The 447,017-nt window shown below is 42.7% G+C and overlaps 1 protein-coding gene and 2 long non-coding RNA genes across 23 annotated transcripts; 2 read left to right on the top strand and 1 right to left on the bottom strand.

Annotated features, from left to right (window-relative positions):
* Window positions 1–11,395: 11,395 nt before the first annotated feature.
* NFIA (nuclear factor I A) lies at window positions 11,396–369,350 on the bottom strand. 21 transcript variants are annotated; one of them, XM_054833066.1, is made up of 13 exons: window positions 368,913–369,347; window positions 259,234–259,765; window positions 128,691–128,756; window positions 102,715–102,789; window positions 93,158–93,275; window positions 90,491–90,618; window positions 74,305–74,391; window positions 73,207–73,245; window positions 64,392–64,520; window positions 51,258–51,421; window positions 48,529–48,694; window positions 41,257–41,348; window positions 11,396–18,669 (listed from the first exon to the last, which is right to left on the bottom strand). In XM_054833066.1, the coding sequence occupies exons 1-13, from the start codon at window positions 369,006–369,008 to the stop codon at window positions 18,652–18,654; spliced, it is 1,710 nt and encodes a 569-aa protein (XP_054689041.1). In that variant the 5' UTR covers window positions 369,009–369,347; the 3' UTR covers window positions 11,396–18,651. The 21 variants fall into 21 exon arrangements, with proteins under 21 accessions (XP_054689041.1, XP_054689040.1, XP_054689044.1 ...); XM_054833065.1 differs by having other exon boundaries at window positions 51,243–51,421; window positions 368,913–369,335; XM_054833069.1 differs by lacking the exon at window positions 368,913–369,347 and adding an exon at window positions 265,383–265,780 and having other exon boundaries at window positions 51,243–51,421.
* Window positions 324,582–334,073, top strand: LOC129209142 (uncharacterized). Its single transcript, XR_008577997.1, has 3 exons — window positions 324,582–324,831; window positions 331,193–331,317; window positions 332,749–334,073. It is a non-coding gene; the product is annotated as an uncharacterized LOC129209142 (long non-coding RNA).
* Window positions 366,513–421,828, top strand: LOC129209143 (uncharacterized). The gene is made up of 3 exons (XR_008577998.1): window positions 366,513–366,621; window positions 385,840–385,909; window positions 421,737–421,828. It is a non-coding gene; the product is annotated as an uncharacterized LOC129209143 (long non-coding RNA).
* The last annotated feature ends 25,189 nt before the right edge of the window (window positions 421,829–447,017 follow it).

Genomic DNA, 447,017 nt, shown 5'->3' with positions numbered 1-447,017 from the left:
GCTGCGAGCAGCGGCCAAGCAACTGCTCCTCTTCCAACCTTCCTTTGGAAAGAAAACCAAAAACCCTCCACCCTAAACACTTCCCAAATGGTGCAAAAATATTATTTAGAAATAAGAAAAACTTCCCCAACCCCCAGCTCTGGGGCTGTAAAGGGGAGGGGGGGGGGGGTGTCACAGCCCAGTAACATGGGCTTTCAACAGGGGAAGCATCCCAGCTGGGAAAATGCTGGGAAAATGGCTTTTCCTTCATCCAGGTGGGTTTTGGGAGGGCTGTGGCATGGGCTGCTGAGGGAAGAGGGGACCTTTAAGAAGATTTACAGATGGGATCTTTGTATTGTGTCTCCCGTCCTTTTTTAGTAAGGAAAATCAACCCAGTTCCTCACGTGGAGAAACTGCGGCTGCCTGGCACCCCTGGGGACGGGGCAAGGGCGGGGGGGGTCAGTGGGTTCCCCGCTAAGGTGCGTGTTTCCTAAATAAATAAACACCATGTACCCTGTCCTCACAAACAAGCCACAAACCTCCCCTTTGAGTTCTCCTGGGCATCCCCAGCCGGGCCGAGAGGTGCCCGTCCCCCCCGGCCGAGCCCTCAGCGTTTCGTAGGCTGTGTCCCCTCCGGTCCCTGCACGAGCCCCGTCGGCAGCCGCTTCGGTTCAGGAGGTTAAAAGTTATTAACTGAAAATCAATCGAAATAAAAAGAGTCCCATCTGCCGCAGCACACAACTCACTCCCCTCCCCGACAGCCTTCCCCGCACTGCAGGAAACCGAGCCGCAGTGCCCGGCCATGGCTGCGCAGCGCCCGCCCGGCCCGGATCTCATTAAATATTAAAGCTTTGGAGGCAAAAAGGCCAGTGACAAATAGCTGGACGTGGAGCAAACAAACAGCGCCATTCCTCACCCGGCTGTCCCGGCGCCGGGGTTGCCAAGTGCCGCTGCGCCGGCACACACCGTACCGCACGCGGGCACGGCGGTGAGAAAAGTTTGCTGAGCCGCTGCCGGCCACGTGAGCAAACTTGGGAGATGAATATTCCTCTCCTTCCATGAGCTCCTTTCAAGCGGACTGGAAAGAAAAGGAAGAGGGGAAAAAAAAAAAAAAAATCACCGGCAATATCCAGCAAAAGGACAAAATAACGAGAAAGCGATGAATTACGGTGCTTTGCTGTACGCCACACAAAGGGCCCGGCTCGCCCCGGGAGCCGCAGGAGCAGTGTGCGTTTGCTGCAATAAAAAGTTTCTTTGGCGGGGGGGAGAACTAAAAATCTGTTGTAAAGTAATTGAATTCTGGCTGATTAGCTGGGTAAAAGCTTATGTGCTAGAAAAGTGATTAAAATGTGTAACATGGGTAACTTAAGAGAAGATTGTAGTTTGTAAGGGCCAGGGGGTGCTGGTGCCCGTCAGGGATGGCAGCGGCTGGTTCCCCGTAGGCACCACCGAGGTGCCCGGGGAGGTCTCGGCCCAAATACCCCCGTGGGGCTGAGGGAGAAGCCCCCAAGTCAGGCTGAGAGCAAGGCACCGTGCCCTGGGGGACGTGCCCCCTCCACGCAGCGTCCCTGCACCCCGCTGGCTTCATCCCGTAACTTTTTGTTTTCCTCAGTCAGAGCCAACTCCATTTTACTTGAATATTTACCAGTATTTAATTACTAATATTTGATATTAAGTGAAGAAAAGGCAGAAGCGGTGACCTGGGCTTGCTGTGGGAGCAACGGTAGCATTTCCTGATGGTTTTTCCACAGGGACAAATTGCAAACCAAAAATACGTATTCCCATATACGTGGAAATACGCAGCCAGAGGGATCCCCTCACCTTCTCTGTGTGTGTGTGTGTGTGGGGGGGGGTCCCGCAGCATCGCTGCCTTTCTGCTACCAAGAGCCATTATTTCCCGAGGAGCAAACAGGGAAGAGAACAGAGGAGCCAGAAATTAAATTAAAAAAAAAAAGAATATTTTATTCAAATTAACAGTTAAGAAAAATTCATCCATGGTTTTGGTCACCAAACGTCCCCACACCATTTCTACCAGCACGGAGGGCTCCCACAGGACGGCGAGGTGAGGGGACACCATCGTCCCCGCCATCCTCTCCCAAAACACAGGACAATGGCTTCCTTGCACCCGGAACCGCCGCACCCCCCCCGGCACCCCTCCAGCCCAACACTGCCGCCTTGCTACGTATTAAAATGAGTTATGTAGGTCACCGTGTACAAACAAACAGTGCGTAGATGCACGCAAATAACAAAAGTAGAACTCGAGGAAAATTTATATCGCAGGCAGAGGACTAAGGAGGGAGCGTGGAAAATGTCAGCCGCCTTATAATGCCACACCGAAGGACCTCGGGGGGGGCCTGGCAGGCCTCGTTAGCGCCTCAAAGTGCATTGAGATCCTCCCGTACACAAGCAAAATGAGTTACCGGGATCTTTCCTCCGGCAAAGTAATTGGTAGGGATCTGCATCACCCAGGAGGAGCGATGCTCTAGGTAAAAAAAAAAACACCTTTTTTTTTTTTTTTTTTTTTTTTTTTTTTGGAGATTTGCTTTCCAAGCAGAGGGCCGGTTTGCCGGCCGCAGCCCCATCCTGCGCCCAGGTGAACTTCAACAACTGGAAATCCTCCAGTCAGGGCGATTCCGGCAGCTCCGCCGTGGCCATGCCCCGGTTTGCCCCTGGCTCAGCGCCCCCCCCCCAGCCCCTGAGAACGGCCCCTTCGCAGGTACGAGGGCCTTGGAGGCAGCCCGAGGGCCGGCCCTGCCCCTCCTTAGCCAGAACACACTATTAAACCCCGTTCCCCTGTATTTTTGCGGGGTCTCGGCTCTGTGCGGCCAGGCCGGCCACGGCCCCCGGCGCCTTGAGCAACGGCTGGAGAGAGGAGCTGGCCCCGCGCCTGGCTCCCGCTGCAGCCGCACCAAATGCTGCGCGTCCTTCATCTGGCACGTTTGAGCTGTAATTGCAACAGCCTGAACTACCACACGGTTTTATGTGCTGATATTTCATGACATTTTATGTACATAATCTGCATATGTTATTTTTAGCAAACTTTCTCCCTGGGACAGCCTCATGTGCGCCACATCTTGTTTCCATGAGCATTTGCTGCAGTTGGGAGCAGTTTGGGTTTTTTCTTCTTCTTCTTTTTTTTTTCTTTTTTTCTTTTCCCCCTGTCAAGACTGAATTTTGAATTGCAGAAGCAAGACACACAACATAATATTTTTCTTCCTTTTCACGAAGCTGCTTGGTGGGGGGAACCCCAAAAAGCAAGGGTGAGCGAGACAGCCCAGCTCCCGTTTTCAGGCGTTTCCTTGCTTGGGATGCTCCAGGGTGATTTGCCATCACCCCCATAAAGAAATAGCATCCTTCTTGGGTGGAAATAGCACCATTCTTGGTGGAAATAGCACCATTCTTGGCTGTAATAGCATTACTCTTGGTGGAAATAGCATCGTGTTTGGTAGAAACAGCATTGTGCTTGTGGAAATAGCACCATTCTTGGCGGTAACAGCATCATTCTTGGTGGAAATAGCATCGTTCTTGGGTATTTTGGGAGCAAGACAACTCTTTGGTCTTTGTTGGAAATGGTTTGCCGCGGCTCGTGGGGCTGCCGGCACGTGCGGGGCTGTTGGGTGTTTTGGAGGAACTGCGGCTCCAAGCTACGTGCGTGTGTGGGAGATGCAGCTCTCGCCTGGAGCCTCTCGGTCCCTTGGGGGGGAAAATCCCAAACTTTGAAACTTAGGTCTGCCTTAAATGTTCAGTGGCAAAAATGTTCCTGAAGAAAACGGCGTTTTGTCAAACTCAAAGCACTTGTGGAAACTTACTGGTTTAAACGGGAATGCTGCCCTTGGGAGGACACTTTCCCATGGGGGATTGCTGGTCTGTGCATGGAGGAGGTGGTCCATGAGGGGATGAGGGGGTCTATGAGGGGATGAGGGGGTCCATGAGGGGATGAGGGGGTCCATGTGGGGAGACAGGGTCCATGTGAAGTGGGGAGGTCCATGCAGGACAGCAGGTCTGTGGTGGAGCACAGCCATGGCCAGGCCCATCGCACCATTGATGCAGTGATGGCTCCTCCACCTGAGAAGCACCACCTGGAGATGGTCCCTGAAGGCACCAGCGATGCCCCATGGGCTCCTCCAGCCCCCGCAGCTGCAGGCAGAGCCTGAGCACCCTGAGCAGAGCTTGGCCAAGGCCGTCGCTTTTAGAAAGGGGAAGAACACTTCATAAAACTGGCTTTTAGTTCAGAGACTTTTTAAGAACAACAGCTGACCAGGACCTCGGGGTCTCCATTTGTGCTGGACATCAGCAGCTTGTGGGCTTCACCGGCCGGCAAAGGTCTCCGCTCCAGCATCCAACCAGGAACTCGCTTCCGTTGCACCCAACTAGTCATCCCCCCGGCCCCGGTGCTGCCTGTCCCGTCAGACAGGAGAGTTTGTAAAACACAGGAGCAGAATTTGTTTAACTTTGGCGTCTCGCTTGGCCTTCCTCCTGACGGCGCTGCGGCCGGTGCCCCGGGGCGGGAGGAGCAACGCGATTCATGGCACCCATCCCGGCTCCTCCGCTCCCGCACACGCCGGACGTCCCCGACCGGGACCCCTGATCCGGGGGTGCGAGGGGGACGGGCGGTAACGCACAGCAACGTGCAATGTCCAACGGCAGGCGCGGGGCAGCGGCCGGAGCACTTCTGCATCCTGTATCCAGGTCCCGGGTTAAAAGCTCTTCCTGAGCGCTTGGAGCAACGAAATCTCTTTTTTTTTTCCGAGTCCTCGTTGTGTACTAATGAAGAAATAAAATAAACATTTGGTAACAAATCCAGCATATGGTTATTGTTTGCTGCAAGGACAGGGGAAAACATTACTCCGTATCGTGGCGCAAAGGCTGCAGCTGCAATATCGCATTACAGCGCCGCGCTTTATTTAATAAAGACTCGTCCTGCCAGCCTTAACGAAATTTTTCCTCCCCCCGCCCCAGCCCCGAGAGGTGGTTTCGGTGCCTTCTGCCGCGATGGCCGCGGCGGGGTCGCATGTGCCCTTCGTTAGCCGAGGAATCTGCTTTCAATTCCAGCCCTTCGGATTGTATTTTCACAGCGACTCATTAGTCACCAAACGTTGACAAGCCGCTGTAAGTGTGCCATCTCCCTCATTGTTTATATGCAAGTGCAGCAACGAAAATGATTTATTTAGGTTTTAATTAAAATTTGTGGATAGACCAGTGATTTTTAGCAGTGCCGTTTCTAATTTGTGGTTGCAGGGGAATAATAATAAAAAAAAAAAATTTAAAAAATCAATAACCTTATAGCATTTATATTTTTCAAGTTACCTCGGGCGGTTATAACCTGCCGGTCACCCGCCCCCCCGCCGTGCAGGGCAGCCCCCAGCCCCGGCACAGCTCGGCCAGGGGCTGGGAGAGAAGTGACACCTCTGGTTCTCACACCGCGGCGCACGCCTGGGGTTACTGTAGCCGGTAAATCCACCTCCCATGAGTTTCACAACAGCGGAGCGAGCCCAGAGCGGACGCAGAGTTGCAGCAATTTAAGGGCAGGTGCTTAACGGGGTGCGCAGCATCCCAGCAGCGCCCGGGGGGGAAGCCGGGTAAACGCGGGGAGGTGGCCGAGCCCCGCGCTCCCCACGAGCAGGACCGGCGATGAGTTGTTTGAAAGCAGAAGTTATCACTTAAAAATGCTTCGGAGGCTGTGGGTCACCCTCTCCAAAATAATCCGGGGTGCACGGGCGCCTTCCCCAGCGCCAGCATCCTTCATCCCCGCGGAGCCTGGCCGCTGCAGCGTGCCGCGCCGTACGGCCCGCAGCAACGGTGATTTATCTTGCCGGTAACTCATTTCTGGCTCCAGAAGAACAACCGGGAGCAGAAGGACGATGGGGTTGTGGTGGGGGAGTTGGCAAAGCCTTGGGGACATGGCTGGCCCCCCCACGCCATGCGGGACCCCCCCCCCGAGTCACCTCCCCACACGAGGGGCGATGCGATGCCCGTGCTGGACGGAGATTTTCTTGCTGCTCGTGACATCAAGATACATTTTTATAAAGTGCAATAAAGCACTAAGAGACTGAACTCATGCCCCACCCCCCCCAAATTAAGAAAGTGAGGAGCCTTTCATGGCCCAATACCACGGCTCAGAGAAATCCCTGCTGTTACCTGATGTAAACAGGTATTAATTAAAGCACTTTGGAAATGCAGAGTATTGACCTAACAGGCCGTAATGGCTCTTCTTGAGCAATTACAATCTATCATACAGCCACGTATTTCGGGAGGTGGTTTTTTTTGGGGGCGTGTTATTGACCCGAGGGGCCAGGGCGGTTTCCTCCCCTCGCCTGACCCCTCCTGCCCCGGGGCCTCGGGCGCAGCCACGGGGCTCGCGTCCTTCCCGGGGAAATCAGCAGCGGGGGAGACCCTAAATCCCTCCATTTTAATCAATAGGACGTATTTCATCCTGCCCCTCCCCGCCGCGTACCTCCGCTCCCGCTCCCCATCGCCGAGGGCACCTTTGAGACTTCTCACCCACCCGCAGACCCCGGGAAACACCCGGAGCAAAATATTTATACATAAAAGAAAAACTTTGTGCTTTCCAGTGGTGGAAACCCTTTTCAAATAAAGCATCCGTCTCCCGAGACTTACACCTTCTAATTTAATTTTCCCCTAAATCAAACAGTGTATTAATCCCCAATAGAAAACATGTTCCAGTTGCACAAACAATATTTAAATGGTATAATAGGGACATCTTTTATAAATACTTCTAACAAATCCTGAAAAAACCCGAATGTGTGGGCTATAATTAATCGAAATGCCAAGTGCCAGCTAACCAGGAAAGCTCCAGCATCATAAATCTGCCCCGAGCTTTCTCACACATGCTGATGGATGGGGACTTGGAGCTTAAATATTTAACAATCAATAATTCAAATACCTATCCTACCCTATTAAATTTGTCACATTTATTTATAAATGCAACATCCAGCTGAAGTTTCTCTAAAACTTGTGCCTCTTCCACCCAGTAGCAAAATGCAGCATTTGCGAAGAAGAGCTTTTCTTTAGCTTTGGAAGGAAAAAAAAAAAAGACGCCGGGTTACGAAATTTCTGTGGGGAGATAATGAACAATGGGGGGGAAAAAATTAAACCCCATATAACAAAATAGTTGGCTGCATCTCCTTCATCCTAATAGGTTTGGATAATGCAATGTGCAGGCAGGTGTTATGTCGTATGAATCACATTTACAGGAACGTTTTCCAATTTCTTTGCTGCCCAAGGCAGGGAGCTGCCGTTCATCCTCCGCAGATGAATATTTCCGAGGCACAGGGTGGGCTGCGGCCCCTGCCCGCCCATCGCCTCCTGTCCTAAGAAAATCGTGCAAAAAAGAAAAAAACCCGGAGAAAGGCTTTTTTGGGTCTGAGCTGAACCGCAGCGACGCTTTGCTTTGCCCATGGGAGGGAAGAGTGGGACAGAAACAAATACACGCGGGGTCCAGTGCTGGCGAGTGAGAGGCCATTCACTGGATGATGATAATGATGATAATAATAACAACAATAATAACAATAATAATGATGATGATGATGTTAGATCTTGCCAGTTTGCAGCACCAGCAGCTGGACTCCGTATTTCAGAGGTTTGTGGGAAAGCGGGGATGACTGCACGGTTTACCAGGTGGCCCCTCTCCTCTCCAGCGGCCTCCATAAGAACAACAAAACAGGGAAAGCTCGGCTCCGCTTCCGTCCCTCCGGAGGGACGGGAGGTGGCTCGGAGCATCCCGTTTGCCGCTGGAGACTTGGCCGTGGCTCCAGCCGCCCGCGGCACGGAGCGTCCCTTTGCCCCCGAGCATCATTTATTTTAAAGGAGCACCAAAACTGACCCGAAAGGTCACGAAACTCTTGGACCCAAATTTCTGGAAGGGTTTAAAAAAAAAATCACAGAGCTGCCTGCGGGTAAGGGAAGGGGGGTTGCCAGCCATGGCCCCCCCAGCCCCGCAGCTCCCCTGGAACGTGCCTGTGGTCCTGAGCACGAGTTACAGTGGCATAAATCTCCATCACAAATTTATTGCCATAATTTATCAGCTCATGCTGCTGAATGGCCAAGCAGTTAATTTTGAAATGAAGTGGTGCTATTTTCATTAATACCCTTGTGCTAACTACCTATCAAAACACGCGGAGGCAATTAATACCGTGTTGCTGAAGTACTGAACCAATAAATATTTCCAGTCTTGGCTTGTCTTCAGCAGATAAAAGACATCGGACGAACCCACCACCTTGGTAATGCTCCCCGAGTCCCTTTCTCATCGCATCATCAGGAACATTTACATTTAAGGAAGAATTAAGTAGCCAGATCCACCAGTAACAGGAATTTAAAAGGCTGTTTTTCATGACATGCGAGTAGTCCCTTCAGGATATCTGTGCAATAACAATAAGCTCAAGAGAAGATTGAAAATTTCTGAAGAGTATATATCAGCGATACAAAAGCAGTTGGGCACATTTTGCATTTAGGGAAAGAAAAGCGAAAACACCCGATGTGTCGAAATTCGGTAGAAATACTTTGGTCACCACCACGCTCACTGCAACTTCATCACCCGCCCACCATGGAGCATCCTTTCAAGGGAAATAAGGGCTCGCATGCGGACTCTGGTATTTATGGCCAGAATGGGGTTTTCAGCCCGTATTTCTTCCACTGATGAGAAATCAAATGGTGATAAATGAAACCTTGCTAAAAAAGGGAGCGCTGGGGCGGGATGTTCTCACTCGTGCACCATGACACACCTCTTTCGATGGGCTTCGCGCCGTACAAATCTCTCTGTAAGCATGTCCCATGACTCCTCCCTCCAAGGCAGAGCAGCAACCGCCCACTTTTGTCTGCCTAAACACCACCCCTGTACTTTTTCCACCCAAAGTTTTTAATTTTCTGTTAGTGGGCTATTGCATATTCTTCTTGCGTCCCGAGCCGAGCTGACACATTTTGAGAGCAATAAATAATAAATGGGGTTTATTTCCTTAGATGCTGATGGAGACCTTTTCTTCTGCAGGAAAAAAGAGAAAGCGAGAAAGAAAGAATGCAAGAAAAGGAGCGAGAAAGAGGGAGATGGCGCCCGAGCCCTGGCCGCAGCCCCGTGGGTGCCCGCTCCAGCAGGTCCAGCCACCCTCCTGGACCCCCTCCTGGGATCTCCACAGCACCCAAACCCAGGGCAGCCTCAGCCAACGGCCTCAATAATAAAGGATATAAATATTAGCAAATGATTTTTGTAGGGGGAGGCGAGGGTCGAGAGCGTGAGGGCAGGAGCCGAGCGGGAGGAAGGGGCAGAGTTAAGGAGCCGTCAGGGAGCGCAGCATCGGCTGCAGACGGGGCAATGGGGAGAAACCTTCACTGTGTAGCATAATTGCACGTTTGGGTTTTTTTTTTTTTTTTAAAGCATATTTTAATTTTTCTGTGTGTGTCTCCGTGCAGCGATGTGCATGGGTGAGTCACTGTCCCTCCCTCCCACCCCTGCCCCCCCTGCTCGGAGGCTGTGTCCAGCTCTCGTCGCCCCACGGGGCAGCTTGGCCCACGCCTGGGCCCGTTCCCAAGCTGAAGGGGCACCACCACCATTTGGGTTTGGTTTCGCTGTCTTGACACCAGCTTACTGCCCAAAAGTGGGACCCTGCCTCCCTTTCTCACCCCCCCCCCCCACCTTCAGGGATTCACAGGGAGAAAAGGGGCTCATAGGATCACAGAATATCCTGAGTTGGAAGGGACCCATGAGGATCATCGAGTCCAACTCCTGGCTCCACACAGGACCAGCCGAATCAGAGCATATGACTGAGCGTGTTATCCCGACGCTTCTTGAACTCAGTCAAGCTCGGTGCTGTGACCACTTCCCTGGGGAGCCTGTTCCAGTGCCCGACCACCCTCTTGGTAAAGAACCTTTTCCTAATATCCAACCTAAACCTCCCCCCTCGCAGCTTCATGCTGTTCCCTCCGGTTCTATCACTGGTCACCGGAGGGAGGAGATCAGCGCCTGCCCCTTCGCTCCCCTCATGAGGAAGCTGTAGGCCGCAATGAGGTCTCCCCTCAGTCTCCTCTAAGCTGAACAAACCAAGGGACTTCAGCCTCTCCTCATACGTCTTCCCCTCTAGATCCTTCACCATCTTTGTTGCCCTCCTTTGGACACTCTCCAATAGTTTTATGTCCTTTTTGTACTGTGGCGCCCAAACCTGCTCACAGTACTCGAGGTGAGGCCGCACCGGCGCAGTGTAGAGTGGGACAATCCCTTCCCTAGACGGGCTAGCAATGCTGTGCTTCATGCACCCCGGGGTACGGTTGGCGAGCCCCTGCTTGGGCCACTGGGTTTTCTGCCAGGATAGATTTGGCTTTTCCTCAATGAAAAAAAACCCCAAAACTGAACCGAATGGGCTCCAACCTGACCCCAGCTGCTACTCCACGCATCAACGCCAGCGGGTGCCACGTCCGAAGCAGTGACCAGGGCGCAGCGAGCGACCAAACCCCCCCCCCCCCCCCGAGGACAGTGACATTAAAGCTGTGCACAGCCCAAACCTCCCGTCCCGGCCTTGTAGCCTAAAACCCAAACTATGTGGAAGTGTGAGAAAGGAAATACTGGTGGTTTAGGAGTGTCGGGCAACTATTTGTTAGAAAACAGTTGTTTCCCCCAAAATAAAATGGAAGAGCTGGTACTGCAGCTGGCGTTGCCCCGGGAAGGGCCGGGTGCCGTGGTGGTCCCCGTCTCCTGTGCCCTGAGGCCATGGGGCCCTCGCCTCTCATCAGCCTCCACGCCGGCTTTTAGGTAGAAAACAGGCAGAATGGCTCAAACGCAAAAAATTCCTTCCTGCAAATGTATTTCTGCATGTATCTTTTAAGAAAAAGGTGTTGCACAGTGAAAAACTTTAGAGAACACGTTAAAGGTTGTAAAGGAACCCATGTTTTTCCTGTCCCACCTTGCAGGCAGGTGCGGCACAGCCAGGGGCGAGCGGGGCAGCTCTGCCCGGCCGGGCTGCCAGGACACCTGCAACACCCACGGCCAAAACACAGCCGACAGCTCCTGCTCGGGCTCTTCCATAGTATTTTTAAAGTTTAGCTACATTTAAAGATATATCGTAGCATTTGCAGAATTAATTTATCTCCTCAATTAGTTTTTACTGGACGTGCTTCGTGTCTTTACTCTGGATGATTTAATCTGAAGATTAATCCGTTATTGCGCGAGGAATGATTTTGTGTTGATGGGACACCGACAGCACGGGAAAGTACGGCCCATGTGACGATTTAACCAACCATCCCCGTGATTTGGGAACAGCGACTGCCCGGGAACCCCCAAACCTGCCCAGGTCGGAGGGATGGCGCCGGTCCCGGCGCCACACACCCGGAGAGGTCCATGCCACGACCGGCAGCGATGCCCGCGGCCCTCCACCCCCCGTGCCCAGCTGAAAGTAAATAACAACACAGCCTGTTAGCATTAGCAATTTTTTATTTTCCTTTTTTGTTGCATAGGAAATGCAGTACTTGCTTCCAGTAATTGTATTGTAATGTGAGAAGGTGGTAGCACTAATGGTTGAATACAAGAGTTAAACTAATCCACACCAGCTCAAAAAACCTGCGGAGACTTAGTTGAATAAGAATGGATGCCCACAGTGATTCTCAACCAATTACAATTTTTTTCACAGAACACAGTAAAACTAAAATGGTAACTATGAGAGTCAATACAAGTATACTAGAGGCACGAGGGGCCTGACTCATAAAAAAAAATGAACACGACATGGTATTAACACGGGTGTCAAGTGAATTTGCAGCAGATCTTTCACACGGCGGGTGGAAATTTTAGTGCCCCGAATTTCAAATTGGCGCTGAGGGACCTGGCTGGGCCAGTCTCAGGCAGCGGCAGGGCTAGGTCAGAGCTCAGCCGCACAGGGAAACCGCACGGCCGGCCAAAGCGGAGATTTCTCCTTGATTGTATTTCCAAAGCAAAGAATTTCGCAGACCTTTTCCCCAAGGCAGCAGTCGCAGCCGGGCGCGGGGCGCCGGCAGCAAGAGCAGGCAGCGGCGGCGGATGCCAAGCCGGGCACTCTCTTCCTACCATGCTCCGTCTAGAAACTCATCTTCTTTTTTGTTACTTGTTTTTTTCTCCCCCCTCGTATTAATTTGTGGATGCAGATAAAAGGGGGGCGATTTCACCCAACACAATTGTTTTTGTTCATGCTCGAGCACAGAAGATTAACTAAGTGGAAAATAGTCTTCCCTAAAAAAAAAGCATACAAAGTACAAAAGTTCACATTGTGTACGAGTGTTCGCCTTTACGAAGGTTTTCTCTAGAGCTCAGAGGTAGCGATCGAGCCTATTTTTTTCTGGTACGGACAAGATCTCTTTTGTAATCGAGCAGCCTCGTACCACCGCGTTATGAACCCCTGGCATCGGCCGGAGTCGTCCTCTCCCCTGTCTCCCCGTTTTCTCCTGCCAGCCTGCGCCTCTGGGGTGTCGGAGCATGGTCCCGCGGCCCCTCGCCTCCTCCGCGGCCCCTTCCCACCCTCTGTGTTCTCCGTTGGGGTTAGGGGAGGCGGAGAGGGGAAGGGGAGGGAGAGGAAAGCCGGCAGGCACGCGTGCCGAGGCAAGCGGGGCTCGCCAAAGCGTGCGCTCGGAAAGAAAAGCCATCCTCAATTTGGACGAGAAAAGCCCACCGGCCTCCCGTGTTAATAGCAAAGGAGCTTTTATGAATCGGGCCCAAAGTTTGTACAGAGTTTGTTTGAAGAAAAATATTGCAACTGTGCATGAAACTAAACAACCACATGAGGTTTTTTTTTTCTTTTTTTCTTTTTTTTTTTTTTAAAAGGGTTTTTTTCTTTCTATATGAGGAAGTCTGGTGTGAAGAAGGGTCAAGCATGGGTACCTGGTTAACCGCTGCCCATTAAGAAATCTCTCTGAACATGAGCTCAATCTCGTTTGTGGGTTTAAAGGACTGTCCCTTAAATTTGAACTTTATGTGTCTGCTCTTCAGAGCAAGCTCTCTGAATTCTTAGGGTAGCTTTTCGAGACGAAAATCTTACCAGGCACGGATTTCTGGTCTCAAACACCATGTCCTGCCCTCTAGGAAAAAAAAAAAAAAAAGAAAAAAAAAGAAAAAAAAAGAAAAGGAAAAAAAAGAAAAAAAAGAAAAAAAACCCAAAAAACAAGTAATACTGAATTTAAGTAAATGTATACCTCCAAAATACTGAAAACACCCCAAATCAAGAAAAGACAGAATTTGCGTTCTCAGTGAAATATCTTTAAACCTATCTGACAAGAACCAAGTCAGAAAAAAAGACTAACATAACTTTGAGTAATATTCATACAGCTACTAAGCATTATGGAATAGCATGCATTAATATTGTACGGTTATTTTACATCACCTATATCAGAAGGTTCTGACAGACAGCGAAGGCTACCGGTGTAGAAAAATCTTACTTCAGAAGAGCAATATAATACAGATTTCACAGGCACTACATTTTAATATATCAGGTATTATGCTGGTTTTCTTATAATTCTTTCTGTCCTAAAGCTGGCATTATAACAATGACCGAAAAGGCAAGGATCGAAGTAAACGGAAAGTAGATACCAAAGTTGATATATTCTTTTCTTTTTTTTTTTTTTTCAGATAGATTAGTGCATAGTTTTCATGCAGATAAACACTGCTATGCATTTACATTGTTGGAAAGCAGAGTGAATTGAGCCCAAGTTGTCACATTTTTGTAAATCATTTTGCCAGCCTGTAATAGCACCATGTAATGGATTTGCATTAAACATTAAATTGATTTCAGAATTGGTGACACAGTATTCACTACAGTTAAGTGCTATGGAATAGCTTCAATGTTACCTGCTATATATCAAAGCAATTTTCATCCCACTGCTTTTTTATTGGAAAAAATAAAAGGAAAATGTACTCGATACTAATTAGACTATTGCGCAGCCTTGGACTTGATGATGGCATAGCTGGGTTTACTGTCAAACAGTAATACATGCATTGACTTCAAGACAAAATTGGCATTGTAAGCTTGATTTAATGAAAATCCTGCCTAGCAGGCAGTGTTAACTTCACAAGACCTGCCTCCGACAGACCTCATGAGGTTTATTTTGTTATTTATTTATTGTTTAGGTGCCATTGAAGCTCTCCTTACATTGTCATGCCGGTTATGGTTTTAATTTTGTTCGATGGAGGCCTTCTACCAAAAAAAAAAAAAAAAAAAAAGATATTTCCAGAGACACAATGCAAAGTACAATATTAACTGACATTCTTAAAAAAAATTCACCACAAGGAAAAAAAAACTGTTTTAGGCTATGCATCTGGGTTTTTTTGTATTTTTGTACAGTAAATATTTTATAACACTGTTACTACAAAGCTGCAAATATACGGAACAAAGAGAACTAGAGAAAGAAAAAAAAATGTTAGAGGGATTTTGCATATTCCTGTGGGCTGACTGAATACTGTGGACTTGAGAAAACTTGGTTTTTCTTTTCCCCTTCGACCTTAAGGGGAGGGGGAACAAGCAACAGAGACAAAGTGTACCATGGCTGCCTAAACTCGAAGCCCGAAAGTTTTTATTATAAAGGAAGAAGAAGAATAAATAATAATGGCATTGCTGGGGTGTGCGGCATGATAAAAGCAAGTGCCCTCGCTCAAAAAAAAAAAAAAAAAAAAAGGAAAAAAGAAAGGAATTAACTTGAGAAGAAGTCAATTCGCGCTAAGCCATTTCTAGGGCTTTAAATTTGGATGGGTGGGGGGTGGATACAGGTCAGAGTATTTGTGCGTCTGACGGTTTCTGGAGAGGAGACGGGGAGAAAAAAGTTGTTCGCGTGACTCAAAAAGAACGACCGGAGCGACTGGGAGGGGAGCGGGAACGTAACCTGATGCGGAGTCAGGGGCTACAGCCGCCGGCCCGACTCCTGCCTGCTCCTGCCCGCTCCTGCCCGCTGCCTGCACACCCCAGGCGGGATCCCTCCTGCCCGGCTCCCCGCTCCTGGCGTGACTCGGAGGACTAAAACACTGTTTGTTCTCTACACCTGCACAGAACGGAACCGCTGTGTTTTCTGCGGGAGAGTAAGGTGAACGAAAATTTAATTTAGTGTGTAATACTTTACAACCCCTGTTAGTTAACACCCTTGACCTCCTACCTAATGTTTTAAAGCCTTTAAAACATTTTTTTTCTCGCAATTCTGCTCAGAGTTCCCTAACTTTAGCGTCATCAAACTTAATATGACAAAATACCTTCAAAAATACAGCATACCTGTAATGTCCATTTACAATGGTTCTTCAGTAGCCTATACTTCTCAAGCATAGGAATATGCTATACCATTGAGAGAAGAAAAATAACTGTATTTAAATACATACAAAAAGGAAACGGGAAAGTTTTTAACTTAAATCCAGTTCCCAAAGGAAAAAAAAAAAAAAAAAGCAATTCTATGAACGCTGCCTTTATAACGAACAATCAGAAATTCCACTAAGCTAATTTGACAGAAATTTTTCCTCATTTAAACAACATTACAAAAGTCCTGCATTATAAAATAGGGTAGAATAAATCAGTGTAATCAATAAAACTATACAACATACAAATTACATATCTTCTGAGTGGGCAGTTTAATTCTCTCTCTTTGCAGCCATGACTACAACATGCTCACTAAAAACAACTAACTGCCCAAACTATTGCTTAGTTTGTTTTGTTTAAAAAAGGGTGCAATTTTATTGTATATACAACCAATTTACTGGTAATACCTTGTCTCATAGCAAGGTTCTGACAAAATGTTTGTCTAGGCTTTTTTCCCTTCACTGTGAAGCACTGAAAGCTGCTATTTTTTTTTTTAGTGCACATATGTCTTAATAAAGTAATGCCCAGCTAAGTGCTATAGGGAAGGCAAAGGATGCTGGCTAGAGGATGTGATACCATATACTAACAATCACACAATACAATAGAGCAAAATGACTACTCAACCACTTATCAGACACATATGAAAATCCAAAACATTTTATTTTTTCCTTAAATAGAGAATAACCAGTAAACAATTTTCAGAACTTGGAAGTTTAAAAACGTGCATATAAAAATGGGCATTATATACTTTTATTGAATGTGGATTGATTGCAGTCTGCTAATAAAAATGGGTGTGGGATCTGAAGAAAAAGGAAGTTTTTTTTTTTTTTTAAGGCTTGCTTGTGAAAGGAACAGTTGTAAAACAAAAATTGCTTGAAGCAGGGTTCAGCTTAGTGCTTCACAGTTTGACTGCTTCTCTAAGAAGAGCCCTTCCTGCATGTGCATTCAAAATCACAAAAGTACAAAGACAAACACCTAAAACACACTGCGTCAAGTGCAGCACCAACTTTGGTCAAATAAAAAAAAATTAAAAGAAAAATTAATAATTGCTAAGCTTTTCTACATGATATAAGCAGGTATTGCATATTTTCATATATCTGGGAGAAAACAAAACAAAAAAGGAAGACTCCAAATAAAATGTAAAATGCAGCAACATCCAAAAATACTGATAATCTAGCATCTACAGATCTCAGAATAGCACTGCCACTGACCATACAGGACAATAAACACTACTCCTATCTGCGGAACAACTAACATCCTATTTAATTCTAGATGTTGAAACTGACAATGGCTGACATAAAAGTCACATTTACAAAAAGTGTCTCCAAATGCTTGACTAGGGAAAAACCCCTTTCAATATAGGAACATGTGCAACAATTCCACAAATAATCGCTATCCAGGGCAAGGCACATTGATATGGAATTTTTTTTTTTTTTTTTGTTTCGTGCAAATTAAGAAAACAAAACAAAACATTGTTTCAGGGAAAAGATGAGGAGCAAAGTGTCTTCCCAAGAATTTCAGTTACTTGATTGTATAGGACAGTAGTAGAAACCCTTCTGAAGGGTCGAACAAACATAGTTTAAAGGCAAGTGCCTGGAATAGGGATTACAATATTGTGTCTTAATGCACTCTACTTTACCCTACATTAACTATATAAAAATTAGTTACTAACACTAGAACATGCAGAGACTTTCTCTGATTAGCTGGACTCGCCAACCAGAACGTATATATATGTATAGTATAGGAAACCTTCTTAAAGTTGCATGTGAAGCAAAGGGGTGCTCCGCTGTCTGATAGAAAAAATCACTTGCACTCTTTTTTTTTTTCTTTTTTTTTCCTTTTTTTTTGTACATAAGATACAGGACGTTTGGGGTCCAAACTTTTTTTGTGGTTTTTTTTTTTTTTTTCTTTTTTTTCTTCTTCAGCAAGTGCCCTTGCTTTGAACTGGCATAAGTTGTAAGATCAGCATCATTCGTTTCTGTAATGTTTTCTTCGCAGTCCAGAAAATGTACCAGTTCAGGGACACAAAGGTGTTTTACTTTCTGGACCGTTCTCTCTTATTCCCAAGGTGTTTGAGAACTGATAAACCCTATATTGCCGGAAACACGTAAAATTTGTCAGAATTGGCATAATCCATTATAGTGACTTTTAGCTTATAAAATTAACAGATATTATGATTTCATTTTAGTTATGTGCTTTGATAACAGAAAATGATTAATTAGCATTTAATGTAGTTAACATATTGTGGTAAAAGCACCATTAGATTTGTTTTTTTTTTTTTTTAATTTTCCTTCAGTTTTAAAGGGATACAAGTTCAACAATAAAAAACATAAAAAGCAAAAATAGCTCCCCTTTTTCTTGCAAGGCTGTTTTTTACCCCAATAATTTAGAGTCCTGGGGTGGAAGGACTTGGAAAACAAAAATAGAATTTTCAACAATCTCTATCTTACAAAGATATTTAGCTATCCAATGAAATTGCACTTTACTCAATTCAAAATTCGATTGTTTTGATTGATTCCTGTCAGTTTCTGTCAAAACAGACCAACTTCCCCATTTCTGCGTGAATTTTTGTGTAATTGTTGAAAATTGTTGAAAAATGTTTTTTTTTTAAATGTAAGTGCAGCATTTCAAACTTTTTTTCTTTTTTTTTCTTTTTTTTAGTGAATAGTAGTAGTTCGATGTTTTAAATCGCTCTGCAATTGAGTGGAAAAAAATTGTTGACAATGCTCTTATGGTTCATGTTACGTATCTAAGTGCCGACTGTAAAAAAAAAAAAAAAAAAACCCCAACAAAAAAAAAACCACCTGCAATTTTTTTTCCGATATGTTACAGAAAAACATGCTCTATGTCTGTCCGGTAAGTTATATATTGCAGAATTCAGCTACTACAAAAGTTATAGTTTAAGTGTGTTTCATGATTTCTCAAGAAGTCTCACACCTGTATGGGAAAGATCGATGAGGATACTGTAAAACAGTTAGGCTCCATATGGAAAGTGTGTTACAACAGCGAGTTGGTAAGCAGCAGCAGAGGCTAGTTCTACTCAGTGTCACCTAATGCTTACACTACCAATGAAACACTTCAAAAGTTATGAAGCCCAACCATTTCCAGCACCATATGAGAAATTACAACAGTCCTAAGTTGTCTAAAAACCAAAAAAAAACCAAAACAAAAAAAAAATTAAAATCTTGAAAAAGTTACGGCCTTTGCCATTCAACCATAACGTTTGCCATTTCCATGTACTAGTTTGCTGTCGGTGTCTGCTCGCCTCCCCTTCCGCCGATGTGAAGTCGCTGCGCTGTGTTGCTGCTGCTTCCGTGTTACAGAGGTGGGAAGGGGTCTGGTGGTCTGTCCGGTGGGTGGTGGGAAGCGGAGACTTTTATCCCAGGTACCAGGACTGCAAAAGAGAAAGGAGAAGCGTCAGCCCTGCCGCCCGATTTCACTGCTTTCCGAAGGGCTCCGGGCATCGCCGCCAGCCTCCTCCGCCAAGAGGGGGGCTAATTGAGACCGTGACGAATCGACCTAATTACAAAGCTTAATTAAAAATACTGTACAAATCAATATTTTCTTTTTTTTTCTTTTTTTTTTCGCCGACAGTCGCTGGACATAGCTACAGATGAACGTGGGGGTCATGTCACGTTACAAGTTATCAATCTTTTTAATAGATTATGGCTTGAAGATCCCTCCAGTTCACTTTTGTCTAATCCCCTGAAAAGGCAATACACATTCGCCTCTCTGTGCCATTTATCACCCTGCAGTTGGGGTTTTCTTGGGTATTTAGGCATGTGCCAGCATAAGCATCTGTTGCTTTATACTGCCCTGCTTCAACTGTCTCGCTGGAACAGATGCACAGAAATTCAACAACAGGGCTGTTTTCTTAGGAGAAATGTGGATCGCTAGAGAAAAGCCAGGATAAAGCAAATCTGGGGGAAATTGGATCAGCGAAAATGTCCTGTATCTCTGGCCATACTTGTGTTTCAAAACAAAACGCGGACCTCAACTAATAGCTTTTCTTTGGGAAAATCTTTTTTTTTTTTTTTTTTTTTTTACTTTTTTCTTTCCTCCCCCCGCAAAGGGAGGGAATTCCCTGGGATTTCAGCTCCACAACAATACCTTCCTTAACCCAACCGCGCAGATGCCCAGAAAGCAATTTCGCTCCCCGATAGGAAAATAAACACCATCGGAAAGCTGGCGTGGGCTCTGCCGGAGTCGGGGCAGTGCCACCGCACCGGGGAGACCCGACTCGGCCCCAGAGAGGTCAGACCAACCTGAACCCGGGATGAATAAGAGCAGTGTTAAGCCCTGGGATTGTACACGCAGGGGGATGCTACTTGGCAATGACATATTGCTGTGGGAATACACCAACAAGCGGCAACTATTTAGCCTGAAGTAAAGTAATACAACAAGAAAGATTCAGGTATTAAAGGGCTGTTGCCGATACCCCACGTTTTTACTTTGGCTCCCGTAATATATGAGGTGCATACGTGTGCATGTATAAACTGACGACAAGTTTTACCAACTTTTTCCTCCGCTCCTTTTCAGCGTCTGACGTGATTGATAGCATAATCAACCCGGGGAGGATTTATGAGCATTTACAGAAGACTCTGAGGCAAGTTTCATGTGGGACTTGGAGATTATGTGGTCTTGCCATGGAGGTAGGAACCGGTAAAATAAATAGCACCATCGGAGAAGTTGTCCTGCTTCCAATACACCTCATTAACTAACTCTTCCTCCGCTCACCCTTCTGAATACAAACACACCGGTCCCATATCGGCTCCATCTATTGCCTACAGATTTTATATTTAGACTTACGCGGGCTGCAATTAAACAAAATAGTTCTCATATGTAAAGTTCATAAACAGAGAGAAGTTCTGGCAGGGTTTGTGAAGCTGTGCCAAGTCCCGCTCCCCTCCCTGATTGCAGGGCCCTATTGATTTTAGGCCGGCGCAGGGAAGCTGAGCACGGGCTGTGCCGGAGACACCTCCGACCACCGCGGGCTGCGAACTCTTCCGAACTTTTGCAGCGTCGTCCCTTACGCTCGTCAGTTGAGCGTGACAGTCTTTGGCCGGGCTGGGAACTGTGGAAGTCCCCAGCAGGGAGTAGAGGGGTTAAAAATTCCTAGCTGACGGTTCAAATCTATATTGCAGATGTCCAATTGGCTCCCATCGCAGCTGGCCCGGCCACATGGCCCACCGGCCGGGACAGAGCGGGAGCTGCTCTGGCCTCGCCACTCCTCCTTCACTTCCAAAGCTGATTTAAAAAAAAAAAAAAAGAAAGAAAAAGAAGAAAAGCAGAAAAAAAAAAAAAAGGCAAAAAGGGAGCAAGCTGCGGTTGCAGAGGTGGGGCTCTTCCCGGCGGAGGTGGCCGGGGCAGGCAGCGGGGCAGCGGCTGGGGGTCCCCGCGCCCCGGCCGGCAGGGGATGCGCGCCGCCGGTCGGTCCTTCGGCCGGTCCGTGGGTCCGTCCCCCCACGGCACCGCGCTCCTTCACGCATCTTGCTATTCAGCCTGCGCCTTGCAGACAAGGTTACCCCAGAGCGGCTCTGTAATCCTTCACTGAAATAGGCTTTATTGATTGCTCTGGTCTATTGTTCCCTTTTCAAGTCCCCCAAGTTCAAGTTCATCCTGGTGTTACATCATGTCTCGTTGCTAGGGGCAACCAGACAGCCCCAGACGTGACTATCATTAGCAAGAGCCGCGCTGCGCCCTCCCACCGCCCGCCAGCCGCTCTGACGTAGCAGCCCCGCTGCAAACACATTGAAGTATTTATTCTGCCTAATTTATGACCTCCACAGCAAGAGAGACCCCCACTCCAAAAACCAACACTGTTGTATATTTAATTAATCTGTCTTTCTCTGGCACTTGGGAAAGTTAGACAAAGGTCTAATTATTGTGTGTCGCTCCCCACACTTTTCTTTTTGGGGTGACTATTTGCATGGGAAAAGAAACGGCGAGGCTGGGCGCGAGTCCCCTCCCTCCAAAACACCTTTTTTTTCTCCCCTGCCCTATTGACATTTCATGAAATACTTTAGCTGCTTAAGGGAATTAGAAAAAAAAAATCTGATGTGAATGTAACTCCTTCTGAGTTGGTATTCAGTAACACAAATCAACTCATGACATGTTTAAATTTAAATGCTAACCACACACTCTGCGAGTTACTTTAAAGGTTAGTTTTTAATCAATAGAAGTTGCTGACTCCGGAGTTTTTAGCGGCGCAGTGCAGCTCTGGGGCCTTTGTCTAGCGTTGGGCTTTCAAACTTTTTTTTTTTTCTTGAGATGATTTTAGCAATGATTTGCAGACACAGAGTGCTATTGTGCTCCTGACTAGCAACATGTCAATAAAGGAGTAGAGTTACCATGCACTAGGGTGTCAATATGACTCCTGCAGACACTGCTTGGCCTTAATACCAATGAAAAAACTTAATTAACCCTTACAGGATCGACCCAAACCACACGGCTATTTTTTAAACTTCCGTGCCGGGGCTCCGGATCGCCTTTACTGAAAAGCTGCTTTTACGGGATCTGAACTCCGAGCACCTCGCAAACAGCTGCATCCCACTTCTCCTGTTCCTGCAACCCCACTTTGATGAGATGTTTTATGGGCTGAGGCAGCAGAGCAGCAAGACAGAGAGTGCATTTACCCATCAGATCCCACCAGCACCGCTCTCAGGATACCGTTTTAATTTAGAGCGTCTTACAGCTGAAATGCACACACGGAATGATCCTCCTTTTCTACTAATCATTTTAATATTAAGATCTCATATCCCCCTCAAGCCTCCTATACACGTCTAAGTCTTCCCGGATTAGGTCTGAAGAGCGCCATTGTCCTTCTGAAGCACCTGTGAAACTTCTCCGCGAGGGGAGAGGAGACCTCCGCACGTCAAATGAAAATGTCTAGGAAGAGTACGATGCATTCAGAGCCCCGATAGTTGGGATCCATCAAGGGTTTTTTTGCATGAGTAAGGAGCTTAGAGGGGAAAAAAGAAGCCCGGATCCCTACGTTCGGATGGCTGAAGGATGTGCCTTCTTTCACAGCGCTGCTCAATGCGGTGCAGGCTGGGCTCTCACATCTAAGCACCTTACCCATTTTATCCCTTCACGTTCTGTAACCTGTCCGACTGCACCCAGATGGAGAACGGCGTATTGCCTTTCTTAATTTAAAATCTCCATTTAAATCATGTGCACTATCACAATATGGTCAGGATGATATTATCTCCGTGCATTTTCATAAAAGACCCAGTATTTTATTTCCCCTCTATTTACTTTGCAGTACTATTCTCCCAGCGAGTTTAGAGCTAAATGAATCCACCAGAGCTAAAGGTCCTACTCAGTAAAATTACTGCCACGCAGTTGTCCGTGCCACTACGGGTCTGTATTGTCCTGCCGAGCATCTCGCTGTCCTTCCCCAGCACTCAAGGTGAAACATCAGAAAGAATTCTGCAGTCCAGTACGAGATCTTCGCTTCCCTTTCTCCAGTCAAATGAAGAAGTAATCTCATCAGGTTGAAAAGTGCTGACTAAGGATTTAATAAAGTGCCTGCAGATGTGTGTCATCTCTAAGGTATTCAACTCATGTAATGCAAAACAGTTCCACACCGAATGTGCTTATAAAATTCCATTTAACCATTGCAGAGCTCTATTTTACTGTTCTCGGAGGAGTATTATCGCACTTTTTTTTTTTTTCCTAATTTACAGCACCATGAAAGTTGAAACTCTGTGCTGCCAGTATCTGAGAATCCTCACAGTAGTAAGGTTTTATGAACCATAAACAATATCTACTTGACTGAATCCTAAACAGGAAGTCTGAAATGGCAATTATGCTTCTTTGATAGCGCAAGTCTATTTGTTTCTTATGCTCTTCTGGAGATAGCAGAGACACACAAAAATCCTCAAGCGACTTCTGACAATCGGGTCCTTTGTATAGGAAGAACAGCAAGGAAACACTCTGCGATTCAGGATATTTAAAAGGAAAAAAAGCTGAATGTGCCTCATTGACTCCGGTAGCAGTTTCAGCCTGCGTCAGGAGCCCAGAAACTGGCCCGTTCTTTATTAAAATCACCTTAAACCAGCCTTCCTGCGCCTAACCGTGAGCACTGCTCACGTGTTTTAAACCAGAAAGACAATCAAACGCAAACTTGTTAAATTTACTTCTACCTGCACATCTCCTGCCCTAACAATAAGACCTTTCAGTTCGTACAAAAAGTGAGGGTTGTAAAGTGGCCCTATCTGTTTTTCGAATTAAAAAGTTAAACAAAAGTCCTCAAGGGCAAAGTTTAACTCTGCGGAAGGAGGTTGTTAATGTGGAATCCAGAACTGGGTGTGACAGTTGGCTTATTTCTCCAGGCGATGTAGGTTATTTAAGGACATTCACACGTTTGAAACTCTGACAAACTCCACACATTGGAGCTTTTGCTTCACCTAATCCACTTACGGCTAAGACCTGGTCTGTGCTAGCCATTTTCTTCAGGTTTTAGCCTGCTTCGGCTGCCTGGCAGCGGGACGGGTCGGTGCCATCGGGACTTCAAAGGCGGCTGCCGCGGTGCTGCGGCTGTTGCTGCCCCGGGCACGGCTGCGCTTGCAGGAAGTTATCGCCGCACGGGCCCGGGCGGGAAAATCCACCTTTGATAAGAGCCTAAATAAATATATAAAAAAACCCCCTTGCAGCTTTAGAGCTCGCCGGCAAAGCGGCTGTTTGAGCAGCCGAGCTGACCTGAGCCACGAGCGTCGGGGACCTGCGAGGATTCATCACGGCGCATCAGTTGAGTTGTTTTGTTTGGGGATGACCTTTCAGTTATCTCAAGATCTTCAAGGCTATCAAAACCACTAACCCCAGGAAGGTGAATCGGGGTAACGAGTCCTTCTGGTTGCAAAAATAAAACAAGAATGTAAACACCTAGGCAGCAAAGTGGTCCTTCAGACATCACCTTGTGAGGGGTCCTGGGAAGGTTCTTCCCTATGGCAGGTCGTTTGAAAGCAAGGGGCCAAACCTGGGGCTTTGATGTAATTTTGAAAGGGCTGCCAGGGTGAATGAAGGCGCTGCAAATTCAGCTTCTGGCTGAATGGCTGGCTGCAGGGCTCCTGCAGATGAAGCAACTGCCTTTGCTTTACCCCACGTCTGAATTCGTCCCACTTTTCTATTGGTTTCTCCAGAATTTCTCCAGGCTTGAAATTTGATCCTACCGCGTAAACCAAAAGGTGAATATTAAAGACAAGGTCACCTTTGTGCCTATGGAAGTTCTTTTTGTAGAGCTGGGATTAATTATTTAGTAATTATATTTTCCAAAATGAAATACCAAAAGGGACGTAAGTAGCATGTTGGTCATCCCCAAAGGGACATAAAACCGTGAGTGAATCTTCTGGTTGTCCAACATCCACACCCAGGAGAGTTGCACGCCCCACTATGAGCATATTTATACTGTCTCGAGGAAGATAAAACCCGTCCCAGGAGGGACACCAGTCTCCAGGCGATGTGTACAGTAGCTCTGCATCCAATAGCTTTTGCGAGAATGCCAATTGTGGCAAACTGCATTAAATTACGTGCAATAATTTTGTAATATGGACTTCTGCCTGCTGACTATTAAAAATGTATAGTAGTCCAAACCACTTCTCTCCCGGGACCAACAAACTCACTTTAGGCAAGATTTCTGCTTGGGTTCAAACCTCAAGTTGGGAACAGCTAGTGTTTTTAACTAAGTCACCCCAAACCCTCCCAAACCTATGAAAACACACTCATACAGTAACTCCTGCTGTTGTTCCAGACATCTGAATGTTCCAGTAAAGTGTCCCAGCTGGCCCCAGATGTTTCTCAAGTATAAAGCAATGCTCTGAGCGCCGGACCCCCTGCTGCCCGAACCTGAAGCTCAGCGGATTAAAGATTGACTGCGCTATGACATATTCACATTTACCCTGAATATAATACAGCAAAGACTTATCAATGGCAAATGTTTGAAATGTAATCCAGCAAGGAGAGTAGGCTAGCACTTTGAATATGATGTATAAATAATGTACGGGAACTTAAGATCTAAATTAGATCTACAGGAAGAAAACTTTCCCTTTTCTCTGACTCTAAAAGAAAGTTCTCTTACAATGAGGTCATTTTTATGTTGGTCTTTCGGTTTACAATTTTGCTTTTGGACAGAGGGTCTTCCTTTTACGTCGGGAACGTTTTGCGAGTTACAGTTTTCCTCCAGTTTTCTAAACAGTTAAGCGAACCAGTTAATTTATTTGTTAGTAAATCGACTTTGAAATCTGCAAAATAACTTCTAAACTTTGCCTCGTACGCTGAAAGCTAACTGCAGTAACGCTAAACCGTAACCCTTGCTGTTTAAAAAAAAAAAAAAAAAGATAGTGGAGTGAAAGAGAGGGAGAAAAAAAGAAAGGGCGAAAGAGAGAGAAACAATCCCATTTTGGTTTTTGTTAGAGGACGGCATACTACATAGATCAGAGACTTTTCAAAAAATAAAAACCCCCACTGTACACAAAGCACAGGAAAATGTGAGGAAAAAAGGAAAAACCTAAAAGCAGCTTAGAATGTGTTAACTCTGCCATTCTGTCAGCTTAAAGAGTATTTTATGCTTGATCAACAGCTCTCTTTTATTATGCTTTTCTTTCATTCATTCAAGACATCAAAGACCAGAACCACCAGTGTACCTGATCTACCAGAAGAACTTGTAAGGGTGTTCTAAAGAAACGGGGGTATTGGGAGCCAGACACCCCTGCGGACAAGGCAGTTCAAAGAGAATATTTCAACAATGATTACATTTTGTAAATCTTTGTACGAAAGACAGCTTATTTCCTGCTTTTTTCATGAAAAATAGATTCTATCCATTAAAGTGAGCCCACAGTATGAAAGTTACTTGAGATCTGAGGTACAGCAAGCGGATTAAGTGGATGGTGAGATGAAATCTTTGAGAGAGACGATGGCTTTCTCTGATATTTGTCGCTGCCATAAGGTTTTCTGACCGGGATAGAAACTTTTTTTTTTTTTTTAATATATTATTTATTTGTAGAGTTGCTGGTGGCAGTGAAGACATTTGTAAAAGCAAAATAAACCAAAATGAAACAGAAAGGAAAATCGTAACAAATAAAGGAACTAAGAAAACAAATGGCTGCAAAAACCTTTTGACATGTTTAAAAAGAAAAACTATATCTAAATTTGCCCCAATCTGAAAATCGCAGGCTAGCCATTTAAATCCAGCAGACAACTCCGAAGTGCAGCACACAGACCCAAGCCAGCTGTTTACTTTTCAAAGCCTGTGGTGGTTTCTGCATTGATAAACTATATAACCTCACACACACAGAAGGGATTTTAGCTATGCCAGACCTCATTGCTCTGTCCCGGTCTCTTTATGCGCTGTCACAGAATAAAAATGATCCTAACACAAACCCTGAAATAATATCTTGCTCCAGAAAGGACATCTTTGTAGATATTTCCTGAGTTACTGCCAAAAAGAATTTTTTTCGCCCATTCATCCTTTCAAAGTTTTGCTATAAACACAGCCAAAATTGTTCGGGAGTAATCAGAAATGACCAAAATATGACCCACCAGCCAAGTACAGCTGGGGGGGGAGGAAGCCGCCTCACGCCTGCGGCCCGGCCGGCAGCCACCTCGGCCATCACACCTGGGTGACACCCACCGGCATCGGCACCTCTTGCTGCCCTGGTACAGACATGGCCTTTCGTAAGGGAAAGAGAAAAGAGCAGTACGCATTTTATCAAAGCAGCAAAAAGACGACTTTAAGACCCGCCTCACGGTTTACATTTAATATTGCAATTTAAAAGTAAATATGCTGCGAAGGGGTTTTTAAATCCTGCACTTTGCGCCTTACTTTTTAGACAGCCCTGTATTTTTCTCTACTGGAAGCAAAGTTGAATTTGCTAGAGAGTGCAACACTTTAATATTTCTTACGTTCGATCTCACTTATTTCTTTCTCTTTGCAAAATAAAAGTGTGCATCAGGACTTGGAGTTCACGCCGGGAACTCCCATGGAAACTGGGATGGCAGACACACTGCTGCAACGGGACTTTCCAGCATTTTGCTAGGGAAAAAGCGAGCCTTTCAGGAACCACCGTGAGCACGCTCCCGAAACCACAGTGCCCGCGTTGTCCTCCCTGTGCCCCTGGACACGGCACAAAGCCAGTGGGTGCACGGGGACCCCCCCACCCCTGACGGTGGGTGCATGGGGCCGGCGGCAGCCCCGGCTCCCAGCCCCTTGCCGCCGCTGTCTGCCCGTCCCGGGCTCTGGCAACGCGTTTGCAAGTTCAAGTTCAGGTTTAAGCGAAATAAAACGCTCCTCGGGAGTCTGCAGCCAGCCCTCATTTACATGTGATCCCTCTGAACTTCGCCTGCGCCAGCGCGCCCTGTTTCCAGGGCCCGCCGAAGGAATGTTTTACAGTTAGAGCCCGCAGTGCTTTCTCAGGCATTTTAGACCCAGAGGCCCAAGTTTCAAGCTGCAGCATTAAAAGTTTCCACAGAGCTACTGCAGAGAGAGGGAGGAAGGGGGGGGGGGAGGGAAATGAGGAGAACAATATCGTCTTAATTGTCTCTATATAGCTCCACAGTTAAAGTATTACTTTTTAAAGGGACATAATTTATTCTAGAGGCACGGTGTTATAACAACCAGTACATACTTTCACCGCGGCGTAACCCGCTCTATTCTTCATTGTGCTCTCCGGTTTTGTTGCTTTTGCAGAACTCCTTGTTACCCAGTCCCCTATACTGTACTTACAGTTTTATTCAATTTAAGCCAGTTCCTGCCGTCCTCAGGCAAGCAAAACTCCCCTGAAGCCTCAGGAGTTTTGCCTGCACCAGGACTGCAAAAATAATCTCCCCGCAACCACCATTTCCCCCAAAGTTTCTTTACTTTTATTGCTTTAGACAATCGGGGAAAGTCATCCAAAGAAAATCAACCCCCAGTCTGGGCCTCCCAAGCTCCATTTGCAGCGAGACAGCCTGAGCGTGCACACACACACGCACACACACACACAACATGCATGCACACTCGGGGGGTTTGCCCCTGGGGACTCTTCTTCCCTGTCCTGTGCCGGCGAGGAGCAACGGAGCAACTGGAGCTACGTGAGGGGCCCGTGGGGCCGAGGGGTTCCAGCGGGACGGGCTGCTCTGCCGACAAGTTGCCGCAGAGGCTCCGGCTCTTTGCTCTGCAGAGTTTGGGGCAAAAAAGGTGGTTTTCAGCCGCTTTTCTTGACTGCCCTGAGAGCACTTTAGAGTACACAGCGCAAGAGGAAAGCGAGAGGAGATAACAGCTTGAGTTGGGGGGGAGAGCGAGCGCTCCCTCCAAAATGCCCCCCAAAGCCTGCAGCGCCTGGTCTCTGCCCGCACTGGATGTCTGTGGGTGAAGCAGACAAATGAGCAGCCCCGCGGTTCTGCTGAGAGAGCAAAGGCAGTGTGCACAGCCTGATAAAAGCAGGGCAAAATATAAGGGGGGACGGGTCGGTGGAGGGCCGGGATGTGCAGGAGAGGAATTGGGCAGCAGGAACAGCACACATCGGGCAGGGACAGACGGACGGAGGGACTGCAAGGGAGCTGGGGACTCCGGCATGAGGGGGCTGAGACAACAGCACGTTTTCAGAAGTTGGCAGAGAAAGATCAGGGTTTGGAGATCGCAGAAAGGGAAGAGGACTTGGGGTTTTGGCAAGTCCTAGGTGTACTGGGCAAGGAGACCAAAAATGATCTCCAAATTAACATAGGGGAATAGGGGGCACAGAGGCAACTCTGGTGTTGTTGCCACCTTGACCTTAAAAAGAAAGTAGACAGTGAGCTGGAGGAATAATGAATTAATTCAGCAGTGAACTCCCCTTCCCAAATCTCCCCCTAAACAAAGAAAGCCAAGAGGGGCACTGAGCCGAACAAAAAAACCCTCCTGAACATGAGAACTTTTGATGTCTGCATCTTTCCTGATGCTTTGTACCTTGCTAAACTGAACAAACTGCTCTAGGAAAAGTGGAAGGCCATGCACTGTGCCTGTGCTGTAGCCGTGGGGATTGATGACGGGACTTCTCCTGTTACACCATGGGGAGCCCCTGGCCGGGGACATGGTGGCCGATGAATCCTGTACAGCTCCGTGGAAGCCATCGGGGTCGGGATGATACAGGAGTTGGGTCATCGGGGTGAGGAAGAGACACCCAGCCTTTGCAGGTAGCCATCTCTCCGATGGAGAAATGGGAAAAGCCTTCGCAGCCCATGATCGGCCTTTGGATGAGGAGGGACGTATTAGACATGGTTGGCTAAAGGGAGTTGGGTCTTGGCCTAGTGTGGAGTGATTTTCACACATATTGCGAGATGCCAATGAAAGTCCTGGTGGAGTGTAAAGTCATTAAATGAGATGAAATTAAACAATTTAGTTATTTCTGCTTCATCATATTTGTGCAGTATGGCAGGCAGAATGAATTACTACTAATGATCAAATTTAGTAATACTAATTAATCTCTCTCAATTTAATTAATACTAACAGAGAAAACAGACAAAATTACTAATGTAAACCTTGAACTTAAAATCAAAAGGTGACTCTTCGCTTTTATGAGTCACTGAATGTGAGGCTTTTCTCTGAAAATAGACTGTATAGAAGTGGCTCTTTGTACTCAGTAAGTAAGCTGCTCCATTGTACAGAGAATTACAGGTCTTCCCCATCTTTTTTTTTTCTTCCTTCCCTTTTCCCTAAATGTTACTACTTTTACTCCTCATAATCCTGAAAAGCCTCCAGGAGAAGAATCTGAACTCCGTTTTGACTCACGCAACATCAACATGACTGATAGATACCACTACTGGGACAAGTTCTGCCCTTGTTACTACTGTGAAGAAGACAACGAGTTTATAAAGAGCCAGTAGAACCCCCCTTGCTAGGAACGAACCAGACGGAACACAGCCTGGCCTATACTTTCAGATTTAGCCTGCACGACCAGTAAATTGGGAAAACCCCAAAACTAACCCCATCTCTACATCAAAGAAGGTTGCTTTGGAGTCACTGAGAGATAATACCTGTAGCCACAAAAGAAAAACTCTAGAGATACATGATGACTGCACTGCAAACCCTCCCCATAAAGAAAATGTGAATTTTAACATTTATCTTCTTTGAAAAAGACTAGATTTACTCTACTATGCATAGCTATAAGCAAAATACAAGCATAATTAAACAAAAATATTGTATTTCTAAAACAAACTCCTGCCAACAAATCTTCCATCTCCTACTCTTGTCAACTTCAATGAATGTACAGTCGGGTCCAATACTATAGATTCACAGACACCATCTTTAACCCAAGAGACTACAAGAAAATCCTTTAAAAAAAAAAAAAAGTTAACCAAGGAACATTATGTATAAAATAGTTCCTGCAAAATCTCAAATCTCATTGTTCAGCACATGCAAGGATGAAAAACCCCCAACCCTACATGCAACTTCATATCTAACTTTATCTCCTTTTTTAAAAAAAGATACCTTTTCTGTTGGCATATTTAAAAAGATGTAGGTATAGCAAAAGCACAAAAGGATACCTCAAGTTGTATAAAGCTGCTCCAAGCAATGCAGAAATTATTGTGTTCAGCCTCAAAGGTGGCTGCATTTTATTGGTAGTGCTTTTTGTTACTCATATCTCATAACGAAAATTACATTTCATTGGCTTCTGAAATGTATTTAGCCACATCTCTTCATGTGTAACAACTGGTATTTGTATAGATGATGTAAGAGTTGGGTCTTGCAAATGAATATGCCTGAAAATACTATGATTTTAGTGTCAGCACTGTTTTCAAAATTGAATATTAATAACCAAAGGAACGAAAGGCTACACAGTCAAGCCTACAAGATATGTTCATGCATAGCCTCTTGATTTGTTAATATTAGATTTTTTCTTTTTAAAAGTATCCTGGTTTTGGATTATACTTTTCCTGTTCTACCTCTGTTCAAGTAGAATATACTATGAAAACAAATGCCTAAAACAAGACGATACCTTTTGTTGCTCTGAACTAAAACCAGGTGAAGTTTGAAAGCTTCAACTTGACATGCTGTTAGTAATCCTTACTAAGAACAGACACCTTTGTCAAATTTAAAATATAAACAGATTTTAACGAAATTGCAGTCATTTTGCTGTATTTCTGTTGAAGCCCCAATCCTTCCCCTGTATGCTATTCACATTTGTCTGGGATAGTCCAGCACTAGGGCAGGCGATGCTCAGTGTCTCAGGAACATGAAATCTGCTGCCAACTGGAGAGTCCCCCTGTTAAGAAATGGCTTCTCATCTTTTCATCCCTTCTTATGGAATTTAGTATTAAATTTCAGAGCAAGGTAGTCTGTTCTGCAAGGTGTTGACCTCTGGAGCTTATTTATTCCTTGACCTCTGTGTTAAGGCCATTAAGCAAAGGTGATTCTCAGAACAGAGGTAGCTTAATGCCTGTCCATTGGGAAGGATGTAGGGATTGTGGCCTTTAATTTTTGACCTTCATTGTAGATTGTGGTCCTAATCCTTTGATTGCAGAATTGTTAAAAAGTATATATGGCAGTTGGCAAAAATCTTAATGTTCCAGTAAATGCAAAAGCCATAAATTCAGCTGCTGACCTTTTCCATCCAGGTCACATGTGACACCTACTGGAGTTTGTCAGGCTGTGTGGAATTTATGGAGCTCATATAGGTATCAGCTGCGAAAGCTGAACTTTCATGAAATGTCTTTCAAAGACACTTCCAAAACCCTTGTAAAAAGTCAGTATGTCTTTTGTTAAGGGTATACATTCTACACGCATTTTAAAAGGTCTCATCATGCCATCTCTGCAAATCTTCAACACTTAGGAAACTTCAGCTCTTAAATTATTACTCTTTACAAAATACAGAAATCAGGCCAGGCATGTAATTATCGTGATTACCAACTTCCAACAACCCCTCTCCAAGGCTACAGAATATGCTGAACGTCTGCTCACTCCTTTCTTCCCCATGTGCATCTCTCTGCCCCTCTCTGAAATCAATGGTATCGATGGCGTATTGTCAGTCAGGGAAATGTGATTTGATAGTACCCTAAAGCAGTTGCAGAAGAAGGGAAGGAATACAAAACCTCCTCAGGTCCACACCGTGAGCGTGAGATCAATGTTTTCAATAATACGTTTGCCGCCATGTAGCACCCTAACTGTCACAATTAATAATGTAGAAGGAGCTGATTAACTTAAGTAAAGTGCTCTCCACTGTGTAAACACATAAAGATCTATAGGGCAAAGGAGGAAAGAACGAACAAAACGTCATTTTTATATTTTATGCGGACACATTCTTGCTTTCTATTCTGCTCTTGTAACAATTACTGTACTAGCCACTCTGACAGAATCAATAAATTGATCTGGGACCTGATGCAGCAGTGAGGCAGACTAATCCAATACAGCATTATCTGCAATGGCGGTTGGGGGCGGGCATGGGGTGGTCAGGAAATCGGCCAAGCCAAGTAAAAGCAGTAAGAGGCACATAACTATGATTTTGCCTTATACTTGTTTGATTTGTGTGCGTGTGTGTGTATGTATGCATGGGTCTATCTGAACAAATGTGCAGCTCTGCAGCTGGAAAGTGCTGTGCCTGTGCTGCATCTCCAAAGTCCTTACACTATCCAGAGTCCTTACAATGCTCCAGTTGCTCCCAGGACCCTGTGGGTCAGCGAGGATCTGCACTCACTCTCATTTAATCACATCGGCAGTGTGGCCGATGAATTTAAAGACCTGATGACTCTCTCCCCACCACACCAAAGCCAGTACCTGCTCCCCATCTCAACTGTGGCCACCACGACAGCAGCATGAGCTGCTGCTTGTCCACTGAAACACAAATCTGGGAGTCCCCTCCTGTGTACTCTGTACCTGTGAACATAGGAACTGTCACGTTTTGTCAGATTAAATGGTTGCTTGGGTCTGGTATTACATTTCTTGACAGTGGCTGCACTCCTCATGGGAGGAAGATGCAAGAATCCCTATGAAGGAGACGGACCAAAATGATTTGGCCTGAGGGGAAGCTTCTTCCCAGCCCCATGCAGTAAGTGGTAGGCCTTGTAAATCCATGTTAGCGGGGAATATGAGATTGAAAAAATAAAAATAAAAGAAAGTTTCCTGCTGAATGGAAAAAAGAAAACTGCTTTTTGGCAGAAGTTCTTCAAGAAGGAGAACATAGGCCATTGTTATTATGAAGACTTTTCAATGAAAACGCAGAAAATCATTGCCTTTTAGAGTAATTGTTTAGCTAAAGAAAGGTTACACAGCTTGTAGAGAATTTAGTAAGAAATTAAATCTCTCCAGCTCATTCATCATATTTCTGCATTTGCCAACTCTTCCCACCAGGCCCACACTTACTTCTTCTCTCTCTTCTCCCCTACTGTGGAGCATAAGTAATGGCCATAAAACCCCCAGAAAGGGTGCCTTACGCACAGGCTTCCTGTTTATTGTAAGGCAGGAGAAAAAAATGCAATAAGTTTAATTGCTTAGTTTGGGAAATTTGTCTATGTCCATTGTAAATAATTGTATGCTCTATCTATTGGAAATAGGATGCTTAGTTTCCAAAAAAAAGTCGAAGTGCTCAATGGAGCCTGCAAGGAGGAGGAAGAAAAAGCTCAGGAAAAAGGATCCCCCCTGCCGAAGACTAACCCAGGCATTTCTGGACTGATTTGGCTCCAACTCACTTTGAAGATAAGGCCACATGATGGTACTGGGAAGTTTTCTATGAATCTTTACCTTTATAATGCAATATGTGCTTTCTTCTTGAGGTATACTGTTCTCTGCTGCTTTTTAAGAACTGATCTGAGAGCGAAATTTCACACTGCCCCTCTATGCGAAAGCTCAATTAAACAGGCTTTGTGCAGTGCACTGAACAGTGAAGGCAATGGGAGATGGGGAGTGACCCTGATTTCTGGTCACCTTTGAATCTCCTCTCTGTAGAGAAGACTCTGGACTGTCATTAGCAACTGTGATCAGAGCAGCATGTTCACACTCATGCTGCACTGGGGACGTGTGGCTATGGAGCTATTATGTGATCAGGGGCACATCAAGAGCACCACGACCGCATGCGGGTTCTTTGCTCCCATCATGGTGGAACCATAGCAATTTTAGCTCAGTGAAGGATTCAGCCAACATTTCCTTGACTAATTTCAACAAAAGAGAAGAGCGAGTTTAATATGGCCAAACACAAAGCAAAGGCAGGATCTGAAATCTCTCAGCTTCCCGCGGGCTGAGACCTGCTGATGCTTGATAGAGATTGACACTGTATTTTCTATGCGCGCGCTCTCTAGACTTACACTATGTTTTTAGAGCCATCTCCAGGCTACCCGCGAGATCAGGCCAGTCTAGCTGCTTCCTGGGTGGAAGATGAAAGACAGCACCAACATTCAGGTCACATATCAGTAGCTTGGTGCCACTGGTTCTGTGGCAAGATACTTTTTGCTCAGGAATCAAAACTTTCAGTGGTCATTAATAGGGCTCAAGTCCACAAGAGCCTTCTTCAGCGCCCTTCAGCCCAGGCAATTACTATAAATTAAGTGGTCACATATACTCTATACTCTTTTTCACACACTCAGCTGTTCACTATAATGGTTCTGCCTCTCATCTGTTTTGGGTCTCTCATTTCTTATATGTATTGCAAATCTCTAGTAGGAAAGCAATCCATGAGGGTATAGGGCCCACATACGCTCAGGAACAATCTAAAATTCAGATGGCACTTTGGGCACTGTGTAACTCTGCTCCAGGTCAGAGGAGACCAGCTCTCACTTCCCAGTGCCAATATGGGAAAGCCCATAGATTCCTGCCGGGTTTGGAAGGAAAGTGACCCCTCTAACTTCAGCAGCTCTAGAAAGTCGACATCCCATACCCCAAAACTGTGGGTTTTGTATCTAGTCTATTTCTGTTCTTTACCCAGGAGAGATGATATTCCTGCATTTAAATGATGTTCTGAACCTGCCAGTACATTTGCTGCTATGGGCCAGGAGAGGGAAAGGGGCAGTCAAGTCTCTGCTTAAAAGTGTTTTGCAGCTTAAGTTCCTTCCAAAGCCGTGCATGCTGGCTGAGGGAGGTTACTTTATGGAATATGTAGCTCTCAAGGGGCTGAACTGATTTGAACAAATGCTTCCAAATGAGTGTTCTTCATCTTCATTCATGCTCAAACACAAGTGGTGCATTTAGCCTGGAGGGTAAGTATTCTTATCCTGGGGAGGAACAGTCACCTAAGCAACAAGTAGCGCTGACCTGGCTTATAAATAGTTCAGCTCAGAACCCCCAAAATAAAAGGCCTGATCTTGTTCCTGCAGCCTCTCATGTTCTCTGCACGTCCACTGCAATGTACAAGCCACACGCACCCCGTACACATATTTTGACCATGAACTGCTCTGCGAAGTGAAGCGGTGGCTCAGCTGTTAGCATGCTGCAGCGATAGCGGGTCAGCCTGACCCTACCCTTCCTCCCCAGGGCCAGCAGGCACTGCCTGTCTGACCAGAGCAATTCCTGGCTGCTGGGAGAAAGAGAGAAGGCTGCAGAGGCAGAAGAGGACAGGCAGCTTGAGGTACTCCTTCATAAAGCACATCGACACGAGCTGTGCACGAGCCTGGCAGCTCTGCGTCCCTTTCTGGTGGTGCAAAGGGCAGGACGCTGTGGCAGAGGTTCGGGGAGAAGCAAAAAAGGAAAATCCTCGTGAAGCGAGGCACATGTTTTATTTGTCAAAAGAAAAATGTGTGCACTGGTTTCTTTCTTCCATAGGGTGGCAATGGAACCTGGGCACAAAACAGCTACGCAGTTTCAGCTGTAGGAGCGATAGCTCTGGAGGAACTGCATTAGCTTCCTACTCAAGGTGCTGACTTTGATCTATGAATCCTATACGCTTTTGGGCTTTGCTACCTGCGAGACTGCTTCCCTGCCTCCCACCTGCCCGCGCCACCTCCGGCCTCGGCGAGGGGCATCACCTGCACTACATTCCTCCGAATTAAGTGTCGAGGCAGCAGTGACTGGCTGTTATCACAGAAGGACCATCTACTCCGGAATGTGCCTCCCTCCCTTGTCTGACAGAGCTCACATCTGCTAACCTACGGGACACAGCATAAAGCTCATTTTTTTCTCATGCCCTTTGTTTTAAAGTGCTGCCAGTGAAAAATTGCAGGTTGCAAGTTTGCTTTCTAAAAGGATTGTGGGGAAGTAAAATAGTCTTTCCCTTGTCTCCTGAAAAGAAAGTAATTGTACAATTAGGTTTGTATATGCACCTGAGGCATAAGGTGGTTTTTTAGAGATAAATAAAAGCCTAAAAGAAGAAGCTACAAAGATACCACTGTGTAACTCAGGAAAGGCAGTGAACAGAAGTAGATCTAAAGAAGTTAGCAATTTCCTTATACTATAAATATTTTGCTAAACTTCAGTAATTTCCCCCCCCAACCTACTCTAGGGCAGCGTTACTCTTTTATAGATGTGTTTCACAGCGTGCATTGTTGTACCTGGTCTTTACGAGGCTGGTACCCAGCGCATGGCTGTGCTTCGGAGCTTGCTGGTGTTCATACTGGTCATTTTGCTGCCTAGGTAAGCCTGTTTGATTCTGGGGCTTCTTCTTATACTTTATTGCGGTCTACTAGGTAAGTTATGGGCTTTTTGTTTCGGTTGTTTTGCATTATAAAGGACGAACTCTATCTTCAGCACCGTTGTAGCTGGGTGGCTCTAGGGCCCCACCAGGGAAAGTGTGAAAGGACGAGACCTTGGCTCACTACCCTTGGCTTACTGACTGTAACTTTGGGATTGTGCAAAGGCAGAAGCAGGAAGAGCTTCTACTTCTGTTCTTCTAGAAAATAGTTTTATCTTTTCTTAGAGAAAGGTAAGGGAATAACCGTTTGGTTTTGCGCTTAACTAAGTTTTAGAAACTAACTGGGATGGATCTGATATAAAGCATATTTACATTAGAGAGCTGGTCAAGAGGGAGTATGATACACTTTCTCTTAAGCAGAGAAGACCGCCATTTAGTTTCTCACAGGTGGTAAAGCAGTTGATGTTCTGCCTAGGTGCCTGTGGTGGGAGGCAGTTTCTGTTCTGTGCATCCTCGTAACCTTCCTGTGCAAGGCACATGGGCTGCTGGCAGGGAGGAGTGATTAGATGGAGCCGGCATGTGTTGCTCAGGAGCTGTTTTTAGCATCCAAAGTACAAGTAGGGTAAGTAGGTGGCAGACAGGACTCAGCCTAGTAAACAATGTTTAGTGTGAAGTGGAGCTGCAGCACACGGAATACTTACGATCCCTAAAGGAATTCTGCACTACAGAGCAAAGCGAGGGCATTAGAGATCAGCAAACGCCGTTTAGAGCAGCGAGTGACAATGCAGACTCCGGTCACAAAGAGCAGGTTGCTAGTTTAGGGTTACCAGCTGCACATACTCTGAGCACACATCCTGTGTTTCACAATTACTTTTATCACTTGGTTAGGATAAAAAACCCTACCCAAAACTCAGAACCTCTTATTCTTTATTAGTGTTGCTGCTACTGATAGGCTAGTCCCTAATTAATGTGATGGTACTTTCCCATTCCTCTACCACTCTCCTTATTACAAGTCCTTGGCAATACAAGAGACGTATCTATTACTTAGTCATGAGGTATCTAGACCAGCTTGCTTTTGAAACTAAAGACTGTGAACCCCAGGCATACTGTATTTCTGATTTGCATATGGAAAAGGCAGTTAAAAAGCCGATGCCCCCATATTGCTTGCGAGTCAAGTAGCAAAAGTAAATGATTTATCAAGCAAAGGTTACAACACCTGTGCCTTTTTGTCAACATATACAGAGGATGCCAAGTCAAGTGTTTCTTCTAATAGCTCAAACAGAAATTTAGATTCAAATAACCCCCCAGATAGGACAATTATGCGGTGAGCCGCTGGAGCGGCAGAGTGATGGATGGCGTAAGCAGAGGCACTGTCTGAAAAAACAAACCAACTGAAAAGTTTTGAGGCTGCTAAAACCAGACAAAGCCAACAGCCCTTTTGGGGCCTTTGTTACTGAATCAGAACTACTGACTTACGTCAGTTTATTTCCTGGTCTCTTCTGTCGTGGAGTTGTCCTCCTGCTACAACCTTTGTTGACACAGGAAGATGGCCTTTTTCTAAATATTATATAAATTATATAAAATTCCTTTAAGGGAATTATATTTGAAGCAATCTGACATAAATTAGAACATACTGCTAATGGCAGTGTTTACTGCTAATTTTTATAATGCCCATTAAGAAAGGCATGTACTGGTTTTGGTTGTTTAAAAACAGCCCAGGACAGAATGATCCTTGCTCAAACCCAGCCATGCCAATGTTGTACATTTGTCTGCGATTTTATTCCAATGTTCTGTGAAAGCCTGTGAATGCCCATGTATGGGAAATGCCACTTCTGCTGAACGGCGCTGTTGCATCCCTGTGCACAGACTCACTTTTGCAGCATTTTAAGACTAATAATGATGCATAACTCAAATGACCCACCAACTGGAAGGGAAAATCAGAGCCACCAAAAAGCTGACCATAATGTTTTCTTATAGCTTGTAGCTGGACTGTAATTTTCAAAAAGCAGACATTCAGATATGGTCTTCGTTTTTATTTTGTTGATCCAGCAGTAAAGAGTTGCTTAACCCTTAAATTTAAGCTTGACTTTCAGAAGCTCTGAGCATTTGCCACTCCCTCTTGTCCAAGGGAGCTGTGTGGCCTGACAGTTAGTGGTCCTCAGGACCCATATCTTAGGCTGACTCTGAACCTACTATAAAAATCCTGATGGAAAGCAGCCACCCCAGCTGCTTTTAATAACATAGTCCTGTGTGTTTTTATATTTTCATTTTGAAAATATCGTGATTGTCCTATATGCTAATGCCTTGCAAAAAGAGTACAAAAGCATGTCTTTGTTTAGAAAAACACTAAGTAAATCCCAAATCATTGCAGCTAGTATTTTTACCTCACTTCCCTGATTTAAAACACAGTCAACTTCAGAGTTGTTTCATGAATACGTAGTGAGTTTTGCTGATAAATTATATATTTAGTATCAAGTGGGTTGTGGTGGTGTAATGATGTATAGAAGTACGGAGATGCAGGCGGAGTCAGAGCCTGGAAGTCAGTCTCCTTACCCACTGCAGCATGTTTGACTTTAATTGAAAGCTGTGCTTGAGTATTGTTTTTCACTGTACAGCATTGTTATTCACTATACTGCATTACATAGAAGCACTTAAAGTAAGGCTGGTGCACTTCAAAATGATTTAAGTCATAAATAAGGAGGATAAAAGTTTACAGTCAACAAACTTCTCTGGGAAACCTAGGCTGCAGGATGCAAATAAGGTTAAAATATTTTGGAGACTTAATACTGTTGTGTCTTACTACATAATCAATTTACCAACTAGTAGTTTTTCAAGTCTTCTGGAAAAGGTAAGTAGCATTCTCCAAAGGGTTTCAAGTTTCCTGAGCTCTGAAGGAAAAGACCAAATGCTTAAGGGCTTTAACAGTGTACCTTAGCATTCCTGTTTCTCAATTTGAATGTATTTCTCTGTATTCCAGTTGTTTCTAAAACGACTGGAGGAATAAGATTTAAATGTGAAGGCGCATGAAAACTTGTCACGTACACAAATTGAATAAAGGAAGAGGCCTGAAAAGTGGGGTGCAGACTGCGTTTTGGGAAGGCATGAAAGAAAAAATCAGAACCCGATGGGTTAACACCCCACTCTGCACTGCTGGTGTACCTTCTGTGACCCTATTTAATGCAGAGAAGGTTTGAGATTCGATGTCGTTTAACCTGTGCTGTCGACAGAGCTATAAACTAAAGCCCCTAACAAATTGTACACAAAGAACAGATAGCAAGAAAACACATTGGGTTCACAGGCATCTGGTTGCAGCCCTGTAAAGTGAAAATCTTTGGTAACGAGTGACTTGTGTCTCATTGACAGCGTAGGTGCTGAAGCCATCTCAACGAGGAGTCTGTCTTCATGCATATACTGGACTGTGGCATGGGACAGCCATTAGTCTGTACACTAACTATTCAGATGCATATAAACGATTTGAAAGAACTCACAAGAGCTAAGAGTAGTACTGCCCAATTTGCTAGCTCTTTGAATTATTACTTTTTAGTCATCACAACCAGCTCAAAACAAAATGACAAATATTTCTTGCTGCTGACCTTTGAAAGAATTGTAACGCAGTCAAGCAATCACTTAAAACTACAAACTACAGTTGTCCTAAAGCACTAGTTCTGCTCACTTTTTTATACCTTCTCCCCCCATGATAACGTGATATTAAGCACAGACTTAATTTTTTCAACATCTGGCTCAAATTAGCTGCTAACAAAACTGCCAACAACTATTTTCTTAATCGACCCTGGGAATTTGATACAGCTTGGAAAAAGCACATTTAAACCTCGTCCTTCTCCTAAAGAAACACAAATGTTTACTTGAGCTTCTGATTTGACCATAGCAGGACTATGAATTCAGTTAACCCAGCTTTATAGGCCTGCCTCAACTGGACTTCTTTCTCTTTGTGTAAGGAAACAGATGTGCTCGCAATTACAAAATCTCCTGCTTGCTCAAAGCCCACCATGCAAACGGCCAACCAGGAATTCAAGGCTATTTTTTTTTTTTTTAACATGGAAGTCATTGGAGCAGTCTCCAGTTGTATCTGGTGGAGGAACTAAGGTGCCCTGTTACCTGATGGCTCTCTCTGAACTCCTTTTGCATACGCAATTCAATGCACTGCCTAGGGAACAGGTTGGAGCAAAAAATCCTAGAGGAAAAAACTCGTGCGCTAGAAGCCAGTATCTCAAGAAAGCAAGAGAGATCTTTCCAGTTACGAAAGCGGCGTTATTACTACATAAGCCCCCCCCAAAAAAAACAAAACCAAAACAAAAACACAACAGACAAACAAACTGCAAGTGACATTTCACTGTAGTTACTGAGACCATGTGGGTGAAGTGAGAGCGGCAATGCAGCTGGCTCCGCGGGGACACGTTAGAGTACACTGAAGAAGAAGAAGAGGCTGCAGGCATACAGAGAAGTCGAAAGCGGCCCACCTGAGTCTGTTGAGGAATATTTACAAAGCTTGGATCCCGTGGTCCAACACTGACGAACCGGTTTGCGGGGGAGGTGCTGGGTGTCGAGTAGGCTGTGAAGGGAAGGGACACATGCGTTGAGGAAGCGGCACTAGATTGCACACGAACAACACCAAAAACACACTTGTCTCAGAGCCACCTAAGCAGATGTTTAACATAGAAATGTGCAAACGTTTTAGAGAGCGAGAGTTTGGGTTTAGACACTGGAAAGGTTTGGTCTTAATGACGGGGTATAAACACGTAGGGGAGTAGGCGGCTGGGGAACGGCTCCTTGCCAGGCAGGGCGGCACCGATGTGCGCTCGGGGACAAGTGGGCTGGGGTCGCCTGCGCGGGCCCCCGTCCCGTGTGGGGGACAGCATGAGAGACTGCTGTAGGTGCTGGGACGGCCCGACTCTTTTCACTCGGATATGCAGTATCTCCAGTTTTAACGAGGTTTTGTATAGCAGTGAATTCACTGAAGCGCTTATTAACAGAATCGGACCCTTATTTCATGCTAATCCAACCTTCTCTCTCAGTATAAAGTTTTGGTTTTCATACTGCTGTGGTCTGCACTCTCTAAAATGTTCACTTGATGTGTTTGACAAACTAGGAAGATCCTTTCGGTAAAAAATTAATGGGTTGCAGTTTCACTGGGGTGGTAAGTGCAATCAGTCTGAAGGCTGAAGCTGCCTTTAAAAACTGGAATGGCTCCCATAAATGTAAAGCTATTAAATGCAATGCAAGCCAAGAACCCAGATTACTTCCAAACTTGAAGTACTTTAATGATTTTATTGTTGCATTATATTCTCTACTGCAACTGTCCACAATGCGATGTACTTCCACATCCAAAAGCTTTCAATGCATTTTCAGTCCTCCTCTCCTTTGAAAATCCCCCATGCAATCTTCTCCCTTCTTCAGTTTTTTTGCATGTTCAGATCTAAATTCTAATAACCCAAATAGGCGCCTTAATACAAACAGCGATTCTGTCTATTTTAAATATATTTATGGGAATGCATTCTGCTGAATAAAATCCCCAGACAATCTAACTATCCAATGAAGAGACAAAAACCAATGTTAAACGGAAAGTTACTTGCCAAATTCCACTCAGGCTAAATATAATGTTCAGGCCTCAATGTTACAAAAAACTAAAGCAAGTTAAGAGTCGGAGAAGACACTGAGTTGTCTGTGGAGATGAAAGCCTGTTGCCTTTCTGAAGGCAAAGTGTTTAGTGAAAAGGCATTAATTACATTGGAGGAGCCTTTGGTTTAAGACTGTACTGAATCAAACCAATGCTCCATCTTGTCCTTTCTCTTACAGGGCCGTATGCAGATGCATAGGGAAGAGTCAAAACAGGTCACACATTTATTTTCCCATATTCTTTCCCACCCTATGATTATTTTCAGCTCGGGGACTCCCTGTATTTAATGGCCCGCAAGGGATTTCTCACTGATGAATGCCCCATCTGCCCTTGAACCCATGTAAACATTTTGCTACCACAAAACCCTTTGGCAAGGAGTTCCTAGGTCTATGAGCATGCAGAACCGCATCCTTCCCTCTCCTCTCTACCCAAGTCTCACAAATGTCTCGTGATGCCTTCTGATTCTTACAATGACATCAGACAGCTTCACTTTCTCAAAGAGCATTCCCCTGAAATCACCCCAGGAACTGCAGATCTTCATTTCTTACTGATCTGAGCGGAGATAGGGCACTCCTGACTTCTAAGAATGAATTCTTCCCAGTTGTTTCTGGTGAGGCGAGCTTTTCTCTCCAAAAAGCTAATGCTTTGCTAGCGCTTGCAAAAATCATGCAAGGAACGCCTTTCCTTCACAAAATTTTAAAGGCATTTTTAAGTGCACTAATTCATCTTTCTGAGATTATTTTGCAAATTGCAGTGCAGCTTGCGTATTAGAGTAGGAACAGGTACACTGGTTGTTATTCGTATCTGGAAATCAAAGAAGAAATGAACTGCGTGGATTTGGTGAGATGTTCTCCTTGCCTTTTTACCATGTTAATTTGCTTAGTAATTCAAAGAAGCCAAAAATTTGCAAAGGGTCTATCTATGTTGCTAGTGTCATGGATTAAGATTCTTCTGTACTGTTTTATAGTGAGGTTGTGGGGTTTTTTTTAACTAACTACTGAACCCTATGTTGTGCAAGAAAACAAAAATCCTTCTGCAGTGGGGAAAATTAAGTTAAAACTCAAAATTCAAACATATGTTGTTTGGTTCTTCTGGTCTACTTTTAAGGAAGCAGAATGAGTGGAGAGGCCATTTAATCCCTTGGAGCAGGTAAGTTCCACTCAGAAGGGAAGGAACTCAAGATCTTGTTTACAGTTCCCTGTTGGCAGATACTTTTGCTGTGATATTTGGTATAAAATCAAAGGGGAACCATCAGAACGCTGTCTTAAATGGCTTCTCTGTTCAAACAAAAATTCTAAAACATTTGAAAACTGTGTAATACACACAACAGTCCCCTCAAACGTTGCTGGGTGAATTACTATGTATACCTTTCTTCCCTAATGCTTCAAACCATGTTTAACTTGCTTTCTGAAAATACTTGGATGTCAGCTTGGTATTTCCTTAAGGGCATGTAATTACATTGCAAGAGCCAAGAAGCGAAGAGTACCAAAACTACACACATGCAGAGCAGGCTTTACACTGGACTCTCCCAAAATGCTAGTCCCACCTCAATGTAAAATGTCACGAGATGTTTGTGAATTTCAAGGGGCCGTTTTGGCTCCGAATATCAAACTGACATGGAATACACATTAGCAGTGACTCCTGTTATGGTGGAATTTGGTTCAGAAAAGGGAGCAGTACTGAGTGTTGCTTAGACCATCACCAACACAGCTTCTAGCTGTATCTTACTGTCTTCGTACAAATGCCCTTTTTGACACGGAAGTGGGATTTCTGGAAGTCCTACCACTTCTGATCCCTCTACTCTGTCCTGGGATTGGGACGGGGCAAACTGTTCTCACTGGTTAAAGCTGGGTCATGTTCTATTATAGTATACATAGACTAAGCCTATGGTGGGGTCTTCAAACTTCTTTTTAGGGAAGGGAAAAGCCAAAGCATGGAAAGGTCTCTCAGGCAGATCTTCTCCTGATCTTTATCAGCTTTGCTCCATGGGAATTGCATAGATCTACACTAGTTTACGCTAGCTGATAGCTGGCCCATCTTCCTGCCCAGCCTAGTCTTTCCGCTACTGGAATTCACTAAGGATTGTTTGCAACATCATAGCCCATAGCCAAGGAAATGAATGTGATGCCACAAATTTGCTATGATGCTTCACTTCAGGAACAAGCGAAACAGGAGCTGGCAGAGAAAGAACATTTGCTCACACAGACAGCTTTGATATTTAGCCAAAATGGCAAGAAATTGTATGAAAGACAAGACAAACAAACAGTTTTGGGAATGTTATCTCTTTTAAAGTTGCCTGCAGTAGGACAATGTTAATTTAAAATATACTTTCCTGAAATAATTTTTATTAAGTACAGGAGTGTGTCGTTTATCAGATAGTTCTGGATTAAAAAAATAAACTTTTGGTTGGTAAAGATGACTGGGGTGAGCGATAACCTAATGTACAACTAGGTCTCTCTTTTACAGACCGAAACGACAGGTGCTTGATATGAAGAGCTGTGCTGTTTTGCAAAGGACTAGGAGTCAGTTAACTGCTGTGGAGTTGTAGCGAGAGAATTAACCAGAGGAACGCGGTGCAATACAGCAATTCCTACCGCAATGCATTCTGCAGCTGAGCGTCTGAGAGGGAACTGCAAATTCTAACAAATTAAATGATACAGTCATCACCCTCTTTTTTATGGATGGGGAAAGGAGGGAACAGAAAGCTCAAATGGCTTGCCCAGAGGGTGCTCAGTCAATGCATAGCAGAGAAGGGGAGAGAAATCCAATCTGATTATGAATCCAGTACTATAGCCACAAGATCATTCTTCTCATCCTGACACAAATGCTGTTTAACACGAAAACTCCTTTGTGCAAAGGGACATTAACCGATAACGATCTTGCCCAACAAGGGAAAATAGCTACGTTTCTCCCCATGTAGCGTTGTGAACCTTAGAAAATAACATTTAGTTTAAAAAAAATCTCTTTAAAAATCATGGTGTACAGGATGGCAGTATCTTAGACTCTGCATTGGAATGAGGGCCACAGATTCTAACACTCAGATTCAGTTATGATAGCGATAAAGCCCAACTGGCATCTAGTGGAGGTGGTGTTTTCTTTGGGCAATGAGTATTAAACCCAGAAACTGTCAAGTTCACGAAAATATTGTGTTCTGTTTGTTATGAGTTACCAACCAAACAAAATTGAGAAGAGATCTGAGATAAGATAATTTTGGGACTGCTTCTGATACCACGGATGTGTTCTATTGAAAAGGCTTTTTATGGAGGAAAAATGACCCCTCCCAAACGTCATGAATCCCATCTCCATTGTGTCATCTCACTGAGGAAAATGCTGGCTTTCCAGAGGGATAGGATTCGCAGCTGAAATTTTCAGCTCCCAGAGCATGTCTGGCCACCCAGTAGTGGCAAATCCCCGGTGTGCATCTCCAGGGGCTCTTCCTTCCTTGGACAGCACTAACATTCGTGTTTTGGTTAATGTCACAGCTGGAGAGTTTCACTATTGCTCTGAGAATCATTAACCACCTTGTTGTGATTTTTAGCTCTCATTCCCAGGAGGCCACGCTGTATTGAACAGCTGCTCCTGGCTCCTGCACCCCTCAGGAAGGCCATATTCCAATTTTTGGTAGGGCTGTAACTGCATTTTGTTTCTGCAGAGGGCTTTCTGCTAGACCAAAAAAGGGAAGGAGAATGGAGCAAATGCCAACCCTTTTCACTCCATTTCCTTGCGGGGGGGCCTTCATTCTCCTCCACGCAGCTAAGGAGCGAGTCTGGCCAAAATCTAACATCATTCCTGCCTTTGTTGCATAAGTGACTTTCCAATATCCTAAAGCTCTGCAGGGCAGTCAGCCATAACCCAGCGACACTCCCAGAACCGGTGCACTCGACCAGTTCGTAACCATGGAAAACACCTTTTTGTGCGGCTTTTATAAAACTCTGGTGAATCTGCGCTTGCTATTTGAAGGCCAATATTTAGTTAAGAAAAAAAATAAACACCGATGAAAATGGAGGGTTGGTACTGATTGACACACTAAATGGAGTCCAGTGGGCCCTGCCGGTAAACTCTCAATTCAAGGCTACGAACTTCGGTTTGATGTTCTCCTTATGCGGCCAGCCAATTCCACTGGCTTTGGTATATATGTAGTATTTTTCCTTAGAAAGTATTTCCTATAATCTATTTTTCTGTAAAATTGGTCCCTAAATTAAATTATATGCTTCTTTACAACTCAAGTCACTGTTATTCAAAACCCTGACCAAAAGGAAGATGCATGCCTGAATATGTACAGAACTATATGTTTAGACATCAGCGTAGCTAATTAACAAACAGTAATTATTTTCCTAATCTTTTGTTTAAATACCATTAACTGGCTGCTCTTGAGAAAACCTCGGTTCCCAATTAACGTGGCAGCTGTCTGATGAACACTGAGCCACAGTGACCAGCCCGAGCCGATACCAATGGCTGGTGTTCTGCGAACTTCAGCGGACGAATGACAGTTTTTATGCCAGCTGAGAATCAGGCCAGACACGCATTTGGCTTGTTTACATGATCACAGTATCACAAAAATTAAGATTACTGCTAAAATGACGTTGGGAATTTTTTTCTTTTAGACACCACACGCTGCCAGTAAACTGAGTCACAACCGTAATGACAAATATACATTGACCTAGTTTCATTTTTCCCGGTTCTGAAGACAAGGAAATAGTAAGGCATTGCTGACTGTATTCAGTGATAACTATGACTAAACATTAACCTTTTAGATTCCACCACTGAATCTTATTGATAGGACTTAAAAGACGGTATCTCCCTTCAGAGAGCGTTAAAACTTTCTGATAGCACGAGTGTTGGTCTAAGGTCAGAAAGACGAGTGGAGGGGAGGGAATGAATCAACTTCTTAGCTCAACAAAAATCTGCTGATCAGTTCTAGAAGTCCTGATTCTAGAAGACCACGTTCACAATCTTACCAGACTGTCTCATACTAAAACCCATTTTAATTTCTAAGCGAGCCAGAGCATCTTGCTGAGTTTGCAGTTGTGCACTATCGCGTAGCAGAAGGCAATGCAAAACTCCGAGAACTACCAGATTTTAAAAATGCCCCTTGGAACCTGTGCAAATCTCCTGAACAGTATATAAAGCTTTAAAAATGTAGGCTTCACATGGTCTGAATAGCAAATACCTCTTTGCACATCAAGCAATGGTTGCATATAGCATTTAAATAATAAGCTTGAAAAGCACACAAAGGGATTTGCTCTTTCGATTAGATTGATTTTTGTTTGTGGATGTTATTTGGACTCCCTTCACTGTGGAACAAGTCCCCTACAGTTGCCATTAAAGCACTGAAAGCTTCCCTTTTGTTTTTAAATGTCAGTTTGAGCATAGCTTCATTAAATCATTTCACAATTAACTCCCTGAACATCCAGACTTTTTTAAAGCATCAAATCCAGCTGAATCACATTTGTTTCCCAGCAGAGTGAGTCCAAAGTGGTATCCCCAAGTGTGTATCCAGGAATTTGTATATTTGACTTGTGGCTACACAAAATACATATGGGAGCCGTGTGGGTGGTGGAGAGAGGATTAAAGCTTTCTCCCTGGGCCTAAGAAATACCATAGCTTCTTGCCCAAAATGCAGGGCTCGGGAACCAAGTCATAAGGGAAGGACGTCTGGGTTAATCTAGGAAGACTTATTCCCTAAAGAACTATAAATGAAGTGAACTCGAACGAGTTGTTAGTTTAGCCCAGTATGTATAAGCAGCAGTGTTTTCATGAGGCTATCTGCCTGGCTTCCACGTAGTATCTATCCTCTGAAGCCTGACTTGAGATACCAAACTGCCTCCTCGTGACAGTAAACAAGATCCCAAAAGTCCCAGATCTGAGTCACAGCTTAGCTACTGGCCTCGATTTCTCTCATCCGTGGTTATGTGAAATGCCAACAAAGTCAGAAATAAAACTGTAACCTTAAGCTAGCTTTTTTTCTCTCGTTAATATAAATTCAGCTCAGAATTTTGTCCATCATACAGAGCGGAGGGCTCTCCTACTTCCCGAGAGCTAGTCCAGTCCTCATCTCTGAATAGCCGATACTCGGTGATGGTTAGCCCTTGGTTCCCGCTGCGTCTATACTTACTTGGAGAAGTGGGAGAGGTGGCCCCTCCTTCTGTTGATGTAGTTGGAGGTTTTGTGTCTGGCACTGGCAGAGGCACAGGCCTAGCCATTGGTGGCGGAGGTGGTGGTGGCAACATTGGGGTAGGAAGGAATGGATTGTGCACCTTGCCTTGGCTGCTACCATTGGGCTGCCAAAAAACAAGCAAACAGACAAAAATTATACTAAAAATCAGCTGCTGGGAACCTCTAGTAATAACACTCTAGTCGAAAGCTATGTGCAATACATTTACAATTACTTCAGAGGTGGCAAAGAAAGTGCTGGGTCAAACTCTCCATAGACTTCAAGTAACTTTGTCTCAAACCCTGTGAACCTTGTGAAACTACGGAAATTCTCACTTTTAAACACTGGTCCTATTAGCAGCTGGTCTGAACTGCCCTGGATTAAATTCTACTGCTCTTTACGTTTCCTGCAGCCACTAACTCATGCTCAGTGAGAGCTGAAGCAGCATTTTTAACCCCTGAAATCCCCCAGTTTTGTGCCTTTGTTATCCCCTTAGGATATCTGTGCCTAAGACTTGAGTGTAAATTTCTTAAAGATACTGCTCATTAAGAGAAAAAACAAGCATTTTTGGTGGTCTTTAAAGTCATGCTGATATCTTATTACAGGAAAATGAACGTGTATATATTGAAGTAACTGCTCTCCCACATCCCTTTTGAGTTAGCGGTAGCATAGCTCACAGTTTAGTTGCCGTTAGGATCATACAGAGAAACGACTGAACTTAGAGCTGCTTCGTTTTACATGCTGGGAAAAAAACCCCAACAACCTCCCTTCAGTCTGGGATGTGGTCAGTCACAGGCAGAATGGGCCCAGCTATACAAGTGTCGTCTTTCAATTAATCACCAGAAAAACCTGCCCATAAGTAAAAGTGTTTTTAAGTATCACAAAAAGAAGAAGCGGGCTTAAAAAAAAAAAAAGCCACCCCTTCCCTCAAATTGTTAAGTTTACATTTTAAATGTAACACAGCCTGGACACTTGAAAACCATACGGATAGATGCCAAATACCATTATAAAGAGAAAGCAGGACAGCCTGCGAATCAGGTGTTCCATTTTAGTGACAAAAATGATGAGATCACTTTTGACAGCACTCTACAAATTGATCTCACTGCAGTTCTTCTGGCACTGAGCATTGGCTTTTCCATTGATGATAAAAGCTCAGCTTTAGACACAGATCCATATTCTAAGTATTGCTAAAGAAAATAATATTTTAATTCCTGTTAGGGTTTCCATTAGCCTGAATTACTGGGGACAAAATACTCAGACTGGCAAATGCTTGGGACCTTATTTTCATTTCACCTGCTTTGGCACTGACAAAGGGCCTGAAAGTCATGTAGGTGCAAATCACACTTGTGCTACAGCAAAAATGGTTCAGGGCATAAATAAGCCTCAAATTCATCTGCATTTAACAGCATTCCCACTGACTTCAAAGACTGCAGTTACTAGCGTTTGCAGCAAGAAGCGATCCTTCAGGGATATTTATTTTTCCAACATCTAGTACCTTTAATAAACTAATATATTAGTGACATCTCTCAAACACTATCTTGTCTCACAATTAGGTCCCTTTCCTGCCAAGAAGACCCCTGCTGCATGTTCATTGTGAGTGTGCTAACAGTTCATAATGCTGAATGGTTTGGGATAAATTAAGCAAATGAATACTCAAGGAAAAAGAAAAGCACTATATTGATTTGTTGTCTAGACATAAATGTATCTGCTAACATATTGCAGACATTATTCAAAGCCAGTACTGGCTGGAATAAGTAGAGTCAGTTTTTCTGCTAGGGAAAGGAAAGCACTGAGAACAATATAGCTTATTAAATAAGTGTAATAAATTAGATGCTAATAATTAAACTAATTCTCATTAACACTTTCAATCGTATGTATGTCAGGAGAGAAACGGTAATTTTGCCAGTTATTACTTCATTGGCTGGAAAAAGTTACATGCATTACATTTCATGAAATATTCAGAGCATTATTTTAGATTTGATTTACATAAAATTTATAAATTCTGTATTTGACCGGAATGCTATTTCAATAATAGCAAGATGATTCACTTTATTTGATTAAAAAAAAATGAAAATGGTTATTTGAAGCTTTGGAACTCTGCTTAATTTTTCATAGAGATAAGGGGAAAAGATAACTGCTTACAGAAATAACAAACCATAATAAACTGTACTTTTAACATCTTGAGTTCAAGTACTGGTCAACTTGATCTAAAGTGCTATAAGGCAGTATTTTTTTTTTTTAATGAACTTAGTTGATCTGAAACATCTGTTTCTCACCCTCCCTTTTCCTGCTCCTTCCCCCCCACTCTCCCCTGAACTTCAAAAATAATTAATAAAAATTATTCTGCCTTCATATTTTGTTAACCCTAGTTCCACCAGGGTTACAACGCATGCAGCAAAGTCATTTGTGGAGGGACCCAAAAGGTCACCGTATCACCGGCTTCTCTGACAGTTTAAGTTAATATCACCACAATGTGGTCGAGTGGTTTTTTGGGGAGGTTTTCTGTTGTTGTATTAAATATTTTTGCAGTAGCAGCATTTTTTATTTTTTATTTCTTCCAACGACTATTCAAGGTGTGTTCCTGTATGCAACATGCTGTTAAAATAATCCCATAATCCCATGGTTAATTTTACATAGGACAAACACTTCTGAAGAAATAAAAACGGCTTCCTTACATTTAGGAACCCCACCTGTCCAGCCTGCTGACCAGCGTCGGGGCAGACAAGTTGGACAAACTCTTTCAGAGTCTCCTGAGGATGATAGCGGATTGCTGGGTGTGAGAAGTATGGCCCAGGCTGTTGAATAATGGGTGATGTTGGAAAATGAAGAGTCGATGGTGTTGCATGTGGACTTGCTATAGGAAAGAAAACAAAGAAGTTATATAGAGTTTTGCCTTCGGAAAATAAAACAAGTTTAAATCTACCGTAGTTGTACTTTTAGTCTTTTTTTAAATGTACAGTATTGTTTATACATCTGATCTTCACAATTAATATATTAGACCGCATTGTGTCCTACACTCACTTCATCTAGATCCTGAAAGCAAACGGAGCCAGACATTTTAAAGGATTTTCTGTGTTTTTAGTGGACACATATAAAGGAATCAGCAGTCCTTTGTGAAAGTGAAAACTATTCATCACCTTAAGAGCACTCCTAATCAATCAGGCAATAAAAAAATGTATTTTGGAGATAAGGGTTGATTTAATTGACATTTCATATAACTTGGATTTGCACATCTGAATCCATTTTATATTGTACTCTAAATGGTTGGTAATGTAAAGATGGTCTAACGCTTCCTGTTGTTGGTTTTTTTCTTCCACCTCAGTTTAGGAACATTTATTTTAAGTAACGTGTTTGCATCTAATGAACATGCACAAAGTGGTGAGATCGTTTTGAAAATTACATTTACATTTCTCCTGAATAATGTTAGGCTCAAATCTTCAGCAAGCCCCTAGGTTGCATTCAGGGATGAAGTTTAATTTGGTGAATTTATGGGCCAACAAGCCAGCTGGAAAATGTACTACAGTGAAGGTGTAAAGGTGTAATGTACACAAGCCCATTGGCAACGACAGATTTTACCCTCAGCTGATTTCAGCAGAGCTACAAGCGCAGCTGAAGAGCCTTATGCTCTCCTACGTTATGTGACACTTTTGCCCAATTCCTTGGCCTTCAAGATATATTGGGTTTGACCCTTGTTAGCTAACAGTGCTCTCCACTGTTAGTTGTCACCATGAGGTAGCAACTGCTGCCATTCATAGTGCTATGAATTCTCCCTTTCCCCTCAAAAATGAGAATGCACTTTTCCTTTCGAATGGCCAATTGATTCGGTTGTGCACAAGCTCATCTGTAAACTGGAGTTTATTTCTCACCAAACAGTCATCGTTACATCCCTGTTGCTCCCTTGGCGTGCTAGCCTAGTAATCTTTCAAGGGTGTCCATGTGCACATACTGCACTGGTATACCACACATAACCGATTAGATAAAGGCTATGCAAGGGAGGAAATATCCTGCAGAAACTCATGTGTTGGCTTTGAAGTAAGTTAAATATACAAGAGGGAAAAAAAGCCTTTGGCACTTTTGGAAAAATTGGAGAGATGCATGAAAGTTAACAAAAATCAAATACAAACGAGCACTCATTTCATGATGAATGTTATGAAAAACCCTCAGTTGAATAAAAGCTAAAATCTGCTTCTTAGTCTTGTTCTTTGCCAGTTTAATAATATGACAGTTTATTAATAATTTTTTTCTTAAGCATTATTAAACCATTAGCAAACTCAGAGCCTGAAGATGTGGATAAAACATGTACTCAGAGACAGCAGCAAGGAAACCTACTGCATTATCCTATAAACATTCATTAAGGGTTGGCTGGGCAGCACTTCTATGTACTTCTTTCTCCACGACTGCATAGGAATGATTGCTTTGACACCATCACCAAAAAGAGCTGTACTCGTGCCTGGGGTGCTGATATGGGATGAATATGAAGCTCTCATCCTTGCCATGAAAACTCCCCCTGTTAACCCCACGCGTCTTCCCAGTCTCCTCCCCTAAATACTGTTTAAAATATTCACGACAGAAACACACACTAAATGTGCGGTACTAAACAGGAAAACACCACTGAAAGCAAGCACGGAGATGAGGAACCAAAAGGCAGCATGCAGCAGTCAGCCATCTCTGATCAAAGTACTTGTATATCCAGAGAAACTCTTCTGAAAGCATGGGCTATACCTATTTTACAACAGCTAGATAATGTGGAGTGTGGGCTGAACTGGAAAACAGCATCTTCCCACAGCCGTGCCAGCTCCACAATGCTGCACTTGGGAAAAGGAAACAAGAAGCAGCATATCCCACACTCCTTGTTATGGAAATGTTGACAGTTATTCCACGGCCAAGGCAAACACCTGTGTGCCCAGCCTGTTCAACCTGTCTGCACATCTGGGCTTATCTCTTGTTTTTTTACAAACCTAGTTAATTATTTCTTATTCACTTTCAAGACAAATAGTTTTGTTCTGAGTTTGCATCTTAAATTATAGTATATTTGAAAACTCTTCAGATAAAGAACCCAAACCTTCAAAGAAAGAAATGAAGGTTATTTTCCTGTCCCCAAACTCCTGGGAGAGGCTGTAACTTTGAAGCGTGCTATTAAAGGCAGAGATAATGTAGGATTCACCTTAGTAAATGTGGGTGTCTACTGTGGAGCTAGTTATCTTAGAATCAATGGAGAACTAAACAGAACTAATGGTGTCTAACGAGCCGTTCACCTCATCCAAAAATAGACCACTGCCTTTGACTAGACTTCAGTGACCACACTGACCGGCTCACCAGTGGGTATGAAGGGAGCCCACCAGTACTAGCTCCAAGGTAGATACCTCCAGTCTACACACGCACCTTCGGTTAGGTGAATTCCACCCAAAGTGTCAGCCTCTGATCTCACCTGCACCAACCCCTGAGGTGTAACTGCTTTAATGACACTTACGTCATAGCTACTTTACGGGTATGAATGTATCAGCACCTTCTCCTGGGAGCAACAGTCATTTTAGAGCTTGTCAAAATATTTTGCCACGAATACTCATTCAACAAAAGTTGGTGGTAATCATTTTGATGACTACAACAAAATTTTCATTAGCATACAAGTTTTCTGTCCTTTTTTTGATATAAACCATATTCTTCCTCTCTTCCTTTGTATCTATTTTTATAGTTCTCCCTTTTCTTGTATGCCAAATGCAAGATGAAGGATGAAGATAAAAGTGAGAAATGAAAATTTATGTGGCAAACATCTAATTAAGTAAAAAACAGATTGGGATTTTTTTAAACATTTATAAAAAAATAGCATCAGATCTATTAATACTATTTGAAATTGTTATGCAACTGCACTGTCCTTTGTACACATCTGGGAACAAATTCATTCCTTTTCTTTCACTGGGTGAAAAGGAGATAAAAATGCTATTTCCATCAAACAAGAAGGAATAAAAAATTGTACTGAGGGAACATGTGGAAATTCAAAGCTAGGCTTGAGACCACACTGTATTTAGCTTTTCCAAGATACGACTCTTCATTTAGCAATTTGATTTGCTATATGAAAGATGTGTTGTATTTATTAGAAATACTCATAGGCATCTAAGTATTGGGTCTTTCTCTGTTGCCTTGACCTCCTCAGCATGTCAGGGTAGAAAACAAAGTGGAAAACATTTGTCAGTGATCTTCCCAAAGAGAGAGATAAGAAAAATGAATGCAGAAATGATCAACCACCCTTCAGGAAGGTGAAGTGCCACAATAAGGAGAAAGTGGTTCCTCTTTGGTGTCTGGGTCAACTCCTCAGCACAGCCTCGAAGGGCTTTCTGCTGAGCATGGGAAAGACTGGGGGAAGGAAACAAGACCAAATAGGCATCAGTCCTCAGTCTGTGCCCTATACTGACATGTAGGGCTCATTTTCTCAGAGTAGATGGATTAGCATAAGAAGTAATGAATGGAATAATGATCTCCAAAAGGTTTGTTTGTGCAGTCTCTGACTGGGAAATACCAAATTTCTCAAGTGGCAAAAGAAGGGGCTGTTTGATCGGAGGAAGAATCTACTACTATTAAACTGATCAACATTACAAGTGTGCCTGCCTTACACTACAGAGAGGGAATTAAATGCTAACGTCTACAAACTGCTGGCCCAAATACAGACCGTTACTCTGATAGCTGTGTTGTGGGCACCAACTCCGGTGTACACAAAAATGGCCTTTCAAACAAGTTCTGAGTGCAGAACACAACCGTGTTTCCAAACATATGGATCCTCACAAGCACTTTTAATCGGTTAAAGGACGCGAGGTAGTGGAGCAGGTTGCTATTCTCCTTGTTTGCCTCTAAAAGGGGCAAGCGACCATTCCATGGACAAGCCCCTACAGTCATCATTTTCAGAAATGCTTAATAAAAATTATTCAGTCATTTCTTCTGAAAACCATGCCTAGAGTGATGCAAGGGGCTATTACTACTTATGTGCTTCTGATGGGATATTACAAGTCTCAACCAGCGACTGTAAATTCTTTGAGATCTTCAAATGGAAGATAAAACAGGTCTTTGTCTATTATTTATTTACTTATTGACTTATTATGTATCCCTAAGCAGCTTCATGCTGCCAAACTGTATTTCTCTTGGCGTCTTTCAGCCTGTGACATTTATATTTTATTAGTGACCTCACTAAATGACATAAAATATTTCTACAACCTATGAGAATATGTGTATTCCAGATCAGAACTTCATTTCTACCTGCTGTAGGTATGGAGGAGTCGGGACTATCTGGCGTTATTAAATCTGTTATTTGTGTGTGGGAGTTGGAGGCAGGAATTATCCTTCCATCTCAAGGCAAGCATAAATATTTCAAAGCACACATGACTGTAATTCCATTGAAGCTCATCTGAAACATCCCAGACATTTTATTGAAAATGAGATGATAATGTATGGTGGCCTGCAACAGATATACCAGTATTTTAAAACTACTGCTATAGGGCCAAGTAATTATGCAGTACAGCTGTTGCACACTAGACTGGATTTTTTAGTGTTTTATGAGTTTGTGGTGCTGCACAGCACAGAAGTAAGAGGATTTTTCAGAATGCTGAATTCAAACATCTGATTATGCAGGCCAGTCTTGTCTTTTCCCTTCTTGACTTGTAGTAGCCAATAACAAACTAACTAATAAAATAAATGGCATTCATTGAATAGGTTAGCACTTCACATGTCAAGGCAAATGAAGAAGAGCCAAAATTGTGAATTCTATTCAACTGAATGATCAGATAATAAAGAATCAGTTAACTTGAAACAGGTTACAGTTTTCTTCAGATATTTAGTGCCCTTCTCCTGGAACAAAGGAGCAGTCCTAATAAAGACGCATGGGATCTTCTCTCTTCCAGGAAGCGCTCACTCATGTGGTAAAGGGACTTCATGGTCCCACCTGCAGTGCTCAGACAGATTTCTCCACCAGCACAGCCCAGCATATGGGGGAGACGTATTGATCCATCCACCTTCCCTCTCGTCTTCCAAAAAGCCTTGCCAACCCCTTCAAGTCCAGATGACTGGATGAAATTTCTTTCTTCATAAAGTTGTTTAAAGTCTTTGAAAAGGTCATTTAACGTTGCTTTTCTCCTGCTCAGGAAAAGCCAGCTATCACCCTGCACTCCTTGCTTGTTCAAAGTAGAGGTCTAGGGAATCAAAGGGCTAGTCCATCAGACCAGGCCAACAGTGGATTGGCTTCACCAGGGCACAATGCTCAGATACCTTCTCCATAAAGTGAGAATTAAGTTTATTAATAGCTCATTAAACATTGATCAATCTTCCTAGAAATAGTAACATTATAATCATAATGAAACAGGATCATTTTTATCAGCTTGTTTTTGAGGCTATTATAATTGGCTTCATTACAATTAAGAAAGTATTTTTTTAAAGTCATTTCCCTGGAAATGTTATAGAACAGTTTGTTCTGCTAGATATTTCCACTTCAGGCTTCTAAGTTGCTTTAACTCCCTGCATGCTGTAAGCTTTCTCCTGGCATTTAAGTGATGCAAGTGCCAGTTCAAATTATGCAAGATGTATCCCACCCTTTGTACCCCAAAGGTACTTATTCTGAAAATTGACCATATTAGAGTACTAATTGGCTAAGCCACCATGCTGGCTGATGTGAAATGCTTTCAAACACCATGAAACAGCTGTGTTTATCGGAAATATGAAGAGTGACTTTTTAATAAGGAGATCTGGCAATAATCCAAATTTGTTGAAAGGAACTTACACTTCTGTGTATAATACAATACAAGAGGTAAAGAATAGAAGCCTAAAACAATAGCTTTAAGCCCACAGATTTTTGTGATGAAAGCAGTTACCCAAACAAGAAAAAAATAATTAAGAAACTTGGGCTGGGATTTGCAGAGGTCCTGAGAGAATTCATTAACTGCTTTTGAATTTCAATGGGAGCTGTGGTCCCGTAACTCTTTCAAAGGTTTCTCAAAGTCCCAGTTTTTCTTACTGCCCGTTAGGAACAGACTTTAGGGTGATAAATGTAGAGCAATCTCTTATTCAGGTTAGCAAGCACTTGCCTCTACTTAAATATTGAGCTGCTGAGGGTAGGACTGACCAGTCCTAGGACCAGCCCTTTGAAGGGAATGCAGATCAGTGGAAAACTTAAGTCTTGCTTAAGTCCCTTAATGGTGCAAAGGGGCTGTTTAGTAACACGTCTGTCAGGTCCATGGATGAGCTAAGTTCAAACTCATCCTGCCTTGCATTCCCATTTGCAGTGACAAGGCTAGGAAATCATGGGGCGGGAGAAGAAAAATAGGCCTTACCCTCTTGGCATGGGCAAAATGCAGGTATCACCAATACTTCCACATTACGTAGGCGAACATAGATGGAACATTCAAAATACAATATATATGGCTGACCAATGCAAGAGATATACAAATACCCTAAATATGATGGATGGAGGATCTGTTCCTGCCCATGGACATCAAAAAGGAGTGAATTGCAGAATATCTGTCTCTCAGCTCCAGAAGTCAAGTGTAGGTGGTCGGCTAAGCACTGCTGAGAAAACACACCCATGGTATCTCCAGGTCGGGCTGGCTATCGGCCCCTTTTTCCTGCTCTGAAGACCAGAGTGGCATAAGGCACCTGGACCCTTTGTTCAGGAACACTCTTGCTGTAAGAGATTTTGCAGTAGCAAGTGGGAGGCAGAAGGACATTTTGCCAGAGCCCATGGAGTTCCTAGCAAAAGGAAAATATACTTAAAGCTGTGTTTGGGCACAGGGTTTATTGGTGTACTCTGGGTTGTGACTATTACAGGCTGCTTTTGAAAACCTGTAGAGCTGAACTGAGCGCTGGTTCCAGATTCTGGCATAGGCAGGGGGCCAGTTAAGTTAGCTATTTCGAGCAGATTGTTTTAAAACATGTCAAAACTGTTCTGCCTTTGGGAGATCAGAATACTATCGAACTGATTACATAGGTACAGAAATAAAAAGCAAACCTATATAAAGCACTCCTCCCTTCCAAGACCATAGCTAGAGGTAAAAAAAAAACCCCTAATTTAACCTATTTGTAGAATTCCTACTTCACATGAAATGCTGGCAACTTTTGCATATTATTTTTTTTAATACACATGATGTATTCCCATATATAAGATAAAAACTACTGCTAGGAGAATATATCATGTCTTCCTTATAATGAAATGCAGTTGATAAGTTTACAATAGAAATGTAAATTCTCTTAAAAACCACAACCTTTATGTGTGTGATGATATAATTCTGCTTTGATACTAAAAAGGGCATGGTAATGGAATCTGTGACTTTGGAGTGATATATTGCTGTTAAGTTAATAGGACTCCACATTCCCATTTCTAATATCAGTGTTTTTTTCCCCTTTCATTCTGTAGATGGTAAGCTGATACTACATAAACATTGTTAAAGCTATAGTTCCACGCTACAGTAATTCACTTAACTTTAACATGATTTATGGTTCTGTCAATAGAGGAGGTTGAAAATCCCGAGCTCTGATGCTTAAACATGGGTTCCATATTTAAAGCAATAATGTGCTTTTTGTGTGTGTCTGAAGCTAGAGGAATTTAGCATAAAGCAGAGATAAAAATATTATAGTTCACTGCACTGTTTAAAGCATATAGTTTAACTTCACGGATACATCAAAGAGAGCAAAGGAACTGAACACAGAATCAGTAAAAGCATGGGTAAAATACTTTGGTCTTGTAGCACTTTATTTTTATATTATTTTTTAGGGATGCATGAAATCCTATTAGTATTTTTAAAACTCCCCTTTTTTCATTCTTTTGCTCAGTTAGATCAGCTCCTTTTGTCAGGATGAGTTTAAATCTGGGTCCACTGTGTTAATCACCCCTCATTCTTCTTTCTGGCACATGCCCTCCAGGCATTTTGCCTCTTTAGGAGATTAAGCGACCAAGTCATCTTGTTGCTCTAACATGTCCTCACTGGAGCAACATATTAACACAATTCCTCTGCAAAAGAGCCCTCTTTAGAAGTTTGCTGCAGGGATGACAAATTAACCCAGCATGGTGTCCCACACATCTATCTCAGTACAAATTATTAGTGTAATAGAGCTTTTAGTTATGCATTTATCTAGTAATTATTGAACGGTTATACAAAACGAAGCTGAGCAATCATGGCCCTTTATGAGGCAATCTCAGTGGGTGGCCTTACAGTTAATTTAGGGTAGGACTGTCTAAGCAGTTCACTCACACACAAATTAGCTGAACAGCCTGGTCCTTTAAATATTTCCTATGTCACAGGCTAACTCTTTACAATACAACAAAGGTAGAGTTTTAATTACACGGTTCCTGACTTTTGTTTAGCTGAAGCTTTAACCGTTCGCAAGCCTTCCTCTCTGCCCTCCCCTGCCTGGGATGTGGGAGTAGATGGCAGTTTGGGTAGGGTATCTAGTAATTACTAAACCCTGACCTTGAGGCCATCTGTTAGGAAACGGTTTTTCCTTCAGCATCATATTATTTCAAAGTGAGTGGAGAAAATCAAAATCTTCACCTACACAGTCAGCTATCCTGACATCATAAACTGGGGCGTCCCTTCATGCTGTCGCAAAAGCGATGCTCATCTGTTGGTCAGCATTATGCTCTTTATCTTTTCTCCTCAACTTTCTCAGCCTTGTGGTGCAGCGCTCTCTTTTTGGCTGTCTTACATTTCCATCCCCTGATCTGAGGTGTCTGTATCGGAATGAACTTGCACCACTTTGGTTTTGTCAAAAGTCAAAGGGAAGTAGAAGGTTACTCAAGGAACAGCCATGGATAGTTGTATGGAACAGGATATTACAAAATGTCCTTTTACACCGTGTGGCTCTAAAGCAAGTTAGCAGGAATTATCACTTTGATTCGCCTGAAGCTGGCTGACAGCTAACAGGCACTGATAGTTTGGTGACCCTGTGGAGAATGATAGAGAAGGACACGATGTCTTCCCAGCTATGTGACATAAAGTTTTTGCCACTTTGGCAGAACAGAGAGTGCTATCCTGCAGAGTTTCCCTGGTGGGCCTTGCCCTGATAAAAATCTCAATGGCAATGCTTATTATGGAGGAAATTAATATAATGGGAACCACTCCACTAGTTGACATTCATCCCTTCTTCTCTTTCTGCTCACACACCCACTTCCTTGGGTTCTTCCCTTTGTGTTGTATTTCTTGTTTCTTGTAATTGTGTTTGTCCTTCATTTATCTTCCTAACACACCATCTCATATTTTTTTTTCCTTTCCTTGCCTTTTCTTCCTTGCTTTTTGGCTTGCAGGATCTATGCTGTCATATTCTGTGGAAATGCTTGAATGCTCCACAGCCCAGGCTGCCGTATATCCTAGGCTTACAAGATCGCGGTCAATTTAACGTTTCAGCCAGCTCCAGATATAAAGTCACTAGAGTGTAAGTAGCAATACATGGAAACCTAGAACCGCTTATGTAAATACTGCTGTCACCCATAATATTTAAATCTTTCACTGTCTGGTAAAGAGTTCAAGTGGGTTAATGTCTGGGAAACTTTGTAAGATGCCAAGCAATACATGATGGCTTTGCAATACTGGAGTGCTGTGGTGAACTACACTAACCACCAAATAATCTAACTTGCAGGTAACAAAAGTATGCTGCGTAGGAGATAGAGATCTAACTGCTTGAATTTTCAATGCTTTGAAATAAATTCTAAAGCTGATAGTGATGCTAAAGCCACCCTATAGGTGATCAATTTACCATCTGCCAGACACTGAATCCTAACCACACTGGTCCAGAGAAGACATATGGTGCATTCATAGAGTCATGCCCAAAAAACTGCCATCATCAAGTGAGGCTCCATGAATCACTTTGCTAGCTTATCACCAAAGAAACTTGGATCTTACCACCATCTGTTGGAACTACTGAGGAGTCACTGAAGCATTGGCATCCATGCGCCAGCACTCACTGCACATCTGGTCCTTTGGTCAGCCAGCTCAGATCCTCTCTGCTGGCTACTGCCCAGCTGGGTTGAGTACTGGCAGCAGCACCAACGCGGCTAGGAAACTAGTGCACAGCCTTCCACGACACAGTGCAGTACAGACAATTTCATGAGAACAGAGGTTTTCCAACTGGTTCGTTGAATGGAGCACCTTATAGCCAAGAAATCCTCTCAAGCATCTTCTCCAAGCAAGTCTTGTTTCCAAAACAACTCATTGTGGGGATCGCTGGGAAGGGCGCTCAGCATCCTGGGATACCCCAGCATAAGATGTGCACTGTGTTCTAAGGAATGTTTGGAAGCATGTGAAAGATTCGGGAATATTCCTGAGAAGTTATAAATCACTGGTTGTCAATGACAACACCTGCCATGAATAGTCTACAGCTTCTTCTCTGCTGTCTATTTTGATCATGCTTTACAAATGCATCTCATACACACATCCAAGTGATAAACTTGCACATATGAACATCAGAAGGAGATTGAACCTTCTTGTAATCGTTCAGTTGGCTGAGGAGCTTACTCTGATGGTGACCTACTTACTCATGACTTTCCTTTCTCTGAAGTACCTCTGCAGACTGAAGATTAAATCCTGCTTTTACTTTTCTGAGAACCACTCAGAATGACCTGCCACTGACCATTTACATAATGCATATGTATCCAAACAGAATGCAACATGTGTGTACTATATTACACCTATCATTTCTGCAGAGAGGTGCGACTTCCAGTAACTAATGGTGGATATGAATTGCTCAAAGATTATATCCTCTTATATGATTGCATTATACTCTTTACATTGCCCCTTTTGATACCTGAAAAGCTTCTCTCTTCTGCTTACTGTCCTAGAGTACACCGGAGGGCATGGGATAAAGAACAAAGCTGGATTTGCAGAAAATAATCCATCTCAGTATATTACCCTTTACTAACAGAATGATTGTTGTAGAAGAGAAATAAACACAGCCAATGTGCTGTGGAAGAAGAATACTGAAGAGGAATGTCCAAAAAGAACAAAAAACGAAGTCTGGAACAAGATTTTTCCAGGATGATGACAAAGAATCCATGGACGGATTCAGAGGGATTTTTCCTGAAAGTCTGTAAAGACTTTGTTTGTGAACAAGCATAAACCAGATGATGCTTCTAAATGATGTTGCAGAAGAACAGTTTTTGCTTAACCTGTTAGGAACTACGATGATTCAAAACCGTGTTACTTCTTTATGGAGTTAGTAAAGACATCTCCTTCCAAACAAACAAAAAAAATTTGTGGACTGTAATCATTGTATTTGCTCTTTCAAATTCTGGCTCTCTTTGTTCTTCTCGCATAGCCAATGGATATCCCCTAGTGCGCAGCAAAAGTCTTGCAAAAACAGACTGTAGATGAGATTTAAACAAGACCTCACCAGTGATACATTTCCTCTCTCAACCACACAAAAATCCAAAATACAGAGTGTCTAAACAGGGGCAGAGAAAGGCATTTGAAGATCTTAAAAAAGAAGTGGGAGGTAAAACACAGCTAAATACAGAAAGGCCTATTAACTACAGGCCTATCAATCAACAAGTCAAATCTAAAAGGCTGAACTTCTAAAAGATAGGAATTCAGAGTCGGCTGATGTGCACTGAATATAATGTTAATGGAACATTCATATTATTCATACTTATATCACCAATTATCAAAGCTTTTAAAAGAAGATATATTTGCCAGATAGCTGAGATCCAAATTTCAAGGGAAATCTGTATAGAACTTAGATGCTTAAATATCTTCTCAGGATCTAGGTGTGTGTCTAAGGGTAATAAATAATTTTTATGGGATTAACCACAACAAATCAAACCACAATAAGTAGATTTAACAAAGCACAAAAACCCGTGAAGTTGCAATTCTGACCTTGCTTCAACTTGGTGCAATTCCACTACTTCGCATCCCCTGCACTGTGCAGACAAAGAGGCTCCTCCTGGTTTATGCTGCCCTCAGTAAAACCACACTAATGCAAAAGAGACACTTCAAAATAATTTCTAGTATGAATTGCTAATATGTCTTTTTATGCTTCACCATTCGACCAATTCCTTAATAATCTTCTCTAAATGAGACAAAATTTCATAGCAGAAAGAAGCATGTCACAACCATTCATTCCTATTTTTGTATCTTCCAAAGAGGTTTGTAAGAAGATTCATTCATTTGTGTATATTACTATGCCCAAGTGAGTTCCTTTTCAAATGTGAGCTGAGTATCACGTTTAGTTTTCTAGGCTAAATGCAAATGCATCTTTCTAACAAAAATGTATAAGCACATCTAGACCCAGAGGACATCTCTTTTACTTGGAAAGGCAGCCAGAAGAGTACTGTGAAGAAAACCAGCCAAAGCATTGCAGGAACCAACTTTAAAGGAGTCCCCTAACAAGGCGGTTCTTCAGCACACCGATACCAACAACACGAGCACCAAATGCCTGGCAGAAACAAAGGCACAGTGCTGGAAGACAGGCGTGGTTCAGAAGTGAGCGATGGGTCCCTACCTCAAGCAGTTAGACTGCATCTGTGCTATGAATGGACACAAGCAGAAGACACTCCCTGTAACACATTCTGTCCCTTTCCCCACCCTCTTCAAATAAAAACCCCAAACCCCCTGAAACCAGCGTTTCCACCTTAGGCACTGTTGAAGGGTCATCAGGAGTTTTACCAATCAGCCCAGCCTAGCAAAACCAAACCAATGCAGGTCTTGACAACTAAAACCTCCGGGTTATGAAGCTTCTGAAGCACAGCCTCTCACTGGGTGGGTCACACGTGGCGATGGCTTTCTGTGGAAAGGTGCTGGGATGGACACTGGGTGCCGTGGCTAACGTTTAAGCTGCCTGGGGGCTCTTGGGTTAAGCCTCACCTCTGGGTCCTGTAATGACAGGTCGATGGTGCTGTGTGAAAGCCGTTCCAAGGGAGGAGGTCTGCGAAGGCGAGGGACTGCTGAAACCAGACTTCTCTGACTTCTTTAATGTAGTTGGCGATGGCATTCCTGGCAAGAATGATTGATAAGTGCAATTTAATAATGCTAGGTCATGGAACGACAGCCTATGCATTGTGAAAGTGGGTGCAGAAGCAGCTAGATAAACTTAAAGGACAAATGAAACTGAACACAACAGCAAGCTGAAAGCTCACTTTTATTTGTGGTCTTTTTTGGTTTGCTCTGAGCAATGAGTACTAAGAGGCAGCCATGTTTTTCTTTTAAATCTGAAATATGGATAAAATGCAGCTTATTATTGCTACCGAAACCTACTCTGCTTTATTTTTAGAAATCTGTAATAGCTGGAGCATTTGGATTTTTACAGGCTTTTTATGAGTTCTGTCTTTCACTCACTGTTTTAGTAGATTATTGCAAATGGATCTTTTAAATGTGCTGCACGACTCAAGGCACAACTAGAGAATGAAGTTTTCTGAGTTCAAACTCTGCCTTTCCTTACTCTCTTGACTTCAAAGGTATTGGAAAGTAATATATTTATGTGGTTCCCTTTTGCTTTCAAATTTTTTTAAAGGGTGAATGGTATTTGTGTCTTGATATTAGAAGCCACACTGGAATTATTTCAGAGTTGTTATTATGCCCTTGAACTATATCAAAGGCTTCCAATGAAAATCAGAGTTAAGTTGCCATTGGGTGAAACCTCTCCCGTGGACAGGCAGAAATGCTGTAATGCTAACATGACCAGTTTGTTGTACTCCGTAAGAGTAACTCCTGTTGATATCATATCAAGCCCATGGCACCAAAGAAATCAGTGGAATTAATATATTGCAATAGGCTCTTAAAATCAGAGCCTCTTCTGCATATGATTTATGCTTGGATAAAAGAATATTACAGCATTTAGATGAAGAATATGTATGTGTGTCTCTATTATTCTCTGTACTTTTATAGCTGTAGAAGCATACAGGTATTCTGATCATCTGCTCGTACTCTGAAAACACATAACTTCCAGTATATACAGTACATCAGACATTTTGCATATCCGTAGGGATGTAGCAAAACAAAGGTGTGGAATAGTTGAAGTTTCAGGTGCAAAAGCAAAATATCAGATAATGTGGAAGTTGAACTTCCACTAGCAAAGTCATTCAACCTTGTTTCCAACTCTGTATTTTATAGAATTTAATTGTTAAAAAGAGAGAGGCCTGGACAATATTATCTCTGGACAATATTATTAACTTTATATTTAATAACACTAGTTTTATAGTCCCTGGGATGTTGATTGCAACATGCAGGAGCCTTCTTTTACTTTATATGCTGCACTGCTGGGGTCTTAATGGCTTCAGCGAGGTTTTGCAGTTTATATTTCAGAAAGTTAAATAAAGTAAGGGAGTGGTTAAAGTTCCAGTGTTGTACTTGCAAATTTCTGTCTTGAAACTGTTTGCTATAAGGGTTTGCTGTTGTGGTGGCTTTTTCCTCATAGCAAGAAAGGTTACATATTTAATCTTTTAAAAATAAAAGTTTAGAACTGACAGACTATTGTGCAAGAAAAATAATGGGTTGGTTTGGTTTTTTTTTTCATATCAGTCTTAAGGATTTTGGAGTAGGGACAAAAGCAAAAAAGGCTGGTTCAGTTTGGGGGTAACACAGAAAAGGAGACTGAACTAAGGTATGTCAATGAAATATTCCAATGCAGCCTACTAAATTTCTGCTCAAATGGGATGTAACTTAGTCAATGCTTTGTGTTTGAGTGTCCATATTCAGGATAAGGATACTCAAAAGACGTAACAGTGCTGTTGACCCAGATTTCCTTGTGGCAGAGCAACTGGGGACGGAAACACCAAATGAGTGTCAGCCCCAGCCCTCAACACGAAGTCAAGGGCCGGTGGCAGTATTTGTACTTTGGAAGGGGTAGAAGAACTACGCTCTGGCAGCAAGGCCGTGGGTACATCTCCTCTGTGCTGGGCTGTGGAAGGGACTAGGTTTGCCCCCAGGGCAGGTTTCCAGCCCTCTAAGTGCAAAATATCATGGACGGAACAAGTGATGATTTACGCACAGGGATTATCGCAGTAAAACACGCCTGCTTGTGAGCTGCTCTAGCTGCAAGGTCGTGCGGCACTTGCTCTCGTGTGGAGGCAGAAGGTCCTGCACGCAGCTGATGCCTGCACAGCCCTTGAGCAGAGGTCCAGGAGGGTCCAGGGGTGCCATGGGCAAGCAACCAAGGTCGTGGAAGGAGTCAGATCTCTAAGTCTATGCACCGTATGGCTCAGCTGGCTCTTGAACTCTCTGCTTTCCCAATACCCTCTTCAGGGTTACGGGAAAGATAAAGCTTCTGAGAAAGCAAAGAAGTTGTTCTTTTACCCCTGTGCTAAAAAACCTGCTTGACTCATCTAAACTGTGGTAGGGGCAAGGGGCAGAGAGAAGAGTGGAATATGGTTTAAAGCTGTAGCAAGTTCATGTGATTGGACCCAAACATCGGAACTTGAGGAGCTACAACAAAGGTGATGGATGACCTTGTGCTGTGGCAATGCTGAGCAGTGTCACGCTCATACGGGGGTGGATTTTATAAGGTCGAGGCAGCTGCTTTCATGTGAAAATAGAGATTTTGATGTAGCACTGTGTTGTAAAATAGAGTAGAAAGACAAATTGAAGCACTTATAATTGGTTCCTACTTTTATATTTGTTTGCTGTCATCATTCTAGTTGCCATTATTATCACTACTTTGTTTTTTTATTTATTTCAGGGTATTCTGAAATGTATTGGTTTGGAACAGTCCAACTCTACCATGTTTTTATTTTGTTTGAGGATTGTAATGACACATTTTATTTTGAGTGATCATATCCATCAGATCTCAAGAAAAAAAAAATAATGGCTGCTTCCTAGTTCAGAAGAATATGCAAACAGGAGCTTAATTACATCACTTAATATTGACCAAGAGAGAGAATAAGATGAGCTTGCCAGCTCATTTCCAAAGCATGTTTTGTCCTTTAAGAGGGGAGGGTATGACAGAAAGTTAGGCAGTGCAAAGCAATTAGCATCATTCACATTTTATGTTGCGCTAGCATGGTGCTCTAGCAGCAAAATTCAAACATTCTTTGAATGGGTTAATAAAAGAAGAAATACAGTCGGCATGCAAGAAAAAGGTTTCCAAGAACAAGCCAAAATATGTCCCATTCTTCTAAATTTATCACAGCCATGTCACATTATCCTTGAGACTGCCAGGAATGTCAATTTTTTTGCAATTTAAAAAAAATATCTCATTTAGCACCATATGTTTGGTTAACGTGCCTGATATATCCTGCGTATTCTTTAGTCCATCCATTTCTAATACTCATTTTCTTTTTTTCCCCCCTTGCTAAGCCATATGTTACAATGCTGGTCATTCTATTGAAGCTCCTTTCAGGAGCTGAGAGCGAGAGCGAGGGAACTCAGGTTTAATCACCCAGAAAAATGTAAATCTGATACTACAAGTCTCACTCTTAGGTAAGCAGTCTCAACACTTGAGTTAGCATTGTGGGTGCCCGGTGCCTATGAAAATCAGGCCACCTATGAGATGGCATGGTGTATATTAACAACCATGAGGCAAGAACTAAGATAAATGACTAAATATGGAACGAGGTGTTTAATTTTTGGCACCCATGTTTGAGACTCTCGGCTAGTTTTAAAGGTCTCCTGTTTCATACCTAATGAGTTTCAACACATTTAGCGGTCCCCAGTCCGCAGCTTCCCCTCCTGCGTTGCTCAGGGATGCAGGAAATTAAAAAGTTAAAAGTGAAGCTACCCCGGGCAGAGCCCAGGGAGGATGCTGCTGCCTTGCATGGCTTTCCTCAGCATTGCTCCCAAGAGCTGATGAATATTGGGGACGGCTGCACTGAAGACCAGATTTCAGCACATCCCATGGCCCCAAGGAAGGGGTAGTGCCAACTCCTAAGGACACCTCCGGGTCCTGACTCTCCTCTGTCTCCTCTCTGGTGCAGTTACAATATCCCCCAACCCGTCTCAGCTGCGCTGGCCGGTGAGTAGGGAATGGAGCCAAGGATCCGCCCCATTCCCTGCCTCTTTCTATCCATCTGCTCCGAGCAAGGAATAAACAAGAACAGCCAGAACACAACGGCTGGGTAACCCAGGTGGGGTTTAAAAGTGTTTCTTACTATTCTGTGTACAGGACTGTTGTCCAAATCACAGTCACACCTGGCACTTTTAGGAAAGACGGATTTCATAATTCAGGTCTGAGTCTCCTCTGACTGTTATTTAGAGTGCAAGAGAAGAAAACTTAGACTATTTTCATCTTATGGCAGCTTTTAACTACAGAATAAATGGAGAAGTTAATTGCTAAATAAAAAAGAAAATAAAGGGATTCGTGGCATAAAACACAGATGGAAGTCTGAGTGGGTGTGTTACTTTAACTTACTGTACTTGTGTCCATGTGATTGTGTATGTATGCCAAACATACATGGTCTTAGCCTGCTTCCATTAACGTGAATCCATTTTTTTCACTGGACAGAGGGAACCAGATCAAAGACCATGATGGTGCTAAATGGAACAAGATGTGTACTTTCGTATTTTTTTCCAAAAGGAAATATTAATTTGACATTGGTTTTTCAGCTGAAAAGAATTTTAATTGCAGTACACAATAAGCAGAAAATTCAGACAACAATAATCTTGAAACTGTTAGCAGCATTATATTTCTATCAAGGAATTTGTGTGCCTTTTCAACATTAGAGCTTTCTGAATTTTCATTAATTTGGCATTTCCCTAAACACACAAGTTATTTTGTTCATTCCACATCATGCATCACACCCTTCTGCTCAATGCATAATGCAAGCGTAAATGGGATCCTTGTCCTTGAGAGACTCTGGTTACTGGAGCCATTGCACGGATGTTGAAGTCCCGCAGTAAGACTTTCCAAAACTCTGCACTTCGCAAACCTCCAGCCCAAGTTTAATCAGTGAATGCACAGGAATACTTCATGTTCCTCATCTTCTAAGGGGGACTGGAGCATTGTGATGGTTTTAATTCCTCTACCTCCTTATGTTTGCCAGTACTAGAAACGCACCACATAAGAGTCTTCCTTGAGTACAGCTAAAGATCTTCAAATTGTCATGTATGAGGCTGATATATAATTAAATGGACCAGAAAATGATGCGTGAGAATTGAATGCACAAATCCTTCCCAGAACAAACAAATATCTCAGAACCTATTTTTCATATTACTAACAGAAGTACTGAAATTAGGATTAACTTTGATGGAGTGGAGTCACAGCAGTGTAAGAGGAGAACGATCCCCCTTGTCTCCAAATCTATAGCTGTACCTGTATCCGTATATCCATTCTACTTCATTAATTCCTAGCATTATTCTGACTGCACACATTTTAAACAATAACTCCATCTCAAGTTAGCCACATTGGTAGACCAGCTAATATTCATCTCCAAAGATGACTTTTGGATAATTACCCCAATATTCCCAGTAGCTCTCTGCCACTAGACTCTTGATGATTTCTTAACAAAAGCTATGAATGAAATATGGTTTGGATCTTCATTCTCAAGGGGCACTAGGAAAAGGAATCACAGAAGCTCAGATATTACCAGGTGGACCATGAACTCAACAACATGCAGAACAAATAGATGATGCAGAAAAAACAAGTTGGCTGTTGAAGAAAAAACTGGTATATGGGAAGAATTTTTCAAGGAATTTTCATCCTTCTGGGCAAATTATTCCAGCAATTTCACTGAAGTCAGTATCAACAGAAATGCTCATCAGCTGCTTTTTTTTTTTCTTCTCTGGGGAATTCTTAATTTCAAGCTTCTTGAAATTTTGATGGCTTTACTACTGTCATAGTAAGTCTGTTCTACTTAGTGCTCAGCAAACTTTATTTGACATCAGCTGAGATATGATCACACTAACTGCCATCCATCGGTTTACTGTATTAGTTGCTCCAGTATACACAAAATACAACGCAGATGGAAATTTGCTCATCCTAATGAAGTGCTCTTTAGTTTCTATGTTCTGAATGGATACTTGCTCCCTTGGTCGCATTCTGAGTTCCCATGATCACTGATGAACTACCTGCCAGTGAGCACCTCGCTTCACAAGACTAAATCCGGCTTAATAAACAGTGATTTTACAGAAGGAAAAATGAAAGCTCCCCCTCTATCCACTTATCAAACTGCTGCATATGCATCACCAACACACACAACCAGTTTCCTCAGAACTCGACATCTGACAGATCATCAGGAAAACAGAGCTAATCTATCCGTACCCATCAACATCGTATCGTAGGTGACTGCCAGATACTTAAGAAGCTATCCAAGAGAAATGTCACAACTCTTTTTCAAGACACTACAAAAGAAATGTTCCAAATAAAATAAAGCAAATGCACGTACAAGTCAATGAGCCAAAGAACTTAATAAAAAGAGATTGATTAAAATGAGGACCAGAATGTTCAAAAAGGACTGAGAGAGAGAGGTGCCAAAGGCGCATTAAATGGATTCAATGGTTTTAGGTTTTAAATGCTTTTGGACTCCTCAGCAATTTTTAGCCAAAAATGATAATTCAAGTTAGAATCAAAATTCTGATGTCACTTAGGAAAAAGAAGGTTGAAACTTCTCCTTTGTAAATTAGCACTGCTCCATTTACAAAGACAAATATTAGTTTATACTGATGGAAAATCTTGCCTACACGATTTTAAAACTGAGCGCTATGATATTCACCATTATTTTAAACCCCTACCACATTAAAATCTGCCTTGAATAGTTTGGTGCAATGTTCCCATAGAGTGTACTACCTTAGCTGTTTGTATTTACAGCATCACCCAGACTGTTTTAGATCTCGTTAGCCTTCACTCCTGCTTTGTCAGCCAAGTAGTTCTTTCAATAATAACTAGTAACCTAGTACTCAACATATTACCAATTTCTTCAAAATATAATTTCATGACTTTTATATTTAAAAACTTTAATGAGAAGCATAATAAACATCAAGATAGCTATTGATTTTTCCCTTTGATTTTATGTTAGTTCCAGTATCATTTTGCATTGTATAAATACATATTGTAATAAGAATAAAAAAAATTTTCTAATGACGTCTTTACACATCTCGTCATTTAAAATTCATGACTACATTTGTTTCATTTCAAATGCTATTTGAGAGTTTTTCAGCATACTTGGCAGATTAGATATAGCAGCAGGGACAAACTGCAGCCATCCATAGGAGAATATACCTTTATGTGGGTGCTTTGGGGATGGAACATCTATAGCTGTAAGGCAAAAAATGCCATCATAAATTTGGATGGCATTTACAAAGCCCTCTAAAAAGTCTTTGCATATGATTATAGCTGAGGTATGATATTTTTGCAAGTAAAAGACCCAGAATAGATTTATGTTTCAACTATATCTTCCTGAGATGCATATGGATGCTAAATTGCAAGTGATACTAAAGGGAATTTTAGTAACTGAAGAGGATGGAGTCAACTTTTCTGGTTTTTTTTTTTATTATTATTATTATTTTCTCAAAAATCATTTGGTCATTATTTGCATGTCATCAAAAGACCATTGGCTATCCAGGCTATATGTAACAATGATGGCTGCTAAATGCCAAAGGCATGAGATGGAGATGGGTAAATATGCAGATTTTTTCGACCTGTGACCTCAGTTACTGCATGGTAATGTTGTTAAATGACTTTTGTAATGACAAGACTAACTTTGGTGTTAATTTTGGTTTTGAAGACTTAATCAGTATATACTGCCATTGAACATATGTTTTAATTAATAAAAGAGCTGTGGTCAGGATTGAAAATAGCTCAGGTAATTTACCATGTACTGTAAAGTCACCTGATTTCTGCACAATTTGAGGTGAAGAGTTTATACATTATTCCAAAGAAAGAAAGAGTTGCAAACTGAATTCATGTGCATCGTACCAAACTGAAATGGATTTATAATTTGACAGGTCAAGAGTGTACTCATGGAGCTGTTATGTATTGCTATCCAGTGGTTCTTGGTATTTTTACCATATGACTGACTAGGTTTGACAGTCACAGGACTGAACAGTCATCTCATTTCTCCATAACACAAAAAATAATTTGTAGCTGACCCACAGCTGCTGTGCTCTTTTACTGGAAAGTGTCCATTGCCAGTGGAGCGCCGGTGGAATGGCACCGCGGACCTGCCACCGCGGACCTGCCACCGCCAGCTCCTGGGGAAGGCTTGGCAGCTCCCAGGCAGCAGAGACTTAAACCGCTCTCCACCAGATCGGCTCTCAGGCAGGTGATATCAGATAGGTGAAATTAGCCTCATTTTTTTGCATTCCCAATGGCTTTAGGAGTCTGGGAGGAATAAAGAATCCCCCTAGGAAAAAAAAAAATAAACCGTTCCCAATGCAGAGAAGGCAGAGCACAGCAGTTTGGCTTTGGCACGGTTTCCAGAGGAGCGGTGTATGACTGTGCTGCCTGCAGGTCCGCTTGCGTGATCTGCCCAACACCTCTCTTGTCTACCGAGCAATTTAAAACACATCTGACAGAGAGGCAGAGGGCTCGCAGGGAAAAAGTCCCTGCAAGTTTCATGGAAACAGGCGTGGGAAGGGCAGAGGTAACATGTAAGTGCTGTCACTCTGGCAAAATGCTTGGCACGATCTCTCTCCTTACTAGACACTGGAGAACCCACACGAGAGGGACACCTGGTACATCCCCCCAACCGAACACAAAATGTCTATGCACCGAGAACAAGAGCATTGGCATTGTTTGAATAAGCACACCCACCATGTAGTGCTCCGCGGTGTTCGGGGTTTCTTAGATATCCTAATTTTATAAAAGAAAGTAAAAGAAGAAAAAAGAAACAAGGTGAGAGAGAACACTATCATATTTTGTAGCAAGCAGGATACTGTGTGAAATCTTGGCCCAGTGAAGTGATAAAGGGGAAGCTTTCACTTTGCTTAAGGGAAAACTTACGAGCAAATAGTAAAATTACCAAAATACCACATTGCAGAAAATGGGTGCATTTAGGTTCAATTAAGCTGTAAAACGGAAAATGGCACTTCAGCTTACAAAAATGAAGGGAGAGAGGGAGCTATCAGAAGTAACTTTACAAGATTTGTATGCGTGAGGATGCTGCTTCACTGGACCAAGAAAGCTACAGTATGGGACAGGATTTTTCTTTTATTAGACACTTTGCTAGATAGCTTTGTCGAACCTCAGAAACTGCTGCTCTGGCATTATGAAATAATCCTACATAACTTGATCTCATGAGCTTAGGAACACAGAAAAATAGCCATGCCAAATCAGATTACAGGGATCCACCTAGCCCAGTATCCTCTCTCTGACAGTGGTAACTGATGGATGCCTAGAAAAGAGTAAAAGACCGGGGAAAGCATACAGTGATAATTCTCCAAAATACTCTCCCAGCCTCCAATGATTTGTGATTCAAGGACTTCTAGGACAAAGTTGGTATCACAGTATTGAAGATACTCGAATCCAAATGCACAGATTTACACCCCCCTCCTCCCACTTTTTTTTTTTTTTTTTTTTTGGATTTCTACCCCCGTGAGATTTCTACTAGTCACACAAAAAAGGTTTCACAGTTTGGAGCTGGCAAGTCCAGTGTTCTTGCCACTAACTCTGAATGAGCTAACAGCTTTCAAGCCCAATGATGTTATGTGTATAAGAGCATCCAACACTTTTTCCTACGTAAAAAAGTGACATGTGTGCTGAGGTGCTCTAAGTGTATATACTTTGGGAGATTTGATTTTGTTTTTTTTTTTTTAAAAAGCAAGAATTTGGCTGTAAATTGATATTAACATTTTTCAGTATATGTGTAAAACACATGTTTCAGAAGAATAGAAGAGAGAAACTGTCACTCACTGGGAAGCTTTAGAGCTATCTGGCTCCCTGGGAAACTGCATGCAACTATTCTGGTGTCCAAGGGTTTGACCAGTGAGTTTCCTCTTCCTGCAAAGAATGAATGCAGAAGTAATAGAAAGTCTGAGGGGGAAGATTTTAGCAAAAGGCTAAAGATACTCCTATTCTGCCCACTCCAGCAGGTAGGAAGCAGGTGGTGGTGGTGGAAGAAAAAGGGTGGGAAAGGAGAAACGCCTACCTTCCCCTCCCAGGGACTGGCACAGGGGAAGGGCAGGAGGCTAACCTAGGAGAGACTCGCACACTCGCTGCTCAGCCCTCTGAAATCCCTTTGTGATGCTGCATTGATATGCAACGATGCCAACAGGTCATCGCAGTCCCAGCACTGCCACACAATGTCAGGACGTTCTGCTCTGATTATCCGGGGTCTTGCTGTGACTCCCTTTCAGGATGGAGCATGGCTCACCGGCACTTGGTGATTGAAACTTAGCACGCTGGGGTGTTGTAGCATCATTAATGCTGCTACCAGGAACATAAAAATCCCCTGTGCCCAGACAGGAACAGTGAATTCTTAAGCATCATGCTTATTTTCACTATCCACTTTTCAGAGGAGTTTTTGGAAGTTTTAACTTTCTAATCGAATCGGTGCCTACGTGTGAAATTTTTATTTCATTTATAAAGAGAATCAGTAAAAGTAGGGGGTCTAAAAAAAAAAGCTTATCCTTACATTTTTGATGGCGTATTGACTTTGTAAGAGTCTAAAGGCAGGAGTGATATATTAGGGAGTCCCTATAACTTTACTTAAAGCAAAAATTAGAAAGTGATCGAAAAGTTTTATAGAGGAGAGCAGAAATATAATTTTAAGCCTCTTAAAATTGCCTGAACTGTGAAATCAAGTAATGAACACTAGAAAAGGATCTGTCAGCTGGAATCAAAGCTTAGACTACTCAGCATTGTCTTCCTAAACCTTATTATGGCAAAGATTTTTCATCTCTGCACTCTGTTCATCCCAACAAATAAACCGACTTGACCTCCACCTGTTAGTCGGTGAAGTCTGCTGTCATCTCTGACTAAACCCTATTCTTTCCCTTCAAAGCCCTCTGCACCACTGAGAAGGTGGGAAGACACAGCTGTGCACCAATTCAAGTGGATACCAGTTGATAACCAGACAGCATTTCACAGTACAAATTACAAGTAACAGAGGAGAAAAAAAAAATTTAAAAAAATGTAGTGCCAGTGAATTCTGGAAGGGGGCAACATTTTTCATCAATTTAACAATGAGATTTTCACAGAAAGAAGTTCTTTTTTTGTGTGATATTATGAACTAGCATTTGAGGCAAGAAACATTTCGCTTATGCCATAACAATGAACCTGTGCTAACACCACATAGGAAGAACTGAAGAACATAATGGCAGCTATTTGTGTTTCTTTTCTATTTCCTAAGTTGAATGCATTAACTGTTTCAAAGAGGTCCAGCTCCAAATGCGTGTAGGTTTCTAGACTTAGAAACAAGTCACGGCTATATAATGTAACATTGCTAAATAAAAAAAAAGAATATTATGGAACACAGAACAGCAAGATATGTCATGAGGAAAACCGTATAGCTATAGCAGTCATTTCTTCAAATATATCATCATGACAAAACCATGGAAGAAGCTTTCTAATACAAAGACATATCAGAAAAAGCCATTTCATATAAAGTTGGACTTCTCTGGGTGATTAATGCTACGTTCAACAAAGGAGACAGTGTCTGTCTAATTACATTAAATACTTATCTTCTAGGGATTGGCAGGGTGTTTCTGCTCAATGTCACTTTTCATGACAATGTAATGATAGATCCGTTTACTTACCAGTGCCATTAGCAAAAATTGTACTGTTTTCTCAACTGCCCTCATATCATGAAAATATTTGATTAACACACTGTAGCTTATCTAATACTCTAAGCAACATATTCTGCATAGTTTTCTCTCTATTAAAAGAACAAGATTACAGCTTGTAAAATTTTTATTGCACTCACACAAAAATACATGAATAATGTGTGATATAGTTCAAGTATCTTGCTAGTTCACAAAACAGGTTTATTTGATTTAAAGTATTCACTTGTACTTAAAATATTGAGATTTTGGGGAAACAAGCAAACAAACAAAGTCAGTACTCTGAGGCACTACTTCTCATCCAGTCTTTAGTTATTATTTCCTTTTCATTTCAGCACATCTTTTGAAACTTTTAATACCTTAGGAAAAGAAAAAAAAAAAAGAGCTTTCATTCTTTTGCTGAAAAATAGATATGGCCATCTCCCAAGTCTTTAAAATTCACCGCATCATGAACTGACTTTTCAGAGTCATGCTACTGTGCCAACATACAAAGAACAATAAACCTCTGGAAGAATGTACACAGCGCAGGCAGTTTATATAGTAACAAGATAATTTCATAAACCTATATTGAAGAGAAAGGCTATGATGTAACATTCTAGCAGTATATATCAGCTACCTGATATTTACTAACAAGGTTAAACTACTATCTGTTTGTCTCAGCACTCTTCATAATTCACTTTTTAATGGATGGACAGGAAAAGTCAGCAGTGTATGGCACAGATCATTGTAGAAATAGGACAAGACAGCTTATGGCAGTATCTCTTTCAAAACACCCTCCATTTTTCCATACGAGCACATACTTAGCAACTACAATGCTTCAAATCTACTCATAAATCCTTTGAAGGGTGGCTTGCTATTTCTAAGCAAAGCAGCAAATTGGAAAACCAAAGAATCCTGAAGGAGGAGGTGTCACTGTCAACTGGTACCACGTAGAGTGCATCAGTTCTCGTCTTCTTGGTGTCTTGTGCCTGTGCAGGAGGAGGCACATGGGGAGCCTTCCTCCTTCCTTTCTCCCTTCCTTCCTCCCTCCCTTCCTTCCTTCCGTGAGGAGTTAGGACATCAACCCCATTTTGTTACAGCTCCTCACACTGCCACGAAATGGCAGCAAGAACGTACCAAAACTGACTGATATTAGGCACAACTCGACACAGCAATGCAGAAAATCCCTTGCGAGTGACTCTTGCAGTGAGAGGATGACACCGCAGCCAACTGCCACATATGACTCTCCAAATTAATAATGGATTTAGGATATTCATTCCCTGAGCTGCGAGGGTTCGGGGTGTGTCTGCAATTATCTAGATATAAGTCTGACACACATTATCCTTCTATCAATGTCATCTCCCTTAGTAGCCAACAGATTATCAGCAGCTTTGTGATATTCCAGGTGTCAAAGAAGAATTAAAACCACAACAATTGCACAAACAAAGGGACAAAAGACGGGATACGTGTTTCTGAGCCCTGCATATCAATTTAATATGTGCAGCTGACAATGATGCAAATGTCCTCGGGAGAGAGGCAGCAAGATCTGTGCCCAAACATACACACACCACCGTCAGCAAGATGGCAGGGAACAGAAGCAGTAGGATTCCCAGCCCAGGACACATGCCTCAGCAGGCAAAGCAACCCAATGAAACAATCCTCTGGTTGGGGAGAATTTTGGAAGCACCTGATATGGAAAAGGGCCCTAAACAAGCCAGATGGTACTTTTAGCTGGCAGCAGAAAGTAGGAGACAGCCAAAAACATTACAGCATTTCCCCAAGAGGCCAGCAAATCGATTTTTAACCATTTTTCTTTTTTGAAGTGACGCTATGAATATAGAAAATAACATTTCTAGGCATTTTTAAATCACTAATTTTATGAATAATACACTTAAGAAAGGCACAACTGGAAGAGATGAGAAAGCATTTTCACTTTCCCAGAGTGGTTGCATATTTGACATCAGGTTTCTATTCAGTCACTGCCACTGTTTACTATGAATTAAGTGCCATTTTTTGTTCAGGGTTTTCTACATAACGTTAAAGAGAAAAATCCTGCAAAAGTAGAGAAAATAGCACTGTAAAATGACAATAGCACAACAGTTTCCAGGACACGGGAGAAATGTTGTTTGTAAGAATGCTTTTCCATCTTAAAACCTATTTCTCCCCCAAATTATTGGGTTTCTAGATGATCAGTTTTTAACAGAGGGCAAACTATTTATTTAATGCTTACAAGTTCTCATTTGGCTATGGATTTGCATAAGAAATACAGCTGTTTTGGGGATCTTTTAATTTTTAAAATCTCCAAATGGCCAGAATTTGCAACTCCATCGGGATGACAGGACTCTTTTCAGGAATCATTTTGATGTCAGATGTTGAACTTTACTTTGACAGTCAGAAGCAGGTCCTTGCACAGCACGTTGAGATTAGGTGTGGCCAAGCGGTTTTCACTCAAGGCACGGAAAAGAGATGTAGGTTGTAAGGACTGAGAGGGCAGAGGAGTCATGAAACAAATGGGAATGACCATTACCCTTTGCTTCAAAGATGCACCTCACACCTAGGATGGGCCAAGTTCAGAGGAAGAGGCAGGATGATGCTTTACTTCCATTTGCTGTTGTTTCGGTTAACAGTAAAGGCAAGCCCTAAGACAGAGTTAAATCTGGACTACATCCAAAGTGCTTTCTCCTGTTCAGAGCAAGGTAGTGCATTAGCATACTGCATCACAGATAATACTCCTGGAGACAAACGTGGGCTGTTGTAATAACACGGGATGTTACACTAAGTACAAAGAAAGATAATCCATACATTCATATTTTTCAAATCACATTGACTGTAAATCCTTACTTTAAAAAAAAAAAAGAAGTATTTCCCTCCTATAGGTGGAACCTCAGACTTTGCCTCCAGCCCTTGCTGCCATAAAATAGTCCCACTCTTTTCAAGAGCACTGCTCTTGGACACAAGGACTGCAGGTAGCATCTCCCTTTGTTGGCTTTTGGGGGTTGAAAGAGCTGCACGCAAATCCCAGCGAGGCAAATGAAGACTGTGCACAAAACAGTAAAACAGCCTATAATTTTCCAGCTAATTTTAGCAACAGGATCTCTTATGTTATGCCTTTTGGTGTATATCACACTAAAAATAGTAGCAACCATTGATGTAAGCGAACAGGAGAAAGGATGATCTCACTAGGGCTGTGGACTGTGCAAGAGTGGTGTGGGCAAGCAGACGTGGAGGATGCTATGGATTACCTGCTCTCCCCTGAGCAAGGCACCAGTGAAGTCAGAGTAAGACTGTAGCCAGTATACACACTAGATGAAGACAGTGCTGTACTTTAAGTCTTTGTGAAGCTAGAAAACGAAAGAAAACTAGGAGTATTTAAACAGCATCCCTTATTTAGGCTGCAGTGTCCTTATTGCAGTGACTCTGTGGGGCTCGGCTGCATGGGGTAGCACTGCATTCATGCCGTTAGCTCTGGGGTTAGGGGTCAAGGTTACAGACTACCCACTTTGGGTGAACAACACAGCTGCTATCACAGCACATACACGTTCCTGGAGGTATAGGATGGCTCTGCAGCCACTCAGCCAAATTGTTACCTGAGCTAAGAGGCTGCTAGACAGATTTCTCTTCTTTCCTATGCTCACTGACTGCTGCGGTCAAAGTGTTGGGGCAGCACTTAACTTGAAAGAAAGTAGCCAGGGAATGATTTATTCACTACTTCTGGCAGTAAAAAAAAAACCCCACTGAGGAGCATCAAGCAAAATGATCAGGCAAAAGACAAAAGAAGTGGTTCTTCCTTACACAGCACCGAGTAAAACTGGAACTCGTCGCCATGGGATGTTGTGGAGGCCAAAATAAAGAATGGGTTAAAAACATCTGAGCACATCTCCAAAAGAAAAGTCCACTGAAGGCTGTCAAACACAAAGATGCAAACAGAGCCTCTGGCTTGTGAAACCAAGCTGTTTGCTGCCAAAATCTGTGAGGCTGTACTCTGAAAAGCATCGCTGGATGCCGATCCTGCTGTTGTATTCTTTCCTTAAGTGTCCGCTACCAGCTCTTGTCAGAGACAGCATATTGGGCTAGGTGAGCCTTCAGTCTAGCTGAGAAGAGCCAGTTTTTCCTCTCTGTGGGCAGATCCACAGTTTTCATAGGCTGGAATGTGCTATACCTGGCAGCTGAGAAACAGGAAAATTGCGGCAGGTGTCCAGCTCAGTGAAATTAAGATCTCAGGATTGTTCCTCACTTTGTGCAGAACTAGGGGAACATCTTGAGTCAGTACGGCAGACACAGGGTGGGAAAGGGAACGGAAAAAAGGAGATACAGTATGGTCTGCTTCCTGTTCCTGGTCCTGTATCATCTTCTCTCTGTCCCCTAGCACCTCTCATTGCACATTTTAACTTTGGGTGAAAATGTTTCCTTTAAAATAAAGCCTGTTTTCTCCTCTAAAGCAAAGATCAAAACGTGTGCACGGAGTACAGTAGCCGCACTGTGTGCTACGCAGAGGACTGATGGTTGTACTGGGAATGTTAATAAACAGTGCCGAGAGCAGAACTTCTGCATAAAAAAGGGTGTATGTTACATTTCTCCCCCTCTCTCCTGTCTCATGCAGTATTTACACAGCTGTGCTTTGTACAATGTGTAGGGGAGTTTTTTATTATTATTTTTTGGTAATTTATTTACCTAAGATAGCCCAGCATCTGTTTTGCGGTGAGCTTCTTTCACAAAGTTTCACAGTTGCCTTGACTGATGCAAAAGGAGGTCATGGTCCTTACTCAGTGATCCTAAAACCATTTGTTTCAACCACTTAGCCATTCTACTTGGCTAATTTGTGTTCTGTTCTGTGTTTTTGGTTTGTCCTCTACTTGGAAATGTGCATCCCTTGGGGAATGATCTGGCTAGGTGAGTATTTTAGTTATCTGTTTTATAAAATGCAGAAGTGCACAGGAATTTGCAATAATATGCATCATTTACTGCTGCTCAATATGTACTATATATTGGCTCTGAAGACTACTAATATTTTCCAGCTGCCTCCAAAAAAGAAGAGCTCAATGCAGTCTTTGCAGTGTGTCCTTTCCCATGACTGCCTACACAGGTGATGAAGACTTTTCCTGTGTCCTGAAGAATTAATAAGCCTGAACATTTCTGTACCAGCAGCATACCACAGGAGATAAAATATTGCTTCTGCTTCCCAAACACATTAGAAAAAGCAAGTCTGCTGATCTCAACTGCTAAGACAGCACATGAAAGGAATGCAGTCCATTTCCTAACCAAGATCTAATCTATAGAAGAGTTTATAGATCCAAGTCAACATCCTGAATTGGTCCCAGAAGCAAACAAGAAAACTAGTTCAACTTTTGGAAGACAGGTACAATACTTTCAATGCGTTTAATCCCATTTTGCAATTAAACAGTCCCATGCTGCACTATCAGATGATCTTCAAGATAACTGCATCAGAGGAGACCCGTCTGGAGCTCACAAAGATTCATGTTTGACAGACTCCAAATCAGCAAGAAATGCCACATTCAAACAGAGGGTGCTTCTGTCCTTCAGAGCTCACCTCTGGAAAGATGTAGAAAGTGTCTGCTTGTGTCTCAATACCAAGGAAGCTTACAGTTTTCACTTGGTGACAAAAGTGAAGCCCGGACCGTATCGTTGTCTTTGCTCTAAGTGCGTATGTTAAACAGAATGGGTCGGCCAGCAAGGACGGCTGAAGAACGGTATGTTCATGGACTACCAAGACAGCACTCCCATCCCAGGAATCCCTTCATCATCAGGAAGCATTGCTCCAACCTTTGCCAGGGAATAGTTTTCCATGCACTAAATCTTTCCTATCAATCTGAAGAATTATTCTGATGATGCAACTTGTGTGTGGAGCCAAGTATCAGCTCAGGTGGTCACGGCACACAGAAGATCTGCTTTTAACTTGGTCATTAAAGTCAGTGAAAATAGTATGTATGGATGGCTAGTACTAGGCCAGTTGAAAACACAGCTTTAATTTGATATCTGAAGTGAAACACTTTCTGCATTTTTGAACTCAGAACTCCTGCGGCTCCATACCCATTTTTAAATGATGCATTTCCTGACATCTGGAATTAGATGCAAGAAGCAGAGCCACAACATTGACTGACCGACTTCTCCGGGACCATACTGAAGGGATGTTTTCCTCAGGGGATTACAGCAAAGCTGAGGCATGTGCTCTAACACTTGCATGGGATTATTAATTTTATTAAAAATGGAAAGTACAGTTTAGGTTGAATCTCAGGGCCAAGTTTGCTGTGTTGTCCAGTGTCTGGAAAAAAAAGGAACCTCTGAGGGATGTGAAAACATCTAGGATTTTTCAACCTGAACTGACTTTTCAGTCAGTAGTTCTTTGGCACTTCAAACTTCCTTCCATGATTTTGAGACAGTAACACCAGCAGCATGGCATGTTGTCACAGGTCTCAAGCTATTACGTGAATTGCCAAAGAAAAGCTGAGCTATTGATCCAGTGGTAATTTGCTGTCAAAATGACTATGTCTGTTATAGCAAATGAGTAGTGTTAATCATTTGATTTGATGAACGCTATTGCAAAAGACTGACAATGCTCAAAGCACCACTATTAACCTGCTGCATTTTCCCTGGCTCACATTAAGTTCTTGATCTTTGCTGGCCTTGACCAATTAGAGTTTAAGTTATCCATTAAGGTGCAGTCCTGGAAAAGTTCTGTTTAAAATAAACAACAACTTATATTGGTGAGTAACTCATCAACTATGCAGCAGTCTGATTCTGATTGCCTGGCAGAGAAACACACACATTTTGTGCAGTATCTGATAAAAGATCTATAATGTGCTAACACAAACCTATCATGTAGCACCTGTGACTAACAGATTGTGATATCAAAGTCTTGATGCCTAAGTGCTCCTGTAAATGCATTAAACTTTTAGCGGCAGGAACTGTAGACTGCCAGTGACAAGGAGCTGATATGGTATTTCAGTAAAAGTTGATAAGTGTTATTGCTCTTAGAAGAAAAGAAAAATCTTACGTTCTTGAAAACCACTGGGCAGCTTGTGTTTTGATGGGATACTGTAATGCAGAGAGCAGGGATAAGGGAACACATGGACTCTATGAAAGCAAAAAGACATTTAAGAAAAGCTCTGTATTCTACAGTAGCTGGTGTTCCTTGAAGTATGCTCCTATCGTACATTTGGCTTTGGGCATCTACCTGTTCACTTGAAACCAACTTTTTAGGTAGCAGCATGCACATGGGGCCACCGTTAAGTCCATGGACCAGTTAATGGAAGCATGAAAGACAGCACAGGCCCAAGCATACTCTGCTTCTTGGCTGTGGCAGAATAAGGATGTTGGAAGACTCTGTAAGAGTGGGGAGAGAAGTGGGAAACTGTATAAAGCCCTGGAGATGAGAAAAAGCAGGGGGCTGAATGGGAACAGCGAAATGGGGTGAACGGGAGCAGGAGTCCTAGTCGCAGTATACAGTCTAACAAAGCTCAGAAGAAGTTCTTCAGAGAAAATGAACAGTGGAAGTTTGCGTGAACCTGAGATGGGTTCTGTCCGCTGTACCGCTCATGGCATCTCTTCAGCCTCACGGCACAAATTAGCCTGATGAAATTCTCTCTGCTGTAAACCAAAATGTTCTGGCCACCAGAGAAACATGATCTGTTTCTGACCTCCCATTCGAAGAGCCAAACTATGCCAAGGGCTGGAGGTTTGTCTGGTTGCGAAATGTTCCCACTGTCTTAAGATATTAAGTTTAATGGAGGAAAAAATAGCACTGGTGCCTGCCGGTAGATGTGTCAAGGTATGTAACGGAGCTGCTGCACAAGGCAGGTACAATCTTAATGGCTATGTGAGTGTGCTGACTTTTCTTCACACGCTGAGAATTGGAGGGCAAGACAATGTCACATCTGGGAAATAGTGAGTAAATATAATTGGCAGGGATCCTGGATGTAGACCTCCTCTGGTCTAAGGAAAAGAGATGTTTCCTTGGTTTTGTCTTTCTTAAATAGATCTGTGAGTATCCAAACAGTTCAGCTTACAGAAATTAATAAAGATCATGAAATTCCTGTATCTAGTTATGATCCAATGAAAACTGCCCACTGGAGCAAGTCACTGAGAAGTAGTGCCAGAGAATTATTTGATATTGAATACTCCAGGTCTGAAGTCGAATGTTTTCCCAGCAAAAAAGGATTCTTTTTCTATTCCTTGTTTTGTATAATACATGGTTCTCATGTTTTTCATCGTATTTTCTACAGTCAGTCCCTCGAATCATTGGCAGTAATGTAGCGCAATCATTGGAAACTTCTCTGAGCTCTAAGTTAGTGTGTGGCGTCGAGTTTTTTGATGAGCCCACAGACCTTTTGCCTGAGGACAGATCAGATGCACTCTGCATCACTGATGCTGGGACATACTATACATATTTTATCTTCTAGGTAGTGCCAGGCAACAACTGTGTTTAGGGCATGAAGAATACATAAAGAACACAATCTAGGATCTCCCTTATACCACTTTCTCTGGCATTTCCAAGATATAATTCCGAACAGACTTTGAAAACAAACTCTTGTGGTCATCTGATCTATGCCTGAATGAGGCTTTCTGATGTGAAAGGCATAAATACAAGTTTCTTAGTAAATATGGAGAAGTTTTCCTGTGTGCTGAGAATCTGCTAAGAAGAAAGCCCATGCCAAATTTAAGAAAAGGGTTATTGAAACAAGAGTTTGGACCAGTTGCGTACATGTGGTTGCTCCCTAACCAGCAATGGGGAGAGACACGGCACCATTAAGTTTAGGGGTCACTGTCACTGCAAGGGAAATACTCCAAAATAGGATCTCAGCTCCTCAGCTGCATAGAAATTGCTCAGAAATTATTTTCAGACAGTCCCATAGATGGTGGCATGAGAACGAGCAGCATTAGCCTGAGTGGTGTACTGAGCAGTCATGAGGCTGACTTTAATAGCATCTTTACTACCAAAGACGTGTCCAGCAGTCTAACAGGGAGCTCTCTAGCTTACAGCGGGTTCATATAATATGACCAACTGCATAAGCCCCTGGAACTGTAAATATGTCTTTCAGTCATGCAATGCAAGTGTTACTACTAATTCCTTAAGGTTTCTGCCCTGAAAGTCTCCTTTGGTTTCTGAGGTTTTCAAGGTGAAGACACACAAAAGTCTAGCACAGCATGACCGGCAGCAGGGGTGGAGCTGGGGAAAGGGAAGGTGGATGACCATGGTATGAAAAGCCCCATCAGTCTCTTGAGTGGAAGAAGGACCACAGAGCTCCAGTCATTTGCAAACGGGTACAGTGCTGTAAGTTGGTCATGACCACTACTGAAGCAGAGCTAATTGTCCCTTCAGATATCTCAAGAAGTGCAAGGAGTACAGACATGAACCTTTCCTGGGATTACTGTCCTCTAGGGACCAAACTAACTTATGGAAATACAAGTACCAGGAAGATCTAAGTAAAGAAACTTAAGAGGATACTCTGAATTTGCATGTTAAACATTTTTTCCATGCCACACTGTAGAAATACAATGGAAGAAAAATCGGTAACTACCATCCATATGCTACACTACAAAATGACTGACAGAGCACAGTGTGAACATTACTCCTGGACTGAATCAAGAGAACGCATTAAAAAAATGCGTAAGTGGAATACTGATATACATTAACTCAGTCTTCTCTTATTATGGAATTAAAAAACTTATACCTGTAATTATGGCTTACCCTCATTACAGGCAGAGCTGCCACAGAGCTGAACACGGGCCAGCTTTGTACATGAGTTCAAAGCCAGGGTGATGTTGCCTTATTTTCTTACTAACATCATCTTTATCCTCTCTTGCCCTTCTTCTCCGTTAACAAGAGTTATGTACTGAAAGTGCTGAGATAAAGTAATGGTAAGGAGGATACCGCAAAAGGTATTTGAAAAGCAGAAGTAATTTACTACATGTCTGCTTTGTTTTACTTCCTAAGCCTTCCTGTTGTGAAAGGAAATTCATCTTTTCTGGCAGACTCCAGCCTTTTTAGGCCTGAGAGCTCCCCAGGAGCTTTCGAGTGCAGGTAAATGGATGTGAGACTCAAGGAGTACAGTACAAGGAACATGGAATTAATGTTGGTTTTTGCTTTGGCTGTCACGTCTGACGTATAAGGAGAGTGCTACATCCTTGCTTGCAATAAGTGTCTAGATGTAAAAAACACAAGGCTGAGTCCTCTGCTCATTACTATGGGTCTGAACTTCCACGAATGGAAAGGTTGTGTTGCTGGTGGGTGAAGCGTGTAGGATCTACACCCAGCAAAGTCTCCACGTGAGACAGATGTCAGAGTGCTCTGAGCCCCAGGGGCCCGTGAAGTAAAAGCGCAGAGGAAGGACTGTGGATGGACAATAGGTGCAGCCTGTATTCCGCACGCAGTGGAGACCCCAAGAGTAGGCACAGGGGAAGCATCCACTGCCTAATCTAAATAGCACACAGAGTGGTTTTGTCCTCTTCTGTTCTCCTGCCAGTTTGCACATATGTTCTGAGTATGCAGCCTGCCCTCCAAAGACCACTTACAGGGGCAATCACAGGGAAGCAAAGCAGGAAGAAAGTATCCAAAAAGGGAATTTGTTCAAGAGAAAAAAATGGAGACAGATGTAGAGCGACTAGTCACGGCTGGCGGTAAATAACCCTCTGCCTGGAGTGCTCTCTTTCTCTAAGAGAGAGTTCACATATTCCATTTCATATTTCCTTTCTAGGAAGTCAAATCTCTGTTTTCCTGGCATTTGTTCTTTTTTTTTTTTTCTTTCCCCTGTATACTTTTTCCCTTCTGTATGGTCTAAAATTGTCTTCTCATTTTCCCTTTCTCTTCTACGTTGTGCTCTCTTTCAAGTGCGACATTTCTCCAATCTCTCTCTCATGCAGACCTAACTTCCCTGCGCTGTCCCAGGCAACACCTTTTGCTACAACCCTCGCATAGTCTCTGTGCCACGAGCACTTCCCTCTGTCTCTACATGTGCATAAGCGTACGGATGCTTCACATCTGCTCCCCACTTTTTGTTATGTGCACACCTCAGAATTAAGCAAATGCAACACACACAGACAGAATATTCATCCTCTCGCTCCCATAAACCTGTCAAGGCATATAGGCCAAGAAGCTATCTCTGCATAAATCTAAATCTCCTGCGAGGAAGCAATCTACTCAAAGGCAATAAAGCCAAAGGATGTATTATTATCTTTGGTGTGGATCCTACTGGGCTGGGAGGTTGGCTGCTGGCTCCTCTCTGAACTTTCCTACCCAGCCAGAACAGCCATCCTACAGACAAGTCTAAGCTTCCTTTCCTTGGTCTGATTTCCTCCTCCTGTTGTTTGGCCGGTAACCCAAAGGATAGGGTTTAATTATGGAGTTTGGAAACCTGGCTTACGCTACTCTGCCAGCACAGGATAAAACTTCAGCCTGCCTTCCGAACCAGCATCATTCTGCACCGTTGATACCTGCATTATCCCATGCAGCATAAAATGAGCCATTTGGAAGAAATGCCAAGTCAAACAAAAAGATGGTTTTAGTCTTTAAACTTCTACTGTGAATTTCACTGAGAAAAAACCAAAGCACTGAAGCTCAGAGATTATTGTATGTTAAAATCGTGCCATCATTTTGACTGGAGATTACATAAATGGCAAGGCCTTTTTCTGGACAGGAGAGACATCGGAAAGGATGGATCTGAAAATGGTCCAAGCTCCAAAGCTCCTCTCTGAGAGGAATGCTGCGGCAAGCCACTGGGTAATATGGGATGTCAACATCGTTTGTACGGCTTTCAGATGACCAATATATTTTCTAGGCAGATGCCCCATTGAAGACTCATAAAACATTTTACACTTCTGGAGATAAAGGACCCATGTCAAATACAAAGGGACAGACGTTAATATCAGACCCACGTGTGATGTCTGAGGTAAGGCAGGGCACTGCGCACAGACCACAGCAGGATGTGTCCCTTGGAGGGGGAGCACCTTGTGCCAGTGACATACCACTGTTGCCCTGGCACAGAAGGACACTTCAGTACTGTTTTGTCCTTCACCACTGATGAGCTGTGGCTCCATAGGTCACCCCTCTGCCAGCCGTGCTCTTGCAGTGACCCTGTTTAGCAGAGAAGCTGAGGCAATGAATTCAGAGGACAGGCTGCTGGAAAGCCACAGCAGAAGTATTGGGGTGGGGCTGCGTGGATAGAGCATAAAGATGGTTTGAAAGTGCATCCCACGCAGGCAGGATAAAGCCTTCATAGCTGTGACAGTGATAGATAGCTTGGTGAATCTGAGCTATATCTACTTGGTACCTGGCTTGAGTCCCTGATGTTGCAACGTGATTTTCTGCCATTTTACAGGCAAGACTAAGCAGAATCTGGGTTTTTTCTGTAGTAAGTGAGGAAGGTCATGAGGAAGGAAGAACCTTCTCTTCTCTGATTTGTTCTTGCCTTTCTGAGCACCTCAGGAAGTTTGACACGGGCAGTTGTGCTTCTTCAGGACGAATACCCAGTGGTGCCAAGACCAGCGGAGGTGCTTTGGAGGTGTAAAGCTTTAGGTACTTCTCCTGTCCAGCTCAGCAGCTCAGTGCCACCATCTAGGCAGGACTTGGATGAGACAGAGGTAATGACCACATGTGGGGAAAACCACCAGAAGTGACAGCAAAATTAATAGCCAACCTCTGGCTGTTGCACAAATGGAGAACATTTGTCATTAACAAAGAGTACCCCAAACTTTGGGGGGAGTTAGCCCCCGGTCTGACAGTGATGTAGAAGCAGTGACCCAGTCAGCTTTTAGCCATCTGTGTCTGCAGAGGAGGTTGTGATCTCTCCCCTTCAATGGGTGCTGAGCTTTTGTTCATGTTTTTGCCACTCCATGAGCAGAGTTGTTTAGTACAAGGTGAAGCTTTGCCTTACATCATCTGGAGCCTGGAGCTGATGGAGAAAACAGCCCCTCGCGTCTACTGAGCAGGACACCTCACTGAAAACACCAGAGCCCTGGGGACGGCGGCGGCAAAGCAGTCACGGGGAGCCTGGCACTTGTCTGCCTGCAGGTCCACCCTTTCCTCCTGCCAAAGTGCCACATCTGCAGTCAATAAGGGCCCACAAGCTGGCTCCTCCTCATTAGAAGAGAGAGGGCAGCTGGCAGGGGATCCTCCAAGGGCTCCCAGGCGCGGGAATCAGTCCCCTCCCAGTCTGGAATAGCCCAAATTTGGTGACTTTCTGGGCATGCTGTAAAGGACAGCTGTTTGACAGGGTCTCCAGAGAAAGCTGTGGGTATGTTTCCTACATGATGAAGGATATAGGTGGCTGGCCAAGTGCCCACAGAACTGATTTTAATGCTGTTCAGGTTGAATTTACTTTTCTGTGCTGTATAGTTCATTATACACAGTGCCCTGGACAAGCATGTGTCATTTCAAAACAAACCAAAACCAAACCATTTTAAATCCAAACAAACAAGAAAGAAAAAAAAAAGGTATTGTGAAAGATCCTTTGGGCTGTTTAGAAGGCCTTCTCAAACACTGGGAGGCTAAAGATGAAAGCATTGCTTGCCTTCATCTAAAAAATAAGACTTCTGTTATTTTTATTGGCAATAAGTATTGAGTATTTAGCTGTAAGCAAAATTGAGGCATTAACTTCACCTATGCATGTAGCACTCACCCAGAAAAATATTTTCAATAGTATTAAGCACCCAGATGATCTCAAGAGAAGTGATCAATGGACAATTAAGTATGTCAGATAACATAACCCAAAAGATGATCAACAAGAAAGATCACACACAAAAATTAACTGAGAAAAGGTAGAAGAGCTGCTTCCTAAACCTTATAAAGTGTAACAAACACCCAGTGATATCTATTTTGATATGAAGCCTCCAATTACATTTCATGGTATTACAGAATAATAAAACAACTCCTTCTGTAAGTCTCTTAGAAGTCATTACTAAGTGAGCTCAAGTGTTGTATAATGCTTGAAAAGTCCTTCTACCTCGTATAAATTTAGGGATATTTATTTAAACAGTATAACTGTAGGGCACGACCCAGGCAGGTACTGCTTTTTGCTAAGCGATTGTCATCGCTATCCCAGAATTGAATCTGGACGTTTTGACAGAAAAAGACCGCCTATTTCTTGCTGCATTATTTAAATACTTCAGATATTTGGCCAAAATACAGAAGTGACACACTATAGAAACATTCACAGCTGCAGGAGCAATAAAACCACTTCAATATTTTCATTAGACTGACCTTTTCACAGAAGAAATTACGAGATGTTTAGAATCGATCGCCTTTCTATACGGCATTCAGTGTGTTCTGATAATAAAACTGAGAAACTGGAGATCATGTTCTGGGGCTCCTGAAAGCCATGGCTTACCTGGCTCCACTTCATGCCATCCACTTGACTGGCTGCCACTTCCTGGAGAGCGCCCTTGGCTTGTATAAAACGGCTCCTCACCAGGACTGTCCATCTCATCCTCCACAGACTTGAGACGTTTTGTAGAGCTGAGAAAGTAAAAACACAGAATAAATACTGTATGTATGGAAAGGAACAAAGGCACTACTTCTGTCGGAACGTATCTCGCTAGCTCTGCTTGAGAGTAACTTGGTTATGGAAACTATCACGGATTTAGGGTCCTGAGAAGAGGAAGGTGAGTCCTGCACAGCCATCCTGCCTGCCCAGCATCCACTTTTTGTTTCTGATGTGCTTCACTGCCAATGACTAAGCTTCAGTGAGATACGTAACAACCTCTCACAGAGCCCAGACTGAACCTCTAAACAAGCCTTAGTTTAACTAGAAGATAGTTTAGCATTTAGGCTTTTACAGATCAAAAAGTAGGACATTTTTCAAAGCACGCAGAGGTCAATAAAAAGGCAAGAATTTAATTTGTATTGCGTGATTTTTCCAATTTGAATGAATATGATAATGACACCCACAACTTATTTTAACTGTCAGATTTTTCCACAGCTTATTTGGAAAGACAAATTGTTTATCAGTTCAAACTTATATCTTCGATCTTTTAACCGTAGCCATTAAATTAACCCAGACTTCAGTCCCATATGAAGCAGCATAGACAAGTGAATGATGGAAGAATCCATTCTTGGTGTAAATGTTCACGTTATCCTACAAGTATAAGCATTTTACTCTGCAGCCGTATGCCACCAAGCAAAAAAAGCCCCCCAACAGGTATCTCTGGCCAGTGTCAGTACTACAGGACTCCCTTGTGACATACCACACCTGCATACAGGACTCCCTTGTGATATACCACACCTCACCAACGGCTCAGGAGGCAGAAGAGCCCTTTCAGTGGTCTCTGGTGGCCCCTGACTCAGTCTCTGGTAGTTTTGTGGGGAGAGGATCCCAAAGGCAAAGACACTCGGCTTGGCTCTGTTCTCTATAATGAGTTGTACAGACTGCGTGGGGACATTACCGAGAATTTCTCTTCTAAGTACTTTTCCAAGGCTGGGTCAGCTCACTTTTTTCACCAAATCTGTATTCTATTAAGACTTAAGGCATTCAAGAACAGGCTCCTCTGTGTAGGGGGAACATATTTAACAGACATAAAATATTCCACTGCAATTTCTATTGGTTTAAAACTTGCAGCCTCCCCGCAGCTCCCCACCCAAAGCTCTGCACAGGTAGGAGCTGGCGGGTATGCAAAATCAGTTTGTGAGAAACAGGAAGAATAAGTCTTGCGGTATGCATGGAATGCAGGTTTGGCCATTCCTTAATTTAGAGAATTGTTATGTGTCAATAGGGGAAATTGTGTGCATACAATATAATTACCGTCTGATAATTCTGCTGAGTCTGTGTATTTAAGGAATATTTTTTTTCTGACTGGGAACAGCCTAATGAGAGGAAAACAAACATATTACCAAGTTATTAACTACCCATGCTGTTTATAATTAGCTCCTTATCAGTGGTAGCTATTTGCAGAAGAAAGAAGAGCAACAACTGAGCTCTTAAGTAACATTAATAACCTCACTTTTTTGCTTCTGGAGTCACAAGTAAATTCTACCTGAGAATGGTGCTAATGATGAGCACTGTAGGGTACGCAGTTTACACACAAAAAAGAAAAAGCACAAAGTTTTTAATTGATGTGTAATGGGAATTGTAGTCACTGAGCTTCATAATGTGCACACTAAGTGCAAGATGTAGAATGTTCTTCCAATCATTGCAAACTAAGAAGTTATTGCTAAGAGCCTCTCTTTAAAGATATTTTTTTAAGTAAAACCAATAGCTATATTCAAACTATAGAGACTTTTTACATGTGTGCTTGCTTACTGCAAAGCTGGTGGCACTGCAGACTGAGATAAAACCGTAAAAGAAACCTGGGCTGAAGTTAGACTTTCTTGTCATGTCTTTGAAATAAGTGATCTATTTTGGCTGTGGGGGAAAAAAAAATCAATCTGGTTCCTTAATAGTGTTCAAGACTACTAGAGTGACTGGGTTTGTTTATAAATCTAATCTCACGGATGGCTGAAGTGAAAGGTAAAAAATAAAAAGTATCCTTGTTTGATAGTTGGCATCTAAGCCAAAATCAAAATCAGACTGGGTAGTCATCTGCATTAACAATCCATTTTCCAAAGGCTGAGTCACAAATTTCTAAATGCTGTAGGAATAATAGAATGCATTATAGGCAAGAGTCCTAAACCAATGCTAGTCTCACAGATGACACTTTTTATGATAAAGAATTCACATAAGTCTATCTTAAGACTTTTCTACTAGGACAAAGTGGCACATCTCAATAGGCTCCACATTCTCTTCTACCACAAGTGAAACTTCAACAATTCCAGTGAAACTTCTGAGATACAAGCCAGAACTTAGACAAGTCAGTGCAGCAGTTTTTCTTCAAAGCTTGTACATACAAAAAGAACTTTAACAGCAATCCAGTTGAACATTCAGCGCTGTGAATCTGAAACAGCTCCACATCTTGAGGCCCCCAAACAGCTTGTCAAAGAATTTAATGGTTACTTTCCCAGATGAGTAATGATGCTGGCCTGGGTTTCCAAGTAACCTGGTAGTAGGCAGAGATTAAATTACCTGGTAGAGGATGTGCTAGGTAAAGACCTCCTCATTGCTCCCGGGCTCATGCTGTAGTATGAAGAACTTTCCAAATCTGAGAGGGAGAAATTAGGGCCTGTTCCTGCAGCTATCGGTGCTGGGGAAACAAAACAGATTGCAGTCAGTAAGTCACGTGAACAAGGCATGAATTGCACTTCAAAATCACTTTCTTTTCTTCCTCATGAGTGTGTTTAGTTTCACGAAGAGAACAGGTGGGATGTGGAAATTAGGAAATGCTAATGGTAACTGGCATTGCAATCAAGAAGATGTAAATTTTATCAAGAACACAATGTTCCATAACAAAGACTCTTTCTTACATTGGTCCACAGGTATTCTTTTTAAAAAAATAAAAAATTAAACAATTATGGCAAGCTTTTCTTTAAGCACTGCTTTTCTGTTAACAGCATTCTAACATTTAATGAAACTTGTTGCTTTTGCTTTTAGGACAACATTGCATCTATTGGCATAGTTACAAATAGGCTGCATCATCTCTGTAGTGTGCTTGGCATAATCTATAAGCAGTATAGGCAGGGCAATACACACCTCAGGACCTTTGGTATATACGTGATGTACATCCACAAGAACAGAGGTTACAAATGCTCCTTGGAGAAAGCACAAAAGCAGATGAGAAACCTGAGTTCTCTTCTGCCTGCGAACATCTGAGTTTTCCTCTGGCCTCTCCTCCAGCTAAATCAGAGCTAGAGACATGTGACTCTCAAAAACTTTATCCAGCAGCTAGCTTCCACCCTTCACCTCTCATTACCGTATCCAGGAGTTTTATTGTGAGGGATAGGAATACCTTTTAATTTCCCTGTCCTAGAGTTTTGGTTTTATATTAAAACATTATGAATTCCTACACACCCTGAAGTTTGCAGGCACAAGCCTATGAACTCCATGTGCTGTATTCTTCTGGGAACAGAAAAGGAACAGAGTGGTTTAAAGTCAACAGATAATGCATTTCATGAAGAAATGCCACCATACGGCAAATGGTACCATATCCACTGTTGCTGTTCCAGTGCTGTGTACAGGACAACACAACTTTGGGAGCTGACAATTACAGATCATGATTTTCTCTCATATTTCAGAGACATCTGAAAAAGGACATACTGCACAATAAAATGCACAAGTTTGGCCTGGAACATATTGTCTGAGAGCCCTGATTCACAGCGACAAAGGCGAAGCAGTCTCAATGCCACACAAGGATGCTGAGCCAAGTTTAATCTTTGGTCTGAGAATCTGGCCCGTTCTCAAACATGAAAAAATCTTTCACTCCGACAGGGCAGGAGTGAGGAAATGAAGACAGGATAGCTCCTATCACCCAACTAACATGTCTGGGCTGAAACGCAGGCTTCTGGGAGTGCTGCCATTGACTGTAACGGGGCCAGTATTTCACCCCAAGTCTTAAGGAGCTCACAATGTCAGATTCGACAGAGGAATAATGTAGCTTTGCAGCTGCCTCATCATCCCCACAAGACAATTAGTTGTTTGGCAATGATCTTTTAAGAACATCATTGAGACAGAAAGGGAACAGCCTGGATAGCCATGGACTTTTAAAAGCACAGGACGGAAAATACACAATGCCATTAAAACTTGAGAAAATCTGGAATGATCATTAAAAGGAATTAAGTTGGGAAGTAATTTATGACAAGAACACTCAAATCCTTTGTTATCTTCTCTTAACTATCATACGCTTCCTGCACACTGGGTATATGAGAGGGTGTGTTAACAGAAAGAAAGAAAAATTAAGCATAGTAAAATTAACTCATTTTATCAATTTGTGCTTTCTGCAACAGTTTCCTGACAGCAGCTACAAGAGGTTGTAAAACTGATGAATTTGCATGGAAAAAGAAACCGGTGTAAGTAATTTGTGTAAAAGGTAACACGGACATGGACTGCTATAATTCAGACACCCTGCAGATAGCAGACTGCTGCAGTGTGAGCAGTTATGGGTTAGAAAAATGACCACACTGCAGTCAGTCTGACTTGAATGGAAATCAATCATAAAGGTACTCTCTGCAGCATCTACTCCACAGTTTTCAGCAACTTCCTTGCCAAACAGATTTGTGCTCTGTAAACCCTTTGCTGATCAATTCCTCTGCACCCTCTACCTACCAAAGCCTAACTTACAGCTTAAATGTACTATTTTCCAAAAAGGAACATAAAAAGGCAAGCACTGAATTAAAGCATCGTTCCTTTCTGAGGCACGATGAATTTCTTAGCCATTGCAAGATTTATGAAACAGTTTTATTCCAAACAGATATGGAAGAAAAACTGGTATCTGGATAAGGCTTCCCTTCTTTCTCTCACTTCCCTCTGTTTATTGGTCTCTTCCCAAATCCTGGACCTTTCTGTTCCAACTCTCAAATAGGCCCTATAGCAAAATGAAATGTATCTATCTCCAGACCTGGGGTGGGGTAGGAACAACGCATTGCTAATGCTGTGTAAACTCAGCACAAAGTAGAAAGGGCTAATCGCACAGTAATTTCCGCCCAGGTAACAAACACGAAGGATGCTTTGCTTGTCACAGGCCAAACCACCTTGCCACACTCAAGAGCTGGTTTGCAACCCGAGACTTAACAAAACCCGCCTCTGATAACAGCACAACAGATCTAAGCAGCAGAGGTTAAAGCACCTGGCTGGCTTGTGGTGGCGAGTACCTGGAACCCCTTGGCAGTCCTTACACCTGAGCCACCATCCTGCTGCAACCAGCTCACGGTCTCTGGCCCCAGAAGTGCTGTGGCAAACGTTGCACAGGGCTAAGCTGTTCTGAAATCCCTTCTCCTGCCTGCCTGCCAGGCACATATTCCGTGCCTGTCTTTCAGCAAAGGGTATTTACACCTTTGCTCGCAGTTACCCCGTTTACCATCATAAAACACAGCAAGGTGTCGACGTGTAGAGCCCACTCTAAGGCTGTCAGGAAGAGGTTAATGTTTTTCGTCTGCATGGCGGAAGGTCGCTTCCTCTTCCCGGCTGCGGGGAGCTCACTGCCTGGCATCTGCCTCCTCTAGTCACCCTTGTGTTTTGCAGTGCAACGCGCCATGAGAGTGGGCACGGTGCAGCTAGCCCAGCCAGGAGCATCTGAGCCTGCTCCAAATGGCTTTTCACACTGCCTTTGCAGACTGTCCACCTTGTATGGGCCCAGAAAGCTCATGCAAAGGGAACACTTGCATTTACTTGCAGGATTCCCCACAAAAGCTGCAGCTCCAGAGAGTAAGCAAAGGGATCAAAGTGGCGCAAATTGTGGCAAAACTCTGTCTAAATTAACCCTCTTCCTTGTAGCATGTGATGATCCACCATGCGATCCCCCTAAACCCCTGTTCCCACACCCCAGGAACAGGCTCTGGCCCCACGCAAAGCAGCATCGTGGCTGGGAAGCTGCACTCCAGCACAGCTGATCCTTTACACGCTGCAGCCTGCAGAAACTCCAGGCCACCGACATTAAAACCATGCCATTTCCTCCCCTAAGAAATGCTCTGCAGCAAAGTGACCTTCTGATAGCTCAGGAACATCTCTCAAACAGGAAAGGATGTCAGAAATTGCAATTGCGAGTCAAAACAATAGTCTCCACCTATGTGGTGGCATCAAGATGTCATCTGACCCGGGGCTCCAACCTCCAAGAAGGCCCCCTCTTCCCCGTACACCCAGCCCACTGATGTGCACAGGCTTTCTAAGCAAACAAACTGATGCCGTCCTCTGCTCCCATTTCAGCTGCTGGCATCACAAAAAAAAAAAAAAAAAAAAGGATCCCTGTGCACATGGGACACATTTTGCTTGCTCGCAGGGGCAGGAGGAGGCAGTTTCCCTAAAAGAGGAGGAGGAGGAGGAGGAAGGTGGGTGCCTCTGCCTGAGCACCAGCGCTGAGTTATTCCTGTATTCCTGGGGACACAGGGCAGCATTGCCCCTGCTGCCAGCCTGCTCCTTCCGCTGCCAGCTTGTTACCTCAGATCTTCACCCAAAATGTCAAGAAAAATAACAGAGAAATTAATAAAAAGCCCTCTGACTTAACCCAATTGGAATATTTATTTTGAAAAATTTATTGAATTACAGAACAGGAAACCCACTAAATAAAACCAGCCAGGCTGGCATTTGTCTTCCTTGGAATACTGCACTCTCTTTTAGTCATGTTAATATTTAGTTTCTCTTTTTTCCATTTTTATGTATTTATTTTTACAAAGGGGCTGGGATGTGACTAAGATCATTACATGTGTAACGCTACAGCAAAGTGATAATGTGTTTAAGGTTAAATGGGAGAAACATGACATTTGACTAATAAACTTTTTCCTGTGTTGTGACTCCATAAACAAAGGGAAACACACTGCGCTGCTGCTGCCGAGAGGAAAAGGGGAGCTGGGTGCATTTTTTTTGCAAGGCCTTTGTTTCCTACACACTGTATCGTTAGATCCAAAGAGGTTTTGTCGAATACAACAGATATGAAATGTGTGATGTTCATTTTAAAATTACAAGTACAGCCTGCTATTGACCATCTAATTATGCTGAGTTCCATTTATAAACATAGCTAACCACTAAGTTTATAGAGACTTTTTGTGCTGCTTTAATAGGATATTGATCGAGAGCAAGGTTTGAGTGGACTGCCATTGAATTGTGTAATGGCATACAAAAGGCAAGGTCACGGCAACTGTTCACTCTATGCCTGCAGTCTATTTTTTATTATAATCTTTTTTTCTTCCTCTCATACCCAGGCCCAAACAGTGTGTTTTGGATAGCAGTGCTTTGCTAAGGAGTATAAAGTATCCTTTTAAATGTTAATTTTCATGCTGCTGACTTTAACTACCTTCACTACTGTAATGTTTAGTATAGCAGAAAACATACAGGCTGCTGTTTAGGGAGAGCTGTGTTGTTATATCCCGGCTTCCACACACGTGCTCAGTGCGGAGGAGAGCCTCTTCTCCTCTGCTGGGCTACAAGAAGGCAGCAGCATCCTCCCTGCTGCCTGCCTGGCCCAGACCCACGGCAGGGGCCAGGGCACCCCACACCTTGCCACAGGCATCCAGTACGTGCTGGGGTTCGCAGGACTTTCTCTGCATCTTGTTTTGGCTCTACCTGGCCACTGGATGAAAGGCATGAGGGAGCTGTGTTTCCTCCGTCACATCCACGTTCTGTGCCTGCAGTGGCAGCAATTACTTTCACTTCTAGCACTTGTCCGCCTGCCTCACGGCAAGGACAGCTTCAGCCCCCGCCTCCAGTGCTAAAGCTGCCGCTAACCACGTCTGGCACCCTCAGCATTGCAGGATCCCGAGCTTTCCAAAATGCCTTGGCCACTAAAGCACCTCTTACCTGTGGAATTAGTGTAACTGTTTCAGGGATAATTAGCTGGACCATTGCTGTGTTTATAGAGGAGCAGTAAGCAACTGCATGTACGCTTGTGTGCTTGTGGTTTCACTGGCTCATTAGAAGGATTAAAAGTCACCCCGCTTGCTCCGTACAGCTCCTTCTTGCACACGGCTAACATCTTAAAACTCAAAGCGTGGCATTTTCAGTCCAGGGCGCAGTCAGAATTCCCTTGTTTATCAGAATGAAGAATGATGTCATTTTGACAAATAACACAGCACAAAACAAATATGTTTGATTTGGCTCTAGCGAATGTTCATAAATCCTAAATCTTTCTTCACATCCTGGGCAGTGCAGTTTATCTGGCTGCTTGAAGGACCTCCAAGGGAGGAGATCTTCCCAGCAGCTCTCTGCACAAGAGCACAGGATGCAAAATCAAAGCCAAGAGGGGAAAAGCATTCCCCATGCCTCTCTCCCTGCTCCAGCCTGCCACGGCCTCCCAGCCTCTGCCAAGCGAACAGGACTTCTATGCTTGGCAGTGGCTTGGCACCACGGCCACCCCTCTGCCGGCACCTTTTGCAGAGGGTTTTCTCCAGTGCCCTGCAGGCAGCTGCACAGTGAGTGGAATATTTTCCTAACAAGGGTAGAGAGGGACAAGGTTTTGCTTGGCTGTCAATTCACAAAACCCATACGTCTCCAACGGTTCTGCTTCTGAGCTTTTTGCTGTCAGCCCAAACCTCTCTGGAGATGGAAGAATGAAGTCTCTGTTATCTGAAGGGGTCTCCCCAGTATCTGGGGTGACAGACGACACTTAGAAAGGAGCTCACACCCTTTGCCTTCTAATAATGTAGAAGAACTGACAGCACGGTCTGCAACATCCACATCAAATGGGGTGGAGAGGGGACTGTCTGTTTTTCAGCTGAACATTTATGATCTACCTTCTCTATTTTACTAGGCTCTGCAAGATTCAGTAGCTCGGTAGCATTTCGAAAGAAAATCTGCATCTATAGGACTGAATAAAGCAAGTTTCTGTTACCAAAACAGTCTAGACTTGTTCAATAGCTCACAGAAACTGTGATGATCAGCACTGATAGGTAAGATAGATAATGGTAACAGCTGACCTTTTGCTTGATTAATTCATTCCCCAAATTTGCATGACGGAGACAACTGCCTATTACTTGAGACTCCTTGTCATGTGGACCTCTGGGAACTTTACTAAATAAACCTGGCACATAATTACTACTAACAATATTTCATAGGAGTAATTTTAGGTAACAGCAGCAAACCACAGGCCAGTTAAAACTGTGAGAAATCACTTATTTCTATGATCATATTACCAAAAGCAAGCATGCAAAGAAAAATGACAATGGGCATACCCAAAGATGACCTCTTTGTAAAGCAAACACAGAGCACATTTGGGAAGAGAGCAGGGACTAAACATGAGGGCCCATGCTGGACAGGCAGGCTTGTTCCTTCCCTACCCATGGTGGCTTCTGAAGGAGCAATGACTTTTTAGAAAGTAAAACCAAGAGAACGGACTGAAGACATTTTGATTACTGAAGCTAGAGACTGTTAATAGCTGCTGGTGAGTCTGGATGATGGCTGCTCACAAGCTGAGCTCCCTAGCATGAAAGAAACCCATGGACTGGTCTCAAATCAAGACACAGGAACACGTAGACAACCCAGCAAGGGTTATGCTGAAAAGCAGACTCTTTAAAAGACCTTGTCTGCCAATTTAGACAAATATACAGCAATTACTTTGTTGCTCTGTTATGTTAAATAATTCTTTGAATATTAGCATGAGAATTCATACTGACTTCGCTGGGAACTTCTTGCTAGACTCTACACTAACATATCCTACTGGGTAGCTGCGGCGTGTCAGGCTGTGGGCTTCTCAGACCTCACAAAGTAAACAAGGTTATGGCTGGTCAGTACATGTCTGGGGCATCTCCAAGGAAAATCCAGGGTGCTATCAAAAGCAGTGTAGCTAAATCAGTTGCTGGCACTCTTCCCTCTGAGTCAGTTCTGAAGTGCTATCCCGATATGCTTTGGGGACACTATTTTTGGTAGAGGTGCTGGCTTGCAGACAGGATATAAAACTGAGGTCTTGACCTCCCAGGATTATTAAAGAGCCCATGAAAAAGAGTGCAAACCCCTGTGTCTGGAACAGATAAAAGCTGAATCTCTTTACTTTGCCCAACAACACCTTCTTTCTTATTTCCTATAAAGTTCATGCATGTCCTGCCCTTCCTGCGTGCAGGTGCCCCATCCTTGGAGGTGTTGCAATTCAACGGCAAGCAGAGGGAAAATCTCAGACACAGATCATAGTTTGCAAAACATGCTGAGTGCTAGGATTTCTGATACACAATGTTTTAGTTTAGTTTCAATAAAATATCCTGGAAAATTAATAAGCATGAAACATGATGCTGATGAGTTCAATGCCAAACTCTCAGGGGGGCTGGGTCTGGGGCTAGCTGTGAAGGCTCAAGTCCCAAACGGGGGCACTTTCTTAGCAGCCCTGTCCTGCGCACACACGAAGCACGGCTGACAGAGTCCAGAGGCAGTTCTGCTGTGTAGGGCTCCTACAGTGAAGATAAGATTGTGGTGAAGTGGGATGCCTTGCAGAGGGGGAAGGGTGAATCCTTCGGCCTGAAATAAAGTCACTGAAATAAAGTGACATAACACGGAGACATTTAAAGCCTGGTGATGACTTGGTTTTGTCCACTACACTGCAGGTACCAGCACGCCAGTGTGCACAGTACAGTGAGTTAGATGTCAAAGTCCCTATTTAAGCCCTTCAGTAAGTGAACTGATTTGCAAATGTGCTGAGCACTCAGCAGCTCCTCTTGACTTCTAAGTCCTCTTAACTTTGTCCTTCTCACAAAATTCCCACCAGTTGTCAGGGAAGAAAACTCAGGAGAAATGGCTGCCTCTAACTTTTTCCCTCCCTGTCTCTCTCCAGGGCATGTAACTCTGACATTCATGTATCTCCCACTTGCCATGCTCTCCTTGTAGCATCCTATTTTTGAATATAAAGCCAATTTACTAGCTAGTGCAAGTCTTTCCGAAAGAAGAAACAAAACAGGAAAATCCTTACAGAAACTCCGTGTTCTGACTCAAAACCACAGATTCTCCGCTTGGTTTGTGCCAGTTAGATTCCAGCCCCAGAAGGACTTGAACTACGTGCTCAGAGCCAGTACACAAACAAATATTCCCACTATGTAGGAAGAGAACCATTTTTATCGCTGTTCGTGCTAAAGAGATCGGTTACAAACCCTCAGGTTTTAAAGGGGCACGTAGTTGAGTGGTTCACCTGGAGCAGTGCTAATTGGTGATGATGTGATGTTACTTCATTGCTCTACACTAGCTGCAGTAAAGATCCCCAAAGGACTAGTACCTACGGCCCTGGCTTACCAGTAGTCTCTCTGCAAGAGACTGTCCATACTCTCTCCTTGGACTATCTGGATTATGTCATAGCAAAATACAATCAATGCACCTTTGATCAATGGAACAGGGTGGTGACAGGTACTCTTAATTCACTGTTGTTAGTGAGTATTGACAAGCCTGTAATGATCATGCTGCAGTGTGTCATTCATGCTGGGGGCATTAGCATTCTTTAAAGGTCAAAACCCAAATCCTTCTAGAAGACAGAATTCCATACAGTTAATGGAAAACGCAGGCCCTGCAAAGTCAAGATGTATGCCTCTGCGCAACTGAGATTATCAGGGCTGAGGCTGGCACAGTTGTTGGCATTATTAAGGAGTTCATCAATTTGCAGGTGTACAAACAAGTGTACACATGGCACGGATGGACACAACGTGCAAACGTGGCCTAAGAAAATTTCCAGGCTTATGTGCACAGATCACGTCATTTCTAGAGGTCTGGTTAAAACACAGTCCTTGGATCCTGCAAGGGATCCTCTGGGAAAGCTGGTCTTTGCAGGCATTTATCTGCACTCTGATACAGAGTCTGCCTGTTTTCAGCTGGGTACCAGACGAGCTTATCAACTCGCACATGCAAGTTTGCGGAATTAAAATTTTCTTATTTACTTTTAAGAATTACACTGTTTTGTTTTGCCACATTAAAAGATGTGGCACATAAACACTGTCCACTGGTGAGAATCTGGGAGAAGAGACTCTCAAAAGATGCTGTTTCTGAGTTGTGGAAGGGGCACGATAAGAATCAAAGAAAAAAAAAAAAACTGGGATTGCAGAAACCACATAAACTGGCCACAAAATGATACTTACTTTGTGAGACTCTTACTAGTTCAGTCACACTGAAAACACCTGATGTGACAAAACTGTCCTGGAAGCCCAAATGTCCTACAAAACAAACAGAGTGAGAGAACTGCGATTAGCTTTAAGCATTTAATGACAGTATTCTCAAATACTTTACTTTCATTTAGACTTAAAATGTGACATCCAATTTCCCACTTAGCAGTAATTATTGTTTATGTAGGTGGGTAACTAGTCATACAGCTATGTAGGCTGCTTTGTGGTTTCTATCTAGAGGTTAGGAAAGCTAACATGACACATCAGCAGGGAGATTTTTACAAGTTAAAGCATCTCAACAGGAAATCTGAAACAAAAGAGGACTATTTTAATAAACGGTTACCTTGGATGACCCCTAATGACTTCACAATTGAAATGAAAATACTGTACCTAGGAAACAGACAGGACAGCTAAGTTCCATAATCGTTTTAAACATTATTCTCTAAAGAAACATCTGATCAGGATTATCTACCCATTCATTCAAACAAAACAAGATTTAAAGATGTACTCTTCATTTTCTAAGGTTACACTGGGGAAATCTTAAAATACCAGCTGGTTAAAAAAATTAAATTAGTGCCTTTCCCACAAAAAAAAAAAAAAAATAAAATCCTAACGTTTAAAACTAGCTTTCGAAAAGAAAAATAAATCTCTGCATAAGAAAAGTATTAACTTTGAGCTTTGAACTGTCTTTAGGAACCAGGGCGTACGCTTCCACGCTTACTTCCCTTGTGCAAGGAGTGCCTCTACACTTGGTATCAAAATGTTATTACACTTTACATAACAGTATTTTCCTTCTTCGCTGAAAACATGCCTACCACCAAATGTTCATTTAATTTTCACGGGTATGATCAATTACAAAAGGAGCAGCTTTTGGGCTGCAACCCAGTGTAAGTGTGCAGAGTGGGATACAACAGTTCACGCGGGATGTATCTGGACTTCAATTAGAGGTCCACGGTTAGTCAGCCAGACTGACCTCCTGCTTTTGAAATCAGGGTCAAAGGAGAAATCTCAGGATAAAGAGATTATTAAAAGAACTGTAAAGTCCTACTTGTCCATGGGATAAGTGGCATACTTTTTTAGGTTGTCCTACTTAGAGTCACTGATTCCAGCGCATGCACACATTTATTATTGAATGTTTTGCAGGGGCACCATCTGCTTCGTTGTTAATTGTTTGTGAGATTCAGTACAATTTCCCTACGTTCAGTACATTTTGCCGTACCCCGCACCCATCATGGCAATACCCGTGCACCTTCCTGCAGTGACCAGAGCTATTGGACTAATGCAAGCTGCATATTTGTTCTCCTCTCTTTCTTTTGGGGTTGTTTAAAAAACCCCACAACATATCCCACTGCCATTTCTACCTGCAGAATGGGAATTAAATATGTCTTGTGTGCAGGACTCCAGAGGAGAACGTGTCAGGGAAAGGTTTGGGAGAGATCTGGAGGGAGGTCAGCCGTTCTTCTCCAGCCAAGATCTCAGAGAATTCTGCTCCTCTGCAGAAGAACTTCCCTGTTTCCATCAGGATCCTACGGTGCCAGATGAACGCAGTCGCTAAGCTAGCAGACTTGAGACAAGTTTCTGCATCAGGCATGTTTTTATACTTCAGCAATAATGATGAGTTTTCAAAATGTGTATATGTATATCTTTGGGCATCCTTGTGTATGTGTGTATACATATGTATTATGTACACAAACATATAAATATACACAAATCTGTCATGCTCCAGCTGTAGATAAATGTACTATAAAATATTGAAATTGATGCTGAAATTCAACACAAACAAATTCCTCAATCTGCAAACAAGGTTTTTATTTACATCAAGAGAATAAATTTTTCTCTACTTCAAATGAAAAAATGTTCTTACAAGCTTTTATTTTTCCTTATTTTCGACTTAGAAATAGCTCTCAGATAATTGTAAACGCTTTTGCTTGATCTGCTTTATATTTTACCATAATAAAGGTGATGACTACATCATTCTGCTTTTTAGAAATGGTTGCTGGCCATACACAACGTTTGTTCATTGACAATTTCCCAAGTATTTTTAATATGAAGATCTACTTTTCATATGCTGCAGCAGACCTGCCTATTGAATTAAATGATCTGTGAATTAAAAATAATTCTCTTAGGTCTTCACTGAAACCACTCATGTGCCTAAAATTAAGCATATGCTTAAGTGCCTTGCTGGATCAGGGCCAGGATGCTTACTACTCCGCAGAGCCCTTCGTAGGGAAGCCAGTCTATGCTATATAACTTCTCATACTGTGCTCATCATGGCAATATCTGACCAACTTCCAGAAGTGCATTCAGCGATGCTCCCAACATCTGCCATGTGTTGTTTTTTTCACAGCGCACCATTCTGGCTCTGCTCTGGTGTCCACTTCCACCTGCATTTCTCAGGCAGGTTCCTATCGCACTAAGAGTGATGGTGAAATTTATACGTGGAAGTAAAAAACAAATCGCAGCTACGATAGGCATTTGGCTCATTTTTTACGGGAAAGTCTGGAGTCTTTTGTAATCATCCGATAAAACCACAATTGTAGCATGGCTAACCATGTTACCTTAACCTAGCAAACACAGGTAAAACCAGAAATGAAAAATGCCATAGAATGGTTTTAAATATGATCTAGCTCTGAGGGTCCCACAGGGCATAAGAAAAGTTGAATAAGTTAGCTTGGGCCTGCTAACTTCATTATTTATAAAGTCTTATTTTGCTGGGTATACTTACAATGCCCACTTAGTTCTGTAGGAACATTTCGATGCGTGTGCATGTAACAGTAATCATTAAACAACAGCACGCAATGGGAGTGATTAGATTTTCATCCTTCAATACTGAAAATAAACATTTCACAAATGAAAAGCCAAATTTCACAATTCTCCAATTTGTTATTTACTTATAAACATTAGGAAATCAGGGGCTTGTCTCGCCAATCATTAATAATATCTTGATACCCACAAAAGCGATGCCCTTGGCTTACAGTTGTATCTTGAACGCATTTTGATGCATGGTTGGTCTGTGAATTCGCAGTTCAGCAGAACTCCATGAAAGTTTAAAGGTTTGCCTGGATGGTTCAGATTGCAAAATCCAGGCCTAAGACTGTAGCTTTTGCTGAACTGCGGTAACAGTGCAACAAGAAAATGAGAGAAACAGGACAAAGAAGCTAGACACATAAAAGAAGAGTGACTGGGAGATAGCAGAACTGACAAAATACGTGAAGTAAACGTTTCGTGCCTATTAACAGGGGTCAAAATGCAAAAATACATCAATTTGGCTGTTCCACTTAATTCTGAATGAGAAAAAAAATAGGTAAAGTCAGGCAATTACATATGCAGATGTTAGCATTAACAAGCTCCTTTACTGAAAAGATGATTAAACATCTTGAAAGCTTGCAAGATTTACTTTTCATACGGCACTTTACTGAAATACGTGTGGTGTGACACTTTTGCTAAATATCCCAAAGATAGGACATTGAAATTGCTGTATACGATCGGGTTATCTCTGCAGCTTTGTGTGACAGTCACATTTTGGTAGTGAAGCAGGTGTTCAAAATGAGGATGAGAGAATTTTTACTCACTTTATAAAAAACTAACAGAGCTCATTCACTGAAATTCTGGGTATAAATTAAGACACCTGGCTAGCCAAGGCAGGCCCTGACTCAGCAAAGCAGTTCAAGCACGTGCTTAATTTTAATCACATGCTTGACTAAAGCACATGGTTATTTGCTCTGCCAAATAAAGATGGGCTGACAAAGTTAAGCAGGTATTTAAATATATTGTTGAATCATTGCCTTCAACTCGAGTCTAGGTCCAGCTAGGAGTTAGCTCATTACACAAGACCTCACTTCGGCTCACAAAGATGATCGTTTTTCCCCCAAGGGGGGGAAAAACCCCAGGCTAATAAGATCAAATTGAATAAAGCAGATCAGGACACTAATAAATAATATGCCATTACCCAATCACACATTTGGTATAGCATAGAAACACGATGCAACACTCCCATAGCAAGTACCACATGAAAAACATCTTTCTAAAACTTGATGACTGCTTTAACTGGGGAGAAAATTCATAATGCGATTTACATATTCTTTTAGATCTCAGTAAAGAATCCAGAAGAAAAGGCTTGAATTGCTGGAGCCTAATTCTGATCTCAAAGAAGTTTTAAACAAGTCTTTCTACACTGATCAAATAGAGTTTCACCTAATTTTCTCCTAATTTACACTGGCAGAGGAGAAATCAGGATTAGGACTTGTTGTCTAATGCTATTTGTTTTGAATTATTAAGCAAACATTCCTATTTCAATGAGTAAACGTGTACAAAGGCAACTAACCTTCGTCCTAAAATCTAGTTTACAGGGAGAGTATTGTCTGCTTTCCCAATTAATGCTGTAAAAAGGAGTCTCAGACGTTGAGCTACCAATCAAGAGCTTGTGTTGTAGCTTGAGAAAATCATGACTGATGCAATTACTTTTATGTAGAAAGTCTGAATATGGTCTATAGGTTAAAGTTCATCGAGTTATTGTTCCTTAATTGAATATCAGAAGATGTTTTCAAGGTGCTCAAGGTATTATTGTTATTTAATTAGCAGGCTTCCTTGTGTAATCCAACAGTATTATTTTTATTATAAAATAGTTAGACTGCACCATAAATATAGAAGGTATTTTCTAAACAGAGATACAGCTGGTTTCCTGAAATCCAAGCTTAAATAAAAACAGGAAAGAGTTACTCCTTTGAAGATGAAAAAGTCCAAATCCAGTTATTTCTCTTCCACTACAGTCCACGGGACAATGTGTTAAGCTTTGGAGAACAGCTTTATGGGAGACTTTAATTCCTTTTCAGCGTTTTGAAATTACACAAGTCCCCCAAACTAGCACTGAAGCCATTTCTAAAGCCTTTTTCATGTTCAGCATCTCACTATACATAGCCATCTTAAAACCTTAAAATAGTAATAATCAATTAGGGTCTCAAGCCTATTATCTTAACCAAATGCCTGATTAAAAGAAAAGCCCTCTCTGCTCAAACTGCAACTTGATTCCTTTTGGTTTTATCCTCTATCTAGATAATCCCATGTTTCACAAACAATGTGGAGCAATAATATTGATTAGAAAATTAATGTCTGTATCACACAGCACATGCAGGCCTTGAGAGGGGGGATGTTATCAGAGGGAACCCGGATCACCCCGAGGACTCCCAAAAGATTAGCTATTCCACGGCTGCACTGGCTGGGAAGGATGGGAGTGACAGTCCTAATCGGCGTTCTCCAGCAAAAAGGAAAGGACAGAATTCTCGTGCTTCAGTCAAGACCTTCGTAAAATTTACACTCTGCTTAATTGGAAGGAGGTTTATTAAGCCTGGACTGACCAGCCACGGCATCCCCACGACTGCCGGGGGAGCAGCCCGGGCTGATTCCAGCCCCTGCCCAAGCGCTTGTACCTCCTCACCTTGCCTGGGGCAGCAGCGGTGAGGCTCCCCGGGAGACATGTGGTCACTATCCCACACTGGAAAAGGAAAGCTAAATCCGTAGGGCCAAACTGCACATGCTAACTTCGTATCTAAAAAAATGTGGATTTGAAGAGACCATCTATGCCAGTCGCAATACTCTGTGCAAGTGAATGTCTCTCCCGTCCAGATGGAAGACAGCGTGAGGGAGCTACACGCAGGCCTGAATATCGCATGTAGCTGCAACCAAAGCTGCATTTACCAACAGACCCCAAATGCCCATCCCCAGAGCTGGCACAACGGCCTCATTTTAATTGCTTTGTGCAAAATGCAGCCCTCAAATTTGTAAATGATAAACCTTTAATGGTAAATTAGACCACATTTTTAATTCACGGACTTCTTATAGAAGAGTTAAGCAAGATGTTATACATCAAAGGTGATGCAGAAACCTCTTTTGGTCCCTGACAAATGCTCCCGCTTCTATTTCAGCTTGTTATTTCCAATTTAATTTTAATGCCACGGCAATAGCTCACCTTGGACAAATTATATATTTTCTTATGAAATAACTGCTGGGCCACATGTCACATACACCGTTATTCTCTCCGGCTTGCCTACCTGCCTTTGGCTGAGTTTTAAGAAGCACCAGAACTTTCTTTGTGGCCCATAGCAGGATGGATTAGACCGTCCAGGGCATGTCGTGTTAGTACAATAGAGGAACACTTTTAAGACTTTAAAGTCATGTAATACAATTCTAGGCTGGATCTTTCTTGTTAAAAAAAGTAGAATGGGAGTGATTGAAAGAGAAAAGGGCCAATATTTGACAACAGAAATCAGCATAACCTCCTAACAGCGGCAGTCATGGATGACTGCCCTTTGACCCGGGGAGATTATGTGGGATTTCAATGACAACAGCTGGAAGTGAGCATGTGAGAATAGAGAACACAGATCTGAGGCCTCCTACAAAAGACTGCACAATCCCTGCCCAGATCTGAGTGTTGATTAGAAATTGTTTCCTGGTCCTGGCTTAATAGAGTGTGATAATGAAAGTTTTGTTAACCCTTCACAATATGCAAAAACACTGGTAAATGATTTGCCTTTTTGGTTTTTAGCTAAGAAGTCCGTATCTAGCAGACAGTAAAATGGTGAAGCGCTACTAGTTTTTGTGGGTGCACTTCTGATACCAGTGCTGAAGTTCAGCTCCGTTTCCATAGGGTTTGTATGCTCATGGTGGCCATCGGGAATCAACACCTGAAGGTGCTGGGAGGTGGCTTGGAGAAAGGACTGTCACCCCTTCACTAGGGAATCCACCCGACCTGCCACGATGGGCATTCTCCAGAGGTAAATCAGAACAGAAATGCACATTAACGTCTCACTGCATGTCGCCTTTCATACGGGATTTTAGCATCTGTAATAGTAACAAGGGCGTGTAGTGCTAGGACAAGGGGTAATGGCTTTAAACTGAAAGAGGGGAGATTTAGATTAGTTATTGGGGATAAATTCTTCCCTGGGAGGGTGGTGAGGCCCTGGCACAGGTTGCCCAGAGAAGCTGCGGATGCCCCATCCCTGGAAGTTTTGAAGGGCAGGCTGGATGGGGCTTTGGGCAACCCGGGCTAGTGGAGGGGTGGAAGGGGAACCCCATGGCAGGGGGTGGAAGTAGATGGGCTGTGAGGTCCCTTCTGGCCCAAACCAGTCTGGGATTCTATGATTCTATGATATTGAGCTCCAGAGTCTGGGTTGCAAATTAATAACTGTGGACCAGAGCAAAGGTGGCATCAGGCTGGCTGTGTCACCAACAGCCTGATCCTGCACGGATCCACAGCAGCTTCAGCTCTTAGGAGATTCAGCTCATTTTGTATTTAAGTGCAGAGATAGTGGAATTAATGGCAACTTATTACTGTTAATGAACCGATCACAGATCAGAATCAATTATGTCAGGTTTTATCCAAGTGGAGGGCACAAGGATAGTTCCTTTCTCTTGAAGACAAAAGTCTTCTTGAAACACTGAAAGCCCTTCAAGTTCATGTTGAAAGACCCTGTGCAATGGAAACCATTCTAAGATCTAACATGTCTGGTGTGGTTTTTAATTTCTGATGACTCCTAATGTTGTAGGGTACTTTTCAGTACTCATGTGGGTGAGAAATCAGTTAAATACAGTTTTTTGATATAATGATAAAAATTAAGAATCTCCCTCTCTACCATATACCAAATTCGATAAATAACTGACTGCATTAATACCAATAGAGGCCTATAGCTTGAAAAACAACAGATGTCTTAAATTAGCATATTTCTGTTTCAGGTCCTCAATCCAAAAAGCAAATATTAAAGAAAAGAAGAAAAATCATTATAAATGGTCATACTCATTTGGCAGCTTATAAAATAATGCGCTTCTCAAAAGCCTTTCGAAGTAAACGAGATGAAATCTACCCTGGGATAATAATTCTGGAATATTTATGGCATCCAACAATAAAAAGAGTAATAAAAAGAAAAGCCTGCCTCCCTGAAAATAATAATATGGAGTTATTTATCTTCATATTTTCATATCAACCCTGGTTACAAGAGCAGTGACAGCTGTGATCTCCAAGGTCTGCAGTGATACTGCCAGTTCGGCTTCGCAGTTCGAAGCATGACTCAATGTTCAAACGAGCCCAGAGGAACCACCGGGTTTCCCTGGGCTTCCCAGGGATGCTGATGGTGTGTGCTGCTCCAGGGTGCTCCCTGGGCTGCCAGCAATGGGCACCCACCCACGCTCTCACCCTTGGAGGCAAATGATGAATACGGGCACTGGAGGGGGAGATACGAGAAGGTGGGTAGTGCCGTCCCTCTTCCTTTCCCCCTGCAAGGCCTTTGTAAAATGAAAGCCCCAATGTCACAAGCTAGGCATCGCATTAACCTCAGGAACCCCCAGAGAGCTGAAAAACCTCCTGAAGAGAATAATGTAAGGATAATTTCTTTTCAGCTGGTCATTTTTTGATGTCAGCATCATATTTCTGGTACCGCCTGAAAACATCAGTTTCTACGACTTGATCACACGCACACTCCATCAACTGTCCTTGCTCCTTACTCCTCATCAAGTATCAACTGAAATTCTGCCTCCTGAATTTTGTACACTGACTTCTAGGAAGCTGCTGGCTTGTAGGGGCTTGTAGGAGCCGACGCTGGGGCTGCACACCGTAAGCGTGACATGTAGCCACGTTCTGGTCTTCACACCGATGGAGCGTGGCTCGGTACATGCAGAGTTTACTTGGGTTTACACTACTGCAAATTAGAATTTAGCTACAGTATTAATGCCATAAATATTATTGTTGATGCTGTGTGAAGAACATCAGTGTGAAAATAAATGTAAGGATATTTAAAAACTGGTGTGGAATACTTAGGTATTCAGACTAATCACAGACTGAAATAAGCACATTTGTTTCAAATCCTGTTTATAGCACTGCAGCCCCTCCCTCCTTTAAATCTTCCTCTTAACCATAGTGATGTTTATTGAATACCTGTCATTTCTCCAGCAGCATGTGCCAACAGCGGCTCACCAGTGCCAGGCTGCATGAAAACCCTTCTGTCTCCTATTCTCCAAGGGGCTCCCTTAGATCAACTACTCACCATACCCAATACACTGAAACCCATAAATTTGCAGATACTGCAGTCAAAATTCTTAACAGGAAAGTGCACCCATTTTGCCCAGTGTAGCATACTGAAATATCACATGGTGAGAAGCATTTCTCACCATGTGTAAACTGTCAATTTGATTTGAAATTAAAATTTTTGATTAACATGAGCATTTCTAAGCCTCCCGCTGGCAGCAGCCCTATTGCTGAAAAGTGACATGATTTGTGACACACATGCTGTACAGAAGCCCCATGCCAGCAATTGTTAAACCCATTTTCATTCTGCTTTAATACGGTATGACACTCAGGAAAATAATTTTAATATTTAGGAGAAAGAGGGTAAGGGCTTAAGGACTGAAGTTCTTTATGGGTGTAAAGCAGGATTAGGACAGCAGGAAAAAATGGCACGGAGGTCTCCCCATCTCACAAGTCATGTCTCTTTTCAGCAATAGGGACCATCTGCAGGAGGCTAAGAAAGGTCCATGGAGAAGCACAAAGCCTTCTTTTAAATCCAGTTGATATTTCAAACACAGCATGAGGTACTTTCCACCTATGAATGCTGAGATGCTTGTGCACGGGGAAATGCTCACAACTTCAATAATTAAACCCCCTCGTACGGGAGGTAGGATTTTCTGGTTTCCACAGCGGTCTGTTATTTTTCCATGTTTATCATTTCCCCAGAGGTATCAGTGGTCACTGGAGATACTAACATTTATACGGTGAATTACTTATGAAAGAGGCAAGTTTTGTGACTATTAAGACTTTTAAGCCCAGGAATCCACCTGTTCATCAGGGTGGTGGGAAGATTTTTGTTAAACAGCTACCAAGTGAACACAAGAAATGGGACACTTTTGTGGCAACAGACTTTAAGGCTACAATATACGCACGCAGAAGACAAAAGTTCGGTGGGGATTTTTATAAACGTAAGCCTGTGTCACTGTTGCAAGCTGCTGACTCAACTGTGTCACCTGCGTATTTTCAGAGTGGATCATTTTTTTTCCAGTAACATCATGTTCTGAGGAAGTTTATCATGAAACAAGTATCACGAACAGTCATTCTGAGCAGCAGAACAGCTTTGATAAGTGTCGACACGCATCTGACTTTTCTTTGAGCTCCTAACACTATTCATCACATTAAATACTCAGCTCTGCTGGACTCTCTGTTCCTAGTAAACAGAGAGCGATTTCTAATTGCCATAATACAGCGAGTTAAAAAAATGTAGTATTTTTAAAATAATTTTAGATGATGGAATGAAATACCAGGATGATTCAGATGCCCTGGAAGTATTCAGTCCTGAACATAAAGCCGTGGGCTCATTTATGTTAATAACAGTGCTCAGGAATTCAATCTGCATGAAAAACATGGTCCTCAATAAAGCCATGATATACAGTTATTATACGTATGCAGGTTCTTTTAAATAAGTCTTATGTTTAAATAAGCGTTGTGTGTAAATATCCAGTTTTAATTAGTATATTGCCAAGAAATTATACAACTCGACTCAGCGATGCTGTAATTATTTTAGGATCTATAAAACCCTCCCTTGGCTGGTGGTAGCTAAGCGTACCCTCCAAGGTTACTCGGAGCTGAACCGAGGGAGTCTGAAGCCCTGCGGACACAGAATTAGAGGGCTATGAAAAGACGGGTGGTTTTTTTTAATTTACACGTTAGTTTATAGTTATAGGAATAATCCACGTATATGGAACACGTGGCAGAATTCTCTAGAAAAGCCCAGTGTCCAGGAGGAGCTGGTGGAGCCAGGGTCAGGCGAGGGCGGGTGGCTTTCCTGCCCCGCTTTGCTGGGCGATACGGACACAAACCCAGCGATTTTACCAGCTGCTTCCTCCCACCCTCCCTTCCTGGCACCCCTCTCTCTTCACACCAAGGCACTTTTAAAAGACTGCGGCTGGACACCACGATAAAGGAAGCTGTAGAAATATCTGCTGAAGATTAGATAGCATAAATGTGACACGAAAATAAGGATGTTGGGCATGGAAGCTAAGTAACAAGGATCAGCCAGCTCCATCTTTCCCCGGGGGCATTCCTCTCCCTTCAGAGTTGCTTCTTACTCCTTCTCCACTGACACCACCGCTAAGCAAACTTTAATTCACAATAAATTCTATGCAAATCATGTTACTCTGTTTACCTATTGTCCTTTCCATTGTATCATTTGGAGTTTTCTCTGTGCAAGGTTGTTACTCCTCGATTCTTTGTACAGACCAATAATCTCCTAACTTCGATAACTTTTAGTCCCAAATAGGCTGACTTCCACTAGGTTTACATGTTAGTTATCCTTGTGGCTGGGGAGGAAAGAGACTTTCCACTAGTCACGGCATGACAACACACGTACAGTCTGTCCCTGACTGCCCACGTTACTGGGCTCATGAAGTTCAGTTGGGGCCACCCTAAGAGATCCCTGTGTGGAAGATGGGGGGAACCTCATGAGCTTTTCTCCAGCAGCACCTGGGCTGTCTCACCTTGGACAGCAGGGTACCAAGGTAAGTCACTGGAATAAAGCTCTAATATGCTGGTGGCAGAGAAGACACAAAGGGCTGGGTCTAGAAGCACGGCAATGCTTGTCTAGGGACATGTCAAGCTTGCACGAGACCTAGAGCACAAATCCCTATGGCTGCAGATAAGGTCATTGTAGAAAAACACCATATGCCTAACATGTATGGGCTTGTAACTCCTGTCTAGACAGCAAAGAGACACCCAGTGCAGAGTCACCCTCTCCACAGAGGCACTACAGACTGAGGGCTGGGAACTGAAAGGGTTGTCCTCATTGCCAGCTTGCTGAGAGCGAAGTGCCTCTGGGTGAGGCACAGAATCTCTGGGTGGCCACCAAGCTCTGAACCAACTTCACCTGAGTTACGTGGGACATCTCCAGAGAAGAATGAAAGGGTGGGATGACTAGCAAAGGCACCGATGAGTCTCCACAAGGAACATGTCACCATCTCATCATGCCCCTTAGAAGCAACACAACCCCTCCACTGGGTGATCCAGGCTCTCCTGTCTCATAGCCCAGGCTATGCCAGGTCTCTGCCTCCTCCAAGTATTGATGAGGAAGCCCCACACACTTATTGACTGACTTCCCAAGGACTGATGCACTTGGGGTTAGGCAGGCAACTATGCTTACAGATGGTGGTGGAGAACCCACAGTGTATTAGTGGATAATTCCCCCAGCCACGTCCCAAACTAGCAACGTAAGTCCAGTGGGAAGAGTCTGCTGGATGTAAAGACCAGCAGCAGAGCTCTGCATGAGGACTGAGACTCTCTTTCTGTTTTATTCTAAGTTTGTGTTTTGTAGGGCAGGATGCCCTGTCTACATTCCTTTACAGACTAAGAATGGACATTTATTAACAAGTACTTGGGCGGACAGCCCAAAACTCTAGACTCCTGGCCTGGGACTGTATGACAGGGCCAGTGACCCCCGTTTGTGTTTACTGTACTTCTACAGACACATGTTGGTGTGATAGGGGCATTCACTTTCTCAGGTTCAGGCCAAGGTCAGGCCAGAACACGAACTGAATTTATTTTCTCTGTGTAATCGGCTCAGACTGTAGCCCAAAGAGGGCCTCCAAGTTCACTAATTGTGAGTGTATTGTGAGGTATTCAAGATTAACAAAGTAAACAGAAGGGGCAGAGAGGGACCTTCTTAGTCCTCATCTAATTTCACGTGCTCATCCCACGTGTGGCAGATATGGTGGTTCCAGGGGAGGTGTCTCAAGGAACTGAGATGACAATGGTAAGATGTCTTGCCCCAGGAGGCTGCCTCCAGCAACCTGGACACACTCTTGGTATAGAGGTGAGGACCTGAAATGAATCTCTAGATCCTCCTACTCCTCCCCAGCAATCAGTCTCATGTGGCATAGTGCAATACACAGGGATGCAGAAATGTGGCAGCGGGGTGGAGTCCCTATGTCAAATGCCCTATCTGCATGTATTTGGGACAATCTGAAGATACCACAGAGGCTAGGACTTCAAATTTGGACCACGCTTAGCAGCCTGGCTCGCCTGCCCTGTGACAGCCATCAGCACTCTGCATGTAAACTATGAGACTCTGTACCATGACTGACTTTACATGAAAAGCAGACCTTTTGCTGATAAGTGGCAGTTGAGCAGGCAGAAAGAATGAAAAAAGAAAAGGAATTCCACTCACAGGAACCTTTACATTAAACTAAAGCAACTCAGGTAAAAAGGAAACCCATCCATTATGGTTTATAATGCATAAGCATGCATTTCTTCTCTGTTCCTTCTTTGCCTGCAGTACTGAAATACAGAAATAAAGGAAAAAATAATGATGGATGGATTTTGGAAGACTCAGAGTTCAACTCAGGATGGATGTGATCCCAACATTTCAGATTCTTATCACATCATAATTGGAATAGATGAACCTCTCTTGTCTGCAAAATTAGGCAAGACATCCTGTGAGAATGGGCTCTTTTTCATAGCAGTTTAGTCCCTAGACGCATAAAAGAATGAAAACAAGAAATGGAACAGAACATTTTTACTTTTGAATAATGTCTTCATTTGGGCCGTTTAGAACAAAACTTCACTGGATGAGTTGAGGAGGAAGTCCTTGCTGCCAGTATGCCCATCCCTAGACACATTCTTCCTCAGAGCACATAAACACTTCTCTAAAATCATAATTTATCTAAGAAACTCCCATTTTGTAGAAGTCAAGAGAAAAACAGAGAGGGAAGAAAGTACATTTGGGCAGTAGATACACGGTCCACTCTTGTACCCCGAAGAAATCATTCAACCAAGTTACCGTGCCCTGCCAGATCTACCTTTGCTCTTGCACCAAACTCTTTCTTTGTCTACTCTGGCTTTTCAGGACGAGCAGGAGAGGGGTGGGTGACTTCCTAGAGCAGCAGTATCTCAGGTCCAGAGCAATTACAGCATCAACCTGAAGTATCTCAGTTTTAAACCTCCCTGAGGTTCAATGGGAGAGAGATGAATTCCCAGAAGACACAGTATCTCTGCTGATTATAGAGGGAGAGTGAGGATTTTAGGTTCATAGCTGGTGCCTCATTTTAATGCCTAGTGTTAGGTGGGATGAAATCCAAGCCTTAGAAGTCCATATACCATGTTAGCATAGACCTGAAAGAAAATTTGCTTTCTTCTCCCTATCTTGCCACAGGCAATATCTCTGACATGCCATGCTGCTTTATCCTTACATTTATATCTGGCTACTTGCTGTTGTTCTGGGTTTGGATTTTTTTTGTTTTGGTTTGGGTTTTTTTGTTTGTTTGTTTTTTAGTCAGAAGACTGTAAAAGACAAGTATTGCTGAGTTATCCTTGTGTTCCTGTCCTTCATCTGGTTCATTTGCAGGAGGGAATAATGATCTGTCACCAAGGTAAATTCATTACCCGGCAGATAATGCCACAGTGTTTCTGCTGCCCATTTCACAGTAAGACATTCTTCTTCAATGATGTTGCATCTCTGTTCTCGTGGGAACAGTTTACGGCTGACATAGCAATAGTAGTAATAACAACTTACATTTATATTGTACACGGGATGATCTTTACTTCCCTCTCCTTCTAACAGTGGACGGCTCCCTGTCCTACTGCAAAGGCATCCTTCATGGCCATGACAGACAGAAATCTGGATTCACTAATACTGGGCTGCCCTAGCTGTTTGCTCAGGTTGTCATATCCTTTCCAGGCCCTTTTATTATTGCTTTAAATTGAACTGTGGGCCACTACCATATCACTGCTCTAAGCCTTCCCTCATAAAAATCTGTGGGGTTCCCCTCCTGCCTCAAAACCACAGCAACCTCAGTCCATCAAGTTGCTGTCCATCCTCTCCCGCTTCTTACCTCTTCCCTTCCTCCTGCAGCTCAAGCTATGGCATGCTCTGCTGTACGATAAAATTGGCTCCCCTCTGTACGGCGTGGGGGGATGGCTAGCTCCCTGCATTCTGCTATTGGAAATTTCCTGAAAGCAAATTCCCTGATTTTTAAGGACTTTGAGGTATAACATGTGGGAAAATTGCAGGTGGTCTGCACTGCAAAGCTGGTCAGGTGGGGACACCCCCCAAACACCAGCAGGTTTTCAGATGGGGATGCAGCTGTCAAAGATCCTTCTGTTACTGACACAATTTTAAGAGTAAGGAACAGAAGGAGAAAAATAACAGGGACAGAGGTCTAGATTCTCTGTGAGCGAGTGTTAGAGCTACGTAAGTGTTCCTCCCTTACAATCCCGGGAGAAGAAATGCCAGCAAAGGGTTTGGCCCATGGTGGTCTGAAAGATGGTGCGACATCCTTGTGCCTGGCTAAAGGGTAGCAGGAACCTGCTGGTCCGTGCCCTGGCTCACCTTGTGTCATGCTGTACCACCAAAGCTCCGCTTCTCCCTGTCACCCAGTGCACTGGGGCAGGGGGGTGACACGGCGGTGAGCCCGTGGGCACCCAGTGAGCCCATGGTTGGGGTGCCGGCCACGCGTTCCGCAAAGGCCAGAGAGAGAAGACAAATACTAGGATCCCCTGTAGCACCCCTATCTTTTTCTTGTGCCTCATTTGCCAGCGAGAGGAGCGAGGTGCCGGCTCCTCATCCCAGAGTGTGGCTTGCAGCAGATCCCCTCGCTTCAAGTATGAGCGAGGGCAGGTGGGAGGTAATGATTAGAGACACTCTAAAATGATTACATTAATTGAATCTTATGAAAATGGAAAACAATGGCAGTGTGTAATAATAAAAACCCACTATAACCACGTACATCTCTTGTTTACTAGAAAGTGCTTCACTGACTACAGATTTACTCTGGGGCACAGCAGGAAACTTTTCTCTAAATTTAATCATCAGCCCTTTTTTGCCTTTTTTTTTTCCCTTTCAGAGAAAAATACCAGCTATCAGATCTGCGTTTCCCATCCACTCCTAAGACTCCTCAATGCAGTGCCTGGAGGTGATAGTGTGAACTCACTCAAGAATGTGAAGGCATTTTATAAATCATTTGGTTTCAGCAGGAGGGGGAGAAAGGGAGAAGGCAGAGGGATGATACAGTTTACAGCACATACTCGGCAGTAACTCCCAACTGTCAAACTTCAGCATTTTCTTCAGTTGCAACAGTGGTTAACAAAAAAATGTTAAGACAGCAGACATGAAATGCACATAGTAAGCAGCACATTTAATCAACTGGCACCTTTCTACCACTGCCCCCCCCCCCCCCCAATCTATCCGGACACTATCACAACCTAAAAAAAAAGTCGTATAACTGAACATACGGCGCTGACGGGAGAAAAAGGAGCAGAAATGAATAACATCAACTGCTGTAAACAACTTGCGGCGCCCTTTGTGTGCAAGATAACAATAGCAGAGTTAAAGGAGTATGTTTACAAGTGTGGCTCGATCGCCTCACCTTCCTCCTGCCCCCTTTTGCCACGCTCGCTACCTCGCTCCTGGGAAAATATTTGCGAACCATTGCAAATAAAAGCCTCCTTCTCACTTTCCAAGAAACGGATCTGGTATTTTTCCATTTCAGTCAGACTATGGCCAGGCTTTGGAGGGGATTTTATTCTTGCAGCTCTGTGAGAGTCACCCTAAACTTTCTTTCCATTTCCTATCTAGCAACTTTTGCAATTAAAAAGTAGTATCTGCAAGTAAAAAGTAGTATTTGATTAGCTATAGAAGTGATGGGGCTTTTTCTCACCAAAGTGCCCTCTCCTGACAACAGCAACAGTCCAGCATACAGCTTTCAGGAGCTGTGCATTGCTCTTCATGTGCACCTCTTTGCTCCTATACACAACTTCAGATGTACAAAATTAAGGCTAATCGGAAAGCACCTAATTAACCCAGGAATGTGCAATATATGCAGATATATAGATTTCTTCTGAGTGTGCAAACCAAATATGAGTATGAAGGATGGAATCCATTTGAATGAAAATCACCTTGTACCTGTAAAACCAGGTATGATTCATCCAGGCACTACACCACACAAAGAAACGAGGGGAAGGTGTGAAATAACATACATTTTCATAGTATATATGTGTATTTGAAAAGGCCTTGAATCAACAAAATACCTCCTGCACTGGTCAGGAAGTCAGCACAAAAGAACACATGAGCGCGAGCGAGAAAACACGATCCCTTATCACAGCTCTCGGTGGTGCTACACTGACATTCACGGCCAGATGAACCAAACTGTGGCTGAAGCAGCGGAGGTTTTGGTGCTGGTGGTCCCAAATACGGTGAACGTTAAGTGTGGAAGTAGGAGGGTTTGTCATAAAGTGCCAGGCTGGCTGGGACTCGAATCACGGGGAACCTCTGGTGCTCTGGGTGGGCTTGCTGAGCAGCAGAAAGACGTGCCCCTGACGTGCGGTACACAGGCAGTCTGCCACCCAGCACCGCAACATCGCCTCCACCTTGAGTGGGAGAGGACGCTGCTGTGGCCGGCCGGTCATCGCTGCCTTCAGCCCCTTCTGTGCTGCAGCTTGCACAGCAAGAGAGCCAGCGCCGCAGCGGCTCCTCTGCAGAGCGCAGCTCCCGGCACACATTTTTAACTTCCAGTGGTTTGACCACAGAGGGCAAAATTTTGGCCAGGGAGTGCTTCCGATCGCATAAGAGCAGCAGCAAGTCAGCCCGGATTTTGCTGTTGCATTCTCCGAGTGGAGGGCTCCCACTCACCGCAACAGCCGACTGGCACTGCTGCAAAGAGACGCTACCTAAATAGATGTGAAGTAATGAATACTTCGGATAAGCGACTGATTTCAGAGTGTGCTTTTATCCACAGGCCCTGTATTTATAGTTCAAGCCTTTTCAATTAATACGCACACCCTAAAAGAATTAAACTACTAATTATCACATTTTACTGTGGTTCACAGAACTTTCATCAGATCTAGTAAATGAAATCACGAGTTCAGCAGAAGAAGCTTTACTGCGCCAAATTATGTCAAGGGTATATCATGTTGATAATAAAAGATCACTTGGTTGGAAGCCTAACCTAGAAGGTTGGGGAGGCGTAAAAAGTTCACATTTTGGATCATGCTGCTCTGGTGTGGGCGTTCTGTGTTTTTTTTCTTGGTTATTGTGGAAGGCAATTTTCCTGCAAGTAAAATTTTCCCTTTGTCTTACATTACAGGCATTAGGAAATTCTTACACTGAAAGACAAATAGATAGGTTTGGGGTTTTGTTTTGCAAGTTAGGCCTTGGCATCACATCCTTTTCCCTCTAATAAACTCCCCTCTCTACTGGACAGAAAATTAAAATGATGCCCATACCACAAATAAACTTCTTTCCCTAAGTGCTCAGCTTCTTGGTGGGCAAGCGTGGTATTCAAAAGCATCCTTCGTCCTGTGGTCCATTCAGGCGATAGCAATTACTCTGACGCAGCGCAACTCAACTGTTAATTAAACAGCAAGTCTCTCAAGAAGACATACCAAAAAAAAAAAAAAGAAACGGTTGTAGAGAAAACTGGCAATTTCTCAGAGCTCCAGGTGCCCTTCCCAGGACCCCAGGCTGACGTTAACACCAAGGCATCTCTCCACAGGCAGAGGTGGGACATGGGTGGAAGAGACAGACATGGGGGCAGTGCCCTGCCATGGCTGCCTGCCCCCAGCCCAGCACCACGGCAGAGGAGGGGGCAGCAGCCTGGCACTGCTGCGGGGCAAAGAAAAGCCTTGGTCCTGCCGAACAAGGGAGGGAAACTCTCCTCGCCAAGGTACCCGAGCTTCCTAGAAGGGGGCTCCCGGCCAGCCCGTTTCCAAGCTGCCCTCTAGATGGCCCTTGCTGTTATCTTGTGGATAAATATACGCGGGAAGGAATGGAACGGAGCAACAGAATAAAAATATATTTTGAAATGACTTAGAATAATCACAGCTGTATTTATGCACCTTATCCACTGGAAAGGTTCATTGCCTTTTTCCTGTACACACATATGGAGAAATAAAAATATATACTCTAGCCACATTTTTTTTTCTCCTTTCTTTTGCAGCATTCAGTCACTCCAAGCGTAATGAACGTTTCATGTCTTTCAAGCACTGCTTTGTCATGCTATAAGCATTCATTTCATGCTTTGAATATTTCCTGTCATACTCGCCTTGGATGAATTTTTTGTGGGAATGCTTTGCTTGTGAAGGTTAATGGTTAGCAGCAGTAAAAACTGAAGTCCTCTGTCAATCCTCAGGTCTCAAACGCTGCAGGTCACTGATGAGAAAGGCTCTCCACTTGGCTGCTGCAGAACTGACCCTGATTGACGACCGCGTATCTCACCCGATTGACAGTCAACACCCTTCACTGTTCCCATCACAGGGTCCCCTCAAGAGAGTGCCAGCTACTGATAAGCAGGCTAAATCCTGAGCCTAACAGAGGACCCGCTAAATCCTGGAAATGGTGTAACTGTGCCTCACAATCTGGACCACAAAAGACTTTGAGCACGAATCTCAAAGAAAGTATGGTAATATAGGGAAAAATGGTGCTTTCTTTCTTAATTGTTCAGACGCTTCTGCATGACAGTCATGAAACTGGCTGGGAAATACAGCTGGATGTTGCAAAGTTTCAGTTCTAGGCTATTATGATTAAAATACTGTCTTTCTAGTTCTTGTTGGAATCTATCTATCTGCAATGAAATAAGATGAAAAAAAATTCAAGACTAAATCACACATAAGTTAAATTTATAACCAGACATGTCTGCTTTTGTTTCCTTGGGAAATGCTGGCTCTCAGAACTGCCTGCACACTTTCTCTCTCAGGGGGTGATGAAACACAGGTTGGACCTCATCAGACCTTCACAAGCTGATGGGTCTGTTAGAGTCTACAGCCGACTCTGTCCAGCCCGCAGGACAGCAGAGGAAACCAGCCCCACCAGGGCTCCCCTGCTCGGCTGTTGCTTTCAAGTCTGGACAAATATCCCCATCGCTGTTCCCGGCAGACAACGTGATCCATAAGGGTGCAAATCCATTCAGAATTTGGTCCTGGCAAGTTACAAAGGTGCAAACAGGCTGACATCACCAGGAGCTTTGACTTCAGCACCAGCTATGAGATTTCTTATTGAAAATGCTAAAGGCTTTTTTTTTTTTTTTAAAGCTTTTTCTGAAGCAAAGTTAATTTTAGATTAGTCCCTCAGGCTGTGATAACTCCTCAGTGTTGCTCTGTAAACAAGAGAGGAGTCTTCTTGCATTTATAAGATTCTGATGCAAATGATCCCATAAACAAGAACACTAATAAAAGCTGCCATTACTGTATTACCCTGTTTGCAACTGTAACTGCTAGAAAACTTTCTCTGCAAGGCTTGGTTATCTGCTGCAAATGAGGTGTTTCAGGAATGTTAGTCATCTGAGACAATGTACTTTCTAATGGCACCAGTTTCAGCATCTTGTGTTGGGAGAACAGCTCATGCCGGTGCACTCCCCAGGTGGGAATGAAGGGACTATCCAAGGACAGACACCTTAAGTCCTGCCACACTTGCAGCACCCTCTTTGGTAAGTGTAAAGCTGGTTGGCATCAAGTCTGGTCACAGCCGAGAGAGCCCAGGAAGCAGCTGGACTCCACCTGAAGCAGTGGAAAGGGGAGGTTAGGCATGGCCTGAGAAGAAGGCACGGCCTGGGAAGGCAGTCTGGTTTTACTAGTTAAAAATTCGGCTGTTGAACGAATCGAAGTTCTCTCAGCTACCATTTAACTTACAGCGTAGTTGAATGGTGAGGACAACCACAAAGAACAGTTCCGCTTTCTGCCTGTCTCAGCTTGAGAAGAGAGTTTGAACAGTGAACGCTGCATCCAAGAGGAATGCCTAACCCTCAGGCCAGGCGGCCCCGGTTCCATGGCTGAACGAAGCTACCTCACTGCACGAAACAAGACTGCCAGGTTTTGGGACCAGAAAGCAAGCATCCAGAAAGCGGCTGGACGCTGCAGCCTGTTAGTTAAGGCAGAGAGGTCGTTCCACAAGCTGCTTTTGCTTTTTACCAGGTTGCACATAATCCCCTCCTTCCTTGCAGCCAAAGCTGCATTACGCCTGCCATGGCCAGCCTTGCCTAGAGAAGAAGAAAAGGAAACTTCTCTTTGCATTTGTTCCCACTATTGCCTGCTCTTCCCCTCCCCAGCTTGAGGACTAGAATTTCTTCCTTTAAGTTTCTAGGCATGGAAAAGTAAGCATATACTTAAATATTTTTTTAAGGCTTAATACTCAAGTCCAGCCCTACTTAAGCAAAGAATTCACAGATGATATTTACAAGTCCAGTGTAATTACTGCAGGGTTGAAAAACGAGTTCTGTGAGTTACGGTACATCATTGTTTTTCTTTTTTCTTTTTTTTTTTAATGTTACAAAGAACAATGTGCCTTTCATTTCCTGCAGTGCTGTTAAGGTACTTGCAGCTCAAAGCAGCAAGAATACATTAAAACTAAAAAGCATTTGGTTTGGGCATTAAACATTTTTATTTTTTAGATAAATGCCTCTCCCTCTACAGAAATTGTTTGAGCAATGAATTTGGCACACATTTGTAATACAGCACACAGCTGTAATAATGAGTGCTGTCTTGCTCACTTGAAATGGGAGAATTTACCAACTTCTTTAAAAAGAATTTGTTAATCTACAATACAAGTGCTGTGCTACCAACTTTGAGTTATCAAATCACAATACCGCATGCTCGAGAGGCACCAGTTGTCTGTAGAAAATGACACAGCATTCTTCTGCTTTACACAGCACACTTCGTGTGTACCTTCGCGCTGCAGTTATTAATTCTCCAGTACTACCACATCAAACGCAAACATCGCCTGGTGGATGTCTGACATCCATTTACTGACAGCAGTAACACAGCGCTGTGCCACAATTATTAACCAGCTTGTGCTACACCCTCCTTGCCTTGCTCCAGAGTTAATCTCCTGCTGGAGCAGAGCAGGATTTGACTTGTAATATTCTATGAATCTCTGAAAGCTAGAATCACAAATATCCCCGCTTTGCAGACCAAAAGACTGAAAAGTTTTCCTGCAAAAGTTTAAAATAATCCTACTTACAAAAAGAAAATCTATCCGATAGCCATATCCACAACTGAAAGAGAGAATAAAAGCCCTAGAGAGAGTTCACAGCAATGCTGAGCTGGGAATTCAGTTGTTCCTGATCCCCAGGCATGCAGTCACTTCACTACATCAGACTAGCCATTTTGTCATCCTCAGTTCACTGAAAACTAGTTTGTTTATAAAATACAACACCAAACCAGTGCATTTAACAAGCTTTTAAAATCAATAACTTTGTTTTTTGATTGGGTGAATTGCAAAATCACTTTGCGGTGCCAACTGAAATGAAGCTTTTACATACCATTAGGCAACTACAAAAGTGGGGAATTTTCCACACGGGTGTTCCACCCAGCTGATCAGAAAAAACCCTCATTTGAGCAAAATATCAAGACATTGGAACATGCTCCTGCCTTTTGAATGAAGTTGCTGGCCTCTTTCATCACCCCTTCTGCAAATTTCCTCAGCCACATAACAAACAGACAAATTCTGGGGTTTCTTCCTCTCCCCAAGAAGCTCTTTCCCATGCTAACGGACCTGAGAGACAGCAGCACTGCACACACCATGTGGTTACATGTTAGCTTTACCCCTGGTTCCAAGACACCTGGACCTTGGACCATGCATGCACGAACGAACTCTGTCTCGCCTGCATGTTTGCTTTTCAACAACGACATGCTATGCATCTCTCTCTCTCTAGGGAAAAAAAAAGCTTAATATTTCTGTAAATTTTTGCAGTAGTGATCAGGTAAGTGACTGCCTAAAAACTATTCTGGCTTAATGAAGGCTGAAGGAAAGGCTAGAGTTGGTGTTAAAGCCACCACTGAGAGCAGATGCCACCATCTTCTCTGTGATGCTTCTGCTCCAGAAAATGCAACTGTAAAACCCACTAGAAAAAAGGAGTGGCTCTAAAAAAGAAAACCTTTTTTTCCCCATGAACTTCACTTTAATGAAGGTTAGACATACAGGCTTTCCAAAATAACACATATAATTTAAAATGATAAATTAAAATCTGTAGTAGGAGGCCTTCTTTTTCAGGGCTGTATAGTTGACCCTTTTGAACCTGTATTACTCAAGGTATGCAAAATATATGTGTATAATAAATAGCTCTAGAATTTATGGAGTGGAACAGAAAGGATATTAACAGGCAAGTAGAGAGGCTGTATAACCCTCACAAGGCCTTTAAAGATTTATTTTTTTAAAATGAAGGAATGCATGCATGTAAAAGGTAGTACTTAATCGATACACTTCTTTGTGCCTTCCAGACAAATGCAAAATGATTCCAAATCTGCCCTCAATCTGGTCATTCTGCTGTTAGCGTCAGTGGGAATAAGATTATTCACAATACTATTTTTCTTCGATTTAAAAAAAAAAAATCCTCTCTGTGTGGGCTCATTCCCACTCTCAGTAAAATCAATTACGAGACTCCCATTGACTCCAGAGGGATTTGGATCAGGCCCTGTGGAAGTGGGTCTACAGCAAGTGTAGAACAACGCAGTTAATATGATTTATTGTGTCCGTTTCTGTGCGTGCAGTTTTTCATTTTCTAAAGCCTGCAGTTTTGCTTTCATCCTCACGTTCAGTAGATAAGAGCTGCAGATCTGTGTTGATCTACACACTGGGTACACTGCAAGCTGGGGGCTGTGTGTGCTGAGAATGAGCTCGGTGTCTGCCCAGGGGGAGCAGCCCCTTTAGGGCCAACAGACTGCATTAGAGGCATTTGTAAAGAAAATCTCCCACACAGGCAACTGCAAAAGGTGCGTAATCAGTTAGGATGCTTCTGCTGTGGTGGGGAAAAACACCCTTTAGTAAAACTGAGAAAAAGAAACATCTTTTTCCTGTTTATTAAAAAAAAAAGTACCTTCTGCAGGTCCAGTAAAGTTCCATGAATTCACTAAAAGCTTGTTTTACAAGGAAGACTCAGGCTCCAAATCAGAGGTATTTCATTTCACTAGGCTCTTACAGATTTTACATTATTAAACACTGACATTGCTGCTTTTCAGGGCGGTTGTTGAGTAACAGGCTTCCTTAAGACTAAGAAACTGCAGGGTCAGAAGAACTGTGGCTTAATAGATGCTGAAGAATATTACCTAAACACAAAATAATAACATGCTTGGTGCCTAATACATTCTAAATTAAAACATGATTTAATAAATATAAGCAACAAATTCCCCACAAAAAAAAAAAAGCAGAATTGGCAGAACAAAAATCACAGTTTAGTCAGTTCTTCTCTTAACCTCGCAATCCTTTGGCTACAGATTAGAATTTCTGTGACCAAGATTGATAAGGGAAATTAGGCACTGTCTTTCAGAAACAACAGAAATGTTGTACGATGGTATGTTTAGAGATAAGCAGCACAAAATCTATCAAAATATGAAACCTTTCATATTTCAGTGGAAGGAAAATACAGGAACCCCAAAAGCCAAAATCTTACCAGCCCTATGAGCCCTACGGTCTATGTCCTATAATATAATATAGGCTCGTATTTGGAAGTTTTTTATGTACCTAAACCTCTTCTTCTTCCCTTAATTCTATCTGCCATTTAAACCCTGATCCAAATGCAGCCCGGATGTGAATGCAGCCCTTCAACCTCACTCCCACTTGCAGCTTGTTCAGCTGCTAATAAAGTCCCCAAAACACACACTGAACACACGTACAGCTGTAGGGATTTGAGGCAAAAGCAGTTAGTTGCTCTGTGAAAGGGCAATCACAGTAGTGTTATTATAGATACAATATTTCTACATGAGATGGATTGAAATGTCCCAAAATGGTGACAGGTTTTAGAGACATAAACCCTTCACACAAATTCTTCCTGTCTGTGTATGCACAGTAGACCCCAGAAGAGCAGATCCCCCATCTACATTCAGGTCTTTTAAAAAAAAACCAAACTGGTTATGGATAAAAAAAGTGAAGAAAAACTATTAATAATAATCACTTTCACTTTGGGAGACATTATTTCTAAGTCCTAAATATAAGTAGTAAAACAAAACTCAGTTGCTGAGGAGCCAACACAAATTGTTGAGGTATACCTTACTTAAAGAGGGAGAGAAGCTGTTCCCTTACACAGGTACTTGTCCCTACAGAAATTCCCTATTATTGAATGATTTTTTTCAGGCTGCTTTACAATGCAAGCCATTCATTCAGTAGAAACTATTGCTTCTACTTTAAAACAGTCCCAGTCCAAAGAACATTAGCATTCCCAAAATTCACAGTCCTGCTACTTCCAAATAAGCTCAAGACAGAGCAACAAGCTGTAGTTGAGCCTCCCTGACCTGCTTACCTGTAGTACCTACAACCTTTAAAGCACGCCAGTGAAAACATACAGACAACGTTGGTAGCGCCTGCATCAGTACCGCAGTGGGTACCTGCCTGAACGTTTGTGCAGGTGTGCAGTCTGGCCCTGAAACTCCCAACATTTGGGAGTGCTGCTGCTCAGTTTTTGTTTAACAGATTTTTGCAGTGAAGAATGGGTCTGCAGAAACATAGTTCAAAGCAACCATTTTGTTTTGCAGGACTATCTGAGATCCTGCACTCTAAAATGATGGCTGGCCACATACCGAAAGTTAGGTACTTCAGTGTGTCGTGCAAGAGCATCAATAAACAAAATGAAGTTAAAAGCACATAGATAAAAATGAAAGCTATGAAGCACACACCCCTAGGGGGTCATGACTCACGGCCCAGGGACTGAAAGCCTTTGCTACGGAGGAATAAGGATAAGGGTTGCATACAGCAGGCTCTTTAATGGCATCTCCCTAATTAAAATTATTTTTAAAGGAAAAAAATGTGTCTCTCCAGGACTGGAGAAACAAATGCTACCTGAATTAGTGAAACAGTAGCATTTAACTATGAGGAGAGTACACAACCTATTTGCAGCTATCCCATGTCAATTATTCTGAATAATCTTTTTCTATTAGACATAGGAAAAAAATCTTTATAAATATGGGCTGTTTTAATATCCCAAAGCAGGAGCAGCAGGTAAGAACTTACCATTTTCTGGCTGGTCCTTAATATCAGCTTCACTTGGCTGGCTGGGACTTTCAGATTGACTTGAATCTGAAAAACATAAAATACAGCCAAAAATTACAGGGTCTGCTGTGGAAAATAGATCAGAGGCGCCAGACTTCCTCAAAAGGCTGAGAGCACAAACTAAGGACAGGAGTGTTGCACTAGGACATGATAATGCAAAAGTCCCGTGCCTAGGTAATATTTTTGCTAGGAAAAAAAAAAGGGAATCTTGTTTATGGCACTACACAGAGTGCTTGGGGGGTGTGTGTTAGCATAAATTAAGCTTTGAGAATCCTTCTTTTTAGAGAAGGCATATTTAAACTACTCTCCTACATGGTTTTTTTATAATGCAGCCTCTATGTTGTATACAAACCAGAGCCTTAATCCAACACATAGTAAAGTCTCAAAACATATTTTCAGGCAGGCATATAAAGGTAACTAAGCAACACTACAAAGTCGTGAAGATTGTTGTCTACACATTTCTGGAACAAAACCTGCAAAACTGATAGAAGAGCTGATTTTCGTCATACTTTCGCAGTGGTTACAGTACGACGAGATCACTGAAATGTAAGGCATTGCCCCGATTTGCAGTGCTATAAATGAGACCAGATACTGGATGAACTGCTTTAGAACTTGTGCAAATAACGGGTCCTACAAACTCCCAGCTAACGCTCTCCAACCAACACAATTTATTTGCCTAAAATAATAAAATGGCCTATAAAAGGATATGTGTAAATATGAGCGTTTTGCATTTTTTACACATTATTAACTCTACTTTATGTGAAGATGATCACTCTTTGCTTCAAAAATTATTCTTAGTAGAAGCTTTAGTCAAATAGTATTTTCCTTATTAATTATTTCTATCACTATGAATTGAGAAAAAAGGTCCCTTTACCTGTGTGAAAAAAAATTTTTTTAAAAAATCCCTCAAATTACTGTTTTTTGCAATTAATACAAATAGAAAAAGATTCCCCCCCCCCCCCGAAATTGTTCTGTTATTTATTGATCCCCTGAAAAAAAGTTTTTGCTGTGAAACAAAACTTAGGAAATGAAACCACTTGCTACTGCATCAAAAACACCCCCAATCGTGGCAAACCTGTTTTCTGACTCCACCTTGACTTTGCGGAGTTTGGAATTAGCTGTCTGAAATTTGACCACATTTCAGTAAGAAGTCAATGCAAGATCAAAAGGTCATGACACTTAACTGTGATTAAATTGAAAATCTTACTTCTATTGCAACAGAGTGATAACACCACCCCTTCTTTTTCTTTGAGGTATTAATAGTGCTGGAAGAAGCAGTACTACTAGTGACCTTGGGTCAAGCAATGCTAATTTATTGCTTTAAAAAGGTTCCTTGCTTTTAAGCAAATGAAGATTTTAATTACTGCAGAGCACTATAAAGAAAATGCCTATTTTAAATATTCAAATTTTTTTTTTACCTGCTGACTGTATGCATTAGGTATCATTCAGAAGCTTAGAGGACAATCTTGTATAAATTAAAAACAATAAGTAAAAAAAAGTGCTCACAAAACAAATTTTGATAAATTTCAGAATATAAACACTCAGAATATTTAGCAAAGAAAGCTTCGATCCTGACACTTCTATGTAAAATCAATTAAATTCTCCTACAAAGTGATGTTTCCCAATGTGCTCCTGTTTCCTCTCTTTTATATTTATTATTTTTAATAATTTCTCCAATGAAGCTCAGTGGAAAAAAAATATTCTCACTTCTGCAATTTTGTTTTAAATATTGATCTTCTGGGTTATCTTTAACTGAAGCTCAAATCAGTGACAGCAGATGGACTACCGGGTAACACGCACAGTGCTGCTATATTCTGGACATTAGATTTTGGCAAGAAGTTTCATGTTTCTGATACTACAAAGGTAGAAACAAAGGTAAAATATTAGGAATGTAAAATATTTAGTTAACATTCAATGTCAACATTCAATGGATTTCATTTTATAGGGCAGGCATTAGGCTTTTGCTTATTTTTTAGGTTTTCCTTTCCCTCCAGCAAGCCATGGTTTGATCAGCATTGGGGCTTTACGTAGGGTCAGAATTCCACAAAAATTTCTATATTTGAAAAAGTTACTGCAGAAATACGGGACTGAACGCATGCTTTCCTTTCAAAATTTTAAACAATCCGGCGAAGCAGCGAGAGGGACAAGGGCTCGGTGGCAGCGGCAGGAGCTGGGCTCGGCGCTGGCATGCTCAGCCTGGCACCCTCGCTCCCCGGCACAGCCCTGCAGCCGGTGGGCAGCAGGCAGAGCCGGAGCTGCTCCTGGATTTTGAGAAACAAAGTACTTTTGTTTGTGTTGAGTGCTGTTTTTCCAACACCAAAGCTAGTGGCACAAGAGGGACTACTGGCCGTAGGACGTTTGTTTGCATACTGAATCTTAACTTTCTTCTTTTATTACTCTGGCTAGTGCGATAACATTTTTCCCAATTCTGTTTTCCTTTAACCCACCCCTTCTGCTGAAATTAAACATTAATTTCTAAAAAAGACAACAAAGGCTTTAAGCACTATTCTTCATGGAGGGGCACGGGGCAATAAAATGCGGGATGAGGTAGAATTAAAACCAATCTATACTGCGGTAAAGAACACGGGAGGCTACCGAAAACGTGTACTGGGCAAGCATACGCTCAGCATTGTTATGCAAGGTGGCATCTTGTGGAAACCCCAGATAAGAAGACTGAGTTAAGGCACTTAGCCAAAATGTTTATATGCAGAATTTTGCTTCCCTGATTTTATTCAGATGCCGCAGATGATCCGGTACATATAAATGTGCTGCCACATGGTTAAGGGATTGGCAAAATCAGAGCCGTTGTATTTTACAGTCTTGCCTAGGACGAGAGAGTCTTGCTCAGCCTCCACTGCTCGCTCTCTGCTTTTTCAGCAGTTGGCAGTAACTCCTGTTGGGGCTTTTTTGTTGTTTTGCACATGGAAACTTTAAAATTCCAGTCTTCTGAATGTTTAGTGTTTTGCGGGCTCGGCTACAATGGGAGGGGGAATGTCCGTCCTGCTGAGTCAGTTAGCCAAACAGGTGACCAGAGGAATAAATTAATTTTTGCACATACATAATTGATATAAATGGAAGATCATTTTCATAAGCATTTGCATTAAATCAATAAAATCACTTACTATAGAGCAGTTTAACAATTCATTTGATTTTCTCTTTTCTATATATTTGATAGCCACTCTGCAAAACAGTATACACTTTATGCCTATTTTCTTTAGCAACAACACTGCCAGTTAAATTCTACCACCTGCAATAATTAGAGCCATTGGAAAACATACAAAACAAAATATACAGTAGATGCGAGCCCCTCTTGAATCCACGGCCCCCTGCGGCAACGAGTTTCATTGGTGCCTTAAGCTAAGGCTGGTAGGAAGCCAAAGAATCTGTATATTACAATAAAGTGCGTGTTATTAAGGGGAGGATTTAAATGATTTCAGATGGAGTTGGAAATATTATAGTGAGGAACCACTATTAAGATTGCTGATTTAAAAAAAAAAAAAAATCACCAAGGAATCTAGTTTTATATTTAAGGAAGCTTAACCTTGAATAGCACAATGGGTTTTATTTGGGGGCTTTCTTAGTTAAAGAAAAGTTAGTGGTTGGAATTTTTAACCCTGAACTAGCCAGAGTGAGCATGAGTATGTACACTGGAGTCAAGGTTACCGGACAAGAGAAGCTCAAGGGGATCTGGTAGCAACTGTAATCATGGGGAAAAAGGATAAAAAGCACGTCGAAGCTATTTTACTCCCTACTTCCAAGAATCGACTATGATTAAGGGATAAAGGAAAAAAACCAACAACGAAACAGGCTAGTTTTTCTGAAGTAGCATTTCCTACTACGTTTCTATTCTCCATTCCTCTTCGGATCTGTTTCTTAAGCATATGCTAACCCGGCGTGACCGAGGTGGTTGCGCCCGAGACCCAGGTCTGCCTGATCTCAAACCGTAAGCGGTCAGAGACCTTCAGCTCCAGGTTGGAAACTCTGGACTTTTCAATACGCAATTTTCCTTTTCAGCTGCAGCAGGAGCACAGCTCCAGCGGGGCTGCACAACGGCTGCGTGGAAGCAGGGCTCGCAGCACTGGAAGGGAGCGCTCCATTGTTTGGAAAGAATAAAACCTTCCCAGGAAAGTCTGGCCTGTGGACAGGACCAATGTCAACAGACTGACAATGTTGTTCTTTTTTGTAGACCGTGACACAGACGGTGAAGAGCTGTTACGTTCCTCCACCAAAAAAGCCCACTTCGAGTGTCATGGCACTTCCCAGTGATAAACCATTCCATCGCTACCTGGCTTTGCAGAAACAGGACGCTTTCTTGGGCACTCGCACTTTCTCACCACGCTGTGTTTCCCAGGGTGTGCTGAATCCAGCCTGGGGTGGCAATGACCTCCAGGGACTGGCCTGATTGTCTGCTGGTCTGTGCAAACTGAATTAACGGGTGTCAAGATTATTTTTTACCTATGTAGAGCCAGCTCCCACCAGAAACTGAGCCTTCGCTAGCAGCCAGTGTGCTAACTCAGGTGCAGATGCATCTATCCTCTAAACAGTAAAGGTGATCCCCGCATAGGGGAGAAAAAAAATTACCAGCGATGCCAGATGAGCGAGGCTGTGCTGCCACTGCCCATGCTGAGCCTGCTCTGCAGCTGAATAAAGTGGGCTCCCTCTCCTCCGCTGCCAGCCCAACACCTCGCAGAAGCACCGCAGAAGTGCCCAAGTTAAATTTTCCATTCATATCATGTTTTAGGGGGGAAATATTGTATAATAAACTGACATATTTTATTCAAGTTTCAGAGTCCTATTTGTAATAAAATATTTATATGGCTGGGTTGTGTTCATGCAATAAATTTTTCATCTATAATTTTGGGCATGGATTCTACCAAAGATTTATATACGTTTAAAAAAAAAAATCTAAATCATGCTCCTTTATATACGGTCCTACGTGGTGAGCTTAAGGGATTTACAAACAGAACCCAGAACCAGGACCGAGGCTTTTTTACACTCACTTTCCCTTCATTACGCATCCTAATATAAACACACAGGGATTGCTCCATGTGAGCTACAATTATTATTTACAGCTATTTCAGTGGCTACTACTCTTTCTTTTAAGGAAGGCCTGGCTCTCCGTTCAACTCCAGCCATCGCTTTCAAGTCAACTTTTATAGGGAGTTCAAAGTGCTTCATTATCATATACCTCACCGTCAGACACTCACATATCCGTACCAGATTCCCAGTTTTATTTCCCACTGCCCTGTACCCTACGCCCCATCCCCGCAGCTCACAAATAAGGTTCTGCAGTGGTAAAATCCCTGCGGTGCCAGCCTGGGTTTTTTTTTTTTTGGTTTTTTTTCGTAAGGCGAGGACTCTTAATTCCTGTACACTGGGAAAGAGATTATCTTTGATAATGGAAATGTAAATCAAAGCTTGCTGTTGTTTATTCCAGACAGACATTTGTGTGTTAAGTCTGTTTATCAGGCAACACTTTGTCTAAGCCAGGAAGTAGTCAGCCTTTGTAACAAGATGTATGCAAATGATTTTCCCATGAGCCCTTGCCACAAAACTTTTGTGGCAAAAACCCTCCTTGTTACTTCACCAGTAAGACGCTACTAAGCTACCCCGTAAGTAGACTAGCAACAAAACAGCTAGCTAGACTATGCTGATGAGTTTGAATGAGACCAAAACATGTGCCCACAGTCTGTTGCTCGGTATTGTAAGCAGACTTTGTGTATTACATCTGTTTATCAGGCAACACTCTGTCTGCTGGGGCGGCTTTGTACCAAGGTAGATGCAAACAAAGATCTCCACAACTCTCCGGGTAACTTTTTTTTTTTGGATGCAGAAATTCCCCGTTACTTTCCTGGTCGTAGGAAATAAGAATGTGGAACTTGACCATGAGGCTGCAAGACCCTAAAGCTGTATCAAAACGGTTTCATTTTAAATCAACTTTCTTTGTTCTCACAAGCCCATAAATGATTTACTGCTGTCGTGTGATAGCCTAGAATGTGGGGAATCTGTGTATTCCCATATTTGTTCCTTGATATTACAAACAAGTATTTGATTCACTTCTAAATGTTTGTTTTTAAAACAGTTTACAGCCTTTGATTCCTGCTTACTGATTCATTTCTGGAACATTTTCTATTTATTCCTTTGCAGTAGCAAACGTTAATTTTGACTTAATTCAAATTGTCATCAAAGGCTTCCTTAAGAAATCCCACAGCACAGATTTTATTTGTTATAATAAAATATTCTTAAAGTAAACATCATGCGACTGTGGTTTTTTTTTTTAATTCCAAGAGATACAAAAATCCCTTACCCAAAGGATTCAAATTGGTTCAGCCCTTTTTCCTAGACAAAATAAACACTTTAGGACTTTACTTGTTTGTATTCTCCTCAGTGGTGCTGTATGCATCACCAGCTAAAAACAAAGAAACTTTTAGCTGCTCAGACAAAATGCAGAAGCTCCCCAAACAACGAAGCGGGGGGGGGCGGGGTGGGGAAGCATTCAGAAAGTCTGACAGTCCATTCAATATAGGGATGATGGCCATAATGCATCCAGGGTCCCCTTGCTAATTAAATATGCATTGGCACAGTTTTGATCGATGCAAGCCATGGATCAGATGACACACCTGCAAAATCTTGAGCCCAGAGCTCCCAGGAAAAGGAAAATACAGGCTGTCTCCTTATCTTTGTTTTCAAAGGCTCTCAATTTCTGTGCTTAGATATCTAATTTAATTCTCTCACCCCTCAGCAAACTGGATTAGGAAAGTCAATACTGCCATTGTGCATCGACAGGAACACACAGCTTTCCTTTTATTCAATTTAGCCATGACCTTTAGACAAAGATAATGACAACTGTCTAAAAGTAAGGTAAGGCCTTAAGGAAGACCCTGCAGAGGGGCCCCTCACGCTTTTTGCGGCTCCTCCGCCTGGGAAGAGCCCACCAGACATGGAGCAAATTCAAAAATAAATTTTCTCCCCAGACCACCACGACAACCTTGGCGGTGCAGCACCCTCGCCTGCGAAAGGCTCCGTCCCACCCTGAGGAGCTGGGAGACCTTGCTGCTGGCGCGGGATGGCGTCTGGACCCTCGCGAGCCTTTTGCCGAGAGGTGGCAACGTCTCCAGAGGAAGCACGCGTGACAACAGCGAGTGCCGAGTGCTCGCATGAAAAGGGACTGTGCCGTCCTAGTCTTATTTTTAATGTGGCTGTTCAGGAAACAGTGAAAAGGAAGGGTCAGGCAAGTGTCGGCGGTAGCACTAATTTCTAATTTCTGGCTCCGATACTTGGGAGGAATTGTAATCCTAGAGCTAAGCGCCCAGTGTGGAGAGCCGCACGCAACCGCGGCAGAAGGAGGAACCGGCACACGGATTTTCCTGGAGCTGAGCTGAAGCCAATGGAAATGACATTACTTTCCGATAGGTCTCGCATCAGTATTTTTACCAGCCTTCCTACATCAGATAACATCTTTCGAATACATCTGCAAGGAAAGGGCAGAGAACATGCTCTAAGCTAAGGAACAGCTATCAGACAGTAATCCACTTTGGTACCTACAGATACAGCTCGTACCTGAATCAGTGATTTAGGCATACAAAAATTCATGTTCATTGAGCGGCCCAGCTCCATAAAAATGTTAGCTTACATGCTGCACAATGTTTTAATTCTGCAGTATTTTTTTTAGCTGCATTTAAAAATATACTTGGCATTTCTAGCTGTGGACCAATATTTTTCTCATGTCTTTTTATACAGATTTGGAGGGAAAGATATTTGTAATGGAAAAAAATATGTGCAAAGTTGGATTGCTAAGTTTCTGTAATCTTGGGAAATAAAAAAAAAAGCAGCCTATGTAAGAGCTACAAGAAACCATATGGATCAACAAGAGCTGCCCTCGTATCCCTGGGAAATATAAATTAACCTACATTTCATCATCATAAACCCCAAAATAAAAAATCTAATTAGAGTCTCTACCCTCAGATTCACTTCTAGAAAATTTGCTTATCCCCCTCACAAAATGATTTACAGTACTTACATCCATTTCTTTGGAGTGATTTAAATTTATTGAATCATTTCAATTTTTAGAGAGCTTCCATTTGGATCTGTATGGGTTTCTAGACATATGCAGTGCTCAGTTATTTAAAATTAATTGCAGTACAATAATTTTAAATTGCTTCACACTATACGAATCTCAAGTGCTTTGAAATATTTGAACTATTCTATTTAGAAGCCATCAAACTTCTGAGCACATGCATCAAAGAGTTGTTTTAAAAGCCGAAGGGCCATACTGATGATCCCAAAGTGCAGGTGAGCACGGCTCTGGGCATGCTCAGTGCACACGGATCTGAATTTATAGAACAATTCAACAAATTTTGCCCGAATGTCAATCTTTAATTAACAAAAACGGATTCTGTAATAACTTCAAACCACTAAAAAATTTCTAAAACTAGAAAAGCACTGTTATAAAATAATGGCATACATTAAAACTATTATTACATCTAATGTATATTTATAGAACATCCTTTTATCCTGGAAATTAAAACATCTTATTAACATTAAACTAAGCTTTACAATACCTCTGTGGGAAAGGTGAGCATAACTATGCCCACTTTATGCAGGGATGAAGAAGGCACATAGAGGTTAAGTGATTTACCTTCAGAGGCACAGTTACTAAAAGGAGTAAAAAGCACGGGGCTGAGCTCTCAAGCCGCTGCGCTAGATAATAAAGTATCATTCCCACCAATACAGCCATTACAATGGCAACGGCACTGACTGCTTAGGAAGCCTTGAACTACATTATATAGAAAATTACTTGTTAGAGTGGATTCAAAGTCACCTAGAAGGGATATTTCCAATCACTCTCAGCTTCTGTTTTTCTTGCCTTTTTTTTTTACTAGGTATTTTGAAAAACAAGAAATCATTTCTACATTTCTTTCTGGACTATTTTCTAACTCAATTTAACAACAACAGTATTTAGGGTGACTAAATAGCTGGTTTTGCAATGCCTGACATCACGTATAAAGGCAAGGGAAGATGAAACTGTGTGATGAGCAGATCTGGTAGCTTTGGTCAAAGTCTCCAGGATTGCTTCTATGCAATTTTACACTAGTGAGTCAACCAACATCAGCAAAGCAGGATTATGTCCACCATATGGTGAGACTCCATTGGCGGTAGTGCAGTCACCCAATTAATCTCTATCCCCCACCATCCCCTTGTTATTTATTTATTGTGACAAACTCATCCTTATGGGACCCAAGGCAGAGCGCTGCGTATTCCCAGGCTATTCTCGACGCTGCCCATCCTCATTCTTTATCCGCACTGCCCAAGCAGTAGCTGCCGGTCTGGTACCTCTCCTCTGGCCAAGATGCGTGGTGCTACAAGGTCACAACCAAGGAGGCTCTCTAAATTTTCAGTAGTGGACAGGAATAAAGAATTTTTCAAACGTGTCCTCCATCAAAAAGCCAAATAAACCCCACTCTCTGACAATAAGTGCAGCCTTCTTAAACTGCTTTCCAAAGCTCACTGTTCTAACGTTATGCGAATAACCTAGCTGTTTCTGGAGACCATCAGAGTATTCATATATTTCGGTCTGTGCCTCTTGCTAAGGTCTCTCTGCAGCCAGAGACATTCAAGACTTCGTCAGCCAGCAAAAACAAAGAAAATCCTTCACCAAATCAACAAACGGCAAAAGCCTCGACTGCCTCCTCCCTTTTTCAACTTCTCCTGCTTCTCTTTCTCCTAAAGGACAGGTGTAAAATTTTCCTGTGATTAAGCGAAAATTCAAGTAGGAATCTATACATCAGACAGAATAAAGAATACTTAAAAAGAACTAGTATCTCGAAGAATGGGCCCATTTTCCCTATTAAGAATTATTCTATTTCACACAGGGAAAAATTATGTTGATAATAAAAAGATATATGATTATTTAAGCAGTAAACAAAAGGTGAACTAACATTCCATGGAGTTTTTGTCAGTAATAGATTAGTATCAAGTTACAGATGGGGCAATCTGAACAAAGTTTAGGTACTATTTTTTTATTACAGATCTCCACTAGCAGCCCCGTTTTCACAACTTACTCTCATTTTCATGTACCTGACACTTTTCCTCTTGGCTCCCAATTCAGCCCCTGTTAAGTACATATTTGGTTGTAGTGGCCAAATATATTTTTTTTTTCCGGCAGTTGTCTTTTCCTTGTTCTGTGCACTCTGAGGAGTTCAACGTGGCATGCAAAAAATTTCCATTTCAGGTTTTCCTAAGCTTTATGCGAAATTAAACTGCTGACAAAAATACATAGATATATAAAATTACACAGCAGAAAAACCTGCTCGATGATAGTTTCCTTTCCTCCCTCTCTCCCTTCCTCTCTCTTGCCTTTTTTTTTGAAAATAATTGCAGAAATATTGCCATTAGCCCAAAGCCTTTCTCAAACTGAAAAGTCAGAGGATTTTGCCCACAAAGAATTGCCACTGATTGCTGCTCTGTGGATATGTTTCTGCTCTCACAATATTGTAGACTGCAAAGAAGAACAGAGAATTACCATAAAAATCGGGACGTGTTTTGTTGCATCAGTATCATGTTGGCATCAACAACATAGGCTCGGGCAGAAAAAAAAGCAGCCTTTTGGTACACAGCCTACTTGTTCTGTGTTTCTGCTGTGTTTGTAAGCCACGCAAGAGGAAGATAAAGTTAAAACTCAGAGAGAAGTAACATCCTGCAGGCTCGGTACAGAGCCACCAAACTGAGTTACAGCAAAATCTAAGGTATGATCACCATAAATCAGGGAGAAATGGACTGTACCTACACCTCAAAGGACAGTGGAACATTTCAAATACATTAAAGAGTTGGACATATATATATATATATATATATATATATGGTAGGATCCCCTCCCCACACACACACATGGAAAAAGATTAAGCTTAATGTGTTCACTCTGAAAATACAACCTAAAATCCATTTTTACTTGGTCCCAGTGCTGCAAAACTAAATTTTGAGGATGAAAATTAAAACCAGGAAAGTCCAGAGCTCTCAAAACCCGTAAGTACACTGTGCAGACAAAATTTTAATCAAACTTTTAAAGCCATGGTTATGATCTGATGAACAGACAGCTTGACTTGATTACATTTTTAAGTTTCAGTTTCTATTTCTGTTTTAAGATGAAAAAGATCATAGAGTGTCAGAAATTTGAATACTGAATAGCAAAAGCTCTTGCAGGTTTAGAAAGCATATAGAAAAGCTGGCAAAAGAAAACGCTATTCCATTGCCACCATCTGCTTTCTGGCATATTGAAGAAACTTTACTAACAGCAACATTTTCTTGCATTAGAATATCTGCTAATTAGTTTTGTTGTAATTTTTTTTTTTTTAAATTACCTTTTACACAGAAGGCAAATAGCCAGGTTTTTTGGCTGGCTACACCTTACACTACGTCTGATAACATTTTCACATTAAGTTCAGTTTACCTCACATTTTTTCTATCAAAATCCTATCTTTAGCATAGTCAAAGCCTGCAAAAACTTTGCCTTGCTGAGACTAAAGAAAAAAACATCAAACATACGAAGTGTTAAAAATCGCTGAATAACTCAAAGGAAAAAAGATAATTTTGAAGGCGTTTTGGCTGAAATCTATTTTCCTTTGAATTGCATGAGTGTTTTAAAATGTTAAAAACACTACAGAGTGACTAATGAATGTAAAAGAATGATAAAGAGTATGGGTCCAGTTATCAGTGATGTGCCTAAAACAAAATAATTTTGGACAGTCTGCCATGCAAATATTGACTAAAATGTCATAAATAATGTCTGCAACAAAGGGAATCCTGCAAAGGAATATTCTGTTGTACTTAATGCATTGTCGAGTATGCCTTTTAGCAAGCAGTACGTTACAGAGCCTGAAAATTTCAGTTGGACAAAAAAAGCTAAAATTTCCCAGATAAAAATATTACTGAAGTTGGTTTGGTTTTTGGTTGGGTTTGTTTCTGGTTTTGGTTTTGTTTTCTTTTTTCAGAAAGAGACCTTCCAAAAAGTTAAAGGTACAGCATTAAATTTGGAAAATGGTTCACTCAGAAGTCAACTTTTCGAAAGAAATGAGTTGCCCAAAATTTAAAAATAGACCAAACATAACCACCTCATTGACTTATGACTATTTCCTCTGCCATTTTTAACAGTATTTTCCCCCATTTATTTGCTGGCAGGGCAGAGGTTGTTTGCAGGTCTTTATCATACTGTACTGAAATGAAATGCAAAACCATTAAGTCTACCACTGCCCTGGGCCAGAGCTGAGAGACAGCAAAGATTCTGTTGAAGCTCTTTGTAGGACCTAATTCTGTCGCAGTTGCAGAGTCCGACTGCACTCTGCATGTAGGGTTCGAAATAAAAATGCAATCCTGCGAGAATGATTGCAACACATGGTTTTATATCAGGCAAACTACACAGGAAGGGCTCAGCAACTGCTTCCAAAATCTCAGCATTTTAGTAATTATTATTTTTTTAAATAGCATTAAAATAGGAAGTCAAAACGAGGAATGACATGGGAAGCTGTATTAACAACTCCAGATTACTTGCATCTACACTGACATATTGTACCATGTGTAATCACAAACAACCCAGTCACTTTTTCTGAAAGTCTACTAAAAAAAATAAACAATCAGGTCCACACTGAAACCTTCTGCATGTGTTTTCAAAAATTTAATTTCTGAGGAAAATTTCACAGCCGCAAAGATGACAAATAACAAAGATATTTTACATTTCTAAAGCATCTTTCATCCAAGATCAAAGACTTTCATCAACATTAATTCTCAAAATACTCTTTTGAAATACAAGTACTATTAAACCTATTTTATCTTTATCTAACTTGATCTATTTTCTTTATAAAATGCTAGTTACTGTAGTATCTCTGTAGGCGGAGCATGATTCTATAGGTTAAGTAACTTGACTGGAAATACTTACTAGATCAGCAGCAGAACTGACAATGGTCACGTTCAGGAGTCAAGAATCCTAAACCCTTCCTCCTTCCTTGGCTAATTAAAAACATATATATGCAAACTGCTTAAGGAGGACAAGAAAACCCCTCTACCATCATTGGATTGAGGTGCCACCAAAGTTAAGTGAAGTATCTGGAATCAGTCGGCACACAAAATAGCTGGAAGAAAATGCTGTTGTAGCATAGGATAGATGGATAGGTGCGTGAGGGTAACCAGTTACATGAGAACGAGCATGCACTTGCTATTTTCAAAACTTTTTGGAAAAAAATAAGTCAAATTTTCTTAACAAAGATGAAAAGTTTCCCCACTGAACCAGTGAGAAAGGGAAACGCAGGCAGACAGAAGAGCTGCCTGCTCTCCTGCAGAGTCTGTCGCTCTGAAAGAGCAAGGGTTTACCGGCTGCACCACAGGTCACCCACAAAAAGATTGGTGGGGTACGGGGCAGGGTCTGAGGCCGAAGAATTTGTTTAACACTAAACTTACAATTATTTAAAAATAAATTATAGGCTGTGTTACAAACCATATAATTTAGTCTTTGGGCCAAGCTTATTCTTGACATAACCTAACTAGAATTACACTGGGGATAAATTTAGCGCAGTATTTTCATAAGGCTCCTTTTCTTATCATTCCTGTAATCAGGTCATATGCGTCTATAAATTATACTCTCATGTCTGCTTTATAAGTTGGATGAAATGTTATCAACTATGTTCTGCCGCGTCAGAAAATGATGTATGCTCTGTGAATGTGCGCAGTACCTACTTTTGATAAAAGCAGCCCCTGTTTTGAGAGGTGTGTTTTATAATCCTTTGTGGTTTTGCAGCAGAGGAACTGTTGGACAATGAAGAAAAACATTTCAGCTCCCTTGAAAGTTTGACTGTTCCCTTTCAAACAATACAACACAAGATTTGGGACATACTGCTGACACAGCAACATCAGTGCCTCAAAGAAACTGTGGGAAATGTCAAATTTATGGTCCTATGGGTGATTGGTGGAAGGTTTTTTGCCCCCCTTCAGCAAGCCTCTGTCAAAAACAGAGCCTCTAGAAAGTTTTTGGCTACATCCCAGCAAAGCAGAAGGAAGCTGTATCCCACACTTCCCTTGGGACTTAATGAAATATACAGCCTCTGGGCTTCTTTCAATTTGGTCTTTCAGATTGCTAAACCAGTGAAAGAAGGATCCTAGCTGTCACAAACGTCACATGTTTGGGGTCACCTGCTGCTCGGGGGTTCTCATGCCAGTTGTTGACATAATAAGCACCCCTTACACTTTAATTACAATTCACAGTGTGCAAACTCTGCAATCTGCTTTAAGGCAGACAGTCTTTTAAATCAACACTAAATTCTACTACTGTTCGAGCTGAAATGGGAGGAAAAAGATGTCCAGCTGACTGAATAATTGTATTCAAATATTTGTGATCCCAAAGAAAAGTAAGCACTATCCAGTGAAAAGAGCAACTGTATTGCCGGTAACACTTCAGAAAGCGCCGTTAAAACTAGACTTCTCACAGTCACGCAGATGACGCACGTGAGACGTTTCCATTTGATGAGCTCCTACCACCAGCAGCTCTTCCTGCAGCTCCTGTGAGCGCAAACCTGAGCACCCAGCTGTGTTTGTCCCCCAGCGCGAAGCAGGCTGGACACAATGCCGGACACTGGGATCGTCTATGGGAGGGGAATTCTCAAGCCTTCTTAGTATAAATTTCAACAGGACTTGTGCAATGAAAGCCTAAACGGGAAGATGTGTTTGTTTTATTCTGGAATGCTTTATTTAGTCCAGTACAAGACACATTGGGTCTACTTTAAAATACTTATTATTTTGAGAAAGAGATGAGAGTCCTTCAGTTTTCTTGACTGCTACCTCTTTTTTAACTGTTACTCCCACTCCCAATAAAGACATATCAGGACCACCAAACTTAAACAAATTATACCATCCGGAGAGGAATAAAAGACTCCTCTCCTTATATGTCAGAGAACATCCATTTTAGCATTCGTGCATCTAAAAATGCCTCCAGTCAATTCTATTATTTACAGTTGCCTTAGTTGAATCCATCTTTTCCCATGGAAAGAAAAAAGAGCACGAGTGGACATGCGTTCTGGGAGTACTTCCAGATGAATTTCTACGTTTTCTCTGTTAGAAACGCTGTTAACCTGTGGGCCGAGGGTTATGGATCACACTGTCCACATAGGAAAGTGTTCCAGCTTCCCGGTGGCAGCACAACCCCCGGCAGCTGCGCTCCGCACGCATTCACCCTACGCGCTCTCAGGGAAACAAAGGAGAAGTCAATAGCGCGATACAAGGGCCTATTCCTATTGAAATCAACAGGAGCGACTTTGGCCGTAGGAGAAGGCTGCTGCTGTCCAACTGACTTCTTAAAAGGAAAAACCCAACGGGTTTTCGCCATATTCAGTAGGCAAATGCTGGCAATGCTGCTCTTTTCCCCTCGGCCAAAAGGGACGCAACCTCCTCCCGCTGCCTCTCCCGTTGCCGCTCTCCCTCATCACACACTGTATCAGCGACCTCAGATAAACTCGAAACGTTTTGAAATTATCATCAGACTGTGAAGCACTTCAATGAAAATCTATAAAATGAATTTATAGTGTGCATTCGTATGTATTATATATACACTTAGAACAGGATTTATCATTTAGCTGACCTTTGAAGCACTGATATTTTTAGATCTGAAAAATTTGTGTTGATTGTACTTCAACCCAGTCCCCTTACAATGTACCAACTCCTTGATATCTTACTACAGGAAAGATAATTGCAATGAATTTTTATATTTCAGCACATGGGAAGATAAGATTAGACAGTAGGGACATAAAAGCAAACTGCGCCACATAAAAGATAAGTTTCTGAAAGTTACAATTTACACCAAATGTTACAGATTAAAACATTCAAAGCTATTTATAGGACGTCGTGCTGGTCCCATTATAGACCATGGGAAGACTGCAAAGAACCAGCACTACCTTCTATTTAATCACTTCTTCCCATAACCCATAAACCTGTTAGAACACAGAAATTATTAATGATGTTAAGACTATTATTAATTCCCACTACCACCCAGGTGTCTCAGTAACCTGGTCCCAAGGCTTTAAGTGCTGCACAGACCTCACCATCCAAGAGGATTGTTCCTACCCTAATGGGATTATCTACAAGCTGAGCAACTCATCCCAAAAGGTAAATAAGCATTTGATTTCCCCCTGCCTCCTCTGCATGCTGTATTTGTGTCTGTCACTGAGTGCCTTACCATATTTTTTAACGTGATCTTTTTATTCTTTCTTCCCTAGCATGAAGTTGCCACCAACGGTAGTTTGTCCAGTGCAAGAAATGAGGAATAACAGCAAGAGAGATACATTTACTTGCATACAAGTTATAAAAAATTAAAGCTAAAAAGCAAATTAAAAGCAGGCAAATATACTTAGAGAGCCACACAAAGTGCCATACGATTCATCTCCATGCAGCAGACAACAGACACAGCCATTGCCCACTACAGGGCACAGGTGCAAGAGCAGAAAAATAACCGAGTGCAAAGCAAAGTTTGTACCACGGCGGCTAATAAACGACACCCTCTGGAAAGCTATCCTGACAGCAGCCAGCACACGGCATCCGCTCCATCCGGCTGAGCCCGCGGACAAAAACAGTGTTACCGGTATAAGGCACGGCTCCTACGAAGATGCTCAGAAGTGATTTTTCGATCACAGCTTAACCATATTTTCTATTTTCTTTCTCAAACTTAACCTTCTCTGAGGACTATTTCTATGAATAGTCTCAAATTTCAGCCACTCCTGATGACGCCCTTTGCAAAAAAATTGTTGCTAGAAATGTCTGACAAGGGAAAAGTGATTTTTTTTTTCCCTGCTATACAATTACTAAAAACATATGGTGGAAGAGATTCTGTGCAAACCTGGAGTGTGGTCTGTTTTCCACAGAGACAAGGGAGGAAAAGTTGCAGCCCCAACCATGGGATTGGTAAAAGAAGGAGCTACGATGGAAACTATTTTGAAAACTTAACTCCATCAGCCAATGCAGTAAAGAGCAAGCTCCATACACAAAATTACATGTAGACTGCAACGGCCCTGTTTTCAGTATTTGTGGGTGTGAGCTGTATACAGAGTGTCTGGTGAAGCCCAATTCATGTTCAAAAGAAAATTAAACCAAAGAATAAGTTATTAAAAGGAGCCTTTGAAGCAAAAAGCAATGATGTGTGAAAGACAGAACCAGAAGAGTTTATTTAAACACACAGCACAGAAAACAGGGAAAACAGAAATTAGGAAATTAGAAGAACAGTCATGAAGGCACCCAGCAGCCTTTTCCTGGTACTAGAAGTTCTTATATCTATGAATATTTTATCCAGATTCAACTATCTTTTTCAAGTCCTTCCTATCAAAATTCCAGACATTTTCTTCAATAAAATCAGAAAAGTGATTCAAAATGTATTGGTAGAAGATATAAAATGAGCTGTGTGTGGATATTACAAAGGATCTGGAAACCTTGCACCCTTTAGATCTGCTTATTTAACTATTTAGCAGCACAATTTAAAATTTGCATATGACTGGTTTGATGCCAAACCGTAGGAATAAAGCAGGAATGTCTCTCTCCTCCTATGAATTTCAAACTCAGGTTTTTTTAACTTACTCCTCAAATATGAACTGCGTTCCCTTCCTAAAATTACTATGTAGCCCGTGATCGAGTTAGAAAAGTATATGTAAGACTTTAAAATAGTCTGCTTTTTTGTTCCCTTAAACTTCCTATCAAAAGTAAATCGTTTTGTGAACATGCTCAGAAATCAGATATTTCATGCTGGTTCCAAAAAAGGAATTTCTCCATTTAGCAAGCTCAAGTATAAAAATAAGTGTCTAAAACTGAAAAAAAGTGAGTTATAAAACCCAATTCCTCATTGCACTGCAGTACCCATCAACGCTCAATGACTAGAAGAATCTGGCCCATCCTCTTACAACAGTTTTCTCATCCTGAATAAGTTGCGAAAATAATCTCTGTGATAAAATCAATCCGTGCAAGTACAGATCCTCCTTCCAAATGTCTCGTACCTTCTCTCCGTGTCACTTCGTTCTGGTATCGCTAAGGCATCATGGATGTACCATGCCCATCCCAGTGAGGAAGGTGGGAGTGCTTATCCTATTGACTAACCAAGGTATCTGCAGTTCCAAGTCAGCACACGATTGCAGAGCTCTTGTTTGCCTCATCTCTGCTAGATACTAATTTCATTATGGCAGTCTAAATAAAACAGGAATAGCAGGGGAGAGTGGGGAAGGGCGGCAGAGGGAAGGCAGCCAGAGATATTACAGAAGTTTACACAGTCATGGTTTTATATACGTGCCCTGAAACTCAGACTTCTGGGCAGAAGTGATGGTGCCATGTAACCCCAACCATGGCATATGCGTGCGGTGGTGGACTTTGTCACCAAAGTCCCCCTTCTTTTCACACACCAAAAATCTACCCTGGAGAAAAGAAGAGTGTCTTTCTTGCTAGCTATGTGGTTTGGTCCAAATTGAGGGAAGAAGCTGAAGAAAAATAGTCAGTTTAAGTGTCACAGCTCAGTTAATAGGGGCTGAATCCATTAGTCATGACAGGCAAGCCTGCAATAAATTATGACTGTCTCCCCACTAAGCAAAATCCTTTTGTGATTTTTCTCCACTCCTCATTCAAAAGCAATACCCGGCATGTATTCCAGGACAATTTGCTGTGTGCTGTTGAGATCATGAAGCAAGGACACTGGAGGGGTGAATGCACCAAATATCTGACTTTGCAGGTTTATCAGCCTTACACAGGTACCACAATCCAAGCAGAAACTCTTCCCGTATCTGAGGCTGTCGAAACACCTAAGGACTGTCCCTGCTTCTCATGATCTATGAAAGGGCTCTTATCCTTTAACCCCGTACAGAGACCTCACTGCCAAGTCCAAGTATCGCTAATTATTACCAGGACTGTGCCTAGGACTGCCACCCTGCAGATCCCCATTTTGCTAAACGCTGTATAAGCAAAGAACAAAGAGAGAGCCCTTGCCTCAAAGAGCTTACGATTTACTAGGCCTACCAGGAGAGCAGGACAAGCACAGCATCTTGCTCTACTGCCAAGTGTAAATCTTCAGAGCTCTGGCTCCAACTGGGCATAAATAAAAATGGGAAAAAGTATAAGGTAATTCTGTTCACTTTGTTTCATTTCAAACCCATGAAGTAAAGAATATATTATATGCATCTAAGTCCTTTAATAAATATATAAACCACAGAAAGATATGATTTAGACTTAAAATACTACCTCAGCTCTAACTACAGTGTCAATAATGCAATACAATAAGAAATGTAGTGTATTGGCTCCCTGTTTTAGGCATAGATAATGAAGCACATCTAAAAAGTGCCTAAAACTAATGCTGAGTGTGAAGAACAGCAAAAAGAATAATTGCTGGCTGAGGATTTTTGTACTTAGGACTGATGGGGTTGAAACTCACGGCTTGATTAAGCCTTTCCTTTTTTCACAGAGTGCCCCTAACCGACGCTCATGCACTTCGGATCAGGCCCGTGCTGCTAACAAGCCGCCGCACCCTCAGCCAGAGACCTCATTTTTATGCTGCTGGCCGCAGCTGCCCTCCCCGCGCTGACCACACGCGGGTATCCCACTGGATATGAAGAGAAAGGACAACCTTGGAGCCGCAATGGGCTGTGCGGAATGGAGGGTGCCGGTCCTTGGGGCTCAGCTTCGCTAAAGAGTACAGAAAACAGTCTACCCTGGGAGCATCAGCAGGCTTTACTGCACACGCAGGCTTGCAGACAAAGGCTCAGCCTTTACAAATATTTTCTAATTGATCCAACCATGATCTTGAAGATGGAATTTTATGTCCCCTTTTTTTTTTGTGGTTAATTTCTTTATCTATTATGCACTTGAGGAGACTTCATTGTCCAACTATTTTATTATTTGCTACACAAAAAAATATATTTGTGAATGGCTCCATTATTTCAGCAGTTAGCCTTCTGGTGCACAGAAAGTTTCCCTTCTGAACAGGCACTCATTCATTCTGCTGCACCATTATACATTTTATGGCTTGCCATACCAAAAAAAAAAAAAGAAAAGAAAAAAAAAATCTTTTCTTTTTTATTTCTTTCAGTGCTCCTATTATTATAATAGTTTAAAAAGTGGCTTCCACTTCATTTATACCACATCACTTGGGTAAAGGATAGCTACCCACAATAAATCTAGTTATTTTCCAAAGTAGATTGCTCATTAAATACTCTATATAAAAGAGCCCTCTGAGATTCAGAATAATCCACAAAATGTTTTTTTAGATATCTCTTTCTACTTAAATAAATAATTGTAATCATGAATGTGAACCAAGTACTGTGCTTATAAGGTTGAATTAATAAAAACTGAACTTTAAGTAAGCCTCGGCTACAGAACATTATGCTGGTGAAGAATTTCAGGTACAAATAATCAGAGATTACTACACACAAGGGAATTCACCAGTGGTCATGAATACCCTCAATCTACTTCTGTGAGGTAAGCAATATATTCTCTAATATGATATAATGCAGGCTCTGTTATTGTGTTTTAGAAGTTTTTACTGAACTGAAAGTTTTCTTCCTGTTCTACTTATATTGCTACTTATCTGTTGGTAAAGCAATCATGGCTTTAACTAGTGCTTTTACAGGATGGAGAATAACCACATGCTCTTAAAATTTTGCTGTCTCCTAACTTCTTTACTTTTGAATTAGATCTACAGCCTGCTTTAAAAACAGGACGAGGGGAAAAGGGAATAAATATACATGGTATCTTTTCGTCTTCCCTGGTCTGGCTCACTCAGTTTAGCCGCCGCTAACAAATACAGACCAGTGAGTGAAAAATCCTGATTTAACTCTACGGCAAAGTAGTGTTTTGCCTCTTAATTATAATAGGTTCTCCCGCTGATAACTATGCACTAGGTCCTAGAATTTACTTAAAACTCTCCTAAACTGTAGTGGTAATTTAAAATGTGGAGCGTTGTGTTACAGATCAGGTCCGCGGCTAGATCTGGAATAATTTCATTAAAACCAGTGGAAGTACAGAGATTTCTATTGGTTGTGATATCACTATAAACCTCTTGTAAATAAAGCCTGCATTGTTAATGCTGTCACTGGTGAAGCAAATTCCGTAACCCATGGCGCACAGATAACCTAGGCAAGCTGCTGCTGAACTGTACAACTCAAGTCTTAACTTTTACTTAAAATTGAATTCAGTGACAATCACCCAACTTGACTCCATATCAAGTTGAATCATTACCGGAGTAAAGACCATCACATATTTTCTTAAGAAAAAAGGATACAACTCTTAAAAGAAAAGATTACTAGAGTCATTAAAAGCAAGAACGTGTCTGATACAGGGAATCACAGAAAACTTGTTCCTGATACTGTGCCTGAGGACAGAGATACAATCTGTCCCTGGAAATCTCCCTAAGTCACAGATCTTTCAGTTTTTTCCTTTCCCCTTTTTTTTCTTCCCTTTCCCTTTAACTTTCCTTTTCTTCCTTTCCCCTTTCCCTATTCTACCTTTCTGGAGATCATCTAGTCCAACTAGATTATTCCAGACACAAGACCTGTAGCTATCTTCTGATGTTGAGTAACATGGACAAGAGAATGGCCTGATCAGTTACCATGAGTTTAATTCAGACTGTAAAACAGAGAGCGGTCTCTTCTTTCCAATTACAACTTCAATTTGAAGTCTGTCAAACCCAAACCCAACCCCAGGAAACTCTGGTCAGCTGTAGCCAGATTATCCCAGGAGGGACCTGGGCTCACAGGCTCCAAAGGGTGTACAATCTTACCATTTGCGCTCTAACTGCAGATAGCAAGTGACCCAACCTGAACGTTCACTACTCATTGGCAATGACAAATGATTTGGTGAATAAAGAGGAATTTTATCTGCATGGACTTCTGCTAAGTGAACTTCACCAGGACTCATCATTGTCATCTTTGAAGACACTTCAGGTAGAGCAAGATACAATGATTTGCTGTCCTGTGTGTGGAGAACTAACTATCAAAAATAAAAGGGGAGAAGAAAGGTTTTGAAATGTACAGCACATATACGGACAGTCACAACAAAATAAAAACAGGCAGCTGGCATGTGGATATATGAAGCAAATAAAGGAGCAATGCAGAAGCAGACAAAGGGAGATGGGAAGAAACAAAAGAAAGAAAAAAACGAGGCAAGTTGGAGGGGTGTGAGGATGAAGGCTAAAATGTTGCCTTGTATGGAGGGGGTATGAGATCTGTGCATTGTTAAGGACACAGAAAATCCCTGGGATTAAATTGTTTTCTGGGTAAAGTTCACCCCAAACCAGACTGCCAGGCAAGGACCTACAGCATTTACGAGCTTGAATAGGACTGAGGGCTGCACAGCCTTTGTGCTGATCTCCAAAGACGGGGAGAAGGCGATCAAGAAAGATTGAAACACATAGCAAAAGGACAGATGAAAACATTTCTCCTGATTTGGCTCTGCTCCACAACTGTACAAAGGACTATGCTGTCTGGTAACATTTGTATATTTTAATGTTAAAAAAAACCGCACTTAGAATAATTTTGCTTGATAGCAAATACCAAGGAGAAAACAGGCATGACACTCAAAATCTTCAGGACCACCTCTATATGCACCTCTGTATCCATATAGTCACTTAAGGGCATGATTTTGGGGACACAGTGACTAATTCCTTTAGGCCCTTTAACACCAAGGTTCATAAGTCACTGTTGAACTATCCAGCTGCCTACCTTATAGCGTATCATTTTATTGATGAGGAACAGAAAATCTGTTTGAAAAGCTAATACTGCCGTTACTCTTTAGAGTACCATGTGGTTTTTTCCAGTGTAATTTTGCTTAACAGTTAACTGAAATCCCCATATTGCTTTCCTCATTCATACCAAAACCTCACAGCACTAAGAAAACCACAGATACTGTAATAAGTCATGACTCATATCATCCAACATCACCCGAGTAGGAATTACACATTTTACTGTAAGGATATCTAGGCCATCTCTACATCTAACATTTTATCTAGAATAAGGCCAAAACATATCACTTTCAGAATAGCGGGAAAAAGGAAGTTTTTGTGGTTAAAGTGAAGGCCAATGAGTCAGATGATGTGGGTTCTGTTTCCAGGCCTCACGCAGACTTCCTATGTGACTTTGACTGAATCACTTCTCTGTGCCTCAGTTTTCACATCTGTATGAAGGATGTCAGAATGTCAGATCCATTCATCTTGGTTTCTCAAATTTTTTGAGACATCTGGGTGGGACATGCAAAGTGTTATGATAACTACCATGCATCTGTTATTCTGCTGTGAACAGAACGATTATCTGCTTCCGGATGGAGAAGAAAGTAGAAAGGCCAGCCTCAGACAAAAGGAAAAAAAAAAAAGGAAAAAAAAAAGAAGATTTATTCTAGAGGAGCAACACATCTCTGATTTGACCAGCACAATCACAAGTAAAATAATTCAAGGGATGCAGTAGTACAGAGCCTTGGAGAAGAAAACACCGACAGACCTCTGAATTCCCTTGACCTTACTCTAGGTTATTGCACTGTGCTGTATCAGATGCAGCAGTCTTTTTTTATTTATAATTCATAGGCATATAATTAAATCTTGCACATTCATTTTGAGAAAGCACAATAGCTAAACCACTAACCCTTAAGCATAGTCTAGCAGTGGCATTTGGAGAGTCAGCCACACTCTCTCACCTATGCTGGCAAACACATTACTCTGGCTGTGAAGGAAACCACAATGTGGGAAGGAAAGCCTACAAAAGAATGAAAACAGAAAGTGTCTAAGGCCTTGGCAGAAGGACACTAAATAAAATAGAGAGTGGTGACTCATTTTGGCAGTGAATCCACCTCAACCCCTTCAAAGGCTTTGGCAAGAGTCCTCGGAGGAGACCCCAGGCTTTTGCCAAGCCACAAAACACCACAATTATTATCGCAGCAGTCATCAACAAAACAGATTTTGTAAACTGACTTGTTGGCACATAGATTAAAGAAGCTATAAAAAGGAATAACAGCTGTTTGGGTTGCCCTATGCAGAAAGTTACTATATAAAAAGTACTTTTACACATATCATATATACGTACACACAGACACACACAGATGCACATGATGTGTACATGAAGAATATACAAACAAGCAGAAGTGCCAAAAGCTTCTGAACGATTTCATTTCTGTTCATGGGAGACAAATTCACAGGTCTGAAAAGTTGTAAACTGAAGACCTGATCCTCTTCTCAGTCCTACCGTTTTCACAATATTCACTCTACACTTTCATTAGTTTCAACAGAGTTGTTTCCATTATACAAGAGTATAACCACATCAGAACCTAGAACTAATAACAGCTACTTAAAGCAAAGTACCATAGATCCAACTTTCCTCCTACTTACTGGTGGATGAATCAAAAGAAAATGTTTACATGCAGGAGTCGCGCTAATATGAGGGGATAAAACGGCCCAGAGATAATTTAGTACAAGCTGCAACACAAAAGTGTCTTAATGGCTCCAGAATTTTTCACATTCAAAGGTTATGTTCATTTTTCGTAAACTAGGCATCTTCAAATATTTGTATAAAGAAACAAATAGTCAACTTAGTAATTTAAAATTAGGTTTGCAGCAGATGATGAGGGTTTGTCTACTTAGTCCTCAAACACAAAGTCAAGAATCATACAGCAGAATAAACTCCTAGATTCAATCAAAAAAGTGGTGATGCCCAATTTTTATGCTGGTGTGTACACTGTAGCTAGGCTTAGTGCTTCCTAAACACTGGACTTTTTTACTTAAAGCAGATGAAACATTGTCCTTTGAATTCACAGTTTTTATTTAAAGTGGCAGAAAGAAAGAGAGCGAGCTGAAATTGAGAACATGAGGCCAGTATCCTGCTCTAATCTTTCCTTAAAAGTCTTCACTAAGGACAGTAGTCTTCACTTCTACTTTCCACAACCACTTTTTTTATCACATTGAAAGTAAGATTTTTCTTCATTTTTTTTCCTTGAATTTGAACTGCTCTAAATTTTGGTAATGCACAGTATTCGAATATCCTGAAAACATGTTTCAGAGACTCCCGTATATAACTCAATAAATGCATCTGGCTCAATTAAACTCCAGGTGCCCTGACCGGTCTCCAATACTTTTTTTAGAGGCTGTGTGTCTTAATCACATCTTTTCACCACAGAATCAAGAGTTCAAATTACATCATTAAAAAAAATATCCTGTTCTACGGTTGTACTATGAATATATAGGTTGCCAGGGAAAGAGGGTGAATCTGAACTAAAGGGATGTTTATAACCTCTACAAAGACATAAAGGCACAGGTTATGGGAGAAATGTGGGTATAAACAGCAAATTTTGCTGCAAAGGACATCGGCATCCTTGAGAATTTCCTCAAGCAAATGGAAAAGGGCAAAGCACATTTCAGGGTCCTTGCCATTCCTACAGAAGAAATGATGTGGCCTATTGACCCAGCACTAGCTGAGGATATGCAATAGCAGAGATGAAGCATTTGGACTTGGGTGTCGATGGTGTGGCTGGTTTAATACCTTCCAAATGACTGAGCAAGGGAAGCTGTCACATCGCCCCTGGATGATAATGCTTGCTTTTCTGTTGTCTTCTTAAAGGGTGAGAATATACAGAGGTAACTGGAGACACTGAAAACTCCTAACTTGAAAAGCACCAACTTGCGCACTGAGAGCGAGATGATGAGAAATGGAGTTTGTACTAACACAATCCACCTGAATATAGGTATTTGCATCAAAAGAAAGACTCTACCATCCTGTTACTGTAACTACAAATATCTTCTGGCTGCATAAAGAACCATTTAATGCTTTCAAAATTACTTGTCCTTAGGCAATCTGTTTATTTTCAAGTGCAATCCAAAAATTAGCTAGGACTATATTTACCGCTTGTATGCCCAGGCAAGCATTTAACACGGGATGGTCAGAATATAAATAAAAATATATTCGTTTTAAGTTCTTAGATCGAACTATTTGTCTTTTCATTTTATCTTTTGCTTTCTTCCTTTTTTTTTTTTATGGCCACCTTGGACTACATAATGCATTATACAGACACTAAATTAGCTAGCACGCCAGCAGAAGCAGTAAGTTTCACCTATCCAAGTATTTAAAAAGCTTGCAAGCACACACTGTCTCCTGTGCAGCCCGGAGATCCCTGTTGAGTCTATGCCAAGTCCCTGAAAAGTTGGACACTGCATCCGGTATTTACACTAAGCTAAAATTCTAATCAGCACTAACAGCAGTGTGTTTTAATTCACCCTTATGATTTTATTTCAATCTGCTAAGTAGCACAACTGCCAGAAAGAAACTGCTATAAACTCCAGTAAACAAATGCAGGAAAAAAAAATTAAAAAAATATAAATCTTAAACCTGTTGGAGATAAAGTTTGCACCACTTTAGACACGCAGCCCAAAAGGAAAGTCTGAAGCTTTGATCGAAGCTGCTCTCTGCTGATTTCTTTTCAAATACCCTACCTTCCACTTTTCATTTCTTTTTTTTTTTTTTAAACTTCCCCCCCCCCCCCGCCCCAATGTGTTTGGTACTTTTTAGCCAAGGAAGGAAAACGCTAATGTTATTTTACACCGGCTATTTCACCTCACGTCCTCCCCTACACAGCTTTCTGCCAAGTGCTGTGAAACAAGAACACAGTAACTACTTGAATCTCTGGATGACACTATAAATCGTAGTGCCAAGAGGCTGGTGCCAAGTCCGGCATCTTCCTTATTTTGGGAAGGAAAAAAAAAAAAAAAATCGGCAGGAAAATTCTGAGAAGTTGGTCACCATTTTGGACCTGTTCAGTGCAGTCAGACCTTGGCAGCCATCTTACAGCTTGGCAACCATTTTGAGAATGTGCCTGGCAAGCTCTCAGAGCTCGCCGACACTGTTTCAACACAGCGCTGGTTAAATATAGTCCAAATTAAACAATACCGTGTAATATCAGGTAAACTCACCCTTCATAAATCCACCCAGCATGACGGTTTACAAGTACATCTTTACAGAGTGAGGGACATTGTGCTTTCTGTGGAGGCCGCCCGGGTGCCTTAACCCTTTCTCGGGCACCAGGGCCCCCCCAGCACCAAGGCCCCCACGAAGCCCCAACGGAGGCAAAGCTCCCCCCAGGGCCAGCAGCGAAACAGGGAGACCGCAGACGGCACGATACAGAAGACATGTCACCTTTCACTGCTGTTTAATGAGGCACTGGAAACCCCATCGGGGAGCAAAGGCCCCTCCAGACAAGGAAATGCCGCGTCCAAGGATGACGGGGAGACTGTACAACAGCGTGAGAAAACCTACTTTCACAGCTTTAATTTCCTGATGAGCTTTTCCATGCGCTCCTCTCCCGGAGACAAAAGTTTGAGGAGAAAAAGCCATCCCAGCAGCCAGATATCTTAACGAAGCCTGGTTTATTAAGAGAGCCCAATGACGGTGCGGGTCGTAAACAAACACTTCCCTTCTTCTCCCCACCCCGCAAGATCAGCGTGGTTTTGGACCAAGCGCTTTTCACTCCAACAGTGCCAAAATCCCAAGGAGGACTTTGTGCCAGCCGAAGAAAGGCACGGTTGTTAGAAACCGCTTTGGCCCAGGAGAAGGAAAAGAGTTTTGCAGATAGACGCTCCGGTTGCGGAGGAGAAGCCAGGGGAAAGGAAGGAGGACGGAGAAGCCAGGGGAAACTCCTCGGCACCTCCGCTACTCAGGGCCAGGGGGTACGGCAAGGTATTCTGGCCATATTCCTCCCAGTATTTTAAACAATCCTTTTGCTGAAGAAGTTCATTTTTCATATTTAATGTAGTGTAAACACATTTAATAACTTCAGGAGGAATGCGGGGTGAGTGTTTTTACAGAACAAACAGTGCTATCTCCAGGACTGCTTCGCTAAAGTTTAGTCTACACGAGCTCTAACTCTGTCAGCCTATTTGAATAAAACTTAAAAGATAATATATGGGTAAAATTCAACACTTGGAAAACAGAGTGTGTAAAAAAGGCAAATATTTGAAGGTACTAAACAGTATCCGAGTATTAAAACGACATTTTGGGGAAGTATTTAATATCTGAAGACAAATGTCTATTGGAAATGCTTACTACACACATTATATTCTGCTTCTTATCTTGAAATAATTTAGAGTGGAACAGAAAAGATCAAGTTTATGCTCTATTAGCATAAAGTTTAAACTATAAGGGTTTTTTGACCTTGAAGTCTGAATTAAATAAAGTCTGGGATTTTTATTCTCCCTCTTTTTTTTGCCCTTTTGAAATTTTAATTTGGGGGGGGGAATTAAAAGCCAACTAATTAAGTGTAATTTCATAGTGAATGAAATAAATTAATTAAACCATAATTGAAATGACAATATTAAATATGAAAATATTATGCTGGAGTAGATCAGAATAAAGTCTTGACACCGCTGGATATCTTTTATATTGAAGGACAGTATCTGCAGCCGCATGACGTCAGCCATGCTGGAATAGTTGGGAATGCATTGATAAATTGCTCCATCGATTCTGTTCTGCTTCACTTACCATAATTATAGCACAGTAATGGATGACATGAGTGATATATTTTTACTTTAGAGAAAAGCCAAGAGTTTGCCTGTTTCTTTATGAGATTAGACCAAATCCTTTCAATTAATACAGCATGATTGATATCTAAAAGTGTACTGGGGTAAGATAGTTGCTTCATGTGCACATCTTTAAATGTTATTGGTTAAATATTGAAATAGAATTCAAAGAGCAGTTTCAGTGCTTTAAATAACAGTGTCATTTTGGTAATATGAAAGATGTATCGTCACAATTTTCAAAGACTTTTCTAGGCTCACTTTAAGCATTTTGATTTTCTTAGATCTAAACATCACATTTGCAATTAATATTCATATAAGGCAGGGCAACTTAAACATTTCCCTTGAAATCTATGGACTTCACTTAGGTAACACTTTACAGGATCAGGGACCCTTGCTGAGGTCCCTGCCAAGGCTAGCAACAGTGACACTGGGAGAAAGATCAGGAGGACCTGATTATGCTTTTAAAATACATATGGTCCAGGTTCAGTTTTCAGCCGCTCTCCATTGACATCAGCTCCCCCTGAAGCCAACTGATGAGGTCCATGTGCAGACCTAAGGACAGAACTTACTTCTGACTAACTTGTGTCCAATCCTGCAAACAGCTGCTCTTCAGGCCAAAGGTGTGAATAAAGAGTGAGTAGAAGACTCACCTGCAGCAACCTGCATGGATTCCCCAACAATGAGATGCAGAGCCATCAGCACTCCCCTGCTCATGTTTTATCTCCCTTCCAATACTCTCTTCGCATAACTTATTGTACTTTGAGGTAGTCATCCATACAAATAATAACTTAGTAGAAACTTTTTTAGAGTACGCTGTGGAAGAAAATGCACCCTAACTCTACTGCTTTAGGAATAAATAACCAAGTCGCCTCAAGAAGCAAAGGAGGAAATGCATTCCTGCAGAGATGTGACAAAAAGTGAGAGTAGGTGAGACAGAAATGTAAAACCACTGTCACAAAAGACAAATCCATACTAGAGACACACGCAGGAGAAAACTCTTGTACTGATGTGGGTAAGACCATTTCATGCAATGCAGAAGAGACCTGCACATTTCTCACAGCTCCAACTTCCCTCATGGATACAGGTTCTTCAGGTGAGCAGAAAAAACGTATGTTGTAAATTACCATATATGCAATATTCTTACTATTTTAACTGTTCTGGTTATGAAAGTGGCAACAAAAGAACGATGCATGGGTACTTTTTAATCAATAAAAACTTTTTTCAGCCAGTCCACTCTACCTTCATGCTGAATAATTTCTACATATAGGTGAGCAAAAAAGCCAATACTCAGGGAGTTTTGAATGAAACAAAAATATCTGTGGGGGAAAAAAATGATGTTACCAAAATGCAGCCCTTATCTCACACAGCATTGTTTCAGCCTATAGTTCAAAAACAACCACAATAATTTTCTCTAAAAATTTTAACCTGTCCCCTCCCCACAAGCAGTAAGCTAAGTATAGGATTGATCTGTACTTATAACTGTTGAATTCATTCCCTTCTCATGTTACAAAGGCTGTCACTGGAAATAAAGTGTAACTTGGGATGGCTGTGGCAGCTATCAAACCTCTTCTGACACATTAGAGCGTCTGAAACCCAGACACCCAAGGTTTACATCAGAAAACTCCAGCATGAACAACTCAAAACCAACTATCGACCATCCTATTGATTTCTAGTGGGGAAACCAAGACGGGAAAAGCACCAGAAGAGATAGGATTTCGTTTCCTCTCCTCATTGCTAACTTCATGGCTGCCAAACTCGGGTCTTCTCAGGCTTAAGCCATCAGAGGTTTGTGTTGCAGCTAGCCAGGATGTCTGCCTAAGATAATTCAAGCTGCAAGCAGACAATGTGCAGTGGGAAGCTGATTAGCCACTGACTTCCAACGTGACCTGTCTCAGTCCCAAAAGAAGCTTCTTGACAGTAAGATATGGAGGCTACAGCACAGCTGAAAAAAAATATGGTTATCTTTTCAGATGGTATATGAGGACATCTGACTTTCATCCTTAGGCAATTAAGTGAGGTGCTTTTTGCAACTGGCAAGTCCCAACCTTGGCCTTTAAAATATTTCAACATATACTGCAACAACAGGTTTAAAAGAGATCATTTTCAAAAACTCGCTGCAGCCAATATGAAATATAGTAAGGATTAAATAAACCTTAAAATAATTCACAGTATGGAAAGAAGGTGTTAAAAAGGCCATATATTCTTCCTCTCTTTTTCTTCATCAACAAAATCAGTCTGCTGTGTATTTCAGTAACTTTGCTGAAAGTATTCCAGATTTGCATCCATGTAGCTGAAGGCACTTTTGACCTTACATGGAGACTGGGAAAATAATAACTATAGGTGTGATTTTGATCATTCATAATTTAAAAGGAAATATCTCATGTTTGCTGCAGATCATCTGTTTCACTCATTATATTAATATCTTAGCTAGTATTTTCGTGTTTAATTTGGAGATTGCATAGCCCCAGTTCAAAATGAAAGCTTGGTTCTGAATCCCATGGATTTTGCAGCTGAACCCCAGCCACAGGAACACCCTTTTCCAATTATAAAGTGTATGGTTAGGGTGTAAATCCTAGTGCATATTTTATACTGAAAGTCACAATGTTAGCAAAGCGCTCCAGAAACCTCTGAAGATCTTCTGTAAAAACCTGATGAGTTTGTTGTAAAAAATCAGAAATGTATTTTGCCTTTAAAAATGTGACTGTGCTACAGTATCAGAGTAAGACCATCATCTGTTATTTTTAATTTGTTATGTTAATGGGCTGCAAGGCCCAAAGTATTTGACATATATGAACTCTTCTGCTGCTCCCCTTTGTAAAGCTCCAGCATTTTTTATACAGCTCTGCAGGAACACAGACCATAACGTCTGGAATGTTTTGATCTTATCTTAAGTTTTTAATAACTTTCTTTTTTATATACTACATATTTTACATTTTTTATTGCAAAACTCACTTTGCAGCTGTTTACTCCCTCCTGACTTTAGAGGGTTCTGCTCATCTCCAGGTCCCCAAAGGACAGAAATTGAGGTGCCGGCTCCCAGCAGCAGCCATCCTGCCCCAAGGGGGTGCTGCCGAATTGCAAGGCACCCCCAGCTTCCTCCCCTGAGGAAGAGGAGGCAGAGCTGCGGGGCTGCGCCGGGGCCATGGCTGGGACACCCGGGAGGCAGCTGCTCGCTGGGCAGCCCTGCAGACACTTTACAGCTGCTTTCTTCGTGGCATTCCCAAGAAAGTGATGTGACTCTCCCCAGGCGATGAATCCACCTTCTGAGATACACAGATCAAATTGCGCTGCACTTCAACAGCCAGGCTGAATCAAGTCCTCAGGCCTTTTTTGTTTTTTTTCCCCACAGCAAGGAGAAAATATGAGTGCATACATTTATAAAGCCACATTAAACTATTATGTAAATACTGCATGTTGGAGTGGGTCTTTTAGTTTTATGGTGGGACAGCAGGAATAAGCTTATAAATCTAAGGCCCTGGGTCAATGCTTAAGAAGAGATTACCTCTAAGCTTTACTCACACATTCTATTTTGGCCCAACAATTTACAATGTATTTCTGGAAAAGAGAATAGTCCCTGCTCATTCCTGCTGGGACACGGCATGTGGTACAATGCATCTTCCTGAGATGTCAGGGGCTTTTGCACCTAAGAAGGGACCAGCAAATTCCCATCGAAGCAGTAGAGAAGGCAATCTGACTTGAGTTGCAGAGGGGATAAAATAAATCCACTCAGCTTCAGCCCAGCACCTTTTTCTGGCTCGTGACTTTCATGCAGTCTCATTGCCTATCGTACGGCGTGTCATGACCCTCACCCCAACAGCATTGCCTCAAGCCAAGATCCATGAGGGCTCTTTCCAAAACAAACCAAGAGAAAGTTGCTCCAAAGCAATGTTTTCCTGAACTGAGCAAGATGTGACTCCGCTTCCACCCACGCAGTAACCTATGCACATGCCCAGAGGCCTGCGACCAAAGCACATGAAAATGCATGCACCAAGTATTCCGGTTGCCAAAGGGAGTCTAAGAGCTTAGATCAAGAAGAAAAATTGTCCAGAAATATTTCAAAGAGGTCTCAATACAACTAGCAAACTACGTCTGCAAATCTGCACACCTGTTTGTTTGAGGACGTAAGTTACAGGTGCCATCGTAGCGGCCGCTGTCTGAAACGGGGCCCGTAGGCTTCCAGCTGTATTACCAAACTCACAAAATGGGGTTGTAAAATAGGAATAACCTTATAACAATACAGTGTTACTCGAGGAATGAGATTCTTAGTACACAGACGGTATCAGAAGGGATCATCAAAACATTACGATAGATACTAAAATGGAATTCCTGTTAAGATGTTAACTTACATTTATACATAAAAGCAGCATATTTACAGTGTGCTCGTTAACATTTGCAGTTACTTCGCTGACATTCAGGCATTCAGAGAGTATCATAAGGAAGTTACATTGGTCACAAAGCAACTGTTTTAAATAATACTAAATGTATTATTTAATAGAAGTTAACAGTAGAGATTGAGAAGCAGTACTCGTGGATTGTTTGATTTTGTACTCTAGTGGCAAAGGAGGATATAACAGCGTGTTTGGGCAGAAGGACCGTAAATGTTTGAAGTCTCCAGCTGCAGAGTTTCAGGGCTGAATTACAGAGCACAGGCCAGAGCTTACCCTGACTCGGTTAACTGAAAAAACCCACCAGAGGGAGATTTCCATCCTGCCTCGCAGGGTTTGCTGCAACACACTCACGAATAGTCTCTCACGAATAGCAAGTAAGTCCCTGTGATCAAGATGATAAGTGTTATGCTAAACCCCCTTTTTAGCACATAAAAAGCATGCTTTCTAACTCTACAAACTCCAGAACTTTTCCTAGAAGGAAAGAATGTAAAAAGCTTATGTCAGGAAACGGTTCCTCAGCATACCTGTGCAAAAAGGAGGGTGAACGCACCCATAAAAAGGAGGAGGGATGCATTTATTTGCTCTTTTTTCTCCTTGGACTGAGAGGCACATGACAGAAAACGCAGCAGGATCAAGTCCAAAGAACTATCCTCTTTAAGGATACACTATGTGGTATCATCAGCGAGTCTCAGCCAATATTGGCTAACAGTCACTGTCTGTTTGCCAAGCAGAAGTTTGCCATGTTAAACTGTCACTATAATGCCACCTTGAAGAGGCGTTATCATCACTCTTGCGATGATACACGGCAACCGTGAACGGAAACCGAGGCCGGAGCTCACACATCTGAACAACAGACAATCCTGGTGCCATGGATAAGTAACCCAACAGACAGCGCTGCCTGCTTATCGCTGCCGCAATCCAGGAGACCTCTTCACATGGACATTCCCTGCAGTAAAAATTATACCCTTTTATGACTTTATAATATGCCAATTACTGAATTTCATTAAAAATACCGAGAACACAGAAACCCACTTTATTATTTCGCTAAATTTACTGCTTCCCTGCTCTGAATACAGTATAAAAGCAGAACAGAAAGCCACAAAATCACTTAAGCATCTCATGGAACTGATACTGACCTAAACCATCGACAAAAACTCATTCCCGGGGCATCCCACAGGTAAAGGACAGAGAGACAGCCAACACAGCAGCCACGAGGCAGGGGCTAGATTTCCCCTTTCACTAGACTTCTCTTGATATTGAATCAGGCATACCAAACCTGGGGAAAGGAGAGCACTTTCCAGACAAAAGCACTATATCCTGCTGCAGACAAGGCTCACCATATGGGAAAACACTTACATAATAATATAGCTGCACGGCTTAGCCAGCGTTGCTGCACAAACTCCTCATTAATATGGCAAAGTTATAACATGAACTTAGAGAATGCAGGACCTGAAATTTGGTTAGATACAGGGTGGGAACTTTTTTTTATTATTATTTAATAATGACTGTATAATATTGACCTTAGTAATTACAGACTGGAAAAGTGAACCTCGCATTAACTGCGCCATATTGATTCTGCAAATGCAAAAGGACAAAAGTACTTTTTATGCCTAAGAAAGGTTCTAGTTACCACGTTTGAAAGACCTCAGGAGAACAGTGGCTTGGAGAACTGTATTCTTCATTCAGGCGCGCTCCTAAGCACACACCTAACTGCTGTACTCACAAGCCCTAATATTTTACAACCTGATAAAGCCTCCTCTGTAGTGCCCTCAGCTCCCTTCGACTCAAGGTGGTACTCAATACTTTGCGGAGTTGGAGTCAACTCTAATGGGTCAAATGCAATTTAACTTATTAAAATAGTTTGTTCAATATGTAATACATCAGTGAATTAATATATTATTCACCAATACATTCTGAACTATTTAGCCAGCTGTATGAAATGTTTCTAATACACTAGCTGACATTTTTTTAATTACACAAATACTTTGGGTAGCAAATAACTGCTTGCTATTTGGCAAGCCCTACAAATTATATACAGTTAATTATATTCAGGTTGGTATATGGGTTATAAATAACTGTGATAAAACTGTGGTATCAATGCTGACAGAATTTTAGTGGAAATCGACATTTTCCTACACTGAAGTAACTGAGAGTTATGAACAGAAATACTGCCTCCAGAAATGCAACTGTAAATTAATAAATTGTGTATGTGCACAAAATGACTTATTATTTTAAGACACAACGTATTTTTGCCTTCAATTCTTATTAATTTTGTGGTTTGCCTTAATTTATACTTCATTTAAGAATTTTTTTCATTCCTCTTTTTTGAAGTATTGTTTAAGTTACTGACTTTAAAAGCTTTTCACAGCTGGATCCTCTGTAGATTTATATTTGCACATGAATCCCAAACTTTTAAGTATCTACTCTCAAACCTGCGTAAAGACCTGTGTGAGCAGTCGCATACTGCTAACCTGGAGACCGAGTAGTAAGCCGAGCCCAGGGACGGTGGCTGGTGGAGAAGAACCTCAGCACCCAAAAGAGTTTGAACCACGACAGGGCTGTCTAACACACTGCAGTCATTTCCATTCATTCAAAGGTGGTGGGCTTTACAATGAAATAAAAGCTATTCTAACAAATGACAGAGCTTGCGCTCTTCTTTGTGAAGTCAACCCTGGTTTGCCTCAGTCTAACCAAGTTAAAATTTGTTTCAGGCTGTGCCTAATGTGACGACAAACCCTACCATCTGCTTGGGGTTCAGCTAACCAGCCTCCTTTCCCGAGACTCCCTGAAGTAGCAACCTGAATATCACACCTGTTTATCACGACAACTCCCTTTAACAGATCCTTCTGTTTCCCTGTCCTGACTATTATATCTGTTAGCATCCTGTAGCAGGCAAGGGGAACATGACCTCTTCGCGTACACGAGGGAAGAGGCTGAAATTTTGAGCCACGGTGATGTAGCCTGTCACCAGGTGTGGATTAGCTGTTCCAAGTCAGTGCATGTCACAGTGCTTTAAGGATGTGCGGAGGCGTGATGAAATTCAACACAACAACGTAGATCCTCAACTTACCACATCCTCGTCTGAAACAGTCATGCCTGGAGGGACCATTTCCCATGTTATGGTATGTAGTAAAATACAAAAACAATGACAAAAAAGCCCAACAGAACAAAACAAGACAAAAAAACCTAAAGGAAAACGGATACCTTTAGTGAAAGAACTATGACTAAATGCAAAGCCAGTGAAAAATAAAAGGGGCGTAAAAAAGAAAAGAAAAAAAGGCGAGCATATTCTTCAGTAGGGGAAGTTTCTCCTGCAAATGAGCAGCGAATCAGTTACTAAATGACATGCTTAAAATCAGGTGGTGGATTATTGGAAAAGGTGTCTTTGTCCCAGGAAAGCCAACAGCAAAAACGCTATGGATTTCAATGGGACAGGGTTGTCTCTCTGGACTTAACAGTCAATCACGCAGAACTGGCAACGGCATCTGAACGTCCCTGGTTGTTATTAGACAACAGAAATCCTTGTTAGTTTGCTTCATCTGCACTTGTGACCAGCGCACCAGCACTTTTTTTTACTTTTTTTTTTTTATTATTTTGGCGTGGAGGTGCAAATAAGCAGAGCGGGTTCAATTCTTCAACCCCAGCCACATGAATGAGAGCTTTGCTGTTTCTCCCAAGCATTTCAGAGTCCATTTTCCCCCTGAAAGGCATGGGCAGCCTCACCGCTAATGGGAGTGCTGTGTTTATAAGCAGAGGGGAACTAAGCCTTTAGTGTTTTTGCATATTTGCAATACAGTGTGTGGTTGGGATGGGAGGAAGGTTTGTTGGAAGAGGAAGATGGCAAGAAATGGTGGAAGAAAAAAATCTGGTCCTTAGAGGCTACTATTGCTGTGAAGTATAGAGTCCTCATTTTTCTCAGTCCTTTTTGCAGAGAAGCTTTGCTGAGGAACAATCAAACTAAACTGCAGATACTTAATATTATAAATATTATACGGTGGTATAATGATCCCATTTAAACAACTTTTCATGAACAACCTTTCAAAATTTTAAGTGCTTCGCAATTCTTGGATGACAAAGCTGCTATTTATGACTAATCTTTTTATCTGAAAGCAAAAATGGGTCCAAATAAATAAAAGGACAATAACAGAGTAACAATGTAGAAAGAATGTGTGTGTGCGCAGCGCACACCCATGCAGAAAAACAATAAACAGATTTACAATAGTGAAGCGTGTGATAGGCAAGATACTATTAGTAAGGTGCCCGAAGCCCATCGCTCAGATTAAATATTATATGGAAATCGCCACAGATTGATACAAGGCTAAGTAAACAAACGATACGAACTGTGGTGGGTATATTTGTCCAGCCATGTATTAGCGCAATACACAAAATGGGACCCAGTGAACATTTGAAGTGAAAATTTGTGACCTGTTAGTATCCCCCAAATGCCCGTAGAACATTATTCTCCCTTTTAACCTTAATTTTTATTCTCTGTCTCAATTTCTGCTCTGCTTCTCCCATCATAGCCCGAGTTACCTACGCTGACAGCCATAGCAGGCCAAGGTAGCACAGATGGGGCGGCTGCAGCTGCATCTCACCTGCCAGACTGCAAAACCCACCGGGACACTTTCCCGCTCCCTTTATGTCTGTCTTTGTGCATTTGCAACAGCGCCTTTCTCTGGGCCTTTATTGAACGTGTCACCGATGCCGCCCGGCTACAGCCACGACACGTCGCTAATAAGTCACAGATCCGCAACGTGTTTCTTAACGGAGGAAACCCAAGACGGGCCTCCCCAAAAAGTATACCTTGAACATGTCAGTATGGGTTCTGATTTAAAGCAATTCAATATGCCTGGCTCCCCAAAGGCAGCACGCCTGGAGGGACAAAGAATACCTCTATGCAACTCAACAGCAAACCCTGCTGGATTAAATTGCAGTGCCGGTGGGCTCCACATTTGATCTCGGTCCGCCTTTGTCGGGGAGCGGAGCAGGCGCAGGTGGCCGTGCGGGAGCAGCCCAGCTTTCAGGGCGATGGGAACAATGTGCGGCGAGCCGAGCGCGGCAAAACTTTCCTCGTAAAGTTGCTCGTTTCGGGCTTCATGAGAAACTTGGCAAAGTTTCCCTCGGGGGCCAATTTTTTCAAAAGCCTTAACCTCCCTTCCTTTGTTTAATCTTCGATTTTGTGCCTAAAATTTAAGTGGGGGATGTGCGTGTCTCAGGTTTTCCATACTCGGCTTTGCAGGCTGCAAAAAAAGTCCTGCTGCCACCTGAGGGGGGGATCGGCCGGGCAGCGAGATGCCTGCGTGCTCTCGCTTACTTCCACAAATAATCCCACCTGCAAACGGAGAAGTTGAGTTTCAAATATCAGGCCCTCAGGTTCATGGATCTTTTGAAATGAAGCTATGTCAGATTTATGGCTTCGGTGTGCGAATGGAGGAAACCGTGGCCATTTTGAGCGATTTCTGCCCGGAGCTTTCCAATCTGAACCGCAGGCTCCGCTTCGGCATCAGAGCACAGAAAGTTTTTTAGCACGCGCGTGTGCTCGCCGAAAAATATGCGTACCTCTGTAAAGTGAAGCAGACATAGAGCACATGTCTCCAAGAGGCACGCCTGCCTCCCCCAGCCTGCAAATGCATCTATCACCGCCGTATTTATTAAAAGCTATAAAGTGAGGGAAAGTCCCCACGTTATCCCGTCCCCGAACTGCTTTCTATTAAACCAGAAGACAATTACGGCAGGCTGCACGCCCTTTACTTTGGATGCACTTAAAGATTTTGCTGGCTGCTACACCAAAACTTCCCATGCTGTGTTTACTGAATCGAATATAATCTTTTTTTTTTTTCTTCCTACCTTAATTTCAATATTTAGAATAGCTTAATTATATCTGATATCTACTAAATGTTAAATTGCTGCCATGGATACTGTACTTGTTTTAGGCTTTGCCCACAACCCAAAATCTAACTAAAGATTAATAGAATGCTGAGATATTTTTGGCTGCGAGTGAAATTTAATGAATAAACATTTAAATAAATTACCCCAATAATGAAACAATATGCCATTAATGCCCAAGTTATGCTGAATGCTTCACTTCTCTTACAATCCATGCAAATACTCGGGGAGAAGAAATTAGACTGGTGAACTACATTAAACAAAATCCTTCCTAAACCACACCCATAAACCAGTGTCTCTACAGTATCGGGAACAAAAACTGTGGCTTGTCAGTCAAAGTGTCTAACTATGGCATATGGGTAAAGGTTTCAGTCTGCTATCTCCAGACTCATCTTATGGCCCGGGTTCAACGCTACCGAACCGCTCTCTAGACAAAAGACCAACTCATTGAAAATGGGTGCTGCGAGCTGTCTGGTCAGCGCGACCGCGCAGCCTGCGTCTGGATGCACACGAACTACTGGCATGGGGGAAATGCAATGCGCTTTGGAGGGTTTTAGAGTTTCCTAAGAGCTGAAAAAGAAGCAGCCTGAAGGTTAAAGCTGGCTAGTCAGAATGGCATACTTGGCTGCATATATAGCCAGGTGGCCTGGGCATATTGGCAAACAACTGGCAAACTGCCCAATACATATGGCTTAGATTGCTTTGCTCTTCCCATGAAGCCTTCTTAGACTCTTGAGCAAGCATTCATTTTAGAGCAAAACGCATCCAAGTGTTAAATAAAATCTTCCCCCAAATATACTGCATGTAACCTTTTCCTTTAAATAATAGAGATAACTCTATTGAAATAAACTAATTATATTTTTTCATGAATTCTTACATAAAAGTGACATCCCCCCCCTGCCTTTCTCTAAGTGGATCTGCCCTTACTTTTGTTAACTCCTGAAGTACCAAATACACCATTTTTTCCACATGTACTCCTTTTGACGGGTCAGTACTCATTACACCATTTAAGCTCTTAGCGCACCGTAACTTGCATTTGCGCTGAGAAGTCGGGTGCGCTGGAGAGGCACGTTAGCAGTGTCCACCGCGCAGAAGCGATGGCAGATGTTCAGGGCTTCTCCCAGCTTTGCGGTTACTCTGCGGTTTAGGCAGATAGACGCCTTTATTAAATGTTAAATGACATTTTATTCTTGAAAAGTGCTTTCTCTTAAAAACTTCAAGTCAAGTCCCAATAGAAATTTAAAAATTCAGAAAATTCAAGTGAAGCACTTGACACGTACTCCAGAGCAAGTAGATGTTTAAGCATCAATCCTACAGCGCAAGTCCTTGTGCTAAGGCTAGTGTAAATACTGCATTAAACATTCACAACAGCTTTGGGGAAAGGGCTAAACTTATTTAAACAATTAACACATGCCCAACTCTAAGCTGGTGCTTACATGCCACTGACTCTAAGCAGAGGTTGTGACAAAGGTAAATTCTTCTAAATTAAAAGCAATGGGACTTCTGTTGAAAGCTTGGTAAATGCCTAAGTGTTTTGCTGAACTGAAGCCTTAGTTAATGAGGACTAAGAAATAATTCTCCTCCGTTCTACAAACGATGTGCTTGCTCACCCTCATCCCACTGAAACCCCATTTCTGTTTCGCAGACAGGACACTGGAGGTTCAAGTGCTGTGAGCTAAATTAAGACAATAAGCAAAGTTTCATTTTAATGGACCCTTAACTACAGTTCTTCAGTGGTTAAAAAATGTCCAAAAAGAGAAAGCCAAAAACTTTTCCACAAGCTGTTTAAGAGCTAAGAGCGAGTTACCATTCCTGTGTCACCCACAGGTAATTCTGTCATCCCTAATGAATATAAACCTTGATAGTAATATGTTTTAATTAAAATCGAGGCCTTGTTAACATTTTAAAGGCAAGTATGTCACCTGCTAGTAAAAGTAAGTTCTAATAACGCAGGCTTTGCAATCCTCATCTCTGAAAGCACAAATACAGACAGCAGGCAGGGGTTCAGAGCTGACTTCAGCCCCCGTCTCCAGACACTACCTCTGTTCAATCATTTAATCTCCTTGTCATTTTGGTTTTTCGACAGGGCTCCTTTTCCTCTATTCTTTGCTTGTTTTGTATATTTGAAGTATGAAATCATCAGGTCAAGGAGTAATTTACTTATATAGATTCTTATTTATATAATGTCTACATACAAGGAGGACCTGACCTTCACCAGAACCCCTATAAGCCATCATAATATAAATAGCGTACATTATTTACTTAACTTCCTTGCTTCAGTTTCTTTAAGGGGGGAATAATATTTACAGGGATGTTGTGAGGATTAGCTCATTACTTCAAGAGCCTTGAAGATGAAACATGCAATGTAAATGAGAAATATCAAGTATCAGCGACACTGATGAAATTATCATCACCATTGTTAAGAGTGGTGTTCGAGAGTAAAATCGGGAGAGAAACGTGTCTTTCTGCAAAAGCACGTTGCCATAGGCCGAAACACGATGACCTTGGCGCCATCTTTTCCTTCACCTTCCTCATCCCCCTCCTCACTGGCAACGAGCATCATTTTGAGCTTTATTAGAACGTCTCCACGCCAAGTTGGACATGCTCCAGGCAGAGCCGTCCTCGGCCAAGGGCAACATGTGAAGTGCTCTCAGACAACTCGGATGGCCTGGATGGGGGAAGAGAGAGGGCGGAACAAACAAATTGGGGATGGCTGTTTGTCCTGCGCAGACTTCGTCACCCGAGCACTTGACAATTATGAATTTCTCTTGACGGCGTGAACTGGAGGCTCTGATGACAGCAGCAAAGGGGAAATTTGTGCCTTGAATTCCCTGCTGCAGCGAGCTATTAATATGGATTGTACGTACCACTGCAATTTGTACCGGAGCTGCAACACAGCTCCTAACCGTTAAGATGGACCAACGCTAATCTGTTCTTCTTGTACCTTTATCACTTGGGTAGGAAAGATCAAAAGCAACCCAAACACTAGGGATATTGAAATTCCGCATCCAGATCTGACTACATTTGGCAAAAGATCTGTGGGCCAGATCTTCCCTGAATTTAGCAGTGCTGCTTCATTTAATGATTCAGACCTCGTTACTGGGGCAAATCAGACCTCTGAATGCCCCTACCACCGAGTCTGAGCTGGCTGAAATCTGACGATGATGCACTTGAACGCTGCGCCGTGAATGTGCTTCCAGCGCGTAGTGCGAGACAGAGGGAGACTGCTGAGCTTTGCAAGGCAAATGAAAGAAAGCCTTTAAGGACAGAGTAGAGTTACCAGTCCTTAGGCGTAACCCAGGTCCGCTGAATCAAATCAGCGCTTCAGACTAAAATTTCCTTTTTACCTGGGGAATTGTAACAAACTGGCAAACCAAAGTGAAATGGGAAGGGGGCAACGCCGTACGAATCTGAATGACAGAGTTGTTCCAACCTGAGCGCAGGCGCTGCCCGCACCTCGGCCCCCTGTTCCGGGAACACCGATACGCTGCATCGTGCCAAGCCCGCGAGCCGCCCGGCACAGCGCTACGAAATCAGACCACCGAGGGTTTTGTCTACCTGGCAAACGGCACAGAGAGACTCGGGCAGGGTCTGCCGGAGCTTGTTTTGGTAGCGGGAGCGATCCCAGTGTGCAGCTTCCCTTCCCTGCACGGCAGAGGCACACACGAGAGCTGCGGGTGATCTCATTTCCAGTAGTGAAGTGAAGTAAGTGCGTAAGTATGCAGGATTGGGGCCCTGGAAACCATGAAGAAACTGGGTTTCTCTTTTTATTGCAGACAACTGCAGTGCCTGTGGACTGTTGCAGCAATGCTTCTTTTCCCCAGAGGAGGACCTGGTCCTGGGATTTTAAATTTTCTTTACATAGAAATGACTTTGTAAGAAACTTTTCATTAAAAATAAAGACTTGGGGAAAAAAAGAAAGGTTAAAAATATTGCCTAGCTAAGTAAATGCACAGATTTAAAGCATATGGATAAAAATGAGTGTTACAATAAACACAAAGCATGTTTTTTAAAAGAATTTTGCAAAAAGATAAACTTTTTCTAACTGTATTTTGATTAAAGTTTTGAAGCTGTTTATTGTAAGTAATTGCTTTTCCTCAAGGAAAAACAGATGTATAGATGCAGGAGTTTTTGTTTCTTCTTCTCCTTTGTGTGAAAGTACGCATGAAAAGTGTTTCTATAAAAGAAATACAAGAGCTGGAATAGTTTATGTCATTGTAAAGATAATAATAAATTAGTGCTTACTCTGCCTGTAAAAGTGTAAGAGACAGTTTCTCCTGTCCGTCCTCATGCAGCCAAACTTTCTGAATTCCCCAAGATTTAACATGTAGAAAATTACAGAGAGTAAGACTTGCCCTGCGAGCCTCAGAAGGTTGGTGTCTGCTTGTGGGTTTTTAATTTTGCACTTCTTCTTTAAAAAAACATATTAAAAATCTTTTAAAATACACATACCGAGGTCCAGGTTTGAAATATTCTTTGTCCCTATCAATGCTGGTCTTTACGTTTTTCAAAAACTTATCTGGCTCCTACTGAAACCAGCAGCGCCTCTGGCCCTCGGCTGCGGCAGAATCCGGCCCCTGCGCTCATCCACCTTTTTCTCCGAGACAAAAGGTTGTAAAGGAGGCCAAAAGCTCTACGCTTTGATACCGTTCCCAAACATATGGGAACGCACGACTTCATGAAACTGCATTTAACAGATGTTTAAAGAAAGACAACTAACAGATCCAGAATGTAGTAATGAGGAAAAAAAGACAATGTACATAAATTCAGCTGCATGTCTCTTTATAGCGCTACCAATGCCCCGGAGACAAAATGCAAATGAGTCTACTTATTTGCAATATGACACTCTCCATTTTATATTTAATATTTTAGGTCATTACTAAAACTGATTTTCTTTCGAAGTGATTTCTTCTGGCACCTAAATGGAGGGAGATTTACAGAGTCTGCAGCGTATTGTACTTTGTCAGTTCTGAGAGTCGGGAAAAAACCCTCAACTATCAATTTCAGATTTCAAAAGTAAGTGAGGAGGCCCCGCGCAGGCTCCACACGCAACCCCGGTGCCAGCCGAGCGTCCTGGAAACATCTTTCTTTTTTAATTTTGCAACTTCCGAGCCCCGAATTTGAGTTGTAGATAGTTTTAGAGCCCAAAGACCAACTGTTCGGTTTAGCAAACCAACAATGTCTGCTCATTTTGTCCCAATCTTTTCAGCTTAAATATTCACAATGTGCCATTATTACTGAATCATTATCTGCCTTTAGCTCTGACAACAGCATCATAAGGGCTATGAAAGGCTCCTTTCTTCTCATGATTAGTCTCTAAAACATTTCCTCATCTTACAGTGCTTTGCAGCTTCCCAGAATGCACCGCTCAATTACAGTGCTGAAATTAACTGTATGCCACTCTTATTTATTGATAAAAGAATAATCAAGTGCTCCAGCCCATAGCCTGCTTTGGCCACAGGTTTTATATCAAGTTTCAAGTAATGCGTTTTTTAACTCTTTGAATCCTCTTATAAATGGGTGGCATTGTCTGCGGCGCGGTGACAACATTGTGCCGCTCGCTGTGGCGCGCAAGATAAAGCACCCTTCATTTGTGTGGGGTAATCTTGTTGAAAATAGTCGTGTACGGCTGACACTTTAAAAATTAATCTTGAAAAGGAAGAGTTTGTTTGTTTTTTTTATCACTGAGACTGATTAGGCTGCAAAGAAATCAGATGTAAATAAAACCGAGATACAGAACTTGCTAAACTTCCGTCTGGAAGTTGCACACGAACGTTAAAAGACGCTGCCGTACGTGCTGCCGAGTGAGATTATTTTAGGCGGAGAGGATAATTGGAAGGCTTCTTACATCCACCTCCGTGGGGTGTTCCGTGTCTGCGGACCGTATTAATTGCTCAGGAACGGAATGCGGAGCTTTGGCTCTCCTACGCGGGCCATTTGGAAACGTGACATTAAATTGTGATTTAGCAGATAACACGCACAAAGCAAACTGCCCCAGAAACAATGGGCTCGCTTCTCCGGAGGCTGGCGCTGAAATTCCGATCGACTTCAAAGGGAGCGGACTTGGGCTTCAAGTTCCTATCGCTTCTACCGAAGCAAAAAGATTTTCTATCCAATACCAAAGAATAACATGTAATTGGGCCAGAGCTTGGTCCAGTGCAAGAATGAAAATAAAAACACTTTCTAAACCTCAAAGATACTTGCTAAGCCATGTATACATTAATCATTTATACCACATGATTATTGTTCATTATTTGGGCAATAACAAATGGAAGGGTGTGGGGGTTAGTGTGGGTTTTAACAAACCACATTCTATTTAAGCAAAGCCAACTATTAAAGAAAGACCTAACTTGCCAAACCAAGATAAATATATGCCATTATTATGATCACATAAAAGCTACTACACTCGGCATTACAATTTCTCTTATAATTGGTACTATTATAATTAAATGAATGCATATGTTTACAGTTCTTCTTTGAATGGTAAAGTGATTTAGCAATGATGGTGTCTCTAATTTCTTTTAACTGTACTGGCAAACTTCACTTAAACAGTGGTCTAAATACCACATCGCCACAATAAATTTGTAAAGCATCTAGTAAAGTCTATATATATGTTGTTATTGAGTTTAAATGTTTTAGAATAAAACAGCGAGTCATCCTTCAATATGTCCAGGTAAAAAAAAAAACCCAAACCCAACAACTCCTCAGATGGAATAAGATATGGTAAAATTCCTACATAAAATATATATTTAAAATATGAATATACCAGCAGCCACAAATGCCTACAAGCCTTTTTTGCAAGGCTGATCAAATGTAGAAAATTGGTCCCCAGGAGTATCTGCCCAATTTTAAGTAATACAGTTCAATAAGACATTTGTAAGCTGTCAGCTTACATGAAAAGGTGGCAAGACACAAGATATACGTGTATCTTAAATATTCTAAGCATTTGTTTGCCCTGACGCTCGAGTCATTATTATACACGAGTGTTGGAAAAGTTAACAACAGGCTTTTTCGGATAATCAATTTTTATCTCTATCTATGGCAAGAACATGTATCCATCAGCAGAGCATCCAACAACTCGGGTTACGGAGCGAGACCGAGCCTCGAGTCCCGTGAATTGCCGATGCGTTTCCCATGGCGCGGCATGAGGGCACGTCTCTGGCGTGCTGAATGATCGCGCAGGGGCTTCTCCAACGCCACTGTTACAACGGGACGCACGGTTGGAGTTTCTAACCAGGGCGAGCATCGTCAGCGTTTCCCATAATGGCTGTGGTTGGTAAGGAACTTACCTGGACGAACCGCTTCTGAGTCTCTGCTTTGCGTGGTTTGACCCAACGCACTGTGAACATTTTGGAAAATTTGGTTTGAAATGGGACTGTCCTCTCTCAATTTTATAGTTCCTGTGAGTCGAGCTGGCACACACAACTCTGCAGATGTTTTAGTTTGGGTTTGAGATGCTGACTTGGACACTAAAGTTCTCAGGAAAACCAGAATTTGCTGACCCAGAATGAGAGATGGTTGAAAGACAAAAGAAAAATGAGTGCTGGCTGAAGGGCGGGCTGTACACAAAACAAGGACGGTTTATGGCAGCGTTTCAGCACGCGGGCAAACAGAGCAGGAGAAAAATCTGTTAGGTTTCCCTCCGAACCAGGTGGATATAACCAGCAGCCCTTGTAAAATCTACCGGGGTTTCAGGCCAGTGTGTGTGGGTCATTACTCCAGAGGCTTCAGAGAAGGCTAAAAAATTAGGATTTTTTTTTTTCCCCCAATCTTTCTACTAAGCTCAACCAGTAATTCTATTAAGGAAAATAAGGCAAGCTGTAATGTTTGAGTTTAATAAGCGAAACACAGCAAATATGTGAACAGAACTTCTGACTTAACATTCTTTAACAGATGTTTTATAAAGTACAGATTTAAAAGATTTGCCTGTCTTCTTGTTCTGGCTGTTGCCATATTATATGGCTACATTTTGGGTCCCAGATTTTCCCAGCTGTAACGGTTAAATAGCGAGGGGTATAAGCCTGGATACTGCAGGCAAAATGCCCAAAATTATTCTCTCCCATGGAAAAACACCCCGGTGTAAAGGCGGTGATGAGAAGGTGGAGTTAATCCTTCTGGCAAAGGAATAATCTCCATACTCTTAAAAATGGATATGGTCATTTTAATGCACACTATTTTATGAATGATGCTTTAACTGCGCTGCCAATTAGCAGAGCCTTAAAAATACCTCGCTTATACAGGCCTGATAACTGTCTTTCTTAACCTTTCACTGACCTTTTTTGTTTTTGCCATGCTCATAAACCAGCATATGAACTATCAAAAGAGAACGGCACTGAACATCGATTCAAATGTTATATATTAAAAAAAGGGGGGGAAAATAGCGAATAAAAAGGAAAAAAAAAGAAAAAAAAAAGGAGAAAGGAATGAAACCCAGCTGGTCAGCCAACTTTTAAAAACCATAAGCAGAAAACATGCTCTTCTAATTGGACAGAGAAGACAAGATCTGGAATAGGTGCAATTTTATTACTGCAACAGCGATTCACATAGCCCACGCTCTTTTCAAAGCACGAGCCCTGCGGAGTTTTATCGGACATCTGGAGCGGGGCTCTGGCAAGATGCTGAGGGACTCGGGCTCCCATTGATCTCCGCACTGGCAACAGGCGCTCAGCCTCGCAGAGGCAAGCTCTCTCCATCGGCAACGGATGAAGTATTTTGCTCAAAAGTGTACAGAGAAGGAGATTTTTGCTTTTACCCGAGAGGAATAAGGCGTGTTTCAGATATTTGGTCTCGAGACCCTGAGACTCCACAGAAAAGACAGAAATGAAACGGCTGACAAGAGCAGGCTATGGCAGCCAATCTAAGGCTATTGAGTTTTTCAAACACACCTAAAATAGACTCTGCTAAATTTCATCTAAAACTGTGTGTATTCAAACATATGGCTAAGGGAAGAGATATATGCAAGGCTCATGCACACACAATGTTTAGCATCTACTTTCAAAATATATCTCACAAGAATTTCAGGAGGCCCCAAAATAGCAAATATTATTTGCTTGATTATTAACATCTTCTCCTTTTATACCAGTCAGTTGAAAAGTATGCAATCGCTGGGTATTTTTGGTGGCCTCTCAATCATGTCAAAGATCATAAGACAAGCAGATGGTGTACATCTGGGCTTACCCAGCAGTAAGGAAAATATCTCCAGCACAGGTAGAATGATAAAGATGGGACTAAACATACACCGTTCCTTTCGGACCTGTGGAACGGGATTAGTCCCATGTTTCTATTTACCTGTCTGGAGCAAGATGACCGGGAGAGGTGCAACAGCAAACAGCACTTATCACGTGGAGCAAAAAAGAAGCCTTGCAACATCTCCAACGCAGCCCTTGGCCACGCCACCGGATTAGGCTGCCCCGGCTCATTTGACGCGGAGTCGAGAAGGAAGAAGTTAATGAAAGAGATTTGCAGGGAGGCGATCGGGGTGAGCCTCCCTGGGATTTCAGCGGAGACGTGACGAGGGGCCAAGCCGCCCCACAGCATCAATCACCAGCAGAACGCTGTTTATCTCTGCGGACCCGCATCGATTTGCACCGAGAACCTGCCCTAACCCCTAGAACATTATTTAGGTTTGTTTTGGCCACATGGTCAGAGTTTGTACGAGCAACAAGTTTATGGCCAAAGTCTGCCCTGAAGTGCCGTTTTGCCCACTTGCATAAGAGCAGAAACTCACCCTTGGCTTGGCCTGTCCTCATGCTGCTGAAGATCCGGGTGAGTTTTTAGAGGCAGTCTCAAAACCCAAAAGATTTAGGGTGATTATTAGTAAGGGCCTGTTGTTCTTCTGCTCTGAAGAGGACTTATTTGGATATAAGGGGTGAAATTAGCAGTATTTATTATTCATATAAGATGCAGCTATGTGTGCTGTAGCTCCTAACACCAAACTTTAACCTTTGTTTTCCGTAAAACTGTCTTGAAAGAGACCGATCACCTTCCTGCTTGAGGCGTTCAGACTCTGTCACTAAAAGTCTGAAAAGTTAAAAAAGTGTCACTTTCCATCACTCAGACAGCACTATCATCATACCGCGTGGAAGCCGCTGCTGTAAAGCGCCAGGACGCAACGAACTTTGCACATAGACGCAACTTAGACGCTCTGCAGCTTACAGAGCACTCGCTGCGTTGTACCCAGGATCTAGATGCCATGCATAGTTCGTTTGGTCTTTCTTTTCTTCTCTTCTTTTCTCTCCCCCCCCCCCGCCCCCCCCCAAATACCAAAATATCAGATAGCTGATGACAGGGAAGAAATGTTAACACTGTAGTTTGAAAGTTTTTAACCCTTGCCTTTCATCATCTAACACTTATTCAATCTCATGCCCCTTGCTTCACTGCTTCAAAACCTCCCGTACATACCAAGGCGATGACCACAATGTAAGCTTGTGCACTGACTGATTAGATTTAATTAGATGGATACTTTGTTCCACTGATCTTTCAGCTATAGAAAGTATTGGGTTACTTAACCATATCGGTGAAAACATTGCTTGCGTGTTTGAATGAGATGGATGTGTGACACTGTTCCACATTAAAAAGTGCAATAGTTGGCTAAGTTTTAATGGCTGAAGTGAGATATATAAAGATCTATTTTAATTGAGTTTGTGTCCCTGGAAAATTGTCTCATTTTTCCCATTATACCAGTCAGTTTAGGGAAACGCGGTGTCTCCATGTATGATCCTTGTCCTGCCTATGTTCTTAAGCAATTAGTTACCTTAAACTATTATTTTTTCCCTTTTTTCTAAAAAATCTTGCTTCTTTCCAGTTTTCCAGTGTGTTCTTGCTATTCGCGTCCCACCGCCCGTCCTCGGGGCAGCACCTCACAGCGCAGAGCAGGCTGATGCGTTTTCGTGGGACCGGTTCCAGTGGCAGAGCACCGGTCCATCAATCAGGCGCCGAGCAGCCCGATAGTGCACCGGCACGGAGGGCAGCAGCCTTCGGCTGCAGCAACCAGCGGGGCTCTGGCAAAGCACGAGCAAAGGATCACAACTGAACTCTTTGGCATCGTCGCTTTTCCGCGGTTAAAGTATAATAATTAGTGCAAACCCCGCGCTCTCCGCAAACACAAGGAGCTCTGCTGTTAATAAGAGCAAAGCAAAGCCGACGTACGACCCATTACTTTGAAAAAGTCTATGGGCTAGCTCAGCCTGGCAAAGAAATTCCTCGTACGGCTCTGCTGGCAAACTACTCCACTGTAACTGTACCTTATACAAATAAAAAATGCTTTTGCCAATAAAGTTCATACTAGGTCCCCCAAAGCAACGGGTTGTTTTGACAGAAATGCCTTTAACACTGAGCCTTTTGCCAGAACACAAATGCTGTACACAAAATGACAAATTTAGAAGTAATACATAATGTTATTACTTGAACTAAAGTTTCTGCTGTAGCCATGGTTCAGTTTAAATGCCAATTTGAAAGATTACGCTTATTTTACTTTTTTGGATTTATCTTTTCTACCTTTTATCACATTTTAGTTTATTGTTTGTTCTTCACCCAGACCTTACAACTCGGAACCGAGATGAAGTCTGTTCTCAAACTTTCAGTTTAATTCAATGCTCAGAGCCACGTAGGATACTGCTTTTAAAAAAGCAGCTCCATGTAATTATTACAATCTCGGTGATACCCAGAGCTCAACTCCCCCTGGTCAATAATTAGTGCGATTGTGGCTTAATACAATTTTCTTTTTTTCCCTGAAGCAAATACAATCTTTTTAGATCAATTTGTAGATTGTTACCCTAGAGGGGGACAACAATGTAAACAAACGCTTTTTTTAATACCATATTAACTCATTTAATTTGCACACAGATAAAAGCGTGAAAATATTTCGTTTCGCCGGCGGAGGGACAGCCTCGCACCCAGGCGAGCTCCGCTGCAGCGGCAGATCAGGTCCGGGTCTGGACTCGTGAATAAAAAAAAAAAACCAAAACCCACGTGAAACCTCTGTGCCGAAAATCAAACCCACATGCGGCGTTAGTTATTTACGCACTGAAAGGCCCCAATTCTTCGCTGTAGCGCCGCTACTTTCTGCTTCAGTGGAATTAAGCTGCTTTAACCTGGCAGCCCCGAGGAAAGGGAAGCCCTGCGTGGCATACGGCCACCACCTCCTCCGCTGGCTGGGGGACAGTGGGCACGGAGGGAAGGTCCCAGGGTCCTGGCACGGCCAGGCTGCCAAACCAGCCCTTGGGAAGCGCTGGCAGGGCACAGAGCAGCCTCGTTACAAACTCGTCCCCATCTCGCACAAACTTCTCTATGGTCGGGCCAGCCCGGCCACGCAGGTCCTCTGGGTCCCCGGCCGTCGCCGGTCCCACACTTGGCTGTTTCACAAGTCCAAAGTTCCCCAGGACGGCAGCGCCTGCCAGATCACGTCAGATCTGGAGGAGGTTTCACTCCGCAGAGCCCAGCAGAGGACACAGTAGCTGAACGCTGAAATAAGTTTATGAGGAGGAAAGGGAAGGCGAAAGAAGAGACCGGGAGGAAGGGGGCGAAGCCGAGGATGCCTGGCGTGGGCTCTAATACAAGGAGCGAAACACAACTGTTAACCACAAAGCAATGCATATAAGCCACTTTTTTACCACCAAACTCTCCTTGCTCCTTGTATGTACTAAGCAACTGAGGTTCCTACGCCCCGTTTCAGTCAGGTTACTGCCCTTTTGCACCAGCACGGCGGGGTAAAGGGGACAGAAACCAGGCAAAATTAACTTCGCCTAACCTGAAGGGTCCTGCAGACCACTGCAGAGGAGCCCAGCAGTTGGCTGCGACCCCATCCCCTGCACCCGCCTGTGTGGCGAGGCTATGAACAAAGGCAGCAACATAATGAAAATTCAGTCTTACAAAAACATTGTCTCTGTACGAAGAAGACGGGGCACGATTGTACTTAAAACGCAGTGAGAAATGTTTTGCACTGACACGTTTTCCCATTGGCACTTCCCCTGCTACATACACATTTCTAATGACAGTTCTTAGTCAAATGATTTGGGGGAGTTGGGGGTGAATCGGCTTTTTATCACTCAACATATCAAAGAAAACACCATCGTGACGGACGAGGGAGAAAGGAGGGGACCTCCAAAACCAGACAGGAACTCTGAATACAAGGGACAGCTAAGTGAGATGTATTAACAAGTCAGTGCCGCGAAAATTTAACTTAATTGAAGAGGGATTCATAAGAGTACCATCTGGGAACACCTAAAGAGCCCTTCTGCAGGCTGGAACAAGAGTTTGCAAATGCATCTTTGCCTAGACACCTTGCACATGACAGTACCTTGACTTACAGCGTAGGTGTGCTATAGGAGAATAAATTTGTTTACAACAAAATTGTGGGACTGCCTGCGTACAGATAGTTTTCCATATCCTGTTTGAAAAGTATACTTGGTATTCAATGGCTTTTTTGGGAGACAATATTCATCAGTCAACTGAAGCACACCATTCTGAATCATTAATATCTCTGCAGCCAGCGAACAATTTGCAATCTTGAAGGAGTCTCCCTGCTACAGCCGTGTGCCCGGTCCTCCCCAAAACGTATGGGTCTGTAAGTCATGGGACACCAGTTAGAGCAGGAGAATCATTCCCACATGGCTGTTGGAGACACAATTTCGTCACAGGGATTTTGCTAAAGGAATTTTCAGATCTCGGAAATCAAAGGGGAGGATACGTTGCAAGCACTCACACACTCTTACCAGTGTAACCAGTATCAAACATGGACCACCGACCTCAGAAATCATTTTAACTCTTCAAGACCATTCTGCAGGAGACTGCTGTTATAATTTGCTCCCAGTTTGCAGGGAGGGAAACTGAGGCACGCACGTCCGGGATCAGACTCTCAGCCCCAGTCGCTGTGAGAGGGGCTGCCGGAGCACCCGGAGCCCACCCGCACACGGCCATGCCACATAACACGAGTCCAAGTACTGAAATCCTCCCGGAGCAACGTGCCCAGCACAGCTGCGGCCAAGGCATGATCTAAAGCCAACTTACTGGTGTCCCCAGCCACTGCCTCTACCACAAGGCCACGTTTCCGCTGTGGATTGCACTCAGGCCATTAATCTTTAAAAGAGCAGAATTTGCCACTAATGCAATCGGAAACGACGGCAAGAAAGGCTCCCATTAATGAAAGCCAGCTTAATATAACAACCCACTTCTACATTTCTTATCTGAAAATACCTCCCCTGGAAGCTGTGGATACATTACAGGCTTAAAAAGAATTACTAATGCATTAATTCTTGTCAGATTTGTAGTGTCCTAACCCACAGTTGCTTCACCCACTGACCTGGGTAACATTAGTGAGAACTGTATAATTTAGTAAATGAGAGCCCGACTGTGCATCGTGCACTTGGGCTGTTATTCGGTCCCGGCGTGAGCGAGGGATACCCGCTCAGGCATTGAGATTATCATTAAACAAATTTCTAGGATCTTCGGTCTGAAAATTAAACACTTTTCTTCTTTGCTGTTTTGTGTTTATACTAATGCAGACTTACGTGTCTACTTTTACACAGTAAAAGTAGTCGTTCCTCTTTATCCTGTGTGAATCTGGGTGGGCTAATGTTAAAATGGCAAGTGTGGAGTGGAGCAGAAGTGCAGTTGGGGCTTGGGGATTAAATGCTGACTTTGAGAATACACCGAAAATCATCCTGTGTTGTGGCAAAAAATGATTAAGTGGATATTTGCAAACGCATCGGTTCTCAGGGAGCCAACTGGCTGGGGATGAAGGCAGCTATCATATGCACTCCTGCAGGATCCTGGCGCTGCACACGCGTGTGAGCGGATCGGCCCGACTCAATCTGGGAACCTTTGCTTGCACACGCCGCAGCCCCGGTCCCGAGCACGGCTGTGCTGCTGCCTATTCCCTAAAATAACCGATCTGTGCACGGGAAGACCACGAAAGCCCAACTCCTTCCCCGCCACCAGGCAGAAACGGAGTCTCTTCCATCACAGGAAAGGAGAGAACATCCTGACAAATGCCTGCATTTTGGACGGGTGACAAAGCTGTCATGGGAAAGAGGCGGCAGCTCCCTTCGGAGACGGGAGGTGGGGAGCGGGATCAGGAAACTTCTGAGCTCTTCTGGCAGCCCAGGTCTGGCGCCGGGCCACCAATCCCCCACTCCTTGCAGCAGATCAGGGCTTAAACACAAGCAGATTGACACCGAACGCTCGGTGGCTGCTCTGTGGTTCCTATGAAACAAATTTGGTATTCGGAGACCTGAGCCCGTTGGAAAGGTTGCACAACCCATAGTCACCTCCATAATTAGCACAGCCTGGTTCCTCGGGGGCCGTTTCTGCACAGACCGAGCCCCAGCTCAGCGTGGAAAGTCGCCTCCCCGCCGGCTTCCAGAAGGTCCCTCCAAACGCCCGGAGATGTGCCTCAGGGACACGCCGCAGCACCGACTTACTGCCGCTGGGCTGGCCCAAAGGCGTCCTCCTCAGCCACCCTCACACACACCATCCACCCTCCCTTACACAGAGATCGTACGGGAAAGGGGCTCTGTGTGTATATGGAAGGTTGGGAGGAAATTAAACTGGAACTGGGACAAAGATCTTTTAAAGCACCGTGTTGGCATGCCCCGTTCTTGGGTTCTGTAAATCGTGCCGTGCCGTATGTTAACCTGATAGTCCTCCACGTGCACCTCCCCGCTCCAGGACTCAAACCTTTATCCTGCGGGGAGACGATCAACTTCCAGTGTTCCCAGGTAATTTGTACACTTGAGTTTGGCTCTCCATAAAAATTGTCAGGATTTCATCTTACTTAAGTATCCTCTACTTGGAGCTCCATCAGGTGCCTGGCCTCCCGCCTGCTTTTAGGAGTCTCAATACCAATTGTAACCAGAGAGAAAATGAGAACACCCAAATTCGTTGCCTGTACGGAGGTACGTGCTGCTTACGGCTTGCAGAAGTAGTAATAGATATGCCTGGACAGTAATTTTACCCTGGTTTATTGATTAAAAACCAGACCATTTCTCTTAATTCCTCAAGTTTTTAGTATGTTCCGTAACGGTGCAGTTTGATTTACGACGTTAATGGCATTCCTGTGCAAACACTGGATTTTCATTTTTGTAATATGCATATGAAAAATTTCTAAGAAGAAATACTTTCATAAATGTTAATATTACCAAAGTCACCATTACCACTAAGTAATGAACTTCATATAGATGATTTCATGGGTATTTTGCTCTTAATCGTTTTTAAAACTTCAGCATACTGCCGCTGCTACCGGCCTGATGCACCACTGTCTCACTCCGCTCTTTCACCGTGCAAATTCACAAGTTTTGCTGGTGTAAAACTGGAGTAACACAGCGATGAATCAGGCCCTAACACAAAGAGTACACTGTATACATTTTTATTGTATAATTTATTGTTTTTTCCACTGAGCTGGCTATATTGTTTTATCCATTTGCGTGACAGGATGTCTAGGAAACAGCTGAAAGAATTATTTGCAGTGAATTTAAAACACACTGGATTAGAAACACGCAGGCACAAAAATCTTTGTTAAGCAAATAACAGGGTGCTACCCTTGTGTCAGACTGGGAAACTTAACTCCTTCGTACTGTAAACTGCACATATGATAGGTACAACACCTCTGCCTCTGTAATTGCCTGCGCTGACGTCCCTGACCTGGCTTCACCTCCATCACAGCCAGGCACGCGGTCCAGGCCGGTTCCCCGAGCTTTGCCAGGACACCCGTGGACAGAGAGCAAGCAAACAGCCTTCCTACCCCAAACATGGCTCCAGGCATGGATGGAGCTGTCTTCTCCAGCTGCATCCATCTCTCTCCACCGATGAAAAAACACACGCACGTGACTTGTTGTGACTAAACACCTAACGCTGAGAAAAGCAAAGGAGGATTTCCCTTTCAAACCTGGCGGATAAATCTCATTAAATTAAAGAAAACAATCTGGTAAGAATGAAACCACATTGACAGAACAAGAAGAGATGAGCTTAAAGCCAGGAAAAAGGCAGGGATTTCAGAGGTGGGCTCCAAAAGCCTGATGTCAGGACTGCAAGTGCAGCAGCCCAGTGCAAGCTGGGGGTACAAATAACGTGATTTTCCACCTATCGCTGCACATGCGCAACAAACGAGTCCCCGAGGGTTAGCTGAGGGTGGGGTGGCCTTTCCTTCAGGTTTACAACATTTTGTGAGTTTAAGCAGGACAATGGATATTATTTCTACATCGTTTCTGGAGGTTTATCCTAAGAAAGCAAGCCCTCAAACCAGTCTCAGGCTCTCTCACCGCTTACAGCCGAGACTTGGTGCTTGCATTTCGGATGGGAACATTCCTTACACTCTTAATTAGACCGGGACTTTCATGTACTCAAGTGTCCTGGTCTGGGACACAAGGAACAAAATCCCACCCAAGCTCTTTGCGACTGCACAGCACCCAAACTCTGCGCCCGGAAAAGATCCACCCCAGGAGCGGCTGCTCGGTGGCGGCGAATATATGTATATATTGGAGATACGGAGAAGCCATAAGCCAAGGGTTACAGTGTACTTGTCTCTAAGAAGGTTTCTCCACAGTTAATGCTTAATCAAATTTCGTTTAACCGCTGCAAGTTATTGGCCGGCAATTTTATTTACCGTCGACGTCCATTTTGATCTTGTTAAAAATGAGATCTGTATTTGCGTCACTGAAAAAACATTCAACAATATTGCTTAAGACTTCAATAATCCTTAGGCTTGTTTCCTTTTAACCCAGAAAAGTAAGGTTTTGAAACGGTAACGCCAGCATTTACAAAATCCAGGTTTTGACATCCACTGACTAATTAATCCTCACACATTATTGCCATTTCATGGAAGAGGAAACTGAAACACAGGCAAGTCCCCAACCCCCTGATCAGGTCAAAGGCAAAACTGGGACCGGACTTGATAAAAGCTGATTTCTCCACTAGACACAGCCTCCAATTCTAAGTTCACAGAAGACATTTACGTTTTGTATTTGTATCGAATTAGAGCCGACTTCACAAAGTGTAAGAAAAGTCATCCTAACAGCTACTTAATTTCCTCCATCGCTATTCATAGCAGCCCTGCAAAAAGTCAACAGTGTATTACACAACAGCGTAGGTTTAGTGGCAAGAGTTTTAACAGGCTGGACAGTCAATATACATTGAAAATAAAACATATGCCAGAGTCTGAACTATGGAAATCACAGGAGCCAATGGAGCTGTGTTGTGTTACGCTAGCCAGGAATCTAACTCAATAGCTGGTACAAATATATACTAAATAAAAACCGGCAACGAGCTCTGCTGCATAAATAGCATCTCTCTGCACTGGCATACTACCCACCAGCAATCGGTCGCTGAAAGAGAACTGAAAGCACTCTTTTGGCATTGTCTTGAAAAAATGTGACTGCCCAGAAAAACGAGATCCAACTACATCCCTTTCCTTGCGCAGACAGTCGTGCACAATGTATTAGGGAAGTTCTGGCTGTTTGGGGATTTTTTTTCTTTCGGGTACCTCACCAGTTCTGCAGACAGCTGTGATAGCACCGCAACAAAGACCAAGGGCTGTATGTTAGAGCTCTGCGACTTGTCATGTGAAAATGAAAATGCCATTGGGGGTACCTGCTCTAGAAATGCAATCAAACTGCCAATAGTAGGTAGGGGACCTACCTCATTCCCTACAAATTCTTGTCCAAAATCTGACCTCCAGTCCAAGTGCTGCCTTTGGGCTCCTCATTGGAGCAGGGATACCGCTTTTGGTTCTGTGACGGAGGGACCTAAGCTTGGAAACGAGTACTTCACGTGGTGCCAGACCTTAGAGCAGGTCAGCACTTCACCATCCTTAGCTTCCAAAACATCTTTTTTCCCTCCAAAGGAAATTAGAAGGTTCATTCTTATAAGAATCATAATACACCCTTTAACTAGCTTGCAGCGATTCAGGAGATTGCTCACACAAGCCATGCCTATGTTTAGAAGGTGAACACCCCAGATTCCCCTTGGGGACAGCAGCCATGCAGTTTTTCAAACCACTCTCCCAAGCCACAAAGTCTGCAAACAAGTTCAGATATGGACAACTGATGTCTACCACCAATTTGTCCCAGTTTCTACAAGCTCTGGACCAGACGATTCAACACTACATTTGTATGCCTTACCAGAAGAGAGCTAAAAATGTGGTGGTAAGATTCACCACACTACAAAGAGGTGGGAAAGAAGAAGAAAATAAGGAAATATTTAATAATCAGAAACCATTTCAGCTTCTTTCCCCTCCTCTTCTCAGAAAGACGAGTTGTTCCACAACCATCAGAGCAAACAAAGCTTCGTTTCCTGAGGATTTGCATCGCATGTCTTCATTCCTCCCAGGACAACATCCTGCGCTTCTCCCCCAACTCCTTTGTGATTCATCTTCCCCTTCCCTGCAATTCCTCCCTTCCCGACCTCTGTCCCTCACATCTGGAGGAGCGAGAGGCAGCTTGCGTGTGGCTGCTTCCAAGCTCTGCGCCTGCTGATGGACGTGCCGGACAGACAAAGGTGAGGTTCACCCTGCCGACGTTCCTCCTGGGAGGATATGGATGGGGGCGGGGGTGTCTCTTCCCTGCTCAGCCACCATTTTCAATGGAGGAAAAAAAAAAAAAGTAAGAAACTTGGTGTCTTTGAGAGCTTTTATCTGTCTGTCATACTGGAATGAAATTAGCCAAAGGGATAAATGTTATGTGAGCATTACCTACAGACAGAGGGGAAGTTGTTGCAGAAACCAAGCTAAAATATGAAAGAACTGAGAGGCACAGCTGGGGAAACCGCTTCCACTTCACAAATTATCCCAGTCCCCAAACGATCACCCGCAGTGAGTCCCTGGGTGTGAATTTAGCAGCCCACTGCATGCCCTGTCCCTGCAACCCACCCATACCTGTTTCCTCCAACAAAGGGAAGAGCACACGAGGTTTTCTATGCAAATCCCCTGAAGGATGTTTCCCTGCTCCAGGGGATTCATGTTCATGGCTTAGGGAAAGGGCTACACCTCACAGCTTAGAAATCAAGGTAAAGGGAGCTGCATTCACCCCAGGTACAGAACAGCGAGGGCTGGTCTTCAACACATCCGCAACTTCAAAACGTCTTTCGGTGGCAACCTGACAAGGTTGTGTTTCAACAGGAATATGTTATCTCTCTTTCCAAGGCTGGGCAGGACACTTCCTAACAGACAACTCAACAGGCCCTAACAAGTGATTAAGTTAGGTTTGGGGGGTATTTTTTTTTCCCTTTTCTGTTCCAACATTTAAAGCCCGTACTCCGGAGTCGGCTGAAGCAAAGACCTTGCTCCAGCAGCGCTGATTAGGACAACGCGCTCTCCCAGGTGGAGCTTGCAGGCAACGAGCTGGATGGGAAGGCAGATATCCCTGCAGAAGTAATGGCTTTGCCTGCACCAATGCCAACAGCGCGTTTCTGCTGGAGGAACAGGATCAGCGTGGAAGGAGCCTTTGCCACACAGTGGGCCGAGGATGGTTTATGGGGATGGCAGAATGGATGTGGTTAAAATTTTAATCAGGATGACATGTGTTGTTGACATATGGCAACGCACCACCATCTGGATTCAGAAACAGACCTGGGTTTTCAAGCTGTTGCTGGCCAAAGCCAAGAACATTGCTGAGGTGCTAGGTCAGACTGGCTGGGAAGGGTTCTGCCAGCAATCCCTCTTGACACAGTATTGCTTTCATTAAAGCAGCCTGCCTGCCTACCCATCTGAGGTGAATGAGGGATAAAGTCCATGAAAGGTGGAAGAAACAGCGAGAGAAAAGGTCAAAAAAGGGGTTGAGCTCATGCACCCGCTTTCTGCCCTGTTTCAGCCTCTGCAGTGTCCTCAGGTTACTCAACTGCGGCCACTCATTTTGTGGTCTTGTAGGGTAAGCAACGTCTTTGGCTCTCAGCGGGAGCACTGCAGTTCGGTGCGAGGAGTTTCTGCCTGCCTCCCGGAGCAGCAGGCATCCAGCACAAGAACAAAGCACCTGAGGTTCAACTCGCTTAACCATTTCATTTCCACCACAAGCCAAGCGTACGCTACGTTACCTTCAGCCAAGGGGGAAAGGAAAGGAGAGAGGGAGGAAAATGTAAGCCACGTTTCTGTAGACTGATCTAACAAAGTAACAAAAGCAAACGAAAAAGAAAATTCCAAGACAACTCTTAAAGGCTTAAAATGTCAAAGCAGCTAACATTTTATCCTAGCAGAATTCCTCTGGGATTAGCTTGGCTTTCCAGGCATAATAAAGTGTTTTACAGTTCCTTTATTTTACCCGTCCCATTTCTCTTTTTTATTTGCATAACACTCTCATCAATTAGTGCGTCTCTGTTTGCTCTCAAACAAATCCAGTGCTCGTGGCTAAAACTACAGTGCAAGAGAGACACCCAATACACCTGCACGTCCTGAGCCGCTGCCTCGCTTGCATCTGATATGCCACTCGTTTGGAAGGGTTCGACTCTCGGCTTCACTGACCTGAATGCAAGTTGCAGGCGGGGGGAGAAGGAGGGAGGGCTCAGCATCTCTGAAATTTGGCTCCAAATCATTACGTTGCCATGAATCGTGCCTTAGCCTAACAAAAGCCATGGATTCGGATATACCGGGAAGCATTGCACTGCGTTAACGACTTACTCCGCGGACAGACCAAGGAAGCGACTTGCGAGCCAGCTTGAGATCAACAGCAGAAATTCCTCTTTCCTTCAGGGAAGCCAGGCTTTCATCCTCTGTCTTCAAAGGGATTACCTATAAAATTCTCAACTACAAGGCTTGTGTAATTTCAGTCTAACTCCAGAGAAATAGTAAAAAATAGTAAAAATTAAATTCTAGGCTTCCCATGTGTGTCTTAATAAAACACCATTCCCCCAATGCTGCTCCCCAAGAAGAAACTGAGACGGCACCATTACCTCCACCTTTCTTTCGTTTTGCTTAATGTTTGAAAACTCCAAACTTTAGAGCACAAGATGATGAATTTATGATACGAGAGGCATCTAAGTGCAAGCCCTAGGAACAGCCACGCAATTAACAGCTAACATATGTGCATATTCCTCCTTTTGCAACACAAGAATACGGCTATATTTTAAAAGTTTAGTTAAGCAGTATGATACAGGACAGATCCCACATAGCACTTTCTATTAGAAATTTAAATATGAATGGGAATTACATCACATTTTATTCTACTTCAAGTTCATTTTTGGAAAGCCACAAACAAGTTGGGAGATTAACATCAGTCATCCCAGACTTCAGACAACACTGCTACAAGCTGGGAAGTATAGATATTAAAATTTATGTTCACCAGTTGCAAAACTATTAGCTAGTTTGGAATGCATATACATATTTTGTGCATATCCACCCTAAAAAGCCATAACGTTACGTTCTGCATGTCAATATAAAATTTGCAATGACTCCCTTTTAGATATTAATTTCAGTGAAATAGTTAGCTCTAGTGCCTGGAGAACGCAATATTAAAAGAAGTATTTTATTTCTCAATCTATGTAAAGAAGAGAACTATTCCCTTGAAAAATGTCCCCTTGATATGTTTCGTAAATAGGTTAATACAATTTGAAATTAAACTTGATTCTGCGGCATGATATTATAACGTCAGAAATGCATTCCAGAGGAGAAGCTAGCATTAATCATCGATTCCAGAATATAGTTACTATTTCACCGTAAAACGGTGATGCCCACAGAGCGTTACACAGCCCACACGAAGAGGAAGATGCTCGCTACACCGAAGAGTCACCACCAATGACTTCACTAAGCCCTGCGAGCACCCTTCACCGCAGGGCGCGAGAGCAGCGCCATCGACTTCCACCACGGCGCTGGATCCCAGCCCTGTAAGACTCACGAATTCTCCGGCCGTGCACACACAGAGTATGAAAACAAACAAAGCATTTTCAAAGGCTCACACAAAAATTTCTCTGACTTAAATGAGGGCTAGTTTTTTTTTTTTAAAAAAAACCCTCTATGTCCTGTCCTTGCACTCTCTTGGATCTTGTTCAAAGCTCAGGAGAGAGGACACCTCTTTGAAAATTTAGAAAGTGATTACGATTCTCTCTTAGTTTTTACTTTACCGATCACAGGTTTACCCTAAAGCTGTGTTTTACTTCTGTTACTTTACAAACATAAAAATCTCAAGGAAAACTGAACTGGATGCATTATTTACTCAGTCACCAGCCCTTAAATATCACTTACCAAGGCATAGCCACCTCACCTTTCTCCTCAGACATCCATACCCCCACTTATCCACTTTCCTCCATTTTAACCTTGTGTCAATGTTTTCTATCTTCTTTTTCCTTTCCCTCGTTCTCTCTGCTTCCCTCTCATTCTTACTACAGTTATTACTTAACCTTCAGGTACCCACTTAAGCAACCCACCAAATAGCAATAATGATCACACAGAGTCAATAATGTGGTACGTAATCACCTTGCCTACTGTGTTAATGTCAGTTATCTTTTGCTAATGTACATGACATACTTTATCTTTGCAGAGTGGCGAGAGCGAATTACTGTTTGTTTGGGATCAGCTATTGTTACTGCACCTGGGCTTTTTTTCAATTCTTAAAGTGGTTTTTTTTCTTTAAAGTGAAAAAGAACACATTAACGCATAAAAAAAATGAGAGAGAAGTAATATAAGATTCTCCTATCGCATCCATGCAAACTTGTCCCTGCAGATGACGGAGTTACACTGGTCCGATGATACTCCTGTGACATCCACACTGTGTAACAGCTTTAACTGTGCCACAGTACTGCCTGGATGCTACCCAGAGACAGGGCACACCACCCATAGCCCTGCAAGTTACTTTTTTCACTCCTTATTTATTGCTTTTTGGGTTGGGGTTTTTTTTTTGTTTGTGAGTTTTGGTTGTTTGGGGTTTTTTGATAGCTTTCTTATTTGTTTAAAGTACCCCAAGCCAGGTCTTTCCTGAAGAAGAGCACAGCACACAAAGCTGGACACTGGACAGAGAGGATACATTGCAAAGCTGGATGTTCCCTGAACCCCGTGTGCCAGAACGGTAACCCAAGGCAAGTTAGGTCTCTGGGTGTAAAGCTGATGTAATTTGTATGAACTTCTAACGCTCTCCTGGCCGTAAAGCCTCAGCTCCAGAGCAGGCGTGCGGAGTCCCAGGTATTTCCCTGCTTGCTGGGGAAAGGGTTTGCTCTGAAAAGCCAGCCCCGGGGCAGCACGGGACCCTCTGCAGTGCTGCGCTTCCCTGCGGAACCAGAGCGGTTCAGTCATTTACACGGGAAGTGTATTCTGCACAGAGAAATGCCCAGAAACATCCTCTTAGCACTTCAGTTCACTTTTATAATACCACAGGTATACCCAGCCAGCTCCATGGAGAGAAACAATCCAAATACGCTGAGGGAAGACTAACTTATTTTACATTTCTGAATCCTGTAATAATATTTGCTCTGAAGGTCTCCTATTCCCTCTACCAGAGACAGAGAGAGAAAGAGAAAGGGAGCGAGTGTGTGGATACATGTACACAGAGAAACACATGCATTTAACATGATGTCAAACCCTTATCTGGCCTTAAAAAACTGGCAGAAGGGTTGACTTCTTTATAGCGTTAGACCATTAAAGCTACAAAACCTCAATTAAAAAACTGCCAGGAGATTTTTTTACTTTGTTCCAGAAGGATATAAAACCAGTTATGAGGAAAAAAAATCTGCTTTTTACATGGAAAGTCCAAACCATAATTACTGCCACACTTAATGTTACTGCGCACCAGGATGACTCTAACTCCCATATCATTATTTTTTATTTACTATTTATTTTGCATTTTCTATTCTGTACTTGATAAGGCATAAAAAATCCAAATTAAATAATATAACATATCATTAATACGGTTTATTTTCCCCAAGGCCACAAACACACCAAACCAGTTTGTTTACCCTTGGTTTATTCTCGCCTGTAAGCAATTCGGAGCTGGGACAATAGGAAAGAGTGGTGCACAGCACAACCGGGATTCAACCCAAAACAGGGGTTCAACCCAAAACGGCACCTTCTGTGGCTACCTGCATCCCTCACATGAAAAATCTAGCAACCGTATTCCTCAAAAGAAAAAAAAAAATTACAGTAAGCTTTTTTAATAAAGTGGCAAGAAGACATCAGCCCTTTATTTCTCTTTGGCAGGTCAAATTTGAGATACAGCACGAGAACCGTGCACGTGTGTTTGCCCTCTTTAGACAGATCTCAAGATGCAATCCCAGCAAGGTCTCAGGTTTAGATCTTGGTGTTTATCTACCGCAGCAGTATCTGTCTTAGGAATACACAGGGTTGATAAGAAGGCTAAATCCAACGGGAGCACTAAGAGGATAGTAATCGGCCTACGCTCCAATGGATTTTGATCCGTTTGAGGGAAAATCAAGCTGCCTCTACGAATGTAGAGACTAGGAAAAAAAACGAGGGTAGAAAACGTTTATGCCCATTAGTTTGTGCTCTACAACAAGGCAATTTTGGAGCCGAAGAATGTTGTTTCCAATTCTTTGCAAGTGCGTCCACCACCGCTTGGCGGGGAATGGGAGCCGAGCCCTGTCCCGCATGGTCCCCCCGGGGAGGGCGCTCTGCCCGCCCGTCTTGCACCGTCCTGCCAGCAAACGCTTCCCCGCCGGGGCTCCCCGTCGGCAGGAAGACCGGGAGATGTTAAGGCACCGCTTTGAAACCAGAAAGTTCTCAATACGTGTGGGCACATGGTGTTGGCTCTGACGCGATGGCCATACTTGTCCTGGCCAGCTTCCAACTCTTGTAATTACATGCTGCTGACCCAACGACCCCTCGCAGTTTCCATAGGCTGTGTTAGTTTTCACTTCCTAGTGCGTTGCTTTGCACTTTCCAAGAGTTGCCATGTGCAGCCCCAGAGACACCTGCGTTTTGCAAATGAAGCTACGGAACGCCGCTTACCTTCTCAGGGAAGCTTAATTAATTTATTACTGTTAAGTTGGTTTGGTGCTAGGAGGTGCTACTACAGTGTAAGATCAGTAACGATCAACCCAGGTAAGGCTGGTTATCTGAGGAGGAAAACCAGTATTTCTACGTAGGTTCTCCTCCTTTCAGAGACACATCATGAAAATAAAGGGTTTTTTCTACTAAGACTTTTTTTGCATGGATTCCAACCCCTCTGATGGCCTCAGTTCAGCGACGTGCAGCTCTGGGCGCTGCCTTTAACGCATGCTCGTTTGTTTTCCGAAGGGAGAGGAATTAAACGAGAGCGGGATGCGTGAGGCGGGTTGGGGATCTGCTGCAGGGAAGACAGGGTTAACCCAGCCCTGAGCACTATGGAGCATGTTTGAAGGAAGTCTCACAAAAGTAATTTTAACTCTCTCCGTCTCGCTCGCTCTCTCCCTCCCTCGCTCTCTCCTCCCCGTCTTCTTCCCCCCTTCGTCTTCCCGGTTGTACATTATTCCTCATTCTTTACATTGCGGTTATATTTATTCCTTGTTCCATTGAAGCAGTATATTAAAAGTGCCAGTTCTGAGCTTCTGCTGTACAAGGGGAAAGAAAGGAAGAAAAAAAAACAAGAAAAAAAAGAAAGGAAAAAAAGTGCTGGTATTCAGTTCCTGTGAGCTCTTGCTCACTTTGAGCACTGTTTCTATTACACAATAATGTGTTATTTTGTTGAATTTTGGCATCCATCTAGCTTGTCTGGTCAGGAGCCAAAAAATTAGAGTGTGTCAGTCCACCAGTTCCTCTGCAGAGAAGCGCTCCCCTCGCCCAGCGCGTGCTCCGCGCTCCTGGCCCCAGGCCAGCAAGGGAAATCCATTTTACATAAAGAACGCACGGAGCTCAAGTGCTCAGAGACTTTTTACCTACTAAAATAACTTTATGGACAAATGCCAGTCTGCGAGACACATGCGGCAGAGAACATTTGGCACCAAAAACAAGGTAAAGCGCTCCGCAGAGGTACCAAAGTTTTTCAGAAACGAGGAAATGGCTGTCAGTGCCGTCGTGGCACGTCACGTGACTTGGCACCGCCCGCCCCATTGGCCGGCCCCGCAGCCGAGGCAGCCGCCATGTAAGGAGCGGAGAGCTTCGCCCCTCGCTGCATTCTTAAAATGGCGGACCTGCCGCGCGCCCGGCGAGGCGAGCCCAGCCCCAGCCCCAGCCGCAGGGCTTTTTTTTTTTTTATTCCCCCCCCCGTGATTTTTTTTTTTTTCCCTTTTTTCCCCCTCCTTCCCCCTCCGCTGAAGTTTTTATAAACCTTTACAGATTTGAGTAGAAACAGATTTCTCACAACTTGCTCTGCGTCTCAATTTCACAGCTCAGCATACACTCAGGCACTGTCAAAAGCTTGACAGCGTTCCAGGGAAAATATTAACTGTAAACTTTCCAACAGGAATTGAAGGCACACACGGCTCCCGTCAGGATGTCCCCTCCGCCAAGCGCGGCGAAGGCAATGTTTTCACAGGTTTCCAAAGCTCGCGCCGCCGCAAAACCCGCCGCGACCCCCAAGATGGTCCCGCTTCGCCGCGTCGCGGGAGCAATTAAGAGGGACGCCTCCTCTCCGGCGACGAAGCACGCCGCACGCCTCGCGCTCGCAGGCCGGACCCGTTGAACACTGCATGCTCTGATGTATAAATATTTGCCTCTGGCTAAAGTTCAAGCAGCCCTCTGTGGCTGCCAGACACAACAGAAAACCAACATCCAAGGGAAAGTGTTTACTGCAGCACTGGCCAAAGCAGCGACTGCCAGCGAGCAAAGCCGCTCGCCTCCGCCCGGCCCGCGGGCGCTTATCACAAAGTACCTGGCTGGCCGCCACCCCGCGCCTGCCGCCCTTCCCGGGAAATGGTTAATGTATTTAACGCGCCCCTTCGCCCTCGACTGCGCCGAGGGCCTGGCATGTGGGGTCCGCGGCGGCTGAGGGCAAACATGTCTCTCCCGAGTCATTAACCCTTCGTTAAGTGAATGTCACTAATGCCATCAGTTAGTTCCCGGCCCCGTTTCTGAAGTTGAGCTGTTGTCTTGGACTCGAACGCGCGCGCGCGCACACACAAAAGCTTGCTGACAGCTACTCCTCTGCAGAGCCAACTGCCTGCGCGCACTGGAAGGAGACAACAGAAAAGCAGTCGCATATGGGATGTCTTTCAGCAGCAAAAATTAATAGATTTTGAAATGTACAGCGCTAGTTGGTGATGCAATGCTGTTAAACGGATACAAAAATAAAATTTTCTCACCACTCTCCCACCCTCCAAACCAAACATTGCTTAGAGTCTTCACCAAATAAGGGGAGCTAAATCCAAGTAATTCAATTCATGAATAAGCAGCTTCAATATTCATAAAATCACTACGGAAAGGTAACGAAAGGAGGAAAAAAAATAAACTAGGGGAACCCTACAGGAGGCCTGGCTGTGATCAGGGCTGTTATCATTGTGGTCATCCTTGAAACGGCTTCCCAGTACACCAATAATTGTAGCATTAAAATGCAGTAAATGAACACGCCAAAACCCCGCGCATCTGACTCGTTTGTGCCACAAACGAACCAGACTTTACTATGAACAAACAGGAAAAACTGTATTTTGGGAAAATGTCTCAGAGAAAGAAAGAAAGTGGAGTTACTAAGGAAGGAAGCAATGAATGAATGAAAAAAAGGCAAGCTAAATTATAGGCAAGTTAAATTATAATTTAACTAAAATATGAAGAGTGTTATACAAATAATTATTCTGGTGTTGCCTTTAATATACGCATTTAAGCCACTGAAATATTTTACTTCTGCACAGACTGTATCTACTAAAGTAGACGTTATATAGCAAGTTACATAGTTTGCTATAGCTCTAAACTGGAAAAAAACCTCCTTATTACTCTCTCTTAGTCTGGGTTCAAAAAGTTGCAAATTCACTGTAAACCCCCACAAATAATCTATCAACTAATCCCAGTTTCTACTCCCTTTTCTTATTAAATATGAGGGAGTTAATAGAGAACATTTGATGAAAATTTGAAATTTAATGAGGAACAGAGAAAATTTCTTATGACATTTTCTTATTTAGCAAGAGCCTTAACAGCTCTGCCCGCCCTGCCCAACCCGACGGCAGTCCGCAAGCGGTGGGTGATGTCATTGCCGTCGATCTCCTTTAGACCTAAGAAGCCCAGCACTAATAGTATCAGGATGGGCTTCCAGGAGGCCCAGGCGAATCATGTGAAAGAGGATCACAGAGGAATGTTCTGTTCCCACTGCGAACAAGACAGAATTAACTCTGAGATGCTTCCTTCTGCTGCCCTGTTTGTCCGAAAGGTCAAGACGATTAGCTCTTGGATACTCGGAACCGACTGTCAAAACAAAATGTATGCTAAACCTTCATCTATTTTAAACCACACATTTAGAAAGGATCGTTTTGGATGCGTTTAAGGTGTAGTGAGTTATGATTTTTCATTCTGCTTGTTAGCTGCTGTGCAACAACAGCTGCCTGTTAACTTTTTGTTATTTCAAGAAGATTCAAGGAGGGTTTTTTGAAGCGCAATTACCCTTCTCTGGTAAATATAAAGAAAGAAACAAAGAATGTGGACAGAAGAAAGCAAGCCTGATGTTTAAGTCATTGTGCATTAAAAAAAAACAAAACTAACTACCCTGGCAAGCTTAATTCATTACAACAATTATTCTATATCAGGTGGATTTCTATGGAAATATATACGTTGTTTACCACAGTGAGGATTCCTTTACCAGTCATATCTTTGAAGTCCAAAGATTAAAAAGCAGATACACGGAAAGCATTAAAATTGTCCAAGTGCTTTGATACGGTGTTTGTCTACATTATGCAGAAGAAAAGGTACTTACCAGATCTTAATTGACTATATATTTAAGAATGATCATAGCAACATATTCAGCATATTACCAACGGGTATGAAATGTTACACCCAATAAATGTTGTGTGACACGTACCTAATGGGTATTCTATCATGTTCAAAGAGTATAAAACAAATACAGAAAAAATTTCATCCAATTGTATCTTTTTCATTGAGCATCAATGTAAATATAGACTGAAGCAATCAAAATGCTGGAAATATAAATATTCCTTTTAAAGCCACTGAATCCATCACTTTACTAGGAAAGGCTTAGCTATGTTATTTGCAATTCCCTCATTGCACAACAATGTACATTACTGTCTGTAAGCTCTAATTTGGCATGGCGCATCATTAATGACCTGAATGGTGGCTGTTTCACACATACATATTTAATTACAACAGCTGAACAAATTACATATTTATGCTTTATAAAGGGGATTGCCAGTCTAATTCATTTGCTATGCATGCAGGTACAGGGCTCCATCTGCAACAGCATCTGCACAACAAGAGCTAACAATTATCCATTGTAAGTGAGTGAGTGTATCTGGTGAAACCTGTAAGAGATGCAATCGTATTAACCACTTCACTGCCTACAAACTAGTATTTTCTCAATGGACCACAATATTTTAAATAATTTATCGACAATAATACTACTTTGCATTTTCACAACATCCCTCATCCGAACATTTCTGAGCACTTTATATGCTATAAAAAATTAAGCCTTAAACACTCCTGTGAGGAAAGGAGTTCTTATCCCAACAGCATATATGGAGAAAGGAAGGCACCTAACCCTGAGGGGCTGGTCCCTCAAAAGGCACAACAGGCTTCAATGGACCTACACTGATTTACATTATTTTAACCTATGATCCCAAGTTAAAGGTGACTTGCCCTATGTGAAAGGTGAGACAAGAAATCAGCAGCAAAGACAGTCAGTCAGATCTCCGTAAAATTAATTCAGGAGTTTAAGCCTTAGAAGACTTGGCTTCCACGGGCTTTTGATCAAGCTTAAAATTATTATCCACAACCCAACGTCCTTAATTGTACAAAAACTCTTACTGAATTATCTACCAAGCCTTCCAAAACATGAATAATTATTTCTAAAAATTCATGGAGAAATGGTGAGAGATCAGAATACTGGAAAAGTATAAATGTGATATAAATCTTAAAAAAAAAAAAAGAGGGGAAGAGCAATCCTGGCAGTAACAGTCCAAACTAATGTTTACAGAGTAAAAAATTAACAGAACAAAATCAAAGCACATAAGGGAGACAACTGAGCTGCCTGAACCAATTAGTATTACTGTTTTAGCATGGGTATTTTTTGAACAAACTAGATATATCTATAGTGTGTATCAAGTAGAATTACAGTATTAATAGAACAATAGAAATTGTATATTTAGATTCTGGCAAAGTACTTAGTACACACTCTCATAAAATTCTGCATGCGCAGCATTATTTTGACTTGGTTGTGAAGTTATCGTATGGATTGAAAACTTACTGTAATGCATGAAAATTATGAACAATCGCCTCCTGAGCTGAACCGACTCATTCAGTGAAGTACTCCGGGGAAAGGAGATAGTCAGAAAGAGAGCCCCGTCTTGTTTAAAATATTTGTTAAAAGAAAAATAGGAAGGGAATGAAAATCGTGCATAGCCACGAAACAGATGTTTGATGTACTTCCAGAAGAACGGAGAAACAAAGAAAGGTGCTAGAAATTTGGAAGCGGTCTGAGCGCAGAATGAATTTAGTTTCAGAAAAATGGGCAAACACAATAAGAAAACCAAATAATTACAGGGACAGGAAAAAATGAGGAAATACAATGTCAAAATAAGCATATCAGTGACAGCAAAAGGATGATTATACAAGAGCTTGCAATGTTGTATGGCAGTAGCAAAAGTCAGTGAAACTTCTGGCAGTCCAACATTTTTGAGAAGGGGAAGGTTTTTCGTTACTTGGGACATTTAGAAGTGGATAATCAGTGCTGTATAGGAAAGGCTGTGTGCCGACAAGACAAGATCAAACAAGTCCTTTCCATCTCTTAATTTCTTCGGCTTTACAGGAATGTTAAATAGCTTGAGAATTTTCATGTAATAAATATATAATACATCTAAGGATCAGCCTAAGTATAGGATTATGGAAAATTATTTCAACTTCAATACCTGAAAGAGGAAGCATTTAGGAGTAAATGAATCAATAGCGAAGTTTCCCATTATCATTTACAGGCTCTATTTAGAAATAAATAGGTCTAAATAGGCTACTTGGCATGGGGCAGCTGTAGGTCAACATTCTACATCAGACACTGTAATTTGCCATAAGTGCAGAGGTGCTCATTAATTACAGGGAAATTTGAAAGTATCCCTCAGGCCTATGCTGTAGCTGCCAAACTGTTCAGTGAAGTGCAGGCACCCTCCAGGAAGTTCTGGTGCTGCCGCTGCTTTAAAGACATGACTGGGCTGTGGAGTACAAAAGATCAGCTGTCCCAGGATGGATATCTCAATTGGAAAAGCTATTTTATCGAATTAACAGCTATGGTGTTCTGTGAGTGCACCAAGTGCCACAGCTGCTTCCATGTCAGCATCCAACATCATCTGGATCTGCTGGCCCCACCGACTTCCCCGAAACGCACTTCTCTGGCTCTCCCTCAGGCGACAGAGCAAAAATATGGGACAGAGCACCATTAGAAAGCAAAAAAAAAAAAAAAAAAAAAAAAAATCTGCCTTTTTAGGGCCGTGAATGGTGGAACAGGAATTCCAGACGTCTCCTTCCCTCAGCAGGGCAGCTCCGACTTCCTCTTGGCCCAACCTGCCTGATATTTCTGGATCCTGGCACCAGCGAGTGACAGAGGGAACTCCGCACAGCGCCGAAATCCCGGGCAAGCCAGTGTGTAAACTCTGCACATCTTCCCTGGCGCGTGCAGCTGTATCCTCCGTGATACGTGCACGAGCAGTGGAGTTCTTCAAAGGTTTAAACTGCTCAAAAAAGGAACTAAAATATATTTATTTTAAAAAGGGGGGGAGGTGCAATTGCTTAGTGGACACATGCCAGGCAACATCTCTGTAATTACATTTTGTTATGTTGCAATGCCTGCTTTTTCTACACCCTTAATTAGGCAAGAAAAATCAGGAGAAAGATCATCCCAATTTCTCCCCAGCTTCCTGGGTTAGCATTACACAGGATCAGCTCCTGTACCTAAATGCCCTGTCACAGAACCTCAAGTGACCTTGTCAACTCTGAAAGCTGGTCAACAATCCTCTTAATGCTGGGGAACACAAGCCACGGTTTTACCACCACTGCCAGGGAAAGATGCTAGCAAGAAAGTAAGATTCATTTCTTGTTTATATTCCCCCGTTTCCCTTTTAGACATTAAAGAATCCAAAGCAACCCGTCATTAAAGCTACACTTAAAAGCAAGGCAGGGGAAAAAAAAAATCTCAAAATGAGGTTGCCTACTACTTGGATTAGACGGGAATGCGTGCAGGGCTGGCAGAGAGACTCTGGGATAAGGCCGGCTCGACTGCACGGCAGCTGGGTGAGAATATGATGGGGCAACAATCTTTAGTGCACCAAGGTAGTTACCCCAAAGGATCAAACATTTTAGATACGGATTTTGATAGCCTGACCTTTAATTTTTTAAGTTTTTACTTCTGCAAAGTAATCTTAAAAAAATAGGTATATATGGTAGGCTTCACTTATCATTTAATGCTGCACACTCAAAACCAGAAGTTGATGACTCTTTTATAAAAAATTTTGCCTTTACACGATACTTAACAAAAGTGCTTAGACTACTGCAACTACGGTTTCTAAAGATGCAGTTTTCTGCTCTGGAACCACAGAAAAAGTATTCTATTTGTAGGAGTAAGTCTATTTTTAAAATATATTTTCTGGGACAGTTTGTTTTTGTTTTCTTTTCTTTTCTTTTGTTTGTTTTGTTTCAGCCAGTTGGAGCATTTATATAAAAAAGATGGGGTCAGATAGCAAGTTGTTATAAATCTGAATGCTTCAACTGAAAAGCAAAGGGATGGGTTTTTCACCCGTTACAGGACTGAACCATCATTATGCTTAACTTGCTCCATTTGCATATCCGATTTTTCCATGCCTCATGCCATAATCACTCCTCTACGTAACGCTGCAATTTGCAACTGGAGAGATAATAATGATTTCATAAACAAGATTATAACTCCAGGTATTTAATAAAGCAACAGGAATGCAGGATTACAAAGGAACAACTAAGGTACTGCACTGAAATTCCTCCGGAGGAATTAAAGCTGAACAAAAACCACCCCAATAATTGAAAACAGATTTTTGCAAATTTTCCAGCCTTGTTCTTTAGGCAACCATAACTCTTTAAACTGTCATTTGTAAAATTCCACTCCGATACTCCCCAGACTGTTGCAGCAGGCGCCTGTAACTTCAGTAGCTGCTTTCGTGACTGCGGTGCTACTGCGGTTGCGTTCCTGCAACACGCAACGCTTGCAGCGTCGCTAAAATATTAATAAAACATATATATACGGGGCCCTAATTTAAAAGCTAACAATGCTGCAAGTTTTGTTGAATTGCCTGGAAATGTGAAGCTATCGAAGCATTTAGCATCTTCCTTTGTACATGTATTGCTGATAAATGTGTTAAAAGCATCGAGTTCAAATGGCAGACGCTGATCCAGACTGGCTGAGGCCTGCTAGGTGCAATGAACTCTCCCCCGAAGAAGTTTACTGTAAAGAGGCCAAGTTGTTCTCTTAAAATAGCCTGTGTTAGCTGGATCCAAGAATTACAGTCCCCTTGGCCAAAGGTGTACAGTCGGGATGACTTCTGCTCCCTCTTGTCAGACCTTCTTGAGCCCAAAACAGTCATGTCTCTCTTAAATTAAGAGAAACTGCTTACAGATCTAGAAATTTAATGCCAAACAGGAACAGCACTGAAAACAAGTCAGTATGGGTCAGTCAATGGACTATACTGGGGAAGACGTGAACTTGTAGCATTTGCCAAGCCTAAGCAGTTGAGAAATGAATCAAAATGTTCCAGGGCTCCAAATTATCCTGGAACTTCAAATTTCATCACCACGCTTCATCTCGTGCCCAGGATGGAGCGGGGCTGAAGCCCAGCCCCAGCCTGTCAGTGCTCTACTGGAAGAGCAACGAGAGCTTCCAGGGAGTACTCTAAACAAGCCCAGCAACCACTCCAGAAGGGTCAAGATGGGGAAAATAATTTAAAATCTCTCCCATTTCCTATCTGGCAAGCACAACCCGCCCTAGGTGATAGACGTTACTATTACCAGTGGTATCTCCTAGCGTAACGATTGATCTATTAAATTGATTAGCAGGTAATATTCCTACTGTGCAGCCTCTTGCTACATTCAGCAAAAAGAGCCTCTTAGTAACTGTTTTGCTTTAGTCTGAAAACAATACAGATGCACGGTATTTTTTTAGTCCAAATAGTTCATTTTTTAAAAACCTTATTTCAAAAATATATTTGCATTAACCTATTTTTGACTCCTCCAGAACACACTTCCCCTTAGCACACGTATTTTGGGCTCTGCTACTTTCTGACTTTAGAATCAAGTTTGATGGTAAACTATTACTTTTAATAAGTTCTAAATGTTCCTTCCTTTCTAAGAAGCACAAATTTGCTGCCAACACACGGCTCCGATTCACAGGAATATTTATTGTGCTGATAATTGAACTCCAGTCATATGACTGCAAGAGGCTAACAAAAAAAAAAAAAGAAAAAAGAAAAGGCAAAAAGCTCAACTGTAATTTCTAGACATCTATAAATTTCTTATTCTTTCTGCAGAGAGGAAGCTCCCTGGGGCTTTCTGGATAGCCTCAGTTTTATTTATCACCCACTCTCTTCCAATCTATGAATGCCATAATTCTTCCTCCTGCAAAGAGATGAACATGGCCTCAATCACACGCTCTCCTTGTATCAACTAGACATTGCTAAACAGCAGTTATGCTAATGGAAAATATCGACAACCCAAGGTCTTGGTATCAGTTTCAGTTCCTATTGGCTAAAAAACTCAAATCTGAGGTCCGAACCAGTCTGTGGTCAATTCTAACCATTGCTACTGCCCTCTAACTTGGTGTTTGGGAGAGGGACACGAGCAGAGGCGTCCTCAAAATGATGTTCCTTGAGGAGGACCGCTGGCAGCGGAGGGCATGGGAAGGGAAGGACACGGATCTGATCACACGTTGGTATGGGCAGACTGTGGATCTTAAACTGTTCATTGCGCTGTAAAGCTAGTGAGCTTGATCACAGTAATTTTTGCACGAAGAAAATAGAAATACTGAATCGCTGCAGCTGACGTATAATAACAAAACCCAACAGGTTCTGTCTAAGCAAAGGTACCTGTGTTTCTGAACAAACAAGTGAACATTTGCCCTGTAGCTCATTTCTTGCAAGGCACAAAAATGTCTACTTCCAGGGTCTTAAATGGCTTTTTCAGCTAAATGAGCTCCAATTGCGAAGAGGTCATAAATTTTCAAGACCTCCAAGTAATTTTAAATATACTTTATTATTTTCACTTTACTTTGTCAATGATATTTTTATTACAAACTTAAAATACTTTTGCAGATTGATTTTATCCTTAGCAATTTGGAAAATGCAGATTTTTTTAGTGCCTTAAACAGACCTTAATTTAATACCACTATTTTTGGTTCAATCACAATCAAATCTATGTTTATAACGCTTTCCTGTGTCCAAATAGCTTTCTGTGCTCCAGCACACATTGTTTAATATTTCTGCATTAAAAGAAGCTTCTCATTTTGCTCAATCTAGGTGACTCTGCCAAGAAGTATTTCCGAGCATGAATAAGCCATGAAACATATATTCAAATTCAGATTAAAAATATGCATCTTTGAGCTTGGAATGAAGAATAAACACTTGGAATCAAACTTTGGCCCTATTAAGGTCAATGGGAAGAGTTTAAAAGCGAATTGTTTATGATTAAGGAGATGCAGGTTCTAGCATCAGCTTTGCACCGGATGCAGATTCCAACTATCACTGCCCTTTCTTCACCGGTAAAATGGGAATAATGCCACCCTGCATTGTGGCAGATCATTTTTGAAAAATTCAAAGTGCTGTATGCATTTAAATATATGAGAGTCACATGAACAATTCAGTAATTTCAATAATTCCTTGGTATTACTTGGTACTACACTGGGTAGTACAACACAACCAAAGTTGCGCAGCAGCTTGTGAACTTTAAGACTGCTAGTTTGAGAAAAAATGATGTCTATCTTATTTTTCACACTGAGCAAGGCTGTGATTTTTTTAAATGCCCAAGCATACTAGTTTTGGTTTTTAACACGCTTCTGAGGAGTAAAACTGTTGCATCTTCCTGAGATTCTGGTCAGATTAGGACTCTTCACCATCATCTTGTGCTTGTCTTTGATGCAAATGAGATGTGGACACTCATTTGCCTGCTTCAGCCGGGCCAGTTCCCGCTGACTGAGCAACTTTCCCTGAAAGTTAACTTTTCCTTTTCCTGGCTCTCGGGCTTTAGGGGGGGTTGCATTTCTGCTTTCTTCTCTCCTGCCAAACAATACGATAAGTCAAACCTTGTTTTCCAAACAAATGGAGAACTTCATAGTAACAAACAAGCCAAGTCCTGCTGCAAACGGAAAACATTGATAAGAAAGTACAAAGAAATATTCTCAACTACTGGCCACAATTAAACTTCTTTCTAATGAATCATTACAGCTGAGTGCACACACTGGAAAATATCGTCACGGCAGATTCCACCAGACCTTCGATTGTCCGTGGCCTGAGGTAAGCTTGGCTATTCAGGTCCCTTCAAATCTTCCTGAGAAATTTCCGGGGCATCCTAGCTTGGGGCGGTGGTTTCTATCTAAATGACAGCCTCAAAGGACTGCAGCTGAGGAACATTTCTCACAACTCCTTCTGTGCTTTTTAAAGCCCAGCCTGCAGGTTTTGCCATTGCCCAAAGCCAGCTCTGACCAGATCTTTACAGCTGCCTAGACTGGAATCCAGCAAAACAAAACGCTCTACTATTTTCCATGGGATTCTTTCAGTCTTTTCAGCAATATCCAGCTCCTTTTATTTTATGTATGCATATGTGTGCATTTATTAGTAGTAAGCAGCATCAGATGGCTCTGCACAAAAGCCAAAGCTCAGGCAGTTACTTTTTAAGCTTCCCTGCATTAAGACACAATCAAGATGTCGACGATGTAGAAGAGCAGTGTCTAGGATGAGAAAGTTGGTTTGCCATGTAATCTCAAAACCACTCTGACTCCCACTTAAACCCAGTTTCCCTTGGTCTTTCCTTTGTGGTCTTTTCATACTGTCACTTAAATGCCAGTTTTGCTACGGTTATTTTAGGGATGTGGATGGATGCCTACATGTTCCAACCACCAGCTTCTCAAATGCAGTTAGGAGCCATGCCTGAATCTCACTCCCCTGGGATCCTGCAAGGTTTCATGAGCTAAGAGTATGCCTTGTTTTGTGCCATTTCATTACCATGCTAGAGTGCCGTTAAAACTGAAATCATCGATACAATAAATTGAATGAAATCAAGTAAAGTCCACAGTAGTGCGTGGCACGATATGGAAATATTAAAACAGCATCACAGATGCAATACGTTGTGCGTTATGTAGATCAATTATTGGCCAAATCAAATATGAATCAAAGCACTGCACAAAACACAAAGGTAGAAAAGCTCGATGAGATCACCCAGCCCACCTCTGTGTCCACAGAATGATCCCTACAAAGACATTTTTAGTCCTTTCTCCTGCTTTCAAATGACTCAAACTGAAGGGCATTTAATTTTACCCTTGGGGAGTACTCCGCATCTACTGCATTTCTTTGATGGTATGCTTTTTAGTTGCACTCCCAAGTCCCAACCTAAATTATCCTTCACTCTCCTTAGTGTTCACACCCTTCATATCATCAAAGATCTTTCACATCTCCCTAAGGTGAGCTATACATATTTAGTGCACCAGACTGTGATAACATTACCCTCAATAAATAACACATACATAAGGAACCCATTGACTAAGAGGAAGTCTATCTATGGACCAGGTTGTTAAAGAAATAAGGACAGGGCAATCTGGCCTTAATCTTCATCCATAAATCAATAATACCAGATACCCTCTGCAATTTCTCTTTGTTCTCACTTTCCGCGAGTATGGTTGTTAGAGCTTCCAATAACCGCAAATGCAATCTTTTCTGTGTAGTGAAACAAGCCGAGTGAGAGAACCGATGAACTCCTTTAGGACAACAGTATGCTGCCATGGAAGTGACTCAATTGAGAGGACTTCAGTGGATTCACTGCCAGTTTTAGTACATTTGCTCATGGTCCTGCTTGTCCAAGGCTGTCTCCATGCCCCCGGAACGTCACTCAGTCAGCGGAGCTCCAGCCAGCGGGTGCAAGCCAGGACAGGTAACCATGGAGGGAGAATTTTCACTATTGTTCATGGGATAAAAGACAGAGGAAAAAAACATTTCTGACCCCTAAATGAGGACTGTCGAGAAGGCCAGCATTTAATGGTTTGTAAACACAAACTCAGAGCTATAAATGCATTGCTTATTCCCACTATAATCCCTCTCAAACTGGTTCCCCTGATGAATATAAGGAGTATTGATTTTTAAACCCATGTAGGTTCTTAGAGACAATGCAGACTGACTTAATTATAATCAATAAAATTTACAGACAGTGATGCAACTCAGCAGAAGCATTCCTACCAAAAAGTATGGCATAAGAATACTCTAGTTTCCCTACTGTACTGCTAGAATATGACCTTAATACATATTTTATTATGTATAGAAGCCTGTCCGTGAATCCATCAGAAGATCACCTGCATCTCCACAGTTACAACTAATTTGGTAGCGTCTACTGTTACCTTTACATATCTTCAAAGAGCAAAGGGAAAGCTCCATCAGTCTTTATAAGAGCTACTGCAAGCATCCCTCTCCTTTTGGATATTCCCCCAGCTTTCAGTCTACTCACTCTCACCATCTCTATCTGAAACTATTCCTACTGCACTGATAAAACACTAAAGGACAGAGAGACTGAAGATTTGTCTCACCTAAACATGGCTGTCTCATGGCTGGGCACTTCTCAAAGCAAGGTAGGTGCCTCTGCTCTTCATGGACTCAACAGTGAGAGCCAGGCAGTTACGAAAGGATTTTGCTGGGCTGAAATGCCCTGGGGGAGTGCCTCTCCCATTTCACCAACCAACAGAACCAGCCTAGACGTTAGACCAAGCACCCAAGTTTTACACAGATAAACTTAGATGATGTGAACCTAAGCGCAAAATATTTGCCAGGATCACAAAGTCTGTGGCAAAACCAAAGCGGAATGAGCATCTGACAGTTCAGACTAGGACAGAAATTCCCAGAGCATCCTTCTTCTCTTGACAAGGTGGCAAAAATCAATGGCAGAAGGAGGAACAAGGCAGGAACCTGAATCTAGACTGGCTTTCCAACCTGCTTCCTTCTATTCATCTCTCCTCCGTTACCTTGCATCTGCCTGGCTGTTTGACCCCCCATCCCCAATATATGGTGACCCTACGGCACGTCTGCACTGTACAATGAAGCTGTCTGTGCAGTGCCAAAATGTCTTAAGTAGCAGCAGCCACCCTCACCAGGAACCAGAAGCCATACAGATGTGAATACAGCACTGTGGCAGGACTATTTAGACCTGCTAAAATAGGTATCGGACAGAAAAGGATGCCAGCTCACGCACAGCATTTGGCCAGCAAGCTTTGAAAATCTACACTTTGCAGAGTCCTGCCTTGTGGATGTACCGCTCTGCACCTTAAATGTTGGGTGCTCCAAGGTAATAAATCCTATCTTGGCCTCAACTATGTAATACCATCAACCAGACCAGCCTCCGTGAGATGACGGCAACCATCTGATGGACATGGGACCAACACTCACTGCACTAAGGTTACAGTGCCCAAATAAAAGCTTAAACACATTGAAGGTTGTGGGCTGGGAGCACACAGCAGAAACAGTTATTTTCACGCTCAATAGTTCTACAAGAAAACAGTCGGTCTGCTCTCTCCCACTAACTAATCTCTGCAAAATTGCTGTATTACTAATTACCAGTATTAAATTTGAGAGGAAACAATGAGAATAAACTGTTTGACCACTCATGTGGCCCAAAGCCCACCTTTCTAAGTGCTTTTGAAACAGCTCTGTATTAATGGCTGTGACTTTCTCTCCATGACAAATTAGTTGGTGTTGACAGCATAGGCTGTCCGTAAGTGCTGAATAAAATCTAAGTAAAAAAACAACAAGAAGATACCTTCTTTTGTAAGTATCTTTCAGCTGGCACAGTAAATTACATTGATTCAGAAGTGACTCATTTCCAACGCTGCGCACATTAGCAGCCAGTATTATTCAATTTGAGATTTTAATTTATAACATACTCTTGGTAATGTACTCCCAATACATTCCTCACTTCCCTACCCTGTGACTGACAAAAGATGAAAGATCTTTACTGTATAAATATTTTATATTAAACCCTTCACTCTGCTGTATTTCTTCCATTGTCAGTTCCCATTTGCAAATACTATACATTGTCCAAAAAAATGCTGATCTAGGCAAAGGGCATGTGCACGTAGGCAGCCCTGCAGCTCCAGGAGCTGCCGCGCTCTGCCAGGGAGAGACTGCAAGCGGGGCTCCCTCCTTTTGGGGCTGAACTCCGCCGGCCAAGGGACTTGGTCATCTCGGAGGGCTGGACGCGGCCACGCTGCCCACGGGCAGGATTCAGGGACGACAGCAGGAGCGGGAGCAGGAAGCATGCCTGTGGCTTTGCAAGCAGAAGACGCCTGGGCTACTGCTTTCAGCCCTTGATCTGGGTGAGAACGAGACAGTAAAAATGCCTCTTTGTTAAGTAAACTTTTTATGAACTCTCCTGTCACCTTGTCTCGGGGTGAAACTGTCAGCAGGCAAGATTAGATAACTTGACCTAAATCGTACTGGAAATCTGTGGCAGACCTCAGCTCAGATCTCCTGACATCCTGTCTTGCGTATTACTGACAAGACCAACCCTAATCTAGTAGGAGAATCCTTTTCCAAACCATTACTTAGTCAGGGCTAAATGCCACCACCAGACATCCACGGTAAAATCCTCCTGGCTGAGGCCAGATTTGGCTCCTATTTCTAACCCGAATCATAGGAGACGTCTAACCACCAGCTACATACCCTGCTTCTCTTGACACTTACTGCTATTCCTGCTTGTTAAGCACTTGCTATCTAATCCAAAAATACTCCCTGTCCCACGAAGTGCACAAAACAGAGGTTATTTGTCCTGCTCCAGGCCAGTTCTTTGATCAAATTAACGGTGCTGATTATTGTTCGGTCACTGTCCTTCGGTCAGTTACTCTTACTTTCTGTGGTCGTGGAGAAGAGTTATTTCAGGATCCCGCAGTCTACACCGCACAGGTATTTCATCACTAGATTTAAGGCAGCATGTGTGAATGCGTTACCCTACTTAGATACATAAAAAATAATTTCAACTGGGCTAAATTACCTTTATTATCAACCCTGGTAATTCCACCGCAGCCATTTTCTTGACTGATGTATGGAACACTATGAAATGAATCCTCTGAGAAGAAGATGGGAAAAAACAAGACAGTGATCAATGGATTCAATTAGTTACAGTATAATTCTACCAAGATGAAAAAGATCAAGACGCAATGCAACTTCTCCAGTTCAGCTAACAGAAGTTATAGACAACCTGCCACTAGTTTGGGTTTTGGGGTTTTTTTAAACTCACTGTAACTACTAATCCGTGTGATGCAGAAGGAGAGGAATTACCAACAGTACTCGGCAAAATATTGGCAGTACAGAGAGGCTGTGCCACAGGTGGAGGCTCCGAAAGAGTGTTTTAATGGACTAGATACACATTATGTCTGTATTTCTTCACACATAGAAAGCGTTATAACAACAGAGAGATTTCTCTAATGACAACAAAATAAAACCTTCCCAACAGCACATCCAAGCAAGACATAACAATGCTGTCGCTATGCTGCGGAGGAACAAATTTCTCTTCTAATAATTCCCTCAACGTTTCAAAACTCATGCTTTCAGCATCTTTCCCGCATAATGCCAAGAAAGCAGATTCCCTTAATGCGCGGGTCATCTGAATTACACTTTGACTCCGAGGCGCACAAACCTCTCCGCTCTGTGCTATGTGACACCTCCTTGTCACGGCGGGTCACAAAACGCGGGCACGTCCCGGCAGATGATGCCATTTGTGGTAAGCCAGCCGGCCGGGAGGCCGTGGCGGGGAAGGAAGAGCGTAAAGACACGGTTTAGTTAATCACGTTATTAAGATCTTCATCGCCGACAGTACTTAGCACATGGAAATAGTCAGTTTACAATATCGGAGTGCAGCAATCTGTATATTACGCCCGGGACATTACAGCGCCGGGAAATATGTAAATGTCATCATCTTAAAAGATAAAGGCATGTAGAGAGTAGGGCTTTTTTGCATGTAAAGGAAATAAGATGAATGAATAAAGCTGATCAAATGATTAATAGAATCCATAATCTTAATCTTATTATTTCTAAAGAAGAAAGGCTGTTCAGTTAAGAGCTAGTCGTCTCCATTTCATTAAGAACAATTATATTCCAACTGATCAAGATCTACACCGCACAGCCCTCACAGCAGACGCATTTTTATATTTCCTGTCATTTCAGCGAGACGAACAAAGTTGTCGGTGATTTGCGAGGCGAAAGCTCCGGAGATGGGTGTAAACAGATTTTAAACAACAGATCTGGCCAGGGTGATTTAGAGCCAGCCCCCCCCCCCCCCCGTAGAACACAATGCAAGGCAACCATGTGCTTGTTTCAAGATGTCTAAATCCCAGCCGCACTATCAATCTGAAAGGGGGGGAAAAAAAAAAAAGAAAAAAAAAAGATTTTATAAAATGTTTTCACACCCTGTTGGGTTAAGAGACAGTGGGTATTAATCCTATGGCTGCTACCCCATGCTTCCTCTTTGTGGTCAGCAGAGAAGCTGTGTGGTTGGGTGGAAGAAGTCCAAAGGTGTATTTTTTTTTTCTCTCTTCAAAAAAAAAAAAAAAAAAGAAATCTGTGTTAAAACAAGAGAAAGTGGACCAGTTACACAGCAAAGCAAAAACCACAACCAGCCCTCTCTGCTGTTGCTTTCCCCCTAAATGTGGCCTACAGCGATTCTGCTTTCCAAAAAAAGGTTTAATTTAAACCATACAGTGCTACAAGCTGCCACGTTTCCAAATTCCACATTCCTTTCTAATCTGTGCACTTCAGAACTGACAAATTCTGCTTCCAGTGGTACCCAGACTAACTGTGACGAAGAAATTGCTGCTAACCCACCATACCTCGGCTCGATAAGGAACACCGACCCCCCCCCGCCTGCCCCCAACCCTTGGATTTTGCTGAACTTTTAAAATTATCATATTTAAGGAGCCAGATTCAATATTTGTAAAATCTTTAGCTCTCTGGGGAGACTTTTTGCACAGTGAGAAAAGCATTTCCAGGACTCAGGGTGGCGGGGGGGAATTTCCCAGTCTGATATAAATCCACAAAATTCCCCCGATGACTTTGCAAGAGCAATTTGCACCCGCTGAGCCTCTGCCCTCGGCGCTCCGTTTGCACAAGCCCACACGGATAAGGACATTAGCTCTTCTCTGCCGTGCAGCCCAAAAACACGCAGCGCAGAAGAAGCCTTCCCTCACTTGAAGTTAAATAACACTCTCGGAGGGGAGGAGCGGGGCAAAGAGGACGTCCTGCTTTGTCCTCGAGCAGGAATAGCCTTTGGTGACACCAGATAGATGCAAAAGACACCCAAAGTTTTGTATCTCTGCAGAAGACCTGGAGGGAAGGGACCAAAGCCTCAAAGGAGCATCGCTGCGGAGCCCCTCCAGCTTAGGGACACTCTGTTGCAGGGTGACTCGAGGGTACCGGTGTAGTCAGCAGCGGGCTGGGGACACACACGCTGCCACGTCAGCCGAACCCCGGGCTGGAGGAGAAACAACCCCATGGTGGCTGGCACGGCTCGTTCAGGGTCCCCTGGGAACTCACGTTCCCATCCAACTTCGTGCTGTGCCAGGCTGGAGGAGCACCCGGGCCACCACCGTCATCCTGGAACTGCTCACCCACACTTTCTGGCCCGCAAGGGATAAAAGTGAGTGTTTTGGGTTGTCCAGCAGATGTGTTTATTTCTGTCCCGGGATTTTTTGGCCCTCCTGCAGCTCTACGACACACAACCATACGTACGACTTGTCAACGCAGGATAACGGCATTAGCCCGTCAGTAGCCTCAAGGCTTTCATCTTAACCGACGTTCAAGCAACACGGTAATTTTAGGGCACGCACACACAACTATTTATTACATCTCCTGCAAACAACCTGCAGCAATCTGCTGCACGACGAGGCACAGGAGTAAGGAATAGCGACTGGAAGGATTTGATTCCACTGAAACAGAGGAAGCGCAGCCCGTTTGGGCTCCCGCACCTGCTTTCTGACGGGGCTGCATCCACCATGCAACTCCTCCTGCCAACCCGGAGCACAGGAAAAGCATATGTCACATCTCAAAAATCATGGCATTTTCAAACTACTTTTTTTCTCTTTGCCTTCTGCTTTCTGATCCATTAAAGTGCAGACAAGGAACATTTTCGTGCTCTTCTCAAGAGTCAGAAACTCAAGCTTTTCTCTTTTTTCTTCGGCTTGCTTTCATGACAGCTGAGATGCACATGGAAATCTTTGGGTACCTGGAACCTTAAGGAAACCATCAAACCCTGTAAGACTCACCGTAAAAGCAACTGCCTGGTAACCGCACGCATCTTAAACCGCCGTTTAAACCACCACATAGTTCAGCTCAATGTTTACTTTCAAGTAATGTCAGAAGTCGAGTGTAGAAGGCCAGGTTCTTAGCCAGTGTAAATCCATTTAAGTCACGGGCTCTTTCCCTGCTCCAGAATCATTGTGTTTATATTCAGACAATACACTCGACAGGCACCAGATGAGCGTTCTCAATGATTTTTCTGGAAATGGAAAGAGCTTAGCTGTGGGATCCCTGCCAGGGTAGGAACTCTGGGGTTTTTTTTGAGGTTGGGATTTTCAATAGGAGCTGGGTCCCTATTTCCCTCGTGCTCCTTTGAAAATCCAAGCCGATGTTAATAAACTCGATTGGGTCCTTTTAGAAAAGAGAAATAGTCTAAGACTGGCACAGAAGAGAAAAAACTATATTGATGCAATGCATGCCTTAACAAGTCGGCGAAACATTCAGATTTAATACTAGCGCAAACCTGAATTTTAATCACTTCTGCCAGGGCAGTCCAATAAGGCCTTAAGTTTGAGTAAATGTCAGTCATTCTCAGTTGTCCCACTAGTAGTCCCATAATGGGATGTGCTAGCCAAAAATGGAAAGGAGGCACAGCATCTGCTTATGTTTAATTTATTTTTGCATTTTGGCGTGTTGTCCCAGGAGAATCAATGTTTTTAAGCGGCTGCATCTTTTTGAGCCAACTTGCTGTCCTTTGCTAACACATCAAGGACATGTTTCTGGAAATGGAACATACTCCCGCTGAAACCAGAGAGGTACAGGTATGGCAACCTTACGTTTTTAAAATTTAATATGCGTTTTTAGAGTGAAATTCCCTCAGTTTCACTCAAACTGAACTCTAGATTCCCCCCTTCGACAAAGCCATAATTCTCATTAGCAGGAGTTAACGTGCATGCATCACGGAGAGATGAATCAATCCACTTAAAGCAGTTCAGCACTCCAACAAAACCGAAGATACCGCGCACCCACATCCAGTTGCTCTGGGTTTATACAGAATTGTTGATGGCTGAAATCAACCCACTGGTTTTAATAATTGCTGCTTTGCGCATGTTCCTGCCGGGGAACCAGCGAGCCTTGCAAAGCCAGGCTGGGCTAGGACCAAGCGCAAGCCCTGCACCCCTGGAAGACCCTTGCAAGACGTTAGCCGTAGCACGTTACGCCGATGGCAATGGTGTGGGTGCCGTCGACTTGACAACACGCAGAAGGGAGTAACGTGTTCCTTTTTAAGGCCGGCTAAAATAAAGAGCAGAGGGGCTTCGGTGCACACTTTTGATTTTCGAATGCTAATTTCGTTTTAATAGTAAGCTGCTTGTTTAAGACGTAAAAGTGGTTCTGAAACACAAAGGTGCATGGATGTTGTTATAACTAAAATGGGGCTGATCGCTAGGTTTTTAACAATTTGGTAACAAGAAAAACTGGTCACATGCTGGGACGTTTTATGCCAAGTCTCAGCCAGAGCAAAATTTTATGGCCGAGTTATAAACCCTTGAAAATAAGGGTTTATAATAGAAATGCTGACAGACCCTTAATTATAGCAGCACTAGCGGGCACTGTTGTAATAAGGCCCACATATTTTCCTCTTTGATCATTATTTATAGGATGCATTGGAAATCATCCCATTTACAACTGTATGCCCGCTCAGCTAGGTGGAGTTTTATCCATTAAGAAAGGGAAATACAAAGTCGGCTGCTGAAGAAAGCCGGGGGCTTTACCTCCCGGCGTTCCCGCGGCATACCAACCCCGAGCTTCAGGCAGTGACTAATGCCTTTACTCCGCCGGTTTGTATAAGAGGTTGAAGTTCAGGCTGGTGCAGTGCAGCATTCCCCGGGACCTGCTGCCTCTTTAGGCAGGCGATTAATCACTTGATCGATAGACCATATGATTAGGCACTAATAGCTGATAGGAGGAGAGAATAAACAACCATAAATTTGCTTTGTACCGAGTAATCCAAGTGTAAGAGAGGTCAGATAATGGCCACATAAGGTCATGTTGCCTAAGGAGCCCATATGGGAAAGATAGAAGATACATACATTTTTAAATATCTTCAATTATTATTGTATTGCTGGGCAGGATTCAGGCTGCCGATGCGCCCATCTCTTTGAGCACGGGCAGGTTGTCGTGCTCCAAAGTAGGCTGGTATCAAACAGCGACAGCCATTTCCACATCAAGAAAAAATAACAAAAAAAAAAACAACCTCAAAAACCTCAGGTCGTGTGACGATTTCAAGCTAAACATCCGCATCAGCTGAGGTGGGTGTAATTTCATTGACACTGGCAGGTCCAGGTCATCGGCTCCGAAACCGCGCCATCGCGAGGAATCGGGCGGACGTGGTGGGACCTGCGCCTCCCGCTTTGTTCCCGCTGTATCTGGGATCTCGGCGAGGTGCAGGTCGCAGCTCCGGTCCAGCCGCCGCCTCAGCCCGCAGCGCCCGGGCAGGATGCTCGGCAGAAAAGCTCGCCGTCAAAGGGCCATAAATCTCCGGCTCCCCACCCCCTCGCGCTCCGTCCCTGCCTCCTGCCTATTCTAAGGCTCTCCTCTTCCCCTGCATAAAAAATGGTAAAATGGTCGTTTCAGGACTCCAGATGCAAACCAGGTTTACAGCCATTTTTTCTTTTCCCTTCTTCTTCTTGCTTTTTTTTTTACAGTAAACGTACCCTTTGTCTATGGCAACAAATTCGAGAAGAAACAAAAATGGCTGGTTAAAAGGAAGAAAAAAATACTTCAGTCACCCCAACAAAGGCAAGGAGTTTACAAACCTTCCCCATCAGCGCCTGGACGCAGGCAAAGTACTTACTTACTTCATTAAGTTGAAACAAAACTCGACCAGTAAAACCGTCAGCTCCATCCGCGACAACCAGCAGGCCCCTTGCAGCATGTTCCTGACTGACCATCAGCAGACTATGTAAATCGCTTTTTCTGTCAAACAATCGTGGGGATAAATGCCCTCCTTTATCTTTGGGGCTATTTCTAAACTCTCTTCTCAATGACGGGACATTCATGGCCTGCAATCTTATTTTGTTGCTTCTCAGCGTCAGTGGGAAAGCGCATTCAGGGCTGCCGGGCTCTCCTGCCTGCACCTATTCCTCCGTCTCCCCCCCGCCCCGTGCGTTAACTGTGTGCACGGGTGTGTGTAACAACACATGCTCGCGTTTGAAAACGGGAGGTGAGGATGCTGTTTGCCTCGGTTTTAAAACGAAGCTGTGCTTCAGATACCGCGGAGGCTCTCGAGTTTCAAAGAGACCAAGATCGGAGTGCTCCCACAACGTCAAGCAATTCAAAATCACTGGAGTGCCGCAAGGACTGTACGTACACTTGACTTTGTGAGTGAGCACACGCCGCGTAGACATGCGCAACGTCACCGTGGCGCTCCCAATTTCCTTTTTCCCATTTTATTCGACACGGGCATTGCACCACAGACCATCCCGGCCACCCGCTGCACCCACCTGAAGAGCAGCTCCTGGTCCTTGCGCTGGCGCAGACACGAGTTCTTTGGGTCCTGCCCTACCCTGCTTTGCTTTGGAAGAAAGGCTTCTACCATTTAGCGCAAACACACTTTGCTCTGAAGGCCCTGCGTAGACACATTAAATTGGAGACGGTTCCTCAGTAATTTGGAGGACAATGTAAACACCAAGCTCCAAGGGAGTCAAGTGCTTGGACCACAAGCTCGGTGATCTCCGTCGCAGGGATGGACACCTTCCTTCAGCAAGGACTTTTGAAAACAGCTAGAGTAATCCTAAGAAAGTGTTAATTTGACGTAACAAGCAGGTTTTTATTTCTTTGCATACTTTTTAACTACAAAGCATTTTCTCTTCTCTCCTCCTTTTTCTTTCCAGCTTGGGTGACACCGTAGGAGAAGTGTCCTCGGCCAGTCCTACCATCAGTCCCAGCCTGGGAAGGTGCAGCCTCCAGCTACGGAACTGAAGACAAGTCCTCCTCCTGAGATACATCTACAAGTTCACTTAAAAAACTGATTTCCTTTTTGTATTCGGCCCTCCTGGCATTATTTGTCCCACCATACCCTGGCTTCGCTGTGTGCTTCAGAAGAAACACAACTTTTCTAACTACCAGTTACTCTTGCAAATAGTATTCATGGGTGTAATTACATTTCAATCCGCCGGTGCAGTTGTCTGGCTTATCCAGCCAGTGCATCCTTAGCCATCTGCTCTACGGTTTAATTTTAAACGTTAACCTAAGAGTAAAAGGGTGTTTCCCGTGATGAATTCATTCAGACCCATCCAGTACATATTTATTTGTGCCATAAATAAAGAGCAGGAGAACAAAAGCACAATTATTAATAAAAATATGAAATATTACTGATCCATGTGGCTGGACTCATTTTTCTCTAACTAATCTTTCTAGTTTTCATCAGGAATTCAGTTAAGGGTGAGTAAGCGGATATACACCTAAGTGCAGACCTTCCTCTTCCCACCCTTTACTCCCCTTGGTGGTTAAAGCAGCCGGAGCTGTTATCCCGCAATGTGAAATCTCACGTGCTCTTCAAGGATACTGACATTTATTTAATTAATTTTCCTCCCGAACTTACACAGTGGGCCTGCATTCAAAAAGCGCGCATGAATAATGCAGATTTTAAAACCGCATTATTACAAAGGATGTCAAGTTCACACACTGTCAACACTAATAAACTCCCCAAAGTGCTAAAATCCAGGACACCCTGTGTGCGTGTCCCCCTCCCCGTCCCTTCATGTCCCGTCCCCCCCCCCCGCCCCGGGAAGGTGGGCTGGGGGATGCCGGCAGCCCCTGCTTTGTGCCCTGCTGCCAGCAAAGAGCCTCACGTGGGGCGGCCGGGCAAACCGCGGAGAGCCGGACGACGGGGACCGACCGCATCGCCCCGGGGAAAAAAACAACACTTAGGGCTTTCATGCCCTCGCGGACCCGACAGATCCCAAACCCGTGTTTTATCGCTATTTGTTATTGCTGCGGTAGGACCCCACAGGGCCGTGCCGGGGCAGAGGCGGCCCCGGCCCCTTCCCCGACCACTTGCAATCTAATTTAAGATATGGAAAAACAAGTGAGTGAGACAAACACTCAGAGGAATGGGGTAAGAGTAACAAGGTCACATTGCTACGCTGGCAGCTATTGCCAAACTTGCAAACTATCTGAAAGTTATTTATATATAAAATAATTAAAATCAGCTGTCCCATCCTGCCACCCTATCTCGCCATTGCAGGTTTGCTCATGCCTCGCACGCCATGCAGCGGGGTAATTTTGGAGCCGTGGCAGAGGTGGCTGCAGGGACCGCAGCTGGGACCCAAGCAGAAAGCGGTGCACAACGCAGCACGGCAGCTGAAACGCCCTGGGCACATGAAGCCACCTTCTCCCCGAGCCCGGGCTCGGCTGACACACAGAGCATCTTTGCAAAGAGGATGTCCAGGGGCAGGTAGCGGGCGCAGGGGCACTGGTCGAGCATCCCCCAATTCGACGACCCACACCAACGAACAGAGTTTCCAGATGGAGCAGTGAAACCCATCAAAACAACCCAGCGAGCAGGATCCAGGGGTTGAATTCTATCCACGCCAGTGAAAGAATAAAATACTCTCGGTGCCTCGCAGAACCAAGCCCTTTTGATGCCCTTTTCCTAACTCTGTGAAATACTTTCACCCCAGGCATCGTCGTGCATGCAAGTAAAACACAGAAAGGAATATGAATGCTTCCTAAGGTGTCTGCTAAAGCATTAATATTGTTTAAGACTTTATATTCTACCAGCACGTCTGAGATGTATTAACTACCCAAAGGACAGTCTTTCTTGGCCCAGCATTAGAGAGTTACACTGCCTGAAAATATTTGACTCCCCTACACTTAGTACAGATGAAAAACACCACAAAATCCCTGGGTAAAATTCTACCTTGGCATGGAGATGTGAAGTGCATGGTGCGGTCAGACGCAGCCTGGCCGCCTCTCCTTCTCTGAACATTTCTAAAGCATCCGTGATACTGACATCACATGTTTGGAGCATCGGATTATTCCAGGTCCCCCAAAGCCTTGGAGTTGCTCACACGAAGAGCATTATCCAGCACTGTCCGATGCTGCCGTTAGCACATTTAAGGAGGAGCGTACGAATACTCTACGTGCACTCGAGCAGACACCTCCCTGCACAAAGGCAAGACAGGCACTTCGACATACCAACGACGACCATCAGAAAGAGTTCTCCTTTCTTCAGCCTGCCCGGGCAGAAGAGCGCACCCCGAGTGACACAGGGGACATCCCCTGATGCAGTGCCTGGGTGTCACCTACTTTCCTTTCCTTGCTAACAGGTAGTAGAGCCAACTTCACAGGTAGGAGTGAGACAGACGAGTAGCTGCATTTCAACCCGGGCAGATAAGAAGAGATCAGGATGGCAAAAGGTCATCCTCGGAGACATCCCTGATCTCTGCCCCGGGCACGAGGTCATCCTGATCCTACTGCTTCTCTCACACCACCTCCTGCCCTTACTTGACAGGCGGCAGGAGCAGGCGATGCTAAGGGCAAACATGCCGCAAGTGTCCAAACAGCTTTTCATCACTGGAATGTCCCGGGCAGTGGACCGTGGTCCCTCTGCCTTCCATGTCCCACCCAGAACCAGCCCAAACCCAGCGCCCCGTGCTAGCTAAAGGGGATTGAGTTATTTCCCAGTAGCGTCGAGAGTGAAGGGCTTTGCTGAGCCGACTTTTGAAAATAATCAATGCGCTGGACGTGCTCGATTTTTCTACAGCACATGAGAGCGCTGTGGGATGGAAGAAAGTTTGTGGGCGACAGCCCGGTCCTTCGTGCCCCGGGAACAGCAGGCTGGCCCCGTGCGAGACGCACGATGCAGACGCATAGTGAGACAGGATGTCTTCCCGCAGAAAGACCAAGTAAATAGTGCATAATGACAGGATTTCTATTATTGATGCTTCAGCAAATCATCTTGGATCCTCGGAGGATCAATTAATCATTGGGATTGTCAACACCCAACTCCATGTTGTAAGTTTTTGCCATCCAGCTCTCCCATCCTCCCCTACACACAAATGATGCTGGGGGCACGGTGCCAAACGAAGCGGAAAAAGAAAGAAGGGGAAAGAAAGCACCGAACAGAGAGGCTGTTGTCAGGGCCGGACCCTCGCGTTGGCGAGGAAGATCAAATGCAGCTGCCCCCATGGCTGCATGTGGTTAAGCCCGCCGTGCCTGAGGGCAGGCGGGATGGGGAGCAGCCAGGCAGCCTACGACGGGCACAGATAATTAAATCATCCGATTGCCGGGCAGGCCACATTAAGAAGCTCATCGGTTTGCATGTGGCCCCTTGCTGTGGCCACCCGTGAGCTAAGTCTTGCCTAGATGCTAGTAGACAATTAAGACAAATTGTATGGCTGAAGATCAGACTAGAGCACTGCCAATGCCCTTGCCTGGAAGCTCCGCTGAAGAATGAGGGCACATGTGTGTGGGAACCAAGGCTCGGAAGAGAGCTTTTAATGAACAACGTGCCAGCACTTGTTGCCAGAACACACTCTTCATTTCAGCTCTTGGAGAAAACAAAACCCTTAAAACCAGAGTTTACTACATTTCACTGATCTTCAATATGGCTGGAACTTCAGGATGCTTCTCCTCAAGCTAAGTTTGTATCAGTGAAAATATGCTTCTTGTTAAAGAAACTATTTAAAATGTGGAATCTAAAATCAAGCAAAAATAGCAGACAGTATGTTCAGCTTCAAAATTGGCTTGCACTCAACCAAGTATACCATAAACAGAAGGCAGAACTGACTATTTTTATCTTAACAGCCCTTGGGTGATTAAAATTTGGGGCCAGAATAAACAATTTTTTTCCCCATTCCTTGCAAGAGAATATGTGACATGGGTTTGGAGTCCTTTCTAATTTTTTAACTCCCTTCCTAGCTATTAGTTGTTTGCATTAGAAATGTTCCCATGTACCCGACAGCATAAAGGCTGCATTGCACCAGGCACGGTATGAATTATAGGAACACAGAGACCACTGCGCCCTGAAGAGATTAGCGTGCAAGATAAGCCAAAGACAACAACAAAGTGCTAAGAGGGAGCAGGTGAAAAGTTAACAAGGGGAGGAATGCACAGATACGCAACGTATGTGATTTTTCTTTACGAGGTGTAGTGTCACGGACAGCCCCTGTGGCCCGAAGACACACGGGAGATGAGGGTCAGAAGAATGCACCTAGGATGGAAAGGACCAGATGAGGTCAGGGAAAGTGATGGGTGAGGAAGAAGAGGTGCTTCTGAATCTAGGGGCAAGGAAGGCTGAAGGAGAGAAGGGAGAGCGGGCAGCGCAAAGGAGAACAGCGAACAGACATGCAAGTGCTAAGGGACAGCACGGCTGGGAGTCAGAGATGCTTCAAGCCATGGCATAGCCATGGTCAAAGGCCAGGGATAAAATCGAGCATCAACATGAGACGATGTAGATAGATGGAAGAGATTGAGAAAATCCAGGCTACAGAATTTACAGCTTTGCAGCAGCCGGGACTAGTGAAAAAGAGCAATCATATGTTGAGGGATGGGCAAGGCAAGAGACGGGGAGGTACAAATTGTTTGCACGTTTGCAGAACAAGAAGTTGAAGATGGAGCCCAGGTTTTGGCCATCAGTTGGCAGTGGTTCCAGCAACTGGAGGAAGGTAAAGAAGCGGCAATGGGAAGAGGAGGAAGCAAGAAAGTCACTTTTGATGGTGTTAAATAATGTTGACGGTTTAACTGCTTCCGCAGAAGTAGCTATGGAAAGGGGCTGAGCCGTGGGACTGAGTGGAGGGAGGCGGAGAGGGACAGGAGCAATGGACTGGGCATTTCAGGAGCTGAAGCCACGGGAGCAGAACCAACTGATTTGAAAGAAGGTGCAGAGGAGGGAGCCTCAGTGGGGATTTTGGGATACCTCCAACACAAGGTGACGAGAGGTTCTGACATTAACTGAGCTGTTTATGGCACATATTTGGGTTTCCCTGCAGTAGCAGCAGCAGCCCATAGATTTGTTGGGACACAAACCACTGTTGACCCTCAAAACTTCTTCAGACCTTCATGAATGTGGCTCCCCATCTTTTCATTACAAACTACACATTTTAATACTGAACACGTAGACACTATGGTTCAGATTTCGCAGTGTAGGAACTGCTGAGTCCTGCTGTGAGGACCACCCCAGCAATATTTATTTATAAATAAGTAAAAAGAAAAGATTTCCTGAAAAGATCTCTTAAAAGCTGCACAGATGTCCAAAATGATGGCAAAGCGACATGATATAAGCAGGCCCAAAGAGTTCACAGTCAAGGCACATGATACAGAAGACACCTGTGTTTCTGAATAACATTATATTCTCATAAAATAATAATAATAATAATATATAATAAAAAATAATAATTGGGAGGGATTATCTGACAAACTCTTTTTTCCTCATCCCTGTCTTCCCTTCTTCACACACTAACCATCTTTACTCAAATCCATTCAAATCTGTGTTATTATTTTTGCTTCTTTTAAGTACAATCATTGTTCATAACTTCCACCTCCAGCTCAGGGCTATTCCTCCAGTTTAGCGTGTTCCCGTTCGCAGGGTGTCAGCAGAAAGGGCTTCTTACTCCAGAAAAGCCGTTGCATGTGCAATAAACAAATAGCCTTTGACACACTGGTTAATTATATCAGTTAGCGACAATCTCGCATGCATGAATGCTGTGCTAACGAAAACGCTTTGGCATGCAAAGCAGGACCGATCAAGACATTGAAGTGCCCAAACCTGCAAACTATAAGCAGGGCAACCCATAAAACACAAGAGGATTTTGTAGTTACACTCAGGAGGAACACAGATGGATGGCCGGACTCTAAACAAGGCACAACATTAGCCTTAGGTGCTGAACAGTTTGATTTTATGTAAAGGAAGCCATAAATTAAGAAAATAATCCTGTGCCACTGGTGACAATGACAACATAGATTTCTATTTGGGTATAGCCAGCGATGAAGGCATCTGTTCAGTACAGCACCTCGGTATCTTCTATAAAGCACTGGCTGGAGCACCCTGCTGAAGGGCATGGACCCGAGCATGCCTCTCACGCTCCCCAAACCAAGTGTTCTCCCAAATCGTGTTACCCATTCTCCTGCACTCCAGCCGAGCTAGACACAAAGAAGGACCTCCATCCTGGGGACTTCTTCTGCAGCACACTTACCTCCCCGTCACGGTGGTCCACCTTCCCCAAGGCTCCCAGCAGCCAAGCAGAAGAGCCTCGAATCCTCCCCACCAGTAATCCAGGATTCTCCAGAACACGATCTTCATGTGACAATCACTGGCCACGTTTCAACCTGCTCCAGAGGAGCGGCCCGGCGGCCAGGCTCCATCTCCCACCCCAGAAGCCAGCTCGGTGCCTCAGCCCCGGCGCACATGTGCTGTGCAGATGGACGCAGAGCACGGGCTGCTGCGGCGAGCCCCATGCGTGCTCCCTGCACGCTCCCTGTGCAACCAATTTGTATGTTTACCACAGCCGTTTGTCCAGGACTTCTGAACGTCTGCAGCCAAAACCATGGACAAACGAAAAAAATGGAGGTGAAGAAAAACCCCGGAGGCACATGCAAGGAAGGCTACACAAATACTGTGATTGCCACCACGTTCCACATTTACATGCCCAAGAGCCCTCTTGCAGCTGGACAAGGACTCGTCCTCTGCACGGACATTGGGACAAGCTGCATCAACGCTGACCCCTCAATGTCTCCATCGCTTTGGCCAAACCAACCCCTTTTTCATTTTTAACTTCTCCTCTTGCAGCTACCTGGGCTCTTTACTCTCGCCAAGCCCTAGCGCGGTCTATGCCTATCTGAACAGAAAAACAGAAGTCCTCGGAGACCCGCTCTCCTTCCATCCAGTAACACTACGCAGAGCTAACCACAGCCTTAATGTACTGACAGTTAAACTGCTTTTATCTCTTTTATTTTTCCACAAAGTTCTCACACAATAATCCCCTGTCATATTTTTTACCAATAAAATATATGAATAGCTAATCTAGTGGCTAACTTCACAGTGATATGAGATCTTCCCTTATAATGACTTCCACAGTGAAATAACAAAATCCCTATCGAAGGCAATCTTTTTATGGCTGTTAGAAAGACCGTCTCTATCCAGACCATCGATTTGGTTTTAACTCCCTTGCCCTCTCGCATGACAGAGAAAACGGAGTAGCCCTAAATTCAGGATAAACACATGATTACTGGGCATTTAGCAACAGAAAACTTCCCCTACATTGTTTAGCTTAGAGACGTCCAAGTGCAAAAGCCAAGGAACGCTCTTCCCCACCTCCTTTCAGCCACAGATAAACCCCACGCGCCGCGAAAGGGACGTTTTCAATTCAAATGGGCACTTCTGAGCTTGCAGTTGGCGGCAGACCCCTTCTCCAATAACTGACGCCACTTTGGACCCTTAGAGATTTATGCAGTCCCCCAAATCCGGGTGCGAATGTTGCCGTGTGCTCACTCTGCTCAGGACCCGTAACTCTCCTCCAGCCGATGCGGCGTGCAAGCTCTTCGGGGCAGAGCCTGCCCGTGCGTACCCAGCCCCGGTAAAACTGCGCCTTACTCCTCTGGTCTTTGGGAACGGCTGCAACGTGCCGTCACCGGAGCAAATGGGTACGTCTGTAATCTCCCACACTGACCCATTATCCTCATAAAGGCAAACTGCAACGAATTGCCCCCTACTTCTACCTACAACCCTCCCCTCCAAGCAAGACCTTAGGAACTGAGCAGAGCCCTGTGTTTAACTACAATTTACTGATTAGCTACCAGGCAGCAGCACATGGGGATCACATTTCACCATTTTGGTATTTTTTTAAGCCCTGAATAAGCCATAAGATGCTCTGAGCATTCACACACCATCTATTCTCTACAACCTGCTGTAAGCAGGGAGCTGAAGTCTCAGTGAAACGCTCCTCTACTCAGTAACAGAGGGATATAGAAGGTCGTAGCCCAAAAAACCACAGCCGTGGGTAGACCTTATGCTGCTGGAGGATTTGCCAAGGATGGGGATGGCTGTGGGGCTTTGGCAGGAGGACATGGGGTGGATGCCGAGGCCAGCACACCAAGGGGATCCATGGAAAGCAAACCCCAAAGGAGATGCAGGGCTGGGAGGAGACCGAAGGGGTCTTGGAGAGTCAAGCAAGGAGATGTTGCAGTTGATGGAAAGAAACTTTTGCGCAAACCCCCTCACAAACCCAGCCTTGCCAGCGGGCTCGGGAAGCCGAAGGCTGATGATGTGAACCTACGGCGAGGCTGGCGTCTCCAGGAGAGGTCATCTGCACGATGAGCACAGAGGGAACTTGTACCAGCGATAAATAAATACGGACAACGGGAGCTCTGCGGCCCCGGCCAGCCCCAGCCCAGGTGCAGGCGGGTCCGCAGGACTCCTAGACAGAAAGTTTTTTTGTGGGTTTGCCAATATTGCAAAACCACCGCGTAAGCTGGGTGAGAAACTGAAACCCTTTCAGTGGTCAGCACAGCGCGGCGCAGCTGAAGGAGGCTGTTGTGCCGTTCTCTGTTTCGGGCCACATCCTTCCAAACCCCTTTCACACGAGACAGATGCTTCTGCTTATGGTTTCGTGGGCAACGCAAGAACCTTAAAGCACTTGGGAGGACGGTGGCTCATTACAGCAGGAACTTGGGTTCTCCAGAGGTAATTTACTGCAGGGAAGGACTTCCCGGCCGTGGCCAGACCAGGAGGACTTTTAAACGACTTTCTTTATGTACCCAGCTCCGGGGACTGGACCGGTCACGCATCATTGCAACGGCTCTTCCGAGTCACGAATCGTCGGGTCATCGTGCCAGGTGGCTGGAAATGCTGCGCCGCTATCTCGACAGGGGAACACTTAAGAAAAGTTCATCCTAATTAATTAAAATTGTGAATTTAAAGTGGATTAATTAAACTGCATTAAATCCCTGTGTAAACTCCTCGCTCAGACTTTAAAGTACCTTTATTAAATTGCTACAGCAAAATTCAACTAAACCAAATTAAGGCCGTTTCATTTCTAAATGACAGTGTCTACACGAGGACGTAATGCAGTTTAGCTAATCCACTTTAAAGTTATTTCACATCCATTTCAATTGTCCCCGTGTAGACAAGCCCGAGGAATCCCGTCGCTCACGAGCCTGTGTACAAATATGGGTAACAACAGGGCCATTTTTAGTTTGCCTTTTTTAGGAAATTATTTGCAAATATCCTCTTGGACAAGAGAGTAAAGAATTGATTTTGGGTGGGACCGGGGCAGGGAAGGACAGACAGCACTCTCCTGTCAGCTCACGGCGTGCGGGAGGACAAACATCGCTGGCTTATCCCCGCGTCCGGGGAGATGTGGAGCAAAGGGAGGGGACGCGCACGGCCAGGAAAGCACTTTGCAAACGCCAACTGCGCGCCCAAGGTGCCTCTGACCGTATCGTAGCGAGACGTTTCCGTTCCCAAGAGGGAAACGTGGAGTTTAAGGATGAAACGGTGGAGATGAGGAAAACGGAGGGTGCTGGGCGTGATGTCTGCGGTAGGCGCACGGAGATCGCAGGTTCACAGGTCGCGGTGACGTTGGCACTGGGGGCTGCAGGGACCTTCCCAACCCCACCGAAGCCGCTGGGCAGAATGGGGGTGCAGCCTCCAGACCCCATCGCTGCCTGGGGCTGTACCCATGGGCCTCCCCGGCAGCAAGGAGAGGGCTCCGGCTGCATTGAGCAAAGTTGGGGGATTTGGGGCATCCGTGGAGCCCACTGGGAGAGGTACGAGGGAGTCGGTGGGAAGGCAGCACGGGGGGGGGTCTCCTCTCGACCAGCAGATCCCCAGCCCCTCAGCTGTGCAGGGAAGAGCCGTCAAAGCGCAAAAACATATTTTGGTGGAGCTGGGAGAAAGCCCTGGGGGGGCTCAGGTTTGGGAAGGGTCCTCGTGTCCTGTCGGGCTGGCGGAGCCGAGGCTTTGCGCAGCCTTTCCGAGCAAACCGCTCGGCATCGAGACCCCGCTGCCCGTGGCCAGCGATTCCCCCTGCACCACCCACGATTTGGGGAGCTGCGCAGAAGGCAAAGGGTTAAGGCAGCCCTGCAGTTTACAATTTAGTAGCAGTGAAGCCCGCAGCAGCAGCAGCGCAGACCTTCACAGGGAGGCTGGAGAGGCTGGAATAACTGCTGGCTGGAGCTGCAGCACGTCCAGAGGCAACGGCAATAAAACCAGAGTGGATTACATCCCTTTAGAAACCCTCAGGAAAAAAAAAAAAAAAAGGAAAACAAGAGAGTGAAAAAAAAAAGGGAACGAAAGAAAGCGTAAACCACAGATTATGTCTGTTGGCTGTTTTTTGATAAGCTCTGCTACAAACACAATGCTAATGAGTGTAAGGGACATCCTCTGTGTGGGGCGGCTGCTTGACCGCATTTTGTCTGCATGTGGCTGATTTCCTCACCCACTGCCAAGCCCCGTGGCATCGCTCCCTGCCGGGGCTTTTCCTTCGCCTCCTCGTCTCGCTGCTCGGCCCTCCGCAGCCGTCAATATTTCACCCAACCTGCGTGAGTCAGCAGTAACCGAAGGAAAGGACTGAAGGGAGAATAAACACGCCGTCGCCTGGAAACTTTCCCTCCGCAGCGTTTCAGGGTCGCTCTACGCTGCTCACGTGAGCTCTGGAGCGGGGCTAGGTGGCTCGGGACCTCTTTTTATATTAACACCATATGATATTTTTTTTTTTTTCCTCCCAGTTGATCCCAAAGTCGACCCGGCTCCTGGCGTTAGTTTACCCTTTGCTAAAGCTCAGCCGCCCCCTTTTATACCGGCGGGCTCTTTACGAACCCAACGGTGATTGCCTTCCCAAGGCATCTACTGAGTTGCGTATAATTCCTCTAATTAAATGTAAAGGAGAGATGGTTTGGTGGAGCACCATTTCATCATTTCCCCTCTCACTTCACGCTGTGGACTTTAATGAGGACCTAAAACACCATCTTGACTTGGCTTTAGTTTCAGGCCAGATGAGCTTTGCTTGTTAAGATGGTCTTCACTTGTCAGGAAAAAATAGCTTTATTAAGGTCATGTAACGCAGAGGGTTTGATTAAAGCTAATCAAGGAAGAAAACCAGACCGAAGCGGCGCGAATCAAACTTACTGCAACATGTTTAACATAACTTTACCTCGCCTATCTGGTAAGGGCAGACAGAAATAAGATCAAGTTACCCAGAAGAATGCCTGAGCTGGGGGAGCACGTATAGCATCCTACAGCACCGCGCAGCACCGCATGGCGCCACACAGCACCGTATAGCACCACACAGCACCGTATAGCACCACACAGCACCATATAGCACCACACAGCACCGTATAGCACCACACAGCACCATATAGCACCACACAGCACCATATAGCACCACACAGCACCGTATAGCACCATACAGCACCACACAGCACCGTATAGCACCACACAGCACCATATAGCATCACACAGCACCACGCAGCACCGCATAGCATCACACAGCACCGTATAGCATCCTACAGCACCACACAGCACTGCACAGCACCATACAGCATCCTACAGCACCGCATAGCACTGCACAGCACCATACAGCACCACACAGCACCGCATAGCACCGCACAGTACTACACAGCACCATACAGCACCATATAGCATCATACAGCACAGCACCGCGCCATACAGCACCGCACAGCACCACACAGCACCATATAGCATCATACAGCACAGCACCGCGCCATACAGCACCGCACAGCACCACACAGCACCGCACAGTACCGTACAGCACTGTACAGCACCACACAGCACCGCACAGCACCGTAAGCACCACACAGCACCATAAGCACTGTATAGCACCATACAGCACCGCACAGCACCGTAAAGCACCATGCACGCTGCAGTTTAACCCACGCAGGGCTTCCCGGGAGCGAGCCGGCGAACTCCAGCACTGCCGCTCTGCTTTGAATCCTCGGGAGCCAGGTTTCCCGGTGCAGCGCAGGCTAATTGCTGCCCGGCATAGCAGCCCGGCCGGCAGCGTGGAGGCGGCCGTCGCTGCCCTGGAATGCACACCGTGCCGGCGTGCTAATCTGGAGGGGTTTCTAAACCTAAATAACAGCGGATAGCTGCGAGTGCCACGTTCCCGACAGAGCGGGTGCCACGCAGCCGGCACTCATGCTGGGTCGGAGACCCCATCCCGCTTTCCTCTGGGCTGTTTTAACAAAGGTGATGGGAGTTTTACAGAAAATGCAGCAGTGTTTTTCAAATCCACAGGGCTGTCGCATCGCTGAGGCTTGTTATGGCAGTGCCTCATTTTTTTTGGATTTTACTGAATATATTTTTCTAGTATTTTACCCTGAAGAGTCTGCAGCTGGGACCTCACCCTGCTTCCTCCATGCAAGCTAACCACCATGCTCCTTGGTTTTAGTTTTACTTTGTTTTTACTACACAACGTCAACAAAAGCAGACGGGGCCATCCGAGGAGATCGTGGAAAAAACCAAAAAATTAATTCTAAAAAGTAGGTGCTGGTCTGTAAGTTTGGAGAGTTTGTGAGAACCCTACAGCCCCGGTCAGCAGCCAAATGCCATCGGCCGAGCCCTTGAGCTGGCCCTCGAGTCCCATCGACTGCAAAACACCCGTGTAAAGTGCTTTGGAAAACACAGATGAAGTCAAGCCCTTGGCACGCGCAGAGCCCTTGGGACGTCGTCCTGCCTTGTGGGGTCCGGATCCTACCGAACCGTCCCCCAACTGCCAAAAGTAAAACTGCCGATCGAATTGCCTCCGCTTTTTGGTTTTGCTCCTCAGCCCCCGGGTGGAAGGAAAACACCGACGGATGTTTGAGACGCGGGCAGATTAAGCCGCAAGGTACAAGCTCTCACAAGCAAAAGCAATTAAACGAGGGCTTTTTGTTGCGTTGGTTGGTTGGAGGTTTTTTTTTCAGAGAGAAGTTAGAAACTCGGCACTATGGAAGGGGCTGTTTAAGGATAATTTTCTCCAGAGAAGTTCAGGAACTCCAAACATACACAGGGATATCCTGCTTAGGACAAGGCTCAGCATTAAAAAAACAGTCTAAACAAAAACGTGGGACTACTCCCCTGCTCCAGCTTCTCCGCTCGGCGAAGGATGGACAGGAAATTACCAGCAGTGGCATGGGGGCTGCTGCCAAGAGGGAGCGCGGAAACAAAAGACCCTCTATTGTGTAGGAAAACCTGACATCCATCCCCTCTGCTATGCTCTGAACTCCCGTAAACCTTTCCTGTGAGATATGATTTGAGAGAGCTTTCCACATTTCCAGTGCCCCGCGTTGCCCCCCCTGCCCCCCGCCGCACACGCAAGCGGGATCTGCATCCACGCCGCGTTTCGTACCGACGCCAGCCTTCAAAAGCCCCGATTTCTTCTCCTTCCTCCGCCAGCAGCCACCCCACAAATTAATATTCAGAAAACAAATGAGATATTTGCCCTGGCGAGAGGCGGCAGCCGCCCCGTACCGCACAAAGGGCCGAAGGGGCTCAATTTTCTTCGTTACTCGGTTGGTTCGCCTTCAGTGCAAAAATAGGGAGCTTTTTTGGTAAAACAGTAATACTTGATATTTCTGTGTTTCTTTTCGAAGCCGTACACTGTAATTGACTAACAGGTCACTCTCAATTAATTATATTTAACAAGTAGAAGATGCAGAGCAACACTCCCTCCCCCAAATTATGTCCTTTGGTTATTTAAATAGGTGCAAGTAGAGGGACGGGAGAAGGAACAAGTCGGTAAAGTATCAGCTGTGGAAGTTTGTTGGGAACTTTCCAAAACCCTACATCTGCTTGGCAACAGCTCAGAAAGGGATATGGTTACTCTTTTAACAGTAACACAGCTTTCCCAGGCTACGATATATGAAAAACAGCTTACCCCCAAGCAGGGAAGGGCTCAAGCAAGAGCTGAAAAAAAGAAAAAAAAAAAAAAAAAAAATCAAACCCCCGGCCTCACCGTTGAGACCCCGTCACCTCTCCAGAGCCGGCCAGGGACCAGGGCAAACGCTGGCCTCCGCTGCAGGGAGGAGGGCAGGTCGGCCATGGGACCCCCCCCACCCACCCCCCCCAGCACCCTGGGGGTGGGCTGCAGTGCCACGAACATCTCGGGGTCCCTCCTGCCGCAGCTGGAGAGGGGGCTCCTGCTCCAACTTTTTTGGGGAGAAACACGGCACTAGCTCCTGTCAGCGTAAGCATTCGTTCACCACAAACAACGCATCCAAAGGCACTGGTTTTAATTATAGCATTAATTGATCTCTCATTTATTTTTTTTTTTTCCAGCTGCTAATTAGAGAGATAATATCTCGGTTGCTTTATGAGCGTTAGAAGACTTTTGCTTGCGTGGAGATACTTCTGCAGCAGAAAGCAGAGGTGGATTGAGCAGAGAGCAATCGTTTTGCAAAGAGAAGAATGATTTACCGCAGTTGGGTGCATTTTTTATATTTTAATTAATCTCGCTTTAGTCAAAAAAAGAAGAAAAACTTCCCGCAGCCCTTTTTGCGATTAGAGGGCAGGGAGGCATTAGGAAGATTTAGTGTCTCTGGCAGGTCAGGAAAACACGTGAAAAAAATCAGAAGTAAAAACAATAGCGCAAGAGAAAAGGGGGAGCGCGTTTGGCACGTGATAAGACGCTTCTCCATCGCAGACGGAGCGGGACACGGCTGCCCCAGCCCCCCCACACCAGGAGGGCTCTGGGGGTCTGCTCCGAGCATCCCCACGCCCATGTCCCCGAGGCCGGCCGGCTCCTCCGAAGCCCAGGATCTTTGCCGGAGCGGAGGAAACGCGCGTCTCGATGTAGTTTTACAACTAGGCGAAAGTTCCCGCGGCGGCAGGACGCACGGCTGGCACTGCCTCGTGTGACCCATTTCTAAAATAATTACAGCCTGAGTCACAAACCTGTTAAGACCCAATTAACAAAAATGTGATGCATCAGCGATGCATGTTTTGTCCAGAACTTTTAATTCCACAGTTTTTCCAAGTAAATTCTCTCTCTTTATTTTCTAGTCATTAAATCCCCTCCCCTGGGTGCGAGCGGTTGCCTTCCCATTGTGTTGCGAAAGGGTTAGCGGGCCAAGAAGTCAGAAGGAAAAGGGTGGCATTACTTGTTGCCGCTTTGTGGTGGGGAAAGAAAAATAAAAAATAAAATTAAAAATAAACTCTTGCCGCTCCCAAAGCCAGGGTGAAGCCCTGGGGACGTCCTGGGGAGGGCGAGGGGGTCGGGCCGTGCGTGGCCGTGGGGTGACGGCAGGGAAGGGGCTGGCTCTGCCCTGGCCTTTGCAGACAAGAGGAGGCAGCGGAGAGGATTTTATTTGGCAGATGGGTGCAGCTATTGAGCTTATGCAGTAGTGGGTTTTTGGCTGCCCGAGTGGGTAGCCTGTTGTTTACTGTTTATGGATTTGTCAGTTTTAATTATTGTGAAGTGCCCAGATGCTCTGGCGACCAGTGCCATAAGCATTTAGGGAGCAAATATATAACGAAATGCACTTGAAAACATCTCCGCTTCCTCCCCGTCCCTCTCCTCCCCGCCTCCCGGGACACCCCATGGCAGAAAACACCAGCTCTCCTTGGTGTGGCGTGGCCGTGCCGTACCGCCGGGCACACGATGCTCCCGCCAGCTGCAGAGCGGTCCAGGGCTGTCCCTCCTCCTCCCACCTTGGAGCTCCGGCTCCATCGAAGCCATCCCCGCAGCGAACACAGGCTGCCGACAACGGGGGCCCCCTTCGCCCCCCAGCTCCGCGGTTTGCTGTTCCTACCCCCACCGCCGGCCCCGGGCGTGCAAATCTGGAAGCAGATCTGCTTCCTTGCACCTTTTTTTTTACCGTCCATCTTTTTAAGGTTATTGGACTCTGTTTTATATAACAAGGTTACGTGCATGGCAAATAGTATAAATGTATCCCAGACGCAGCCGTTTAGGAATGCTCCCCCCCCAGTTACATATGTACTTTTCATCTGCAGTAGTAGGGCTGCAAGTGGCCGTCTCCAAGCACTCAATAGCCCGCTCTTTCCTGACTCCATTGTAATCCATATTCCTCCTCCCTATGTGAAACGCTCCGCTAGATAAATTCCACTGTATTTCAGAAAGTTTTCCACAGCTCCCTAAGTGTTTCCATATGACACTGTACTCTACAGGTAACTTGAGTTAAAGCCATTCCTTAAGCAAAACTCCCTGTAAAATTTTCCACTATCTCAGCAGTACTCTATGTGCTGTCATTAAAGCAGAGCACATATATTTCTGAGCAGGATTTGCAGCGATGTCAGATTGCTCGGTGAGCTCCAATTAGGTTTTTTATATATTTAAAGAAAAAAAAAAAAAAAAAAAAGGAACTTCCTCGCTCAGGTCTTTTGCCTGTTCATTTACTGAGGTCTTATTTAACAGTGGAAGATGCAGCTTTCTAAGCCACGCAGGGCGCAGGCTCGGGCTGAGAGCGGCGTGGATAATGCCAGCCTTGTTCCTGCTGCCTTTTCACTCTGTTCCCAACCCTCCTTTTTCCACCCATTTCCCCAGGAACGGCAGCGAACCCTAAATCGCAAACACCTGCTCCATACATCACCCTTCAGGCCTGGCAAGACCAAAACGGCGGCGATGCTCGGCGTTCCTACGGGGAACTTCTCCCCAAAACACTCAGCCCCGGTCCCCAAGGACGGCAGGAAAACTGCCGCGCGCGTAAAAGAATTTAATTTGCAAATAAGCTTATGCGGAAAGAGTCACTCCTGTTTACCAGGAAGCCCTCAGCAGCGACGGAGAATCTCCAAAGCAAAGGCAAAATGTGTAATTTCGGAGCAAAGAGGACTAAGGACGGAGGAAAAAGCCGAGTTGTGCAAACGGGATCGCAGCGCCCTGCGCACGCAGCGACTGCAAAAACATCTGGCTGGATTCTGGAGAGAGAGAGAATCCAAGATGGCAGGAAAGATTAATTATTTTGTAACTTATTCTGGTTTCAATGAACTTTTCTCTGGTTATAATCAAGGTTTGAAGCGGCATGTTGGATGCACGCTGGGCAGCGGTAAGCTGAGGTGGGGTGCTCTGTCTTTGGGAATGACAGAAGCAATCAGCCAGAAACCTGACTTGTAACCGTCCCGCAGAGCCCGTTACGCTGCAATAGCTACTTTGCCGCTGGTTTAATTAATAAGCTATAATACTGGTTAATTTTATACCGCTCTGAACTTTCGTCAAGGAAAAATGGTTAATTTTAGAGTGAATGGATTTGGTGCAGCAGAAATAATGAATAAACAACTTTTTTAAAGGTATGGGCTCACGGCTTTGCTTTGCTTTGATTAAACCCCACGTTTTTATTACACAAATAATGTCCATTATTGATAGGCTCCTTTGCAGACAAAGAATCTCCCCTGTCTTCAAACTGGTTTTTAAAAAGCTATTAAATACCCCGCTCCCATCCCAGGGTTTTACACATGCAAATACACCCCTAAACAGTTTTAATTCTCTTTTTTTTCCCTCATCTATCTCCCTGCTTTCCAGATGGACCACCAGCTTCCCACCATTGCCAGCAACAGCTTGCGTATTGTTTGTTTAAAACAAAGATGACGCATTAAATATCATATACGACGCGAGGAGAGGGGTTAAGGATAATACTCCCGAGCCGAAACGCCGTGCTAAGCCAGTCTCAGCCCATCGTCAGGAAGGTTGGTACATGCAGAGGGATGCAGGATCTGGCCATCTTCTGCCTTTAGGGAACGCGCTTCCCTACCCGCATCGAGGATGCCCTGCCTCCAGAGAGAGTTAAACTTGTGCGAACACTCTCCAAATTATACAGGCTAACCAACAATTATGTCATTTCATTCAAACATCCATTCACCCATCATGTGCCCAGATTAAACAGTAACACTTTGTTTGAAACATTCTGCTGAAATTAGCAGACCAGAATTGCCTTCACCTATATTTAAGCACTCAGCCCCGCGTCGAACGTAGCCTCGCCTGAACTCAAGACGGGTTTAGGCAAGAGTTTAGCACTTTTTATGTGAATTGAACCCATACTTTTGTATGCTGCACATGTATACGTGATTATTAGACTTGTGCTGGTAGCAATAGCTCTATGAAGATATATTCAGAGGGCTATGGAGCTGCTAAGATTTAAAGGAAAAATTAGGAATCTGAGAAGAATTTATGAATCTGAAAAAATTATGAATCTGAGAAGAGATTTATGCTTACATACAGCCCCCACAAAACGTATTTTCAAGCTGTGATAGAAGAAAAACAATGCACAAAAGCTGTAGCTTGGTCAGTGTGCTGCGGCATCAGACTCAGAAAAAACAAAATCTGAGTTTAGGGCTGGCAAGCCTTTTACCGTTTCCTTCTTTAAGGACCGTGATCCGGGACGCAAGCCGGATTTTAATCGTCGCATTTTGCTTGCAAGCAGCATAGTAACCAAACCGACACCAACCCCCTCCTGCATGTTTGTCCGTAATCTCCCAACCACGGGACAGCGGCAGCCCGGCACCCCTCGCCCCGAGCATGAGCCGCCGGCGCGCACTGCAGAAGAGTGCGGAGCTCCAGGATGCCCAAGGCTGGCATTAATGCTAAAATCTGTAGTGCTACCAACATCTCCAAGATGCCAGTTTGCTGCCATCAGCTTTGTGTGACAGGAGAGAATAGCAGGCAGATTGCGTATCTAATGAGCCACACATATTGAAAATCCACAGCAATCTCTGGAATACATGTGGATTTGTCTAAAACTCTAAAATATGGCCTGGATGGTGTCCTGACTGCCAAAACCACAATGAATTCACTGTTACTGTCACTAATCTCCATGTATGTTACATATGGTTGACATTTTTCTTTAACTCTCATATTTTTTGCATGTGTGCGTATATAAATAGGGTAAGAGGGAGGCTAGGAGCAGGCAGACAAACAAACAGCCGGCTGCGATGCACGACGTTCCCATTAGGCACTGGAAAATTAGTCCGAAGTGCGTTACGCAAACCTGCAGAGCCCCAAACAGCCCGTTTGCAAGCGTAGGTGAAGTCTAGGTCCGTCCTGGGAACCCAGATGTGCCTTCCTGGCCTTGGGTTAAAGCATTCATCCTGAAGTCAGAAGGGCTGCTCCGAGTCCAGCTGAATCCAGCGGGAATCTCGAGGCATTTCAATACGACACGGGGCACTTTGCGTGTTCCTTGGGGTCCTTATTTTAGAATATTTAATTCATGCTTCGTCTTAAAGAATTTGATATTTGTATGATGTACGTTGCCTTGACCGCCCAATCGGAATAGGAACCCTTCCAGAAGCAGGAATGAACCCCCTGTTATTAGCTATGCAATATTACATGGTGTGCTGGCAGAAAAGTCGTATGTGAACTAAGAAATAATATTTCATGCATTCCTTCTACTTTCTAGGCAAATTTATGCCAGATTTTATTCCACTACAGCGTTACGAGCGGCATTGCTTATCTCTGTTTCAGTGCACTTCTACTAAACAGTAGGTCAGCTGAAAACTTTGTTTACCGCCTGAGGAGAAGCAAATAGTAGTCATGCATGGTTGGCAGGGGCTTGTGATATGATATATTCACTGCTGTTATATGGCTCATCATATAATTTAAGTCTACTGTAAACAGTCTATTTATGATACACATCCCTTTTGGACATGCAAATTCTTTGGCTTGTGAGAACAGCGTTACGGTTATGGGTATGTTCCTCCTACCAAGCGGCGTTCGCTGTTGGTAAGTGTTAATAATGAAGGGAATGTGGTTCCAGAAGAGGAGAAGACCTCTCCTAATTTTCACTTTAAACAAACTCAGCAAGATCTCAAGCTAGTTATTTCTTTGATGGCTATTTCCCAGGAGATCCACTTGCTTCCCTCACCTCACCTTTTTTTCAAGTCTAGCTGTTCCTAACAGGCTGTTCTCTTTGGACATCCTATAGCAATGTGCTCTTCTTCTCTGTTAAAGCTATAACCTCTCCGACGATGCTGTGGGGTCGGTACCCACAGCAAAACGAGGGTGTCAGCAGCCCTACTGAAACACAGAAAATAGCATGGCCAAGGGCTCTAGGGTTGGGTGAGAAATTTTACAGTCAAGAAAAAGCAGCTGATTCCACCCCACTGAGGTCCCCAGGACTGTCCCACCAGGGACCCTCCTTGTTGAGTTTCTCTTTTGCATCATATCATGCCCACACCCCTATTTTGGGAAGAACAAACCCTGAGCACTGTTACCCTGATGATGCCCGATGCTTCCTCGTCTGCATGATAAACCATTCATGGTTTCTATTTGCCTCCTTTATATTTGCCATTCAGATTTTATGGAAGACACTCAAGCAATCATGGAGTAAGGACCCAAGAGAAACCCCCCAGTTGTGTGCTGCACCTGATTTTGAACAAAGAGACTGCAAGTACATGTGCCGAAGCCAAAGATACTGGCCTTTATCATTGATTTTTTTTTAACTTTTCAAAGCTCAAGAGCTTTGGGTTGTCTAAAGCCAACATTTCTCACAAAAAGTCATGTGGTGACTTTCTATGCGTGTGCCAGGGGTGAGCAAATCTCAGAGCGTTTCTGAAACCCTACAACAGGGTTGGGTCCTACCACTCCTCAAAAATTCTCCTTCTTCCTCTACTTTTAATAGACTTCCTTTCTAAAGGGATGTGTCGGTGGCAAAAGGCATTGGAATTCTCTGGGGTTTTTGCAGGTGCGCGTGGATGCGTGGGCAGGAATGGCCCCAGACCCGTCCATCAGAAAGAGCACTGCCGTGTTCATGAGAACAAGGACAGCGTTATCCCGGGCACTACGTCCATCCGAGCGGATGGGGAGTGGCGAAGTGGGTGCCATTTACTTTCAGTTTTTAGCATATCACATATTTTTATAGTTTGCTACAATTAAGTAAGTTCCTACATCTCTGTTACAAGGTCTGACCCAGACTGGTACATGTCTTCTGCAAGCCCAGAACGACGGCAATAACATCAATACCTGGGCTGCAGCTGGGCGTTGCACAAATACACGGTGTCTGTGCTCTGGAAACTTTAAAATCTTAAGCAGACAAATAGAAAGAAGAAAAGAAACAGTGGCGCTCCTACTTTTATTCCTGACGAACCGTACTATTACAGAACCAGTTAAATAGTTTGCCCAAGGCCACAAAGAAAGGCTGTGGTGGAGCTGGAAAGGGACCCAACCTCTCTGCACATTTCCAGCCACATGCTTTAACCAGTCCAGTGCTTTCTCCTAGCGAAGATTGCCATATTCAATACTTTTCTAAGTACTTTTGAATAATTGTAACCACCACTTACTTTCATCTGAGTGGCTGCGAAAAGCTACATCATCCCTTGGTTTAATTTCTTTCCCCAAGAAGAATTGCATTTGAAAAGAGCACGAGCAAGTCTGAACCTGCTAATTACACTACAGTACCAGGACGGAAAAAATCATATAAAGGTATTCTTGATGTTATATATGCTCATGTCAGTCAGGGCTTCTAAAGAGCCGGAAAAAAAAAGACTGCAACTTGTTCAAAGTAGACCTTACAAAAACACAGCTGGTCTTTGACTAGTTGTAGGTATTTTGCGGACATTTCATGACTACAATAGTGGTTAAAATCTGTCACAGTGGAGGTGCAGTAAGAGCTGTCCTGTTCTTCACAGGATTGAGCTCATCTTCAAAAAAGTGAGCTACGAGAAAAGCATGAGAAGGGATGGGTGTGAGAGCCAGGTACCTGCAACGGCGGCTTCTTAGTGATCACACCACTGACGATCAGTGATGGATTAAACAAATGCATGTCCTATGAAAGGCTACATGCAAAACAAAAGAAACAAAAAAGAAAGAAAAAAAGACCCATAATGCATTTTTATTTTGCAGAAACCTCGACTGTAACAAACTCACTCAAAACTTGCTCCCTTCTCCCTGTCGGTGCTGGGAGCCGGCATGAGAACAGACTTCACCAGCCAGAAAAAGGGGTTGCATTCAGCCTTCACCGGCCCGTATGTTCAAAAGCTCAAAGAGCAATGCTCAAAGACAACCCGCAGTATTCATTAAATATCAGCAAAAAAATTATGGCAGGTATACGCGCAATTTAAATCATTTAATGCCATGCAATTTATGCCAAATAACAAAGAAGAATATCGCGTGATGCCAGTACTTCTGATTAATGTGATCATGCTTCACATTTCTTTGGAGCTTCTCCTAATGAAGGGCAAGCAGAAATTTCCCCCCCGCTAAACACTTTCCAGCTCCGCTTTACTTTCTAGTGCTTTCCCTTGTAGCACACATCATTCATTTTGCTGAGCAACTACATTCACTTCTATTAGGCAGCTATTAATTACCTAGCCCTAATGGCAAGGTGACAACGCATTGCTATCAAGAGCAGAGCAGAAAGTTCATGAAGAACTGGGTTTTGAATTAAAAAAAAAAAAAAAAGTTTGTATCTGCATCTTCTTCTCCTTGAGTGAACTGTGTATGGCATGAAGGCTCTCCGTGCAGGGCTGGGACGGGAGGGCTGGTCCCCGGCCATTTGGGATGGCGGAAGGAGTTGCTGCTTGACCTGCACAGCTGGATGAGGATTGCTGTTGACAGGCATCCCAAGGAGAAGGGGAATAAGAAATGAAGAGGCAGGGAAACCCGAAGGTCCTCTGGAAAGGAGGGAAGGAAGCGGTCTATCCTCTTTGGAGACAGATGTTCTCAATATCCCCGGCTCTGAAGGGTAGGAAGTGGTGAGCACAACTCGACGAGCTCGGGTACTCTTGGCAAACGGCACAGGGTTTGTTTTTTTTTTTAAACTTTCTGAAGGACTAAAATGAATAGTGGTTTTAGTGGCATTCGAATCTGTCCATGGCATCTTCCTATCTGCTTTAGGGATCTGCTTCCTCCCAGTGCCCTGGAGGAAGAGCCCAGCCGAAGGAGCAGAGGGCTGGTCTCACAACGCAGCTCTAGATGAAACTCAAGAAGACTCTCTGAAAACCCGGACCTCAAAGTGAGCCCTTACACATTTCCAGAGCAGATGTTGCAGGGACCAACAGACTCGTGCGCCGCTATTCATCCCCTACAAGCACTTTCCTCTTTAAAGGCATCTGGGGTCTGTTCTGCCATCGCCGTGCGGGGATTTATGTACGTTGCTCCCATTAGCGTTAATGGTAGTTAGACACATACAGCAATTTCTCTCACGCTTCAGGAAGAGAACAGAGCCTTATGGATGAAAAGTTTGCTATTAAGGATTCTTAATACAATGGAAACATTCTGTCTCTTTTAATTGTAATTTACTTCTAAGTGTAACCGCTCTGGGTTGGGAAAACCAGGATTCAGTCCAATTCAATTATGCAATTCTTGCCACCTGGTAAGCCTTGTTATTTTATAAAGAGTACTGTAGGAGAACTGGCAGATTCATTCATGTTCAGAGCGTAAGCACCGTATACTGTGTAATCACCGGCTCATAAAAAAGAGCGCAGCGCGAAAGTCAACCGCTCAATTATAATGCAATCTTTAAAAAAGAATATGCAAAACCGGTAGGCGAGATTCATCTCTGGTTCAGCTGGTTTATGATTAGAAGTTCACTGCGATCTCCGCTTTGCAAAGCTTTTCAGTACGGGCTCGACCTCAAGTTAAAACCGAGCTCAACGCGCAACCCGACCGACTCCGGCGCGGTTCGATCGATCAGCACCTACTTGCAGACGCTGGCTGATAATCTCCACCCAGAGGGCACTGACGGGAGGGGATGCTAAATCACAGGGATGCAGGAAGGGTTTTATTGGGCTAATACACGCTCGCTCTGACTTAGCTAATGAAGCTGCAACGAGATAATACAGGAAAGGAAAATACGGCCCTGGCGACTGGGAACGCTTTCACTAGCCCTGGCGACTGGGAACGCTTTCACTAGCCCTGGCACATGGGCACCTGACAGCTGATTAAAAAAACCCCACGCCGTCCTCCGTCCCCAGGGGCTAACGAGCTTCCCCGTGTCCCGTCCCTGCTAAAAACCCCGAGCATCACTACATTTACCACCTGTACCAATGACTCGTGTATTGCTTTGAGTACGCACAGTGGCAAAGGCACATAAATGGTATTTTTTTGCAGCAAACTGTAATAGGTATAGCAAAGTAGCAGGACTTGCTGGTGGAACAGTTTTAATCTATCTAGGGTAGTAAGTGTCCGAGGGAAAAACTCCCCTTGGCCTCAGCAGCTTTGGCCGAAGCCCCAACAATTCTCTTTGCCCGCGGCAGGCAGCAGCCAGGAGTCGGCAAAGGAGACGGATCAGAGCGCAGGACCGGGACTTACCGACACGCACTGGGATCTCCTCTAAACCAATGCCCCAAAACTGTAACTGGAAGATTAAATGTGTTTTTACCAAAAAAAAAAAAAAAAAAGTATCAAAACTTTATTTTGCAGTTCTTTTTCTCTGCATTTCTGTATTCCAAGATAAGAGCTAAAATTTGCAATGACCTCGGAAAGTTTGAAAACACTTGGACACCTCAGGTTGGCCCAGCCAGCTCTGCCCTGGGAGGACAGGGGTGTCTCTGCCCGTCATCGCTATTGTCACCGCTGTCATTCGGCCTCTTCACACCATTTTAAAAGCCCTCCGTCCCGGGGTGAGAGCTTTCAGCCCACACTGGACGTGATCTCCTCCCCAGTCCCCGTCCCAGCCGGAGCAGACTAAGCCGAGGTTTGCACGTGCGTGCAAAGGAGAGGGATGAGGGACACAGAGCTGGGTTTTACTAATTCCGGAATTACTCCACGGACTCCCCACCTGACAGCTCTGCACCTCCGACAGCAAGAGCGGGATGTTTTGAAATCTTGCACCTTGTAAATAGGAGAAGCGCAGCCCAATCATAAAAACGTAAAGTATTAATTAATAGTATAACTTCAGTTTGTATTCTCGCTCCGACATAATGAACCTGCCAATTTTGATTGCAAAGTGAAAACTCATCTCTTTATTTTGGACAAATAGGGTTAAGCTTCTTAAGCAAGTCTTTGTTGTTTTGACTTCAACAATTTATGCAAATGAGATGTTAATTAGGGTAATTGTAACTTAAATTATGCTTGTGTAAACCTCTCCATTGGTAGGAAAGTGTGGGAATCCAGACAACTGGTATTTAAAGCAGCTGTACTAACTCACTTCTGAAAGCAAAGCATACCAAGATCACTTTCATGTCTTTACAATTTGTTTTTATGAGGTGATAACATTTTTACAAATACCATCATTTTTGCTTTTTTATATTGTAAGTGACAGTCTGACATTTTACAACTGGCTTATTGAAAACAAGAATTGAGCACTCTCGCTGTAACGGACATTAACTGCTCAATAGAGATTCACATGCTAATGAGGTGAGAGGGGCTCCAGAAAGTTTTGATAAATGCGACACACACTCTAACTAGCAGTGAATGTGAGTTGACAAAGAACATCTACACCAGGGTTCAATAAAATGTAACCCTTTAAATTAATCATACTGGCAGTATTTAATAGAATGCACAACAATCTCTTTTCTGATGGCTATAAAGCAGAAGAAATGCAAAGTCTCGACAAATGAAAGTTCCCACATTTCCCTCTTCACACTGCTACTTTCATTCGAACTTCTACAATTGTTAAAAAAAGGTAGTTACTGTAAATAACAAAGTAGGAGGTTTAATTGTTTCCTTCTTTTAAAGCAGGATGCTTTTCTTCACATTTATTTGTCTGGATTCTATTGAGCAAATACCCCGACCCCAAAGATCGATCATAAAAAAGCATCACCGGTTTGCGCTCGGAAGGAAATTTAAGGATACCATATAGCAAAAAGAGGCTTAAATGATTGGTTTTCTGCCGGGCCTTTTTTTCAGCCCGACTTGGTGTTTATTTAGCTTTCACTAAATATAGCTTGAAGGAAAACACGCTGCAGCAGTTAATCAGAAGCAGAAAGTGAAGTTCAGGGGCTTCCTTCACACCAAACACCCCAGACTTTGCTGAGATTTGCTCCAACAAGAGGCAAACCTGGAACTGGAGCTCCAGCATCAAACCAGGGGAGGTGCAAAATTTTTCATCCCGGTTGCCTTATATTTTTTATTTTTCCCGTCCTTCCGGTCCCAACCCGACAACACCGACCATTACGTGCAAGCTTGCAAGATCCCAGGAAATGAAAGTATTCGAAGGCTGACCGCAGCCCTTGCCTCTGTGCATGACACTAAGGTGTTATTTCTTCCTAAAGTGACAATCCCCGATACCCTTTTTGGGTTTAGCCCGTTTTAATCTTGGCAGGAAGTGTAAATCTGTGCGCTCAGCAGCATTGCAGGCTTGCTGGCTGTCAAAATTTTGCCTCCGCCAATGCTTGAGAGGTATTCCTGTCATTTCGCTGGGGTAGGAGACTTCCCCATCTGACATACAAAATCTCCCCCAAGTAGTACGTTATGCCAAAACACCGGCAAACGTACCCTGCTCGCTGCATTTCAAGCCGGTTTGGTAACTCGGACTTGCTCCCGCAGCAACTGCTGGGTGGCTATATGCAACACGAGGAGCCCGTTGCAGGCAGCATCACGGGCAGAGAAAGGAAAATATTCGTGAATGAACCAAAAAAAAAAAAAAAATTTAAAAAAATCCTCCACCCATCGCCTTTGGACTTTCTGAGCTTACTCCAGTGCATTTTGAACCGATCGGCAGCTAGCGTTCAGCCCGGCGAGCCTGCCTATGCAAACACGTGCCTGTGCTCCCCGAGAGGCGTCGGGGGCTGCTCGACTTCTCTCCACGCAGAAATTGTGAGCCTGGAAAAAACGAGCGAGCGGAGAAAGGCGTGCTGCAGTTCAGAAATGGCCATTTAGCCAAATTGCATACCTGTGCTGTGTCAGCTATATGGTAGATTCATCTCATTCCATTGGTCTAATGGATAGCAATTGAATTTAATTAGCAAAACTACTTTGACTTAGTCTCATACTGTGCTGAATGTAATGAAATCTTTCTCCTCTCTCTCTCTCCTCTTTTTTTTTCCCCTCAAATAAAGAATGTCCTTAACTGCATTCCACCGTTAGAATATTAAAAGCTATATATGTTACTCCTAAGGACAGAGTACAGCCATCCCCTTTCACAGGCTTTAGATTTAGTTATTGTATTACATAACATAAAATAATTAAAAAGATACTTTGATAGTTACACACAGTATAAATTCAATTACCGCGATGTCTCCATTAAAAGCACTTTTATAGTATGAATAAAATGCAAATCCTCTTTATGGATCAATACCAGAAACATAATTCTATGCTTCATCCTGAGAAGGAAGTTAGCCTTAATAAATCATCCTCTTAGACTAAAAAAAAAAAAAAAAAAGTTTAAAAGGTATGTATTTGACGGTAATTCTCTAAAGCAGACACGATGCTCCTGTTTCTTCTGGGCTCATTTTTTAGCGGCAAGGTTCACGGGCTGCGCCTCCTGCTTTCATACAGAGCCTGCCAAAGAGAAGGATGCCGAGGAGAAGAAAAGCCCCGGCCACGCTAACCATCACCGCGGCTGCTTGCGGCTCTGCCTGGATTTATTGAAACGCCCCAGATCCGGCAGCCAGAAGTTTGCAGCAACTCATCCTCCCCCCAAAATAAAGTGAAAAGAAATTCCTCCGGATGGGTTTGGAGGGAATATTACTACCAAGCCTAACTTTTGCCTGGCCGGGCACAGCAAGACAAGTTCCTATGATTGATTATCGTGGTATCTCTGTATCTCTGACTTTGAACCATAACCTTTTTTGCGCACAATGACAGTTGGGACCTACCATTTGCCATCTGTAGAGATGGTGGGGGAGAAAAGGACTTCGCTTACATTAATCAACCAATTAAGAACAGACTTAAACAAAACACTAAAGCATAATAAAAACCTGACTGCTTAATAGCTTTCTACTTTTACTAGTTGCCTTCCTGTAGTCTGCTGATGGGAGTAGCATTGCTCTGCCCAGCCCCTGCCAGGGACGGGGCTCTGGCTCTGGGGCTGGGCACTATCTGAGCTCAAATGAAGCTGAGGGTCCTCTGTTCTGGGCAGGACCGAGTCCCCTACAGAAAAAAAAAAAAAAAAAAAAAGTTTGGAAACACAAGTTGTAAATCACAGCCATACAACACGGCCAGGCTCTCCCGTCAAGTGCGACCATTAGAGAATTATTTTTCTGAGTGCAAAATTAGTAACTAATCAAAGACACAAATCACTGCTTCAGTAAGAATTAACCTTTTCTTTCAAAGCTCGGGGCAGTATCAAGAGACCCCATATATTTTGTCGCTGCCCCCTCCCTCGTGGTTGGCAGCACATCCCGAAGGAGAGACCAAAATAGCGGCTGAATAACAGGGGGTGGACTCTGCCCCCGGGGCCCCGATGCGGGTCTGGAGGAGATCCACGCACCCGGCCCGAGCAACTCGGAGGCCAATTCTGCTCTCAGTGACGGTGGGTAAAACCGCTTTTGTGCAAGCTGGCAGGGAAACCTGCCTTCCCATCGCTGGGTTTGGTAAGCGGACGCCTCGTGCAACATGTGCTCTGCACTGCGGAAAAGCAGGAGGGAGATCTCCGCATTTCTAAAACGCATCCTCATTTGCGTCTCCAGCTGGCGAGGTTGTGTTGTCGGCGATCGTTTGCAAGGCCAGGACCGCAGCTGGACTGGTACCATCCAGAAGTACCGCAGCAGCATCTCTAACAGCTGCCTGTTTCTGCTGCCCCTGGGTTACCCACCACTGCAGCTCCTGAAGACCTCTTGGGTTTGTCTACTTAGCGAAGCTCTAGGAGAGCACGCGTCCATACTGATAAAAAATAAAACATTTATTAGACGGAATCATCTGCAGCTCGAGGCATTTCATACGTGCCCAGATATTGCTAAATTCCCCCTTCACCATGGCCTGCAAATGAAACGGACTGTTTTCTTCGTAAAAGATGAAGCGTATTTACGGACAAGTTGTACAAAAAAAAAACCCCACAAGCGACTCAAGCTCTGATCAGCCAAGAAAACGTACAGTGTGTCATTACAATAAATATGGTTTTGTGATATTTAATAACTGAAATTTGGAACAAATTTGTAGAGGTTGGCCAAAATGGTCTCTCCATCCTTGTGCTATACGTCTCTTTGTCTATTGTTCTTTTTAATACATTGCATCTGTAAAAAAAAAAAAAAAAAAATCGCAACCTACTTTGTACAATTACTGCACTGAAATCCCAAGCAATCTATCAACTTGTCATACATTTTCTTCACATTAAACCTTTTTTAAATCTTTCTTATTTTCTACAGTTCAAGAAAATGCAGAAGAAAATTTACTTGGCCCCCAAAAAAACACAGTGAAACATGTTGTTCATCAAGTCTGGTAACGAGGAGTTTGTGATACCATGTCAGGAGAGCAAATAATCCCCAAAGTGGCACGTTAAAGTTTTAGAAGGTTTGTAAATCAACAAAATTCAGAGCATCAATAAACCTGCAACCAACAGGGCTTTGCAAAACTTCTCTCTGACCAGGTTCTTCTTATGGAGGTTTGCTGAACCCCCAGTTTGCAGCACTTGAAGCCACCCCGCAAACAGGGTGTTGGGATTGCTGGCAGTCTGCGTCCCCCCCGAGGGACGGACAATGACATGGCCGGGGCTCACGGGGCGGCCGGACACTGGGCTGCTTCACGGAAAAGCGCGGCATTACCAAAGGCTATTTATTATTAAGGAAAATGCTTTCGTCTCTTGATGGCACCCAGAAACAATGAGCAGGAACACGGAGCAACGGGTGGGTGAGAGGGAAGGCAAAGGGAAACCGGGAATTATTTCAGTTGGAAACTGGATGAAACGCTGGGAGAAGGAGAATTATTTGCCTATTAGTTTAAAAACTCTCCGCGTCGAGGTTTGCAGCATTTGAGTGACCATCTCTACTTCACAGCAGAGTGCAGAAATGAGCAGATTTTGCCTTCGTTTCCATTAGCCCCCCATAAATGAGCTCCATGATAAGGGATGTGATAAAGCTCTGCTAAGGATGGGAAGATGGGGATCCCTCTCCTATGAACTATGGGGAAAAAATTTATCTCCGACTCTCCCTCCCTCCTTCCTTCGCTGCCTCCTCCGAAAGAGGTTCCTGTGGGGCCGGAGGAGCCCCTGTATCTCCTGGGACCCGCAGCATCCCCCGGGACCCCCTGCATCCCCCAGATACTGCGGCCAGGCACTGGTCACTGGGTGCCACCACCTTTGGGACCGTAAGCTAATTTAAAATAAAAGCAAAATGCCTTCCACCGTTTTGAAATGCCAAAGCCTCGCTCCCCAAACCCAGCTCACACCACCAGTCCCACTTCTTCTTGCAAAACAAAGAAATCTGTTTCGGCTCCAGGAAATCCCACGTGTTACCGTAACTAATTCAAGCCCAACTGCATTTGTGGTATTGTCAGGTCTTTAGGACAATCCCGTGCCATTCCCAATGTAGGGAAAACCGTGTGCTTAATTATCTTCTTTAATAATTCCATGGTATGTGACTTATTAAACAGACTCCTTATTTGTAAACAAAATCAGAGCCACAAATGTGTGAAGATAGTCGCACTTCCTGGCTAAATAAGAGGCAGACAAAGAGCCCTAATGATGCACCAAAAATGCTAACCAAAAATGTACTCTTTAAAAAGATCACCAATTTAATGCTTTTTGTATTTCATTTATCAGCCATGTAGTCATCATTCCCCTCCCTACCACCATCTGTACACACTTTCCCAATAGACCATCACAGCTGTCCCGTTTCTCACACAAACAGTACCTTTTATATGCTTCCCAACTGTTTTTAATAACTGTTCTGTGCACAGCACTGTACTTCCTTTGTTTTCTTTTTTTTTTCCTTCTTTTTTTTAAATATGAAAAAGAGATATAATCCAAACAAACAGGTCATCGAAGCAATCGGTAGAGGAAGGCAATTAAAATGTTAAATGCCTCCATGGCCACTGACCCGTCTTCGAGCCGCACCAGCGGCCTCAGCGCGGAGCTGGAAAGTTCCCAGGAGAAGTTGCTAAGGTAGACGAAGCTTGTTCAAAAAACGATGTACATGAGCAAGACTGTCTGAGAAATCCTTCATCCCTTTTAATGAGGGAATATTATTAATATTAGATACTGCTCATGCAACCAAAGAAAGTTTTTTTTATCAACTTGCAGATACCACTGCCCTGCATTTCAGAACCGTGTGGACAGAAACATCCCCTTTTCTTTTCAAATTGTCTCATTTCACTCTTTCCAAACGCTCCGTGTGTCCTGACTTTGCATCGCTGGCACTCGTGCCTTCCCTGCGCCGATGGCAGCACTGCCGGGACCCTGAGCTGGGCTGGACCGCACAAGCTCGGTGGCCTGCAGTGGGGATGAAGGCACCGAGCAGCCAAGGATAACTCAGCCCCGGGCAAACGAAGCCACTTGCAAAGGGCAATAGCAGGGAGAGATCCAGCCAGGAACGGGGAGAAAAGTGGGTCTTTCTCAACAACCCATCTCATGGAAAACCTACTCTACCGACAGGATGCTTAGGCATGAAAGGCTATGCCCGCAGCATCCTTCAGCACGCTGCAGGGAGACATGCACGTCCCACCCCGCAGCACACAAATAGTCCTTAGCTCCACACCGCACGGGACCGCAGCAGATAACGAAGCTCCGTGCCGGGACAGGGACCCACCCTGCTCGTACCATCCTCATCCCGCGGGCAGATGGCTTCAGGCCCCGGTACTGCTCACTGCTGAGGCACATCTCACTTTTTCAGGGAAGAGTTTATTATTAAAGACCGTACATGTGGAAAACAACTGGTCCTCTCTCAGTTCCCATCGTGATTTTGACCTCCAGCTTTTGACCAGAAAAAGAAATAATGTCCATATTTAAAGTGGGCGTTGAGCATATTATTTTGCCTATATATCACGCTCATGCACCCAACATGACAAAGAACAGACACCTTGAAGATGCACTTCTGAGACACAAGTGTGCAGCCCCAAACAGCGCTGAGCTCCGTGCCTGAGTGTTTATAACTGCATCTGCCTAGGAAGAACCTTAACCAGAGCTGTTGAAGCCGATGTCCTTCTCTACAGGGAAAAGAAAAAAAAAAAAAAAATCTTGACCACAAAAATCCCACTTCTTACCTGACTGCCCCGTGTTTTTCCCAACTTTTCCAGCAATACTCAACCTACACTCGCAAGGGTTCGGCCACTATTGAGGCTGATCCTCCCACAGCTAGGCAAATCGCCTGTGAAGCTTTCAAATAAAATGATGCAGGATTTACTTTTTAGCTCAGCGACAACTACTTTTTACTTTTTAACACAGAAACAAATGTAAATAGGTTTGTTGGCTATTTTTAATGAAGTCCTCATCGCGTCAGGAAAAGTCCTCGTCATCACACAATAAAAGCATTGCAGTGGCTATCCTCCCTAAAAGGGATCCCAACAATAGCTGGGCTTTAGAAAAGCATCCTGATACAAAGAATTCATTCTTCTGATTTACTTGAAACTACTTTGCCTTAAAAGAAAAAAAAAAGAAAAAGAAAAAGAAAGAACTGAATTAAATTTAAATTTTACCCTAAGTTTCCAGCATCACTCAGGGATTTGACCATTTTCTTCCATATCAAATTAAAACCTTATTGGGTAAAAAGATCAGACAAAATTTCGAGCAAACATCCTTAGGATGAAATCTGATTGACAATGTATTTCTGCATTAAAATCTCCACTAAGTGTTCATCTTGACAATAAACATAGCAACTATCTAACTTGCCTTTTGATACTTTTACAGGGGTTCATCCCTGTTCTTTCAATGCATTACAAGGTATTTTGTAACACACGTACTGGCTTTAAACACAAAAACGGTAATTTAACCGGACGCGATGCTCATTACAAAGCTCACGCAGCTCATTATCTGTCCCTCACACACAAGACTAAATCTGTAGACGCAGAAAAATGCAACATGAATGAGGCTGTCTCAACACTTTACATTTAGTTCTTCGTCCTTTCTTTCTCCTGAAGCCTTCAGCAGACTGTGCACAGTGCCTGCGCTCAACCTTCCCCTTGCCGGGTGCTCCGGTTTAGGACTAGTCCGAGCCTAAGAGGGCTGCATGGAGATGTCTCCCCATGAAGTATTTTTCTCCCGAGTTTGCAAATGCATTTTGCACCTAGCGAGGAGCCCCGCAGCCGTGCGGTGGGTTTCCCGGGCTGAACAGCACTCCTGCTCTGCCAACGCGTGTCATTTGGAATCACAGAATCATTTGGGTTGGAAAAGACCTTTCAGATCACTGAGTCCAACTGACAGCGGCTGGGACGACAAGAGAGATGTGCAGCGCAGAGAACGGTGCAGAGCAGGTTTAGACTGTGTTTAGATACTGATGCTACGAACATGTTAACGAAACCAAGGAGCAGGGCTAAGTGCACGGTGGCAGGTCCAGAGGACTTGCTGTCACCTGCAGCTCTCATGGGTGATGCCGCATTAGTTTTATGCCCTGCGGAAGGTGTGATCCATCCCCATCCGCACGACAAGCCCCGTCCTGAGCCTGTGTATCACCGGGTCTCAGGCAGCACAAACTCGCTGGTGCCACCGTCCAGCTCCCCGCGGTGCCAGCGAGAGCCGGGGATGGACATGACGTCCCATGGGATGTGTGCACCAGGCGAGTGAGGTGGGCAGGAGAAACCCACCGACCGGTCCCCCCTCAGGTAAGACAGGGGCTTCCTGCTGTGCCCCATGGTTGTCCTGCTGGAAGAGATCTTGGTGATACACCCTCCTGTGATGTTTTTAAACAATCTTTTTACATCATCCAAAAATCCAGTGCACCAGCGAATTTTATCTCATCAACCAACCAACCACCAGGTACCGCACTTGCATCACCCTCTCCACCACAACCAGCTCACCTGGACGAATAACCCAACCTTGGACACCCACCAACCCCACGATAATTTGGTGCTTCACTACAGATATATCTCACCCCAAAACATGAACATGCTGAAACATCCAATCATGTTCTGGCACACATGCAAAAAAAACCAGCCCATGGCAACAAAGATGACAGCTTGCCAATGGCAGCTGCTGCACGCACACACGAAATTAAACTATATTCTTCTGAAAAAGGATATTATTATGGCATTTGTTTCCCCTCACCCATCACCCTCACCCATTCCCTCACAAAATAAGGGGGAAATATCAACACATATCAAACATTAGGAGAGATGGATTAAAAAAACAGAGAGAGAGAGGCGCTGTCCTGAGGAGGGATGGGATGGAGGACGCAGGGTTTAACAGGAGATCCAACTGGGATTGAGGCTGGATGCACGGAGCCGCCTCGAAATATCTGCTTACCTACGGGAGTTGTACAGCACATGCAAGTAAAACATTCAGCCTTTATATTGCGGGAGGCCCGCAGATGCTGAATTGCATCAAGTTTGGTCAAGCCGGCCCTCAGCTATAAGACAAATCTGCAAACGCACGCTTATATACGTTAAACAGCATCTGATGATACCCATCTTCGCTTCCTCTCCCCGGTGTGGACCTGCCTGATGCCTCCCGTGCTGCTATGCAATGCACGCGATAGCCGTCTCCTCACTTGTGAAGATAAATGTCATATCGGACCTCTGACATCATGTATTCTCAAAGTAATTATTTTTGATATCATAAGAGTTGTACAGGGTGCACAATAAAATTAAAAAGTAGAAAGCAAGGTTAATAAGATTATCGTGTTGGTATAATAGGTAATGCATTTTGCAGTATATCCTTAAATCTGCCCTCTCAAAACATAATTAAATAACTGTGATTTATATTTTAAAGGAACGCAGACATGCAGTGTATCCTCCTACCCACATATGCTAATTGCTTTCAGCCCCTAAAAATCACACAGTTGTTTGCAGCTTTTTAATCCTCATGTGTAAATAACCCGACTCAGGTCCAAGTTGTGAACAATAAAGTCCAGGAAACTTTCAGAATAGCATGTCATTAAACCTGCCTTGATTTTATCTTGCTAATCTAATGGCACTGATGTGTACCAAAGCCCGCGGGGAAGGAGAAACAACTCCCCGGGGTCCTTCGCACCGGCCCGAGAGCCAACGTGCCAGCTTGCAGCGACACCGGGACAGCGCTCTGATGGGGAGGGTAGATATTAAGGAACCTGAGGAGAGACCGAGACCCCCTTAGGAGGAGCCGATGGATGTATAAGCTCAGGATACCCCCTCCTGAGCCTCGCCATGGGTCTGCGTGCACCGCGGCGTGCAGGGACCCCTGGCAACGTATGCCTACGCGCTTCGCTATAGGCAAAACTCAACTGCGCAGCTCTCCATTTTGCACTCGCACATGAGAGTCTGGCACACAAAATGGAGGCCCTCGTGCATTTTACAGACAGCGGCTATGAATCCAGCCCGAGTCCACCCGCGCTACGGGGGCTACATCCTCCTCCTCTTATGTGCCGAGCCGCGACGATGCCACGCGCGGGGCTGAGCTCAGGTGCCCGCATCCATCCCCTGGTTGGGGACATGGAGTGATGCGAGCTAGAAACACTTCAGAAAAATACATAAATACACTGTTATCTCTTCAAAATTAATTACGCTGTGATGAGGGGATCGGCTGGGGCGCTGCCTTTGCAATGTGCATAAAACGCTGCAACCCCCCAAAGAACTTGCTGGGACAAAACTGCCCGCACGTCCCAGGCACCATGACCCATGTGCTGATCCCAGCCGGGCTTTTTGGTGGCTACCATAATGCAGGTGATAATTAACAACAACCAAAGATGAAATGAATGAAGAGCACCACATGAACGGAAAAACCAAAGCGATTAAAATGAATTTCAGTCCACCGACAACTCTTTATCTACTGAGAGCTCTCACTGTCGTAAGGAAACCTTCAGGGTCGGCTGCTGTTAGGAGGCTAAAATAATTTGCCCTGAATTTACAGCCTGTAATTTAATCAGCAGCTCCAGCCCTCGCCTGTGTGGAAGGGAGCGGGGGCAGAGCCAGACCCACGGCTCCCAGCGAGGATGCCATCCCACCAGGGACGGTCCCCAAGCCCCAGAGGGTCCAACCTTGGGACGTGTGTGGCAAAGCATAGGCTTTCGGGGAGGGGTTGAGGGTTTACGGAGCAGCGGGCTGAGGTTTGTTTGCTGGTTGCGAAAGCCTTGGCCAGGGCCTGAACCCGAAGCATCGAGGGGGGGAGGAGGAGGAGGAGGAGGAGGAGGAGGAGGAGGAGGAGGAGGAGGAGGAGGAGGAGGAGGAGCTGCGAAGAAGCTCACGGCACGGAAAGCAAGGGATGCCCTTTCCTTTACATCCGAATGGGGAGAAAATACATAATTGTAATAATAAATAGCGGGTTTTATGAACAATTAGGATTCCACTGTCTCTTTGAAGGGTTTGAAAAGCTGACACGATGTTTTGGGTTCTCCAGATTCAGCTTTGAGGCCTCAACCAAGAGAAACATTCAGCCCCGCTGTGTACAGCAGTGACCACAACAAAGATTGTGGTTTCTCCCACACTCGCCTTAAATAGATCTAAATTAATGCTATTCATCATTGGGTGGAAAAAGAAGGGAAATATAAAAGTGCAGTCGCTTGTAGACAAGCCAGCAGCGTTGGGCAACTTTTTTACCATTCAAAGGCTTCTCCCGCTTCTGCGCCTCGAAGCCCGCCGGGGCAGGGAGGTATGGAAATAACGTGCCCTTATACCGGCCGAACCCATCACCTGGAAAACATCCTGGGCATATGAAATATGTCTTTATCCCGTGTTTATTTGTTGTTGCTGTTGTTGTTGTTGGAGAAAGGGGAAAGCTAAACCACATGACTGAACGCCTGCCAGGGGTTCGTGATAGAGCAGACTGTCCCAAGTGCCGCACCAGTTAGTATCCGAATTATCACGGATACTCACCGGCTCAGTTACAACTGCACGGGGAGAGCAGTTGTCCCACCTAAATCCTGCTTCTGTCAGCTACCGCCCTGCTCGCGGCTGCAGAAAGCGGTCGGTCCCGCTCCCCAAAACGGAGAGCATCGATAGATGCAGATATCTTTCTGCGCCACGCGGGGCGTGCAGATCGCCGTGTTTCGTGCACGCCCGTGATAGGTGGGCACATGAAATTTGGGGTATCGAGGAGCTGTAGCTGTCATCTCCCCACCTCTCCCAACTAAGATATAGACCCAGGCTCCCACCGCTGACTTTTTACGGGCACCTTTTATACGGCTAAAGCAATGCAAAATGTGCCTTCTGGTATTCCTTTAGGGCAGAAATACCGCGAGATGTCTTCATTTCACTTTTTTCTTTAAAACTATAGATGTCTCACCGTGGCAAGAATTAATGGAGGGAAAGAAAAAAAAACCTCTATGAGACCCTAAATATTAAAGTCTCAGCTAAACACCAAACCGTTCAGGTTCCCCTGCACATTTGTGGGGAGCCCTGTAAGGGGAACGCGTGTGAAATACCTGGTGCAAAGCTGGCTGAGTATTTTTTAGTAAGAGCAAATGTAATCTGTCTGTAGAAATGTGTAGGGACTATTAGCATCGCAAACAAAACTTTAAGGCCCTTTTTGCACGTACGCTGGAACAGCCACGGGTTGGAAGGAGGTTTTCAAAAGCCTTATATACGGAGGGAATGTCACAGATGCTTTAAAAGTCTTCAGATACGTGTAAAACCGACATATATATTACATATTATCTCCACAGAACAAACATAATTTGAAATGTGCCCCTTTTTAACTACCATTATGAGCTGTCTAAAGAGCATTTTGGTTGAAACTTGGGAGGAAAGGAGGGGGGAAAAAAAAAAAAGCCCACTGATCTTACACCTGCTCTTTAGCAGTGGGAAGTGGGTTCTCAATCTGTTAACATGACCATCTGGCCAATCTGCATATCACGGCTATCTGGATTACTGTATGATGGAATGACAATAACGTAGCCAAAACAAAAGTAAAATGCATCAAAACCTAACAGTAGCGCAGCCCTTTTGATTTTAAATTAAATAATAAACGTGGTATCACAGCAAAGCGAGAAAGTCAGCTAAATAATTAAAAATGAGCCTTCGCTACGGCATAATTAAGTAAACAATATGGTGTGTGTTTCTATATGAGCCGGCAATAGTTTCCACCGTCGAACGCTCCACTTTTGCAAAGCAGCTATCAGGAGTTCAAGACGCTGCGACAGCTCTTTTGGTGATGCACAGTATTGTCAGGACACCTCTCACATCCCTGCAACACGCCGAACCGGCTGCGGCTATTAACAGGATTAATGCAGCAACAATCAATATCAATTGTACTAAAAGATTACGGCGCAAAGCCTTATGTACCTTTCGGACTCCCCGATACCTTCACGGGTATTTTGGCTATCTGCAGTCGTTCTCTGCATTAACCAATCTTTGGGTTATTCCCATCAATGCCACTTTGCGGAGGTCCAAGTAGAAATATTTTAAATCCGCCGATGGGAACGTAAAATGGGGTCTGCTTAAAGTTCAAGGTCATGTGCTATACACTATTGCTCAGGCAATTAGCCACAGAGCGTCTTTAGATGCTAAGTAAATTTTCGCAGTTGCAGAAATAAGGCTGACTTCTTGCATCTTCGCTGGCTTCTATTCTAAACGCAAACAGAAAAATGAGCTCATGTAAATAAAACCCTATCCCCAGATTTTTCTTAAAGTTGGGATTTTTAAATGTCCTTCTGAAAGATTAAAAGATTTTCTGTGCCACAAATACCTTGTTAGCTTAATTCTCGCCTGAAGCGCGTAACGATGGCCATCCAAAAAAATAAACTGGGCATTGCAGCATCACCTCCTGGCCTGCCATCCAGCTTCATCCACTGGAGAAGTCTCTAAAAACTGTGACCTCTCACAAAATTTAACTACTTCCATTGCGAATCTATTCTCCAATCTGATCACATTAGCAGAAGGAACTCCAAAGCAGTAAAAAACTCCAGAAAGTTCTCGGTTGAGTGCCTACTAATGAACAAAGGTTAACTTTATCTAAAAGGTCAAATGCCTGGTGGCTAAGGTTGTGACCTTAACAACTTAAATTGTGACCTTGCCACGTGCCTAGTATATTGTAGATTCTGATACAGATCATCTGGTAAAGGACCGGTCATAAATTAGCTTTACTGTTCGACTCCCACAAAGAAAACGGTTTGCCACAATGGTTTCCAACTTGTCATTTGATACAAGGGCAGAATAAGTGAAAACTAAAAAGCGAACCCAAGTTCAGGGTATGAAAATGCTGCCTGCTTTTAGTTAAGCAGATTAGAAACTGCAAACTGAGAGCAACACTCTGGATTTCAATACATTTTTTGGTCAACCTCTAATTCACAAAACACCGATCTTCCTTTCCTTTTTTTTTTTCCCCTTTTTTTTTTAAATGAAAATGACATGTAGTTTGCCTATTTGCATATTTTTGTTTCCTCTTTCTAGCCAGTTCTTAAGGAGAATAATTGATTTCAGTAGCTTTGTAAGAAGCACTATTTAAATCTGTGCACATGTGTTCCCTTACAGATGATAGTGCCTACTGAAGAAAAAGCGTGGATTCAAAGCAATAATTATTGTACATGTTTAGAAGGGACATCTCGCTGCCGAAGTCATGTTGAATAAGGGCATCTTGGAAGAGAATACTCTCCCCCCCAAAAAAAGAAGACGAAGAGTGGGGGGAAAAAAAAAAAACCCTAAGAAAAAGAGAAGCGAACACTATGGGTGAAAAGGTCACAATGGTTTTGGCACGTATCTTCAAGCACGTTTCGGAGTCTGTGCCTCCTGCCAATACTGGCAACTTCTCAAAAGTTTTAAGGAGGTAAAAACATTGTTTAGTGTTTACAAATCTTCTGTACTATAGCAGATGCTTGTCAAATCCGCTATATGTAAGTTGACCAGCCTACCTAATATTTGCGCTGGCAACTTCCTCTTTATAAATAAGCGGTCCATACATTTGGGGAGCGAGGTCTGATGGAGTTTGAGACAAAGGACCCTTAATTTTTTTTTTTCTTTTGTAATTTTCCTGTTGCGCACCCGGCACAAGCTGCCATTACTGCGGGTCTGCGGGAACCAATGGCTGTCAACTTGGCCAATGTTCAGGTGTAACAAAGACTGCTGGGATACATCGGAGGGGGGAAAAAAAAGGGAAAAAAGGGGGGAAAAAAAAAAGGTAGCCTATATGCGATGCTTTCGGTACACCTCTGTGAAGCAATATAGGCGGCGACCACGCTGCACTACCTCCTAAAAATCATTTTGTCCCCCTCCCCGGTGAGGTTTAGCAGGGAATACGCCAGCATACGCTACTGCATTAAGAGCACAATGCGATGCGTGCAATCAGCAAACAACGGCCGAAAACACGAAGCGGCGCGGTCTGTACGAGCGCGTTACTGCTTACACAAAACCGCAAATCTAACCCAAAAAAACGAGCCTAAGCCTCGCGCTAAGTTTCCGCGGCAAACATCTAGTCCAAAGAACAATTAGTGCAATTGCTGCCTGTTGATGATGAAGGCAGAAATAAATAAGAGTTCGCTATCAAGGTTACTGTTTGCCAACAGCGTGCTGATAAGATGGTATATCCCTAATCACAATATTGAACTTTTATAATGTCTATTGCCTGACTGTTATAACGGGGAGAGGATCCCTTCAAGCTCCGTGGAGTACGTACACCCCTGGGTTTGGTCCTTTTCTCCCCATCCTACGTTTTTGTGACCCCGCGTGCAGGCTAAACCAAGACCGTTGGTTTTTCTTAACAACTTTTGCACTCCGCAGAAGGCTGCTTTTCACTTAGGAAACCACAACACGGACCAGTATTTACCGGCATCATGCTATATATAAATCCAAATAATAAAAACCTGCGTGCCGTATAGCAGTACATAGCGGTTTTCAGCTGTGGACGTCAAAGCACTTTAAGCGCATCAGCCTGTGCCGATGTGCGGAGGAGGAAACTGAGGCAGACAAAAGGGATGCGAGTCCCGAGTCTCCTGAGGATTGGTGATGGAACGGGAAGGAACCCGCGACGCCCCAGCCCCAATCTCCCTTCGGTTAGCCATTAATTGGTAATCCTTCCTTCACCATGCCCCATAATAAATCGCAGAGTAAATAAATAATTTTCCACAATATTTGCCTACCTCCCCTTCGCCATAAACGTGCAATATGATTTACCACATCGCACCGAAGTGCAAAGTAAATTTCACAGCTTATCTGTAGGAGATACCATAAGGATACTCGAAAGTTATTTCCGAACAGGGATCATACCCGTAAAAATCACAGCGGCAGCACCGCCTGTCACAACCACCACTGCGGGGACTCAGTGCAGAAAAACTTTGGGATAGCCAAAACTTTCCGCAAGCCCCTCTGAAGGAAGGTGGCATTGGGAATGCACGCTCCCACTGCTGTGATTTGCTCAGTTTTCTTACCGATATATATTTATATAGAAGCAATTTCTACTAAGACGACTCCTCTCCCCTCTGCTCCTCTTTTTTCCCCAGCCTGTCCAGCCCCTCAACTTGCAAGTCAGGCTGAAACCCAGGGGGACCTGCGCGTACGAGACATGAAAACCGGGGCCTAGCACTTCACACGCGCGCATTTTTCTGCGATATAATCACTCAGGAGAACTACAATAGCATATTATTTTATCCAGTCAACCTAGTGCCCATTCTCTGAGCACACCAAGTGACTCCGCGGGCAGGGCGCACTTTGCACTGGAGTCAGAGATCCCAAGATTTTCAATTTCATCACATGCAAAAACACTTCAGCCCCCCCCCCCCGCCCCATAAGCAAAATATTATCAAACCGGGAATTTGTTTCAAGACCTGCTCAGCTTCTAGGTGTATAAATCGTGATATTTCAGGGGGGTTAAATGCCATTTTTTTTCCTCACAGAACTACCCAGGGGTTGGCTTTGTGGCCGCTCGGACCTGACGGCTAGGTTTGCTATCGAGGGAGAGTCTTCTCCTTTCCCTTTGAGCCCAATCCTGCGGGATTTACACTCCCCATCCCACCCCCGTAGGGTGGGGACACCCTGTACTCCTCACCCTTGGGCACCTCTAGCGCTCTACAACTTTGTGCATAACACGTACAAACTTTTTTTTTATTTTTAAATTAATATCTATCTGCTTTCCCACAAAATCAGGATAAAGGATGCTGCATCTGGCTGCGATCCCTCCTAGGACAACATTTAGGATAACACCTGCGAAGGATGCCCGAAACGCCGTTAACCCCGGGAAAACAAGAGCCGCTTTTACACGGCTGCACCTTAAAAAGCCCATGGAAAAAAAAAAAAAAAAAAAAGGGCCGGGGCGGGGGGGAAGTTTTGGCACTCTACTCGCCACCCCGGGAGGGCGATAACCAGCGTCCCCTGCTCCCTCCCCGGCTCATGCAGCCGCCGCTGAGGCACGGCACCCGGCACGGAGATAAACCGAAAAGTTGGAGAAGGTGGTATAGAAAGGCACTTACCTGCTGCGTGCACAAAGTATGCCAAATATAAATCGAGTTCCTTAACAGAAACTCCTATATGGTGGGGCTGTACGCACAGCCCGGGGTTAGAGCACTGTGGGGACTTTACAAGGCGCTCGCCATCAGTACTTTCGAGCGGAATACCTTTAAATAAAATCACCATAACAAGGTCCAACCTCCAGACCTTATCTGCCTGGCGAAGGCAGTCAATTCTTCTCATCTTGCCCTTCTGGTCTGGATTGGAAAGAACGCAACACGGAGGCTTTTTTCCTGTGACTGTGAGAACAAAATCCTCCCGAAATTCAGGCCTGATATCTTTCCGGAGCTTTGCCAGAAGTCTGGATGCCCATTTTTGCTTTACCTCGGGTTTTTCACTTAGCAGTTCGTCCTTCACGGCTCTCTCTTCCTCTTTTGACATGCGTTTTTCATGTTTTTTGAAGTATTTTCTTTTTCGGGCTTGCAGGTTGAACCACGTGTACGCAAACGCTCGGACGTGAGGCAGAAGTGCTTCGATGAAGGGATGAAATTCATCCTGAAAAAAGTTACAGAGAAGGGTCGGTGTCACCGAAACCATCAACAAAAAAGCCTCCAGAAACGGGGTTTCGTGAGGTGCTAAGGCTCGCCGGGACGGTGAGAATTAGGAGGGTGCTTGTACGTTTTACGGGCCGCGGGACTTGTACCCCTCGCCGACAGGCCCCGACCCCGCCACCGCCGCGTCCCCGTTTCGCCTCACGTCGACCCAAAACCTCCGCTCCCACCTCCCGAAAACAGGGTCCAACTTCACACGAGCACCCAGCCGGAGCCGATGCAACTATGGGGCCCTTTCCCCAAACTCCAAATCTCTTTAAAATTTAAAAAAAAAAAAAAAAAAAAAAAGAGAATGGGTTAAAAGCTAAAAACCTCACTGCAAGTCCACTTGCAGAGCGCGTATCTCCCTTTGCTCTCTCCCTGACCCCGCTGCTTGCGGTGTAGCCAGCGTATGCCCGCCAATTTGGCAAATCCTAAACATTTGGATGCCAATCAATGTTTGTATGGGGAAGTCTAAAGTATAGTAAAACTTTCCCCAAGATATATTTGGAAATAGCAGCAGGCAGTATAGTAAAATGCCAATATAGCTGCATATACAAATACAATGAAGGGTGGTTTTCTCTCCGTTTCCTAAACGGTGAAGGGAATAGAAAGTAACGCGGCCGATTTATCCCTTGTGCGCAAAACTAAAATCCTAGAAAAAGCCAAGCCTCGCAATTAAAAAAAAAAAAAAAGTTTTGTTTATATTTAGTCAGAAAGAAAAAAATAAAAATCTGATATTTGGGCATATTAGGACAAACCAAACTCTGAGCCCATCTAGAAAATAAAAAGAAAACAGGAAAAATTGAAAAACGCGGTAACAGAAAACCTTAACACGACTTGTGCAAATACGCAAAGAATTCTCAATTTTTTCTTTATACGTTGTGTCGCATTTTCATATATTCAAAAAGAAATGCCCTACTTGGAAAGTTAGTTTGGCCATCCAGAGACACTGTTTGCTTTGTGTAATGATGAGTTAAAGATCACCCCTCTTCCTTGGCACAAAAATAATCACGATTAAAATTATGCTGACAATTAAAAAAAAAAAATAAAAGGCAAGAAAGACCCCCCAATTTTGTTAAAAAAATTATAATATGTAATCTCAAAAAGTACTACACAAATCAACTAGAGAGATCAAACCATATTATAATGCACTGGGACCACGCTTTTTGTTTTTCTCTCAATAAATGAATGACCGAACTCCGGGCTGCACATAAAAACGTATATAGCCTGTGGGGCCTGATCCAGCACTGCGTGCTGGGGACGTTTCTGCTTCCAGGGGCCGAGTCCCTCCTTCTCTCAGGATCGGGCCCTCCAGGACGGAAAAATAAAGTAATTTGTGCACCGTTTCCCCCAGCATGGTTAAATCCACCCGCTGCCTACCCTTGCAAGGCAACACTGGGGATTTTTCAGATTAACTAACTTTTTTTTTTTTTTTTAATTATCCCATGGAGTACATTTCCTACCCAAATCATTTCAGGTCGTGCAAATATGGGTGTTAAAAGAGACATCTCACTTCCTTTCAATACCTTATTTTAACTTGCATTTTCTTTTCAAGAATTATGAAAAATTGAGAAATCAACAGCAGAAATATCTATCAGTAAAATCCTGTCGTAATTCAAGACCTTCTGCTGACTTCCCAAAAGCTTTCATTGCACTTATTCTGAGTGGCCCCTGAATTGTAAATACTTAAATGTATAGGTAATACCCCAGCATTTATTTTTATTTTAAACACAAATTGTTAAAAACTACCCAAAACGGCACAATATATTTCATTATAGCACAGCAAAGCAGCAGTAAGCACAAGTACTATGAATGATTATTAAAATATAAGCAGGTAAAATAAAATAAATCACTCCAATGATTGGCACATTCCTCTTTTTTTTTTTTTCCCCCTCCTTTACTGGAAAAGATCATAGTTTCAAATTTCAATAAAGTTTTTAAAAAAAAAAAAAAAAAACGAGATTGCTGCGAGTTTGCAGTCGGCAGATTCAAAAAGTGAGAGGAGGCACAATCCCAGCACATGGAGCTGCTCTCACCCACCAGAAACAGCTCTCGCGGGGGGGGGGGAGAAAAAAAATAATAATAAAAATATAAAAACTCCAGGTCCCTACAAGCTATTAAAAATAATAAACCCTCCCTTTTGATCCTTCTTGTCCTTCCCCTTCCCCACTCGGGGAAAGTCAAGGAAAAAAGGCCTTTTGTCAAGTGGAAGTTTATCTGCGAAGGTACACACGGCAGAGGCTCGACAGACCCACAATGAGCCAGGGGAGCGCTTCAAGCGTTCCCAGTTTCTAAACACGCCTTGGTACATCCTGAAATATTTTAACTTTTCTGCTTTAAGCAGCGCTTTGTCCTGCCTGATCTCATGTGCTCGGGACTTTTTTGGCTCGATGCTGGATACTATCCAAGAGAGAGTCGCTTTAACCTGCGCTAAAGCTGATTTCGACGACGTGAACCTGAAAGGGGAGGTAAAAACAACACCCAAAAAAAAAAAAAAAGAAAAACCACTTTAAAAGACTTCAGGGGTGGGGGGGAAAAAAGGTGCTTTTTGGTGTAAAGTCAGGGTCCATGGCTGAAGTAAATGAAAAGCACCGCTGCTCAGCGGGCGAGGTGTGCACGTCCCTATTAGACTCCAATGTGTCTTTTCAAAATGGTGTACGAGGAGAAAAGGTTAATGACTCATAAACAGACCAACTTTCAAACTGTCTTGGTAAACATGCCGCTCCGTAAAATCGCACCGCTTCAATCTCGGCAGCGAGGTATTAGCAAAGTCAAAGTGGAAATAAAAGCACTCAGGATTGATCAAGCAGAATTGGGCTGGAAGCGGGGATGGGCGGGGGGGGGAGCGGTTTCTGCACAGTACAATTATTTATTTCAGTGTTATTATAGACCCCCCTAAAAAAAAAAGTTTTGGAAATGTGTCAATGCAAGTGTGCTAACAGATGTGCAGACTTGTCTGCAGCCTCGCTGCAAAATATCAAGATTTTAAGTAACTGGTGGAAAAGGAGATGGATCTTTGCCTTTCCTCAAGTTAGCTTTAAGGGAAACTTTCAAAGTATTTGATAAAGATGTTTGCTCAGCGTTTGATGGGTCACCTAAAAATAAAAGGCACCAGAAAGCTGGGAAAGCGAGAATAAAAAGTTGGTTTTTTTCATTGCACTACTCCCCAAAGTTTGAGGATACAGCTCTTCCGAGAACAGCCTGTTTCTAAGCAGCACCTAAAATTTGGGCCGCACAATTTTGCATTGCTTATACCAAAATTTCTCCTCTGCTCTTCAGAAAGGTGTAAAAAAAACCCAAAAAACCAAAAACCTATGACAAAAGAACCCCAAAACTCAGCCGAAAGGCGCCCGCAATAATGTAACACTGCAAAGGAGTCTTTTGAAACAATATATTTCTGCTGATCTTTTGAAATTAAGCCAGCTACAGCGACCCTTGTTAATATTTTTACAATCCATTTGCTTGTAAATCTATTAGGAGATGTGCATATGTTCCCCAACTATTTCCTAGATCTTCAGCAGATATGTAAATGGAACAATGTTTAGATTTTTCCTGACAGATGATACAAAATGCTTGTGCCATTTCAGTTCCAGTGCTTGGATAAGTACGCTCATAACTAGGATTTCTGTTTGTTTTCCTTTTCTAACCCACTTTCAAAAGCTTCCCTTTAAATCTGAACCAAAACTTAACACAAAAAAAAGAGGAGGAAAAAAAAAATCATCTCTGTCCCAAAACTCGTATCAATAAAAGCTCCTGAAATGAAAAATAGGAAATTGCTTGCAATTGCTAAGGGCTCGTCCCCTTTTTCTTCAGAAAATGACAGAATCACCTAATTGATCCTTCGGAGGGAAGAGTTTGTCAGGAGGCCTCTAATCCTCGTTATTACTTTTCCAAACGTGCAACAAGAATGCGAGATTTTCACAACTGAGTAAAAGCACAGTGTCTGGCTTTTTTCTTTTTTTTTTTTTTCAATGTTAAAAAAAAAAAAAAAAAGAAGGGGGGGATACCGGGACAGGGAACAACCGGCCCATGGATTTATTTTCTCTCCTTAATGTGCAACCGGGCCTACTAAACCCAAAAAGCTACACGTGCAGATGCAAAGCGACGCGGTACATTGCTGGCCCTACGAGGAGCGTACTGCTGTCCCTCCTGCAAAACCAGAACTGACAAAAACCAGGTATTTTTCAGAGTTGAATTAGAGGCACAAACTTTGGGCAGGCAGAGCACGGAGTTGCATCCCGTGTCCTCTGCAAACTCCCTCCGCTCCCATTTTCCTCCTGCCTTTAATCAAGTGTACGGTTTTTAAGCCCGCTGGAGTTTTGTGCTCCCGCCGGCCTGGCTTCTTCCCACCAGGCACCCAGAAATTTGGGGGAGACTGGGGAAAGAGTTGGCGGGGGGAACCACGGCGAGGGAAGGGGACGAAACTTTTGCAGCTCTTCGGGCTGCCTGGGAAGGCTGCTTCCCCTCTCTCTGCATTTCTTCACCTTTTTCTCGACAGAAAGAGCCTGGAGAGGCTTTCTCACCGGGAGAAAAAAAATATTCAAATTAAATTAATAAGAATAATGTAGTCAAAATCTCCTGCAGGAGGAAATAATCTGGGGTTTGAGTCCACCACAAAGCATTTCCTCGTTAAACCATTATATCCTGCTAATTGAAGGTGTGTAATTTAGCGTCCTGCAGCAGTGCGCGGGGAAAAGGGGGGGGGGGGCGGGCGGCGCTCCGCGGCCGCGTAACTTGAGGGCACCGCGGGGCGACACCCCCCCCCCCCCTCCCCGTGCAGCCCCATCCCGCCGCAAGCGGGGGGCGCAAAAGTTACGCCGAGTCCCGCGGGGGGCCCGATCCAGGGGCGGGAGAGTCGCGGGAAGGGGGACGACACACGCGGGACAAGTTTGCGGGTGTGTGTGTACGTGTGTGTGTGTGTCCCCTCTCCGGTCCGGTCCCCGGCTGAGGCGGCCTCCGCGGGTCTGCGCGGGTGCGGAGGGCACTCCGCGCAGGGGCGGCTGCAACCGCGCCGCACCGCGGGAGCCTGCCCAGGTGCGGGGGACGGTCCGTCTTCGCGCCCGGAGGCTTTGGGGAAGGAGGGGGGGGGAACGCGGAGCCAGCGGGGCCGATCCCGCCCGCGTCACCGCGAGTGGGGAGTCCGGGGAAGGCGGGGGGGGGGGGGGGTGCGGGCCGTGCCGTGCCCGGCGCCCGGGGCTGGAAAAGGCGCAGCGGCTCGCAGCGCTGCCCCGGGGCCGCGGAGCGGAGCGGCGGTGCGGGGCGCTCCGGCGGGGAGACGCGGGCGGCGGCGGCATCGATCGCGGATGACCAAGCACGGCGGGGCCGTGCGGGGCGTCCCGCAGCACCGCGCCCGCGCGGCTCCCCCCCCCACCCCCCCATTAATTAAACCATTAATAAGTAGGCGCCATTAGCCATGTGCCGACACAAATGGCCGTGCGGGAAGGGGGGTGGGGGGGGTGGGATGCAAGCGAAAGGCAACAAAGTTAGTTTCGGCGAGCTGCGTTTCTGCCCCTTCCCCGGCGCGCACACACACGCACCCCCCGCAGCGCCGGCCCCATCGCGCCCCGGCAGCCGCTTACCTGGGTGAGACAGAGCGGAGAATACATGACTGCTGCGGGGGGCTGCGGTTTGGAGGTGTGCGTGTGCGGGGAGAGAGGGAGAGAGAGAGGGGGAGAGAGAGAGAGGGAGAGGGAGAGAGAGGAGGGGAAAAAAAGAGAGAGAGAGAGAGGAGAGGAGGGGGAGCCCCGAGCCTGCTTCTTGCTTTCACATTTCCAACTCTGCCAAACTGCAGCCAGCGCGGAGCCGCTCCATGAGCTGAACTTTAACCCCGCCTCGACTTTCCCGCACTACGCGCTCGGCATGCCTGCCCTGCGCGCCGTTAAAGGCATAGCGCACGCTGCGCGCCCCTCCGCCGCCGCGGCCCCCGTTCCGCGCCCCTCCGCGCCGCGCCGCTCTGCGCCGCGCCGCCCGCTCAGCGCTCCGCGCCGCCCGCCCGCGGGGGCGGGGAGGGGCGGGGAGGGGGCTGCGGCGCCGCCGCCTCCCTCCGCCCCGCCGCCCCGCAGCGCGGGCAGCCGCGGAGAGGCGAGCGGTGGTCGGCTCAAAGTTTTCTTGTTTTTGGGTTGGTTTTTTTTTTGTGTGTGTGGTTTGTTGGGGTTTTTTGTTTTGGTGGGTTTTTTGGGTTGGTTTTTTTTTCTTTTCCCTTTTTCTTTTCCCCGGCTGCGGGGCTGCGGCTCCGCTCGGCCCTTGGCCGGGGAGGACGCGGAGGGGGGACACACACACGGGGGGGGGGGGGGGAAGCGGCGCTGCGTTCACAACTTTCCCCATCCCCTTTGGCACTTGTCATTTTAAATCAAGTGCTTTATGGTCAGGGGTGTTTATTCCACTTAAAAAAAAATAAAATAATAAATTTACAAAAATAGCAACACATCAATTTAACTGCAAGTCGCAAAACACACACCACCACCACCACCCCTTAATAATAAAATCACTCCTTAAAAGTGAAGCGCTTCAAATTAAAAATACACCCGCGCCTCCTGCCACTTCTCGAGCGCATTGTTTTGGCACCGGCAACGTTTGGGTTTGGGGTTTGGATGCTCTCCAGCCCGCTCGTGGGGACTCGCAGGGTGTCCCGTGTGGTGTGTGTGTGTGTGTATGTGTGTGTGTCCCACGCGAGAACAGCGTTTCCTACTGATGCTAGAAGCGGTTTAGGTGACCCCCCGCGTCCCTGCGCGTAGTTATCCGGGGTGGACACAGGGGAAAAATCCCATCCATTAAGGGGGACACGGGGGCAAATCCCGCGCCCACGCAGCTTGTTTGAATGATGGGGGGGGTGCGCGGGGGCGGAGGGGAGCGCAACCCCCCCCCCCCTTGCTGCACCGTTCCCAGCTTTTTGCGGTTTGCAGCATTATCTTTAAGTAACTTTTGGCGCCCTTCGGGAGACTTTCGGCCGCGGGACGGCTGGTTGCGCCCTCTAGGCAGGGGCCGCGGTCAAGCGCAGCCTCTCCGCAGCCGCGGACACCACCACCCCCACCCCCACCCCCAAAAAAAAAAGGTGGGAGGGGGACAAGAGCAAAAATACCTTCTCCCCACACCCTGCGGTGTTTTTAAGCGCTAAACGGATGGGCGCGCAAGTTATTATTTTTTCCCAACTCAGCGTTTTGCTATGCACGCTTTAAAAAATAAATAATTGTTTTAAAAATAATAAAAGCTTTTCCCCCCCATCCTTTTTTTTTTTTTTTTTTGGGTGCTAAAGCCGGAGGTTTCCGCGGCTCCGTCCCCGCCAGCGGCCCCGTCCCCGCGGGGCGCCGCCAACTTCGGCGGAAAAGAGAGAGAAAAAAAAAAAAAAAAGGAAAAAAAAAAGGCGCGCCCCTCCCCCCGGGGGAGTTCAAACGTCGCAACACCCACCCTCGCAGCTGATTGGGTACAGCTCCACTACATCACACCGCCCCGCCCCGCCGATTGGCCCCCGCCGCGGTCCGTCACATCCCGCGCCCGGCCGCGTTTCTTTGTGCGCGGCCGCGGGCGCTCCAGACGGCGCGTACGGAGCCGGCGCGCACGTACGGGCGGTCCCGGGGGGGGGGGGGGGAAATGGGGGGGCGAGAGGGAGGAGGGAGGGATCTGTCAAGCTCAGCGGTTTTCTCAAATCCCTGGAAAAAAAATTGATTTAAAAAAAAAAAAAGAGGAAATAAAAAGGCAACTCCGGTGCAGACGCCCGCGCCCCCTCCGCGCCCAGACCCCGCGCAGCTCCCGCCCAGACAATAGCTGCTGCCCTCTGCAAAAGCATGGAAATCAGGTTAAAAAAAGAATAAGAGAAGTTTAAGAGGCGCCACGTACCATGGACAGGTATAAAGAGTACGTGAGAAACTTTACGGGGCTCAGAAGATTGGCTCCGGTTGTTGACACTTTTTTTTTTCCGCGGTTTTTTTTTTTTTTAATAGCTAAAATAAACTTGCAACCGTTGGGAACCCGGAAGAGAATAAACGCCGCAGCCAATTGCCGCCTGCCGTTAGATGGTTGGGTTTGTGTTGGTTTTTTTTTTTTTTTCTCCTTGGCTTTTTGTTGTTTTTTTGTTTTTGTTTTTTTTTTCTTTTTGTTGGTTTTGCCGGTGACTCCCGGCCGGGGAGGTTTCGCAGTGCGGTCTGGCTGCCGGCGTTTGAAGGCGGGCCAGGGCGGGCTGGCCGGGCGCTGCCGCTGCTTCTCCCCGCTCTGCCGGGCGTGCTCCGAGCGCCTGGGACTTTGCAGAAGTTGCGAGCGATTCGCCCGCCGCCCGCCGCCCGCCTCCCTCCTCCTCCTCCTCCTCCTCCCCCTCCCCTCCTCCTCCTCCTCCCTCCGCGCCCCCTCCCCCTTCTCTTCCACCCCCCCCCCCCCCCGCTTATTTCCGCAATCGCCGCGATTTGCATAGGAGCCCCGCACCGGGGGGGGGGCGGCGGGGCTCACGGACATCCCTTACCCATCCCACGGCCGGGCGGCCCCCGCTGCGGGCCTCCAGCACACCCCCACCCCCGGCAAACCCCTTCCCAGCCGCGGGTGGACCTCCGCAGGGCTGCTCTGCGGGAGGGCGGCGGGGGTGCTGCGGGCAGCGAGCGCCCGTTGCACGGGTAACCCCCCCACACTGCACGGGTAACCCCCACACTGCACGGGTAACACCCCCCCCCCTCTCTTGCAGGGGTACCCCCCCCCCATATGTGCAACCCCCGCACTGGCAACCCTCCCCGGCGCGGGGAACCCCCATGCCTTGCTGCAAAGCTCCCTTGCTGCACGGGTAAACTTACCTGGCACTACCCACCCCCCTCCCCGCATCAGCCCTGCTTTGCACCCCCCCCCCCCACCGTGCTTTGCACACACACGCACCCCTCTGCTTTGCACACCCCGCCGGGGTACGGGAGGGCGGCCCCCCCCCCTCCTCCGGTCCCGGTCCGCGGCAGCCGGGCAAGCCCTCGGCGGGGGAGGAACTTTCCTTCCAGCAGCGCGGCCGTGTCTGGCAGCAATGCAGCAACCGAGAGCCGAGCTGCAAAGTCTCCAACTTACACGGCACCCCTAAAATAGTCCTGATTTCATCCCTGAAAGGATTTCCTGGCTTTGTGTGTCTTAACTAGCCTTGGCCATTTTTGTAGAATAACCCTATTATTCACAGCTCCGAGGGTACAATCTGCTAAAGTCACTTAATAAAAAAAAAAAAAAAGAAAAAAAAAAAAGGAAAAAAAAAGAAAAACCTTCAAAGGGCGTGAGAAATAAAGGCAAATAAACAATTGTCTGTAGCTCTCAGCTCCCCTTGATCGTGGATACCCGCTTCATTAACAGCAGCAGCATTATATTCTTAAAACTGGAAGCCTCAAGATGCGTGATAATACTGCAAAATTAATTTGGGGGGGGAGCAAGTGGATTTGAAGGTTAATTACTTTTTTTTTTACAACAAAGTGAGACTTTAACTCACAGAACTTATCTCGTAACTTAACGAGCGGCATGGTTATCCCTCCGAATTTACTGCTTTTAATCGACTTGAGCGGGTATTTAAAGACAGGGCTGCAGTCCCAGCATATTGAGAAGAGAGAGGGGAAAAAAAAAGAAATAAAAAAGAAAAAAAACACCCCTCAGATAATGATTTTCAGTTTCAAGTTTGAGAGCCGCAGACCTGCACTGGTGACAGCGCGGCTCTGTACACGGCGTGTTTTAACCTCCCGGCAGTGGCTCTACTTTCTCGGTTACCTCCTGGTGACCCCTCCAAAGGAACCCGCCGATTCCCAGCGGTCTGGAGACCACAGGTTGGAAACCACTGGTTTTGCATAAACTTCTGTTATTCGGCGCAGGCTTAGGTTGCGAGGGTTCCTCTTAGCAAATTGTCGAAGGATGATGTGTACTGCATAAATTAAAACATCATGTCCCCTTGCCATGTGAAAGCATTATTAAAAGAAGCATAATAAGGGATTTCCACCATGTTATCAAGCGTACAAAGAAAACTCCGAATGGGAGGGATGGCTGTCATCGGGGTAGAACAAGCTGGGATTTTGGAGAGGCTTGAGAAGCGCTTTGAATAGCCCGTCAGTTGGACAAGGATCAGCGCTGACAATAGCCAGTCTATATGTGGTATGGCCTGTTAACATACAGCAGCAATCATTAAAGGCCTGATCCTGACAACGGGGCTCTTCAGGGCCCTGAGCGGTCTTAGTGGCTTTGGGAGAGCCACCGCGGCTGTTCGCCCGCCCTGGGGGCAGCTTGGCCACGCCGAGGGCCAGACGCCCCCTGAAATCACCAGGGGCTCAATCCTGACCCTCTTTCCGTCAAGCCCTTAGATCCACATGCTGCTATGATCCGTGTCTCCAGAACTATTTGGAGACTTAAATCCCATTCCGGTTGATGGAAATCAATGCCCAGATGTTTCTGTGTCATCCCACAACCCACTAAGGAATTAGCTACAAATCCCAGCGGAAATGTCGTGGAGGAACCGTAGGTTAGTGCCATGCCTAACCTGGTCCCACCATCCTTCCTGACATTTATATTCTGAAGATACTAAAAATGAGAGTGGTCTGTAAGACTCTCTCCAAGAAATTGCTTTATTATTCCACGTGTACACAGAGAACTGAGCATAACAGGGTTTTTCTCCTCAGTCTGAAGGCTCCAAACCCTGATGCAATATAAACACACTACGGTTGTGCAAATGCCAGGTCACCCTTAAACAGGAGGGCAGGTGGGCAGGAGCTTGGATCTCCAGGCTCCAAATTTCAGAGGGTAGCTTAAATAAGCAGACTAAATACGTGTGAGTAATAATGTTTTTGCATGCAGCGTTTTCTGCCCATCACCATGATTCCCAGCAGGAGAGCGGGGAGGACGAAGAGATGCTGCGGTCCCCATCTGACAGATGAGGGTTGCTGCACTTGAATTCGGGGTCTGGGCCATAGGTGCATTGCCAAAGCCACGTACACGTGGGGATGGGAATTAAAGTAGTTTTGCTAAGGGCAAGTGGGAATAACGGCACTAAAAATTGGTCAATCCCATCCATTTTTCTGTGAAATCTCCTACTTTAACTGTGAGTTACTAGGCTGCCTGGCACGGCCGTACGTGGGGTGCTGGCTCCGGAGCTGAGCACATCGCAGAAATGCCTGCGGACTTGTTATGCATTTCTACAAGGTCTTGAGTCTATTGCGAGATGCATTGCGGAGGAAATAACTTCGCAGCAAAAGCGTGCAGACTACGGAAAGGAAGCAAACCGAACGGAGAGAGGCGGGATAAGCAGTGTTTTCCCTTTTGTTTTGCTGTAGATCTTCTAATGGGGAGCACAATACAGGGTAATACTATTTTAGCATAAATACTGCTTCGCAAGCAGAATTTAGTTGAAAAAACAAAATACCGCAAAGTAAAAGTTCGCTGTGAAAGTGAATGCAGTTTAATAAGCTCGCTGTGATTTACTGATTGGTTTGAGCAGTGCCCGCTGGCCCAGCCCTGCGGCAGACCACGGCTTCACTGTGTGCCGGCGTGCACCTAAAAGTCTCTGCCCACCATGTTGATGCCACCATCCAGCGGGATAACCCCCCCCGTTCACATATATATATATATATATATGCATTCAGTTATATTTTATTTGTACACAGTCCTGCGGTGTTATCGCTGCTGGAAGCTGACAGACACCTCTTACAATGGTATGAAATCATTCTCCAGCGATACCGAGTGATTACAGCGTACTGTACTGATATTGCCGTTGTCCTAAATCCAACGCTTTATCAGGCAGTTTGGCATAAACACTTCGGACCTAATCTTGCATGCCTTGATTAAAGTTTTGCTTGAACAAAGCTTGCGCAAGGGTGGTATAAACATGGTGTGGCAAATAATGTTTATATGCCCGTACACACAGACACACATACACACAGTATTTATTTTAGTATATTATATATCTATACATTGTTATATCTATGCAATGTATTTCTCAAAAGGAAAGTATTTTGCTGCTGGCTTTCATATAAGAACATTTTATATTCGGGGCTTGCTCATAATCTAAAAGCTGAGATTCAATACGCGGTGTGAAAAATAAAGCTTAAGAAATGTTAATTGGACTTTGTAAGATTCAGGAAACACAAACTGAGGTATGTTATAAAGGAAAGTTATGTCTAAGAGAAAATAGGAATCCAGCGCAAAAATGCCAACATCATCACCTACACCGCTTACAAGCTGCAGTGGTATTTTAGCCCTAATTAACACGCGTTCCCTACTGCCCTTTGCTGCATGCTTTTCTCTGTGGTCTGTAACTTTTAAAATGAGACATGCATTATTTCCCCAAATAAATAATAACTAAAAAAAATCCAAACAGCAATCTGGGTAAGTACTAAGTCATTTTTTACATTTCTCATCTATGCCAAAGTTCTGGGAAGAAAAAAAAAAAAATCTGAGTGGCTTTTTCAGACAAAAACTCGGACAACTTTGTACCTAGGTTAGGGACTGGCGAGGAGGGCATGGTAACAGGTGCAGGTTTATTACTGCTTTTCTGGCATTGTGTCTGTCGTACATAATTCATCTGCAAATCTCTTCCGCAACTATTTTTCAAAATAGTTTAAGCCCTGCTGAACCAGAGCACACACGAGGTCTGATCACTATCCTCACAGATACTGAGAAGTAAAGTTTTCCATCACAAGTTTTGCTAACTCTCTCTTTTTCTGCTATTAAAAAAAACCCCAACCAAACAAAACCTTTTCAGCCTTAAATTAGGTATTCTGTAAAGCATGGGAGGTCTATATTCTTGATAGGAAGGACAGGCACTGTCTAATATAGCTATTTTAGAAAATGCACTTTTATCACATAAATCTTGAACTAAATGAAATTTTAGGGAATAAAAAGTAATACTCTTCAACTGTGATTAGTAACTTTTCACTTCTCCAGCTTTTCTAATTTTATAGACCACTTCATAAGGTGCAAGGAGTGAGTCATAAAAGTCGTGTGCCTCACATGCAAAGGTTGGTTGTAAGAACTCAAATCTGCATGAGAGCCAATGCTTCTGCCTAAGAGACGTAAAAAAAATCACAGAGTGAAGCGTACCCGGTCTGTTTTGCTTGCTCTGCCTTTCCCAGTGCCTACGGCTCCTTTGGAACAGCGAAAGAAATGTGTTAGTCTCAGCACCTGAATTTTTTTTTTTTTTCTGAAGTCTTTATTACTGTAATTCACTGACCTGCCACATTGTAAGCCCTGGCAATATAGATCCCAGGGCTGGGCACCCTGCGCTGGTACTGGATCTCTCTGGAGAGGCTGCTTTGTTTTTTGCAGAAGAGAAGTTTTTCTTTTTAAAAAAAAAAAAAGAAGTGTAATCCGTGTGGGCTGCCTGTCACAATCACTGCTCTCCTCTCTTAGCAGCAGGGAGAAGGTGAGACCATCCTCTGCTCACCCGACTGTTGTGTTAACTTCTATACTGGGCTGGGATGATTTCCATAGGGTAACCCCCGGAACAGCCAGGCGTGATACACAGGTGGCCCTTACAAAGGGACACGCTCAACTACGTTTTTATTCGGATTCCTGGAAAAACACATAAATCACGACACCGCCCCACGTACGTATGCCCGACCCCTTCGTTAACTTCTTGGATGAAAAGGTTATTGCTGAGCCTATGGAGCAGGTGTACGTATGGTTGCGAAGCTCACGGAGAGAGACACACAGACTATATTATTCCTCCCTCAGAAAATTGAAAAGCTGAGCCCGGAGATCCCCTAGCCCAGCTCCCCCCTCCTCCAGGAGGAAATAAGCATTTCCTTACAGATATTCTATTTTTTTTATCCTCTTCAGATTCAGATTGTCACTAAATATAGAAACTCTTGTAGCCATACAAAACGTGCATCGCCCCACAGCTGCTCATTTGCAATTTGTTCTGCACTTAAAAATCTCTTAATGCTACAAATAAACTTTGAGAAAGTTACATCCCAATAAACAATGAGGTGTTGTTTAAAATTACATGTGCTACTGTATTATTAGGTCTCTACCGACACTACAATTATCTTTTGAAGCTGGCAATAACGTATTAGCTGTTCAGTCAGACGCAGAAATAGACTGGTGTATAAGCCCTCTGCCATTTTTATGAATGGAAAATATTTTAAAAGATTGTTTCCAGTTTCTTCTTTGTCCTCTCCCCAGAAGGAGCCCCCTCGCCGGCACTCTTTCCCCACGTCACTTTAATATTCATATATATTATCCATACATTGCGATACATGATTAACTACGTCCCCACCACCACACACACACACACACCGCCCCAAACAATACATATACTTATTGGATTAACTACTCAGTCCTCGCTGGTAAGGAAAGCGGTATCCGTGAGCTCTCGCTTTTATTTGCACGTACAGTTGTAGATCTGTGGCATGACAATAAAAAATAAATGTGAATAATCCCTACGCGGGCGCGCAGTCTCCGCCGCAGCATCCGCCCGCTCCGCGGCACGATTTTTACTCGCCAAGGGAGTTCGCAGCCAGGCGGTTTCTGCTCGGTTTTGCCCGATTTCTGCCTGGTTTTGCCCGATTTCTGCCCGCCGCAGAGGCTGCCCGGCGGGGGCGGCGGTGATGGGCGTCGCAGCTCCCCTTCCTCCGTGCCCCCCCTCCGGCACAGCCTTGGCACGGCATCGCCAGAGGGGAAAAAAATTAGAAAATAAGGGGGAAAAAAGGGAGGGGGAAAAAAAAAAGAAAAGAAAAGCCTTTAAAGTTTGCTGTTTGATTTTGGTCTGGCTTTTGGGTTGGGGTTTTTTTTTGGGGGGGAGGGGGTATAAAATAAATAAATCTCTCAACCTGCCATCTCTGCCTTCTCAAACGTTCGCCAAGCCAGTGGTAGCCATTTTCATCTAAGGTACAGGAAAAGGAAAGAAAAAGGAAAAAAAAAATCACAAGAAAGGGGAAAAAAAAACCCCCAGGAGAAGCGCAGGTCGGCACTGCCGCCGCTCCAGCCGCGCCCGCGCAACCCCCGCCGCTCGCTCCGCGCTCCGCCGCCCCGCGGGCTGCGGATTTCCCTCCCCCCTTTCTTCTCTCCCCCCCCCCTTTTTTCTTTCTTTTTTTTTCTTTTTTTTTTTCTCTCTCTCTCTCTTTTTTTTTTTTTTCCTTTTGCCGCAGTCTCCGTCCGGCGCTGGGGCGAGTCACGGCAGCACCGCGCCGGCGACGGGCTGATTTATCGCTGCTCCAGCCCCGGCTCGCAATTATGTCACTCTAAATCACGTACATGCGGAGAGAAGGGGGGTTTTTGGCCAGCTCGGAGCCGCCCCCCCCCCAATAATAAAATAAATAAAAAATAATATAAATGCGAAAGGAAGGGGGGGGGGGGAAGAAATCCAGGGGAGAGCCGGCGCCCCCCGACCCCCGCCGCAAAATAAAGTCTCAAGAAAAGTAGCGGGGGCGGCGGGCACGGCGGAGCGGGGCGGCGCGGAGGGAGGGAGGGATGGAGGGATGGAGAGAGGGAGGGAGGGAGGGAGGAGGGCAGGGAGGGAGGGAGGGAGGGATGGGGGGCACCTGGCAGCCGCCGCGCCCCCCCGCGCCCGCCCCCGCCGCTCCCCGCGGTGCCTCCCGGGCCCGGCTCCGCCGGCGTGGAGGGGGGCGCGGGGGGGGGGACCCGCTGAACCCTCCCGCCCTGCCCGGTCCTGCCTGCTAGCAGCTGCACGCACCGCCGGTGCATAGCCACATAGATATGTGCATATCCACGTATATTATACATGTATGTATGTGTGTGTGGTGGGGGTTTACGTGCTCTGGAGCGGGTGGTTTTCTCCCTGGCAGCAGTGGGATGCAGACCCCGGGGCAGCAGCCTGCAGCTCTCCCAGCCCACAAGCGTGTTTTGTGCCGGTCGTGTGCGGTTATTGCAGGATGCTCGTGTCCCAGGGCTGCTCCTGCTGCCCACAGGTCAAATCGGTAAAGGCAGGGGGTCCCCTGGGCCCCGGGGGGTTCGGGCATACGGGTGAGGGGCCGCAGCTCGGCCTCTCCCCACCAGTCCCGTTAGGCCCTGCAGCGGGTTCCCCTGTTATTTCCCATTGCATCCTTTAATGGTATAAGAAAAAAAAAAGAAAATCACTATCAAACGTGCTGGTGGCATTGCTATAATTCAGGGGTTGACACAATCCGTGAGGATTTCATCCCAGCGCGGGCTCTGCCTGGTCCTGGGCAGGGTTGCAGGGGGAGCAGTTTGAGGAATGCTTGAATCGCTTCAGCCCACCAGATGCATTTGCAAGTCACTGAGATTTGCGCTTCTGAGCAAGGGAGGAGGTGCTTCTGAGAGCCCGACGCTGCGTGCAGGACAGTCGCACGCCACCGGTAGATGCTTACATGGCTAATAGAATCTGGGATAAGCCCCCGCATAATAACGCAGCACACAGGGCAGGAGGCTGAAACTGTTTTCTGCAGTTGCACTGCAGCAACAATTTCTATTTTTTTCCCCCCACTTGTTAAATTCAAGAAATATCTCCAGATTTTCACTGTCACTGAACTTTGGTGCAAGTGACTTCTGCCCTCCTTGGCAGAAAGAACCTGGGGGCTGGCCTCCTGCATGTGCAACAGGGAGAAAACACTGAACCTCCACAGAAAATCCTGCCTCTTGCCCACATTTTGGAAAACAGGTAAGTGAAGGAGAGATGTACAGAGCACAGGAGGACACTGGACACGTGAGTGGAAGGGGAGAGTGGCCGTGGTTTCCAATGGAGACTCCAGCGAAGCTGCTTTTCCCTCTTTGCAGCAGTGCTGCTCTTCCCAAAGCATTTGAGACACCGGGACGGGACGCTGTAGGGGAAGGAATCTGCTCCCACGCGCGTGTGCCAGTGCTAGTATGCTCAGTGCCCTCCGGCCATGGGAGTGCGAAGCAGGCAGCAGCAAGGCATCGTCCCCCCTTGCAGGGGAGGGGCCCTTTGCAGGTTCTGCTGGGGCTCCGTTATTCATCTCATCCCTTCGGATGGTTTTATGGCAGCTTGGAAGGGCAGTGGGGGGCCAGGTACCCCAGCACACAGGTACCCCTGATTCACAGGTACCCCAGTACTCAGGTACCCCAGAACACAGGTACTGCCAGTACACAGGTACCCCAGCACTTGGACACTAGGACACAGGTATCACAGTACAGCGCTATGCCTGCACACGGGTACCCCAGCACACTGCTACACTTGCACACAGGTACCCCGGCACACAGGTACCCCAGGACACAGGTACCCCGGCACACAGGTACCCTGGCACACAGGTACCCTGGCACACAGGTACCCCAGGACACAGGTACCCCAGTACTCAGACATCCCAGTACACCACTACGTATGCACACTGGTACCCCAGCACACTGCTGTACCTGCACACAGATACCCCAAATTACATCCCTCAGCACACAGGTACCCTGGCATGTGGGGACCCTGGCACCCAGGCACCCCACCACCCCGCTGTCCCCGGGCAAAGCCCCCCAGCTGTGCCACACGCCCCACACGGCCCTGGGCTGGGCTCACAGGGGATTTTGCTGTTCTCCAGAGCAGACGAGGTCGGTGCGATTTGCCTTTAATTACAAACGCCACGAGACTTACTGCAAAGGCGATGCCAAAGGCCTTTATAAATTACTAGCTAACTTGATTTAAAAAGTGCGATCGTAGGAAATAACAAAGGTTGCTTCCCCTTGTTGCGACAAATTTGCATTCGGCCCACGGACGACGGCAGCGGGGCTGTGGCGTCGCTGGATTTCTTAGGAAAAGTTAAGAGTGGCCTGTGAGACAGCTGGAATTCATATTAGAATATTTTTAACGTGCTCTTACAAATACTTTGGCATACGCCTATTCCACTCCTTTTAATGATGTTGACTTCATTTCCTTTAATATGGGGGAAAAAATGCTACACCAACAACACTTAATTAAATTAATAAGAAGAAACAATAATAAATAATTCCAGTTGCGTTACTGCGGGGTTGCAAAATATGGATCAGGGTGTTTGAATGATAAAACCAAACAACTTTGCAGCTGAGTTTTCTAGACCAGTGCATCCGTGGGCTCCTCTGCCCCCTCCTCTTCCCTCCTCTCTCCCCTCCGGTGCCTGATGCGGTGCTGCAAGGGCTCAGGACCACCCGGGCTATTTTTAAAACCAGCCCCATTTACCCCCCGGCCCATAGGAAACCCAGAGCCCGGGGGGGTGCAGCACCACCCTGCAGGGTGCAGCCGTCCAAGTCGGGGTGCCCTAGTCGGCTCTTGTGTGTGCATGTATGTGCATGCACGTGTATATATGCGCATGTATCCATGCACGTATATGTGCGCATCAGGATGCGTGGGCACGCGCTTGACTATGAGTGCGTGTGCTACGCGTGATCAGTATGCGTATGGATACAGGTACGCCTGCACGTCTGCACGCGTACCCGTGCACGTGCGCGCGTGCCCGTGCGCACACGGGTGTGCAAGCCCTGTGCGCACACACGCGTGCATGCGTGCGCGTGTGCACGCGCCTGGACGCACGTGCGCGCCTGCACGCCCGCGTGTGCTGGCACGCCCGCCCGCCGCCGCCTGCCCCGCGCGCCGGCACAGCCCGGCAGGGCCCGCGGCGCCCCCTGGAGGCGCGAGGCCGCCGCCCGCTCCTCTCACGGCCCCGCCCCGCCCCTCCCCTCCCACCGCCCCGCCCCGCCCTCCACCCCCCGCCGCAGCGGCCGGGCCGGGCAGCGCAGCGCCCCCTCCCGGCGGGTGAGGCGGGCAGCGCGCGGCCCGCCTGAGGAGGGCGGCTGAGGCGGGCGGGAGCAGAGGGCACCTTTTGCTTCCAAACCCGGCCAAACCGGGGAAGATAACCCGGATTAAAACCTCAAAGCGAAACGTGACTTTGGGCAGCTTCAGCCTCGCTTTGCCCGCGGTGTCCGTCAGCCACGGTGTGTGGATCCGACCTTAGCAGAGCCAGGCCTTCCCTGTCTTGCAGCCTGCGTGTGGGAAGTGGAAGGTCGGGTGTCCCCTGCTCCTTCCCTGGCTTCCTGGTCACCGCCACAGTCCCAGAGGGGTTTTGGAGGAGAAGGGAGGAGGCAGACACCATGCTCCCCAGGGAAAACCAAGGGCACATTTCCCACACCCCAACTCCTCTGGGGACGCCATCAGGACCACCACCCCTCAGAAGCTGCCATGAGGGCAGACCCCCTGTCTGCAGCAGGTCTGTGAGGACCAGAGGGGTCCCAGCACACTGCAGGTTCTTCCCTCTATCTAAAGGAAAGGATGCTTTTTCATGCAACTGAGCAGATCTCCCATGGGAGACAAAATGTGCTTGGTAAAATGGAAGATAGGCAGGTGGCTTCAGCGTCGGGGAACATTAATACACAAGGACAGGTCTTCGGCTGATGTAAATGGATGGGTTTGCACTGCCTTCACATGCTAATTTACACCAGCTGTTGGCTTGGCCTGGCTGCCGATGGTCTTAGAGGTGGATGTGCTTCATCCTGCTTCCCCCCTTCCTAACCAGCCCAGTAATGAGTTTATTTAGCATGACCATTAATGCCAGTAAGGGTTTCGGAGCAAAAAAGTATTTACCTGGGTGTTCGGTGTTGGTGTTTTCTGGGTTTAGCTATAAACACCTGAATAATCACTGCCAGTTACTTTATGTCTGTCACCTTTTTGTTTTTAGCCTGAGGAAAACAATCCCCGTGCACTGGAAGTGTTGCTGTGAAGGACATTTCCTGGTTATTTCCCTGAATGACATCGATGTACGTACAAGAGGATGAAACATTTTACGTTAGACGTATAGATGCATGTATATACCACCGTGTTGGTATAACTACCCACGGAAATGCTAATATTGATGTTATAGAGCAGGCAAATTTTGCACCTCAGTGTGTACGTGCACAGATTTGAGTGATATTTTCCTTGGGCCTTCTGCGATTGGCTTCCTGAACCTCACTAGAAAACCTCTTTTACACCAAATTTTAGGGATTGTAACCTGGCAGGGGACTTCCTGATGTGTTCCACAGAAAAGTCTCATGGCTGCCTCTGTGGGTGACTCACTGGTGTTTGCTAAGTGAAAAGATGAATTTTTACCTGCCCAGCCCATTTTTTTTACCCATGTAATAAAATATGACACTAGAGGGCGGCCTGTTAATGTAATTCAATAATGAAGTTGCAGCGGCCGCACATCGAGATGCAGCACCGATCCCCGCTTCATGCCAGGACCGTAGCTGGAAGCAGGCCTGGGAACGGCACCTTCTCCCCCTCTGAGGCAGCCACCGCTGCTCCAAGGCGTGGGGAGTATCCAGTGTGTAATACCAGAACCCCAAAATAATAAATATTCCTAAGAAATGTGATTTGCCAGCAGACTGACGTGATTTGCTTTGTCTTGTGAGCAGTCTTGCATTTAGCACTTGGTCCTGCTCAGAGGAGAAGGAGGAGGCAGAGCTATCCCTGCCGTTCCCTGATGCCAAACCCTCATCCTGCCCCAAACCATTGCACCTATTTTTACAGCTAAATGGCAGTGCTGCAGTTGCAGCTTGGTTTTAGGAGTCTGCGCTGCAGTTCAGGGAACACAGTCCCCACTGATGGCTTGCTCTTAGTCTCTGCACAGCCTTCCTGTGACCGAGGAGGTCTCTTACAGTTCCAGAGACTGGTTTCCCTGTGTCAAACGAGGTTAATAGCCGCATGCAATTTAATTAATTAAAGATTGTGAATATTTTTAGAACACCAGACGCAGTATGCGTCAGAAATACCAAGTATTATCTAAGTACGCAGTGCTGTCATTATTGATATTTACATTTTGTACCGCCTGGAAGCTTGGATTTCCTTGCGGTAGGCTGCTCACAGCAATACCTTTTCTTCCCAGATTTAAAATCTGCGTGTCAACCATGAGCCAACAGGCAAAAGTGACGTCAGACAGACTGAGGTAAGACCAAAGATGCAGGTCACAGTACCGTGTGTGCTGGCAGAGACCTGTGACACTGTAGGTTGTTGCACATGGACCAAACCACAGGTGGGTTTTAAGGCATCCCTGCAGCTTGCTCTGCAATAGCTTCAAGAGGCTTTGAGTGCTGTGAGACTACCAAAGGTAATTCAGCGTGTTCACCATGAAACGAGAGAACGTTTTAAGCTGAACTTCGGTGAGACTTTCTTATTGTCTGGAGCAGAAATTGGCCTGAAGTTACAGATGGAAAGAACTTAAATTAGTGGCCGCTTTTCTGAAAACTGATGTTCCTTAGCATTTAGTGATAACATGTCCTCAGTTTTTGCTAAATTGCAAACGAGCAATTAATTTTTCAGCACTTGTGCAGAATACTTTAAAAATGGAAACATGAAAGTCTTCTATTAAAATGAAGTTGATAGTATGCACCTGCCACTAATGTACTGTACACTGTGTCTTCCACTCATTATAGTGATGATTTGGGTTGAGATCAAGAGTCATATAGTGAAAATCACTTCAACACGTGCCTGTTCATATGCATAAACTCCTGTGTACCAGATGGCAAAATATAATGACATCTTAAACAGCTAATTGCATAAACCTTGTAATGCAGATAATTGCTGAACCAAAGTACGAGTTAATAATTTCCCACTGTATTGCCTGGCTTGACACTAATTCTAAAGGAAAGTTGTGACAATTCTAACACACTAAAGTTCACCAAGCGGTAATTAAAACTAGCACTTAAAATCATTCGACTTTCAAACCCTTAATTACAATTCAGTGGAATCACTTTGTAGAAATCTAACATTTATAGATAGTTACATGATAGCTCATATTTCATCATCGTCCCTTTCATGGTGTTCTTCTAAGGCATGCTTCAGGAAGCGTGCAGCTCGCTCTGGAAGTCTGAGGTTGTAATGATTTCTGTACCAGCGGTCACTGGGAAACAACTGGAAAACAGTGGCCAGGACTAGGAGGGAACATACATGCTGCTGGAGTTTTTTCACAGCTTACGCTTAAAGCAGCATGGCAAGTAGTCGCTTTTAATCACCTGATGATATATAAATGTAAATACGCGGCAAGCCAGTACAATGAAACGTATCAGTTTTCAAAGAGTGGGATTAAGAACTGAATTCTTTTGGCTGGGTTGATACCACACATGCTGACCTCAAAGACAGGCCTCTAACACATCATCAGCTGTTACCGTATATTGGAAAAGCTGCCATAGGATTGAAATGATGAAGAATGGAAATATAATTAATGATGGTAAATACAGTTTTAGGAGAAATAAGCCTTATCAGACAAACCCAATTTCTTTCTTTGATGAGGCGCATCAAATAATATGATGAAGGTAAAGACTGAATGATAAAGGTCAATGAAGAGATGTGATATTCATTTTTTATGGAGATTAGAATTAACACTGTGTGATATTCTGATCAAAAAACATTAGAAATAGCAACAGAGCATGCACTAATTAGATTAGGAATTGGCTAACAGCCTGTTAAAAAGTAGCTATGAATCAGGAAGCGTTATCAAATGGGAGAGTTTTACCAGGATCAGCATCAGGTCAGATGCTAGTCAATGTTTTCTTCAATGATTTGGATGTAAACACTGTAAATTCACAGCTGATAAATTTGAGGATGACAGGAACATTGGTGGAGTGACAGACAATGATGAGAATGACACTCCAAGTGATCTCAGTTGCTTGATGAGCTGAGCCCATTCAAACACAATTGGTTTTAATACAGACAATATAAGATTATGCGGTTTCTGGTGCTCGCACTTTTAAAAGGTTGTTGGAAAACCGGAGAGGGTGCAGAAAAGAGCCACAGAGAGGATTTCAGGGCTGAAGAAAGTGCTTAATGGTGAAAGACTTACAGCACTCGATCTGCCTAGCTTACTGGAAAGAAGACTGAGACGTGACATGAGTATAATGTGTAAGTATTTATGTATCTATGAGATCTGTCTGGAAGCGTCTGCTGGATACTGATGACATTTTTAATCTTTCAGAGAAAAATAGGTATCTGCAAGCTGAAGTCAAACAAACTCAAGTGAGAATTTAGGTGGCATTTTTAATAGCAAGAGTGACTGAAGGCTAACTTTTAAGGCACAAAGTAGATACTGTCTTTTTTTGATATTTTCAAAGCAAGACCAGAAGACCAGCTGTAACCAAACCCAAGTTAATGCATTTAATGCATAGCTGATTACTCAGAGCTCTGTGCCTCTGCTCTCTAGTAAAGAATCAGAAGTGACCCTGGCTCCAGGCAACTTCTACCTGGAAGTCTGTTTTATTCACAGTGTGAATAAACCAGTCCTGGATCGGAGTGGGTTGCAGAGAGAATATTAGGCTGAAGCTTTACCCCAAACCTCATTCTTCTGAGGCAGTCCTGCCCCAGCAATTGATTCCCATAGGAAATGCTGACAGTCACTTGTCCTGCTGCTCACAGAGCTTCCTGCCTCTGTGGCCATGCACACCCACCACAGCAATCCCCAAACGTGTATACGAGCTCTGTGCATCCTACAAACTCTTCCTCTCTCATCCCTCTGAAAAATTCAACAACTGTCAAAGCCATGAACAAACGGAAACTGTTTCAAGACTCTACAGTACCACCATGCGGTGCCTCCAATTACAGCTCAGTGTAACGCAGAAGGAAGAGGAAGCAGGGGCCTCATCCTGTTTCCTTCAGCTCTTGCAACGTCTCAGGGGTCTCCCATCCCAGACAAAACACAGTTCAGCCCACCCTAGTGACCTGCTAGCCCCTGATGAATGCTGGGAGCTAAACTCTATAAAACATAGACTGATACTGTGCAGGAGGTCAGAGTAAAGGCTCAGCACAATCCCTTCTGCCCTTAAACATATTTATTAGCCCATGAAACGTAACTACCAGGTGTCTGTGTTGTTAGTAATTTTACAGATGAATGTAACCAGATCCTATATGAAATATTTTCATGCTCAGGTCTTCCCTAACCCTCCCTATGGTCTTTCCAGCCACTTGTGCTGTGGATCGGCAGCCCTCTTCCTCTGTGGGAGCAGTGCTGGCACATACAGCTGGTGAGGGTCAGGCTTTTTTTCCCCAGAGCAGGATGTTCCTGGGAAGATGCCATTCTAGCTGGTTATAACACTTTCAGTCTATGCTAAACATCATCTATAAAATCTCAGCTCAGGTGATTGAGTCAAGCTCTGCAAAGTAACTCCATCCAGTACAGCTGACAATGTTTCATGTGATGCGTGAAGAGATGGCACTTTTGGTGTGTCTCCATTCCCTAATTATTTACTCGAAGCATTCTCTCAACTGTCTGTAGCTAGCTGTCATTTACAGTGCAGGGGCTGGCCTTCCCTCATACACTTCACCAACTGCAAAGTTATTGTGCCCTCAGGTGGTCCTGGTGGTTTCCACCAGGGCACTATTCTTTAGGGTGATTTCAGTACAAACCTCTATGAAAAATGCAAGCATTTTATTCATCAGCCACATATATATAAGAATGTCATTGATGGTATTTCAGTCTCTGTATCTGCACTGTAACTACTACAACTTGTCCATACAAAAGACCCTGGTAACTCAATAACAAGCCAAAGCAAATAAAGACACTGAGCAGCATTATTAATTGATAACTCAAATGCCAAAAGTTTGGGGGACACTGAAATTGTCAGTGATGGCAAAGCCTGGACAACTAGATAGTCTCAGGGACTTAGGCAGAGATTGATCCAGTGGCTGATGACCACCTGCCTTTTGGGCTTGCAGTGATGCTGGTAATCAATGCTAAGCAGGAAATTGTCCCACTGATCAACTCAGCAGCTTAAAATGAAACATGAGCTGAAATGATTTGCTGGGGAGGGTGTAATCCAAGGAACTTCTTTATCTTTCAAATCACTGATAGACCCGGGGTGTGGTGGTGTGATGTGAAGGTGACTTATTTCTCAATCTGTGAACATAAATTGGTCGTTGTCTTTTCTTTTGATAGAAAGAAGTTTGATGTGGGTAGGATATCTTCCAGAAGTGGAAATCTAGAAAACAAGACAAAATATGTTGTCATATCTCTTTACTGCTCTTTGCAACATTATTTTCTGCTTAGGATTTCTAGATACTTACTATATCAATGCACAAGTAGAGTAAAAACAATTTCTGATAATGGATTTTATCAAAACAGACTTAAAAAGCAGTACTGAAAACTTCACATGCATTTTGAGTTTTAGTAATAAATACTACTTCAATTGTATCTATCTCCATTATTCCCTTCCTAACCAGCACTCAGTAACATTCAAACAGTGATAATTTAATACATATTCACTAAACATGAACATAACTCAGAGCTCTCCTACCTGGCTGTGGTCATCCAGTACTCTTCAGAGGAGGAGCAATCTTCTCATCTTCTCTCCTCTTTTCTTCAGAAGGTTTTCAGGAAAGGCTCAGCCACCACATTTTAGGTTCTCCTAAAACTGCATGCCTGTCTTTGCTATGCATTGTATGTGTCCCAATACCCAAAACCATCAGAGACAGATTGAAAGATCTGTTGGTAGGTAGAGAAGACACTCTGGGAAGAGCAGGCCTTCAGATTCTGTTCTCTGTGGAGCAGTTGCCCTCTGCCATTAGCCTGATAAAGTAGCCTTATAAAATACAGCATCATCTGGGAAGTGGAATCAGCTCCCAGCACTGGTGAAAATCACTGGAGATTTATCACTTTCCAGATGAACACCTGGCAACTGATTTTCTTTATTTTGCCTAATTTGCCTTTGATTTCTAAGACCCTAAGGCACTTAGAGATCAGAAAATAGTTCAGTCTATACAAAAAAGAAATGCACCTCTCTTCTTAGCATCAGTTCTCAAATTGTTCTTTCACACACCGCTATCACCATGTGTAATTACTTGCAGGTGTCAGCTGGAGCATGATGTCTTTTGTCTTCTCAAGTGCTTTGGCCAGCAGGGACCCAACAAGCTTTGGTTTACCGTGATTAATAGGCTGGCTGTTGGTCTAAATGACCACTGGAAAAGGACATCTTGTAAGATAAGAGCTTTCATTGTCAGTCACATGAAATGCTTCACCTCAGGATGTTCCAAAGTGGTTTGGACCTGGGTCTGAATCCAATGAGACATATGTAGACATACAGGACTCTGCAATAACTTGCAATTCAGATGGCTGAATTCCACTATGAGCACCAGAAAAAGGTAAAGGAAACCAGTGATCTTGATCACAATTACACTGGGTTTATACATGTTTTTTTACTTACCATCCACTCCATATCCCACCAATTTCGGTTCTTAATATGGGCACTTATCACTGTCTTAAAACCCTTCAGCAGTGATTGCTGTCTGCTCTGTTAATTGATGATTTCATTGCTCATTACACCAATTTATGTGTAACTGTCAGGAAAGGTTTTGTTGTTTCAGCTTTGTAAGTACAAGTAAGAACAGCTCTCCACATCACAATGGCATTTTGAACTAGGCAGTGGCTTCAGGGAAAAACCTGAAGATTGCCTGCAGAAAGAGAACAAACTACAGAGATTTTTGTTGTCCAGCAGACTGGCTGCTGGGGGCTTTTCAGGTAGTAGGAAACCTTTCTCAGGGAGTTTCTGCAAAGCTTTGACATTTATAGGATGGCTGTCAGTGTTGCACAACCTCAGGAGCATCGTTATCATTGACCTATTGCAGAGCTGCCACTATTTTATGTACCATGTTCTTCAACAGAGCAATACTTACCAGTGCTTTTCTTAACTCATGTCTTGCCAGTAAGATCTTTTTGCTGTGTCTCTCATTTCTATTTAGAATATAGAATAATAGTAAGACAAAGAGGCTCTAAAAATTAGAGAACTCAGAGTTATGAGCCATTTTTGTAAATTTTGACCAGGGTTAATTTCTAAAAGCTATTTCTCATTTACTATTTAGTTCAAATAAGAGATTCTAGTGCTGGTTTGTTGTTTCATTTTTAACCTCAGTTATATTTATCAATTTCTGTAAATCATTTGGTTTATTCACAGCATTCTTTAAGGCTTCTCCCCCTAGATTATTTTATCTTGGCAACTGAAGTGATCTCTGTATAGTCAAACACTACTTTATGCAGCTCCCATTGGGGCTATTCACATATCCATATGTGCATGCAGTTCCCACTAATGCTTGTCAATGGGACTTAACATATGAGCATGGACATGAGAATAGACCCCTTGCTGGGCACTTGACTAGATGGAGGTTTTTTTGATGTTGATCCAGATCACTCACAGCAAACATTGCTGTTATTAGAAATCACTGCGCTTAATGACCACCGAGTGCAACCTCCCTTTCCTTCTTATTCTTTCATATGGGAGCTGCTTGGTGGGGTTTGCAGGCTCAGGGTAAATACTTCATAGACATGAACTGGAATCCAAGGTTATTGCATAAAGTAGCTTTGTTCTGTGTATTCCCTTCTGTTTGCCATGCAACAGTATACACTTAAGCCTCTCCACTGAAGAAAGGACAGGGATTTTTAAGGTGTGAATTGGGACCTGGATGTTTGGGTTCTGTCTGTGGCTCCACCTACGCAGGATCGTTGGAGCTTTAACATTCAGTACTTATGAAAACAAATGGAAAGCTAAGGTAACTTTGAGCATTTACATTCTATTTATGTGTACCTATTTTTAGCATCTTTAGTGGTTCTCATAACTGCGGACTCCCCACTATGCTGGTATTCATGTGCCTATAAGTTAAGTGATGACAGAACACTTTCCATCATGAAATTGAAGTCTTCAATATGTTTTGTAAAACTGATGCATCTTGTACCATCTGTAATCCCACTCCACTGCAATTCAGGGACATGCAAATGTTGAATCATTATTATTTGCTAACCATATGAAAATAATTACTGATTTCAGTGTAATTTGTAATGAACACATGTCCACATCTGAAAGGGAAAATGACCAAGTCAAGATGTGTTCTCTCAATCTCTTTTCTGCTAGGAGGTTTTCTGCCTTTAAGCCACACTGAGATTTTAGAGGATTTTTTTTTTTAAAAATGTATGATCCTTGGAGATGTTTACTGAGCTATAATTCTGGGTGCACTAGGGACCAGTGAACTAAAGTAAAGTCAAACATGGGCAGGAAGCACTGTGTTTCAAGACCCAGCCTTTCAGGAATGAATTTACTTAGTTTAAATCTTCACTTTCTACCTCACTCCATGCTTTCAGGCTTTCTCTAATGGTACTAGAAGCACAAACAAGCCGATACAGAGTACCATGATACAACAATGCCTGTTTTCCAGAAAATCTGTCCCCAATCCTACCAGCTACATTACGGACAGAACCTCATACCAGGGCAGAAGTCTTGAACTCAGTCCTGTGGGCACCGGGCCTCACTTCTGAAGTCTAATCTGTAGGTACATCTCAGGACAGAGCCCAATGACACATTCAACAATTTCAGCAAGCAGTAACTCGCAGTGTTATCCATTGCCCAAGGTTGACTGGTGCTTCCCGTTATAAAGGTTTCTTTTCAGTGCTCATAACTTTGCCAGGTATTAGCCATTAGAGGACATTTTCCAAAATTCATGTTTTGGCAGGCCAATTTCTTTCTGGAAAACTTTTATCTGAACTAATTCATCCATCTTTAAGAAAGGTGCTAGGAAAAAAAAAAATGTTTCCTTGTTCTGGTGGTTTATCCTTGAAAAGCTCTGATGACATCGTGGTTTGAAAGCAACAATTAGGAAACTGTCCTGCATCATCTGTTTCTTAAGAAATGCTTTACAGTAGCCTCAGAAATCCATCAAATCTGAAAAGCCTTTACCAGCTCAGAGTTTGCACATGCTCAGTAAAAGTTTTCTAGCATTAATCTGCTAAACTCAGTGCAGGTTTTACAGGGAACAGGCACCATTTGGGCAGAGTGCACAAAGCCTGTCTCGCTGTGCAGGGGGTTCATGAACACCACTCTAAAACCTTCTTTCAAACGTTTGCTAACTTTTGGGTGCTCAATCTTGCATTCCCAGCAGTGTCCTGTGAACATCGCCTCTTCATGCGCAATTAAATGCCATTTACAAAGCAGGTAATGAGTTAAAATAACGGTGCCCCTGTTGCCTAGTAGGAAGTATGTCTCCTAACTGTTACTAATGGATGGCAGCTATTAGTTACTTGTACATTAAGGTGCATTCATATTGAAATTTTGTACTGACATTACAATGCATTTGATTAAAATGCAGAAGAATTACACATTAGATATCATGTGGCTGGATGGAAGCATAATTTAGCTGAGTCTGCAGATGCAGTCATGCAGGTGTTTCCGTAATTCTGATTCAGTTCGTAAAACTGTTGATGTTCAGTGGCCCTCAAATCACATAACCATCTGTGGTTCAGTTCCTTGTGAAAGGAATTCCTTGTACCTTTTATCAGATACGATCACTGGATTCCTGAGCAAAACTTTTGTGAATCATGCAACATTTAAGTGTCAGGTGTTTTGAGGGGAAGGGAGGTATTACAGACATCAGGTATTTCAGCTTGCATTTGTTAACCACAGAGCTAGTGTAAGAAGAGGATGAAACCTGGGTTCTTTGTGGGAACACTCCCTCACTCCAAGGAAGGGTTATGCTTTTTTATGTAAGGGGAGAAAAAAAAAATCAAAGTCTGGATTGTGTCCAATGTGCAGTTTTTGAAACTAGTCTGGCCTTATGCATCTCCCTACAAAATAGTCAGGTGCCTGAAAAGCACTGTATGCCAGTTTTTATAGGTAGATTCACATTTTCTACTTAGGCCTATTATTGATAAATACAATCTTAACAGCTGCAACAATTGCTACTCTTAGTTTTCACAAAGAGGATAATGCCAGTTACTTTCAGTGCAGAGCCTGAAAGCTGAGCCCAACACACAGGTCCACAACTGCCAGCAGAAGCTCCTGCATACTTAAAGACATGCATGTACACACTTTCTTTGCTAGACTGAGAAATTCCTGAAGGCAGGAAGCTGTGATCAGGAACAAAAGACCATAAAAAATAAGCAAGGAAAGTGGGGACAGAGCTTACAGGAGCAGCACTCCCTCTACAGCTCTGGAACAGCAAAGGGATAGGGCTGTGGCACAGGGGTTGGCAGTGTAACATTGCTGCTGCCCTTCCTACAGCGTTTTCCAGCCCATAGGTCTTTCCAGGCTGGGAACATCTAGCCCTCTGCTACATTTGGAAGCGGGCTGACATAACTTTTGGAGGATCACAGACTTCACATCATCAGAACACTGTGTGAAGCCATCTAGCTAATGTGCAGTTTTGTCTAGAAAGTCTTTGAGGGTTGAGCACGGTTCGAAAAGAACAAAGCAAGTCAGTCACAGTTTCCTCTTTACCTCAAGGGTCACTGTGTTTACACACTTTGAAAGAGTTACTAAGCTAATTTGTAAAAGACTTTTATTTTATATATTAAGAAAATATAAAGACCTCACAAGAATTTTAGTCCATCAGCAACATATGGAAACAAGAAAAATCTGTGCTCAGTTGACAAAATATTTATTTATCATTGAAATCCCAGACATTTGCATCCAATGTAAGGGCAAGACAAATCTTACGCATAACCTCCTAGAGAATTCAGTTAAAAGCAGTTTTGGATACCTGTAAGTAATTATGCTATCACATTCTCTAACGGATTTAATTCGGGCCAAGTAGCAACTACCGTATGTCCAAAAGATAATGAATTAAAGCAATGCTTTGGCATATCCCTTTTCTGAAATGTTAGCAGCCTCTCAAGTGACTTGAAAAATGGGCTTCAATAAATGGACAGGAAAATATATGCAATTAAATTCAATCAATAAAGCTGTCCTTGACCAAAGTCCAAACATTAAAAACAACTCCAATTGAATTATGAGAAATCCTTTTCTGATTTTAACTAGATTAGTTTAATCACATGTGCACTGAAGTTGCATGCCATTCCTCAGTAAGTTTATGGAAACAAAAAGCAATGTTCTATTCGTTGCCTCTCGCTTCAGCACAGCTCTGGCTTTTCCTTAAAAAGCCATTTTCTTCTTAACAAGGTCACTCATTCAGAGGAAAATGGCAGAGCAGGGTCCCAGGTAACAGCCCTAGTTACCAGCCTTCTTTCTCCTTCACTTCCACAAAACTCCTCATAACTATGCAGGCTCGCTCTTTCCTTTTATTGAGAAATAGATACATTTCCAAAATCCTCAAAAACTACGCAAAATATAAAAAGTCTTTCAAATCTCAAAGTAACTGGAAAGTTTCAATTCCGCCCCCACCTCTCTTAAGCTTTATTCTACTGTACTGACACAGCTGAACATAAATACACTAACAAAATCAGAGGTGCTCCAAGTTATGGTGAGAATACACATAGGTACAAGCCACAGGCATATACAAACCTAGAAATAGAAATCCTTCAGAAGTAAAAAAATAAAAGGCAATTAAAAAGTCAGAGGCCCCTAGAGGTAAGTTTTTTGCAATAATCAGATATTGCAAGAGCCCTTAACAAACAATAATTCTTTTTTTTTTCCCTTTTAAATCTTCACTGAGAAGTCCAGCTTGATACATGCCAACCAGGGCAAATTCAGGGATTTAAAACTCTGAGCTGAAGTACCAACCCCAGCTCCCCATCACCTCAGAGAGAGCAGGAATTCACCTCACCTCTTCCCAAGAACGGCTGACAAATAACTTCATATAAGCCAGACAGCCATCAGCTGGGAATCCCTGCACAAGTCTACTTGCCTGCAGGAGATCTAAACCAGCAACACCTGTGAGATAAACATTGCTTGGCTGGTTCTCCGAGCTGTCCTGTACAATGAAAGTATTCTCTTAAATTCAGAGGGAAAATAGAATATTAGGTTATTTTAGATTTGACCTTTCAGCCATGAAGCACTTCAGATATGAAATAGATGGATCTGGGGAAATAATTCCTAAGTAGCAAAGTGTTTGTTGAATTTTTACTCTTTGGGGACTTGTGGTTTTTCAGCAATTCTTTCCAAAATCAAGGCTGAATTATGACAAAATTATTTGTCTCAGATAAGGGACAGTGGATCAGAAGCAAAGTTATTTCCTGCCCTATAAGAAGAAAAGTAAAGCATTGCAACCAGAAAGAGGGAGTAAAAGCGTTCATGGCAATGGCTGCAAGGTCCCAGTCTTGCCCCAGTTTTCTTCCTCAGCTGCCTGCATGAGCTGGATGAAGAACAGCCATCCGTGTAAGTGGCTGTGCTCAGCCCTGATCTGTGACCTCTAGAGCTCTCACAAGGATGTAACTTTGTGACTCATCTACAAAAGAGACTGTCATGCTCAGTCCAACCCCCTTATTATTAAACTCAAAGCATGGGTGGCTGCAGAACACGGAAATCTTCACGTGGCTGTAGCAATTGCACTGAATTGCACGGCTGCTTGTTTGCTGGGTCTGTAGGAGACCTTCCCATGAATGTATCCTCACGAAAGGTGTATCCAGGTCTTTAGTGGAACACAGAGCCAAGTGTGAAAAAACTTAACCATAGAATAATATGAAATATTACAGTAAGAATAATGCCACAAAAAACCCCATTCGGCGCTGCAGTTAATGAGATTGGGAAAACTTGCGCCGATTAAGTCTCCTACTGACTTCATTTTGACCACATTGGCTGATACTTCAATAATGTGTTGGGAGATCAAGCAGAGCTGGAAGACACCTGAAAAAGGCAAATACCTTCCTGCTGACAGCAGAACCTCTGCCTTGGACAATCTTTAGCTGTTTGCACACATACTGTGAAGCCCAAGAAGCTTGTATTCCCTTAGCAACCAAAGTTGGCACCTGGGATATTTGTTTTCAGTGTCTGACACCAAGAGTTTGAACTTACATCTGTTTTACTGAATTATGGTAAAACAGTATTAGTAACTGCAAAAAGCAGCTCTAATTTGGACAATACCATCCAGATAATTTGCAGCTTGTACTGCCTGTAATTTCATTTCACATCCCACCCAGAAAATACGGGAAACTGCAGAGCAGAAGAACATGACAAGTCTTACACAGGCTGGGTCTTGACAGCTTGACCTATTCCCAGCTATAAAAGTTGCTTATGTAGAAGTTTTCCTAATGTCTTTTATAGTTAATTTGTGAAGGATTGTCCACCTGGTGCCTTATCACAAACTGTGGAATGAGTCCAGGAGATAGCAACAACATGAACTGCTGTGGGGGATAACAAGGACTCTGTTATGACTGGGAACGTTTGCAGTACTATAAATAACTCTATCAATATTGTGATAATGGCACTTTAAAGAGGTCTATTTTACAAGTGTTGAATGTAAGAGAGACCACAGCTGTGCTCATTAATTCTGAAGTATGCTTCTCTCTACGTACAATTTGCAGGTGTAACAATAGGAGTGTTGACTCAGTGCAGGTCTAGCTAGTGTTTGGATTAAAAAAAAGGTCACAGTAGCATGATTAGTTCTTAACGAGTCTTTATTGTGTTTGGCAGAGGGAAAGCAAATGATGATAGTTTAATTGAAAACAATAAAAGTAAAATGGAACTTTGTTACAGAATTTAGCTATACGTAAATAGCTTCTCCCCCCCCAAAGAGCAAGTACCGTAATTGACAGCAGTAGATCTTTTGATAATTAATTGCAGTAAATTATCACTTGGCACAAAGAAGGCATAATTCTAATTAATTTGCAACCTTTCCAGCATAACACTGAATTGAAAATGGCACTGCTGTAATTTTTTTCAAGCTAATACAGAACTGGAGTACAAACAACATTGTGATGCTTTCTTGTGTTTTCCTTGTTTGGAGTTGAACTGGGGTGATTTGGTCCTTTCCACACAATTGCTGTACCACACAGAGATGACCCAAATGGGCAGGAGTTTCCTGCACAGTCAGAATTAATCTGCCACAGCATGGGATAATATAATTACGTACAGAGATCCAGGCAGAGAACTGGTTCAGCTGAGGCTTGTCTGGGACATCAGTGCCTTGATTTGAGGACAGTCAGGGCTGTGAAGTGTCCCTTTCATTCTCCTTTAAATCTAGATTTGATTTGAAGAGAAGGTATGTGGTAATGTGGACAGGCCAGACTATTTAGGCAGAGCTATATGAGCTACAATATCTGTCAAATTCATCAGCCTCCATCTTGTTAACAACTTACAAATGAATTTTCTTTACCTCTGGGAACGCACATTCCCCTTGGCAACTGCAGGGCAGAGCTATATGGCAAGTCCTCTTGAGGAGGTGTGATGGAGGGAGATCTATTGAGGCAGCCAGCTAACAGCACAGATGGCTTTTAGCTCTGAGGACTGCCTGGATGCAATGGCCAACAAATCCATTTTAAGCAGGATGCTTTGTGAATGCTTATGGATGAGGTGCTGTTCCACCCTTATCATAACTAGACTTCATGGAGAGGCTCCCCAGCTAATGCTTTGTTAATGGGATAAAGATCTGGGCCCCAATGTGTGACTTCACACACAGCCCACAACTCTTCTATGCCCCAAAACTTCTCTGTGTCCCTGGGAGATAATATTTACCTCCTGCACATCAGTGTTGTGAGAATAAATTAACTTTGGGAGAGTATGTTGAGGTCCTTGGAAAAGAGTTACTAAATAAGTGCAAGTATTATCATACATTAAATCAGATCAGCTATTAAAAACAAGAACAAGTCCTCAGATCTGTAACCCTCGCTATATCAGTTTCTCCCTCCTTTGCTGATTACTGTTAGCCTTGATAATAATGAACTCAAAGATGATATTAGCAGCCTAACCTATACTATGATTTAATCTTGATTGCCACAGATCAAGGTTTGATTTAATTGCTCTAGAATTAATTAGGAAGAGAAACAAGTTATAAAAAAGAATTTTCACTCTAAATAAAGAAACTGTTTACATTCAATTGGAGTTCATGTTAGAGCAAATCATTAAGCTATAAAAGATTACATCTGGGCTAGAATTAAAGTCAAGCCGATTCATTAACCCAAATGGTAGCCCAGAGATTACCAACATGGTATTTCTGCTTTGGTGATCAAAGGATCAAGGGATACATGACCAGATGACCCTAATTGAAGCAATCTCCACTGAATTTTGTAAATGAACTTGAAAGTACTAAGAAGATAGTCTCTAACTTCTGTCAACATGGAGAATAAATTTGTCCTGGTAGCCTTACTTTATACGTAACGGAAGGAAAAGGTAATGGCAATCCTTTATGCAGTACATAAAGCAAGAATATTTTTCTTGAGTTATGGAGGAACCTTATCTGAATTGTTTATAGTTGTCTGTTATAGCTTTTGAAATACAGGGAATTTACAGTCAAAAACTTCATCACTATTGCCCTGTCAATGACCTCATCACACCTGACCTGTAGGGAGTATCTTCTGCTGGGTTAACCCATAAATCAGCCTGTATGCAAAGCCTTTCTCTCAAAAGCTGAATGAGGTATGATGGTTTTATTGTGTGAGCTACTGTTCACTGGGGACTGAGTAGAAACTGCTGACTGTATTTCATTTGGGAGTGCAGGATGAACTTGAGCCTTGGTCCCAATGGTGAAAGGCCAAGTCTGTACCTCGCTGAACCTCTGAACCTACAGACTCTTGACTCTGTGTCGGGGAGAGCTGCAGATGCTTTGTCAAGGTAATAGTTAGAAATATAAACTCAGGTTGTGTATCAAATTTTAAATATGAGAAATACACTTAAATGCTGGAAAATAATAGAGGTATGACTTCTTTTGAAAGCCTGGTATAGACATTAGTGAAATTCTATATATTCCTCTGTGGAAAATCAAGAGTCACTGAGCATAAGAGCTTCCTGAAGACAGAGACTATAATTCTTGTTATGAAAGGGGAGGAATTGGATGTGATAACTAGTGATGGACAAACTTCAAAAGGTTCAGGGCTTGTGCTTGGTTTGGATAACCGTCCAGGAGCTTTGACACATATCCAAAGCTTATCTGGACCTCCTGGGCTTGTAAATATTGGGATGGAAATCTTGCAAGAACAGGCGCTCTCAAGAGGTTTTTCTGTTTTGGTATTTTGAGCAAGTATTTTCTTGTCATGCTGGAGATACAACAAAAATAGTAATGACAAGAAATAAGGCCTGTTCTTAAAGAGTACTTCATCAAGTCTATATCAAGAATAAATAAAACACCTTCTCTTAAAATGCTTTCTGCATCTCCAGACCTTCTGGGGGTTAAGAGGGGCAAACTTTTAAAGTAAATGGGGAGAAATATGTCCCAGTTCCTTCTGAAGCTTAACTGTGCTACAGTCATCTTGAGTTGGGCACTTTTAAAATATTATCTATTTTGGTACAATCGCTTCTGTGTAAAACATACATAAAAAATGCTGTGCAGATTTTGGATAAACAAGTTGTAGATTGAGGTAGCAAGAATACTGGCATCTTCTGAAATATGGTTTGTGTATATGGTAACTAAATAAAGTAAACCCCAACTTCCAAAGGCCAGACTTCCCGTGAAACACGTGTTTGAGAGTTTTGGGTTTTTTTAATGTGTGTGTACCCATGTAAATTTTCCTAGGTCTCCATAGACACAAAGTAGATTATAGCTGCTGAAACTGTTTTGCTTGGTTTTGTAGTGGAGATTATTTGGTTTATTTACCATAAAATGTAGTTACACAGAATAAAATATCTGTGGATGATAAGGAGCGGGCTCTTGGAGCTGATACAGGGGTATGGCCTCTTTCCCAGGCTGGAGCAACAGGAAGTGGATACACCTCTGAGAGTCATTTTCATGACTAGCTGGAGATGAATTAGTAGATTCAGTTAGGTTTGTATTTGGAAATGCAACCAAACTACTGAAGCCAGGGCTGAGCTTCCTATATATTTGTTTTACCATTGGCAGACAGTTAGAGTACACGCCATACATGAAACACCACCTTAGGCAGTAGAGAGTTTCCTGTGACTGAGTAACCTTGGAGGACACACAGACGTGTTGTCTTGCCGTGCCACGCTCGGGCACGGGGCAGCATCTCCGCCTCCTCAGCATTCAGTGCTAATACTGGGCACTGAACCCACTCTTTAAAACCGTGTAGTATTTTTCTGACCTGCAGAGCAAGTTCAGTAAAACAGATCTGTTGATTAAAACTCCAGCACTGCTTCAGGCACAGGTGTTATTTCCAGGTCTTGTGGGCTGTAGGGGAAGAGGCGTCCTCTGCCCTGCCTCTCAGAGGAAGGGTAAAACCGGTTACACTTTGAACTTGGTAGGGGGAGGCTAAAAGAGAAGGTACCCCACCTCCCCATGGTGGCTGGGGAAGAGGAATTTGGTTCCTCCAGGTTAGACTTGCAGGGGCAGATGCCCCAGATGAAGTGCTGCCATTCCTTTTTACTAAAGACCAGTGAAACAATGATGAGGAGAGGTGAAGGCTGGAGGGCTTAAAAGTTATGGTTAACCTGTGTGCCAGCTCATTTAGGTCCTAGAACCATAAGTGTCAAGAGTAACCACTGGCCCAGCCCTTGTAGGTGAGTCAGAGCTGCACATGGCAACTAGTGTGGTAGCAAGACCTGGGGAGGGACTTCCTTTGAAGACTAGACTGGTCAGTGCCAAACTGACTTTTTTTCACAGCATAATAAGGAAAACCTAGTGTGACATTCTATGAGTTGAGCTTTAAAGAGCTCTGATGAGGACCCCAGCAGGTGGGGTCCACTGCTGAGAAGGAGCTGGGAGCTGATCTACAACAAAATGAGGATTTGCGGTTCCTCAGTGCTGGGAAAGAGGCCAAAGGCCTTTGGAACCCACAGTTGACATCTCACCTGTAGCCCAACATTATCCTTAAATGGACACGGTATCGCTTAAACATGGGTTAGTTATTTTAAATGTTTGTTAAGAAGTTGTAGTCTGCTATTTCCATCTACCTCACATGCTGAAATCATTGCTGCTGCATTGTCTGAGCCAGCGGACCTGGCTGTGTTCCTCTCCCATGGCAGCTGATGGCCTAATCCAGCTCCAAGTCAATGTGAGTGTCTCTGTTGACTTCAGTGGAAGCTGGCTAGGGTTTTGAGGAGCTGGCTATGCACACGGAGAGCAGCATGCCGGGCTCTCCCAATGAGCATTGCAACTCTTGCTTGCTGAGGAAGATGCCGTAAGCCCAGTACGTGCAGTTTGGCCCCTTCGTAGTAGCAATACCTAAACTGACTTGCAAATGAATAACATTAAACATCCTTGCTGTGTTAGCATGGGATGTCAAGTAAGTGAGCACATACAAACCCAGCCAATGCACACAGCAAAAATTACCATCCGTATTCAGGAAGCAACAAATCAGGTCTCACACCATTGTCAGAACTATTTAAATTGTCATTGGCCATGTCACCCTTTCTTTTTTTAGCTGCTCAGTAAGCTGCATTTTGGCATCTTTATACTCAGATGGATATAGATTTTATCTTTGGTAGTGCATATGAAATCTAATGTATTAATAAAGTGGTGAATAAATTTGCATCTGAGACTCTATTATTTTTATCTTGTTTTTCTCTTTAACCATGTCACAAAAACTATACATTTTAATCTCCAAATATTCCAGAACCGTACAGCAGAATTAAGCAAATCAATTACATATTGGCATAAGAGCACTAAGAATAGAGATCTCTACAGGGCTTTGCAAGATGAGACTTTTCTACAGATGGAAAAACTTAGAGAGTTAAAGTTAGTCCTGTTAAAAAAAAAAACAACCAACAACAACAACAACAAAAAAAAAACCACAAGAGGAAAACAAGTAGTTTGAGTGTCTGCTCATGCACTCAGTCTTGTTTCCCTGTTCATTTTTTCCAGTGTCGGCCTTTGGATGCCCCAAAGTTGCCAGAGTATTGATTAGACACTGCAAAAAAGGAAACTGGTGGGGAGGTTAGAAGATAAACCTGGAAGGGTTTCAGGCATTCAAGGGATAAGGCTGGCTGAGGTGCTTAAATACTGGATATAACCAAAATGCAACTGAGGCTTTTAGTGGGATCAAGATAGCAGCTTGTCACTGGGGAGGCTTCAGTTTTCTGCCATCCAAGAAGAGGCGCAGAAGACCAACCTTGTCCTCACAAACCCCCAAGCCCAGAGGCAGATTACTGAAGAGCAAAGACGATTTACAGGGCCAAACTGGTGCACGATATCTGTTAATGGAGAGATTTTAGATTTGCACAAGTAGGCCTATTCCTTATCTCTTCTTCCCCCAAGGCAGCTCCCCTTTCCATGTGCTGCCTCAGGAGCCAAGGTTCTGAGGGAGCAGAGGCAGCAACTGGGGTGACCTGCTCGCTGCCATATCTCAAGTTCTATGCTAAATTATACTCCTAATTTTAGGTCCTAAACAGGCAATCTGAATGAAGTTCGTGTCTACTTAGTGTTTCTGACCTATTGGGGATGCTGGAGTTCCTTTTGTGGTGGGGCAGGTAAAGCACCCACCAACTAATGAAGGGTGCCCAGTGAGGGCTGCCATAATTTTTAAAGAATAATCATATTGGTAAATATATAGACAGCAGAGTCAGTGGGAGGACAAACCCATTTGATCCATGTGGGGACCAGGTCTGTAGAGATGCTCTCTGTGTGAAGAGTAAGGGTCAGTTCCAGTGCCTCTTCAGTTTTGGGCCTCTTGGAGAGCCGTGGTGGGGTTTTGTGAGGTGGGAGTCCAGCCACCACGTTTCACACCAGCCACTGACAGCTGCAAAATGTTGGCTGTGTCTTTCAATGAAAGCCAGCTGGGCAGTATTCCTTACATCTTTCTCAAAAAAATCCGAAGTATCTTGGAAGAGGAGTCTACATGCATAGCTATGCAGATGGAGAGACTGGGTCTGCTCTGCCTGTCCGCCCCTGGAGCAGCCATCTCCACTTCCCCACGCACAGCCACCCTGTCCTCTGTGTTTCAAGGCATGGCATTTACGGGCGTGATAACTGATGATCCCATTTCCTAGGGAGTCAAGAGCTGAAGGCAGTGGGAGTGTTAGTAGTGAAGAAAGTCCAGACTCACTCAGAGTTTTGCAGCTGCAGGCCCTAAGATTTTATACAATGTTAGTATCACAGTTCAGGGGAAATTTGTGGCTGAGGGAAACAGCAGGCTTTTCTGTATCCAAAGTGAGATGTTTACCAAATACCCAGTTGCTACAACTGATTTTAGGAAGCAAGATTACAGGTTTTCCAAAATACATGGGTTGTGTTTTCTCAAAGATTAAGCATTTATTTTTAATCAACTTTTTGAAACACCAGTAAATTGTTTATGATGATTTTGCTGCCTGGCCTCTGGTGCTGCTGGGATAAGATGTCTATACAGAGACCTAGAGGGCAGGTGGCAGGAAGAAGGAGTATGTGCTACCCAGGAACTCTGCAAAGCACCACCTTTTAAAATTGAAACAAAATATTTTTAAAAGGTATTTTAATCAGAACTTTTTAAAATGATCATAAGGAACTTGAAAAATCAAGCCATGTATTTTAGTACCTGGAGGAGCTTTTCACATCTAAAAGACCTGCCCTTCATTATGGATATCCAATGAGTCAATATATTTAATCTTTCATGAAAAGGTCACTCAACTGAATTCTAAAACACACATACTTTTTTTTTTTTTTTTTAAGATACACATGGAGTATTACCATAACTGTTACTCTGCTCTTCTGAATAGCATCAATTATAATGCTGTAACAATCTGCGGGGGTTGAGGTTTTGCAGCTGGCTGCCTGGTTTGAGCTATTTGGCTCTGCTGCAGGCCTGTTGCTCCAAAGGCTCTGCTCTTTGCGGAGGAAGATCTCCCGGAGAGCCCACCAGTGTGGGGACTGAGCCATCAGAGATGGTGCAACTGGGTGTGAAACAGTAATGGATGTCTACAGGCAAAATGTAGGTGTCCAAATAATGATGATGATGATGGTGCACTTATTCTAAACTGATTGCTTCAGTCTTTGGAAGAAGGCAATATAATGCCAAGGGACCGATACTGCAATGGGCAAGATGAATTGTGTCTTGGAAGTACCCGTCTCTTTCTTGACTGCCAAGGCAGTCTAATAGCTTTTTCAGAGTAGACAACTAGTTTTTGGGCAGTAAAATGTAACTGAGGTGAATCCACCCTTTGTACCCAGATATGAGACATGCTGTTTTCGGTAGCTATGCTGTTTCATGTCAAGACCTTTATGGAGATTTAGAAATGAAGTTGAAGCACAGACCAATAATTACAGGGATTGCAGCTCCTAGGATATGGATGCTGCCTCTTTCACACCCCTGTCCTGTGAACCTTGGAAAAATCACCCTGGGCAGGATTTTTAAAGATGTTTAGGTACAAAATGCTATTGGTTTCAAGTGATTTGCCCACCTTGTAGTCAATGAGAGTTACGCATCTGAATGCTGCTGGGATGCTTGCCCTTCAATCTCTATCTCCGTTCCTTTGTTTGCACCACAGGGATAATGCCTACCTGCCGGGCAGGATTACTGTCTGCAGCACTTTGAGATCTTTGGGTGGCCGACACTGCTGGTGAAAAGTGCAAACTTGTCATGAATTTCAGATTGTCTTGCACGTTGTATACTGCAGACAGCATAGTCCCTGGGCCCTGTGGCACTGAGCACCACCACAACTCACCTCAGATCTCTGTGACAAAATCCATAGCGCAAACTGATCTGTGAGATCAGCTGCTCCCTTCCTCCTGGCTTCTTACTGACTTCTAGTGCTGAACTCAGAGGCCTTAATAAGGAAGCAGCATCGAGGTAGAGCGTACTTATCCTGGTCTCTATCGCACTACCACTGAAACATTTGCTGTATTCCTTAAAATGCAGCTTCTGAAGAGAAAAATATCCTGTTTTCCCTGGATTGCTGGAGTCGAGCTCCAAGCACTGCAACAGGAGCAGGCACACACATGCGAGTGGGAGCGTTTTGATGCTGCTCGAGCCTCCCAGTCAGTTGCCCGTCTCTCCCAGTAGATGATGCTAAAGTGCGATTGTTTTGAGCAATTTTAAGGAAGTGGAAGATTTTATCAGGGGAAATCTGAGGTGGTAGGAAGGCTTCTGGAGCTCAGTGCTGCAGGAGGAACATACAGCAAATATCCTGTAAAACCTGGAAACCAATTTTCTCCTGTCTTGTATTTATTAACAGCTTCAAAAGTAACAGGATTAGAGCTTATGCAGGTTTTCAGGATTTTTAAGCAGACCATGAAATGCCTACATTTACATGTGTGATCGTTTCTGCAGTTCTTACAGCTAAAGCACAATGCCAGCATCATACTGTCTTACTATGCCATTTCTTGACTCTACTGCCATCAGAGAGTTCCTCACCTTCATTTCCATACCATGTTACTAACTTCTGTTTAGTGCGGTCAGACCCATTCAGGGTAAATCATTTGGAAAGAAATATTCAGCAGGATGTTGTAGCTTTCTGGTTGCTTTTGAAACGTGCAGCGACATTTAGTACTAGAAACAAAGCAGCATTTTGCCTGTAGATGCTGCCAAAGTTCAGATGTGTTTAAGCTCCAGCCCCTTTCTGGAGCCAGGAGAGGAAGTGGTTCTGGAGTGGGAAGTGTAGGCTCAGATATACATTTCCCTGGAATTTAGGAAAATTAGAGGGAGTTTGGCCTTGTCTTTACTTCCATTAGAGCTTTTCTGAGGACTTCAAGGGCAGCCAATATAATTCACTCTGAAACGAAGTTTTAAAGTTCAAAGATTCATCTGGAAGTTATTAATAAAAGCAATAAAAATATAAACTTAAACCCAGTACTTTTTAGTGAGGAAAAATTGCCTACATTTTTTCAGTTGGATACTTTTTGTACTTCTATAGCTGAAAAGTCTTTTTTTTTCCCCTTTTAAGAAAAAAGACAAGTTATTAGTCTCTTTATGAGACTTCTGGGGTCTGCTGTAAAGACACTCTTTGGTTCTCAGCATCCAAGCCATTAGTCCTGGACTGTTGTGTGCTAGGAAACATGCACAAGGTCCCTGTCCTCACAATTTAGAACAAAGCATATTTGGGGAAAAGGATGTACAGGAAGACAAAATGATTTCTCTGGATCCCATGTCTGGTATGTGGAGGGGCTCAGAGGAATACTACTTGATTCCTCATCAAGTGCCTGGTCTGCTGGACCATTATTGCTTCTACATTAATACAGTCATCAATTATACACTAGGGCTGTATGATATAACACCACCACCACCCCCCTTCCTAAATTCCTGTACGTAAACATAATACATGTTGTCAGAGATCCAGCGCTGATGTTGCCTTGTCCCTGACTGATGTGCTTCCTTGGGTCAGAAGTATATCCTGGGACAGTCAAGAATGCCTCAAGATATATGGACGAGTTTGTTCTCTTCAAAGCCCTTGGACAATAATCAAATTGCCTGAAGGAAACTTTTAAGAGCCTTTTAGTCTCTTTTCTTAAAATAGATTCTGCAAATATTACTGCCTTTGCAGTTTTCTTGCCACTGATTGTATTTAGTTTTCTTGAATTCTCTCGAGATACTGCCCATTCAGTGCACACTGAAAGCAACCACTACAGAGGCTGTTTAATAAGTGGAGATGTTTTGTATCCCCTGCTCTCTGGAGACTGTGCTCATCAAACTGAGCTTTCTTTTTCACACACCTTGGAAAAAGGTTATCGATGGCAGTGGGACAGATGGAAGTTTTACAAAAGGTAATGAATAGGATGAACTCAGTTCTATGTGAGCTTTTGTGGTGATAGATGAGGTGGAGACCAAGCGAGGTGGCTGTGGAGCAGGAAAGTTTACTGACAGCAAACTGTAGGAGAGCTGGAAAACAGCCTGATGGGCTCTTGGATCAAATTCTGAACTAAATGAGCAGTATTATCCTCTTGGGATTTTGTCACTAGGCGGACAACAAGGTATGCATGGGCAGAATGGATGGTGAGATTTGTAGAGAAACTCCAGGAGAAAGATCAGTAATTATATTAAGTGGAGATGAATGTGAATCAGAGAAATCTGACACTATTGTGCTCTTTCCACCCTAAGTCAGGCAAAATATGGAATTCAGTATGTAAGAGCAAAATGGGATTTTTCTCAGTTGTCAGTGACCCTCGGTATCCTTTAGAAGTGGAATTGTCATTTCAAAAAGGATGGCAATAACTTACTTCACTTTGGGCTTTTTCACTATTTGAGAGTACTTGGAAAAGAAGGATAAATATGGCTGATAAAGACTCTAAAGCAGCTAAAAGCAATTGCAGAATTAATTACTTCAGAGTTAGAGTAAGTGTAAGGTGCTACCCTTTTAAAACTGGCCAAAGAAAATAAAATGGGAACCCCCAAGCAACAGTATTCTGACCTCACCAAATGCCTTTGCCTAATTTAAACTGCATTAGCAATTGTGATCTTCACAAAATCCTGGGTAGAAGAGGGGAAGGATTTATAGATAGCATTATGTCCTAAAGGCATTCATACAATGAAATTATAAAATGCATTTAAAAATACATAATTAGCACTTTTCATCCATAAATTTCCAAAGTGATATTTTTAGAAGGAGGACATTACCTAACTCCATGTGAACTAAATAACTTTAAATCAAATGAGATGATTTATGTGTTTGAAAGATGTTTATATTTGAAATAAGAGCATCATTTAACATCTCTTCGCCTTTCTCTCATGCTGATTTATCACCCAGATTTCTGGAGGTCACTCTTATTGGTAGAAGTCAGCATTTGTTGTGTTTTGCAATGCAAAAATTCTTTTCATTCCCTAACACTAGAACAATATTTCATTGAATTGCTCTGGTTTATTAGACTAGTTGCACAGATGTCCTCTCTTCCTGAGCCAGATGTACAGAGCGCTGCTTCCAGCTTAGCCCAAACTGGAACATGTTGACAGAATAACATAACTGAGACCAGACATATTGCATTTTACACTAAAGGTCATGCAAAAAGCACAGGCTGCGTATAGCATGGGCTGTTTTACATAAACACACATTTGGTTCAGCTTTGGTACAGGGATTACTGAAAGAATGCTTGGGGAGGACAAGCTATAAAGCAGTTGGAAAGATCTGACAGTTGTTGAATGAATTACCCCCAAACTGGTACATCTCTCTAAGAACAAGTGTGAAGGGCTCTCTGCAAAAAGAGGCAAGAGAAGACTCTCAGGGAAACGTTTCTGCTCAAGATTCTTCCAGAGAGACAGAAGCTACTTTGCAAGTTTAACAGGAGATTTCCCCAAGGACTTTTTCGGTACAGTGGGTTTGATTCAGCGGTGTCCTTACCTTGCTAATACCTTTCACCAACATAAGAGGAATAATTAGAAGAAATCAAATTGCCTAAGAAGGAAGTCGAATGAACACAAGCAAGGCCAGAATGTTTCCAGTGGTTACGATATCTATTTGGGGAAGAACTAGAGAGAAGTATATATGGATCCAGATGGTACAGATGAGGAAGGATTGTCCTGCAGAGCAGACTTCAAATGCTTAAATTTCACACTCACAAGAGCTGAAGAACCAGACAAGGACCTGGAGCCAGATTAATTTTAGGATGAGGGTGCAAACCCAGATCAGAGCCAAAATTCCCAATGTTTGTTAACCAGGTTGGTCTTGTGTGACAGAAATCTTGCATAGTACATGCCATGCTGACCTCAATCCTGGTGACAGAGGAGGGGGAACAAAACCCTTCTGAATTTTGGAATTCACCTGTGACTTGCAGCAGGCTTTTTTTTTTTTTTCCTTCTTCCTTCAAGATACTTACCCCCTCTCAGCTTTGTGATCTGAAAGGCTGGTATAAACACTAACCTCCTAAGGATACTGTTCAGCTTAATTAATCAGTGTTCATAAAGTCTTTGAATTAAAAGACAGTATGGATTGTAAGTGCCAAGTATTACTGGTACTATGAACAAATGAACAACAGCAAATGAATATAAGCACACTGCAAAGGAGGAATGTCATTAAGGAAAGAGGTCCCATTTCAAGCTGCCAAATACAAAGGAGTGAGTCATTTATTTTCAGTGTGAAAAACATTTCAATGTTGTTCTTTAAGTGATTCTGGTTATGATCATTACTCCTTAGCTAACTGCTATAAATATTTCCAAGTGGTGACACGGCCTTCTATTCCCACCTAGAAATGCGGAAAATGAGGAGTGGAAAATAGAAAAATAAAAATAGTTGAAAAAGGCATGTCTGGTTTGCCACATACTAAATACAGTCATCTTTGTCTTATGCATAGTTTTGCTTTTTTTTTCCTGAAGACATCTCTCTGTGTGTGGGACTGTACTGTCCCATGCTTTGTCATTACAGTGTCATTACAAGATTTATGAGTTGATAGCTGTCTAAATGCTGGATCACAAAGCATCATTTTTGTTCTCTCCTGACCTTAGCTGTGACCTCTGGGACTGCAGGCAGAGAGAAATGTGTGATTTCGGTACAGTCAGGCAGGGTAACGCAATCTACTGGCACTGCTAAAGCACAGCTTCACGTTTCTGTGACAGAGAGTACATTAAATTGGCCTGCAAATGAGTTGCAAAGGGTAGAAAAGGTGGTAGGAGTTTCTGTCTCAATCATTTTCAAGCAATGCCCCGGCTCCCTTGGATATGCTCAGTACACCCAGTGACAAATGAGCAGTTTTTGAGTTAATTATCAGGTTCGTTTAACACACAATATTCTGACCATTTTTTGCAGTAGTTGTGGTTTGAAACAAAATTGTAGAAATTTATGATACCTGAGGTTTTGGAGCAAAATTTGTGTGTGTGTGTATGCATATACCTGCTTATTGTATTTCTTATAGTCACTAGTGCATTTGCTGTCAATATTCTGTGTAACGAGCTGCACAGAACAGGCTGGTCTCTCCCCTCTGTGCTCTCGCCTGACTGCCAGACCACCCTGCCTTCCTGCGCCGCACCGTCTTTTCTCACATGCTGCCTCACCTAAACAGCAGCTCTATCTGGTCCCTGCAATATAAAATCTTTTAATACACACTTGCACATGGCAAGTGTTATTACCCAAACAGAGCCTCCGTCTCAGGTAGGGTTTCCAGAAAGTGGTAAAAGTGATGGGACTACATGAAGATGAACCCAAGTGCTCCTGCGTGTCCATTCCATTGCACAGCATGAAGATTTTTAGAGTGCTCAGCATGTTCAGGTGTGGATTTGCTGAGAAGTTTGCCTGTATGAAGTCTCATTGGACAAAAAGCCTAAAATCCAGTGCAACGCTGTGCCCTGAGGTACAGCAGGACCATCTTACTTCAGATTTTCACTAACATAAGGTTATTGAGATATTTTAACTCTCTGAAGAAGAGACACTCATTTAAAACTGGGCTAAGACAGTGGCAAATTGGTCTCAGATCTTCAATAGCAGTTGTGTCTGTTCCCTCCTCTCATGGAGGCAATGACAAATGGCAGCCAAACTCTCTGCAAGATGCTGCATGAATTGGCTGAGGCAGGATCATTACGAGAACATGAGTTTGCTGAGCTCTCTAAGTGACAGGGTTGTGTAACTCGCACACCATGTTCACCCAGCAGGCATCACTTCAATAGCAAAGAAAAGCTTTCCCACTCTTAGAAAGACTGAGGCTATGATCTTCCCTTTGGGAAAGAGGTGGCAGCACGTGTCAGGGAAGTGGGGGCTCACAGAAATGGAGGAGACAGAAAATAAAATTTCAGGGCTTGCTTTCTGATTAAGTCTGTTATTTGCTCCATATATGAGTTTACCAATCAGTAAAATTGGTAAAATACCCAAATAGCATTGACAATTCTTCATTTGAATTTAGCTATGTATATCACTGCTGGAAATTCAAAGTATTGTTGCAAAAGCCAGGGCACTTTTGATAGAATATGTGGCCTTTTACCTTGCTGATTCCAGAGGAAAGTTGGTGCAGGTTATTAGTGATGAATTTTTCCCAGCTGATGGTTGTTTAGACAAGAGCAAGAAATGACTCAGGGCTCTAAGGAAATTCTTGCCTCTGCTCGTTTCAAAGCAGTAATTCTGGTCCTGTCTGGAAGTGACAGAGAAGAAGCCAAAGACTAAATGGATCCTGTAGAGGACGAGACTCTTGCAGCACAGGCGTCTTTCTGGCAGGTATGAGGTGAAGATGATTGATGAGGTCAGTGTGGGATCCCTGCTCCATCTCTATTGACACCTTTAATGCATATGAAGAAGAAAAATTCTGGTCTCCAGCTCTGTCACTCAAAGACTTCTTTGCAGAACTATGTTTATTACAAAATAATTATAACTGCAAATTAGGAATGGGGGTGTTCTAGCACCTCCTTACATCTCTCTCATATGCATCTAAAATAAAATTAGCATTGCGAAACTATTGTAACCTTCTGTTATAGGTTCAAGTCAGAAATGAAACTGAGACACTTGTTTAGTTGGGCGCAAACACTGTATATGTTGGCTTTACTGCCCATTTTCTAATCCCAGCAAGCCTATTTTTTGCACTAAAAAGTCCAATGTATTTGTAGCAACTTTAAATAAATGTACAACTCAAATAAAGCACAGCTGATCTTATTCATGCCAGGCTTTTGTAACACAGCTTTTGGCCCTGTGGAGTACCGTGTCCTCCACTCCTCCTGATGGTGATGCTGGTCCTGAGACAAGAGGACATTCAGGGGTGATACCCACACAAATTGATGGACATTTTCCCATTGCCCTCTATGGATAAGTTTGGTTCAGCCCAGTGTTTTTCAGGGATTGGTGTGCAGATTGTAAGGGGACAACAGCAGAAGCATGCAAGACAAAGTTCATTGAATTGGGTGAATCATGGTTATGTTTGCTAGCTGCAGGATTTTTCTTTTATCAAATTTTTTGCTGCTGTGAGGCCCTCTAATTGCAGCAGGTTCTCAGTCTGGTGGATATCCGGGGACAGACAGAGCCTAAACTATTGAGCTAGCCTTCCCATAAAGGTGGTAATTTCTTTCTGGAGAAATTATTTTGTTGTTATTTAAAGGTATTTCGTAGCAGCCTTTTTAAGAGACCAGTTCTCAAAGCTCTAAAATCTCATTTTGGATGTTCAGCTAAGTTATAAAAATGAGGGTTCAAAACCAGTGCAACAAACTCTTTCCTAAAACGGTGTATGAGTCATTTCGAGTAATATCCAAATAATGGGAGCACACTCAGGGCCCAAATCTATAATGCCTGGGTCGAGCAGACCAGAGCCTAACTGAGATCTTGAGATACCATTTAAACATATATAACAATCATGGTCTCCACTTTTCTAATGATTGGAATCTTCAGCAAGGAAAGGCAGAAATATTGAATGAAAAATATTACTGTCAGGGTTTATTTTACTACCTGAAGTATTTTATTGACTGCTTCAAGGGAATCAATGCATTAAATAAGCATAACTGCATTAGAAAAAAAAGACAGAGTGCTATATGCATTGCTATGTTTTAAGTTCATACTATATGTTTTATGTTATATGCAACTTGTTGAGCTGGTTAGGGTTTAGGAAACTCTTGAGAAGGGAAATGATCTTGACATTTGCAATTTATTTGTAAAACAGATCCAGAAACTGAAGGTTAAAAAAAAATAAAAATTTGTCTAAGTATATGATTGCATAAAACTGGAATAAAATGCTAAATAATAGGGACATATATGGAAAATATATTAAAATCAATTGAAAATTGTGAAGAATAATTCAAAAGGAGAAAGCTAATGCAGGCCTAGGCAACACAATATATAGCATGCACATGCCTGGGAAGTGTAGTCATGATGGTTACATATATCTGTACTTCACAGCAGAATTCATCAGGACAAGGACCTAATCACAAACCTTTTGCACAGGTTTAAGCAGGGTACAAAAGGATTATGCTGTATGTGTTTTAGAAACCACACAGGTACCTACTGATGTTCCGGATATGTGTTTATGGTCTGACTTCATTATTATGAATTAACACATCTAAGACCTACTTATTTCAAACCATTGCATAATCAGAATTTTACCTTCAGTTCCCTATATAATTGATGACATCCTTAGCCTAGCTTTGTAGGTATCCCAATGTAGAGGTATATGTTTTGAGGACTTCTGGGTCATCCTATGGTCAGCAATGTATTTCATGCCGTGGTTAATCCCTCGGATGCCGTGCTATGTTTGCCTTGAGGCTTGTTTCAAGGTCTTGATTAACGCCACCGCTCCATGCCTAGTTAAGCTGGCAGAAGCCTGTTCTGCAACCAAAATGGGTTTCCTGTCCCCCCGTGCTCTCCAGATGGTTGTTCACACTCCCTCCCCCTGTGTCGGCACAGGTGTTTCTCTGACCATGCAGTGAGAGATCAGAAAACGGATCTCAGTGAAAATTGACCTGGTTTAAAAAGAAATGCCTGGTTTTCAGACAGGCCATTTCCTTGACTAAGTTCACTGAATGTCTGTGAGGGGGAGTGACGGCGAAGCAGGAGCAGAGTGGGCAGCCAGGGTTGGGAGAAGGAGGATGGGGCTTCTTCTCTGGTCGGCTTCTCTGGAAGTATGGGGAAGTGCAGTCTGAAAATATTTAAGCAGTGTCCAGTTGGATGGTGAACATCCTTACAGACCTGCATAAGGAGAAGACTTCATCAACCACCAAGCTGCTGAAGCAGCAGCTCCCTCTGAGAATATGAGCAAGCCCCTGTGGGATTTGCAGCCACTGCTTGGTAGAAATTGCCTGTGCATACGCTCTTGCCTCATGGTGACGGAATTCTTTATAACTAAAATCAACCAAACCCCTGCCACTAAATACGTTCTAAGTTTAGACCTTTAAAATCTGAAAAGGTATTCTCACTGGTGAGGTTATAGGCTGCAATAGTGTATTGTCAGTTGCATTAGGAACAACTTGATGCTTCCACACTAAAATCCTAAACTCATAGGCTCCTATAGACACTGCAGTTCCTTTTCATTTCCCTTAAGTTAGGAATAGTCAGTTTATCCCCTAAAAGGCTGGATTCAGCCCACCAAGAAAGATCATCAAGTTTGAGAAGAAGTGGATGCTTGCTTACAGATGCCATTTTCCATGAACACAAGTGATCTTCCCACCTTGTGTCACCTGAAGTGTCCACCACAAGAGCTTGGTAGAGCCCCTCTCCGTTACATGACAATGACGCATCTACACATGTGATGGCATCATGCAGGAAGGTGGGGTTGTACAGCCAGGTGCCAACTGCTTTTTCTGTTACACAATTGATTACACGGCAGCAAGTAGAAACTACATATGGTCACTTGACCTAACTTTTCTCACTCATTCAAAAGGACAACTGTTATGTTATGCTGGATATGAGCATTTTAGTCAAATGATAGCTACAGCTTTGGTCAATTGTAAGAGGCAGAAGCTGTACGGCCCTTGAATGCCATCATAAGCAGCCACTCTGCCTGCCCAAGTCAAAAGAACTACTATCCTGTCTTCTTCTTCTCCAAAAGGGGGTTGAGTAGTAATGATCCTATTCTATGTGCTTAACATATTTCTTTAGCAATAGGCAATGCCTTTGCCGTAGTATGCAGGATCCTGCTTTTACTCTGAGATGTGGCTTCTCTGTGTGGGTATAGTTCTCACACACTGTTGTTGCGGTTTACTACCTGAGTTAGGCTTCAGCGGGTTGTGTCGATGAGATCACGTTTACTCTCAGATGGCTTGGCACAATGCTTTAGAAAATGAGATAGGTTTTGGGCAGGAAGCAGCATCTCCCACATACAGAGTGGTACCAAAGCTATTCAGATGACTGGCATTCCTGTTGAAATGAAAGGAGATGAAGATGAACTCCATCCAAATTACTGGGTTGATGATTTGCATTTTAGCTGTGTCCTATCCCATCTCTAGCAGTAAACTCTGTACTTGACCTGAAGGGTGCCTAGTAAGTTTTTAAATAACAATTTGATTAGTTTGTGTAAAAGAACCTGTTGTAGAACATAGCTTTCTACACCAAATATCAACGAGACTTTTATGTGTGGGAAGCTTGATTCCTTGACATCAGGGATCGGTATTTTTTAAACACAACACAAAGATGGTAGAAGAGAGGCTGGCAGTATGGTTTTTGGACTCAGCTGTAGTCCAAAATACTCTTCTGGTCCCTTTTACCCACATTTTTTCTGTAGATGATGCGCACTATGCCAATGAACCAAGCGTCTGTTGAACCTGCTCCTATCCTTGGCAGCAAAGCAGTGTGCTTCCATGTCCACGGCACGCAGAGGACATCCTCTGCAGCTCCTGCTGACAAGGAACGAGACTCGAGTGACTGTGATGTGCTTTGTGCAGAGCTCTCTGCTAGCCTCGCGCTCAATCTGCCACGGGGAGATGCAGTGCTGGTCCCTGAAATGATGCTGGTGTGAAAGGTGGCAGAGCCAGAACGCAGCCTGCTTGTCCTCTGATGGCACGTTCTGAGGTGTGTAACAGAGACCTCTGCGTATTTACTCTCTAACAATGTCTGAAATACACTGTCAGGATGACACTGCCCCCCCGCCCTCCCCAGATGTTATACTTAATTAAATCTCACTTTTTTTTTTCTTAAAACAAGATAAACTGCAACAGGGAAAGAAGGTAAAGCAACAGAAAATAAAGAAATATATCATAATATGGAATGGGCAGATTTTAACAACTATTGAGGGAAAAATAAAACTCTTTAAAGCCTTGGAATGAACTTTTACAAAAGAGAGTAAAGGCAAAATCAATCATCCAGACTATGATAATTAGCTTCATTTACAAGTTTTTGTGGAAGATTTTTTTGTTCAAACAGCTATTTTGGAATTCAAATTCTATTTTTGCTCTTCTGTTTTACCTGTGTTTGAGGTAAAGCGTGAAGCTTCTTCTAAATGCCACCCCGTAGTAGTTCATCCTTAGGATATTGTTTTAAACATAATTGAATTGCTGGGGTACATTAAACATTGCAGTGTTTTAAGCAGGGGAAATAATTTAATGATGTGGTCTTTAAGACAGTTAATTAGCCTGGCATGTATGAAAGTGTAACAAGAACACCACCTACTGTAAAAGTGAATGTTCTACACTCCCGAGCACTAATTCCTTATAGCTTTACCCTGCATGGAAATCGTTAACCCCTTTTTTGTCAAATGTTTTTAGGCAAAATTATTGAGTTCGGAGTTGGTGATTGCAGTTCTCGCCAACATTAGCCAGAGGGAAAATCTGAGAGGTAAAATAAATTGCAATCGGTTTAAACTCAGGAGCGATCATTGCTGAAAAGATTATTCTGGGGTCTGGTACAAGTCATTTTCATAATGATGATGGATTTTTTAGCTGGAAATAGTAAGGATTTAAATAAAATTTCTGGTGATGTCAGCATGGTTTTTAGAAAATTGCTTGTGGTGACCCTACTGCAATATTGTTATACTGCTGGCTTGATTTATCCACTGTAAGATGGACTGTAAATGATAACATCTAGCACTCGCTCTGCAGCCTTAGCAGAAGGTGGCACAGGTCACGGCGCAGGGGAAAACAGCATGGCCCCTCCACAGCTCTTTATTTTGGAGAACAGTGAGTGGGATCTGCATCTCCTTCGCAGCCTGAGCTGGTGGGCAGCTCATTCCCACTGACCTCTTGGTGTCCGGGAGCTCTCAGCACCTCACAGTGAACCGCCGGCACTTTGCAGGATTTGCCCACTTGCCGAAGTTTTGCTCAGAGCAAGGCAGGACAGAGGCTTCTCAAAAAGGTCCGCAGGCTTGGACCACCAGGAGTCTTCAAAACACAATTGCCAGCTTTTATCAGAATTTATACAAAGTATGGTGTGTCTTCATCTTTTAAGTTTTGCCTCTTTCTCTTGCAGTAGCAAAGCCGTGATATTTAGTGACTGTAATAGCACTCCAGGTTTGAAATCCCCAATCCTCAGAGATCTTTTGGCCCTTCTATGGAAGGCACCTACAGCTAGTTATAGAAGACCACAGAGCTTCTTATTTTCTGTATTGGGTCAGTAGTGAGACAATTCAGTGAGATGATAACATCTTCCACTAAAAGGATCAAAAAAGGAAAAAGAAATCTGATTGAGGGAAACAGCTAGGGAATTCTTAAGGGAACAAAGCATAGTGCTGGCCTCGTTGAAGGCAATAGAGATGTTGCTCTTACTTCCAATAGCCCCCGATTTTACTCAAAGTCACTTTCTGCTTTTATGTCTGCTGTCGAAAGCGTTTAGCGCGGCAGAATTTTCTCTTTCAGTCAGAGAGCAGATTTTGTGTTTTGCAAGCGATGTTCGGCGCTGGCAGGGACGGGAGCATTCCTGATTAAACAAACTCCCTAATAGACCAAGTCTTGCGCTGCTAAACTCGCATGCATTATTGCGCAGGAGGCCGAGCATATTTCAGCCACAATGATGGAGTGGGCAGCACTCTGTCAGATCAATTATGTACAAGGCCCATCTTCTCTATGATTCCCTCGATTTTTCCTCCTGACAGTTCACCTTGTGCCCAACCTTCTGTTCTCACAGAGAAAAACCTGCAGACAATAGAAAACCTAAGGCTGTTTTTCCTCGCCACAAAATGGCATAAAGTAACTCTTTCCTGTCAGGTTCCTCATGACTTTTCACACAAATTTATCTTCCCCAGTTTAGGGGATTTATAGCCTCTTTCTTTTTTTTTTTTTTTTTTGTTGTTGTTGTTCTCTTTGGTACTGTTGCAAAAATAGTGAATGCGCGCTAGTCTGCTGGTTCACAGCTGTGGAGCCGTGGTCCCTGTACTGCTAATGGCATTGCAGCTGGTGGCAGGTACTTTAGCCTGCTCCATCTTCAATGAGGAGCTTCTGTGCTCGAGCTCAGATGCTGCCCATTTCCCACTGCAGGACAGGAGACCTGGTCGACACCAGGGTATGGCCTACTCCACATCCTGGTCGTGCAAGTGGCGCTGAGACTGGGGTTTAGCAAATGTTTCATTTCATGACAGACCATGCCACTGCCCACGGGAGATGAGACCTAGGACAGGTTTCAGTTCCCAGTCAATTATCTGATGCAAGTGGTCTTGACCATTTATAATCAGTTCTGCCCTGCCAGTAAAATAACTGATTTGAATTTACTAAGTGAGGGCCTATATCAGCCCATATTGCCTGAACTAATTCAAAGCAGATTTCATGAGAGTGAGGTGCTGAGTAAAAAATGAACTGAGTGGTGTGAGCTGGGGCAACTTCAGAGAAGAGAACTGGTCTGAAGCTGGTGCCTTGTCTTTCTCCATACTGTAAGTCAAATTGTACAGCTGGGTCAGCAAAATGAGCTTTGATGGTACCCAGGCTGAAGACAACCAGGAAAACACAGCAAAGAGAGAAGAAGGAGTTGCATGGCTCAGGCAAAGTTTGTATTATTCCTCCTGTGCGGAAGAAGGAGGTACTAGAACTATCCTATGAACTCAGTTGCATGCGAGCAAAACCAACACAAAGCACAATCAAGCAATGGAGCACATTGTTATAGGTGGAGTTAGATTCCCCATATATCATAAACAGAAGTAGTCCCAAACTGAAACAAAGCTCAGATGGATGTATATGAACAAATGCGAAACAGAAGTGATGGCTATCAGGGACCTCCTGGAGTCCTTACAACACAGTGGTGGTGGGAACCCTGGGACCTTTTCTCTGCCTTTGGTGGAATTGTCTAAGCCATCCCTGCAGATGAAGCTTCAGATGAAGAGTTTTGGCTTAGCTAAACTGTTTGAAACAGCCAGCGTTTGTGATGTGCGTAAGGGGAGAGAGCCCCATGCCTCCCTACACAAGATAGGAGCTGCCTTGAAGTTGGAGCAAAGAACATTAAATGCAGCCAGAACAACTCCGGCGTGCTGACTACAGCCTGTGCCCCGAGGGAACCGAGACTGGAAGGATAGCTCCAGCCAAGGATAAGAACACATTTTTTTGGTTCAGATTGATATCTTCTATAGATGTCTTCCTAACAAACTTCCTTCCTTTTCTAACCTCTGTTTTCTCAGAAATTAAGCTGTTTTTCTACCTGCATCACTTGAACCTGGGGAGAATTCAAGGTCCTGATAATATGGGTTTTCCACATAGTCTTTTTTTACTTCTCACCATTTTCCCTTTTACTTTGATCTGACCAGTTCTGCTCTCACTTTCCAATCTCACTTGTCTCTCTCTCTGTAATGAGAATACCGATAGCAGATATATTATGTGATATATTGTGTCAAGCAGTCACCACACTCTAGGATCACGGTGTTGTGGAATAAAGACTACACATGGCAAAGCAGTAAGATTCATCCATGAAAAGTCATTACATTCTTGGACTGAGAAATAATATTCTCCAAGACAATCTTAGCATTTTTGGTCTCTGATACCCATATTGATTTAAAAAGGGGGAATGTGTATGATAAAAATTCAAGCTTCAATAGCAAAGAAATCTCCAATAAAATGTTTTCAAATGTATGCAAGTGCCATTACATGGTATAAAATGGGGTTTTTTATAGCTAATTGCTTCTCCTATCAATGACTATAGCAGAACCTTTCTAAAAAAGTGTCCTGGAATGAGAAAGATTACATCTTTAAAGACACCTCATGTATCTTTAGCAACAAAGAACAATTAGTCTTTTCTCAGTGGAAAAGGTCAGCACTTTATATGGTCTCTGATATTTAAGGTTTTAATTAGAGATCAACTATGTAATGATGGTGCCTGATGGTGTAGTGCTGTATTACTAAGGCTGACTGCAGACAGCCCACGTCCTTGAATCCTTTTACTTCCTACTTGGGCATATTTCTAGTTAATACTTAGAAATTTTTGACCTACAGGTGAAGTTATGACCTCTAACCATGATCCAGCCCAAGGAGAACAGTGAAAGAACACATCAGCTGGAAGCTGGTCTTGAAACAGAACACAGTTCACCTGAAAATTTTCCCAGGCAGCAATTTGAGAAGATTTAACCCCATTGCAGAACCTTGTAATTCCAGCTCCTAACACTACTGCTTTTTTGCTGGGTGCACTTTTGAAGGAAGGGGCCCAATAACCTAGATTACTAGTGAATATTTCAATCTGACAGCTCACTATCTATCTGACAGCAGTGCTGTGACAACACGTCTGGGTCAGATTCAACACTGTTATGTAAGCCACCAACCAAACCTTTTTTTGAATACATTAAAGGCTGCTTAAGTACAAAACCCACCCATGCAAATCTTAAAATGCAGGGAAATATTTGGCTAAGGAGAGCTTTTGGACACCCCTTTGTGCCCACACATTATAGCAAGCGATCACACTGAGAAACAGCCTCCACAAGAAACTCCTTTGCATTTCTAGCATCCAAGAAATGTAACACATGCCCGAATTCCTCTGGCAAGAGGAACAAACCTCAACTCTGACCTCAGCTGGAAGTTGGCAACGCCAGCTTTGGAAGGGGAAGCTCTGACTGCCGGTACCTTTTGGGTGGAAGCAGGCAGAGGAAGGAAATCAGCTCTGGGAAAAAGTCTGCCTGGACAACACATTCGTTTTTCAGTCTAGAGCATGATATCCAACATTTCTTAAATCACTAGTTTGCATCCAGGACTGGAAATGCCATCTTTGGTTTCCAGGAAAGGGATGAAGGTGGTAGGACTCAAGGTGAGAGACCCCTGTTCCTTTTGGCAGCGCTCTGGTAGGTTTTGGCCAGTGGTACCAGACAGATGGTTGGTGTGATTGGAAGCTCAGCCATTTCTTGGTCGAAATCCTTTCTCAGTGCTTCTGGAGCCCTTCAGCTGCATTTAAGTTCTGACTTGACCGTTTTGAGCTTGATTTAAATAGGGCACTCATAAGCAGAAAGGAAGGTTCTCACAAAGGGCTTCGTAGCACTTTAGGTTGTTTTATATTAGTGCCTTAGAGGCTATCAGTGCAGGCAGTGTTTCATAGCTCCCGAAACAACTTTTCATGTCACTGGTTGATCCTGTGCTATAGCCATTTATCCAAAAGAGCCATCAATCTGTCTTGGGCAGGACTGGGGACATAGTGGAACTGGGAGGGAAACAGCGCTTAGAGGTGCCACCTTCAGAGCTGCGGGTTATGGCAGAGGACTTGGATGCTCTTGGGTTTGAATGGCACGTGGCAGGGCTGGCTCTGGGCCAGGCACCGGGATGGCCTGAGAGACACATCCCTGCTCGGGCAGGGGCTCTCAGCTCCCGATGACATATCACTTATGAGGCATATTTCATGCCCTCAACTGTGGCCTCTCTCACCTGAATATCATGTCAGTGTCACCAGTTCTTGCTGAATTTGGAGCTCAGCAGTTCCTGGGAACTGGAAGCATCTGCCTGGAGGCAGGATATTGCGTATCAGCATCTTGGTTCTTTAGGAGGCTGATTCTCCAAAATCCTGCTGAGCTGTTACCTGAAGGCTTTCATCTGAGAAAGAAAGAAATGCTTTGCACTCCACTCCTAAAGGACTGCTGATCCCTGGGCCACCATGTCAGGTAGCCTAGAACAGCCTGCAACTCTGCCTGTGCTCCCTGGAGGCAATAGCGGAGCTCACAATATGCACAAGACAAGAAGACCAAGGAGAGCAAACTACTCTAGTAGGAAGCATGGGCAGAAAGGGACTTCATGCTGATGAAGTGACCTCGGTACCATGCCATAGTCATTAACAGGACCATCAGCACTGAAAGAAGATCAACCACATTCCCGTGATGTCAAAAGGATGCAGTGACAGGGAGCTCCTCACAGAGGGCACAGATGGACCAATTGTACCAATTTCTCAAGTTAAAGCAGAATTTATCGACTAAGTAGGTCTGTCCTTCCTCTTCTTAAAATGTGACATGGTGACAGATCTTGCATAACTCCATTAGGGCTAGTGGAGGTAATTTGGATTTGCAGACTGCGAATCTAAGGAGACTTTGGCCCCTCTGGTTTTAAATGCTTCAGGAAACCTACACTCCTTATGCAGAAAAAATAGTGAGCACAATACTAAATTTCATCATTTCCTCATCATTCCCTGTGTAAGCAGGCAAAGAAAACACACGTTGTGCTGTTTTAGAAAGGAATACTCTCTTTGGGGCTACCAAGTAAGAACATCATGTTTCGTATATATGATATACAAGGTATTTGATTATTTGTAAAAATCCTTGTGATTCAGCAGCACTGTGGGCTATGTGAATCAGAGGGTGATGTGATGGAATGTTTATTTGAAAGTCTTGTCTCCCCTAGCAGCCCACATAGTCTCTAATCTTCAGCAACCTGCTTCCTCTCTCCCAGAAACAAGGTCTTTCCTGCACAGCCTGGTTCCTGTACTCTGCCGACCTCCCTGCCTTGGATTTTGAGGAGGTTACCCATGGGTGTAAGTGAGATGTATGAGGAGTTAGGTTCAAGTACAAGTCCTCTGACAGGGGTGTAAATTATCTGAGCTATGACTTACAGATATGAAAATACGGTTATTTGTGTTGTAAAATCAGCTACTGCTGCTGATGGTTAAAAAGAAAAACTTACCCATCGCTTGTACCAAGTATCTGCAGTTATACCTGCTTCAGACTGAGAAACGAAAGGCTTTCTGAAGGAGACATTCACAGAGCCATTGATTGTTACAAGAACAAATAGCACCAATGTCTGAACTCCTGTATTACACACACGTCCACATTGATGCCTTTTTAACCTCAAGCCTATCTTTTAGACAATCATTTGCTCCTAGTTTCAACCTAGACAGATGAGCTACTTGTAGGCATCTCCTCTCTCCCAACAGAGGAGGCAAGGAGACCTTGCCTCTGATTTTTAAACGCATAGTTAGCTTTCATTTTTAACGGACATCCAAATTCTTGTACTCCAAGCAAGTGGAATGGATATCAGTACAAAAAGAGGGAAAGATGGAAAAAATAATTTCATTTCTGTACTTTAGTTTCAGTAATTGTATTAGTCATTGCCCCTGTGCAGTCACATACTGCTTTCTATTACCCGCTTCCCTGTACTAGCTGCACTCGTAAGAGTAAGAGGCACAGTGGCCCATGACTTGGTAGGTCAGCATTTTTTATTTCCTTTCAGCTCACTCTAATGAAAAGCACATGCATCCAGTAAATCTTGCCTTTTCCCTTATTAAACCAGTCGATGTTCATTACTGAGGTCTGTGCCTGGCTGGGTGGGAATCAATAAGATGATCCTTTTAATCGCCTTAGTAATCAACAAGCTATTTCTTATTTCAATCTCAGCCCAGTAGTCATTGAAATCCAATGATTTATCTGCATTACACATGCACTCACACACATGCTTACAGACTAGGGAGGTTTTATGTGTGTACGAAAGAGGGAGAGAGAGAGCGAGAGAAAGGCTAAATTTTGCAATACACTTTAAATTATTGTGCCAAAGAAATACCCCCAATTTTATTATTTACTTCCTAGTAACCAGTACACGCATGCCTGAGACGACTGAGTGGGAGTTAGATGATATGCCAGTGCCTGCAATGCAAAGGATGAAACTGCAGAAAATAAAGAGATTTTAATGGGGGCAATGGCCAAGCGGTTCATTATACCTGTCCTAAACCCACCTTCCTGCTTTTTCCTTCTCATTCCCGTTTCTGCCTTATCCAGGCACACAGCAGAGCACTGCCAAGAGTACAGCGTGCTATGAATCAGGCGAGTACAGCTCTGCTGCGTGACTGTGGGCAATTTTTGCCCCTTGGTGCCTCATCTTCCCCAACTGTAAAATGGGGATAGTTAGGCTGATTACCTCCATAAAAGAAGTTCAAAGAAAATTATTGTACAAGTGCATTAGCACTGGATTAATCGTGACTGTGTTTCAGAGATAAAAGCTGCTGTCCCCTGGACTCTTCCTGAGACACACATCTGTCCTATTAGCCTAACCTGCACTACAACAGGCACATTTGGATAACTGCACATTCAGAGCCGGGTGAATCCTGTTTGCACTCTCCTTTACGTGCCTGTATTTTATGGGCCTAAACATAAAAATATTTTAATTTTTCTCTTTTTTTTTTTCTTTGATTCATCCTGAACTTGTGTGTGGAGAAGTCAAGGAAAGGAGCTGGAAGACAGTAGCAATGATGACTGTAGTTTAAAAGGTTCCACAAATGGAGGGTTCACTCACGCAAGCCTTTCTCAGCTGAGAATGATGTTAACAGGGCTGGTTGTCCGAGTAAGGATTGTTTGCACAAGTGAGCTAAGCTGAGTGTTGCACTCCAATGATGTTTCTGTATGAAATTTAGTTTAACTGCCCAATTAAAGTATTTGGGCAGGAATGGCAAAACCCTGACCGTGTTGAAATAAACAGTAAGTCTTCAGCTGATTTTAGTGATTTTACCCCCTATTTTCTTACTGCTGAAAGTAGTATAGTATAAATTATGGAGCATGTTAATAATGAAAAAATGGACATAGGGAATTTTTCCTGCTAATTTATAAAATTTAATTTTGGGAGAACGAAAAATGAGAGGAGAAGGAGGAATAAAATAAAGTCAAAGTGCAAGTGCATCAATTGGAGGCGTCGGAGCATCTTTCAGCTGTGCCTCCTGTTACGTAAGGCTGGGCTGTGTTTGGGCTGCAACCTGACACTGCCCCTTTCTCCCCCAAACAGAGCTTTTTCTCATAAAATTCACTCAGGCACTTCTTCTCAAGTTCTTCATACACTTCTCGCAAGAAAAAAGAAATCATTCATATCGCTCTCAGAGAGTCTCGGATTCTTCAGATATTTTCCATTATAAGCTTTTGGCACCATTATTACCCACAGATCGAGTTACTTTTCTGATCCTCCGTCTTTCATCTAGTAAAAATGGATTATTTCATTATTAGCCTGGAACCGTTACTGTTCACAGAGATCAGGTCTGTATATGAACAATGCCTTCCCCAGTATATTACTGAAAATCCTGTGGCTCTTGTAAGGTTTCCTTTAAACACTAGAACTCTATTTTTTGTAAGATCAACGTGGTCACATAGTCTCTGAAAGGACATTCCTTTTCTCTGAATTCTACAAAAGCTAGATATGGTAGTTTTCAATAGTTTATGGAAGATCTCCACCAGTGTTAATCCTATTACTAGTATGTTTGTGTATACAACATATAGATGTATGTGTGTATATATATTTCCAATGTCTAGGCTAAGATTTATTGTAATTTGACTGTATTGTAACTACTTAATTAACTGTAATTTAATGTTGCTGTTATGTTAATCTGCCAAGGTATTAGAAGAAGCCCAATGAAAATGGCCAGCCTGAGTCACTCTAAAATTTCCTATTTGAATGGTTCAGACAATGGGAAACAATTTTGGCTGCTGTGTTCCCAGTTTCTAATTTTTCAATTCCTCCACTTCCACTGGAAGTGCATCTGTCCACATGCAGATCTTAATTTGAGAAGCAGGGAAGTCTCTGGAAATAAAATGCAGACCCACATCATGAACTGAAGAGGGAATGTTTCCAAGCCGGCGTTAGGAAATAGTCCTGCTCTCCTGTTTTCTGCCCCATTTGCCAGTTTCTACGGTGAAAACCACCCCCAGCATCAGACATCTCACAATTCTGGAGATCTGTGAAATGAGGCAGAAATCTCAATCTTGCAGGACAGTGCAAGACTTTCCTTCGACCCCATGACTGTTCCTCCTCCTCCTCCCTCCGAATCCTTGATGAAGACAGCAGCAGTTGTAAACTCTGATCCCACTGCCTGCATCTCTGCTCCACCTTCTCAGGGCAAACCATCCTCTCATGCCCTCAAAGCATTTTCCTGCAGGAGAGCACTTGTCCTCTGAGAAGTGGGCTAAATCCATCCATTAATTTTAGCAAGGGCCACCAATAATCCTGAGCTGGTGACAATGTCTAGATGCCAGCAACACGGACAGCGGCAAAACAGATGGAATGACAGGTAGAGTGCTCACTTCCCATCCCCACTCCTCTGAGAGAGCTTGAATTCTTTATGTCCTCCATGTGCCTGCTAATTAAAGTGTCTTATCTGTTTAGACTCCATCAGAACCTGTTTTCTACTTAATAGGAGACAAATGGTTTACGTAAGGAGAGTCCTGAGTTAGACACTCGGTTACTACATGAGCAAGGGTGATTTCAACATTTTTAGGATTTATTGTATAATGACCTGTTTCCTTCTGTGTTTAGTTTAATTTAATTGAGCACATTGCTTCTTTTTACTTTCTTGGTACCTCCTTTCTATGTGTGCCATTTCCATCCTCGTTCAAAACCATGCCAATGAGGCAAGAAAAAACAAACATCCCACCATCGATTACAGTTGCCTAGGTTTGGTTCTGAATCTGGAATTTAGCAGGAATCCTCTGTTACGCTGCATTATCGCACAGAGGCAAGCGTAACATCTTTGTGGGATGTAGGCTCTTCCAGACTCTTTGTCCTCCATGGTAATGTCCCAATCACACTGAAGTGCTCCCAAATGTGCGAGGACTATTTAAGCTTTGTAAATGCCGTCCTCCAAAAATCACTCCACATAAATGTTTCATGTCTCTCCTCTGCGATGCACAGGCCCCAAACATTCAGCTGTGAGGGTGTTTATATTTGTGGAACTCTCTTGAACATTTGCTGTGGATTTCAAACAGCTGCTACACTGAAGCACTGGGAATAGTAAGATCATGAATATTCAGGTGAAGCCACTGGAATGAACAGCCGTTAATAGAATAAATGCCTAAACAGTTGTGTAAGGCTTATTAAGACCTATTGGGGCTGAGATAATAAATTCCCTCTTTGACATGTTGCAACTACTGTAGTTTAAACATTTTGGACCACCTCTTCAGAACTGAAAGAAAAAATTATGTTAGTTCTGTGTGATAACACAATGAAACACCTGGAAGGCTTGGCGCTTGTATTAGATTTGGCAGAGAGATTTTAACATGCTAGCTCATCCTCACTTAAAATCATGACACTGTTTATTGTGTTAGTTGTCAAGGTTATCCAAATTACATACAGTCTGGACTGAGCACAGTTATCTCACTAGAGAATATTTTTTTTTCCTATGTTCCCTTCAAGTTTGGAAATAATCAATAATAATATACTTTTGCAATGGAGCAGTAATATGGACAAAACTCTATCACGCAAAAAGGCAAACTAAAGAGAACATTAAAAAAAGAAAAAAAAACCCCACACCACCAAAAAACCCGCATTCAAAGTTGTCTTATCCCACTGTGGAATCCCAATAAAGTTCAGGAAACCTGCACTAGCAGGTTCTGTGCGTTCAGAAAAGCTGGGCATTTCTGCAGTTGACATGCCTGCTACGGGGACACCTGGCTGGTGGCAGTAAGCACAAAGCCCTGGATCTGTGTAGCCGCTCCGAGTCTTGACAGTGGTTAATTGTTGCAGGAGAACTGGCTTTTCCTTTGAATTTAGCTGTCACGTTGCATTATGCTGTGCCGTATTGCCTGGGTCTGGCATACTATGTCACAAAACATAAAATCTGACAGGATGCAGTGTAACTTCTGCAGGTTAAAATTTAAAGGCAAACTCAGTAATATTTGATCAGTTACCTGCTGTCAGTTCAGATAAAGGGCATTTGATCTACAATAGCAGGGCTAACTTGTTAGAAGCAAACTTGCACATGGCAATGCTGTGCTGCACTTGGCTCTGCAGCAGCTCGGAACCGGTGACCGATAGCAGAGCAGCTCAGGTGCACTTTGAACTTTTAAAAATTAACCCATTTCGCTCCTTCTTCGTGTTTTAAGAAAACGATCAAACTATACTGCTATTTACTAGTATCTGTTGGTGACAAGCAGATTCTGGCTAGCTGTTTCAAGAGGAAAATCACAGGTTACCTGAAATATCCAAAAGAATGACTTCATTCCACTGAAATTTGGACAAAACCCCATTTTAACACATTGCACTTTCTGAGGCCTTCCTGCAAGCAGTGATTAGCTGTTCTGATCTGGTTGCACGAGTAATCTCAGATGTGTTTGTTAACTGCCCTCATGTATGCAACATACTGTATAAATCAGCCGTCTGCATGAAAGAGTCAGAAGCTGGTCGGGAAGAAATAAAAGCCCAAATCCGAACATTCCCTTCATCCCTTTCCTTGCACTCCTGTTTTTCTGTGACCTGTTTATCAATATGAGAACCAAAGCTGTTTCGGAAACTTCTGTGTCATGGTTACATTTTGGGAGGAAGGAACAGATGGAATAGATTAATTACTCAAACTATGTTTAAGTAGAAAGGCATTTCTTTCCATGAGTAGCCAAAGGCTAGAAAGAACATACAAGGGACACGGAGAAGTGCCTCAGGACTTCTTGCTTGCTGGAACAGCTTCCCAGTTTAAGACTTGCAGCAGCATAAAGGATCTTTGATTTCAGCTCCTATTAAGAAGTAGGTCAGGAGGTGCCTGATTTGCAGGAAAGCAACTGCTCCCTCCTGCTTGTTAAAAGTAGCCACTGCAAAACATTTAACGCCTGTTATTTTTACCGGGACTCTGGTGTACAATGAATCCAACTGGCTAGTCCTGCAATATGAAAGGAAGCAAGCGTCCCTGCTGCTAGTATCCATCAATGCACGCTCCTGCTCATCAGCAAGTGTCTGCCTAGTACAATGCACCGTCATCTGTCTCCAGTTTTCCAGAGCCTCAGGCGAATACTCATTTCATCACCTCCCCGTTTTTCCTGCTTGGAACAGAAGACTTGCCACCACACTTCTGGCTCCAACGTTGCTAGCTGTGATGAAGGTAGGCCAGACACGCCGCTGCTTTAGAAACTTAACACGACTTTGTTTAACATCAGTATTGATCTTTGACTGGTGATACCACCCTATGTGAAAAAACAAAGCCCACGGTAGCAACTGGTTTAGAAATCATGTTTCGGTAGGTTTAGCATCGCTAAGTCAAGCCTGGGCATTAGCTGCAAAGCTTTTGGCTTGGGTTCAGTTCTCCTGCCTAAGAGCAGATACTTAAGCAAGACACCTTACGTGAGGATTGTGATCATTTTAATATACCTTGCTGGCCAACGGAGAGAAACATGCCCACTTGAATGTAATTTAGCTTACTTTAAGGGCCTGCTTTTTACCACGGACTACAAAGGGGGTCACTGACTGACTTGACTTAGGTACTTGTCAGCTGAGCACCAGGCAGATGAATTCAGGGCCTTCCTCTTGCTGGTTTGGTTTCAAAGGAGCAATTCCCACAAGTAATCACATTTACTAATGAAAATGTGTAATTCCCCCTCTGACAATTTTTAAAGAATGCATTTTAGTGCTGTTTCTATTTTTATTTTCTGTCACGGACAGGAGGGGAAGATGGGCAGGAGTCTGGGACGGAAACAGTTATTTCAAATAACTGAGTCAGGAAAGATTTTGGCCAAGAGGAAGATTTAAATCTAACCCAGATGTAGCTCGCTGGTGTCTGGAACAGGAGAGATGGTCCCAATCATAGAGTAGCACCCAAGGCTGGCTCAGGAAGCAAAGGGATGTCTGTCAGTTGAGGAGAAAACTGTTTGCCTAGCCCCCAGCCAGAGGAAATGTCCTGGGACTGCAGCTGGGCAATGTGGGATCAGGGAAAGGATGGAGCTTTGAAAGCAAATCCTGCTGGCTTCTTTTCTTGTTGGCAGAGGAATAGGGTTGATACAAGTAATACCAGGGTCTGAGGAGGAGGAAGAGTCTTTTACTTATTGCATGGTACCTGAGCGGAGGTCTCTGTGCCCAGGAGTGAGTGGGGACAGTGCACCCTCCCTCCCTGGGACAGCCAGGCGGGGGGACACCATGCCCTGAGCTGAGCTGGCACGGCGTCACGCTGCTGACACAGCCCAGAATAAAACCGGTGCAACCCCTTGCCTCATCATCTCCATCGTCCTGAAACAAGGAGGCAGTTGTGTATCTGAGAGGTATCGCCAAATGCCAGAGGCTGTTTCGGAGATGACAGGTATGCATGCAGCTATACATCCAGGTGTATACGTACAGCACTCCTCATGCAGAGCTCTGGCCAGTGCTCTAAGCTAAGCAACAAGGCTACAAAAATTAAACTCTGAATGAAGCTGAGTTTTCCTCATCAGTGATGGGAAAGCTGACAAATGACAGCACAAGCCAGCACGTGAGAGACAACAGAAATAATGTTATGTAGGACTTTCTATAGGCTTGCCTTTTTTTAAAAGTAGCTTTCTGAGATTGGCTTAAAAAAAATCCCTTTAAATTCACCGTATTTTTCATGTCTTTGCTATGGTTATGAGGAGAGAGAAGGTAGGAAAGCAAGCAAGGAAGCAAGAGAGAGACTGCTTTCCTGGTTATCTTGCAGTAACTCTCGGCGCTAAGTTCTGGAATAAATCTCACAGTACAGAAGACACTATGTTTACTGAAAAAATGCACACTTGGTGGGTTTTAGTCTCAGCAAGACAGATGGAAAAAAAAAGAAAGAAGAAATCACCAGAAGTCTGTTTAGTAAAGCAATATTCAAAAGATCAAAGAAACAACATGTAGATTGTAATGATCATTGTTAGATAATAAACTTTTTGTTGTTATTGTTGTAAATAGGGCTAATGTGCTGAGAACACATGGACTGCAGCTCCCCCTTATGTCATTCTAGTCACCTACTTTTTAAGAAAGTTGAAGTCACGTTGTTCAAATCGCTTGGCTCCAATAGTAACATCTTATCATCAAGTTGATATATAGCAGCCAGGGCCCTGTTGATTTGCAGCTTACGCTGTAAAAATTTTGACCTGGACTCAGAACATCTCAAAGCCTTTGGGTGCCAGGGCTGAGACGTGGGCACGATCTCGTTACAAAACACAGGTTAACAACAATGACAACCAGACTTGCGTTAGAGGTCTTTAGGTGAGGCTGTGTATTTATGTAATAATTCAGCTTGAATTCGATCTTGCATAGAGCTGGATTTCAGTCTTTTCTTACTTTGACGACCTCCATTGGAGGTACAGATCCATGCACAGGGAATTTAAGCCCATGGAGAGTAGGTTTGTTTTACTAGTGGCCTTTCATAGACTTGTTAGGAGTAGTGAACCCTTGGCAGGTTCATCCCAGAGACTGTAAACCATAGCTGTATAATTTTAGGATGGGTATGTGGTTATTGGATTCATAATATTAATTCATTTCTTACTGTGTTTTTCTTTCAAGGGAGGAATTAATGGAAGCAGGATTATTTTCAGAAGGGGGTTCTTTGGGTGATAGCAAGTACATGCTTGCTGGCGAGAGGGTTGTCAGGAGTGAGGACACTGGGTCAGGATCCCAGGGGATGCAGGGGTAACACCCTGGCAGGAAAAATATGGAGCTCATCTAAGTGAAAAACGCTGCTTGTTTGGGAACGAAGAGTATAATGACCCGGGTACAAAGTTCAGGGAATAGATGCGTTGTTACATAGCTCCTAACTTCAGTACGGCCTCTGCACATGCTTCTTTCTGGGGAAGGAGTGAGCGTAAACCTTTGTGTGGTATGCAACACCCTGGGAAATGCCTTGTTTTGCACAATATCCCCACTGCTGATGCCCCTGGGTACTGCATGCCTCACCCAGGCAGGGTCAGCTAAATGTGGTGGTGATTGAGGAGTCTGCAAAAGATACTGCACAGCCTACCGCAGCCACTCCATCAGTAACCACTGATTTTAACAGTTTGCTACCATTGATGTCATCCCAGCACCTATTCCAAATGTGGCAAGTCTCTGGTGCAGTCGTTAGCTAGCACAAAGCCAGCATGCAAAAACCCCGTAGCTGAAAAACCTGCATGATTAAAATAAATAAATAAATACATATATTTCAAATATACTTCAATAATCACATAAGCCTGGCTGTTTTGCCTTTCTCTAGTAAAGGGGAATCCTTGCTTGTTATCTGGGTTCCATGGATACCACAAGCAACTCCAACTTTGTGCCTTTAATGCTTGCACTGTAAAAACGCTGTTTAAATATTCATGCTGACCTTAGAAAGCTATCCACTTGGCCATCTGGAGGACTCCCATACCCCATCCAGTAGTATTTTATTTTGAAGGATATATTCTGATCACACTGACTAGGCTAAATAGACTATTGGTCCATTTGTTTTGTAACTGCCATTTAGTTACCCCTCAGGATGTCAGCTCAATTTATCCGGGTGGAGGTGAATGAATTCTCCAACAGAACTATAGATAAATATGACCAAGTGCGGCGGATGGTTCGTAGGTTACTCATTCCCACTGTCGCTGCTGTGAATGGAAGTGACCTTGTCTGTAACTATCTAACCTTGCACCTTGCGATTCACATGAAAATTCAAAGCAAAACCCTGCCAGGTCAGAAGGAGAACCCAGCCTTGTGTTTAAGAAAAAAAAGAGATTTGCTTGTTAAGGCAGTGCCAGGGCTGTGTACCGTACAGGGACACAGAGTGCATGGTGCTCTGGGCTAATGGGAAAATGAAAGGAGAGGGAAGACACTTAGTTAATTTGAAGTGGAAATGAAAATGAGTGTGTGACATCGGAGAGGGCCAGAAAGAGGAGAAAAAACACCAAAGGCAGAGGCATTGCAATCATGCATGTGGTCTTGCAAGGAAGGGCCAGTTCCTTGGGGCTGCCTGCCTGTGCTGGCTTGGGATGGGAACAGAAAAGGGCCCCAATTTCCTTCCCCAAATTCCAAAAAGGCACTATTTGGAGTAAATGAAGGATCATGGCCATCGTGGTTTTCCAAGGGCAATTCCGCTGTCCAGGGATCTGCAAAGTCACCCGAAACACACGCACTCACCATTTGCTATACACTGTCTTGTCCCTGAGACACTCCACCAGTGTCACTAACGTAAAGTTAGTTGAATTGTTCATGATTAACAATGTTTATCTTGGCCTTTTCTCTCCAGTTTGGGTGTGGGGGCAGTGGAGATGGTGCTATTTGGCTGATTTATTTATGTTAGGAAGGAGGGTGGAGGAAGGGGGCGTATATCCATGGTCACGCTGACTTTTTCAAGCTGCTTTGGAAGAAAGTGCATGCTTAATTTGCATTCAAACTGCATCTCTGGTTCCTATCTCTCAGTAATGCTTGAATAGATTGTGGTGTGTACAAACCTGGCAATAACTCCAAGCTGGACTGTCAAGAGTTAGGAAACACTGCTTAATTCTTTTATTTCATTTTACTTTTTTGGTCTTGGAGAGAATTTTATTCTTTGCTGCTTGATCATTTTCCCTGTGATTCATGTCCTTTCAGGAAATAGTAATTGACAAAAATAAAGCACTTTGGTTGTTATTTAGTGAGCTCCAGCTAAATTCACACAGTCCTGCTTAAGAATCTATGCCCTCCATGCCGCATTTGTTTTAAGCTTCCAGCCTCCTCTAGACAGATTTTTTTCTCCTGTGCAGGCACAAAAGCACTTTAGTCAGCACAAATTTGGAGGTAGAACAAAAAGCCTGTAATAGCATATCTCATGCTGCTATCAATTTTCCACTGGTGGAGCACTCCGGTACATGAAGTCCTTTGTCTACATTCAGAAGTCAGCCTCGGTGACATTACATGACCAACTACAACATTATAGCGTGTTCCACACTGTTTTGAATTGTAATTTAAAAAAAAAAAAAAAAAGAATAAAATAAAAAAGGATGTCTTGGAAAGTGGCCAGGGCATAATGATTTCAATTCTGAAGAAATCCGACAACCAATTACACTAAATTCAACATTTTCATGTACTATAAGTTTAAAATCTCCTCTAATCAAATAGGGAAACCCTTTTTCCCCATTACACTATGGTTTTCGTTACCGGTAGGCCTCTAAAAATCTGTTTCTGCTTAAAAAGAAACCCTGAAAGGTTATATTTACTATATGTACGAAAAAGGGTTGAATCATACAATTATATATTTTAGAATACTAAAGCGATGTAAAAGAGACTAATCATGATCCCAAATTCAATTTTCAAACCTTTAATTGATCCCATCCCAAAGGTAACATTCTATCTTAATTGCCATACTGAAATGGTTGCAATTACGTAAAATAAAACTATTCATTGGTAACTGGAAAAAGTCTTCTCATTAAGCACATGACGGCCAGCCTTGAAAACAGTTGATTGCAAAAGGATGCAACCACTTTGCTTATATTTCCTTTTCTGGTTAAACTCTCCTTCACATATGTTGAGTTGGTTCCAAAAAACCACACACGCACAATAGCAAATTGAAGATAGTGTCTGTGCTCTGTGCACCTTCCTTGGGCAAAGCAGCTACCTTGTAGGAGGGAAGAAAGGGCTAGAAGGTCAAGTGTCCTTGTCTGCTGGCAGATGCCAGTGAGTGGAGCACACTGTGCCGTCTACAAGCTGCTCTGTGAGAAGGAAGCTCCTCTGGAGATGCTTTGAACCCTGCTCTGAGCAAACTCAGGAGATAATAAGGGAGAATCCCCAGTTAAAATTGGCAGTTGCGCTATGGAGTACACCTAGGTAGTTGTGCTTTTATAGCAGGACTGGGAAAGGTTGGTGTCTTGTCTGTTCGCGTGTTTGAAAACCAAAGTAAAAGCAAAGGAAACGTGGTTTTCTGGAGATGAAAGTAGACGTTGGTGAAGCAAGAAGACTTGCAGCTTTTTATTATTGCCAAGAGAGGCTGAGCCACTCTCAATTTGATATCAACACCTGTGTCACTTGGAACGCTGCCTCACTGGATGCAGATATCATGTAAATAGCTACGAGGTGTTTATGCATTACTACTACTCTTATTATTCAAATTCTGTAAGATATAACTGTCTAGCAGAGACAAGCACATCCGTAAGAGTTCACTAGAACTAGGAACAAGGCACAAGACATTCAGCTGTGATGTCAGTGGATCACTGGGACAAACTATTGCAGAGATGAGAAGAACATCTCTTTCTTTTTTCCTTTGATCTCATCTCAACAAAACTGGATGCCTTTCCAGAAGTTAGTCTCCAGTCGAGCATACATCACTCTCCTCCACTTGGGAATAAAAGGATGAATGTCTTACAGTCTGTGGCATACAAGAGGTCAGACTAGACGATCAAAAGCTCTGGCCTTAAATACCTAACAGAAACATCTTCCAAGTAACTCTCCAAGTAAATCCATCACATCATAGAAATATTGAAAATAATCCCCTTCTACAACACTGAAAGTTTCCATGGTGAGTGCATAATCTCTCTGTTCTGGTGCAGGTTTAGAGCTCTGTTGTACTTGGAACTGTATAAACTCAGTGAAAGGACAGTCCCTATCCCAAAGAGCTCATGTCTGAGTGGAAGATGTGATGCAGAGTTGATACAAACAGATGGGGAAGCACAAGGTAAGATTGAAATGATTATGTGTTTAATAAGCATCAACTGCAGCACGCCAGCTGTAGCTTCTCAGTCAAATTCTTGTATGTACAGATTAAATAAGTGCTCTGGTTCTATACCAGCAAATTTCAGAATGCAGAATAGGTCACTGCATATGCCCATCCCTTGAATTGATATGCATGCATCTATCTATGCTACATGTGCTTATTATGGTCACAGAAAATAGATCCTTTAAACATCTAGGAGATATAGTTGAAGGGATGTAGGTGCCTGAAAGTTAGCTATCAGAACCTAGGTTTCTGTTGCCCTTTAACAAGAGGACTTAGATGTCCAATGGGACTTAGCTGTCCAAGTCATTCAGGCATGCCAGTGCAAGCCAAATATCGCCTATATATATCTTTAAACATCTGAGCCTTTGAATTGCAGTGCTATGTAGTGATGAATAAATGCCTACTTGGACATAGAACAAAGATATTTGACTAGCTGAATAGGCAGCATTTGAATTGTATGGAACATACAGATACTCTGCTAAATGAATGGCTGTTCACTCGCTTGATCAATAGAAAAAAATTGCTCTTTCTCTTTCTGAGCACACAGTATTTGCAGTAAGGAGGACATGTATATAAAACCAAAAATCTATTTCACAAGCACTTGAGCAGACTTGTGAAAATAGAACCAGTGCATCATTTTGCTCATGGAATCTTAAGTAGTGATTTAGACAGAAATCATTGCTAGTCCTGCAGCCATTTGGGATCCACACTTGTCCTGAAGCGTGCAGGCTGGTAAAGCAGGATTCCAAGCCTGACCTACTTTTGTCCCTACCCGTTCCATCAGACCTCAATCCTAGTCCTGCATTCAGTCTGGAAAACTGTTGTGAATACAAATGATTCCAGGCATTGCTAATAGACTCAGAAGGAGACCGAGTTCAGTATTTACTTGAACCCAGCACACTTGGGAAATTCAGGGACTTTGAGGTCACACAAAATTATTCCTCTAGCAAAATCAATGCAGTTTTTGTGTAAATCAGCTTTGGAACAGCTTCAGGTTTCTGTGGAGGATTACTCTTCACTCAAAGAGATGGTACAAAAATTAGTATCTGAAACTTTCCCAAACTTTACTAAAATAGAAATGAAAGGCCATATTCTTAGCTAGCATAAGCTGGTGCAGATCAGCTATATGACAATTACCATGTAGATCAGCAAGGTTTGCATTTATTTAGCTGGCTGACCCACCTCTCCTATTGATCATTTTGGCAGCTGAAATCATCACGATATAGTTTTGTCTGATGTAAAAAGAAAACAAATGAAATATCAACAACTTTAAATACAACAAAACTGCCTATCATTATTCAGTTTTGTTTCAGAGCACTTCTAAGAAATGTCCGAGCTGTCAATGTCGTGGGATTTGAACATCTTTACAGCTTTGGATTTCTCCTCTAGCACAGGGAAGCCTTCCTTTGGATAGTGGGGGAAGTCTTTGCTATCAGCGCCCTTGGACCTAATGTCACTTACAGATGAGACAGCTGAGCCAGCGCCAAAGCAGGATTGAATGAAGATGTGCCCTTGTGAAGAGGTAGGGGTTGTCTAAACTTCTATTTCTTTTGATGTCTGATTCAAACTGGTCTAATTTGGGTAATACGCTTGCCTTCTCTGCTAGGTGGCTGTTTGCTGTATCATTTTCATCAGGTAGAGACTTTTATGACAGTTTGTTACCTCATATCAACTGCAACCAAAATGTGCAAAGCTCAGCCTGAGCAAATGAGAGGGGAAACAAGGAATGCTGGTTGAGCATGGAGCAAGGTGCTTGACTTCATTTCTGTTCAAGTTAGGATTTGGTAGGCAATGTCTACTGAATGAGGACCTGCAAAGAGACCAGATGCTGTCTTGTAACAGAGAAAGGACTTTGGTTTTCATTTCAGTCCACTGGTAAAAATGCCTAAACTGGAACCCTTGCAATTCGAATTTTTATCACCTGACTGAAGTTTTAGTAAGTTTAGTAACTGACACATTGGACTGTGTTTCACTGCTTTCATCCTTCACCAGTTCTGTCCTTCTTCAGCTATCATCAACAGAAGTACAGGGGGAAAAAACATAACCAAGGAAGACAGAGAAGAGACGGTGGTGCAGATTCGCTGAGCAGCCTCAGATGTAGCGATGCAGGACTGGAAGAGCGGGCCTGCTGTGTGGATGCAGCTGTAAACATAACACAATGAGTGAAAGCACTAATGCACTACACTTCTATGGAACATTTGCCCACAGACACTATTAATCCCAGATAAATGGAAGAGGGTCGGAAGCAGCAAGTGACTTAGTGAGAGTAGCTGTGGGTGGCGAAGCAGAGGACTGTCCTGCTTCCCAGAGGCAGTGTAGGAAGTCAGTACAGAGCTGGGGCTAGACCTCGGCTACCCTAATTCTCACCCTCCTTGTCTAACTGCTGTGCAATGCCAAGTCTTTCATCTTAAACCTTCCTCAGTTGTCTCAAAAGTGCAATCTGATAACACTGCTATGGAAACTTCGGACCTGTATGGGGTCATTAGATAACCCCCCACATAATAAGGGAGATATTTATGTCCTTTCAGTACAAAGAAAGTTAATAATCATCATTAGAAACACCATGAAACAAGAGCATACAAAGCAGAGTTAGCTCTACTTGGAGTGTAAATTGCATAGTACTCCAAGATGAACGAATGCATGTTGTATTCTTTTCATGGTTATATTTAAATCTGTGTTTTCTTTAATTTAAATCTGCTCTATAAAGATCTCAGCAATTTGAAACAAAACTATCCTTTAAAAAAAGAAAAAAAATGACATGATAGCATCCTTCATGCCAGGCTGGCCCTGTTGTGATTTTACATTGAGGGTGCATTTTAATTGATGAAATGTGCTACACAGCACAACTTGAAAAAGTAACAACCTTTAGTTACCATTTGGAAATGTGATGGAGGTGCCAGAAGTTAAACTCTTAGGACTAAATGAAATAACAGAAGCTCCCTATCCTTTCTTGAAGACGCTCATTAGTTTTCACTTTCTCACATTCTGTTTGCCATGGATTTCATCCAAGAATGACGGATGTAGAGTTATTAAGCAAGTGATAGTTTCAAAACTCCAAGTGTCAGTGCTCAATGTGGAAGCTCAGTTACCTTGCAGAGGACAAGAGGCTTAAGTACCCGTACCCCGGTGCTGGCATCATCACAGAGGGAATGATCACATGGAAAGGTACTGTCAGAGCAGTCTGAGAGACGCAAGTCAGTTATAGGAATGTCTGAGGAATAATCTGGCATTTGAATGCTTCAGCACACACAGGAAGGAGTATTAATATGCAGAAGGCAATGAACAAGCACCTTTTCTTAAATTCAGTCCAGGGCTGGGATGCAGGGATATCTCAAATACTATAAGGCCTCTTTGATGGAAGTGGGAAATCACTAAGGTTTCTGGTCATGGGCTTAGAAGAGAAACCTGCCCGTACAGGTCACTCCTGTGGGCCTGCTGACCAGCCATGGTCCATGGGACACGCTCCATGGGCAGGGTACATAAGGCTCCACTAAATGTTCTTCACCTCTGGAGAACAGGGAGGGCAAAGCAGTACCTCAGCGCCTGGCCTTCTCTGACTGGGAAACAGAAAAGCAAAAAGGTGTGATCTCTCCCCTTTTTACCTTCCTGTCCTGGTTTCAGCTGGGATAGAGTTAAATTTCTTTCTCGTATCCGGTACAGTGCTGTGTTTTTGATTTAGTGTGAGAATAATGTTGATAACACAGTGATGATTTAGTTGTTGCTGGGTAGTTGTAGTGTCTACACTAAGTCAAGGACTTTTTGGCTTCTCATGCCCTGCCACGTGCACAAGAAGCTGGGAGAGCACAGCCAGGACACCTTACCCAGACTGGCCAAAGGAATATTCCCTGCCTTATAGCATCATGCTCTGGATATAACTGGGAAGGTAGCTGGGAGGCAGGATCACTGCTTGGAAACAGACTGGGCATCAGACTGATTTTTCTGCATGTGGTGAGCAATTGCATTTGTACATCTATTATCGTCATCATCATCATCATCATTATTATCATCTTCCTTTGTTATCCTATTAAACTGTCTTTATCTCAACCCATGAGTTTTTTTCCCATTCTCCTCCCCATCCCCTTGGTGCGGGAGGGGTGAATGAGCGGCTGCCTGGTGCATAGCTGCCAGCTGGGGTTAAACCATGACACTTCCAAGTGACAACACTGCCACACCTCCCTCCTTTTCCAAAGATTTATCCCTCCCCAGCCCAAGATGGACATTTCATCTGGCCACATGCTGACACTCTGAATGAGCCAAGCCCATGTGTCAAGCTAGACCCAACCCAATCCTGTTTGGGTTTTTCTATTGCTTTTCCTCATGCTTTTGCATTTGATGATTTTGCTCACAAACTAAAGCGGAAGCAAAAAATAACACTGGAAAAAGCTGGTTATGTAGGGTTTTTTCTGTCCTAGATGCAGTAAAAACCTAACAGGGGTCTGAGTGAAAAGCCTGTTGAGCAGTTTCTTATTTGATTTCCAGGCTCAAGTGACTTGATGTGTGTCAGCCTGAATCACACCCCTTGGCTCTGGAAGTCTACCTAGTCCTGGCTGGCAGATTGTTTCATATTCCACACCTGGAAGCCAACAGGGTCATACCCAGAACCAAAGCCTGAACTCTCCTTCTGTAAGTGTTTCTCTGTTTAAACTACAAGAATCAGCCTTATTTGTAAAGATTTTATTTTACTTTCGAGTTAACTTAGAGACTCATTGTTAATGTCCAGCCTGGCAGTGGTTTAGACTGGCAGAAACCTTTCAGAGTAGTGATTTCTGTTGTTGTCAGCTATAGAAAGGCTTGCAAGAATTGTGTGCGAGTGGAGCCTGGTTTTCAGTTTGTTTCAGCCAAACAGCTCAATTTTAAATCTCTATCCACAGCACCAATACACCATTTCTTTCATCTCCTTTTAATTCTGTTTTACACAAACAATTTGCACCTGTATTTCCTATATTCGAGCATCCCGTTCAGCTTCCTTTTCCAAGACTGCTGAAGTGGTGAAAATCTATTTTTGTAACATTGTCTTCTAAGGAATTATATTTGGGCACCATAATTCAAGGGATGATATAGATTAATTCAAGATATGTCAGAGGAAAACAAGAAGAATTATTGGAGTGGTAGATAACATGACCTGGCTAAGGATGGGAGAAGGATTTATTTCTTCCCTCTCTGTAGCTTCCTTATTTCATATTTGCAGGCCTTTCCCCTGTTTCCTGTAGAACACCTCTTTTTGAGATCCCAGCATCCAATGTGGATGAGAAGCACTGGGAACTGCAGGGAGACTTTGGGGTTTGAACATCCTCTGTGAAGCACTGAAATCAGTTGTCTCCAGAGGTCACGGATTATTCATCACTGAAGGTCCTGACAACATCAGAAAGCTGAGCCTGCTTTTGGATAGCTGAATGTACTAGGTGACCTCTTGGGCTTTTTTCCAGCAAAATTAATGGCAAATCCAGAGGAATTTTTCCCCCTTGAAGCTAGAATACTGTGACATTTGCTGCTAGGCTGAGTAGAGGACCCTTTCAGAGATCTTTTCTGGAGGTAAAAAAAAATAACTTAAGCCTATTCAATGGTGTCCTGCATATGAGTTAGTAACTAGTCCCTATTCCCACTCCCTGGAGATTTTAAAGCCCTCTTGCAGCAGATACTATGATCTGGCAGTTCTCAGCCTTGGCTTTTGTTGCAGCTTTCCCACTCCCTCTGATCCTGTTGTCTTGATCACATCCTCAGGCACCCATTGCTAGGCCTTTTCTCTTTGGATTCATGCCTGCATCTCAAACTCATCACTATCCTTTCCCATGGGTTTACTGTCAGATCCTCTGTGTACACAGTCATCTTTCATCGAGGACTTAGACTGTCTCAATTTGTCTCATGCTCTCCAGCATATTTTGGGCAGCCCTGATTGTATTCTCCAAATACATATTTTGCTGGAAGTCCACACATTTATTCTTTACTGTTTTTAGTCTCCCTGTAACCTTAATTAGAAATGTAATTAGATGATGGCCACTGTTCCTTGGGAGCTCCCAAGCATGCACTAATTTATAGCCCACCATTACTTCAGAACAAGTCATAGAAAAATCCATTTGCTGTAACAGCTGTTGCAGGGCATGGATGGGAAAGAAGGTGGCAGGCCATTTCTAGAAAGGTCCAGAAGAAAATGAGTGTGATTGAACTGTCTGAATGTAATAGAGTGCCTTCAGAAATGGATGAGGGCTGATTTATCTCTGCTCTACCAATTATACCATTATAATTCTTGCCAGTAAGAATTTTTAACATACGGTTTGCTGCTGGGTTCATGAAAACAGGGCTGGTCCGGACCCTGAGAGATCCCCTGTGAGATCCTCTGTCCAAAAGCAGGCTTGTTCCTGGCAGAGGTTTGTCTAGCGTATTCTTTAGCATGCTCTGTTACAGCCACCTGGGCATGTCCTAAGGAGGTTTTTTTTTTGAATGAAAGACAAGACAGCAAGGTCTGGAACAAGAACAGGAGAAGCAATAACATCCTATTGAGAGTTAATTTGAGAGCTTCCAGTGGCACGTTCTTGATAGTCGTATGAGATGGGGCAGAGTAGTAAGAGTGGTCTGCACCAGAGTTATGAAAACAGATGTGGAAGAGAGAATTTCTGTCCCAAAGAGCTGATGGAAGTGATAAGCAAGTTGTGTATCCATTTCAGGTCGAGTTTTTTTTTAGGCTTTATGATTTGATTTTATTTAACCCAAATTAGTTTGTCCATCTTTCTTTAATATTATTCAGGATTACAGGAAAGAAAAGCTTTGCAATGGCAGATTTTATTGAAAGTTGCTAAATGTGGGCTGCAGAGTAATGCACTGATCTGCCTTGGTCCATGGTAGGATCATGTCTGCCAGTTTACCAGTTTAGTATGAGTCTGGGCTAACACTGATACCCTCAGACTGAATGTAGATGCAGATCCAGTTCTAACCCTGTTGTCATGCCCAGCTTCCATATATGAAACTTGTCATCCCATGGCTAGCTTTAAGATAATATAAATTTAAAAACAGCTCACTAACATCTTCACTACCAGCATTATTTCCACTGTATAGGTGAGACAGAGTGGATGGAAGGACCTCTTTCAACTTCTGTTGAAATACATGGAAAAACTCACGCTGACTTCATAAGAAGTTAGATCAAGTTCCAAGACTGCATGTCAACATTTTTCTGACTGGTCCTGGCTCTGCACAGGGGCCCCCTACATCATGTTACATTCCTTCGCAGAAAAAAGGATGTGGTAATTTTTTACTCTTCCTGAGACAGCTCTCTTTGGAAATCACATTTGTTTTCTCTGTAAGTGCCAGAAAGAAATGGATGTGAAAAGCTCAACAGTCAACCCTAAACTGCCTTTTATGCTGGCATCATTTTTTGGAGGGGGGAGGGAGTGTGCATGCACATGCACTCACAGCTAAGGTCTTAATTCTATCTCCAGATGCTGTGCATAATCTAGAGGTTTATCTTAATGAATTATTTCTGTTATTACTGCAGGCAAAGTGAGATTTAATTTGATGTGTGATATATCCCTGGATTAACTACCCTTTGGTTTTATTTGCTCCATAATGGTGAATTTTTGTTTATAGACCCATTTTGTAATTACATCCCTGAGCTCAGAGGGTCTATGGCAATACTGCTCCATCCTATAGGAAATCAGGATCCAATTCCCTTCCTCCAGTCCTGTTGTCAGCTGTGGCTAAAACAGAAGCTGCACAACATGATGTTCACCATTTTGTCTTGCTTAATAGCAACTTTACAGGACAAAGTACATTGAACCGAGACCCTCCTTGGCTGAAAAGACTGTGATTACCACTTGAGAGGTGTATGCAGAGTGGCAGAGAAGCTTCACCTTGAAAAATGACAGCAATGTGTTATAACGAGTACCAGGAACAACCAGTGGAGTCCTTCATGATACCAACATGCTGAAAGTGTTGTGACACCACAGAGGCTCCGAGGGTGGTACAGGGAGCTGTGAGGCATGGGAGCGTGTGGAGCAGAGGTTCATTAATTCCTTGTTTCCCCACTGACCTCCTCTCAGTGGGAAGCCAAGCCTTCACCCCGTGCTGAAAGATGCACTGCAGGCTGGCAGTCACGGCACTGGGACACTCTTCTCCCTTCCTCCCTTGAAGCTCTGGAGTTCCTACTCCATCCAACCCAGCACAACCCCTTCCCTCATCTTCTACCCAGGCTGTTTAGGACAAACATATCTGCGCTGGTTCATATTCAAAACATCTCTTTAGCACTTTCCTTGCAATACCACCAGTTATCAGAAGAGAAAGAGAAGCCTGCCCCAAATCCAGCTTATCTATGCCCCTGGTGCTGGTGTGGCAAAGCCATGGGGGTACGAGCCAGGAGATAGGCAGTGGCACAGAGGGTTGAGATCTCACTGTGGCTCTGTAGAGAGCAGAACACGGCGCTGCGGTTACGGAAGCCGTGACAGCACCCGTACCTAATCCCCTGGTAACATATGGTATTGCATACACACAGAATCGTGTTTCATTGCAATCATAGTGATCTTAATTAGTACTACTTATAACAACAGAAGTCAGCGTAAGTACCAAGACAAGTAAGTGGAAGCAAACAAATCCATCTGGGCATTAGTATGGCCCTTAGAAAGGGTGGGGGTTTTTGACTTTTGAGTCAAAGCAGTGTTGCCTCTAAGTCATATACTCCAGCTTGACCCTTCAGTCACGAGCACGCACTCAGCTTGCTGCGAGCATGGACTGACCTCCTCCTTCCTTGGTGACCCACGCTGGAGCAGTAGAGCTTTGCTCCCACGGAAGCCCGGCATGATGGAGCACCCCATGACTGCCCTGGAGTGGGGACCTCCGCGGGACAAGCCAGCAACTATGAAGTTCAAACAGAAGGTCATGCTTTTCAGGGAGGAAGGTGCTGTGTTCAATGCCTATTCAAAGAGAGTCACACTGAAAAATATGGATATTTTCTAGGTATATATCATGCTGAAGACAAAATATTTTTTTATTAGCAGACAAGAGTGTTTGAGGCCATTAACTGCACCAAGCCAAAGCCTCCCGTTCATAAAGAGTGCCTGCAGATTTACGTTATATGGCATGTATTTGTAATTGCTCCTGACGTGTCAGTTCTCATACACTTCCATTAAAAGTTTATGTCCACCTATTTTTTTCTTTTTTTTTTCCAGCTAATAAAATTAAATGTTGGAAAGCCAAAGTGAAAAAATAAATATGTCAGAGTCTTGCTTGGACTAGTACAAGATGGGATATTCAGAGCTGACACCAAAGCTGTCTTCAAAATCACCTACTGTTCAGAGAGCAGTGTACTAACACTCAGCTTCCTGCCTTTTCCCAGTTAAAACCAAACCTGTGGTGTTGTTTTACTGCCTTGGGAGTGTGAATTTCAAACGGCCCTTAAGGGTGGAAAGTGATTTAAAAATATTTTTCTAAGAAACCCCAAGACACAAGCAGCATTTTTATGAGTGAAAAACTAGGAGTATGTGTCAACATTTGCAAACATATCTGAGGGATGCAAGCAACATAAATCCTAGGACTTTAAAGTTGTCATGAGGCCAAAGCCTTGTTTCCTTTATCCATATGAGTAGTCTTGCTCGAGTCAATGACTTGAAACGTTTTTTGTAAATAAAAGGAGAAAGACTTAGCCTGAAGTCTACAGAAAATAATATGAACAATCTTTCTTCCCCTCCGGGAGGAGAAGCCAAGCATTCCTTGGCTTGACCTGTCCCTGCACAGCCCGTGGGGCAGGATCCACCATGCCTGTTGCTCTGAGTACCAAGTTCCCTCATCCCAGCTCCGCATGCGGCTCCTGGTTGCCCTGCATCACGCTGGTGCTGCAGGGTTTTGTGGCTATTGCCAGCTGCCCGGCTCCGTGCGCTGGTACACTGCGTTCAGGGCGCTGCCCCTTCTCTGCCCCTTCACTGTCGGTTTGCAGGGAAGGCAGCGCTGGGATCCTCCACCTGTTCCTGCTCCAGGGCTTGAGTGAAGAGGACTATGGACTGGAGGGGAGGAGAGCAGCAGGACAAAGGCTTACCACACTTCACCTTTTGCTGCACGTTGAAGTGAGGACTTGGCGCTGTCAAGCCCTTGCAGCATCGGCTTTGTTTTTTAAGGCCAGAAAGGACCATTACGATAATCCAGTTTGACCTCATCTGCTACTGAAAGGGACTGAGGAACCAATAACACCCTCAAGAAATTAAACAGAGCTTGCACAGATTTTAAAAGCTACCATAGAGCATTTATGCTGATAATTATAGCCCTGCTACAAATTTCTGGAGAAAAAAGGTTGTTTTTCTTTTGTTTTCCATTCTAGAGTACTTTTTTTTTTTGCAAGAAGTGGATGCTACTTCTGCTACTCGCGTTCTACTGTAGTAGGTCATTTACTGATCCTTTTTTCTATGCTAATAAGGTACAATAAATTTAACACCACTAAAGAAACTATAAAGACTTGAAGACCATTATTACAGATTTTGTATGTGCAGTGAAAGGCAAATTGTTTGCAGCTATTATTGATCGGGAAAGGCTGAGTTAATGTAATTGCAGAACATAAAAGGAGGAAATATAATAAAAAATAAAATTAATATACCAGTCACAGAATCTGAACTCAAAAAGCCAATAAAAGACATGTAATAAAGCACTCCAGAGAAATGAAACTCTATCACAGTGAATATCAAGCTATTTACGGAAAAGTACAAATATCAGCTAAGGCATTCCTCACCATTCAGACATTCTACACTTACCATTTTACAAAATTACTAACTGCAGCTAAAACCATGCTTCACTGATTGCAAAGTGTCAGCAAGGTCTTCACCTGCCCTGCCATGGGAGCGCAGCTTTCAAGTCTTATTCTGGGCTGCAGAGTAAGGAATGGGAAAGAAGTTGGGCCAGAACGAAAATGCCGGTGTCATCAGGCTACAGACAGAACAGCTAAAAATGGAAAGTTTCATGGGGAGCTGGGGTCCAGTTACGCAGTGATGCAAGATGTCCTACAATAAAGTGCCCATTTAAACACTGCCCTGTTGTGAGGACAGCGGTGTTCTCAATGTCAAAAATCATGAGTCAGACCACACTAAAATCATGACATTGACTATAGAATCAGGAGACTGAACTTAAGCAATTAAATATACACCCTTTGTATTTGTTATATGACTGTTTTGGACTTTCTAGGGTTTGGGTTTTCAAGCTTTGCTCTGTCTCCATGAAAACTTGGATTGTATTTTATTTTGTGCCAAAGCTCAGATAAGTGACATGTTCAACCTTAGGCAGTTCTTGCGTTTGAGAGTAAAGTCTGTTACAATGAGTACTTGCTTGTAGCACGGGCAGAACCAGAGGTTTGTGGCAAATCAGCTAAAAGCAAGAAAACACTTACTCTTCAAGATGCGCAGATTAATGAACTTCAGCAATTGATAAATTTGAATCTATTTTTTTATTTTATAGGTTTAGTTAATATTATATGAAGGGAAACAATGGTTTTCCCTATTTTACATAATGCCATTTCTCCCTAAATCCTTGGGCAGGCTGGATTTCAGCAACTGTTCAGGATGCTCTGGTCTCCAGAGCAGGCTGGAGGTGTATGCCTTATTAGCAATAAAAAAAGGAAACCAAAGCTCCTGGTGAATGTGCGCTTACATTTTCTTCATGTACAATGGGATTTTCTTAGCACTTTCAATCCAGAGTGGGAAAAATATCCTTTTACTGTGTCCATCCAAAAAGAGGTAAAATATAGATCTTTCATAGGCTATATATTTAAAAAAAGAAATGGTGCTTTTAAAATGGGATGTCCAATATCTGGTGACTAATGGATGACAAAGAGGTTGCGGGGTACTTTATTAAATGTCTCTAGAGACAAAGAAGTTGATTGCTACTCACCGAGTTGATTTACAATGATAAAGATTTCTATTTGTAGGAACCGCTCTGGCTTCAGTCACCTCCTCTTGTGGCTCAGGGCACGCAGAGATAGAAAGCTTTGCTTTTTCAAGAGGAAAGAATTTCTCTCTAAGCCTGGGCTGACTGTATTTTTCTGGTTATCATGACAATCCTATCAGACGAATGGGCTGACAGCACCTGAACAGCTCTGGTATCTAGGAAGGGAATGATGTGACCTCGAAGAATCATTATGTCATATTTGGTAGGAGCTTCATTGTTTTATTGGTACCGTTCCCTGTGCTGAAACCATTCAAAAATGAAATAAAATGCTTCTCTGCATTTATCAGTTGTGAGAGGGAAGAGTGCACAATTTCACCTGGATTGCCGCCAACAGAGGAGAGCAATGCAGCTGGGACAGAGACTGAGGAGTGCAAAGGGAACACTCCGGAGGCACTGGCAGGGTGTCCTGGGAAGCCTGGGTCAGTGACCGCAGCGCGTCTGTGTAGGAGATCAGAAGCCCCAGCTGGCCCAAGCAGAAATAATTTGTTTCTGTGACACTACTTGCTCTACTTTAGCTTTGCTTTCTCGTCACAGTTTCTGGTGGCAAAACCTACTTCACAGCACTAATCCTCAGCCTGCGCTTAGGACACCAGCTCCCGTTTGTTCTGCTCTGGTCTGAACTCTCTTTTAAGTGGAGTGCTCTGCATTTACTGCATCGAGACACGCTGTCCTGTGTCCAGAGTTCAGGCTAGAAACACTATAAGTGAATCTCCCGCTTCCCTAAACCTGGTATTATTACCAACATGATTCTGGAGAGAGGCTGGGAGTTTACTGAAATGTGTAATAAACAAGGTCAGAAATAGAACAAGAACAGATAAGAGAGACCAGAAATACAGTTGCTGATTTGCAAAGCCCTGTTGTTCCACTGCCTTGTGGGGTGCTAACAACTAAGATTCCAGAGCGATGTATTTGCTGATGCAATACCAAAGGTGGACAAAACAACCATACTCGGGGAAGGCTAAATAAAGAGGAATTGCAGCTTCAATGAAAGGTACTTGCAACATGAAACTTGTGATGGGCTTGTGAGGGTGTCAGTGTGACAGAAACCCTGGGGTTTCCTACAGGACGCCCATTGATATGAATAGCAAGGTCACGATGGATCTCAAGGACCCATCAATCACCAGAGCACAGACTGCAGGCACGGCATAGCTGGAGCGACACAGTCACTTCCATAGCGCTGGCTGAGCTGGGCTGCTCGGGCTCTCATGCCTTTAAATGAAAGCAAATTATTACAGAAGGAGCTCAGAGATGTTCTAGCATGACAAAGGTGTTTTATAACTCATCACACCAGGTCTTGCATGTGCTTCTTCCTACAAAAACACAGACATTTGTGAAGTAGCTGACTCATCACTTCTTTGCCCTAAAGATGGCCAGCAATTTAACAGGAGGAGATATTTTAAGGATGTTAATTTCATAGGATGACGGTATAAATTCTCTGTCTTTCCATGGATAATCCTGTTATGCGATAACATGATTTTAGTACAGTCCGTTCCAAAGGACAATCTCTTCAGCCTTTTCTGACTGAAGTCTCTAAGTCCTTCATAACTCGCCTCATGCAAAGAAAATGGGAAAATCTCAACTTTCTGTGACAACTGTTGAGGTGCATTTCAGCTGAATTCACCAATACATTGCACAGCATCTATAAAATTTATTGACATTCTCAGTTTCACTGAACTATGCAAACATACCAAAAGGGCTACTACCCAAAGGAGCTTACAGCCTGCCACATTTGCATTTGGCTGTAACACGTATCAGTGCACACCAGCCAGAGGTGGACCCACTCACACCACTGTACTTATCTGCTGCTCTTCCTGCTGGTTTTACCTTCACAGCATCCTTACAGAGCAGCGATGCGTTACCTCTGATGTTTTAAATGTGGGTAAAGTGAGGAACAAACAGACTAAATGAGTTCCCTGGAGTTGCTGTGAAAGGCAAGAACTGAACTCGTGTGAACCAGAGCAGTGGTAAAAAAATCGCTGTCTCCCCAGTTTGCCCTCATTCATTTTCACCAAAAATTCCCAAGGAAGGTGTTCATTGATGAGAAGGTTTTACACTTCTAACTTCCTAGCTAGTCCCCAAGCATTCATTTTTGGCTTGCTGTATAGAATGCTACCACACTAACAATGAAAGGTATTTCACTTCATGCCAAAAATTAACTAACTAAGGTCTTACGTGTCAATGGGGTTCTCCAGAAACAGACTGTCATTTCTGCTTGGTTTGCTTTCTGGAAATAAAAACTTGGTTCTTTAAATCCAGACAAGTCCAGTTCTTTCCTCAGCAAAAGGAAATGTTTCTAAAACAGTTGCTGAAATTTAGTGATGTTATTTATATTTACTTCAACAGCATTTAGGAGCCTGAGGAGTGGAACAGAAGCCTACCATGATAGGTGCTGTACAAATACAGGATAAAGAATAGTCCCTGATGTTAGTGACGCTGGGTAGGGAGAAACGGGGGTGTGCAGCATTGCAAAGTTCAAGAATGAGTATCTTTTTGCATATTAAATGATAATGAGCTGCAATAGAAACATTACTTTTAAATTACACTTACACTATGGTATCTAAGTACTGACAACTCCCTGCTCATTCTCACCTTCATCTTTCAAAACACACTTCTTGGTTCTTTACAAAGCATTTTCCCCACCCTGAAAAAAACTTCAATTATTTTCTTCAATCTCAGTGAACAAATGGTTCACTGTAGATTCTGCACTCCAGCAAGGTCAAAATCTATGTACGCAAATGATTTTAACTCAACGATAACATATTCATGTCCTGTCTGGGGAATATCACTGATATTTTCCGGAATAAAGCAGAAAGTGAATTTTTCTACTTCAGTTTATGTTTCAAGCTATTCCCTTCTATTTAAATGTTTCTTCAAAGGAGAGACAGCTCATTTCCGTAAGAAACTGTATCCACCCACCGAATGTTATTTCTCACTGTACATAAGTAATAGGAGATTTCCTACTTTTTGCCCACTTCTACCCCATAGATTTAATATGTAAACTGGGAACATGCAGAATATATTGCTTGGCACAAGTTAGTGAAGTTTCACCTGTGAGAACACAGTATGAATTCAACCTTTGGCTGCTTGTACTAAACCACAGGGAGAATCTATGCTTAAGTGATGTAAGGTTCATAGATTGGACACAAACCCACAAAACCAAACCCACGGAGCAGCATTCAGGCTTGCAGAGCTCGCTGACCCTCTGACTCCCATCTCATTTGAGTCGTTATGGAACGAGAGAGGCTTGTCCCAGGGCAAGCGCCAAGGAAACACTGTGCTCCCTCCTTATTATGGGGGGCTCCTGGTATCTGGGGGAGGATGCCAAGGCACAAAGCCCGTATCAGAAGACTGAATGGGAAAGGAAAATATGATCTATTTCTTGAAGAAGGCAGAGAAAAAGTGATTGATGCTCTGGAAGTGAGTGTGTGGTGCATCAGGAGAGCATACTCACTCTCACATTTTACAAACTTCCTTTTGTGTTCCACAGTTATATTTAAATGTTCATTTAACTTTAATGCACAAAGCACCTGATATTCCTTGCTATCCTCTGCAATGAATCCCTAGGGATTCATTTCCACAACCTCAGCATATCACTGATCTCAGCGCCACAACAGGTGAGTGAAATTTATACCATTGTTTGCCCTTTCAATTTCACACATTTCTGTGTGAACCTTGAGAGGTGGGAGGAGAATTATTCCCGGTTCATATGTGATTTCAATTTTCTGCTCTTTTTTTTGGGGTCCATGGATTTGTTACCATGGATCAGTTTAGGTTCCAGATGAACCCAGGTCTTAAGCCATTATTTTTCTTTTGTCACAGGTCAATCCTTATCTTACTTCATTTTAAAAATGAGGCCAGCTCTATTGCTGTGAACATGGAAACACAGCTCCAACAAACCTCTGCTATGAGTGGAGCGACAGCCAAAGTTCTGATTAACTTCACCTCTTTTGCGGGCTTCTGCAATGAACGCAAACGACTGTGAAATCTTTTCCAGCAGGGTAATGGAGGGAGGAAAAGAGTTGGCTGTAAGTTTGAGAATTATTATTCCTATAAACCCATTCACACACCTATCACTGGGGACAAGCGAAGGGCCAAAGACATGCCAAGCAATTACACAGCTACATAGGTCCATGCACAAGATATTCCGCATCACGTTGGCTGTAATTTGCGCTTGCTACGTTGGCACTAGCTCCACCGGTGTCAGATGGCAACAGAGAAAACAACTTTTCTGGGAGACTAAATCCATCTCAACTGTGGCCAAGCCATGTCCTTGTTTTGGAAAGTCTGATCGGGAACAGCAGCACCTTTCAATTTGAAGTGGAAAAAAGGTTTACAAAACTCAGGCTCCTTAGTTGCTGATTTTCACCTCATTCCCAGCACTCCCAAGCTGTACCAAGATGCTCAGAGTCTGTTGGTGGCACCAACGTAACTGGCCACATCTTGCAGGGGATTTAAGAGATTATGTTCGGTCTTAGTTCTGACCTTAGCCATCTCTTTGTGTCCTGATGAGAAATGATTTCTATACAGGTTTATGTTTTCCCTTGCTACTCATTTGAGTTGAGAGAAACCAGATGATACTGTTTCCCAGTTCAGGTACAAAGAAGAACCACCTTTCTCAAGTCACTGAAGTTCATGACATGAAGGATCTTGGCAAAGTAGGAAGAGAAGTCAAGATCATAATTCATCTTTTACAATGTGTTTGCAGATGCTTAAGAGTCTACAAAAGGGTTGATGTGGTGATGGAGTGAGTCTTGGCCTTGTACAGGCTAGTGTTCAATACTGAACAAATCAATTAACCCCTTTTTCCCTATTGCTAAACTGAAGACTGCTGTTCCCTGCCAAGAAGAGGTAGCTCACTTCACTATTTTTCCCAAGGTATTTTGAATTCTTCTTTCATTCAGCCTTTTAGAGCCCACTATTGCCATAAAACAGACCACAGAAAAGGACACAGCAAGACAGATGGACCTGTTCTGAAGGGTTCCTGAAGTCTAAAAAAATGCAACACTGACAACTAGATAGGTAAGGATTTGTTGGAACACCTTGATTTTGACCAAGGATTTTTTTTAACAATAAGAAGAGAAATACAGTCAGTTACCTTAGTTACCTTGGTGTGAAACGTGTGTTGACTTGACTCGCCACAAGCCAAGAGACCAAGTCAGAAGTGTTAAAGGTGTCTCTGTTTCCTTGAGAAGCATGTCTCTCCAGCTGCAGCAACTGCCTGCCATCCACAGTATTAAAGGATCCAAGAGATTTTAAAGAGCATCACTATGCTCCTAAAGACTTATCTATTATTCTATTACCTGTTCATCGGCAGGACAGAAAAGCCCCCTCACTTTAACTGCAGTATGTCCAAAGACTGTAACTCCTGTACAAATATTTCAACCTTGGACATTTAGAGCTGTGCCCTTGAAAAGTGAGCCTCTTGTTGGACGAGGCTGCAAAGACTTAGAGTAGCATGAACAAGGCTAGTCTAAAAATTAGTTATTGTAACCACATCGTCCCACAGGACTAGCCTGGCACGGCACTGTAGCTGCTTTCTGCTATTTGCTTGCCCCAAGAGGACAGATAGTTCAGAATTGCGTCTCCCTCTCCCAGTAATATCGTGTTTTGTGCTGCTGCTTCTGCTTTACCGTGTATCTGCCAAATGCTGCAGGTGCTGAAAAACAAAGGTGAAAGCACCTATATGGTGCTTTTGGATCACAAAACCAACTCACAGAATCAAAAGCCCAAAAGGACCTGTTTGTTTTTTCCCCTCATAGGAAAACCTAACAGGGAATCTATGCAGTTACATCCCAGTGCCAAAGCCTATGAAAGGATTTATTGTGAATGTCTTTTACAAGATTCCTTCCTTGTTGGAGATAGGTCCTCTGGGATTCCCCTTCATGATATTGCTAATCCCATCTATTCAAAATTTATGATGCACATTCCCTAGAATACCAAGATGACTTTAAAAACACAGCATAGATTGGGCTTTTTGCTAATTTTACTGTCATTTTCTTTTTCAGATTTCAGAACACAGGCATTTACTGTGCTCACAGGCTTCCTTTTGCAATCACGAGAGCTAGAAACTAACTTTAATTTGTATGCAAGATTGTGTTCAGTGCAAATGTTTGCTAATGTTCTTGTACAGGTCTGCGGTCCGGAGCTTTTCCTGGAATCAGTCATGCCAAGAGTCAGGATCAGATGGTAAAAGTAATTTAATGTAAGGTGTGTGTGCATGGAAGTGTGTGTGTTCACATGCGTGGGTTTTTTTTTCTGCCTGCTCCTTCAGCACTGTTTTAGGAATAAAAATTAGTTTGAAAATATTTTTCCTTTCCACACACACAAAAAATAACTGCAAATATAGTTTCTCTCATGTTTTAAAATCGTTCTCATCATCTTTCTCTGTTTGTTAACTCCAAGTACTTGGAGACTAACTGGAGCTACTCTGCAGTTCCCTGTGGCGTACAGGTAGGAGGATGAGACAAGGATGGAGCCTGGCTGCCCAAAACGTCCTGCCCTGGGAATAAACACCTTAATTTCATATGTGCCAATTCCCTAGCCTCTGACATCCTTATTATTTACAGTGGTAACATACACAGGGCTTCCAAACATGTATGTGAGGAGGCAAAAATGATAGGTCAATGAGAGAAAAGCTTTCTGTTTTAAACAATACTTTAACTCAATGAAAAATGCGTTCTGGTAGCTTTTGTTTTAAAATGTCCTATTATGGTTTTCCCTACTCTTTTCCTGGATGAGTTTAATTTGATTTGATGTAATTAAGAAAAAATTCCAAACAACATACAAGATGCCTTCTTTATATCAGATTAGTCAACACCATTTTTTTTTAGTGATGTTACCTTCAAAAAACTACAAATATATTTACAAACTAGCATTCTTTCTCCCTTCTATTTGCCTTCTCCTTCAAAGAAAAACACTTTCTCTATGAAATATGGTCTCATTTTAGCTTGAAAGCACAGATTTACATCTCATCTCTAAGTCTCTGCGGTGCCTCCTGAGCACAGCAAGGACTAGTTCACAGGACAGTTCCAAAACAGCGTTTTACAAATATAAACCCAACCCCAACCCTTCTGATAAATAATCCATTCGATCCCTGGGAATATCAGGAAAGACAGAAAAATGATAGCACTAACAATAAAAACAAGAGCTGCCGTTATTAATAGAGGAACTATACAAAGTGCGTGTTAAACGAAGCTCATTTAAACATGCTCTGGTTTAATTAGATTTAGTTTATCCACCTAAAAAAATCCCAGCAGAACTAGTGGTGGGGCTTTCGCTGCTGCTCCCCGCTGTGAGCCCACCTGTTTCTGCCAGCCTTGCTGCCCTGGCAGTCGTAAAATCCCCGGGTTGGCTCCGCGGGCTGGGGCAGGTCGCAGGGACAAGCTTCCAGACTGCCTCACCGTGATGTTTGGGGGTGAAAAAAGGGGTTTTTTTGAGTGAAAAACTAGCTTCGCCCAAGATTTACGGTGCAAAGAAAACAGAGAAACAAATACTGCTAAGCACCTAACTTTTTTTCAAACAGCAGGCTTGCAGCAGGGAACAGACCTGTCATTTCAAGTACTTTTTCATACTCTGCACAAAATCTATTAAGAAAACTACACTGTTTTAAGACAAACCCTCCCCCCAATATAATAATCTTATATATATATATTAAAAAAAACCCAAAACATACACAGATACAGCATATATCAGGAACAACATCTCTGTGCTTTTGGCCATATATTTGGATGTGGGAAAATTCTCCTCCTTGGAATAGTTTCCTCCCTGGGGAGTGCTCGGAGCCTGACCCGCATCCCAAGGCAGGAGTGCTCGCAGCAAGCACCTTTGGTAGCACAAACCAGGCAGGGAGGAGGCTCCCGTGAGCCACAGGCAGGGAGGAATGGGGACTATTTCTATATAAACAGGCCAGGATCAGCTAAAGTTGCTTTTCACTGGCAAAGGAAAATAAAGAGACAATTCAGATTCAAAGGTGAGTCAAAGAAAAAATATGTCCAATAAGAGGAGGCAGCCCAGACAATCAGTCAGATGCCAAAACATGTGACAGACCCAGAGGCAACTCCAAAACAACCAAACCAACTGCCTGTGGAGTCTGCCAAGGAGCCAGATGCTCCTGCTTAAAAATATCTTCCCCTGCCTTGGCATCTGCATTTTCTGCCTGCCGTCAAAAGAGGAGGGAGGGGAAAATGGGAGAGGGGTGCGGGGGGGGGGGGGGGCAGAAACTAATAATATTTTTGCCATTTTAATTCTAAGTACTTCTGATTATTCATTTGCAGTTTGTCATCATGTCACCGGATAGCAAAACAAAACCCCAGGCTGGCATTGGCTGGGAAGGGAAAAACAGGCAAAGCCCTCTATGCAGAAGGAAAAAAATGATGAGAAAGATGTAATAATTCTGCATTGCTGTGGGTGGCACATTCCTGATAAGGTGATAAAAAACTATAAGCTGCTGGAGTTGGCAGTTTACCACCCAAGAAGGTGCCCATGTGTCGAGACCCAGATCCCTGGCTGGTGGTGGGATGGAGCTGGGCAGGGGATGCTCCAGCTTGCACGCTCCCAGGGCATCCCTGAGGTGCCCCACGCTGTGCAGCGGGGACGAATGGGGAATGAACTGTGCTGAATGAAAGTATTGCTGCTATTAATCAAAGCAGCAGGTTTTGGTTCACAGAGGCTGTGGCTGCTCAACAGAGGCTTAAGACACACTTTTGTAATATTAACTTACTGAATGAAGATGGAGATTCTTTGTTAATGTAGTTATTGATTAAAGCCATTAAATAAAATATACATTCTAGAAACATTAGATTATTCAGTAGGAAAAGGTCAAAGTCAAAACGGAGAGAATTTGTGCAATTTCTGTTACAGGAGGAACTGTAATGCAAAAAGTATGATCACATCTCATTTGTATTGAAGGTCTTTATCTTGTGTATGAAAGTTTTCATAGGTGAATACGCCCTTTCAGAAATTAAATTGCAAAACAGTTTTGTGTTTCTTGATTCTTTGAGTGGGAATCAGGAATCCCACATGTGGTCTGTCCCTCTGTCGTTGAACTGATCGAGCGGCCTTGGTTTCTGCACACGCAAAACTTCTGTGCTCCTATGTGTCGGACGCATCCCTCACCACCCCATCCCAAGCAAAGCTGCACTTCCAAAGCCAGTGCTGTTGGAGCAGCAGGTACCAAACAAGACTCAGAATACAACGCGCTCTGTTGGAGAGTGATTTTGCCTGAAAAGAGCGTTTGTTTTTGTAAGATAGAAATCAGAACTTTATCCTTCTTTTGAGCTGCCCAGGTTGGGTTATTTGTCAGGAGGATTTGGGACACTAAGTGCATCGGGGACTGCCTCGATCGACACGCTTCAAAGCGAGAAACCTGGTATTAAATGAGAGACATATCAGAGACCATCACTGCCTTTTAGAAAGCAAACAGCACAAAGGTCAGGTCAAGCAGCACTGGGGTAAAACTGCGCCCCAATCCCAAGCTCTCGTAAAGAACAGAAAGATCCTCTTGTGATCTTTGACTTATTTTCCCACCCGGACGCGTGGTGAGGCTCAGCTCTACAGTGTTTGTTTCAGGGCAAAGTTTCACGACGGCTGGTTGCTGGCAGAGAGGGCAAGCTCTGGGCTCGCAGCTTCTCTCTCAGTCCCTCAAGCAATCTGGCACCCATGGGACTGCCACCACCTTTTCTGCACTGAAGGGTTGAACTCCTTGCTGAAAATCTGCGCTACACCTTGTAGACTAAATTTTGCGTACAGAACTCATTTGCAGTGAAATGCAATCGCAGTAAATAAATAAGTAACGGGAGCCAAAACGGCGGTGTGGTGAATCGGCAAGATTATTTCAAATAAATTGAAAGAACTTGCAGTGATGAACATTTCATGCGAGTCTGGTACTGAGATTGTAAGAATTTTGCATGTCTACACAAACTGACTGATAGCAAAGGAGTTTCTAGTCCCCCTCATGGCACACACAAATGTCTGTTAAAGACATAAATATTTAAAAACAACAGCTAGACTAAGAGGGTTAGCTTTCATTTCATCTAATTTGGCAAGCATTAGATACACCCACCAGAAATCATTTTATTTTGTGTAATTTAATAGCAGATCTATTGTAGCATCGCAGTTTCTGATATACCGAAACAAATCAATGTGGCCTTTTTTTAAGTTCAGAATTAATACAAGGCTGTATTTCAAATGTTAGATGGAAATCAATAAAGATTAAAACCTTTCTGTGTTACTCACTTGTTTTCATCCTCTGCTGCAAAGTTTATTTGCTTTCCTGCATGTAATACAGAGACTTTGATCCTTGTTCAAATATCTCTGATTTTTTACTTCCCTCATGTTTGATCTGGTTCTCAGGTGAGAAATACTGGCAAGACTTGTTAGAATTACACCTGCCAATGGTAACACACAGACTAGCAACATGAAATTATATAAACTGCACTATGCATGCCCTTTGGGTTCTTACACATCAGAATAATATTCCCATAGAAATCAATCTGAGTTTTTAATTTATTAAATCTGCTCTCTTCCCCCCCCATCCTTAAAGAGATAGATGGAGATAGAGAGGAAGAAGTGAGATAATAACAAATAAACCAGGTTTAGAATGGTCATGGATGACCTTCACAATATGTGGTTTGCAATTTTGGGTGGATTAGAGGAAACTAATGATGGCTTTGAAATGAGCTTTTGGATAAAGCTTGGGAAACTCTAATCATTACAAATCCACTACATAAGAGAACAATTCTGTGTAGCACACTGCAGCTTTAAAGCATACGCATCTTGTTTTCTTTCCTCCTCTCAACAAGCTTATTTTGCTTTCACTTATTCTAGTCTTCTTATAGGAGCCCAGTGACTGTTTTCATTTTCTGCCCTGCCTTTTAATTTAAGGGAGCCTATTGTTTTTTGCCATTGCGTTGCCCTTACACTGCCTTTTGCGTTTAGTTTAGGACTCATAGAGTTAACAGGCTGGGGAAGAGAGAGAGCGGGGGGAAAAAAAAACCCACTTGCATTAAGCCTGAAGCCTGTCACCTTTTCTTGGCAATTACACTGCTAATGGCTGGGTCCCAAGCAAAGTGGCAAAGAATATCTCTTCTCACGTTCCCAACTCACAGTGCATTCCCAAATACCAGATGGTGTTTTTGGAATCCATTTCACTATGTTTGATATGACAATACTTTTGTATAATGTTAAATTATATATAACTATTTCAAATAGCTGATATCAGAACAAGACAAGAAAAGGAATATTAGACGCAAGGAGGAAAGAGAGAAACTGAAGACTGAAGGTTCTCATCTCCTCCTGTTGTATCTTGTGTCTCTCAGATTTTTGTGTAGTTTGAACAAAAGAGGAAATAAAAGTGGTTCAACAGACTAGCTCTTGCAGTGGTACTACACAGAAATGGTGGTGTTTTCTTCCCAGAATTTGGTGTACATCTTAGGATGCCTGCCAGCTCTACAGGAGGCAAATGTAAGATCATAAATAGTGCAGAGAAAGCAGGAAAAAAGAAAAGGGGAGAAAACCCAGTCATGAGTAAACAAGTCCCACCATTTTCTTTACCGAGTTTTCCTTGAAATCTTGGGAAGAACAAGGCCCAGAAAATTCAGGAGGGGTAAACTGGTACATCTCCATTAACTTCAGTGGAGCTATGCCAGTTGACAGGAGTTAAGCATTTGGCCCAGAATATTTAAGTTGAAGTAACTTGGATCTATGTAGTAAGTCATCTATACGTCTTACTGAAGGTGAATCCAATCTCGCTTGCTCCAGATTAGCTATTTCAGTGTTATGTTAACACTGATGGACTTACAGAAGTTGGAAAATATCCACTGGGATCAGGCTTGCAGATTTAGTTGCAATACAATTCATCACGCCTGAACTGAAGGACAGGAGTAGCTTGGCCATTCCTCAGGAGACCACCGGGACCTCAGCTTTTAGGGTGGACAAAGATTTTCCTTTTATTGGACACACTACAAACCATTTCTTAAGAACAGGAAGAAAACGCACTACTGAGGGAAAAACGTGTCCCATCAGTCTGCCAGTGATGCCACTTTCATTACCAGAGTCCCATTGTTTAAAGATGGGTTAGTTTTGTGATTTCTAAACTGAAATTGTTTATTTTAATGTAGCCAGAACTTTGTTTTCTTCCATCTCAGTTGCAGCTCAAGGCACATTTTAACAACCAGCAAGCTTTCAGGATAAATGCTTACCAACAAAAACACTTCCCAAGCTTAAATGTAACATGAATATTGAAGCTATAAGGACACAACTTCACAAGTAATTTGTCTAGTTTGGTTTTTTTCCTGCATATACCACAAACCTGTGGCGTACATAATCCAAATGAAGGTTTCATTCATATAGCTATGCATGAGCAACTTACCACATTAGTACTTACTTTTTACACAACAAAATACTGATTTTTCCCTCTTGATTACTTAGACTGCCAGCATACTGTAAAGATTATCAACCCCTAAAAGGATCATACAGATCCAGTGACTACTACATAATTAACAATAACTTGTAGTAATGCAATTTAAGAGTCTTTTTAATGGGCATAGATGGCAGAATGTATAGCCCATCTTTCTTTGTCATCCTAGAAAAGGGGCCCCATGCGGAGCTGCTGGTTGCTGAGTGATGCTTTGTAGTCTGTACCAGACAGTTGCACAGTACCAGCTGCATTGGCAGGTAGCCGAAGTGCAAAGAGATAGCTGCCAAGCTATGCTATACAAAGGAAGCAGTGCCAGAGAGAAAGGGACCTTTGCATGAAGTCACCTTTGACCCCAAAGCCAGCATGGATCCCATATTCATCAATTCCAGACAATTGCATCTTTCATTCCACCACAAACTATGATTAGAAAGGGCCCATTTGTGATAGTGATTGTTAGTTTACAGTTCCCAGAGATTGGATTATTTAATCTTTAGTTCTGTTGGCAGCAATATTTTCCCTAACCTTTTGTAATGGCATGCCAGTGATGATCTAACATATGTATATAGGGAGATATACACACACATACACACAAGCACCTCCCTTCCCCACCAAAACTGGGTGAAGAGGTAAAGATGCAAAGAAAAGGGAAAAGCCGCAGCACACAAAATTCACGTTGTTTGGCAAACGTCGTGCTAGTGTAAATGTTCAGAATTCAGTCTGGAAAGTGCAGTGTACTCCATGTGCAGCAGTATCTCAGCTTCTGGCCACAGACCTGACTTTCCTACAGTTCTTTCCGTCTGACAGGAAAGCTTTAGCTTTAGAGAACTGAGATGTATCAGAGGCATCATTTTCAGACAATTGCAGATTACCTTCTTTTTAATAATTTCTGTAAGTATTGACTGCTTGTAGTACATGCAAAAAGAAGAGGAACATTAAAGAGATTTTAAACGGACTCATGAGAAAACCACCAATAACAAGCAAAAACATTATCTGAGGGGTGGGGGGGAGACAGCGCACAAAATAAAAGCAGCAGGGAAGCGTCTAGGCCTGGTTCCTGTTACTGCTCTCCTGCGTGTCCAGCTTTGATATTGCGAGTCCTACTGAAATCAATGGCAGAACTCACAAGGTGCATGTGTACGTCAGCATTTGCAAGTCTGGGATCTTAGTAAATGGGTCTTCAATAGCAAACTGCCCCCATATCCCCCCGCCCAAACTTCACACAGCACTTCCTTGAGCAATAAAGCAAGTTGCTGGCGCAATCAACAAGTAGGTAAAGAACGTAAGATGTCTGAGAATATACTTCTTAGCAATGACTTTCCATAGTGTTCAGGAGAAAAAGGGATAAACCTCCTTACCAGAATTAAATGAAGAACTAACATTTGCAATTGGAAGTGGAGAGAAAAGGGAAGCGGGGGTGGGGGGGGGAGGATGGGAGTCTATAAAACTTTCATGAAAATCTTTTTTGATCTGATCCTTTGGCCCTATCTCAGAGATGTTAGCTGAAGGGAAAAAATCCCTCTACCTGAAGGCTGGCCGTATTGTGCTGCACCTGACTTCTGGCTCACATGCGAGACCGTCTGTTCTTTATTTTCACTCTGTATGAAGCTAATGGAATTTGCAGTTGATTAACCTCAAATCTGGAGTAATGATCCAGCCTGGGACTGCAGCTGGCAATGCTGGGGCTATTTGTACTTCTTAACTGAGTAAGACAGCAACAAGTATAATGGCACAAAGGTAAAGATCCCGGATAGACGAGTAAATGTCAGAGGTGCATTAAAGGAATTGGGAACATGACCTGAGAGCGCAGACAGTGTCCCCCCTCCCTACAAAGAGGTGGGAGCACCAACTCTTAGAAAAATTAATCACAAGGTAATAGAATAAGAAGTACGCGGCTACACTTATTCAGTGGTATTCTCCAGGGGACACTCAAACCACAAGATTTACCCTTTCTGCACACCGAATCCATGCATGAGAAAAAGGTCATCTATTGAGGAACAGCCGCTGTAGAAAATTTAGGAGACATCGGGTCCTAAAATTTCTCTACAACTTCTGTTTGTGTGAGGGAAAGCAAAGTCTTCATTAAATCGGCACCACAAAATAAAATTCAGAGTAGAATTATACTGTATTATTTGTATTTATTTATTTGTGCCAATTAATTATTCTGTCTGAAATATGAAAAATGGCAGCTGAATTTCTGCAGATAAACACCATCAGAAAGCAAATCAAGCATTTTTTTCTTAATAGATGTGTTTGTTTTTTCTTTCACAATCATTCAAAGCTTCAATGAACAAAATTACACAAATGTGCACCAAACCTCAGAACTAATTTAGTTTAGCAAGTGCTTCACACATCTTCGTTTACCGAACAATGTTACTTTCAAATCACGACAACATTCTTCCTTCCTTTGCCTCATGACTAATACAGTGTTATTCAAGCCGCTCCTCTTCAGACACTTCAGATCTTTAGAAATCTTTCCCCCAGCTTTACCACCTGATTTCTAATTAAAATCAAATTGAGAAAGTTCCTTCCACTGATGTAAATCCTGCAACCCCAGGCCAGTGACAGGCACTGCTGAAAAAGGCATTGCACAGCTTTCCTTCCTCAGCATTGTCTGGGAGAGAAACTTCTTCCAAGAGTTCGATAAAATGAGCAGAGAGCTGGGATGAGCTGTGCTTGGTCTTGAGCTCTCACACTGCTTATTGGATAAATAAGTCTTAATGTGATGTAGTGAAAACAATTTTTCAGTCTGAGGAAGATCATTCTTTCCATCCTATGTAAGACTTGTCAAATTAATGACTACCAGTGGACTTTACTAACACTACGTTACTGTCTGTATTTTATTTATATATCGTGCATGTAAATATACATGTGCACACGCGCACACACACACACTGTGTGTACTACTATATGTCAACAACTAATCAAAAATTGTTTGCCCACAAGCATATGTGAAAAATTCATCTAAATAATTGTACATTTAATTTTTAATGAAATCTCAGTAATCCACTCAATTTACCAAACTCCTACTTAATATGGAACAGTGGTGCGCACAGAGATCTCTGTGTCTTACACAGTGTGAGCATACGTACCACTTCAGGCATCCTCAGTCAAGCTTTATTATATTATCATCTTGATTTTGAGATCACCGCTTTTACTTGTGTACAGAGTGAAGAAGCATATGCTATATGAGTAACCCATAGTGTTTGGCTTAAAGGCAAAATAAAAGTCGGCAATAAATAAACAGTAAGAAACAGACTGCTGGTAGATGGAAAGACTCCACAGCCTATTAGGTCCTCCTGTCTTCAGCTTCCCTAATTCTGCAAAAGCTTAAGTTCCTAAGTAACTTTTTTATAAAATAATGTACTGCAATTATAGCTTCTGTCTTCAGATAATGTTGGAAACCCATTAATTGACATCTAACACCCTTTTTGAGGTAAGTGAGTTTTATTACTCTCCTCTATAGATGGGGAGGGTGAGACATAAAGAAATTACAGCGATAGATTTGGCCGACCTCTACAGAAACCAAGGGAAACACGTTGCCTATCTGCTTGTAAGAACACACATTTAAGCAGGCACCTGCATTTTGCAGGTGCAAACACCTACAGCATACAAATAATAATTCTACGCCATGCTCGTGCACACCCGTCCTGGAGTGTGCACCCAGAAAACTCGTTAGAACAAAGAAATTTGCAAGCATGAACACATACATGGAAGTGCAGGTGTTTGATTATTTCAATCCAAAGCACATGAACAGATGTTTGCATCAAATTTAAATTGTCACCATCCTCAAAACTCTGCAGCACTGTCATTCCACCCTTATCTGTCTGTTTATTTCTTGTATTCCAGAAGGCCTCGTCTCAAACTGTTTTTCAGGGTACAACTTCCACTCATTTTGTCTTCAGCCCCTTATCCTGTTGAAAGGGAAAATAAAAATTCCCAGCCCATTGATCTTTCTGTTCTAAGGCTGCCAATCATTCACTTTTTGACTAGATCAACGTTTTTTAGTTAAGGTTTTGTATCGCTGCGTATCACCATTGCAAAGATCTCATTTTTTTACGCAGGATCAGTTCCATGATCATAGACCAGATCTGAAAACAGATGTGTTAGGACAAGCAACAGAAAAGTGGACTCTACCATTTAAAGATGGGAACAGCTGGTTCCGTAAGGGCATGTGGCTCCTGAGGTTAATGTGCTGTGAAACCACAGACTTTGTCAAGCTCCAAGTGGGAGACACCAGGATACAAGGCTGTGGTACACAATGCACAACAGAGCATTAGACTTTGCTGAATCCGGTGCCACAGGGGCACTTTGTCAGCCTGGTTTTTGCTCTTTTCTCTTGTTTCCCTTTTCTCAGTTTTCACTAGAGTTTACAGCAAAGTCCCTTAAAATATCCCCTGAAATTCTGGAATTGAGCAGATGCAATCAAAAGTAGCTGCGCTGCTGATCATGGGGGATATCTCGTGGAGCTGGCACAGAGCCTTGTTTTGTTCAGTCACTGCTGTTGTCCTATGGCTCTTTGGCTTCCTGCTATGGAGTTGCCTCAGTGCAGAAGAGTTTGGGCAGATGAGCTACTAATCTGCAATTCAAACCGTGCCTCTGCATCTGAAAAGAGGAAAATAAACCCACGAAGTTATTTGTCTGTGCAGTGGTCCAGTTACTGGAGGACCAGAGCAGTTGGTAGCCCATATGTCATGGAATAGGATTTTAAGTAGTGAAAAAGAAACAACTTCAAAGAAAGATTTGGAGGAGAGGGAGAAAAAAAACACCCTTGTGATTCACTGCCCCTACTCAGGTATGATCTCTTGGCCACTGCTCTTCGTAATGCCAGAAAACATTGGCTCTGATACACCAAAGCCTGCCCTCCTTTCTCCTCTTTTACAGTGCCTGTGCTGAACATCCACGCTTGGCTCAGTCCTTTTCTGTCTATTCTTTAGGCTTTCTCTTCTCGACACAAACCTATATTAGAAATTAGCAAATGTCATTGCTTGCTGAGTGCCAGGTCTTCATCAAGGATTTCTTCATCAAGGATTTCCCACCATTTTAGGCCCACGTCCTCTTCCCACACACCCACACACTTCTGTGGAAGATATCTCCCCCATTTCTCTGCAGGAGACTCTTAGGAAATGTCATTATGAAAGAAAGGAATGGGTGTCCACAGAAACGCAATAAGGATCTAAAAAAAAAAAAAAAAAGAGAACATAGAGAGACAGACCTCTCCTCTAGAAATTTTTAACAACTGTACATAGTGAAAAAGTTGTATCCTATGAAATCAGGTGAGACAGTCATAATTCATAAGAAAGTTACTATTTTCTTTTAAATTAAGAATTATTCATCGAATTTTGAACATGAGGAATTCCTTGGGCATGTTAAATAATGTCTATGCAATAAATAAAAAAGACACTACAGGTTCCTTCATTGCACATGGCAGACAGACAACTGATCTTTTAAGCCTCATTTCCGTAGAAAATCAAGATAAAAGGAGAGGAAGCAACAAGTCTAAACTGTAAGTCCTCATTAGCAGAAGGTCACGAGTAAATTTGAGTTTTACTTGTGTTTGCTTATAATCCTTGAAAACGTGTTCTGTTTTTGCTCTTGTAAAAACCTTGGTGATTCACCTTACAGCCATTGCCCTAAATGACCCATGTCTAACCTAGTCTTAGTGTATTCTTTCAAATAGCATCACAAAAGAAAATTTCTAGTAGAAAAATACTGGCAAACAGAACCACACATGCATGTTGTTTCTATTTGTTCTTGAGAGCAAACGTAAATGCTGACTGAATGAGCAATCAAATGGGACAATTTTTCTCCTTTCTTATTGAACATAAAAGGTTAATTTGGGTCACTTTGGAATGTTCTTTGTAGTTCCTTGGTGTAAACCAATAAGCCACGCTGTACATTCCACTTCCAAATATCAGCATATTTCCATGCAGAATCAGGTCCATTTTCTCCAGCCTAATTGAAGTCTAGATCTAAAAAAAAATACAGAAAAACTCCCCTCTAATTTATTCACAACTCTCTCAGTTATGGATGCACTCTGTTAGTGACCACATACACCCTGTGCCTTTTGAGTTAGTCACGTTTAAAGCAGAAAGGCCTATTTGAGAGCACTATTTGTGCTCTTAATTTCCACACTGCTCCTATTGACAACCTCAATCCATGTGTGCGATTCCAATTGGGTTGTGAAATTAATATGGCTGTTTGCGTACATCAAGGGCAACCTGCACTCCTTTGAAAGCAAGGGCATTGCAATTATTGGTAGTAAAAGTCTACAAGCTTATAGTGCCATCTGTACTATCCAACACTTCCACCCATATCTAGTTGTATTGCTAACTTTGCGTTTCACAGCCTCTGAAAAAAAAAACCCACCAAAGAACAACAGACATGCTTATACAGGCAAAATATTTTGAATCTCACTCCATTAGCCAACACATCTATTTCATCTGTTCTAATGATTTTTATCTTATTGAGAACTACTCTTCAATAATCTACTCTATGGAAAATAGATCCAGAGATCTTCACAGTGAACGCAAGTTCTGAAACCTTTGTGCAAAAGAGCTATTGCAGGCTTGTGCAGCGCCTGCTGCGAAGCACCTCAATCAGACCGGCTCCCGCTGCTCTGAGATCAGTCAGATTTCTTGGGAGCGTGGCAGGGCCTCTGCTTTTGGTGGGTGGATAACGTATAAGCGTATTGCATACGTAAAGTGTGTGTATGTACACGTACAGAGAGCTCCAGCATTTGCAATGAGTTCTGTAATTATTACCTGCAGTACTTGTGAAAGAGAAGTTCCCAGTGACATTAATGGAAATAACAAAGATATTATCAATCCAAAACATGCTATTATCAACTAGCATATTTGTCTTCTAATACCACTAAAGAAACAACTTGATTAATCCCAAAATCATCTTTAAATATTAATCAGCGTCGGTGACCACATCTGAGGGAAAGGAGAGAAGCATACTTCTAGCAGCACAGCGAGATTCTTTTCACGCTGGCATTAAAACACAGGGAAACTTTCGATAAACCAAAAATGTTACCTTTTTCCTTTCATATGAAGGTAGGGAAAGCAAATATTTACTTTTTACTTACAAAAAGTTTCAGATTGTTTTTTTTGTTCATATGGAAATGACTGGGACTTTGCCAGCAAAAAGTTTCAGAATATTCTTTTATTTTCACCTCCGTTTTCGATTACTCCCAGTATTAGTGGAGACCTTCCCTAATGTAGCAGGATCAGACTGCCAGAAACCATCACCAGCATCCCGATCAATTTAAAGATCCAGTCCCGGTGTTTAAACTGGAGTGTATGATTAGTCTTGCAGCCTTTGGATTCAGATCAAGGTGTTAGACCTTTCAGGCAGCGTCTATCTTTTTTGGATTTTTTGCATGGTCTGGTATTCAATACAGTTTTGACACCTTCAGATTTCAATGTGTAAAATTAAATGATGGTGAATGGTGAGTGGTAGCACAGAAACACCGTAGGTATAGCACAGACTGAGGTCTGAAGTCCTCCTCTTTATCCTTCACAAGACAGGTCCTCCAGAATCTACTATTACTTGCCTTTCCCAACTATTTCAATGATTTCATAACCAGGGGCCATGACGAGCTCTGGAAATAATACATGGGCATCAACGGCGAGAATGAGCTGGCCCTTAGCGGTACAAAGTTGTGCTCTCTTCCTTCTTCTCCTGGTTAGACAACCATCTACACAACGTCCTTCTCACCCAGTAAATGCTGGGCGAGGACATCAGACCTCCAGCTCCTGGCTCTGAGGGCAGCACTGGGAGTCCAGCCAAAGGTTTTTGGATAAAGTGGCTTTTCTCTCTAGCCCTTCCTCAGGGTGTCCTACGACTACACCACGGTGTTAGAACAAACCTGAAAGTTTCTGAGAGGAAGAGGGTTGAACAAGGGTTAACTTGGCGCATTCTCCTCTTACTAAAATGATGTCATTTCCCTCCCCCTCCCCGAAAGTATCTGTTGCTTGGTTGTTTACATACTAAAGTTAATTTAAAATATGTATTATAGAACTGCATGGTTTAAAATTGAATGAATTCTCATATCTGAAGACATTTATACAGATTTAATTTAAATCTACAGTACATCAGTGTTATTAAAAAGTATTGGGTTTTAGCCACAAACTACCCATTTTCCTTGTTTTCCGTGTTTTCTCCAGAAAAATAAAGACTAAGAAAACAGAAGTACTGATACGTTGTAGAAATTGTCCCAATGAGTTTGTAATCCAGTGTAAGTTACACAGTACTGATAAGTAAAGGAAGTTCAACCAGACAGTTTAATCCTCCAATTTCCTGTCTTCTAATCAGCCACTGATTCCTCTGGCTTTAAATTAGAAACATTCATGGCAATATTCAGGACAGGTGAAGGAAAAAGAGTAGAAAACAACCAGGGCACATACTTGCAGGCAAAAGGAGGACATGTATGGAAAGCGAAGATACTATCAAGTATGTCTAACGATGCACTGAATACATGTGTTTAAGTCATATGCGGAATTTAGCAACTCTGACAGAGAAGGAAGAATTTTATTAAAAACATTTATACAGCAGCTGAGCAGTGTATGAACACAGGAGAGTTACTGTATAAAACAAAGAAAATCCACGCAGCAGTGTAACAATTTATTCACACTTCGTTATTTTTATAGAGGCAGGAGCAGGATAATTATTAATGCATGTATCCTTTTTGATATACAGTAAATTATAAGTAGGAAGCACAAATCAGCAAAGCCACGTATGGTTCAACAGAATGTGGGGAGAACCGTGAGAAACTTAGATGAGAGTATGTATATGCATGTATGTATAGATACGCTCAGTGATTTAAACAAGAAATACTACGTTTGAGTGTTTCACGCTTCTGGACTTTTTTAGCTTTGGTAGTAACAATTAGCTTTCCATATGATGAAATTAAATATTTATTAGATGCGCCATTATTTTTAATCTCATTTGCAATGAGATTTCTAGTGAGGATTCTATTAATTCTTAATTGAGAGAAATGCTAGTAACATTTTGAAATTTTCATGGGTTTTTACTGCATAAATTACCTGAGCAATTCCACCTATTCCTCTGAAAAAACGGAGCACAGAGGTGTGAAAGAAAAAGTATTTACCAAGAGCTTCAGTGAAAAAATAATGTTGAGTGAAAAACCTTTAAAGTAATAAAATGACCATTTCAAGTCCAGTCCTGCTATCTTTAATAAATTCTCTTTTAACTTATGGCATCTAAAGAAAATAAAGGCAAATACACTGAACTGTGGGTCGATAGCTGGATAATAAAACTGGAAAACAATTATTTTGGAAAATGACTGGTAGATCTGTTTTAACTGTCGCATTCAATAACAGCAGTTTGCATGCTAACTCATACATGGAGTCATTTGAAATGGCTTCTTATTTATTAATGAGGCTTTTTTCTTCAGATATTTCACAAAGGAGAGCAGTTTGGGGTTTGAAACTGTTTGGCCTGAGATAATTCAAATTATGGGTCAAAGCTCGCTCTCAGTCACTCAGGTAAGTAAACCTGGAGTCTCTCCACTCCTCTTAATGCAGCGACTCCAGGCTGATGGCAGCGTAAACCTGGAGCAGAATTTGGCCCAGGGTCTTTAGTTTTATATTTTCATTGGGAATTTTCCTCCAGTATATACCTTCACTGCACGTGTACTTCAGTAACCCCATGCAAAGGAATTTTGCAGACAATCCCTTATTAAACATATAGAATAAGTCACATCATACTGGCTTGGTAGAGCAAATAATTTTAAAAAAATAATCAGCTTGAAATAAATGTTTATAGAAGTAGCACAGCTGCACATATTTGTTACAAATGCAAGACAGTACTGAAACTTTTCTATGACTAACCCTTTAGTGTCTCTATGACAGCATCAAATTTAAATAAAAAGTGCCAATGATTACAAACTAATTCATCTCGTATCTTCGGGCTGCTATACCGGTTAAAGTATTTGCTATTACATATATCTTAAAAAAATACGTAATTCCTTCTTACACAAATTTACAGCATTTTGGAGGAAATTTTCTGCTAAAATGTCACATTACAATATAGCCAAAATAATAACTGTTTCTGCATTTACTTGATTAAAGCATAAGAAAAAATAGATTAGGTGTCAAGAGACTGTCTTAAAACTGTGGTGACAAATGCAATTATTGCTAAAATGTACAAATCCTGTGGGATCTGTTGAAATAGTTTGAAACATTTATAACTGTCTACAAGAAAGAAAAATAACATTTTTCTTTTACTTTGACCTCTTGCTATTTTGGCAAGTAAGATAAAATATATTAGCCATTCCATCAGACGGCTAGAGAGAAAAACTAGCTGTGATGAGGAAAAACGAATTAAAGGAGCATTAATAAAGATTATCTATGAAAGAAAATAAGGTCAAAATTAGAAGTCTGCATTTTAAAGCCACCTTTCAAAAATGCAAGCTGCTTTGCCCAATGCTAAAATCCATTCATTTTACTAATCATGCAATCAACCAATCTCCATTATCTCCAGCTAGCTAGCTATAAACATGCTATAGACTGGAGTGAAAGAGGGAGAGTGTGAGGTTGAGAGACAGAGAGAGAGAAAGAAAGAAAGAGAGAGAGAGATTACTACACCCAGCCTTTTATAAAGCCGTTTCTTTCATTATAACAGGTCTTTTCATCAAAATGACACAGAACCTTTAAATTTGGGCATAATACTCCAGTACAGTACACAGCTATAGCTTAAAACGGATTTAGAACCTGCTCCAGAAAGAAAACAAACTCCCTCGTTTGACACACAAATTGTTTACGATTCATTAAAAAGCAAAATTGCATATCACAGTGCTGGCAGCTGAGTCCATATGGGTGCAAGGGGTATTCACTCATCTCTTTGTATGCTGGCAGTACCAAACCGAAGTTTAGCACTGTGCAGCTGAGATTTTGTGCAGCCAGACGATACATGAGGTAATTTTAAAAGCTTTATTTGTCTTTAAAACATTAAAATCTGCTCTCTAGCTTACTTTTGATTAAAAGAATGTGCAAATGCGATGAGATTTGGGGGTAAAAAAATAATAGATATCTATTTTTTGTTGTACGTTTTAGATTCACAGACTGTATGAAAAACTGCTTATTACTCCATCAATAATTGAAACTTTGTACGAAAATTATTTGCAATTAACACATCTATTGTAAAGATCGTGAATTATTCATTTCAGTTAAAAATAACATCTCTTTCATCTAGCACAACTTCTACAAAAAAGGCTATTTTAGTGATTTTTTTTTTTTTTGTTCTCTTAGAAAATAAATGGTGTGACGTTCAAGTTTAAGGAGAACTTTCTGCAATGTTTAATCTAAACAACAGCATGTGTGGTTATAAAACTGTTTATTTTTAGGCAAGTGCATTACTAAATGTTTCCAGCATTTTTACATATTATATTCACAGTACTAAAACATCTGTGAAATAAATGTGACTGAAATGAAACTTCCTCAGAGACTTTCTTTAGGGTGATAACAACTGCCTAATAACATTTGAGGATACTTATTAAATAATAAACATTGACGTACCTCATCATAAAAGCAGCCGATAGACAATAAAAGAGGAGTGGTAATAAAATATACAAATGGCTTAGAATAAGGCAAAATAACAGCACGACCTAAATCGTGTGGTTAAAACAGGCACTTGAAAAGTTTGCTTTGAAAATGATAACTAACAATCAATAGACTTATTTACAGGGGTTTAACAAGCTAAAAAAAAAAAAGTCACATGAATAGTCAACAGTTTATGTGCATGCAAATACCCCTTCCCCCTCCAACTTCCCCTGGCAGAAAGTCTAATTGGAAAATCAGTAGTATAAGTAAAGTGGTTAGCCTTCCCTATTCCCATTAACCAAAAGCTGCATGTTACATTTCACTGGCAACCGCTGGCAAACCTCTAATAGACGGTTAAAAAATTAAGAGTTTAGAGAAAACAAAACGGAAAAACCCGAGCCCAAACACCTTTAAATACAAGCCACATGATATACACAATGGCCACCACCAAGCTGCAGAATAAAAACCTTCCGGCTCTCACTTTTAAAAGTCTTTCAAGTCCTCAGAGGTCTTAAACTTTCCAAACGATACCAAAATTGGTCCGGGGTGGCGAGGGGGAGGGAAAGCCCCCGACTTGTTTCAGCGTATCATACAATGAAAGTGATCATGCCTTGTTTTGTAATTCCACTCGCCAGTCCTTTTTTAACTGATATCTATGTGAAATGAGCTGAGGTTCACGGTCCAGTTAGGAGCGGATAATACATTCATTGTCCTGGCAGCAAACTTTTCCTCTCACTGGAAGAATTCACGCTTGCCACAAGAATAATAATTACAGAAAACTAAAAATGCGCTGCTAACGAATTAATCCCTAACGGACAACACGCTAACGAGGGCAGTAATGATTTGAGGACTCTCTTCCTCACAACAGGACTTGCATCTTCTGCCACAATGGGCTATTGTGCATCCTCCTAACTCACTATACCTCTTATAGATTCAAGATGTCAAAGGTTGTCTGGCCCGGCTGACCATGACATGCTAGTTAACTCGTTCTACGGAGCACGTTGGGACTTTATTGAAACTTTAATTGCGCCCAAAAGCAGCTAGAGCCAGACTATGTGGGATCTGTAACACATGGCTCCAGGTCAGCACAGCCCGGTAACCTGTTCTAACGTAAACAAGCGGAGGGAAAAGTTAGATCGGGGTCTCCGATGAAAGGCAGCACCTCGCAAAACACGCTGCTCTCACACGTGATGATTTTACACCACGACACTACCGCACCATTCCAGGCTTTTACAGTAATCGACTTGCTTTGTAACGGACTGAACTTTCCACCTCCCCTCTTTACAAAATATTGCATGGTAAAAAATGCACATGCACACGAACGCTTGAAAGCAGCAGATAAAGTAAAACAAACTGAGCGTTAGGCAGCCGACTGAGACAAGTTACTCTGCACAAGGCTTTTTCAAACTACTTCTTTGCATACTTTTTTTTTTTTTTCCCTTAAGGAGAATTGAAAAAGCTTCCCTCTGGAAACTGTAGTGCACATTAACGGTCTCCTGTTACACAGGGAAAAGCACACAAGTGGGACAAGTGTGAGGCTGCTCTACTGAAGAGTGTGAAAAAAATCAAATGTTAATTTGATAAATGTGAGGTCTGGGACATTTTGTCAAAGAGGGAGGGAAAGTAGAAAAGGGAGAAAAAAAAAAGCAGCCCTGCTGCCAACTCACCATCCACCAAGTTCTGGCCGAGATGTCGTAGCAGAGCTGCCATTTGATGGAGCCGTCGGAGGTTTTCCCTGCCATTATGCTGTCAGCAAGCTTCATCTGATGCTAACTCACGGGAGATAAGACACCTAATTGAGAAAACATTTGCACTGGCATGTTGGGCAACATGTAGCCCGGTCCATACCATATGGAATCATGGGTAAAAAAAAAAAATCTCCTTGACAATGAACCAATCTCTCACAGACCCAGTGGCAAGGTGAAGTGGAGATGAAAAGTCATCTGCTCCTAGCACTGTCTTCTCCTCTCTCTCTCCCTCTCTCTCCCCCTCTCTCTCACTCACTCTTTTTTTTTTTTTTTTTTAAATAAGAACCCACTGCTCAACATCAAAGAGAGGCGGTCAAAATTAGGGCTTCATCACTCAGATGATTTTGGTCTGCAAGGTTTTTCTTCCTTTCCTCTTTTTTAAGAAGAATAAAGAGATTTAATAGGACAAAGGCAGGTAGTGGACTGCGGAGGGAGATCGCCACAGGCTATTAGCCTAAAATTTCTGCTTGACAGATGGAACTGCTTAGAGACTATCATGCAATGTTTTGGGTGTGTGTTTTTTTTTTTTTAAAAAGACTTTCAGTCTGATTCAGTATCTGTTTATCGCAGCTACTTTTCTCATGTACGTGACTTGGGGGGGGGAAGACTAAGCAAAAAAAGGAAAAGATTGCGTCTTTCTTTTTTCTTTCTTTCATAATCGTGCATGTAATCATTTAAGCAGTGAAAGGCAAAACAAAAGTATAAAGTGCTCAAGTTTATTTCTCAATTCAGTGACAGAAGGTTTCAGAAGGAATCAAATGCTCTTTTTTTTTTTTTTTTGAGACGTTAAAGTTTTGGCTGTTTGCTCGTTCTTGATTTTAGATACCAGATCTTATTGTTTAAATGAATGACTTTTCATACGAAGGTTGAAATAGCTGAAGTGTTCCCTAAGAACTGAACAATTCCCTTCTTTTTTTTTTTCTAAAGTATAGTTTTGCTACCATATTTTTTAAAACTGGTTTTTAATGTTACACTTCATAATACCATCAGGTGATAACCACCAAAGCCTCACAGAGGTTCGTTTCTCCCTCCTGCAAAACTTCTCTGCAACATTCAAAATTTACGTGAGGAATTGACAGATAACTTGGAAAAAGACAACTCCAAACAGTTTTGAAAAGTTATGAAATCTTGCTATTGTCCAATATTAAAACCCTTTCCTGGAAGACAAAGTAAAAGATAATCATACATTTTCCTGTCTTTGTTTCCCACTTCTTCTTGTGCACTGTAAACCCAACAAAAGTATTACTTTTATGACAGCTGACTATTAAACAGGCAGTGAATGTTTTCCATTTAAATCACCCCGTTGTATCACACAGAGTGACGGTTGCTCAGCTATGACCACCACCACTTAATAACAGGGCACTTCAACCTATACAGTAGTGCCTTTCCTCAAGCGCTTGAAAAAAAATGAACTTCTGAACTGGCAAACAGACTCTCGCCAGGAATATTTCTTAGGTCTGTAGAGCTATGGCTGATATAACTTGCTCACTCAGAACAATCTTCTCGTGATTTGGACACAAGAGGAAAACGTATTAAAAATATCCACTCTATTTTAAACAATATCCATTTCTGTTTGTATCAAAAAGGGGACCTCATGGGAGCACAATTCCTCGGTTGATTGTTTTGTGTACTAACTATTGTTTAACTATTTGGCTACAGCAAAATTACAATTCCGGGCTGCATAGATTACAAAACTGTCATTCAGTACAGGACAGAACTTACTTTCACTGAGCTTCAATAATACCTTCAGATTTCTGTGATGTGCGAGATAAGCAAATGATTTAGGGTAAACACAAACTGCTAATGTAACATGCAGGGGTTAGTCTTTGTTTTTGCCCCAGCCTTAACAATCTGTTTGGACTGCACAAAAAAATACATTACTGCATGATCTATGCAACTACTTAGCATCCCAGTTTGCTTTTTTTCTCCAGATAGCAGGTACAATCCCACTGCCTTTTACAGGAAAGGGTCTGACTAGCACGGGAAGTGTTAAGTTTTAGTCTAAGTCCAGGAAAAAAAAAAAAAAGGACACTGTGCCAGAAACTGTCCTTGCACTGGCTGGCCAAAACATTTATCGTCTTCTGTTACTGCAGGTTCGTTAACACTACCTGTCCTTCTGTGGCTTGCTGCTTATTGAAAAAACCCTCCCTCCAAATAATCACACAAAATATAAAGTAAAATGCTTAAGTAACAATCAGTCTTTGAATCGGTGTCAGATTCAATTTGATGCTGCTCTCTTTGCTCCTACGTCTCAAACCAAACAACTTACCCACCCTGCTTATTATTTATTTAGTATTTCATACCCAGCTGTGCTGCATGTCATTCCAGTCAAATTCTGGTAAATCTCTATTTGTTCTATATGGTTTTCCATCACCTGATGTAGTTATAGATCTACTGACAAACTTTCTCTTGAGTGCTGAATTAACCACTGCTTCGAGAGTACTTAGGACTTCCTATGCCAATATATGAGTTTTCTTCCAAATATTAATTATAAACACACCAAATAAATATATTTTTAGAAGAGCATACACTTTTCAGCTTATGAATGACAGAAGCATGAAACCATTTCCTTCCTGACAGTATAGTAGTTATATGTAAAGACATGAGGAATGCTCTTGGATAACAGTGTTTTAAATTCAGAACAATTAGGTGCAGTTAACTTTGCCATTGTTCCTTCTGATGCTGGGGATGGTGGGTTCTTACCCGTAGAGCAATTATTCCTTTCATAAGCGGCTGTTGTTAATAGCATTAAAACAAGATTAAATACAACATGTTAAATATTGCAATTATTGTGGAAAATAAAATTATTTGGTGAGCATAATGGGGAGCAAATCAAGCATTTAACATGATCCAGGAAATGCTACTCCAAACAATTGCATTTGTTTTATGCAATTTTTCCCCTTTGATTGCTGACAGATGCCGTTTTGGAAACAAACATCTAAGTAGTTTTCCTTCAATCAGGAAAAAAACCACACACCAGAAAATGGCTACATGTTTTGAATTTAACTCTTGTCAATCAGCATTCTGCACAACACTCCCTGTGAATAGTACTGGGACAAAACGATGCCTTCCAAAGACTAATAAGCCACAAAGATGTTTGCTTCTAAATCAGACTGTTCCGAAGAAAGAAAAAGCCTTCGTGTGGCATAGACATTTGTGCAGACGCAGCTGCAAAATAAAAATGCTTGCAATGTAGGAGTGATATTTCAAGTTGGAAATAAGTTAGGTGTATGTTTTTGTGGGCTACAGGAGAAGAGATTTGTTTTCCGACAGCTTTAGGCCTCAAGCAATGAATTGAAGTACTTGCCAGTTGCTTTCTGACTTCCTACTGGAGAAGTGGCCAACTACCCACAAATAATTCGCTTAATAGTTGAGCAGAGTTACCTGCCGCTGCGCAAACAGCGCGAGCATGCCCCTCTCTATCTGCCCTCGGCAGCACATTTGGATGAGGTCATTGTTGCTATCAAGTGTATGAAACCAGGAATGAATGCTAAAAAAGGCTAATAAAGTATATTAATTCAGATGACTATATCAAGCTGGCATTTTACAGTCTACTGGAAACTGAATGCATGAGAGCATTAGAAATGTTGGCATAGCGGGTGGTTTCTCCAAATGTTGGCTTCTACTATTCACGGCGGTAAAAGAAATGCGGCAGCACTGCGCGCAGCTCCCGGTGCTAGACACATCTTTAGGATCTTAGTTGTCTTTACTAGATTATCTATTAATTGCATGGTTTCTACTGCTCATTAACCCTTTTTTTATTCCCTCTGCCTCCCCCTATTTCTTCAGTTGCAATTGCTCAGAACCTTTTCAGCTGATTGCAACAGTGTGATTTTTAGATCTGTTCCTAATTTGGGAGGCATTTTCCTTGGGAAGACTTGAACTTAGATGAGCTACGAAGGGATTTCCTTATCTTGAACAGTGACAATTAGTTCAAGTGCCACGTGAGAGCAGGCAGTCAATTTTTGGACAGCCTCTGAACTTATGCAAAGTTGCTGACAACGAGTGTGTGTTCTAGCTTTTGGAAATCCTATAATCCTGGCTTCAATCAAGAGGATCTGCTGTTGCTGAAGGCGTAAACAAGGAGAGAAGCAGCATGTGAGCACTGCTTCTGCACCTTCAAGGACTCCTGAGCCAAAACGAGTGCAACAGTAAAGCTTCTACCGGATACTCAAGATGACACACACATTTCGGGTGATCCTGCTGACCCAGGGAAAGAAGTCCTTTCCCCTCTGCAGGAAAGTTGTCTTTGGACTCTGCATTTCCGCCTGTAGCTTTGTTGTACGTATTTCTCCCCGCTCCCCTCTCACTCCTGATTTTCTTCTTGCCATCTGTATTCCCCTTTTGCCTCATCTGAAACAAGCATCAAGATCTTGTTTCTGACAGAACGGTCTGTCAATATGGAAACACACTGATATCACAGACAGTGCTGTGACTTCATGTCTGAAAGAAAAAGGAGGAACAGATGAAAGGAGTGAAGGGGAAGGAATGACACATAGAAACATTTTTAAAAAATAAGTAAAAATTCTTCTCTATCAACCCAAAATGTAAAGAAACATAAACCAGATTTCTTTTTAAGTCTAAATATAACCAACTATTTCCTAATCTGTGACCATAACTCAGCACAACATTTCAACATGCTCTTCATCTGGGAGAGGTACCAGTCCCCTAGGAGCACGCGCTTTGCTGGCTCAAGGCCCCTGTGACAGCCAACACAACCTCTTGAGGAGGACTAAGCAGGGACTAATTTGGAAAAAAAGCTGATACCAAGTTCATACCTGGGAGAAGTCTTCAGAGAGAAAGGAGGACTCCTGCCCTAGACCAATCTAAAACATCTAAGTAAATGCAAAGTCATAGAATTAAAAAGAAAAGTATTCATCAAAAAAACAAACTCAGTTTTGATGCAGCTGGGTTAAATGTAGCATTACCCCACTGAGGTGAGGATACAAGAGACGTACCCAGAAAATATTCTTATTGACTAAACCAGGGGTGGATTATCACCTTACTATTATTTTCTTTTTTTGTCCTAGAATGAAATATATGAAGGAATATAACCATTATTTTTATTACTATTTTTTTCTGTATAAAAATTTGGAAGGAGCTAGAAGCCCCACATTTCCTTTACTATTTGAAATATGTATTTTAGCTCTAACATTAGAGGGCATCCAGAAGATATTGCTTTCCTGCCATCTCCGGAGCCACTGCAAAACTGTAATAAGGAGATTCATAACTAGTAGGAGACGAGCTCAAGAAAACTAAAAGGTTAATATATTCTAACTAGATGTTGGGTATAGAATGTCAGATCTGTCAAATTTCATTACAGTTTGCTGCTCAATGAAAAAGATTTGATTTCTTTTGCCACTGTCCTACTATGTTCAAGTCACACAGTGCCAGCAGCAACCAGCCAACGACCACAGGCTGGCACTGAGCGGGCCCGAGTGGGAAGCCAGCCGCAAGGACCATCTGTTTCCGATTTCTAGCGAAGCCAAGATGTGCAGTGAAGTGCATTCCATTCACCCAGCCAGCCTTCTCCCTGCTCAAGTTATTAGTGTTACAAGTGAAATTATCTTTTCCAAACAGCGGGGGAGCTATAATCCTTATGGAACAAGACTTTAAAAAAGGAAAAAAGAGGAGGAAAAAAAAAAAGAAAAAAGGTCCCCCTATACCCCCCCCATTCAAACATCTTTTGTTAAAGTTGTCGATGACACTGTTTGTAAATTTAATTGCCACATTCACGGGTTTTATAATTTTAAAGGATGTTTTATTAAGAACTATATCCTCTAAGGGAAGAATGTGTATGTCAGTTCATGGGATCTAATGTAATAAACCATTCAAATATATTTAGAGTGTTATTTATGAATAAAGTTAAAAATGACAAGATGAATGCTCATTTAATTCTCTCTAACATTGAGCGCCTTGAAAAACATCATAGGTTTTAAAGTATAATTTAAAGTGAGAATGCATAAACAGTGCTAATTACATGCTACTTACATTGTTTCAATATGTAATGCATATGCTTAACCTCTCAGAGAAAGGATTGGTCTTGGCACAGCAATTGTGGGGATTTAAGGGTATGCTCAACTGATAACTGTAGAACGAGCTCTGACATAGGATACTGGTCTCCTACTGTTACCTAAATGCCAGGTGAAACCAAAGGATTTCTAGAAGGGTGGGTGGAAAAGGGGAGGGGAAAAAAAAAAAAAGACAACACAATGAGGTGAAACTGAGAAGTTTATTTTCAAGAGGGGAAACATTTATCCTTTGACACCATTCCATTCCAGTGACTTTATTTCTAATATACTATGAGATTAATGATGTGGCTACTGTCACTGTGTCTGATGAACACTGGCAGAGCTGTGGAACAGTTGCTCCCTCTACTATTATTGGACATATTTGTAAATTGGCATATATAAGATGAACTTGTTCCATGTGCCAGCCAATTGGAAAAAAATCTTATTCAGGAGGAGAGAATTTTTGTTTTACTATTGAATTCTATATAATATACAGTTGGTGTAAGATTGGCTGATTTAAAAACTTGTTTAAATTAACAATGTTTGACAGTTTTCATGTCATATAATAATCTCAATATGACTCGTATGTAAATCAATTGCAGATAATTAAGGAAGTAAATTATCATCATGAAACAGATTCCTGACATACCAGAGGTGAGTCAATATTTAAGCCTTTGCGCAGGGAGGGTACAATTGCTGAATGTAGCCAATAATCATTCACCATCCTATCCCCAAATGATTTATTCTTTCAAAAGTAATGCTATCATAAAAGAAAATACGTAATAGCTTGTTCCATTAATTTTCTTAGTCCCTTTCAATCTGTTTTTACAGGTCTGAAACTATTGTTGTGAGTGGCTGATACCACAAATTAAGAGTAACTGTTGAGTCACCTGAAACCTAACTACTAGATGAGCCCTTTTCTTGGGGTTTTGTCTTTTCTCATTGTCTTCAGAGGTGCAACTGGACACTGATTGTTGTTGCTGCAGGACATTGTTTGAGCTATAGCTAATATTAACACAAATTGTAACCTCATTCTAAATTTTCTGTCTGCGTATTCAGAAACATCTGCTATAGCTGCATACATTACCTGTCTTTAAGGTGTCCTGCCTTGCCATGAGTAAAATATATTTCAGGTTCTCTGGTGCTGTGAGAAACAACCCTTCTGGCTCTCTCCATGCAAGCTTGCTCCCATGTAGGTGAAGTAGGAAGGTACAGAAGGACCCAAAGACCACAAGTGGGAACTGTGGGATTGCTCCACACAGTTTCTATACTTGAGGTCTACAGGGTATGGGAAGAGAGGCAGGCCAGCAGGTAAAAATCATGAAACTCTGCATGCTTCTGTCATTAGCTTGATCAGACATTGGAGGCTGAGTACTGGTGCTTACTGTATATATCACTAAGGTAGGCTATTTATTCGTACAGGCATTGGCAAGTCTCATGTCCCTCCTCCCTTGGAGTTTGTAGGTATGCCATGAAACTGAGGACTGCTTTTGGATTTGAAGATTGCAGTGTTACATGCCATAGGAAACTGATCTCTGAATCTGTGGTTTTGATTTTTACTAATTCTTCCAGTTTCATATAAGGATTTGCTGCAAATGGCTCTTAGTGGAAAAAAAAGATTTTACTATTAATCAGGAGGGATAGACAAGTGCCCCAAGTCTCCCTGGAAATGGCTTTCTTGCATAGGACCTACTGAGCCCAAGAGTGCTGTTGGACTTTCAGGAGGCAGTGCTAAATAGGTGCCTTTTACCATCTATAGCTACATAAAAGACTGTGATGACTACTTCCTAATGAGAGACTTCTGTAATGCTCTCTGCTCAGGGCTATTCTTGAGGAATAAGGAATCCAAGACAGATGTGGCAGTGACCATCATATTAATCTCAAAGACCAAATCCCTCAAAGCAAAGGAAATATGAACAATTAAAACAATAAATACACTGAATCATATGGATTTCCAGTGCCCTCAGTACTAACTTCAGTTCCACACATTAATTTGTAATTCTTGAGCCATGAATAACTAAATCCTCTTTTGTTTAGAGAACAAGATTAAAACACTACTAATATTAAAACCACTACTGTTTGCTAGCTCATATATCTATTTAAATACCTGCCTATTTCTTTGCTTCACCTCTTGAGTGTCAAACTTGTCTTCTTGATAATATCAGCTGAATGGCAGCCAGCAGGCTGAACACTGTAGGTAAATACCTAGGGAAGTGCTTTGAGAAGGGTTGAACTGCAAATTCTACAAGCAAGTCTGGTATAATCCATTGAAGTGGCTCTGGATTATTGAACATTTTACAGCAAGATAACACTTTGCTGACACTAAGATATATTTACACTCTTGTGTAATCCATGCCACTGGATGTCACATCGTGGAAGAGAAATCTCCAAACGCAGTTTATTCAAAACACATCACTAGAAACTTACTTTTTTCAGTTAACTGGTCATGCAGACAAAGGAATTTCAGATATGAAGTCTGCAGCACTTGTCTCTTCTTGTGAGGTTCTTTATTTCACAGAACAGATTTTAAAAATCTAGAAGAGCCCTAGCTGATCTAAAAAACCAACCCACCAAGAAGGGGGAAAAAAAAAATTTCAACTAATCAAATTGATAGTTTTTCATAAGTTTAGAACTAATGAAAATCCATTACTTCAGACTTTTGAAAATAAAATCTAATTCAAAAGGAGGTATACTGCTAGCAAAAAGGAAATTCTATCTTTTATATTTTTTTCTTGTATTTACTGAACATTTTTGGTTAAAATAGGTCAACATGCCCATTACTAACTAAATTCTTCATTGCCTTAGTTCTGAAGACCTGACTTCTTCCTTGCGCTGAGGGTTTTCCTTTTGCAAAGGATAACTTTGACTGACAGGTAGAAAAGCACTGGTCAGCACTCGCGGATGCAGATTGAAAGATATGGATGCAGAGAGCTAACAGAGTGTGCCTCAATGCACTGCAGTCTTTTCATGACACAGGGATCCACCACTAAGATGATGACATGTTCTATCTATGAAGGCTCCTTTAGAGGGGGGCCAGGGCCAGGAACGTTCCTGGGAGTTGTGAAGGAATAACTTGCACCCTATGTCCAGCTTAATCATGACTCCATTCTGGCCAGCACGGACAACTTTTCAAGCTGACCTGCCATTTTGAATGCCTGTGGGTAAAACAGAGGTTGTGGCTCTTATGCTGCCACATCACCTGTCCCTCACAGGCTTTCTCACAGCTCTGCACTGGCAGGAGTTTGTATGAACCCAGAAATGAGTCTGGGTGCTGGGCTTTTATCTTCATAGATGTCAAGTAAGGAATAACTGTGAACTTGTCTCCATGGTTGGGATCAGACGTGCTCAGTGCTGAAAAGCTCAGGAATGCTTTCAAAATGTACTTTGGTTCCTACTTGGTAGGAACAGCTGGAATGTATATCTGTGTTAACAGTAAGCTGCTCTGATACTGTGAGCAAAAACACAAGCTGAGTCACAGTAGATGACAATGCTGCTGACAAAATGTTTTAAACTGCAAACTAAAACAACAATGGGATTATTTATGGACTGCAACTCTTATTTTAATGTCAATAAATGTACTGGATAAATTCCCCTTCATTAGCTGGAAACCTCAGAAGGAAACAGAAATATTCTGGTAAACCACAAGCTTGTTCTTAGCAAATACATGGCTACATTTCCACTGCAGAGGCATATCCAGACTGTTTCTTCACTGGGACAATAAATCTCTGGGAGTGAAAAACAGAGTCTATAAAAGCAAGACCTACAAAGTAAGGGTGTGTGACATATGGCCCTCAAGGCTCCAGAGGATGACATTGGAAAGTATTGAGAGTAGCATTTTTTTTTTCCTTTTTATGAATGGAAAACATGTTTTCTGAGATCTACTATTCAATTCAAACCAAATGGCTGGAATGACTCCCCTTCACTACGGGAGGTGTTTCCTCTCTTATCTACTGGGCTGCAGACATCCCAGAGAGAGTAAGTTGGTTTGACTGCTGTGTGCAGCAAAAAAAAGAAGAGGAAAAGCACAGAAATAGCATGTTACACCTCCCTAATTGCTGAGATGAAGAATGTGCAAGTCTTTCCTTGTAATAGCCAGCTCCATAGATATTATGCATCAGTCCACATGATATGCTGAATGCAGGGCCCCCTAGTCTTTCCCCATACTGCCTCCTGACACCTCGCTACTGCTAGAGAGTTGGTGGAGAGAAAGAGAAGACCCAGATTTGCCACTGGGGCTCTCCTATCATGGGAGAAACTACAGCAGATTAGCTGTGGTCAGCTTCTGATTCCTTGAGACTCATTTTCAAAGTCAGAGGGAACAAGGCACAACATCTTGCCAAATAATACTGATGTCTCCTCATGTTTCTAGAGGGAATAGTTTCATCTCAGGATGGAAAATACAGACATCATGGTTGGAGATTGCTTTTTTTCCTTCTGCTCCTCAGCACTAATCTTTCTTTTCCTTTCCTTTCCAAATCTGTGGTTCTATATCTTATCCTGCACCTAATGGCTTGCAAGCTATTTCCAGAATTGAAAGTGTGGTACTCTTATCTGTGTAGCATTTTGTTTATTTATAGCATGACACTAATGACACTTTGAATTTGCTTCAGAGCTTTTTTTCTTATTGTAAAGACAAGACACACAAACAATTGTGTCTGGGTCTAAGTACATTCTTAACCCCATTCAATTTATTTCAGATGCTGAGTCCTCCGGAAGGGGGACCAATGACTAATAAATCAGGTGTTTCTTCCTTCAGTATAAGTTACCTACCAGGATCAATAAGAAGCAGAAGAAACGAGTTCTCTTGTTTGCATGAGATAATGCAGACAAATAGCTACATGTAGTAGGTAAGAGTATATTTCAAGCCCTACATTTAGCATACGGGCTAAGGTTATCAAGAATAGTTTGTTGTGTTTGAGGAAGACTAGAAGACTATTTGTTAAGAAGAGAATACAGGGATAAGAATATGGCTTACACTGGAAGGTAAAATGGAGAATCTGAGTCCTTCCAGCTTTCTGTGGAGCCTCTGGGTCTGTATGGCAATATTCCCATTTCAGAAATCCCAGACTTCTTGCAACCTAACAACTATGAACCTGATGCTCAACTAAGCAGGGACTAGAGCAGATTTCCAGGGATGGTGCTGGAGCTTTGGTGGCCCTGCCCATTAGCACTGGCTTGTATGGGACCCACTCCCACCTGCACAACCTTCCCTTTTTCCCAGTTTGAGCCAGGTCGTTGCTGTGTCCTCAACCATCTCAAGGCAATGCAAAGCCTGTCACAACACCAGCTTGTTTTCCACCAGATAAAAATTCTTCTCACGCACTCTGTAGATAAGCAGATACCAAAAAAGCCCTACACAGAACGCAAAGAGCTACAAGTGTACTCACAAGTAAATGTTTACATAAAATGTTGTTCCAATAATAATTTTAGAAAATAAATCTCAGTAAGAGATGAACCTGACTGCCAGTTAGCTGTGGACAAGTCAATTGGGATCATGCTTCCTTTCCCCATCTTTCTTCCCACAAAACCTCACCTAACCTGTTGACTAAAACCTGGTTTTCACTCATTTTTGCAAATTATTTGCCTACACATTGGCTAGACAATCTTGTTTCTGGGTACTTTCCAGGACCAGACCTTTTACCATCGTAATATGAGGATTCAATGCAAATAGTTGCACAAAATTGCTTTATGTTTCATCCTAACATAATGAGATGCCTACAAATTACAGATACTTTTCCATAACAGGGCAAATCCTGACTCCTGAAAGTGAATCAGTCATCACAGGAAGCAGAAGGAGAATTGTTTATCAAAGAATGGGAAAAAGTAACTAAGATTTTTAATCTTCATGAACTATTTTTAAGGCTCACCAAACTAGTGCAAGTTTACAGGTTTCTCTGATGTAACTAAAATAACAATTATGTTTTTATCACTAAAGAGAAGCTTGTTGCAAGTACTGCAATAAGCACATTCCTTCTACGGCCACCCTGTCACAAACGTGTTACTGATACATGGCGCACATTATATATATTTGCTTTCACATGTAAACATGCAGACACACATCCATGGTCTTTATTCAGAAGTTTTGTAAACCTCATACTGAGTCAGGCTTCCAAAACTCAAGTACCTGAATATGTTCCAAATGAGGCAGCATGAGTTATTTTCTGTCTTATATCCTATATTCTGTCTTCCTAGAAAAGTAGAACGCCACCTTTATGTGATACATACTCTCAGTCAGGAACTGATATTATCTTGCCTATAGCATCTCATTTTGTCTTTAAAATAAACAAACACAATCAAGTTCCTTCTTGTAATTGCTTCACCTGAGAATATAGCGATCACCTTCCTAAAGGGAAACTGCATTAACTAGAGCTTGTTTGTGTTTGTGCTGGAAGACCAGGGCTCCAGTGGATAATCCAGAAGATTATTCCACAGTGGATTCACCCAGACAATACTTATCAAAAATGTCACACCATAAATGTGAGCCAAGAATACATTATTGGGAAAGCTGCCTGGACCAATGTAAAATTAGAGAAAATGGGAAAGTATTATGTATCAAACAATGCAAAACACTTGCATAGTGTGTGAACATATGTTGCTATAGCTACCTTCATATTAAATTAAGCCAAGCAAAAAAAAAAATCTAAGAAAAGTAAACCCTGTCCCCCTCCAGTCTCTCAGCAGATTGCATTATATTGACAGCTCCATGGGACCTTGGTGGGTCTGGACTCTCACATCCTCCACTCATACCCCTGCCAATATCTCACTGCCAGCAGTAGCAGGTTGCCATCCTCCCTGGGGATGAATATGAAGGGATGGGACAGTTTGCATATCCCATCCTCACCTCCGTACATCCCCTTGTCCTGCCCTTTCTGTGCTTCATTATTTCTCAGACCTGCAGTCATCAGTTTCCCCAAGTCCGGATCACCTTGCTCAGCAGTCTTAGCTGCACTCAGTAGCAACACAAACTTATACCATAGGTATTAATGTGTCCCCACATATCCAGGCTTCTGCTCAAAACCCCCTTGCTCCATGGCTCTGGCCTCTCTGCATTCTCAATCTATTTCTGTTTTCTTTTTCCTCCCACTTCATTCTGTTACTCCCTTACCCTGCCCCACTCTAGTCCCCCATCCAGCTCCTGTGACCCCCAATCCAAACCAGTTAGCTTTCTCCTTGTATTGCTTCCAAGCCTGCTCCCAAAGTGGCAGAATGGAAATATTTGGTAAAAGCTGCTGCTGCTGAATGCAGGGATGCAATTCAGTGAAAGAGAAACTCCGAGTTTATATATAAAGAGAGCCTTTGAGAACACAGTAATTCACCCCAGGCTTTAGACTGCAGTTCCATCCTGCCCCACACATATCAGAAAAGTCACTTACACCCTCAGCTTTCAAACCCACCTCTGTGGCAATCTGCAAGTCAGAAAATGCTTGATTCATCCCACTGAATTGGGACAATATAATACAAAGATATATAGAGACAAACATAGAAAGCTAGATGCTTTCACTAACCTCTGTGCTTTTTGCCTTCTAACAACACAGATTATTTGGGGTATGGCTCTTATTAACTCTATTTACACTGCACCTAACACAAAGGGGCCACGAACGTGCGTTTGGTTTCTGGGCAATTTCATACTGTAAAATAGATTTTATGCTAAATAAACACCTACAGAAGAGAAACTGGTGAAAATCTGTCCTATTCTAAGATTTAATAACAAATGTACTATTTGGTGCATAATAGGCAATTCATTTTGCTATGCATTTACTCTATTTAAAACGTAAAGCACTTAAGGATATTTGGAGTATGCAAGACACTATTATAAAATCAATTTCTATTCTGGTTTATAACCCAACCACTTAAAGTCTTAATTCGCTACAATTCACTTTCTTATATTCTGACTCATTAAAAGTGGGACCAGCTACCTCCTGAACTCTGATCATACGCTTCTTAAAGCTAAACTATTTAATTATTGTCTTCCACATCACTGTCTCCGCTTGCTTATTGCCTACATTTAAGCATTTAGAGAATCAGTTCAGGTTGTTTGCACTTGCTTGAGAACCTGCTGCCTCTTTTTCTGAGGTTTGAAGGAGGGAGACTTTAGTTTTGCTGAGTGATATCCCATTACGCTTTACAAATAAACAAACAGCAGAGTAACTGGCAGGAAGTCATGCCCCTTTGGTGAGCAGGGCTCCATCTCAGCAGAGGGCAAACGAGGCAGCATCATTTTCACTCCAGCACAAAGTGTCTATTCTTGACTACTTGACCAAAGGAAGCAAAAGCAGAGGGACGACTAGCAAAGCACATCTGCAGGGCTGTATTTCACAGGAAGTAATGCAGCTCCTCTGCAGATAAGTTTCACTGAAGAACAAAGACTGATTTTGTTCAGTACTTCAACGCATTGATGCATTGAATCTGGACCAAGCTTTTCAATCCCTGAAAACAAGGCTTAGAATGAAACCTAATTTCTCCCTCACCCTTGTTCAAATTAGATGCGTGATTTTCAAATTAGACCTATACTTACCATATGAAGAAAGCTTGAAATATACCTACTAATCTCCAACTAAGTTTACATGTTTTATTTATTGATTTTGCAGACTGCACACAAAGTTAGTGCATCTGAGAGAAATGCCAGAACAACAATAGCTAAACCAGTTACACAAAATTTATCTTCCAATGCTGAGCTGCCTTAAAGCTTTACAAACAAAATATTTACGGCTAAGAACAAGACAAATGGTGTAATAATATATTAGCAGGCAGTATTGTCACTGACTGCAAACATATTTTGAGCTTACATCTTGCCTGCATATCATAACCTCAGAGGCATACTACCCACTACAATTGGTTTTCCAGCAGCTCAACATTTAACATGAGATAATGAGGTGTGTTTTTGAATGATACCAGCAACATTAGATGTAGTGGGAGCCAAAAACATGATCATATTAAAAGCAAATAGCAGAGCAAGGATTACCTCTTGCCCTCTCTTTTAGCTTGAGCAGCATATTCGAATAAGTGCAGAAGAGACACTGTCAAGTACTTCTTTATAGTTTAATTTTTTTTTTAATCTCTATTGCTTGCAATGCCCTTGCCCTCTTTAAAAGCTGCAGAATAAAATTCCTTTCTCTGTCAATTTTATACTTTCTTTCTCAGCAAAGAATGACTGGGAATAAAAAACCCCACTCTCAGACCATCAGCCCCTCCCCAAGAAAAGAGTTAAAGGCTAAAGATAAGAAGTTTTTATCAAAATTTATAGGGATTGATAAGTCCAAAGGAAGGTCATCTCTCCTACTCCTAATTATTGCTCATTTCCACTGTGCCCAGCTCTGTAAGAAGAGTGGAGCATTTTATAGCAAACTGTAGCTTGCAGTTTGTGTAAGAGTACAGCACAGTCTTGGAGATATTTGCTCTTTAAGGAGGATAGTAGGGTCTTTTCTCAAAATATTTTTTGGGTGTTTTGGAAACAGAAGTTGTGAAACTTGATGAGAACAAGATAACAGTGGTCTGGGTGAGGTCCATGGATCTGAGTGATATTGCTGCAGCAGCTCCGTAAGGCTTATTCTAAGAATTCCCCTTGGTGACTGCCTGATCCGGAGTCAGAGGGCGACTGGAAGGCAAGCGCTGTTTGTGCTGGCTCGGGACTCGGGGACTGGGAGCCAGGCGGGGTGGATGCGATCACCTGGGAAGGTAGGCTGAGGGCTGTATGTTTACTCTGGCTTGGCAGTCCAGAGCTGGAAGCCGTCTTGGTGAAAGAGAAAATATCCAGAGCCCCTGAATTTATAGATTGGGTGCCTCTAATTTTTTTTTTTTTTTTTTTTTTCCTATCTGTAGTGGAGAAACTGTCTCTTGGTGGTTATTGATAGAAATTTTCCTTCCATTTCAGGACTGATAAGATTGTTTCTTTTTTTTGTTTTGTAACTTAAAATTGTATTTCTGCAGACTGTTATTTAAACATTTTACCCTTGGCATGTGCTGTATATCGCACATAGGAGTGCTTCTTGTGATTTAGTGTATTGCTTAAACATTGCATTCACAATGTTGTACATTTCTGTATATAACCTATAGTTTGCATTAGCTGTGGGACTAAATTTGATTTAATCACTTTGTCCTCTCACGTATTGCAACTCTGTAAAAGAAACAGTAACATGAGGAACAAAGATCTCATCTCCCCAGTTCCCTTCCAAGCCTTCCAGTCAGTACAAGTGATTCAAGAGTTAATTGGATAGCATCACATCTAATGATTAGTCTAATAATACACGGTTACACCCTTTTGTTACAGTAGGCATTTGGGTCAGCAGATGCCATAGTGGCAGTGAGAAAAGCTTTGCCTGCATCTTTTCTAGCCTTCCCTGTAAACTTCAACAAGCTTTCCTCTTTTATCCTTTTCCATGGGGTTCCACAGGGAAGCAGCTCAGCTCTCCAATGCATTGGACAGCATCAACCCTTAGGCTGATTTCTCCAGCCCAACCTCTGATATATTTAAAATGAATCATGAAAAAATCAGAAACTAATTCACAGCACACCTAAAAACTCCATTACAACAGACAAACTTCAACTGACAACTGAAGTTATTCTTTAGCCAAAGGAATAGACAACTGCTAGTCACGTAAAATTAGAACATCACCTAGAGAAAACTGTTTCATCAAGCCATACATTTCAACCTCTGGGTCATGCCTCACAGTAAATTCTTTAGTTGCTATGTTTTTTGCTGCCTACTTCTATCTGTAATGAATCTACTGCACAAATCTGAAACTTAGGCATCCATTCCTATGCATAGGAGCAACCAACGTAGGGAAACAAATATAATTAAACTTCAAAATGTTGGTCTTGTTTTCATTTGGTTACAGAAAGTGGAGATGCCAGCACTGGACAAGATGGTCTTGGAAGAAAGGTCAAGTGCTTCCTCACTTAAAAGGGGTAAGAAATGGTCTAAAAAGAATTTGAAGATTGAAAAAGACTAAAGCAGAAGATGTAAATCAAGCTGACTGGATTTCCAGATAGGACACTCTCAGCAGAGAAAGGCTCACCACCGAATATTTAGTTCCACAACTACTTCAGTGTATTTTTCCTGTGGTATTTCCTGACAGAGACTATCCAAGATGGGACCCCTCTGTGGGAAGTTAGAACAGGGAGAGATTTGGATTTTAATGGGGCTAGAGGGTCTACACATCTGCCACAGCATCAGCTGATACATGGGTGTAGCGAGTGCCATGGTACCAGCTGATGCTGTTGAAGGCAGAGGCCAAGCACAATGACAAGATGTGTCCTCTGTAGGGACATCCTTCTTTAATTACTGTGCTTGCAGCCTCCTGCTCCTTTTCCACCTTTCTTTTCTCCCTGGAACACAAAGGAGGAGGGGAGGGGATAACAACTGGCTGTCAGCTGACTCTGGAGGGAAATTAGATAGGCAGAGGAAGGAAAATCCCCTCTGAGATGCTACTTTTTGATCCTCTCTCTGATCAGTGCAGTGGCCTAAACAAAGCCACTGCCTCCTGCTTCCCCCTCTCCCCCTCTGAAATCCCCAGCAGCTGTACTGCTACAGATGTGCAAATAGTCCAGCAGCAGCCGCCTGAAGCCAAGAGGTGAAAGAAATGACTCCCACTAGCTACAGAAGATACAGTTGTTGTGAGAGGACACGTGCTTTTGGACAGGGACCTGCTATGAAACGAACTGGGGGCAACTGGGGACAGATCCTTTCCTCTGCCCAGGTATCCTCCAGACTGTCCGAAAGTTTGCTGGTTGAAAAGATATGCAAAGCAGAATGTGTGTAATTTATTGTGTCCAGCAATAAGCAAAATATTAAGTGCATTTTTAATGCTGTAAAACCTTTTAAAAGACTTTTAAACCTTTCACTGTGGGACATAATTAAACTTGTTTTGCTATCTGCAACAGGCCTGGCCTCCAAACACATAATTAAGCAGTCACAAATTGCAAAATTGGTTTGTTTGGTTCCCACACTACACAAATACTGTTAAAAGCTTTCTCATTTGTCAGTTATTGCACTGTAATTGACAGGCTATGGGCAACACAATTATGCGAGTTTGGAGCTTGAAGACCACATCCACGTCTTCCCATGATTTCCAACACTGAATATTTTACTCTGTGTGCTCTCTATGGTTTCAGTGGCTGCATGCACTCAGGTAACATAGCAGCTACAATGTGAAATAAAAGATTTAAAGCTTGTGAAGCATAAAGGATCTTTTTCTTTCTTTATGAAGCAGAGGGTTATGCTTTCCTGTAACTAATTATACCGTCTCTAACCACTGGAAGGATTCATAAGCACCACCATATGCAGAATGACTGGCTATATTTTGTAGCTCAATTCTTATGGACACAGATATGTGTCCTGGAGACCAGAAACACCATATGCTGTAGTAAACAAGTGCCGGGGCTTCTGCACCATCTCACATATTCCTCCTATTCCTCAGACTATCCACTGCACTGAATATCTAAAGCTTTTACACATAAACAAGAAGTATGCTATTGTGTGTACCTTGTGTCCACGAGAATTTTTTTATTCAGTGATAGTGTGATCTATTAAAAAAAAAATAATGCAAGAGATTGTATGTATAAATCATTTAAGCAAGATTTCCAGTAGTAGCTTTTTGGCACTACCAGTCAGCCAGAGAATATTTCCAGCACAATTGTTATCGCTGGGACTTCCATTCTTTATGGACAAAACCCCAGATTACAAGGATGAACACAGAACTACATCAGAAATAGCTGAGAAAAGAAAAGAATTGAAGGGGATCGACATTGTTAAATAATAGTTTGGAAAACCTGTAAAACAGCACTTTAATGCTTAAGGTCCCACAGGACAGTTCAAAATACATAGAAATGTTATTACTTGCCATTAAACATACCAGCTGAACCAAGGCTTTTAAATCCCAACTCTGAACAAGGGTCTATGCAAAACATCAAATCCTTGGAGGATCACCAGAAAGAACATAAGGAAGATACAGTACTTCTATGTGCTTTTGTGGGTGATAGGGGGAACCACAGTCTGCTCTTACAAGAGTAGAGAGACTGTTCACAATCTGGATTTGTACTTATTTTCCAGGAGAATTTCCTATGTGCCAAAGACCCAAGGTCCAGACTAACTAATGTCTGGAAAGAGGAAACATCTCAGCTTTGAATATGCTGTGCCAGGGTGTTTCGCCAAAACTTAGCTCATGAAGTTTAAAGAAAGAGGAGAATTCAGGGCAGCAAATGAAACTGCTTGAGGAAGCAAGTTGTGGAACTCCATGCTGCAGGGTACTCCAGATGCTAAACTTTGATTAGCTCAGAAGCTTACTGAGGATAGTATTTGCTACTACTTGCTCTTCAGAGTCAGGCTCCCTCAATCTCATTTTTCCTCTTTCCCTGGGCATTACCTGTGTACATTAAGGTACAAGATAGGTAGTCTTCCATACTTAGTTGCAAATGAAATAGTTTTGCTATTAAAAGGCTGAAGTCACAATTCTGCTTCCATATCTGTGGATACAAGATTGCACTTTCAAAAGCAGGCAAAATGAGACTTTGTCTTACGAGAGGTGCTTTGGATTTATGCTGGTGTAAGCTAAATTTAGCCTCTGAAGTTGATGTTTCAGGGGGTTAATGAAGTGATAGTTTTATATGGCTTAAAATAGAATTGGAAAACACTAACAACCTTCTACCCATTTTTTCTAACATGCAGGTTAGCGTAAGTGTCTGTTCCTTCATTTAGTTTGTGCTTTAAATTATTGGCATTTGACTTCGGTGGTTTTGGCAACCATAGTCAGCTTCCTCTAACTAACAAAGAATGAGAAAGGATTTCTGTGCATTTAGATACAAATCAATACGGACAACGCTATACCAGCTTCATCCACTGAGAAATGCAGACAACTTGTTCGCGCCTAGGCTGACTCTGCTGTGGATGCATTGCTCAATGCAGTGTAACCATGACACCTTTGCTAAACCCACGGTATTAGTTCAACTGAGCTACAGCACGCTGGAGGTAAAAACCGATCACAGTGCCCAAACGAGATTGTCAAGGTGTTCTTGGCAGAAGCACAACTGAACCCGTGTTGCAGCAGCGCAAGTGTGCTGCTGCCATACCTAACGTTGTGTCAGCACTTCTGTATGAGCTCAGGGCACCACATTGACTTGGATGAAGAAATTCACTCTTCAGTGAACACTGGCATTTGGAGTTATGCAATTTGTCTGCAGACAAACAGAAACACCTTCACATCTGAGCATATAACTATTGCACATGTGATACTCGGAAGCTACAAACTACATGTCACTTGCTAATCAAAAGTAAGGGGTCACTCTAGCCTTTTAGTGACATTATTATTTTAAAATAACTAAATGAAGTAGTTTTCCAGGTTCTAGAACTAATCATGGAATGAGAAAGCTGTTAACAGAAGTCCCAAATGTCTGGCAATTAAAAAAGCTTTAAGGTCTTGCTCTGCCACTGCTTAGTAATTGCAAGTTTTTTCACAATCAAATAGCATCTTTGCTGCCTATATCAACATTTACAGGTCCTTGAAACCAGCACATCTCTACCTCCAAACATTCCTCAGAGAGCAAGAGTTGTGGAATCCCACAAAGATCCTCTTTTAAACACAGTGTTATCCAGCCTCACCTTTGTCAGGGGAGAGTGGTCGGGGATAGGGACACATTTAGACTTTACTGTGCTCTGAGCAAAAGTTAAACGCTGCAGAAAAATATGTTTGAGCTGCTCTGCCTGCCTCCTTCCTGCCACTATAGCGTACAGGAACCAGACTGTGGGCAACACACTCTGCAGGTAACGTCAATCTTGTCTCTCCCTGTCAGCCCCAGTTTATCTTTTTAATGCTCTGTGGCTGTGAGCAAGGTGGGAGGCACAGGGTGGGGGTGGCTGGTGCAGAGGTACTCCCACTCTGCTGCAAAGGGTAATTCCCTGTTCCTGGGCACTTTGCCCCCTTCAGTCACTGCCGACCTGGGCGGGGAGGGGTTGGCTATGCTTCAGCTCACCTCTGAATGAAGCTTTGGAGGAGGAACCAGGTGATTTGGATGGTGTGGGATGGATGTCAGCGAGCTGGGCCCTCAGTAATTAATGGTTCATAAAGATTTCTGGTATCCGAAATGAGCCTGGTTATGTGACTGCATCAATCTGTTCCAGGGGATGATCAGAAGCAGGCGAGAGGAACAGCTCTGTGCAATCACTCTCAAGGCTGTGCCTGGAGAAGGGTGATGCCAGGCTTCTTCCAGGTCTTCTGTTACTAACCATAACTTCCCCTTCGTGCTCTGACAATCAGTGTAAGTGGCCCCAAAAATCAAGGGCCTGCGAAGGACAGCAAAGGTCAGGTATCTTAGAGCTGTACTCCTTGAGTTTGTGTCAACTCTTCCTCTCCTGTGCTCAGGACGCAACGTCAAATACTGAAAAATGGGGCAGAGTTTCATTGTAGGAAGGTAATTTTCATGGCGATGTTTGTCTAAAGTAAAAGTTGCCAAATCACCAAAAAAACCCCTAAATCCTGCTGCCGGGTTTTTCAATGCACTTTACCAGCTTAACCAAAGAATGAGATGTACACAGGCACTCAAACTACTTTGGAAAAGAAATAACAGAGCACTGACATTTTTTCAGCCTCTAAATAACATTCAAATGGTGACTCCAGCAGCAAAAGCTGGGTGTGGAAGAAATATTACCATCACGCAAGAAGTACTGGAGTTTGTGGGAAGAAACTTCAGAATGGAACTTCATTCACCTAATTCAGAATTTTACTCCACCCCCTCCCTATTTTTTTTTTTCAACCAATATTTGAATTTATTGTTTAACAAAAAAATTTAAAATGTCTCCTGACCCTTGGAAGATGCTTTATTTCTAATAAGGATCCTTTTCAAAAATGCTTTGATTAAATGAAGAAAAGGGAAAGATGAATAGACAGCTAAATATCCTCTAATAAGAAAAGTTAATAAGGAAAATGGTTCTAATATTTCTTTCTCTGATAATGGTTCCATTGTTTTGATTTTAGAGACATAAGTGAAGCATACATTCAGCGATGCATTCCCATGACTAAATCACCTGTAAGATTACATTTTGCATTTGAAAGCTCTTTGACAATGTCTTTCCCAGAGTAGCTGCCCCTGCTTCTTTGATGCGGTTAAGCAATTTTGCACAATCACGTAATAGATTAAATTAGACTTAGTCTTCCTTGAACATTTTTATACTAGGTCTGGGTTATCGATGGAGCTCAGCAACATCAATTCTCATTGAAGAAGCATACTTGAGGGCACTTAGCACTTTGCAGGAAGGGCTTAACTTGAAGAATCAAAAATCATAACACAAGCCTCTACTTGTACAGAACAAATATGCTCCACTTTCAGTGACCTTACTCTTTTTTCCCTGACACCTGTGAGCTGGAATATCAAGTTGTGCCAATTTTCTATTATTCCATAAACACCTTTTGAAGGTGGGAAAAACAAACAAACCAACAAACGCCACTACAGTTAATACCCCAAATGCAGTACTCCATTAAGGGGACAGAGGCTTAGAGTAAAAATGAAAAGGTTGCAAGTTCTTTTGTGTAGCCAACAACAAACTACCCATTCACATCACTGATGAAGCATGGAGCCAACAGCAGGAAAAATGAAACACTAAATAGTTGCTTTCATCTTTAAAATTTAAATAGTATTTAATGAAGGCATTAATCAGCAAAAGAAACATTTTGTGGATATTTGCCATGACATACAATAGAAATGGGAGTCCATTTGAGGGGAAAAAATACCCTTGATCAGGCAGTCTGCATTTAATAACATAGCAGAGGACATAAGCATTTCATAAGAAACAAATGTAATAATCAGGCCTGATTTTCTACTACCTGGCTTGTATTTAAAGGCCTGGTTCAAGGTGCAAATGGAAAGTTTCCTTTTGATTTCAGGGGGGCTTTGACTGTGTGTTGCTTAATAAAAGCTTTGCTAATGAAGTGTCCTTTGGTTACTGAATGTGACACTCATTTCCTGGCACTTTAAAACTTTTCTAAATATATGGGAAGTGTCGACATGGATTTTCCTAAGAATAAGGAAAAAAAGGCAGCAGCTGACACTATTTTAGCCAACAGAATTTCAAATACTTTTCTACTCATAACGTATGCTGAGATAAATACTTTTTAACATTGAAAAGGGGGATTTTGGCACCTACCTCTGATAACAAATAGGGGAAGGGCCTCCCTTTATTGCTACACTACCAACCTGCTTGGGCTGCATCACCATTCACGTCCCCCCCCTTCCCTTCAAATTACTGTTTGCTTTGTTTTGCTCTGAATGAAACCAACGATTCTTTGAAGTGAAAGTTATTTGGGTCAAAACTGTAAACCACATGAAACCCCTGATATAAAACTTAGGTTTGGGTTTTTTGTTCCTCCCCCCCCCCCCCGCCTTTTTTTTTTCTCCTAAGCTTAGTCAGAATTCTAGCCAAATTGGCAAACATGATCAGAGCTTCAGCTTGGTGTGTGTGAAACAAAAATTCCCCCAAAATCTGAAAAACAAGTCACTTCTGTCTTATTTTAGGGATTTCTGTGGAGAACATTAAACAGTCCTGTGCAACAGGATTAAAATAAATTTACCTTCCAGGGTCTGAAATTTCTTCCTCCGGGTTTAATGACAGTTTTATTAACATAAGCTGATGCAGGATTAAACCGTAAATATTTAAATCCCAACACTTCCTGGAATTAATCTAGAATAGGGAAAATTTCAGACTGTTCCTTACCCAAAATAATCTATTCCACCAATGTGCTTATATGGTCCACTCTTAATGGGTGATTTAGAAAATGGGATACTGAGTCACTAGTTAATTTACTTTTGGTGTAATTTGCCCAGAATACTTCTGAACTATTAGCACTCTGGTCTGAAGAACAAAATTACTTTGACAAAGTCGTGCCTAGGGGCTACTCCATGACGTGTTCAGAGTCCAAGATTTTCAGTACATGTAGGGAACTGACAGTGACTCAATACATAAGGATATCCTTTCATATTCATTTGTGTGATATCCTCACTTTTGTTGGCACAGGAATATGTTGTCTTTTAACCTGACTTAAGGAGCCGGTCCTAGAATTAGTCTTCATCATTTTGGATAGCAAGTTGGAATGAAGATTATTTTGACAGATGGCATCTAGCCTGTCTAATATGCATTTTACCTGCTCCATAAATATTGATGACTTCAATACATTTTTGTTCTGCCATATGCTTCTTAAAGGTACACTTCCAAAACTTGACTTGGCTGTGTGATTTAGATGGAATTAATCGCCATTTTGTAGTAATATAAATGAGATCAGAATCACATGCATTGTGTCTGATGTTGGAAGATTAAAAATGTGCGTGGGCACCAGGGGAAAACTCCAACAGATTTGCATCCCAGTTCCACTCATAGTCCTGAGGTCATGGACATGATAGAGGGACACTGTGCAGGTGGAAGGTGTCTTCCCAATACAAACCTTATTACAGAAAGTAGTTCTGGGCAAAGGGAACCCCCTGCCTCATGAGGTCCTGCCACTTGGACAATGTTTGAAGCAATTTCTCCCTCTCCATTGTGAAACCCTTCAGCTCTGTCAACTCCTCTGACTGCCATACCAAATGCTTCCAAGAAAAATATTCAGAAAAAATATGCTTTTGTTAGATACCTCCTGAACCGGGCTTTTTAGATCCACAACTGTATGAGCATCTCTTAACATGAAGACTGATACACTATACAGATATTCCTCTGCATAAGCACTCTTTCCTATACCCTGCCATTTAAAGGATGTATGACTGCAAGCTTTCGGGAACTATTTGCTTTATATAAGGACAGTTTCTTTCAACTCTGTCATTTCCAAGGCAGATTGGGTATAGAGTGACAATTAGCTCTCTTATTAACACCACTGCTTTCCTGCTTCTCCACCAAGGTTACAGACCCATTCACAGTGCTGTAACTGAAATGGGAGCAGGGCCAGGGCTGCTGGCAGGAAAAGGGGAGATGTGGGCTAGAAAAAGCCCAAAAACCATTCCCGCAGGCTCTGGTAGCCTTGAAAAAAAAGCAGCGCTGCTTCCAACGGGAGCAGCGTCACGCCCCACGGCTGGGAGAATTTGGCTTTGACTCCCAGCAGTTTTGCCTCTGTCGAATTTGCCACCTTGTCTCATCAAGCAAAAAAGGCAGCCTTATCATCACCCCTCTTCACATTACACTTCTGCTGTTTCCTTTTCCCACTCTAATTATAAATTCTTAGATAATGCCTGGGACATCCTCTGTGCATATTTTTTTTTCAAGCTATTCTATGATATGGCTGAATATAGCAACACACAAGAAACATGGCATGCCCTTCACAGTACACTGTAGGAAATCAGAACAATACTACAAAATTTCATGAAATACTAAATGTACTTCATTTTTTGCAACAGTTAGAAATGATATGAAGGACCATTTTTAGAAAAAAAAATATTTTCAATCAGCATTTTTGTAGGTTCCCAGTGAAAAGGATTTTTCTCAAAAATAAAAATGACAAAACACCTATAAAATGACAATATAATTGCATTTTCTCAAAAACTAGAGAAAGAAATAGTTTTCTACTCTCAAGTGTACAATTTTTTCTAGCTACTTTCAGAAAAATGAGAGATTACAACTTAAAAAAAATCAGTTAGGATTGTAATATTGGCATATACTAAGATTTTCCCATCTTTAAATAGTTATTTTGCTTTTTGGTAAAGTACCTGGTATTATTTACTCCTTTTTACAAGGAGGAAGATAGTACACTATAGCTCATCAGCAAAAGAACGAAAACAACTAGAAAACCTGCTGAGAATATTTGCAGCATGCTTTGCTTGATAAATAATAACCACTTCAGGGCTGAGCATGTAAAAGGAGAGGTTAATGGTCTTGCTGATGCATGGGTACATTAGTAATGGCAGAGGCTCAGTTTGTTGGCACTGAAATCAGACAAGAGCACGTATACAGCACGGTACTTGCAATAGAAATATAGGCAGCTAAGTGCTTTAACTTTACTACCCAAAGTATATTACAAAATTACTCCAAGCACCGTACAAACCTGTCAGGAAGGTTTCTTTGCAAAGTGTATTTATGTAAACTCTCTTCAAATTAAATAAATCATTTCCTAGTCTTTCTTTTTTTATAGCCAAATTGTAAGAGACTTGGTCTATGTTTGCTCTCACTAGTTTAACAGGGCTTTCAACTACATCTGTGTGTAGGGCTATGAATAGAAGTGAGAGGCTTGCTAGAAGAATTCACACGGTCAGAGTCAGGATTTATCCCTGTGCACTAACTTACTACATAGCAGCAGCCACACAGGTTGGTATTTATTGAAACTTAAACCTATGGTGACAGCACTGTCCAGAAATGCACACTGCTTGCTGGAGAGGGGCTGGGCCGTGAAGGATGTTTTGCGTAAGATTTAGTTTGCCTGAAGAGATTTAACCTGGCTACGCATAGGTAAACTTGATACGAGCCATGCCCACTAACAGAAGCAAATGATATTCTGTATGGAAATGCAGCATACTTTCTATACATTCAACACATGTTTGCTGCACAAGTTAAAGGTTGGAAAAAGTTCACCTGACCACACCATAAAAAAAGATATAGGATTTGGAAGAAAGCCAACAACACAGGTCTGTCAGGGGTTCAAAAATAGGTCAGATCCTTATTACATGTAAATCAGCAAAGCATCACTGGCTTTTGTGCATTCAAATCAATTTTCACCAGCTAAGAATACATCCTTGCTCTGGTTGGATGAGACACAAAGGAAATCCAGATACCACAAGAAGAGCTAGCATTTCTGAAGCCAATGGTAATTTCTGTTTTATCCCATAATAAGAGCTTTAGAGATGTCCGGGAGTCAGTACTCGGCTGGAGCAGAGCATGCTAATTTGTGCAGGTGCTAAAACACAGTAACTTGGCAGCTGTGAATGGGAAAGAGAAAAATGAGTGCTTCTCCATCTTTCAGTTGTGATTTGACATCTCTAAATACGGGCAAAGGCTGAATCAGTTCAGAAGGTTGGTTTGACCAGACACCCAAGAAGGAATATATAAAATAACGCAGAAACACAATGAGAAATGGCTTTACTTGAGTGGCTTCTAGGTAGACCAAAACTGCAATGGGAAAAACCTCAGACCTATTTTATTTACTCTTTTTTGCCACTGCTCCTTTAGTACCAGTTCTGGAAATGCCAAGGCAGATTAGAGCTACTGTGGCAGCAGAGGTTAACCAAGCATTTGTAACCCTCAGAAGAGATGAAGTCTATTTCTGTTCAGTCTCAGGTAAAGCTTCTGGTTCTGTTCTTATTTGATTCAAGCAATTTTAGAGGTACTTATTCATTTGCACTTTTGCAAGGATTTAGCTGTGATTACAATGGCAGCAGATGCTGTAAGTTCACAACTCTGCTGTACACTGGTATCATGCTAAACAACCACTTATGAATTGCATCGAGGGTTAAAACAGCCCAGTCCTCAAAAACGCTCAAGTGTTTGGATCAGAAAACAGTTCACTGCATTCAGATTATGGCACACACTGGGTACAGCAACATAAACACGTTCCTTGCTTTGTCCTAGCAATGTTTTCTTTTTGCCAGTTTGTGCAACAGAAGCAGACAGTGACACAGAAGTAACCACAACAGTTCCCCAAACCTCATTTCAGAGCAACAGTAGGTATGTTAGATCCAATCAGTCTGTGTAGCAGCTCAGTTTCTCTCCACGTTCGTTACTTTGCACTTGTTAACCTGGATTTCCAGGTGCCATTTGTCACCTCTTCACTCTGTTTTGTGATGTCTTTGTCCAATACTTTGCAAGTTTTGACAATGTTAAAGACTCCAGATCAAATAGATTATCTTTTTAAACTTACTTTTTTTGTTCGTTTGCTCTTCCTTTACTAATTATGAACCTAAGACAAGACCTTCTGTTTACCTTTCGGAAAGTTCGGTTTCTTTACCAGTTATGCTGTATTGACTGAATAACTATTGAAGAAATTCTGAAGGTGTCATCTTCAAGGACACTTGTGGGCCCACAGAGTCTTTTTAATGTTTTCATCTGTTTAATTTTTCCAATTCTTCATCTGCTAAACTTTAAGTAATTGCATTGCACATTCATTTTATTCTGCAGTTCCTTGCCAGATGTCCCAGCAGTCCCTGAATGATCCTGTTCATGCACATTGTCTGTTATGAGTCCTTTTCTAATTCATTTTGCTAGAATACAAGAGAATACAACTAGCAATTCCAAAACATAATTATCTGAAGGATTTCTTCACAGGAAAAAAAAAATTACAGGCAAAACAAACCAGTCACTTGCGAGGAAATCAAAATTCTCTCAGGCCTTTCAAGATGGCAAGGTTCACAGTCCCTATCTTTAAGGCTCATGCTAATAAGATGGCTAATGCAGCTGGTTTCTGTCTTCAGAGTAGAAAAGATAATAAAATTTTTGAGGTTGTTAGAGGAAAGAACTAGCCTGAGGGAAGAGAAGGGGTTACACAGGTGCGAAGAGAACAAAGTAAGCTCTGAGAAAACATTATATTTATTAAGATACACTCAGAAATATTGACCTTAAATGGAACGTTCTAGGTCAGATCTTCTTGGGTATGCATGATCAAAACAAACATGTTTGTTGCTTCTAGTTTCAAGGAGGTTTGACTTAACATGTTTATAGAGTCCCCCCTGTTTAGTGAGGCAGTAGTATAGATAAACCAGGGACATATCCCTTGAGCCCTCAACATCTTTTTAAGAGAAAGAGGAGTCTACAGATAACTGAAGAATCCAAAACTCTTTCCACCATTTTTCTTCAATCTGACTGTAATTAACTATTGTAGCTAGACAATCAGCTATTCAAAACAGAAGTGAGTTCAGTTTTGGGCTCAGTTCAGGAAATTCTTAACTTGGTGAATAATCTTAAGCATAAGAAGTCCCACTGACATTACTCTGCATTGCCTATCGAAGCACCTCTCCAAGGAAAGCAGGTACTGCAGGTCTGATTCAGGAAGCACTCGTGCAATTTTAGACATCTGTGTTTATCCCTCAGCATCGGTGACTACAATAGAGAAGCCAAAGCCACAACTCTGTTTCTGATATACCTAAATCATTAGGAAGCTGGATAGTGAAAGCACAAAAACATGTTCCTAATTCCTTGGCTGCTGAAGTCTGGTAACAAGCTTTATTTCCATGTTTTCTTTTTCCTAATATGTACACAATTTACTTCTGAAGTCATGTGTACTGTGTACTCTGTAACAGAGCTCAGAAGCTTCTTTTACTGTCTGGGACTTAGATTTGTAGTATTAATATATCGCAGAATGTCCCCAGAAGAATAACCTTTTGCCCTGTCGGTTTGTTTACTATAACTATAGCATTTCTTGGTCTAATAAATGAGGTAGCTAACATGAAAACTTTTACTCGTTCCTGAGATTGAAGTAATGAAATAATTTTAAATAGCAATAACAGAGGGCTTATTTCAAATCACTACCACATCGTTCTTTTGTTCACATCTCCATAACATATAACAAATAACAGTAAAAAATTTTCTTGATTACCTTCCCCTCAATCTCATTACTTCATGTTTCTTTATGTTGAGTTGGATAAGTCACTCAAATTTCTAGGCTATTCCAAACCATTCAAATTTCAATTACATGTTTCAGACCATCAGCAAGTTACATATTCTCATAAAGGTTTTTTTGGTGAGAAGCATAATTTAAGTCCCACCAACACTGACAGTTCTCCTCAGTTTCAGTCTATTCTGCAGTTCTCATTTTCAGTATGCGGAATACTCTATTAAGTAATACACCACACTCTAGAGATTTACATGTATATTATTTATGGAGGAATCCCTACCATCGTATAATCCTAACAGCCTTGTTGGCTAAGTAGTTCCACCCAGAGAAGCGTTTCATCTTGTCTCAAGAACACTTCCTAATAACAGTACTACAGTGGCTTTCTCACTGTCCACTTCAAGTAACAGTGCCATTTTCAGCGTTCTTTCAAGAGTTGTTTTATACTCTTCTTTACCAAAGGGTTAATTTCTCATTATAGAAAAAGCTTTTAAGGCCTCTGCAAATTCTTTCATCAGCCTTTTATTTACCCAGTCTTGTGTAGTGGTTAACATGCAGTCAGATTCAGGAAGCAGAAGAACAGTTTTGTATTCTTTGTTCTTCTGTAGATACACTTCATGACCTAGCTGAATGAAACACTATTTCTGAGCCTAGGGTTCTCTGTTTAGAAAGTGGAAATAACCACCCATATGTAAACAAATACATGGGATTTTAGATAAAAAGGGTTTTACAAACTTTATATACATTTATTATTCCATACACACTGGAATGATTTCTAGTACAAGAGAGTTTTAACCTTCAGTACAGTCATTGTTTAATTTCTCATGTTAAGTCTTTTCTGGTTGAGTACAAAACCAGTGACCTTCACTGAATTATGAGAGCTATTGGGAACACTTTATGCTTCAGTCTCTACTTCTTACTCATGCATTTCCTGACTGATAAAGACAGGAGGGGAAGACTTAAGTCGGCTGCTGATGTGGGGAGGATAGACTACTGACTTCTGCAAAAGAAAGTTGTGCCTTGTATTAATCAAAATACAAAGCAAAACATAACTCCCAAACCAAAGCAAATGCTCTTGATATGTTCCTTGGCTATACAGTATCTTGTCTTCTATTTTTGCTTAAGATGATGTCAAAACTTGCGAATATTAAGAAAATAATACCTTCTACAAAACAGTAGGGTACATCTGGTTCCTTGATTACATCGTTAACTCTGGTAAGGAAAGAGATAACTATTGATGTCAATAGGACAAGCATTTTAATGAAAATATATGTATGATTAAATTGATAATATCATCAAATGCCTTTTATATTGGGAATTGAACACTATCATTAATTTTCAAAGCACTGCAGCAACAGGAAGACTACTCATTAAATTAAGTTACATCAAAATCACCTTGTGAATGGATTCGGTATTGGAAATAAACACAGTTATTTATTTTGAAACAAATGAAGACTCACAACAGTGGTCGTCATGTGTCCGTCATCCCGTGTCCGTCCTGTCGTGTCCCCCCCGCCCCACCCCATTCCTCCATTACATTTGTTTGATTCGGTTGCTCCCTCTGGGCTGCACAGGTGTACGTGCTACAAAAATTTGGCTTGACACACGTTTACCTATTCCATCCAAACATGAGACTTCTTGGGAAGCTCTTAGCTTCCACTTACAGAAACAGAAAATCACATTATGTCAATGGAAAATAAAAATTCAGCATTAGTAATTGCTGGAAATTCTCTAAAAATCTGCATGTTTAGTGGTAGTGGCATCCCAGAACTTCACAGCTCTCACCCTCTGCTCCTGTATGGTGCAGTTCTGCAACGGAAACCCAGACCAATAACAGAAACTGGTGTCAGCTACAGCCAGAGGGAACGGCATGAGATCCTGATTTGTAAATATCACTGGACCACTATGAAGTGGGCTCATTTCTGGCTTTGCCTTAAGCATCATTTGAAGGGCTAATTCTGTTTCATTTCCCTCTGTTTTCAGCTATTTAGCATAATTAATTTGATCAGCCCAGCGAAAAAGAGTGCTTCTTTCTCTTATGTTGCAATGATGTAATTTCTTTGACCCTTATATCTAAAAGGTAGAAATAAGAGGTTCATATAGTTAGAAATGGTGACTGTCACATTGCTAGCAGGTATATTGCTAGAATAATTACTTCAACAGGTAAAAAATTGGGTATTTCTAAAATGGCAAAATTTCAGGTTGCTTCAATGTCATGTGCATTGTACACCACCTGTCACGTTGCTCCAGTTACATATCTTCTCAGGCAATCAAATTTATATAGCTTTTGGAAAACATAGAAGTATCACAAACTGTAGCTCTCCATAATATAAAAATATCACCTTTTCGGAAAAGGTGATGTATGCATATGGTGTTAGCAGTTCAGCAGTTAACTATTAAGGAGAAACCCAGCTCTGATTAAATCTAAGCTTTTGTCCAAACTTGAGGCTAGCTTAATCTTAAAAGTTTCAAGATCATGAGCGGTCCAATAGACCTGCAAGAAGAAATGCTATTGTACCTTGAGATTCAATCACACTTTAAAATTTTTTTTAATTTAATTTTTAATGGCAATAACTATTTTTGTTACTACAATTCCAATTCATCAAAGTTCTTAAGCATATGGTCACCTTTAAGAAACTAAGATGACAATGAAATCAACACATGCTCAAAATCCACTCCCCCCGAGAACACTGCTGCTGATTTCTGGCACGTACCCTCTCTGTTCTGGGTTAGCTATACTCACAACACGTACCATGAAGAGATGTTCTTTGGATGGCAGGTAGTATTCTGGCCCATTTTCCTCCATTTATTTATCACCCTCACTCTTAAAACCTACGTTGATTCTCTAGGGTCTTTGGGAGCAAGGACTACAGCAGGTATGGGATTTACCAGGGTTGTTTCCACCACTGGCCTGTATTATTATTTCTTCATTCAGAGTATTCAAAGCAGTTTTGGTGGCTATAAATTTATAAGCAACAAGGTGATGATGGTCTGATAGATCACAGTGTAATATATTAATAGCACCATGTCATGCTCTCAATTGATATACATCTGATGTCCCAGTTACAGTCATTGTGGCTTGAGCATCCACCCCAATCTCACACTAACTCAATCATTCTCTTCTCTCTTGCTACGATAATAATTGGGTTTTTGTTTATTTTGTAAGACATGATACTCAAGGTAATACCTTTAATTTTTATTTTATGGGCTCTTGTTTTGTTTTGTTTACAATTATCAGTGCCTGCTGTGGGTTCTCTAGAGAGCTTTTTTTCTGAAGCAGGTGCATTTTCAACTCATGTAATGGATTTACAGATATTTGGCGATAAATAGTGTTAAACACTGCTGTAAAAATGAGATAAATGTTTATTACCCAAAAGTTTAATAAAAAATCCACCTGGGACCATCTAGAAAAGAACTAATCCCTTTAAGCCTGTATTGAACCAGTGACAGTTGTGCAAGATTCACAAGCAAATTGAATCCCTAAAACATCCTAAAAGCAGGAAAAAAAATCCCAGACTGCACACCACACTGAATGGAGTGAGAGGCATTCATGAGATAGGTACCATTTATTATCTAATTTAAGCACTTAGTAGCAGCATCTGTTTACAAATAACCACTTTCAGCATTAGATAAGTCCCATGTTAGGTTACTGTTCCTTCCCAACTTCATTATCAAACAGTATGATTTTATCAGAGTAACACAGAAAATCTCAGTTGAAAAAGAATGAGTTCTAAAATAGTCAACAAATAATCCAAAATGTGAGGAGGAAGAGGAAACAGCACTTGCCAGGCACAAGGCAGTTAACATATATACAATATTTTCATTGAATTGCATAGGTGCTCACATCTAGCTTTAATGGATTAACTGCACTTGACATTCTACTCGTCTTAACCTTGCTGAATACAGAAATGTCATGTAGTAGCCTCGATGGTGAAAACAATTTATTTTCATAGGAGTACAGATGGTCTCATAACCATCAGACCTGGCAGCTATCCATAACCAGGTGGACCTAGTATGATCCATTTCTACAATGCACAATCCTTTAATGCAAACTTTTCCATCTAGCCACACTTCCCAGCTTCCCTTGGGCGCTGGCAGAACTTGGGTTCTCCCAAAATTAACTTGTGGCCTCCCAATTTTTTTAAGTGTCCTCTTTCCTTATTTCCACTCAGACTTCACTTCCAGTTATGTCTACTTTTTTTCCAAGCAATAGAAGGGATAGCAAAAGCTATCTATTCTTCCTAGATGTAATTAGTGGAGTTAAGAGTCATTTGGCCCTCTAAGCTTTAAACAACCTGGCTGTCATCTCCCCCTTCTGGCTGGCTGCTGGAATGATGCGATAAATCTAAGTTTGCTTCCCCAAAGGAATCCAGTGACTACCAGGGATGGTGCACTTAGGAAAGCTAAGATAGGTAGATGATTTCTGCACCATTTGGCAGGCAATACCGCATACACTCTACTCCCATTCTCCTTATTTTTCCAAATGGCTGATGGATTTTGTCCAGATGAGGACTATCTTCTTCAAGGAAGGATGAAAAGTTGACAGTGCATAATAATCTACGTTTATCTAAATGACTACTTGAAACATACACTAGAGATGAACCTGAGTTAAAAGGTGCTGAGATCTGAACTTTCCTCAGGCTGCAAGTATGCTTTTGGGAGCAGGTAGTTACTTATCAACAACTGAAAAAAATCTGAACTGTACCTCAACAACAGATATTTTATTGACAGATTTCAGCTCCTTAAGTTTTCAAACTCAGGATGGAAGGACAAGGCTGATATGCATCTTCAGTGTATTTTGGTGAAAAAAAGGAATCGCATAATATCAAAACAGGAGCTTCAGCACTCTGAAACAGTCTGCATGGTGCAAACTAGCGAGTTTTAGAAGACCTTTTGCCAGTTAAACACAAAATACTTCTGACTCCTAGAATGAAAGTTACCGGAGCACTAACACAGTTGTATTTACTTTTTAGAAGGCTGGCATAGGATACAGAGATTGCGGGCTCTAAATTCATAGTAGGTGCTACAGTCTTTGGCACATCTTTTTGTGCTTCATTTCCCATTGTGTATAAATGAGGATATCAATGCATGAAAAAATTAACTATCTGTGAGGTAGTCAGGGTCTCACAATTAGAACTTTTGAACAAAACTTTGAAGCAAAATTTGGCCAGTTTCTATTGTATCTTTTTTTTAGGTCACTTTATTCAAACTCTGGTTATATACGCATTTTCCCCCAGATTCATGTACTTACTTTATGCTGTCTTTCCTCTTCCATGAAAGGCATCTCCGTGATACCTTTCCTAAAAAATCTCTAGTGATGGGAAATCTACCCCTTTTATTCTCCCAGCCACTAAAACCCTAAAAGATTTTTTCTTTTACTAGATACAAAATGCTCTAAGATATAACCGTTCCTTCATGCACATCTTTGGAGTTTCAAAATTCCCTCACATACTAACAGTTTCTTTTATATTTCTAGCAAACGTCACTGTAGTATATCTTGAAGTTAATGAAGTATCTCAGTATATCAGAAGTTTATGCCAGATGCTCCAATCCCCCCCAAACTTTGTGGTATTTTAAGCTAGTGCACAGCTTCAATTAACCCCGCCTTTGTATATCCCCAGGTTTGGAGTCCTGGGCTGACAAAATAGCCTAACTCCATCCTGAGATTGACAAGTTATTAATTAGGACAGCAGGCCTGTCACAACCTCTAAGCCTCACCAGCACTTCCACTAGTTCCTTGGAGAGATGTATTGTCGCCTACTATTGGAATTAAGCTTCTCACTTCCAAAATATAATCCTCAGTCATGGCAGTAGAGTGAAAATGACTCTATTAGTATTTTTGTAGCCCATCGGCCTGCATCTCTTCCTTTTTGATTTTATGGGTGAAGTCTCAGACCATTGAAAACAATGGGAGTTTTGCCACTGACTTCACTGGGGCCAGGATTTCTCTCTACATATTCTACAGGGAATTCTGAGAGAAAAAATTTAATTGATAAAGCAGATTATCAAGTGCAGTGAAACAAAAACAGCCTTAAAATATCCTCAGGTGTCTCAATAAAGGAGATAGTGACTTGGATAACGTAGGGCATGACCTAATCTACATGATTTTGCCATATTGGCTGAGAAAGTAGCAGCTAATGCTGTAAACTCTGATAAACTAATAGTGAATCCTTGTTGTAGGAGAATGCTCAAAGCACTTGCAAAAAACCCACCAGGTAACAATGCTGTTGGACTCCAACAAAGTAAAGGGAAGCTTTTACAAAGGATAACTGAAGGGCGACATTCTTGGGACTCCCCATAAGTTGAACTCTTGCCTTGACACAAAGGCATTGGGAGAACACACAGGATTTGGACTCAGCAAGAGCTGTATGTTTTCATATTACTGTTTGCATTGTATTACTTAGTATTCGCTAATGAGGCTATTAGCATATAGTGATGCCGATCACATGCAGCACGAGCTAGCCTCTGTTGGTAGCGATTGCGGATTCTGTTTAAGAGAGTTTTCAGTTATTTTAACTTTCCACCAGTTCAGGGAGCCAGCAGAGTACATGTAGTATATATAGTGTTAGGACTAAAAGAATGAGAAAGAAAATTTTACAGGAAAACATGCATGCTAGAGTTTCGATGAGAGTATTGTATCCCATTAGAAACATTCACATTTACTATTAGGTACCCTGAAGAACAGCCACAGTGCTTTTGCAGGTCTACTAGTTTAGAGACAGCTGCTTTTGTTGGATTAGATTCACAAGAAAAGCTCTAGCCAACGCCATGTAGGTCACCATGTGGGGTTCTAACACTTGCCACACTGCAAAAACATTATTTAAGACCAAGTACTGTGGAGGAGCCAAGGGCCCTCTGTAGCATCTGGGTATGCTGGTTTCTAGTTCATTGCTCCGAGAAAAATACATGGTTTCAAGACAGAAAGTGGAAAGGGTCAATAAACAGATTTTTGTATAATGCAGAACAATGCCCAGTCTCAAATCTTAGCCTTCTATGTATTTATCAAAGCCACCAATGTAGAGCTTTATAGTCATGGTTTTCAAAACATCCATAGGCCTGTAGACATCATATAGAATTAACACAAGTACAGTACATAGAAAAAGCAACACCATGCGTATCTAATTGCACCCCAGCCTATATAATACCAATTTTCACAGTAAAGTTATAGTCAGTCATAATAATAAAAAAAATCCTACCTTTTCCTTCCTACCCTTTTCTAGTCAGCCTTTGTCAAAGCACCTCCAATTGAATACTATTTAACTGTCAGTTTTGAGCATGAAAGGACTTAGTTATCTTAGATTAAGTTTCCAGTGAGCAAGAGTCAACATTGCAGACTTATGCATGACCACCATAACACACGCTGGCTATCACACTGAGGTCTCTGGGACTGCTCCAGTATGGAGACTACACAGAAGCACTTTCCCATTCTTAAGAGAGTTCAAGTCTAGGTCATTTTGGCAATGGACATGAAGGAAAAGCAGTGCTGTTTGTGGCTGTGCTGGAAAAATAGAAATCCAGCTTCAGTCAGCCTAGATCCACAAGAAAGGCAAGACTCTCATCAAAATTTTAATTAACACTTTGCTATTCTTTACACACTCTTAGGCATGTTAGATGGTAACCCACACTAACACAATCCAGCAAAACAAGCAAACATATCACAACTCAGGATACGTACAATTCTGACTAAATCTAATAAAATACATAACTAACTGATAACTAACAGCCAAGACTATCACAGTCACAGAAAGCTGCAGAGATACTGAGAGGAGGGTTTTTCCCAAGAGAAGCACAAGAAACTTCCATCATTTTTTTTTTTTTTTTAATTTCCCACCAAAACTTTAAAAGCGTAAACAGCAATACTTCTTTCCTACCTACCCCATCTGCAGTCCTGCCTCTGCTGAAAAGGTCACACAGGGCTCTCCTTCATCACACACCACCAGAAGCAAAACCATTCTGCCACCAAGACGAGCCCCTCAGAAACACCTGGGTGCATCCATGGCCTTAAAAAGGTGCACCTGGGTATCATGAGGTTCACCCAGCCCTGCCTTCACCTGCAGGATCTTTAGTCCTAATAATGCTGTATACAAAAGATTGAGCTCAAAACGAGCTTTCAGGTTGAGAAACTAATCAAATGCAGAGACTCAGGTTGTCTCCATAAGCATGAAATGGCAAAATGCTTTTTTTTTTAACAGAGTCATTTTCCAGGATGGATTTATATCCTGCAGTGTTCACAAGGCCTGTGTTTTCACAGCATCTGAGGCAAACAAAATGCTCTTGATGAAATACCAGCTCTTTCTGTGTGCAGAATATGGCATTAAATTTATAGAGTAAAGGAAGAAATGGTTTACTTGCCTTGAGGGGAATTGAGAAGTGACAGTAGGCACTTAACAGCAAGTTCCAATTACAGCATTTAAATATAATTGCATACTCTGTTAATCTGTGTCAGGGTGGCATCATTTTAATATGATTGTCACAGATTTTAATATTGTGAGTGATGTGAGTGAAGCTAAGCCTACTGAAAAAGTTCAGTTCCAGGTCTTAATATACACTCTAATTCTGTCCGTCAATTATGCTACAGCAGAGTTCAAATAAAGGTCTGGGGATCTAGAGGATGTAGCTACCTTTATTAAAGTACTTCTATTGTAAATACATGTATGGGTCAGGAGACAGTTATCATTTGGTTTTGTTATTTTTTATGAGCCTACTACTATTAGAATAGACTCTTGTGTATAATGATTTAGATGTGTCATGGAATCTTATTTCAAATGGAAACCGTAAAGTGAAATAACAAAAATTACAGTTTGACCTCTGCAAAAATGTTCATTTATGCACTCCCATTTGTGCATTATATAGAGTATTACAGGAGACAATTGTAATCCAAGTATCCAAAAGCACTTTGTATATGCTTTATAAACTCCAAACTCCTAATTATATAGTGGAAACTTTGGTATACAAAGAATGGAGATTCATGTTTAGTAGTTAAACTTCAAAATTTAACATAGGCATTACTCTTATGGTAATGGTAAAAATGTGTGGCAGAATGTTTCTTTTGGTGTAAAGAGCACTTAAAGGTGCTCCTGCCTCCTTGCTCCACCACATCTAGGCCCACATTGGGATTTACTGCCTCCTCAGTTGTGCTAATGAAACTGATTGTATGGCTGCACTTCAAACTTGATCAGAACTTATCTGAGTTTAAAAATACCCCTTTTGGAGGATTTTTAAGTCCAAGTCAGCTCATTGATCTGGTTTAGAAAGCAGGCCACACAGTTGCATCAACACCAATATTACAGTAATGCACTGCAGCTCAGGGACTGGAATGAATGACTGCAGTAGAGAAGGGAGAGAGATTGTATCACAGAACTGTATAAAGAGCTTCCCAAATTACTGTCTCTTGCTAGAGAGTATTTGAAATGTTTTTATACAGGCACAAACTTCTGATTATACACTTCATGAAATGCTGTCAATGTTTTGTGGGCAGTGTATTTAAACAGAATTTACTACAGGCACCTCCTTGGAAGAAGCCATTAGTTTTATTGTAGTGATGATCATGATCAGCCAACAGAATAAAACAGGAAGAAAGCCCCAAACAACAGAAAGCAGAGGGTGGAATTACAAGACAGTAATTATGGAAACTTTCTTACTTCTGTGCAAATTGTCACTAGATCTTTAGACAAGTTTACATCTCATATTAAAACATCACTGCCACCAACAAAACTATCCCCCAGCAACATGCTGGCATTTGGGTTGCTGTAATCGTGCAGGAAGAATGCCACTTACTGAATCACTGGATTTTCCTTGGCGGTTCCCCATCCAACACTACAGGGCTTGGCTGTGTTTAACTCTCAAGATCAGGCAGGATCTCAGCCAAAGTTGCATGGCCACATATTTTCTTAACCCTCCGACCAGCTGCCATGTTAAAAAGACAAGTCACAAATGTCTAGCTACATAATTCTTTAAATTTAAGATGCTCTCTTCTAGCATTTAATTGTCCCATTTAGTCTCTGAAAATTTTTTTTCTGGCCAGTTACCTATATTTAGCAGTCACCCTGTTTTCTCTGTAGTGATTTATCGGAGCAGAATAATTTCAAAGTAGATTTTCTTTCATGGAAAGAACCACAGAATTTCAAAATAGGGAGTTTCTTCTAAAATGACCCTTGCTGAAGCAATGCCTATCCTGGGGGATCATGCGAAAAGACAAAAAAGAGATGTGCATTTGAGAAATCAGTGAAGCAAGCAAATGACTGTCCTACGAGCTCTTGGACAACACTGCACAGAGCTACCATATGCTTCCTAGTGCTCCCCTAACTGCCAGCTGTCTCCACCTTGCTCCTTCCAAATGGCAGAGTGGGCAGCCGAATTGCCAAAATTGATGTTTTGACCTGCAGTTATAAGCAGAGAAGTGGCTTGAGGTCAGTTTGATGAGAACATAAGCTACATATAAGTAGAGCAAGGACAAAAGAGGGTCACATCGTTCCACTGCTGTCATGCAAGGGTAACCCAGGAAAAAATAACAGTATAGGGGCATTTCTGCTAAACTAGTGTGACATCAAAAACAAGCCCAGATTCTGAGCAGTATTTTATAGTCATTTTTCCTTTCCTTTGCAGAAGAAGCAAGTGTTAAACCAAGTGTCGGGCAACAGAAAATCAGATCCGCTGCCCTTTGAATTCATGTCATGATCTGAATACAGATAAGGCTAAACCAAATGAATTGTCGACAAACGTGAAGGCTGGGCAATCTGTATTACAATCACCATATCATAATGTCCTTTCTCAGAATGACCCAATTAGCTTTCCTCCATCTCTTCTTGCCTTCCTTTCACCATTTCTGGCCATGTCAATGGAGAACCACCATGATAATAAGTCTTATTAGTTTGGGCTCCATGCCACACTGTGCCTCATCTCTAATTGTTGGTACTTCTCAGTAGTGAGATGTGCCGCAGTGAATGGCACCCATCATACAGAAATGGCATGTCCTCACTACCTGCTGGACTTGGAACTTGTACTAACACAGGCCTACTGACACATGAGGAATGAGTGTGCTTGTGTGTGTGCTTGGTGAGGATGTTAGATGAAAGCCCTTACACTAAGAGGAGAAAATCCACCATTCTGCTAAATTACAGTGATTGCTCCCTGATCCTGTCACGTTGCTAAGGGTAGTATAGAAACCCCTGAGAAACCTAATGTAAGATACATTATCTTACATTATACATTATGGAGTGCACCCTCAGCAGGTTTGCCGACAACACCAAGCTGTGTGGTGTGGTCAACAGGCTGGAGGGAAGGGATGCCATCCAGAGGGACCTTGACAGGCTGGAGAGGTGGGCCCATGCGAACCGCATGAAGTTCAACAAGGCCAAGTGCAAGGTCCTGCACGTGGGTCGGCGCGATCCCAAGCACGACTATAGGCTGGGCGAGGAATGGATTGAAAGCAGCCCGGAGGAGAAGGACTTGGGGGTATTGATTGATGAGAAGCTCAACACGAGCCGGCAGTGTGCGCTTGCAGCCCAGAAAGCCAACCCTGTCCTGGGCTCCATCAAAAGAGGCGTGACCAGCAGGTCGAGGGAGGTGATCCTGCCCCTCTACTCCGCTCTTGTGAGACCCCACCTGGAGTACTGCATCCAGCACTGGGGGCCACAGTACAGGAGAGACATGGAGCTGTTGGAGTGAGTCCAGAGGAGGGACACGAAGCTCATCAGAGGGATGGAGCACCTCTCCTATGAGGACAGGCTGAGAGAGTTGGGATTGTTCAGCCTGGAGAAAAGGCGGCTCCGGGAGACCTAACTGCGGCTTACCAGTACCTGAAGGAGCTACAGGAAAGATGGAGAGGGACTGTTTATGAGGGAGTGTAGTGACAGGACAAGGGGTAATGGGTTTAAGCTGAAGGAGGGTCGATTTAGATTAGATGTTAGAAAGAAATTCTTTACTGTTAGAGTAGTGAGGCACTGGAACAGGTTGCCCAGAAAGGTTGTGGAGGCCCCATCCCTGGAAGTGTTTAAGACCAGGTTGGATGAGGCTTTGGGCAACGTGGTCTATTGGAGGGTGTCCCTGCCCACAGCAGGGGGGTTGGAACTAGATGATCCCTTCCAACCCAAACCATTCTATGATTCTATGATTCTATGATTCTATACCATTGTTTTAATGATTTTTTTTTTCCACTGCATTGTTATGGTGGTGTATCTGGTGATTTTTTACTATACCAGCTGGAATCCTAAAGCTTCCTTCTTATGAAACATTAAATTGGATAGGTTATGACTGCCTGATTTCAGTTACTCTCTAAGGTATGCGTCTCATGGGAGATTTTACAAATGAAAGCTTTTAATAATGAAACACATAATAGGCAGGTGTGAGGCAGAATGTAGGAATACATCCTTATCTCAGTTATAAAGTGAAAGCTTGGGAGAAATGCTAATAAACTGTTTTAGTGTGGCCCAAATATATTGCATGCTGTTTAGATGTGAACTTAGAGATCATAAAACCTCAAAAACTCTTATGAATTTCGGCCAATGGCAACCTGGAGACACTGGACATGCCAAAGGGCAAAAGACTGCAACTACTTTGGCAGTCTTCATCACCCCAGTGTCTTCCTGAGGATGTCGTGACCACCAGAACAAAGAGCGTCAGGATTCACATTCTACAGCCAGGCCACCTACCAACTGGGCAAAACCAGACAGCAAAGTGCAAAAAAAAAAGTTTACCTTACTTTTAACTACTCTTCATACAGAAGCAAGACCCACAGAACCAGGCTCCTGAGAGGACAGGTTTTAGGTGGGGCATACTATGTCTCTGCATCATGTCCTTTAATACTTTTTGAATTTCAAACATGTCTTAAGGACAGCTAAGCTTCTCCAGGTTGGGTAAAAAGCAGTATTTGTTTAGAAGATAAAGACCCACTGTGTGAACCTATACATACTCTAAGGAAGCATTATCTCACAAGCTGACAGATGTCAGAGAATCTTCAGAGAACTGCTCTTTCCTAGCATCCCAAAAGCTTCAGTTCAAGCTTGTATCACCAAAGACAGTTACCCTAAGACGCAATTTCATAGAGAAGTCCAGTCTTCATTGGATCTAATTCCCATAGAATGGGTTGTTTCAACTCTCTGGTCTTGAGGCTACCCAAAGGCAGTTCTAGCTGGATGCCATAAATTTCAAGGGGCTGTTCAGCACTCACAGATCATGATGGCATCAGATGAATGTTTCACCCCTGGAAGACAACCAGGAGTGAAGTGTAAGGCTGGATCGCTGAACTGACTCTTCACCAAATAGGAATTTTCTCCACCCTAGAGTTCCAAGTGGAACTGACTTTATGCTTGGTGCATGTGCTCTTCTATCCTCAAGAATGCTCTGCACTTCCAAGAGCTCCTTGGTACAGAATGGTATGAATCAAGCTGAAGTAACTAAATAAGTCGATATGCCCTGTGTATGTACTGAACACAGACACATGCATGCTCATTATTTAAAACACCCCCCTTTTCCCATCCATATGCTGTTGCTTATTCCTAATGATGCTTCCACTTTACCAGGGTCTCCTGAACAGGAGATGCACAACAGCTGGTGAAACAGTACAAAGTCAGGGGAGAGCAGCTATTAGAGGAGTTAACTGGTGAAGCCTGGACACCACTAGGAGACATTTTCCATGTCACTGTGCATTCAGCATGGAATCTGTGTCATCACATGGTGCGGCAGTCTTGGCAAATATGTTCCAAAGCTGAGTCTGCTGGCACTTTGCAGCTACCATCATCCCTCCTGTTGTTGCTCTTTGGCTGCCTTACTGCAAATGGCATTATTCTCTTGTCACCTCTGCTGCCACACAGACATACAGAGCTAAGGCCAGTTCTAGCTTACCTACATAGTCTGTCACTAGGCTGAATGCTATTATTCTGGGCTCCCTTTTAGATGGTATTAGTCCATAATAGGCGTCCTGTAAAAACAGGGATATAATTATTTTCTGCTTTTATAGAGGGAATAAGGAAGGAATTCCTGATTCTCTTTGGACATATCTATGTTCAAGTCGGCTCAGTTCAGATGTTATTTTTTCAGTGAAGATCATTCATCAGATAAAGAATCCTTGAAGTTCAGGCATTAAACATGAATTCTTTAAAGGGACAGCAGACCTTATGGGGAACTGTAGTTTCTCTTGTGTGTAAATCAGCACAGGAGCAGGTAATAAACTATGCTGCTGTTAAGATAATTTTGTACCTTTCAGAGGCAGTTTCTTCTACATAAAACTGTATTCACTGTGGGTATGCAGTTATACAAATGGAAAGGCATGAGGACACAGGAGCTCCTGGCTCGTGTGTGAGATGTTGGGAGCATATCATGCTCCCTACTGTACTAGACAAACTTGTTTTTCTACTGTGCTAGTCCTTTTTTTTTCATCCCTTTCATGCATCTAATTAAACTGTTCATTATTTTATGAATTTTGAGAAATCCCTCAAGGCAGTTACTCTGATGCAAACTTTGTACAGAAAGTAGGATATTACTTATAATTTCATTCTGCTGCTCTCATTTACCATGGAGAGGGCACACTTGTTGTTCGCTGCCCGCCCCTGGATTGCAGGCAGCAAATGTTGAAGGGATTTGCTCTATATCCACCCTATGCAAGTCCTTCTCAGTGTGACTAATTTCCTGTGCTAACATGTACTTAAACACACCTTGAAGATTTTTGCTAGTTTGTTTTTTTTTTTTTTCCCCCCTATATCTGCATGCAGCCAAAGCTTTGGGCAAGTTTCAAGGAGAATGGATTCCCACTTTAGAAAGGGCTGGCTTGAATGTTCTGGGGGCTTACAGTAACGGGCCACTTCATACAGCCAGCATATTGACATGGGTCTATAAGCCTTTTGGAAAAATGAGCTTAAGGGTTGGGTTCATTATACGCATGCCACATTATTGTGCTAGGACACAAAAATTATAAGACTAACAATGCCACACTGAGATATCTTCAGAGGAGATGAACTGCTGGGTAGATAATTTTTTTCTTCCTTCTGCCAACTCCTGTGTAAAAGGGAAATGATAATATCTGTACAACCTTTACTTCTCTTAGGAAATTCCCTGTCTCTGAAAGGTTTCATAAAATCTTTCATTAACCTGCTATTATGTATCCAATACATGCCTTTATTTACAAAAATCCCAAAACAAACAAACAAACAAAAAAACCCACCTCCATCTTTTGATGTAGAAGATGAAATAGTATTCTTTAAATGTTCTTATTATTTAAGCAATTATAGTTTCAGGGTCCAGCTTTCTCTCTTCTGCCTTTCTCTACAATTGACAAAACCTTCAGGTTCATTTTTGCTTTGACATATTTTTACACCTCTGCATTTTACCTCCTGCTCCTAGCTCCTCTATTGCAAGAGGGAACCTGTGGCATTTAGGGATAATGAAATTTTTTGGAAACCTTTCCCACAGCAGAGGGGCCAATGGGACAAAGTCCATTTGTTCTACTTGTCCCACATAAACCAGATGATACATAAAATATATAGACATACATAAGCCTCACTGGACATTCATATAGACAAAAACTATGCTGGTGTTGGCTAACAAACTCCCCTCAAGCATTTTCTTCTCCAGCAATCAGCAGACTTCCCTGATACCAATATCAAGTAATTTTCATCTAGCGTGTTTGGACTAACCTAATCAACTTAATATGACTATATGTTTTAAATGGTACAGGAGGACAACTAGAACAGTGCAGTACGACTTGGAGCAATTTTTACTCTAAACTTTACCAGACATTGTCTGCTTTAGTTTATCTTTATGGCTGGTTCCTTAGCTTCTGGCAAGGCAAGTATTTAAAAAATGAACATATGTTGCATAAAATGACAATGCATGTAAATTAATTATTTTACTCTGACATACATTCCTAGCATAGCCCTCTTTCTGCAGAGCAATCTCTATCGCTAAGAATTCTGATCATGTTCTGTGAAGTCTATGTGACCACATCTGTTAAAATGCTGTTGCATTTCACAAATCAGTCATTACCTGTAAATGCAGGTAAGCAAACTATATGAAGTAAAGATGAACTTTCAGATAACTGATCTAATGAGGACAGGGAATATTGTAGTTATTAGTGCTTTGGGATTCATAAGCTCTTTCTGTGGATGACACTGTTTTATTGGATGTCTGATTCCTGGATTCAAGGTACTTACATGCAATGCAGGTGCTATTTACTCATCTGCCTTGCAGATGAGTTGTAATTTTTTTTTTTTTAAGTAATGGCAAGGAAATACAAAGCATTGTGGTTAATAGCTTTAAAGAGTGCTAATAATAATCATACTTCTTGCTTACTGCTCCCCAAATAACCTTCCTGACTAGATTTTTGTTCTTAAAAACTAAAACTGAATGAGAAAAAACAGAATCAGAACTGCCTGAAATGTCAAATCTTAGGAGCACAGCTTGGAGAGCAGACAGATGGACTTAGCAAAAAGCAACTGCATATAAAAGTGCTATAATCCGTTGGAGCAGCATGTTAGTCGAGAACAATCAGATTCAAAATTGTTCCTCTGAAATTTTCTCACTGGCAACCAAACATTGTGACTTTTGTCATCGTGCTACGAGGATGAATCAGATGGGTGACAAGAGCCAGGGACTGGAGAGAAAGCAGCAGATGTGAAGACAGAAAAGTGAAGCCAGCACAAAATGCCGCTATCGCTTACGAGGGGAGGTAGTGATTATAGCATTAATCAACATTCCATAATCAATGGCAAAAACTCCGAGGAGTGCCAATATCTATTCATCTTTATTTATGCATATGCCAATCCTTCTTTATAATGTTGTCCCTGGGAGTATTTTCTAGGTTATAAAGATTGTTGCCATGAAAAGAGATAATTGTAGTTCATGACCTGGAGGCCAAGATAGTGCATAATAACGCTATTGTGCTCTGGGATGTACAGAGAGCTCTATAATGAGGGTGGAATGTAACCAAATACGGCATTCCAGCGTAAAGTCAACAATGCATTTTAAACAGAAAATTCTAGCTGTGCTATTAGAAATATGCTTTTGCCAGGATGTAATTACACAGAAAACCAAATTATATCACAAAAGCGATAGCATTCCTGACATCAACAGCCAAAAAAGTACTTTACCGCAGGAGCTTACCAGACCTGTGAACAATGGAAAGTTGTGTTGGAGGGCTGTTAGCCTGGGACTGAATCCTACCTTTGAGTACATAATGCTTAACTCTTTCCTTGCCTTTTGAGCAATGTTTTCTGTCTTGCTCGTCCTATAATTACATCCAATAACTGCCATATTTGAGACTGACAACTATTTCCCTGTATGGTACTAAAATGTCCTAGTTATAAGCCTTAAAATTATCTAAGACAGAGTCTGGCTTTGCAACCTTTGAGCCTGCTGTTTCGAGAAGGCTTTGGCTCAGCACATCGGATAAGGAGGCCTGTGGGATGCTTTGCTGGTTTTGGCAAGAACCATACTAAAAACCTAAACCAATCCTGACTTCTCCTCTTTACTGGCTGGATTTAATTTTCTATTTTCAGCTACTTTTAGAAGAATACCAGAATGCCTTCTTTATGCTCAGACATACAGATAATAAGTTGCATCACACTAAGTTGGAGGCTAACATGCTTTTTTTGAAAGACTGGAGTGTTAAAAGTTTATGGGAAGTTTGACTTAAAACTATAGTCTACACCATGCTCCCCAGGGGAAAAGAGAAGGTTCCTTTAAAGCTTGGAAATGATGCTCCATTTGCATTTCATGGTATCTGAATATACTGGATTAAGTTGCTTTATGTGATGTTATGTGAGTGAACGTAACCAAGTATAACCATATGGTCCATAAAGTAACTTGTGAAATAGACTTGCCTTACCCTGGGAATAGATGTTGCTCATTTACAATCCCCAAAATATTCTATGTCTGATTTGCTTGCAAGTAGTACAAGGGAGCTGGGCTGTATTTTGAGGCCAGAGCAGCAGCCAGCCAGAGTCTTGACACCAGTTTGGCTATAAAATGTACTTGTAGGTCAAAGATACAGAACAATCTGTATCATGCTGACTGCTGTCTTTAGTGTTTCCCAGTGCGGATCTGTTCAATATATAAGAACGCTGAATTAGTCTTCCTGGTTATGTTAAACTGAATGTTTTAAAGACTATCATATTATTCTGGTTAGTTCTCCAAGGAAAAGAATAATCGCGGAATCCATTTCTCTTGCACATCTACCCCAAGGATAAAATCATCTGTTTGAAGTGATCTCAATTCACTTCTCTGTAGCCTTAGTCCCTGTCTGCTATCTTTGACAGCTAATTCTTTCCCATTCTTTTGGAGTGTAGTTTAATCACGTAAAATAAACTAACACTTCTCAAATATATTAAATGCCCACTATTTCTGGTTTGTCTCTTATAATAGTGATTTGTAAATCCTAGAAGCTTTCCTGATAAAGCTTGAAAGACTCTATTAGCATTTCCATGTTTGTCATTTTCTGCAGCAGTTGGATGTTATAAAGTCACTAGGTATTACTAAGAGGAACCATAATTACAAAGTTAAGACTCAGATCATAGTAACTTCAATATCCTGGATTAATCTGAATTTGGAGCCTGGGACTAGGCTATGACAAAAAGATACAGAAGTTTGAAATGGGGTCTTCCCTAGGGTAAAGAAGGTTTGGATCTAGAATTTTCGTTTGAACCTTTTTCTAATATCTAATTTTTTTTCCTTCAAAGAATGGCCGGGCATAGCTGAATACTAACAACATGCTCCTATGAGAAGAGAATTGGAGCACATTGAGCAGTTGATAGCTGCCTCTCTTTTCTTTGTTCTTCATTGTCAATAACACCCATGAAATTAATATTTTAAAATAAATAAAAGGACAGAAAAGAAAGAATAAATAATTTAATCAGTGGATTAATCTAATAATCTTATGGTAACACTGGCAATAACCATTGTTGTTTTAAAGCATGATGAACAGTGCTTTTCGATTAAAGCTGCATGGAAAAATTGCACGCTCTGGTTCTTAAATATCTCAATGAAAATAGTTTTACCATCAGATACATCCTTTCCCAGTTTCCTTTGAATTAAGTTATACTAGCTAGAAACCAATGTAAATCAAAGTAAATCAAAGGGAGATATTTCTGATGAATGTCCAGAGGCAGTTCTATATATTACATGTTGTTATCCTATAATTAAAAAGTGTAGTCTAAATTCAAATAGTGCATCAACTACCTGTTGACTTTATTAGATCAGTACTTCTTTATTACCTATTAGATTTTTGGGAGGCATCCATAAAGATCTAAATCCCTGCTAAGAGTATAAATCTGGAGGTGATGAACTCCATTTCATTATGGAGATTTATGCCTTTAACAAAAAAAAGAGAATATTTGATATTAATAATAAAGATCTTTGCAAATTTCCTAGTGAGTTACTTGACTATATCATCTTGTGCAAGTTACTCTATTCATAACCAGTTTCATGTGCTTTTTAAAGACCAAACATCCATCTTTTCTATTGTGTTCAGTATGAGTGATTTTGAAAGCCATATAACATATCTGTCTGTGGATGTGTGCTCACATGTAAATGTGCATGTATGTCTAGGAAAGTTTCTCTCTACTTTGCACTCAGTGAAGTATCACACCAATCCACATCCAATTCTGTTTTCTCTTTTTTTTTTTCGAATCAGAGAATGTTCCCACGTATGTCAGTGGTAGAAGTATCAAGCCCTGCTCATGAATGTTGGATGGAAAGAGACACAGATATTGGCTTCCCCACTGCTCAAGGAACTAATTTTTGAGACTTATGTTACCTCCAGAAGCAGCTGAGTGCCTGAACCATTTAGACTTAAATTATAGTGATGGGGACCAAATATAATTATCTTACTTGATATTGAGTTCTTATCCACATCTGGCACTAACATGCAGTGATGAAATAAGCAGGAAAAAGAGGAATTAGAGGTAAAGAAATGTAGGAATGGCTATTCATTCCTAGAGCTATGCATCAAAGCACTGAGTACTATACCCTGTTCACAGTATTATCCACTGTCCCTCAGTTTCTTCCTAAAATGTAATTTGAGCAGGTGGCCAGAAAACAAAGCAACCAAACTCAGCAATTTAAAAACCCCTTTGATCTTGTTATTTCATATCTAAATGTCCAATAGTAAGACCCTAAATGTGGAAAAAAATGGAAATAAAGTTTTTTTGACCTTTGTCCTTTTGACATCAGGTAGATCTTTTTTCCCCACTGTGATGGATAAGCATAGCTAAAACGTAGCGAAGACATGCCAAGCATGTCCAAGTTCTTTATTTTCAAGCTCACTGTTTCCCTCCTATAGAGGCAGAAACCTCTGCATATAACATTATTAAGCTGCAACTAACAAAAATGGTGCTTCCTTCCTGTCACACTTTACAGCAAACTGAGGGTATGCAAATCATGAGACACTAGATTTATTTTCCCTTATTTCATTAAATATGTCTCTGAGAGGGAAACAGGCACAGCTAGGATTATTCCCATAGAACATTTTCATAAATTGCACGTGTTCTGCACAGACTTTTAGGCACAGACTAAACATTCACCACTCCTTCCTTAGATTTTTTCCTCAGGTCTTTCATTTTATTTTTCTCTCTCCTCTGGCTTGTAAAAAGTTGAGCCATTTCCTCCATAAAATAATCATCTTCCTAAAATAAGAAAATAGAAGCTTCTGACAACTGTATATCATTATGGTATTCAAGCTACATAAAATAATCCCAACATCTGTTTCTCTGTCAATTTTCCAAACCCTAACCTACTAATAATATGCTAGACGGATGGTAAAACCAACTATCACGCTATCTGGATCCTTCTGATTAAATAAATGCAATAGGATGTGTGGCAGGTTTTGTGACAACATGAAATGAGGGGAAAAAAATAGATGCAAAAAGAATCACAACAAAAAAGGAGCATATGCCATCAATAAGCAAACATTAAAAGTAAACTCCAGAAAAATAATTTTAAGACCAGTAGTTTATCAGATCAGATTTCAGACATTCTGTTTTTACAATTACAGCACTTACAAGATGGTTTCTTGCTGGTTTTGAAATCATGGCTGACTAATGAGGTAACAGCTTGGTATAATTTTCTTTTTTTGAGTATGTCTAATGCTTGGAAAGATGTTCTCTTGATTCACCTTGACATTTCACCCTAGATACTTGCATCCTGGGACTGCTTTTTATCAGTGGGCAATCATTTTAGTGTTAGGAAGTCTGTAGTGAAGGCCGTTGTCATCTAGTCATGCAAGAACATTAAGAATGTTCTATTGTATGTGACTATGACTTTGGTTAATGTTTAGGAATCAATAGTCGGATTTGATAACATAATTTTCCGTAACTATGTTGGGGCCATAGATGAGACAATAGGGAAAAAGAAGCTGTCATGACATCCATTTTATACCAGATTTGAAAAGGTCTTTCTTCTGCTTGGTACATGTAATGTGACTAACAACTGTAAGTACCTAAGCATGGCAAACTGAATCAAACTGGAAACCCTGCTGCTTTAATGTCCTATCTCTATAGTAGTGAGCAGCTGAAAGAAGCGTGTAAGAACAGAAGAAGTGGACAGGTAGACAGTGATACTTTCTCCCAGGTTCTGACAAACTGCACTGTATGAATTTCCAAAGTCAGAGATGATGTTCACATCTTTGTGTTGAACAGCCCTTGCTGGACTTTGCTTCTCTCAATTTGAATAATCAGGTTTTGAGTTGCCTTTTCCTTGTGGTCTCCACAGCTGTTTGGATGCTGCAACTTGAAAGAATTCATGATATTATCTCCTCATTTTTTTGGTGCTATTTAATGTGAAAAGTGAAATTCAGCTGCCTCATTCCTCTTCATCGACTCTGCATCTAACTTCCAACTAATTTTAAATTGCACATTTTCCTATAACCCTAATACCTCCCTTTGTCTGTAACTGGCTTTATGAATGAAGGTGCAGTGATTAAATTACAGTGATGACATGCCTGCATTGACTTCTTTGCTATGCATTGTGGTATATGACAGGGATTGTTATCTAGAGCCTCTCAGGATATTAGTTGTCTGAAATAATCTTGCAAAAAAAGTTCAATTTTTAATGATAGAATTCTAAGTATCAAAATGTAGCTGAGAATAGAAAAAAATGGAATGAAGTAGCAAACTTTTATGATAGAACACCTTCTAATTACAATAACGCACTCCAGGGCTCAAATTATCAAATGATAATTTACACCTAGGTGATTTGACAGCACTCGGCCTTTGGCCTTCTGCCTAACAACACAATAGGCGTAAATCATTACCAAGTGATTCACACCCTGTCATGTCTTATTGCTTAATTAATTTGTCTAAAACGCTTTCTATGAGAACTTAGAGCAAATGCCTTTGTTGTACATCTTTTAGTATGGGGGTCAGTACCTGCCCTCTCTGTCATTCTCAGCTCTAATTTCAGCCTCCTGTGTTTTAAAAGTGTCCAGCAAATTTTTGCTTTTACCATTCAGTCATTTAAATTTATGCTTGCATTTTAGGCTCTTTTCTTTTAGGTAAGTTCATCTGGTGTTCTATGGCTGCTGTATCTGTGGACCCATGGATGGAGGTTAAACTCATGTTCAGCTTAAGACTGCAGAGAGCCTAGAACAATTGATCTTATGGATCACTGGAAAATTGCACTCAAGCAGCAAAAACAATGTTATTTTTGTTAACTAGCAACTGTATGTTTACACAAGCAGGAATATCAACCTTATATATAATCTTAGAACAAGTAAAGCGATATTGCTGAGGTAGACATTAAATATTTTGAATGTAAATAATGTCTAGCGTACCCTTGCAATGATCCAATCCTAAGCCCCAGCAGTGTTCTGAAGAATAATAAATCTGATGATACAAAAAAGGAATTAAACAAATTCATAGAGAATATAACTACTGATAGTAGACAGGATGACCCAGCTGCAGCCTCAAGATCTTAAACTACTGATTGCTAAAAACCAGAATGATTATACAAAGGGAAGGTCACTGTAGTGCTGCTTTTATATTCTACTCTTAGAATTTACTTCTTACTCCTTTAGTAGGGAGGATGCTAGGTTAAATGGATCAAACATGCAGAAAGGCTTATCTTGACATTGATAGCCAGAATTTCCCAAGGACTGTTTTCTGCTAGAGAAGACAAAGAAATTACAAGAAATATTCCACAAGCCTTTGCAAAGGCAATATTCTTGCTAGATGTTTAGTCAGGACGCACAAGCCCTACCCAATCCCCCCAAAATGCTTCCTTTACCAAAATAATTTTTTCTCATCATACAGGCTACCTCTCCTGGGAATGAGTGAACATCCAGAATAGTCACTGTTGGAAGATGCCCAGGATCTGGAATGACGAGCATGGTACAAAACTGAAGGTAGGAGCCATGAACACGTGACAACCAAGGCAAGGGAAAAGCTGGAGATCTGAATCACTTCTTTGAGTAAGCAATGCTCTCCTAAGGAAAAGCACCTCTGTCATAATTTTTCTTCTAAATTCCCCTTGTTATAAATGTTATTTTTTTTATAAAATCATCATTCTTGTAAATTAAAAACAACAACAAAAGAATCATTTTTAGTGAGTGAAATGGCTCTGACTCAAAAGCTGAAGTCCTTTAGCTGTTCTTGCAACAACAGGCACAGTGGGAGGGCCAGCAAGACACCAGTGTGCCTCCAGCACGTCTAGGATAAATAATGATGAGCTCACCTCATGCCTATTCAAATACTTGGTCTTTCTTGCTTTGACTGTCATCTAGAACTAAGCTAATATTTAAAGATAACTTGCATGTTTGATTTTTCTTTACTGATTGTAATTTTTCCATGATGACATCATGATTTCTCTCAGACTTCGTCTCCTGGCTGAATAGTTACTGAGCTGGTGTCCTGGTTTGGGCTGGGACAGCGTTAATTTTCTTCCTAGTAGCTGGTATACTGCTGTCTTTTGGATTTAGGATGAAAATAATGTTGATGATACACTAATGTTTTAGTTGTTGCTAAGCAGTGTTTACAATTAAGTCAAGGACTTTTCAGCTTCCCAGGCCCTGCCAGCGAGGAGGCATGAGCCTTCTGCAGGGGGTGCACAAGAAGCTGGGAGGGGACACAGCCAGGACAGCTGACCCAAACTGGCCAAAGGGATATTCCATACCATATGACATCATGTTGTGTATATAAACTGAGGGGTGTTGGCCAGGGAGGGCTGTGGCTTGGGGACTAGCGGGGCATCGGTCAGCGAGTGATGAGCAATTGTGCTATGCATCACTTGTTTTGTATATTATTATTAATTATTAATTATTATTATTTTTCCTTTTCTGTCCTCTTAAACTGTTTTTATCTCAACCCACAAGTTTTACTTTTTTTTGATTCTCTTCCCCATCCCACTGTGGGGGGTGAGTGAGCGAACAGCTGTGTGGTTGTTTTAGCTGCCTGTCGGGTTGAACCACAACAACTGGAAAGTGTCCTTGAACTATCTCAAGCCATCACATAATTGTTATTGGCTGCATGGAGGTTTTTAATGTCTGCGCAGGTGAATGCAGAATCAAGTTTCTGTCCAAGTAACATTTGATTTCTTGGATACATCTGCAATTCTTAGAAATTATATTTTGGGAAACCATCAATCTAAGGAAATTCCACAGCAAGGTTATTGCAGACAAAAGAATGGTTGCAACTTGAGGAAAAGAGAAATCAGCTGAATAGCTGAATAGTCACAGACATCTATGAAATTTTCACTTCTGTCTTCAGATGGGATACCCTCCCAGCCACACAGAGCGGTGGTGAAGCACCTGTCCCTAAGGAACTAAATCAAGACAATCCATGTATACCATTGAGATCACTTAAAAGCTTTGAGATAGTTACAACTTGAAGGGGTTGACCCAGCGAGTGAGGACTAAAAGCCTTTTAATCTCAAAGCTACCTCACAGCTCTTCCTTGATTATGAATGCTATTAATGTAAGTAACAAAGCAGTGCTAGGAATGCAAAAAATAGACACAAGACTACATTTAGCTTCCAAGAAACTTATTTCTCCCTATTGAATTTTTCCCTTTGAAAATGAAACTTCACTACCTGCAATCTATCTTATTTCAAAATAAACACCTGCAAACTACAGTCCAAAGGTGGTGGCTTCCTCTGAAGAAGGCCAACCATCCAGCTCATTTTGTCTGAAGTAGGTAAGGCAGATAATTCCATAAAGGAATTTCAAAACAGGTCTTTGGAAAGGGAAGATCTAGTGAAGGAGTGAGAATGAGTAGTTGGGGCAGCACAGGGCAGCTGACCTTATTAGGCGGTACAGCTGTATCATGAAGAGGAGACAAGAACAAACTCAGAACTTGAGCAGTCATGAAATTAAAGTTTTTGTAGGTTAGGAATAGCTTTTCCAAGAAAGGAATGGCTGTAAAATATATCATTATTATTTTGAAGGAACAGCAGGAAAAATCCCCTCTTGATTCTGGAGATTTCTTGTTTACTGCTTTGTCAAATATTTAGCTTGTTCAGGGACCTTGTATATAAGGTAGCCAATTCAACCAATGGTTTTAGCAATTGTCACCTAATAGTTTTATATTACGTGTATGTGGTTCCTACAGTGCAGGAGAACATGACTTGCAGATAGCAGATGAATACTCTTTCTAAGAAGCCAGGTGAGCAGGTCACATATTTTACCACTGTTAAATAGCTTTGCATTTAGCAGTGAACTTCATGAACACTCGTCAGCCCAAAAGATCGGCTGTGCTCAAGTGAGGCATCCCAAGATCAGCTGTATAGCCTGAAGGAGGGCCAGACCATGCCAATAAATAATATTGCATAGAACATGGAGACAAGCCCAATAAAGATGATTTCAAAGGTGGTTGTATAGAGATCTAGCTGTTCCTTTCATTCCTTTTATTTAAAAAAAAAAGAAATTAATTCAGTGTCATTTCATCCCCTACAACTGTTGGAAAAGTACCCATGAGTCTGGCTATCAAGTTAAAAAGAAACTTTACAGGGACCACCCAGAATCTGTCCCTGGTTATCCAGGGCAACAGAGGCCTAATGAAAGATTTTCTTTTTTTCTTGTTTATGTCTTAAACTTTAAAAGGCAAGGAAAGCCCTTTAAGCACTTACACAGCTCCTCAGACACTATCTCGCTCTGTCAGTTACCTTAGCCCACATTCTGTCTTCCCTTATCTAAATGCCAAGCTCTTCAGTAGTAAAGTTGAGTTCTCCAACTATAAGCCACTTTTGATCTTTTTATTAAAAAAAAATAGCAGGTCTGGGTGGTTGGATTTGGAAGATTCATGTATGTCCTGTTACTGATTTACTTATTCTTTGCCTTAAAAATGCAATTGAAAGGTATCATTAACTGCAGGAACTTGTTTATTTCTTTGACTTCTGAAACCCTGGTTCTTGCATGGATCAGCCTTATTTCTGCTCGCTTCACAGAATGTTCTGAAAATGAAGCAATAAATGCAGCTTTCCCTGGTAAAAGAAGTATCATCTCTGCTATTTGCCAGCACTGTCTTTAAAACAACAACTCAGCGGCAGTTTTCTTTATTCTGTTTCTGAATTCAGATGATCCCTATTTTGCAAGAGTATGGACTCAACCGAAAAAAGGGAATTAAAACAAAGCAGTCTATATTGAAAAGTGGAAGATGACAATCTATTTTGGGAGACTTTGGTTTTGATTTTTATTTGAGAACAAGGCTAAATTTCTACACATTAGACAAAATTTTACTGTCGCTACACCTGGCAAGCTAATCAAAGGCAATGTGACTATAAAACTGCAATTGAATTTCACAAGAGTGACATGGCACAGTCAGAAAGATTAGCTTGTAAATCCTTTGTAAAGACTATATGCAGGACAGTGAAAAAATACCTTTAACAATGTCAAAATAGAATGCAATGTTTGAGCAATAACAAGGCCCCCATAATTTTTTTCAGTTCGAATAGAAATTCTGGATTAGAAGTGCCCTGTAAGATTCATCAAACCTTTGGGGCTCATTTCCTGCATTAGGACCCAGGACACTCCACAGTTTACAAGGAAGCCTTGCAAAAGAGAAGATTCATGCAGCATAACCCAAATGTGACATCAGAGCTCAGCTTGACCTAGGAATTCTATCCCTGTCTCTGTCACCAGGACTGCCCTGGCTGTGGCCACTTTTGATTAGGAGATTTATCCACGGGTTTATGATAAATTTTGTTCCTGCTCTTTCATTCTATTCTTTCTCATTGTAGTTAATATCATTGTAGAAAGAGAAGCTGAAAAGTGTTCATTTGACTCAAATGCTTTACAAGCACCTCTAAATTGTGATCATACCAAATTTGCATGCCTGCCATCTGCACATAAAAGCCTTGTCTTTGCTCCAGCGAAGCTGACTTGCTGAACTTACAGTCTCTAGATTTGTACATCTCTGCACCATTGCACGGTTATTTGTGTAAACATGGACAATCAGAATAGCAGCAGCTGCGCAGGTCCATCTGAGGGCAGAATGCACTCTTAATCTTTAGTAATAATAGTGGCAGTATGTAACATTTAAATAAGCCTTTTCATCTTCAAAGTCCTGTGCAGGCACACGGATTCACCCAACATCTCTCTGTTGTGGATATTATTAGCATCATTTTACAGAAACATTTAGGGGACAAAGAAAAACAATGCGATTTGCCCAGGGCCAATTGTGGGATCACTAGCAAAGAGATTATTATGAATTAGCATTACCTGGAAACTTTGTTTAGACACCATCAGAAAGAATAACATAGAAATATGTGTTCAAAGAACCACAAGGAGAGATGACGGTGCTTGTGTGGTGCTGTTCTTTCTAAAGAATTTACAGACATATATTCTGATCATTAACCTCTCTAAAAGAGAAAAAGAGGGAATTTTTAACTGGTGAAAGTCATCTAGAATTCTCCTGTTGGTAGTTCAGGGTGCCGCTCAGTGTATTGTGATGTAGATTAAGTCGATTTGTTGCAGAAAAGTGCAGCATACTGCAGTGAAAGTGAAATATCACCTGGGTTTTGCTCCACTGCACATTGATTTAAACCACATTGAATTAAACGGCAACAATCTAGAGGCTTTGGATCAAGCCACCCTCCTATAAATATATGATCAATCTTTTTATTTTTAAGGGAACTTGTTTTCATAGGAGCAAATTCCTGTGCACAGAGTGAAATGCAAAAGACTATCAAAACTGTATTACAGTAGCTGAAATACTAATGCATTGCATCCTGGATTGTACCTCTCTCAGAAACACGACATGTTTTTGATCTAAGCTTTGGGGAATAATGTGGACAAAAAGCCTTTTCAAAAGCAGAGAATAAAAATGGTCTTATTTGAAATTTGAGCATAACAGCTGAAAAAAGCGCCACCCTCATCTTTATTAGCCTGCTATTCAATCCACATGAAGTGAAGACATCATAACACTGCTATTATCACCCCACTGGACGTGGAGTGGTAATAAATGGAAAGAAACACATTACATACTATCTGAGCGACCTGATCCTGAAATGCACTGAGCTGCTTAGTCCAAGCCAGGAGCCCTTTTAGCTCTCCCCGACCTCAGTGAGAAATTTGGGCTCTCCAGAGCTAGTGCACAGTGCTCTTTTATTTTAAAACTCTGGGATAGGTATATTAAAAAATACTTTTAAAACAAACACTTGCAAAATATATTTACCCACTTCTTCTTTTTGTTCTTATGTCTCATCTTAACATAGTACACCTGGCAACATAAAGATATGGCAGCTGAACACAATGTGAAAAATAAAAATTATGTCTATTTTGTCCAGGATTTGTAAATTGTATAAGGTTAAAGATATTCTGCAGGAGAGAAGTACATTATACTTCCAAAAGTGTGTTTGCACTTATATTCTGACGTAAAAAAATCTTTAGCACAGCCTTGTAAGTTCCTAATGTGAATAAATACAGAGTAGACACACATTACTCCAGCAGTATAATATTGACTGGAAAAACGTGGTTTTTTCTTTTTTTTCTAAGGAACTACAGCAAATGCCAGAAATCTTACCATCCAGGATGCTGTTGATTTTTCTCTTGTTCTTTATTTATAGAGGAGACAGCTATAGGCATACCACTCACTCTCTAATATTCCTACAGGAATGGCAACCATCTGGGTGCTGGGGTGGGTGCACCGAGCCCTAGGGTGCCTTTAGCCAGTTCACTTGAAATCTCGAGTCTGTCCTGTCCTATCACCCAGCAGCAATGGAACATTTGTTCCCCGAAGGGCCGGCATGCTGCCAGCAGCAGGTGTTAGGCTGTCCTCTGGGATGAAGGCAGCAGGCATGAGCACTGATGTGTGCCTATGACAAGATGTTGCAAATCTGCTCTCATAGCGACGATGACAGCATCTGGGACAGTGTTGTGAGTCACCATTCTGTAACCATTAAAAACCAGTTGCCATTCCTTTCATAATAATAAATTAAAATATCATGCCAAAGCGTGCTGGTCTCAGGAAGAAAATTAAAGAATGCATGTACGGATAAACACATGCGTGTGCACTCGCACGCACACAGCTTTACAGCACGTATTATCAACCTGTGTTCAGGTGATTGTATCTTAAATTAACAGGTATAGCTGACTGATAGGATAGATTTAAGGCTACTATTCAGACTGCATTTTTAGATTTTCTTAAAGGAAATACAATTAAGCAGAAAATGTTTGTCAGTGAAAAAGTTACAAACACTATTAGGAACATGTATCTTTGTGAATTAATGATTTTATAACTAATAGATAATTCTAATACAGTTGCTTCTAATAAGTCCAGATCCTACCATTTAAGTTTTAAATTTTATTTATATAGACTGAAGTTGGGATTCTTCTGCCTATATTCAAAGCTAAGCAGGGTATGTGGCATTTTACAAGAAGAGGATTTATTTAAATATCTGCATGGAAACAATAATAGATTAGCAGTAGCTGTCTGTTTCTAAAATGTCTGTTTTGAAGATGCTTGCATAGATCTGTAGGCAGGTGCACAGATATTGTTTCCATGACCTCTCCCACGGAGATCATATTCTTCTACTTCAGTTTATACTGGATTTGAATATGGATAAAGCACATTTTAAAAAATTCTCAAACAAGCCATATAGCAAATATCCAAATAATGCTGTCCCTTGATTTCTCTGGAGTCTTGTTTCAGCCTGGCATGCTTATCTTCCTAGCGATCTAAATCTGAGACCTTCCATCTTATTGACCTTTGTTGAATATAACACATGGGATCGACGAACTCAATGACTGGGCCTCCCTTTGACTAGTGGTCTTTTGTCAGCAAGTCTACTGCTTTAATTTGGGCTGATCCTGACCCAGTTCAGATCAATGGTAGAACTGTTAATGATGTCAACAGAGCCAGGATTTCACCCTTGCCCTCCACACTTACAATGGTTAGCATTATCATGATGGAGTTTTATAAGCAGTGCTTATCAACACAAGGGGCTTCAGAAAGAGAGAACTCAGATGAGGGTCGATGCCTGAAGTCTCATTAAATCCAATGCAGTTTATCCCAGGCAGCTTTTATCGTCATGAGTGTTTCCCTTCCATTCATGATCAGTCTCTACTTTGCTTAACAATCCAGGTGGTTGTTCACTGCTTGTAGTCTACCAAATAAGTAATTTTCTCACTCACTTCCCTTTACATTTTCCTGTTAGCTCCATTTTTGCAAGATTGCCTTGTAATATCCCATGCACTGCTGCAGACCAGGTAACTTGGCCCTGCCACACTTCACCCATTTTTGTGAAAAAGAAGTTATTTTTTCAAAGACAGATGAGAAGTTGGTTTCGAATGGTCCATCTTGTGGAAATACATTTTACTTTTTGCTTTCTCCCTCTTTTGTTTCCCTGTTTTTCAATAAAAATTAGTTCTATTTTTTTTCCTCACCAGTGAAATGTGCAAAATAGAACCAGTTGTTTGGTGGTTTGGGGTTTTTTTGAGTTTTGAAGAAACCAAAATTATTTGTTAGTAGAACAGATTCAGTCAATAAATTGGTAAAAAAATGAAGAAAATATTGTAAATGGCAAAACATTTTTTCTGCTCTTTTTCAAAATAAAAATGTGATTTCAGGAATGCTGGCACTTTTTGTTTAAGAATACTTTAGAATTTTCCCTCAGAAACAACTATTTCTTGTTTAAAATTTGACCTAAACCTGTAAGAAGACAAGAGTCTCTAGAAATTTTAAGTAATATGAAAATGAAATCAAAGAATTTATTTAAATTTGAATGATAAATTCAGGGATGACTCAGAGAAAATTTTTAAAAATTTTTTATTTTGTGATGGAATTGAAAAACCCATTGGTTGCTCAGCTATTTTTTGCAACGGATGGAAAACACAGAAAACCAAAGAGCCGACTACAGTGGCAAGATCATACATCCTCCACCCAAGGCATTCTCACCATACACTAAGCTAGCTGGTTACCTATAATACTACTACTGACTTTGTCAGACATGTTGACATTGCTCTATAGTTATTACAGTGTCTTCAGCATAAACACGTAGTAAGACAGAAAATAAACTTCCTTATGAAAGGGAAGAGAGAAAAACAGACAAAAATATTGAATGCAGCTTTGAACCTCTAATGTTTTTTTAGGATTAGCTGCTGGGTTTGTGTTTAGCTACATAATGATGTCAAATCCAAAAGGTGCCAATTACCAGTCATCCCCTTGACCTCTGCTAGACCTTGGTGACAGGCACCTCTCAGGTCCTGTTTCTTTTGATATTTTCAGCTGAACACTGAAGTTTTCCTTCAGTCTCCCACATCATTCACTCACCTGCTGTGTGTTTTAAGATCGGATTTTCGAAGCCAGGCGTATGAATTTGTGCATGTACATCTGAACACATCAACATTTGAAAATCCAGCCCATGGTTCAAATGAAAAAAAACCCCAAAAAACCAAACTACTCACAATCCTATTCCAATGTGAGCTCTACAAATACCCCTGAGAAAGATGAATGATTTATTGAAATGTTTGACACAGAAACCACATACTGCGTCTTTTTGATGTGTTAGATGTGGGTCTGGTTTTTTTTTTGAAGAAAAAAGCCTTTGCTGTAAATCATCAGCATGAAGAATTAAAACATGAAAACAAAAGCATATTATTTAAAGAACAGCCTGTTCCCTAAACTGTTACTGTGCTTGGTGCCAAACCACATTTTGTGATATATCATGTACAACCTTCTCTTGCATGTTTTACTGTTATCCTTTATATGACTTGGAGTGAGAAAACCCTGATAGCTCTGTCTTAGACTTAACACTGCCATCAAAGACAGGTCCACTCATAGATCTGGATCACAACATGACAACTTCCTCCAAGGATTATGACTCTAAAAGAGGTGGAAAATGTTTGTTTATTTGGCAATGTTTATGAAAAGAAATCTGAGTTAACTAGAAATATGAATTTACAGTGGGTCTGTTGCCCTTCATAAAACACTTGGTGGACACAGAATGACAATGACCTTGCTTGTAAAATGCAAGACATACAAAGTAGAGCCACTTCATTCTCATACAGGCCTAGAAATAAATGTCAGTGACCTAAGCTTGAATGTGAATTTACAGTGTATCAACTACAATTACCGCTGGTATGCAAGCGAGTCTGTACAAGTAAATGTAAAATAGTTTCTTTCACACCAGGGTATGTTGTATTTCATTTACAATGAAGCAACAAGCACACAGGCAACTAATGCAGAGCAGCTCATGTCCACCAACTTCACTGTCAAAGCTATGCTGGAATGTTTTGTTTATATGCCTCTATCCTCCATCATTTATACTTAATACATTCTCAAGATTCATCCTGATTAATTTTCTAACACGTACCTGAGAAGGCAAGCCTAACTTTCAGTATTGTGGTAGAGAGGAGGGTTTTGCAGCCTTTTATAGATCTTGTTTCTAGTTTCTTGCTGAACAAACCGCAACTCAGAGACACTCATAGGTCAGAAAAAAACAGGTCTGACAAGTTAGCAAGGAAAAAAAGGACTGAAACTGGTTCTATAGAGGGTGATGCAGACACTCAGAAGAAGGTATTTCAAGGGTAAATCTTTCTGTGCCTTTTAATAAAAAGGATTAAATGAAAGTGAAATAGAAATTTAGGAATGCTCATTCATTCATCCCTATTGTCTAACAACTTTCCCTTTTGAGAAAGGCCTTATGTCCTGCCTGAGTTCAAAGTACAGAAAAATATTTATGGTCTAAGGAAAGGTGGAGCAAGTGAAACAGCTTGTTATTGAGATGGCCCCTAACCTGCTACTTCCGATTGCTTATAATCTTGCCAGCTCAATCCTTTGGGCTGAAGTTGTGTATGTCGCAGAAAGCTGTCTTGGGTCAGACAGCTTTATCCTTCGAAAAGGATCAAACAGCGTGATCTTGGTAGCTGCAGTCCTGGTTTGCTGCAAACCAGTTTGGGTCAGCATCATGTTTGTCTCCTTGCTCCGTTGGCGAGTGTGAAAAGCGAAGCTGCCGTATGCAAACATAGAAGAGCCTGTCTGATGTAAAGTAACTGGGGCAAATAGCCTGATGGAGTCATAGCCTAGAGCTGCAAACTGGTGGGTGAAAGAATGAAACTGAGATTCCAGGTGCGGGGAGACTGAATAAAGGGATGAGAACTGGAGCCAAGGACCAAAAAAGACTGAGTGCTGGTAGAGAGAAGGCAGACTGAAGGAGGATCTGGGACCAAATACAGGAGGGAGCTCTGCTAGGTGGAAGGAAAGAAGGAAAAGGCTGGCTATGGAAGGTATGTAAGCAGAGAAAACTGCAACTGGAAGCCAATGGGGAAAGAATGTATAAAAGCTGCTGCTGCTGCTAACAGCTGCATTAGCTCAGATAGAGAGGTCCATGCTATGGTAAAAAAGTCCCAGACTCAGGAGTGACCCACAGGGATGCCAGTGTGATGCAAGATGTGTTTTCAATTTTATTTATGAGCCTTTTAGAAAGATGACAGGCAGGAACTATACTAAAATTATACATATTTTTATGCCAAGGACTCACAGGAAAAGAGATTACAGAATCAATGTTACTCCTTCAGTGGAAATTGAACTCTCCCTGTTCATATGCATTATATCTTCAATAACATAATTGCATGCTAGTTTTTTCTACAAGTCTCTTGCCTTATTCCTTGCATAGTTCTGACCTACTTTGGGATGAATCAGGGTTGTGTAGTGAAGTAGACTCTTCTGGATCTCCACATATTGAGAAACTGGAGGTAATAAATGAGGTAGAGATTCCTGGAAGTGACAGGAAATTTAAATCCACTTAAGATTGAGATCTGGATTCTCTAAGTGCCATTAATAAAGTCATCATGTGGTGATAGGTAAATTATAGTCAATGATATATGGTCACTTATATGTACCTCATTTTAAGGGGGCCCAAATTGATACTCAAGGGTTAGATACATTGAAGTGCTGAACTAACTGAAGCTGAGGACAAAAGAGGGCCAAGCTAGGAACATGTAAAGTTTAACTTGGGCATTTCCATAAAACCTTTACAATAAACTCAAATATCGGTAAAAAAGCAGTATCAAGTATGAGTACATTGAAAAGATGTATTTTTTTTTAGATACACTGAAAATAGAAAGTAGCCAGAATCTAAAATTCTCTTTTGTACATATTATTACTGTGATTTCAGTGGATTCTGAGGAGCAAAATGACCGAATTCAATAACTGACTAATGTCACTCAGGTGATCCAATTGCTCCAAATTTTTACCTTGCTGCATTTTAAGGAAATAATGGTCATAAAAACCCATTTTCTGTAGTTAACCCCAAATTAGTGTATTAACATGAAGATGTAATGGTAAGTATTCTAAAATAATTATAACGTATTAGGATGCTTTTCTTTTTTTCTTTCTGTACCTCACTTCTCTTTACCTTCTGGTGGTATAACAAAAATAAATTAACTCTTGTTTGTTACATATAAAAATGTTACTGTAAAAAGTGCTGTAAAAGACCTGAAGTGGAAATTAACAACTCTAGGCAGTAAACAAGGCCTGGGATCACACTGAACTGTGAGGAAAACCGGAAGTATGTCTGTACCATCTATCTTATATCTGAATAAAAAAACCCATGCAGTCAAGTAAATGTAGCATAATGCATACACAGAAGTTGTGCAACCTCAATTTCAGCTTTCTAATATTTCAATCTTTGAAGTCCCCTGTCCTTTTAACATTCCTTAAATGTTATTTCACTGTAATTACTGTGTTTGCAATGAGAGATTTGTTTTCCAAATGGAGTTATTCACTATCAGTCCAGAGAGGGAAGAGAGAGGCTCTGGGAAGGAGAGAAAAGCTGCAGGATTGTAGCTCACCTGTTCAAATCTCTTGCTCTCACAGCAGATAATTGTGACCAAACTGGAAGATTTTTCCTCAAAAGTGTTCATTCCAGAAGAATTCTTCACCTGAGGAAATGACAAAAAAGAGCTGCTGTAACTCTTTATTCCTGAGTAGCTGCATGTGCTGTCCAGTCCCTAACCTTGGGTAGGGCCATAGTGAAAGCACACCCAGCTCAAGAAGGAGGCAAATGTGTGTTGCACAAGAGTGACCACTGGTGGATGAGGAAAACGTTATGGTTTATGAGACAGCTTCAGTGAACTCTGTTTATATTATGGCTGGGCAAAGGTGCGAGTTTACTTTTTTTCCCCCCCAAAAAAGGGAAAACCACAGAAAGAAATTGAGACGAAAAGGAAACAAGTAAACAAATGTGGTTTTGCAGAAACTGAGGGACAATTTATCCTCAGCACAGCAAGCAAAAACTTGGAAAACATTTGGAAAAGTCAGAAAACAAGTTAAAGTTGGTTGGCAGACTCTGACAGAGCTGACAGCTAAAACTACCCCTGGCATGTTGACAACAGTGTGGCATCAATCTGTGTGTAACAACCTATCCTTGAAAAACTCCATCCTGGATTTAAGCTAGCACTTCCTAACCTTTTCTCTACCCAGCCTCCAAACTGCAGTGCAAAAAAAAGTTTTCAGACATGACTTTCAACTTGCTTGTGAGCAGGGGCCAGCACTCCCCCCACCCCGCCATCATGGCGGCAGCTCCAGCCTGGCTCCCTCAGGGGCCTGGCTCCCTCAGGGGCCTGGCTCCCTCCTTCCCACCTCACTGACTGGCAGAGGCCTCCCCTCCCCAGCTCCCCACTCACCTCCTCACGCAGGGTTTTACACCTGCCCCATGTTCCCACTTTCTTTCTTCAGGACACGTTTCCGTCCCCTAAAGCAAGACCACGGCAGGAAGATGAGGAAGCAGCCACAGGAGTTTGTTTGCTATAGCTGCTGTTTAATGGGGGGAGGGATGGAGTTGTCACACTTGGTGAGACCCAAAGCCCCTCCTGTCCTTAAAAGCCACAAATCTGATTCTCAGGACTGAAGTCCCCTATGATTTTCTGGCAACATAAAGGATCTTGAGTGGATTTGATGTGGGAAGTGGAAAAAGGTCACAGTAAAGCTTAAGCTTAGGCCCAGTAGCAGCCATTTCTGAGTTGCATGGCAGTTTGAGACGCGTACCTTCACACCAAGTTACATTGCTGTCTGTTGTTGCATAAAGGTACATAAATGAATGCTGTGACTCCGCTTTCTCTAAAACTTCCAGCTGTGTGCACTGTTTGCTGGTGATGGCCAAGGCATCCCTATCTTACAGCTGTGAGGGCTTGCTCTGTCTCTCAGCAAATTATTGACTAATAGATCTCAGCTGAGGTGCAGTGGTAGCAATAAGCACAATCAGCCTCCACCACCTGCAGCTTCACTCCCAAGAAAAGTGGGTTTAGAAGGTTGTTTTCATGCAAGAATCTCACATACTGCCATGTAAGATGCTACGGAAGTTATTCTTTCCTCATTGCTACTACACCTTAAAAATAGTCCTCTGTTTTGAGACCCTTCAGTGTTCTCAGATTATCTGTATTTATACAGTTTTTGTGGTCCTAAGATCCCTATGTGTTTAGCTGGATGATACACAGATAGCCTGAGTTGTCAGTCACTCTTTCCATCTCTCCTATACATCGCTTCAGTGGCTCACCTCACTTCTCTATACTTCTTTATGTAATATCCCCAACTCAAATGTACATTAAAGACATCCGTATGTAAAATGTCAGCTTCTATGAGAATGCAGCCAAAGGTTGCACCGCACAGCTCACACGCATGCTATAATGACCGTATTATTTTGATTACAAAAGAGAGCTGTGCTTTCTCAGTCGTGGTATCTCAGTAGCTATCATTTGCTGCTGCATGCCACATTGAGGTTGATACTTAGCAACTGATGGGGGGAAAATGAATTGCAAACATCTGTTTTATCATTTTTTGATGAATGAAAAACCAAATAGAGACCTTATTTGTGCCTGGATCATTCAAAACAATGACATTTATGCAGGCTGATGTCATCCTGTGTTGCATTTCTGGCAAACAGAGCTCTCCGTGCTTACTGAATTATTTTAGAGATACTGTTAAAAGAAGAAAGAAATCTCATATATGCTGCCATATAGACAACCTGTCATCCAGCTCAGCAGATTGCAGCCTTTGGACATTTGGCTGTTGTGTCACTGGTCACTGTATTACACATATTGAGGCATCTATCAGAAAAATGAAGATTACTTTTCTTTCCAATTTCTCATGTGCTAGAGCCATGTGAATAGTGGGTCTGTTTGGTTCCCAACTGCAAAAACAAATAAAAATTCCATCTTTAACACTTAGGAAACTGTCTATTTTTAGTTTGGTTTCCTATGGAAACAAGGCATCTGTGATCAGGCTGTCTCTGTGCATGTATCTGTCCTTGTGTACCCCCTAATAATTTTTGAATCTAGTGGCCTTTTCCAACCAAGCGTGACAAAATGACAGAAGTTTCAAGATAACTGGCTTCTAATAAATTTCATGAAAATAAGTGGCCAGATAGATGAACAAAAAAATTTTGATGTTGCCCAGCTGAGGGAAGGCTGCAGTATGAACCTACATCTTATGAGGCTCCAGAGAATCCATGAAGGTGAGAGCTGCAGTAAATAACACCACTATACAGAAAAGCTTCAGTTCAAGGTCACACTTTTATGCACCTCAAATTCATAGGAAACCAGGTTTAATTCATTCCACCACTCACACAGCTATTTGTTTAATACTTGCAGAGGGCCCCCTTCACTCCTGAGTCAAAAGATTAGAGTCAATTCTCCCCTTTCCCTACAACCAGCAAAGAATCTAGTCCCAGATGTTTTCAAATTTGACCTGTCGTTTGGGTCAGAGGATATCATGTGATATCATGTGATACTAGTCTATGAAATTAAAGCTCCTCAAGTGGTGTAGACTTCTGCATCAGAAAACTTCAGGGAATGCCTGGAAGCAAGATGTCTTTGGGAGTTAAGCAGTGAGCCCTGCAAGGAGAAAAAACTGATGTAGGACTCAGCTTTTAAGCTGGCAATTAAATTATGTGAGCATATTAAGAAATAAATGTTAAAGATGTGTTGGTTTTGGTTATTGGGAGGATCAAGAGGAGAAATGGAAACATTAGCAAGGCATGATGCTGAACAGACTTTGGTATGGAAGGGTTACCGGCTTAGCTTATCTTGTTCCTTTTTAGCTGAATCCATCTCTTGCTATGCATTCAGTCTTCTCAGTATTGTCCAGAGCTGGAAAACAAGCAACCAAAAGAACAGTCTTTTGGGGTGAGGAGACTGGAGCAGAACAGAGAGTAGTTAATAGTGCATGCGTAAAGTTTATTTAGATGGCAGATTAGAGATGTTCCAGTTCACTTTGTGCAGGCTAACTCTAGAACTGGAATCACTGAGGCAGAAGGTGAAGACAGTCCTATCTCTCTCTCTGAGCTGGACCTGACTCTATAGAGCTATACTTCTGCAATTTTGCATCCAAATTAATAAGCTCTATCCCCAAGGCAGAGCTGCTTCTGGATCTGTTTTGTGTAAGCACTGTGTAGAGACCTACTGGCCCAAGCTGGTGCTTGCTTGTGGCTCTTTGCGCTGGGCTCTATTGTCCAATGAAACACATAGAAGATGTATGGGGAGCTGTGACTGTAGATGATGTGTTACTAGGGGAGATAGCAAGGCTAGCAAACTGGGGAGAACTGCAGCTTCCACTTTCCCTGGAGACCAAATGTTTTTTCAAACCCTGCTAAGGTCTGTAGAGAAATCTCAGCTGATTTGTAGCTCTTTTCCGCTTTCTAGGCTTATAAGAACTCAATATCCTGGGAGACAAATAAGTCTTTCAGTATGGAAACAGTCTTCCTAACGAGAGAACATCCTGGCTGTAGAGATGCTTCCCTACAGCTCTGACAGCTGCCTTGTCTCTCTCTTCATGGTGGTCACAGAACCTCGGATGGATGGAGAAGATGAGGATATCTATCTTCACCATCCTGTTCTGAGGAGGAGTTCCCATGAAGTAAAGATTTTGGATTTTTCCCAGATTAATAACGTGGTTGCCATTTCTACCGTGTAGCAGTCTGCTGTTACTTCACCCTGTTCTGTGTAATGGGCTAGCAAATCAGTTATGCTACTTATTTGCTATTGTATGGATATTACATTTAGAGGTGTCCTAATTTCTGGTCTTTTCTATGGAATAAAAATGAAAGTCTTTGAAAAATAAAAATAGAGAGACATATTTTTGAGACCATATGCCTGACATTGAAAGGTAATATCATCTAGTTCTATAGGTTTTTTCTTTCCAATTTCCACAACACCACTTACTGTAATTCATTTAAAAAAAAGAGTTTAGAAAGCAGTGGATATAATTAATGTATTGATCTAGTTTTCCATTATGTTGTTATCACAGGTGAAAAATGTGCTTTTGATGAAATTGTTGATTAAAACTACCAAAAAATCCATTATATCTAGCTTACTTTTCCTTACCTAATGAAGCAGATGGATATAAAATGAAGGAATGCCATATTGACCTTTAGTAGAAATATATATGGCATATAACTTGATACCTATAAGATAATTAATATTAATCTGACCTTTTTAGTTTCTGGGATAGAGTTCTGTTACTAATAGCAGCTACATAATGTGTTGTATGTTTTCACCAAACAGGTCACACGCTGGCTAAGAGAAGGAAAACGTGTATTAGCAGGGACCATTAGTACACTTGGTTTGCTCAGCATCTAACATGATAATACAGCAATATTATTTTACGTGATAAGATAGTGGGGCCTGTGTAAGTACGTATGTGACTATGGCTTGCCTAGCATGAAGTTACTCAAAAATAGCTTTTGCTTTCAAAGTTCACATCAACCCTAGGTCAAATTAAGTACAGACAAGTCCTAAAACAAATGTAGAGAATTCTGTAAAATAGACTTTTAAGGAATGTTCTATTCGTAACCTTTTTTTCTACCTGTTGAGTCAGTGATGGGCCTTTTCTAAGATTTAAAAAAAAATCCTGGATGTTTGCTGCATTATTTAGCAGCAGCTGTCCTTCATGTTGGCTTAACAATACAACCTGTGTGTCAGTTTCTCCTTGGCCATTTGTTTAATGTTAACATTTTGATACCCAGAAGAAATTAGATTTTTTTGTAAAACAAAAGAATCAAAAGCAAAATCCCATTCTCTTTGGTTTGGGTCAAGTGCAGGTCTTTACAGTCAAGCTTTACAATATGCCCAGTGCTGTCTCTGTGTTGACACCTCTTTAAGCTCATGAACTCTTAGAGGGAATTTGTATTGCTCAAGGTGCCCTCTGAGAGCAAACTCACAAGGATGTGTGGAAAAATGTTTCATCTGCATTGGACATATCTAGCTATTAGTCGAAGCTGTTCTGTTACTACATACCTCTGCAGCAAAGTAGTCTCTAAATGTCAAAGGGGTGAAAATGCAGACAAACCCTTACCCTCTCATTTTTCAAAGCATGTCCAGCTTTCCCAGTCATCTGAGCACTGCCTGTTTACTCTGTTTCTATCATGCTGCTTTGTTTTCCCATGGCATGACTCCCTTCCGTGCTGTGAGCGCCACGAGGCTGACCTCAGACGCTTCTGTACGTACAGTATGCTGTCTAATAACACAAGAAGGCTCCACATTTCCGAAACTAAATGTATTCTTTATTAGGAGCATTGGTTAGCACTAAGCTGTGACTGCAGCCGGCGCTCCAGCCATTCTCATTCAGGCTGAATCCTTGGGTGCCTTAGCTCGTGCAACCCCTGCTCCTCCCTTCAAATTCTAGACAGCCTGTTATCAGCAGTTGTCTGCCTGCTATATAGACCAAATGGAAAGGCTCCCCTTTCTCAGGATCACCACCTATAACAAGTTTCTCTGCTTCGAATTTCTTCCCTGTTTCTTACTTGACTGTACTTCAGTGAATTACCGTACACTCCTTCCCAGGGTCTACGACTTCTCCCTTAAAGTCCTATTAAACTCTCCCTTTTCTTCTGCTCCTCTCACTGTCTTATGGACACTTACACCATTCGCTCTTTCCCAGTCCCACTTTCTTGCTCATTATCGTCTGACTGTTTCATACTTTGCCTGGCTTTCATCCCATGGCATTCCAATCCCCTCAGGATCAAGAACATTGCCCTTCTCTCAGTTCTTCTTGGCCTATTTATAGATACATACGTACACATATACATATATGTATTCCCAAGTCTAGATTGTTATGCAAACTCTGTATGTTCAATCCATAAATAAAATATTTTGAGAATATTTTTATATTTCTGTCTCTTTACAGTCAGCAGCATAACCATCTCTTCTTTTAAAGATGCTTGCAACTCTTTTTCTGGCTAATATAAATAATGTAAATAATTCATGTATTTAGTAATGATAAATATTCATATTTCATTTGAACCAGACAGTGGTCATCTAGATTAAATTAAACTGCTTTGGATTTAACAGCTGGCGATCTCCTCATGCCAAATAAAGGATTTTAATCATACTTTATTTAAAGTATATAACTACCAAAAATGGGAGGTGAGGAGGCAAGGAAATGGACTGTCTTACCCAAATATATAACACATCTGTCTATTGGCTGTACTTTCTTCAGGCTTTGCTATAAGCAAATAGATTTATTTCTGGAACAGACCAAATGGGTACTGAAAGGAAGAATACAGTTTGCATACTTTATGAGCATAGATAGCTATGTCAGAGTCTCTTACTGCTTTTGGAGTTCAATTCTTAGTGAGTTGTATTCCTCTTGCCTGGGGAAGCTCTGTAATTTTGGGGGCCATTTGAAAAAAAACACCACCACAAACAAGCCAGTAAAAAAAGAGTAAAGAAATGGAAGTCTCCTCCTCAAAATAAAGACCTTTTCCTGATATTATTACAGTCTTAAGCTGTATTTTTATTTGTCCAAAATCTTCATCATTAATGAGAAACAGTAGCTTCATAAGCATGGAGCAAGAGTTAATTTTACCTGTGGGAGAGATTTAGGAATTCTGCCTTGAACATTTGGAGAAATGATGGTTTCTTCCTCCCTGTTCCAATCAATCGTGCAAATATGGGGCCAGGGCGGGAGGAAAAGTGCTCATGTTTTCTTTCTGTGTTTCCTTGGTGTTTGTCTGCCTTCCTAAATCTGTAAAATAGGCTATTGGGCAGGAGGGCTGGGAGCTGACGTACATTTTCTTGCTCAGGAAGTTGGAGTGCGTGTGGCTGTAACTGTTCTGAGCACTCTATATAAACCAGAAAAAAATCAGAATTGAAAATCAAACCTTGCTTCCTGACCACATGAGGTAGAATCATCAACCTTTAATGAATCTCAGGCAATGAGCTCTGCAGAACAGGATAGAGAGATTTCTCCAAACAGTTGCTCAAATGCTGCATGTATCTTTGTGATGAAAAAAAAATTTTTTTTTTAAGCCAGTCTGAGGTAAACCATGTTAAAATCCTGCTGAAGACAAACCAGTTGTATTTTAACATGCATTAGCTAGTCGAGGTTCATTTTGGGCTTATTCCTAGGAGTTCCTTAGCTAAATAACATGAGTTGAATTTGTATGTACTGCATTATGGTACTGGTTCTTGGGTTAAAGATACATCGTGTGTCTTTCTGTTCAGAGCAGGCTATTCTGGACTGGGCCATTAAAGTATGAATGTATTTTCAAAGGTAGGTAGTTTAGGGAGTCAAATTACTTTGTGAGCTTTCTCCGATTTCCAAAAGAGCTGGAGAGGAGGATAATGGGGTGCTTGGGGTCAGAATATGGGCAGAATGAAGTGGGGAGAGCTTCGGGTCCGTGGATTCCGCGAGAGGCTTTCCCAGTTTGCTGGCAGGAGCCTCGTAAGTCACAGAGACATTCATAAATCCTTTGTGTTGTCATTTTTGCTTCCTTCTGTGTTCTTGCCAGCATTTGGCCGGATTTAGGGCAAGTAGGACGTGTCAGTATTGGGAGGCAAAGACTGAGGTGGCCAATGGAAGCCGCCTTCTTATGCATGCTCGCCATAAAACATTTGCAGGTGGGCCGTCTGGAATCACAGCCATGACTCTGCCTGGTGTTATTTCCTCATTTGTTGTTTTCTCCATCTGCTCATTTATTTTCCCAGTTATGGTCGTCTTCTCTCTGTCTCCATTTCCCCCTGCTCATTTGTATAAGTAGAAATATCCTTCCCTCCGGCAACTGTGTAATATGCTTTCTCTTTTATGTATATATTTGGCTTGCAAATAGGTAGCTTAAAAAGCTGAGACAAGACATAGAAGCCATCATCGAATTCCAGCAGATTCTTCATGTATTTAGACTATATTCCTGCAGATTTTCTCATCTTTTGCAGGGAAGTGTTTTTGGCGGTGGCATATCACAATCTAAACATACAGTAATGAAGCTTTATTCAGGACAGGTTATGTGGAAGATGAGACTGAAGCAGAGAACACTGCACAGTAACTGCAGGCTCCGTCGCTACCTCACTTGTGCACAGCAGGGATGGGGAACAACTGGGTTTGCTGAGGAAAAGAAAGTCCTTTGCAAAATGTATGGCTTCTGCCTTGCTGCTGAAAAAAAGTGCTTGCGTTTGTTTGTGCTTGATGCCAGTTGTGGGGTGCTTCTGCTCTATTTATGCTTAGGATTTGCCAAGGAGAATTGCAAAGAAACTGAAGTCTAACCTACCATTCTTTCCTGGGTTGTGAAGATATTGGGTCTGACCTCTTGCATGGTTTAAATCAGGTGCAAATTAATGGATTAGAAAGGAGCACACGGAAGGGAACAGCCTCTTCTCTGTCAGATGGTGGTGAGGGCTACCATACTCTTAGTTCTCTGCTAAATCTGCCCTTTCACAAAAGTGTGTGAGTGTGATATTATAATCTGTTATTGTTATTTTCAGCTACCCATTCTGCCTGGAAGTGAATTTTGATCTGCAGCACTGGGGATCTGCTGGAGCCTGGTGGATAAGGCACAAGCCTGGGTCGCTGGTGGTGTGGACTGAGCTGTTTTCTCTGCTAAAACGTATGGGTTTTGACAATGATTTCAGGATTTCCCCTTAGTAAAGGGTTATTAGCTTTTTCATGGACCCACTGTCTGACCTCTGGCCAACTCAGTCACCTTTCTACACCTCTCTCTCATCTGTCCCATCTGTTTGGACTTTAAGCTCTTGAGAGCAGCTATTGTCTCTTAAAGTGTATTTATTTTGTACAGTACCTGGCACTGTGGGGCTCCTGCCTCAGTTGGAACCACTGGGTGTGACTGTAATGTAAATACTGAGTAATAATAATAGCATATGTGGGGGTGTAGAAACAGGGAGAGAGAGAAAAATATTTTCCCCATTCTTGTCTGCTTTTTGTTGTTGTTCTATTTCCTATTCACAGAAAGCATACAATACTGATTAATGAAAAATTTCTGGCTCCAGTTCAGTATCTGGCTTCAGTACATTTGCTATTTGATATCTGAGATATGTACAACATGTTCACAGTGAATTCTCCAACTGAAAACAGTAGAGTTCAAACCAAGTCAATTAATTCACAGAGTGAATGGATTCAAGCCCAGATTCTCGTGCCTTGTGGAGGCCTCTTTGAGTCTCCTGCCAAAAGATATCTGTTTATAAATGCAGTAAACGTAACTATTTGATACTTATAGCTCTTACAGCCTTATGTGATTTTTTCCTTGTTATGGCTGATCTCTGATAATTGAGTTACATTTTGCAGACATTTCAGGCATTCTCTGTCTCTCTGTGCTTTCTTCCCCCCCTGGCGCTACGGCTCAGCCAGTGCTTTGGACGGTTTCACATTTCCTTTCTCTTTGTTGCCTTGGATATTCTGCTGAACTAAGGCATAACAAAAGTGTATCCAAAATCCATACGTACTTCTAGCCAGGCTCTGTCTTCAACCTGCTTTGTGGCTCTTGCCTGTGAGAAACCTTACCATTTCTGTGGAAGGAGAGAAGAGATAAAATCTTACAACAAAAATGAATGTTGTGTTCTGCATTGATGATCCAAGAACATTAATAATAGATCTTTGTCGAGCAGTATCTCTCATCCCTAACGTTCATGCATTTAATCAACTGATCTATATAGTACAGTAGGCATTTTTGAAAAGCATTCATCACTTATGTGGAGTATAGCAGGTAATGTTATAAAGCCAAATAGAAAAAACAATATGCGGGGAACATCTTTATCCATGTGAAAAATTAAGTTAGAACAATGGGGAGTGGAAATGTGGGCAGGACATATGGGCTAGCATTTCTTCTCTAACAGGAAACATTCTGGATTTCTTTCTTTTATTCTTTAAATCTTGCTTTTGTTTATTTTTTCAGCTCCTTGCTGTGCCCTCTCCTTTCTTTCTCCCTCCAAGTGAGGGTATCCCAGGGATCTTTTAATTGTGTTCTCCTCTCTTCATACCCTTTGCCCATTTTTTAATACGGCCGTTTGGCATGTTCACCTGCTGTCTTTACACCCACTGTCCTCTGACCTTCTGCTTCTGAACTGTTACCGATCATCCATCTCAGAGCATGGACATGTCTTCCTGGCTATTTTGCTACAGCTGAAATGCTGTATAGACAGAAGTTAACTCCTGACATATCCTTAATATTTCCCTCATCCTGTTTGTTCTTTATGATCCTTGGCTGCACCACTCTTCCCTTGCTGCTCAGGTCTGCAGCCTGGGATGATCAGGTTAGATTCATTCCAGTCTTTGGCCTAGAAAACGAGGGATTAATTCCTTTCCATCTCATGGACTTCTCATCCATTTGGTCCGAAGGAATGACACTATTTTCCTTGCCTCTGACAAATTCTTCTAATTAATCATTCTATTTTGCTTCATCATCCCTACTATTTCCTTAATCTTTTGGATCCTTCCTTACCTATGTCTCTACTATGTTCTTGTGTCTTTTGCTGCAGCACCTATCTACCCCTGCTCCACGATGGCACCTGGATGAATTGCTCATGGACTGGTATCTCACACAAGCAGCTCTGTTTTTCTTATTTCTCATCCTGCATAGTGCAGTGAGTGCAACCGTCTCCTTTTGGTTCTCAAGTTTCACCTCTATGATAATAACAAAATAAAATCAGTCAGTGAAAGAGACCTGGAGAGGCAGGAAAGATTAATAATATCCATATTTAAAAAGTACATTAAAAATGCATACACTGTTATATTATTCCCACCCCCGCTGAACAAGTTCTGTGTACCATTTCTATTCTGAATGGAAACTGCAAGGCAGGACTTGTTTCTTTCTATGTACTTCTGCAGTAGCCGGCACAATGGAGTCCCATTCTGCTAGATTATCATAAAAGCTGCTGAGAAGCAGCTGTAGCAGATGAGTACTCCCTAACACTATGCTGAAGCATTAGAATATTTTATTTAGTTGCCTAAAGAGAGGTAACATGAAGCTGGTACAATATCAAATGAATATATATTGTCCTCAGTATTTTTAGACTAGGAATTAGAAGACAGTTTGTAGCTGCCAGAAGTTCTGGAATGGCCTCACCAAAAGGATTGTGTTTCAAGAACAACTTAACGAATTAATGAAAGAGATCATAAAACAGGATAATAGCCATCTTGAAACCACAGTTTCTGATCATGGAGCTGGGGGTATTTCATTTGTTGATTCATTACTCGCAAAAGGGTGGTGAAAAGAGATTTGATCGGTGAACACAAGTCATGTTGTATTTGTGTGGTATTTAACTAATTCTGTGCTTTAGGGCTTCTCCTTTCCTCTATAGCGCCAGAAACAGGCTAGATACGAGATGTAGTATGTAGTAGACTAGATGTAGTATCTAGAAGTCTAGTATCTAAAGGTGTTTTCCTGTTTGTAATGGTGCATCTTAATTGCTCAGGTTGACCAGGGAGTTTAGCTACATATGCTCAGCTCACAGGATCTGGAGTCATTCCTGCTCCCTCCTGCTCCCATCCACTGCCAGATAGCTTTCCATTCTTTTGCAGCAAAGACCCAAAACTTGCTCATGGTCTTTGGGAAGCATTTTGTGTCACGTGAAGTGGGTGACCTGCGGTCTGTTCTGGCTTCAGCGTCTGTACTGGGGTTATCCGCAGCTGCAGGGGCTCAGAAGCGTTGCCACACGCAGCCTTTCCCAGCAGCTCCCGTCGCCGTTCGCCAGCCATCTCCTGCCCGCGTACGGAGGCAGTCGGGCTGCGCTTGGCAGATGCTGCTCAGCTAATGGGATCCCTGCGAAGGGTGCTATAACCTTCGGCAGGCAGTAGCACTGCTGTCAGCGCTAGCACGCTGAGCTGTTATTTGTGGTATATTTCGATAAGGAAAGATAGCTGAGGAAATAAGTGTCAAAACTTAAATCGTTTCACATTGTAAACTGTTGAACTGTTTTAATCCTACAATAGTGCTGCTTCTTTCAGTTTATTTAAGTTCAGTCACAGCTAGAAAATCAGTTCCTCAGTATTTCTGCAACCGCAAGGAAACCTTGCCAGAAGTTAGAAAGAGGGGAAAAGGTGAAGGGTTGAAACAGTAAAGCCTAGAAAATAACGAAATGTCAGCATTACTGTGCTGGTAGCAGATCCCTAGCAAACTAGCAAAGAGCAAAACCAATCATGTTAAACAGCCAGGAATAGCAAATCTAAGAAAGCTCTTTGGACCCTGGGACAGTACTCCATCACAAGCAATTCCCAGGAAGGTGCAGAGAGCCTTTTGTTAGAAATTCAGAGAAGTCAGGAACAATTCTTTCTTCTATTTCTCTCCTTAGAGCATTTATGAAGGTTATCATTCTAAATCTGCCTCTTGAGGAATTCTCCTGAATTTTATCCTAAGATAAAACCTTATGTGTACTAATTTTAGAAAGGCATCCAACAGATTTGTCACTGCACTTACCTTGCATATATATAGGTAGAGTTTCATTCCAGCACTGCTCATGTGCAGTAGAAAGTGCTTACATAGCAAGCTATGATTTTCCTCCTCCTGCTTAGGAAAGCATCAGTATCACGTGGTCGGGGCATCCCATCACATACCATCAACGCTGACTAATTGAAAACACGTGAAATCAAATATCTGGTCATCAACCCCTAACTGAAACGGGTTTCAACAATTTCAAATAAACAAAGTGTGTTGATATCCACGTTCTGAGCAAGAGGGAGAAAGTCTAAATTCATCCATTTTAAGCTGTGAATTAATCATAACTTCAGAAACGGCTTCTGTCGTGCCATGGGTTTGATGTCTCCCTCCCCAAATTTTACCCATACCTTCCCTTCCTTTCATCCTGATGATTAGAGCTTCCCTTGAGATGTCTGCTCCAAGACATGCATATCCAACCAACTACATTTATTCTAGTTTCTCAC

This window comes from Grus americana, chromosome 8 (genome assembly GCF_028858705.1).
Source record: "Grus americana isolate bGruAme1 chromosome 8, bGruAme1.mat, whole genome shotgun sequence".
In the NCBI taxonomy this organism is placed as follows: Eukaryota; Metazoa; Chordata; class Aves; order Gruiformes; family Gruidae; genus Grus; species Grus americana.
This window is presented reverse-complemented; position numbering and strand designations above follow the sequence as displayed.

What these genes read in the sequence shown, in the direction of transcription:
- NFIA (XM_054833065.1), bottom strand. Translation starts at nt 369,008, where the DNA reads ATGAAGCTTGCTGACAGCATAATGGCAGGGAAAACCTCCGACGGCTCC. An exon ending in ATACTTTGTGCACGCAGCAG is followed by an intron (nt 128,757 to 259,233) that starts GTAAGTGCCTTT and finishes TATGTTTTTCAG; the next exon opens with ATTCAAGTCAATCTGAAAGT. An exon ending in ACACCGCGGAGCACTACATG is followed by an intron (nt 64,521 to 73,206) that starts GTGGGTGTGCTT and finishes CATTCTTGCCAG; the next exon opens with GAATGCCATCGCCAACTACA.